The sequence below is a fragment of the Pyrgilauda ruficollis genome, unplaced genomic scaffold (genome assembly GCF_017590135.1).
Source record: "Pyrgilauda ruficollis isolate IOZ18807 unplaced genomic scaffold, ASM1759013v1 scaffold13, whole genome shotgun sequence".
In the NCBI taxonomy this organism is placed as follows: Eukaryota; Metazoa; Chordata; class Aves; order Passeriformes; family Passeridae; genus Pyrgilauda; species Pyrgilauda ruficollis.
The window spans coordinates 2,139,886-2,716,601 of NW_024511432.1; the positions used below are offsets into that span (position 1 = coordinate 2,139,886).

The window sequence follows — 576,716 nt, forward strand, 5'->3', positions numbered from 1 at the left end:
GATATGTTTTATATGTAGCAGTGGTTTCAAACTTAGAAAAATATGAGGCAGAAAAGTTTCCTATTAATTTTATCTGACCAGCTGAGAGAGTTAAGGAAGAAAAAATATGGAGGATTGTTTTGGACACATGGTGAAATCATTCCTCACTGATGTTTAGCAGAGATCCTGTGTGTCCCAAACCTTGTCTGCTCCCCCAGTTATGCCATATTGTCTCATGGAAAGTGTTAACTTTCCCTCCAGACCTCTCCTCCCTGCTGTTCCGCAGGACATTTATACACCTACAGCAGATAATGGCCTCAGGAATTTATATGCTCAACCTGAAACCCTTGTAAGAGAAGTAATTAGATAGGCTTAATTAGAGCTGGCATGACAAAATTTATGTCGGTAAACGTGCCCAATTCTGCCCAGAAAGGCATTTTCAAAGGGCTCTGACTGCTGTGTTAGTCATGCTCATTTTTCAGGCAGTGTGTACAAGTGTGTAATATTTAACCACCATTAAATGTTTTTCCAGTTGGAACAGTTTCATGCAGAACTCATCCATTTAATCAATCCATCTCCTTCATTGTTAGACTGCAACTGGTGTGGCTGCAAAGAGGGGAGAGAAAAGGAGAAAATGAGATGCTCCATTAGAAAACACCATTTGGAAGTGACAGATTAAGCTATTTGAAGTGAAGGAAAACGTGAGTCATTTGGGGGACACTTTATTTTATGTGTAAATTGGATCATTGGCTGAAAAATAATCACTTGGTCCATCAAAGACATAACCCAGAAATGAGGTGGAGAGGGAAGTTAACAGAGGATGAGTAATAGAGGTAAGAGAACAAGCGTGGAGCGAGGCAGGGAAGATAATACAAGTTATTTAACATGGCAAACAATGGCAGCTAATGGTAATTAACAGTGAAGTGAACACATTTTTCCCCTTGAGAATCTGGTGTTGGTGTCAGTGGGGCTTGCCTGACTGCAGATGTCGAGGGGGAACATGGATCTGAAGTGTTAACAAAGCAGGGAAGGATGATGAGAGCATTACTTTTAGAGGGAGAGGGAAAGTCCAAGAAGAATAATAAAAATTAAAAAGAAGGATATCAGGAAAAATGTGCAGTCTTCTGATTCTTTCTAGAAGAAAGCCTGCTGGTGTTTCTAGCTCTTTCCTCTGCCTATCAGAATAAAATTCCTGTATAAACATCACTACCTGTATGCTTAACCTGGAGGTTCCAAGCGGCACATTGCTGTCAGTCTGCACTCCAAAGCACAGCCCCTGGCAGCTCCTCCAAGGTGAAATTGTGTCCTTAAACCATGCCTGGCTCTGTACACAGCCAAGGCCACAGCAGCAGAGGACTCTCTCACAGGCTATCCTAATGTTTGGTAGCCAGAACTGTTCCCTGCTAAAATCTGTTCCCAGCTGTGTTGGCGCAAAAAGTTTATTTAATGCAGTTCCAGCATTTTTTGTGTTGTTAATACAAAGGTATCTTTTCCTGCTGGAATAAGAGAAAACATTCTGAGTAATAGCTCAGGTATTATTTTCAATAACATTTTGGGACATGATAAAGAATAATATTTATTTGTGGCTTAACCTGCCTGCTGGAGGCAAATTACCTGGCTCCATTATCTGGCTTTCCTGCTTGTTTCTGAAAAGCTTCATTTGAAAGAAGGCAGCCATAGATGGAGAATATGCATTTACACGAGGTGTGTGGGTGCACAGCTCTGCACTCCCTGCAAGGGGAAGGTGTTTTCTGACACAGATTTTCCTGTGGAGCATGCAGCAGGCAATAATTCAGCTGTCAAATATTGAGTATTCCTCACTCAGCCACGGTGAGTTTTCTCTGTCCCCTCCCCATCCTCAGGAGTGCTCATTCCTTGGAAGAATTCTTTGTCCCAGTCATGAAGGATGTGAAGAATAGGATTTAAATTTAGGTTCAGCAGTGTGTGACTAGAAAGAGTCACTTTAAGGGCTTCTGGGAAGTTCAGTTTGTCTGGCATGAGCACAAAATCCAAATACCCCATCCTGCCCATGGAGTTCAATATTCAGGGAGAGGAACATGGTTAAAGGACATTCATCATTAACCATGACTCAGAGACATCAGGCTGCAGGAATGATAAAAAGTCTAAATTAACACTGGAAAAGTCAGCTGAGTTTGAAATCACCTCTCCTCACAGCCCTTCTATTGTATGTATGATTAAAAGTTGGGTTATTTTGCTTTTTAGGGCTGCACTCATTGGGTGAATAGAGATGTCTTTTATTTTTATAGCAGGCTGTTGAAAATACAAACTTATTTATAATGTAAGTAATGGTTGAAAGCATGTAATACTTCTAAAATTATTTTAGACATTAAGTTTTAGCTCCCCAGTCTAAAAATGTTGACTATAATTTTTAAATGTTTTTAAGCTATTCCATGGTTACAAGGAATGTTTCTGGAGAACTATTTTCTTTTTTCAACTTAATTTCTTTATTTTGGGAGGCTGGGAGTCCTGGTTCACATTTTGTTGTTGTTGTTGTTTTGTGGTTTTGAGGGTTTTTTGGGTTTTTTTGTTTGTTTTTTTTTGGTTTTTTTTTTCCTTTTTTTTTTATTTTTTAAAAAAAAAAGGTTAGCTTTCCTTTTAGTGCCTGTATTAGCTTGTGGATGGGGCCCTGTTATTGAAATCTTTCTTAGATGTTTATGGTACCTTAGAGGTAATTGTTAAGATTAAACACCTGTCTCCTACAAATTGTTATCTCAATTCACATCCAACTAAACCAGAATTGCAACAAATAAGAGAAGCCTTTCTAGAATTCCCTTAAAACGCTAGGATTGTTGTGTACTCCCGTCCTTCACATTCTCATTTTTGTCTTGGTTCCTCTGGACTGCTTTTAAATTAATGAACAGGCTTTCAAGGCTCACGGTAGGTCCTAGATAAGGCGCAAAAATTATGCTAAAATATGCGGCGATAATTGGGTGTCAATTTAGGAAGATGTTTGGCGCTGAGCAGGTGCCTGTTGTTTGCTGCGAACCCGAGGTTATTGGTAATTCTCTGCTAACAGGTTCCCGGGGGGCTCCACGCAGTTCATTTCACACTTGGACGTTGCAATATTTGCAACAATTCTCAGGGTTCAGAGATGTCCGGGGGACTTTGGCAGGGACAGCCAAGCAAAATGTTAATAAGGAAAACAGGGCAGGAGCCCGAGCCAGGATTCAGCTGCTGCCAGGCTCCATCAGCACTGGGAAAAAAAAAGAATTCTTTCATCTCTTGCAGCCCTACACCAACGGGGAATTTATTTATTTATTAACAGAGAAATAACAGAATGAAATACAGGGGAAGGATTGGAAGAAGCCACCGTGTTAGGCCAGTGACATTCTCCTGAATGAGTACCTGTGAATGGGTTTTGCTCAAAAAAACCCACAGTGTTCCCACGTCAGAACAGAGTGTGCCATCCTGCAGAGTCATCCACAGCTCTGCAAACTGGGAGAAAAATTCCAGCATCAAAGCTGAGCAGATTTTCCTGTCTCGTGCTTTGGGGTGAATGCTCCAGCCGTATAAATGTGCTCAGGTGTAAAGTAAGACTCAGATGGATTCCCAAAACCATAGCCCAGCCAAGCTTCAGGTGCTGAGAAGAAATTTAGCTCTGGTGGGAGCAGCAAATACGAAATTGTGTTATGTAATGAAAGACTGACCTCCACAGGGCAGAAACCAGAGCTGGCTGCTTCGTGGAGCTCCCACCGAACTGCACAACAAGACTCAGACTTCCAGCAGCAAACTTTGGCTTTCAGTCTGAAACCATCCTGGGTTTGGGTGTGGACAGCTGCTCTCAGTAAATCTCTGCTCTTCACCTCTCTGTGGGATGCTCAAAAATGAGGGGCAAATTTTCACTGCCTTGACTCCTGTGACATCCTGCTTCTAAACAGGAGAACTGCTGGACTGAGGGCTTAAAAATAAATTAAAAAAAAAAAAAAAAAAAAAAAAGGTTAGCAGGCTCCTTCAGTGGCATTTCCTGAGAAATATAGCATTCTTCTGTCTTTTCAGTTATGAGAAATGCAGCAAAATCCTTCCCCTGAAAGTCTGGGTTATACCTGATGAATGTCTTCTGACTCACAGGAAACTGGGCAGCTTTTAACAATGGTTCATGGCACAGAAGCCTTTGGGAAGAACAAACGTACAGGGATCTCCTAAAGGGAAAAATGCTCCATGGCTGAGGAGCTGAGCAGGCTGAGAATTCTGTTGTCAAACCTTAGGTCATTCCAAATTGATCTGTTTAAAGGAAAGATGCAGAATGCCAAGAGAGGGTCTGCACAGAAACAAATGGAGAGGTGTTTTATGGGGTAAGTAGATGAATCTGTTATCTTTTATCGTTTATCTTTTATCCAGACTGTGTGAAGACCCACAGAAAAAAAAAAAAAATCCTATTTCACTCCCCTGTATTTCCTTTGGAAGTGAAACCACAAAATAGAACCTTCTCAAAACCCTGAAGTAGAAGGAAATGCATCTGCCAGGCCAATCAAGATGATTGGTACAAGCCCATGCTGCCAACTGTCCCCACTTCCACCTCTTTAAAGGTATCAGAATTGCCCCAATTCCCATATTAATTAGTCTGTACTATAGTTTAATTGCATGTTATTTTTTTTCCCCAATGAACTGAGGTTTTAATGAGCATTCACTGTTTAATAAGCAATTAAAAATAGCCTATTATTTTTGTGTGTGCAATAATGAAGCTCATCACCTTAACAGCTTATATTTATATGTATACATATTTTATTACTTTGATTTGAACAATAAATCTCGTGCTCTTAATTATTTAGCTCTGTTTTGAATGAGCTATACCTTCACTAAATGATGGAACTTAACTGCTCATAATGCCTCCCTCACTTATTTAGGAAGAGCTGCAGTGGCAAGAGGACTTTGCCTGAAATTGAAGAAAGAGCTGAAGAAAACCAGCCTTGGATTGCATCCAGTCCAGCCCAGAAGAGATGTGAGTACAGCACTCATTTACTTTTGCTTCAGCAGCTCGTTTGCTAAAGAACAAAGAACCCAGTGCCAGAAAAAGGGAATTATGAGTGTGAGGAAGGGCTGAGCTCCTCAGGTGTGAGTGGAGACAGACAACTGCAATTAAAAGTAGATGTATTACAGAACTGAGGAAAGAGAGAGCCCTGATGGGTCTTCCACAAGGAGCCAAGCCAGAGCACCGGTGCAGGAGTGATGGCAGGACAGCAATGCACAGAAACCAGAGGAGAGACAGGGGGGAAAGCCTGGCCAAAGGGAAAAACCTTCCCCAAGCTGCTGCTGTTTGATTTCCTGGGTGTCTGATCGCCCTGTGCCAATGCTGAGTGGCAGCCCAGCACAGACTGGGGCTCTGGGAAGGCTCCAGCTCTCTGCCCAGTGCCTGGCAGAGGTTTGGGGTGAGGTGTCCCTGCCCTGTGGCCCTTTGGCTGTCACACCTCTGTGGCTGCCCTTGCAGGAGGGTGAATCTCCACTGCCAGCGTGGTTTGGGCAGGGCTGAGGGTGCAGAGGGTCCCTGTACCCTCTCAGCACAAAGGATTCCTCTCTAGAGCCATTTCTGCTTCGACTGCTCTATGCAGGATCCAGGAGCAAGCCATTGTCACATGGATTAATGCCCTTTCTGGCATTACTAACAGTGGCAGAACTTTCCAGGCAGTGTGGCTGGGCTCTCCAGCACTGGGGTAGATCTAACATGATGCAGTGAGTGGTCACAGCTTGGACACGTGAGTTTAATGGCACAAAAAGTCTAAATCCTTCCTTTAGACACTGTCTTGTAACTACAGTTTTTCTAATTACTGCAATATGTGGTTTCTACTGTGCTTTATCTGTGGACTCTGTCACATTCTCTGTGATCCCCACATGAATTACACATCCCCCATGTTCTCTGTCTTTTCAGCAATCAAGGATATGAAAGGCTGAGAATCTGTTAATTGGGGCCCCTGTTCTCTGGAGGTTTTGCTGGTTTTGCTCAGTATGAAACATGATGCCAATTAAGTTACCTTGGAGATGTAGGAAAAAAAAAATTAGTGCCTGTATTAGCTCATGATGACTTAAAACCAAAGGAAATACTTTATAGTTATATAATTATTTTATCAGTTGGGGGAGGGGTCATTCAGCTCTTAGGCTTTTAGAGTTTTAATAATTCCAGTGGGAACCAGGTGCATAAATCCCACCAAAGGCTATTTGCCTTGGTGCCAGCTGAGCCAATACTGCACACTGCAACCCCAAGGCAGGTTATAATCACTGCTTTTAATTATGTGACAGACTTAATTACAACTGTCCAGCTAAGCTTTGCTTTCTGAGTGTTCAGCATACCTGGCAGGAATCAAGGAGCCAAAATTCTTTTCCTTGTTTTGGACAGCCTGTTTTGGGAAGTGCATCCAGCTAGAGCTGGTGGTGATATCCCACAGCTGGATGTGGAGCAGTGGGTTGGGAAATGAGTCAGAGGAGTGGGCTGTGCTGCCACACGCAGCTGGGCTGTGCTGGGCTGGATCACTCACTGCAGGAACCACGGGAGCAGCCAAAGGTCAGCAGGAGGATGGGGAGAGTCCGGCCAGAGGCGAGGAGGTTGAGCCTCCCAAAAGCTTTGCAGCAGGAGCAGTGACCCTTGCTTTGTTTCTGCAGGTGAGAAGGTTGTACTGAAGGCAGAGGGATTGTTCTGATTTACTGTTGCTGGAGAAAAACCATGAGTGGGCTGAACTGTGCAAAGCTACCAGCTAACAGCAGTGTGCAGTCCAGAACGGGAGGTGTGAGATGAGACACAGGAAGGTCGAAAGGGCAGCACAAAACTTCCCCCAGCTAAAAACCATCCAGCATTTTCTCTCTCTGTTAACACTCCATTGCTTATGGTTTAACTTTGTGCTGTTTCACAGCATTGGTTTAGGACAACGATCTCAGCTGAGACCAAAGGAGGTGACACATGTTTGCTGTGCCTTTCAGGTAATGGATGACCTTTTGCTCAATTACACCACAAGCTTCATGTAGGCTCTTTCATCCTCTACTTATTATGAGCCACATGAAAAAATCCCTTTAGATTTAAAGCCTGAAAAAGCATCAGCAATGGGCAGGAGCTGGAGGTGGGTCTCGGTGACAGAAAGCTGCTGGGGCTTGTACTCAAATGTTTGCTTCAACTGCTGCCCTCCCTCCCCAGCTTCCTCTATTCTCACAGGTATTGAAAGGCTATTTTCAGAGATATTCTACCTTTATGTGGCTCTGTCACTTTAGATAACTTCCTAGAAGATCTAAAATACGACCTGCAGGAATTTCAGCAAGGCAGCAGGCTTTAGCTTTACACTGGAGCAAGAATTCCCCGGTAAGGAGGCATTTGTTCAGTTTTCTGTGTTGTTTGTGCAGTTCCTGTGCCTGGCTGCTCTAAGCTGAGCTGATGGTGGTGGGTGACCAGGTGAGGCAGGAAGGAGATGCACAAAAATCCATGAGAGCTCCTGGCTGCAGTCCAGCCTGGGGACGTCTGGTTTGGGTTTGGCTCAAGGCAACCTCTTTAATGGAAATGGGGCAATAGACAGCAAATTATTGTTGTTACCTGAATATTCACTTCTGCTTTTTGTGTGAGAAAACCTTTTTCTTGTGTGGTCAAACCATCCCTGGAGTGTCCAAGGCCAGGCTGGATGGGGCCCTGCTCTGGTGGAAGGTGTCTCTGATCTTTAGATCATTCAAAATATGATTTTGAAGGTGCCTCCCAACCCAAATAATTCTCTGTGATTCTGCTTACCTCTCTAAGCTCCCAATTCTCATTCTCAAACCACATCATGGTGAGGTGAAGGCTGCAATTTTTCTCCTTCACTAAGAACACCCAGGGGTTTCTGGTGTTTAGCAAGGGTGGTTCCATTCCTTTGCCAGTCTGGAGGTTGTTTTGTGGCCCTCCATTCCTGAGGCAAGGTCTAGGTCCAGACAGAAGGTAAAAGCCCATACATCCTTTATTTGAGCATTTCACAAATAAATTACAAGTTTCTTTGCAACCACGTCATAAATCAAAACGTTTATTTACACCTCAGAAACAGCAAGCGATTCAGCAACTAGGGCCCAAAGGAATGATTAACTGGAAAAGCAGCTGAATTAAGCATCTTGAAAATCAAACAAAATGTTTTCCTCCTTGCTTGGACTATTAAAAATGAAAAAAAAAATAATAAAAAAAAATCTTGATGGTAACTTAAAGAACTTCAAGGGACAGAGGCTGTTAGGGGTTGGTGTGGTTTTACAGGAGGATTCTGGCTGAAATGGCAGTAACAACACAACTCCTTTGTGCTGAGTTCCCCATCACAGTCCCCCAGACATGGATTTATTCCTCAGGCAGGGGGTGTGTGCACATCCAAACACCCAGCCTGGCTCTAGACTACATTCATTTCACCCCTAATAAAAAAATCTTGATGGTAACTTAAAGAACTTCAAGGGACAGAGGCTGTTAGGGGTTGGTGTGGTTTTACAGGAGGATTCTGGCTGAAATGGCAGTAACAACACAACTCCTTTGTGCTGAGTTCCCCATCACAGTCCCCCAGACATGGATTTATTCCTCAGGCAGGGGGTGTGTGCACATCCAAACACCCAGCCTGGCTCTAGACTACATTCATTTCACCCCAAATTACAGAGTGCAGTCACTTGCTGATGCAGAGGAGGAGTGCAATGCTCAAGGCTGGATGAAACTTTCCCAAACAGCTGTCCCACTGAAAGCTCAGGAATGAGGAATTCTGGCTCTAAACCCTTCCCTTTCCACTACTGGTGACCTGCTGATCCACAGACAAGTGAAAATGAGTCAGAAAACAGTGATGCGTGTCTTCAACTGATATACTTGTGGTACGAGGGGACAGCTCAGGGCAGCAGAAATACAACAGGAGAGTTGAGATAAGCCTTTTTGGGCTTTTTGCCCTTTTTATTTGCTTTAAATCAGACTGGTTCAGTACATGCTGTCCCTTATCTCATAAATTCCTCCCTAATTGAAGGAATTAAACTGCTTATTCCAAGTCCCCTGTGTTGTATCAATCTCCTTCCACCTGCATATATATAATATATATATTTATATGTGTATATCTCTATATATCTACATATATACACACATAGCAGTTCTGCAGCTAGAAACTTTCCACTGAGAGTGGGGCAGTGCCTGCATCCCACTGGGACCAACCCAAAGCAGCTCGTGTGTCCTGGTGTGAGGCAGAAGGACAGGGCAGGCAGTGCCTCGTGTGCTTTGTGTAGGAAAGGCTCAGCTCTGTCTGCTCTAAAGAGAATAGCTATAATGATAATTACTAATGAGCACTGGATGTGATTTCTAAAGATTATAGAGCACAGAGTTAACTGAAAGGCAGTAATTGCTATTTTATTTTTCTTTGTGTTAGCATTGGGCTGGATCTCTCAGACAACAGAGTTTCTAGAGATGCAATAAAGGCAAGACAAGAGCAGAGTTTTGCTTTAGACTTGGTGTTCTCAAGCCAATGTGACTTTAATATAATTATTTTTAAAAAAAAAATTAAATAAGACATTTTAAAACTTATTCCAAAAGCAACTTAGCCTTTAGACCAAGTGATGTAAAATTGTTTGTGTACAGAATTCTGCTCCGAGTGGATTAGTAACATTTGAGAAGAAAATTGTCAGCTTTTTCAGTATTTCAGAAAGGAGGCCTTTGCAAAGGAAAGGCAAAAGCTGTCAATACAGTAGATGTCTTTTTGTAGTGATAAGGCATTTAAGATAGAGCCCTACAAACTGCTTGTAAGTCCATAATTTAATAAATGAGGTTTGTATTATAGTAATCAAAAAAATGACTATGCAAGAGACCAGGACAAATTATTTGACCCCATCCATTTCAAATAAAGGTTAAACCAAATTATTCTGGGAGCCTTGGAGACACCTTCAGGTGGTCGGTGAAGGGCACGAGTCACCTGTGGTGGCTGGGTGTGACAAACCCCAGACTTCTGATAACGTGTGAGCACTCAGCAATCCTGCCACAAACATTGCAGCTTTGCTGTTTGTGGCATTCACGTTCTCTGGAAAAATCCCTCCACCCAGGATTTTTCTCCTGGGAAGCTGAGAATCCTCAGAGAAAAAGGAAAACAATTCTTATCTCATTTGCTTCTCCTGTGTTGTGCTCACGTGGAATGTGTTTGGGGATTGTTTACCCACAGGTGATTGTTTCATTGCATTCTGCTGTGAGTTGTTTTCACTCTTTGGCCAGCCAGGGCCAAGCTGTGTCAGACTCTGGAGAGAGCCACGAGTTTTCTTTATCATCTTTTTAGCATTCTCTAAGTGTCCTTTCTGTATTCTTTAATAGCTTAGTATTCTTTGATATAATATAGTGTCATACAGTAATAAATTAGCCTTCTGAGAGCACGGAGTCAGCTGCATCATTCCTGCCTTCGTCGGGGCATTCCCTGCAAATACAATAACTGTTCCCAGCCAACCAGCACAAAGCAATATGTGGGGAGGGAAAATTCCGCCTAAATATGATCAACTGAACCTCAGTTCTGCTGATGGAGCTGCTGTTTGATTTCCAGCAGTGTAAACGTGATGAGAACAGGGCTCAGGGACTGTGTTGCCAGTGTTCCACCCTTACCTCATTTTCCTCCACACCCAGCAGGAAATTCAGCTCGTTTCCTCTTTTTTTACTCTTCATACCTACAGCTACTGAACAAAATGGACATTAATAAATGCACACAGGCATATTGGAAAAGCACACACGAGGAGCACAGACCAGGGTTCAATTAGCAAGCACACCAAAAATGAGACTTTTCTCTTGCTAATAAACTCTCACTGATTGTTATTCCCAATTTTTGTTTCAACAGCACAGAGCCTTTTCAAGTGAAATGACTTTTACAAATAAAAAGTTTTGTGCATGTCACAAAATGATAATCAGCAAGTTCACTGCCTTTCCAGCTCTAGACAGCATTTATGTACCTACAAACACAGACTGAAATAACTGTTGGTGGGGCTAAAACAGATGGGTAGGAATAAGGAGTATATTATAAAAACAGCGAACTTGGCTGAATTAATGTTAAACATAAGCAACTATTAGAAAATAACAAAAGCAATTTTGTAAATCTTCTGCTTTTTCATCATATTGTAGAAAAATGGATAAATCATTGTTGCTTCTTTGTTTCAGGAAATGGACATTGGTTTTTTTGAGCCAGAGGTGACACCCTTTATTCAGGTAGGAAAATTCAGATTCTGCTGTGGTTCCTCGCTCGTGTCACACCATGAATGTGCCAAGTCTGTGTTAAATGGGGAGAAACATGAACGTGGCAGCTTCATCTTCTCCTGGCACGCCTGGGTAGTCCAGGGATGGGCTCCCTGGGGAGCCTGGGACACTTGGGAAAGGCTGGGAGGCTTTAATGTGAGAGCAGAAATAAAGAGAAAATGGGAATGGACGCTTGGATGCACCTCGGGTCAGAGCTTCAGCCAGGCTCTGACCTCTCTGCACATGAAAATTTTGCAGTGGATCCAAGAAGAAAGATCTTTTCCTTGGGCACAGGGTGGTAGGAAGAGTCTTTCCCTTGCTCGTGGAGCTCCAGGCAGAAGTTTTCTCTTTGTTCCTCATTTTGGCTGCCCTTGGGATGATTCACCAATAGCTCTGTGAGCCTTGGTTTAAAGCAGGGAAGGGCAGATTTTTCTGGCATTTGACAGAAATGACACCAAAGTCAAGGGGGGGTCTTTCCAGAGGTGGGTTTGGCTGGGTGGAGAGAGGAAAAAAGCAAGTAGAAAAGAGTATTTGTGGGGGAGGGTAATATAATTTCTTTTATTCGAGATAGAGGTTTTGTAGCTCAAAGCACAGGGTGCAGAATATCTTTGGGTGCATTCATTGAACATACATGTTGGAATTCCAGAGGTGCCATACAGCAGTTAAATCGTTCCTTTTGGAAAATTTTGCTTGAAAATAATATATATGTATAATTTTTTTAATAAAAAAGATGTGATTGTTGATGGCAAAGCAGCAGCGTGGGATCCACAGAAGGCATGGGCAGGGAGGGAGGACCAGGAGTGTGCCCATGTGGGATCAGGCACTTCCCTGCTGGGATGCCTGGAGCTGCCAAAGCCACTCCTGGTGTCCTTGACCAGCTCCCAGTGCCCCTCAGGTGCCACTTTGGTGACACAGAGGCTCCTGCAGGGATCAGGGGCAGATTTCACTTGGTCAGGACTGCAGGAGTTAAGCTGGAAGGGAAAAACTGGTCTGAAGGCAGCTCATATCTTATCAAGAAATCTACAGCGTTAGGAAAGCTCACAACACAAACTCATTTTTCCTCTGTTGCTGTTGTTATTACTCCTTTTGATTAAAAAAAAAAAAGGAAGAAAGAAAAAAAAACCAACCTGTTTCATATTTGGTATAATACGGGAAGTCAGAGAAAAGCTATTGTACAGCAAATTTTAACCACCAACACACATTTAATATCTAGTGTAGCAATATGGGAAACTAAATGTATGTCTGGACTTCTTTTTAATGTTTCCAAAAATCTTTACTATTGAAACATATACGTGGTGTGGAAGGGATGCTCATACTCTCACTGTAGTAAGGATGCCAGAGTATGACCCTTAATTACTGTAAAAATGCTAACTAAAGAGTGCAGCTGCAAAGTTCTATTGCATAAGGAAGCTTTCTTGTTTAAACTTTAAATAAGCAAGTTTATTAAAATATTCTAAGACACCTTACCCTAGTTACTGGCAAGCTCTAATAAAAGCCACAGTCTGTCACTAGTATACTTTTTGTGTTAATTTTATAAAAATTTGGTGTGAGCTTTGATGGATCATTTACAGTTTATTAACAAGATGATCATCTTCATACAGTTAGAAGGATTTTTTTTTGTTGTTTTTTGACCTTACATGCTCACAGAATAAAAAAGGATCCATATTCATAGAGAACAAACACCCTTTTTTCCCCATGTCTGCAAACAGGTGTGGTAAGTTTACACACACAAAGAAATGCTCTCGTTACTCTTAACTGGAAACCGTGTGTACGTGTGTATGTATGTATATATATACCCAAAATGATGGATTTGTGTGGTTGTGAGGGTATTTATAGAACAGGGCACCTGGTGGCACAGAGGCTGAGCAGGGATCAGAGCTGCTGTTGGACTCAGCTTCTCACCTGCACAGTGATCAAAACATTTTGTCACCTGCCCCAGCCGATGTTTCAGCCCTTTGGCCCCTCCAGTCAGGCTGAGCTGCTCACACTTGGCTGCTCCTCCTGCACCCTCTGGGGCCCAGGGAGAGCAGCTCAGAGCAGGAACAAGCCCTGGGGACTTGCATTTCTTGTTTGCTGAACCTGAGGTACGAGAAGGGCCATGGCAGAGCCCGGGGTGGCCACGGGCTCTCTCCTCCTGGCCACGCTCTGGACAGCAAACACAGCAGGTTTAGCCATGCTGGGACAGCTACAATTCATCTGTGGCTGTGCTATTCTGCTCCCTCCCTTCTCACCCTCCAGATGAACATTTTATAAAAGCTAAACCTGTGGTATAACTCTTCTCTCTATATAAATATATATATATACATACACTCATACATATACAAATACTAACCCACAGACAAAATATTTTCTGAACAGTTGAATAGCAACAAGTCAACAGATAGAAAAAAAATGGAGTCAATCTGGTTTTGTGGTTTTTTTTCTTTTTTTTTTTTTTTTCTGCTCCCCCAAGGCGGGGTTTGGATGTCATGGTCTTTTAACATTCAGAGTAAATTTTGAGTAAACCTTGTGTCCTGCAGGAGGAATCCAGGGCCAAAGGGCAGAGGGGTGGAGGCTGTCGAACACCAAGGTACAGATTGAGTGAGATTGCAAACTAAACTGGAGCAACTGAGGCCGAGGAGTGAAGAACAGTCATTGTAAACTGCAATCTTCAGAGCTGATGGGTCTTTTTCCCTTCTTCTCGTTGCCATGGCAACTCGGTAGGACAGCTTCAAATGGCAGGAATCCTTACAGACCTAAAGGAGGAGATGGGGGTGAGTATTGCCATGCAAATCACAGGATCTTGAACTCTTTGGGTTTTTTCCCCCCCCAGTCAAATCGCTGGTTGGGTGCATGAACATTGCCAGTAGTTAAATATTGATTATCTGGGCGCAGAAATCTCCAAGAGGAAAGCCCAAAATGTCATGTGGGGCAGTCAGAGACCTTTGTGATGCAATTGTGGAAGATGTGGTGAGAGGCTAAATCCTGAGCCAGGACCTGATTCCCACCCTGGACACCTCCATCAGTTCCATTTGTGCCCAAGGAAATGCCAGCCCCTCCCTCCCTGCACACCCTGACAAGCAAAGAGCAGACAAACAATATCTTTTGAAAAATAACACTCTAATAGAGCCTTATAGTTTGTGAATATACCAGGGAATAAAAGGCCTGCTGTATCATATTAATGTTGATACAGAAATATAAGACTTTTACGTGGGGTTTCTATTAAATGAAGGGAATGTGGCACTTGAATTCTGTTTTAGATGGACACTCTGCTAATACCAAGGCAGTAAAGAAATTCAGAAAGGAGAGTTCAGGAACAAATCTAACATTAGCTGTAGCTCACACTCAGCCTTTAAAACCAAGGGAAGACACATCAAAACTCAGCCAGCAAATATTTGTCTAATATTTATTGTATCTGTACACTTGAAAGATCATAATATTGCAATATTGATAGTTTTGTCACCACCACAGAAATGTAATGGTCAATGGCAGATGCTGGTTTGTGCCCTTTAAAAATTTTTAATGATCTGTTTGCCTTTTAGGGCAAATCAAATTCAATATAATTATCGATAAGGCTCTTTTGTTTTATCTTTCTTGTTATCCTTTGAACTGATGTCAGTATTGAATTCTGCAGCAATGCAGGCACCTGGACGCCAACACCTCCCTGGCCCCTTCCCTGCAGTGCTTCAGTTCTGGTAAACAAAGGTGAATAAAGCAAATTAAGTGTAAGAAATCCATAGAGGTGCTGATGGATGGGGCTCACTGAAGTGAGAAGTTTAACCGAGATTTCCAAATAGGACAAAATCTGGAATTGCTTGGCACATGGATTATTAGCCTGCTGCTGAAAGAAAAGGTCTGGCCACAAAATCAGGATCCAGACTCACACATAGGAGATTTATGGTCATGACTGCCAAAGTCTGGATATATTTGGATTAGGGATGCCAGCTAGAACTAAATTCTCATAAACAACCTGATCTCCTGGGTGGTGAAAAGAAAGAATTTGAGACTCTGATCTCACAGACAACCTGAAAAATAGCATTTTCAGATCCCAATGAAGCTTAGTGTCATTAAAGGGCATTTGTTTAATCCTGGCTCAAAGGAACTGACACTGGCTCTGGGATTGATGAAGCTGCTCTGAATCCTTGGGAGATCCTTGGGGGTCTTCCTGCTCAGGACAGGCACTTGGACATGATGAATGAGCAGCAGCTGTGGCACTGAGCTTCTGTGCAATGCACAGGCTGAAACGTCACCAGAGAAATCTGTCAGCACAAAATTTATAAATACCCCACCAACTCCAGCAGCCAGTGAGCTGCTTCACCAACAACCTGGAAATAAAGAGCAGGGTTTGGTGATTGATGTGCACACCTGAAGAAAAGCTTGTATATTTTACATTATATTGACAGACATAATGAATGCTACTACCTTTCATACACACTGTGGGATGTATACAAAAACTAGTTAGTTCAGCTTTAATTATGAATCTTTCTCCTTTGCTATTTTTGTATCTGTCGAAGGCCAGTTTGTCTCTCACAAGGAATTTTTGACCCTCCCTGTTACCCCACCTGCCTCTGCAAGCACCACCCCATTCCTGACTCCTTTCACCTCAAAGCTCTACAATCCCTGCCCAGATTTTCTTTCACTGAAATTGCTTCTCAGCTTCATCCTTTTTTGCCTTTGATCCATTTAATCACATGCCTGAAAATGATGCTCTCTTGGCTCCTGGGACTACCTCCTCCTATAATTTTACCATGATTTCTCTAATCACTTTTTCAGCCTGTCCTTTGGTCGTGTTCCTCCAGTTTATTTTTTTAGGAAACCTTTTTTTCCCCCCACTTTGGTTTCTTCCCCTTCTCAGTGCCACCATCCTCTCCTGCTCAGCAATGACATTGGTGCTGACAGTTCAGAGCTCTTACTCTCTTTTCCCACTTTCCCATTTAGTCTAATATGTCAGCCTCTAGCTCTGATAACTTTTGGATGTTTTCCTGACAGCTCTGCACAGCTACAACTCAGCTCTTAAATCTTCCCCCTAAAGCACTTCCTTCTTTGATTGCTCAGGACAACACCATCATCCTGCCTCTTGTTCAAGCCTGAAAGCACAAACAAACCAGAGGAGGTTTTTGTCATGGAATCTCCTTTCTAGGTCTGTATATTTAGGTTATGTCAATCTAGAGGATTCTCTCTCACAGGTTGTCCCAAAGGGCTTTTTGTAGCCATTCAAACACTAAATCCCCTACCCAGGCTCTCACTTAGCAGGTTTGCAGCATCTTTTCTGAACCCTTGACAAATTGAGCTGCTGTGTGCTCATCTCCTGCCAACCTTATGCTCTACAAAGCATTTTCCTGCTCTGCCACTTTGACAAAACCTCTGTAGCTTGGCTTCTTCACTGTCTCTTTCCCTCTGCACATTGTTCCTGGATTTTCCCTGCAGGAAATTCCCTGGTTTTCCTCTCATTTACAGCCTGGGGTGACAGCTTCCCCTAGGTGTGTTCAGAGAAATCTGGACCCCTTCCACAGACAGCTGTGTCCCAACATCTGCTGACACTTCCACCAAACCCTTGGCATTGGCAGCAGGTGCCAAGACTACTCTGAATTCAGCTAAGCCTTGTGCTAAAAGAATTATTCCAAACACAGCCATTAATGGTGACTGACCCTTTTGCACAGGTGGATTATTTAATAGAGTAGTTTTTGCCTCTGGAAATCAGATTCAACACAAAATTACAGTCTGTGAAGTTTCAGTAGACACCCACCTTTGGTAAGTAAGAATATGCAAGATCAAATCTGTCTTGGTTCTTTGTATTGCACAAAAAAATTGATTGGAAATTGTTCTGTCCTAGAGAACATCAGTCTTTTATTTTCTGTGGTTAATAACAGAGCATCAGTTACAAATTTAATTTCTACTAAGAGCCTGAGAAGGTCATGTGAGGTGTTAATTGGCCAAATATTTGGCCAGTAACTCCCTTAACGCAAAATCTACAGGAATCAAGGATAACCAAAGTATTGCCTGGAAAACTCAAGGTTTATCCTCAATCAAGGATAACCAAGGTGTTGCCTGGAAAACTCCACCCTGAATGAGAGGAAATTCACTGAAGCCAACACAACTGCTCTGTTACAAGCTCACTGGGGAGCTCTGAGCCTCTGGTCCATATTTAAAATCTCTCTGTTCTCCCAGCTGGATTTCCAGTGTTCATTATTGTTTCCTGTATAGGAATTGTAGTTTTCTTGTTGGCTTTTCTTTTTATTTATTGTCCCCATAAAGAAGGAGCCAATGAAAGTTCCAGAAATGCTCACACAGAGCCAAATTTGTAGAATCTACTTCTTATCTGAGCCCCAGCTCTAACCAGCTCACCTGGTGACTTTTCCACTCACTTTGATGGGGTTGCATTGTTTTTAAATTATCTTTTACTCATTATTATATATTTTATAGCCCAGATAATTTACAGTTTGCAGCTGGCAATAGCTCATAAAATATATTAGTATTTAAGGAATACTGTGAGCATAAAATGTGCAAATAATGTGTGCAGGGAGAACATTTGCTGATCAATGAGAACTATTTCTTTTAAGAACTTAATTCCCTGGTAAGCCTGTGCCTGGCAGGTTTAGATCTGCACACTAATGATAATTAGGCCGAGTAATTATTTTATTTTCTTTTTATCAGCTCTGTCTCCAGATCTGGCCTCAGCACTCAGGAATTATTACCCACCCTGTGCTGTTTCATATGTGATTTGACAGAAATTACCTACAATGAGTGATTTGCTGCCCAAAGCACTCAAGCCACAAAGTGGGAAAGGAATTTTTTCTCTTATTTTGTCCCTTCCATATTTTCCTTTGGGTATCCAGGGATTCACAGCAGCACTAAGTGAGCACAGCTGTAGGGAATGTATTTCTCCAGAAATCTCTCCCATTTCAGTCTCTAATGTGATCTTCACCAATTTTATCTCACAGTTCTACCTCTTTGATACTTGAGAGACATTCAACCTCATTCCTTCTGAGATAACAGTGAGATAGCACAGAATTCACAGAATGACTAGGTTGGGGGAGTCCTTAAAGATCCATTTAAAGACTTTAAAGAGAAAGGCAGGGTTACTGCCATGTGTTTATGAATTTTTACTTTTCTGGTCAACGGGCTCAGATAAGAAAGCACAGCATGTTCTCACCAGCAGCTGTTGGCTGTTGGCATCAGGGCTTTGGCCCACCAAGAAGAATTTTTCTTCTGCTGGTCAGAAAAACGGACAAACATTGTGAAAGTTTGTCTGGATCTAATGTCCTAATAGCATTATTGAAAATAATTATACTTAGGTCTAAGTGCACAGTTCAGGGTAGGGAGGCTCATGACATAGAAAATTAGATGGAATAAACTCCTCTTTCTACTCAACCAAGGTCTGCTGGCTGTATTTGGAGTTGATGATGGTGGCCAACTCCACAGGAAAGCCCTGAATTAGTTTCAAAAGCTGGTTTGGTTTGAGAAGGTGCAACTCACCTAATTCAGCCCAAGTTCCTAAAGTTGGCTTCTTCAATGACTACAGAGACAGCTCCCTGCCTCTGTCACACTGGGCTAACTCAAGGTTTACTCCTCATGCTCATCCACATAACAGAAGAAAATGCAGGGAAAAAAAAAACCCACAAAATTTAAGACAAAGATTTAATTATCTGCATTCCAGGGAAAAAGCAAGTGGTAGGGTGTAAATCCATTCCCTGTTGTTCTGGCTGCCAAGAGCTCATATTCCAGCAGGACCCTTCCCTTCAGCCAGCCAGCAGGGGTGTGTGCAGAACTTCTGATCTCAGAAAATGCTTTGGTACTCCCCAGCTTTCCCTGTTGCAGCCAGAGCTTTCTCTGAACATATTTACATGTTAGTGACTCAATTCCCTGCTTATTTTAAAGACACAGGTCTAAACTGAGTAATTAAAAGCCTTTGAAAGATGTGCTCTTTATGAGACCAAGCTCACCCTCTATTTCACAGGCTCTGCTTCTACACTGCAGTTAAAACCTCATAAAAATTAAAGGCATTTAAGTTTCTTGCTGACCCTCTGTACAGGAATGAGCTTTACCCAAAATGCATTCATCCTTTACTTCCCATTAAAATGAGAGAGTTAACGCAGCTGGAGTTTGGAGTTCAGCTCATGCATGCTCCATTTCTTTCAATTACCCTTTCATCAGAAATATTACATTAATCTGGCATAATTAAAAGTCTACATTACATCATGGACTTTATTGAAACTTCAGGAATGCTAAAGAGGTAACAAAAACGATGGAAGAGATCAGGACCGTGTTTCTGATTAGGAAGCTAATCAACATCCAGGTACTTCTTTCCTGGATTTACCATCTAGGAAAGGTCATTAATTAGAGGCGTAGTTAATAGTTTAGCCTCGATGTAGAACTTTGAAAAATAGAAATTGTTTTCATGTGCATCACTGGTTGATCTGCCACAGGTAGGTTTCAACTGCAGAAGTTTTACAGTGTTTGCACCATGTGCCTATAAATTATTATAAATTTCCCCAAAATCTCATTGAATTTGAAGGACTATTCCCAAGCAGATACCCTGAGTTTTCATTCCTGCAATTAAGAAATTTGGGGTTAATATCACCCGGAGCAAACTGATGATCTCACTGGCCACAACACCTTGGGGAAAAGTTTATAGAACTCCAAAAATGAATTAGTTTATCCTGAAAATCTGCAGCTTATACCATCACACACAATTTGTTTCTCATTTATGTGAGCAGTTATTTGAAAGCTGTTAAGGATGGGAGAAGCACTGTGTGAAATGAGAGGCTCATAATGGCCCTGAGAGCTTTGGTGGGCTCTCGTAAATCAGTGCCAGTGCTGCACTGCAGGAGCTGAAACTCTGCCACGGGCTCTGCATCAGCCCAGAGTGGCAGGGCAGAGGGGAATGTGCCAACCCCACCTCCCCAGCCTGCACAGGGGGACACATTCCCCCTGCTGAGGTCATTTCACCTGTGGGACACCAGCATGAGCGGCTCTCACACTGCTAATTTATTGTAATTATATTTATTATAGTAATTTTTTGTTACTATTTATTATTAGGAGGCTGCAGTGGCAGATCCAAAGCAGGGCTGGTGGAAGCCAAAGTGCTCTTCTGACCCTGGCAAGGGCACTGCTGAATCCTTGTCTGTGCCTCCCCTCTTCCCTGTCAGGTACTCACACACACTCCCTGTGTAATGAGCTGTTTCTAAGAAGTGCATAAAATAAACATTTTCTGAAAGAAAAGTTGCTCAGATGAAGCAAAATTCCAACTCTCCTTGCTTAGAAATTCAGAGCCGTGTGCTTCCCTAGGTTTATCAAATAAAAAAAACATCTTCTAATCTTCTAATACAATTCCTGTTCTCCAGGGATATGAAGAATCTCACTGGGAGAGGGGGAGATTTAGGGTAGAACAGCCAAGATGTACTCCATTATTATTTTTTTAAAAATTGATGTGAATTTCAGTTGGATACTTTGTCAAAGCAGTGTTGCCTTCATTTAAGCAATAGGGAATAAATGCTTCCTTCATTTTTCAGTTCTGTCAAAACTAAACAGTTGCAGAGGTGGCTGCCTGCAGCCTGCATGGATATTTTCCCATGCTCTAATCTGATAAATGGAATGGAATTGTTGAAAATATTCAACAAGTGAAATGAATAAGTACAGTTTTGAAATAGCAGCACTGAACAAGTCTGCTGATTTTTTCATACTGATGCTGAAAATGAAATGCATCAGCTGTAGCAGGGAGCCAGCCTTTTAAAGGACTGGAAGCTGCTCAGGCAGTCAGATCTCATCTCCCACAGCAGCACAGCACAGGTTACCATCAGCTTTCAATGAGCAGAACATGAACAATCCAGACACATTCAGATCTGTAGGTACAGACTAAACCCAGCTTGAAATCCTAAATTAATCATCTGAAGAAATTCTTGTTGAGTAAGAATAAAAACTAGAGTGAGGGATTATGCTTAGAAGCCACAGAAAAGGAGAAACCAAACTAGAAATTTGGCCAGGTGTTGGTATCAACCTGCTCAGTTCAAATTTTCTGAAGAACTGCTACTAAAAGTGGCACTTACCTAAGCACCAACTAATGACCTATCCCAATTAATTATATTGATAAAGTGAGGCTTTAAGACCTCATCTAAAATACTCTAAACATTAATGGCCCTTTAAAGGGCTTTGTAAATATCCATAGGGTATTACAGAAACAAAGGCAGCATCATCAAACCTTCAGGCACCACAAATCTCCTCATAATCTTTAATACCCTGCCCAAATCTGAATAGAAAGCTGTTTACATTGAGTTATCTGGATGCTATAAAGAGAGAAATAGGAAAGGAATAGGAAAAATTGTTATAGGGAAAATATCCAAGGACAGGCATGGTGAAAAGGAACAAACATCTCACGATGGGTAGTGACCATTAATGGCAGAAAAAAATACTTCAACTGGACATGCATTCAGTGCCAGTTTTTAATCACAGGCCACTCCAGAGCAATCCTGACGATAACTACCTGAAATTCAATATTTATGTGGCTTTAAGAAGTTGTTCAGAGAAGAAATACAAAATATTATGTACCAACAATTACTGTGAAGCACTATTGAGAAAATGAAAACATAAAAGCGTTGAATTCCCACCACTAAATGGGCTCTCAAACCAATCTCTTTGATGTCCATTTCATGCCTCCAGAATGACCATCAGCAATAATATTGCAGCTCTTGGGGAAGGAGCTGCATTTGCTGCTAACGTTGCTCCCTTCTGCATTCCAAACACACATCTTCCAAACTGCCCTGTTTTCTCACCTCTGCACTCCTGGAACGCGTTTGGATGGTTTCAAATGTGTGTAAAGTGCCATTTCCCACCTAATTGACTCAATCAAATGTAAAGTTATTAAGCACATTTCAATATGCTGATGTGTAATTTGGGGGCATTTCTATTTGTCTTGTCTGGTGTACAAACATCCTGTCCCCAATTATGGACATCCATATGGATTTCTGGGCCATTTCAAGCCCCATTAACTTTAGGTGGGCTCACAAACTGCACAATATGTTGCAGGACTGGAAAAAAACTGCAGAGAAATCAGAAGAATGGACACAGCTCCGTGTTAAAATTGAGATTCAAATCAAGGCTGGCTCAAATTGAACCCCCAAACCATCCTTTCCTTGAAAATCAACCCACATCTTTAAGGACACTAATAAAATTGGTGTTTTTCTCGTACAGGCACTTGAGAAAGCATCTATTTCAGTGATATTTAGCTGCAAAAATAACAATATCAATGTGGAACAAAGATCTGTAAAAAAAGCAGTGAGTAATAATGGATATTGCTGCTGTTATTTTGTTTAGGAGGTGAGATTTACATCACTGGAACTCACTAAATATCAGCAATCTCCAATTACTTGGAGAGCAAAATTTACTTGATATTTTAGGTACCTACATGGTTGTGCTCTAGCACAAATTAGAGAAGTGTAAAAAAAAATCCTAACAACCATTTCAATAAAGCAACTTTCACAACAAAACCCTCCAATTTTAATAGTTTTTGCAAGTCTAGCCAAAATAGGGATATTTCACTTCTCAGAAATGGGCAAATGTATCTTGCAGACTTCCTTAGTCTTTTTAATTAAACTGATCTTTTTTTAAACTTATTTAAAAATAAACTGCTCTGAAAAGCAGAAGATTGCTGTAGAAGATTAAAAGGTGCTAAGACAACCTAAAAGGCAAAAAGAAAACAACCAAACCTGACCAACAAAACAAAGAAACAAACAAGAATATTGGTTTTAGCAAATCCACCTATGGGGAACCCTTCTTCTGATGCTCCCTCTGGAACTGGATGGAACTGGGATGAACTTTTTCCTTTTTTTCTTGGGAAAACTCAAAAATTCTACTGGAAAAACCCAATTGTTGAGCCCTAAAGCAACCTGACTGTTTAAAACTGAGCCAAGAAATTCAAAATAAAGGCTGAAAAGTGGGAATGTGCAGCTAACAAATCTGCAGAGGGAATGGAAAGAGCAGTGACCTTAAAGGTCTGTTGCATTTGAAACCTGCTCTGATTTGTCTTGTTCTGGTGCCTTTCAGGAAGGCTTTGTTTCGCTTTTCAGCCATTTGATGTTCCTGCACAAATAACATGGGGTAAACAAGAGATACAGGGGCTGCTGCTGCTGTGAAAAATGAGCTGGGTGAGAGATAACACTGCAGGATTAACTCTGCCTGTCCAGCTCCACGGAAATTCAAACCCACTAGTTTCATATAATTTGATTTTTTTTTTTAATTTTTTTTTTTGTAGTGGTTTAATAATAAGCACATCATTTTCAAAGGATAAAAAAAAGCCACCTGTATTTTCTCTATTGGCCCTGTAGTTGCATTCCTCAAATCAGAAAAAAACAATATAGTGAGGGACAGCCAGCACTAAACGGGAAAAGTTAATGGAAATTACTAGGAAATGAAATTCAGGGGTATCTCTAAGGCTTCTTAGCAATTGCAGCACAGACATCTGTGCCAGTCTCTGTTTTTCAAACACACCTGAGGCCCTTCACCTTGACTTTAGCAAATTAATTGCAATGTAGACACCTCCAGCTTGTTTAATTTTTTTTAAGGAGGCATTTCCCCCCTCATCTGCGCCTCACTTTCTGTTCAGAATAATGGAACTCTTCACTTATTTCAGCTCAAGTCAACTTACAGCTTTGTAGTCCACTGGCCAGGTGAACAAAAAAAAAGCTTCTTATTCATGGTTGGTAGTCAAAAAAGATTAAAATATGGGTTTTTTCAACATGAAATGTTCAAATCCCAGTCTTTTTATAACAAGGAACTTTAAGTAAAATATTAGTGACACAACTATTGTGCCTTTAGTTGTTCTTTTATTCCCTCCATTCCACACATTTGAATCTAACGTGGTCTTTTATGTTGGTAGAATATAAAAGAAGATATGAAATGCAATTACCATTCTATGATTATGCAATTAAGTGAAATAGTTATTATAAAATCAAAAGCCCAGAATTCAAATACTCCTTTAAATACTAATAATAATACAAATAATTTGTAATAGATCTAAAGCTTAGTTCTGCCAGCCAGAGTGGTTCTTTCTCAGTATCCCACAGGGCCTGGGGGAGATTTTCTTGCTGACTTTGTTATGGCAATATGCACAAATTTGTTTTCTGCTTGTTTTGCTTTGCCATCCCTCACCTTGTGGGATGTTGCAGCTGCTCTCTGGCTGAAAACACTGAGGAGCCTTCCAGGGGGAGCCTGTTTGTAATTCTGGTGGTGGTGAGATCCCTTTTGTACCTGAATTCTGAGCAGAGCTGGTTTAGCTGTGTCACTTGGGAACACTGCAGCACGCAGGGACAATCTCAGAGCAGCACCAGACATGATCCTGACACATTTTCTCTCTCCCCACTCATTCTTTTCCTCCACGAACTGATTGCTGTAGCTCCCCTCCCTGACCAGGAACCCAGATTTTTTTTCTTTTTTTTTTTTTCCCCCTCAATCTGAGCTACTAAAATCGCGATTCTGTCTGAACATTTGGTGCTGTCTTGTCTCCAGTAATGGCAAGGAAAAGCTGACAGAAGACAAAATGCCACCACATGAAGTCTCATCTTAAACATGGGGTCTGCTTTAATGACAAGTGACAACATTCCTTTCCAATATTTGTCACCATTACCTATTGTAACTTTGGAAACTCCTCTGCCTGTCCACTCTCCATCATTCCAGCCTGACCTCAGTAAAATTAGGTTAAATACAAAACATATAAAGATGCTCCTTTTTCCAATCACCTTTGTGTTCATCATCTTTCAATCCCACCTCATTGTTTTGTTGTGCAAATCTGCCCATATGTTTTGGCATCTCATATTTTCTATTTCTGGCTGCCAGGAGCTCCTAATTTTTTCTTGTTCCAGCTACATCTACCTTCCCAGAGGCTTCTGGGCAACTGTGCAGTCTGTATCCCATTATCCCTCAATATAGTGAGCACAGTAGGATATCTCCAGAATGGGAGGAACTGCTGGGTTTTGCATCCATTTCAGTTTTAATCAGGCTCTTCACTTGTGTGCTCAGACACTTCAGAAATCTGCCACATCTGACTTCTTTCATGATTTACGGAGGAGGCACATAGTCTAAGTATAGCTAATAATTGCACCATTTAAATGATAATACCAAGATGTTTTCTACAGGAAAGATATTCATGCAGGGCTCTTTCACCACGAGCAGCTCTTTCAGAGGGCTATCTATCCTCACACCAGATGTCAAATACAAAAAGAAATACTTTGGCATGAGTTACAAAGTTCATTTGACTGAAGGATTTACCTCCCAGGAACAAGAGCCTCATAAAATACAAACACTGGGAGCAAAGTCAGCCACGTAAGGGCTTTTGCTAAAATTAAACCCATAACTTGCCACTAGAAATGGGAGGTTTCATCTGTTCAATAAGCACTAAAGTTCTCTTTGTTTTTATGGGATCATAATCTTTGATTACTCTGATAAATATTTGGACTATACAAAACATTGCAATGGAGCTAATCACAGTTATAAAAAATCTGTGTGTGGAAATGAATTGGGAACGGGGTGATAGCAGCACATTTCAGAGGAGTTCAAACACAGAACCACATTATTTTAACTGGCTCCCAGCCTCTTTCCTTTCTGTCTCTGTGCAGTTCACACCTGAGGAAAAAGCTCAGGGGAGTTGTGGTGCTTGCTGGCTTTGCACAGGCATGGCTGGGGAGCAGTTCCAGAGGGAATGACAGTCATGGAATACCCTTGGGATGCCCTAGAGGTGTATTCCACCCACAGCTGAGCTGGACAAGACCTGTAGCCAAGAAGAGCAACTCAAAAAGTGCTTACCAATACTTAAAACTGGCTTTACAATTCAACCTAAGGAAAATGATCAGGCTTCTTGGTGGGGGCTGTAAAGAATCAACATGAAAATGGCAACTTTGCAAAGTAAAAAGCTTTTCTCTACCTCGTTGTATTCTGAGCAGATGAATTAGTGTAAATAAAGTTCAAGTGCAAATCCCATCAGATGAGGAAGTAATTCCAGTGGTGAAAGTCATGCCTAGTGTAGCAGCAGCAACATTTATGAAGTGGCAACAAGGATATATTTGAATCAATGGGCTGCATATTTATATCACTGCTGCAATAGTGTCACACCCTGTCAAATATTTTTAACATATTGCTCCTAACAGCTGAAGTTTGCATTTGGTTCCAGGAGACTGAACCCAGCCCAGCTGAACCACAGCCAAAGCAGATACTTTAGATGTCACTGATTGAGACTGAGAACAGGAATTTGCACTTAGCATTTATACAGTCCTTTTCATCTTCAAAGAGCATCACAAACATGGGCTGGTACCAGCTCACAACGACCTTCATGCCAAGCTTTTGGGATAAAAGGAGAAGAAATCAGGGACAGGATGCGTGCTCAAGCACACACCAAGCCTCAGATGTGGAAAGGATCTCTGCCTTGACCTCTCCCCTGCCTCGTGGCACGTTTCTCTCGTGGAGAATCCAAGGCCTTTCACCATGGCTCAGGTTTTAAGTCACTTTACAATGTATTCTGTTAATAGAAGATGAAGGTAACAGTCCTTAAATAACAGATTTACTGTCATAGTTGTAGGAAACAGCTATTCCTTTGAAACAGATAAGAATTCAAAACTAACACTGCATCAAAAAGTTTGCTGGTAGCTGTCACAGGACTAGCCAGGGACACACCCAATTTAAATTGTGGATTCCATGGCTTTGAATTCCTACTTTTGAATCATTCTGGGATTTTGTTTTTCCACTTCCAATTCAAGTTAGCTTTCCAAATGAGATTTACAAAATTCCTTTCTCAGAAACAGCAGAAATTCCTTTACCTGTCAGTTTTCTCTGCCCTCCAAGCCAGCCCTGGCCATTTGATTATCAGCTCTGGGTGGTTCTAAGCCCAGAATCTCAAATAAGTTCCTCATGTTCCAGTCACTTGCACATTTTATGTGGAGGAACAGATTGAAGCAGGCAGGCCTCGTTTTTCCTGGTGACCCAGAACAGCCATTGTTGCAGGAACACCTTTAATCTCCTTTTTCTGGGTTTGAATTGAATTCAAGTGGGGAGAGATGAAAGCAAGTGTTGCACAAATCTGCTACTACAGCTGGTACTTCTCAGTTTATCATATGTTAGCTCTGGTTCCCTTTGATTCCTCTTAAAATTATTGCTTCTATTTCTTAATTTGACAATCAGGCATCCATTTATATTTTTCTTTGACTATGAAAAAGCTCCCTCCCCCAACTTTCTCACAGCTATTCCCTCATGGAAAAAGAACCCAAAATTCCAGCATTACGATATATCAATGTGTGAATTTAACTCCTCCCTTGGAGGGTTTTCTGATGCAGAGTACCAAGGAGCAGAAAAACAACACTTCATTACACACTACTTACAGCTCAGCAAAAGACTTACAAAATAAACTGAGGAGTGAAAGGAGGATTAGGGTCAGGCTGATGTGGAGAGCATCAGTTGCACTGCAGTCCATTTTGGATTTCTTGCAGGTACACACTTGTAATCTCAGTTCTGTGGTGTTGGTCAGAGGAGGTTTTCCAGAATCTGTCACTGAGATGGGGATGTTGTAATTGGCCTTTTTCAGGTTCTGAAGCAGGATGACCTGGGCGTGGGTATCTGCAAAGGATGAGGGGACAATTAACCAAATGTTGGTTGCCTGGGAGGGTGAAGGAGCCTACAAGCAACATCAGACATGCCAGCTAGTCATGGAAATCAGGAAGAAAATGAGAATACACTAAGAAAAATTACAAAAGAACTGAATTGGAGGGAAGAGACAGTACTGAAATTCTTTCATGGGCTGAAATCTAATCATAAACTTATCCCGAACCCCACCAAAAGAAAGATTTGTAATAGCCCCTTTGTTTAACTACATTATTTGGTCTGTAAATTATTGGCAGAAGTTGACTATGAAAGCTAATATACTAATGAAATTCTAGTGCACGTCACCCCCAAAATGACAAGAATAGATAATAAATTTACTTGCCAAAGGAAAAAATAACCTTTCTTGCTGGGAAGTACAGGCAAAGCTGCTGAACCACTTCCACAGTTTCCCTGAGAGGGCAGAGAAGGGAAGCAAAGCCCCTTCCAAACCCACAGACCTGCTCCACCTGGGGAGCTCTTGGCACCCAGGTGGGTGTGATAATTCCTTCAGGTGCTTTGATGTTTGGAGAACAGCCAAGAAAACAGCTCCTCCCCTTTGTCCTGCAGCCAGGTACAGCCATCACATCCATCTCTAGATTTTTCTAAGGTTATGACATGAGCTAAAAGATTGGAGAGTGGCAGAGAAAAATAGGACATTCCAGAAAAAACCAGGAATAACCTACATTAAGAAGAAATGTTGTATTTTGTGCCCACAATTTGACACACAAACATTCTGCAATCTCATGATCCTCTTACCAATTGTGTAAGGTCCCAGTGCATTGGGAGATTTTATTTGTGAACAGTTTAAATACTTAAAATTAGGAAGTTTTTCAATTACATTGCTAAACCCATGCAAAATTTCCATTCTGTCCCTACAACAAAGCCTTGTGCATCTTGTGCAAAACAATTGTGTGCCATGAGATGCAGTAATCACAAAATTATCAGTTATTAGTAGTCCCTGGTTAATGCAAAACTGGGAGAAGAAAGTTCAGGCAAAACAAGAGAAGGAGTTTCAGGTTCCAGAACTGGTGTCCCACTGGTCCAGCAGCCCCAGCACAGGGCAAAGCAGCAGCTTCAGTAGGGTCCATCCTACAGAACTTTCATGCCAAACCCCTCCTAAATTCCCCCAGTGCCTCAGGGGGAGTACCCTGGGATGGAGAAGTGGGAAGAATAAATAGACAAAAATCCAAGTTACAGCCTTACTGTTAAGCCTGTTGATTCTCCACAACTTTTCTGGGCCGGATTGCTTGCTGAGCTCAAATTTGAATGGATCTGTGTTGGGATGAAGGTCTTTGTCTGATGCTCCTAGAACCACTACCCTGAGATCTTTTGCATCATCACAAACTTTTGCCAGTGTTGGATAAAGGGATGGGACGTTGTCATTGACATCCTCCAAGGTGATGTGCAAAGTTCCTGTACCCGTAGCAGGAGGGTTACCTATAGGAAAAAAACAAACATCTGTTTATTAAATCACATTTCCATAAACTCTTGTCCTATTTGCACCTGCAGGCTTGCAAAGGGAAATAATTTTTTATTGTTCTTACCTCTTTTATATGGAAATTATTGCTTAAAAAACCTGATGAGTCACTCTTGTAAATTCATTGCTGATTTTCAGAATGAAGCCTGTCTGATTCTCTACAGTATGGAAAATTATTCTAAGGAAACCTCTGGGAGAGGAATATTTTGAAGTTAAAATGAGAGTAGGACATGAATAGATATCTGGAACAGAATCTGTTCATCAGCACATACTGAGAGAAACATACTGGGAACCATCCCCCAGATAGATAGCACAGTATTAAAAGAATGAAGAATGAGACAGGTGAGAGGAAAAGGAGGGAGGGACCAGGTGTGAGGTGGGTGCCCAGAAGCACAACAGGACCAGATCATTCCTAACAGCCCTGAGGGCCACGGGCAGTCCTGCCAGCAGCACTGAAACCTGTCAGAGCTCTGGGAAGTGAGCTGGGTTATTTACCCTGTGCTTTCAAACCTTCCAGAGTGATTTGCCAGCCTGCCTCAGCCCCGACCTGAGAGCCAGCTGCAGAGGTGAGGGTGTTGTTTACTCACCACCGCAAGGCTCAGTGAGTGACAAACCAGCCCTGGTGGCACTGGGGGAGCTGGCAAGGCAGAGTTTGCCTGCTGGGTCCAGCACCTCGTTTCTAGGGCTGACCCAAGAAGCAATAAATCCCAGTCTGCAGAGCTGTGCCATGGCTGAGCCAGCCACACACTGCCTGCGGCTCAGCAGCTCCTTGCAGCCCCCTTGGGCACCCCGTGAAAGCCACCTCAAAGTTTTCTGAGTGCACATGTTGTCCTTTTTTGTGCCTGGCACTCAGCGAGGTCTCATCTGAAATGCTGCACTCGTGGGTTGTTTATTCCTCTTTTTATTTTTTTCTGGTTTAGCACAGGGAAGTGTGATCCCTGCACTTCCCTGAGCAGGAACAGGCTTACAAGTTGTGAGTTCTACAGCACTTTACCAACAGGGTAAAAATGGGGTTGTGTCTCTTTCTTTATAAGGTTTTTTAAGGATAAACTGTTTAATTAAGAAATGACACCTGAATTAGTTTTATTTTAATCTAATAACTAACTACTTTTGAATCATAATGTGGACTTTTTTTTTATTTAAACTATTTAAACCTATGAGGAAGAAGGTGAAGAAGAAAGTAAAGAAGGGCTAGTCTCTGCTTTAAAACTTCTATTTTGTTTTATATGTATTACTGTATTCTAAAACTCCAAGTTTTCCACTATGTGATATTACACACTTCTATTCAAACTACACACTCATAATAGTTCTATTATTTTATATATATTAGTATATTCTAAAATTTTAAACTCTATACATATTTTGTTTTATATACATATTACTATATTCTAAAACTTTAAGCTTTCCACTATGTGATATTATATACTTCTATTCAAACTACACACTCATAATAGTTCTATTATTTAATTTTGGAAGCTTTCTTTATGGCTTGAGGTCGAATGCAGTGTTCTCTTGGGGGTCGGTGTCTGTCAGTACAGAAAGTCTAAAATTCTCAGGGTTCCAACACAAACCCTTCCCAGAATGGATCCAGGAGGCTGCAGTTAACCTGTGCAGCACCAGGGCAGGGTTCCACAGCGTTTGCAGCTCAGCCCTGCAAGAGATGCCTTCAGCACAATCCCCCTGCCCACAGCAGCCCAACAACCCAGGCTTTTGAAAGGAAACTTATCCACAGCATGTTTTAATAAACTGAATTATTGCTGTGCTGGGAGAGCATCCCAAGGCAGAAGCAAGTACCCCGTGGTGTGGATCTGATAAACTGCTGCCTGCAGCAGAATGCAATTAGTCCTTTCAATAACAAATGTTACTAATGGTGACACTTCATCTGTTTCCTGCGAGCAGAAATGCATCACAAAGGCAGAATGTTCATCTTTCTCCAGCCCTGCCCTCCCCTCTCATCTCGCACTTTGTCATCAGAAGGGTTAGGCTTGAGTTCTTTTTAATGAAAAAGAAACTATTTTTCACTTTTTATTGGACTAATTGAATTTACAGAAAGACTCCCATACGTTTTTTGTTCTTGATATATTATTAAGTGAAGTCATACGGCAGAATGGATGAAAAGGCATTCTGGTATTTGAAATATGATCATAAAAGCCAGCCTTTCATGCACTTAATTAAACTGCTGTCTTTAATTTTGAATGCATTATTTCCACACTAGACTGATAATGTCTTATGCACTGCCCTTCTTATCTTTCTCTGAAGTCAGTAATATTAAAATCTGCCTTTTGAAATGAAGAAGCCAACAGCTTTATGGATGTCCTGCTATTTTGTCACACACAGATATGGCTGCGTTCTCACTGCTGTGCAAATGTGTCACTCTTTGTATGGTTCAGGGGCTGGGCAAATATTACACACACACAAAAAAAAAGAGTGAAAGGAAATTGCTTCTGTCCAGTTCAATGACTTATTCTCTGCTTGCTTTATTTATAATGATTTAAACAAAAATCTTTCATTGATTTATGAAGACCTCCAAAAGAAAAGCAAGCAAATGTCAGGGTCATAAACTGGAGCTTGTTAACACACGTCATAAAAATGTAACATGAAATGAATCAAGCAAAAATGGTCACAACTCCTCCATTGGGAATATGTGACTTTCATAAATTTGATGGTATTATGCTGTTGAAATAATTCAAAACCCCATGATCTCTAGATGCCTTTGATTTTGAAAGGAAAGTTACCCATAGAATATTTTAATTCTGAAGTAAGACTCTTAATTTGCATTGTGAAACCTTGTGGCTGAGAGCAGAATTAATAAGCAGAGCAAGACCTAAAGGGTCCAACAATCCTGGGGGGAAGTTTTCCAACAAGTTCTGATCCCATTTGCCACTGACCAGAAGTGGCCATCCCCACTGAGGATGAACTCTAAATATTTGGGTGCCCTTAGAGCCCTTGGGGACAGAGAGAATTCCAAACTCCCAGAAGTGGCACATCTGGGAATATACCACGACAGTCATAGGAGCGAAACAGTGTCACTGGTTTGTGTAAAATCTGCTGAAACAGAGGCTGAAGGATGGAGAATTTCACGGTGAAACAAAGTGGAAACTTGGTGAACTGAGTCTCCAATGCAAGGGGCTGTTACCAGGAGTTGTGGATTTTAAATTGGATTTTAGTGCTGCCAGCATGAAAGACCACGTTGCTACCTCCAGTTGAAAAAATTAGTTTGAAAATAAATGTTATAGAAAAAGACACTTTGGATACTCTTAATGCTTGAATCTTCATGAAAAGCTGCAGAGAATTATACCAGAATTACAAAAGTCACACCACTTACACACTGCTCTTCAAACAAGAACAGTGCTTCTCATGCTTTCTAATGATGCTGCTCTGAGAATCTAAACACAAATTTCTGTCTCATCCCTCACTTCGGGGTTTTTTTTTCCCCCTCCATATGCTGTTTTTCTGCTCAGAAAATCTGTGTGTGCCCGGTGCTTTGGCAGCAGTGGGGATCCTGCAGGCAGGGATCCCGTTCCTCTGCGTTCCATGCTCAGGGTGAGCTCCATTCATGGTTCAGCCAAAGCAAATGGAACCAGGAGAGGGGGAGGACACCAAAACCTGGGTGTGCTGCTCCCTGAACTGCTCTCCTCAAAGCTATGTGCTGACATTTTGTCCCTAATTCCCCATGAATTCAAATTTCCTATGCATTTTCCATCTATATGAACATATAAAAAATATAAAATATATAAAATAAATATATAAAATATATAAAGTGAAATATAAATATATAAAATATAAATTGTATATTATACATTTATATGTAATACGTAATATATATGTAGCAAATATATTAAAATATAGTAAACATAATATATAATAATATAAAATAAATATAATGTATAAAAGTATAATAGATAAACAACTATAAGATATAATAATGTAGTAAATATATCATAGATATATAAATAAACATGTATTATATATTTATATATAATATATAAAGTATATATAGTATATGGTATATATATACTATACGGTTTATATATTATATATAGTATATATATACAATATATACTATATATAATATAATTACTATATATAGTAAATATATAATATATAGTAAATGTATAATGTAGTTATATAAAATATATTATATATTTATATATAATCTACAAAAATACATTATATATAGTATATATACATATATCTATATAAAATACATAAAATAATAAAATATCTGCATGTTACAAAATAGCAGGACATCCATAATGCTCTTGGCTTCTTCCAAAGTTACAACCCTTCATTCATCCCCTCAAATAATATATGCAGCTCCTGGTTTTGAGTAATTACATTTCAGAAGAGCACAGCTCTTTCAGCATATCAAATTGCTACTGACATATGCCATCCGTCTTAAATACTGTTTTCAACATTCTCATTTCTTTTTCAAATCATGAGTCCATGATGACAAATTAAACCAATATTTTGTGTGCAATTCATATTTTACTGAAATTTTAAATGGCAAGAAAAGGATGAGTCTTCAATTTATTTTCTCTTCTCAATTAATACAGCAATTAAGATAAGGGGTATAAAACTGGCTTAATTGGGTTGCCATGGTAACTAATTGCCTGATTTCTTAAAAAAAATAGCGTGTTTTAGGTGGAATCAATCTATGGTAATTTAATTATGTACATCATGGAGTGAGGAGACAGGTTAGATACATGCCAGGGAAAGTTCTAATTGCAAACTGCCACACATCTCTTTGTTTCTCCAGCTTTTTCTAGTGCTGTGTGTTACTGTTCATCACACAGAGGACAGAATAATAAGTTTTCTTCCTAATGATTAGCAGTGCCAAGACCTGCACAATAAATGGGATTCCGGATTGCTTGGGTTCAACTGCTCTTTGGAAAGAAGGAAAAAGTGACAACTAGAGCCTGGTTCACCATTTCTTCATTTTGCTCAGGAAAAGTGAGACAGTGCCACAGCTCACAAGTACAGTGGCCACAGCCAGAGAAGCAAGGTCCAAGTTGCTTTTTTCTTAAATTGCCAGTGTAGCTCAAGTCAAACTCTGAACTCACAATTAAAATTACATTTAATGATGTTTATTCTCTTTGTTTCATGCAGCTGAAGCTCTTATAGTCCCAATTCTTGCCTCAGTAGCTCCCTGGTGACAGGAATGGCAGGGAAGGAAGGTGGAATCAGACACTGGATCAGACTCACTGGGAGAATTTTTCTCCCTGGCTTTAGGTGGGACCCCACTGGAGTGGCATCCAGCCACCCCCAAAAAACGTGGAACCCAACTTCACTTTGCATTAATCCAACCAGCAAGATTAGTGGGTCATTATTTGTCAACACAGGTGGGTTTTCCATGAGTCAAGCGACCAAAAATACCCAGAGACGTTGTTTTTAAAGAGATAGAAAAAGGTGACAAAATGGGATATTAATTCCACAAAAAAGAGCGATTCTTTAATAAATAAGGTAAATCTGGGTAAAGGGAAATTGTTATTCATGCCTCTAAAAGGAAATGGAGAAAATAAAATATCTTTTAAAGATTTCACATATTTTCCAGGTATTTTTTAGGTTCACCTCCAGCCATTGTTTCCTCCTCCCTTACTTTTTCTAGATTGTGACTCAAACTCCCAGAATACAGGGGAAAAAAAAAAAAAAAAAAGACCTTTCCAGAAGAGTTTGTAACATGGCTGTATGAGAAAACCATGCAGGTGTTCTGCTTTGTGATCCTCATCCCAAATTCAGTGAGCAATGGGATGTGCAGGATGACACCATAGAGCACATTTGGAAGGTCTATTCCACACAGGTTTATCAAACACAAATGATTTCTCCTCTCATGGATTGAGCAACATTCCTTTTGGCAGAAAAGCTTCCAATAATGCTGTGATGCTGCATTGGGTTCAGTGATTAGAGTGCTACATAAAATGACCACCGTTGTTGGCACTTTTGTTAATTGAATGAAACCTCTGATGTTTCCCAAGTTTGCATAAATCTGAATTTGCCCCATTATCAGCTCATTCTCAGATTAAACACAGTTCATGACACTTTAATGTGCTAACTCTGCTGCATGGTATTTCCTACCAGTGTTTAATTTCTTCTTTAATAGGCCAGAGACTCTGTGGTCACACAGGTCTTTAATAAAAAGTTTTCAAATTCTAAAGACACTACATTGACCTTTTACTGAAATCAAATGTACTGAGAAAATTAGGATATTTCTTCCAAAAAGTCCTTTTTAAAGTGTAATACACCCCCATAAAGGTCAAAATTTATTATCAATAAATTAACAGTTTCCATCATATTTGCTGTTACACATTGTTTCAAGTGTGTTTGGGAAGATACAGGAACTGTTTAGATCAGGAATAACAGAATGCATACTTTACCACCTTAGCTGCAGTTAATTTGATAATGCAGAGAAATAATATCATAAAGGTCAAAAAGAATCTCGTACAGAACTAACTTATGTCCTGCAGCAGAGTGACTCAGTTTTCTATGCCCCTTTCATTGTTCCTGTCCTACTAGTAAAGTGATATCCCAAAAAAAGATAAAGATGTGACAGATTTATACAAAGAAACACCAAGCACAAAGCTCCAGGTTTTACTTGTGACAGAAATATCCAACAATTTACAGATAAAAAAGAAAATGCCCTGGCACTTGCTCCCTGCACTGAAGTGTAATAACCAGGAGTCAGATGGAGCTGGTGACAGATTCTCCACTGACATCAGCAAAAGGGGATGGAAAAAGGAAAAAGGATCACTGTGGGGTTTGTCTGCAGCTCTCTCCACTCCTCCCCCAGGACAGCACTCGAATGTAAGGTCATTTCATAAAGGGGTGAGCGTGGAGCACAATGGGACAAGAGAACCTTTTCTGTAAGCATGTAAATGCTGTGAACTCTAAAGAATATTTGTATTTATCTTTTAGAATATGGCTCATGCACTTCAGCAACGGCTAAGGCACAAAGTTTTATATGATTTTAGAGTTATTATCTATATGATTTTAGAGTTATTATCTATAAATTCTGTTAAAGTTTATCACAGATCTCACAGTGCCTGCTCTGGATGCCAATTCCCACTGCTGGGCAGTGCCCTGGGCATTACCTGAGCTCTCTATTTCCAGGAAAGGGAAGGAAAGCCTGTAGCAGCTAAGAACTTCCTCAGTGCCTGTGCCATCTCAGATTTGATTCAGAGATAAGCTGAGAGGCCAAAGGAAATAAAAACCTCCACTGAATGCTTTTGAAGAAAGAATTTCTGCTAAAGCATTTCTTTTTTAACTCTCTTTCCTTTTCACCACAAGTCAGTTAGTCCAAGCAAATTACTTGTTCTATTGGAAATGCCTCTAAATTTTCACTTTATTACCCTATTTCATTTGGCAGTTCTTAATCCTGTTTTTGGCTGCCCTCTCACTGAGAAGTCCCAGGCATATTCACTGGTATTAGACAGGCTCCACTTATTAACCTGAAGAGAGAGGTCTGCAGTCTATGGACAATGCTGCTCTAAAGAGGTGCAGGTAGTTATGTTCAATCTGATTTTTCCCCCTTTTTAAGTTAACATAATCTTCTTTTAGAGTCCTGAAGTAATTCTGTATTCATTTAATATAATTTTCCCACAATTTGGTTTCTCATCTAACGCAATATTTCAAGTTGGACATTAGCTCTGATGGTTGCAGGGATAAAGTGGGTCTCCCAGCTGTGCTAGATCACAGTGTCAGCCTGGAAACAAATTTGGGAACACTTCCCAGGGATAGTGTCAGTCCCAGCTGTCCCTGCAGGGGCAAGGCAGACCCCAACCTGCTGAGATCAGCCCTAAAACTTCCTTGGCTGCTTTAGCCAGAGCCATTCCTCCAGGCCAGCAGGAAATTTTCCCACTTCCCAGCCCATCTCCAAGTTGAATTTGCTCCCCAAGCTGCCTGGTAATTAATGCAGAGGCGATGCAGGGCACAAGGTTAATATCAGCTAATTAAATTCTGCTGTTTATTCCCACTCCCACGTGTGGCAGGGCTGCTCATGGTAGGAAAAGATCATTATTAACCCCTTAGTGTGGCAGTACACTTGTGGTTTGTAATCATTGCACTCACAGGAGTCAATAATGCTGGAAAAGATGAACTCCTGCACTGACAGAGCTGCACAACCACAAATAAACACAATTACAGGGGCTGGAATCAGGTGCTGGCTCGGAATCCCAATTGAACAGGATTCCTTTGTCTGCTGCTCAGCACAGCTTCCCCTTCTCCTATTTTTTCAGAATAGAAAAAAAAAAAAATCTGAGAAAATTTTCCCACTTCCCAGCCCATCTCCAAGTTGAATTTGCTCCCCAAGCTGCCTGGTAATTAATGCAGAGGCGATGCAGGGCACAAGGTTAATATCAGCTAATTAAATTCTGCTGTTTATTCCCACTCCCACGTGTGGCAGGGCTGCTCATGGTAGGAAAAGATCATTATTAACCCCTTAGTGTGGCAGTACACTTGTGGTTTGTAATCATTGCACTCACAGGAGTCAATAATGCTGGAAAAGATGAACTCCTGCACTGACAGAGCTGCACAACCACAAATAAACACAATTACAGGGGCTGGAATCAGGTGCTGGCTCAGAATCCCAAGTGAACAGGATTCTTTTGCTCTGCTGTTCAGCACAGCTTCCCCTTCTCCTATTTTTTCAGAATAGAAAAAAAAAAAATCTGAGAATTAAAAGCAGTGAAGTTCTGGGTTTAGAATAAATGAGCAAGGCCTAAGTTGCAGCATAAAGGTGTGCCCCAAAATCCACATTACTCAGACTGGTTCCCACAGTAAAACCACTCATCTCTTTTCTCCATCTATTCTCTGTGACATTATCTGACTTCACTTTTAAAACACAACTTTGTCCTTTGGGCAACCCCTCAGTCATATCCCAAATTTTTACTTTCATTGTGAGATGACATTTCCCAGTGCACCTGATTTTGAGATGCATTAAAAATAAAAAAAAAATCCAAGAGCAAGCAAAAGACAGAAATATGTTTAGTGCTACATTTTCCCCCAGAAATTTCTTAAGGAAAATATGTACATTAATATATGAGTAAATCATCTCCTCAGCAGAATTTTTTTCTGTTATACTTAAGGCAATATTTTCTTTCTCCTGTCAGGCCCTGCAAATGTTCCCTGAGTCATGTGCTTGCAAAAATGTAGAATTACTCTCTTAAAAAGAGCATTTTACAATTCATCACCAGGGCTAAACCAGCTGCAGCTGTGAAAAAGTGTTAGCATATTAGCTGTTATATTACAGGCAAATCTTTTATTTATTTTGTGCCTTTAGCTCAGGAGATTTGGAACATTCAGGATTTTCTCTTTCTTCCCCTGCTCTGAAGTCATTCCCTGAATTTTCCCTATATAGCTTAATTTGGATTCTATTTGACAGGAGGAACTTTAGTACCCACAACATGCAAAAATTGTTGCATTTTAACAAGGAGTTTAGTTGTGTTTTTATTGCCACTGTCGTTGTATTGAATAGATTATAATCCAGCATATCAAGGATGAGTTGTTATTGGTATTTAAGTGCCTCAGGCATGCTGACTGCTCAAATATTGTGAAGAAATTAACTCTGATTAGGATGATTTATTACATTTCCAAGAATGTCTCTAGACTAATTGCACCTAGCATTAAGACATAAGTCTGTGAGGCATAAATTTAAATTAAAGCTGTTATAAATTTGAGGTTTATGTCAATTCTTCTTTCTTCTGGTTTCCAGAATGGTCTCTCATACATTTAGGTGGCCACGCAGAGAAGTGCTGCAGCACGTGGTTAATTTTACACAAGTGATGCCTTGAGAAGGCTGAGCTAGAGCAGAGGCTGGGCAGAGCTAAAGAATAAAGCAGGGATTTATTCAAAGGATCTCCTCAATGGATCCACCTTGGGCAGCACAAGAGCCCAGCCAGGGCTGCCCCCAAATTGAACCCAAATGGCCCCAAAATGCACGAGCGCTCCTGGGGTCTCTCCCTGGGATCAGCTCTGCTCCATGTGCACATTGCAGTTCAGTGTCCAATTCCAGCTCAGCCCCTGCACTCCCATCCTGCTTGTTTTTCTCTCTCCAGCCCACGGGGTTTGTGCTCTTGGGCTGAGATTTGGATCATTTGTCCTTGGTGCCCAGCTGGAGCAGGAATTGTTTTGTCTCCCTGCTCTGTGCACAGAGCTCACCATGCCCTGATGTGAAGCTCAGACCCACACACTAAAGCAGCACAGAATGTGAAAATATAAAAGCCAAAACCTGAGGCATCACATGCAGCTTTCAGAAGAGAGCATTTCAAGCAGGAAATATGGGATTTTTTCCCTGTGGTCACTCACCACTGTCGATGGCCAGGAACAGAGCAGTGTAGACGTTGTTGTGCACGAAGGGAGATTCCCTGTCCAGCACTGCCGTGGTGCCAACGGTGCCATTGGTGGGGTTGATTTCCAGCCACCCTGCTGGGTCCTTGTACACTGAATACCTGAACAAAAGTGCAGAAGTTGTTAGCAAATTATAGATCTGAACATCAAACAAATGCATTGCTGCAAAGGAATCTGCCTGGGCACTCAGCGGCTTTCACAGTGGATCTCTTCATATTGCAAAAGCACAATTTAAGCTTGGGCCTTGCCTTAGAGACAGTTCAGTGTTGTTAGAGGTTTGGAGATATATATATATGTCCCAAAGTTTAGCAGAGAAATCAATATTTAGGACATTATATAGGACCTGTTTCCTACTGCTGTGTTATACAGCCAGAACACTTCCAACAGCCTCTGCACCCACACTGACCTCATGAATCCTATGACAGACCTCCTTTTTCCAGACTACAAATTCCACTCAGACCAGAAACTGCGCTTTTAATTTATGTTTTATTGGTTTTATTTTTTTTTTCCTTACCATTAGTTATTTTGGGTGAGCTGGAAATGTTCTAAATTGTGGGGAATGGTAGCAAGAAGAGAGTCAGACAATGAATTCACCAAGTCTGGGGGAGGTGGTTACACCCAGCCCTGTTTGCACACTCTTGGATCTGGAGCTTCCTCCTTCTGCTGATTAAATCCAACCACATCCACGCTGCCTCAATCAGAGTTTGGGAATGCTGTCTCCAAGATGCCCCGATATGAAGTTCCCTGGTGTGCTTTTTTCCCTTTAATCAGCACAAATATTCAGCCCCCCAAACTGGAAATGTTTACAGAGATTGTGGAGTTTACACACCAGGAACTTCCCTGAACTTGACTGAAGCAATAAATTAAAGAATGTTCATGATTAGGGCCTAATTCTCTACTCAGTTAAATATATTAAGTAAAGAACAACCCAGAGCTGAATTAACTGATACCAATCCCCTCTCCAATTAAATGTGTTAATATTTTAAACCAAAACTCCAATCATATAATCAATACCTGGGACAATAACCTGTTTATCTTTTTTGTAGTGAATTGTTATAGGTCATAAACCACCATACAAGCTTTTACAGATATTTTGAATTACCAGTAATTGACACACTGTTATTTTTTAATGAGTCTGTGCCAAGGCAGTGCCTCACAGTGGCATTCACCTGAAAGTGAATTCACCTCAAAGTCCTGTGTGATAATGTTGCAAAAAAAAAAATAAAAAAAAAATTTAAAAGTATCAAGTAAAGTACAAGGGAATAAACAAAAACAACACATTATTGGGGGGATAAAAAAAAAAGTAAAATGAAATAAAATTCCAGCCTCTAACAAAATGCTGACAGACAGCCCTGCCCAGGCTGCTGCTTTTTTTTATCATAACCTTGCTTCAGCCTTGAAAAATGAAATTTCCTGGGGGCTGCTGAGCCTGACTGTGGTGCACAGGAATATTCAGGTGCTCAGGCAGCCAGAGAGAGCATCAAAACTTCAGTATATACAGCCAGGAAAAAATACACATCTTTATGAGCTCTTATGGTGTTAAAATAAGTTAAAGAGCAGATTTGGAAACCAGAAACTTTTGGATTTTATGCAGAAAAAGAGATAAATAGGGAAAATAGTTGGCTTATTTATGCTGGCAAAAAAAGTAACTCAGAGTTTCACCACTGGCTTCCCCAGGAACAGAAATTATCCCCTAGGGAATATGTGGGAAAGAATCAAAGGAAAGCATTAGTGCACAGTGAGATGTTCCATCAACCCAACACCTCCCTCCTCTTAATAGCCATTTAAGCATTAATCAATACCTCAGCTTTATCTCCCACAAAAATGAGTGCCTGGAACAGAAACAATGCAGATCATTTCATTTCACTTCTTTGTTTCTTCTTTTATTGTTGTTTTTATAACTTTGCAACAAAGGTAGGCACAAAAATATGAAACAAGGGCAGCCTAAACAATTCCTAGTCTATTGTAAAACTGCAAATTCTCAATTAACCCCGAAACCATTTCAGAAGATTCAACACTTCTAAAGTAATGAGAATGTAAAATGGATTGTATTATCTTCCCTGATTGCTCTACAAAGCACTGTTGGCTGTGCAAATAAAAACCTGGATTGTATAACCTGTGATTTGGCACAGGATATTGTGAAAGTAGCACTTTGTCTTTCCCACCACATTTTTACTTATTGTAAGAGCATATTGCAGTACAGTTAGGATGATTGTTTTTTGTTCCATTTTTTTTTTGAGAGTTCTGCTAGCAAAGGTTTAGAATGGACCCATCATAAAAACCATGATAAAAATAGAAGTTTTGAATGCAAAGATTCACTTCCCACTTTTGACTTTGGTGGGATCTGATTGCACAGCAGCTTTTAAAATCAGACCATTTTTAGGTGGTTAAACATGTACCTGCTGAATCCTCAGTCCTGAGCACAGTGTTATATCAGATGTGCACAGAACTGTGCTCTCTACTGTGCCAATTACTCTTTAGTTTGGTCTTATTCTGTTTTGCAGCAGTGCAATTTAGTGCTGCTCATGGAGTTTATTTCATTGTGGGTTTTTTTAAAAAAAAAAATTTAACTGTGTCAACAGCTCTCAGCTCCCAAGGGCTTGTGTGACAAGAGGGAAGGGAAAGTGGGTGTAACATATTCTGACTGTGACCTCCTTGCTCTGGGTTCGTGTCCTGGTGTTGTCTGAGCCAGGTATTGCAAAGAGAGCAGCAAAAACAACTCCCTCAGACTGGAAATTGTCTGCTCCAATGTTCGAGTGCACACCTGAAACACAGAGCTCCAAAGAGACACAGAGAGGTTATGGATGCAGAGCAGAGCACAAATCAAAATTTGCACTTGGTGCAGAACTAAAATAGAGTAGCAATATATGGAAATTATTTAAAATTTATAAACGGCTTTATATCAAGGCTGGTTGAAAAATCATGAGGCACTACCCCTGGGAAAAGGTTCACAGGTTTTTGGGAGAGAGTGGAGCAGCAATTACAGCACAAATATCCACACCCAGGGAAGCAGTGGTGCTTCTCAGAGAAAGATAAAAAACCATCTCAAAATATAAGTGCAACATAAAAAATCTGGATTAAAACTCTATTGTGCTCTATATAGGGATGACATAATGCAGAGTTTTAGAGATCAGCCTGCTTCCCATGGAGCTCCCTCTTCTCCACTGTGCTCTCATTACCTTTTGCCTGCACTAATTAGGGCAGCATATGGCACCAGGAAGAGCAGAAAGGGAACCTTATTGCAGCACAGCAATTCTCCAGCTGAACCACACTCCACACTCATTACTGGGGACACACAGCAATTTTTCTGCTTTTTGGCCACGAGATAAGAAAGGTGTTCCTGCTCCCAGGCTGGGCTGGGTTATGAGCTTCGGGGAGGGCAAAAACCATCAAAAAGCACATATATATATATATATATATATATATATACATATATATATATATATATATATACACACACACATATATATATACATAAATACATACACGCACACATATATATATATGTGTGTGTGTATATATATATATATATCTATATCTATATCTGTATATATACACAGGCACTGACCCCCAAGAGAACACTGCATTTGACCTGAGACCGTGGAGAAGGCTTCCAAAATTGAATGATAGGACTGGGATTGTGGGTGTGGAGAAATGTGTGGTACCACAGGGTGAAAAACTCAGAGTTTAAGGGTTTAGAATATAGTAATAGGTATAAAGCAAGATGGAGGTTTTAGGGTGGAGGCTGCTCCTTCCATTCCAAGGCTGGGAATGTACATATATATATATATATATATATACACACACACATATATATACACATAAATACATACACGCACACATATATATATATGTGTGTGTGTATATATATATATATCTATATCTATATCTGTATATATACACAGGCCCTGACCCCCAAGAGAACACTGCATTTGACCTGAGACCGTGGAGAAGGCTTCCAAAATTGAATGATAGGACTGGGATTGTGAGTGTGGAGAAATGTGTGATACCACAGGGTGAAAAACTCAGAGTTTAAGGGTTTAGAATATAGTAATAGGTATAAAGCAAGATGGAGGTTTTAGGGTGGAGGCTGCTCCTTCTTCACCTTCTTCTCCATGGGTTTGGGTGGTTTTGTGTAATTGGATAAAAAAGTCCCCATTGTGGCCACAGGTAGTAAGTTAAAAGTAAAAATAATTTAGGTGTCATTTCTTAATTAGAGAGTTTATCCTTAAAAGGCCTTGTAAAGAGAGAGATACAGCTCCATTTTTACTTTTTTGGAGTGAAGTGCTGTAGAACTCAGGGTCTGTGAGACTGTGACATACATAAGGACTAATAAACATCTGAGTCCCAACAAGAAATACCATCTCACACATGACAAAAAGAAGTTAAGACTCAACCCTAATCCTGTCTGAGCAGGCAGCGCAACTCCAGTGCCAGCCTGGCCCTGACCTCAGAGGTTTTGGCCCTGGAGGTGGTTCCTGGCCTCGAGGGAAGGGTTTGCTCCTGTTTGCAGAAAACCATGCACCCATCTCCCCAACCTGAGCTAAAAGATTCCTCATCTCAGCTTTGTTTTGTTTGTCACATCAGGGATTTCACAGGCTGGCTTTCATCACAATCCTCCATCTCCAATGATACCCTCAAAACAGAATGAAAAATTAGATGAAATTCAATTTGCAGTCCCCCGCCACTGAGAAATGTCAAATGAGAAAATGGTTGACTAATTAGTTATTTGTGTGGAGAAATAATGGTGTAAACCCCTTGGTAAACATGAAGAAAGTAGCAGGAGAGTCATTGCAACTCAAATAATAAAATAAATCCAATCTCAAAACCTACAACAATTAATCAAATCAAAATAATAAAAATGTATTAATGATATGGTTAAATAAACTGTTCTGGAAATGAAAATATTTTTCATTATTATTGTACAGTCTTTCAAACATTTCTCTGTGCTGAAACCTAATTTTCTCTTTTTCTTTCCTTTGGGGCAAAAAACCCTCTAGAAGCTGAGGTGTAAAAAAAAAAATTTAAAAAATCCACAAACTCATTTATGTATGTTTTAATCAGAAGTGATTAGGGCTATGGTTAAATGAAGCCAGAGGCCATAACTATCAGAATTATTCCTAAAGCTAGGGAATAATACACCATATCTGGGACTAACACACTGGTATAATCAGGTTGTTACTGTAAGAATAATTGTCAACACATGCAAATCAGTAAAAGTTTTCTCATTGTAGCAATTGTGCCTCAAAAGCTAATCAGCATCAGATGAGCTTCAGGGTCTTTTACAAACTACCCAGAGAAGGATTTTGGCAGCAAAACTCTGTCAAAGTTTCTGCACATGCCTGTTCTTTGTGCCTGTGCTCCCGCTGCAAATCCATTTGTTGCTCTCCCTGTCCAAGAACTGCCCTGGTAACTCTTGAAAAACTGGGAAATTTTTAAAAGAGCCCAGCAGATTCAGCAGTGAAATGTCAGTATTGAACACAGCTGGGAAACAACACATTTTACAGCCTCTCCAGTTCTTTTTTTCCCTAAGGGATGGGCAGAAAGGAGGCTGGAAGTGGCACAGGCTGGGAAGTTTTGATCTATTTGGATCAATACAACTCCTGCTGGACTGAGGCTGCTCCCAGCCAAGGATTGCCCTGGCAGCTTCCAGGAAGCCCCAGCTGTGCCCTGGCTGACACCAAAGTCCCACAGGAACCCCTGGCCTGGAAACATCTCCCAAAACATCTCCCAAAAGGGCAGGGCAGGGCACAGCAGCACCATTTACATCCTAAACCTGCAGCCAAATGTGGATCCAAACACATCCAAATATGTACCCAAACATATCCCAGCCCTGGCCACCGTTGACTCTGGGACTCATCTCTTCCAGAAGGAAAGGAATCTGTTTCTGCAAATGAATTTCCAAGAGGGAAGGGTAACAAAAGCGCCAAGTAATCATTTCAGCACAGTTTGTGTCTGTGCCAGGGCAAAGCCTGCACAGCCCTGATGCCTCAGAGCAGAGTGAGAGCAGCACACACCCCTGGGCACCTTCAGCTGCCTCTTGCACACTCACTTGCCTCTTTTGGTGCCTTTTCTCATCAGTAGTTTACAAAGAATTGCAGTCTAGTATAAATCTGGAGGACACTGGGTATCCCAGCAATGGGGAATAACATCTTGCCACTGGGAAAATAATTAGTAATAAAGTCTAGAACTCTTACAGGCCTTTCTCTCAGGACCAGGAAATATCAAGGGGAACATTTTGGGAATTAGCTCCTGGAGATTTAGCAGAATTTCTTCCTTTGGTATTGCACATTAACAAAATTTCCTGTTAATGACAGACATTTAGGAAGGAAAAAATATTCACAGATGACACAAACAGAAGAGACACAACCTCAGTCTGAACATACACACATGGGATCCCTAACTACTTCCAAGGCACTCAGAGTTATTAACAGGAAGACTTTTCTCTGTCCTGTCCCTTACTCCATGAAGTAGTTTTTACTTCTACAGTTCTAGAGGAAATCCTAGAATGGTTTGGGTTGAAAGGGATGAGTATTTGCACTTGCATTTTCTTAGCCTAGCAACGAAACCCCCCCCCCCCAAAAAAAAAAAAAAAAAAAAAAAAAAAAAAAAAAAAAAAGGCAGCCTAAGAAAGGACAAAATTTGCCACACAATAAATTGGCTGTGCAAGAAGTGGCAATTCAGAAGGAAAATCCGTGAAGGCGCTGATGGTGCCGGCAAAGCAGTGACAGTATTTTCCTGTGCAGAATTTTCCTGTGCTGCCAGAGCTGGGGCATTCCCCAGCTGGCTGAACTTGACCGGGGCTCATTCCTGACACTCAGCTATTCCCAAGGCAGAGCACAGAGATGATGGGACAGAAACAATGCTCTGCTGACTCCAGAAAGCCTCTGAGTTTCTTGGCAGGTCGCAGCCTGGCAGGAGAAGCAGCCCAGCCCTGCTCCTTCCCTCTGCTCTGAGCGCACAGCTCAGTCCCCAGCTCTGGTTAATCTTGGGTGGGACAGCCAGGATCAAACGTGCTGCTGCTGCTGCTGCTGCAGGGCTCCCTCCTGACACTCATTTTGGTGAGATGTTGGCTGCTAACCTGCTGATTACAAGTGTGTTTTCATGTACCTGACAGGCGTAATCTTGAGTGGCGAAGATCCACGTTGGAATCCAGACTTCGCCAAAGGAAAAGGAAAACTCTGATCCTGGGAGCTGAGCTGAACCTGGTCCAGGCAGAACCTGTCAGTAATATCCTTTTGCATGTTGAAAAGCTTGTTTCCTGCCATGGTACAAACCCTGTGTGCATCTGAGAGCTTGCTCTGATGTGCTGCCTACAACAAATCCACTCTGCACAGCACCATTTCTACATCGTGTTCATCATCATAACAACCAAGCCCCCTTCAGACACATATTAACAACATGACAAATGCGTGTCATTTAAGAGATCTGCTGGCCACTGATGGAAAATGTGAAGAGGTTAGAGGGGAAAGCTCCAAAGCAGTTTTCATTTATGACACAAAAAGAGCTTTCATTAGATGTTGTGGGCTTAAGCACTGAAAAAACAGGAAATGGAAGATTTACAGTTGCTTGTTTAACCTTAATTTACCACACTGAGAGTGCTGATAAACTTTTTTTCCAGGCCTTGCCTTATTGCAGGGTGCTGCCAATGAGGTAAATATTTTACTTTTTAATTTATTTTTATTCATTTTACTTTAAAAAATAGATTTTAAAATAAAAAATTTAAATATTTTGAGGTAAATATAAATATTATATATATAATATATATAATAAATACATTGGTAGACTAGAATAAAATATATAAATAATAGAAACAGAAATATAATGCATATAAATATAAAATTATATATATATTATATATTAAAATTCTATATATATATATAAATAAATATAATTAGAAAATAAATATTTTACCAGTATTCCACTATTTGGCCATATATAGTTTTATTTTCTGCTTGATATCCATTGCATTCAGTGCATACAAATATAGTGCTCTGGGAATGGAATGTATTTAATCTCCTAAGATTCTATGATGCCCTAGCTCCTTCATGCTGGTTGACCCTGGGTTGGATACCCAGGAGTTAAACTTCTCTCACCCTTTTCCCATGTCTTTTGGGATCTGAATGTTTTGCCAGCCACCTTCCATGCAGGTCCAGAGCATCATTGTGAAGTGAATTTCAATGTTTCAATTTGACAGACAAAAACCTGGAAGCCTCAAAACCTGTAAAACTAAAAGAATCTGGGTTTTTTTCCCCCTTTGAAATGACAGAAGCTGTAATGAAAAGCCTCACCTGGCTGCACAAAGAAGGACTTGTTCAAAAGCACAGTTATACAAAGATTAAAGCAATTAGGGGCTTTTCCTTCTTTTTCTTTTTCCTGGCACTTCAAAACCTAAACTCTGCAGCAATTTCCATGAGTCTACTGACTTAACACCCTTGACATGAACATGTGCAAAACTGAGACAGTGTTGGGTTTTTTTCTGGGCTAAAATGTTTTTTAAACACTGGTTAATAACTTAGACATTTTCAGGGCCAGAAGATGCACACCTTGTTCCCCTACTAATAGAAAAATTCCTTATTTTAGTCCTGAAGCATGATCACATGAAGGCTGGGGCTGCATTTGTGTAAAATCCTACCAAGGACCCAGGGCTGAATCTCCAGAGAAGCTGGGCCTTAGGAAATGAGAGTTCTTGTGGAAATTTCCCCTGTGCAAGAGGAAACAGTTCTCTGCCAGAGCCATTAAAACAGGGCATTGTGTAAAAATTCTCCAGGGTTGGGAGTGTGCAGTGAAATCTGGGTGAGAAGGGTTGGTATCTCCAAGGTGGAGCTGAGCACTACCCAGAGGAGCTGCCCAAGAGATTCCATGGATAATAATTATCTGGCTTTATGCAGAGCAGGCATGCATGTCTCTGTAAGCATATTTACCTAGAGTATAATGGTCATAAAATCAGGAAGAAGTCAGTCCCTAGTAATTCACATTTGAACCAAGACTGAATCTGCAGGCTTACTGCTGCTTAACAAAGTGCATAATTTCACTCTTACTCAGAAACTATTTTGCAGAAATTGGCATCCTTATTACAAAGTTAATAGAAAAATTCCAATTGAACTCTACAAGGCGTTTTTCCTATTACAGTAACATTGCAGAGCTCCATTTAGTGAAAATGAGTGCTTAAACCTTCTGACAATTTCTTCACTGAACTTCAATTCCACTCCAAGGATAACCAGCAGCGAGCCTGGAAGGAGATGGGGCCTTTGTACCTTGAAATGCTCAGGCTGGGGCTGCCTTGCCACTGAGCAGTGGCTGTGAACACAGGACAGGAATTCTGTGTGTTTGGGAAAGCTCCTGCTCCCACATGGAAAACTACTCCCAGATTCAGTAGGAACAGAAATTCTGTGTATTTGGGAAAGATTCTGCTGCCACATGGAAAATGACTCTCAGATTCAGTAGGAATTTTGCCACTGAATTAGAAGTGTCCATGATTTATTCTATCCTTAGTCTGGAGATGGTGAATTAATGAAATATGGCCAGAATGTCCCTGACAAGATCTGCTCAGTGCCATCCAAGAGCTTTACCTGCTTTAAAGAGCTGAATTGCTTAATTAGACACTTTCCCTTCCTGGCAGGATTCAGGCCTGGGTGCAGCACCAATCTTTCTGGAAATCTTTGATTTCAGTGCTTGGTTTTAGAGCTTTTGCCATCGTGTAAAACACCACTGGTCCCTGGAGCTCCAATCACACTTATAACCAGCCCAAATAAATTTCTATCAAAGCACCGCTGAAAGCTGTAACTACACACAGATGTTCACACACGATCAAACCCAGCTGAGTGAGACTCCAGAACTCAATAGCTTTAAAATATTAAGAGAAATTCATAGCCCCCTTTTCCCCAACAACACGGCTCCTCACACTGTGTCCTCAAACTTGATAGCTAACTTATTATAATCAAGATACTCTTTACTTCTTCCACAGAAAAAATCCTGCCTTTTCTGAGACTAGAAGAGAACAGTAATGACAAAGTGAGTTATTGTCTGGATCTGCCTTCCACTGCAAGCATAACTTGTGACTGATAGATCCTATTGTTATATTTCTCAAGAAGATCTGCAATATTGTTTAGGCAGTGACATGAAAAATGTGCCCTATAATTTCACAGTTCACAGCCATTCATTCTGAGTGCTGACACGGTTGAAATCATAATGTGGCATAATATTGTTATGCAGGATAAAGACAGAGGGTCTAATTAAACTCCCCTTAAATGCTACATTCATCCTTATTAATCAAGAATTCAGGATTCTAAAGGTAATATCAAGGCAAGTTGAAATTGGTGACTGTGGCTTATTTGACTTCATGGAAACACAGATTTTCAATGCTATCATCCACAGCTTTAATATCAACATATTAGGTATGATTTATGCCAACAGAGTGGAGCAGTGGAAAATTTTAAGAACAGGATCTTTTGACAAGTATTGTCAGGAGTGATGAAGTCTAGCTTCAGGTAGTTGGGTTCTGGGCAAAACTATGAATCATGGACTAAGAATTCCTGGGCCCCCTGCTTCAGGTAGCCTTTAATAATTTAATTCAGATACTTCTACTATTTCAGAGACCAATCAAGGGGAGAGAGATTGATTTTTTTTTTTTTCCCCCTCTCAGGAAAGGGACACTGTTTTTCAGAACAGCCTCACTCAGTCTGGATAAAAATTTCCCCCCTGCTCTCCCTCCTGGAGAGGACAAGGAAATAAAGCTATACCAACCTGGTTATGTACATTAACCTATCCCCAAACCATGGCAACTGCTAGGAAGAGCAAAGAATCCAGAGAAGATAAGATATGAGCATAGACAAGGCAAGCAGGGAAGCTCCCTCACCTCCCAGCAAGGCAAAAACTGCTATAACAAAGCTCAGCCCCAGCTGGTGAGCTGGGATTGGCCTCAAGCGCTGAAAATCAAGATATACAACAGCAGAAGGAAGTAAAGAAGAGGTCAAATATCTGCCCCAACACAGAGAATATCATAAAAAGAAGACAAAAAGAAACATCGGGGGGAGACTTGGAGGTGTCCCTGACTGTGGGAGGCACTGGAAGCAGCTGGGGGATCAGTGATGCCGGGGACCCTGCCCTGCCAGCAGGGAGGTGCTGCCAGGCTGGTGGTAAATTAAAGCAGCCAGGGAATGCCTGTGAGCACACAGGGACTGAATGACAGGGCTTGGGAGGCAGCTATCAACATCTGCTCCCAGCTGGGGGGAAAAGCACATCCTGCACTCTGCAGCTCTGCTGTGGGAGCTGACAGAGATGGAACTGGCTCTCCTGAATGGTCAGCACCAGGTGCTGTCCGCAGCTTTTACAGAGTCCAGCTTTGGCAGATGTTTCAATTCTCTCAGCAGTGGAATTTAATTCCAGTCATTTGTTCTCTTCTGTCCCATCTCTGTAGCTCCCACCTGAGAATTTTTGTTTATTTTCTTTCAAACCACCTTTTGCACAGGGAAACTGGGGCTAATTTGGCTCCATTTTCCCCCTTCCAGAGTTACATCAGTGTGGTTCTGGGTATGAGAGGAGAATAAAGGGGGTACAGCTCCAGAAACAATTTTACTTCTTTGTCTTATTGCTGTAGGCCTAAAGAGTTTGCTGTATGGGGAAAAGAGGGGTCATTTACTTTACTCAGTAAATGAAAAGTGGAAGTCAGTTTGGTCAAACTGCCAAAAAAACCCCCAAAACAAACAAAAAAAAACAAAGACAATGCAAGTTTGTACTGTATTTTCCTTCAGATATTAGTTCTATGAAGTAAAATACAAACATCACAATAATTACCCACTCAGACAGTATTAACACCTTCAAGGAACAGTGTCAGTAAAAAGATTGCTGTGTAAAATACTCTTGAGCCAGTGGCCACTGAGAACCTGCAGTTACAGGCAGTGGACAAGGGAACTGCCCAAGTCCATTCTTTCAGAATTGATTAAATCTCCTCTTTTCTGGCATTGTTTGCTGGACACCCCAACACCCACAGCTCTCCAGAGTTGCTGTTTCTGTGTCTCTGAGTTCACAAAGACAGAAGAGAAAAATCCTTTCTTTGCTTCAAGCAGATTCCGTCTCTCCCTGCTTTTCCATCTAACTTAAAAGAGAGAAAGGAAGAGAAAAGCAGTGTACACTGCTCAATACACAGCAACTTCAGATCCAGAGATGCACTACAAATTCCCAGTGGCTGGGTTCGGGCAGGCCATCAATAAAACTGCAGAGCCAACTCGAGATGCTCCTGGGTATAACTTACAGTGAAAAACTCTGCTGCTGCATGCTGAGAGCATGGCTCAGCCATTCATTTGTAACAATGGAGCTATTCTTCTGTCTGCACAAGGAAAACAAATCTCCTGTTGTTAGGAATCAAAGACAAGTCCTTCAGACTCTAGGAGACATATTTAACCATGACTAAGTGTGTTGCTTCCTAAGCATTCACTCTTTAAGTCTTCCTATCCCTCTCTGATTATGTAGTACTTCTGGAAGTGATTGGAGTGTATCCCAAAAAAGCGAATTTATTGACCTCCACCAGCAACGAAAGTGCTTTAAAAAGGCTTGATGTGCAACAAAGTATGCAAAATTGATCCCTTAAGTGGTTGTGAGCAATGTGATGTGAAGCCTCATCCTTGTTCACAGGGGGTTCAGGATCTCTGGAAAAATCCTGGCAAGAGACATGAAAAAGGCTTTTTGAATTGTCTTTGTGATTCATGGCTTATGCATTCTCTGTGTGGAAGGGTGGGGATTGGCACCCAAGGAAAGGAACAGAAGTAACACTCACTTTTTCCAGAGAGTTCTCCTTAGTTTTCTCAACCAATTGAGATTTGGGAGAAACTTACTGAGCTGTGAATCCATTTCAGTGTGGTTTCAGAACTATTTTATAGCATTTTTGGCAGCATTTTTTTTTTGGACAAAAATCATGGCTGCCATCGATCAGAGGCCACAACATTTCCACTGATTTCCTCCAACTCCATAGGCACCAACCCCAAAGTCAGGATGATCTCATCTAAAACAAAACATGTCCCAGCAGCAACAATTCCTTTTCCCAAAAGCATTGACCAGTCCATCATCCAGAGGTTCTTGGTGAGAACACAAACCATGCACAGAATCATCAAGGCTGCAAGAGACCTTTGAGATCCAGCTACAAAACAAGATCCAGCTCCTAAACTGCATCTCCATGTGCCACATCCTGACAGCTCTTGACACTTCCAGAGCTGTGTCTCCACCACCTCTCCAAGCAGATTATTCTGGTACCAACCACCCTTGAGTGAACTTTTTCCCAGTGCTTAATCTGAACCTCCTCGGGGAAACTGAGGGCTCTCTCTCTCCTCTCATCCTTTCACTGGAGGCTTGGCAGAAGAGACTCATTAGAACCTTCTTCAAGGCAGCAAAACCCACAATCACTCTTAACTCAGGTGGGTTCAGCCTCCTCCTTCCCCTCTCTGATGCTCCAGCAGGAAGCCCCATTAATGCTTAGTTTGCAGCATAGAAAAACGCAATTTATATCAAGAGAAACAGAGTCCATTCCCTTCCAGACAGAGCAGTAGCTGTTATTTGGAAATGCTGACAATAATAAATGACTTTGCTCCTATTTCCAGACTTGGAAACAGTGTCCCTGTGCTTCCAGGAGCCACCTGTACTATGTGGGGCAGCTTGCTATAAATATTACCCATAAATATATACCTTATTTACATACAGAGCTTCAGATATCTCTGCAGCCTTTCATGTTCCCATGAAACTTGGTGCAGTTTGGGTTCTGAGTTCTCCAGCTTCAAATGCTGCATTTTAATTCTACTTAATGAATTAGATATGCTTTAGAGCTGTAATAAACTTTTCTTATGAAGATATTTCTGAAGCATTGAGTCACATTGCTTACTGAGAATAAACAATATGTTTACATAAATAATTTAAAATCCAAGAGCACAGTAGGTAATAAAAATATATTGCCATGATAAGCCACAAAACCAGAAAACAACACTGCTCTAATTAAAAATTACAAATACACTGCAGTAAACAACTTATTTACACGTAGTTAAAAGTTTAACTATTGAATATTCTGCACTTGTTGAATCCCAAAAAGGGAAAAATACTGAAACCAATCTCTTCACACAGTCAAATATTGAGAACCATAACTGTGTTTAATTAAGATCTACTGTTAATAATGGGTTTCAGAGTGCGGTTCTTCTTTTAATTTCCCAAGGTAGAAAATGTTATTAAATTTGGCCTTTAACTTCTCATTGACATGTACACTTAAAACTTCTGATTAAAATTTCAGAGGTTGGGAAGAAGTACCCAAAATTAAACTCTCAAATCTGGCACAAAAATAACAATGGTCCCTGATTAAGAAATCAAATTTCAGAAACTTCATTACTGTTCTATTAATAAATTGTTGGGTTATAATTAAAATGGGGCCTGCTGGATTTCTTTCATTTTTTTAATTCTAGAAAAGATGGAAACTGGAGAGAGATTTAAATGCTTAAAATAAAAAAGAAAGAAAGGAAAAAAGAAAGAATGGATCTGAGAAATGTGACCCAGCTTGAACAGGTTCTTTTTAAGGACAAGGAGAGTGGAACAAGCACTGGTTTCCACCTCTAATTTCCAGGATGATGCTCCCACCTCTGCCTCGAGTTCCTCTGGAATTTTAGTGCCAATGGAAAGGGAAGAGCTGGCACTGTGCAAGTTCTGCCCCTCGTGTGCAGACAAACAGCCACAGCCCCAGGTCTGGGATTTGGAGTCTCATTTTTCTCACTGAAACACATTTTTTTTGCCAGCTTGTTTCAGCTTTGAAATGAAATTCTTCCTCAGCCTGCAAAAACACTTGAAGCTGAAGAATAAGAAGGAAAATTGCTTCAAAAGTACAGCTGTCTTCAGGAAATTTTACAAAGTAAGCCACGTTTTTCAGAGATAAGTAATTCAATTCTGATTCAGATCTGCATTGTTCAAAGAATAAATTCAATCTAGTTGCAGACAATGGCAAAAATGCTTTCTCTACTCTTTTTTGTTGGTCTTGAAATGCATTTATCATGTTATATCTAGTAGAGTAACTAAATTTCCTGATTACAAATAATCAGCAGCTCCTTCTACAAGTTCTATACAGAAAATTAACTAAAAATATCCCTGCAGTTGGATATATTTCAGTTGTAACAGGCTGGAAAAAAGAACCCAAAGCCCACCAACATCATTAATTCTCTGCTGGTCTGCCCATTTTGAAGAGATTTAAACATTGTTGGGAGTGATGTACATGGTTCACACAGCACAAATCTGAATTTCATTGCTTCTTACAGACAAAACATAGTTCACTCATGGTCATTAATATTCAATTAACTCATTTAGGAGCCCGTGCTGACCCTGCTTGGCCTTTATTTAACCATATAGTCACAGCAAGGACTGATAGCACAATTACAGTCTGAGAGCCACAAATATGGAATCAGTGCTCTGTAAAAATCCTGCACATGGTCCCAAACTCTAAACACACACCTGTCTGTGGGAATTGGAGGTAAATATTTCAGCCAGACCCTAACTAGTGAGTGGTTTTGGCTGTTATACATGGAATTTCACCCTGTCTTTAATTCCAGATGCTGTTCTCATACCAGTCTATCTTTTTCACTGCTGGCACTCAGGTGTTTCAACACCTGCCAGCATTAAAATATCTTTTAAAAATGCTGCTTTATGTTTTCCTGTTATTTTACCAATAGGACTGACAGGTATTCAAATTAGCCTTTTCCTGGTGCATTCTACCATTTCCATTACATTTGCATTATTTTCCTCTGGCTTACACAACCACTTCCATTGCCATAGTTCCTTTATATGATCATCCCTCATTCCCAGCCCAGTCTAGCTTAATTCTTCTCTTCTTTTCTGCACATAAAAGGAAAAAAAATTATCTTGCTTTTGACTATAAGCCTTCCATGCTTGGCTATGCAGATATAGTAAAACTTCTGGGAAAATTTATTTTATGAGTTGGTCAAGATTTGGGGGTTCCTTGGCAGACAGTTGCGTGGTGAACTTCAGAACAGGTTTAAATTTCTTAACTGTTTACACTACCCTTAAAGCAAATTGAAGAGTATTCAGTGACTCACTGGGTGCCCTTTAAATTCAGGGTCTATGTAGTTTGGAGAAATTCAGCAAAATCAGTAGGTCAAGGGGAAAAGTTCAGGTAATAGCTCCCTGATTTTTGGCTTTGATAACAAAATCCTTACATTTTCATGGCTTTTTTCTTTTAGCATCACAAAATCAGGTGTCATATTTATGAATGTTAGTTTTCCCATCTCCCATGAAAATACATAAATTATGGACAGCACCAATAAATTAATTTCTTAAACTCAGTGCAAAACCCAAAGGAAATAAATACCTGCACAAGTCAGGTTCTGAGCAAAGCTGCTGAGGGTCACATTACCCTGTCTGACAAGCAACAGAAATTCCATCCATAGGCACAAATTTTTGTGTGTGAAATAAGGGGTTTTTGGAGCAAAAGCTAAACTTAAGAATAAGAAATTATTCTATAAATAAATCCATTTAGAAAACAAGGGAAACAATGTGCTAAGAATCATCCTGCAGATAAACTGGTATTTCAGTGGTAGAAGTAGGAGAAAAGCTGAATTATTAATGTCATTAATAACATTATCTTTGAGGTGATGCAGAGAACTGGAACTTTTAATTACCTGCCTTGCCTTTTTCCTCCTTTCTCAGAGATGAGCACACTCCCCTGCTTAAATTCACCTCCTCATCATTCAAATCCAAGTCCTTTGCAGTGACATTTTCACCAAGACTTGCTGCTGACAGAGAACGTCTCCAAGATCAGCAGCTTTCTTCATTGTAGAACAGTACACGTGTCAAACCTTCTTTAAGGACTGCACAATCACTGCTAAATAACCCTGTGACAGCAGAGAGATCTCTGCCCATGCTCTGGATTGACAGAGCCATTGTTCAGCTGCAGCTTAGAAGTCATTCTCACAAGAAGTTTATCCCCTTTTATATACACTGAGACCTGGGGGAAATGATACTTACAAGGAAAAATGAAAAATTAAACACAGCTGTAGGTTTTAGTGGTAGTGCCTAACGTGTAATTCTCAAATGATGAAAAAGCCAATTTAGTTTTAGAGAACAAAGTGGTTGTTTTTTTTCATTTTTCATAGAATCTGAAGCCAAAAGACCAAACCAGGTGGATCAAAATAGAAGAAGATGATACCACGTAATACCCAGGTTTGCTCCTTGCAACATGGCACAAGTGTGGGATTATATTATTACAGCACAGAAATAATAATTTATTTTAATTTATCTGCACAAGGCCAAGTCTTAGCTTCCTTTAGCTTCAGTCTTTCACTGTGAAATATTTTCTCAGCTCTTGAAAGTAGATGGACAGTCATTATTTTACTGAGGGACACTATAAATGGTCATAAATTGATTTAAACCCTATGTAAAAGAGATGCATCACTTCTATAGATATTTTAAATTTTATATATCTTCCCTGGCTCTCATGAAGGAAGAGGAATAAACAAGCAGGTTAAAAGTAATTTTGAAAGTATGTTAAGCCATGTCTATTCCTTGTGGCTCTTGATTGTTCTACTGTAGGAACCTCATGGTGTGGAAAATGATTGTTGTTTGTCTAATGCACTCCTGTGTTTTCAACAAACAGAATCTCTAATTGCAGGACAAAATATAAATTGTAACTTCTTACTAAGTTAAGCATAATTCTGCACTGGCAGGCAAATTCTTGGGCACAGAAGACATCCCCACTTGGTGGAGGATGAAAATGAGAGGGAACTGTGTGGTTGTGTTTGAGGGTCTCCAGGATAAGGGAAGACATGAGAATCTTGACTCTATATTTCAGAAGGTTGATTTATTATTTCATGTTATTATATTATATTAAAATGTTTTACTAAAACTATACTAAAAAGAATAGAGAGAAAGGATCTATTAGAAAGTTAGAAGGGAATGGAATGGAATGAAAAACAAAAAACCTGTGACTGTTCAGAGAGTCCACACAGCTGGACCATGGTTGGTCATTAAGCAGAAACAATCTACACGGACCAATCAAAGATGCCCCTGTTGGTAAACAACTTCCAGACCACACTCCACAGCCACCAGATAGTTATTGTTTACATTTCTGAAGCTTCTCAGCTAAAATAAGAGAAAAATAAAAACATCATAGTAACAGCACTGCTCTCACCTGATGGTCTGGTGCTGCAGAGTGTCCGGGTCGGTGGCGTTCACCGTGAGCACCACGCTGCCAACGGGGATGTTCTCCTGCTTGGTCACTGCCATGGGGTTTGGGTGGAACACGGGGCCCTCGTTGACGTCCTCCACGGTGATCTGCACGGTGGCCGTGGAGCTGGGGCCGTAGGCGATGTCTGGGATCAGCGGGTCTTCGTTTTCCACTTTGATCAGCAGCGTGTGAAAGGCTGAAATCTCGTAGTCTAAAGGCTGCAAAGCAGAAGATCAGAGAGCAAAGGTCAAAGACAATGCTTAACGCTTTTTCCTTGAGCCCACAGCAAACTTGCAGGCAGCAGAATTAGCCAGAAAGGGAGAACAACATTCCCTGCACGTGGAACTTGACGAGAGTTCAGGATTAGACACACTCAGTTCTTATGGAAGATAATAAACATAATGGACTTAAAAACCCATGGAGACATCCCGCTGTCCAAGAGCTCACATTTTGTTGCCATACCTCATAGACACAATTCAGTGCTCATCTATACATGTTTATTTATATGTAGCATGTATTTAACAAACAAATGAGTCACACTCAGTAGCTACTCATGACAATAACACAAGCTGCTTTCTCCACGCCACGTCCTGAAACCAAAGGCAAATGCATGCATTTGTCTTAAGAATTGACAATGCCTCTTCTGAAGCCAAAAAGAGAGCATTCTGGCACAGGCAGCAAACAGGGCTATTTTCTTATTCTTTTTTGTATCTGTTAAGTTTGAGACGTGGGATTGTCTTCATACCAAGACGGGCAATAAATTTTCCTATGAGACTTTAGAAATGTGGGACCAATCCACTTTTGAAACATGGATTCTCTCTGAATCCATGTCCTTTTCTTCCCTGCTACTTGCATGTGTTCTCTGAGTGAGAACAAAACGGGGCTCTTGAATTCTAATTGCACCTCCAGCAACAAACAAAACTTTGTTGTCAAATGTCATTATTAATTGTGATACTTACTGCAACCCTGGCTGTTATTTAAGCACAACAACTAGAACAGCCAGTCCTTCTGACTAAAAAAATGTTACTGTGACACAAGAAGGGGTTATACACACAGTTTGGACAAGGGCTGGAAGCCAACTTTACATCTTCCAATAACCTATCCCTGCTGTGCCTTGTTTTATGCAGTGAACCCAGGGGATGAACCTGACAGCAAAAATACAGAGCAGGAGGAGACTGTTCTTACCTTGACAACAGAGAGCATTCCCTCATTAGTCTGGGGGTTGGTGTGGATCTCAAAGCTCTGCCCTGGGTTCCCATTGATGATGGAGTAGACAGCTCTCCACGCCCCGGTGGTGGGGTCGTCCCGGTCACCCACGGTTAAATTCACTATTACACCTGTGACCCCCTCCTTCACTGTGGCCTGGAACTGGAAAAAAAACACAGAGGAAATCATTACTATTTCCACTTAATAACCACACACACACACAAGAAATATCCAAGGCAGCATTAATTATTTACCCCAGCAGGAGGAAGATGGAATCCTTGACCGAAACTTTAAATAATGCATTCTCACTTGTGAAATACGAGGTAGCACATTTCAGCTGCTCTCCACTTAATAGATGGCAGATAAGCAGTGATGTGATAGGGATGGAGCTTGGGAAGGTTCTGATCACAAAAAGACAGTTCAGCTCATATTACTGGAAAGTGAAGCACGAAGAGACCCGCAGTTCCCAGAAAGGGAACTGAGGGAAGAGAAATCTGCCTTGTACAGATCCCTGTTGCCTTCAAATCCACTTTTACTTACAAATAAATCCAGTTTTGTATTTCACACTTTTTTTTTTCATGAATTATCACACACACATTTATTTTTCACTGCACTGTTGTCAAGACACAAAGGAGGTCTCACAAAAACCATTCCCAGAGCATTTTTTTGAGGCCTTGCTCTAAGATACTCAAAAATAATTGGACCTCATGCTACCACTTTGTCTGCATAACTAAAAGTCAGTGTTGCTTTCTTTTTGTAGTGGAAGGATTTTTTTATGACCTTGTGAAATGCGTTGCTGGATGATTCAACCCTGCAAGAAAATTCTAGTTTATTCTCCATCATTCTTATTTATGTAGGAAAAAAACATTAAGCAAACCATTGGAAAAGCTTGCAAGGGTCAGACTTAATAACACTCCTCACCTTTCAAGTACTTGAGGTTGACGTGCTAAAAGCACTGTATAGAAGAGTGATAAGATAATACCTGCTTTGGAGGTGGATAAACCAGGCTGATAACAGACCTAATCCTGAGAAGTGCTGAACATCAGCACTGCCATTACAGATCATTAGGAAATCTTAGCATTTCTAGGGATTAAGCCTTCAAAAGTTCAAAATTACAAACTTTAATGGCACAAATAGGTTTTGCTGTACGTGTGCTCCTTAAAAGCTGCATCTTTGGTGACAATGCATCACTCAAGGGCAAGAGTCACCCAAGTGGCTTCAAGACCTGAATAAACTAAATGTCTTTTCCCCTGTCTTACAGAACACCAGAAGTCATAACACTGTAGAACAGTTTGGGAAAATATCGAATCCTGAAAATGGCGTTTTATTAATATATAGATTTCCCAATCTGGACAAATAGTAGGTAAAGTGGATTTCTTCATATAAAAATAAAGAAAAGATGACTATGTCTTCCCCTGTGTTCAGTTATCTTTGTTTTTCTTCTTTTTCCAATAGATTGGATTTATCTTTTCAAACCCTTTTTCATTTTTTCTGTATAATTTGAGTGCATGCATTCAGTTCAAGCTTTCCAGCCTTAAACCAGATTTCATAAAGGGATGACATTAATATGTCATTTCTATGTTCCTTGGTGTATCTAACAAAGAATTTAAAGGTTCTTTTGATTTTGATGGTTAATAAGTAACAGGTTGTGATTGAGCTTTGTTTCAGACAGTTCATTAAGCTCATTTGAAATTTAATTAACTCTAAATGATAATACAACAATATTTTCACTTGCTTTGAAACAAATTAAAAGGAAAACTCTATTAAAAATCTTGGAAATAACAGAAGAATGATTACCAAGATTGTGCTTCTTCCAGCTCAGCCAAATGCTGTCACCATCAAGCAGACTTGGGTACCTCTTACTCTGACTGAAAAGAACCAATTAGCCCAATTGATATTTTATGTTATTTCATATTGTCTCAACTTGAGCATGTATAATATGAGACATCAGAACCATAAAGGTCAGAATTTTCCTCCACCAGTGTTCAGTACCCAACAATTTCCATTCAGCTGCATAAAAAGGTGACCAGACTTCAAGGAGCCTAATACTGAAGAATGTAACCCTTAGATTTGACCAGGCATCTGCTCCTAATTCATATTGATCCTTGGGAAAAATCTTTTCCTTAATCCTCCAGTCTGATTCAATTAAGTGTTCAGTACTCTTTAGCTCACCTTGGGAACTGTAAGAGCTGTTCAGGCAAAATATTAAAAGATATGGCTGTTTTCTTCAGATACAATATTGTGAAGCCTGTGCAAGAAATTTATTATTTTTACCCCACCAGTGCCAGACTGTGATGGAAAAGGTTGCCATGGTGTGCCAGATAGTTAAAAAAATATGGAATTTCAGGCTGAGGATCTCTAAATCAAGGATATCTCAGCTGGGATTGGCTTTCTTCTGCATCCCTATTTTCCCCTTGTTTAGGAAGAGCTCTCAGTAACTTCACAGCTGCAGAGAGAAAGGGCACAAGGACCTGCTGAGGGCACAGCACTGCTGAGCTTCTGCCTCCTGCAGGTCAAGGAAATGCCAACATCCCCAGGGAAAGGCTGTGCCGAGCCAAACAATTCCAGCTACAGTGGTACCCTCGCCCCTAGCGTCCTCCACATTTTGGAAACAGCCATATAAACACAGATATTCGGAGCTGTCTGGAACATTAGACTAAAATCTGTTCAAGATGGATGGAAAAGCAGAATGATCAGACCACAGAAGTTGTCACAGAGGTCTGCTCTAAATTTATAACATGAAAAGTGTAATAAATCACAGATTTGTGATTGCAAAAGACACATATCTACTGTGAAACCGTGTGGCCTAGAAAAATATGGTGTATTTTATCTAGAAGGTGAACTCTTTTGTCTATTCAGTCACCTTTATTTAAGGAATAAATCTCCCAATGTTTAGAAAAATGTGTTTCGCTTGTACCGTGTCCCTTTAAAAAAATAAAAGTAAAAAGGGAATTTAAAAACTAAGAAAGAGCAAAAATAGGAATTAGATTTGGAAACAGAGAAAAAACAACCACAGGTTCCTCATATTTCACAGTGAAAGGTTTATACTCTCAAAGCTTAACTGGGAAAATCTGAACCAGTACTCTAAAATAAAACCCCACAGTGGCTAAGACAAATAATTGGATCACAAGTTAATTGATTTTACTCATTTTAAATATCTGCACATCCCCTAAGCACCACTATAAATTAAGAATAAAGTATATGAGCTCAGTACTTTACTTAAACTGCTATCATTTGGACCCATTTGAGCACTAATAACTTAGGAGGTGAATACCCTGGGCCAGGGTGGGTTTGCTGGAAGGAAATGTGTGAATTTACTGCTTATGAGTATCTGAAATGTGAGGTTAACCTGCTCTGTGATGTGCCACGCTGCTATTTATTGTGCTTATCATGCATACAGCCCAGAGATTTCAGCAATTCTGTCATTTTTAAAGTTTTAGAAATATAGGGGAGAAAAAAGACGCAGTTCTTCTATTTCTGTACCCAAAATCATGTGGCAAAATACACAGAAAAGGGACTGATAGAAATTTAGAAGGAAACTGAGTGAACAGCAGTTAATGGGGAACTGGAAGATTTTTAGGAAATGTAGTGATGGATGTAGATGAAGAGAGTGAGGCTCGTGAGGGTGCATAAATAGACTGGAAAATGTAACAAGTCAGCAATGTTTGCACCATGATGGACTGAGGGGAGCAGATAAGGACACTGGAATTCTTGTGAGGGATCACCAGAGTGGTTCCACAGGGCATGGAGGTCCTGGGGGTGACAAGGAGCAGCTTTTATTTCTGACAGCACAGGAGTCAGTACAGGGATGGCAGGGAGAGCAGAAATGCTCAAACCAGCTGTGCTCAAACACAGCCTGAGCAGAGGAGAGTCCAACAGACTGCTCCTCCCTTCCCCGGATCTTGCAGGCTGAATTTAGTGGTTGCATCCTGCTGGAGCCAGGAGTAACACTGAGCCAAATCCTCCTGCACACTGAGCCCTGTAAGGAACTGATGGCACCGTGCACTGGCAGTTCTTATCCACAGAAAATTCCTCTGGATGGTCCCAAGACAAACCGGTCTTGTCAGATTCCCACCACACAAAAAGATCTCTTTGCAAAATGTTATCACCTGAGAATCCAGGCACTGACATTGTCCCACACATTGCTGGAAGTGGTACCCAGACCATACTAAAATCAGATTCTTGTCTCACAGCCTCTTTTAAAGCTCCTGTAGTGAATGGGATTCTGTTGACTGACTTCTCAGAGCAGATGAAGAGATGAACTTCAGTGCATCAGAATCACCTGGGTGTCTCCTGTCCAGCAGCAGCCTGAGCACAAACAGCACCTTTAAAAAACTGTCTCAAAGGGGGCACTGACACCCAAATTAAAGAGCTGCCACAAGCAGCAAACACAAAGCAAGACAAACGTGCCTGGGGTCGGTGATCACCACCCAATGGCTCATTAAGATTCTGCACGCTGTGATTTCCAATCAGAATAAACAAATTAGAACTCTGTGTCAGTTTGCATTTATCAGGGTGATATTCCAGTGGAAGGTGTTCTGTGCTGCTATCACGTGTTTGCTTCCTCTTCTATCTACCATAAAAGATGGGAAATAATGGGATGTATGAATTCATATGTCTGAGTTAGAAATTCCACAGAGAAATTGTATTATTGCAATTATCTCCCTCCACTGAAGCCCACTGCCTTTGTGATAATATTTTGTCTGTCTAATTTCTTGAGAATGTGATGACAAGTTATAGTCTCTTGCAACCTGCTTGCTCTTTTTGCCTTTTCCTTTGCATGCTGCCATTCAGTACAAATGCACCTGAGCTCCCAGGATTTATTTGCCAAGGAAACAAAGCATTTTCCATAGCTCTGTACCTGGAACATCTCCAAGTACAAATGAATTTTCAGAGTGGTCACAAAGGTCTGCATTCTGGATCAATCAGGAATGAGAGTCTCATAAATGTCAGAAGTGAGCATTTCAGGTGGAATTCAGTGGGACACAAAGCCCAGTTTGCCAGAGAAGGATAACCCAAGTCATTGGTGCTCGAGGCAGGGGCAGTACAAGGAGGAAATTGCATTTGTGCAGTGACCAAAGTGGTGCTGCTGATCCTGCAGCCACTTTCCTCCCATCCCAAGGGCCCAGGGTGCTGCCCTGCTGAGCTGGGCCCCTGAAGGGCTGAAAAACTGCACCTGAGCAAAACCAGTTTATGCCAAACCCTCCACTGCAGCAGCTGAATGGAAAATGGTGTGGCCAAAGCAAATTGCAACTTGGTGTTACATCTCCCTAATCTCTTCTGCAGATTTTAAAGGTATTTTACTTCTAAGGCTGTGCACAGCCTTTGCTCTGTGGGCATGAGCAGCAGCTCTATTTCACTACAAAAATATCTGTATTAAAGTAATGGATTAGGTTGATGTAAGCTGCACACCAAGCAACACATGAAACACTTGGAAAGCCATTTAGATGAAAGACACCACATAAATATAAAGCATCATCATGGCGTGACAAGGATTTGATGGTGTAAACGAGATGCAAAACAGAAATTATAGCTGTGAGTCACCTAAACAGGCTTTATTATTGTCATTGTTTTACTGCCATAATGCTGGCTCGTAGGCATTGCATTATTTCTTGACTGAAAGTGTTTCTTTCAGCTTATTCTATACTTTTTCTGAGTACATAATATTCTTCCACCTCCCTGGTGAAATTACAAAAAGAATTCAATCGTAGCTTAGAAAAAGAAAAACAAAAAAACCCAAAAAAACAAAACAACAAAAAAACCCTTTTCAAATATGTGAAATTGACCATAATAATTTTGAATGCATTTTCAGTTTTTACTTTTGGATGATTTTTCACAGCCCCTGAATTGAAAATGCTTTGTGATCTTTCAAGGCACACACCAGTTGCTTTACAAAGTAAAAGTAGGACTCAGTAATGAAGGACTGAATGAATATTTTTGCCTGCAAAATCTTTGTCTGCAAGTCTGCAACAAGAGCAACCAAACTGAAAGATCAATTAGGTAAATGGAAGGCTAAGGATTCAATTCTGCTCTCTGGAACATGGCTACAACGTCTGCAGGCTCTCAATTTGTGCCTTTTTATAGAAAAACACAAAGATGCTTAAAACCACTGACATTCATCATGAATGAGGAAAAAAAAAAAAGAAAAAAAAGAGAAATTTTCAGCATGGTTTCATTTTGCTTTGCTGCTCACCAGTCTGCTTGGAAAAGTACTCAAAGAAACCAAGAAAAAAGAACTTCTTAATTAGGCTCCAGGTAAAAGTCCCTCTGGGGGCAGTTTTCCATCAGGCAAACTATTTCTGGGACTGAGACCACTTCAGGTATTAAAAGTCATGATTGAGTTGTAGTGGGTTAGAATGAAAAAAAAATGGGGTAAAATGGATAGAGGGAAGGGAAAGAGGGAGGGAGGGAGGGAGGCAGGAAGGAAGGAAGGAAGGAAGGAAGGAAGGAAGGAAGGAAGGAAGGAAGGAAGGAAGGAGCTGCCTGTAAGGTTACCATTGTGAAGGGTCCTCCTGTCCCTCTTGCAGACACCACAAATCTGAAAACTTCAGAAGATCTATGCCTCACAAAAGCCTTAAATTAATTTACAGAACTTTCTCCCTGCTTCTTCCCCACAGCAGTACTGAGCTGGTGCTGGTTTCAATCCTCTATTTATGTGCTTGCACAAGACTAAAAAGCCATTTGGGAACTGTAAATAAGTGATGGTGAAGGTTACTTGAAAACAGCTGCTTTTTGGAATTATTTTGAAGATTTTGTTTACATAAGATTACACTCTTCCTCAGCCTAGCTCAGGGCCACACTGAGCAAAGGCAAAAAGATAATTCTAACACATATTAATCATATGTTGAATGCCTGCTTCAAAGCCTGTTACCTCCAGGTGTACATCAAATATCTGAAGATTCAGATGGAAGACAAAGATGCTCTCTATTCTTTTTTCCCCCTGAATATATAAATAATTTAGAAATGATTCATTCTTTTTCACTTTTCCACCTTTAAATGCAAGGTGCATTCAGTGGTTTCTGGAATAAATCAACCCACCAATAACTGGGCACCTCTAGAATGATGGTTGAATCAGAGAAAAACAAATACTCCTTCTCCTGGTGGACAGAGCACAGTGAAAGGTCACTGTATTTATTACATTTAAGGAACTTTTGAGAAAACTTCAAATAATGATGTTATTTTCTGAGCTACAAAAAATTCCTTCACCACAGGTAGAGCAAACCTTATGTTTAAAACAACAGCATGAGAGAAAATGATGATGTGAGCAGGGCTGGAGGAGCAGACTACACCTATTCACCTGCCCAGGGAGCAGGGAGAGCTCTGCCTTTCACATTCATGAGGCCCCTTGTGTGAATCCAACCAACCCAGCTCCTCTCATTTCTTTCTCAGTGCACTTCCCATCCAGGGCAGAGTTAAACCTGTATTCTTTCTAAGATGCTGGATGTCTTCTTTAGATGGAATGAACTTTAAATAGAATACACCTCTCTGGATTTTTCTTTCTTTTTTCATCCACCGGATTTGAGGAGCATGAAGATTTTACAGGATTTTTCCCCCCACTCATCCTAATGATGGTGACAAGAGAAGGAGCTCTTGTTAAATGGTCCTTTTTCATTTTTAGCAGAGACTTTTTCATACCCAAACCAACTTTTCTGGTGCTGAAGATGAACACTGAACATAAATGGTGGAACTCACTGATCCTGCCCTACTAAAAGGAAAATCTGGAAGTCCCCTGTGACTCGTTTTGCAAGGAATTCCTGCCACTCCCAGTTAGAGCTGGGATTCATTTGCTCCAAGGTCCTTTAAGTAACAAATTCCTCCTCCTGCTTCCCTGAATGTCACATTTTTGGGGCCTGGACACAGGATGTGTTCAGGAAACACATCCTCTTTTACTGTTGCAGTTGTTACCTGTACCACAAAGGACCCTGAACAGCAGGAGAGGTGAATTCACTCCTCTCTGAATACGAAACTGGGAGAAAAAAAGGAGAATTTTATGACAATACGTGATTTTTTTTCTTAAAATTAACATTAATTAGAGAGACCAGTTAATTTGCTAGAATTTTTGGGAGATTGAGGGAAGTGAAGAAGAAATTTCCCTAACTGCTTTAGTCTGCTCCCAGGTATAAATAAATGCAACGGGCAGAGAGCTGGGCAGTGACAAGACCTTCAGCAGATGAAACCTATTGATGATTTTTAAATTTTTATCATATTTACCTCTAGGAAGTAGACAAGGCATGAAAACTGTATTTTAGTGCTATACAAAAGTACTAAACAAATAGAAGTTTAAAAAAACCAAACAACCACAAAAAAAGAAAGGAATGCTTCATTCTAAATAGGTGAAAGAACAAAAATATTCTAAATAAAAATCTAGAGGCATCTTGTTCATTTACTTTGGTACCTTGACATTTCAAAACAGAACCATATTCTCACTGGTTTAAGACTCCTGGTTTTACAGAGAGGCAGAAGTTGCAATGAAAATGAGATTTTCTCTGTGTCAGAGTCTTTGGCCTGGTTGAGAGCAAGCAGCATATGCAGCCAGATGAGAAATCCTGCCTTTTCTGCCCCGGGAGGGCACTGATTCCAAAAGAGGGAGTTTTTCCTTGTGCCAGTTTACAGCTGATCAAGGCCCAAGCTGCCAGCAGCAGATGTTCTGACAGTGGTCCAAGTTCTTCACGGGGTCTTGGGTGGGCAATGCTCACCAGCCCCAGTCCAAGCATTCAAAGCAACTTGTATCTCCAGAATATTTCAGCTACAAATTTCAGCAATTCCCCAAACTTCTGGCATTTTAGGTTGTGCCAGCTGATGGGGATGAGATGCCCTAGATTTACAAGCCCCTCCAGCTGAGAGCTGTCTGAAGTTATCCCAGTTTGAAAACTCTATTTTGGAAGCAGATAAGAACTCTGCAAGGTTTCACACTGTTCCAGTGGAAGCAGGAGGTACAGATGGAAGTTTACAGGCAGCATAATCTGCAGTGATACAGAATCTGTCTGAGTTTTAAAAATGAAATCTCGAGCCAGCATTTTGTTTTCTGTGAAAAGCTGAGTGGAGAAAGGAGAATTTGGGCTGAACGCTCCATATTTCAATCCATCTGAACACAATAAGTCTTCCAAGTCTGCTGACAAAGTGATGAATGAAGTCTACTGCACATAGTTTCTTCTACTGGATATACAAGATTTTTTTTTTTTCTCAAATTATCCAGTCTACATCCAGTTGGCTCAACATTCATTGAGCAAAACATTACTGCTCTATCAAAAAGCTATGATACAAGAATAATCATTTAGAGATCAGAGACATAAGTGAACTTTCATGATTAATGATCCCTTTCCTTTTCTGTTTTCCTCCCATAGCAGAAAAATCTTTATTATACCCTGAACATCCAGGTGAGCACTGAGCTCTCATTACCCAGGATGGGAACAACGAAGACCTGAGGCCTCTAACCCTGTTAGCACAGAACAATTCTGTTTCCAAGGTCAAGAATAAAGAAAAATAGCTACAAAAGCAGAGTATTTGACTAATGACCGTGGGTGATGTGAGCCTGCCCATCCAGCACTGTGAGGGGAGCATTCCAAAGGCAGGGTCAGGGGAGTTCACTGGCAGCTGGGGTGAAGCTTCTTTGGAAACTCTGAGATTTAAGCATATATTGCAGCAGCAGATGTATGGTCTGGCACTGCACAGCTGTGAAAAGGTCAGGAAAAATCTCAGCTATGCTAAATGGATTTATTGCTTTCTGCTTTAAGGCTTCTGCTGGTCTCCCATCTCCCACCACCCAGCTCCTTTTGCCAGAGCTCATTTCATCTTTCTTTGAAAGAAAAATATTTGTGCTAAAGGAAAATGAAACATTCCTCTTGTAAGGGCCCGTTGTGTGCTTATTTCTTATCTGGAATGTCACAGAGAGAACATTCAGGGCCCTTTCATTTTCTCACCGGTAATTTATGTTTTCCTACCCAAACACTCTCTGTACACACATCCTTCTGGAGCACAAACACCACTGCAGCCACAGCTGGATATGCTTTGTGCAAATGGTTAAACATTTGCTCCTTTTTGTTAATAAGGAAGATCAAAATGAGCTAAGGGTGTTTTTATAACCTGATACTGAATTATCTCTGAGCTGTTTGGGAATGACTGGCAGGGCTGCCCAGCTGATGTGTCTGAGCACTGAGAATTAGCAGGGAGGCCAAAACAGCCCAAGGCTCTGCACTTGTGCTCTGGCCAGAGAGAAGGGATCACACCCAGACACAGGGAATCAGACCTGTCCTGTGTGGGCTGCAGGGTCACCTGAACGGGGGGCCTTAGAGCCCCCCAGTACCTAAAGGGGAATTTTTGCATGGGGATGAAGTGGTAGGACAAGAGGGCATGGCTTTGAGGGTTGGATGGGATATTGGGAAGGAATTGTTCCTGTGAGGGTGGGGAGCCCTGGCACAGGGTGCCCAGAGCAGCTGTGGCTGCCCCTGGATGCCTGGCAGTGCCCAAGGCCAGGCTGGACATTGGAGCCTGGGACAGTGGAAGGTGTCCCTGCCATGGCAGGGGTGGAATGGGATGAGCTTTAAGGTCCCTTCCTGTTGCAGTGAGGCAGAAAAATTATAAAGAAAGGCCTCATAAAATCAGGCCTGCTCTGTTAAATCAGTGGCTGGCCTTGTCAAGCTGGCACTGTGCAAGTTCCCATGTGAAAGCAATCCTGGTGTGAGCAGCTGGTTAACAAAACAATCTATTCCTGGGAAAAAAACTACTTGAACCTGTATAAATATTAAATCTATCCCATGAGAACCAGCGAAGAAAATAACAGATTAAGAGTAGAGAGATTTGCTGGACAAGTAAAATACCATTTACTGACCAATAAAGTAATTGGCAAGAAAGCTCCTGACCAATTGGAGTCCCACACGAGGTCTGTGAAACTGGATGAAAAGGAGTTTTGTGAGTAAAGGGGTTTTTTCCACCATGAAGAAAATGGAATCCTGTGTGATTTAGTCCAATACCTTCCCACCCAAACCATCCTGTGATTCTCTGATCAGCAAAGGGGCTGTCCCAGGGGCACATGCTGGTTCTGGCTCCTGTGAGGGCCATCCCTGGAAGGTGTTGCTGGAAGGAGAAGCATCACCCCAAGCACAGACATGACCCATGGTGGGGCTGGGGGGCAGCAGGCAGCACCAGGCACCTCCACAGCCACTGGTCACCAGAGCTGACACTGCTGGGATGCCCAGATTTTGTGCAATTCCCTCATCCTGATCCCAGCTGACACTCTGGGATGCCTGGAAATCCTTCAGCAGCAGCTTTGGAATCCTCTGATTCCAAACACACCGAATGTCTCATGCAAATAAAGGCAATTCCCAGGAAATACAGGTGGCACCAGTAAGATAAACAAGAATTTGGTATCATCTTCAGTTTATATCAAAAAGCTTTTCTGCAGTGTTGAATATTTATTAAATCAGGACGTGTATGAAGAGCATGAGCTCATTAAGAGACTGTGCTATTCCTCTCTTTTAGGAGTGGTTCTCCTTCTCCTGTAGAATCCTCCATGTAATGTGCTCATACATCTGCATCAATATTGCCACACCGAGCTCTTCCCAAGGACAGCCAGTGCAGGAGGGATTAATTGGATCCTGACACACATTTCTAGATACAGATTTTTCACCTGAGCTTGCCAGTTCTAGGGGAAATCATTTTAAGGGACAATAAATACCACTTTATTTCTGTACACAGCAGTGTGATATACTGTAAGCAGCCACCCTTCCTCCCCTTGGAAGGCAGAAAAATGCTGTGCTTGCAGGTACCTCAGAAACATCTCCTATTTCTTGCCTCTGAGTAAGCTCATAATTAGAGTAGAAACACGAGGAGCAATTTCAATGGAGCTGTAAAACTCCAACAGAAGGAAAAAAAAATCTATTGGAGACTAGAACAAAATCTTTTTTTAATCTGGCTAATGCTGCTTTTGTGCTGATGCTAATCATTATATTTATGACTAACTGTGGGACATTCCAAAGCATTGACACCTGACTTCACTTACCAGAAAAGCAATCACTTGCAGATATTCAACTTGGTGATTAATATGTAGATACATAATTTTTAGTGGATTAAACCATGTTGTATCAATTTGGTGGTCTTTAGGATTTATAATCAAACCCTGGTGACATCTGATTAATGCCAGCTCAGGCTCCCTGAACCTTACAATATTCTTGCTCCTTTGGAGCTCAGATCACAGCAGGCTGATTACCCCCTGATTATCCTGAGTAACTGGGGTCAGAGGTTGGCTGGCACCACAGAACACATTTAATTCAATCAATTCAGTGAGTGAAGCAGTTGGGAAAAAAAAAAAAAGATATTCCAATTGCTGTAATATAGCATTAGAAAAATTGCCCAGGACTTCTGTGCTCCAAATGATGAGCATTTTTCCTTAATTTCTAATTTAGTATTCTGCTGGGGTTTGCAGCTTCGATTACTTGTAATATTTTCACTCAAAGTCAGGGGCACTGCGCTTGGAGGGAGGAAGGAAAACCAGAGGGAGAAAAGTTGCCTGCATTAAGGAGGATAATAACCTTTGTGACAGGCACACAGAGGCTGGCACAGCTCAGCTCTGCCTCTCCTGGTTATCCTCTCTGCTGCTAATTCACAAACTCCTCCTGCTTCTCACTACACGTCCCTCCTGCCACTGCCAGACTTTTGGTCTTACTTTCCCTTCTGGTGGATTTGTACTGTTGTTTAGCTGAGCAGCACTTGATTTTCTGGTAAGCAGAGAGACTTTGATCACCTGTGGCAGAGCACAGGGGTGATTTCAGACAGCCCAGCGCCCTCCTGGCTGCTCTCAGCACTGGGGGAGCTCATTAAAGGCTCCACTCTGTACCTCAGCCTCCTGAAGCATCAGGCGCTGTGTCTGGCATGAAACACAAAAAACTCCTCTTGTTCTCCCTGAAAACCTCGAGGTGTTCACACACCAGTGTCCAGCAGCTCAGTTTGGCTCCTGAGAGGGAGGTTTGCATCCTGCACGAGGATCCTGAGCCTGCTGACACACAAATATTCCTTACTGTGCATCCTGAGGCTGCTGCTGGGGTGGGTGATTGTCACAGCTCCAGGCACTGCTGAGGGTGGAGAGCCTGCTCAAAGGGGCAGGGGAGGATCTAACAGGGGTGAGGGACCTCAGAGAAAGGAAATTTGGACCTAATGTGGAGCTTCAGGCCAAGCAACACACAAAAACACTTTCTCAAAGATTTATACATGACCCCAAATGATGCCAAGGGCAAATGGTCAGTGTGAGCATCCCCTGTGTCCTGGCAAAGATCCCAGATGTCAGAGCTCCCCACAACAGTCTGACCACAAACACTGGGATGGAAACAACCTCATGGCCCAGAGGAGCCAGGAAATGGTGAGAGAAACAGCAGGAAAAGGGGTAGGAGCTGAGAAAGGCACGTACAACACTTTTACATCTGTCCTATTGTCACTATTGAAACTTTTTCTAAGTTGAAAAATATTTATTTGTTTCAGTAATTCAATGAGGATTAATAATAATTCTTGGATGACCTTGGATTAGTTTGCAATTTTATGAACATTAAATTCCTGGCTTTATATATAAGGTGGGCTTTCCTTTGCCCATCAACAAGGTTTTGAATGTAAAAATACAACATCAGGGTTAGCCATTACCTGCAATGCTTCCTCAGAAATTAAAGCAACTTCCTTGAGAAGAATTCTTTAATAAAGGAAATTAAGTCTTAGGTTTCTGTTCTCTCTGCAAGCAGGAGGAAGTTGCAATTTAATTTTCTGCTTGCCCATGGAGAAGATCCATTTTCTGTATGTTCCTTTGGGGTTCTTTGGAATGAAAAATGCTATATGGTTATAAAACATTCTCTTAATGAAGCTCACTCAACTATCCCTGGAACTGATGAATTTCCTCCTGAACCCCTGGGCACATTTGCCCACAGGACAAACCCTGGCACAGCTGTCAGCATTCCTTACCTTAAGAGAAGCCCAGAATAGGAGCTGCAGGACAGAAATTTGGTGTTTTGGAGAAGATCACAGTGTCCCTAAATGGGACATAAGGCTGGAACCTATAGGCAGTGCCTGTAGAGCCCTACACAGTGCCTGCAGGCTCTCCTTTGGGTGTGAAATATTCTCAGCCTGTCCTACTACAAAATCCAAAACAAATAAAAAGACAATACCCAAATGACTTAATCAATTCTCCACATCAAACACAAAACCACAAGTAGAGAGGAAAACACGCAGCAGCAAAATCCCATCACATCAAAGCCCTCAAAATCTATACACCCTTCTCCTCCTGTGCTGAGGATGAAAGGAGAAGACACCACAGACAGCAGATGTTGGTTTGGTCACTTATTCTGTGCTGGAAAAAAGAATTGTGGACAATAAAAGGGATTTGATGTTGTGCAAACAGCAAAACTCTGTGGAGAAGTGCAGGAAAGAGGCAGGAATTATTCCAGTGGGTCACAGCCCCTGGCTCCTGCCCACAGCAGGAAGGAAAGGAGCCCTGGGACAGGCAGAGGTGTGAAGCACGTGGCCTGGGATAATTCTGGGGAGCAAATGGCTTGATGTGGATAAAAGGATTGTCTGGGTGCCACCTGCACAGGGACAAGGCCAAGAACTGCTGAGCTTCACTGGAGGCAAGGGAAAGCCTCACCGGAGAGGAGGCAAAACCTGCAGGGAAGCTGAAGGACTGTAGAGGATTGCTGGGAGACCACAGACACTGTAATCTCAAAGCTCTTAAAGGGGAAAAAAAAAAAAAAGGCGAATACTGGAAATTACATATATAGGAGGGAGGAATTTGAAGATACCTTGAGAACCCTTCCCTGAAAATTTCATGAGAAGCCCAAATCCAAGAATCTATGCAGAACAAAACACATATGGCCTGATTTTCTAACATTTTTAAGGTTCATGATGCTCATGAACACCCAGGAAGTTCACTGAATTGCCATGATGGTTTTTTTTTCCCTGTGCCAAAACCAAGTGACAGGAAAGAATTTCCTGACTGAGATTCCAGTCTGAAACTCCCCATCATCCAAGAGTCTTCATTATGCTGGGTTTGGTGCTGACAGCTGGAGACACAGAGTGGAACTGCAAAATAACACTTGCCCTCCTTCCTGCAGATAAAAATTGTGCCTGTGGCTTTCCTAGCTGGTCACGTCCTCTTTTGGCAAGAAAATGTAAGGAAAGGGGAGAGGAAAATAACTCTGATCTCAGCCTGGGGAAGGATCCAAAGGGGACAAGAGTGGCAGCACTAGATATCAAAATTTAGTTGTTTTGAGGCTGCAGCGTAGCCACTGTAGCAAAATTCCTGCTCCACGTAGAACTCCTCCATTTTATTAGTGAATTAAAACTCTTCCCTTGCAGTCCTGCAGGAACAAACTGCTCCTGCCACGCAGATGAGATTTCTGAAGGAAATCATGCTTTTAACAAATCTCAGCCATTACTTCATCATTTTCCTGAATTGTCTGGCAAAAAGGAATTTAAAGGCCTGCATTTAAATTCTGGAGCAGCTATGAAATGAAGAAAACAGATTGATTTGCATTCTGTTCCGTTCCTCTCTTTGCCAAAGTGATTTTTATAAAAAAACCCCTAAAAATTAAAAAGACTTAAAACCTACAATCTGAGCCTGAGAATTCAGTTTTCAACATCAAACCACTGAATATTTTTTTTTTATTTCCTTACAATATAAAGCTTTGGAAATAGGGTTTGCTGAAGAAATGCTGCCAGAACCCCCAGAACGTGTCATCCACTCATTCCTCACATGGAATTAAAGCAAAATGCCAGCCTCACATTGCCCACAAACCCTGCCAACAAATGAAGATTGTGACAGGCTGAGAGCACTGTCTGGGGTTTTTATGCTCATTTTTTTTCCATGGCAACCTCTCTGTTTCACGTGCAGGGTTTCATTCCCTCCAATCTCCGCATTGTCCTGTTTGGTTTATCCCTTCCAGGAGCACCTGCCACGTCTCCACTCTGCTGCAAGGCGCAGAAATCACATTTGGGGCGCCTGGAGCCAGCTGACACTTGTTCCTCAGCCAGAAATTTCACTCCAATCACACCCAACCTTCTCACCTGTCCCACGTCCCAGCCATTATTTGTCCCTTCCTTGGTTTCCTCCAACATCCAGCTGAGAAATTTCATCTCCTCCCCTGGCACTGCAAGTGCCAGCCCAAGAGATCTGACACAGCTGCTCTGTGCACCTTGTCCTGGCAGGGACAATGTCCTCGGAGGCCACCTGCACAGACAACAAGGGACTTTTCCACTCAGATCCTGGGTGCCCCAGTGCCTGGGTTTTGAGAACAGCCTTGAAGAGATGGGATTTAAATTGTATTGAGGGCATTAGCCTAAAGTGAATGAACAGGAGAGTATCCTTCTCCTTCATATCCCCAGAGTGATAAATGTGAAAGTGAAATATATAATTTTTTTTTTTTTTCTGAGGCAAAGAAAATGGGAAACCAACATGGATTTCAGGCACATGAGAAATAGCTTATGAATTTAGATGATAGTTCAGCAGAAATAAATTGTACATCTGTTCATTCATTTTAATAAAGCAGGGAAATGACACGCTGCTGGAGCCTTTGGAGAATGCTGGGATTTTTAAATGATGATCCTATAATAATGGCATTAACATTTGTAATGCTGCCCATACTTAAAGAATTTAAGAAAAATACATTGATGGGATAAGTGAGCTTTAACCTATAGTCTGGACTCCAGGCATTAAAAAGTGAATAAGGTGCTTCCTGAATACTCCCAAATTAGTTCAGGAAAGGATCTACAATGGCCTTCCCATGTAACACAGAAAATCCTTCCAGTGTGTGTTGATAAAGCTTATTATTTCTGAATAAATATTTCAGATGTGCAACATGTAGCTGAATTTCTGCTGACTAGAACCCATCTTCATTTGTAGGCAGCTGAAGTGGAGTGTTTACTTGAAAGTAGTCCATGAAAGAAACCAATGGGATGCTTTTGCTGGCTGTATGGATGCATGGAAACATGTCCCACCTTCTGCTGAATTCAGGCAGGAATGGAACCTTTCCCCTGCATCTCCCATCACACAGAAGTTAGAAATGGAAAAGCTTCACTGCTTCATTTCATATTTACAAAGCCAACAAGCAAATTTAAGAAATAAACCAGTGAGACTGCAGGGGATGGTGCATTTTAAAAGCTATGTTTTGATTTTCCAAACTGATCTCCATGGGAAATAATGACTTAGGAGTTCAATAATAACTGCCGTGTTCCCTTTAAAAGCACAATTATTAAGATCATTAAAATTTCCTTTTAATTGATTGCATTAGAGCAATTGCTGCTGGAGTAAGGAGCATCTAAAACTGATTAGTGCTCACATATTGCTCTTTGATCAACTGGGATAACCCTCACTCAAGGCAGGGGAAACAGGCAAGCCTGAAATCCTTGAGAAGTGGAGAAGTTCACCTAAATTAGATCTCAGAACCCGAGATCTTTTGACAATGTCCCAACCCTGTTCCCCACTGCCACCAGCGGAGCTCAGGCTGGACTGATGGATCTTCCCAAGGCAGAGGTTTCCCAGAGGTGCTGCTGGGAGCCAGCAGAGCTGGCAGAAACTCCTCAGTGCTGACATCCCAGTGCTCCTGTGCTCCCTGCTGCTCCCTGCAGCTCCAGCAGGCAGCCAAAAACAACCTCAACAGGCAGTCCAGGTAAGCAAGGCTCTTTGTGATTTGGTTCTCTCCTGAGTACAGGGGGATTGAAGAAAAGAAATTCCCCTGGGACACAGAGAACCCCTGGGTGAACACTGCCCAGCCACAGAACCCTCATAGATTTATTGATTGGAGCTGCATTTTAATCATTTTCCTGGAGGAAAGGAAACAGCTCCCAGGGACTGTCAGGGAGCCCTGTCACAGGGCAGGATAAACCTGTTTGTGCCAGGAATGTCAGGCAGTGCCTGTGTCACAGGAAAAGGACATTAAAGAGTTCAACATCTGCAGGCAAAGTTGAATTTATTTACTTATGGCTTCAATTATTATTTAAGAAGGAAAAATTGAAAAGGTCAAAACTGCTAAATCAGAAAGGCTGCCCTTCATTTGTCTTCAAACATACACAGGTTTCTTAGCTTGGTTCAGCACTGAATCAATTAATCAGAAACAATGTTTTCTGTTTTCAAATGCCAGTTGTGTTATTTCTAAATATGGAAATAAATTGTGTTATTTCCAAATGGACCTGTTGGTCTTAGAGCTCTTTTCCAACCTGAATGATTCTGTGGGTCTGTGAAACAGACAAGGAAATCCAAGTTTCATTTTTGTTTTAACCCCTGTTAGAAAATTCAGCTTTAGGAAAACGAAATATCAGGTCTACAGTTTAGGTAGGCAGACACCTGTGGGCCTGTGTTTCTATTTATATATATGCACAGAAATCCAGATTTACTTCCCAGTCTAAAACTGCACTCCCATCTCCATTTGGATGGGAGCCACAACTTGGATGCAGGCAGTTAAGAATATCAATACTACAGATAAATCTTCTTCCCTGATATTATTTCAGACAACTGTTGGTTTAGATTTAAGCTTATTTAGCAGGATTGATCTTCCTTATGTTTCTTTCAAAACTTCCTCACATAACTCCTTTGATTTTTCAAACTTTATGTATTTTTTTTTTCAGCTAAGAGATTGCTTTCAACCCTTTAAACTTCTTGAGGACAGCAGTGCTCTCCTCACCATCAGTCTTCTAAATGAAACAAAATCATTGATCTAAGAACATCTGACAGTCCCAGTTAATGTATGGGCACTGCCAGCCTCCGTGGCTGCAGATGGGCAAAACAAATGAGCTGGGGAGGAGGAAATAAAGTCTAAAGGGAACAAATGAGGGGATGTGTGGAAGCCAACAGCCATGGGGCTCGATTTATAGAAGGCAGGAAAAGGATGTGCATAGACTTCTGTGAGCCCTGGGCAAACAGTCAGTTTGAGGCACTGAAAACAAAAAGGTGGCTCCCAAGGGAAGCAGGGGATGAGGGCATGAGGAAGAGTTCACTGGGGGATGGGATCAAGGGATGGGAAAAGGAAGGTCTTCCAGAAATCGGAAAAAAGGGGGAAAATCATGGGGACAGAATGAGAGGAAAAAGGTCAGAAACAGATTTCGGTGATATAGTTTGCCATGCAGGGGAAAAGTGATGAAAATAAGAGCAGAGAGAAAGGGGAGTCACTCAGCAGAAAGCAGCCAGGGATCCATCACTGAGTGTCTGGGAGCTCTGAGGCAGCAGCTGGGAACAGGAGCAGAGGGGCTGAAGGAATGGGAGGTGATCAGGCTCGAGGAGTTTGGAGAGGAAGGAAAATTTAAAGCTAATTATTAAAATTCAAAGAAGGCTCCTAACAGACTCCTGACTAAAGAATAGGCTTGGAAGGGGGAAAACCTAAGAGTTTACTCTTTGGTTAGTTGGAATGAGGAATCTTGTCTTAAAAAAAAAGGAATGATGCAACAGGCAGAAGGAACCTTGAAGGATAAAAGTTTCAACTGGAGAAATTAAATATCAAATTAAATATCAAGGAGAGGACACAAGTGATTAGCACAGATCTCTAGAAAAACTACATCAAGAGGAGAACAGGAGTTAGAATAGAAACTCCAGAGGACTGGCTGTAGAGCAATAGTGTTGGAGGGAAATATTGGTAAAGAAAACAACTGGGGTTCAGGGATTTTTTCTAATCTGGTCAAAGTCTAGAATGGGAAAGGGAAGATAACATCAATACTCTGTGTAGAGCTGGGCTTGCACTTTTTTTTTTTTTTTTTGTGACATATGGACTGAGAACACAGGGGAACACATTTGTAAAAACAAATAAATATTAAGTGACTGTTAGACAGACGGCTGGAGAAAGGGCTACCCTTTAAGCAAATAAGCATCTGGAACTCCAAGGCAAACAAGTCCTGGAAACAAGCCAAAGTAGGAAATACAAGGGTATGAATAAATTCCACTTCTGAACCATTTTCCTCAAAAGAGACTGTCACTACAAGGAGTCCTGTTGAACCCCCTAATCTGCTTTTTCTTACATCTAACAGCACCATTTTCATTCCACTAAGTTCAAGACACAACCAGGCCTATATAATTTTATTTTTCCCAAAAGGAATGTCTTTCACAGGCACTTGCTAAAAATTTTACTTGAATAAACCTTCAGCTCCTTTTAGCATGGTGAGTTTTACCCATTGTCTATTTTAATGCTTCAGAGCAGAAAGAAAAAAGATATTTTGTCTAAATAATCGTGACCCTTTGATTAGTGTGCACAGATGGTTAGCAAATTTTGGAGTAGCCAAATCAGTTTTAGTGTTGCTGAGAAAAATCCTAAAATCTCACTTGTCAGTGAAGGAATTGATAAACTGATCACAAAACTCATTCCACTCTAGTGGAATGACCCAAGCAGCCACATAAACTATTATTTTTGAATGAATTGACTTCAGCTTTACAAATTCCCTCTGCTCATATAAACTGCAGCTATGATACCAGCTCACACATATTCTGTAATTGGTATTAAATAGGGTTTTGTCTGCTGCAAATTGAATATGTTAAGATCTATAGTGTGTTATCATGTTTAATCCTGCTTTAAAACAGAACTCCCACAGATGCTGCAGGCATATTAATAGTGTGGGTTTCTGAACTCGTGGGATTACCATGATACTTTGCAGCATATCTAACAATTCCTCTATTTGTTACTTCTCCAATCAGCTGCACTGTGTCAGACAAAGAGATTAAGAATTCTTAGTATTTCTGTTAAAATTCCACATTCCACAGGTGAGGAACTGAAATAATTTATACATGGAATAAAAAGTCCTTGAAGTCCAAAAAGGAAATACCTGGTTTTCTCTTCCTCACTCCCTGACCCCCACTTTACCTTCTGAATTACTTTCAACTGAAAGAGGGAGGATTAGATTGGATATTAAAGAGAAATTCTTCCCTGTAAGGGTGGGGAGACCCTGGCGCAAGATGAGGGTGCCCCTGGATCCCTGGAAATGTCCAAGGTCAGGTTGGACATTGGGGTTTGGAGCAGCCTGGGACAGTGGAAGGTGGCCCTGCTCATGGCACATGGAATTAGATCCTTTTAAGAATTATTTTTAATCATTCTGGCATTCTATGAACAAGATAATGATGGTTTAGGAGGCACTCTGCAATGAATACCATGTGTAGAAATCACTGTTTCCACACTAAGGTTTTTTTTCAGCTGGATGTCACACAGTCAAACGAGGCCTCCCAACAGAGATCCCCAAAGTTAATTTCAGAAAAGAGATTGATGCATCATTTTGTATCTTGATCTGAAAGCAACTGTGTGAAGCCCCTTGGAAGTCTCTGTGTCACCTGCCAGCCCTCAGTGGTGAAGCTGGAATTCCTTGGACAGTTAATGAAGTTCAATATGCTATGAACACTCTTGGAGAAGAGTGAAATCAAAGGACAGTTCCATGGACTGCTTCACCAGTACATTTAGAGGAAAAAAAAATTATCGGGGAAAATACTCTAATTTTTAAATGTCCAACTGAAATCTGTAGAAAATAGTCCTAATTTGATTTGAAGGCAACTGCAAAATTCCAGCTGGAGGGGTTTTTTTTTGTTTGTTTGTTTGGTTGGTTGGTTTTTTGCTTTGTTTTGTTTAATTGGAAAAATCACATATCCACTCCTGGCAATGATTGCTAATAATTATGTTTATACAGCTTCGCTAAATAAGTGGTCCAAGACTAGGTCTGGAGACATTACATTATCTTTCTTTATCTTGTGCTTCCCTCGAGAGCCTTTGTCTGAGCCTTCCTTCCTTTTTAATTTCTACTCTCCAGCTCCTCACCCAAAGGTGTTTGTGCTAGAGGAACTCCAAACTCTCCCTGCTACTGTTTACTTTGTAATCCTGACCTCAATATCTGTTGTAAAGTTCACACTTCATGGACCACGTTGAGGAAGCACATTAACCTTCACTTCTTGGGGAAGAGAGCAGTAAATTGTGGGTTTATGGCTTTGCTGCTGCTCGCGGGGTTTGGATATTTGCTGCCTGCAGAAGCAGATGGAAGAAGCCTTTGGAGGATAAGTCAGCACAGGAATGGGTTTGTGGTGAGAGTTTGCCAGCTGCAGTGAGAATTGCTGTTATTGCCACGGAGCTGCTCTGACCTTCCAAGCACGACCAAAGGCTTGCAGAAGGCAAGGGCTGGCCCAGGGGTTGGCATCAGGGTGGCTCAGATCAGCTGAGGACAGCAAATCAGGGCAGCTAAACAAAGGGCAGGGAAGGAACAGTGACAAAGAAGGGGGGAAAGGAAAAGGACTGGCAAAAATGCAAGTTTGCTGTGTGAGCCTACTTGGAGAGCAAGAGTGCTGGGAGGAAAATCAGATCTGGAGGAGCAGCACAGTGTCTTTGTGTTCCTCCCCAAATTCCCACTGTTTGAATGATCATTTCCATTCACAGACCCTTCCCGGTATGGTACAAGTGTTTCTCAGCTGCTCCCAGGTTATAAAGCAGGCACTCTGTTGTTTTATGCACCACTGAAATGTGTTTATCTGGAGATTAAATAGACAACTTCATGTATTTCCTGACCTTGGTGGAGAGAAACAAAGCAGTGAACTCACCCCTCAGGAGCAAAGATAAATGTGGGAGTCTGCTGCCTACTGCCAGGCAGCGTATCCAGCCCTAATTATGTGATAAGTGCATGGACTCCGTGTTAAACATATTTTACAAAAGTTCTTGAACAAAGTGCTTACACTGGTTATGCAGATAGCTCGCTGAAAGCCACATGAATACAGATTATTATGCACACAGTGTGAATCTGGATGAGTCCAGGAACCACCGGTCTTCCAAACAATATTATTTCATTTGGTTTTGGTTTCTTGCTGAAGAGTTCTCTGTTTCAGTCAATGCACAGAATAATCACATTTGTTTTCCTTACTCTGAAATTATTCTACTTCTGAAATGTTACAGCAGAGTATTTGTTTTAAGGTCATTGGTAATTCAATCTTGAGTGATGCTGAGCATTTCTCATCACATGAGAATCCTCAAGCCAGCTAATTCTGATAAAAACTGACACACAATATTCAAGAAGAAGTAAAAAAAGAAAATAACAAAAAGCGTAATTTCATTACCCAGATAGCCAGATTGCTTAAATAAGTCTTCCAGATGTCCTTAGTTTGGTAGCACCACAACACATCTCAGAAATATTAATAAACCTTCTTGATCATGGGCATTTTTCCAGGTTATTTGAAAATGTTTAGAAGAGAGACAGATATTTGGAACCTTAATTACACTGAGAGTCAAAGCAGTCTATGCTCCTAAACCCAGATTTTTGAACTCCAGTGGGCACCAGATGTCTTCACAGCTACTTTATTAAGTCCAATAATATTTTTTAAATTATTTTTGACATCTAAAATTATTTAAGGAAAAAAAAAGAAGGGGTGTCTACATGCCTATTATTTAGATTTTTAGATTACTAAACAGCTTATGTGATTTTGAAACCTGTTCTGTAAGTCATGACAGCTCAGAAAACTCTGGATGCCATGGACTGTGCCATGGGTGAGACCAATGACCAATTATTAGCCATGAAGAAATGGTATAGTCGCTGAAAATTAAATTTCATTTTTGCAGTGACAACAGAATGCTCACAGTCTTCATTTAGAAAATAAAATATTTGCTGCTATTTAGATGTTTGTTTCCTTTCATAAATTCTGCCTCTCACACATGAAAAATGTACCAGGTAAGATCTTTCATTTGCTTTCAAGGAGACTTTTGGGCACTTGGAGCTATGTCAAGTGTGTTAGTGAAGTGCTGCAAGAGGATGAAGTGGAAATAAAGCTGGCTGAAAAGGTCAGTGCAAATATTTATCCAATGCAGAGGTTTCTGAAGGTTAAGATATGCTCCAGGAGCCTTTCTAGCTGTATTTCCAACTCTAGAAAAAACAAGGGTGGCCAAAGAGCTCCTCTTTGGTGATCCCCAGCCATCCTGAAGCTGCTCTTTGTGCCAAAGTTTACTGACAGCTGGAGAGGCTTTGCCCTGCTCGGTTGAGTTTCTGCATGAATTCTGATTTCTCTGCATGTAAATTGTCTCACAGCCCAAAAACAGGAGCCAAATGGAAATTCCAATATGCATTCTGTTCATGTGATTTTGCTGCAATGGTTTTATCCATCCCACAAAACTATTTCTGCTGACAAATCGGCGCTGGGGGAGTTTGATCCAATTTGAACAGGCTTCTGGAATTCTAGATTGGTTCCCAACACTTTCAGGCCATAATGAAACCCTGATTCTTAACTATCAGCCTGGCAGGGGCTTGTCATCTGCTCAGATCTGCTGATGCTGCTCAAGCCCCTCAGCCCTGCCAACATGCAGCAGGAGAGAGCAGTTTGTGCTGGGGGAAGAACCCAAACTGGTTTATTCTCCCCAGCTCGCTGAGCCACCCTGGCAGCTCCTGCAGGTTTTGTCTCTGTTCAGCCTGGTTTGCACTGTGATTTCCACCCCAGCAGGGAATGGGAGAGAGCTGCAGCCCTGGCCCTGCTGCCCAGCTGGGCTTTAGCACCTCTTTGGTCCTGTTTTCCACACAGTTGTGGTTCTCACGGAGGAGCTCTCCCAGTCAGATGTAAAGAAAAATAAAGAAAAAAACCCTGTGGGAGGAGGTTGGAAAGGGAATCATCCACCACTAACATGATTGTGTCTAAATGTGTGGTTCAGCTCACTGAAGTCCTGCACAGAAAGGAGCAAAATCAATTAAGAGTCCCAAAGGGCAAAATTCTCCCTGCAAGACAAGGTAAGAAGGACTCAGTCCACAGGAGGAGGAGAGGTGAGATTGGCTGGCTTCAAACATGCAAAGTCAATGGGCAGATCTGCTCTGGGTTGCCATGGTCTGTTTACCACATAAAAGAAAAGTATCACATCCAAGAGAGACATTTTTGTAAAAGAAGTATCGAAAAATGATCCAGGAGGAACTTAAAATTGCTTTAACTCCATATTTGTTCCTCAATAGAGTTTAACCAATAGCAAGAATTAAGGCAGGGACTCTCAGCATCTTCAAGCCTATTTCTCAACAGTCTGAGCTGCAAAATAAATCTCTCCAGATGGTGCTGTGGAAGTCTCACATCCTCTGTGCACCACGAGCAGACGGAGGTGCAGATTGTCCTCCAGGGGCTGCCTTCCCCAGGGGTAACACTGAGCCAGGGGACAGAGCTGCAAGTCACCATCAATCATGGTGACGAGCAACCCAGCCACTCACAGGTCTCCACAGGAGCTGATGATTCATTTATTAAAGCTCCCATTAGTCATTTATTACTCTTTTCTAAACCATTTATCAGCTGGTATTCAAAATGGAAGTAAATAATATTTTTCACTTAAGACTCCCAGGACTGGTGTATCTCAAGTTTCACCGTGGTGGGGTTTTGTCAAATTACACAAATTTTATTCTGTTCACAGGAGGCAAGATCTTTATTTTACTGGAAAATTCTTTTCTAAGAACATATATATTAAAAAAAAATTATACCAGGAAAAATATTTTCCCTAATCTTGCTCTCCCTGATGTGACAGAATTATTTCTGTGCGACATTTCTTTGTCCCAGAAATGGATGGAATTGAAGGCGAGGCTGGAAGTGGCAGAAAGAGGAATTGTGTCAGGAATGGTTGTTCCCTGACCAAATGAAGTCTCTGTTTGTTATGAGCACTGTGACAAATCCCACTTTTCCAGGTTTGGCTAGGGATGAGCTGCAGTCCCAAATCTGTGGAGGAGGAGAAATGTGGGAACAGGGGGCACTGCAGAAAAATCATCCCCTTCAGCCACACCACTGCACTCCCCTGTCAAGGGCCTGACAGGATTTACCCAGGAAAGACAATACATCTGATATTAAGGGAAAATAACACATTAAAGAGCAGCAATGGAAGTTTTAAAAATTCAGGGCAGAAGATAAAGGCAGAGTCAGAGGAATCTCATTTTTGAGCGCACGCTCTGCAGGCAGGAATGGAGTAAATAGGATTTGTTGGACTATTCTTTTGGAGAAGGAAGAAAAGACAGAAAGGGGTCAAGTCCATATCTTTCTTGTGCTAAAACTCATTTTTTCCTCCCCCAGGTCTTAGGCAGTATCTGGGCAGAGCCAGGCCTCCAGGAACACACACAAGAAGAGAATTTGCCAGCTCGTGTCTTTCAGCAGATGCCACATTGTTAATTTTTCATCACATCACAGCCACAGTGGCATTAACTCTGGACCAAAATCCCCTTTTTTTGCAGGGTACAACACTGCAGTGATCTGTCAGCCACTCTTACAGTGACACAAGAAAAGAATTCTCATTTTTGTTAATGTTCTAGGTACAAACACCCAGCACCCTCAGTGCTCACTCAGTCCAGCTCATTCCCACCCACTGGGAATATCCTGCAGGATGCAAGCCAGGTATCAGATTTTCCAGAACTACCTGTGCCTGCTCCTTGCTTTGCTTCATTCCTTATTTTCTCATAAGCAACCCCTTGCTGCTGAACAAAATTTGAGCCTAAGGCCTTTCCCTGCTGGAAAGGAAACGCCAAAATCCTTTGTGACACAAAATAATAATTCACAAAATTAATTTTAAAACCTTTTCCCATAATAGAAATAAGGTAGTAAATTTTACAAAGCAGCCACTAACTTTAAAAGTATCTCTATTTTCTATCTCTGTAATTTAAATCTGGCACAATATCCCAGCCACTGTGACCTTTTAAAGGCAGACCTTGCTACCTCTCCTGGGAGTTTTGGAGGAACTCTTAAAATATTGCTCTATTTGGCATTAAAGATGAAATTATTAAAACCCCTGGAGGAAACAGGTACTGTTTGCACACCTGAATGGGTTTTTACACTGCTCAGAGCCTTTCATTAGCAGGAAGTGTAGATGTGAGACAGAACAAGGCAGAGATTTTGGAAGTGTGTGGAGTGACAGGGCAATAAGCAAACAATGAACCGGGCTGAAGCAATGCCTCGTTTATTGAGCCATCAAAGCACCTGACACACACTCCAAGCCTCGAGGGCTTCAGCCCTTGCTCTGCAGGTAAAGGAATTCTGTGCTGGATCACAGCCAGGATGCTCAGCTGCTCCTGGGGCCACCCTGGCACTCCATGGAGGAATTTTCCTGCCTCACCCTGGCCCAGGAGTGGGATGCAGGGAGGGGAGAAGGGTGGCTGGGAGAGCAGAGCCACTGGGCAAGCACTGCCTCCTCCAGGAGAGGGACTTTGCACAAGATCAGGAAGGGAACGGCCTCTAGCTGAAAAAATGGGGATTTAAATTGGATGTTTGAAAGAAATTCCCCCCTGTGAGGGTAGTAAGCAACAGGTTACCCAGAGAAGCTGTGGTTGCCCCATCCCTGGAAGTGTCCAAGGCCAGAAATAATTTAATTTATTATTCAATAGATTAAATTATTATAATTTATTATTTCTATTTTAATTTATTTATTTAATAAAATAAATAAAAGGAGCTACACTCTGGAATCAAAGCTTCAGATTTACTGAATTTGAGCTTTCTTCTTTAGAAGTTACCTTGAAAAATATTGTCTTTTTCTTTCAGCTCTAATTCCAATCAATAGTATTGCAGCCTGTGGCATGCAACTGGTATTAAAATGCAATAACTAAGCACTTCCAGCAGAAAATCAAATAAAGTGGCATTAAATCAGCTGACAGACACCTCCCTCCTCTTATTTTAACAGAGAATCTGCTCCTGAAGGGGGCTGGCACTACACATGAAAGGCTGATTTTTCCTGCCTTCTTCATGGAATATGAATATCACTTAGCAAGGCAGAGGGAAGATTTCTGAGGTCATTAGCATCACTAAATAGCAAAAGGTTCAAACCCACAGCAAACTATTCAAAAGGAAGAGAGGTGTTGCTATGGGAAAAAAAAAAAAAATAAAAAGCCAACCAAGAAAAATATCTAAGAGCAGACTTTTCAAAGAAAACAAGATAATGCTGTCTCTTCACACCTATTTAATTTCCATGCTAAAACCCACAAACTTTCCAGGGTATAAAGTAACTTTTACTGTCACTGACAGAACTGAATTTATGAGCATTTCTGAATTTCACAGAAATTAACCATACATTTGTGGCTAAGCAGGCAGATGAATTTTTGTGTCCAATTTGCCAAATTAAGTCAAACAAGACCATAATTATAGAAAGACTTCTTCAAAAGAATTCAATCTAGAAATATTTCTTCCAGAGAAGAATTCTCCCACTTTGGAAATTCACATAGGTAGGACTCTGACTGACAAGAATTGCTATCAATATTGATTAATCCAATAAATTCTTATTTCTAAATGCACCAAGCTGTCCTTGTACATCGTTATTTTCCAGAGGGTTAAAAAAGAAAATACAACATTTCAAAGCTATTTTAAGTATTGGTTGTCAGGAAATGCTTTTCAGAGCATTAAAAGCCTGACCTAAAAGGTAATTCTAAGGGAATTAATAGTTTGATCATATTCATTTAATTGTCACCCATGTACTTGAAGGGTTTGGATCAGGCTCTCCATGACAATTTTTAGGTGACTGAAACACTACTGCCAAAGCATTTTACTGATGTAGTTATAGATATTCCCTTGGCACAATTGTCATTGCTTCTACTTTCTTCTTTTTTCTTTTTTTAAAACACCCTTCTCTGTCATGTTTGAATCTGGTATTCATCTACTTTGAGATATTCCCTTGGCACAATTGTCATTGCTTCTACTTTCTTCTTTTTTTAAAAAAAACCCTTCTCTGTCGTGTTTGAATCTGGTATTCATCTACTTTTCATTTATAAAAGAAATAATTCTTCAAGTCAAATAGCAGCAATTTGTTTCAATATAATCCATTGGCAAATTGCTAATATTAGGCCAGGAAACAAATTTTTAAAAGGTAAAAATATACTTCAGGTTAAATAAAAAAACCTCTACAGCAATAGGCTTCCCTTTTCTACTCCACAACGATCTTAAAATCAGGATCCCTCAGGTTTACTTCTCATATTTTGGGAATTTTTCCTTAAAAGTTTGCAGAGCCCCAGGAAACTTTAATAGCAAAATCCAACCTGGCTGCAATTAGGTAATTTTTTAAAAACTCTCTCCAGGTACAAAATAAGTCAGACTCACAGTAAATGTAGGGGATGGAAGAGCAGCGCAGGAGGTCTGGTGGGTTCAGGCAGGGAATTCCCTCGCCTTGGTTTTGGGGTTTATCAGAACTTTCAGCTGAATTCAATTTACAGGGAAAAAACCTTTCCTTGCAAATTCCACCTGGAGGCTAAATTTGAAGCTTTTAGGACTGGAGCTTTAATTCCAGAACCCCAAACTCTGGCTGGCTCACAGGGGAAGTGCTGTAGACAGGAAGAAAATGTTGTTTTCACCCTCGGTCCTGGCCATCCAAAGCCTAAAGCTAGTTTGGCTATTTCCCCCCGAGGAGCAAAAGGAGAAAGTTACCCCCAGCAAATTGATTTTATAGGTTTGCACCCTGCTAGCCAATCTCAAAATGACATCATTTTTATATTTTATGGTTGCACTGTGGTTTGGAGCTGGTGCATACGCTTTCATTAACGTGAAAAAAAGAAAAGAGCAGCTCCAGGAAAGTCTGTCAGACCGAGCTAAAAACATTCTGTACGTGTCTTCTTTCCTTATAGAACATCTTTATCTTTAGAAATGAGCTAATTAGGATTGCTTGCACCATTTTGGAGAGAACAGATGGCCGGTTCTTACCTCCTTCTTGGTGAATTCTGGTGCGTGGTCATTTTTGTCGTCGATAAGAATGGTGGCAGTGGCTGTGCCTGTCAGTCCCACATCCATCCCACCCATGTCCTTGGCTTCTATAACCAGCTCATACTTTGGGCTTTCCATAGTCTGAAAAAAAATAAAAAGAAAAGGAAAGGTTAAGGGGAAAAAAACCCCACAGAGATAACATACTATTTTTAATTAATATTAAAATAATAAATTTTAAAACCCCCAAAATTTTATTTAGCCTAATAAAACATAGCAGAGAAACAGGTCTGTTATCACAGTTGTACTGAAACACAAGCACAGCTTTCTCTGAGCTCAGATGCTACCCTGGAAACCTCATTTGCAATCCAGCATGAAGGTGAATATTGGTAAACAGTACATAATTTATCCTGTTATTTAGGAAGATTAGGAAAGAGGTAAGAAATTAAAATATACTTGCTCTTTAAGAGTAAGCTCTGCCTTCAGTGCACCAATATTTAGCAGCTTGCTTCATCAGTGTTATGATGGGCACATAATTAAATACTAATGTCACAATCTACATATAAATTCACTTTATTAAATCCCATTCATTCTGGGTATTAGCATTTAGACTGGTAATCTAAGTTTGCTCCACTGCAAAAAAACAAAAAAGCAGTTTCCAAAACAGGCAGAGACTTCCAGTTATTGCCCAAAGCCAATGTGTAGAGTGATATTAATGATTTATATTACTGATATTTGATTGCCATGTCATGGTACTTATCTGGCTGCCCACCTCTGTAGAACCAGACAGCACAGGCCCAGAGAGAAATCCAACTTAATTTCCTCTCATAAAGCACAGCCTTATTCTGGGGGGGGAAAAAAAACCTTTTGTGGTGAGTTCTGGAATGGGAATGTGGCAGCCTTTGCAATTCCCATCTCTCCCATCAGGGGTGAAAGCTGGATGAGGGGTCAGCAAGAGCTGTGTCAAAGCTGATGTTCTGATGTTTTGAGCACCAGAACCTGCTCCCCTGGCACTGGTAGGGAATTCTGACATGGATTTCAGCAGGACTTCATTCAAATGAGTTTTCTGTGGCTGCCTCGAGTGGAAGCACCTGCCCAAAGCCCCTGTGGGCAGCACCAGCACAGAGCCACAGATGGGCAAGTGTTGAGCCAGCTCTGAAACCTCACAGTGAGAACCTCACTGTGCCCAGGAATGTTTATCCAAACCCTCCTGGACAATAAACCTGCATCCCATGGGCAAAGCTGCAACAAAGCTGCTGATTTGGAACCTTTTGGAACCGTGTCTGTAAGAGCCCAGGGTTCCCAGCTTTGCCATCCCTCACCCATGTCCTCTATCCAACAGTTTCCCAGAGAATTGTCAGGAATTGGACACAGCCCAGCAAAGCAACCTCAGCCTCTTGGCTCTGCAGACAAGGGATTTGGAAGCTTTTCCCAAATTGTGCATTTTGCATTGTATGTTTTCCTGGGCACATCCCACCATCTCTTTTTTTGGAGAATGAGTGAGAAGGAGATCCCAACTCCTCAGCAGAGAGATTTTGAAGCATTTTTAGGCCAAGAGAGAAGTAGTCACCTCTGTTGCTCATCAGATCAGCTATCATGAAACAATAAATTTGCATGTTAAATCAACAAGTCAAGTCAGAAGAGAAATTTTGTTCTAAAAACATATGGACTGCTAGGAAATCAGATGCCACTGCCACACAGGGGATCCTAAGAAATGTATTTCCTGTAGTCTTACAACATTATTCCATGAAATTCATCTCAGAAGGTGGCAAACCAAGACCAGGAGTTTGATTTATAACATCATAAAAACAAACACAAAGAAGTATTACTGACATGTCTGCAACACAAACTCACGCCATGGAGGGAAACTAAATTTATAGTTTTCATATATTTGTTTTCTAAAGTGCATTAAAACCTGAATGAGGCTTCTCTCCCCTCCCCCAGGTGTGACTTTTTCATTATTTTGATTAGAAAGTAGTTATTATCGTATGGAAAACTTGCAAAGCCATTTGTCACTTCATGTTTATAAGCCTCTTTGCTCAGAAAGCCCATTTTTACTCACAAATTGGCCTTTTTTTCCTTTGAAAACCATCCCATTTTCTATTGAAAGCAAGCCCATTTGTGGCAGAAATTGCATCTACTGCAGCAGAAATGTCTGTGACAGGAGTCCAATGTTTAAGCTCACGCAAAATGTGAAAAACATTGAATTTTGAGTAGTATTTCATACAATTATGAATACTTCACACTTCCCTGCTATGCAGCACTTCCTACAACTCGTTCTGACACCAAATATTTGCCTTGTTAGAGGAAGCAGCTGCTAACAGATGCAAACCCTGAGCAGAGGCTTGTTCCCATCAGAGGCTCTCTTTGCACTCGCTTGTAAAGGACCTTGCAGAATTCTCCTGCTTCCAGCCCAGAGGAGCCAGGCAGCAGCAGGGATTGTTTGGAGCAGTCTGATTTACCAAAAACCTGGATTTCTGCAGGCAGAGCAGGGATCCCTGTGCTCCCAGCAGCCCTGTGCTCCCAGCAGCAGGGATGCTGCTGCAGGGGTGTGCTGGGGGGTCAGGGCTGCTCTGGAAGGTCTCATGGCACCTCCTCAGCACTTCCCTCTTCTCAGGGCTCACACCTTTGACCCCAGTGTGTTCTCCCTCCTTTTCCTCCTATCTTGTGAGGAAAAAGTGCTGCTGGCAGGAGGCAGTGGGGGACAACATCCTTCCTTCCCCATCTCCACTCCTGCCCAGCTGCAGGGATGCAGCTCCCAAAATTTTATCATTTTGGGACCCCACCGAGTCCCTGCCTGCCACTAAAGCCAGGCCTGCTCCTAAGTGGCCTAAGCACAGCCTTGCAAAAGCAATCCAGTCAACAGCACTTGATATCAGGAACAGAAATAAGCCCCAGCTCCCAACAAGTGGGATCTCCAAAGGAAAACAGATTACTGGAATAAATGAACATCAGGTCGCTGCTGGTGTGGTTTGTTATTTATCAACTGTGACTTTGTGGAGTGTGACACTGTGGAGAGGGTTTGCATAATTACAGCAGGAGAACCATTCCCTATCTCCATAAATTTTCCCTGGAGTCACTCAGCCACGGCAGGGGTGGCACTGCCAGCTCGTGTGGTTTGCCAAGGTGAGCTGTCCTGCAAAGGTGCCCTGCCTGCCATCCCCACCAGAGCTAAGATTCCCATCAAATCCCACTGCCCTGCTGCCTGGCACAGCTGGCTCAGCCCCACAGAGCAGGGAGAGGCCAGCAAAGGCACTTTCTCAGAGTTCAGCTTCCTGACAAAGGCAGCAGGAGCTGACCACAGCACAGGGAAATAAACAGTGCAGGGCAGGCACTCTCACAGAAGGGAGAGCTTCTGGGTAATGCTGAATGAAAGCAGATGATGATGGGGTTCTGCTGGGTTTTAATCTTTCAATATTACAGATACAATAAAAAGGGAGTGAAGAGAAGCAAGCCCTGGCTGTGGGTATTTCACAGCAGCAGCAGGAGCAGTCCAAGCCTTGGGCTGGGCTGTAGGGCATCGAAATTCAGCAGGAATTGGCAGCACCACCAGTGCAGTAGGACTCAAAATGTAAGGAGGGAACCAGTGGAACCACTTGGGTGGTTACAGGGAAGATTTAGGGCCCCTGAGGCTGTGATTCCCTGCAGCAGGACCCAGCAGCAGGACTGCAAGCACCTTCTCCAGGAAGCCCCAGTTCAATATTCCTCCCGTGCCTTCCTGCAAGGCATCCTTGGATTACATATTTTGGACAGGGCACGCTCAGTACCCAGCACCAAGCCTTCCTTTAGTGCTTCAGTACTCATCCAAAAAAAAAAAAAAAAAAAAAAAAAATTAGGGAGAATAGAAATCCCCAAATTCCCAGAAAGTTGCTGAAGTCAAAACAAATTCTGTTTGTGAAGCAAAAAATACACAGAACATTCAAAATGCTTAAAAGTGTTTAAGGATCCTTTTAATACTAATTATCAAAATAGCATTTTCTTACTATTCCATGGATATTTGTATTTCTGTAATGATGCAACAGTGCCTCGACTCTTCTGTTTATAACTCTGTTTATAAACTGTGTATTCATGCATAATTCTGTATCAGGAGTGTGCTGCAATATCGTGTTTGGTACTAATGACTTTATAATATAATGCTAACCAGAAAGAAAAAATCTTTGGATTGAAATAATTTCAGTTGGCGCTAAATAAATGCTTGTGTTCATTTAAGATGATAATTGCATATAATACATACTGAATATGTCCTATTAAGACATAATCAATGTTCTTGTTGAGTAACAATATCAACATTGAATCTAACATTATCCCAGAGTATGCCTGTCAGGATTTTGACAAATGTAAAATTAAAAAAAAATGAAGCAAAATGACTATTAGCAGCTCTAACAGACATAATGCTTTGATAATTATAATATCAGCATTTATTTTAAATGCCAGTTGCTGCTGCTTAAAAAGGGCGATATACACAGAGGCTTTGCATTTAGAACTTGAATCACAGTTTGATGAATAGAAAAACCCAAACTCTTTTGTAACATAAATCCTCTTTAGCTCACCAATTTCCAATTTTTTCATATCATAAAGGAAGGTCTACAGTTTAATCACTGTAATAATGTACTTCTGTTATGAACAAAATCAATACCTATTTACTACCCGTGGGAGACGTGGAGTCCATGGGTATTTCTGGAAGCAAAAGGAAGACTAAATTTTCTCCTTCTGCAGTAACCATTAAAAAAGAAAAGAAGTTGCTCCAAAGTGTTGGAACCAAATTGGTTTCCTGGCCTGAGTTATTTGTTATTCATCATGATGAAATCTGTGACTATTTAATATATAGGATCAAGACTTTAATTCCTCATAACTTACACATTTATTTTAAATTACACATTAATTTAAACATTTAATTCTTCATAATGCCGGCCTAAGCACAGGGCTTGTGTACATGGATGAGTTTGTTACATCTTACATGAAAATACAGGAGTTTTATAGGCATACTTTCAACAGTCTGTGTAAAATGATAAGTTTTGACTGATGTACAAATTAGGATTTGGATACTGAATTAATATTTGTAGAAGGCTGTATGCATGTGCATCTTGGCTGTTATATATATTAATATTAATATAAATAGAAATATTGACACTATTTAAGGGAGTTTCCTTGCATGGATGATGATATTCATAAGACTTTCTCCTCAGATAGAGATCACCAACCTCTAGCACAGAACAATGTCTGAAGCTCAGGTTTAGTCCAAGATATTTCCCCTAAAATTATTGTTAGATAGTCTACTCCTAAAAGTAAGCCCAGGGAAGACAGCAAATGTTCAGTATTCTAAAAAATAAGAGACACAACACCACTGAAGCTGGTGCCTCTACACTGGTTTTTGGCAGGCAAAAACCAGTTCCCTTCATAACAGAGGGATGTTGATCTGCAGCAGCTACTCACCAGATGCTCATGGTTTGGGAAACAGGTTATTTTCTATGTCAGCTGTTCTAGAAGTATAAAGTACTATAATAATTTTTAATACCTTTGGAGAATGAGAATCACAATGTTCCAAGGAAAATACTTGCTGTCAAATACACTGAAATATACTTTTCTTTTTAAAACACAAGTTATGTTTCAGCTTTCCTCTTGGACCAATGTGTGTAATTTCTCTTTTCTTTTTCAGGCAAAAAATTCAGTTGTTCTTCATAATTAAACAGTGCTGCAGAAATCTTTCGCTCCAGTGTGAAAGCATCAATTACTATGTAACTCCTTGAGCTGATTTTAGACCACTTAATCACCCTGATTATTCCACATTCAGAGGTGCCAGGAATACAAAGACATCTCTCCTCTCACCCCAACCCTCTGTCAGCAGCAGAAGTGGCTGGAGTGAGGGTCTGCTCCCCAGGAATGGGCTTGGTTAGAGAAAACACAATTCCATGGTGCTCTGTAAACAATTACAGACCTGCTGTGTGCAAACATTCCCTGCCTGGCTGTGCCCTTCCAGGGGCTGTAGAGAGCACACACAGCCATCCTTGCTGGGACAGAACAGAACCCCTCTGGGCTCAGAGGTCAGGCAATTCCAGAGCTCAGAGGTCAGGACAATCTAGAGCTCAGAATTCATGGCAATTCCAGAGTTCACCATTCGTGACAATTGCAGAGCTCAGAATTCAGGCAATTCCAGAGCTCACAATTCAGGACAATCCAGAGCTTGGAATGCATGACAGTTCCAGAGCTCACAATTCAGGACAATTCCAGAACTCAGAGTTCAGGACAATGCAGAGCTCAGAACCCGTGGCAGTTCCAGAGCTCATAATTTGGGACAATTCCAGACCTCAGAGTTCAGGACAATTCAGAGCTCATGATTCCTGGCAATCCCAGAGCTCAAAGATCATGGGAATTTCAGAGACCAGACTTCACATCAGTTCCAGAGCTCACCATCCATGTCAGCTCCAGAGCTCAGAGCTCAAAGATCATGGGAATTTCAGAGACCAGACTTCATATCAGTTCCAGAGCTCACCATCCATGGCAATTCCAGAGATCAGGATTCATGACAACTCACCTTGCTGGATCTCCCCTGCCCTCCCTGCAGCCTAGGATTCTTTTGGGGGAGGAACCATGGAAACCATGGAATCACAGCTTCCCATGTACTGCATCAGAGTCCCCCTTTCACAGAGCCTGCACCCAGGAGCGCCTCCAACCCTCGCTGTGCATGCAGCACTGAGTATTCTGCTTTAAATGGCACCTGGCACTGCTCCTGCTCCTCACAGACTCTAAACCTTCCACTGTTTATACTCCAAGTTTTGGTGCTGGATAGAAAACACTGTATGTCATCCACATTAATGAACTGTACCCCAAAAACCCCAAGGATAGACTTGGTTACATAAATTCCTTGGTGCTTAACGTTCTTCAAAGCTTCTTAGTGAACAATGTAACAATGCTAGAAAGCAAAATAATTCCAAGGGTTTCTCCATTAAAATCAGAATATATGGTTGGAGACATTAAGAGTCTGACTGACAAGAGTAGGAGGCACCATTCTCCCCTGTCCTGATTATTACACTTCTAAAAAAAATTACAATTACTATACAATTTGCAAAGTTATGCCTAATTATATTCAAAAAGGTAACAATTTGGACAGAGCATGTGAAAAGAGCTGTGTCTCAGAATAAATAAATGTTTGCATCAGGACACCTGGCTGCATGAGGGAAGGTAAGAAGCAGTTCAACTTTTTCGACAGGACTTTCAATCTGGTTGTCTCTACCATCAAAATCTTAAGTGAGCTGTCAGGAACTCTCAAGATAAGAATTCCCTTCTGTATTACAAATATTTACTTCAACAAAGCTTTTTTTTTTTTTTTTTTTTTTCCCATATCACTTGTTGCTGTAGCAAATATTCATTTTGAAAAATCAGTGTATTTCCATAAAAACTGGTTTCCTGCAATACCCAATCATCTCTATTTGCAGTGTTAATTATATATTTCATTTTAACAGTTGCAATTTGCAATTCAAATAATCCACAGGCCAAAAGGTATTTGCTGAAAAAAATGGTCAAATAATTTTCAGCTATTAACATATTAGAGTTGAACAATCTGTTTGCAGACAATTTGTGAGGAGAAAGGAGGGCAAAGTTGTTCTAATAAATTATTAGCTGCAAATTATTGAATCATTCCTAGTCCCTGTCATAGGTAGGAATGAGTCTATTTAAGTCCAAAATCATGAAAGGAGAGACAAATTTCTCCTACACAGTAACCTCAAATGGCTTTTAGTAGAGACAGCTTTTCAAATCTCTCTATATATAAATCCCAATGCCAAGAGAATTCCCTGAGTATGTGGAGGGTGTAAAGGTCAGATAAAATGGATCAGGACAGAGATGAGCAACAGAGTTCTGCTGGAACTCAGCGAGGAGAAATCAGGAGCAGCCTCAAAAGCATCCAAGCCTGAAAAGATTCTCAGGCTAGAATAAATCAGCACAGCTCCACCGACTTCAAATGGACTTCCCAGGTTTATTTGCTCTTTTATTAAGCTTTAACTTGCCCAGTTTGTGAATGAAAAACTGGTGGGTTCCCATTCACACCAAACCAGAGCTCAGGGCTAGAGGCTGCTTCCAAAACACCATGGCATGAAAACCATGAGAACCACAGGTCCCAGAACTCACACTCTGGAAAAAAGTCCCCAAATTCCTCATAACAGGAGGATGAAGGTAATTAGGTAATTCTTCCTGCCTTGTTGCAGATATAATCACATAAAAATTTGTATTTTTAATTTTCCTAATAAGGAACTGCTGTTCCTACTCCCATATCTTTGCCTGAATAATTTCAAAATTATGATAATTTGGAGGGAGGTGGTTCACATTTTCCATTTCAGGGGTGGCTCCTGCCTTCCTTAGCAGACAGCTGGCTTTTCAAACCAGGATGAACCATCTGCAAGGACCTCTTGCAGGGGCCCCTCAAGGAGGTTCTCCATCCTTAACCCCAGCCAGCATCTCTACCTGCACAACAGCTCAGCACCATTCCTGTGCCCTGCTCACGCCGCAGGATGTGGACAAGGCTGTTTCTTTGCTAGAACAAACCAGGCTGTGACAGGATCTTTGCACAGCAGCCGAAGATAAAAGTTTTCCACGAGTTTCAATTTATAATCATCTAACCCAGTGTTTTCTGCCTTGCCAATAAAAGATAATAAGTTTTGTGATACCTGCCTAATGCCAAGTTTTTAGATGGTGTGTTATCAAATGAATCAAAATGCGGCCTACTGGGTTAACATCAGAAATCACATCCACACAAATTAGGCCCACTTAGATTATATTTCCCTCCCTAAACATTCCAATTCCCCCAACAGAAAGCAATGTGATAAAGGTCAGGATGGAAATTGTGTTTCTGCTGTGTAATCTGCTTTGCAAATTTGTATCAGTGGTCAAAATGCCCAGAAAACTCAATTACTGACTTGTTACGACAAACACACATCAGCCGGCCCGGCAGGCAGAGGTTATTTCTAAAATTAGTACCCTAATGCAAAAAGCATAGTCTGTGATTCCAGATGTACAGCCTTTGCTTGATGTTTATATTGTTAAATATTAATGGAAGCACTGTCTATTTTTTCAAGCAAATTATCAGGGACATAATAGTCTAGTTAAATAGGTGCATTGTCAGCTGGAGGGGAGAAAAAGCCTCTGTGTCTGTTTGAATACCGCATTTCAACGTGGTGTTCTAATCAAAACAGTCATCAAATGTTACTTTTAATCACTATTATAATTTTTCCTTGAACTTTCGTTTTTTATGCAAATCTTATTTTAGAGTTTAGTGTTCTGTTGCCAGCAATAATTCCAGGTAGCTTTTGAAAGAGAGGACCCTGCTGAGAGTGTAATGAATCAGTAAATGATACCAGCTTTGCTCGTGGACAAAAACAATTCTGGTGGCTGCATTTACACTCTCATTGGGTTGTACCTGCAGAATATAAATTGGCCTAATTCTAAATCATCCAAGGGAAAATGATGAAAATGGATTTCAATTACACTATTTCTGTTTTACCAAAAAGCTTATCACACTATGGGGTGAAAAATCAACCCCTCCATAGGATTTATGTTCTGATGAAAGATATAACAATGGAATTTTACATTTAAAATTTCTCCAGTCAATTTCATTCTTTTCTTTCTTACTCCTACATATCTCCTTATCATTTCCTTTCATGATAAAAAAAATTAAATGCCTTTTTTGCCAGTCTTGCATTTTCTGCTTCACTTAAAAAGTTCTCTTTTTGCTAGAATTTTACAACCCTACTTTTATTTCCTAAGAGCATCTGCCAAGCAAACATCTCCCCACCATCATCCTTAAGTCAGGCTTGGTCTTCTTGCAACCAAACCAACATTTGTAGGTTATTCTCACTTTCAGACTGAGCCTGTCACTGCCTCATGCAGATTTTGCACTGCAGTACAGCTGCTTTTGTGAAATAAAAATAATTCACATGACAGAAAATATAGGACAGGTTGCTCAAATAAGAAGAAATAATGCTGCAGTATAAACTCAGCTTCCCTGCTGCGCTCATGCTACTCAATGTCAGAAATTTCTGGAGGCCTGGTGCTCTATAAAGTAGTTTTATATACAACTTTCCTTTAGGAGAACTCCCAAGGCACACTGGAAAGAAAAACAAATTCTTCGCAATGTGCAGAATTAAGAAAGAATTGAAGATAAGAGTAAATGGCTGAGAGAAATCGACTGGTTTTTTTTTAAAAGACAACCTGCAATTAAGTGAAAAACATGTAGCACCATGAGCCAGAGGGAGGTGAATGCAGGAGGTGGGGTACAGGAGGGCGTGGGGGCGAGCAGAGGTCAGGGAACTACAATGGAGAGAGCTCAGGAAGAGATGTGCAAACTCCAAAATTTCCAGGCAGTTCTTGTAGACTAAAAGCAGCAAAGCCAACAAAGGGGAGAACGGTATGGGAGGCACTGGTAGCAGGAGGAGAAGTGGCAGAAAAGAATACCTGAGCCCTTTGAAGGACTGGGCAGAGACATCCACAACGTTACTGAAAGAGCTTTTCAAAGGCAGGAAGAGCTGTGGATGTGAGCAGCACTTCCACACTCAGCCCAGAGCTCAGCCCTGTCGTGCTCCCCCTGCTCTGAAGGTGAAGGGTTTGGATTTTGCTGCTTGTCCAAGCTGTGCTCCCTGGGGATGTGGAATTTTCTCACACTGCACAGTTGGGGTGCCTGAGCTCTGCCAAACCCACGTCCGGCTGCTCTGGAGAGAGAACTGTGCAGTCCCTGAGAGCCTGGAGGGATCCACAACCCCTGGATTCCCAGTGTGGCATCAGTGTGGCTCATGTGGCACACGCAGAACTGCAGCACAGACAAGTTCTGCCCACACTCAGAGTGTTTTGTAAGCCAGCTTGGCCACAAGCAAGGCAAGAGCTTTGAAACCATGAAAGAACCTGGGTCAAAATCCAGCCCCTCCCAGACACATGTAGAAAAATGTGATTTTGTATTGCTGACAGCTCCTAAAGATCTGCAATTAAACCAAATAAATGGCTGAGGCACCCTTTCCATTGTTTGCAGGTTGGCATTTCCTGTGTCTGGGATGTGCACTGTAAAACCTGAAATTTGTAATTCAGGGTGCCCTCCAACACCCGTTGGTCCAACAGGATATTTGGTATTGACCTCAAGCAGCTCGAGATCTAATTCCTGACATTTCTGCAGGCCACAGAGTGTGTGACATTCTGGAATGCCCTGCAACCTTTACTGAGCCCAAAAACTTTTATTAACATAATTAATTTATATGCAGAAATCTCTTGCTGAAAGCAGCACTGAGCAGCAGGATCAGGTTCATGTGCTGGAACTGCTGCAAAACATTTCTGCAGAATGGGAATCAGAGCAGGCCCAGCAACCGTAGATCTAATGGGATTTAAATATAATTAATATTGAATACTAAAAATTATGGTGTGTAATCATAATGACAATTCAAGCTTAACAAGTGCAGCACAGTAATGAATGAATTAAAAGCAATACACTTTTTCACTCTCAACAGAAGTGTTTGAAACTATGTTTCAATACAAATCCACTGTTTGAACTGAGATTAACAAATATTAGTCTCATTATAAATTTTAATATTATTTGCATAAACTTTATTGAGAGAGAAAGAAAAGGAAGAAAGAAATTTCAATTTCACAAGAAAACTGGAAAATTGAATTTTCTTAAAAGCCTATCTTAAAAGTCACTTTAATTTAAACAGATTTCCAGAGGCAGGAAATGCTGAGTTAACCCTACAACAAATTGGAAGGGAGGCTACAAGTGAAGCAATCAACTTAATAAATAAATGGAGAAGATGCTTCTAAAATTACTGCCTTTGTCAAATGTTCAGCATCTTAAGCCTGGTAAGATGCTTTTTATCGAAGCAGGAATGCAATTGCTGGTGAAAATGTGAAATAAAATTGATATTATTAGCTAGACAATGTTTTAGAGCGGGACTGTGGTACACAACTGAAAGTAAAGCAGAATAAAAATAAATCAGCCCTAGGTTTCTTCTCTGGGATTCAAAGGCTGGCCACAGGTAATTATCTTTCAGTGTTCTCCCTCTCCCCAAGCTTTGCTTTCTCTGGATCTACCCTTTGCCTAAAAATGTGGGTTTTTTCTTGTGAAGGAGGACCTACAAGAGAGTGCCAAAACATGATGAGTTTGGACCCCACTGATTTCCCTGGACCTGAGGTTTTGGCTTGGTTCTAGGCCAGGGTAGGTAAAATGGATTTATAATATCCATGGAATTTATCAGACACATTTTTTTTTCCCCAAGTGATTCCAGTTCCAGGTGGTGAAGAACAGCATCAAACAGCACCCATTTGAGAGGTCATTCAGACCATTCCTCATCTTGAGTATTCCATAAACCCTCCCTGCACAGAGATAACCAACACTTCCTCATTTGGGCCATTATGGAAATTTTCCCTTACAACACACTTAGGAGTGGAGCAGTTTAAAGGAAAATGTCACAGCACCAGGAAAGGAAAATATGCAGCTTTTAAAGTGCCCCCAAACAGTGGCAAATTACAAAGCATTTTTTGATGATTCCTGGCAGATTGAAGGATTATGTTGAATTTAATCAATATTTTTGAGACGTGGTTCCACAGAAGCCAAGCCTTTTAACCCGAATTTTATACAGCAGAGACATTCCTCCATCAATATTGAGACGAGACAATTGATCCCTCTGTTGGACAGAATACAACATCTCCAAAACCAGCCCTACATTAAAAACCATCACATCCTGCCCTTAAAGTTTATTTACAGATGCTCTGTTTACCAAAGGTCAACATGCTTGTCCCTAACAGCACCAGAACCTCTCCCTGCAGGGATCAAAGGAAATATATGGGATCTTTGACTGGCATGGAACTCCTGGAACGTTTTCCAGCAATCCCAAAAACAACTGACAGTACCAGAACCATCTGACAGCATCAGAACCTCTCCCTGCAGGGATCAAAGAAATATTATGAGACCTTTGACTGGCATAGAACATTTTCTAGCAATCCCAAGAACAAATGGCTAATAATAAAGGTGTCTCTGAATATAATTCTGTGTTCAAAAGGACCTGTTGGAATGTGCAGTGGGGACTGGGCCAGGAGGGGTTCATCTCCACTTGGAAGGATAAATGGAGCAGGTGCTCACTTTGTGCTGTTGGTACCCAGTGGCTTGGGAATTCACATGCTGCCCTTTCAGACACTCCTTTCCCCACACAGACAAGTATCAGGAAATGCAATTTGATTATAGAATGAGATCTCTTGGTTACAGGTGGAAAAGGGAGAAAAGGCTCCCAGAAATCCACACTTACAGAGAAGGGTACTGCAACAACTCCCCTGGAAGCTGTTGTATGCGTTCATGTCAATGAACATGTTTAGGAAATAACAGTTTAGGGTAAGTAACTTTAAAAAAACAAAAGTTTTCATCCCCACAAGTGCCTTTTTTAGCAGGACATCTTTCCCCAAGCCTTGCACGACAGTGAGGATTCAGCTATCAAAGGACACACTATTTAAACCTGGCAGTGTCACTCTTGCTGTGCCAGCCATCAGTTTGGTGTGCAGCAAGACACCCAGAAGTAATGAAATGTGTCCTTACATGCAGATCCTGATGTGCTCCACAAACACCCATTAGCTGGATGCAGCAGCACCCCATGGGCAGGTTAATTGATGCAGTGATAAATGGCATGGCTGGAGGTCGTGCTGCAAATCACTACATCTACAGATTGAGAGTGTGCCTGTTCCTAATCTGGACCTCTAAGCACCTCCTCCCTTTTAGTTATGAATGAAATGAACAAGACTCCCTTCCTGTTTTTATTTTATTTCCTGTTTTTATAACAACCTGCACAATTCCCTTGATGGTTGATGCACGTGTGTCCCCCGTGTTCTTCTCTCAGTCCCCACTTTGCCTGGCTGGCTCCAAACCTGTGTTTTTTGTGTTCCCCACAAACCCAGCATCACAGGCACAGAAAACAGCCTGTGTCCTCCTTGTTTCTGCTGGCCTGGCTTCTGTGTCTCAGTGATTTTCTTGTTTGAATATTTTCACCTTCACCAAGTGTTTCAGTGAAATCAAGAGTTTAATTACCTCAGGAGGCAGCAGGGGCGTCAGGGTTTTGGATGAGGTCAGCTGCTGACTGCTTGTCACTGAGGGACTCTAATTGGAGCATTTGCCTAACAATTTTAATAAGATATTCGCATTTCTAGTTTGGTTTAGGTGTATCTTTGCTTATTAGGGCTTCTGAGGAAACAGCATTCACATGCTTATTTTCCTGAGATTGACTTTAAGCCCTCTAAGCCTCCAGAAAATGTGTTTCTACCATTTAATTGCTATTTTGTGTTTGATTCAACAGGGCTCTCTGATGCTCACACAAAGTTTGAGGCATAACTGTTCAGATGCAGTTTTTACAGCTGAGCCTCACTTGGGAAAACAATAAGAAAAATAAGATCAAAGTTTTTAAGCCCCTTGCCCTAAATTTCTCAATGGCCAAGCAACACAGAGCTATTCCCTGAAGAGGCAATAAAAATATTCTAATATTAAAGAGATCACCACACACACTTAGAGAATAATCTCTGTGTGTCAACCTCTGAAGGCCTGAGGGAAGACCTCTGTTATTCATGCTATTGTAAGCTCTGTGTACCTTCCAATTCTTTATGTAGAAAGCTTAATGGCCATGGATTATTTGCCTCATTGGTTATGGTGCTTGGAAATAAAACAATGGGAAATATTCATTATAATGCTCCCTTGTATTGAACTTCCACTTGGCTGAAGTATTAAAACAAGCTGCAAGGAAAATTAAACCTCAGGAAAAAAATGGCAGGTTTATTTATGAACGTGAGAGACAAACTAACAGCTCTATTCCTCTTGGTTTGCAGTGGTTATTCTGTAAGAGCTCTCTGCTCTGGGCTTACTCTGCCTGTCCAACAGGTTTTTGTTCATTTCTGTTACCAGGTGGCAGCCTAAAAACAGGAACTGGGGGCATATGGGAGGTGAAATTACAAAAAAACCCCAACACCCAGCAACAACAAAGCCACCAAATGACTACAAAATATAGAAAAAGAGGAAACTATTGTGGTATTCAGTACTCCAAGAAGAATCATTTTTGTTGTCAAATTTGAAGGTCTTAATAACTAGAAAATCCAAAACAGACTGACTAAAGAGTAATCTCAGGAAAAGATATTAATGGAGCAAAGGTTTTGGCTGAGGCCTACTGAAGTGAATATTTATCTATAATTTCTTCATCAGTTATTATAGATTATGGCAGATAATTTTTGAGAAACATCTGCAATATATTTTGACAAAGCCAATATCAAAATGTCATCTCAAATGGTACAGAAATATTAATTTATGTTATTTTATTGTGACTAAAGATCAAAGATTTATCAGTTGATTATAGTTTGCTGTGTGGAATCAATAACACCAAACAGGCAGAATGATCCCTAAAAGCTTTAAATTATGCTTAGCTGAGAAGTTAAATACAGGCTTTAAATGAATGCCTGTGAAAAGTGTACATTGGATATCTCTGGATATTGACAATTTATTAGCTGAATATTCACTAATTACCTTTTTTGACATCCTAATGACCAGTGCTTTCTGCTGTCAATAAACTGTGGCTGTAATCCCAAAATGCTGCTTTAGGCCAACACTGAACTAAATCCACATCACTCAGTAAAAGTGGCAAATTACTCCCTGAAACTGGAATTCCTCAAGCCCTGCTTAGTGCATTTGATAACTGCCTCATTAATAATGGGGCAAAAAACACTTCAGGGATTTATGGTGGCAAGAAGTGATGATTAAATCCTTTCTTAGATTTCGGGGTGGCATGAAAGTGACATCTGAGATCCAGGAAGAGCGAGAGGGATTTTGTCTTGTTTGCTTCTTCCTGAAGATAAGGTGACTTCTTTCCCAGAACTTTTACATTTCATCTCTAAAGTGAATTAATATTTTTAAAGGCCAGGCTTGTGGTTTCATTTTTCACTTTGACAGGTTCTGAAATGCAGATAGATTTGATATCATATGGAATATTTCTCTTGTTTTAGTCTGGTCATCTTTTGTTCTAATGCCACGGAACAAACCAGTGACTTTTCAAATGACCCTGTAAAAACACAAGATCAGAAAACAAAGTTGTTCCTGTCCAGCTGGGAAATCACCTTCTCATCTTGAGGAAGCTGCTTTTTTGTTCTTATTTCTTTCCCTTTTCCAGCGGTTTCTTTTTAATCTATCCTAGCAAGGGGTTTAACAACAAAGGATCTCTTTGAAAAATCCTGTTGAGTTTTATAATGGTGAAAATTCCTAACACTGAGGTTCAAAGGTGACACGACAACAAACTGCTTGTCTCACTTGTGTCCTTTCATTTTCCTACTTGGAAATTATTTTGGGGGGTTTTGCAATGCTGAAAGGAAGCAGCACACACAGAGATTTAAATAATTACAATCTGTAAATACAGATACCTGTAGATAAATCTATAATGTAAGTGAAGAGAGGGAACCATGGACTGTAGGAATAACCAATGGCCTTGTGTACATCAGGACACAAGAGATAGAAAACACTTTCTAGAGAATACATTTGCTGTTTTGGGGAGAATATTATTTTATTTGCCATGCAAAAAGACACCTTGCTTTCACTTTGGGAAAGAACTGGCAGCTTTAGAAACAGTTTTGCCTGGATCACCCTGGTGTGCCCAGTGGAAGGACTGATGAAATTCAAGCCTGTTGAGGTATTGAACTTGCACTTGTTTTTGTAGAGCTGCAGATAAAGACTCTTTTCCAAAAATTGAAAAATTTGTTTATTAGAAAGTGGTCTATATAATGCATGCAGAAGTGCAAAGGAGGTTTCAGCAGGGTTTATCTAACACATGCATTAAAGCATTAGCATAAGTGTACTGACTATGCAGAAGATATAATTTCTTGGTCTAGAAACTTGCTCTAAATGCTGCAATCTTGATTTTAAATTAGCTATTAAATTATAATATGTGGTTTACTAAACAGTAATTAAAACTTAATTTTTATTAATGCTGTGAATATTAATCCATCCCAGGTTCATTTGTTTTATGTAATTCTTCTAAAGCAATGCATTGCTGCTCTTCTAAAATATTTTTTTTGTGTAGCATTTCCTCCAAGAGGGGCTGGAAAAGGTCCCTGTATGCATCCAACAGTTCTCAGTGTGATTTATTTTTGAGAAACTAACACCATATGGGCTCACACAGCATCCACTCTAATGGTATTGGGCACTGGCTTATTTTTCTGTGCTGTTTTGTAGACTCTGAAGACATGAGGTGAATACAAAACCTGCCTGGAAGGTATCAAAGTGATGGAGTATTAGTCAGGAGAAGGGAAAACTTCTCCAAGTGATGATTGACTAGGGATGTGTTTTCCTGCAGACATTTTACATGGTATAATGAAGCCATAACACAAGCATACATTATTCTGTGTCTTCATTAGAAATTTAAACAAGCTGTAAGAGCACCAAGCATAGACCCCAACGTGCACAGCAGAGCTCAGGGGTGATTTATTATCATCTTAAACAGAAGCAGAATTGGACTTGACGTGGCAAACTTTGATTCACCTGCATCAAGACAACTGCATGTCACTAATTCCAGCACGAAGTAACAGCCAGAATACAAATTAGCATTGGACCAGTATTTTCCAACTGCTTCAATTTGTTCTAAAACAATGGGCAAGTCATGACAAGATGGAAATTAATTTTAAAAATTCAAAAAAATTTCCAGCCAGTGTCTGATATATCAATTGCAAAGTGATTCAGTTGCACTGTACAGCTTAAAGGCTGAAATTTTACATTACTTGATTAAACAGAAAACACAAATCAGATGGTACAAGACACAACACTGAAAAATTTATGTAGCAGCAGGAGAAAAATGAAGCTCAAAGTATTTAAATGTTTCCCCAGGTCACAGAGCAAATTTGTGTCAGCAAATGATTCTAGAATCCTCACTCCCAGGACAAAGCTGTAATTGCAAATCTGTGCATCTTGGAGCAGTGTCTGATTCCTAATACAAAACAGCTTTTTATTTAGCAAAGATATTCAGTCCTTTGCTCTGCCCTGTGCAGGGAACAATCTGATGCATGTACAGATTTCTGTTTGGGAATAGGAGGATGAGAGGAAAAGAGCTTTTTAAAGAAATGCCATGTATTTACTGCATGAGCACAGAGCTCAAACACCAACCTGCAAACCCCTTCAGCCAGGGCCACCTTTGCATCTTGAGAGGAATGGGGGATTTGTCTTTACAAACCAGCTGTGGGTCTGCTGGGAGATAAAACCAGCACTGGGAGATAAAAGAAACAATGGGAAGGATTCCACTGATTGATGAATGGAAAAAGATATTTGCTTTTACAAATAAATTGTAGGTTTGCTGATAAATGAAATTAGACATTGAAAAATTAAAGAAATAATGGGGAAGAAAAACCCCTAAATTCCATAAGAATTAAAAATGAAAAGGGAGGGTTATACATTAGAGGGAAATCTTTGGGATCAGGTGTTTTGGAAATCTGTACTTCTCAAGTACCTCAGCCAATGGGAAAAGAGAGATGGGAAATGTAGGAAATTGGGATAAAAACGGGGCTGTGGCCCCCAAAAATCTGAGATATCCCATGGGAATGGCCCATGGCCTCTCCCGTTATTCAAATAAAGTAAAAGGACTCCTCTGTCTCCTTTTTGGACATAAACCTCTGGTGTTTGTGGATTCATTTTCCTAAGAAGCTGCTGCTGGTCTTTGTGCCTGGGAGCACAGAGCTGCACCAAGGCAGCAGCCAGAGGGGAGCACTGGCTCATGCACAGGTGGCAAAGTCCAAAATCTCTCAGTGTGTGTCTGCAACTTGAGAGCATTGTCCCAGGACAGGCAGCAAACCAAACAGGACTGCCCTGCTCACCCCACACGCCTGGGCAGAGCCAGCCACTGCCAGCGAGGTGCAGCAGACACCTTTTTGGATTTGCTTTTTGTTCCTCTGTCAGAGCCCTTGTGCAATGAGGGGCTGCTTGGCTGGGTTAGTAACAGTGATCTCATGCCTTGGCACTGGCAAGAAATGAGCAGTTCCCAACACATGAACAATTTGTGACTGGAACTGCTGGAAAAGTCTGCCTGGGCTGACTTTTGTGGCAGGCCAGATGCTGTTTGTGCAGAGCCTTGGATTGAATCTGGTTTTAAGGTTCTTGCTCTTTGACTCTGTCAACCACCACTGAATAATGAGTGACAGGTACCCTGATTTCACAGAATGGGTTGGGTTGGAAGGGATCCTAAAGATCATCAATTTCCAGCTCCTCTGAGCAAGGAACCTTCCACTAGACCAGGCTGCTCCGAGAACCTGGCCTTGAACACTTCCACAACTTCTCTGGGCAATAAAAAAGTTTTTTCTCCCTTCCTCTTGGGAGGAAAAAATCCCACATTTGTACAAAAGTCAAGCATTAAGAATTAAATAGGTTCACAAAATATGCTGAAATAAAAGTGGAAATATCAGACTTAGGGGCTTTATGTTTTAAAAATGGTATTTCCTTTCAGATTGGTGTGTCTGAATTTCAAAACCCTGCTACCTCATTTCCATCTCCTGCTCCTATTTTCTTGCCTTCTACCCGAGCTCAGTAATATCTGTCACTGCCTCCTCTGATAACAAATCCCTCTGATTTAGTTTCTCTTAATTTATTCACTTTTTAAAAGGGCACAATAAACAATAATGGCCATTGAAAGACCAAAACTGAGGATAATGAAAAATCCAGTCATCAGCAGTGCAAACTGCAGTCTATTATTAACCTAATGATGTGAGACTGTTTAAATATGATAAAGCTCTTGTTAGGAGTTAAAGCTAAGACTAAATAAATATAAAGCCTGCCTCATTTAGATCATTTGGCCTGTCGTTTCATTTAAGTTAAGTGAGAAATAAATTATATATTTTATGATCTATGCTGTCAGGAATTCCTTAACATTACATATGACCATGCCTTCCTCACTCTGCAAACACAAGTCTGAAGCTGCACTCCTCAGATGAGCCCATATTTATCATTAAGGGCAAAGGGATAAGTTCAATTTCAGTAACATCTGCACACAGGGGAAACATCTTGGTTGACAGCACAGCACAGGCAGCCAGAATGATGAATTTTTTATGCACCACCTACATTACAAACACTTTGCAGAAGAACTGAACATCAAAGTGCCCCTGAACTGCTTTGGCTCGTGCAGCCTCCAGGGCAGAACCTCACCCTGATTATTGATCCTGGGCTGGATATTGCTCCTGTCTCTGCTGTTGCTATTTTGGAAAGAAGTGTTTTGCTGCTCTGAGATCCACTGATGATTCACCAGCACACCCCAAGGCACATCCAGCAGCAGCAAACCCAGCAGTGCCAGTGATCCCAGAGTGCAAAAGGGAGCAGGGGGAGGGGTGTTGGATGTGTCCTGTAAGGACCAGGGCCCTGCTGGACTCATCACCCAACACTCAGCACAGCTAATTAATGCCACCTCACCCACGTGCTGAGGCAGCTGCACTGACTCCAGTCCAGCAGCAGCCTGAATGATGCTGCAGCTCCATCTCCACTGCCCCTCCTCAGCTGGCTTTTTGTCCAGAATGTAGCCATCAACTCACAGAAACTCTACTTTTTTTTTTTTTTAAACTTATTCTCTGCCTTGTCTTTCTAAATATATTTGAGTCATGAGGCTTTACAACAAGTAATTGAACACACTGTTTTTAAACGGACAAAAATGTACTCCAGAAAAATCAAAGCAGCACAGCTAAAGACTTCTCCATCTCCTGTGCAACCACACAACCCCAGGGTAGGAGTTCATCTCCCAGCTCTGCTGGATAATGCTGTCTCAGGCTGTCCTTTACTAAACTTGCCAGCAAAAGTAAACTTCAGGTTACTATTTGCCATCATTTACCCACCACAACTCCCACCCTGCCCCTGCTGACAGCTGTGACTCAGTCAGGAGGTGCCACTTGCCATCCCTGGTGGCTCAGTGGTCTCCACACCAGCTGCTGCTGCTCTGGGCACTCTCTCCCACCAGGGACTGTCAGTCACTCACTAAATTTAATTAAGTTATTAAGTTTAAATAATAAGTTTATATTGTCTTAGAATATATTGGTAAAAGTAATCAGTTGCAATATAAAATGCTTTTTATCCAGAAGGAAAATTAGTGGAAAAATGAAGATATTTTTTTTTATGAGTTGATATTTGCCCACTCTACCAGCAGATACTCATCTACTGTGGTCAGATTAGCTTCTGTTCTGCGTTATTATTTATTATCCCTTTGCTTTTAAATGGTTGTGTGTGTAAATCCCTTGAATATAAAGTATGATTGGAGGCATTCATTGCTACAAGATGAGACTAATAGAATGCCCAGGGCATCCAGAACTTGTGAGAAATTATAACTCCAGGAAAGAAGAATGGTTGAAGCAAAAGGTGCCTTTTCTCTCTTCCTATTAGTAAGAAGTTAATAAAACCGAATTCTTTATTTTCTATGAGTTCTCTTTAAAGAATAGAGGTTACAACTAAGTGCAAGGAGGGGGTCTCAAAAATGTGGCAAAAGAAGATAAAAGACAAAAAAATTAGAAGATAAAGCAGATATTGCAGAGGAGTTTGAGCAACTGTGCAAATACACCAGAGAGTTCTCCCAGTCACCAAAAGCACAAGCCAAGCCCTGGCTCCCCTCTGCAGTTCAACTGTTTTATTTCTGTGCTTCCAAGCAGCTGTTCTGCACATCATCCCCAGCTCCTCTCTGAGGACACACCATAAAGCATCCAGAACTTGTGAGAAATTATAACTCCAGGAAAGAAGCATGGTTGAAGCAAAAGGTGTCTTTTCTCTCTTCCCCTGGTGCTACGAGGAGCTGACTTCCTGACTCAGACAATTCTGTGAGACTGAAAGCAATCACAAATCAATTATTTTAGTGGAAAACAATCCAAATCTGGAGGCTGCCATGCAGAAAAGAGTGTGTGGGGGAGATCACAGGGGGGACAAGACTTCAAGCTAGTGCATTAACTTCCTGAACTTCCTATCACTTACTCCTATGTCCCTCTCTATTTAAATGATTTCCTATTGAATTGCTCAGCAGTGCCTCCCCATTACACTCTGAATATGTATAAACACAGCAGGTGGTTTAAAAATAGCTGCAAATGTCTTGGAAAAAAAAAAATCCTTGGAACGTATTAGGTTGGTTAGGGAGAATTTTAATGACACCTACAGCAATTTACAGTTGACAAATTTTTATGTTTCCGCCGTGCAGGAAAACCCAAAATGAATTATCTTGTTTATCGCTGGGAAAAGGACAGTAATGAAACATGCTAATTTGGGAAGCAAAATTAAATTTCAGCCAAGGCAGTGTTCAAACAGGTGCCATCCCAATCACATTTGTTCCACCTTGGACTAATACTCTGCAATATTAAAGGCAGAGAGGTGTCCCATGTTCACCCAAAGAGATGTAAGCAAGCTCTGCACTGTTCTGCTGCTGCTGCAGAAAGCTTCAGTCTGCCTGCATTACATCTCAGGAGGCTTTGCAAATTACACGGTGAAGGAATTTTTTCCATGGGATGTTAAGGAATAGCTGCATCACCAAATAAAAAGCTGCACATTCCCCAAAATACAGGCTTAAATTGGATCCCTTCAAATATATGTGTGGTAATGACAGTGACCTCTTCCTAAAATGGATTTTATGGCAGAAACTGGAAAACAAAACAAAGAAAATTGAAACAAACAAACAGAAAACCTAAGCATTCTCTAAAGAGAATTTCTATTCTCACAGCAGTATTGATGCTCTTTTGGAAGATGCACTTTTGATGCCAACACTTGCTATCAGCCATGACTCAAATATATTTTCACGCACTCTACAATTTTACTTCTAAAGCCTTTGATTAGGATCTCCCAGGTTTAATTCCAAGGAATTGTAGTATTAAAGTATCTGCTGAGGAGGTGATGTGTCACTCTGTGGAGACACAGTTATTGCTTTGGATCTGCAGTCCCTCCTGTGGCCACCCACCATCACTTCTAATTATCGCTTCAAATCATACAAAGCACATCCCCTGCTATGCACAGAAGGCAGGTGGGTGAGAGGAAATCTATTATAAAAACAGCCCTCCAGGGAAGGAGAATTACACTGGGCTATTTTTCTTGGTTTTCAGAAAGTAGTCTTGTTAGTTACAGCCACTCTCCTGGAACAACTTAAAAAGCTTTAGGGCCATCCTCAGGATAGGAAGAACCTCCCAGCAAGAGGTGGTGGCTACAGCACAGGAAGAAGGTGGTGTGTGTTTTAAAGTAGTAAAAAAAGAAGAAAACTAGCAATAACTCCAGGATGACATACATGACAAAATGCCTCCAGGACAAATCAGTTGTATTTCTATGAAGAAATCCTGAAAATATGCTGAGAGTATAAGAGCTCACAAAGCACTTTCTGAGTCTGAAATGAGGATCTTGGTATCCAAAGGATAGAGCAGAGCTCAGTTTGGCACAAGGGTGAGCATATTTGTTAAAGTTGAGCTGGGAAATTAGGGAATACAAGGACACTCTGGTTAAGAAACAAGCAGAGAGTTCTGTCAGTATATACTCCTGCCCATTCTAATCCAATTTTTAAACTCTCATTCAGCATAAACAGCAAACTCTTCCTACTCTGCAGCCCCAGCCACACGAGGTAAAACTCATGGAAGGTGTTTCAGCATTCTCTTTCCAAATCCTTTTCAGTTTCCCCTACAGCCTGGTCTTCCAGAGTGCTGCAACTACTGTTCATCCTGCTGGAAAAGCCCATGGTTTCACCTCTACCTGTATTTCCCTATGACTTTGTTTTTCCTATGCTTAAAACAAGTTCTTAATAGGAGGATGAAGAAGTTTTAATCTCATGTTCATACAGGCCAGTGATATATTGGTGTCCTGGTCCAAGACTGAAGCTGTCACTTGTAATAAAAATGTCCCCAATGGGGAAGAATCACCTGGGACAGGGTCCAGGTAAGACATGGCAACAACAGCTGTAATAAAAGCACCTCGAGATTTGCCTCTGTGACGTGATGGAGATTTAAACTGGACAAGATGATTTTTGGTAGTCATGTCAGGAGGCACTGCCTTCTGAAGGGGTCTCCCATGGCTCAGCTGGGTTCACTAGCTGGGTCAAAGAAGTTCTACTGCTGGTTTTGAGCTGTTCAGAACACACATTTGAATCCTGGGATTCAAATCCATCTGACTGGGACGGAGCAGCCAAGCCCCCTGCAGCAGGGGGTCTGCAAAGCTTTCTCAATTTAACAATAATGAACATGACACACAGAACTGAGATGGTTTAAATCTCACATTGCTCTTATTTAATTTATATTTTTTATATAAAAGCCTCATCACAGAAGTGCTGGACTGCTTTTTTGCTTTTTTTTTTTTTGTGTGGTGGTTTTTTTTTTTTTTTTAATTTTTTTTTTGTTGCCTGAAATGCTATAGTAGCACAATAAAAAGAAACTGCTTGGATCTTTTATGTAATCAAAGCTGTTCCCCCACATCACCCAAAAGGGTAAGACACCCATTTCTCAGTAAAGACATAGGAGGACATACAAAGAACTCTCTCAGTTATAGACATGATAACAGTGAGGTCAGGAGAATGCTATATTTTCACCAGACTGTTACAAAACCAGGCTTTTAATGTACAAGTTTTATACAAAAGAGAAAAGGGAGGCAGATGGTGAGCAGGAAAGAATGAACAAATACAGCATTCTACTCTTTATGGGTCAGGGATGGGAAGAGCCTAAGAAAATAAGGCTATTTCAATGTTTCTTTGAAAATCCTAGTGCCAGTTCCTCCACTCTCTTTTAAGGATTGGATTAAAATGCCAAGACTCCACGGGTGGGAAACAAAAAAGAAAAACAAACAAACAAAACCAAAACAAAACAACAACAAAAAAGATATATGTGTCATTTCTGAGAATTTCTACTGGACCCTAAAGGGGAAAACCACCAAACAAAATCCAGGAGACTACTCTGGAAAAAATCCTGAACCCATCAGAGGGAATTTAGATGGGGATGGCCATGGCTCAGAGGAGCAGGTGCTTTGCAACCAGCAATGCTCAGGGCTGTGAGGGGCTCCCAAGCCTGCCAGGCTTTGAGGCAGAGATAAATCCCCAATCTCTGAACTGTATCCCGTCAGAATACAAACTGTAGTGGTTGGACCAAGGCTTGGAGGGTGTGCTGGGTGGTTACTTCAAGATTTTCCGTTTTCTTAAGGTAAAAATCCAGCTTTAGAGAGTGAAATGGATTTATAAAAAGCTTCAGTGAAAAAACCCCAACATTCACTCCCTGAGCGCTGTGCACTCTCAGTAGGGATCAATTTTGCTCTCCCTCCAGCAACTTTCACTGCCTTCTCCATCTGTAACAAACTGGTACAGACCTCCCAGGAGTTCCTTTTTCCTCCATAATCACTCAGGCTTGGCTGGAGATCTGCTCCCTGCTCTTTCTGTGTGTCCTGTAGCTTCCTGCATGTGAGGCTCAGCTTGCTGCCCTCCTCCTGTGCCTGCACTCCTGAGAGCTCTGTTCCCAGATTTACACACCTTGCTGCCCTCCCCACAGCAACAAAAACCCTCCTGTCGCTGCTCTCTTCCTTGTGCAGGAAACAAAACAAGACAATCACTATCCCTTTAGCTGCCAGCCTACTGTGGTGACAAACCCTGCTGTGCCCACCCAAAAATGAGCAAATACTGCAAAAACACCTCCTGTCCCAACAGGTTGCTATGAAGAACCTTAAAGTACTGGAACAAAGAACTAAGAATGAGAGAAAAGAGAAAATAATCATCAATGGGACAAAAAGAAAGGTATGTGACAGCTGATCAGCGGCTGAGAAGCCACCAGTGACCTCTCTGAATCCTGCTCAAGTACAATCCAGTGTGCTGACCATGTTTATTCACTTCGTTAAATATTTTTTCCACTTTTACTGTAGGAGCTCCAGCATCAGACATGATCTTAGTTCTCCTTATAACCAGTTAGAAATGGCCTCAAGTTGTACCAAGGGAGGTTTAGTTTGGATATTAGGAAGGTTTTCACCGAAAGGGTGGTCAAGCATTGCAACAGGCTGCCCAGGGAAATGTCCTGGAAGAATTCACCAGCCCTGAAAATATTCAAAAAACGTGTGGATGTGGCACTTGAGGACATGGGTTAGTGGTGGTCTGGGCACTGCTGGGTTATTGATTGGACTCCACGACCTTGGAGGTCTTTTCCTACTTAATGTCCCTATGAACATTAAAAAACTTTTAATCAGGAACTTTGAGGACCATCATTTTTAATTGGAAAGAACCAGTTTCAATAAAATATGCATCATTAAAAATTTTCAGCACCAATGTGGTCTGTTAAAACAGACTGAGGTTCATGTTCTTATAAAGAAAACTAAATCTTTCCAGGTGGATATTTTTACCATGCCACTGTTACCTTTCATTTTTTAACAGTCTGCATTTCATCCTTGTGCTGATCCACATCATCACTGAAAACCAAGCAGGAGATGAAACCTGTGCTCTGTCCCAGGCTACTGAAAGTTTTCCTAAAACTCCTAAATTAAAAATTCCTTTTTTTTTTTTCCCCTAATTAAACTTCTGTCTTTAAAGCTTCCAAGTAAGGTTCAAAAAATTTAAAAGCTGTCGCAGGAACCCCCGCATTCTGATGAGGTTCTTTAACCCTCCCACCCGCTAACACACAAGAGTCCAACACAAATCACACATCAAGTCACTCTGCTGCCAGATGGAACCCATTTGCTGAGTGCATGGAAGACAAGGACCCTCATCTCGTTTGAGCATTGCTTCTTATTAGTAACAGGTCATTCAGTCACAAGATGTTTCTCACACCCAACACAAACTGGTTATGACAGCACATTCTGAGTGAGGAGGGAGCGCTGCCCTCTCCGAGCGGCAGGAGCTGCTCAGGGGCTCTCGTTAATTTGCAATCATGATCTGATTTGTGCAGAGCAGAGCAGCCCCTGCTCCAGCAGGCTGCACCATCTCCTGAGCTGCTCTCATTCCTGAAAGGCACAGAAGTGTGCCAGGCTCCAGAAAGGGAGAGCACAGATTCCGTTTGATGTGCTGTCTTACGTCTCTTTTTACCGCATTTAAAAATTCCCTTTCATTATGCTCATAAAAGCTGCATCCATCACGCTGCCGAGCCCAACAGCTGTGCTGCATATAGATATTGATACCCACAGGCAGAACCCTTTTATGGGACATCTCATGGGATCAGAGACAGAGGCTCCAAATGTTTCAACTAAGCCGTAGCTGGGATGACAAATAAATATTTGAGACACACAGACATGTACTCAGGCTTTCCACTTTTGATTCCTAAATAAAGCCTATAAAATATGTAGCTATGCCTGGAACCAAGTGCCTTGTGCCACACACACACTGAAACTTATTATCTGGGTTTTACAGCAATGCTATCAGCCATTTAAGCAGACAACTTATCCTAAGATTGTATCAGTGATAAAGAAAATTAGGTTTAATATTTATTACCCCTCCTGACCCACATCTTAAGCAACCACAGCTGTTGATTTCTGCTGCACAAGGGATTATCTGTGTGGGATTTCTAGCCAAGTTAAAGCAGAAGATGTCTAAAATTGCCCAAAAAGCTTTCTCTTGGGGGTTTTCAAGTCAAATTTTCCACTTAGGAAAACTGACTTTCAAAATGGTGGCCTCACTTGTGAAAGTGCAACTTTTACAGTCAGAAAAATGGAAAATATATATATCCCCCAAAGAACTGAGCTCCTAATTGCAGCTGACTTATTGCATTGCCCAAGTACAAAGCTGAACTGTAAAAGTATAAAATAATGCAAAAAGTCACTAATTCCTTTCTGTATGAATCACAACATTAATATGGGCAGGGTAATAATCTGTAAGGGTTTTAAGAAAAGAAAATGAACATTCACAGGGTCTAATTTAGAAAAATTTGTAAGTATATTCATGTTCAGCTTTACTTGCATATTTTACTCATATTTTAATAGTGATTCAAGTAAATTTTGTCAATTCATATTTCCTAGCTGATTTTGGCCTAGACATTCAATATTTCCATGCTTCATCCTTCACCTGCCCCATGCATGAAGCTGGTGCAGTAAGAATTCATTTTGAGACATTGGAAGGGATCCTCAAACCTGGGAAATGCTGAATGAAGGGAGGGCCACAAACAGCAGAATAATGTGGCAGCCACCAGCATTGCTGAGATTCAGCTCTGCTTTCAACCTGGCTGCTCTTTTTGTCCTTTGCTGTTAGTTTTAGTGGTTATTTCTTTCCTAATGGATTGCTGCAGCAAAGGACTAGAAATGAGTAATAAGAGTAATTTGCTGTTTCCATTGCAAGACAACACAAGTTATATTTTCGGCGTCCAACAGAGAATATTGCAGGGAGAGCAGAGCCATGAGCGAATCCCAGGGAAGGTTAAAGGGAAATGCCAAGGCTGCAAGGGGCTCACTCAGTCAAGCAGAGACAGGCAGCAAAGTTCAGAGCCTGCTGAGGGTGAGGGCAGGGAATCGTGACTCCAGGCTGTGCCATCCCAGGGCTGGGGCACCAGGGAGGTCACAGCTGGAGCAGAGGGACAATGTCTGCACAGCCAAGGCTTGCGAAACTGGGTAAATTCCCAACAGCAGAGGCTGTTGAGAATAGATCCTGAGTTCAATGCATTTCCAGAGCACTGGGGGTTGGTGAGAGTGGCACTGTCCTGCTCACAAATGTCAGATTTTCCTTCTCAGACAGATCCCACGGTTTCCAAGCAGCATTTTCAACCTGGGCAGGGTCAGCTCTCGTGTCAGCTCGGCCACCACTGGAGACAAAGTGCCTGCTGGCACCCCCGGGTGGCCCAGGGACACTGGGAATGCACAAACCCACCGGGACAGCTCGGGACTGGCACTGCTTGGGGCTCTGCTGGGTACAGCTGGCACCAGTGGGGGCACCACGAGGCTTTTGGGGGAAAAATCAGCTGGATTGGGAATGGAACTGAGATCTCCTTCCAGAAACTGTATCCTTTTAGCATTACCATCCTCAGCAACCCAGGATTTATACTGCTGTGTAGTCCCTGTTTAGAGTTTTTTGTTTTCCTCTCCTCTTTCTACCCCTCCATTCCTCCATATTTCAGCTCAAGAACAGCAGCCCAGAGTAATTACCCACTCTACTTTCCTCATGGTTAACCTCTGTTCTTGGGGTTTAAAAACCTTTAAAATCAGTAGCAAAGAGAAGCTGTGCTTTTTGTTGAGCTCACACTTAGGAGTGAGCTACTTCACAAACCAAATTTTATAATGTAGTTGTAATTAATTACATCACAGTTATTTTAATTCTGCATAAAATTTTGCTTGTTGCAACTAAATACCTTTAAAATATAAAGCGAAGACACAAATATTACTAATGAAAGGAATATGTACAACATGAGCTCAATTGAAATAACTTTACAATGTTAATAAATTAAAATCAGTATCAATGAATAAGAAATAACATTCCTAGGTAAAAGTTAAATGTTCAGATTCAGACAAAGGGATCAGTTTAAAGCAAATTAACATTGTCTAATATGAGGAAATGTGAGCTTCTTACTAATGACTGACTGCCTTTCACTTGAAATAATTTCACTCCAGGCCAGCACAGGGAAAAAAGGAATTTTTAAAAATAAATATATAATCATGCTGGGCCAGCACAGGGAATGGTCATGCAAGGAGGACAAGCAGCACCTTATGAGCAGCATTTGTGCTTTTAGGTCATGCAAGTTGTTCCAAATACATTAATCATGTTTCTAGACTGCTCTACTAGACAGTAAAAAACCGGGATCATTTTATGTTCAGCATAAAATCTGTCTTGATTTTCATCCACTGTGACACTTTTCAGATTTCATTCTTGTATTAAAAATTGTGCAAAACTGGGTTAATTGAACAACAGTAGAAGACAATCTGTTAGAGATGGTATGTGAAGCCCCTACATGGGACAGACATAAAATTTGTAAATCTTTTTCTGAGCAGTTTAAATTAAGGTTTTGTTGAAGTAACATTGAAAGTCAGACCCTCAGATCAGCTGGTTTTATACATTTCCTAAATGCCAGGAGGTAAAACAAGCACCAGGAAACAAAACAAGTGCTATGATCATGCTGTTGAAGGAGTAAAGTAGATTTTTGCCGTTCACAGGCTCGATTTTGATTTCATTACACTACTGTAAATCCAATTTAAATGGTGTTAAAAGACTCCAAAGGCTTGAAAGTGCATGTGAAAACAAGAATTGTGTAAAGCATCCCCTAGATGGAGCAGGTTGGCAAGGACCCTGCATGTGCACAGGCGTCTGCTGTGCTGCCACACTCAGCTTTACAAAGAATTCACAACCAAACTTTGATGGAGGACACTCATTTTACACTAATTTTACACTCATTTTGCACCCCTTCAGCACATGACTGATCAATGTTCATTGCTGGTCACTCAGAAAAACCATCAGGACATTCCTGTGCTGAAAATGACACACACATCCTTCCTGGTCAACACATCTGCAATCCTTCGCTAAAATAATCTCCATACCAATCAGCAATAATTAATATTTTTTAAATATGTTTTCTTAGCCCTGTAGAACCAAGTGCAGCTACAAGGGAGTGTGATGTGATCTCCCAAAGGCTCTTTTACTACATCAAAGTTCCAAAATGAAGGAAGGTTCAGAGGCCCAGGTATCTCTTTCAGTTATAACTTTTCAAAGTTCTAAGGATTGAATATAAATTTTACATGTCTATAGCACTTTGATCTACAGGGAAAAAAAAATAATCATGGCTGTAAGGCAAGCAATTATATTTATTTGTCAATTATGAAATTAGATTTAGAAGTCACTAGAGAATATCAATTCTGAATGCCCCATAAAGCTCTGCTAATAACTACAGATACCCATGATTTTGACCTTTCTATTATTTAGACTTATATTTCCTTCCATTTATATGGCTTGATAAAATTTAATGATGCTTCACCATTTAACTGAATTTCCCATGCTCACAATGACTTCTGAAAATGATTTTGTCTGGGTTTTGTTTGTTGTGCAGAGCAAAGCTGACAAGAAATCATAGAGCCCATTTCAAGTCAGGCCATGCAGGAGTTTTTGGAAGGTAAAGAAGTATCTGGGACAGACAAAGAATTCCCTCTTTTCCCACAGTTAAATGAAATCCCTTCAATAAACACACCCATCTAACACATCTAACCAACATTTTCTAAGAAGGAAGAGGTTTATATGAAAAGCCTCGTGAGAATTTACAAGCTTGTAAAGTATTCCTCCTCAACTTGCCTCTTTTTTTAATCTTTAAAAATAAAATACTCTAAACACAGCACACAGTCTCAGATGGCGAAAGGAAGGGATTAAAAATAGTAGCAGAGTATTTTAATGAAATGGGAACTGTTTGCCCCACTGGAGTGCAGGGAATGAGCATTTCTGACACCCTAATTAACAGAATGCAACCAGAAAAACAGCAGTTTCCACATGGAGGAATATTGACTTCTGTCTCATTTTAATTATTTTCTACAAATGGGGCAAAATTTTACTCATAACAAGGATTTTGTGGTTTTTACCTAGGTCAGGGGTGTAAGAGCAAGTTTATCCACCACTTTTAGAAACACTCTAATCTTGAACTTTTGCAAAATTTTCAGTATAATTGGCTTCAGGGTGAGTTGCCTTGAAATGTGTTTTACCTTAAGCCACGCTGAGGTGTTTTACATATTAATGAATCCTAAAGATTTGGTAAATTTAAAGGAAATTCCCTGAAGCTCTTATGCAGCTGCTGTATGAACACACCTGATTTCCAGTATTTTCAACGCTCAAAACCACCTTTGCAGCAATCAAAAAGATTCCTTTTGTAAATAATATTACTTTTTGAACCTGAGCAGCAAGGACAATGAGCAGAATATATGTATAGCATAAATAAACATAATGCAGCTGTACAATTACATAAAACAGGATCTCAGATAATAGGGATCACTACTATTGTGCATACAGTGTTTTAATTTAAGGTCACTCAACCACAGTGACTTAATTCTGGGAAAAAATATTAACCCTGAGTCCAGGGGAAAAAAAATATAAAAATAACCCCTTTTGACAGCCAAATTGCATCTCAAGCTAAGATTCAGAGCCTGAGACTGCAGCCCAAAATAAGAATTTCCCTGTGCAGAGCAGGGAAATTTTTGTGTTTGTGTGTGTTCCAAAGCAAATGGCATTACTGCCTCCCATCTGAGAGCATCCTCATGCACTCAAGCAGCTCTTCACAATGGCTGAGGACACAGAATTGCTTATTAATGTGTGAGGGGCTCCCAGCACTGGAGAGGGAGGGTCCAAACTGAGAGTGTTCTTATCTGGCTTTTTAAGTCTGAAACACAATGTGGTCTTGGCCTTTCTATGTGTTGTTTACAAAGAAATTGTAAATAAAGAAATAGCAACAGGAAAATTCTGTTCTCCCAGGACCTTGATCCATTTGGTTTAATATTATTTTCTCCTTAACAAATTTCCACTTTCTTGACAAAGTAAAGATTCAAATGCCTTTAGCTGGTGGCAAAATAAACACATTTTGTTCATTAAATCTGTCTCTAAAGCTGTGATCTGTATCCTGTATTTTTTTCCAGGTAAACATTATCCAGAAGTTTTCTATTTCCTTGCCTGCTAAGGCAGGGGAAAAGAAGAAGATGAGTGAATCTCAGGCTGGGGTGTGGGGCAGCTCCAGATGAAACACCTGGGAGAACCTCTCATTCTGCATATCAATAGCTGATGAGCTGGAAATGGATTTCCCTGTGATTAAAGGGGATGTAATAAAGGGTATTGCTGATTTCCTCCTCCTATTAGCTCATTTAAAGTCTTTCATATCCTTTGTATTTGTAATACAGGTATTTGAGAAACATTTTCATATAAATTATATTTTAAAAGTATTGCTTCCCCTCCACTGGTACGTGGAATATGGATGTGATCATTCCATTGCCATTTCCTTTCCAGCAGGCAGCTGAGATTAAGCCAACACAACTGGATCTGACATTCTGGCTGTGTGAAATGAGATTCCTTCCACCAACCCTGTGGAAAATTGTCTCATTTCAGAGGTGTTGAGCAGCCCCCACCTCTCAGCAAAGTCAGGGCTTTTGGATCCCTGACCCTGATTATTTTAGGGATTAAAAATGGACAAAATCATCCCATTTTACCCATCTGGACTGGAAATTTTGCCTCCAGTCTCTAATGCTCTGCATTCTATTGTCCCATGGTGTCAGGTAAATATTCACTATATCCATCAACTTTTACTTGGATTGGGCATATTTCACCTTTGCTGGAAAAACAACAACTACCAAGGGCTTTTCATGGGCCTGAGATTTGAAGAGCTGCTAGAAAAGTTTGCTTTTGGTTTCCTGGCAGGCTTGGACAAACCTCCAGGGGTGATGAAGGTACCAGCCTATGCTTACAATAAAAACCAAAGGAATATTCAATGCAAATAAATAAATTCAGTACATTTAACACCAAAAAAAAAAAAAAAAAAAAAAAAAAAAAACCAAAAAAAAACCCCAAAACAAGACACTTTTTTTTTTTTCTAATAACAACATCAGGAATTTTCCACCAGAGTAATCTTCTCCAAAACCTTAAACTGTGAAAAGCAAAGGAAATCTTTGCAGGGTGCCTTGGATCCAGAACCTCTTTGAGGAGAAGGAAACAACCCTCAACAGGCAGCAATATTCTCCCAGCACTGGATGGGGGCATCATGCAGCAAAGCACATGCCAGGAGGTTTCTGCCTCCACTGAATTCTCATGGTGCACCACAGGCTTTTAGAAGCTTGAAATATTATTTATCTGCTTGTTTTCCTTATGTGAGTCAAGCAAATCCTGATTTCATGCACTGGTTTTAACAGATTTTTGTTTTTCAGTGATATCACCATCAATTTTTTTTGTTGGTTTGATGGTCTCAAAAGGAGGTGCAGAAAGGAATCCTTAATGCAAGCCTCATAAATATTTACATTAAAATTTATGCATAAATTAAAATAAATGCTAATTTATAAAAATATAATTAAAGTAAATAATATTTAATGCCTATATACAATTATTATTATATAATTGTTATATAATATTATAAGGATTATATTATTATTGTATAATTTAATAATCGATGCCTATATTAAATAATTTAAAAAGAAATAATTTAAAATTTAAATAGTTATAATACATATTTAATAATAATTTATGCCTAAAATTTATTTAAAATTTATACTTCAGAAAAACTTGCACCTTGCTTGAGTTCAAAGGCTGGAACTGAACCCAAAGTATTTTTTAAGTGTCCATTTCAAGCTAGCAGATGTGAGCACGAGTTGTGAGTCTATGAACAAATGTGGAAACACGATTTTTGAGCTAACTGCCTGGAGCAATTTCTGAAGCAATTTTCCACAGCAGAGAAGAAGCTCAGATGACTCATAAACTCTAAAACAATGTGGCTAAAACCACATTTCAAACCCTTTCTTGCTTCTATTCTTCTGCCGTGCTATATCTGTTGATTTGCATTTTTTTCTGAAGAGCTCAATTTATATTTTTTAAAAAACTTCCAGAGTCTGATGCTATCTAGAGAGACAGAGGGAAGTTTGTGCTAACTTTAAATAGCACCTCATTATATGAGCATCTGGATGCTCAGAAATGAACTGCTCCTCACAAAAATCATCAAGGCCCTTCAGAAATACCAGGGATGTTTTTCACCTGTTTCCTTTTCCATTGCACCCCTCCTCAGAGCTCTCAGGAGGATGCTCTCTCTCATCCATTTTTACTGCAAGGACTCACTTTAACGAGTGATTTAAAAATCACAAAAGGTCTGGGTTGGAAGGGATCACCTCATTCCATGCCATGCCAGGCAGGGACACCTTCCACTGCTCCAAACCCTGCCCAACCTGGCCTTGAAAATCTTCCAAATGTAGGAAACAAATTATTTTGAACCCCAAAAATTTTTTTTTTCTTACTGGGACACTGTTGATAAATGGCTTTTTTGGGGGATTTTTCTGTGATTTTTTTTTTTCTTGTTCAAGCACATACATTGAAGATGTTGGCCTTTTTTTCTGTTCTCCTCCAAGATATACCCATGAACATTCTTTCAGACAGGAATTCCATAGTTTAACCTTTGCTAGAAAAGGTTCCTGGATATTTCCCTTCACCCAGTTCCATTCTGTTATCCATCAATACAATTCACACAAGTGAATTACCCAAAATTCCAACTTCACTGATTATATATTTGTGCCTCATTGTCTTTTGAAATTTTCCCTATCTTTTTTCTTCCTTTACTCCTTTTCCCAGTTTTGCTCCTATGTATTCCAGAGTGAAAAGTTGAGCTATATTTGATTATTTCAGCAATACATTTGTAGCTCCTCAGGTTAAAGAAAGAAGAAAAATAAATAAACTCTTTCTCATGTTGAAAACTTTTTGAAAATACATAATTTACTTAAATAAATGTTGTTTCTTTATAAAGAAGAAATTTGTCAAGAAGGTGGGAGCCACTGAAAAGGTATTATTTATCAGACAAAGACTTCACAAGAAAAAGAAATGCAGAACCAGATGAGAAACCAGCTTTAAGACAAATAGTTCCAAACCAATCTTTTTTTTCCTGTCATCATCCATCCAGTTATTACCTCAAGACATAAATTCCTGCCATTCTGGCTACCCAGTGTTCTGTTGTCAAACACACCAGGATTAGCAGAGGAGTAAATCAGTGTTCCAGCAGCACAGCAGCCTCTGCTCCTCCCTAGGAGACAATTACCCACAGCAAAGGTTGCTTCCAGAGATGGATTACCCAGGAAAAGGTGGATGTGTGGAGAGGCCATTTGAGGTTTCCCCTACTGCAGGAAGGGGCTGAACAAAGAGAGAAATCTTAGTGGTTCTTTACTTGGGCAGCCTCCACCAAAATCGGGATCTTGGGAAAGCAGGAATGGATGGTTCTGCATCAGCCTGGCACCCTGAGAAGAGTGTTCAACAATAAAGCGTGGAGCAGGAGCAGCAGCTGGATGTGCTCTCCTTAATGCACATTTTATTTAAAACCCAATGGATGCTGACAGCAGCAGGAGAAGCATCCATGATTGTTTTACAAGGAGACAAAACCACAGCCATGGGTTCTGGTACTGGATGAGTCTCTTTGCAGATGAAGCCTTGTCTTTAACCTGATAAGGATGTTGTTATTCTTTTCTGCTCTGACAGAGATTAGTATTAGATAACAAAATCAGAACCACAGAAATAAATTATTGACCTTTTCTGATGTACACCGAGCTCAAAGCCAAAACACAGAAATTTCTAGAATTAAAAAGGAATTCAAGTGACTGAGATTTTGAATCCACATAATTGTACCTCTCCAGATGTTTGCACAAGAGCTAAAATCCACACAGCACTATTGCAGAGAGAGGAAATGACCATGCAGAACCAAATTTGTCCTGGGCTCTTTTTAGTTCCAACCCTTCCTGTGCTGCTTTTTTTTTTTTTTTTTTTTTTTTTGCAGTGGTTGATGAATGCAGTCACCCCCTCGTGCCTGCAAGGAGAGGGAAACTTCTCACACTATTCCTACCACGGAAGGTTTTTGAGCACAGTCTGGGCTGTCAGAGCTCAGTGGCATTTGTGGTGGACTGTGGAACCCAGTAGCCAAACTCTCCTCTCCTCATGGAGTGTACAAGCGCACATCTTGCTCAAAAACCTAAATTAAGTACTCTGAATCCCTTCACCAGTTCTTGACCGTTTCTTATTTGCTACTCATTTTCTTCTCTACTCATTGCTCTCTCCCAGAATTCTAACAAGAAATTAATCTCTTAGCATTAACTTTTCACTTGCAGCAGATTCCTTTTTGCCTACAAGCCTTAAATCAGCTGCTGCATCTCTGAGTGGTTACTGGCAGGCCCATGTACCAATAGGAAATATATTTATATGCAAAATGCTATAACACTTTCCCAGTGTTCTCCAATATTCATAACCAAGTGGAAAATATGTTTTAAATTATATCAAATATTCCAGAATGTTTTCTGCAGTGCATTGTATGGTTTAACTTAAAGATACTGTCTAGTATTTTCTGAGATGGGCTGCACAGAAAATAGAAAAGTGTTCAGGAAGTTACCTTTCCCATTCCTGTTTATTGAAACTAAGAATGTTCTGTTTGATCCATTACACTTATCAGTAATAGTCTGAATTACAGTAGATAATTTATCTTCCCTGGATAGGATTGAGAAAGACAGGTTTTACTCAAACCAAAGTGCACAGCATCTTCTGCTTATCCATTTCCTCAAAATGTCATCTAAATTCTTAATTTATATTCCAAAATCTCTGTCAGTTTTCAGTCCTCCATCTTCATAAACCAAAAATTACATACTGCTCTCTATCATTCCTGGGATGAAAAAAGAAAACTTTATCTTGCTTTATCTATTGGAAATGAACATCCTCAGTTTAATTTAAACCCATCTCTTCAAGTAGGAGTAACTTACCAAGTCACTGAGATCAAATCAGACTCCCTTTCGCCTCCCCAAAATAACATTGGCATGTCAGATCATGCAATCAAATCCTGTTTGCCTCATGTGGAAGCTGATAAACTAAATATGATATATAAACTTCAGGGGACCAGTAACAAGCTGATACACCAATGCTCCTGGAAAGGAAGGCAGGAGCTTCTATTAAAACTTTTGGAACTCAGGTATTCCATGTTCTGCTCCTGCCACCCAAAAGGAGACAAGACCTGCTTTAGAACTGAAAAGAAATGCTCATTTACACAATATAAATAATGATTTTTTTTTTCATACAGCTTCCTTCCTCAAACCAAGCTGTGAGACTCCACTGGCAGCTGCTTTAGTAAAAGTTTGTTTTAACTCCATTTACACCTTTCAGTGTGATGGGATGGACTTCTTATGCTGAGATATGACATTCCCAGCAAAACCAGATGAAATTCCATGTCCCATTTTCCAATTAAATGCAAGCCAATTATAAAATACCTTTCAAAGGACTTTCAAGCCAAAAAAAATCCCCAAAAACCCCAAAGAACCAATCACATACACAGATTTACATATATAAAAATCTATATGTTCACAATACTTCAAAGCTCCTTTTAGACAATAAATTTCAAATCCTCCCTACACTCTGTGCACCCAAAGAACTGAAGTTTTGAAGAATTCCCCTTACCTGAAGACACTTCTGAAAAACTCAGACAGCCCTTAACAACTTAGACAAGATGACAAATCCCCTGAAGGCATGAGGAAATCACTAATGGAATTTCCCCCTATGTAAGAAATAAAAACCTTCCCATATTGGTTGGGGAAGAAGGGCCAGAAAACACTGGAAAATCCCTGTGTTTTGGAGTTTTTATTGGGTTTTTGGGGGGTAGGGGGTGCATTGGAAATTTTGGTGCAGCATTGTTTAATGCAAATATTATATTAGGCTAATAAATAAGCTGCCAGGCATTATACATGCTTGAAAAAAAGAAAAACTTAAATTGATCAAACTCTGTACAGAAGTGACAGGAAGTTGGGGGCTGGAAGGGGATTACCCTGAGCAGATGGGGAAGGGAAGGACTGACAAGAAAAGGCTTCACATGCCCTGCTCAGCCCCATGGCTCCATCCCAGTGCAGGCACAGAGTCAAACTCATAACAGCTTCTAAAACTTTCTGATCAAACTTAGACCTTTTTACGTCTCACAGGAAAAAAAAAAAAAAAACTTTTTTTTTTATTATTCTGGAGATCTTTTCCCTCTCTTATGTGCAACTTTCCCTGAATTGCTGCCTGGATAGGCATTGAAAGCTGCATTCCTGAGCTGTGTGGAGCTCCACCGTCTGCTGTGGGCTGAATCAGGTGCCAAAAAGGATTTTGGCAAGCCAGAAATTATTCAGGAGGGAGGGATTAGGCCAAACCCCAGCATTTGACCTCTCACTGTTTCAGCACAAGAGGCCACCACCTGTGGTGGCCATGGAATGGCTACTCTGTGTTGTCCTCTGTGATATTTAGATGAAGATATTAATAGGAGAAGCTCCCATTAGAAGAGGTCTGAAAACTGAAAATTGAAGTATATTGGAAGAAAATTTAATTAGGATCTTTTAGTTCATCAGAGGGCTGTGGAATGACTGTGAATGATCTTACAGGGCTACAGAGACTTGTAGCTCCCAGAGGAATATGACTCTACAACTTTCCTTCAACATTTATAATGAAAATTCAGCTGCAAAAAAAAAAAAAAAAAAAGTGTGATAAACCTAAATTGAACTGAAGCAGCATAACTAATTTTTACAGTCTAGTTACTGCTACTATCAAATATTCATTTCTCTCAACAAGCAGGTAACTATGGCAACAAACACACCATATCTGTATGAAAAGGTGCCAAGAAACAAAAAAAAAGTGAGAGTCTTTACATTTAACTCAGGTTTTTTAACCTTCTTTAGAATTACCATTACAGCTATCAACTATTTAAAATATGTGCAAAAATTAATTTAGTAAAATATTATGAAGACACAATGGGAAGGCTCCCATTCCTCTCTGAAAACTGCAATCAAAAGTGATTTCCAATTAAAATACTTTCTGACAAGAAGAAGAAAATTAATTTAAATTTTAGCTCTAGGACGAAAGGAGAACGAGCAACGTCATGTTTCATTTTCTTCAGCCTGTCACTTCAATTCTCTTTTGAGGAGGACTTATTTTCAGATGATATAATTACAATCCTGAAATGGCAGTTTTAAATATACAAGACAGATGTTTATTAAGTTGAAATATATTTGGAATAAAATTTACTATTTCTCTTTGCTGTGGAATCAAAGGCCAGATTCTGGGCCTTTTTTTTGTTGCAGTTTCTTAAAGCTGGAATATTTCCATGATTTTTGGAATTGGAATGAAATTATTTCCCATTTATTAATTATTGCTAATTCCCATTTATTATTTTCCCTGTATTTCCCATCGGAATTCTGTGATATTTGGAATTGGAATGGAATTATTGCCCATTTCATAGACTAGAAGTCTCCCTGCCATGGCACTACCCCACATCTCACCTCAGTGTGAGTGTTGCCTGGCCTAAATCTACTTTTAATGTTTATGCAGGGCAACATCCCAATATAAATACTATAAAGAAAAATTAAATGGCAAAATTATTCAACTCTTATGCTGAAACCATCTCATCTAGGGCAGGTGGTGGTCCAGGATTCTTAAAAACATTAAATGAGCAGCGTCAGGAAAAATATTCTGAAGATGTCAGATGTTGTTTGCCAAAGAAAAGTCTCCATTCATAAATGCTGCTCCCTGCACCATCAGCCTGCAAGGGAGAATTCATATTTCAGTATTTCAGAAGCAGGCATCTGTTTGGGGATGGTGGGATAATATGGCACAAACTTAAAATGTTTACAAATTACTTTTCTGAGTGAGCAATATCTTCCCTTAAAAGTGATTTATCTCTGGTCTCCAAGGAGTCAGCTCTTACTTGTTCTGCAGGGAGAATGATGCTTTATGGATTTCCTCTCAAGGAAATAAAGTTTGCTTCGAGGTGAAAAAAAAAGAGAAAAAAAAAAAAGAAAAAAAGAAAATAAAAGCCGTCGTACAAGACAGATCGGGTTAAAGATGTCACAAGCAAATTATGCCCGACCATTTGTGTTCATCTTGGGTTCATTTTGGGACCATTTGGGTTCATCTTGGGTGCAGCCCTGGCTGGGCTCTTGTGCTGCCCAAGGTGGATCCATGGAGGAGATCCTTTTAATGAATCCCTGCTTTATTCTTTAGATCTGCCCAGCCTCTGTTCTAGGGCAGCCTTCTCAGGGCATCACAAACTGTAAAACGTCATCAAATACAGAGTTTGGGCACAAGGAGCAGCACTGGGATCACTGACAGGGGGTGCAGGGATCCTCCAGCCAGGGGAAATCCATCACCTGAGGAACTCCCAGCTGCATCAAACAGCACAGAAAGGACAGAAAGAACCAGGCTGGGCTAAGGGGAACTTTTTGTCTGCACTAATGCACCACATTGGATTAATGAGTACATTGAATGTCTTCATTTATGCCTTAGGTTTGGAGCTTCTGAAGGGTTTCAATGTACACAGTATGGGTGTAATGGACAACATTTACAATTAAAAACAGACTCACAGGCAGCCACTGTCTCACTAGGATGTTCCAGCTGTATTTTAATTAAGACTTCAATTTTTGAGATTTGTTTAATATACAAAAATTAAAAACAATCAGGTAAAAAGTTCTGTGAATGTTTTACAAGTGGAACACCAGTGGATCCTCCAGGCCAGAAGAGAAGCAGAGGAGAATTTAATTAACATGACTCATTATGTTTATTCACATTCTCCTCAAATTACCTTTTAATTGATACAGTGAAATAGAAACAGAAAACTAAAATTAATGTTATCCATGTAGACTAAGAGGGGTTTATTTTAACCTTGAATAGAGTTTTGTAAAACTCTACAGTACAGACTGAAAACTTAAAGTTGAACACACACACACATTTAATTAATGTTATTGTAATTAGATACTTCAGCACAAAAGAGAGCTAAATTTGGGTAGAATTTGGAGAGAAAGAAATTTCCCAATTGATGGAATTAAGATACCATCTCCTACAAGAAGGCATATTTTAAATTATTTTTGTTACATGCACTCTAAAAATAGAAAGTCATAAGAAAGATAAAAGAAAGTGAAAATAAAATGATAAAGATATGTCTGTTGTCTGATGACATTTGGGGAATCAAAAATAAATCCCCATTGGTGCTAGAGGAATTATCCCAAAATAACACACTGGGAAATTGGAATTATTCTAGCAGAACTAAAAATAACCACCTACATATTTGAAAATGCTCTTTTCATGTTAAAAAAAAATCAAAAAATCAGGTCTAGCACCTCTGGGGTAACTCTTGTTGAATTCCAAGTACTCGAAGCTGCAACTCCACCAAACTAAGCAATTATTCCTATGGTAACTTTGAGGTAATTCCATTTATTTTCAGTGCTAAATCTACTTGATTAGTGCTGGTTGTAAACTGACCACTTCCAGATGTTTTTCTTTCTGCTCTCTTAAGCACTGAGCATTCTGAAAGTATTGATACTTGTATTCAGAAGCCAGACTTTGAAGATAAAATATCCTAAAGTTTTGTTTCCAAGCATTAACTGTGCTGTACACTGCTTCTATAGCAGGAAGCTCATCTTGTCCAGCCAGCAAAAACTGTTTGGAAATGGGAAACTTCCAAGAAAAAAAATGGGATTAATCCACAGTGATGCACTTCTACCTTTTAGAGTCATATTCCTTGGCCCCAAGCAAGGGATGAAAAAACACTGCCAGTGAGAATCTTTCAGATTTTTTCTCACCTTTTGGCACCTCTTAAGTCTACATGGATAATATTAATTTTTGGTTTTCTGTTTATGTACTCACCCACCTCTCCCTGAACTGAAACCACTGCCCCAAACATCTGCAAAATGTGTAGTGTGTCCTCAACCTGGAGTTTCTAAAAGTTTTACCATCTTCAGTCATAGATGAACATTGAAGACCATTGTGCTCTTAGTTCTGGGAGAACATGTGCCAGCATTTAGCAATTAACCATTTAGCAATTAACCATTTAGCAATTAACCAGCTCCTCTGCAAAACCTGAAGCTGGAGGCTTTTTTTATTCTAAGTCCACCAATTCTTTTCCCCTCTCAGACAGCCACTTGTCACAGTGGGATTTTCACCTCTCAACATCCATAAAGTTAATATTCCTCTCTTTTTTTTATTTTAATAAAGAAACACAAAAAAAAAAATAAAAAAAGGACATTTCCATTATCAGCCTCTATTCAAAACATGTGGGCAGCTGATATCATGTTCTGTGTCACTCTTTGTAAGTGCCTTGAGGATGATATTTTTAAAATCTCTCTGCAATGCATCAGTGTCAGAGAAACTCAGGATGTTTGGATGAGTGACACTTCTAGAGGATGAGCAAACTATCTGCCACAGGAGGTAGTGATACCCAAACTCCTAACCCAAAACATCAGAGGGAGAAGATAAATATTGCTTAGTGCAGCCACAGAGAGCTGCAGGTTTGAAAAATCATATTCACATCATCTTGTGGGAAATGTGGAGATTTTCCAGGAAGAAAACTGTGAGAGCTGGAGCCCCCAACAGCTCAGAATCCTGAGTGCATAACACACTTGGGGAATGAAGGGCCAGTAGCCCAGCTAAGAAATAAATCCAACATTCTAATGAAGAACCAGGAACGCTCCTTCTTCCCTCCTTGTCAGAGGGAGACACAGACAAAGCAATTAAAAGATTCCTTTGTGAGATATCTTGGGATTCTTGGGGAGGAAGGGAATGTCCTTGCAGGACCTCTGCCTTTAAGTGGCAATTTATCCCACCTGCAAGCTCCAGGTTAAAAGTTTGACAAGGACATGCAGCAATTCTCCAGATTGTATGGGGTGAAACCATAAAGAAGCCCCTGCAGGTGGATGCTGGCCAGCTGAGCTGCAGGAGGATGCCCTGGGGGCTGTGCTGACCAAAGGATTCTACCTGCAAAATTGTTTCCAACAAACCAGAGCTCAGGACTGCCACAGAGGGGCCAAGGTGGGGATTTGGGAGCATCTCCAAAGGGTTTGGCTGTTCCAGAGGAAAAGGTAAATGCAAAACACAGAACACAAGCATCAGCTTCTGCAGGGAGATGTTCATTCACAAAGACAGCAGAAGTGTTTGCTCAGCTTTGTTCCAGAAGTGCATTCTCACACCTCATGCTCTGTGTGGGGAAGAAAAGCCATCCAGTGATGTATCTGCCTCAGGGTCTGGGTGCTGCACTCCCTGCCCAGGATGAGACAGGAACATTGTGTGGGAATGATGAGATGGGCTCATCCCTCATGGATTTTTACAGAAGAGAAACTCCGGTCCTATTATTGTCAGATAATTTTCTCACTTTATATTTTTTTTTTAATCAGACTATCAAGCTATGTGTTAAATGAAATTAGAAATTATCTAACAATGTCATGAAAGATTTGTAGGAATTCTGCCACTGCATCTTCAAACAGGTCAGATTTGTGTTTTAATGAACATACATATCCTCTCATGTTCTCTCAATAGGAGATTTTCCTGTTTCTAACCTGAATCACACTACTCATATTTTGACATATAATTTTGACTTTTATTTCTCCTTTGCACAGCTTCTTTCTAGATTCAAGAACAGGTTAATGAGCTTTCCCATCAAAAACATAATAGGAATCAAACTAAGAATTACTGGTAAACTAATTTTTTTTTTCCCTCACTACAGGCATTTAAGCCCAAATACTGAAAAATCCATCATAAAATTAACTTCTTCTTTCTAGATTCAAGAACAGGTTAATGAGCTTTCCCATCAAAAACATAATAGGAATCAAACTAAGAATTACTGGTAAACTAATTTTTTTCCCCTCACTACAGACATTTAAGCCCAAATACTGAAAAATTCATCATAAAATTAACTATAAATGTGGTTTTACATCTCACTAAGAAGCACTTTCAATCTCAGTCCATTTTTCCATAAGTAACATTATAACTGGCAGACTTTTTTCTCCCCATTTCTAATATTTCAGATATAATGGACTATGGAGTATCCTCTGAAAAAGGACCAAAGACCCATGAGTTTTATTCTGACTCAAGACCCTCTGTTGCTTATGTTCACAAGCATCAGAAACCAAAATGTAAGAAATGCATTAACCAAGGGAAAATGGTGAATACCTTGTTTATCTTGTATATTAAGCAGAAAGAAATATGAGATATTGCTGTATCTATTACTAAAACCCCTTAAACCATAGAAACTGAGGTTCAGCTCTGGAATTTACCATACTGCAAAACAAGTTAAAGGTGTGCAAGTGGGAATTCTGTCAGAGAAGACAAGACAAAATGATACAATTATTCCAACTCAGAGCTGATATGCTCCAAGGTATATGTTTTCCCACAATTGCTGTAAATATGAATATGTTAGAGGTTAATACGAAGATCAAATGTGGAATGCATTTGCTGAAAAGATTAATATCTTTTCATTAAAAATGAGAGTGCACTGTTGGTTCAGCATTTGCATTTAGATCGAGTAGGTAATAAGTATATTGACTGCTAAGACACCTATCTCCAAAAGGGAAAATATGAATAAAAAGGGTGGTGTCCATATGCAGAAGTGGACAAGATTTTTCTCTTTTCCACTGCTACCCCTTCAGAGACCTGAGCACCTTGATTTGCTCACGCCAGCAGGGCTGCTCCGTGCTGTAAAGAACATTTCTGCCCTGCTCCACAGCAGCAGTGTGCTGCTGGATGAGGATCAGGGGCTGCTGCAGACTTGAAAACGTGCACAGCCATGCCTCCCTCCCAGCCAGGAGAGGCACTGCCTGGCTGCTGTACTCTGCTTTTTGCTGCAGGTGTGGTTTCACAGCCTTTGGTTAAGGGGGAGGCTCAGTCAAATGTTGCAGAGTCATAAAATAGGGTTGGGACCTCTGGACATTGTCCAGTCCAAGCCCCTCCAAGGCAGGAATGTTGTTCCATTCCACAAGAAAAGTGTCCAGGTGGGGTTGGGATGTCTCCAGAGCAGACTCCATGCCCTCCCTGGGAAGCTGTTCCAGTGCTCTGCCCCCTCCAGGGAAAATTATTCCTCATGTTGAGGTGGAACTATTTCTGTTTAATTTTGTGGCAATTACTCCTTATCCTGCAGCTGAACACCACCAAAAAAAAAAGAGTCTGGGACCATTCTCTTGCCATCCACCTTGGAAATATTTGTAAAGATTGACGGGATCCCCTCGCAGCCTTCCCTTCTCCAGAGTGACCAGTCCCAGCTCCTGCAGCCTCCCCTCACCAGGGAGATGCTCCAGACCCCAAACCATCCTTGTTTTTGTGGGCAGCTCACACAAACACGAGCACCGGGGGCTCCAGCTTTCCTACAGTTCATGGCAAAAGGATTTCAGCTCCATTTTCCCAAGTCGTAAAGAGAGGAAAAAGTATTTATGATTCAAACCATGGCAGACTGATGCACCAAGATTGGTGCGAATGGTCACAGAACACAGCAGCTGCTTCCCGAGCTTGTGTCAGCCCACAGCAGAACACACATTTCACTCAGCCCAGTCTAGCCCAGGGTCTCTCACAACCACAGAACACTTGAAGTGGTTTCCTTGAGGTGTTTAAAGCCACGTGTGCCAGCACACAGATCAGCACGCAGCAGACAGCTCAAACCGTTTGTTAACTTGAACTCAAATTAAGCACAGCAGTTCCTATCAAAAGCAAAAGCAGGTTACTTCTCAAACTGCGAGAAGTAAATATTTCACTTAAGCAACTGTGGTGACAGCTTTCTTTTAGTGCTTTAGTCATGAAGTTTATACAAATCACAGTTGCTTTCCTATAGAGCTGAGGGGTCTGTAACACTGAGAAAACAGCATTGTGGGCAAGCAGAAAACCCAATTCCTGACCCGTGAAGGAAATTTCAGAGTTGATTCTATGAGACCACAAGTGTTTTCTTCACTTATGCACATGAGGAGCATTGTTTTTCTCTCACTGCAGGGAAGTGTCACTTTGAACTGGAGTCTCCATCCCTGAAATTTAGGACATTTCCTCAAGGTTTCCTTCCAACTTCTTCCCCTCCCCCTGTTTTTCTTGCTTTTTGACTCTCTTTCCCTGTTGTGCTCTATTTCGTGTCATTTAGACCATATATTTTGATGGAGGGCATCCTTCTCCTCTGAATTTATGAATCAAAATGCATTCTCCAACGGATACCTGCAGGTATAATTTGCCCCCTAACACTCTTCAATCTTTATTACTGACACATTCAAGGATGCCTAACTCCCACAAGAAGAAAAAAAAAAACAACCCACATTAATCTTCAAAAATGTGTCCTTAGCTGCCTTCTGAAAATGAAAATGGATGCTCTTTGAGAAATTACCTGAGTTTTGCTTTAAACCCCCAGGATCATGCACTTCTGGAAACAATTTTGAATCTAAAAAATTTATAAATAAAAAATCTGCTGGTGTAGAAATACAAATCCTCATTGTGCCTCTTCCTTGGAGTCAGGAAGCATTCCCTCAGTTACAACACCTCAGCATCCTGTTGGATGGAGTCTGGGGGGCTCCTGCACACCCTTTTTGTGCAGACAGGACAGAAGGACTTTTTTGTAGGTGACACTTCAATATGGAAACAGCTCCAAAGCAACTCCATCACCCATCAAACACCCAGACTATTCCTAAAAGGGAGCATCCCCATCTCCAAACTCCCCATTTAGCAACAGACTTAAGAAATGGGAGCCACAGAAAAGGAAAATTTGAAGACTTATAGAAATTTTAAAAAATTTTCTTCAAATTTAGCTGGCCCTTCATAGTTAAGATGCCCAGTTGGACTTGATCAGAAAGAAGTTAATTCTTTCTTCTTTTACATTTTATTTATTTTAAAAGTATAGTATCCTTAGAAGTAACTTTTTTTCCCCCTGATAACACATTAGAAATAAAAGTATTCTTTCATTTTTTGCTCTTAATGTTGTTAACATAGATCTTTACTAATGCAAACTAAAGATCTCTCCTCTGCATCTTTGGATTTAAAGACTGAGCTCTCCAGATGTCCCAACTTTTTTTAATTTTAGTGTAAATGCCCATATTTTGATACTTTGCTCTGGAACAAGACTTTCTAGGCTATGCCATAGCTCCATTTCTGAAAATGCTGAAGCATGGAGAAACAATTTGGACTATACAGTATGGGCAAAGATTGCCAGATGTTTTCCATGTCCACATCTCAGTCTCCCCCACTGGGCAAAACCTCCAGTCTCCTGTTCCCTCTGATGCATAAACATGAAATAAATCATACTTTAAATAAAAAAAAAAAAAAAACAAAAAACAAAACAACAACAAAAAAGACCAAATCCACCCCTCAAACAAATTATATTCAACCAATTTGTCTTAAATGCAGTGAAGAGTTTCCCAAAAGCATCAAGGACCCAGCAGTGGTAAATGTTACAGAGATGGAAAATGAGAGTAATTTTAGTCAGTGTTCTAACATGCTTTGAAAGAGTTCACATAAACCTCTGGTGCATAATCACATTAATGATGAAAAATAGTTTTCTCCATGTCCATCCTAGGGAATTTTTTACTTTAATTCAGCCTCTTAATTGTTGTCTAGGGCTGCTACAATTTTAAAGAGCACACCTACAATCAGAGCAGCTGTTGACCCAGAGAAAGTTTCAGTAAAGCCTAGGAGAAGCTGCAGGTTTGAACTGGAAATCATGAATAATCAGATTCACCAGGACCAGATTTTGGAGTGTCTGGGCTGTGGAATTCCCCAGCACAATCTCACTTTCCCCTCAACCCCTACACAAAGGCTGTGTGTACTTCCATGAGCTACACTGGAAACGCTGCTGACTCAAATTCCAGTCATCAAACAGGACCAGCTGAGCTGCTCTCAGCATCCTTCCTCTTTTCCAAGAGTGGAAAAGCTGGTGGAAGGGTTTGCTGCTTTCTCTGTGTGTCTACTACAGCACATTGTCCTCTGAGGTGCCAAGAAAAGCAAGATAAGGATTGCTGAGATAAAACCATTCCTGACTCACAAATTCTCCCTCACAAGAATTTTGTCCTCAACCTCCAGCTTGTGTTTCACACTTTCCAGCAAGGCTTTCAGGAGAAAAAACACTTCTCCTTCCCGTGTTTCTACAACACATTTCATGGGAGAGCGTGACAAGGGGCCAAAATATTTAGGATTTGCTCAGGCTCCCAACAAAAAGGCATTAATAAAGAAGTTATTCTGCAAAGGAGTGGCACATGGTCCTCCATGTTTTCCTCCTCTCTGTCCCCACCTCAGGCAGACAATTTTTTATAACAATTCAATTTCACGAGCCACACAGAAATACGTAAGAGTTATTTATATAACATCAATATTAAATTGGTACCTAGATGTTTTTTCAGAATAAAAACTTGAGGCTGCTTGTCTCTAAAAGCTGCAATTATGGTTAAAAATAGAAGTTGTTCATCTTCGACCACAAATGGCAACTCCACAGGTCTGAAAAAGGAGGCCTGACCACCAGTTTCCACTCAAGACATATGGGCAGGAAGGGGAAGAGGCTGAACCCACAAAGATGACTGTGAAAAAATAAACATCCTTTTTCACAAAGCCTTGCCTCTGACAAGACAAAGTGAGACTGGATTGTAACTGCAGATAATACTTAATTTTAGGGTTAAAATTGGACACAACTGCACATTTTGGCTTGTAAACCAGTCAGATGTGGAACAACAAAAATTACTCTGTAATTTCAACAGATCCCAACTTGTCATGTCACCTTCAAAGTAAAGGTATGGAATTGGTGATTATTAAAAATCATGAGGAATTCAGATCCTGCTCTCAGGATGTACTATCCAGCCATAACACCCATCCAACTGAGGCCAGGTTTCTTGCAAGGAGACAGCATCATTATTTCATAAATCATCAGTGACCTTTGGAAGGCACTGGGAAAAGCAGCCACGTTCATTCCCTTCCATTGATTTTCTAATTTTGAGTAAATTGGTTTAATCTGGGGAATGGTTATCTATGAGGAATAAAAATACTTAGAACTGTCTTTAGAAAAGAGTAAAAAGCTTTTGAACTGAAACAATGACTTTGGAAGGGAAACTTGAGGGGAGAAAAAGTAGTGGTTTCATAAACTTTAACTTGGGCACCATTCTGTGTCCAGGCACCCAAATATGAATAAAATTAGAATCTCTTAAACTTAAAAACACAGATATTCAGGTCCAGACATTAGTTTCACTCCACTGTGTTCCTGGTGTATGCGTCTGATTTACCCATGAAATATTTGTTGTTGGAAAAGCCTGTAGAAAAAACTACCCACCTAGAAAGGGAAGTGTTTAATCTGGTAAAATGAAAAATAATGTGCTGAATATTGAGAACGTTGGACAATCCTGAGTCTAATCAACTTAAAACACAAGCTCAGTGACTCAGCACGCACCTGAAACATCCTGCAAGAACAGAATTTGGGCGTCTCCAGGAATTTAAGAGCACTCAGGACTACTTTATCAAAGGAAATTGTGATTTATAGAGTAACTTTTTCTGGTGCCAAGATTTTATACATTCTGGTATCTAAACCTTTGGATTAACTGATTGCCTCTACTTTATTATCTTCTGAACATGAAATGATCATGCCTAAGCTTTCTTTGCCATCAATTTATGCTCTCATAATGTTAATGATCTGTTATAAGCATAGATTTTGGCACTGTGGCAATTCACCTTAAAGCCACCTGAGGATTACCTGTTCCTTCCCTACCCCTTGTTGTATTTTCTTTTTTTGACTACGGGATAGCAAGTTAATTAGTTCAATAATTCCACTCATAAAAATATTTTAGGAAAGATATAGAGCACTAAACTAATACTCTCAGAGTGATCTATACACACAATTAGCTCTGGGTGTCAATTACTAACTCTAAGTTGAAGGCCACTTAACCCTGAGATCTTCTTTCTCACTACACAACACTAAATGTCTTGCACAGATATTATGAACTACTAGATTTATAAACATTGATCAGAGCTTAGAACTAGTTAGGTCTAAGTAAGAAATAAAAATAATTCTTAAAAGAAATGAGCATCCTCAAAAGTGAGCATCTGAATTCCCACACAACAATACCCAGAGGCTCTACTCACAGCCCAGAAGAAGATTAGAGGCACAACCATCAAAATGTGAGACTGGAGACAGGAAAGTTCTCACTCACCTCCCGGTCCAGCAGCGCAGGGGACACCACTGTGACAATGTCTCCCTTCTCAGGGTCGATGTAGAACATGTTTGGGGAGGGTTTGGTGGGGGTCTGCCTGAGGATGTTGTAGCGCAGCAGGGCGTTGTCCGTGCTGGCGTCGTCGGCGTCGAACGCTGCCATGCGCATCACCGTGGTTCCTGGGGAAAGGGCACACACAGCAGGCACTGAGCAAAAACCCTCTCACACTGAGTGCTTCCACATGATATCTAGGTTGCACTTGTGTTCCTATTATCTTTACTTTTTGTTTTTGTTCTTTTTTTAAGTAGGCTGGAAGAGACCTTCAAGATTGAGTCCAGCCCAGCCCCAACACCTCACCTAAACCCTGGCCCCCAGTGCCACATCCAGGCTTTGTTAAACACACCCAGGGATGGTGACTCCACCACCTCCCCAGGCAGCCATTCCAGAACTTTATCATCCTTTCTGTGAAAAACTTTTTCCTAATATCCAGCCTATATTTCCCCTGACACAGCTGGAGACTGTGACCTCTGGTTGTGTCAGTGCTGCCTGGAGAAAGAGCCCAGCCCCAGCTGAGCACAGCCACCCTTCAGGGAGGTGTAGAGAGTGAGTACTTGTTATTCAGCCCACAGAAGACTCATGTGCTCTAACACAAATTCCCTGTATCTCTGTGCTTTGAAGCCATCCATGGTAATTGCATTTCACTAAATGAATTACAGGTGTATCTCTTCCACTTTTAATTCTGCAGGCAGAAAAGCCACAGGTGGCTACAATGAAAACAACAATACTGAAATAACAGGTATGTATTTGCATGGTGAACTGTTGCAGTTCAAAATGTATTGGATGTCATCTCTGTCAATAAGAAATGTTGCAATTATTAAAGCCTACATTGTTCCAATTTCAATTTGCACAAATTTATGAGCTTGTTTCATGAACATCCATAAGCCCCCCATCTCTATTGTCCCACTGTCCTTCCAGTGCTGAAGGTTTCTCTGACAGGAAATTCCCTGAGCACACAGTTCTGCTGCAGAGTGCAATAAGGGAAATGCAATTCCCTTCACAGATTCCTAAATGCTGTGCAGAGGAAAAACCTCACTCTGTTTCTTTATCACAGTTAATGGAGAGAGGACAGAGCTGCTGCCAGTCCCATGCTTAGGAGGGGAGCACATCCTGCATCCCTGGATCAAGGATTGTCCTCTCCCCAAGACAGGCAGCCCAGAGCAAAATTCTGTCAGCATTTTATCAGCTTTGAACAGTACACTGAGAAACAAAGAGAGAGCATGAGACACCTGGCCTGAACCGTGATCCCTAGACCAAAATGATTTCTTCATCAGTTCATCTGTAACTCTAAGTGTAAGCATTAGTTTGAAAAGCAATCTAACTAAATAATATATGGTCACAGCAAGATTAAATATTTCTGGTAATATTGAGCTGAAGACAGAATGAGATTCTACCAAATAACAAAAAAGCCATGATCAAATCAATAAATTCATTTCAATGTTAAGTAACAGATTAGTGTGAGATATTAGCAAACTATAAAGTAAGAAATCTAGGAAGGGATCCAGTCTTTGGCCTAAAAATCCCAACTGAAACAATTTATCAGATTCCATGATCTACACCACTTCCATTTGCACTGACATCATTATCTCCTGTGTGAATCAGTGTCAGTGTGAGCCATAATTCTTTGCTACAGGTCAATTCTTCTGTGGGAACTCACCCTTTCTTTTCCCCACAGACTGGGCAAGTATTATTTTAAATTATCATGGTCACCACATTTAAAATACAGCATTTAAATATGCACATTAACTATATAAATTTAATATATAAAATATTAAATATAAATATATATATTATATATATTAAATATATAAATTTAAATACAGCATTTCATTTCTTCATAGATCTGCAAGACCATAGGGTCATTCTTCAGTATTCACAGAGACTTCTGTGGCAAAATGACTACAAGAGGTAAAACCTGATACAGACAGGGCCTAAGACATTAGATTGCAAGTGCCTCAATAACAGAAATATGCATCATTCGTGTACAGTGAGTTTGTTTTGGTGAAGGTCTTGGATTTAAAAAATCCAATGAAAATGAAATATTGTGGTAAAAATAAAAACAATCCCAGTCTCAGTTATAGACTGATATAACAACTGCCTGTTCACTGTTAAACAAACTCAACTGGCTTGTTTAGATACATTTCTTCTTTTCTTTTTTCCCCTTTTGTTGTAGTTCTCAGAGTACAGAGTGCTGCCTCTTCTTGTAGTGATCTTGAATATAAGCTCTCCAAGGTGTTATTTTATTTCTACTTTGGGCAGAGTTACCCCCTTGAGAAAAATAGCAGAGACCTGACAGCATGTTGGTTTTATTCAGCAGTGATTAAAGGTCAGACAGCTCAAAAAGAAGCTTACCACTGGATACCATGCCATGTTTTCCAGTGTTACAAGATGATCCCAGCCCTGATATTTTCACCTACTTTGTGTGAGACTGATTGAGAAGAAAAGAGAGAAAAGAACTGCTTTCTTTTTTGAAGAATTAAGATTCACCCTCTTTTCACAAGCGCAACACAATGTGCTGGTTTTTAGCAATTTATCACATTTTGGAGATTTTTTATATCGATGTTAGATAACATGTTTCACAAGGGTCTCTAAATCACAAGGTTTCAGTGAAATAAATAAGGACTAAGGCAAACCTCAAAGGACCTTTAAGAGTGCCCAAGTCCATGTGAAATTAAGTGGATTTCAGTACACAGTGGTTTCCTGAAGAATGCACTTTAATATGATGCCATACTCAAGTACAGTAGAAAACATTTTGAATGAATACAAGGTTGCTATTATTATAAATCTATTAGATGAGCTGATGCTCAGCAGAGATTTAGAAACTTATTACAATATATTTTCAAGTAGAAATCCCATTTATACCGTTGTCCTACTGAAATATTTCTGATGATAAAACAGTGGAAGGCACGTGCAAATTTTAAGATCTGATGTAAATCAAACTCTCATTACTCTGGCATAGGACTGGCTTAACACAATGGCTGAGTCTGACTCTGATTTGCCAGCTGCAGTTCTTCAACCTTTCAACTCACTAGACATTATCTTGTTCCCTGCAATCAATTCTTTGGTGCATACTGATAAGAATTCCAGCAACTCAGATGAGCAGAATTTTGCATCCATTTTGCATAGAGATGCCAGCTCCAGGAGGAAAGCTGGAGAGAATTAGATACATCTTTTTTCTATGCTTCTCTCAAAAGTTTTGTGGCACTGGTTTCTGGTTACCATCAAAATGGCATTTAAATCTAATTTTAAAGTTATTCTATTCTCACAAGTTGTCATTATGTGTAAAAAATGCACATAAAATTTTGGGCTGTCTTTAGATGTTGTTTTGTATTAGTACAGGTTGTCTTGGTCTTTTTTTTGGGAATCAATACAGAAAACTGCACCCCCATGTGCTTCATATTTGTGGCTGATGCCTCAAAAATCACAAGAGCTTTAATCCAGCAGTTAAAACACACACCTGGAACCCCTTTGGAGAAGCCTAATAGTTACATTTCCAGGGAAGAAATTCCCTATCCTAACTGAGGTGTCCACAGAGAGAACACAAACCACAAATTGGGATTGGACCACCAGAAAGGATAATGTTTATGCAGAGATCTTAAAAGCTTAGTGGCCCAAATGTATGTTTTGAAAAGCTCTGCAGCAGGCATCCAGTCCAAAAGAGCTTCATTCAAGATGCACACTTCTTCAGTATTCCTCCTTCATCATAAACTTTTATTCTTCATAAAAGATTCATTTCCCCAGGCCCATAAACTGACTACATTTAATTCAGTGTCATTTTACAAATACTTCCATTCCTGGCATCAATCAAATGCAGCTGCCTTTCAAACCGCAAAACAACAGCTTGCTACATTATCATGTTAAACAATGTATATAAACTGATCAGGCTGGGGAAGGAATGTCTGCAAAATCAGCAGCTTCTTCCTTGTGCCAATGACGCACAGAGATCCATGGAGGAAACTCTCCCAGGATAGCTGCACTTGTGTCTTGGTGTGTCTCGATATTCAGGGTTTGTTTGCCAGCCTTTCTGGCTGAGAATTGCTCAGAATTCCCAGAATCACTCAGAATCTCCAGAATCACTGAGAACCTCCCAGAGTTCCTCCTTGGTCACACACAGATCCCACTCCCAGGCCATTGCTCCAGAGGCTGCAGCTATCAATGTGTTGGTTATTTGAAAATATTGGCAAAATCTCCCCTTAGGTACCAAGAAGTAAAATTTAACACATGCATGGCTTTGGAGTGGTTGGAACAGAAGGTTTCTTGGGAAAATCTCTTTGGTGTTTAGTTAATAACCTCCTATAACCTGTCTCACTCTTTTTTTCTTTCCTTCTCTTTCTTTTTTCTGCTAAGATGTCAAGAGAACATTACTACTGAACTTTTATTTATTTACTATATGCAGCTGCTGGGTTTAAAAGAAGGACTGGAGAGGAGTGGAAGTGAGGCTTATCTCTAGCCTGGTGAAATGTGAATAAATGTCTCAAGCCTACAGCCTTAAGAGAAGAATGAATCTGAAGACCAACAATAAAATATTAACCAGTTTAAGGACTGAAAATATTTAACTTTATGAGCACTACAGAGCTCAAAGACTTCACCATGGAGTTTTCCCAGCTGATTTTCACTCTTTCTGTGGTTCTCCACTATATATTCAGTACATTAAATGTTTTCTACATGTGTTACAGAAAAGGAAGGGCTTATTCTTGTAATTAACATAACTGCCCTGAAGAGTTGTGTTTCCACCTTCTCCACAAGTTCAGCTGTGTTTCTGTACATGATAACAATCAGTTGCACAATGTCACATTTTGCAGAAGTGCAGCTATTTTAACCCAAGAAGGAGGACAAAGAGTGAAAAATGGGATGAAGAAAGAAGAAATCAAGAGGGTTACCTATATCACTAGAGCCCAACTTTCAGAAACTGGAACAAAGCAGGGAGCCCTCCTGACAATGTTCTCATCATAACTAATTACATGTTTGATTATCATTTTGTACTTTCAGACAAAAAGCCCCAGGGGAGCAAAACAAATGTAAGAAAAAAGGTCTATTATGGTTCCAATCAAGGGCATTTGAATTGCAATTATGTGTATCACTAAAAACTTCAAGGCCTTGCTCAATAAAGAAGATATTTAGTGAGAATCATTGAGTTCAGGCTTTGAGCACATCTTATATTTGTACAGGGCAATAATTTTCTACCCTGTAGGGCTTCCTCACATTCTCTATTTAGATGTCTGGCAGGTTCTTTCAAACTCTAGATTAGATGGCATCACTGAGCAGTACTCTGGGAATGCCACTGTACTGCAGCCAGCAGGACTGGAAGGGTGAACTGGTGAACTGTCAGCTCTGGAATGAATAATAAACAAACTTCTCCCAGTACACAAAAGAAACTTCAGTAATATTAAGTAGAGATGAAGAACTGTCAAGAATTGTTACTATCTATAGAGAGCTAATGCAGTCAGAAGCATATAAATTGAGTAAGAAATAATGGGACATTCCCAGCTGAACGTTATGACAGAACAGAGAAGATGTATGGGCAGGTCAACCTTTAGCAATACTGGTATTTAACCTTTCTTCCCCAGGAACAGCACAGTTGTTTTGGCAGAATGAATTATTCACTCCTGGGATGTTTGGAACATGACTTATACACAGTCCTGTCCCCAGCCACACTGCAGACTCTGTCACATTGTGAGAGCAACGTGAAGAGCTCTCAGGTATTCTCTGCTCCAGGCCAGACATTGATCTATGACATGTCAGTAAGGGAATTTGCATTAGCTGGAGTTATGTGACATAGATCTTACTTTGGTGTGTTGTATTTTGTCTACAGTGCTGTGGATGTTTCCTTCTTTAGGGTAAAACTGTGTGGTGAAAGCATGGAAAATTGTTAGCCCCACCAAGGATTCCCAAATTGTGGTTTTTGTCTGTACACGCCAGGTTATGACATTTTGTTGTAGCATATTCATACTGAAATTTACCTCTATCTGTGCAGATACAAGAAATTGTGAAGAATGTAATTTATTCTTTCAGAACACCAAGATCCCCTTCACAGATTTTGTGTTGTACAAAACTCATTATCCCCAAACAAGATAACCTACACTTTAGACTCTGTGCATCTTCCCACACACAAAGAAAAAAAAAAAAAGATTAAAAAATGCATGAAGACTTTTGTCTTAGAGACTGCAGATAGCATGAAACAGGTATTTGCATGAGGAATAAAATCAGTGAAGTCTCATTTCCTACCTAGTACTGTCCAAAAGTTCATCCTCTGAATGGATAAGATGTCTTTTAGAGGGATCACAAAAATAACAGACCTAAAATAGCTCAGCTCCCCCAGTTCCACTCACCACTTCTCCCCCTTCAGCAAACAATCCTTCCTTGCCCAGGCAAGGGGAATCCTTCACACTTGTTCATTTACAGTCTCTCCACATGGACTGGGAATTGCAAGCTTAGTAAAAGAGGACTTAAAACAGTGGAGATGCAGCTGAAAAATCCAATATTCTTCCCCCAGACATAAACAGGCTGCAGGTTTAAGCAAATCACCAAAGATTTTTTTCTTAACCAGGATTCTCTCTAAGCAAAAATGTCACACTCCCATGTCTGTTTCCCTTCTGACCAGCCAAGTTTATTAAGAAAAGTCATGAATTACTTCTTGGATCATGACCATAAGCTATAAAACGTCCCACTGTTCTAATATTCTAAGCACCAATTCATAACATAATCTTATATGTCAGATCACATAATTCATAAAGCAATATAACACATTCTCTTGAAGTAAATGGTTTAATGTAAATGATGATATGCTCTGAACATTTCACAGCAGGCGAACATGACAGAGCAGTGATTTATGAGTGAAAGAATATCTATTCAACATACAAAGAGCAAGATTCAGCCCCAGGCATGACAAACACAAAGGGCCCACGTTCTCTCTGGAGTTTGACTAGCACTAGAAATCAGTCAGGAAAACCACAGCAAATAGTAACGAGATGAGACATTTAAACATCATGAAAATCAACCCCGTCAAAACAAGGCAGGAGCATACTCAAAAAAGATACACAAGCCTCTTTGCTGAGAGGTCAGATGGAGAAATTTCCAGAATGCCTGCGTAATTCATCACCACAGGTGCATTTGGCCAACTCTGCAGGAAGGCAGCCCAAATCCCAAGAGGAGTTTGGTCAATGCCAGCTGAGCTCCAGGCCACCGCTGCCCCAGGGGAGTGCTGAGCTCTTCCCTCTGCTTTTATCAAACCAGCAAAGGTAAAAAGCCCAAAACTCAGCACCCCCTGCCCAAGGTACCCTGCTCAGTCACTGGGCCCTTTGGTCTGAGCTGCCTGATGATGCCTCAGGTTTTAGCTTTTATATTTTTCACATTCTGTGCTGCTTTAGTGTGTGGGTCTGAGCTTCCCATCAGGGCATGGTGAGCTCTGTGCACAGAGCAGGGACACAAAACAATTCCTGCTCCAGCTGGGCACCAAGGACAAATGATCCAAATCTCAGCCCAAGAGCACAAACCCCGTGGGCTGGAGAGAGAAAAACAAGCAGGATGGGACTGGATGGGCTAAAGCTGGAATTGGACACTGAACTGCAATGTGCACATGGAGCAGAGCTGATCCCAGGGAGAGACCCCGTGAGCGCTCGTGCATTTTGGGACCGTTTTGGGTTGTGCTGCCCAGGGTGGATCCATTGAGGACTTTTAATAAATCCCTGCTTTATTCTTTGGCTCCATCTAGTCTCTGTTCTAGGTCAGCCTTCTCAAGGCATCACTGACAGCTGAAGGTTTTTGGCAGAGATGCTCACAGCTCACACGATGCACTGTGCTGTTTTCCCAGGTCCCATGTAAAATTGGAATTGCCTGCAATCATTCAAATTTGATTTCAGGCATATGCAAGCTGTTTAAATGCAGATGCAAACTTTATAGTCAAGGGTAAGCAGAAAGCTTACTAAAAATACATATTCTGCACTTATTTCTGTTTTATAATCCAAATGTTTTCTTTCAGCTTTTCTTTACCTTTTCCTTAATACTTTCCCATTTTTTACCCTTCCCTCTTTTCTGGGGGGTAGAGTTCTGGCCAGTCAAGGCAAATTGTTAATAGACAGCAACTTTTAAAGTCTTACAAATAAATAAAACCTGATTTAATTTTCATATCCAGAAATACCCATGAGAAATTACCTCTTGAATGTGGTAGAAAGCTTCTCCTAAACTTCATGACAAGAAATAAACCAGGAAAAAATTAGATTAATCATTTAACTTTCTCCCTCAAAACAGAAGCTAATATCCAGTTTCTCCCAACCTCTAAGCAGGGTAGCATTCTTAATCAAGATAAATGTAGAAAAGAAAATAGAGGTTTCAGAGACTTCACTTAGGTTAGTAAAAAAAGATTGACAATTATTTTCATTCTGAACTTCTGGGAGGGAACTGACCATCTTTCACTGCAAAGCCACTTCCACCTTGTCTCCATCCAGGCCAGTCAAGCAGAATTAGAATTCTGACAACAGAATGGCAACAGAACCAAGAACAGATCCTTCCCTCAGCTCTCATTAAACAGAACACTGCTGATCACTGGGAACCCAGCTCACATCCATCAAGCCAGGAAAGACTCTGAATTTGGAGGCCAAGCTGCACTTCCCAGTTCTCAGACAGCCCAGGTATATCTTATCCCACAACCCTTTCACAGCAGCAGTGTCCTTTGGAAAGGAAACTTGGGGCACTGGGAGGGAGGGAGCAGCAGTGTTTTTTAAGTAAGGAGTATATTCAAATCTAATAATGCTTGATAATGAAAATGAGAAAAAATATTTTTTCTTTCATTCCAACAATAAATTATTCGAAATTGGGGAAAAAAACCCCTCAAAATGAAACAGTCTGATGTATGGACACTAAGTGCCTATTTTTTAAAAACACTAAAAAATTGCAGTCAGTGGGAATGGGGTAATAAGAAGCCCAAGCTGCACTCTGTGTGTATATTCTGCATTAGTACTTGCGCCAGAACAACAACAGAATGGAGAGATTTTCCTAAGAAGGGAGCATTTCCACAGATTTCAATAATCTTTTGATCAGGGCCACACTCACAGATGGAAGATCTCATTCCATAAATTACCTACTTTTGTAAAGGACTTGACTGACTTCTTACAAATATAAGAAAGGCAGCAATTAAACTCGCCCGTCTCAGTGGGCTTTAATCAAAACCACGTCATTACTTCACAGAAATCACTTTGCACTATTCTTCTATGTCCAAGTAGGGTACCTTGGCATCCTTCCTGATTAAAAAGTAATAATATTATATTTTAAAAGGTCTACTAGTGCAAGGTCAGTCTTCCCCAGTTGGAAACATTTTAAGACACTGGGCCAGAATTTCTGTTGATCTAATTCAGCCCAGCATTACTAAAGCAAAGATTTATCTTAGGTGAGGCTGTGGAATACAGGATTGACCTTGAAGGACTGTATTGGGTATACATAGGATTACACTGCCTTTATTCCCTTTTTATCTCCCTAATTTCTCAAAAGGATGATCTGTGATTTTTTTTTTTTGGTGCCTCTTCTACTTTGGTCCCTTTCCCTTCTTGCTACCAGCAATTTACACAAGTATCCAATTTTTCACATGGATGTAGGATTATGAATACACAGCACCATGGACTTCAGCAATTACTGCACCTGGGAAATTCTCATCGTTACTCTTTGCCTGTTAACAAATATGAACTGGTTGTGCTTTAATCTCAAATTACAAAGTGGAAATAGAAGTGAACCCAGCCCTGTTAGCCCTGTGTCTGCCACTGGGGCTCTCAGCACCTACATCAATCCAAAATTAACCCAGATGAGCCAAGGGTGCTTCAATATTACAAAAGCAGTGCTAATGAAGGGAGAATCAGATGTCCTAATGAGGAGGCAAATCATCTCATAAGGCTTCTCTCTTCCTCTGCAGGAACAGAGCACACACTTAATTCTGATGTATTATTTCATCTTTGTATTGATTTCATAGCCAAGTCCCAGCCATTTGATCTATTAAACATCTGAGAGTTTTTATCTGAGGGATAAGTGTTTCCATCATAATACAGGATCTTTTTAGGTGAGTTTTGTTTTTCTTCACCTCCTTCTACAGCTGAACTCCTGGATAAATTATTTGGTTGGGCTCGTAGCATCTGCCCTGTTGAATTTATTTAAATTCACCCTCCCTGAGCAATGTTTCATAATGGACTTCACTGCTGGATCCAATAAATAAACTGGGCAACTGCTCCCTGTTCTTAATTCAGAGAATTGCATTAAGTCCATTGCACTTTTCTGGATAAATCATATCACAGATGCAATAATTCCTATTAAAACTACAAACAGAAGTGGAAGATTTGATTTTAAGGTCTCAAAGTAAGTATGGAAGAAACCCTTAGTGAGGATCATAAGGAATATATCCTTAAAAAAGACTCATTCTTCCTCCATGCATTCTCCTGAACCCAGTTCAACAGCTTCCCACAGTAAAAGAGTTCACAGGAGGAAGGATGAACACCCTCAGTTATTCTGGAAACCTGCACTTCAAATTGGCCAGCCCTTAAATCAAGTCCCCACAGCTCATTCCCTAAGAGCAATAACAGAAAATGGAATTGTTTTCTGCCTTTTTCCCCATCTTGAGATTAAAGTATCTGCACGTAGAAATCTTTGCAGTTCTTCTTCAAATGATCTTTTTGATTAAATTATATTTTAAAGCTGCTGATAGCGGAATTTAATAAATGATTCAGATGCTGCAAGAGTGTGCCCTGTGATTTTAAAACAGCCTTTGAAACTCTCTTGTATAAATCACAGGTTTCAAAACCATCCATATTTGTAACAAGAATACAATTTGGGGTGTGTGATATATATTTTCAGTAGGGATCCTGATATTCTTTCCTGAATTAAGTCATTGATTAAATCACTTAGTTCAGCAAGTGTGATTACTTTCACTCAGTTACAACCACTTTAGGCTCAGATATCCAGTCTTTTTTATAGTCACTAAAGAGGGACTGGCAATTTTGGATGCAGTTCATCCCATTCTAACATAAAAATTTAGGAAAGGTGAGATAAAGCACCTTTGGAAGTGATTCATTCCGGGTGAAATCTGACTCTGAGAGGGCACTTAAAATATGTGATACACTCCCATTGATTCTGCCATAACTACAGGTGTGGAAAGCAGGGTTAGAATAAAGTGGTTCTCCTGTAATTTTGTTCTGGCACCACAGACTCCAGAACCCTTTCTCTCCCCATCTCAGGACTGCTTAGGGCTGAAGGGATCTTTGTTCTGCACAACTTTACAGCCTCAACCCCTGCAAAGCAGAGCCCTGCAAGGATTAAAAGCAGCCCAAGATATCCCTGGTTTTATTCCCTTAGAATTGATGCATCTTGTTGGGAAGGGACCTTAAGCAACAAATCAAGTTATTTTAACTCTGTGTGTAATTGATTTAGTACTGAAAGGGCTACATTATGTCCCTGCAAAGAAAATATGAGCATGGAAAAGCTTCTGCATGTCATAAACCATCTAAATATTGACTATGAGACTCCTTAATGTAAAATTAATAATTAAGCACAGAACAGGTCACAATATATCACTGGGTACTTAGAGATCATAAAGATTTGTGGAGCTGTGTGCAAATTTGGGGTCATTAAGTCACGGGCTTGCTCAAGTACATTTATACTTTATAAATGCGCATATTGCTTCTTGGGCAAAAAGAAAACAAGCATCAGTCAGTGGGAAATCATCCTAAAAAAGGAGACCCAAAGAGAGATTTCCAATTTTCAAATTTCCAGCTCTCCACTGGATACTTTTCCACAACCCTCATCCTGAACACACTGAAAATTCAAGTTTTCAGCTCAGGGCTCCAGTGAAATCTTGTCTCCTGGGGAGAAGGTGGGTCTGGCCCCTGTGAGGGATGCCCTGGATGGGCCATCACAGGGGAGGGTCATTCCAGCCATCCCCTTTCCCTGTTTGAAGGAAATTGGAAGGCAAACGGGACTTGGGAGCAGACAGAGGTGCTCCTGCCTTGGGTTCCCTGTTGACATTTGCCCTCACAATTTCCAGTGTTGGAAATGTCAATACCAATATACCACAAAGTTCAAAGGCAATCTGTAAACACCATTGGTCAAACACAGTCACAGAGTTTCCCTTCAACCTCAGTTCTTTTGTAATTTAGAGTGGAGCCCTGATTCAATGTATGGAAGAATGAAAATTCCAAATGATATCAACCTTCCGAGTACAAATCCCTGAGAGCTTGAGTGGATTTCTTCCATGCAAAACTTCAGTTAAATAATCAAGTAAGAAATATTTGACTTCAAACCCCTGTGATTTATTTGTTTGTTTTCCCAGTAACTTACATGAAATCCTACTTTCTAGGGATGTGAACTGTAAATCTCCCCAGCAATCAGCAAGGTCAGGAATTGAGTCAGAGTTTTGGTCTCCGAGGTGTCTGCTCATGTCCATCCCTGCCCCTGCCACGCACTTCTTAATTAGATCATCAATAAATTATGGTATTTATGCAAACAAAGGGTTGATGATCACAGAATTCCCACCACATAAATTCCCTGACTTTTGGCAAGAGCAGTGACTTCCAAACCCCACCCCAAACTTAATACCTACTGAAGAAAAAAAAAAGAAAAATTCAAGCAAACAAAAATTCCCCAAACTGAGCAAATTTGATACCTTTACTTTATAATTTTGATAAAGATATACATATCTATCTTATATAATTATTATATGTATTTTATACAATTATAATAAATATAGAAACTATATTTATATATTGTAGAAATATTTATTATATATATTATTTATCTTATAATTCTTTTATGTCTGTTTACCTACAGTGAAACCCTTATGGCAGCTATAAATGAGCCACGATGATCTGTGTCTATGGATTATGTGTCAAACTGGGAAAATTGTACCTTAAATCACAGATCCATGACAGATCTGGAAAGCCTAAGAGGAAAGAGGCATTCCAGTGGCAGGTACCAATGTCAAGTGAAGTTATTCTGTATTTTTAGAGCATTACCAGGAAAATGCATTACATAACTGCAAACACTTTTTTTCTGAGAGCTCGCTTTGCTTTTTATCCCAACGTGCTGCTTTAAAGAGAGAAGAGTTTGTGATTTCAGTCACTTCCACTCCACCTAAGGAGTGACCCAGGGACAGAAATCCCAGCAGATTTCTCCCAAGATTCTCTCACATTTTACTTTCTGTGCCTAAACAATCAGATCTGACGATGAGCTCTTTGCACTGAATATCTCTGTTGGCACAGAACAACTACAAATTAAACCAAATGGGTAATTTGCTAAAGCAAATAAAACATGCACATTTTTACAAGTTTCCCACTCACACAGAATACCAGTAAAGTTTAAAAATGTAAAGAAAAAAATCCAGCTGTGTATATCCATTGCCTTCTAGAACTACAGAACTGGTGGCAAGTTGGTTATATTGTTAAAAGCACAGAAATACAGGTGCCAATAGAACTGTGGAAAAATTGAGGTAGGAACAGGATGTTCTTAAAGAAATTAATCTCTAAAGATGTCAGACGTGATTTTTTCTGTATATATTTTCTGATTTTTTCAGATTTCCCTGGTTAGTAACTTTTTATATGTATTAAAATATACATATTAACCCCAAAGAGAATATATTTAATAATGCATGTTAAGACTTACACAGAAGCATTTATCTCTCTCTCTATCTAATACCAGGGATGTCTTTTGTCCTTGAAGTGATCATGGATTAAGACTAAGTTTTACTTGAAACTTTTAGACACACTCAGATCTAAAAGTCTATGAAAAAAATCTAATGTTCCATACAATTTTTATTATATTAAAATAAAAGAATTTTATTTTATTATCTAATTTTAAAATTACTAAAATAATTTAGGGTTTTCTAACAAAGAAACCACTTGTGCCTTCTGAGCCTGCCATTCTCTCAGTTCCCTGTACCATGAAACACTGTGGTCTTGTAACAAGTATTTTATTTATTTGTCACAGGTGATAAATATGTGACAAATATATATATATATTAATATATTTTATATAACAAACTGGTTATTCTGATGTTTTGCACGCAATATAATACAAAACTGTTGTTAGCTGAATAACTCAGCTGCTTGTATCCTACAGGAATAGCTTCACTCTGGTGCCTGGAATGCAGCCTGGGCCAAAATTCCCTCCCTTGGTTGGGAATCTGCTGGATGCTGGGGCAGGAAATGAGAGTTTTGCAAGAAGCACTCTTCCCACCTGGGTTCTGTACTAAAGAAAATGGGAAGTGCTGCCATTCTCTGCTTAGGTTTTGTCCATAAATCATTCTTTTGCAGAATTAGGAGGTAGCAGAAGCTGCAGCAAAGCACCATTGATGTTTCTATTCCAATTTAGCAATTTCAGCAGCAGTTCAGGGCATCATTCAGCAGCATCCCACTTGCAGAAGGACTTGGTTATGCTAATTTCAGAGGGGTTTTAGCACATTTACATGCAGGAAATAAATTGATGAATGTTCTGTGGTGTGTCAGTTGTGGAATCTCCTGTGTGCGCTACTGGAGCTCCACACACAGCTGGCTTCCAAGAATCTTCTTTTTAAACTAATGCCTTGCTCACTGATCTGCCAAGGTCTGGGCAGTGGATAAAAATGTCTGTGTGAGACATCATGAGGGTGTTCCTCCACCAGGATTTGTGTGGAAATGTTGCAAAGTGGCCCCAGTGTCCAGGAATTAGAAAGAAATTTACACAAAAAGAAGTTAAGAACATTTATCATTCTCTGTTTTTGTGCCTGTTCCTAAAGCAGTGAGATCTATGTACAAATCCACAAATTGCATTATAAATTACCCATGCTACAGTTGTTTATAAGCCATAATTAAAATCAACCCAGTGCCCCTCAATTAAACATTTATGGCAGATTTATTCAAAACCTAGTTAACCATTTATAAGGCACTTACATGGAAACAGAGTATAAATGATGAGTTTCAGTTTTCTGGGCAAGCTTTATAAAGCATTTTCATTTCATCTTCTGTCCTGGTTACTGCATATGGAGACTGTGCAATACTGGAAATAATTTCTGACAAGTTTGGAGTTCATGATGCTGGGATGACTCTGAATAATAGCACAGGAGCATTATAGGCTCATAAAAGCAAATGAATGCTTTAAGAGCTGGCAGTACATTCTTAAACCTGAAATCTATTGAAGTGTACTGCTCTGAAGCAAAGAGAAATATTTTAATATATGTATAATTATGAGTGCCTGTGTATTTTTCTTTGATCTAATTTTATTTTATATTCATGCAATGGAGTTAATTTCTGCATTATATACACATATACTTGGTATAACAGACAAAAATGTATAGATATATAAAATATCAATAAATACATAGATCTAAATGAAGTTATTTTTAATTTTATCAGTGCAAATGTGTTTCAAATTTGGTGTCTTTGCATTGACACATTCACCTACTGAATATTCCACATTGATTTGGCTTGACTCAAAAAATTCTGGAAGAGCCCCTTATGGAATAAGAAGCTCAGCATCATCTCTTAGCTGCTGGAGCCAATGTCCTTCCCAGAAATCTGATCTCTTACCTGATCAGTAATTAAATATATACATGCTTTTAAAAAGTAATTAATGGAGACATAACATTCATATTGTTCATGTTTTGCTGCACACATCAAAAGTAATTAATGTTAATAAAAAGTTACAAGTGTTGGCAACTACACCACAACTACTACAGAGGAGGGAAAAACATCATTTCTGCTCCTGCTCTGAAAATAGTTTCTTAAAAATCCCTGGGAACTGAAATGTGACACTACAATAAATACATCTGTTACCCAAAGAGGTTGTACTTTGCAGCTCTAATGTACAAAACTGCTTGCATCGATTCCTTCTCAAGCTTATTCAGTTAGAACATTTGAAAAATATACAAATTGTGAGGCAAACAGCTGTAAATATTTACAGAACGTAAGCTATTGATTTTTATGTTCAGGAAGTATCGTAAGCAAAATTTTCATTTAATGTTTCAGTTCTCAAATACAGTAACAGAGAAGTAATTACAGAAAACTAACCAGCACTGGAATTTAGAGACAAAAAATCTGATTTCCCCAATTTGTTTCATGTGGGCAAACATACAAAATCTAAACAATAGAAAATGTAAAAATTCCTCTCCCTCTGTAAGAAAACAGCTTCATTTGCATAATCTCCTACAAGGCTAATTTTCCTTTATGATATTTTGGAATGTTTTCCTGATCAGTGAATTCCCTACGGCTGTATAAGAAGTTCTCCACTCAGTAATGAAACACTTTTTTAAGCCACAAAAATGAGGATTTGCAGTACAAATATCCCCGGCATCCTGCCGCAAGACAAAACTATTTAATTCCTTCCTTTAAACAGACTCCATATAATCAGGAACAGATTTATGCCTCTGGAATACAGCAAAGGAGAGCTTCCCTGAGAGTGGGATACTCATGTTTATGACAAACAACCTTAAAATGTTGTTTAGAGCAGCTGAAGCTCTGGCTCCTTGGAGTGACAGGCAGGAAGAATTTGGATGGGAACCAAAAAAACCCCAAACAAGGTGTGGGCAGCCAATTAGTTCCAACCTGAGCAGCAGTGAGGTGTGAAGCACATTCCTAGAAATTCCTGCCCTAATTGTCCTGCTACCTAAATCCAAGAAACTAATTCCTGCCCTAATTCACAGAATGACCAGGCTGGAAAGGACCTTCAAGATCATCGAGTCCAGCCCAGCCCCAACAGCTCAACTAAACCCTGGCACCCAGTGCCACATCCAGGCTTTGTTAAACACACCCAGGGATGGTGACTCCACCAGCTCCTCAGGCAGCCATTCCAGAGCTTTATCATCCTTTCTGTGAAAAACTTTTTCCTAATATCCAACATAATATTTTCCTTGATGCAACTTGAGACTGTGTCCTCTTGTTCTGTCAGCTGCTGCTTGGAGAAAGAAACAATTGTCCTGCTTCCCAAATCCCAGAAACTCCTGCCCTAATTGTCCCGCTTCCCAAATCCCAGAAACTCCTGCTCTAAATGCCCTGCTTCCCAAATCCCAGAAACTCCTGCCCTAATTGTCCCGCTTCCCAAAACTCTTTCCCACCTGGCTCCTGCCTGGTGCTGTGAGGTCCAGGTTTGGGTCATTCCCAAAGGCACAGCATCCCTCCTGCTGCAGGAGACCACTCCAGACATCTCCTTCAACCTTCCCTCACCCCCACTCCGCATCACTGCCAGGCTGGCAGTGGAGGGGAAAGGGGAACCTGGGGTTGGGGTGAAGCGAGTGACCCCTGACCCATCAAGAATCCTTGGGATGGCAGCACACAGGAAAAGATGAAGGCAAAAAATCCCCTGAGGTTCAGTGCTCCAGCAGCTGCAGCATCACCCGAAAAAGAGCAGGGCAGAAGGGGCAGCCCCAGGCAGCCAGGAGAGATCTCCTGCTCGTGGCCAAACCCCCAAACCCTCCTCTGGTACTGGCAGGGGGTACCACAGAAATGTGACCCAGATGGGTGAAATTAAATGGAAATATGAGCAGGGAAACTTAGACAGTTTAAGAAAATTATCGCTGGTGATTCTGAAAGGCAAGATGATTTATTTTTGCATAATTTTCAGAGGCTGTTTCTTCACACAGAAAAGGAGCAAATGCAAAGCCTCATGGTGGTCAGACCAAGGGCCATGCAGGGTCACAGCTTTATGAGCCACCACACTCTGGTGTTCTGCACAGCTGGTTAGTGGCACCTTATTGTACTGCTGGAGAGGTGCCTAAAATGAAAAATTATTATTTTGCTGTTTACAGCTCATGCAGAGAGGGTAGGCAGAGGTTTCAGAAGGAAATACAGACATCAAAATAAATCAGCACAAGACCAACATAAAATGAAACTGTCATCATCTTCCCTGCCCTTGAATACACTGAAGGGATAATTGCTTCAGCAGGTTTCAACCTTCTTCAAATATTAAGTAACCATGGAAATGCAAGGTCCTAAATTTAAATCCACATTAGTGAGCAAACTGGTTCCCAGGTACTGCCCACACAAATATTTCCAGGGTAGTGACTCTTCTCCTGAGTGTACAAGTCTTTCTCTGAATGGAGGATGACTTAACAGACATTCTGACATGGGATCAAGTTCTTCGAAAGATGGGCTAGATCTTATTACACATTTTATTATACAGACATTCCTATTAATGCAGAAGAATTGTTAAATAAATGTTACTACTACTGACAGCAGTAATGCTAACATGATGGGCAGATCATTATTTATTTAGTTTCCACATTTTCAATTTGTTCCATTTATTTCATAACTACACAAGCTTGAAAGACTTAAAATGAATCACAGAAATGAGAGCATCAGAAAACCAATTAGATCAAGACTTCATCATCATTCCTTTACTTTCTTGTTCTCTACAAGTTACACAATATGTAGGAACATTAATGTTCCCTTTTAAAAGCAATTCCAGCAACCTTTTTTTCTTACATTGAGTCAAGATTTTCCTTCCACCTCTCTGCTGAATGCAGAAGTGACCATTAATATATTTACAAATGCATTTATAAATAGCCTGAAACTAGCTAGAAATGTGGCAGTCTCACAGCACACAAATTGTGATTTATTCTCAGCTTCCACTTGAAATCGGGAGCAATGTTTCTTTTTCTCTGTACTGTGTTTTTTTCAGATCAATGATTTTCAGCTGCATTTTAATTACAAAACTGTAACACAATCTATTCTTCTTATGTATACATAACATAACATGCTCCAAGAAGCGTGTATAAGAAATGAGGCTTGTTCTGAACATACCAACAGAAAAGGCTGATTCAGCTTTCCTTTCAAAACCAGGAGAAATGGACTTGATTCTCAGCTCTATCAAAGTAGCAGTAAAGGTCTTTCAGGAATGAGCAGGGAGATGTAGATGCAATGTGTCTTTGCCTTTCCCCAGTCTAAGGGATGAGCAAAGCCTGTCAAAAGCAAAATCCCCACATCCAGCTTTCCCCCCATTGCTTTTGTGGTGCTCCACACCTTCTCTTGCCTGCAGATGCCACTAAAACATCCCTTGCTCTGACAGTGACAGTGGTGGCAATTCCAGAGAGGTTTGGGCTGTTCAGTTCACTAAACAGCTCTAAACACAAGACCAGGTAACCTCTGAACCTTAAGAGGCCTCTGTAGTACTTGCAGGAACTGAAGTTCCCATTGAATTCCAAAGCAAACAAACCAATATTCTCTGCAGAAAACCAGCCCTGATTTCAACTGACTGAAAAAATAAAACTTTGAGAAAAGAGAAGAGCTTTTGGGCACAGCATCTCTTACTTCAAGGGCACCCTTCGAAAGGGTGCTCCAAAGCGAATCTCTTCCAATTCTGTTGTACAAGTAAACAACTCCATTTTCTAGAAGTTATTCACAATCTTAGGCCATCACAATCACAGCTACTGGTCTGCAAGTGGAGTTTACACCAAAACCTTTATCCAGACGTGTCCTGCCCTTCAGCTGTAACCAGGCACAAAACACCCTCTGTTCTCCACCATTGCTGTGGTGGGATCTCAGTGGGAAAGTCATTCCTGAATGCTTCTGCTTCACGTTGGATAATTGCATGTTTGTGCCACAGGGAAGATGTCAAACCAATCCCAGTTTTGTCTGCCAAACCCAGACAGAGGAGAGAGTTTGATCACGAGGCTCTCCCTGCCCAGCTCGTGATCCAGGCAATTCTCTCTCCACAAAGTCCTCCAGCCACGCCATGCTGGGAGGCAGCAGCTCCTGCTCTGCCAGCAGCAGCTTCTGCCAAATTTTGGGCTTCCTCTCCCCCTCACAGTGAAGGTTTGGGGATGAACAAGAGATCACCCTGCATAGACCTCTCTGGCTTTTCTCTGGACATCACCACTGGTGGTAAAGTTTGATTTCAATGTATAACACGTGCTGAGAGAAATATTTGTCTGGATGCTTCTCTTGGTATTCTGCCAGCTTAGATGTTTTAGGAAAATTTAACTGCATCTGCATGAAAATTGTACAGAATATGGGGCAGAAATAATTATTTTACAAATTTCAGCCTTTTTTTGTTTAAAAAGTTAAAAAATTAAAAATAATTAAAAATTTAATTTTTTTAACTTAAAAAAATTAAAATAGGACCAGTGTTGGGTGTTTGAGGGAGCAAACCTACATAATGCCCAATGTGAGAGATTTTTGAAGATGAAAATTGACTCCTGTTTCTGTTATGTTTCCTTCTTCGTCCTTGGCAAACCTGCCTGTATAATAAAACACAAAGAGTTTGTCTGAGGCTGATTAACTAGCTTGTTTCCAGTAAAATTACTTTCCCTTGAGAGGAACATTAAGATTCTTTTAATGCAATCTTCAGCCATTACCATTGATTATGGCTTCATTAAATATGAAAATGAGGATTTACTCTTTGCAGCAGATATCGTTTTCTGCGAACGTGAGTAAAGACTTTCCTCTGTGCTCCGCTCAGAGAGAAGCGTGAACAAATATTTTATTTATGTACAGTTTTGAAGGAAGACATTGCCTGTGGCAAGAACACAGCTCATGGAAAAGACTTTACCAACAGGATGAAAGTCTGGGGCACAAATCACTCCAGCCTGGGCAGCCTCTGAGGCACCAGGAAGTTAAATGCAATAAACATTCATTAGTGAGATAAGCTGATGAATCACAGCAATCTTATTTGTGAATGAATCCATACATTTATTAAAAGGCCGGTTGAAGACAGAAAGATATTTTAAGTGTAAAGCCAACTTGATAATAGGAATGGATCTCTGGCAGGTACAATGGCTTCATCTAAAATATACATAAAATAGCTATCATTTAAGGAAGAACAGCAGAGAAATTCTATATTCATGTGCCAATAGTACTTGAACAGCACTAAAGATATTTTTTTTTAAATTATCTTTCTTGTTAAGTACTTTTTTTGTAAATGTCTAACTTAATCCTGTCTTTGGAAGAAAAAGAGCAAAAAAAGCAACCTTAAAGAATCTCCTAGTACTGAGAGAACATCAGAGATTTCTCTAATTATACACTGCACTATAATCAATATTCAGTCCAGGAAGCTTTGAAAAGTTAAATTCTGGGTAAAAAACCAACTTTGCCTTGCTCTCAGGTTACCCAGCACCAGAAGTGCAGGTCTTGTACTCCCCCGGTGCAATGGGATGTTTTGAAAATCACATTCAGATTCTACCTCTACACATTTTGCACAGGCTGTGAGGCGACAAATTCACCAAATGCTTGCTGTAAAGGATATCCCCAGTTTCCCCATTCATCAAGGAGATTTGTTCAAGGGCTGATCCATAACCTCAGGGATCAATTTAGACAAAAGTGCATCAGATCAATACAGTAAGGAAGAAAAAGCAAAGTGAGCAAGGAGCTAGAGAGGAATAGGAAGGTTTTACTTTTAAGAGGCTCTGTGTACACACCCTTACAAACAAGAGCTGTTCTCATGACTGATAATCCCACACTTGGCTTGCCTCTAAACCTGTAAAAAGTGCATTTTTAGTTCTAATCTTTGCATCAGAGTGCCAGACATTGGTTCTCTCTTAGGGCCAAATACATTTCTATTGGTAGGAATTCAGCTGCTCTCAGCAGCTCTGGGTGAGGAAATACAATAAAATGGGTTAGGAAATGTGCCTCCCTCTCAGAAAAATAACCCTTTGCATGATACAACACTGACATAATTAATATTCACCAGTTCCTGGTGAGGGAGGGGTATTCACCCAGAAAAATTGTAAATTAAAGTTATGCCTCACTTTAAATGTCACACATTTTGTCCTGGGTTTTCTCTAGAATTTATTACCACAGCCAGAGAGAATTTCACTTTACCTCTCATGTAAAAAGTTAATATTTCAGCTCCAGTACCTTATGGGATAAAAACTGTACAAACTTGAAAGTTTGCAGCAAGAAGTCAGTTTCTAAAAAAACATAAGAGCTATAATTTCAATGCCATGTAATAAAATGTACCTGAAAAGTGAAATCATTCTGTCAAAGAGAATGCAGCTTGTCAATCAACAGCATCTTTTTGAAAACAGACTAAAATAAACATAGCAAAAGGAGAGTCCCATCGAGAGGACTCTCTGCAATTAAAATGTTACCATGGCATCTTTTAAATTCCACTAAAGTCAGAGAAAAAGTGACCCTGGAGATCACTAAATAGCAATATCAGCAGGGAAAATATAGTAACACATTCTCTAAGCCTTGGACCAGTCCAGCCCCACGGTTTTCAAAGAAATTGCAATAATGGTGAAGACTAAGAATCAAGCTCCAGTGCACTGTGTGAAAGGACTAAAACAGTGGACAAATATAAGTAGTTTTCCTCCACCTCAAAACGTGCATGAGAAGCCATTTGACACTGAAAGCATATGGAAAGCATATTTTTTCCTTAAATATTCCATTAGAAAGATAAATAACAGGCCAAAAAATATAAAAAGTGGATTTTTCTTATGGCAAGATGATAATATCTCAGATTATCATTAGATATCTGAGATTATCTCAGGTAATCTCTCAAATAACCAGGTGATACAGCCAAAGGTATTGATGTCAGAGCAGGGTATTTTCTTCTGCATTTACTCCATTAGAGCAGAACGCTAATAAAAGACCTTAAAGGTATTTTAAAAGTACCTTTAAAAGGGGCGGGCTAAACCCCAAATTAAAACAAAATTCAGTGTAAAAGGAAAATCCAAATAAATTATCTGTGTCCTGAACTCTCCCAAATTCTGCTTTTGATCTGTCACAGAAATCAGGCAGGTCCAGAATGAGGGATGGGCTCACTGGGTCCATCCATGCAAGATTATCTTTCAATATAACTTATTTCCTGTGAATGCAGTGTGAACTTGGCAAAACACACAAGCACATTCCTAATTTATAACAGCTTTAATGGGGCACTGAAAAGCAGCTGCTTAAGTATTTATTTGTTTATGATGCTTTTTAATACTTTTTGTTTATTATATCCTTTTACAACGTGCTCGTCTCTGCCATGAATCAACAATGATTAGCATTAAAAGCCATACAATATTTATCACAGCAATGTGTTCCTGCCTAAGGGGAGAAGCTAAAGAAAATAAGGATTTCAATTTTAAGAACAGACAGCACAACATTTAAAGATACTTGGGCAAATATTTTTTTCTCCATAAAGGTACAATCCCGTAAACTTCCCTTCATAGAGAGTATGATCAGAGCAGCTGTTATCTGAAAAATGAAGACAGAACAGAAGCAAAAAGACAGTTTTGAACTAAATATAGCTTTGAATTGAGAACAGAGGGATCTTTGCAACTCTGCTAAACACCCATTGTGACCTAAAAAAAAAGCCCTAAACCACTTCATAATATTTTTCATTTTTGTATGGTCCCCCATTTATAAAATATGCTCAGCCCATAGGAAGACAATAGAGGTTGTGGGCTGTAAATCAGCATGTAGATAATGAAATTATTTATTTAAAATACTTTAAACAGTCAACTGAAAAGGTCAATAAGCACACTGAATGCATAAATAAATTATGTAAATTATGTATAAGTATTAGAAAACTCCAGCATCTACTTTACCAAAAGAATCCAAGACCAAAATAAAATAAATGCACACACATTTTAAAGATCACAGAGTATTTCTTATCTCCACTTCTTCAGCTAAAGCAGAAGAAATACCAGCTCTGAACAAGTAGACGTGAAGGGTATCATCACTTGCCATTAAGCTGAAAGGAAACATGAAGGTTTCAAAAAGATTTACTGATCAGCTGGAGACTTGAGAGATCAAGGTAATGATGAATTTTAAGTGAAAACAACATAGTCGGATTTGAACTTCATTTTCTCATTTGCACTTCAATAAAATGACATTTTCTATAAGAATACTTTTTCTTAACAAAAAAAATCCCAAAACACTAGACATTTGATTCTTGGTAAAATATTGAGATGTTCAGGACAACACCTTAGACATCTCCAACTGGTGTTTTGAAACAGCACTAAAAATTAGTACATAAAAATCACAGAATCAGGGAATGGTTTGTGCTCGAAAGGACCTTAAAAATCATCCAATTCCACCCCCTACCATGGGCAGGGACAGGAAAAAAGAGCATTTAACATACAATCACCCTTAGAGTGCTCACTGCACATTATTTTTTTCTAAATTACAAGCCTCCAAATGTAGGAAAACCCCTCTTTTGGGAGATTTAGTTTGACTGAAAGGGCAGTCAGGTAATGCAGTGGAAGACGAGGGTGGTGATCACCAAAGCTTCCAACATCAAAGCTAAAATTCAAGTGTTTCAGGGATTCCAGCCACTCTTTAAGTGATTTTGGCAAGTCTCCTATAGAACACCTGTCTCTGATCAGCCAAGTCATGAACAGTTACCAGATCAATCAAGGGCGGTAAAACACAATAGGAAAATTTCAGGATCTCTCCTCAAAACAGTTTGTTTCTGTTCACCTCTCCTGCCTCGTGTCTCACCCGAGCAGAGAACAGCCAAGTGAACCCAACACTGATGGAAAGTCCATATTTTTCTCAGCTTTAATCAGGGGCAGCTACTGCAGAACTGTCACTCAGGGTGATGTGTTACCATTAAACCTCCACAGTGAGTGCTTTGCTTCTGGTCTTCTCCTCCCTCAAGATTATCCCCCCAAAAAAAAGAATGCAGAGAAAGGAAAATCATTTTGTATTACAGCAGCTTGAGAAGCCAATGGGAAAAATGAGAAAGAGTTATTGCAATGACTAATAGCACATTAAAAATATATTAAAAAGGTGTAGTGTAAAATGAGATAATAAAAAACAGGTTAGGAGAAATTCATCCCCAGTGAGTCATAATTTTAAAATATTTGCAGAAACAAATGGAATTACAATATAAAACCCCAATTATTTAGAATTGACTCGAGTATCTTTCTGCCTTACATATTTAGCAAAGAACTATAGAGATGCTGAAAAAGCTTTTTAAAATATAAAGTAATGAGAAAAATAATTTTCTCACAATAAAATCTTTGGCAAACATAACTATACAACCAAAAACTCACTTATTATAACTTCCTAACTGCTCAAACTTCCTGCAAATGCACTGCAAGCTAAACCTGTGAGAGGTGCAGAAAATCTCCTTGCTGCTGGGAGATTCCAGCTGGAAATTTGTACAGCAAGGTTGGTAAAGGGAATGTGTTGAATTCATGTTTTGTTTTTAACAGTTCAGACCCTGTCCCACATTGACATTTTAACACAGAGCTTCGTGTTTCTTTTATTTCTATAGGAGCAAACATTTGGTGGCAGCTTTTGCAGTATTCCATACAACAGCAAGTTTGTTTGGGGTACTGCTGAATTTGGATTTGACAGCAGATCTCACACTGCCAGACACAACCTACAGCTGGGAATGAAACTTGCTTGGCTCTTTTGCTATATTGGTTATTGCAGAAGGTCACAACATAAGGATGGGCTCCTTCATTTGTTCTAGAAATAGGAAAAAAGCCTTTTTTCCTCCCAGTGGGTACTATCTGTGTTTTTATCTCAAAGGCTGCAAGTTTTTCCTGTGAAACCCATCCCAGAGTTAAAGGCTGGTTAACAAATGAATGGTTGAGAAGCTCAAATCACAGAATCAACACTCAGAAAATCCTTTATGACCATGAAGTCCAACCATCCCCCAGCCCCACCCCCATGTTCACCACTAAACCCCATCCTCAGGTGCCACCTCCAAGCACTGCCAGGGATGGTGACTCCATCCCTGGCTCAGCTGGGCCAGCTGTCCAAATCCTAGCAGCCCTCAGTGCCTTTTTGCAGCCTTTCCCTCTGCTGTAACAGGCTCTCCTGTGTCCTCTTCAAAACACTCATCCATTGGGCAACACAGTCAGAATTCCCCCTTTGCCATCATCATCATCACCCATGGCCTCCTGCCACCAGCAATTAGCACATTAGTGTCAAAATGACATTTCCCTATCACTCTTTATATACCCCATGTGATTGTCAGCTGGCTAAATGTGAGGAAGAATTTATTCTTGAATGCTTTGCATGTATGTAGTCATTTATGATATTGGCATATCAACTGGGTATATGTCATTAAAAAAGAAATTTACTAAATGGCAGGTGTGAATGGCTGTAATTTATTCATTCTTTCTGCAATTCAGCTGTCAAAATTGCAGCCTAAAATTATATTGTTAAAAATAATAATAAAAAATAGATCCAATAACAGAGAATTACTTTTTTTTTCCCCCCACCTAAGAACTAGAGGCAGCAATCACATTCTGCCCTAAATAATTTATCCAATCTCAAAATTGTTGTTGAAATGACACTAAGAGAGCTCTAGGAAAACAGGAAGGGAAGCATCATTGTTGAGATAAAGATTTTTCTCAGTGAACTCAGTATATGAGTGCTGATTCTGTACTGCACTGGATAACAGCTGCTGAGTCAGAGAGAGATCTCAATACCCAGGGGGGACCCCCAGATGCACATCCCCAAAATCCTGCCATGGGAGTGCCATAGAAGCAAAGCTCTCAACATATTTTACTCTTTTTTGTATACATTTTACTCTTTTTTGTATACATTTTACTCTTTTTTGTAAATATTTTACTCTTTTTTTGTGAGACCTGTCTCTAGTTTTCCCCCAGAGGGTGTTTGGGCACTGAGCAGGCTCCCCAAGGAATGGCCATGGCTCTAAGCCCCTCTGAGGTCAAGAAACATCTGGACAACACTCTCAGGCACAGGGTAGGATTTTTGGGGTGTCCTGTGCAGGGCTAGGAGCTGGTATGGATGACCCTGATGGGTGACTCCCAGCTCTGGATATTCCATGATTCTGTGATAGTTCTGCACAGCGACTCAATCCCAGTTTAGTAAGGACTGAATTAATCTATTGGAATTCTAGCCATGGCAAAATTAAACAATCTGCTAGCACAGCCCACACTGCTGTCAGAGGAGAACCGGAGTCCCTTTGCTAGTGTGGTTCATCCACTGCCCTAAAAAACTGTGAGGATGAGATGAATGACCCTCAAGAGTAGATAACAACTAATCTTTGTTTTGACTGGAGTTTAGGCACATTATTTTTGTCATCATTCTGACCTGGGTCACCACCCCAATGCCAGGCCAGCCTGACCTTCACACCACCCACCCTCACTTGATTTGGTGCCCACGTCTGCACCAACCACCCTGATTCCCTCCAATCCCTTGCTGGATCACCTCTATCTCTGTCTCACTCAACAATGAAGTCAATCTTGGGAGTTGCAAGGCAACCTCAGAGAAAAGCTGGGCTCTTTTCCTACCACAGAATGAAATGGAGGCACTTCAGCCCCTTGAAGGAGCTGAGACTTCTGGGGAAAATGAGAAAATTGCAGGAAAATAAATTGTTGGGATTTGAGGTTATAAAACCTCATTTCAACAGCAATGAAAAGGTGTCACTCAACAGCAGGACCCAGCTGATAATTTATATATCAGTGAACTTTGTCTGTTTACAAATCCCAAGAGAAACAGGCACTAAATTCCATTAGCAATCCAGCAGCCTGAGGCTTCATTTTGAGGAAAAAACAACCAAACAAACAAACAAAAAAAAAAGGGATGCATTCTTCAAACTTAAGGTCAAAACCTCTGGAGTCATGAGCAAGATTTAAACCCAGAAATCAGACTACTCACAGAGCACCCCATGAGTGATTTGTTAATGAAACCATGCCTTAATGAAGCTGTGGTGCATAGACACCTAAATGAAATAAAAAAGCTCTCTTCCTGCCCCTGAAGTATCCTTCAGCTCTGTATTTTTATTTTATTTTTTTAATCTATCACAATTACTTGCAAAGGCAACAGAGGTTGTGCCAAAACCAGAAAAACATCTGTACAGGCAGTCAGGAAAATCATGTGCCAAAAGTCCCACAAACCTCCAGTACATGTAGAAAGAAGCACAACATGAGGGAGATTGCCAAAAGTCTACAAAAACCAGCCAGCTCTGGGTTCTGCAGGAATATTGAGGTAAAGAAATGAAACTACACTTGGTCTCTATTCAAATAATGAAAGTGAGATTGAGTGTTTGGCTTGTGTTATTCTGGGTGAAAAAGTACCAGAAACAAAGATGAATACAAGGGAGACAAAAAAGCAATTACTGTTTTAAATATAAACAGTCATTCTGCACTTATATTTTATCTTTATATATTCTATAAAGTTATATATGCATCTTCAAATCCAAAAGCTGATATTTTCACAATTATTTGTTGTTATTGCTGAAAGTTTTAAACTCCCATTCTCCATAACTAGAGAAGGGCACTAGAAGAAGTAGTCTGCTACTACTTCTTGTAACGTGATTTAAATACAGATTTGTTGTGCAAAGTTCTTCTACAGCAGGGGAACTGCAGCTCAACTGGAGGACACTGCATGGAGGGTTGCACTAAACCCACAGAGTGAAATAAGTCCTTTTGTGCATTTGGGGTTCAAATCCAATCAACTCCCCAAAGAACACACAAGAGTTGTTTAGAGAAGGTCCCTGCTTCCATTAATAGTCCATTAATATTAATCCATTAATATTGTCCAAAAGCTGAGTCACAGATATCTGCTGGTGACACCTGGACAGAACATGGCTTAGACCACCCAAAAGGGCACTGAAATCCACAGGGAGAAGATTTAACCAGACTTCAAACGAGGACTGAAACATCAATGTTGTAGGAGATGTGTTTTTTCTCTTGCTAAACCAAAAAAAAAAAAAAATCCATTAATTCTTTTTTATTATTATTTGGCTGCACTAATTTAAGGTATGTTAAATGCATGACTTGGATAGAATGCTGTTACAGTAAAACTGAAATAATTTGGCAGTAATTTCAGCATCTCAACTCACGCATCCCAAGCAGACCGTGGAAAATGATCATTGCACTATTAAAAATAAAACATGCTCCAAAATGGTTTGAGTACTATGGATGAAATACAGCTTTCAAAATAAACATACATCCAGAAAGAATATCCTTAAATCTTAAAAGCTGTTAAAAGCTCTGACATTACTTGTTATTAAAGGTGTTTCTCGTGACTCTAGACGATTTTGTGATTTATCTTTATTTTCCTACTGTAGTTCCAAGTTCAACCTACAATTTCATGCCAAAATGCTAAGCAATTAAGAAATTATTACACCCTACTGCTTCTGAATTTCTCTGTCTTTCAGATAACTGCTAATTTAGCACCAAAATGGCACATTAGAGTGCTGGGCCCAGGGCTGTGGCTGTGTCTTGATTTACAGAGCCCTGGAAGGGAGTGCACTGTGATGCTGCGACAGAGCTGCACAAATAATTCACTGTTTCCACTTACAAAGAACATTTCTCTGGGACCATGAGGACAAAATATTTTCGGAATTATTTTTCCTCTTTCCAGAAAACATCTGTGCTCTGTCCTTGGCAAGGAGGTCCCACAGCTGTGGCTGGCAGGACAAATGCCCGGTGCAGGAGGGAGGGCTCTGTGGTTGGGCTGCTGGTGGCATTTGGGGAAGGAGGGTTGAATGGGAGAACATTCCAGATGGGAAATGGACCATTTCTCCATCTCTTATCTATAAAAAATTGAAAAGCAATAGATCTGGTCTGACATTGGAGACCACGTGAAAAGGAATGGATCTGGTGTGACCTTGCAGACCATGTGAAAAGGAATGGATCTGGTGTGACTTTGGAGACCATGTGGCCTCAAAGCACGGACTTGGAGCACTCCTCTGGCTCTTCTGGAGGGAATGTGATCCTGTGATTTCCAGGGCCCCGTGGCACTGTAGCTGTAGAGGGAATGATATTGCTTTGGGAAAAAAAACCAACCCAACCTGCTGTGATTATAATTTTTTTCTGTATATTCTCCACTGCAGCTTTTGGCAATTGCCTGCTTGTTTGAATTACTTCCCAATTAATGAGTTTGCAGGGAAGTACCAACCAATATTTCATTTAATAGCTTCTCCTCTTAGTCCTTTTCCATTTTTTTCCCCTACTCTCCAAAAACTCGTTGTCTTTGTTAGATGTTCAACCTGGTATGCATCGTTTTAGCTTTTATTTAATTGCTTTTGACTTTCAGTTGCCACAGTGCCCTTTTTCATGTAATAACAGGCAGCAAGGACTGCCAGCAAAGCTGTGAATATTCAAGGGTTACTGCAATTTTTTTCTCCTGTAAATCTATTCCTTATGATAAAAGGAGCAGTATACATCTGTTCTGCAATAGAGAACTCATTATCTTTTGGGGCTTCTATTAGCTACAAGCTGTGCAACATATTTTTTTTACAAAGGATGGTCATTTGCAAGTGAAGTAGGGGATCTGTTGGATACATTTAGCAAGAGATTTCCTTTGTAATTTCTACCTTTTGAGCGCGATGTTAAAAAGTTAAGAAGTTAATGAAAAAAAAAAAAAACACAAAAAATACTACAGCTAAAAACTTATAGAAGGTCCAGGTTGTTTGCAGTTCACCGCTGCCATGAAAAAAAAAGGTTAAATGAGAGAGAAATAAAGAAAAAGCTATGCTTGTATAAGGCAAACCCATAACCATAAGTGTGTAAATGTATAACTTTTTTCTTATTCTTTTAATTTCTCACTTAAGTGATTCATTAGGAAACATACAAAGTTTCAGCACTGTGGTTTTTCAGTAAATTTAATACAGTGGAATGATGTCACTTTCAGTAGTTCTTGAATATCATTAGTAGGTGACTCCCAGCCTCTTGAGAAGTCTATTTCAGAGATGCTTTAATTATTCCTAAACTATTCTTCTAGAGAAATTAGCACATCAAAGCAATGAGAAACGAATGAGAAAAAATTCCCTTTGTAGAAGTGCTCAAGTTCATGTATTGAGTCTGTGTGATTATAAAAGGTAACAATTCTGGAAAAGTGTTGTAAAAAGAGGACATATAGAGAGAGTGATGAAATTATTATATCTTTTTTCACTCCTAAAAATTCAGTTAAGTGAAATTCCTTCAAAACTCTCAATGTTTTACAGACAGGCTGCTGGAATCTAGTTTTCCAGAATATGTACACACATACATACATATATTTGTGTGCATAAATAAAATTCTTATTTAGGAAGGTGTACAAGGCAGCTTTAGCTTAGTTTTCTCTGTACATGATCCTCTTATTGATTTGGATCTTAAAGAGCCAAAATCAATCCCTGCTGCTATTTAATAGCATCAGCTTTGAATTCAGCTCTTTGACAAGAGCTTTGTCCACACCACAGTGGAAGAACCTGGACACCTGACACTTTGATTTCGAAAATAATTCCAGGATGGATTATATTAATACCAAGAAATAAGAACATTCAGTTGTAATCAGTCATTTGATAACTCCACTCCATAAAGGAGAGGTCCCAATAATTCCTGTCCTCCAGTGCCACAGCTGAAAGTCTTGTTAACAGAGGTGTCAAGGCAAAGGAGTTCCAGATCATTGGGCATTTTATGTCACTTTAATGTTTAGGGAGGCAGCTGAGGAAATATATTGGCTTACACTCCTGTTCCAGCATTCATCATAGACAGAATTTATAGGCCAAATGAAGGACCAGGTTTCCTTTTTTATTAAATGCCTGCAATGCTATTTCCATGGTATAAAGTATAATTAAATTCAAATATTCATCCTATTAAACATTTCAACTTTAGTTTGAATCAAGCACAGAGATACATTTGCTGGCTTGCTCTGCCAAGATGCCTGTCTGCAGAGAAGATTAACAAGGAAGACAGGCTGGGAAGCAGATTCATTCCAGCACTTTTTTAAGTGGATTTTAAGATTAGATTGGCCATTTCTTTTTATGCAAAATGTAAACATATCTGCAATTACCTCTAAGAGAAAGCTGAGTACTTGTAAGTTATGATTGATGTGGCAGCTACTGTGCAGAGACACAGGGCAGTGCTCTTCCTTTTACTCGATATTCAAATTAGTCCATGGTAACTTTGTCACAAATCAGATTTACCAGCAGGGCTGGCAAAAAACTGCTTTCCTCACTCACATTCTCTTGAAACAAGCCCACAATCCATAAACCAGATTTTGTCCCTTTCCTGAGAAGGAGCACGTGTTTGACAGCCACTGTCAGCTCTGCAGTCAGCACTGCTGTAAATCCAGGGTTAAATAAATAAATGCTAATGAGAGAGGGGTGTACTTGGATGTGCTTTGGCTCCTCATTGGGACTGATGGATGAAAAACTACAGCAGTACTGACAAAACAATGATATCATCATGCAGGAAGATTTCTTGTTATCTGCTCTTAAATTCACTGACTGAAAGCTGAGCAATTCCATCAAAGACAACTCCAAAAAGATCCACATTTTCAACTGCACTGTCACAGCTCCCTGTCACAAGGCTGGGGAGATGACCCAGCCTCTTCATGGTAGGAGAGAACAGAAGTCACGACAACACAAAGCACAACAAGGACAATTCCTACACTCTCAAGTGGTGAGGGATAAAAACACAAACCAGAACCTATGCTGCTCAGACTGTGCAGTTTTCACCTACAACCTTCTGCTGGCAGAGTAATAAATGCTCTGAGAACAACAATCAGGATTAGACTCTCAAATCCTACAAGCATTGCAAAACCATGCTTAAAATTGCATTTTGAGATTGAAATTGTGACCTCAAGCAGAAAAGCTCATAGTGAGGGCTCTTCAAGGAAGGAATGTTCCCTGAGTTCCTTTTCGGTCCTTTCCCCATTGCTCAGTAGCATTAAAGACTATCAAGACTTCCTCCAAAATTGGTAAATATGGAAACTTTTAATAAAGAAAATCTGAATTTTTTAAATCACCTTGGACCTGGCAGTGTTTCTCTCTGGAGAATCCAGATGAAACATCCTTCTGGAGAACACTTGCATCTTCCCCTCCTGAAAAAGGAAATTCCCTGGCCCAGTGTCACCAGAGGAGTCTGCAGAGGCAGAAAAGGCTTTGCCATGGCAATTTCATGTCTCCTCTCCACAAGATTTTCTCCATCCTCTGTGACTATTCTGGAGGTTTGGGGGTTTTTTGTTCTACTTTTTTGAAAATAGAATATCTTATCCAACCACAGCTACCCCTCCTCTATTCCAGACCCAGACTTTGCAGAATCTGAAGAGCAGTCTTTTGGAAAGCAGATTTAAGAGGATATGCAGAGCTGATTAAGTGACAACTGTTAAGTTAGAGAACTTTAAGAATCTCAGCTTGAATTTTATATGAGTGTAAAGGACAGCATTAGCAACATAAATTTTAAAGAAGAAAATACCCAGAAGTAGTGCCAATCTGCCTGCAGATTACCAATTAAAATTTTTCACTCTGGCAGTGATAGTGCAAAGTTATCAAAGAACTTTTGAATTGAAGCTAGATAACCACCAACCCTAAACAAAATTATCTTCATTCTAAGATAGCAGAGCAGCATGCAGCACATGCAAATCCATGCCACTTGATATCTGTCTGCTTTCCAATTCCTAATGAACCTTCCCCAAACACCCAGTATCCAGCAAATCCATAGTCTGGCTCCTTCTTCAGCCCTCTCTCACCTTTAGATCTTTGCTTATCTCTTTGGTATTAGAAAAAAATGGAAATTGTTTGGGGAATCATGGACCTACAAATGACACTGGGAGCTCAGAAGCTGTTGCACTGCACTGCTTTCAATACTCTGGGTTACAGTTCTGGGTGAAAATGAACTGTTTAAAAGGTATCACATTAAAGGCTATTTGAGCTTTCTTGTTGGAAGAAATGGGGACAGATTATTTTACAGTTAATTTTATAGACTAGTTTACCTTGTTGTCCACAGAACTCCCAAATTACCAAGTTTACAAGGAGAAGCCTGTTACCCAATATAAATTAATTGTACCATCAACTTGGTCCTTATCTAGTGTTTTTATTGAGACCACTAAAGGATGGGTTTTATATAAAGATACTGCAGATAGAAAAGAGAGCTTGAGTCAGTGCCAGACACGTTTCCAGTCTGTCATTAACTCATCTGTGGTAAATAACATAGGAAAAGATGTGTAAAAAGCAAAACCATGTGCTGAACCAAAAGCAAATAAATAACTTGTGCCAGTGGTGTTATTGGGACAAGAGCTGTAAGTGGTACGCAGTAAACTTAATTAAGGTCTGTCAGTAAAATAAAAATGGGTTTGTTGGCCTTTTGTTTTTAATTCTACTCTCAGTCCCTGGTTTGTTCTCTTCCCATCCCCTGCCCTCTGCAATAAATGAGGTGTTTTCTACAGGACACAACAAAACAGCAAAGAAATGGAGTCACACACACACACGGAATGGGCAGTGCCAGCACTGACCAGTGAACCCTCACTGGGGCATTCCTGACTTTTCTTTTGAGCTGGGATCATAAAAACCATTCAGGAAGGCTTGGTGAGATAATTAACAGAAGCCAAAAAACCCTGAACAGGCTCCAACCTTTCTAATTTCATGGTGTATAAAACAGAAGTAACACAGACAATTATCTCATAGGGAGAAACTCAAGACCTACAGAAGGTTTAGTAATTCTGAAATATTTATAGAGACAGACACAGTGAATGCTATGTCACTGAGATCAGGAAAAGAGCAGCTTTTTGTGCTCACATGGAAACTGAATCTCTACACTGAGTTATATATTCTGCTTTCCTCCCTGTTTACCATTTCTCTTAATTTTATTTCATCTTTCTTCACCCTACATAACAGGTGGGTATAATGTCAAAAACTTATAAAAAATAAATGGAGTAAATTTGGCAATTTGTACTGCACTTGACATGTTGGGATATTATATAAAGGTATTTTTATAGAAGAAAAAATTCATCTTGACTTTTATCTTTTCACCTCAGAATTGGGTGATTTTTATGGTATAAACAATCATGTTTTTTACCTAGATTTGTGTTTAAAGTAAAAGTATGTTTGCTAAAAATAAGCAAATTAAAAGCGCACACAAGTGAAAAGAAGATCAAGTGAAAACCAAATCTAATCTTCTTAAAGTAAGACTTAGCTTGTTCAGTGGATACAACTACAGAATATTTTTTCCGGTGAAACTAAAAAAAAGTATTCAAAACCATAAGATCTATTATCTTAATGAAATATAAGAATTAAAAGAGATATATAGGTGCAAAGAAATGTTCTCTTTAAAATTTAAAAAATATTTTATAACTTCACAAAGCTGTCATCCAAAACAGAATGGAAGATATTTGGCTCCCCTTTTTCCCTCTTTTAAGTAAAAAACCTTCCTCAAATTTGACAAAAGCTTTGAAAAGTTTCAGGGTGCCAAAACTGCAGATTTGAGATCCTGGCTGTTGTGCACACAGGTCATGACTGAGCAGAACTTCCAAGACAGTAAAACAATAAATAAATGAGCAAACCAAACATGAATCAAGGGCAAACAGAGAGAATTTGAACTTTGAATTCTCATTCCTTCATTTCACTCCTCTGTAGCCCAGCATGATAATTACAAGAAGTAGATACCCATGATGCCTGATTCCATCCATGAGTAATTCCTAATTCTATCCATGATTCAGTAGGACGTGATTTAAAAGTCTGAGCAACCAACCAAATGTTTACTTTCCTAAATAAATATACACCAGATATCAAACCCAATTTCATGACAAACGTGGATTTGGCTTTGGAAGTTGCCTTTCAGCTGATGACATCCAGCTGAGACCCTCAGTTATCCTGGTGGCATTCGTTTAGTGGCGAGTGAGCATTCCAGAGCTCCCACAGCTCCCACGGAGGAGGATTCACCACCTTTGGAGTCACCGATTTCTTCCACTGACTCTAGAGGGAAGTAGAGCACCGAGCTGTGATCCACATCTCGTGCATCACGTAAATCCTCTCCTCTACAGCTCTGCCTCCTTGGGCAGGTGGTTGCAGAGATTTGTTGATGCACAACTCAGTATCTACCACATTTTAAATTCTTGCCTTCTTTTTGTCTTCTTTTCTTTTCTTCTCTTCTTTTTCTTTTTTTTTTTTTTTGTTAATTTTTTAATTATTTGGTGTATATTGATTATACTTGGCAAACAGACACTGTTCTTTAAACATTTTTAAGGCTGAACTTTAGCCTTGAGCTTGATGGCAAAGTTTCCAAAGTATTTCCCAGAAGATGCATTTCACCTTGGAGTGAACAACATTTTTAAAGAATAAAATCACCCCCAAACTTCTCTAAGCAGACTATATATTTCAATATTTCCTCTATTATAATGATAATGTGTGCCAATATGATCATTTGGATTTCGAGGGATTTAAAAAAAAACATTAGTAACTCATAAATATCACATTTAAAGTATTACCTCTTCCTCCAGCAATTAGAGAGAATTATTAATTCCCTGTATATTTTTGCAAAATTCCACATTTTCTATTATAATAAATGCCATAAAGATAACGCTGGGTTCAACATTATTCAGCATTTAACAATTAATTTACATAATGTAAATATTAATGTAGCCTTGAGCACTGTGGGACTGAGGAATTCCGAACACTGTGCATTTCATTACCTCTAATATTGCAGCCTGTTGCTTCCTGCAGGACACTTGGGACATCCTTGGAGGGGTTCACATTGTGTGTTAAAGTAACAAAATATAACGTTGACTTTTTAAAACTCAGAACGTTCTCCTAGAACTACCTAAGAATCTCTTAATGGTCTCTTTTCCAGAGATTTTTATTTTCATTGCTAAAGGATTTGGGACTACTCTTCATTGGAGCTCTCCCAAATGTGTTTTGGTTTATAAATCCTAAGGGTTTATGATTTTCTTCACAGTAACATGACTGACAGCAAGAAACAATGATTTTATTTTCCTTTTCCCCTCTATGCTAGGCATTGATTTTCAGATGCAAATAGGAAAGGTAATAATATACACTCTACATACAAATCTACATACATACATATATAATCTACATACAAAGGAGTCAATATTTTCTCACTAACAAATATCCTCCAAGCCCTAGTGAGGCCAGATTTCTCTCTCTGCTTTCTATCAAACCTACACACACCCAACGCACTTTTGTCAACCAACTCTGTTAACATCCCACATGATAAATGAATTTGTTTCATCTACAAGAGGTAATATCCATGTTTTTAATAATTTCAAAACTTGATACTGATAACGTGGTGTTATTTGTCTGACTCTGGAAGGAACATTCAGAATTGGGAATACAAACCATTTTACCTGACTATAATAAACAATAAACATAAAATCTCAACCACAGGGTGGAAATTTATGAATTAAGATGTGAATATACATCTCCACACTCCAGGTATGTGATGAGCACATCCAAACATCATCATTCACCCTTTCAAGCCAACAAAAAATATCTCCATAGCAACTTGCAGTTGCCAACTGTGGCAGCCGTTCTCAACCATGCAAAAAAAAAATTAATTGGCAAGCAAAGATTAATGTTCTTGACAATTAACTCGAAAAGTCAAAAGTAGGAGTAACAACTGCTGTGTCCTGTGTCACTGTTCTCCAAAACTGGTCTGAAAAACTCAAGTGATTTTTTTAAAAGCAAACATCTGAAGATATAATTGCTCAGCAAACTTAAGGAAAATTTAGGAACCCATACCTCAGAGCAGCTTTCATGGGACCCATCCCCAACAGTGATTTGCAACAAAAGACACTGAATATGTATTTACATGACCAAGAATGTATTTCAAAAAGTGCCATCTACCAACACATAGAAATATACATTTCTTGGCTGCTTTTGGGCAACAAAGTTCTTACTATGTCTCAGACCACAAGGTCACAACTCACATCAAAGCTGAGACTGTCAAAGCCACCTCAGAGATTCAAGATGCTTGCCTGAAAATACTTCTTACACACTTAAAGAAAAAAAAAACCCAAATCAGTACCCTTTAAGAAATAAATTAAAACAAAAATAAAGTTGCAAAATACATCTTCTGGAGTTTGCAATTTAACACATGAGAAAACACGCAGCATATGTGATGCAGAAGAGGTCAACAGTGCTGGAAGGCAAAATTATTTCAATTCCTGCTTTATCCCTACTAAGCTGGTGCCCTCGCAGCTCCGAGGCACTCCGAGACAATTCCTCAACACGAGGCATGGCAGAAGCAGGGCAGGGTCAGAGAGGTGAGGAAATGTGCTGCTCTGGAAGGTGTGAGGCACCCCAGATTTGCTACAGCCACAGGGAAAGAAAAGATTCTACACAGAGATCAGAAAGGAGCCACGGGACAAAGCATGGGTGGAATGGAACAAACACAGCGAGCACCAGGGCCCCCAGCACCTTCTCATGGCCAGCAGCCCCTAAAAACATTTCAGTGTTTGTCTCTCCTGGTGAGTGGACAACACAATGGAGTGTTGATTTTTTTAGTTTTTTGCTTTTTATTGCCCTAGGGGAAACAAACAAACAAACAAACAAACCAACAAAAACACCCAAAAACCACCAAAGCAAAAAAAAAACCCCAGGAAAAATGACACATTTTTTCCCAGTATACTTTCAGTGGGAAAAAAAAAAAAAAAAAAAAAAAAAAAAAAAGCAGTTGCAATTTCTGACCAGGACTTTAATTTCTTGAAAGTATCTCCCCCTTTGCACTACAAAGCAGATGAAAGGTGTTAATTTTTTAGCTACTGGATAAATGCAAATGCTGCATAATGGGGGAAGTTGTACCAAGGTTGCAGGAGATCTGTAAATACATCTATAGATGAAACCTAAATGCATCCACAGAGTAAATCCCTCAGTTTACAGGAAGTCATTTAGAAATAAACTGGCTGGTTCTGGTTTTCTCAGAAATTTTACTTAAATTAGAATTTTGGGAGTGAAGAAGTGTTATTCTCAGTTAGTACATTCCCCTCAGCTTCCAGCTGACCTGGGCCCTGATTCATAAGGAATGAAAGACAAAAGCTGGCAATTCATTTGCAAACGTTTAAAACCAAAAAAGTGAGGAGAAAGGAGGATTCCCCACCCCAAAAAAGCTTTGTGTCCCTTCTCTCCATGCAATGCCAGGAATGAGGAGACAGCCTCAGCTGCACACTGACACATCCCACTAGGAAAACTGTCAAGGATGCCAGGATTTAAGGACATCCCATGGCAATCACAACAGCCACTTTGCTGCCAAGACTCTGTGCAGCAGCCACATCCCACCGTCTCTTGATCTCTGAAGTCCCCTCAGATCAGTCTGGGGAAAGGGCAGGCTTGAGACAACAGAATAAACTGAACAAGTATCTGTGAGAAAAACTACAAAAAGTTTTACTGGAGCGCAAACCCTCAGTGCTTAGCATCAGACCATTAAAATTCTTGGCAGCAGCTCCCAGTCCTGGCTTGCCAATGGCCCACTTTTCATGCAGCCTATTTTTGTTTAGGAAAAACCTTCAGAACATCCTGAATATTAAACCTTTCTTCAAGCTATAATGATCAGGGAGATTAGCTCTGATCAGCAGTTTTAGGCCATATGTAAATTCGGTGTCCCTAGGCAGAGTAGCAAACCATGAAATACCCTTCTTTTCTCCCTCTGGCTGCCAGGAGCAAGGAGGCTGCTCCACAGATCCTCATTAGCATTGGTCCACACCGGCTATTTAGCATTCAACAGGTTGTAATTCCTGGGCCTATGAGGGACTAGCCTGCAGCTAAGGTATACCAGATTGGCAAGAGAAAACCCACAGTAACAAAGAAACCTTTACTTCTTTTGGTTTCTCTTAATTAACACTTTTTTTTTTTTTTTTCTAATGTTTTCACTCCTTTGGCTGCTGCAGCCCAAGCAAATTTAGAAGTATTCAAGCAGCATCACCACAACACATCCTCACAGTTTATGCAAAGGCTAAAATCCATAAACTAAGATTTTTTTTTTCCTCTACTCCAGCATACAGTGTTTAAACCCCTCAGGGCACACCAGAGTAACAGAAGGATGTATCAGCACTGAGTAAATATCACAACACTTTTTATGGAACAATATATTTAATATGGAGCCATGGTGGGCATGAACAAACTCCCTGCTACAGCCTGGGCGGGAGAGCCTCTCTCCCTGGATGAGGTCTGAGAAAACAATCTCTGCCTTTATGGGGAGATTTGATTTTGTTTCATTTAGGAGAGAGACATCTCCATTCAGCAGCAAAAACACTCTGAACAAAGGTTCTTTTGAGAAATGGTTTCCAAATTGTGTTGCCTGGCAGGAGGTGGCACAATCAGCAGCTGGGGATGTGTCTGTGCTGGGGCTGCTCCGAGCACTGCACGGGCTCCTCTGCTCACTCTGCTTTGAAGAGAATGTTAATAATGCTGTAACTGCTGCTTTAATCTATACAGTGAGCCAGGAAAACATCCAGAATTTTGATGTCCTTCCCCTACACTTTCCAGTTGGAGAGCTACTCGTAAAGGAACGGACAGACAAATTGTAATGTGGAAGGCAGCAAGAGGGGAAAAACAGAAGGCTTGCCTGCCTGCTTGCTTCCAAAAGGATTCTTCAGTTTGAAGAAAAAAAAATAAAAATAGAAAAGAAAAATGAGTTAAAACTTTATTCAATAGCAATGAAGCCTGAAGCTGATAATTTCAGCTTTCTGGGATACAGCTGTAGCAATGAGAAAATAAGAGCCCAGAGGATGGATAAACTATATTATCTTAACTAGCAAAGGCAAGCCTTCAAAAAATGAAAATTGGAAAAGAAAAGCTATACTATTAACTTCTTTTTTCCCTGGCTAAGAAAATACGATCAAATTTCCAATTCTTTAGTTCTCTCCTAGTAAGCCTGCAGCACACACCAAGCCTTGCTGAAAGTGTAACCTCCCCAGATGAAAGTGCCAAATAAGCAAGATTACAACAAGCCCAAGAGGCACGTCTATCTTCTGGTCTTATAATTATTTTGAGTACTGTAGGTTTTTTTCTAACAGAAGCTATGATAGAGTTCAGCTTAAATTCAAGAAGGCAAAACTGTTTAAATTAAAAAAACCAAGAAGTTTGCAAAACAATGCTCGCCAGTGCGCCCAAACAGTAATGTCTGCAATTTCATGATCCATTACCCTGTCTGTTAAAACATGCTGATGTTTCTCCTCTGCTTCTGTTTTCCAGGGCCCCTCTCTGCCACAGCTGGGAACCCATCTCCTGTGTCAAATTTTGGCCAATCAGGTTTGGGGACTGCTCATCCCATCTGCACAAAACGTTGGCATAACAAGATCAGCAGTGCCCATGCTACGCTGATTATATTTATTGCTAACTTTGTTTGCTAAACCTGCATCTGTTTTGATAACCTTGTACAGCAGTGATGGCAGGCAGTGCAAAATCCATTTGCTCACAGCCACACCAGAGAAATTTCAGTATTTCAGGTCCCTCCATTAACAGAATTGCATTATTTTAGTGTTATTTCTATTTCTTCTGTTGATATGAATATTTTTTTCAGTGTCTGGCCACTATTTACCAGAAATTCTCAGAGCAGTTTTAGTATGAGCTTTCTCTCCAACACGATTTATCTGAGCACACCTTCAATTTGTTCATAGTTTTGTAGAATTTGTCAGACCAAAACCTTAAAGCACTTTTAGTTAGCTGCTGCTGGCACTGGAATTACTGTGTCTCAGTGGAATGCAGATCCCAGATCCCAAGCACCCAGATCCCATTTTTCTGCCTTAAGACAATGAACTGCTGCTGTCAGCGGAAGAACCCAAAGCAAGTTCAGTTGAAGTATTGACTCATTTTACTTTCATCCTGCCTTCATCCTTATAAACAGCAGGGGTAGGGTTTTTTATGGGGCAGAGTTTTAAACTGAAAAAGGGCAGGTTTCGTGGGATAGTGGGAAGAAATTCTTCCCTGTGAGGGTGCTGAGACCCTGGCACAGATTGGAGAAGCTGTGGCTGCCCCTGGATCTCTGGAAGCATCCAAGGCCGGGCTGGACAGGGCTTGGATAGTGGAAGATGTCCCTATCCATGGCAGGGAATGGAATTTCATGATGTTTGATTAAAAATCTTTCCCAGAGATAGAATGGGATCAGCTTTAAGGTCTCTTCACACCAAACCATTCCATGATTCTGTGATTCCAGGGCTTGCCTCAACCCCAGCCCAACCCTGCAAAGTTTAAAATTCCTCTGACTGTGGCACTTCTACAGCCTGTGGGAGGAAGAGCCTATTCTTGCATACAAAAGGAAACTCTATATTGTTTAATAGTTTGATTTGCTATTATGTGCTACTGCATAAGTTTTATTTTAATATCATGTAACTGCTGTGATTGCATTTTTATAATTGGTGCTCTGCCCCAGAGGAGAACTTTTTGAAGAGTAAAAAATGCTACCTAGGTGCTGACTCAGAGAATTCACAGAGTGCTTTGGGTAGCAGTACTTAAGCAAGAAGATTTCCAGCAAAGGTGCTGCAGGTGCTGAAGAATTCAAACTGCCATATCAATGACGCTAATTAATGGTTCATGCAACAAAATAGAAAAGAAAATTAAGGTAGTGAATTAAATCCTGAAAGCAAAGTCCCATACAGAGTCAAGCTGAGATGCTGACAACCTTCTTAAATTTTGTATATTCTAAGAAGTCCAGGCCTACATTATGGCCACATTCTGAACCAAAGAGCTGGTGATGTAGCAGGGATGCTTTTTGCTGTCCTAAATAGGCACGGTTGCCAATTCCATTGCCAAAGACTCAGATTTGTAGTACATGAGCTTTTAGCAATAGTGAGCCTGTATGAATTTCACTGACATTCCTACTGATTTCACAAAATGCCAATCCCAGCTGACACGAGGAATTGTCATTTAAGAGAGAAGTTTCACAGACTCTCCCTTTAACTTCAGTGTTTCAGATGCCTTCCAAACTTCTCAGATACACCACAGGGTTGATGGCAAGAAATGACAGATAAAAAACTTCCAAATAACACCTCTTTAAAAATTTAAAGCTCCTTTAAAGAAAGATACTGTATTTATAACTGCTAATGGTAAAAGTGAATGACTGTTCAAGAGACTCCTTTTTAATCAAACATCATGAAATTCAGATTGTAAAAACATACTGAGACTGGCAATATTTTCAAAGCCCAAAGGTTGTCACTATAGATGAGAGACTTCTGCTTGGAGCAACAAATAACACATCTTCATCTGAGAGACGTGAAAAGGGTTTGATGAAATGAATGTGCAGAGTTGGGGGGTTTTGGTTGCTAGTTTGTTTTTTTTACTTTGGTTTTGGGCGTTTTTGCCCCCACTCAACTAGGGAAATAAATCTTTCCTACCTCTCTTTGTGAGATCACCTAAACTCTGCCCTTTTAGAGCCTAAAGCAGCAAGGCCAAGAAATACAATTTCCATGTGTGATTTATAAAATTACACCCTCGAGTAGACTGGAAGAAAATTCATAATATATTAATTGAGTGAGTAATCATATGACCCCATGGACAAGACCTGCAGTGTACTGCTAATTATTTCATTAATTAAAGTACCTTTGTCTTGAGGTGTGTCTCTCAATTTCAAAACCATGTTAAAAATAAATTTCCCTGCCAAGTTTTCTGAAAATGCTTTTGATGATTAAAAGGAAATTATATTAAAAATAGACTGTGCTCTTTACCTTTATAATGGAAATCATATTTTGTTTTTCTCTCAGAGATTCCACAGAGGAAATGGAAACATTTTCATCCAGCAATGAAGATCTTTTTTTGGAGGTGTTATATGTACTGCCATAAGTTTTGCATGGCAAATATTGCTATTTTATACAAAATCACATTTTTTATAATATTCCTGTCTCTTAAAACATTTATTAAATCCTTCTAGTACTCTTAAAATCATGTTTAACCCCCACACTAATTTTAGAATAGAACATTCTGTATAAACACACTGCTAGAATACAGATTTGATGCTGGGACAGAGTTGTCCAAGAAAACATTCACTATTGTCACCAACATAATTCTTAGCACATAGTCATTTCCATTTTCAAACTACAAGTGGGTTTTAAGTATAATAAGTAAGGATTGAGGAAAAATCAGTTAAAATTCTTTATCCAAGTTATTTTTCCCTTTTACTTTGGAATCAAAATATTTTTGCCTTCATAACTTTGACTTGTACGATTGAAACATGGACCTGAAGTCATGCATTTTCCATCAAAAAATATTCAATGTATTTTACTGCTCTGTGCTTAAATCATAGCAATGATGAGCTATATTTGTGTTCCCAGAAATCACTGTCTTGAATACGTACCTGTTAATATTTTCTTCAAACCACATTTAAAACACATTTCTGCTGGAGTTTCCAACGTGTGCCAGCAGAAGATGGATTGAAAGGAAGAACTGTGAGATCTCACCTTCAACCTGTCTATCACATTCCCCAGGTGTGAATCTAGCTCAGCATCAGCTGACAGCACCTTTCCCCCTTTCCCTCCACAAGAAAGCCAATAACAAACTTTTCAAGGTTTCCAGAAAGTTCTTCAGGTATAAATGTGTCATTTTATAAAAGCCTCTCCTGCTTACTTTCGAGCATGTTAGTAGTACTCTCCAGGAGAGCTTGACTTCTGAAAATAAATGTAATTTCCCACCTATTTTTGGTGGACAGCCATGGAAATGTGTTATAGAGAAACAGTGCAACAGTGTGTGGAAATGAACAGTGGTGTGCAAAGGCGACATTTTCTGTGTTTAACAGATGTGATCTGAATGAAGAAGTCAAAGAGTGCATTCTTCTAGAAGTTGTGCTCAGTATCTGAAAGCCAAGTGAGCTATTTTGAATATTTCTACAAAATACTACCAACTTCTCATACTTCAAAAACAGATTACTGTGGGGTCATTCTCACTAAGGTTTCCTTTCCTATTGCAATTGCTTTCACTCTTCCAAGGGTAGCGTGCAACACTATTTGACTTCATGGGATTACAGACTGCAATTTAAACCCCAGTATTAAATGGTGGGGAAAGAAGAAGAACTGTGAGGGCATGAGATAAAGGGAGAAATGAGGGGAAAAAATGAAGAAAAATGTGAACCTACAGTTTAAAAATAATTTTTTCCTTTTTTTTAATTTTTTTTTTTTTATTTTAGGCACTAACTGTCTGATAATAGCTTTCAATTAAAATTGTAATTAATCAGGTTAACCTGCAAGGGAGTAAATAACCCTGCCATTGTGCAGTGCTGAGTTTTCCATTCATCTCTTCCACAATAAAAGCAGGATGGATCTGTCTATTGGCAAAGCACACTGAGGCAAAGCCTGCCTGCACTGACAATTTATTGGCTTTTTTCTGCTTTGGCCCTCGGGGCAGTGGCCAGAGCACAGCCCTGCAATCAGAGGGGACACTGTCCCTGCCACCACCCCTGGTGACACCAGCCTGGGATTTACACCCAGCTCGGGGTGAGGACAGGGTGGGTGGGATGGGGCTTCAACTGCAGCATCCCTGCCACCAGCCTGGAACCATATCATCAATTTATGGCACGTGATTGCAGGTTCTGGGGATTTATCACCCTTTTCACACACTTTTAAAGGATCTGGATGAAATATGGTGGAGTGGATGCTGCCAGGCCCCTGACTCCTGCAGGGCTGCTGGCCTGCAGAGGGGATGGCAAGGCAATATCCACCAAGGGTGATTTAGAAGTGTATAAACACAAACTGAGGGTTTATACCACTAATAAAGCCTGCCCAGAGGGCTGCAGCACGCTCCCTCCCTGCAGGCTGCCACACAGCCGTGAGTTTTTCCAGATAATTCTTTCCTGGGACTGCAGGATCTTTCAATTTATTGATTACATGGACGAGTTTATCTCATGTGTCCAAAGTGCTTGGAGCTTTCAAGCTCATCCCTGTCTCTTCTGAGAGAACAGAAGGAGATGCACAAAACAGGTGTAAAAGCCCAGGTGCAAAAGCCACTGGTAAGTAAATTAGTGCATAAATTTCCTTTTACAAACAATTACATCCCAAATTGCACAAATTCATTTGAGCCCTTGTGTTCCAGTACCCAGCAAGTACTTCAGCATTTTTTTTTAAATTCATTTGTTCTTTGATTAAGAAACATACTCATTTTTATTTCATGAGCCTGGGCTATAATGCAAAAGGAGCCAAAACTCCGACAACCACTGCTCTGTGCAGGGAGCTGTGATCACTCCACTCCATGAAAGATCCAAGGCACAGAGACCATGAAGCTTTTACAGCCTTTAACATCAGGCATTAATGCTGATCTGGCCATAAGGCTGAATTTTGGTATAACTTGTGTGCAACTATGAAAAAAAAAAAAAAAAAGCAAGCTAATTTTAGCAGGAGGGGCAGTGAGAACACAAACAACTTGTGCAGAAAGGCAAAGAGGATTTTCTGCCTGGCACTGAAGAAGGTGACCCATTTCCAGTCCTCCCAAGAAGGCCAGTAATTCTACCTGTGCACCTGAGCTGGGTTTAACCTCTTTCTGCTGAAATCAGGACTAATTGAACCCTGGAGCCTCCTGCTCCCAGACATTCCCATCCCAGACCCAGGCTGAGGGAACTGCTAATTGCTACACATGAGATTATTTTCATTTCCTCCAAATGCACTGGTTTAACCACACTTGCATACCTGGGAACCTGTTAATTACTTGGTAGTGCTTTAATGAGTTATTCCTTTCAATTTCTATCAGGCAGATTACAGTGGATGTACGGCTTTGTCTGCCACAATGCAACAAATTATTAGTAAATATCTTTTCTTTCTATGGTGTACATACACAGTAACTAAAACATACCAGAATCCCTCATAAAAGATCAGATATTTGTGTATATATATGCTCATCTCTCTGCAATATATTCACATCATACATATTAAAAAATAGATGTATCTATACATACACACAATAACCATATTCATATACAGCTGTATTTTATTCCACACAGATCTGTGAAAAATTTCCTACTGGGATATACAAAGCAGCTGTGCATAATTAGCCTGGCTGCTGCTTGGCTTCTGCTTGGAAATTTAAATATTGACATTACAGATGTTTCTACCTAGTTCATATCCATTGCATTTACAGGCCAGATTACAAAGGGTTTTGAGGCAGCAAGTGGAGTTTTGCTGAAATGCAGATGATTAATCCCAAGAAAGGATGGCTGAAAGTTTGCCATCAGCAAGTTTTCAAGTTTGCCCAGAACTGAACATATCTGGAAGGAAAGGAACTTAGAAACTGTTCTGCTGAGTTATACCCAAAGCTGGGCATTCCATCTCCAGTAGGAACGACTGGGGAAAACCTGTGAAACAGGCTGGTTTATCAAATACAGGAGTTTTTTGTATTCTTTAGCTTCTTTTGAGTCAGAGGCTTCCTCATCCACAGTTTCATTCCAATTATTTTGTTTTCCACAAAAGATCATAGCAGTAAGTTTCATAATTAAATATGTAATATTTGACATTTCAAATCTCCTCTAAGTCTGAGTATTGCTGAGAGTGGCAGTGCCCTGAATCAAAAAAGTTCAGGTTCAAAAATTCAATTTTGAGATAGTTTTTAGGTGAACTGTCTGACATATTTCTGCTTTGCAGGTCAGATCTGGAGATACTTCTAAGTTTATACTGCAAAAATCCAGCTCAATAAAATATCAACCAATAAACACTTATGCACAACGCTGTAACTTCTGTGACAGAAAGACTCAAGTGTCAGCCTAGCCCTGGTGCAGGCAGAATCAGAAGACTGAAAAACTCCAGATTCTACTTTTACCTTAATTAAAAGGTATTATTTCCTTTCCTATCCTTTTCTAACGGCTCTTTGTGACTTTAGAAAAAAATTTAATCTTTCAGCAAAAAAGAAAACTTGTAAAAACACCCTTTGGCTTCCCTCTGTCCCCTGGGATTTATAGGTCAAAAGAAAGAAGACTTTGAGACTTCACCCAATTCAATGCAATTTGATTCATTTTACAGCTTTGGCAACCTTCTTCTGCCAGCAAGGATTGCAGGGCACAAATAAAGAGAGTCTGGAAAACAGTACCAGAATATTTGAAATGTATCAGAGCTGGCAACAGGTGTGTAAAACTCAATGATGCCAAATTTATTTTTGCCACTTTGCTAGGCCAGCTGGCCTTTTGTTTCCCTTTCATGGACTCTTTTGACTCCATCTATTATATACAATTCCATTTCTATTAATCTGTGTATTGAACTTACTGTTAGGTTAAGTATAAAAAAAAAAAACCTAACAAACCAACCAAGCTGTCAGGTTGTTCTAAATAAAAAGGCACAATTTCAGCACCAGTTTTCATTTACCTGAACCACTGCACTATTTTCTAGTGCAGAGCTGCCAATGATACTCAGCCCCTTCCTCGTGCTTTATCCAGCTCTACAAATTACTATTTTATGATACTGCAGAACCCTCTAGGCTATTCTTCTTAATTCCTTCTGTTTCCTCTCTAAATGTCTCCAAGTGTCCCTTTATTTCCAGCAATTATTTATAGACATCTGTCAGTCCAGGCTCCTTGGCTGGAATGCAATGGATCCAGGCTATTGTGCAGCACAGAAAACAAGTTACTTTCTTTAAATGCAATTCTCAAGCAATTTTGCTAAACCACTGCAGTTAAGATTTTACCCCACTGGGTTTGCAGCATATTGTTGTAAGTCACGTAATGTCAGATGTGTTTATAATAATTTCTGTCAAGCGCCTCCAGCAAGAGAAATGAGGTGGCTGCCAAGTTCATTTAACCCTCCTCCGCTTTGCAACCTCTAAAAGTGAGATATCCAAACGTTTCTGCCTGCCTATGGAATCCATGGGATCGGAGCCACCCTCACTAATGTGCTCAGGTGAGGCTGCTGCAAGACACAGCTCCTCAACCCTTGAGCTGGCAGCTGGGAAAATCAGAGATCTACAGGAAATAAACTGGGTCATAACTCAGAAAACAAAAACATGAGAAATCAGCAGTGCAGCGAACACAAAACCCATTACAGCCAGTCCAAAAATTGCCATCAGTGTCACTGAGTCAGGCTCAGCCATTATTTTCCTGGTACATATATGCTGACTGCAACCCCATCCAGAAATGGGAGCTGGTATAAATAAAAAACAACAAATCAAGCTGGTTCTCCTGTCTTCAAACAGTTTCAACTGGTCTTTCAATTTATTTATTTATTATAAATAGCCTCCAAGTCTGCAGTCCCCCCAGGAAAAGACCTAACAGAAATCTCAGCACATCTGTGGTCACTTCAAGCACACATTTGAGTGTACTTTGTGAGGATTTGACTCTGGGCTATTTTCAGAACTATGACAATTTTCCCTGAAAAGAGCTAATTTACTGTAACTAACTATATTATTAAATTTCCTCAGGAATGATATATCAAGAAATAAATCTGTAGCAATATCACCTAGCAGTCACATATTTTTATCATTAATTATAAGGTCTGGCAAGCCCTAGCTTGAAATTCAGATGAATACTCATTGTAATGCAGTTTATATTCTCACTAATTATAGGCAGGTACTTGCCTCTCCAGAAATGTGATGGCACATAAATTGTAGGTGTCCAAATAACCAGTGGTGTTTACTGTGAGTTTAAAAATCACACACACAAAAATGTGAATGGCCTTAGTGACATAAAAAAATCTATTTAAACACCATCCAAACCATCCTCACTGGGACTGTGCTCAAAAGGTTTTTTAATTATTCATAGACAGATTAAATAAATACAAAAATCACATGCTGTTTCCATGTTTTCTTCAATTTTGGTGGATTTATATCTCAGATAGAAGAGAATAAAGCGTCTTGAAAGGGGCTTGGCACAACTTTTCACTGTAATTTCTGTGTTGTTCCCTTATTAAAGAATTAGCTTTCAAATCATTAAGGAAAAAAAATCACTTTGTAAAACAATAAAAAACTGGAAAATATGTCCTACAGCAACACCAGGGAAGTCTAATATGAATATTCACTTGATTTTTTAAATTTTTAAGGTTTTAAGGTTTACATATTTAAGGTTTTGACACTAACTCTCTCCAAGATTTATTTATCAATAATTCTCTGCTATTCCTGATGAGGAGACAACACCTAAGTTCAATTGTGCAGTCAATAAATGAGTGGAAAGTCTCTAGATAATTCCATTGGTTTTGTGACTGATAAAATTGTGGCCTAACAGGAAAACACACAGGAATCCTGTAATAATATTTTAAGATAATAATATCATCTGAATGCTTTAAAAAGGCCCAAATACTGCAGATGAGTTTCACACTATATTTGTATCTTTCGCCACATAATTTTGCATCTCTCACGGAGTTATTGGTATCCATGGACATTTACACTTTGGTCCAGGGAGCATCAAGGCAAATCCAAGATACCTACTTGAGCACTTTTTATTTTTAGCAGAATTTCAGTGTGTGGGTTTGATTCAGAGCTTGAATGAAGCTGAAGGTGGTTTGATAAGGAATAAGGTTATGCATCCAATGCAAAGCTGGAATATGAAATGCAGGGAATTCTCAGAACTTTGGGTCTGTAAGCCAAAGCTTAGGATTAAACAGAAGATTTGATGTGAGACCTTGGAAGAGGCTTCCAAACTTGGTAATAGAAGTGAGAAGGTAGCTTTAAAGCAGAAACACATTAAGCTAAAAAAAAGGAAATTTAGAGTTTTAGAGTTTAAAATATAGAAAAAAATTAAAGTAGTTACTAAGGTAAACAAGAAGTTTAAAATGCAATACTGTAAATTTGTGTGTCATAACGTAATTAACTAAGAAAGCTTACAATATGACGTGAGTCCATAAAATGAAATATTTAAGGATTGGATCAAAAACAAATATCCATATTTACAGTATTTTATTAGTCAATAAATCCTTAAAAGGCCTTATAACTAAGGGTCTTGTGACCTTCTGAACTATGCTGTGAAGATGTGAGCTAAACTCACCCTTCCTACCTATATAGAGAACAAGAAAAATAAACTGCATCATCTAAAAACTCAGAGATCCCATCTCTAATTCATTCGAAATTCCTTCAAAAATCCCCACACAAAGCCTTCCTTTTGCAGCTTCAGAAATGAAATACAGCACAATTGCAATCCAAAGGGAAGAACTCAGGAATGCCACTTGCCAGCACATCAGGATTCGTACCAAGCTGTGCAGTGTAACCTTTGATTTGGAACAGCACGGCAGCTGGTGGGGCCCTTCCAGCTCGGAACATTCTCTGATAACCTCTGTGATAAAATAGCAGAGCCTCATGAATAATTTGAAGATATGTGCCATAAGTTGGGAAGAACTATGGAAAAGAGGACCAGGAAATCTTGGCTGAGTGGGTGCCATCTGTATAGAGAGCTGTGACTGATTCCAGCCAACCCTGATTCCGCAGGTTCCTTTGTGCACAAAATAATTTTGCAAGCACTGGTGCTCTTGACACCAGGCAAATGAGGTTATGAAGTTTAATGTGATGAATACCAGGAGGGAAGGGAGGGAGTGTAAGGGAAGGAAAGTTGAGAAAAATTATTCAAACTTTGGCCAACAGGAAAGACAATCAAAATGCTAACTGATACCTGAGTCAATACAAAGCAGCAATAGGAGAAAATGGATGAAACTATTACAGAAGAATTCACCGGAAGGTGGGCTGAGAAACTTCTCCACTGAATCAGAAGTGTAAACTTCAATATAAGGAGTGGGAAAAAAGGAAAGCAAGGAGAGTTTATGGATAATAAAAATAGAGAATTGCCAGTTAAAAAACATACTAGAGACCTACAAAAGAAAAGAGTGTTCCGCTGGCAGCCATATTCTCAAATATGAAACATTTCTTGTTTGGCTGAAAAGATCATCAATATCTTCATTACATGCTTGTCACAAGTGAGGTAAATAAACATTTACCTCAAAAATTTAATCTGTTGAAAGAGCAGCTTGTAATGCCTTTCATATCCACAGGTTTTCAGATAGGAAGGACTCTTTGTGAAAGTGCAAAATTCACCAGAAAGCTCACATAATACAATGGAAGAGTTTAACTTGGATGGTTATACCCGCATTAAAACTTGGAACAAGATCTTACTCTTGTAGAATTTCCTCATCAGACAAAATCAACAGGAAATTTAATCAGAACATTTTCCTTACTAACTTTAATTATCAGTGTGTTTTTGTTTTGTTACAATGGTTGTATCTGCATTTACAACATCTGTTTATCAGCATTGTTCAGTATTTCAATCTCCCTGACAACATTAGTTTATTCATAATGTGCTTTCCATTTATTTGTGTTATTTACCAGACTCATACTACATAAACAAATAAAAATAACCCTTCCAGTAACTAAACTTACAGGAAAAAAGTGTGAAATCTGCACAGAAATTTCTTGTGGTATTTGGTTTGAATCTTAATCGTATCCTAGGGGTTGTCTTCATTGATTCCAGAGATGAATAAAAAACATGAGCCTAAATCAAAGCTCCTATTTCCAACTAATTTCTGGGTATTTTCCTTTTACTTCTTTTTTTTTTTTTTTTTTTTTTTTTTTTTTTTTTTTTTTTTTTTTTTTTTACTGCAGAGACTTGTTTTCCAGAAATCATTACCCGTTGTCCTAAAGTTGTGCTTCTCCTGCTTCTTTTTGTGAAGGGAGAATTCAGTGAGGCACAAAATCAGCAAGAAAGCTTGTACAATATGATAATGCATTTATCAACAGAGGATTTGTTCAGGCTCTATTTACTGATCTGGGACTGGCTTGGACTTGTCGCAATAGGACAAAAAAAAAAAGACACGGACATGGGAACTCTAAGGTGAGAAGAAGAAGAAGGGAAGTTTATTCTCTGACTCTAATATTTATAGACTTTCAAAAGTGACAGTGGGTTGGAGGATGAAAGTGTCACCTCTCCAACGACACTGGACAAACTAACAGCCCATCAAATTTCTCCTCCTCCAGAAAAGAACGTAAAACAATAATTATTTACATAAAAGTGCATGAGAAACTTCATTACAAGAATGTAAACATCAGAAAGCTTAGAAGAACTTGGGAAAACCAAGCAACACGGACTCACCAGTGGCAGATCCCTCCATGACGTGCCCAACGTAGGGGCCCTCTTTGAACATGGGCCTGTTGTCGTTCTGGTCGATGACCGAGATGTCCAGGCGCACCGGGCCATCCATGGTCTTCCCGTTCATATCCACCACCTCCACTTCCAGCTGTGGGAACAGGAAAAGGAAGGAAGTCATGAGTTCACTGTCACAGTGAGAAGAGAGTAAGAAAAAAAGAGTTCTGATGAGCGTTGGTGTGGCCAGACCCTGCCAAACACAGCACTTGCAGCCCTTTCTTTTGGACCAGGCTCAGAGCAGATTTCTCCTCAAAGCAAAAGAGACAGATGTACATTCAAACTCAGATAGCCCCTGGCAGCTTGAAGATGCCATGTTGCCTAAAGAATTAACAGACCAGAGCTTAAAAAACCAAAAAACCTGACCCCTTGTAAATTTGTCCCTACTCATGTGAAGATTTGGTTAGAATTTGTTTCTTTGCTTTTATCAAGCACATCTCCAGTGGACACATATAGAATTATCATGGTAGGATTGATATTAATGCTCACCCAAAAACCTTTTTGAAAACAAACAGAAAACAAAACCATGAAAACTGAAAAAAAACCCAAAAAAGCAGGAATGCATGTACAGATTTAGACATTTTTTCAATGGTGATGGCATGAAGTGTTTGTTAGGCCATTTTCAGATTCCTCTGGGTCTTCTAATGAGGTGTGGAAGAATGATAGAACATCTTCAGTCTCAAGCAAGTGGGTATTCTCTTGATTCACAAGCTGAAGATTTGTCTTTCTTTACTTCCAAAAACTGGAAAGAAAGATCCTATTGCACATCAACCCTCCATACCACATGCAGTGCAAGGTTCCAATGAGTCACCAGGGCAAACCACACCAAAACTTCTTAAACAGAGAAATCAATTTAGATTGCAACTGTGTGCTATACCTGCAGTTCTGTCCCCTCACAAGAAATCAATAAAATACAGCAATAAACATGTCTGAGACACCACTATCATTCTCACCTGCCCTTCCCATCCCCAGACTCTAATGGAGTTAAGCCAGCCAGAAAATGAACCTGGGCTCAGATGTTAATATCACTCTCTCCCAGTCTTTCCCTGAGAAAATGGTGCCAGCAGGGGCTGGAAGTCTCTGAGCATTTTGTTTGTACTGTTAATTTATTCTTCATTGCCCTGTCTTATACCTGTGAGTTATTTATAACTTAGTGATAAATCCTGCTGGGAAAGAAATAGGTCAGAATCCTAAATCCTTATTAAAATGGATGGCTTATTATCACCTTTCTCTGGTTTTTGTTATGCTTATAAATACCTTCCACTTTTTTAATTCAATGTGTTGGGTGTGAGTAGGAGTATTTGTTATGAGTGAGACACCTACTTAGAGGCACTGTTTGTAAATAGTGTCACAGTCCATTTTAACATCTACTCACTGCTTAGCCTCACTTGTCTAGGAATTTTTCTTGCAAGCCCTTCCCAAGCCTTATTTTTTATTATATGTCTTAACAGCTTAAAGGCAGACAAATATTCTGGTTGGAATGATTCCAGTAGCTTTGGCACAGCTGAAGATTGCTGGGAGCACCTCCCCTTCAACTTCTGGGTTTGTTCAACTCTGAGCTCCACACTCAATGCAGGAATCTTTGCCATAGGATGTGATGTGGATTGGGAAAGAAAAAGTGATTCCACTCCTGAACTACATTAAAGCCAGATACAGTTTTAGCTACAGCTGGAAACTGCTGACAAAATGAATCAGAAAACAATTTGGCTTGGAAGGGACCTTTAAAGTTCATCTATTTCCACCCCCTGCCATGTGCAGGGAAACTTTTCACTGAAGCAGATTGCTCCAAGTCCCATCCAACCTGGCCTTGAAGGTTTTCCAGGGATGGAACATCCACCACATCTCTGGGCAACCCATGACAGTGTTTCACCACCCTTATTGTAATTTCCCTCTCCTTGTAACTAGTTCAAATCTCTTCTCTTTTTGCTCAAAACCACTTCTCTTTATCCTATCAAACAGGCCCCACTAAATATTTATCCCCAACCTTCCTGTAATCCCCTGAAAGGGGCTCTAAGGTCATCCTGGGGCCTTTTCTTCTCTTTACATGCAAACCACAAAGGATAATCAAGACTTAAAGAGAAATTTTACACCTCACAGCACAGAACTCCATGATCAGATTTGGGGCTGAGCACCCCAACTCTCTGAGCTTGTCCTTACAGGAGAAGTGTTCCAGCCCTCTGCTCTTTTTTGTGGCCTCCTCTGGACTCACATATCCACATCATCCCTGTGCTGAAGACTCCAGAGCTGGACACTTTATCAAAGTAAAACTGACTCATCAAAACCATGTTAATTGCTTTGGGAAGTGAAAGAATAGCAATATTTCCCTGTGAAATTCCAGGAAATTAATTTTCAAATTCAAGATAATTTGTTCCTAATCTATCTCTCAGTATCAAGTGACTGTGCTCTTCATTGGAAAGAACAAAGAATTTGCTAAATTTAAAAAACTGCTTCAGCTGCTTTATCAGAATTGTAAGTCATTTAAAACAAAGGCTGATCTAACAGTAATTTTTTGGGTTTTTTTCTCAGACTTGCACAGACTAAGGAAAAGAATAGGAGATTCATATTAATGAGTGAAATAGATTTACTTTATCTTTGCCAAGTCAACTGCATCTGAGAGCAACTGTCCAAAAAATTTGGCATGACAGGTCTGTAGGAACAGCTACATGATATCTTCTTCATTTTATTAAGATTGTCAAGGACTTTATTTTATTAATCTTTGTACAATAATTTTCAAGCCTGTCCTAAGCATTGAGTTAATTCACCAGCAGCACTGAAGTTATGGTCATCATTCTTTATATGACCAGTTTGTGAAAGAAGCTGTCTGATATTTTATGTAGTTTCTCCATGAAAAAAAATAACAAAAACACCCCAAATTAAAACAAAAACAAAAAAAATTCATAAAATCTGTTCATGAAATAACAGCAGAAGTGTATTGTTATTTCCAAAAACCCAACACATGCAAGTGAGAAAAACATTGAAGTAAAAGACAATATTAGCACTTTGAACAGGTTGTAAATAAAACTAGGTGGAAAATGAGATTGTCCCAACTAACAGAACTGTGAGATTTCAGTCTTTCAATGCAGAAGGCAAGAAAGCCCTATCTGGTTTTAGTGTAAACTTGACTGATGTAGGAAAGATACTGAATTAATGATTTTGATAACAATAAACTGTAATGGCACATTCAGAAAAGGTTTAAGTTCCTACCTGACTATAACAATGCAGCTCCAAGGACAAGCTCTAAGCATAAAGACAGATTTGAACAAATTGAAAAAAACACCAACCTGCAGAGTCCTGCAGCTGCTTATTTTGTGAGAAACTGATGCTTTCCTACTTAAAAGTTATGGAATTATGTTCATGGGGGTGGAAACTAGACGGTCCTTTCCAACCCACACCATGACTCGATGATAGTGATGAAGTCATGCTCATCATAACCTAACCTGTGATTTTCAGGAATTCTTCTAAATCCCAGTTTCATTTTTGACACAAATATACATGCAAACCACAAAGCATAATCAAGGCTTTAGGATACATTTTACACCTCACAGCACAAAACTCCATGGTCAGATGCAAAGCAGACTTTGGCTGGTGCCCCAGCATAGCTCAGGAACACTGATCAAATTAGGCACAGCAATGGAACAGGGAAAAGCAATACAAACCCCCAAACTGCAGGCAGGAATAGATTTTATCCTATCTGGCAAACTCCTACTGAACCCTCTGCCTTCTGAAAATGGATTATTTCTAGGCTTCCCATCCAATTTCCCTCAGCATATGCAAAGCAAGGATCTTTCATCGCCCCAAATATAATGATCTCATCAGAAGTTAAGCTTATTCAAAGTTGCTCATTTTAGGCTTTCTGCTTTATTTTCAACAATCTTGATTCCTTTCTACTCTGCAGTCAGCAATAACATTTACATGAAAAGATAACCAGTCTCGTTCTTACCATTACTTCAAGTAATTTCAAAGGTTTTTCTTCACAGAAGGGTTGTTTTCATTCATTTATTGCTTTTTGGTGAAACGATTCTGGAGAGCCACATTCCTTCTCTGCATATAAATGTCTATTTTCACTTTGCAGGCAGCCAGCCAATGGCCCACATAAAATTACATCATAAATTTGGAGATTTTAATAAGTAAATCTGGAATATCTTTTAGTGCTTAATTATCTTCAAAGCCTAAGACAGGTTATTTAGTCATTACCTGCCATCTAATTTTAATTTCCAATTTGTTGCCCACAGGAATGTTTCTCATGTAAGTTTTCCATTTGTTTCAACAGATGGTTTTTCTACTTGCTCCTCATCCCCAGTTTTGGATGGTGCAGCAGGAGCACTGCACCATCCAAAATACTGCGACACCACCACCTGCCCCTCCTCAGCTGGATTTATTTATTGATCAGATTAATTATTGACAATACTTGTTAGGTTCATTTATCATCAGTTTTTAAGTGTGGATTGACAGTAAGGAAAGGCAATGGACTTATGGATCTTTCATTCAGGCAATTTCCTGGTAAGAAAAGAAAATTTGGCCACATCTAGGTCATAAAATGTAGTATAGAAATTCTCTATATAATGCAAGGTTGTAGTAAAAATTTTATACAATTACCTAACATAACCCAGACAAGATAATTCAGACAAAGAGAAACTAATTACAAGTAAATTTTCCTGATTTAAGAGTATGAATAAAACATTAGCTAATAGTTATATTGCTCCATAAGAGATGGAGGAAGAGGATGCAAACCAAAAATAATCAGTTTTTCAGAGGAAAATATAATTCTTTCAACCACCACAGCATAACTGTACAGATGATGGCAGAAATCAGCACCATTACCTGCAATTAGTGAATTTCACCTGGCACTCAGAGTTAGAGCCAAGGTGGAAGGGGGTTAATTAGCCATGTAAGTACTCCAGGAGTATCTTCCACAGGCTTTACCTTGCTACTGCATCCATCTCAAAAATTAATTATTACACAGTTCCTGCAGTTCTTAGCACAACTATCTCTTAACTGTGTGCATTAATTAAACAAAATTTTTAAAAAGCTCAAGACTGCTATCACTCCAAAGTAACAAAGAATGAATTCTTCAGTGGGAGTCACTTCATTTTCTTTGATCACTTCAGATGCAAATGTTGTAGATGCATTAATAGAAATTTTAAAGAAAGAAAGAAAGAGGAATTTAATATTATAAACAGTCAAATATGTGCTTTTGTCTCTTGCTTTTAAGGCAGTGGGCTTAATACTTTAATAATTATTCACATCAGTGGACTGAAAGGTCAGGGTCTGCACCATATTTTAATTTGTGAAGCATAACATAGCAAGTTCTGCCAAGTCTATGCACTTTTGACTAAAAAGAGCCTTTTGCCTTTCCAAAGCTCAAGTTGCATCTGAACCAGTCACCAGGGGGGTTCATCTGTATGTGACTGTCAAATCAACATTCCCAAGTTAATTCAACTGTTTTGTCTTTAAACAAAACCAGCCCAAGTCAAAAAACTCTTACAGCCTTAATTAAATTTAATTCAATAACAGCTTCCTGCACATTTTCCACATGATTTTTTTGTGCAGTAAATCTCTCCATTGTTCAGCCTTCCTTTGTAGGGCAAAGCACAATAACATTTTCTTGGCCATTTTTCAATCAGGACGGGCCAGTTCCAAAAGCTCCTTGTACCTGCAGCTCCTGCTGCCTTGAGATAAGATCAGAAACTCTTTTTCCACTGGAAAACCTGGCACTGGCAATCCAGGAAAGTCACAATATTCCTAGAAAATGCCATCACTGGAATGTGCTCCTTGCTGAAAAATGAAGCTACAATGCCATACATTTAATTTTTTTTTTTTTTGTTTTAATGTATTAAATTGCTCCATAGCTGGAAACCAAGCAATTATGAATTCATTATCTAATTGAATGTACACACTGTGCCACCATTAGTGTCACAGGAAATGCATTTTCTTCCCCAGCTGTGTCTCTGAATCACAATATTGTTTAAAAAAGTGTTGTTTTCTGTACAGCTTAAAGCATGGAAATTTTTCTCTGTTCTAAGTTTAAATAGCCCCTTTTCCATGATAAAAATCACAGAGGAGGAATATAAAAACCCCAAAATTGTAGAGAATGATGGCGTAAACTGCAGAAAAAATACATTAATTACATACTCATAAAAATCTTATAACAAAATTAACTCTGCCTTTTCTTCACACTAAACCCAATTCCAAAAATTATTTTGATAATACTTTATCTTTTTTCTCATTAAAATATAAAATAAACAGTTTGGGATTTTATAGCAGATTTTTGTATGTCAACTGAAAAAATAAATCCACAAAATGGATTTTAATCTCATAGTTTTTACCACCTATTGCTGAGGTTGGTTTTAAGTTATAAGAACAAAGGGGTCAGCAAGCAGTAATTGGTATTTTCAGGGAGTTTTTAAGTCAGTTTGGAGCAGACAAGATTTACTTGTGAGTTCTTGTGACTATTAATTTAAGATTTCTTGTTTTTAATGTTTAAATATTTGTAATAAACAATTCTTTGCAAAGATTCCTTTTGCTATTCACAGAACATTTAAGGTTTATATAACATCAGGCACTAGTGAGCAGCAGCTTTCCAAAGCTTCTGTCCATCTTTTGCCCCAGATGTATCCCTGTGAACTCCAGTCCCTCTGAGAAATGTCACTTTCTAGGACACAGCCAGGTTGCATGAGAGAAAACTGGGTTTAATGTCACGCAAAAAGTCACAGGGAACAAAGGAACTGGGAGCAGAGAAGGGAAGATTCTGATATTATCCCAAAATTCTCTCTTCTGTGGGCAGCAGATGGGCTGGCAGGAGCTGCTGCAGGGTCCCTCACAGAGCAAATGGGTGCATTTACAAACTTCCAAACCCCACAAAAAACCCATTTTAGGATGGGCATAAAGCAGGTGTGAGGTGCACAAACTGAACCATTCTGATTAATTATCACGGAACTGATGGGACCAACAGCCCCAGAGTGTTTCAAAAGAGAATCAGTCACATAAATAAGATAGGCAAAGGGTGGGAGACAGAGATGAAATGACTTCACCAAAGCCACAAACCAGACAAAATTTAAATCAAGCTTGAATCTGGGTTTTTGATCTCTGCACACAAGACTGATATAGATATTCCATCTCTTGCTGAGCAAGTAATGTAAAATTAGATTTACAAAGATTATTAAGCTACCAACATGTGCACAGTATGATTTTTCAAAGTGCCTTATGATACTGGATATTATATCCTATTAAAATCAAAACACCTTTGAAAGATCTTTGAAAGCCCAGTTGTCCTCTCAGTATATAATCCCCCCCCATCACACACTCTTCTACATCTGTGAAGGCACAAAAGCACGAGTGAAAATAATTTTATGCATCCTTACAACAGAAAACCTCAAAGAATCTCTCATATGGCTACAAAAATCAAATTAAAATAACTTCTGAAGCACCCATCCTGTTAAGTATTATCTAGGAGTTGAAATGAGAATGCCCACTCCAAAAATAACCTCGGTGAACGCGCGAGAAGAACATTCCCCAAATCTGTGGAGCAGCACAGCTCTTCAAGCAGCCACGTGTACTTCACACAGACCAAAAGCATTAAGGATGATCATGTAAAATACTAATTAAAATCTTCCCATATCACAAGAGAGCACATGTTGATCCCCTCAAAAAGGGAGCGGGGGTGGGGGAGGCAGAGGAGGTATCAGGATTCACCAAAGTAATCAATTCTAATCACCACGAAAATATTCCAGAAATCAAAAAGAGACAAAGTAGGGCTGAAATAAAGGATTAAGACATAAGCTGAGCCACAATTTTTAGACTCTATGCTGCACCACAAAAGTAATAAAGACACTTACAAAAGAAAAACTGAAAAAAAAATGCTTTGCACTTTTAAATAGCTCCTGGCATTATTTGACACTGCTAACCATTCTGGCTGCTCAAAAATAACTCCAAAAGTGGAGGAAGTGGCAAGAGTTTAACAGATTGCAACTCGTGGAAGGATGCAAGAAGCAACAGGGTCAGAGAGACCCTGTAGTTAATCAGACCAAGAACTAAAATGCAAGATCTCAAATGCATCAGTGACAAGGAAATGACTTCTTTAGGCATAAGAAATAAAGGTCAGTGCAAATGCCAGGGATATATCACACATACATAGATTTGGCTTTGTTATTATTGCTTAAAATATCTGCTCCTGCAAACGAGTAGGAAAAGGTCTTTGAAGTGAAGCATCACTCAGGCTGATCCCAGGCTAGAACAGAGGTAACAGGTCGGGTGTCCCTGTGTTTAAGTAACAAAACAACCAGTTACAAAAGCACTTGTACAGAAGATTTTACAGGCTGCACTGGAGGGCCTGCAGGTCACTGCTGCCTTGCAGCCTGTTTCCAGCCCTGTCAGCATTCCTGGGGTGACAGCTCCTCCTCTGCACCCTGTGTCAGTGCTCCTCTGCATCCTCTGTCAGTGCTCCAGGGGACAGCCGCAGCCAGGACTCCTTCAAAGCCCACCCAAGAGCAAAACAAGAGTGCTTGGGCTCTAAGTGTCAGTGGAGAAAACACTTCAGAGACAAGTGTTTTCCTGGTGGACTTCCTGAAAATTTTGCTTTTCCTGTAAATAAAATTGCTCTGCTATTCAAAATTTGAAATGATTTCACCATATTTTATACAGTGCATTTGTCACAGCCTTGTAAGATGCAATTCCATAGCATTCCCAAACTTCACCTTTTGGAAGGCTGGTCTCCAGAAGGCAGGAAAAGAGAACCAGATGAGATTTATTTGTCTCTGCTCACAGGGTAGAGGTGACCATGCTGCAAATCCTAAGGGCCATGTCTTACAAAACCCATTAAAATTTCAGAGCTGCAAAGCTCCCATCAGAGAAGGATGCTGTGCAGGACTGGATTGTGGCACAAGGCGTCTGCCATGCCCCTTTTCCAGCACAGAGTGATAAACTGTTAAGATTTCTGTTTATGTATCTACACAGTCCCTTTCTCAGTTATGTATTTAATTTTATTTATTTATTTTTATTCTGCTGCTAAATCTACTTCTAAAACTCCTTTCCCAAGCCCTGGCAGCCTCTCCTTTACTCAGAGCACCCACTTTACCAGCTGGAATCTGCCTGTTTAACCACATTCCTGCCATGGACCAGCCCTCTCCTTCCTCCTCACATCCCTGTCTAGTAAATATTTGGCACTTTGCTGCCTGTTTGTGAGCCAAAGCTGACACATTTCAATGCTGATGATAAAAGGTGTGGGAAGCTTCATCACAACTCCCTCCCTGCTGTGCTTGGTTACACTCGTCAGTAAAAGTGAGTTTATCGATCTCCCTCAATAGCATCAGAGCTTGGAAGCTGTTTTATTAAGAATTTTGGCATTCTGGGGTTAAATATACCAAATATAGCCCAGAAGTATTCAGAGTTAGAGCCTGCCTTTCCCTGCCCTGCTGCACTCCAGGCCCTCGCAGCGCTGATGATGTGCAAGCACTGGAGGTAACAAAACTCTCTTTATCCTGCCCTGCCATCCCAAACTAAAGGAGATTTTGCTGATTTTGTCTACAGTCAGCTTTATTGAATTTCACATTATGCCCAGTAGTTTGGGTTTTTTTCCAAAAGGGTGTTTGTGGCTGATATTTTTATAATTGAGACAGCTGGTAAGAGCAGCTAGACAGATCAGCACACCCCAGATCACACACAATGAGCAGTTTCTCTGTTTCAGCCCAGCAGTGTAGTGGGTTTTTTTTCCTATTAAATCTATATTTCATTCACAGAAAAGAAGAAATTATCTGAACAGTTTCCACATTATTATAGCAGAAAAGTAGTTTGCAGGCATGGATGTAGTGGAAAGATATTCACAGGGTGGCCTGATCCAAAATAAAATGTCATTTCAAATTAACTCTTCTCTCTCTCTTAACTGAATCCTTGTCACTGTTAACATGTTGGACCATCTCTCTACATTAATCATGAATAAAGGAAGATTTAGTCAATGAGTCTCAAATTAGGTGAATTAACACAATAAAAGTCTTTTCTGAGAAGTCTAATGTAATTCCTAAAGGATCAGCAAGCATCTGCTGTGTGGTGACACACTGAGAGACAGAATTTATTTCATGTTCTCTTATTTTCCTTGCTTACATTTCATCCAGGAACTTTCTGAAATGCTTCACTGGCCTTCAGCTCTCATGACAAAATTACTTGTTAAAACTATTAATCTTAAGCTGTAATTTGCAGTTCTAGCATGCCTCACTGGATTTATTTATTTATTTTAAATATCTCTGTCAACCTAATTTATTTCATTTAACATGTTAGGAAGGCACTTCCTCAGTAAATTTTACGCTCCACCACCACTTTCCCTTAATTCTGAGATCTTACAACATGTTTTACAGCACACAACAACAATTCCTGTGCTGCACTTCCACCAAATCACATCTCAAACTAAATCCACAGACTTGTGCCTTACTGATTTGTCACTAACTTTCAGGACTTTATCCGTGCCACATTTCCATACCCTTTTTGTTTCTGAGATAAAGATTTCTCTTTTTCTGTCCTTCATGCTTTTCCTAAACTCCAGATTATGACAATCTTATCTGACCAATTTTCAGAATTCCAAGACACACAATGTCATCTTTTGTCTTTTTTTACCCTTTTCAAGCCCTTTTTACTATCCACAAATACTAACAGACATGATTTTCAGTCCAAAAATGCAATCAAAGCTTTTTTTTTTTTACAATGATTACGTTGTAGATGTCTAATTTTTTCACTGATTGCATCAAGCTGTATCAGTTGTATCAATTGAAAAAAAAAATTCCTATGTGGAATATTGTATTCGGCAAAGAGAGAACTGGAAAGTCAGTCATTCCAGCAAAATGTAAAGCCTGGATATAGTCAGTCAAAAAATTAATTAAATGCTCTAAGCACCAAAAATTGAAAGCGAAAAAAGCCTTTTTGAATTACAGCAATCAGCAAGACCCTTTTTCATGCACCCACAAATCAAATTATGATAAAAGGAGTAAATTTTAAATTTCAGAACTCATCCCAGAGAGTGTTGCAGGAACATTTCCTTCTCCTATTGCAAAACTGTAACTCAAAAACCAAGAAAGGGATCTTTGGAACCCACAAAGATAATCACCAACAGAGTACCAGGGGTCAATTAAAGGCAAAACAGAAATAAAATTATGTCCTAGTACAAAGTAAAGGGAATTAATTAAAGGCAACTAATTTCAAACACAGAGGATTGCTGTGGTAAGACTGGAGAATTAAGCAGACAGTAGGAACAATTATGCAAAGGAGGAGAAATCTTACAGTGTTTTGAGCTGTTAAAATCTACAGGGGTGCAGCAATTTTTAAAAAATTGAAATGTCCTAGAAGAGGAAGTCCTTGAAGAGACTTTTGAAGCTGATGCTCCAAAGCAACACAGGGACTTCCTGCACAGACCAGACTATTCAACTTTCATCTATTTATTCCCAAAGTGGCATTGAAGTCATCCTGTGGTATTTTACTCCATCACACTCCCCTTGAGCAGTGCACTCCCCTATGGCAACTAAGGGACTTTACATCCCAGCACAGATCTTTTCTACAAATAATAGGTGTGTTTTAAAACCTGTACTTTTTTATAGCCATAGGGAGCTATTTTAGCAGTACAGCATGGTTTGCTTGAAATGTATTAATAATTAAGTTTGAAGTGTCATTATTTCTGCCAGTGTAATTGCAACAGTCCCTTTGAGTACAGACAGTATCTTATTTAGACAATTTAGTGTCTAAAAGAAGGAAAACAAGATTTATTCACCAAATTCTGCTCTGTGACTAGATGTAGTCCTGCCTCTATTCCATTGTTCCTGTCACCTTCTTGTTTTTAATTTGACAGACACAGCAAACATTAAGATTGGATTTTACTATTCAATAAAACAACAATTAATGGCAAATTGCATGAGAGCTCCTCACTCAGTTCTGCTACATCACCAAAACAGGTTCTCCTTTGGCCTGGCAAGGTGACTTCTCATCAATATGTTGCTGGTTCAAATATAAGATAATTTCTTTGATTTGGAGTAACCTATTTATAAATGTGTCATTCTTAAGTAACTTGCTGGGTCAATGCAGAACACACAGAGAAACTCAGTTCAATCAATCCCAAGGGTTTGATTTTGGAGTTGAAATCAGCAGCAATCCATCAGCCCCATGGAGCCTATCAAAAAGAGCCTATTCTGGTTTTAATTGAGGTGTTTTGTAAAACTGAAGGTTTGCTATTATTGCACAAAGTAAATGTCCTGGCATGAAATCACAAAAGGCTCCCAAACCCATGTTTGGAAGGGATGTGGAAGATTCCATGATTTTTTAAGGAAAGCAAAACCAACTGCGAAAAGAAACCAACTTAAAATTATTAAGTCTGCTTAGGAAGACAAAAAAGATCTCAAAAGCTTTTCTCAAACCTAAAGAAGGCCAAGAAGAATTATTTTAGACCTTTGGTGTTTGCTTCATTTTAGGCCAAAGAAGGAAAAGGGCACAAAAGGAAACACAGTAAAACCTCGAGTGGGCTGATGACTTTTCTGGAGGATAAATGCTTTATTTCTGGAGGATAAATGCTTTATTCACGTGGTTGTGTGTCCCCTCCTGGGCAAGCCAGGGCTGCAGGCTCACAGGAGTGTTCAATAGATGGCACTCTGTGCTCTGCAAGCAGCTCTCACCATCCCATGGAGCAGCCCACAGACAGAGACTGCTCTGGGCTTACTCAGCTGCCCTGATTTTACTACAGGCACCACTTAGAAAGAATTGTTTTTTGTCAGGAGATAAATGAGCTTTGTGCTGGACAATTCAGAGAAATTGGAAGTTTTAACCACAGAAAAATACGCTTGTAAGAAAAGTATTTGAAGTGATCAGACCTTCATCTCTCACTAAGAGGTCAAAAATAAGCATGAATACGGGTTGTCTCTTCAGCAAGCAACTAAAATTGTATAACAGGAACATTTTCCTGCAGAAAAAGAAAAGATATTCAGAGAAGGATTCAGTGAGTGTTCAGTAAAATGTTGGAAAAAAAACCTTTTAAAAATGCATGATACTAAACATAACATTCGTAGCTCATCAAATGCTGACATGTTCTGGAATATGATAGCACCAAACTATACAGTTTATTGTCACTTAACTGGGTTTGACAGCAGGTAAATTATATCATGTAAGAGTTTAAATGGAGTTGTTCACTAAAAAAAAATCTTGGTCTATACAGGATTTTCAATGTTATAAAAATGTTCTATCACTAATGAAACAACAGACAAGAGAAGTGACATTAAGTTTATTTTTCTGCTTCATGTTCTGCTTTACCCAGCAGAAGATCATAGAGAGCAGAACTGAATAAATATATGGAAACATTTTTTTTTAAAACCTTTTTCTCTGAACAGGTTCCTTTTCAGAACCACATTTATCTTTTAGAATTACCCATCAAAGGCTGCAATTGAGCACATTTCAGCCTTTAGGTTTTGAGCTCCGCGTTGAGTGGCTGTGCTGGCTGATCCCTTCAGTCACATGGCATTGCTGGCACTCTCTGACCTGCCTTATAAACATTTCCAGGGCTGGAATATGGAATTTCCAGCTCAAAGCTTCATGACAACACATGCTGATGTGCTTCCCCTATCCAACACCATGACTGCTATTTTAACTCCATAAATGTCCAAATTTCTTAAATTCATACCTTTAGATGCACAAACAGCCACTTCTGCCATCACAGCAAACCTGGGGTTTGCTGCAAAAATAAATGTTTGACTTGATGCTTTTTCAAGGTTCATATCATACAGCCAATTTATATTTTTCATGGTATTTAATAATTGTATAAAATATTTACTCATTAATAGATGTAGCTGGATGATTTAACAGACAGAACCCAGTAACCCAGAGACAGGCTCACGCTGAAACCTACAGTGCAAAATCATATTTGCAGCTGCCAATAGGTGTAAACACCCAAATTTTACCCAAAAGTGGTTGATTTTATTGATGGAACTGTCTTAAATCTTCAGGATTTCCTGGAAAATGCAAACTGGTTCTCTGTGATCTTGTTTTTATACCTGTTGCAGTTTTATAACCTGATCACAGGAAACAAGATTAGGGACTAACATGAGGCTTGGTCAGCTGCAGATTTGGAGCTGGGTATTTTTTAGAGTCCTTCCCATAGAGAGAAAATTTGAATCAAATTTCTTTTTTTTTTTATTTTTTTTTTTTTTTTTTTTTTTTACCATCACACAACAAATATGGTTGGTTTAATTCTTGTCATAATAAAACCTTAATTTGTGTAAGTTAACCTCTACAGATCCAGAAAATTACATCAAAAAATGAAAAAAACAGGTAAATTCTGTAATTCCCAAGGTAATAAACTATATAATAGCCTAAGAAATATTCCTCTGATGATCATTCAACCTTCATATCCCCTATTCTTTGCCTGCCAAGAAACTTCACTTTTTTGTTACCAAGGGAGGTTTCTGTGCATTCACGTTCCCTCAAGTAAATTTTACTTCAAATTTGTATATTATTAATGGCAACATTTCTCAGACTTATTTCTTGTTCCTTCCACCAACAACCACCAAAGCTCATTTACCTTATGCAGAATGCAATTAGTAGGTATCGTATTTATTTGACACATTTCTCATTTTCTCAATTCTGCGTGATTTGACAGGGACTATTACAGATCTGTAACTAGTCTTTCAGAATGACTTTCACAAGGTTAGTTCACTTATTAATTGACCCTTGGTAATGGTAATTTAAGAAGCATATTAATCTCATCTGTCAGTTCCAACACACACTAGATGTATAAAATAATTTGTCTTTTGCAAGGAGCCTTGCAACAGGAATGAAGTGTCTAAATTTTTAATTAATATACATTTTCTTTCAACGAATGAGATTGGACTGGAAGGAGACTCCTTCTCAGTGGTTTTCTTTATTCTCCTTTAGAACTCCTGTTTTTTCTCATTGTGAAGACAAACAAAATTTCGCCAGTCAATAGAGCCTATGATCTAAATAATCTTCTACAAAGGACATTCTGGTATTTTTAACAGATTCCTGAAACTTAAAAATGTGCAAACAAAGCATTTGGCACTTCAACAGCAATGTCTTATTACATACACAGATTAAAGGTTTCTGGAATTAAGGAGATTTAATACACGAAGAACATTAAACAAAAGATTACTACTCAGAAATTGAAAAACTTCAACCAGTAGCAGATGCTTGAAGTTGCTGTAATCTCATCAAATCTGGTTTTCTGATGCACCATAGCTTGAGGAGAGCCTGCAGTTTATGTCTAAGAAAGAAGCTCTCAACATCCTTAATCCTAAGTAAGGGCTTTATGTAACTTCTCCCTCTTCATTCCTTTCATTAATTAAATTGTGGGGACAGCTAACATCAAGGGAACTGTGCAAAGAACCCCTTCTGCCCTGAGTGTGTGACCTGCCCTTCATGGAGCGCAGGGGAAATGCAGCCCCTTCCCTAAAAACTCCAGAGGGCACGAGGCTCCCCTATCAACCTGCAGGTGCTCAGGTCTGAGCTGGGACAGAAACCCTGTGGAATCCACAGCAATCCTGTGTGTGGAATACAGGCTAAAAGCTGAGCTGGTCCTCCACCCCTGCTCTGCCTTTTTTGTGCCCGCAGGATGAGGAGCCCTCCTGGAAGGTGCCGGCGCAGAGAGCAGATCCCGACTGGGGGCTGTGCTGGGAAAGCTGCTCAGGCCAACACTCCTGCATTACCCCACAACCTCCGGCAGCCCCAGGTGTCTTTGCCTCATGCTGGCAGGGGATTTCTGCTGGAAATATTCTGCAGCAGCACAAAATCCTACCAGTCCTAGAGGATGGAAAGCCCTTGCCAGCAGCAGGGATCTTCCAGCCTTGCAGGATTAACCATGCAGAACAGAGGAACATCTACAGTTCGCAGTCCTTGGGTCCACACCAGGCTCACAGGGAAAAGGAAAGGGAATTTGGAGATGGCAGAGGCTGGGCACCTGCCCTGGGTGAGTGCCTACAGCCCCCAGGAGCCAAGTGGGGGAACAAATACCATGGGAATCCACCCCACAGTGCTGGTGCTTTGTGCCAGGGATGGCTCCTGTGGATCAGGAATGGGAAGTCAGGACTACACTATTCCCTCATGTTACATATTACCACATGGGAGTGTTTCCCAGTAAAGACCACTCTATGTTATTTGGAGTAATCTGGTTCCAAAGAGGAGTAGCATATCCAAGACCAAAATGTTGCCAACCATATTGGCCAAACTCCCTTGCTTCAACTCCCACAAGTCCCAAATGCACTCAGGTCCTGACAATAGTTCATTAAGAAGTCACTTTTCATGAAATGAAGCAAATATTATAGAAGATAGAAGCAATAATACCCTGATCTCATGTTCACTGAAGCTTATCCCACTGCATTATTTAAGGTAATAGCAGCTCTGATCATTAAAAGCTAGAGGCAGCTAGACCAAAACCACAGCTTTGACTCTACAAAATTTCACAGGCACATGAATATCCATTTCCTCACAGCCAGCATGGCAGTTTTTTTGGCAAGTATTTTAGATACTTTAAAAAACCCACAACCATCCTATTTATTGGCTGTATCATCATAATGCCATCACCACTGTTAGTCTACAGCGTAAACAGGTATTCAAGCAATTCTTTAAAAAAACAAATTACTCACTCCACAGAATATAGTGTCTCTTTCAGAATCATTAGTGTCAATCATGTGAGTACAAGTTTTAAGCGCTGATAAAATTCAAGCTACTTAAACAATTGATCATGATATGGAACCACTTCACCACTTCCTACAGCCCATGAGTAAAACCAGTGCTAAAAACTCAGCTCTAAAACTCCATCTTTAATTTTAACAATACAGTAAAAATGAACAGCAAAAAACAATGCCTATTTCTTCACTCAGTTTCCTAATTTTTACCCTTCTAAGCTTGGAAAACTATGATTTCTTATGAAGATCATAGATGGTAGTGCACATACCTTAAGAAAGGATATGGACTCTTGTATGTAGCTGTTAGAAGGCAGCAAAATCACACCAGACTGCCAAACTGGTAACAAAATTAGCTTTTGATTCCTAGAATTCAGTGGCATCATGCATTGATTTCTGCCAGCTGAACATTTGCATTTCATTGGAGGGTCTGAATTTAAAATTATTCTGGAGACTTGCAAGTGTCAAAGAACTTTGTAGAGACAGAAGGAGCGTTTTGCTGTGTCCCAGTGCAGGCTCCTCCCAGTGTGGAACACGGCAGGAAAAGCCAGAGGTGATCTGGGAGATGCTTTATGCCTCATTGGCAAACCACAGTGTAATCAGAAGCAATCCTACTGCTGAAAGAGCTATTGACAGCTGGAGAATCCCAACTGTTACACGCTGTTTTCAACAGCAAGTGCAGAAGCTCATCATATTGTCAAATAAAATAAATCCTGAAAGCTTTCTTTTATAACCTCTCAGTCCATAACTTCCATCCAGTACCTTCATCTGAGTTTCTGTAGATCAATGTAGCAAAAAAATGAAAAATGGGGAAGTGGAAAGAAAGGAGGACTTGGACATTCGCTGAAATAATTTTCATGCATTGCAAGGTTTCTGACTAACAAAACTCCATGTTTTACTGCCTGTTCATTTTTATACTCTGTTTTGCCTTATTTTCTGATGATCACTTGTCTTGTATATTTGACAGGAAACCTATATGCCCAAACAACTTTCTTGACTTCCTATTAGGGAGAGCAACACAAATATTCACACACACACATAAAAAGAACATAAACAGCAATACATTAAGTGTTTACTTTCTGCTTTGGATAAAGTATAACCCTTTTAATACCAGAAGAAAAATCTCTTTCTTGAAAATAGGCTGCTTTTGAAACTCAGAGGAGATGAATGCCCTGTTTAATACTTTTGAAAAGGCTGAATTACTGCACAGATGGTCATCACCTTAGCAGCTCTTGCATAATTGTCAAAAAACTCCATGCAATTTTGCAGACGTAAGGGAATTTTAATGCATTTTATGGAACCCTTCAATAATATGAAAGGAATCCATGCTTGCTAGCCAGTATGCATCTTTAATAAGAGAACATACAATTCCTCCCAGTGGTGTGATGTGTGGATTCGAGCAGCAGGAGCACAGAGAGGTGCATGGGCCAGCAGGAGATCCCCAGAGCCAAGGCAGTGAGCTGACACCTGCCCTCTGCCCTTGCTCCTCTCTGGTGATGAGCTCGAGGAGGAGAGGGGAACTCCTGAGCATGGCTGGCAGTTTGCTTTCATTGGAATCAGATCAGATCATCAGATCATCACCTCCCATCCTATTTCACCATCTGAACCGAAACACCCCCAGAGGAGGCAATGGGAAAATTCTATTATTTCTAAATCTCCCTCCCAATCTAAACTAAGAGCTAAAGAAGAGACAGCTCAGGTGGATTTCAATCCACTGTCCCACCTGCTCTGCAGCCCCTGCCCCTCGGAGTTTCATGCAACTCCTCACCAGCTGCACCTCCAAAATCTGCTCAGCCTGGGCAGTGCCTCTTGCTGCCCTTGCTTCCTCTGAGATGGGCTGCGCCTGTGGTGTGAAACGCTTGCATCCTGTCTGAGCAGCAGCTTTGCAGGAAACCTCACACATAAAGCTGCTTGTCCTTCATGAAGATGAAACCCGAATTGAAAATAGGCCGTTATATAGAGAGAGCTTAATTTATGCTTCCCTGTGCATGCTGGAATGAAAGCAGCCCACAGAAGAGTCTAAACACTGAGCTTTATCTCTGGGCAAGTCGGAATTCAAGCTTTTAGTGTTCATTTTGCCTTCCTGTTTTTCCAACTCTCCAGCAGAAGAGGATAATAATGGAACAATCTTTCATATAAAATGTGCATTATGAATAGCCATTAGCTGACAAAAAAAGAAAAAAAAAAGTGAGAGGAAAAGCAGGTAACACACTATGTAAATCTTTGATGAGAATGGAAGCTTCAGGAAGATGTAAAAGTCAGCTCCTAATATACTGAGATTAAATGGAATTCTCAATTATGCTGTTGGAAAATGAAGTGGGTATAAATTTGATTTGTCTGCAGCTGCAATCCTGTAGGTTGCTTGGTAATGGACACTGAGAAATGAGTCTAAAATCAGTGAAATCTCTTCCACAGGTTGCAGGATAAGACTGTGTCAAGATATCGATGTAATGAGGAGTTTAAGAGCAGTTTTCTCTACTATTGGCATAGGAATGCCATGCATATGTACAAAGATTAAAAATGAATAGGGCAGAGGGAGGAATAGGCAGGGAGAAGGGACAAATTTGTAAAACCCAGCCACAAGTTTCCAATGAGCCAAACCAATTTTGTAAACTAAGCTTTGAAATGTAAATTGCCCTCATTCCTTCAGTAAACTGTCAGCATGGAATTTAAAAATGTGAAAGATATCATTTTTAAAGACTGCTGACTGAAACCTCTGCTCCCTATTTTCACATTATTTCACATTATTGCTCTTATAATTTCTATTATGGTAATAGTGGGAATAAATCAGGATCCTTACTGAGATGAGGAGCATGTAAAATAAACTGTGTGGTTAGAGACAGGCCCTGCTCCAATATGTTTAAAAATGAATTTAAAAATACTCTTGTGACTACAAAAAAGGCATGACAGTGTCTTTATTTCAAATTAAGATACAATCTCTGGGCCTAACTTTGGAGTAACCTCTCAGGATCCACCTATGCTGCACTGCCTGCACACTGTGCCATGAACTAAGCTGGAAAGAGTGAATGATAAAGTTTTGATTCTTTCAATTAAGACCTGTGAAAAGCTCATGGATAGGTATTTCAGATCTTGATAGATCCTCACTTAGGTGTTTCTTCATCCCTTCAGGAAGCTCTGAAGGCAATAAGAGAAAAAAATCTTAGCAATCTCTGTTGCTGAGAGAGAACTTGAAGGTCACATCACTCTTACACGGCTTCAGAGAGTCAAAGTCAGCATCACATTCAAAATCTCATGATCACCTAGAAAAATCCTGTGGGATTTTCAACAAGTGACGTTGTTCTCCAATTCATTAATAAAAATGGCATGGTTTCATTCATGTTCCATTTGAAGAAACAAGCCAATATTTTTTCACCATATTCTGGCCACTGTGTCCAGTGAGTTTCTGAGTCTTTGCTCTTGTCACTTCTGCTCTGTTTTTTCCTCTGAGAATCTTGATTAATTTTTGACCTATTGATGGGATTTTGCAAATTCAGAAAATTTGTTAAAGGTGATAATTGTAGCTAAAATGCAAATCTTTTATGTCTTTTCAAAACTAAGAGAAATTAACAGCTGAGACAACAAGCTGCCAATTGCACTCACTGAAAGCAGTGAGGAATCTGGCTTGGACTGCAGGACAGCCTGGATTTTACCTTGTGGGTGCCATCTGAAAATGCTCTGTTTGCCATATTTTGCTTGTACCATATGGAATGTAAATATAAAAACTTCCCTCCTACTCCAGAGCACTCAGCCTTGACTGCAGCCACACGTCACATCTTCTCACAAACAGATGGCAAGGCTCTTTAATATTTCATGGCACTGCCCCTCGCAGCTACAGGCTTTGCACAAACAAACAAAACACACGTTAGACAGCACTTTGCATCTTGCAGGGAAATACATCAGGGGAACGTTTAGCACAAGTTTAGTACATGGAACAGAAGAACAGAAAATAAGGATTTTCTTTTTTTTAATATACAACAGACATTCCCTGTCTCCATTAATTCTGTGAGTTTTCAGTAAAGAATGCCTTTGGTGAATACAATTTTAGCATTATAAATGTATCACTGAATGGTAATTACTGCTGTAAGAACTATAATGTGTAATGCACTATTTGTTAGCATCCAGTAGTTGACCTTTTGATTGTTTAGTGCTCTCTCTTCACTGGGGTTATTTAATTACAAATGGATCCTGTTACCTTGTATTAACCACCATATCAAGTATTATTGTCCAATTAATGAAGAGCTATTATTTACAAAATATTAATAGATAGTATTTAAAATGAATTAGTTGAATTCAAAGTGTATATTTATGCTCAGCAAACTCAGCTCAAGCAGAGGTGAAGGTCTATCCAAACAGTCACAAATAATTGGATAGTAAAAGAGTAAATCATTGTCTGATTCTGGTAACTTCTCCCTTTTGGTTGACTTGAAAGATATTAAATAATTTTCTAGTCAAAAATATTTTTTCTGTATTTTAAAGATTTTCGACATGAATTGTGGAAATTAAACTCAAAATTAATAGCCACATTGATATCTCTTAATATTAACCACCCAGGGGTTCATCTCTCAGCTAAGAGTCACATGTTTAGACAATAATTCAAAGATCAGAAAAGCCAAGAAAAGTCTCCCTTATTCCTTTTGTATTAATTTTCTAAACTATTTGCTAACCTACACTCCATGAAGACATGGGGATATGCCTAGGGATGTGTTTTACTTGTATACTTTTGCCACAGGAACAAGCAGTAACAGGAACCAGGCAGGGTTCTCAAGGTACAAATTTGAGATTGTTGCTACCTGTCCCATGGCAGTTTGGGCACACAAAAGTCAATTGATCTAAACAGACATTTCACATAATTTCATGTATCCTTCTGTTCTTTTGAAAAAAACACCCATGGAAGGACACCTTGTATCACTTATATTTAATTTCCTAAAGCCCTTTACATAGGCTTGGTATATATTGATATGACATGAACACCACTGATGATTCAAATAGTATGGAACCCCTCAAAAAAAAAAGGGTGAAATCTGGATCCAGGATGGAAATTTCTCCACAAGACTGGGATAGTTTATCTTTTTCAGTGCTTTTCCACCCACCAACACTGCTTTTCCCTTATTAGCCACAGAGCAAAAGCAGGAGTCTATGAAAAACCCCTTGTCAGAAAGTGCTCAACATTGTTCAAATTTCTTTAGTATCAGCAGCACTCAAAGCTATTGTTCCAACATGACACATAAGCACATTTTCCTTTCAGAGTGAAAGAAAGTAGGTCTCTCTAAAACAAGCTGTGAGTAATTACTTCTCAAGGTTCTATTCATAAAACACATCTGTTTTATAGTCAGGTCACATTTATCCCACATGATTTTGTGTGCACTTCAAGTTGATTTAGTCTATTCAACGAGAGGGAAAAGTTTTGTTGGTTTGTTGGGGGTTGTTTTTTTCTTTTTTTGACAGTATTTTTCAGGGGTGGGACAAGTGAAATTAGCCATCAGAAGGCCTTTGTTTCCCCTGTGAGCTCCCTGCTAATGGCAGCTCTGTGGTTCTGGAGCCCACACGTGTTGTGGCTCATCTCAGGATCACCAGCTCCTGAGCTCTTGTTGCTAAGAAACAGCACTCAGTTTTATTTGAAATATATATTATGAAAAGGTGCTGCTTTTCTTTGTGAAATAAATATGTTGCTAGATTGACAGCCAGGGAAACAGGCTGAGGGATCTATTGTTTCTTTCAGTGTTCCACAATACCAGCCATGTGCCCTGGTAAAACCATTTTAAGCTGTGAAACACCCATTTAGCTCAAAAGTGCATTGTACAAATTAAATTCAGCCTTTATTGTAAAAGATATTTATTCCCACTGAGCTAGAACCTGAAACTTGGAGTGCTCATTATTTAACTAAACATGGAGTTGGTCCATATCCATGATATAAACGTGTGTGCCTCTCATTTCTGGGTCTGTGTGTGACCAGACACATCCTCACGGTATTTTCCTCACTGGAGGAAATTATTTCAACAGGACCATGGTGTCGCTCCTAAAGACAAAGAATTTAAAGTTTCACACCTTCCTCTCCCCTCCAGCTTTTATCCTTTTTCAGTAAAGAAAATGTGCAAAATAACCCCAGACGACCATCACAGGAAAAGAACTTAAAGCAAAGTTTGTTAAAAGGCAATTTTTTCTCCTAAGTATATATTATTAAATAATTTAATACAAAAATCCATAAAGGTTATTCTGTATTTCCTGCTTTGATAAGATTATTCTTTGCTAGCACATTAACTGTAGTCATAAACAACAAAAATTGGGAAGATACATAATCTTAAAAAGACACATAAGATGAATGTCTTTTTAACAATGCACTAAATTACCAAGAACAATTGAGAATTAAGACTGCCACCTCTTCAGTTCCATTGAATCCCTCTAAAAATTTTGCAAGGGCATTCATCCTCTTACAAATTATTAAATCTCTTGTCCCTTTTATATCAAAATTTAGGAGTTCAGCAACCACAATTTACCATATCATGGTTGTTCCTGAGGCAACAGCATTTATAAAAGCCTTTTCCAATGGAAAGTTATTCAGCTCATTACCTCTAATTAATTAGGGCTGAATTGCTGCCCTCATGAGCCAGTGATGATTTGGTAATTCAGAGGACATAACTGGAGATCCCAATAAGGACTGCAGAAGAGCTGAAAAACCTTTAGTTGTTTAAATCAGAAACACCCCCTGGCCCTGTAGGATACAACATCTTCTGTGATCCTCTGACTTCAAATAATGGGAGTTTGAACAAATTAATGGGATGAAGAATGATAATAGTAGCAGAAAACTGAGCAAGAATGGGCTGCCATGAGCAAATTTTAAGAGAAATACACAAAATTTCAATGCATAGTCATTCCTGAGTCTTTTCCCATGAAACTTTGGTTCTCATTCTGTCTTACATAGGTGACCTTCTAAAGCAGATTTGAGATAAGAAGCGAAATAGAAGCAGTCATTAACATAATTAAGACTTAGTTAGGAATTTAGGAATCCTTAACACTAACCCTGTCACATGCAGGGGTTTAATTTTAAGTTATGGTGTATATCAAAATCCTTGCTATCCTTGCTTCTGTGATACATGACCACAAAAAAAAAAAAATTTGCAATTTCTTATTTAATTTCCATTTTAAAATATGTATGTGTTTATACAACTATATACATATGTATGTATATTTTTTTAATGCAAGGATGTGGCAGCGATCAGCAACAAAATAATAAAAGGAACTGTTCAAAAGAAAATCAAGCAAAAATCACTCAAAGTGCCAAACTTCAAATGCTTTCAAATTAGTTGATAAGATTAGAAAAAAATAAAAAAGCAGAACTCACAGGAAATTCCGACATTGTTTTCTGCTTAAAAATACAAAGACAAAATTAGGACATAAAGTGAGTCCTAACAAAAGAATTGAGTCTAGATCCTGCAAATACAGCTTTTATCATTTTTCATTAGACAAAATTTGAAAACATTGCTCTAAGAATAAATTGCTTGTCTCAACTTCTTATCTCTATCCATTTTATAAGACTACACTGATTTTTTTAATGTCGGTGACTTCTCCCACACCTTAAACTTGGATTCACTTCTCCTAAGGTACAACCACCCTTCCAAAAACGTGTGGAAGTTTCTTCAGTCACTGTTTACTTACATTTTAACCAAATTCCCTCCCAGGGAAATATCTCCAGTGTGAAACTTCTACAAAGGCTCAGCATGTTAATGAGGTTACTTAATGAGCTTAGAACCCCCAGCTTTGGTCCAAAGGATGAGTCTGGCTGAGACAGGTCTTGCCACATGCACAAAATAACTGATTTCATATCACAGTATGGTTTATTTGCAAGATGCAAAAAGAAAAATTATAGATTAAGACAGAAAGAGAGCTCACCAGGACTTCCAAATAAGAGCTCAACAACAACAACAACAAAAATCCCCAAGCTGAAAGAATAAGCTGATTACTGTCAAAGTCTATGGTCTTACAAGCTGCAGAGTTATAACCTGGGATTTCAGCAGTGGTTGAAACGTTGGGATGTCAAGTCTCCAACTGCCTCAAAGGCTGCAGGCAAAACAAAAATGTGATGCCTTAGTTTGAGACTTGCCAGTGCAGAATTCCACTCCAAAGGTGAAACATACGTGTGCTCTTGTAGGTGATAAAAAAAAACAAAACAGTGCAGAGAGAGAGGCTCTCTTCCATAGAAGATTTGGGAATTTTGAGACTTTTTTTTGACAATTAAAGCCAAAACAGAATTTCAATTCTATGAAAGATAACTAAGACAAATTATTAACAAAATTACTTAGACTGTTTTAGGACAATTTCCCAAGCCAAAAATAAGAGCAAAAGGACAATTTCCCAAGGCACAGGATGCTTGCTGGTTGGTTGGTGCAGCAGGAGACACTCTGTGTCACTGAGATAATTCCTTTCTCACAATCTAGGATATAAATGATCCATGGGAGAGCTCATTGCCTCTCCACCCAATTAAAAAACAAGTTATTAAAACAGAGAAATACGGCATTCACATTCTCTGGAAAAATGCCTTTGCCCAGCATTTTTCTCCTGGGAAGCTGAGAAGCCTCAGAGAAAAAGGAAAACAATTCTTATATCATTTGCTTCTCCTGTGTTGTGCTCATGTGGAATGTGTTTGGGGATTGTTTACCCACAGGTGATTGTTCCATTGGATTCTGCTGGGAGTTGTTTTCACTCTTTGGCCAACCAGGGCCAAGCTGTGTTGAGGCTCTGGAGAGAGTCACGAGCTTTCATTATTATTTTTTTATCATTCTGTCTGTATCCTTTCTGTATTCTTTAGTATAGTATACTTTAGTATTCTTTAATATAATATAGTATCATAAAATAATAAATTAGCCTTCTGAGAGCATGGAATCAGATTCATCATTCCTCCCTGCCACGGGGGTCCCTGCAAATACAATAGAGAAACAAAACCAAACCAAATTCCAAAGTTAAACATGGCAATTTTTTGGTCTTACATTCTCTGAAAAAAGGAAGGCAGAGCCAGTGGAGCTGAAAAGCCTCAGGACTCCATAGAGTCCCAAAATGTGGCAAAAAGGAAATTTTAGTGCTTGGCGGAAGCAGATGGCAAAACATGGGAACTTCTCAGCAACCTCCTCTTCTTGGTTCCACAGGATGTGAGCCAAGAAATTGCCTCTTTCTCTTGAAGTTCACTGGAGATCTTCCCATACGGGATTTATTGGCAGCTTGGATATTACTGCAAGCGTGTTGTAAACCACCTGGTTTAATCTTAACATCAAAGAGCTGGGGATTTAATTTATGAAAGTTTTTTAAGTTTTTCCAAGCCCCTAGCAGCTAAGTATATTTCACATCCCATCTGCTTTCATTCTTGTTTCCTCCTCACAAGAAACTATTCTGGTAACAATCACACTTGGGCAGAAGTTAAAGCCAGAAAAATGCAATAAATGAATATTCTGAAAAATCCTGAAATGAGGAGTATGTTCATATCTATTTCACTGCAAAAGAGAATTATACTCATAAATTTTTTTCTGAGAAAAACTATAGATTTTTTTCCATAACTATGAAAAATACAAGTTTCAAGTAGTTTTGAGGGTGAGAGAAGAAGAAAAGAGGAAAAAATAAGTACCTGTTAATACAGTAGAATTCCACTGCAAGGATTATCAAGTATTTCCACCTCTTCATCAATAAAAGCACAATTGCTTAGTTCACAGTGTTATATTTTTTGGTGGTCCATTACTCCATCTTTTTGACAGCTACTTCCATTCACAATGTACAGAGTCATGTTAATATTCTCCAATGTTGTAATGAACATTAAACATCAAGTATTTTCCTTTCTCTAACAAGAGATATTCTATTTCCAACACCACTCAAAATCTCTGAATGCCTTTCTTCCTATTCAGACTCCTTGATATTTTCTTGAAAATGGCTTGTTAAAGGCATATTTTTTGTAACAATTTAGTATTTAAGTCAAAGTTGAATTAAATTTTGGAGAAATTAGGGAAAGAAAGTCTAGGGTATACACCATGTTAGCACAAAACTGGATCAGCCCTTTGTGCCTTTAACATCTTAGGTATTTACCCCCTATCAGGTTTATAAACAAAAACATTAATAATTCTTTTTTCCCTGAAAAATTGGATGAGGTTGTGCAGTATAATCCACCTCAGTATCAGTTCAAACCTGCAGATTTAAAAGCTCCACCAGATTCCAGAAATCATCACTGTCATTTTCCTTGGGTCTCTCATAAGCTTCATTTCAGCACTTTGTGGTGTTCTCCATGCTCCTGATGCAAGATATTTGCAGCATTAATTTTACTGCCACTGACAGAATTTTTCCTTTTATTAGATGCACCCATGACCTAGTAAAACATCTTGCTTTAAATAAAGAAACCCAGACCTGCTGGTTGTGGTAAATTAAACAAAAAATTTGAATACAAATCTATTCCCTATCCACAATGTTCTCACCTTAGTCTTTACTCACTTCTTTGGGTCAGTTTTTAATGTTAAGCAGCAAAAGAACTTTTTATCTTTAGGGAAACTGGCAAATATATTTGGTTTAGGGTTTTTTTTCCTGTTTCTTATTTTGGATCCTTATTGCCCTCCTGAGTGATCATGTCCAATGGAACAGAAGTGTATCTCAGTGGTGTTTTCTGAAAATGACAATTCCTGATAAAGTGCTAATTGTTTTCCACAGGGATAGAAGTCTACATTAGCAAAAAGATTAATGAAGAATATTTCTTTTAGGCAGTTCCAGAGCCAAATTTCCTCTTTTTGGAATAAAGTGACTCTGCTGTTACTGAAACTTTCTGCCTTTTCCAGCCTATTGAGCTTTACAGAGCAAAGGGCTGAGGGAACTGCTGGCCCACAGGAGAAAGTCAGTAATTTTACTGCATCACTTGCCCTACATAAGGAGCCATTTCAAGCACAGCATTTTTTGTTCATAAATACATTTAGAACACCTTTTACCCATCTTGTATGAACCAGGGTTGTACATGGAGCCACAGTTCTTGGAAAGAAACATTTCACATCATTGCATTGTTTTATATTTGGGCAGTTCCAAACAAGCACATGAAGAAAAATACAAGAGAAAACAAGAAAATCAACTTGCTGTTGGGCTGATGAACACAAGGATGGTTGGGCTGCTTAAATTGACAGAAAACTGGGAAAATGCAATGACTACTTCTGAACTGGCAGCATGACATCCAGGAGGCCAAGTCAAGCAGAAAAATTTTGATACAAAACTTCATCAAGAGAGGTTGGGATAGAGATGGAGCTGCCAGTGAATAAATAATTGGAATATAAAGAATGTGATGTATAACATGAGCAAACAAAGGGTGCAGAGAAAGAAGAAAGCAAAAAGAACCCAGGGAAAATCCCACAGACAGGAGATTCATCAGAGATGCTCACAGAACAGCCAGAGACTGGACACAATTAGAAAAAGGTGGATTCACAAAATATGAGGAAATTGAGGTTTCTTTACCCAAATTATGATGGACAACAACAAAAATACCATCATTCTCTTAAGATGAAATAGAATTTACTTCTGTTTTCCCAGCACTTTCCACCCTTTCCTTAGCAAGGTGGGTAGAAACATCACATGTGAGATTTATATTGTGATATAAAAACCAACCTAAACTTGGTCAAGCCTTTTAAAACAAACAGATTTCTTCGGGCCTCCTCAGAAAGATAACTTTCAGTGATGTCAAAACAATTACAGCCCTTTTCCAAAGTGCCAATACAAGGCACAGTAATTGAAAGCACCATTTTAACAACAATAAGGATATGAAACATGTACCCATAGTTTATAATAACACGATGTGCTCTATACCATTAACTTTTAATTAACTCCAATTTTGCCACAATTAAACTCAATTAGAGCAGAATGTCTGACATTGCAATTAGCTGTATATAAACACCCCAGTTGGTGTCACATTGAATTAATGTCTCTTGGTGGTGGCCTCTCTTTCCAAGGATAATGGATTTACCACCATCAGACTGTTAATTGGACCTGGCACTTCGTGTGTTGTGTGTATGTCAGACATAACACCAGATCTTTGCTTCCTGAACAACTGTGCTTGTCACAGCCACACAGATTCCAAATGCAACCAGCCAAATTCTTTACTGCGCTGTGCATTCTGTAATCATTCCCATATAGAAAAGCTCCTAAAAAATTGTGCATCCCATTTTTTTTTAAATACCAAAGGTTAGATTGAGTTTTCTCTTCAATTGCTTGTCAACAATGAAAATTATTAGTTAAAAATGCCATCACACACATAGAACAAGAAATCACATGTATTAGGCAGCACCATACTTAATGGAATAAACTGTTGCTTTTTAGCAGAGTTCAGTTTGAGTCATCTATTTTTTCTGTCCTTTTACATGTTAGAAATTCCACTGTGGCTCATGAACAATCCTGAAATTATTAGGGTTTGCCCTAATCCATCAGAGTCTCAGTGGGAAGCAGCTAGACAACAGCTAGTCTTGGTTTAATTTTAGGTGCTGATGTAGTTATGCAGCTCCAAAGACAGATATTAAAACACCACCCATGAGTTCAATGCCACCTCACCACTGCTGAGCCACGTGTGTGACACCACTTCTCATTACTCACAGAGTAAATCAACATTTACTACTCCTAAGTGCAATGATGCACTGTCTTCAGCAACAAATCTGTGGGATTGAGGGTGACAGCAAAAGGAAAGAAGGAAACCTGATCCTAACACCTTCAGGAAAATGGTCATTTAAATCCTCTGGATTCCCTAACTGTTAGAAAAAAGTTACAACTAAATCCGGCTCAACAGATAGGTAAAATTCAAACACTGGAAAGGAAAAATGAGCATTTATAAAGTTCCCTGCATATTTAACCCTAAAAAAAATTGCACAAAGTCCTATGAAAATACAGAAATTTGGGTGACAATCTACCACATCTTTCAAAGGTCTAAATCTTGTTCCAAGTGATCCTAAGTATCTAACACTGAAACCAATGGGCAGCAGAGTTACATAAATGCTGATTGGTTGTTTATGGGTGTTTTTGAAAATTATACATTTAATCTCCAAATTCTATCAAAACTCTGCCTCCTTTCCATTTCATTTCCACCTCCATTTTATCCCTCTTCAGAATAAAAAAAAGGAGCTTGTGCAGAAGCTGGTAAATTCTCTGTGCTACTCACACATGGCAAGTTTTGAGCTCTGAAAAGGAAAACATTCTCATTAATAAGCAGCTTTAATAAATCTAGTCTAAAATGATGCTTTATAAACTTCGCACACAGGTCCTGGTGTTCTCTGTGAACAGATAAAAGAGAATTGACCCGGTGGAAATGACTTTCCATAATTACATGCTTCTCCAAATTTTGGGGATTTAGAGCAGAATGCATAATTGGTTCAAATCACACCTTTTACAGTGGCCATAAAATACTGTAATTTATGGTGCTGAATAGCAAAAATTAAGCCCAAGTAGCTCCTAGCAGCACATTGGCTTCTCACTTAACCAAGATGATAATATCAGCAGGAGCAAAGGATCCTTCAGCAGAGCTGCAGTTCAAGTCAGTGCTGCTGCTGTGTGAGGAGCAGCAGATATTAAATCACTCCAACTCCTTCTGTAAGGTTGGAATGTGCTCTGCATGGCCACAGGGTGAGGTGAGCAAAATCCAAGCATTTTGCAGGGCCTGCTGGGGTCTAAAAGTCGTGTTCTGTGGCCATTTCCAATAACATGGGGCAAGCTCACAGCCAGATTGAGAAAGCTGGATGATGGAGATGGAATAAATAATGAAAATATGTTCAGAAAGAACTTTTCCACCAAGAGGAAGGAAAGGGAAAGGGAAAGGGAAAGGGAAAGGGAAAGGGAAAGGGAAAGGGGAGGAATTTTCATTGTCATCAGAGAAGCTTCTGGCCCAAATGCAAAGGTTCATGCCTAACATATGTTGAGAGTCAGTTATAGCAAAATATATATCAATAACCTGTGAATAGTAACTGCAATTTAATATACAATGACCATATTGTCATTTGAAATACTTTGAGCTGAACCTATTGGGAAAAAAAAAAAATCGTTATATGTTACTGATGGCATTTGTAGGTAATTATGTTCCCTGAATCACATCACGAGTATTTTCAAAAATCAATGGAATTCCCTCTTTAAGCTGAAGAACTGAAAAAAAAATTACATCTTTTCTGTTTAGTAATTGCTAATAATCTAAGAGATTGATTTACAAACAGAAAAAAAAGGTTATTGAAAACAGTTTTTATTCATAATACAAACCTGGTCAAATCCTGTAATCTGACTGCTACACTTTGAGCAAATTATATGAAGCCTAAGAGATACAATTTTGCCTTTAATTGTGATTTTAATTCAGAATTCAACTAATCAATTCACTAATCCCAGTGACAGGAATTTAGGAGACAACTTGCCTTCCATATATCAGCCTGGCCAGATGAGCCAGGAATTGACATGGGAAATTATTTATACGCTTGCATCTACAAGTTCAAAGCATGTGGCAGAGGTAGTGAGCACAGCACTGATCAAAGCTCCCGGGGAAGAAATGAAATTAAATGCATATCCTCAAACACCTGCATTCCTTTAAATCTCTAATAAGTACATTGGACATATCAATTGCAAACAGGCTGAACGGGAGCTGGAGATCGTTATCACTGGATGACTCAGTACCTGGAAATTAATAGGGACTGTTAATTTTGCAATTTGGAACCTGGCAGAATGGAAGGTGTCTTTAAAATTGAGGCTCTGTTGAGATGTTAAAGGACACAAATGAATTAGAGTCTCCCAGTTGTGCAGTGCCACGTCTGCGTCTCACCAAGCTGGGGGACAAGTGATGCCTTGAGAAGGCTGCCCTAGAACAGAGGCTGGACAGAGCTAAAGAATAAAGCAGGGATTTATTAGGATCAGCTCTGCTCCATGTGCACATTGCAGTTCATTCTCCAATTCCAGCTCAGCCCCTGCACTCCCATCCTGCTTGTTTTTCTCTCTCCAGCCCACGGGGTTTGTGCTCTTGGGCTGAGATTTGGATCATTTGTCCTTGGTGCCCAGCTGGAGCAGGAATTGTTTTGTGTCCCTGCTCTGTGCACAGAGCTCACCATGCCCTGATGTGAAGCTCAGACCCACACACTAAAGCAGCACAGAATGTGAAAAATAGAAAAGCCAAAACCTGAGGCATCACAAGGAAGTGACTTGTCTGGAGAACCAGGTCCCCTGAGGCCAAAACCATCACAGGCTGTGCTTTGGCTGGGTTTGTGGAAAGCAGTTCCACGACTCCTTCAGGTCATTGCCACTCACACTCAGCACAGCCGTGAGCATCCCAAAATTCCAACTTAGGATCACTTGAGGCCCAAAAGTACCAAAATCACTGTTTTTTCTCCAAGTTCCTGTTGGAAGCTCTACATTTTTGACTGGACAAAGATTGCAACTTTTTCTGAGGAAACTTTTTCTGAGAAGTTTCTGGGAATAAGGGCTTCACACCTGAAATCCCTGAGGAAAATCAGGCCCTCCCTGAGGGAGTAAACATCACACTAATCACAGGAAAACTAGAATTTCATGAGAACTGGGAAGGAGAGAAAGGTGTTTTGCCACAGCAAATGTCCTCTTTAGAGGGGAAAATAGAAAATACAACAAAGTTTCATAGCATTTGGGCAGTATATGTTATTTTTAGAACAATTTCTTCACCTTTTTTGTCCTCTCCACTATGTTTCCTTAGCAGCAAGGAAAAAAAATTGAAGTTTTTTACAGGTTGTTTTAGACAACAAGAAAAATTGATAGTTTTAAACTGTCATGATTTTCCTCCCACTTAGTAATTTTTAAATAGTAAATCTAATCCTGTTATTTTACATTATTATTACTCTATTAAATCTTCTGAATCTAACAGAAATGCGACTGTAGTACATTGCTTTATTTGTTCCCATCCACAAATAAAATCTGTACTTTGTATATGAACACAGATCACCTGTGTTTTATGGATACATAATACATTTAAGAAATATATATAATAACAGAGCCTTAAATAGATAATAGGTATTTTCAATTCCTTACATTCAAATATCTGAATTGCCAGTGTGTAAAATAAATATTAAGAATAATGTCAAGAGCAGAGGTTGTGAAGAATTCTGCAAAGATGAACTGTCTCTGCTTTGCAAATTTAAACTGCAGATACAGCTGGATAGCAGGGTACAGCACATCACACTTGTAATAACAAAACTAGAAGAAATAATTTGTATTTCTCCAGGTTTCCCATGCACAGAACCGTTTCAGATGGAGGTTTTTTGGTTCCACACCACCTTCCCCAGTATTTCCCCCCCTTTCCCACTCTGAAGCCCTCAGTCCCAACTGGACTCTTTGATGTTCTTTCATGTTTTAGTGTTGGACTTGAGAACAGTTTGAAGCAAAGCATTTCCCAGCCCTGGCAGACAAAAAAAAAAAAAAAAAAGTTTGGACAAAATGTTTTGAAGGTTGTAAAAATCAAAGGAAAACAATGCCCTTATGGGGTAACCTCAAAGGGTCAGGATTCCTGTGGCTGTCCTTGAAACCGTCCAGTCTCACACCTGCACAAGAGGTTTTGCCAGCAGCTACTGGGAACCTGCTCTATTCTCTACTGGAAAAGTGCAAAACCCCTCAAAACAAGAAGATCCACCACATGAGTCTAAACATATGGTGCTCTACATGAACTCATATCAGCAAATTATCTCTTGAAAGTTCCTAAACTAAAGTCATGTCTCCTGTTAATGAGCTACTAAAAGAGGGAAAATAAACCAAGACACTTACATAAATGCAGCTTAATTTTAAGGAATTTGTCTAATTAAGAAATAATTAGTTATGACCTGAGTAAACCAGGATAGATACAGCAAGACTTTTATCGTTTACATGCAAATAAAATCATGGCAAAGTAAAATTTCCATAATATTAGAAGTCTCTTCATGCAGTGTTTCTAAATATTTATGACTTTAGTTCCCTCAACCTCTCTCACTCATTTGCTGTTATGCAGTGAAATAGATCTAAAGAAAGAAAAATGTGAACACAGAAGAATCAGCTGTTTCTATGAATGTTTCCATCAAAAACAGCTAATAAAGGGGGAAAAATGAATTCTCACTGCTCTGCTTTCAGTGTGCAGTGTTGCAAACTTACATTTTCATGAGTTTCCTCACAGTTAGTGTTTTTTCTGAACTTCCACCTATCAAGTCCTGTCCTATTTCCATTTTAAAGAATTAAACATCTAACTGCCACAAGAGTTCCAGAGTTCAGATGCTGTGGATCAAAAAATGCCCCCCAGAAACCAGGTTAGAAGGATGCACTTAGGGTTTATGAAATCATACATTTGTGTTTGTGCAGTGACATATATTTTGGGCATATTTGGAGGTATTTAGTCAAAGAATAGCAAAAAGGCAGCTGGAACATACATACATGCGGCAGAGTGATGTGCAGCTATATTTTCTTTAAATGGACAAGTATATAAGTTAATCTCTTATTGCTTGCTTGGCGAATCTATCAGTCAGAACTATATTAAAAAATCATTTTATTTCTTGCAAACACCTGTTCACCTGTGACACCACGGGAAAATGGGGTTTATTTCTGCTCCTGCAGCATCTGTGAGCTGAGCTGCAGCTGCAGGGCCTAGTGGTGCCCCCAAGGCACAGAGCTGCATGAATTCCAGGAGTGTGCTAACAGCTGATAGATTCTGGCTGTGGGAGAGACAACCCACAAAGGGCTCTGATTTCATTTCCACAGATCAAACTATGAAATGTCACTGTCACCCAATGTCACTGTCACCCACCTGCAGGTGGCCAGCTCACCCGTGGGCTGGGATGCAGATGACTCCCTGCAGTGAACTTAAAATACAGCAGTACAAAACTTTGGAGGGCACCTGGCCAGTTGGATCCTAGTGTCCAATCTTCTGTTATTTTTTCATTTCTTTTTCCAGCACACAGTGATTTTTGCATCATTTCAATAATGAAGTCCCCATGGTCCACAGTGTCATTTTTCCTCAAAATATCTTAGGGGCACGTTAAAAATACTTAACAATGAACAAGCCATGTTTGGGGTCTTATGAAAGTGTTGAATTATATAAGGACTCCTAAAGCTTGGTGTATAAAAGAACAGATACCAAAAGATTGGATTTTGGAGATAACTGCACATTCAAATGGGCAAAGATATTTAAATTTTCTCACTTGTAGCCTAATTCCCTCTAATGATGTTACAGTAATTCACTGAGTCCACAAATGATTGAAGCATCCCTATTTCTTAATTTTATACAAATTATTTTCACCAATGTTTCAAGAAAATAGTATTAAATTAAAATTTACCTCTGCATTAAAATTAAAAACCTGGTTAGTGCTTTTGCCCCAAACACATGCAGATACAGCTTTCAAATTATGACCCATTATCCTACAATAATTCTACAGAAATCAAGCATTAAACTCACAGTTCTGAAGCCACAGAACTAATTATTATATCAGGTGTTCTATGCTCACTTTTGAGCAGACCACAGCTCCAGGGCTGACAGAACTAAGTATTAGAATTACTTGAATAAACTGAATGCTAGAAATTTCCAGATAATCACACACTTCTTCAATTAATACCCATGAGCTGATGGAGGAGATGTACAGACTGAAATTATTAACATGGGAACAAAGCTCAATTTTCCACTGAAATTTTCTTAGCATCAGATATTTACAACCTGGACTATTTCATCAAAATTGCAAAAATTTTTAAGTCCTGTAGCAAGCAATGTGAAGTCAAAGCTTTCTGGAACACAGGTTTCTAAAGGGATTTATTTATGGGCACAGCAGATCAGAATGGATAAAGCAGCACAGCTTTTGCAAAGACAGTGGAAAGGTTCTACACAGAAACCAAACAAATTTATGCTCAGATGATGGTTGTGTGTTCCCCTTGCAACAAGATTTATAAAGAGCAGAAAACAGGTCAGGGTGTGAACAAGGAAATGCAGAGTGTAGGAAAAGTGGAAGTGAATGACATAAAATATCAAGAAAGATGGGGAGGAAAATGTTGTGGAATTAAGTTAAAAATGCAAGGGAAAAAGAGCAAGAAGGTGGAAAATGAAAAGAAGAGGGCAGGAAAGGATAAGACAGGTAATGTGGTTTTCTTCAGGTCCATAAAGAACCAGAGGCCAGAAAGGAGGCAGCAGCTCCTTTTGCTGCACACAGGGAATTACTGACAAAAATATAATTAATTCACTGTCTCAGTTCTTAAAAAAATAAAAAAGGAAAGGAAAAATGAACTTATTACAGACCACACCTGTCTCGTTTAGAAACAGAAGCTATAGATAGTCATGGTCCCACATTTCCAGCTTCAGGACATAGCCATAGAAAACAATGTCTTTGCAGCAATTAGACATTAAGATTCTGAATTTTGAATAAATATCTGAATAAGACAGAATTCTTTCTATTTTGTGAAGAAGAAGAGGTGGAGGTTTGAGCAGCCAAACTTCCAAAATGTCTGTATTACATTCTGAAGGTCACTGATGGATGACAAAAAACTTATTTTTAAATTAGCAAGCAAGGCCAGACCTTCAAGACTTTGTCTTGAGCCACAGGACAGGTGCTCTGTGCCAAAATTCACACTGCAACATTTCTGCACTCTCTAGCAAAGGATCAGGAAACCCAGAACTTGTGCAGTTTTCCAGAAAAGCAAACCAACCAAAATTTACACCTAACAAGAGATGAAAATGATCCTTCTTGCCATTCATAAAGACAAGAATAATAATTTCTATTTAACCCATGGTTGGTTGTGTGCCAGGCTGGTGCAAGAAAGGTTTATAAGCAGAGAAAGACTTCCTACCCAAATAGTTTGACTCACACCAACCAGAAAAAAGAGATGTTTCCATCTTTCCCCTGAACTCCTAAGATTCCTTCCTTTCCTGAAGGAAAACACAAGTTCTGAGGAAAGAGTAAAGTGGATATTGTTGTTGCACCCAGAACAGTGGGGCCTCAGCAAGGTATCTTGAGGGTTTTTTTAATACTTACAGGGAAATAAAACAAATAACCCAATCATGCTAAACAGAAAAGAAGCATCATGATGACTTTTAAATGCCTTAAAATGCAATTAATATATAATAACAAAAATAGCAAAGTATCATGACGACTTTTAAATGCCTTAAAATGCAATTAATATATAATAACGAAAGTGGTTTCATAGACAATTAATATAATATGACAAAAAATGTTATTAGTCTCCTTGTGTTTTACTGAACACATCATTATTCTTTCTGGGAGTGTTCTATTAGAAAATATTTTTTTAAAATGCCCAAATCAACAAAACAACAGACAAAAACCTACAAAATTTAACCACCATGCAAATAAGAAAGATGGGGAGGAAAATGTTGTGGAATTAAGTTAAAAATGCAAGGGAAAAAGAGCAAGAAGGTGGAAAATGAAAAGAAGAGGGCAGGAAAGGATAAGACAGGTGATGTGGTTTTCTTCAGGTCCATAAAGAACCAGAGGCCAGAAAGGAGGCAGCAGCTCCTTTTGCTGCACACAGGGAATTACTGACAAAAATATAATTAATTCACTGTCTCAGTTCTTAAAAAAATAAAAAAGGAAAGGAAAAATGAACTTATTACAGACCACACCTGTCTTGTTTAGAAACAGAAGCTATAGATAGTCATGGTCCCACATTTCCAGCTTCAGGACATAGCCACAGAAATCAATGTCTTTGCAGCAATTAGACATTAAGATTCTGAATTTTGAATAAATATCTGAATAAGACAGAATTCTTTCTATTTTGTGAAGAAGAAGAGGTGGAGGTTTGAGCAGCCAAACTTCCAAAATGTCTGTACTACATTCTGAAGGTCACTGATGGATGACAAAAAACTTATTTTTAAATTAGCAAGCAAGGCCAGACCTTCAAGACTTTGACTTTGTCTTGAGCCACAGGACAGGTGCTCTGTGCCAAAATTCACACTGCAACATTTCTGCACTCTCTAGCAAAGGATCAGGAAACCCAGAACTTGTGCAGTTTTCCAGAAAAGCAAACCAACCAAAATTTACACCTAACAAGAGATGAAAATGATCTTCCTTGCCATTCATAAAGACAAGAATAATAATTTCTATTTAACCCATGGTTGGTTGTGTGCCAGGCTGGTGCAAGAAAGGTTTATAAGCAGAGAAAGACTTCCTACCCAAATAGTTTGACTCACACCAACCAGAAAAAAGAGATGTTTCCATCTTTCCCCTGAACTCCTAAGATTCCTTCCTTTCCTGAAGGAAAACACAAGTTCTGAGGAAAGAGTAAAGTGGATATTGTTGTTGCACCCAGAACAGTGGGGCCTCAGCAAGGTATCTTGAGGGTTTTTTTAATACTTACAGGGAAATAAAACAAATAACCCAATCATGCTAAACAGAAAAGAAGCATCATGATGACTTTTAAATGCCTTAAAATGCAATTAATATATAATAACAAAAATAGCAAAGTATCATGACGACTTTTAAATGCCTTAAAATGCAATTAATATATAATAACGAAAGTGGTTTCATAGACAATTAATATAATATGACAAAAAATGTTATTAGTCTCCTTGTGTTTTACTGAACACATCATTATTCTTTCTGGGAGTGTTCTATTAGAAAATATTTTTTTTAAATGCCCAAATCAACAAAACAACAGACAAAAGCCTACAAAATTTAACCACCATGCAAATACATTTAATGTAATTTGTTACTGTCTCAATAAACTCACATTTTTCCTTAGTTCCTGGTGCTCTGCATTTCCACTCTCCCACCCCTCAATAGGAAAATACTCATTTTTCCTGGTGTTTGGACAGTGTGTTATTTCTAGGATGGTAATCCAAGCCCACTGCTTGACAGTTATAGGTTATAAACAAAGCTTTGCTGATTTCTCCTTTTCACAGAATTCCTCTCTATTCCTCCTACAAATGACACACCAGGGCTGTTGAACAGCAGGGATGGCAAAGCCAGGCAAGCAGTCAGAGCTCAGAATAAAGCAAATGCCCTCCAACAAAACCAACTGTTGACTTTTGCAGGCTTTCCTCAGAAATAAAATGAGGATGTTACCGCCTTCTGAAAGGAATCACAGCTCCCTGCTGATATCTCATAACATTAGGAGGTATTGATTTACATACAGTATTTATTGAACAGAATATTGCCAGTAAAAATGAACAAGATATGGTAAATTACAGAGTTCATATAGAATATTTTGTTCCCCCGAGACAAAATACGTAACAATGATATGAATTTTAGCTTCACTTCTTGTCAGATTTTCTCTTTATGCCATAAGCCAACTTTGAGAGAGAAATATTTTCAGTAGCTGGAAATCCCATTTCCATCCTAGCTGCACAAGCAATTATTTAAATCATCGTTTTAAGAAATGAGGCTCCACTTAAAATTTATATGCTCAAATATTTGATTTATGCCCACAGTTCTGGTGATCACCTTGGCTTTGACCGTGGTAAACAATCAATGCCAGAAAGTTTCCCATGAATTCAGAAGTCTGCCCATATGGAACTCATTGAAGGATCCAGGCTTCTGCTGGGTTTCTTTCTGCCTCCAGATTTTTTTGTTTTGAAGGGTCCTCTCTGAAATTACCTGGAGCCCCAACATGAGAGCACACTGATGAATATCAAATAAAATCTCAGCAATATGAAGGAAAAACCATTTATCTCCTGCACTCCCTAGATATAACATGCAACACAGGCTACAGAGATCTTTTCCCTGTCAGAATTTTCAGCTGTATTTCAGTTGATCTGACTGCAGCTCATGTATATAAATAATTCTATATCTGATTAATAATTATATTTTATATTTCCACAAGAACTCCTTTTTTCTTTTTGCAGTAAAATTTTCTTTCATTTCCCCTTGCTAAATAGTCAGGATTCCTCCCTGAAACTTTGAACTCTGCCATTAATCCATGATTTGTTATGTAACAGATGCAATTTGAAATCACCAGTATTTTAACAGGCTTGGTCTGTCTATTAATGATTCTTTAATTAAATCAAGCACATTTTACTCCAATTCACGTCTCTATAAGACCAAACTTCTTGCCATGAAAGACTGAATACCTTCCTGTTTTTGGGATATTAGTAGGAGATGATTGGGGTCTGACATTCCCCATCAGCTGGTTTCAGAACAGAGAAGATCAGTTCCCCTCCAGACAAATCTGCCTGTGCAGATAACCAGGATTAAAATGCATTTTTACATTTTTCTTGAAGTTAGATACAAACACACGATTTTCCTTTTGAAGGAGCAACATGTTTCTGTGTGCTGTCCATAGATCTCCAGCCAGCATCAGCAGAGATTCAGCATCAGGGGATGATAAATCATCCCAAAAAGGATGTGGCTGCACTAAAATGGACTTACACAGACGAGAAATTCCTTCTCCTGCACAGGATAAATTACAGCCATTCACTTCCAGGGTTCTGCTATAGTAACACTTCCTTATCTGCAAAAATGCATTAAAGCACTCACAAATCTTTCCCACAAAATGCTCCTCAGCACCTGACCAAGCTAGTTTTCCTCGTCATTGTGAAGCATTTCCATTGCTTGTTCCTTATTAAACAGGGAAATTGAACCCATTAGGGCACCAGCCTCACCCTCAAAGTGTGACTCAGTCCCTAAATTGAGGCAGTTCACAGCACAGAGCTGTTGATGGGTCTGAAATCGTTACCCTCCTCTCAGCCTACATGTCAGCCAACATATAGAAACAACTCTTCATAGAACTACACACTCCCACTTTGCTTTCCAGCCCTGTTAACATAAGTTTTCTAAATATCTCAGTCTGTCACTACCAGTTGCAAAGCATCCTTTCACAGAAGTGTCATCTGCCATTATGAAAAAAGCTGAGGGCTGATTTCACACCTCTGATTGTTAAGGATTTTTTTTAAAGCAAATAAAGCTCTTTACTTAAAAAATAATTAAAACTAACCCTTCATTATCGGTTCAAATTGCCTAGGTAAATTTGGTCACAGCTCTAATTTGCACACAGTTTTATCAAGCCACTTCATTTCATGCTTGCAGAGGATCACCTTCTGATTATTTCATCTCCACAGACATTTGTTGCCTTTCAACGATGGCAACACCCTTAAAAAGCTTCAGTCCCAGCCGGAACACCCCAATGGCACTTTGCCACTGATGCTTTAGAGGCTGCAGGACTAGATTTCACTGCTGCAGGGATTCTGAGCAGTGGGAAGTGATGGGAACCGAGCTGCTGCAACTGGAGGCTCTGTCCTGGACCCAAGGAATGCCCAACCCCAAATCTCATGCATGAGCAGTACAAAAATAAGGGAATCTTTTTGCCAGTTCTTCTGGACCCACCTAACTTGGAATAAAGAACAAAGTTCTTGAAACTTCAAAACTTTTTGTCATCTTGGCAGTGGCAATCAACCTCGACAACTCTTCCTGCTTTTCCTTGCATTCTGCCTACAAATACATTACCCAGGTAAATGTGAGGTTTTGAAAATGAACCCAGGGGTTTTAAATAACAGATTACCCCATAATCACTGGTTTTCAGACTTCTATTTTCACTGGCCCTCTGTTTGACCCTTTGTTTCCCAATTCATTGGGGTTTTATCAACACTGAGCACAAGTAGCCTTCCAGCTTCACTGCAATCCTTTTGCTCTGTTATCACATCTCTTTAGAGAAGCACTTGGTTGTTTTTTGTTTTTTGTTTTTTTTTTCCTCAAGGAAAGAACTGAAAAGCCACTAATATTTCTGCCCTGCTGGAATCAGAAAAGACTATGGGTCTGAAGTGGACTCTGAATTTCTATAAATTATGGGCAGGTTTTGGATGGTGTGCACCTCACTGATTTGGGTTAGAAAATCCATCCTTAATCTCCCCACCAATCTCCTTCATCTGTTTTTCCACATCTGCACTTTCCAATAGCAAATAAATAAACTCTTTGCCATTGTCTGAAATTTCTGTCTTAGTCTGATTTATTCAAATCTCGAGAGAAAACCAAATATACTTGAGAGCATATTTATACAATGCAACACCTTTTGCTCCCACTAAATAGGGGCTCTAGGCTCCCTCTTATCTCACCAGCCCAGAAGCAATTCCACAACGTGGCCAGAGCCTGCTTAAGCCCCTCTTCAGAACATCATTTAGCAGTTTTGTCAACAAGCTCCAGCAAGCCCCAAAGTAAAACCATTCCATGTAAATCCATGGGTGTACTCTGACCTGCAGAATTCCTTTCAGGATGCTCTTTAACAAATCTCTCCAGGAGGAAAAAGGAGTTGCTACACAGTTTTCTAACACAGTCTGTCTTTGCTGGGCATAACATCATCCCTGACTCCTCCTGCTCCTCTTCACAAGCAGCTTTCACTTCAAACTGAAGCTGGCTGACATTCCTTGGGCTTTAAGAACACAAACCACCACGTTTCACAGGAAATAAACTCACAAGCCAAGCGAATTAATAAGTTTATTTCAGAGGGTGAGGGTGGTGTCATTAATACAAGCTGCCTTGAATTCCTCTTGCCAGCTTGAGTGCCTTTGCTAAAAACCAAAGATTTTAAACTCATCTGAGTTTAAATTATTTTAAACTCATCTGAAAACACAATGTCCACACAAATGAGCTCCACTGAGAAGACGGGCAGGCCCTGACCCTCAGACAGATGTTTTCACTCTATTTTGAAATACTTTCTAATTTTTACTAGAAATAAAATACTTAAACAGGAAAAGAAGGGATTAACACAAACAATGACCAAAGTTGTCTGTGTAGAGTTTAATATTCTCTAATTTAATCATGTCCTCTAGTGATGAATCCAGAGAACCCCTACAAGTTTTTCAGCATTCCTCCAGGAGAAAGAGGGCAGTAAACCCAAATTTTCAAATGTTCAGTGAAAAAAAAAATTAAAATTAACAGGTTAAATATTCTTAGCTAATTTAAAACATTCTGAGGTAGTAAAATCTGCAAAGTTCTATGAAATACTATGATCATCAAAGCTCTGGTTTGTGCCCTATTAACATTTTTCAATTCTTACCACCAGAGCACATATGCACTAAGTGCAGGAAATAAATCTGTGCTCAGGCAGAGCATCCCTGGGTGTAGCTGAAGGACTCAGATTTTATCTTTTCATCCTTCCCCCACCTCTGATTACACACTTGATATTCTGATGGGTTTTGTATTTATTCACAATGATCTCTTCTTTACTCGTATGTGTTTTGCTTTGAATTTTTCCTCTCAGAACCACAGTGCTGGGCAGGGGGAAGCTCAAACAAAGCCAGAAAACACTTTTTTGAGAGAAATTCAAGGATATTTCAGGTTATTCACCTTTCAGCGTAGCAAGGAAATCAGGGAGAAAATCCTGTTGTCTTCCTGACACCATGGCATTGGAAAATAATGGGCTGAATTTGAGACAACTAATCAAGTTGAGGATTCTCCTTCAGAACATTCCAACCCCATTTTTTGCTGCAGGATGGGGGTGAGCTGCTGAGCAGAGTGCTGGGTAACAGCTCAGGAGGCACCACAGCCTCTCATTCACATTGCTCACCTGCTGTACGACATTTTTTGTGCATAACTTCAAAGAGCCTCCTCCAGGGAAATGGGTTTGTCTTAATTTAACTGTGTCTTTCGCCAGATCAGATATGAGGGCCATTTGTGGTTTGCTGCATTAAGTTGAAAAGTCTACTATCATTTTCCAGGAGAAAAAGATATTCATGGTTTATACTCAACGCATGAAGGTGGAAATCCACTGATAAAATAAGAAACAGCTGGCAAATGAAGACAAGGAACAGCGTTAAAAAGAGAAACTGCAATGTTTTTCTTGCAAGGAGGACGTCAGCAACTCCCATAAATCCTGTGCAAGTGCTAAACACACATTTCACTGCAGACCCAGATACGAAGGAGATGTTTACGTGTTGAAAACCAGCATATGGTAAATTTTAGCAGTGCTGGTTGAGCAGTAGGACCCATCACCAAACTGGGAAACTCTCCCAGAGGAGGAAGGAAACAGCACTGGAGGTAGAAGTGGTGATTATTACACTGCAGGAGATGAAAACGAGGGGTCAGGCATGGCAGCCAGGACTGTCCCCAAGCCTGTGTCCCACAGCAGGGAGGGAACCTTGTTCTCCCTCTGCCAGAGGTGGAGACAATCCCTGTGGGAGGACACAAAAGGCAGCATGCACCAGCCACTGAGCACTTGGAATTCTGCTGCTCCTCTGGATCAGCATGGCCAGGGACAAATTCTGTGAGTGCACATTCCCAGAGCTGGATGGAAAACATGATTTGACAGGTCCTCTGTTTATTTTATGCATTTTGGGACAAGGTAGGGCAGCTGTTTTGCAGGTTTGGAGATCATTTGTTGGGTATTCAATGAAGAGAAACGTCTTTATTGACAAGGAAAAGAATCTGTGGTAAGAACTTTGTAATTGATGCACATTTCATATGTAACATTTTCATATCATCAGAATCTTCTTTATCTCTATTAAAGACACCCATTACTAAAAATGGAGTTCAATGGTGGTTTCCACTGACCATTTGACAATAAAAATGTATAATTCTGTAGTACCATAGTAACAACTTCCCCAAAAGATCTTCCTTTGTCCAAACAAAATTTTCTATTCAGAAATCAAATGCATACACAACATTCAGACAGCATTTCCACTGAAGATAAATGACAAGAAGTCCATGCAGAAAGCAGACAAATTTCAGTTGAGTGAAAAACAAACACATTTACCATTTCCTACGGTTCTTGAAATTTCATAGCACAGTGACTGCAATTGAGTCTTCAATTTAACTGCACATCTTTCAGGAGCAAATGCACATTCAGAAAATGCATGCTATCAACACAGAGGCAGAGATGTTATCTCTGGGTACTCACCTCGTAATTGGCAATTGCTTCTCGATCAAGGGTTCGGGTCACCGAGACGTCCCCGTTCATCTCATTGATTCTAAAAATTCCTTTTGGGTCTTGATCTACTCCCTTCCCAGAGAGCCGGAACTTTACTCCCTCTGTCCCTTCGCTTCTGATGACCTGCATGGCAGGAAACAAGGGATGGGCCACGTTAAAATCTTTTAAACTCATCCTAAAACCACATAAGTCATCTCAGCCTTTCAACTAATGCTAGCTGTGTTCCCTGCCAATAAAATGTAACGATAAAATATGATTTCAATCATTCACAAGACACTGTGCAATTTTTGTGTTAAACCCTGGAAAAGCTACTCATGTTCTTGGCCAGTTCCTGTCTTATCTTTAGTGTCTTCAATTTCACTACTTAAAGTTTCTGTTGTTCCATCACTGAATTCACTCTACGCCTAGAATTTGACATTTCATTTAATGTTATTTCTTCTTTTTAGTTAAATTGATAGAACAGCTACAAACTTGCAAAAAAAAAAAAATATTGTATTGATTGCCAAGAAGCACTCTTGTTTCACAACAATCCTTACCATACCAGACAGCCATCACACAATATTTTATTAGTCATTGTGAAGTCATTACACACTACTTTCAGGTTGGGCTTTTTATCCCTCCCAGTTCTCTTTCAAACCCTTCCTCTCCCAGGATTTTAAATCAAGGGGAAAGTCTCTGCATGAAAATATCAGAATATCCTGCCCAGAATACTCCTGAGTCACACAGTTGGAATTAGTCCACTTCTCAAATTCCTATTTATATATATACACATGTCCATGAGTGTATGGTGACTCCTTGTTACTATCACCTTATTTCGCCATGAGAACAAAATCTCTTAAAATCTGATTTCATTACCAACAGTAACATTTACCAACCCGCAGAGCCACACAATGTCAATTATAAACTACACACTTTGCAAACTTGTATTTGTACACCAGAATCTGAGGGATTATAAATTAATCTTGCCCTTTAAGGCTGACAATCTTGCCAAGCCATTTCTTCCCTCTGCTGTTCGGCCTTCTTTTGTTTCTAGCAGCTTCATATTGCTGATTTCCGCAGAAACATTAAGTCAAAAATTTACATTCTGGTCTGAATTACAGCTCAGGAAGAGGAAGGGAGAAAGTGGCCTTAGAAATCTGGACCTTCTCCAATTCTGAGAAAATAAATATGCAGGGTGTTTAATAATGTCCCTGAGGAAATAAATGTTTGCTGCCCTATTGCTGTGGGTTGAGCAATGCTGGTTTGCAGATTACTGGGCAGTGAGATTTTGACTTAACTCCATAATCATTATTCCTTTATTTTAATTGAGAAAAAATTGCCAAGAGTTATGAAATAGGAAATCAGCATTTTCACAGATAAAGTTTTATTTTCCAAACCCTTTGGGGAAGGGAGACATTTCAGAGTAAAAACCTGTTTCACTTCTTTTTTTCTCCCTCCTTCCAACACTCAGAAACACTAATGGTTGAAGTTTTCTTCCTGTGTATTTTTAAGTCATGCCAAAACACAGAGGCAGACAACACTGCAGGTGACAAAGGGGCAAAGTCACTTTGAGACTTCTGGTTTAGTGATGAAACTCAATCTTAATGGCTCCTACTGAAAAGTTACCTGCTGTTCAGGTCATTTTTGGACCACTTTCTGGTATTTTTACATCAAGCCTAAAAATACAAGCTTTTCTTAACATAAAGCTATGCTTGAGATTTTGCAATGTCATGACCATTTCTCACTTTTGTAGGGAAAAGATGAATTGATTCTTTTCTGCCCTGATGTCTGAGACTTATTAGGAGGCAAGTGCAAAAGTCTAACTCCGAGGTGTTTATACTGCAGCCTCTTTCACCAGAGCCACCAAACATTACCTGTTTATGACAAATTTAATATGTAGTATAAACACAATGCCCCAGTTGTAACAATCCACAATAAGAAAGAAAAACAAATATTGGGATTTGAAAGGGAATTTATAAAAAAACCCCAGATATTCATATGGAAATTTTTCTCCACACTAGATAGAAAAGAATGTAATAATGATGATGATAATGATAATAATAATAATAATAATAATAATAATAGTAATAGTAGTAATAGGGGTCCCTGAAAACCCAACCAGTGGGAAAATTTCTTCTCAACATCAAATCTGGCAAAGATCTTCACCTTGAATTTGATGGTGAGACAACCCAACTGTCTGAAAGGTCTGTGCCTGAAAGGTCTGTGCTCCTTGGAGCTGGCACACCCCATATCTCATCCCAACTCCAGCTGCAAACCCTTCTTCACCATCTAAAGCACGGGAGGAACAGAGTGACCAGAGAGCAGAGGTTTTCTAAATGACTGGATGAGCTCACTCATGTTTTTGAAGACCTCAGCGAGCTGTCTGTCACATTCACAGTGAGCAGAGCTTTTCCTTTCATCCATTTACCTGTCATTGCCTGCAGGTACTGCACAGCACCTTCAGCCTGGTTTTGTGACACAGAGCCCAGCCCAGCTCGGCAGCGTTTGACCAGGAGCTGTGGGCGGCTCACAAAAAGTCATTTTCAGAAGGTTCCTTCGAAAAGCTTAATTAGCCACAAGAGGGAGCCGCGAACTCCCAGGAATGTCAGCGAGAACATTACCATCTCCTAATTAAGATGCTTATATAATGGCTGCATAGTTCAAAGAAAGTGCATTTCCCAGTTCACACGGAGCTCAGTACAATGAAAAGTTTAATAAAAATCAGGCTTAATTTGCCATATGGTTTGGTGCTTCAGCAAGAGCGAGGAAGAAAACAGGAGGATTGTCTGACATCTCTGGCAAGGCTGATTTGGAGCACTGGCACAAACACAGCCCGGTTCACAGGAACATTTTCTAGCTCACAATGCATTTGCAGAACAATGCTTTCCCAATATCCTGGTGGAGATAACCCAGACTATTTCTGCTGCGATGTTTACTTTGGGATTTCATTTTTACTTTTCAAAAATACATAAATGAAATCCCACAGTCACTGCTACCTGAAGCCCAGACAGAAACAGATATTTCCATAATTTTTTCACAGCTTCAGGAACTTCAGTGCAGGTTCAAATACTGAAAACGTCTGCACCATATGGCAGTGGCTACGTGTTGCAGATAAAGGCTCTGCATTCTTAGGAAATGGTTTTTAAGGCAGCACAGAGCCCCACCAGCCACCCACTGGGAATATGGATAAGGCAGGAATACTTTATCCAGCATCCCAATTTCTCCCTATTTCATTCTCCCTTGCTCTGAGCTGACAGGTCAGAGGGGACTTTCTGTGGGCAGATGGCTCAGAATAGACACCAGCTGAGCATCCCACAACAACAGGGACTGTTGGAGGCTGTTCCCTCACCCAGGCCACAGGGACAGCACTGGATGGACACTCAGCCATTGCTCACTTTCCCATCTCAAGGGCACTTCAGAGAATAACTGGGAATTGAAGTGATCCATCCCACAGGCACAGTACCCACGACAGCCCAGCAAAAGGCTCTGTGATCCTGCTCAGCTGAAAGACACTTCCAAGCAAGCAGAGCATCACGGAGCTGACAGGAGCTGCTTTCTGCTGAACCGTGGCCAAAACGTGTTTCCCCAGTGCTGTTTTTAGGCTGACATTATGTATCCCTCTCAGCCATACTCATTTCAGCAATGTGATCCCCCTGTTGTTACGGGTTTATCACAAAAGTAAATCAGAGTGCTCTCAAGAGAAGAAGAGAAATAGAAGCACAAAAACCCCACACTGCCCCAAGAGAGAGAATTCACAGTTCTGCAGCACCAGCAAATCTGTCCTAAGCAGCACCATCCTCAGTCACCAGTTTTGTTCTTTAAGAAGTGTTTGCCTCAATCACTCCCATAATTTTTCTAGTTATTGATGCCAGGTGAATTATAACAGTTTCACTTTTTAATTAGAAGACTAATCCCACCCCCAGACAGGAATTCTTGGTTCATGTCCCTGTTCTTCTCATTTCAGAGCATGACAGTGTCCCACTCGTGGGGATTTTTAGGTTTTTTTTTTTTTTTTTGGGGGGGGGTGGGGAGGGTTTGTAGGGTTTTTTGGTTCTGGGATTTCCCGCTTCCCCTAGCCTCTTAGGAAGCAAATTTATTCATGGAATATTTAAAGGTGAACTATTTTTTTCCTCAAATCACTGTGCTGCACAAGAGCAAAACAATGGTTTAGGCCTATTGTTCAGAAATTGTTTAAAATAAACACACACTTCCTGTCCTGCCATACTGAAAATTACTCTTTACAGTCAGAGGCTCCATCTGCTCCACGCTGACTCAAATACTCTTTCAACCAAAACAAATGCAAAATATTCCCATCGTTATTCAAAATCATTAACCAACAGAAACTGCTTCATTACTGTAAGCTAAACATACAAAACCTGTGGCTAGAAAGAAATTTATATCGTTTGCTGAGTTTAATAATTTATTATGTAAAAATTAGTACCTCTAGCTTGTTTAAAGAAATGTCAGATAAAGTGGCTGAGCATGGGAGCCAAATTGTGCTCGTTGATGAAGGCAGATACTGGCCAAACCTAACCCTGGATTTCTCTCTGATTAGAACTTCCTCCAGATCCACTCCGTGTGCAGGTGACAGGCAAGGAGATCCAGTGGATTCATTCCCATAAAATTAACAGGAATTCTAAAGCTTCTCTAAGTGATTGTGTCCTTTACTGGTGATAATAGGGATAAACCCAGTACAGGATATTTTTCAGGCACCACTTTTCTTGTTTGCATAACGGACCATTAACTTCACTCTATTTTCAATCAAAGCACATCTGGGCAGGTGCCTTTTCAGGATGCAATCCAAGACATCCAAAACAAGTTGATGGAGACAAGAATGAACAATATTTGTGAAATTCAAGTAAAGAGCACAACAAAACTTCAACAATTTGAGGTGTTTATGGAAAGCAACAACTCAGGAGATATCACAGTCCTAAATTTTAAACCATTTCCAGACCAGATTTCAATGTCCAGTCTGTGGAAGAGGCAAAGTTTTCAAAGCTGTGTCCATCTCCAAGAGCTTTCCTGAGAGGCTGAATCCAGCCAGTCACTCTCCCACTCAAATCCTGATATCTGTGCTTGCAGCTGGAGGAGCCCTCCAGAATCCACAGGCACAGGATGGAAAGGGAATGCACAACACAGACCCAGCTCTGAGACAGCCAAGGCAGGGGAACACAAGGTTGAGGTGAAGAGTTTGAGTTCTGGGGGAAGCAGAGCTGGGAAAAACCACATTTGGTATCACAGACATTCTTTCTGTGCCATCAGCTCATTTTTCTTGGTGCTGCTGACAGTCCAAATAACAATGCACATCTACAGATCTTCCAGAGAAAAGAGATGTACATAGACAACTGGATTTAACCCAGTAAAGAAAGCCATAATTCAGTTACTTTAAACTTTAAAGACCTATTTTCTACTTCAGATCCTGGGTGAAGCACATTAATACAAAATATCTGAATTTTGCACTTTAAGATACAGATTTGGCTGAATTATTGCATGATGCTTCTCAGTAAAAGATATTACTTGGAACTTTAAATACAAGGTAACTAATCTTTTAACAAAGTTTGGATTCTGTGTTTACTTCTGTGGATTATTTGTTATTTATTCTTACCTATTCATACACATTTAAACCTCAGTGGCACTGGGCAAAACTCTTATTACAAGAGTAGCAATTACTTCTTAGTCACATTGTTTTTCACTTCTTCTCTTAAGAATTACAGAAAAAAAGGAACGTGTATTATTGCAATAGTGCATCTGTAAACTGAAGTGTTTTCACTACTTCTTAGTCACATTGTTTTTCACTTCTTCTCTTAAGAATTACAGAAAAAAAAGGAACAGGTGTATTATTACAATAGCGCATCTGTAAACTGAAATGTTTTCATATCTGTATAAAATTTCTGCAATACTCAGCACAGGGTATACTAATACCCTGAACATGAAAACTTTTATACCAACTTTCAGAGAAGGAACATGGGAATAAAAAAGTCAGGCATTGAAATTAAATTAATTATGAAAATAAAACCAAAAAACCACACTGATATTCTCAAGAGGGTCTTTTTTAGCATTTTAACTCTGAGCTTTGTCATGAAAAACATTTCAGGAAGTGTCAGATTTAGGAACGAGCCTGAGAGGATTAAAGTGGTTTTAGCATATTTTTGATGCATTTTTGTAAGATTGATTAGGGGCTGCAAATGGTACCAATGTTCCTCGCCTGAAGGCATTCAGACAAAACTGTGAGTGCTCTGATCCAGCACCACACTGAAGACTTTATGTACATGAAGGAAATAGAACTTACACTGCTTAAAAAGTGGGTGAAACATTGAAGGATTTTTTTTTGGACTGGGGCTCTGCTTCCTACAAAATGTACTATACCAACTATTCTTTTGTTACATCAGTGCAAACACAATGTTTTACTAAGTAGAAACCACTGCAAATCTGAAATTTGAAAAGGTTCATAAATTCAATAGGCAAATGTTTCAACAGGGTATCTCAGTGTATGAAAATGACACAATATACTAAAAACCAGTGAAGTTGTTTCACCACCAGGGCTCCATTTTCCAGATCTTTTTAGAATAATCAAAACAAATAGGATATTTGATATTCAACCAAAAAATATCTTCTCAACATAATGGCTTTTTATCATAATTACGCATAAATGTTTATAAAATTCAGATCAATTTGTAGTGGGATGCACAGGTGTTCGAGGGAAGCAAAATGAATTTATACATGTGGGAGCCCTGGGCACTGGTGGATCCCTTCAGCCCCAGGTTCATTATTGTAGTTGTACACAGATGCAAGAATTCTCCCTGAAGAGCCCTTTCCAGCAGTTGCAGGGATTTAAATTTGAGGATTTAACCAATATAAATAGCTAACAATGAGCATTTGCTCAGAGATCGAAGCAAAGTAATTCAATAAACACATCAAGATGTGCATTAGCTTTTGTAGCAGGTAATTCCTCAGCTTCCTTTTTCTCCTAATTTATAAAGAGCTCTTAGATTCATTACAAATAATTTCCCCTTTCCCTGTTCCTAGCAGTCTGTTTCACAACTATATCTGCAGACTGAGGATTCTGTACACAGCATCACCTCCCTACAGCACAGAGGTCACAAACACAGGTTTTTGTGGCCTCAAAGGGAAAGGACTCAGAAATGTTCCTTGTCACAGGAGGCCTGGCTGTTTCACTGGCTGGCCTGGCCTTTCAGGAGCCATTTAAGCACCATACTTGATTTGCTATTTAAGTGACTTGCAAACCCTGTCACTTGCAGGAATTGGAGCACCACTCTCTGCTGAGTGACAGCCAGACGGAGCAGCTCCAAAGCTGTTTGGAGAAACCTGACTGTGATTGACAATATTAAATGAAGAACTCAAAAGATCCCCTTAAAAACAAACAAACAAACCAAGGGATTATTTGGATTTAAAGAGGGGCTTTACTGAAAGCTCTTCACAGATCTAAAAAGGCAGAAATTAAGAGGCAATATTGGCACATTTGATGATTTGGAATTGCAGCAATTCATGACTTAGGACAAAATACACAATGTGTAACCACCACAGGTGTAGCTAAATCTGGAAGAAATGGGAGAAAAGAGGAGAACAGACTAAATTTACACCACCTCTTCCCAGGTATTTCACAGTGCTATTTATTCTGAATAAGATCAAAGTCTTAATTCATTACTGAGAGCCTCTTGTGCAGCACCCAGAGAAGCACAAGGCGCTGATGTGGCCCTGGGCTGGGGGCACCAGGGCAGCATTCGAGCTGGAATAATCTGCTGAGGAGGGCTGGAGAGCTCTGCCCTGCCTTGTCTGGGGAATACAAAACCCTGGCTGCTTGCTCTCCCTGCAGCCACATTTTTCTGGCCCTGGGACTCAGCTACAAATGTTATCTTTAGATCCATGCACGCAGCAAAGAAAGGAATCAAGACCTGGATTAAGTGGGACCCTCCAGCTGGGCAGGGTAATTGGAATTGCAGAATAAGACACCGAAGTTGCAGAGCTCACCTGAGGAGCTGAATAGGAGTAGTAAAGTGAGAAAATGGAGCTGATGAGAATGTTTCACCTAAAATGCTCTTGAAAGTTAAGACTCAGCTGAAGCTGAAGAAATTTATTGGAAGATTTTGACTAATTTTATTTTTGCTTTAGCTAGCAACCTGATGAGTCTTGAATGTAAAAATATTTTGCAATTAAAATGAACTTAGAGGAATAAGTACTCTATCAAAAGTACTTAATTTTTATAATTGAAGATATTAAAAAAGAAATATCATGATGAAAGGTATTTTTTTCTAAATTTGGTTCAATTACATGAAGTCTGTCTAATACTTGTGGATACTTTAAGAACCTGCTCAGCACCCAATTCCCACTTGTAGCAAGCAACCCACAGATCTAATTATAGATTTTCCTCAGTCACTAGTTCCCTAGGAAACAAATCCATGGCTCATGTCTTGTTCATGGAAGGTCATGGGAGAAAGATAAATATTTTTCTGTGTATAGAAACTTATCTGGAGGTCACAGGTCTGCATCTCAGCAGATGCTAGTGCTTCTGCCAAGGGCAGATGGCAGCTGTGTTTGACAGTTATCTGGGATATTTAAAATTTTCAAACATTTCAGTATGATGAAGCACTAAATACTTCTATTAGTAACTTTATGATTTTTTAAAAATTTTAATTAAGATTTTAATTTTGGTTCTCTATGCTCATTTTAATTTTTATCAGTGAATCCACCTCACTTTTCATGCAAAACCATCAGAGGTCAATTCAAAATAGCTGTGAGTAGTCACAACTCCTTAAAAATTATAGGCAGAAATGTAACTTAAAGTTATGAGTGGTAAATACAATTTGTGTTTTCTTCATATTGGCTCTTAAATTATCAATGTCATCACAATCCTGATCAAAAACTTTACCTACATGCTTGAAAAGCCTTTTGTTAGCACTTCCACATGTGACAGTGTTTGAAGAGCTAACATGGACTACATGGCAGAAACTTCTGATAATGTTACTCAAAAGAAAGTTTTAACTACACATTGATAAATTTTACTTCTTCTAATTTTAAACAAAAGCAGTCTACAGTGACTAAATGTTAGCACTGATGTCTTTTTTTAATCTAAAACCAGACAATCTTATTCCTATTATATTAATCTACTGTACTAGTGAAAAACCTAATCATACTACACTGAAGAGAGATTCAAAAGACAACAAATGAAGTATCTACCAGAGTGACTTCTGCTTGGTTTTAGTAAAGCCAAGCACTCAGTTCATAAAGTGGAATCATTACTTGAGTAGTCAGAAGAAAATTCAGGGTGGATCTCTGATCCTTATATTTTTTCTGCAGATTTTGCCATTTATTCAATGGCAGTTTTATTTCAAAATGATAATTTGAATAAGAGCAGCCAGTACCCCAAAATTCAACATGCCAAACATGCAGGAATTCAAGGGGTTTCGAGAGACCCAAAACCCAGAATATCTGCTCCTTCCCAGGCACTCCATGAAAATGCAGGAGGTCTTTGGAGTGAACTTCTAAAACTACTGATACATTTCTAAAAGCACAGAAATGGATCAAGTGTAATCACAAAGTGCTGGTAGGCACCATGAGATCAGGATGGTTCCTGTCACTGCTGCACACCAAGGATTTATTTTATGTATCCACTGCAAACAGCTCTGCCCCTGCTTGTGCCTTTGTAAGGGCTCTCTCCAATAAAACTGTAGACCATAACAAAATAATTCCTCTTTACTCACATCAAGACAACTCTGTATACCTAATTCTGGACTTGCAAAACTATTTAATTCAATTTTTCAACAACACCAATTATCCAACCTGAATTTATGCAGAAAAGAGCTGCTCTAGGTTGGTGTGATAATTCATGCAAATTTTATAATTTCCTTCCTCAAAAAACTGGAAGCTGAGCCATAAAATTTAAATGCAGAGAGCATCTACATTTCGTGACTCAGCAAGCCAAAAGTTGTTGCTGTTCCAAATGAGGGTGTCTTTGTTTTAGTCTCATCTCCTACTGACACAGATATTTGTATCAATATTTCTGCATAAACATTTGCATTTGTGTGTAAAGGTTGGCATCTATACCTGGAGAAACTGTGGAAAAAGGCCAAATTTGGAACAGGAAAAACTTAAACTGCTCTTTCTACATAATGAAAGCTCTCACAGTCCTTAGCAAGTGTTATCTTAAGTGAACCAGTTGCCACTGATTTTCTCTGCTGGCAAACAAATGTCAACCTGATTTAATCTAACTACTCATTTAGAGTAAAAAACTCCACATAAAGCCAAAAATCTCCTACAGAAATAATCTGAAACGTTGAAGGGATTACAAGGGTATTGGAAAGAGTGGCACAGCTGCTCGCTTTGAGCTCCAACAGATTATTTCAAGAGTATAAGTAAGATTTACTGGTATCTCTGAGAATAAATAACAAATAATCCACAGAAAGCTGAGTGATCAGTTATGCTGTATTTAAAGTTTGAAGTCATCTCTTTAAAAAAGCCTTATTTCAGAATTTAGCCAAACTAGTGTCTTGTTGGCCATCATAAGAAAAAATGCCTTAGAGACAGGTGACACAAAAATATTCTTCAAAATATTTTCCTGGTTTTCAAAGTGCATTGATAGATACAGATCTTTTCCTCAAATTTCACTAGGCAACAAATAAAACTACAATGTAATAATGTGGAGCAATGATTGTCCACATCATTCTTATGGAGCATTGCCCACTCTTGTGGAAGATTCCAACAAAAAAATTAAAGCTAGAAATCCAATCTTAGTTAAAGCTTCAGTAAAAAGGCTCTTTAAAGACTACACATGACAACCTTTGGATGTTTTAAACAATAATTATCAAATATGGGCTTAAAATATAAATGCTCTTTTAAAATATGAAACACTTCCAAAGTCTAAGATGACCTTTATGGGAAACTCTAGACTGAAACTGTTAACATAACAATCTGTACTGCATTCTTTTTAGAAAATAACTTTCTAAGGTGCCTAAAATGTGGTACTGTTATCTTACACATCACCAGCTACATAAATAAATAAGTAAATAAATAAAAATTTTAAATTCAGCTTCAAAAAAAGTCATTTTTGTCACTTATGTCTGTTTTTATCCCATATGCAGCTATGTTTTTCAATGTTCTCAGAAAACCAGTCCATCAATGTCTAACTTAAGTATTTTCCTAACAAATATACCTTAAAAAACAATATTTCATGACATCTAAGACTACAGGAAAAAATATTCCATATTGCAATTCAGAATGTAATAGTTGGTGGCTTCTATCAGCAACTATGAAGAATTAAAATATTGATGTTGAAGAACCCATATAACACACAGAGAACATAAATTCTGTTCTTGAATTAATGGAATAAAATTTACTTTTTAAAGGAAGGAACCGGAGGGTAAATATACACAGGGCTCTAGAATGAAAGGTTTGATTTTGCCCAATGGTGGCCTGAGGCCAAGAAAAATTTGTAGGCAATAGAAATAATGGATTCTTCTTTTTTTAACACTCCATTTCATAAACTTGCAAGTCAGTATCAGCCTCTGAATTTATCATTTATCATTACTGAAATCTTAATTACAGTTTTTATACAATTAAAACCAAAAAATTGCTGAGATTTTTAATCCACTTGTGGCTGAATACAAGATATTTTTCCACTGCCTCTAGCAGCTTTATCTTTTCTAACTCTGACAAAATTAGATGCTTTCCAGTCACATACAATTGCTTTGCCATAACACTGTTCAAAGTCAAAAAATACTATTTAAAGCTAATAGTAAGATTTTTGTGAAAGTTTGAGCTGTTAAATTACTAAAGTGTTACATACATAGGATTGGTGGATAATGGCTATGGCATTCTTTATCTTGCAGAATGTAAATGTAGCTAATAGTGTGGAAAAAAATCATTTTAATACTTAGCTGAGATTGAAGAAAATAAAGGCTAGAGAAAGACATTCAAGAAGTAAAATTCACAGTGAATAAACCAGAGTAAAAATGAAAAAGGGGGATTTTTTTATAAAGTATTCCAAATGTTAGAATGAAATTCCCTCTTTTGTAACAACAAGATTTTTATTTAAATGAGCTCAGGAGTCATGGAGGTGCTGTTCTAACTACCAGAACAAGCTTAAGCAATTTTAACCTGACTTAAAAAGAACAGTTGAATGCTATTTAATGGGAATGAATCTAACATCATCTAGTCCTGCTATTGTAAGGGACATAATGGCTTCCAAGAGAAAAAACCCCATTGATCTGTGCTCTGGAACAGGGTCTGGGAGGTGGATCCACTCCAGGAGTGATCCTGATGCCAGAGCATCCTTGCAGTGGTGTCTCCTTGGTGTTTTCCTTAATTCAGTGTTCTTTGTCCTATGCTGTTAATAAACATATCATCTATCCTATAATGATAGAGTAAAAACAGGAGTGAAACAAAAACACAGCTCCATTTTAAACTGGCAAAATAAAAATATCCAACCAGTCCCTGCTCCCCTGCAGTGTGCAGAGAGGATCCAGCTGGATTGTGCACTAATCTTGGAGCCACAGCCACTCTGGGCCTTGGCTTTAGCTCTGGAACAGCACCCAGCCAACCCTGGGGCCTTGGATTTCCAGCCCCACCAAGGCACTGACACACTGCTCACAAAGGAAAAGAGAAGGCACACCCAAAAAAACACCAGAGGATTTCATTCCATGGTGTTTACACTTCATGCTAACCACTCATTACTGATAGTGGCATTATTAAGTGATAATCTATAATCACCCATGGCCATATTTGACTTCAATTACATCAGTGTGAATCCAAAATTCACCTGGTTTTTAGACATGGCCTCAGCTCAGTGTTCACAAACAGCCCAGTCCATTCTCACCAGCTCACACAGGCTCAGATCATTGTTACAGTTCCATTATTCAGGGCAAATGAAAGCATTAACAGCCATTTCTGATGTAATTAATTGCTGTCTCCCTATATTTAACTGCAGTTATAAGACCGAAACATCCAAAGATAACAAATATTATATTACATACACTACTGAACCTGTTTTACTACAAATTTACTACATATTTTTAAATAAAAAGGACTAGACTTCTCTAAAATATTAGCATCTCTCATATGAAAATAGAAAGTAATGGAGAATAATAATATGCTGATAGCTATAAAAAAGGTACAAGAGCGCACCCATCCTCACAAAGAATTCAGCAATAAACTTAAAATAATGCCTTTGTCTCTTCTAATTTAAGGGCAATGCAGGTAAAACTGCAGCAATAATTAATGAAGCAAAAAGAGCCTTTAGATTAATGAAGCAAGTTAGTTTCCCCAGGATCAGGTACTGTTGTTTAATTTTTACCAGAAGTTAAGGCTGCAGGTATATGATCACAATTCTCAAATAGAGATAAAAAATAGTTAATGGAATTAGTAACATTTTTAAAATGTAAATTAGTCAATAACCCATTGTGGAGGTACAAAAATAATTTAGCAACGTCTAGCAAGTTTGTTAATAATTAAAATCACCTTAATATGTATGTTTCTATGGTTACACTTAATGTGTTTAGAATACAGAAAAATCTTTACAGAGTCCCAGGATTTCCCAGCTAATATGAAGAGCAGAGATGGCTTTGAAATTGATCTTTAGCAAGAATAGTCAAGTCATTTCAACTGCAAAGCATTCATTTCAATTTCAGCCAGAGAAATCAATGGGCAAGAAAACAGATCTCTCATCAATTAGGACTGCTTCTCTACATCTATCACTTTGACCTGTCTTGGGGATTTTCAATTGACAGCGCAGTATATCAGCATTAAACTGAACCTACAGAAAAATAAATATTGGAGAAATTTCTATTAGAAAATTTAGTTGCTAAATTTAGCCCTTCTGCAGTATCTTGGAGAGGAAGTCTGAAACCACCCAATTAAAAACCCCAACCTCCAGGACAATTCCTGCATGCTGAACAGCTCAGGACAAACAAGGGATGTGCCAGCCAAGCATCCCAGGAGGGACAGCAGCAAGGAACCAAACTAAAACCCGGTGATAGACATTATAACATCTCCTTTACAGGAGAACTGGAAATGTACAAATTACCAGAAATGCCAGAAGAAGTAGCTTTAATTCCATTTCAACTACAGATTACACACACCATCGTGATGAAGGAAATGAGACACCTAAATTCACTGCAAGTGTGGGCCTTGGTAACTTAAATCTCGCTGCTTTTAGAAATAGCTTTTTGTTTCTACCATTGCCTACATGCTTTTGAAATGCAGAATGACTCTTTAAATAATAAAGTAATATTTGAAGATAAATACTGAGTCAAACACTCCTCACCCCTTCTCTCTGCTTTCCAGACACATTTAAATGATAGAAATTGTATTTAGAAGAACAAGAGCTTAACCTAGACATGGTTTGTGGAATTACACAACTGCAAAGTAACTATTTGTGCAGCCACCCTGAAATGTTCCTGCAGTGTGTTTTCCTTACAAAGAGCAGTATAAATAATTCAAAGATGAACCAAAAATTACAGAGGAATGGTTGGGAGTCATTCCTGGGTACATCTGCCCTGAATTCTCCCTGCAGTGGTGGTTGATGTCATCCTGTGCCAGCACCAGGAAGCCTCAGACACAGCAGCAAGGACAGCCTTTCCTTTTGGCCTCTACATCTTGTGACAACACACAGAGCATCACAATGCCTGACAAAAATTATCAACCACTTCTAACCTTCAGTACTGTTAAATCACTCTGCAACACTCTAATCTTTCCATTACTTGTCAGTCTCATGACTCATTTTGGATGATCTGCAAACTCTGTCACTGCAATGTCTCCTTCTCCAGATAATTTCTGTTGTGTTAAACACAAATCACTGTATAAATCCTTGAAAATATCTATTGGCAAAACCTTCCCAATGGAAATCTGTTTCCACACTGAGGTTTCAATCATTTTTAGCAGAAGGAAGCATTTCCTCTCAGTAGAGAAACCCAAGTATGGTTTATTGATCAGATTTATCTACACCTTCAGCTTCTCCACAGATCTTAATACATTTAGGAAATACGATTTGCCTTAGAAAGATCCATGTTGACTGTTCACTTCATGAACAGTCCCAAGTTTATCAATTCCCAAGTTTATCTATTCCAGTGCCTGCTGGAAAGCATCTTGGCTTTCTCTGACTGCAGGAATGGGATTCAGTGGGCTGCAGTTCCTAATGTTTCCCAACGATTCTTAGGGAGCTTTTTAAAAAGAATGGAAAGGATGTAACCCCCACATTCCAGAGTAAGTGAAGCCAAGGTGCAGCAGTAGCTACGTGCCACAGTCAGGAGTTAATTCCCAGTTTGAACTCTCTACAAAGTTGCTCTTTCCTATTTTATTTTTTTTTTCTCTTTTGTTCTGAATCCATTTCTTTTGACATGTGAGATACTCCATCATACTCCTATCCCCTCCCTCCACTGACATCTGCAATGTGGCACAGCCTCCCTTCTCTCTAAAATACTTGAAATATTCACTGGTAGTTTATAGTTTTCCCTTCCACCTTGATAGGACTTTCACTTTTTTAAGAGAGATTGGGGATTTTGAAGAATCCTCTTACAATCTTTTTGAACCTCCAATAGAAGTAAAACTGTTTGCATGAACTGTTTGCCAAATATTTGATTGTCACCCACATCTATGAAACTCAAAATCTCCTGACTGTAAATTCATGACTGAAACAAATGGCAGGCCCTGTTCCTAAATTATGTGCAATTAGATAATTTCTCTCTCTCTTCAACATAATAATTTCTTTGAAAGCTACTGCATGAGGGTCCCCATGGTTCATTACACAAGCAACAGGGAGTCCCTCCTTGAGAGTATCAAGGACAAAAAATGACAACTAGGCTGCATTTTGCCTCTAGTCTTTGATTTTAAAAGCTGATGGGAAAATTTCTGTCTAATTCTAAAAATCTAATTAGCTCTGATGTCCAATAAGAATTTTAGAAAGTAGTCCTTTTGAAAAGCCTGTGAAGAAAAATTTATTTTTTGTTCTTGGCTCTGCTGCACTGGACTGGATTGTACCTGTCTCCATCTCCATAAATTATGAGCACCTATGCATACACATAAGTTATCATCAGGGAACATGTGCTTCATTTGTTCCCAGAATTAAAAGGCTGTTCAGGATGAGAGTTTTCAAGATGAAAAATGTGGTCAAAGCTTGTTTTCTGGTACATGAGAAAAAGAGCTGCTGGGTACAAACAGCAGCAGCACGTCCTGGGCTCTCAGCAGGTGACCCTGAACCACAACTGTATCTCCTCAGATGAAGAGTTTGGAACTACCAATCTTTGAGGAATCTTGGGGGAATAAACACCATCAAATTTCTGTTATTTACAAAAGTAACTTTCTAGTACTTACAAAGAGCATCCATCATCAGTCATGCCCAAAAGGAAACAATATGAAGTTTATAAGATTTCTCATTAACAGATAATTACACTTTTTTTTCAAAACATTATTGTATCATTATTGCATTGGGGTTTTTTTTAAGAAAAAAGAATATGATTTATTAACAATTAGGATTCTCATAAGAAAAAGTAATGACAGTATAGGAGTTTGAAAAAATAATCCATGCATAATAAATTATATTAATTCAAGTTAATGTTCGTGTCCCAGTGACCCTTAGGAAATTCAGGTTTGCCCAACAGCACAGTAATACTGGAGGAAGTTGATTCCTTATGTTTTCCTATTTACACACTTTCAATATGCTCTGCATTGTCCATTTTGCTGTATGAAATTCATACAGACCCTTACAGTTTTTCTTTTATATAATTAGCAAGTTGCCCACTTCAGATTTTGCTCTTTCCATGTGTCTGATCTAACCATTATTCCAACCCTACAAGAGCTTCTTCAGGAATATTTAATAGTTTCTTTGTCAAGTAGAAAAGGATCTGTTGAGAAAAGGCTGTTTTGCTAAACATCTGATTCCTTAGTCTAATCTCCTGAAAAAGATAATATTTAACTGATCCAACTTAACCATTTTGGCTAGTTTTGACCAAATTTGATTAAAAACATCCAGCATGCAAAGTTCCTAGAAGTTCCACAAAAATTGGAGCAATGCAGAGTGAAAAGACTTTTTGGCACCTGCAGAGACAGAAAGGAAGAATTTCCATTTTTCACATGTATATTCATTGCCTGATCAGTTCAGCTGCAGCTCCAGGATTTGCTCCCTCTTATCCCAGTTTGAAATATCAGGAGGCAGAAAATAACCCCAGTGGTTCTGAGGGGATTATTTAGGGTCATTGTGCTCAAAGTGCTATCATTGATAAGAGCATCTGGGTTTGTTGCAGGGAACTTTTATTTATAGGAAACCAGCTTTCATCACTTCTATTATCATCAAATACTTGTAATGTATTGTAAATCAGGCTTGAACATGAATTCTATTAAATTAATTTAGTCCCTGAATTCAAGTTGCAGCCAAGCTCAGCTACATCTACACTGCTTTTTTTTCAGTTCTAATAAGTAAAAAATATATTAAGACACATGTTATTGGATTATAGGGATCACTACTACTTTCAATTTCTGGACTTCATTGTTGAACATATTCCTATTATCAAGTCCATTCTCAAGCTCAATTGGAAATGTAAGCTTAATAGTTTCGTCCACGCTTTGTAGAAATGAAAAACTTCTGAAGTTGTTTGAACCTTGATGAAAATCCTCTTTTCCAAGTGCACTTTAAAAAATTTCCCTAAAAACATATTGAATAAAGTATAGCTTGGTAAGTACACGATCAGCTTAACTCACACTCCCTCCAAGGGTCCTTTTTTCCCTCTGCAATCTCCCAGGAGGGTTGGCCTTATCAAAATTCCTTTCCCACTTTGATGGGAGAATTTCTGTCAGCGTCAATGTGCTTAGGGTCAGGCAGGGATACAGGCAAGTGAAATGATTTAGTGTGTGCTTACAAGGCTCCATGGCAGTGCTGAGGGATGAGCTCAAGCTTACAAGGACTCGGCTTAAACTGCAGCTCAAGCTAAAGAATGTTACTGAAATAACACCCTGGCAAAATTGTGCCAATATTTTAACAGTCACTTTAATCCTTAAACAGAATTTGTATAAATATTTATGCCATGTTTTCCACCTGTTCTTCAGGAATGTGTGGCAGATGGAAACATGGCAAGGAAATAAAGTGTGGAAGAGCAGCAATGCAAGGGACATTTTTGGATAGGAAAGCAGACTTTCCAATGACGGGGAGAAGAACCCACAGCAATTTATAGATTAAAATGGGAGAAAAACACCTACAAAGTCAACAGCACTGACAAAAAGAGAGTTGATGAGAGTCTGGAGATGTTGTACAAGCCTGTAGTCATTTGTTGCTGCTCATCTCTGAAATGTGTGCATATACAAATGTATATTATGTATATATAAATACAGCATGAAAGGTCCTGTGTTTAAACCCCAAGTATGTAAATTCCAATAATTATCATGTATGTACAAATATGTACATTCCAATAAACACTATGACTTCATAAACAGCCTGAGAAAATTTAAGGAACATCATGGCCAAACTAAAAATCCGCTCTCTTGCTAAGTTAAACACTGAATGTTTATCCCAAAAAGTACAGTTCTCTGAATTCTTCATTTGCCTTTGTTTAAGCAAAGTTTCAGTGGAAGAAAGTAATTTTTCTCTTTGTGAGTCATTCCAGAGAGAGTGGTCAAACTGAATTCTTCTTTTCCAAACACAAGCAAAAGGAAATTGCTTAATATGTGGGATTCTTGTAATTGAAAGTTTCAGGTCAACAGTGGAACACTGATTAAAATGAAATAATTTACATTTTTATGTATTTGACCAGAAAGAAAAATAGGTCAATAGAAAAGAATGACATTAACTTCAAAATTAGGCATTGCAGAAACCTTTTCCAGCCTCAACATTCCATGATTTTGCCCTATAGACCGTACTTCACTTATTCCATTTCTGAATTCAGCCAACAGGGTTGCACAGCAAGTGATAAAGATGATAAACCAGAAAGGTTAAAAAAATGTGCTTTTAGAGGGCAGCTGGAAAAGAGCACCAGATGTTTTGAAAATGAGAAGGGAAAATGTTTCCTGAATTAAAACACAGCTGTCATTATGGATAATAGCATCATATTCCTTTATTCACCCTATAGATCTGTTGCTGTACATCACCCTAAAATGCAAGGGAAAAAAAAAAAACAACAGGAATCATCCATGTATGATAAAAGCAAGGGCAAAACACAAAAAGGTTAAAATTCTCTTCAATTAATCACTGAGGAGAATCAGCAGTTAAGGGGAAGGAAGAAAATCACTGTTGTTCCCTGAGTGACAGCTATTTACTCCACCTTACAGATGAGCCATATATAATACATATAATTTTTCCTTCTGGAAATGCTCTGCCAGCCATCTTTACTTAATACCATTTTAACAAGCCACAGCTGGTAATATCAAATTTGTCACCAGACCAGGCTGCAAAATGCCTTTATTAAAGTCTTTCATTAATGAAAGCACCAAGGTTGACAGTATGACAGTATCTAGTTTGTAAATTGGCAGGGATAAGTTAATTTTGTTGCTAAGATGTCATTCATTTGGATATTGCTTTATATTGTATTATAAACTTGCTAACAATTGACTGTATAACAAGAAACTGGAGGAATTGTTTGGAATGGAACAGGAAAACAATCATGTTTGAAGCAGTATGAATCAGTTCACAGCTACCAAATAAATATCTTAATTGATTTAAAGGAAGCTCTGTGGTTGTGCTCTCTCCCCTGACTTTGATATTATGCAGTTTTTACGTTTTTACTGGTAACATATTAACACATTACTCTCCCCTGACTTTGATATTATGCAGTTTTTACGTTTTTACTGGTAACATATTAGTACATTACTAAATAAAGCTGGGTTAAGTCTGTTGCATCTCTCATCCCACTTAAGAAAAAGTGTTACTCTAAGTAGATTTGTAGGAAGAAACTTTACAAATTAAAGGGACTAAGCAAACAGAAATCCTGGATCCAAATAACCTGTTTTACCAATCCAAGATTACAGAATTAGGCTCTACATCTGGTTAAGTTTAAAATGTGGCCCTACTAAGAATGCAGAGACCCAGTTTTTGCTCAAAACTGTACATTCAATAAGGAAATAGATTCTAGAAACTGGACAGGCTGAGTGGGTATTCCTAACAATCAAATTCAAACAAGACAAAGTAAAGATGGAAAACAACAACTTCCCATCAGTCAGCTCAGGATATAGGATAATTTTGGAAGACTGTAAAGATGAAAGTTAAGAAAAAATCAGTCTGGTTCCATGAAAACCACAGAGAATGGGGTTAGGGAATGATAATTCTTATTCTCCATCCCTATTCATTAGATGAAATAGCTGTTATGTCTGAAAATAATCCAAACATTTTTAAACTTGAGCCTACAATTAAGTTACTGTGCCAATGACAAATTACCTGCCAGGGTTTTATTTCATCTTAGTTACTTTCCATTGGCAATTTACTGGCAGGGACAGACTTTTTTCTCTCCTCTACCTTAATTTGCAACACAGTTTAAAATTATCAGCTTCAGAAATCAAAGTTAGCACAAGCAGTGTGGCAGTTAAACTGCAGCATACTTTGCTGAACAGTTTTAGAGCAGAAAATTTCTTCTGTTTGCTGCCTTCCTTCAGGTCATTAACATGATTTATTATGAAGCAGGAAATTAGGTACTGGATATATCAATATTGTTCAGAAAATTCGATTCCATCATTGCCATATAACTGCTTTATCTCCAACAATCTTGTAACCATAGTAACTAGATTAGAAAGTATTCCCCAAATGTTTTAAAATCCTTTTATTCCTATTAGCAACACCAAATACTGAAAAATAATAGTAAATTATTGTTTTCCAGTTTTCCAAGGCATTTGCAACTTGTGTGTTTCTTCTGAAAGTCTTAAGTAAACAGGTCTATTTTAACAATTTTTTCCCAATAAAATTCTATTAGCCGAAAGAAAACAGATGTGTTCTGTTGGAATTGTTTATGTGGATGTCAGTATTCTTTAAAAAGGGAGGACTGAAGAGACACCTCTCAGACAAAGAAACAAATCTGAAGTGCTGTTTTCACTTAATAGTTTGTTAGGACATCAAATACCTATCCTTTAATGAGAATTAATATGCTGTAGCTTAATAATTCATGGGCCAGCAATGAAAGACCTTTCATTTAATGGAGTGCTGCTCCTTTCGTTGCTGAGGTAGGTTGGTGTTTTTCCCTGAAGGTCAGGAGTGTGCCATTCCTCCATGCAAGCCATGACTTTAATCAGATGTTAAACCCTGGCACCTGCAGCCACCCATTCAGGCCCAGCTCAGAAGGGTTTTACACATTTTCAGGAACACCAGAGTAGCAGGAAAACTGGAGGTGTCTGTTCTGTCAGGATCAGAAGCAGCTATATTATGCAACGGCGATCACATATTTATCAAATATTGTGTTCCCTCCTCAGTACTGATGGTGGAAATTAATTCCTCTTCTCTGGGTACCAGAAACTTTTCTTTTAATCTTGTGCCAAAATTTATATGCATTAGTTATTACATCAGTGTATTCCTTTCACTTAAATCATCTGGATTTACAGAAAATGCTTGTGCTAGGCAGAGCAAATTGAGCTCATATATATTTCTGCCCAATCTTACCATACCTGGACTATAACTTGATTTTTTCTCTAAACCCAATCTTTGTTTCTTGATGGATTTCAAAGAAATTTATTTATTGCCTAAGTGCTATTCGTAAATAGCACCCTTTTCCACCTCTTCACTTTTCTGCCTTGTTTGCTTCTTGTTTCTTTATCCTCATCTGTAGATATGCCTTTCCCACATGGAATTGTAGACACACTTTAGCAGAATGCTCTCCTTATATGCCATCAGACTTATTCAAGGAATCAGAATTCCTTGTGTCTCTGTAATTCCAACTTCTCCCTGAAAACGTTCCTCATTTACTCCTTCAGCTGTCACCAAAATATTCTTGTCTTCTGGACAAGTCAAAATTATTGGTGATGACCTTTTCCTGTTTTCTGACCATGCTCTGGCACAGCACAACCATTGCATTCGATGTGGTGATGATTTGAAAACAAACAATGGGGTATTAAAAAATTAATCTTTAAAAATCCAGTCAATGTTTCCTGTAGACCCCATGTCTAGTTCCATTATGAGAAATACATTCTTTTGCCTCCACATCATCTTTAGTAACTGAAACAAAGATTCAGGCCAATAACTGGGATTCAGGCCTTTCCCAGCTAAGCAGCTGATAAGCAGTGACACAGATCCCTCTCATGGTGTTGGAAAGGTTTTGAGGTTTCTGCACATCATTCTCTTCTCTGTGGGCACACACCATTATCCTCCAGGCTTGGACATCCATCCTGGCTAGGTCCTTTCCTTCTCCACTTCTCTTTAGACTCCCTCTCATTTTCTGCTTAATTTTCCAGTAGTACCAAAAAACTTCTTAATTCAGCTTTTTTTTCCACTGTTGCTCCTCTCTTGTGTTTCTCATGTCTCCCTCTAACCTACAAACCTCCTCTCTAGGTTCTCTTCCCAGGCTGAGAGATTGTGGTCATCTCTTTTGACACTTCAATTTTTTGCCTGAAGTTTGACTTTTTTTTACAGCTGCTTCTTTAGTCCATTAAAATTCTCTTCCATGAAGCATGCAATTTACTGTATAAAAATAGTATAGCCACTCAAAAATATCAGCTTGCAGCAGCTTTTTACATCCAGTTTTCTTCAGCTTCCACCCTTCTTCAAGTGTTTTTCTACTGCTGCTTTAACAGACAAGATGCATTTGCTCTTTGCCTTAAATTCACATCTCAGAGGAGGAAAAAAAAAAACCCACTTCCTCATAGATCTTAAAGATTTTTATCCTCTTTCCAAGCTTGGACCTCTTCTAGTCTTGAGCTTTTGTTGGGGTCAGTCCTGCCATGTAACTGCAGCTAACAGCCAGATCAGGGGAGGAAGTATAGAAAGTTTCTGATCCAAAATACCTGATCCAACCCCACACCCCCTCCCAAAAGACAAAACAGACAAAAAACAACAACAAAAAAAATCTTATGGGAAAAAAAAAAATTATTTTGATTTATTCAATAATTTCCTGCAAAGACTTCTGTGTTCTGCCCTTCACTGAGCATAAAAATATCCAGCCAATTTTTACGAGGCCACTCATGGCTTCCAGATTTTACCTGCCAACAATTGCAATGCTCATTCTTATGCAGGACAACTTTAAACTGAAGAATATAATGCTTGATTCACCATTCCTCCATCAATAGCATGAAGAGCAAATCCTCTGAGCCTGGATAAACACAGTCTCACTTTGCAGGTGTCCTTCTCTTCTGATGTGTGGAAAAAGAGCTGGGACTTGTTGAGCATCTCCACAATTCCCTTTGTGCACCTTGGAGTCTGCATTAGTGTGAGGATTAAGCTTCAAAAAGCACCATCATCAGTTAAAGTGTGTCAAAATATTGTTTTGTAGATGCACAGAACCACCACTCTAAGTTAGTCTTGGAAAATATTTCCATAGTGTAGTGGAGAATAACCTGCCAGTGGAAGTACAAAATAATCCTGCACCCCACTGTTCTGTGTTTCATTTGCCTTCATGTGGACAAATAAACCGGAAAAGCAGCATATGGAGACAGACTAAAAACTGAATATCATATCCCAGTGCTCTATCAGCAAGAGCTAAACAAAACACATCAATAACAGTCAAGAGTTGTAGCCTGGGCCATCTGGTCACAAAGGCCCACATTGCCAAAGTTGTATTAAAATGTTTGAATCTCAGGGTTCTCCCTCAGGCACGAAGCACGATATGCAAAATCTTAAATCCTGCTAAAAGGTGAGACTTCTCCACCTACAAACACAGCATGCCTAGGATACTTATTTAATTAAGGGCTACCCTAGTGAAGGGTGTGGAAACAGCAAGGCAACAATCCAATTCCTGAGTGGGAATGCTGGAAAGCCAGTAACAGCATAGAGAACAGGCTTGACACATGTACTTCCTTGTTAAGCTAAATACTAATTGAAATTTTTGTAATTAATTTGAACAAAACACTGTTTTCACCTGTCCAGTGCAGTATCTCCTTCCTGATATACATATAAAAACATCATGAAGGAAGTCCTCTAAAATTCCTATTTTTTCCCCTTATGGTGTGTTTCCTAACTGTGAAATAAAACTCAATTAATTGTTCTCCCCCTGCTCTCCTCTTTCCACACATCTGCCCTGCTCCCCACTAAGTGCTAATCAACATTTCACCTGTTGGCTGCTGCAATCACTTCCAAACAACCTTGTGCAATTCCAGCCAGCACAGCGTGGGGTGGAGAGCAAGAGGAAATCAGAACAAATTAATAAACCACACTGATAATTTGCTAAAGCAGGGGAAAGTAAGGGAAAGTAAGAAAGAAAGGGAAAATAACACACTGGAAACCTGACTTCCATGTCAACACCCAGACACATGGTGGTACCACACAGAACAAGTCAAAAATCTGAAATTATCCTTATCATCCACTCCATGCAGTCAGGAAAGCTCCACGTTCCTTCTCATTTTAGAAATTCTGTTATAACATGGAAATCACTCATTCTCTGGATGCTTTGCCTCTTCCCCAAAACACCACAGAAACCACATTAATCTGCAATGTCCTTGTGCAGGGATTACAGCAGGGCAGAAATGGCAAAGGTTTTTTATTCCTGAGGTTCAAAAAACCAATGTCCAGCAGGAGCTGTGATCCATCAGTGAGAGGTCTCTGAAGGTGAGCCCCAACATATTTTGGAAGAGGAAATAAACACTTTCCTCACACCTTACAGAAGTGAGCAACTAAGTGAATTTTTAAAAATTCATGAAGCTATGGACAGTTTATGATAAATATCTAAATTTAAGGGAGGGAGATGAGCTAGTGCAGGATCTGAAACAGGTACAGGAACCAGCACTGTGAGTTATTACAGATATTCATTATAGTTAGCAAGGCCTCACAGATCTTGTGAAGATCTGTGACAAGTCAAAAAGACCTGAAATAACTGCTTTTTTTTTCAGCATTGATTTTGACTGAATTTCTTCCCTACAATCAGTAGATCTGAGTCTCCAAACTTTTTTTATTTATGCTTTATTCAGCATTCAGTTGCAAATTACCACGGTTGACCTAGAATATGTCATTCCACTATCTTAAATACCTCTAAAACTTTTGTCTCCCCTGACATATGCATAATCTCTCTTTCTGCTTGCAATATACTCCAGCCAAATTAATAATCTGGATACCTAAATTGCAGCTATGATGAAAAAAAAAGCCATAAAAGATTGTAAAAATTAAGACATCTCCAAGTATTTAAAGGTGCTGATCATTTGCTACTCCTATAATTTGAACATTACCTGAGGACAGGTTTCTCAGGGCCTTTGAAAAACAACCTGCTGGATGCTCTCACATTTCTGTCTTTGTACATCCTCTAAGGCACTGGTGATGCTCAAGAAGCACTTCAGGAACAGGAACAAATCAGGATGACAAGATGCCAGGAAAACATTGCAGCACAAACAGGGCCTGGTTTGTCTCCTTGTGCCTGAGGAGCCCAGAACTCCCATCTTAAACTCCCCATAAAAAAAATCTTAATGAAGGCAATTCTACAGAGATACTCAGGCTGCCTGAGATCCAAGAATTCAGTGTTCACAAGGAGCAGAGGGTAGGAAGAAATCTGGAATATTACTACCAATGTGATAGGCAGTGCAAAACTATAGGAGTAATAGATCAATTACCTAATATCAACATTTTATCCAGTTTTGTTGACTTACCTTGCCAACTAATCTGGGGAATGGAGGTCTTTGATTTTCAGGAATTAATATTGGAGTCGCCAAAATAGCCCTTTTTTGTCTTGGAATTCCAAGGTTGCCTTCTAGTTTTAAGATTTCCTGAAAAAGAAAAAGATCAATTAGTAAAACTTCCAGATATTCAGTTGCTATCCCCTTTCCCTGCACCTCTAGGCAAAATTCCCATGAACCACCAGATTTTAAGTTTAGTGTTATATATTTTCCAGCAATTAGTGATAATATATAAAAGCATGCATTTCATCTTTCAGGTTACTGCACTTTTTTCAGTGGCAGTAGACAGCCCATATTGATTTTGTACTCATGTAAACAAGTTATAAACCTAAATAGCTGTGTCTACAATCCTAAACCGATAGCTGATTAAATCATAAGCCTTCAGCAAGGTCTGATTTACCTCAAATACTTGCACAAGACCAGTCAAAAGCCACATTTGGAATGTTTTTAGAGAATTTTCTCTAAAGATATATACGGTGATATCTCTGAAGACACAGATGAGGATAGACATCATCTACACTCAGTCACTTCTCAGCCCAGGCTTTCAATCATACAGAACAAAGTGAATTTGCAAGCAGAGTCCACAGGTAATGAACTCTCAATAAACACCAAAAGCTTATAACTTCAATTAGACACCAAAGCCCAGGTGTAACTTAAAATATGAGCTAGTAGGTTGTTGGTGTGGATGTTTTGTGTTGGGGTTTCCTTTCTCTTAGAGAAAGCTTCATGCTATACTCTCAGAAAGAACAAAAATAAAAGTAGTTTCTACACAGGAAACTTTTTTTCTTTTTCTGCTGCATTTTCTGTAGCCCTTCTTTCTATCTGAGCTTCAGGCAGTTCAGCATGTCATGAGCTGCAGTGAACTCTCCACAGTGGCCCCTGGCCCCTGGAAAACTCTGCCCACCACACCTTGGCTTCCTCTTCCCTTCTGCTCTCTGATCTGCTCAATGCTCTCCCTGCAGGAGCTGCAGCTTCCCAGAGACCACTCTCCTTCCTTTGCTTCCTCCCACAGCCTCTGCAACTCTCTTCTCCAAGCACAGTTACTACCAAGGTCAAAAAAATCCTCTTCCCATCTCCCAAAGCTCTCCCTTGAGCCTTTTTTGGAAGAGAAAAAAAACAAAAAACCCCACAAAACAAACAAACACCCACAAACAAATGAAACAAAACAAACCAAACCAACCAAAAACCTAACAACAACAAAATAGTCCAGATTTGTAGTGTATTGGGAACTGCGGAACTGAAAAATATTTCAATCACTACTTTTTGTTCAGGTTGTCATGACAGTTTTATAAAAGAATCACTGTTTGAATTAAATGTCTCATTCCAGTAAGGCAATTATATCCTACAGATAACACTTTTCTCTCTTAATGAACAAACTCCAAATCCCAAAGTTTTCAGACAGCTCTGGAATCCATGTTGTTGTTTTAACAACTGATTCTTCATTACACAATGAAAGTTCCATCCCTAGGCTGTGTTTTTATAAAATGTCAAAGCTGAATGAGGTTTTTTTGGTGGCACGATCTGGATCCATCAGCCAAGTTCTCCACAGGCTGCTCCTGCCTCCATCTGTGACAACACCTCCCATCTGAGTCTCTCACCACAAAACTCTGCCCTACCTCTGCTGGCTTTAGCATTATTTCTCAAATTTGACAACAAACAGGAGCAAGGAAAACTCAAGTTTTCACCATCCTTAGTCATGATAAAAGTCAAAGAGCAGTGGGAACCAGACAAATAATCCCTTCTCACAATGTTGTCAATTTTCATAACATTTTGAGGCTCCCCCAGTAGAGTTCCCAGCTCTCCCAAAGGCTTTGCTGTTTCTCTCTAATCTTTCAGTCTGAAGGCCACTCAGGTCCCTGTTTTTGTCTTTCAACTCCTCTCCCAAGGGTTTTCCTTAATAAAAATTCATGAGAAAGTTCAAGATAAAAACAGTTGAAGTGTCAAATGAAAAGGGCTGAATCCTGTCCAAAGGCAAATGCACAGAACAGCAAAGCTTTCAAAATCAACTGTAAACACAGAGGGGCTGGCACGTGCCTGGGATGATCCTGAGGAGCAAGAGGAGGGCCACAAGGAAACCTCAGCTCTTTAGCTCAGCAGCAGCAACATTTATCTGCTCACAGCTTTTAGTCCTGCTCCTACTCTCATGGTTTCCTTCAGCTCAGGGAGATGTAGGGACTTGAACGAGACAAATCTGGATGTCTTGCTCATTTGTAAAGACCTGGGAGTCTTTGCAAATGAACAAGACATTCAGATTTGCTTATCTTTGTGTCATGGAAAGGTTTGGGTTGAAAGGGACCTTTGAAAGCCATCTGGTCCCACCTGCAATAAGCAGGGATAGCTTCCACCAGATCACTTTTCTCATTGTCCCATCCAACCTGAATGTGTCACATTTCTTTCTGTGATTGTTTGAATAGGAAAAGCAATTTCCAGATTGTTCAACATCTAGGGCTCACAGTTTTGGTAGCCATAGACCCATAAGCAGTTAGCTCATCACTTGCCCACAATCAGGCTATCCTTACACTTCCCAAAGGTTCTAAATGGAAGAAAAACACAAATTATATTCAGTGAGTCATTAATACAAAGTTCTAAAGGAAAGTAGTAGGATGGTGAGACTTAAGGCCTTTAAGTCCAGATTTCTAAGCAGAACTTCAGAACAAAAAAAGAAAAAGAATTATTGTCTTTTGTTTCTAACACAACTATTCTGTTTCATGGAGAAGGAAGTTCTGAAGATTGAGCACAGAAATGTAAATACTTCTCTGAGTGCATTTCATAGTTTTCAAATCTCATTGTGTTTTTCTAAATAGTGATTTCTTTGTGATGATTTCTTTCTTATCATCCCCTGGTGTCTAACAGCAATGACTGATTAAATGAGTGGCCAAAAGCCCCACTAGGGAATGCAGGTAAGCAGAGGAGAAGAAAAGGTCAAGAGTACTTCACCAACACGTTGAATAATTGACTGGTGTTTGTGGTTATCATGACTTCCACATTTGTAAAGAACTAAGAAAAAGGAAAAACATTTTGCTCAGTGCCAAGGAGCTGCCACTGCAGGTTTGATCCTCAGTCAGTGTCAAACAAGGAATCTGACATTACATGTGCACTTAACACCTGGCTCAACAGCTGATATCTCTCATTCGTGGACGGATATATTGTACATATAACTATTCTTACTGGATTCACCTAGTTAATTTCTTGAAGAAACATTGATAACTCTCATTTACATATGGATACATTGTGTATATAATAATTTTTACTGCATTCACCAAATTAAATTATTGGAGAAAAATTCACAAGGGATGTAAAATTACTCCAGGTAAAGTTGGTTATTTTGCTTGAAAAGTTCTTAGAATATCTGACTGGCATTGTCACAGGAGTGGTCTTTTGGATCTTGCCATGAGTGAGCCCACACAGGAGTTCTCCATCACCTTTGCTGGACCCAGCTGATCAAAACCACAATGACTACAACAACTCCAAATGAGGATTTTTGGCCTGTCCCACCAGCACCCAGAGAGATGATGGCTGTGGTCATATCTGCTTCTCCCACTGGTGCTGCCTTCTATGAAACACAGGAACATGAAAGTGTCTGTGCACAGACACCCATCCACAGGCACAATTTAAATTAGATATAATATCATGAATACATGACTACTCAAAACAAAATGCACCAAAACCAACAATTCAGTATTTTTGTTTGTTTTTAGTGGGTTTTCTAAACAAAAATGGTAGGAGAGAAATCCTATCAGGTTTGCTCTTTTTACTGCTTAACTACAATTTCATAATTGTATTTCACATGGTCAGTGAAATAAACTTCTCATGGTCAGTGGATTATGATCAGAATCCAACTATTACTTCACTGCCATCACTTCATAACCAACTTTTACACCCTCATTTTGACTTCCCTAATTTCCCCTTCTAGGCGTGGAATCAGCTCAGCCACAGTTTAGCTGATTCACTGGCAATAAAGTTTGATTTCCTGTTCCCAATAAAAAAGCACCAAACACAGGCTCCTCATTTTTCCAGCATTTTGGCTAAACTTGAATTTGAGAGATGCCAGCCTGCCCAAACTACAACACCACAAAAGCTGGAATTTCCCTGCATCCTTCAAGAATGCTCCTCCTTGTTTTGTTTTTCCTTCTCTTTACCAGGCTTTCTTGCAGTCCTTGAATATTTGAATGAATGGCCTGGTCACTCTCCAGCGGCACAAACCATTACTCTTGGCAAAGAAAATTTCATTAGAACTTGTCATGGGAATAGGGTGGCTGAATTCTGGTATCGATTTGTCACAATAAGGGTTGGAAACACTGCTGGAGTGGCAATCTGTAATCCACTGTGGTGACCAGAAAAGTGCTTGAGTTTCTTGTCATTTAGTTGGTCTTATGTACTAAGGTTGATGGTATAAAATGGGGTCAGCCCTAAATACAAAAAATATAATTAATTGGATGCTTTTTGCAAACAAAGTTCATCTGAAATAGGGAATGGGGTGTGGTAATTTGAGATATATTGGTTTTCCTACAAAATAACATCACAAAAATGCTGAAAAACTAGAACTATTTGCAGGTGAACTTAAGAAATAATTTTTATATAATTCTCATTTGGAAATTTAAATCATGCTGTAATACTTAATTCCTTTATGTGTGTTATTTCTATCATCAGAATATTGTTATCATCAGCACTAATGAAGTTAATTATTTATGTAATATATGCCTAAACCAGAAAAATATTTTCATATGTTGGTAGTAATATAAAAAAATCTCAGAAATGTGCTGGAAATTTAAGTTAATGAACAACTGTTTAAGCAAATAATGAACTCAGTGAATAAATTTAAGAAGTTTAAAAGTCAGTGGCATTCACACAAACATCTGCTCAAGAGCAGTCTGTCCTCAATGTCCATAAATGTCACCCTAAAAATCACTTTGTGTGCTTGGGAAGAACAAACCCAGCTAAAATGCAGCTGGCTAAGGGGAATAGTGTATTTCAGAGAAAAACATCTCCCAAGCTGGTGATGCATGGCCAGGTACAATATCTAATGAAAATTGCTGGTGAAACTTGATTTAATTACTCTGGGTGCTCCTTCTCCTATAATTGTTCCACAAGTAGAAAGGCAGAGCCTGACACTGCCCATTTCTGATATATCCATTAACTGCAGAGCCACTTGGGGATCTCAGCCCTCAGCTTTGCTCCTGAGCCCTCCTTCTGCCTGGGCCAGGGGTATTTTTATAGGCTGGAGGCTCCTGTTATCTTTAGAGGAGTCAAAAACATAGGAGAAAAAAGTTATTCTGGTTCAAACTGCTTGAATGTGTAAATCAGAACCATTTTTAATAACAATGTATTCTAGAGTGTTTTTGATACATGGGTGACAAAACTGTGGTGGAGACACATCTGAATGTGAAATAATTCGTGACATTATTGCCCTGGACTTCTGCAGTATCTTTTTTGATGTAAAAGTCCTATATCTATTGAAATATAAGTTTCATTTATCTACACACCTGCCTTATTCTGTGACAGGGAAAAGTTTTTCTAAGATGAAAACAAAGTACCACTAACTTTGCCTTAGCCATGGAATTTACCTGCATTGAGAATAATACACTCTTCTTTTAAATTAACATTTCAGGCTTTTTTGTCATCATTTAGAGAATGTTGTTCTCATTTTGAAGCATATGTGAATCACCCCCTTTTACAGGAAAGCTCATATTGGTTCAACATTGCTCATTAAATATAATGAGGTGTCCCTTATACACAAACAACCAAATATGCTCTGACTGCCTCATCTGTCAAACACAGCTGAAATACAGGCTTGAGGAGAAAGACAATGGCTGACCTTATGCCTCTGTCTTCACCAGGATACATTAGCAGCACATCACTTATCATGGGTAAAAACACCCTTTTCTCCATCCCTGCTGTGCTTACACTTGTAGGAAAGCAAAAAAAAACAGGCTGCTTTTACACCAGGAGAAATGAAAAATTCCTAAAGATGTCCCAGAACCTTCAGCACCTCAGATAAATGTAACTGAAATAAGGAAAGCTTTTTTGTACCATTGCCTAGGTACAAGAGCCTTAAGAAAAGTGTGCTGTAATAAAAATTTACATTAAAAGTAGGGCATTTTGGTTTGGTTTTTCTTTCATTTGATGAAATCATCTGCTTTTGGGTGAGATATCAAATTTCTACTGAAAATAGAAATACAGTGGAGATCTGAAGCAATTAAAATCTTTCAAAAATCTCATTCTTTTGAGACTTAACCAAAGCCACATGTAAAATACATTGAACAGCATAGACACAAGGTCTTAACCCTTAATATTCCTGCTCTCAATATTTCACTGAGGGGACTCTGCTCACATTGGAGGAACGCAAAATTCAAGAGTCCTTTTAACACTCAAAAAGGAGAAAGAACACATAGAACACAAATCTCAGTTCTAGGGCTGATAAATGAGTTAAAGATGAATTTTTGGTGGGGCAATAACCTACATGAAGCCACAAAATCTGTAGATGAGTGGCACACGAATGACAACTCCAAATGTGGAATAGCACAAGCAGCCATGAACAAACAGCTCCACTTTTCCCTCCTGGGATATAAGGACAAATTCTAATAAATAAAGTTTATTTCTTATGTGAAATAAATATTATTCATAGCAGAAGTTTTTTCACCTTGGAAAACCAGCTCTCTTTGTCTTGCTGCAGGGCAGCCAGCTGTGAGAGTGTGCAGAAAATTAACACATTTTATACCCTTATTCTGGGCTCAAGTGCTATGGAATTCGCTGTATTATAACTGTGCTGCACAAAAGAAATTCCATGATACCCTAAAGAAAAAGAGTGTATGTTAAAGCCATGTGTGCTGTTAAATGATGCAGCAGCTGCAGTCCCAGACCCCTGCCTGAATGGACACACAAGCCACATTTCTTTTCCTGTATTTTGGTCACTTGACCTGTGCAGGTGCATCAGCTGGGCACCTCCAGGTGAATCCTGCTCTTTGTACAGCACTAATCACATGAGGACACCCAGCTAGGGATCAATTCCCATTTACCTTATGCTGACAAACCCAAAAAAAGACACATTTGTTAGGAGTGTGAGAAGTCTGTTTCTTGTTGAAGCAATCTAGTTGAGTTTATCTGGGAGGGACTTTCAACAACTCCCATTAGAACTGGCACTCCCTTGCATGTATAACATTGCACGCATGTGCCTGCACAACTGCCTCCCTCCTTTCCTGCTCTACTAACTCCTAGCAAAAATAACTTTGCCCAAGACTGCAGAGCAGGGCTGTGTTGTGTTTAGACCACAATAAAAAGCCTGGGTGTGTTCTCTAAGGCCTGACTATGCATGCAGGGTGCTCTCCAGAGCTGCATTCCTGAGCTCTCCCGCACAGGAGCTGCCAGGTTGACAAATGAAGCTGTGGTCTGTGATGAAGACAAAATGCCCACTTAGATCCAAGCTCCAGCAAAGCTCCTCAGTCACCAGGCTGGATTTCAAGTCTGGTTGAAAGAAGAAATGTTAGTGCATTAATCCACTTCACTGCTTGGTCCAGCTACTCGGAACAAATTAATTAACGGGCATTAACTGAGTCCAAAAAGCTGAAATCATAGTGTATTAATCCACTTCACAATTTGGGCTCTAGTTTTACTCTTCAACACAAATTAACAGGCAGTAACTGCCCGACAGCAGCAGCTTAACTCTGTTGTGTGGCACAATAAAGAGACAGTGCTGTAGTGTCTTGTGGACAGCTTTTCATTATCACCTGAGTGCTGCTGGGCTTCCTGCTGCACTCTGGCTGCATTTTTCAAAGGTGAGAATACAAGACCTAAACATGCCCTGTGTTATTTGTTCCCACCACAGTGACCCAATTAAATGCACAGGACAATGCCTCTTAGTTCTAAACCTTTCATTAGTCTGGACAGTCTCGAAGACACACACAGCATTACCAAAGAAGAGAGCACCCAGTTGAAGTTCTGACTTAGATGAAAGGTATCTAAAATTCACATGCACTGAATCAAGATTTAAAAAGTATTAATTCAAAGACACATTTAAAAAAAAAAAAAAAAAACAACAACAACAACAACAAAAAAAAAAAAAAAAAAACCAAACCAAAAAAAAAAAAAAAAACCAAAAACCCAGTCATTTACTCAAATTTGACTTCTAGATTTGACTTCTGCAGAATTATTCCGCAGAATTTGGGGTGGTGGGAAATCAAAGCACAGCTTTTTTTGCAGAGGTTCCCAAAAGAAAAGTGAAACATGCAAGCTGGAGACCCAGACACAGGCTTGGACATCTTTGTGGATTCTCACATTTCTCCTTAATCACATGCTGGCAATTAAGTCTGCTTCAGGAAATTCAAAGAGTGTACCTGTCAGGAATCAGAGGCAAATTAATTGCTGTACTGGAACAGATCAATGATTCATGAGCTGTAACATCAAGCTGCTAACAATATTAATTGCCACATACTTCAGGGAGAAGAGCCTAAAGTGGCAGGAGTCATAGCTTACAATGGTTTGAAGATGTTTTTTCTGGGTTATAACTGCAGAAACTACAGCCAAGTACACTTTACAGTACATGAAATGCGACATGAGAGTTCCCAACTGTAAATCATTCCAGTTCATATGTTTGAATCTGAGCATCTTGCCCCAACAACCTGCAGCCAGAGGAGCACAGAAATATTTATATTCCTTAGTTCACACCTGCTGACCTTTAACTGAGCATCTCTGTGGTATGAGAACAGTCCCCACCTACACAAACACCAAGTAAACAGGTTTTATTAAAGTTTCCTGGCCAAGAGAAGACAGATCCAGACTTACTCCCTGCATGTCATTTGCCTGGCAGCTCCAGAGCTACTTGTTTTTGTAGCATTGGCCATGGGCTTTCAACTCTGTGTTTCTGAGCAGTGGGAAGCAGAATCCAAGATTATTTAAAGGAAATGATGCTCTCAAAGCTGTCAGAGCAGGGCTGGAGCACTCCAGTGCTCCTTGTTAACTCTAGTGCAGTGACTGAGCAGGGACAGCCAGCCCAGCAGCCACAGGGGACAGAGCAGACACAGGTTCTCTATTGTTCTAATAATTGCTCCCACAGACCTTCCAGTGAATGCTGTTATTTTAGCACTCCACAGAGCTGAAAACCCTGCTCAGGTCTCGATTTCTAATCCACTGTGTTTCTGAGAAAGAAATTATATATTCAAATGCATTCAAAAACCTGGGCTCTGACCAAAGGAGATTATCCACCCCTTTATTTCTACTTTACCTTTTTGCTCATATTTCATATTTGTTCAGTTCTGTCAGAAAAGTTCTATTTTTATCTACATGCATTTTCTTGCTCCCAAAGTAACTGAAGCCATTAAAGCCAGAGCTGTGATGTCTGCTAACTCTACTGACATACTGGAATTTAAACAGGACAATTCCAGAACTGAAACCCTGGGTTCTCACAGCTTGAGCTAAATCAGCAATATTTCTCTACCCCTCATAATTATCCATCACACCAGCCCCAGAAGAACCTCGAGTGGACTGTATTTAAATGTGTTTATGAATCTGTAAGAATGATTCTCCAGTTCTCATTGCACATGCCAAGTACAAAGGTTCTGCCTCCAAACGTGACCAAAGACCCTGCGTGTGTCAGAGCAGGCACAGCATGCTGCTACTGCAAAGTGCAGAATTTCCAAGGAACGTGAGCAAATTCATTCAACTCTGCAATATTCAACTTTGTTCACACCATTCCCTTTGGTATCCCAGCTCCAAAACCAAACCTTCAGCACTGTGCTTGAGGGTCTGGCTGCTCTTGCCTGATCATTGCACAGAGCAGTGAAGTGCAGTATGACTTTCCTAGACTAAAATAGCTTTATTTTGTTGGAGCTATCTAATAGAGACAAGTTAATAAATTGCAGCATTCCTAATTTGATACATTTTTGGTCCTGTTTCAGTTTACAAACTGTCCATTAGCAGACCCTGAAATCTGTGAACAAATACATTATCTACCATTATACGCAAGTTTTTCAGATGAGTAATTTTTGATCTTCAGATTGCTCAGGCAGTTGCTTGGAAACATTTGTCTGTATTAGTTACACAAGTCATGTGGCATTATTTGTCTTTTCAGATTGGATGGCTTCTGTGAATAAGCAACAGAGCATGAAATGCAAATTTCATGATATAAAATTCAGAACTTGCTTTTGGCAAGGATTTGATTTATTACATTTAGAGCACAAGATGAAAACAAAAAGGTTATCTCTGTGATCTGAATGACTTGATGGGAAGTGATGTCTGTGCCACTTGGAGGAGTAATGGCATAAATTACAAAATCAAAAAAAAATTGAATGAGGTTTGGAATAGCCGTGCTGTGGAGAATGAACCCATGCAATGGAAATACTTCTGCTGATTAGTACTTTTGTGGGAATAGTACTTTTCTAGATTAAAACATAGCTGGGTAGGTCAGAAAATTCATGTGAGCTCAAGTAAACTATTATTTTTCTTCTTTTAGAATTTTGAGCAAGCAAAGAAATAGAAGCAAGTAGTTTTGTTCACATTGATGGAAACAGCCTGGTATCATTCAATAAGATTGAAAAAAGTATTCATTGGTATTTCACTGTACATTATATAAAATACAACAGAATCACTTTTCTACTGATTCTATCAGTATGAGGGAATTGGAAACTCACACATTTTCGCTTTTAACTTTGTGAAAGAACCACTTGTATTTGCCTAAGTGTTTCTGCACTGATAGTAATGATTTTTCCTCTCTATTGGATGCAACAATTTATAAAAGTGAAATCATTGGTTCAAAACTAAATATGGAATTTTACCAGCAGAGACTGGTCCTTTCAGTTGAAGAGAACCAAATATGGTCAAACAATGTTACTGAGCTGTGATCCAGGCTACTTCTACCAACTGTAAATCCCACATTCAAAACACAGCCAGAGTCCAGAAGACTGATCCTAACAAACCCTGAACGAGGAAATAGTGCTAAAACAGTGAAGAAAAAGTTAGAAAATAACAGGGCCTTTTTTTTTTTTCCCAATAAAAATTTAAACCCAGAGCGCAGGGCAGTAAAAGTCATTTGCAAAGAAAATACCTCTGTGGTCTTGTTTGAATTCTAGTGCCACAAGAAAATATAAAAGTGTTGGGTCTGATTTTTAGTGACACTTGTGATAGTTGACAGAAACATATCCCACTGCTAATTAGGTAAAATCTCTGACAAACTTTCCTAGTACTCCCAGGCTTTCCCTGGTACTTTCCAGGCTGGCATCTTTGTTAGGAACAAATGCCAGTGGGTCCCAAACAACAGCCAGAGCCTGGCAGTTGCAGCCTGACTTCACAGCAAAATATTTGTGCCACCCATGATTTAAAACAGGCTTAGTTTTGAGAGGCCTGTGAGTAACCCATGATTAAGGTCAAATCGTTCTGCTGGCAGAGACAGCCCTGAGTGTGTGTGAAATATGGGCGTGCAGTCCTTGGTTACTGTTTAATGCTCTGTCCCATAAATCCCAGCAAAGGAGCTCCACGGAACCAGCCAGGAGTGGTGTCACACTCTGGGCTCCTCTCAGAGTGCAGTCAGATGCCAAGGGTTATTAATGAACTGTTCAAAAACTAAATATGAACTTGTTTGAAAACAAAGGTATCACTTTGTATTTTAACAAAATCAAATGCTTCAATAATCCCGAATTTCTCTACTGCTTTCCATGTTTGTATAAAAAGTCACACATTTCTTAAATGCCAAAGAATCACCTTTTTGTATCCATCCTTTCTCCAATGCACATCTCAATCAGATCATGCCCATCCAGTTTCAATAGCATGTTGTTCCCTTCATGACTGCATACAGAAACTTCCTTTAAGGAATATGAGCTTACAAATCCCCACCCTTTGCCTGTGCTTTAAATCAGGCATAAAAAAAAATAAAAGAACCAGCATCCAGGGCTAAGATTAAAAGTTGGATTCATATTAAAGAATGGTGCATTTTTACCATTGAAACTGAAGCTGTAGATTATTCTGCACTGATTAAGTATTACAGTGGGCAAAGGACTTTCTCATAATGAACACTGCTGTAAAACAATTTATCTACAAGAAAGGAAACAAGTTTGCATAATCCATTTATGGCTGATTCAGCTTTAGAGGAATTTGTTATATAAATATATCTCACCCTGGGGAATTGTTTTGCCAAAATAACTAATGAAAGTGTTTGAACAACTTAACATGGATAATTAATAGGATTTTTCAATATCACAATGGAAAATGACACCTTCCCTTGCATGTTAGCCATCACCTCAGTGAGAGAGAAAAGCTTGGTAAATTCCAAGAGCCAAACACATCAGAAAGTAGAAAATGAATTAATGAATTGCCTTAGCAGATGCAAAATTACTAAGCTGGTGACATGTTTTAACTGAGCTTCAAAAGGTGTTTAACAGTACTTCCTTAAAAAACATTCCATAGCTCAGTAATCAAAATTTAAAAAAATCTTAATTAATAGTTCAATTGTTCAAGTGACATCACTAATATTCTGCTATCATGCTGAAATGTTTGAGTAAACACTATCAAGTCCCATTATGTTGTTATCCACTTTGCTGGCAATCTCAAGCAATGGTTTAAGTTTAGGTGTCAATATTTAATCACCGAGAAGGATCACAAGCTCATCAATAATGCCTTGCCAGCTGCAAATTCCCTAGAGACTTAAAACTTACAGTGAACTTCACCTGCTTTTGTGGTCACATAATTATTTTTATTATGCTTTGTGGCAATGTTGGCTGCCAAAAAAGGTTGTCCTAAAATCCCAGTGTGACAAAAATCAATTTTCAGATGCAAATGAGGGTGCCATAGGTGACATTTTTCATACCCAATAAATTGCCTGTCTGTGGCTTTGAACTAATGGACACATAAACAAGAGAGATTGGTGCCAAGGTATTGCATTATAATCTTAGTGAAGTTTTATGAGACTCGTGCGACAGGCTGCAAAGGGAAAATAAAACAGAGGGAGGGGGCATGAACAATTTGAGGAAACCTGTAAGAATAGTTTTATTTTCTTTATTTTTTTCCTGAGCTCTCATTTTCCATCCAGCTACTTCTGCCCTGCTCTCCTCCCTCCTTCTTTTATTTTTAATTTTAGAGCTCTTCATGACCCCCTCTGTCTGTCACAGCTTTCATCTCATTACGATCCTACACTTCTGCTCTGTCCCTTACCCATCTTCTCAATTTCTCTCCTAGAAAATTTATGCAAACAAAATTTCTTCCTGTCATTCATTTTTAACTCTGACAGCTCTGTGTCCATTTACCTCCACTTCCTTGTGGTGATATTTAAACTTTCTTAAGAAATACAAGAAATACACTGAAACTCTCATCTCCTTTAGAAACAACAAAGATTTTAAGTGAACTCTCTGCTCGTGTCAGGTATGGCTGCACTTCAATGAGGAGATCTGCATTTGCACCAAACAAATAGCTGGGATCTCATAGGCTTGTCTGAAGCTTATCCTGAATAATCACAAAATTCTTGAGCCTGCAAATTTAGGTTGGAAGTCCTGTGAGATATTTACCCTTTCAATACAAATAGAAACAAGATAAACCCAATATTTTTATGCTGTGTTGATAGTATTGTTTCCAACTGTAGTTGAAATGAAAGATATGGTTGCATAACAGCTTCCCAGCCTCTTCAAAAGATGTAAGTAAAGTTCAAATCTTAAGCTTTTGAAACTTTAATCTTGGAATAAAGAACAATCTTTTTGTTATTTCACATTTCTCTCCTGTTAGGAAAACATGAATGATACTGAAATGGCAAAGAAATGAATCCTTCATCAGACTTATCCCCATGCAAGGGCTGAATAATAATTTTTGGGAAAGATCTGAAAAATACCCATTTCAGCCTCTCATCCTCTCATCTTTAATAAACAACATTATTGCTGCTGATTCTCCTTAGCTGTTTTGAGTTTTGTTTGGGGTAGAAGAGAGGAAAAGGAATGTTTTCTGCTGTGCATCTATTTCCCTCCTTCTGCAAAATCAGAGGTCTCTGAAGCCAAGAAATGACTGCTCCTTGTCTTTGACCATCAGCATCATGTTCAGAAGTGCTGGGACAATGCTCCCAGGCACAGTGGGGGGGTTGTTGGGGTGTCCTGTGCAGAGCCAGGAGCTGGACTTTGATGATGCCAGTGGGTCCTTTCCAATTTAGGATATTCTGCCACCATCAGCACGACAGCAAGGCAGAACTGGTGTCTCAAACTGTGCAGGCACAGCTCTTTAAATACAGCTTTAAAGTTGTGTTTATTCCACTGCTCTGGCTGGCCAAATACCATCAGTGTATTCCCCAGAGACAAGAGTTTGTTCCCATTGCCAGAGCAACCCCGGGCAAGGCTGGAATCCAGGGCAGAACGCCACGGCCTTCCCCACCCTGCTCTTCTGAGAAGAGAACCCACGGTGGAAGAGGGGAACGTCCTGTTCCCTGCCTTTTACGGGCACCACAGACATCTGCTGCCCAAGCCAGTGAATATCCACAGCTCCTCTCTCTTCCCCACTCCATTTCTGCATGCCTTGTTAGTCGTGCAAACATTCAGAGAGTCTTTAATTCCAAAAGTCCACAAGTGACTTCGGTGGCCAAATTCCCTGGTCAGATTAATTATCTCTGTCACTGCTGGCAGTGCAGGAAGTGTCTGATAGAAAATTCCCAGGTAGTGGAGAACTGCCTTCTAGTAAATTTACACCACAGAACAGTACCACAGTCTGCTCCTCCTCCAAAACACCAAAGGTACTTCAGAGTTGTTCACACTACAGGTTGGTTTCAATGTAAAACTCAGTTTTACAGTACTTCTGGAAGCAGCTTCAAGATGTATGGATGAAAGAAATCTACCCTCTGCTACAAAATAGGATTTTATTTCTGAATGAGATTTGCCCAACCCATATCTCCCAGCAGCAGGGCATACCACCCAAAATACCAATTCAATCATATTCACCAATTTGGCTATGTGAAACAACACCAACACTGAACTTGGAATAACTTCTTAGATACCAGGTATATAAACTGGAAGTACATCAGGGGCCAAAGTTGTACCAAGTTCAGGGAAATAAATGTTCTGAGAGCTGGTTCTACAGTCCTGATCTCTACTGCCACTGTCCAAAGTCATTAATTTATACAAAAAGTTAATTTAAAAATAGATTATATAAAGTAGCATAGTTTTATGAGTCTTTATTCAACATAGAGCTCTAGGACTCAGTGTACTTTTATTTTAATTATACTCCACCTGTAAATAGTAAAAACTTAAAAATGCTGGGATAAATTGATGTGGACTTGCTTAAAGGTTCTATAAATAGCCCTATACTATGTCACTTTTCCAGGTGTCTGCTTTGTTGACAGTCCCTTTATTCCAGTTTCCCTGTAGTGAACATGAAACAGCCAACTAAAGAAAACCTTTCGTAATTAGAACAAGGTAGGTACTAAACCTATCCCATGGCTTATCTCTGTATTTGTAGCTGGAGTTCATTAACTTGTCAGCACTGATTCCTTTTGAATAGGAAAGTGAAATGAAAAAATGACGTGCAAATCAATATCAACTGTTAAGCCGTGTTCTCATTTAGCGCAGTGTCAGATATGAAATATTGAGAATCAAAATGAAAATTTCTGATGGAAAAACATGCTTAGTGTGCCATTTTTATAAGACAATTATTACAGTGAATTAAGGTACTTGTCATCCCATGGTAAAAGTTAGAGCATGGGGAAAGTTAAAAGAAAATCTAAACTTTTTTTTGATTGTTTTCAGATTGTCTTAAACAACATTAAGCTTGATAAATGGAAGAAGCATTTAAGAATGTATAATTCATGCTTATTAGCTGAGATAAAATCCATGTAGCACATTCACATATATCTAGAGAGAGAGAGAGACATCTGCTTAAATGAGTCTCGCAGAACTCAGCATTCCATCACAGTTCCACTGATATTTTTGAAAAATACACTTCACACATATAAATCTGTTATCAGAAGATTACAAATTAATCTCCTTGGACTAGAGAATAATGATGTTAATGGAGTGCCAAAGTGTGGATTTTTTTGTTGGTTTTTTTTTTTTTTTTTTTTGCTAAGGTTGAGATTAAACATGTGAGATGGTATTTTTCTTTGGATTTCTTCCTTGACAGACACCTGTCTTTTCAAACCAAGAAAAAAGCCCACCTGTAATGTGCTTATTGAATAACTCCATTTTCTGCAGGGATCAGACACCGAGAGGTATCAAAGTGAAGATTCTCAGTAGTAACACTTCTTCCTTTGGCCCAGCTTGGGTTTTCTTCTGGAAGCTCTCTGCTCTATTTCCTGCATGTATCTCCTAAAGCCACAATCTTTCTCAGTGCTTCAATACTGCAGTGAAATGAAGCAGAAATGCCAATGAAGGAGGTTCTTGCCCTCCCTTCATTCTCCTAAGCACTCACCCTCATTGGAAACCAGAGTCTTATCTTCCCACTGTCTAGACTCGAGGTTAATTCACGTTATTTTCTCATTTTATAGTTTTAAAGAATGAGTTTTAATCAAGCCACTTATCTAATTCACAATTGTTCAGAAACATATTTTCCATTAATAAAATGCTCGTAAGTGCAGCCTAATGCATTGAGTGCCAACAAAAAGAAAAGACACAATAATTACCAGCACTGACAAGGAATTCGGAAAGCCATTAAACAAAACCAATAATTTCTCTCCCCCGGTCCTCCAACTGTAACTCTCCCATATTTTTATACACTAGAAGCTACAGTAATTATGTTCCTCAAGTAAACCCTCTACTTTTCTGTTTAGTAGACAAAAATTAAAGGAGCCCTTCCCCTTTTGTACTTCTAATGTATTCCCCATGTTTTTTTCCTCTAATTGAATTAAATATGACATGTTAAAGAAGGAAACATTTCCATTTGGGATACATGTGATTGAACTTTTCTGGCAGATGTTAAATTTAATAAACATCATAGGACTGAGCAGAATCTCCTTTATGTTATTTACAAATTTGAGATAAAATTTTAAAGTAATTACAGTCAATACACAAAATCTGGGATTAAAAACCACTGAATAAATGTGAAACTTCTGAGAACCTCTGAAGAGCTGCTTGATCAAAAAACCATTAATTTTGCAGGGATTCAGCTGAAGGCAAAAGCAACATTAAAAATAACTGAAGAGGGTTTTTTTTCTCCTGTTTCACAGACACAAAATATAACTGGCAGACTGTGACTACCCACTAACATTATGCACAATTAATATTACATATATCAACCTGATGCTAAGAGTATCCAATAGAAAGGACCATACCATATGATAGTCCCACTAATGCATTCAGCTTTCCTGGCAATTAAACAACATGGAAGCACTAACAATTAACATCAAGGTCACCCCCAGATAAATTTTGATTTGGACACTCCTCACAGCAGATTTATGAGTGGATTCAAAGCTCATTAAAGTTGGTGGAATGACTCCTGTTGACTTAATAGGGATTGCATTTGGTGCACTACTTGCTGTGTTTTCCTATGACAGATTAATTACACGGTTTTGTGAATAATCAGGCCTAAAATCAGCCCTGTAACTTAAAGCTCCAAGCCTTGCTCACACACTCATGTAGCTTTGTCAGTGATGAGTTTGAGTGTTATAGATGTGAGCCAAATTCAGAGCCAGATCTTCCCCAGCTTTGACTTTAAATTTTAAAACTAGTTTTTATGTCCCCTCTCCTTACCTCTGCCTGAATTCCTGAACTGAGGGTCAGTTTTGAGGGTCAGCTCTGGCTTTAATGACCGACCCAGCTTCAAAAGCGTGGCTGATGGGAATGGAGGGAAAGAGAGAAAACCATGGTAGGACAACACAATACAGCAGCACAGAGAAAATGAAGCCTTCTGCAAATAAAGTCAGAAAGGTCCTCAGGCTGCCCTGCACATCCACACAAGGGATGAGGCCGAGAGCTGCCAGTTTTGCCCTTGACCTGTTGCTGAAACAATTCACCTCCACTGAAAACTAAAAGGGGGACAAACAAATAAAAATTTTTAGTAGCAAATTGCAGTTGTTATTGAAGCAGACTGGATAGAACAGCCAGCTGTATCAATTTTAAGTCATGCAGGAACATGACTTTGTTGAAAAATTGTCAAGTATTGTTTCTCTTTTTTGTCCCAACCTATACTGATATATGTTCCTATATCTCTAATATGTTTCTCAACACAAAACTCTAATGTTAGCAGTGAACAGGACATGTGTTAAAGTCTCTCCTGCAAGATATTTTGATACAGCCTTTTAAGCTACTTTAGTAGTGCAAACAAACTGCTTTCTTGCTAGTATTGTTTTTGGGTTGGCCAAAAATTCAGGTAATACCAATGCACCCTAATATCAGTGCAGGTATAAAGCCTCCATCATCTCCCAGTTCTTCACGGGATCACACCCTTGAAATCCCTGGAAAAAAAAATTCTGTGCCAATATCTGAGAATGAAAATTTGGTTTGGTCTTCCAGATTTAAAATAAAAACTTGCACTATTACCTTTTCCCTGGTGATTAGAGCATAATTTTTTCTACAGTGCAACAGTGTTCAATACTGTACTAAAAGACCAGCAAACATTTAGTAATTCAACACACAGCATCAGATGGGTTCTAGAAGAATTAAAGAAAGATAAGTTGGATTTTTATGGTTTTTAATAACTCACAGATTATCATCAATAAGTCTGCAAGCTGTAAATCTTCATCTGATGGATATATTTTACACACTTGTTCTAGTAGTTCAGAAAAGATTTTGTCCATCAGGAGAGTATGAAAATGCTAAAGTCTGTTATGTTCCTTATTAGCAGAGTCCTTAAAGCTCCCTAAAACCTGATCATTTATCTATTTATATTCATAGGAGAGATGTCTAATCTGAAATCCACACAAACAAATAAGACCCCAAACTCCCATTTATAAATACACAGGTCATATCACACGGGTGACCCTTTTTGAGACAAACCAAACCAAACTAAACCAGTCCATCCACACTGCCTTGACATTACCTGGCCACATCAAATATTCAGCACTTCTGCAGCACCACTGGTACCATTAGAGAGATTTTAGATTTGCACTTTCTTCCTGTGCAATCACAACCCCAGGTGCCCTCTCAACGAGAAACTGTATAAAGCAAGTAGCAAAACTATTTTTTTTCTCAGACAGATTAACTGCTTAATGCAAAGGTTATTCAGTTTGATTTGGTGGTGAAATAAGTGAGGGGAAGGATGATTAATAACTCCAAGATGACTGTAAGCATTAGCAGAGTTGTTTATTATGAGGACACCAAATTGCTCTAAGCTTTAACTCTGACATTCTTCAAGTTGCCAAGTTATTCTAGGTACTTAAAAAAACCCCAAAACTATCTGCAAAGTAAGATGCAAAGAAATAACCATAAAAGCATCAAACTTGTAATGATCAACAAACAAATAAGGAATTTTAGGTCCAAAAGAAGCCATCTGTTCTTGCAATGGCATTATCAATTTTTGAGGGAGGACAAATGTAGATTTTTATCCTGTGATGCTCCATTAAATGTTTAAGACGTGTGCTGATATGGGTGTTACTGTAAAAACCATAATAAATGTTCTTTCAGGATTGTGAAAATCAGCATGGAAACATTGGGACAATCATTACAGATTCTTATTGATGTGTCCAATGGAGAGAAATTACTAAACTCTTACTCAGGGAATAATCTTTTCATGTTCATGTCAATAATTTCTCTTACCATGGCTCTCTCAAGTCCATGCTGCTTTTGGAAGCTGAGGGAGAAGCAAATAGTGGGAAAACACCAGCAATATTTTGTGTTTCGTGCCCAGTTTGAGTTCCTCTTGGAACTGTCTCTGCTCCTGAATAAATCAGAGAGCTCCCAGGTGGCTCTGGGGTAGTTGTGGAGCACTGACTGCATCATTCCTGGTCCTGGATGAAAGAACAACCATGGAATAAACGGACAATTTTTCTTCTCTACCCTCAGCTGCACACATTCTCCTGGTGTCTGTAACATCTTTTTCATGATGGATTTGAGGACATTAAGACTGTCATGGCAATTCTGATATAATTTCAAAATTGCCAGCTCCTTTTCCCTAATCCCTCATTTAAGAAGACTCTGTTCCTACCCTGATGTGAAAAACTATTATGAAATAAGTACCAAAAATAAAGATATCGATGCAAATGCCTCCTTTTAGAGCTGTTTGTATTAAGACAGGCACACACACATTCTGTCCCCATGTACTTCATAGTTGCACTTTGAGGATCTTACAGGATGAAAGCCACTTTGTAAATGAAAGATATTACATATCCTAAGAGAAATCTACTTATCCTTTATGATCTCACCTAATGTTCTACTAAATCATGCTTAGCCTCTTGCTTTCTTACTTATATCCTCATTTACTACAAGAATTTTAAATTTAAACCTTTCACAAAGGGTTTCTTTAAATGTTCCCCACACCTCTGGCACGAGTTTCCACAGAACTCTGTCAATCCCTGAAGATTAAGGCATCGGATTGGCACAGTTTTGTCTGTTCCAGAATACTTCCAGGCCAAACTCAGAATGAAAAATACTGGAAAAAATAATTATATGCTAATGCATGATGGTTTATCACTCATCCACAAAATTTAGTGGATTCTTTCATTTTATGGATAATGGACAGTTAATGTAGAAGATCATAAAGAGAAGCTAATTAAATTCAAAACATCTTCAGATAATTAATCCACCATTCAAACTCTCATAAAATGTTTTAGTCACAAGAAGTAAATAGGTATTTTCTTGGCACTATGTGCCAGAATGAATTGTAGTTCAAATACAAGACTTTAGCAATCCTTGAGCAAGTGCTCTCATTGAGGTTTGTGGAAGCTTTGCCATGAGGTCTTAAGGATGGAGGATAAGACCTCAGTGTGTTTTAAAAGCAAACAGAGTAAAATTGGTGCATTCTAGAACTGCATCTGCTTCTGAATTTCCACAAAAAACTGAAATTTCCACCAGAAGCACATCAAGCCATAGTGAATTGGTACCTGTTGCAGCAGGGAGAACCAACTGAGCAGCCTAAATGCAGCTCAGGGCTAAAAGCAAATCTGTTTGTAACTGGTTTTTAATAAAACGTGTTCATTGCAAAGAATTTTGCCTGTCATTTCACATCAGTCTCTAAATAATTTTAAATCGTTAACAAGGCCTGTGTTTGTCTCAAAAATAATCTAATTTCACCTTTGAATCACTGCTAAACACATTCAGTTCTTAGCCCTCCTTGCTACTCAGGAGCACAAAGTCTCTTTTCCTGGGTAACTCCATCCCTGGCTCACATGGAATCTGAATGTAGATTACTCACAGAGAGAGGCACTGAACACTCACGGAAGTTAACACCTTCTTGTTTCACAGGCAATTATTCATGTTTCCAGTCTATAAGACCGTTTTTTCTCTCCTTAAATAACCAAGTACTTCTCATTTACATGCTGAAGTTGCACACTGAGGGAAAGAGGAGGAAAGCGAGCCCACTCATTTGATCTAGGCACTTACACACACAGTGAATAAACTTATGAGTCACACTTTGTCCAAAAAAGGAACATTAAATTAATGAAAACCACCAGTGGCTCCTGTTCTTTACAGCATTTACTCTGGTATTCAACACAATATGTAATTGTTGCTATGGCAACTGCCACATCTCTTGGCACCATAATAATTCTCAGATAAATGGATCTTTGTCAGAGCAAACTCCAAAGCCAGTGTATATGAAACCTGCATTTCTTTGGTGCTGGGGAAGGGTAAATTCAGTGCAGGCCTGAGGAAGCACAAGCCTGGCATTGGAGGTGAGGGGAGGCTGCAGAAGTGTGGGTGTCCATCAAATCAGATCTGCTCTGGGACTGCAGGGACACCCAAAAACCGCCCAGCAAAGGGGCTGGGGAGCCACAGCCACACAGCACTGCAGGCACAGCTCCTGCTCCCAGGGCTTGAGCTGAAACCCACTGGAACCGGATCATTTCGGCAGGTTCTGGATCAGGCTGAGGGATAAAAAGAGAAAATAGGTGACTGGAATCTCTATTGGAAAAGTGAGGTTGAGGAGATTTCTGATATAAAAGAAGCTCTTTGTTGTTTTGGCGACAGCAAGTGGTCTGCACAGAGGATTTTTATAAAAATATAATTTAAAAGGCAGCTAAATGACACTAGAGAATGACCCACTGATGAGAACAAGCTCTTGCTTTCACTGACATTAATTGAGATGTATTTTGTGAAGTCCTAAAAGTAGCACTGCAGACTTTAAAAGAAAAAAAAAAAATCTATTCAGTGGTGATTATAGCACAAAAAAGTCATTTACGAAAATGCCACCAATACACAGGTATTAAATTCTAAGATCACTTTTGCCTCAGTTTTTTATGTATTAATTCCAAGTCAATATGTGTTTGCAGTGTGATAACAAAAGCAACAGGAGTGATAACAACTTAATAACTTAATGGCTAGGAGAATGTTAATATGTTAAACTTTCTGCCAAACTGAACACAACAGTGAGAAAATGACATTTTGTTTGCTCTTTAAGAAAATTCTTCTTTATATGCCTGGAGGACACTTTCATATCTGAAGGCAAGGGATCTCCCCAGCTTTTCTGGAAATGGTATTTTATACAGTTTTGATCAATATAACAACTCAAATGTATCATAGGTATTGATGCACCCCCTGTGACTTATTCTATTTTGTGCCTTAAAATTAAATGCAAAACATGGTATTTTATTTATGCAGTGCATCCCTTTCTGCTGCAACTGCTATATGCAAAGTCTAATAACATGGAACTCTTCGAGCCTGTTTGTCAATATCTCATATGAGAGTCCATCTCCATACCTCTGCACAGCCATTTTCAGCCTATTTGGAATTCTATTCTAAACAGAAAAATGCTAATATACGTTAATGGGAACGATTGCCTCCTATATCAGAGAGGCTGATTCTTGATCTTATTTTCCAAATAACTTATTGAATTGCCAGATGACTAAACTCAACTATTCACACTTCCTTGCCTGAATATTTTCTGCAGTGAGAGAATCCTGATTCATAATAAGATTATTGATCCGTTATCTTCTTTCTAAGGCAGAAAGCCACACATGTAGGATTTAAGGCTCTAGGCACTTTTTATCTCATATCCATAATATTTGCAATCTCTATCCTGTGGGGATAAGCAGAGAGCAAGACACAAACAAGAAATGCTAAGGTTTAAATCCAAGGAGCTTAGTTTCATTATTTCTGTTTGATACTTTAGGAAACATGCACAGGCAGAAAGCAACTTGCACAAAAGGCAGAGAGGCTTGGTAGGAATGAGAATTTGGGTCTGCAGGGAAGTTTCCAGCTGGGCTGCTGAGGCTCTGTCACTGCTGTAACAAACACAGCTGAGTGCTGGTGTTGGGAAAAGCAGTGATTTGATAAAGAGAAAAAAAAGCAGCAGCTTCTGCCCAGCCCCTGGCTGGTACAAAGTGCACTGGACAAAATAGCAGCACTGGGGCAACTTCATTTCCTTCAGTCTGAGCTGCTGCTGGAGATGGCTTTAAACTTTGTCTACGACATGCTGTCTCTGGGTGTGCTCCTCACCCTTATCTCTCCTTTTTTTTTCTCCTGTTCCTTTTCTATCTAGTGCCTGAAATGTGTCCTGAGGGTTTGACAGTTTCTATTTAATCATTTCATCCTTCTGTATGGAAGACTGCTGAGCACCATGCAGTGAAGTTAGTACCAGCCTGGAATTTCTGAATATCTGCCTGCCCTCTTATCTGCTCTGGTGCCAGACTCTTGATATCTCACTCCCCTCCACCCCTCACCCTGTGTCTGTAATGGTGTAACAAATAAAAGTTCTAAATAACTCCCACAATTAAAAGGCAAATATCATGTATATGTGTTAAGAGAAGTTTTATATATTTACAGTTATGTTTTACCCCCCTTGTGCTGTTATCAGGGGGTGACCTGAGTTTGGGACATTTGGGAGGGTCAGCTCGTTACTATAGCAGCACCTGAACTCCAGAAAAGATTTAAGGAAGTAAAACTCCACCACTGGACAGAGAGGAGGGAGTCAAGGGACAGAACTTTGGGAGAGGCTAAAGGGTTAAGAGGTGAAAACCTCCATTGTGTGGGTGAGCACATGGTGGGAAAAATCCTTTGCTCCCCCTGTCACCATTTTTTCTCTATTCAGTCTTCTGTTGTGTTTTTGATAAGGTTTTAATAAACCTTCCTAAATTTTTGGAAGTGTGTAGCATTTCTCACAGGAATGTTCCGTTGCTCACCAGCACTGCTCCATGGGGAATGTTCCATTGCTCACCAGCACTGCTCCATGAGGAATGCATGTGGAATTCCTCTTTTTCACTGAGCACTGATTGCATCAGGCTCCAAGGGTGTACAGGCACATGACTATTGAAGGTTAACTATTCCACTTGCCACAGGTTCTTCTGTGCACTCACCTTCAAAAGCCTCTCAGAAATGACAGAAGATTTTTGGGAATATTCCTCTCTGTCAAGACAGACAGAGACCAGCACATCGATCCAAAATCACAAGAGGGAGGAGGCACATCCAGCAGACTGCAGAAAGCAGTTCCAGCTGGAGTCTGATCTGGAATCCAGTGTGGAATCTGATGGACAGATTTCTGCATGTATGAATATCTGTAGCAGAGGTTGATGGGGTTTAGGGCATGTTAGACATGCAGACATCAGGGAAAGCAGCAATGCAGAATCTGCTCCTGCAGGAGATTGTGTGACCATGGCCAAGCTGGCCCGCGACTGAGGAACCACCTCTGCCCATATTATAGCCATGGCCACCCCTGGATGGAAAGCTGCAGGCTCTGCAGGTCTATTATGCTTCTGGCCAAAGAGGAGGAAAACAGGCCCTTCAGATGCAAATAACAGTTAAATACTAAGTGATATTCCAACAGCCACTGATTATACTCTGGCCATGAAGTTAATTTAGTTAATCACATAGGACGAATCAGATCGGGGAGGCCAGCTGGAATCATCCCCATCTTTAGCAGGAAAGAACTGCACCCCTTCACCAGCAGAATAACAAAAGCTTTTCTGCACACTCCAGATTGCACCTCTAAATAATTTCCATATTCATCCAAAGTATGGTTGGGAGCAATCAGAAAGTTTTAGGAGCTACTCGCTGTTCCTGGGCTCCGACTGCCAGTCAGCACATCAGAAATCATTGTTGAGAGCCATTCCCAAACACGTTGGGAATCTGCAATTAGCAACATTAACAATGGGATTTCACAGATGTAGGTTACATAGTTTCAGAAAAGAAATGGCAGTTGCTGGCAGTGGGGAAATACTTAAGAACTACTTATCCCCTAATTAGACAAGGTACTGTTCTCTAAGTACTAAATGCTAAGCACTGCTCCAGTATGTGCTCATCTTAACCCCACAGAATTATGCTGAATTACTGAGGTTCCATCTGAGCATTTCTTAGCCAAGGCTCCTTGCATAAACAGATGGAGCAGTTCTGCTGTTTCCGTGCTGACACATTTAGACTGCAAAAGTACAGAATTAAGTTCAAATTTATCATAAAATCACTTTACATAGGAAGCTGCAGACTTTATGTCCTTCTCAAGTATGACAAACAGAAAGACAACACTGTCTGTGTGGTGTTTAAAATAGGCAAATAGATGAAAAGGTTGGGAAGAAATACTGGTTTAACAGCTACAGAGGAATGGGTGAGGCCAGAGCAGGACAGCCAGCCCCAGACATTTTTATATTCCCTTGAAGGGGGAGTGATTCTCGCTAGATGGATTTCCCAGGACACATTAAGGCATCATGTAACTCACAATGGCATTGCAGGCACTAAATCCCACAATAAATGGGTAATCAGCTGGTTAAGGGCTGAATGTCAAAATCCAGAAAGACATGGTGAATGCAGGTTGAGATGATGTGATATTGTCACCTGTGAGGAAAGGCTGGCAAGTGGCAGAATATGCCTGATTTAGACTGGTTTTCTCTCTCTGAAACAACACAAAGTGGTTGGAACAGAATCCAGGAGTGGGGCCAAAGCAGCCCTGGCTTTCAAATGTAGTCTGAAGAGAGATTTCAACACTAGGCATCAAGTAATGTTGCTGGGACATTCTGAGGGGAGACTCCCCAGAACCCAAACAGGACGTAAAGACAAAAGATTGCTGGCAGAGCTTGTCATAATCTGTGCAAATACACATCCTGTATTTGCAGGATGTAACTCCTGCTCATGAGACAAGATTTCCTCTAGATTGTAACTTCCATAGAATATTTGACAAGATTTCCCCTAGATTGTAACTTCCATGGAATATCTGACAAGCTTTCCCTTACACTGTAGCATCCATAGAATATCTCTCCTCACAGATATGGAAGGGCTGCTTCTCTAAGAAACCAGAATAAATCTTCAGAATGTGATTCTCAGAGAGTCAGATCTTCACACATAAACCAATCCCTTGAAGTTTAGCTCCAAACCTCCTGTCAGAGACGTCTCAAACTCCTCAGTGGTTTTAGTAACTTCTAACCAGAGAATGATGATCTCCATTTTGAAACTGCTCCTAAGGTTTCAAAAAAAAACCCATTTGAACATTCTTGTGAATGCACCAGAAGGAGCAAGGCTTGCTAGTCTGAGGCACAGGACAGCCAAGTGCCCAGCTTGCTCCTCAAGTGTAGCTTTCCTACTCTGCATTTGGCAGTCTGTGGTCCTAAACTCACAGCTCCTCCACATAAGAGACTCCCTCAAGTAGGACTGTGTTGAAATTTAATTTTGTGAAGAAACGGCGTATTTAAATAAAATTAAATTCCATTTCAGTGTTCTGATCACTTTCTGCAGTTACACATTCTGGTTCTTTCTCTCCTGCTTGCAGTCCATATTCACATGGTGTGCTGCTTGGAGTGCAGAGCAAAACCTTTCCTCAGCCACGGACTTTCAGAAGGTTGTTCAACCTTTCTCCTCAAGTTAATTTGTTTTTATAATGGAAGACTTAAGTTATACTAATATATTGTTGGGAATATAATGAGAATGCTGGCAATTGAATGTCTAAATACCAAATCGAGACAGGAGATCAATCATTTTAATCAAAGTTTCTTTATACTTCTGTGAAATTATAGGTCTGGAAAGGTACCAGGCTTAATTGCCTAGTGAGCCACTGCCCTGCCTGCCTCTCTCCTAAATGCCAGGACACAGAAGTGAAGCTATCTCACATCTCCTTTTGTTACTTGCAAGGGTGTGAAGTAAATAATTCAATTTATAATAATTCAATTTATAAAAATTCAATTCAATTTCTGAAGCATTTTATCCCCCTAAGGATGAGGTTCGTTTTACACTGAAATTCAGGAGAGGGAAAGAAAGGACAAAATATTCAATGGACAGAGCAGAACAAAAATCACCAGGTATAGAGACAGAGTGTAAATGTGTGTCACTGTTTGTGTGCAGATGTTTAAGCAGTATACCACCTAACAATGTCAGATAAGCAGACCAATATTAAATTACACAGAATTCATTCCCGTGTACTTAGACTTGGAGTGAAATGTAAAGGTTCTGTAAATTCTAAATTACACATGTAAACCATGATTTTCCATTTTTAGTTGTGGCCAAACTGTGATTACCTGGCATAACATACATTGGAAGAAGCAGTCAATTTTCATACTTGGGCTCTTTCATTTGAATAAAGTCTTTATGAATGTTTAGCATCCACACCTGAAGATGTAATACATCTTCCACAACCCGGAAAATCTGCATCACAAATTAAACTAAGAGCTAAAATGTTACAGCAATATCTGCATTGAAGACTGATTTTGATCTCTGCTAACAGATTAAAATTGCCTACAATCCTAGGTGACACATGTAAATATTTAGCAGCACATCTCCTTGGCCCTTTTTTTTTTTTTTAATCTTTGGTATTTATCTTACCTTTAATGCACCACGTTTTTCATTTGCTTCAAGAATAAAGATTTCTGCCATGTCCTCAGCGTGCTCCGACCGTGCATGAACAAACAAGGCTTTGCCAGCTTCTGATACATTCTTGAGTGCAACCAAATTCCCATCGAGTTCCACTGTAAAGTTCGGGTTAGAAACTTCAAAGTTCAATTTGTTGTTCCCCTTGCAGTCATCAAATTTCACTGGGGGTAAAAAGAAAAAAGGGAAAAAAGGAAAAAACACATTGTAAGTATCCACTTTAGAACACAAGCTTCCGGTGTCTTTATTAAGCTTATGTTATTAGCTTGTCTACAGATTTGGGAAGAAACGTTCTCAAAGGAAAAAAAACTTTGAAAGAAATTCTATTTTTTTTTAATTCTTCTTCATAAAGAAATGTATGAATATGTACTTTCAGAAAGATGCAGAGGCTTTGAGCACTCTAACTGGGTAGCAGACAAATAAAACACTCTGGACATGAGCCTTTTGTGATCACTCCAACCAAACGCACACCCAGTTCCACAAACAGAGCAGGGGCAACAGAGACCTCGTTGTGCTCCTCATCACAGCCCAGGATCTCCAAAGGCTCTTCTGTGGCAAAGTGCTTTCAGGTATTCAGTAAATCTGTAGGCTCGGCACTGGTTGTTTACAGAATACTCAGCCCCAGGCAACTGCAAAAGTTTTATAAAACTGAAAAACTGAACTCTAACATTTCTTACTGCCAGGATTGTCACAGAGTCCATGAGCTGCTCTGTATCTAAGGATTGTGAGAACTTTTAATTGAACAGTAGCTGTCAACAATCCTGTTTCACTTTACATGGAAAGTTTAAAATATTTAGGAAAGCTGGCATAACGAGGAAAATGTCCCTAAAGCACAAAGAATTGAGCCTTTCCTCAGATTTCTTCTCTGATTCATTTTGCACACAATACTGGATAAAATATTAGTGATTTAACTACCAGCTATATCAGTAAGAGATCTTCACCACAAACTTGCAATTGCTAAATGAACTTTCAGGTTTTGACATCTCTGAACAATATATTTGCATGTGAAAGGTTTTTCTGCAGACAACATGTTTTGTATTCCCTGCCTTCTCCTGGAGTTACTGCTGCTGCAGACTTGTCACTTACCTGCATGCTCTCACTATTTTTATTTTACATTTCACTTCTGCTGGATCTTTAAAAACTGCATTACAATTTTAGAAAAAAAACTACAGTGATACCAGCTACATAAAATCAACAACAATGGAGTTTTGCTACAAAATAAAACACTTGGCATAATTGTTTAAATTCACTGTATACACTTCTTGTATTGGGGCATTGTTTTTAAAAGGAAGAGAAACAATCCCAGAGTCTCTCATGGCCAATCCCTAAACTCCTCCTGACTGTGGAATCTCTATAACTGCTTCTAAAGCACAAGAATAGTCTCATGGTGGGTGGCCACTCAACTCTCCTAGCAAGTTACACAGAAATCCTCTTCATCAAATTCTGTATTTCTCTCCAGGCAGAGCAACATGAAGACAGGGCTGCCAGAGGACCTCAAGGAGATCCTTCCTTTCTGGCATTCACTGGGATTCAATCCCAAAGCAGAACACCACAGGCAAAAAGAGCCATTGCTGGTTCCAGAATTTACAACTTCATTTTATGATGAATATTGATGAGATGGGTTAGATTAACAATTAAACAATGCCAAAATCTCAAGCACTCAAACAGAATAAGGCACAAAAGGAGATGTGGGGCGCTATTTACCAAAGCAAGAGTAGAGAGCTGGCCTTGGGCTCCCACCCAGCCTCCCACCCAGCCACCCTCTCACTCCCCCACCTCAGCAGAACTGGGGAGAAAGATGGAAAAGATGAATACAGGGAGGTCACTCACTAATTACCATCACTGGCCAAACAGAAACGACTTGGGGAAAATGAATTTAATTGCCAATTAGGACAGACGTGGATGCTGAGAACAAGACAAAATTAAAACCACCCCATGAAGCCGTGACCCTGTGAATTCACACCAGACAATTCCCTTCCCGAGGAGAGCCCAAACTCTCTGATAGACACCATGGGCTCTGGCAGAAAACCTCCCCCAGCAGCTGAAGGATCTGCTGCTGCACAAGGCTTCAGATCAATTACATGTTTTTAACTAAAAACTGCTCCCATTTCCTCCACTTTACTGTAGGGCAAGAGAACTATCCTTGGATTCACAGCAGGACAGAAAACCAGGATTTCATCAGCTCATTTGGTGTTTCATTGAATTTTGCTGAAAGCAAGAGGGATTATAAATAAAAAAGAAACAAAACCTCTTTCCCCTCAGATACTGCAGTCTCTCCAGACAAACCTATCTCAGGCTGGCAGATCCTGCTTGCAGAGTCTTGTACTGAAGGAGAACCAGGAGGGAAAGCCACTGAATTTGGGAGCAGCAGCAGCTTAAAGCAATTTCAGAGTGCTCAGAGTGTGCTGGTGCCCACACTCCCAGGCTGGGAACTGCTTCCAGGAAGGGTCTTGTGCCCACAGCAGGGTTTTGATGGGAGGCTCCCTGAGCAAGGCCTTCCTGGAGAAAAACCACCCTTTGCAGTTGAAGTTGGGTTTATGACAGGTGTTTTAATAGACACACTTCAATTTCCTAAAGCTCCAACCAAAAAAATGCAATATTTTCCTGTCACTACAAACGTAGGAAGTCGAAATTCTCTGTACAATCCGCTGTATAGATACTGCTTAGATTGCAGCTTTTGTGAATTACAAGTCTCTTATTTTTTAACCCTAAAAAACCACAAAACCCAACTAAATAATTTTTTAAAACCCAACCAAACAAGGTTTAGGAACTTGTTGTATTGGTGGCATCTCTTCCCACTGCAGAGGCTTTGGGCCTGCATGACCCTTAGGGTCACTTCCAACCCAAGCTAATCTGTGACTCTCTGAATAAATATGTGCTTTTCATAATCAAAAACTGCTACTGATTAATAGCTTACAACTGGAAAAAAATAGCATTGGCCTCTGAGAAATTATATCAGGAATAAAAAGTTAAAAAAAAAATTTAAAAGCCAAAGACAATTATAATAAAATAATCCCTTAAAATCCAATGTTATGATTAAGAGCTGTAGCATCACCCAGCCAAACACTCCAGGTGCCTTTCAAGAAAAGGACAAACTGGGCTGTGTTTCTAAAGCAGGGAGGAGCTGCCTGGGGGTGCACTGCTCCCCCCTCTCGGCTCAGTGCTCACAAACCCTGGGATTCCTGCATCGCTGCCATCTGTATGCTCTGGGGAAATTCAAAGGCCACATGCAGGTTTGGCACATGGAATCAGGAGAAGCACTTGAATCTATTCTGTATTCCCTTGCAGGTACGAATCTGACACTTTTAAGCCTTTTATACTTTGCTGTCTATTCATCTTGCTTTATCAAATCCTGCAACTTTTTCCAAAAAGGGCTGAGGCAGAGTTGCTTGAAAGTGGGAAACTGGGGTGTTTTTTTACCATATCTCATCCAAAAGCTCTGATGCTTTCAATTCACAGTTCTACCACAGAATTGAGAGTATTTGGTGAGGTTAACAGCGAGAAGAAGGAAAGAAATTCAAAAGGCTCTGAGAAGTACTGATATGTAGGAGAAAAAATAGAAGTGGGAGCAGATGAAGTGATCATAGGGATAGAGAACACTGGAGATTATCTGGCTTCAGGGCCAACAGGGGTGAAACTGAAACCAATTGTTGAAAGAGTTGAGGGGAACTGGAACCTTAGATAAAATCCCTAGTCAAATGTGGACCTTATCAGGATGGTGTTGTGTCCTGGACTGGGCTGGCCAGGGAACATCAGCTGAGATTGAATTGCATCCCCACGATGCTCCTCACTAGGAATGTTTGATTCCTTAAACTCATGTGGCTTCTGGGGAAGAGCCAGTGCAAATACCCCAAATTTGCAGTACTTGAGCTGCCCGTGGCAAGCTCCAGGAGCAGCTACACAGCCCATGGGGCTGGGCCTGGCACTGGCCACACTGACCTTCCCTGCCAGGCACTCAGGAGAGCTCTGAGGAGCTTCAGCTTCATCAGCTCCCGCAGATTTCCCATCCATGGCATTACATCTATCTCCTAACCAAACCTGTACATTATAAATGCCCATTAAATACAAGAGAAATAGAATTTTTAGTTCTTATTCTCTGGTGAAAAAATCTTGCTCTGTACATAAAGCCAGTGTAGAAATCCCTGTGTAACAACTCTAAAGTGTGATTAATTAATTACTCCTTTTGTCCCCCAAGTACCAACCAGTGTAACAAGAAATGAGGCAGAAGTTGTGGATATCAGCTGTGCAAAGTGTCAGCCTGAGCTGCAAAGGTGCTCTCTGAATATCCAACACTTTGCTGCTTGGCAGCCCTGCTAACATATGGTCTGTGTGATGATGTTTGTGATGTTCGTGCATTTGTCATAGAAATGAGGTGTGAGGAAAGCCCTGAGATGGATAATTGACATTTTCCCCACTACCCACATGCATTATAACAGGTTGGGTGAGTGGCAGCCTGATGAGAGGGGCCACACACTCCAAAAGTTCCCATGTTCTCCTGCACTCACTCTGTGTTAGAGCTTAAGGAGTTTAACTGGATTTTAAAACCCTCAGAGCAAAGGCCACCTGTTCACCCTGTGTCTGTACAGCATTTGCAACAAAATGATTCGTGTTTGGTGCTCAGGGTGCTACAAAAGTGCAAAAAATGAATAATAGCGACAGTTCAGCTCTAGCCCCAAAATAAAATGTTGGTAATGCTGCACCAAGCATGACGAGTGAATGTCTCACTGACAAGAATTCAATGGGCAATTAAAACAGTGATCTAATATTTATATGAAGGTGGAGTTCTTCATTTATTGACGCATCTATGACTCTTTTGATGTTCCTAGTCATGCTCCAGCTGCCAAATGAACATCTTTATTGTGCCTAATATGCCACATGCTATGAGACAGGCTCCAAAACTCCATGCAAGCAAAATGAAAACACTGCCAAGCTGCTCCCAGTGAAAAACATGAGTGTCATTCATCGCCCTCTGTTCATTTCTCAGCCTCCTGTGTTAGACTTTTACTCATTTTTGTAAAATTCACATGTGAATTGTACAGAATATTTCTTTCCACCGAGAAATATTCATTATTAGCAATACCTACAGGGATCCCAAGGATTTAATCACTGACTTTGAGCTTATTATCACTAAAAGACCTAGTGGAAAAACTTGTGCAGGATCCCAAGTCCATTAGTGCAATGATGGGAAAAGTTGTAACTGGAATATTAACCTTTATAGATCTCAGCAAGGAAACTCATATTCCTGGGATTCTTCCTTTCAGTGCATTCCATTTTCCCTGTTATGATATATCATAAATGTGAGGTTTCTACACCACTGTGATATTTATGATAATGACCCACAGATGTTTTAAAGGATACCATTTTAAAACATTGAAAGGTTAGCTGTTGCAATTCTTGTAAACTAAAGTGAAAGAAAACAAGCTGAAATAGGTTTGTATTCAAAAGCATATGTTGGTCTGATATATTCCACTTCCAAAGTAATTTTTTTTCTGAGTTTAATTCACAGAAGTTTAATTTGTTTTGAACAGAAATACTGAATCCATAATTTTCTCTCTGGTGAAATCTCCACAGAGGTATTCGGAATAAATAAATACACATATTTATCTATAAGCACACTAAAACTAACTCTGTACATCTCTATGTACAGGTATCCATATTTTTCTGTTAGCTGATCATAGCAAGAAACAAAATGACTCCTGAATGAGGAAATTTCACATTGAAAATACAGACTTAATTGCTCTATCAATAAATATTAGGATGCTTTTTGTAAATATAACCTAGCCTTGCTTGAATCCGTGGGAATTACAGCATCAAAGCAATTTTATCCTGTGCATTTTTTTCCTTCTCCTTTCTAGCAAATAACTTGGGATCATATTGAAGCCACAAGTCAGAAGGTGTACCTGTGAGAGGTCTGGAGGTGCAAGAAAAGCACATTACAGCTGCACAAAGGCAACTTAACTTGCCAGCCCAGCAGGGATCCCCCAGCTCTGCTCAACGACAAACAGGGAAGTCAGAGAGGCTGAGCTTCATTAACCACGGAGAAAAGTGATGACTGAGGCAAATGGAAATGCTGCTGAGTGCTGTGGCTGTGTATAAAAATTCATAAAGCACCGTGACCTGGCGAGGCTCTTGTTAGCAATGAGCAGTGAGTGAGAAAAGGGACAGGGGCTGAGGAGGGGAAGGGGCTCACAGCTCTGGGACAGGCTCTCAGCACCTCCAGCTGCACAAACACCAAGTGCAACAAGGCTCCAAGGGCTGGGTTATCCTGCCAGTGTGGAGAGGATAAAGTCCAGGATAAAATCCACCTGGAACCAGCACATCTGGGCTACCTGAATCCATCCCAGAACAAGAGAGGAAGCTGCCACAACAGCTACCAGCACAGGAGCTGGGAAACAAAACAAATCCTGCCTTTCAAGCCAACGAAAGGTCCACTAGGAGAAACAGCTTCTTTCCCTGCCTTTGAGGTGCCTTCAAAACCACCTCTTGAGCAGGAGTTCTGGCAGTGAGCCCATAGCCTGGCTGTTTCTGCTGGTTTTCTGCAAAAATACCTGAGCAGCAGAAGGAAAAATTGTTGCCACATGAAAATTTTAGGGCAGAATAATTTCCAGACAAGACACTGTCAACAGTTAATTCAGACAGGTTGCTCCTGAAGTTATGATATTATCATTATTTTATATCTAAAAGTGCTGCAGAAATAATGATTTCACAGATTAGAGACTTACTAGTGTGCCTGAAGTATTTACACAAAAAAAACTTATTGAACATTTAATAAAATGAGCAAAATGAGTTTTATGAAAACCCTTTTTCAAGGTTTTTATACAGCTTAATGCTACCCTAACTCTGCAGTAGAATTGCTACAGAACAATTTTTTTAACAAATCCAACAAGCAACAGTGGGTTATTATCTTGCACTGCATGTTTATGATTTTCTTGCATTTATATAATTTCTTTATGTGCCCCTGAAGTAAATTACAGTGATGACTTATTTAGTATCCAGAGAGTCAGAAATTGAGGGAACATGAACAACAGTGAAATGTTCATCACAACATAACAAGAATTGCTTGAGACAAACACACATTTATATTTGACTTATTTGGAAGAACAAGTACTAAGCAACAGACTGCATCCCTGAGCACACTTTTAAAGTCTGAAAAAACAAACTGATTAGCTAAACTGGCAAACATCCCTGTGTGGTTTATGGGTGATGATTAGATTTGTGCAGAGCCCTGTTATGATACAAAAATTAGGCCAGCAGTTCATCCGCCGGGCACAGGGTGTTCATTCCTGCCCTTTGGAGAACACCCTTTCCACTGGAGAAATGGTGCCTATTAATAGCCACAGCTTTCTCTGTGCTGTCAGAATTCATTGCACTTATCACAGATAGGAGATAAGCTCCTTTAGATGGTGGAAGACAAGGGATTTCACCCAGAAGCCAGCTGCAGCCAAGGAAAGGTGTGATGTTCTCACAAAAGGGCCGTACTGCTCTCTCTCCTGTGGCATTCACATTCCCTGGAAAAATCCCTTTGCCCAGGATTTTTCTCCTGGGAAGATGAGAAGCCTCAGAGAAAAAGGAAAACAATTCTTATCTGATTTGCTTCTCCTGTGTTTTGCTGCTTTGGAATGTGTTTACCCTCAGGTAATTGTTCCATTGGATTCTGATGTGAGTTGTTTTGACTCTTTGGCCAATCAGGGCCAAGTTGTGTCGGAACTCTGGAGAGAATCAAGAGTTTTCATTATTATCTTTTTAGCATTTTCTGAAAGTATCCTTTCTGTATTCTTTAGTATAGTTAGTATAGTATTCTTTAATATAATATAGTATCATAAAATAATAAATTAACCTTCTGAGAACATGGAGTCAGATTCATCATTCCTCCCTGCCACAAGGGTCCCTGCAAATAAAGCACTCTCCTGAATATTCTCTACCACCAACAGTCGTAGCAGAGCTGGAAAACTGCTAAAAACCTGAAATTCTGCAGCACAGATCACCTGAGTGATAAGTGATACCTGACTGAAGGCTTCCTCTTGGGTGATAGTTTTGATGTGTGCTTCCAGAGCCAGTGGCTCCATCCACACTGAAAACCCCAGCTCAGCCATGCCCTGCTGTGCTCCTCTCCTCACCTTCTGCCCTACCCAATGCTGGACTCTGGCATCTTTCACATCTCACTGAGCTCTGCCTCTCTGCTCCTGGCACATCACAACACCACTTGGCTTGATCTGAGTATCACATCTGGTGCCCTGAGCTAGAAGTGATCAACCCTGCTCTGAAAAGAGAGGCCTCACAAACTGTATCATCTCAGGTCTGGAGCAAAATGTCCTTTCCCTGCAGCACTGGGTTTGCTGTTTGGGATTCCAGCAGGTGCTTGCACAGAGCACAGGTGAGCTAGACAGCTCCATCAGCACCAAGCTCAAGGATTCCTGACTTTTTCCATGCCACAGCTACTTCTTGACTTTTCCCACCAGACTCCCTCTTTCCTTTCTGCTAGAAAGGAAGTTTCCTCAGCAGCATCTCGTGCTCTTCAACAAATTTATTCTGCCAACAGGGCTCCATCAACTGTCTGTGACTGCTTGAAATTATAGGAAAACACAACCACTACAATCAAAACTGAAGGCATTCCCTCCTCCTTCCCCATCAGACTTTATCAGCTCACATTACATGATCTCGTCACACATCATTTTGCTGCCCATTGTCTTATTTAGGTCAAAAATTTAATCAGGTGGAAGGAGCTGTAATGAGTTGTTCTCAGTTGGAAGTTATCTTGACTTATTCATTACAACACAGAGGTGTTATTGACCAATCTCCTGGGTCAGTGGCTGCATTATAAGGCACGAAAATACTGTAGCTGCTGCTCTAAACCCTAGAGAAAAATTACTGTTTCAAAAAAAATATTATGTCAGGTAGTGTGTCTGAAGGAAAAAAAAAAAAAACCAAAACCTTCAGAAGTTATATCACAGTCATTGATCTTCTGAGCACAACACAGAGTTCAGTTTAACTGGAGCTGTTTTCTCTTTGTAAATGCAGGGGACACAAACTGACACCACATTTGTGGAGCCCCAGTCTCAAAGGAGCTGTCACATCTGGGGAGGAAAGTGACATTTCCCTGTTAATGCTGCATCGATTCTGAGCAGCCCAAATAACCCCAGAGCCAGCAGTGATATGTAGAAAACATGCTTTTTAACTTTGCTGGTTTCTGTGAAAGAGTTTCCCATTGCAATGCAAATGATCAATAATTTTCCATTTTAGCAGATTTACACAACATTCTGCTAAGATCCCCAGGAGAATATAAGATGAAATTAGCTTTAGATTCCTACAATGTCTTCACTGGCTGGGTCTGAGATACAAGCAGACAGAATCAAAGACATTCAGATGCATCCAATATGTTTGTGGCCCTGCAGATTGCTGTGAGGAGTTTGTCAATAGGAAATTAATCGTGTCTATAGAGGAAGGAGAAGGGACAGAAGTCTGAGTTTGCACAAGAATTCCCAGTGGGATATAATGGATTATTTCCTTTGAATGCTGCCTGAATAAAGCTTGGAGAGGCAGTGTGCTACTGACCATGAATTTCCTAGTCTTCTGCACAGGTGCACATCTGATTTTGCGCAGTCACCCTGAGCGCTAAAGAACCCAAATTTCTTGATATATGTAATTTATTGAAATCTAATCAGTTGAGATTGAATTTAGGAAGAAAAAAAAAATAAAAAACAGTGTCCCAGGCATTTTTACTGTATAAAAAAAGGTGCCAGCAGTTGTCAAAAAGTAACAACAAGCAATCACTCACAGGAAACCCCTATAGTGAAACCAGCCCAGAAAGTACCTTATTTACACCAGTATATGTTTCAAATGTTTCCAAAGCCACAAATTTATTTAGTAGAGGTTTTTCATTAAGTAGACAATTAGTCAAAGGTCATGGGGATATTTTCCCTCAAGTTTACAATTAAAACTGTTTATCTTCAAGGTCAGTTTGTTATAATTACAGTGATCTGTCATTTCTTAATGTAATCTGTCAAAACTTCTTCAATTTTTTTTTATTTTTTAAAGGCACGAAGTTCTGTCAGCACTCAGTTATTTTACTATGAGTGTTAAGCTAATCTAAGAAAAATTATGATATTCTCTTGGATGATGGAAGATTCACTGAGTTACACACACATTTCCATTTGCCTGAGGTTGGGCCATTAGTAAGAAAGGTGAATAAATGATAGAAGTGAAATATGGAGCCTCACTGGAGGAATGGAAACTTTGTCTGCTCCTACAGTGGCAAGTTCAAACAATTCAGTGATTTGAGACTGGAAGAAGAAATTACTATTGTAAAAAATATCTTTTGTTCTATACCAAATCCATGGCAGCTACTCATAGCCTTATACACTTGCTTTTATCAGAGATGGAAGAAAAAATATTGCTTGAGATATCTCTTCTGCTGTGGCAGTAACTTGGAGACAAGAAGTCAAAGGGCAGGAGCTTTTCATTAAATAAGGCATCACTGCAAAGTGCTTTTTTGCGCGTTACCCACAGTTGCTGTGCGAGGCAATATTGCCTCCACCTCCTCAGTCTTGGGTCTTGGTTTCACCTTCTGTGCAGAATGACAACTAATCTGTAACTCAGCTCACTGCTTCCTCACCTCAACACTCCAACAGAACACAAACTTTTGGTTGGTACATGCTAGGAAACGTTAAAAACCCCAAATACATGGACATCTACATAGAGCTGCCCTTCTTCTGGAGTGATAATAATTATGGAATTATAATAATGTTTCCTTAAAAGATGTCCCCAGGAATAAAGCCTTAAACTTGTGCCCTGTGAAATAATTTCCAAACAGCACTCAGTGGTAGGAGTTTGTTTCAGAAATAGAGGATGACGCATCATTTACAATACATAAAAGGAAATGAGAGTGAGAAATAAATCCACTGTGCAATATTTTCCTTTCAAAATGGATACTGTAGGTTGCTAGCCTATTTTCCCAGCTGCTGAATGAGTAATGCCATGCCTGAAAATCTGGTCAAACCATTTATTCTGTAGATTGTTCAGCTTTCCCAGTGAAAAAGCAAAACAAAGGCCCTCCCAGTTCCAGGGGAAATCTTCTAGTTTCTCATATTTCCCTCAATGAACCTGACAGAGGAATAACAATTTCTCTTAGTGGTTTTACCAAGTTCTCTCAAGAGAGTTCCCTCAGACTTTTTTTAAGAGTCACGTGAAGAAAGTTGATTTCTCCAGACTGATCTGATAAATGTGCAGATAACTGACCTACACTCCTTTTGAGCCCTCAGTCTAAAAGTCAGGTTGAGAAAACTAAGCTCTAACAGTTTCCTAATAGCTTTTCAGAGGATCTTCAGAATCTAAACTGCATTTAGTTTTTCAAACTGAGTTGGTAGTTAAGCTTTTGTTTTACTGAAGTAACCATCCAATTCCAACAGACATAATTCCATAAGCCACACAAAAATCAACCTGCTAAAATACAACATTTCTGAGAATGACAAGGAAAGCCACTTCTCACAACTGTGCTGGATTTTAAACTTGTTAAACTTATTGTCATCTTTTTCAAACAATATCAGTGCTTGGCTAACAGTTACAGAACCAAATAACCTTGGTTTGAATTTTGACTCTCACACTAAGATTAGACAAGTTGCACTGCTGAGAACAATGTAATTAAAATTGCACCATGTAATCTTGCTCTGCACAGTCATTCCCAGAACAGTTTCTATTCACATCAAACACAGGCTTTTATACTTTAAAGAAAGACAGGCTTTGGTATCTTCCACAAAAGAACTGACCTGAGGGAAAGTATATTCTGTCAGTCAGGATCATTTATAAATAACCTTAAATTTGTTTACATAGATAAACCAAGGGAAGAACATCAGGCTACTGAAGTTTGTGCCTCTTTTAATAACTAAGGAACAATGGGGAAAAGAAAAAAAGGAAGAGAAAACACAAACAGCTCAATAGTGATTATTTGATGATCTGAGTGATGTTGTTATTCACTTCTGCAGCTGAAATGGGTGGAATTGCTCCACGTTTAAACAAGTACTGCAAATGACAATGAAAAGTTGTGTTAATTGTTTTACACAATCTATATTTCATATCTAAGCCCTGCTTCTTTGGGCCATTTGCTACTGGCTGGTTGGATGTCCCACGTTCATCTGGCACCATGCTGGTAATGCTGCCAACCTCGAGTTTGCACCACTGGAGCCATCAGCTCAGACTGGGATCAGGGCAGTGCTTCATTCCAAGCCTTTTTGGAACATGGACCAGGCCCATAACTGACAGTTTCCACAGCAAGTTGTGACCAGTGAATAAAACTGAATTAATAAAATTGTGTCTTGTATTAAACTCCACAGTCAACAAAAGAGTGCAGTGAAAAGCCATCTGAGAATTTTATTACCAGATACTCTCTTAGATTTAATAAATTACAGTTATCCCTAAAGTTACATGAATTCCAGCTGCCATCATAGTTGTCAACTTGTGTCAAAGTCAAATAAAGGGGAAAAAAAACTTGATTTATCATTTTCCCTCATTTCTCCTTAGGCTTTCTATAGGTTCCACTAATGACAAATGCTCTGATGGCTGCACTGAGAATTACTCATACAGATTTCCTACAGTCTCACCTCACTTTGCAGCATTAGAATGCAGAAACCTCAGCACATCTGTTTGAATAAGTGCCTCTTTTCCTTCACATTAGAATAACTACAATGATTATAATGCTTATGAAGTTTAAAGAGGTGAGATAATAATCAGTCAATCTTTACTTTGCTTCTGGTTATAAAGCCATTAAAAAAAGAAAAGAATGCAAAAAACCCCAAACCACTAAATCTGTGCGTTTTTCCAGCTCACATCCCCTCCCAGAGCATTAGTCTCTTGTGACAAATAAAACTCTGTCCTTGTGTACACTGATATCCCTCATTTGTGTTCCACTTTGTTAATGGCTACAGTCGTGACAAACAGAGAATTCATCTGGTAAATGTGAGTTGCCAAAAGTTTTCAAGTGACACGACGTTATATATTTATACACATGGCTGCTTAGCAACTTTGTAGTAGTTCCACCCAGGAACTGAGGCATAAATAAGTAATTATGCTATAGCAGAGAGTGCATGAGACATTTATAAATGTAGGAACAGAAAGGTTATCAGAATTCATCACCTAGCAACAAATATAATATCATCAGCTCTCCTGTCTAGCAGGCATCTAACAAGAAATGCATTATAAACTCTGCTGCCTAGCAAGTTAACTTGGGAGTTTGAAGTTGAAATGAACTCTACAGCTAATTAAACTTAGCTCAGTGCTTCTGTAGGCTGCTTGTTTGTGTTTCAGCACATGCTTTATACTGGAATAAACAGTTGCCATTCACTCATCCACAGATGGGTCACCCTCAAACACTGACAGAAGCCAAGAAAATGAGAATACAGAGATGCCCTGCACTTTCTCATGGCTCCCAAGCAATTAAGACTGGCTGGTTAATGCCTGTAAATACAATGTACAGGAGAAATTCTGGGAACGTGCTGAGATCCCTCAGACTCAGAACATGATCAAACTGTAGTGTCAACATGGTTCCCACAAGGCAATTTTGGGGATGATTCCAATAAAAAAGACTGGTTTTACAACTCCACACTTGTCTTAAACATTTCAAAGTGATGGATGTAATTATTCACCAGATTCACTTAATAATAGACTAGGTCTTGCATCAATGAATATTAACTAAAAATAAAATTAGTTCTGAAGTACCAAATGCTTTGTGTATTCAGTCTGATAGACAACCTTCATTCCCTCCCTCCATCCTCTTTCCCCTCAGTGTTTTACATAAATACTCTGTTATTACAAAGCGTGCTGTCTGGAAACTGATGAAACTCACTATTGCACAGGCAATGGCTGCTATTGTACTGCAATGTAGAGTGATAGAGGTGCAGTGGTGCCACCATACTTCATTTTACTTTGTTCATCTCATATTATTTTTGGAAAGCAATTCCTGATCATCACCTCCAAGCCCTTTTATTTTGCAAAACTCTTCATTAAAATTTCCTTCCAAAGCTGAACAAAACCAGATTTCATTACAACCCTGAAAGATGTGCATTAATGCTTTGAGTTCTGCCAGAGACAAGTCTGGATTGGGAATATTCTACTTCAGGGAAGCTTTCACAGAAGAGTAAATTATCACAGACAGAGAAATAGATCCTGAACTGGCAAAGACAACACAGTCCTCCTATCCGTTTCCTAGACATGGAACAGTTACCTCAGATGAATCCTAACTCCAAGAGATGAGAACATTTCCTCACAGAAGGAGTTGGAGCCCAGCAGCCCTGGCTTAGTGCAAGTAGATTACCTGGCCAACTGTGACAAGTGATCAAGAAATAAAATATAGACTCTTTACATCCCCCCACATCTGCTCCTGCCTTGCAGACCAATCCTCCCTAACTTGTACACTCAGTCTGTGGGTTCCTCCTCCTGACTCACATCTCAGGAGCATCTCACATCCCAAACAAGCACAAGGAGGAACGTGCTCATCTCTTGGGGAAGAGTTTCTCTTACTGTGATTCCCGTGCCTGCCTTCCACCCCCTCTCCTGCTGACACAACCTTTCCCTACAATATTCCCATACAGGAACTGGCAATGAGTTGTGCTGCTCAACTTAGCTGCCTTTCCAGAATTGTTTCCCAATTATTCATTCCTCCCCCAGGTTTCCAAACTACCAAAGGAGTACACATTATTTTACTACTGCATTCACTTGCTGTTCCAGGAGGAGACTTCTCTCCCTTCTCCTTTTGAAATGTCTAGAACACCCTCCTTTGGAGCCATGGAAAATAAAGCAACTTTTGTCTTTGTTAACATGTTGGGAGCTCCAGAAAAATTGCTCATTTGAGGTCACACAGCAGGCACTTCCACAGAACTATGGAATAATTAAGATTGGAAATGACCGTGGAGATCAAGTCCAACTTCCAGCCCAGTACCACCACCATGTTCATCAATAAACCATGTCCTCAGTGACACATCCACAGGTTTTTTCCAGGAATGGTGACTGCACCACTTCCCTGAGCAGTCTGTTCCAATGTTTTAAACCATTTCTGTGAAGGAATCGCTCCAGAGCTCAGGATGGCTCTCTCCAGTGCAGGGAGCTCCACTGCCCATAGCTCTGCAGGGCACTGCTGTCCCATAAAAAAAGTTGGAATCACCACATGGGACTCCAGAGCTCAGGATGGCTCTCTCCAGTGCAGGGAGCTCCACTGCCCATAGATCTGCAGCACACTGCTGTCCCATAAAAAAGTTGGAATCACCGCATGGGGTGGAGGTGCTTATATTCCAGAAAAACAGCATTTGGACCCAAGCATCCAGACTTGCCTAGGAAGAAACCTGGAAGTGCCAGAATAGTCAACCAACACACACAAAATAAATAGAAAGTTAACTACCACCTGAAAGCACCAATTGACAATAGACAGTGTCACCAAATCTTCCCCTCTCAGGAACAGAAAATCTTCTCTTAGGCCAAGCATGTTAAATTAATTTCATTGTCTCCATCTAGAGAAGCCATCAGGCTTTTATTTCCACTGAAATGGGGTTTGGCTATAAGTATTGAAAAAATTCATTTGTTCAAAATGCATCCTGTGACCTACAGAGACCAGGGACAGCCACGGAAACTCCCTGAGGAAGTTCATCTCAAGAGCTAGCACATGTATAAAATGTTGAAAATGTTAGACAGGGATGATCAAATTGATATTTAAGATTAAATAAGGATGTTTAAAGTTCAGTAGTACCAACATGAGTATGCACATGCTGAATGTGGACAAAAACATTTTAAAACATGAATTAGTGCATTTAATTGCTATTAGGAATGAAAAAGAATCCACCAAAGAAGATTAAAATACCAGATCTATATTCCCATTTTCAGATAGGCAGTGTTGATAAACCTGGACCAGCCTCTTAACAGACAGACACCAATTCTTCCCAGGTAACACAAGTGACACAACATGGAATAATATCAGCAGGAAAAATCAAGAACTAAAAATTAGATTCCACAAAAAGCTACAAGATTATGGATAAGAGACAAATGGAAAGGAAGTGCAGATATTCCAAAGGGAAGTGTTACTGGTCATTTGAGCAAGTTCTGTAATTCTTAGGCCATAGGACAGCAGGAGAGTTCATTAGTGGTGAGAGTGTTTGATTCTATGTGATGGAAAAACTGCACCCAAAATGAGTGTCCCACATTTCTGAGCTGGTGGAGAAAGAGCGCCAGCACCAGACTTTGGTAAAAGGATCATGTGGGATTTATTAAATTCTGTCTTCACCAATTATTCCAAGCATGACTTTTTATTCTAGGTCAAACAAAAATAAGTGTTAATATGATGAGATTTTAAAAAAATATTTTTAATTTAAGTAAGGGAGGGAAAAATACCAAAAAATCCCACATATTTCCAAATTTAAAATGTCTGGGCAAAAAAGCAATTGATCTCACACTTGCACAAGGTGAATTATGAGGCATTATTCCAATAAACCGATGTGTAACACTGCTCAAGATTTACGTCAGAAACAGAATTTCATTATGGAAAAAAAAATTAATAGATCTACAAAATAATCATAGCTTATTAAAAAAAATCACCTTCCAACCAGTAAAAATATTTAGCGTTCTTTATCTTGTTTCAAGCAAAGTCAAAGCAAACCAGATAAACAATTTTTCTATTTTAACTACCTATTGTAACTTTTCTTTTACACAGATTCAATATCCATTCTACATGGAAACAAATGCTGGTTCTGTGTAAAGTAATTTCTTGTTTATTAAAATAATATCACATTCCCACAGGCACAGAAGGGAATTAAGAATTTCTCTTTTCAGATTTTACCTCCTCTATAAATCTTAAAACTTTATACATAGTTAATTAAAAACAGTCGCAGTGTATAACTCATCATTACATATATCAGCTAACATTTCTCATTAAGGCTACAGATTTTTCAATTGCAGCTGCTGCATGGTAAGTAAGTCCTTTTTATACATATTCTTCATAAAACAACCTCTGTTGCACATTCCTATTGTTTTGCTTGTGGTTTGTTATTTTTTCCCCTGGTAGATATGTACTTTTCTGCTATTGCTTTAAAACTGCATTTACCTGAGAAGCAGGAGTTTAAATCCAGCACTTTACAAAAGCTCAAAAAAAAGACGCTTCTTAGCAAACATCAGAGCAGAGCAAATAATTCACAACAATCATTTATTTATTGGATTTGCCATTTATTTTTTCTATTCACCACAGATTGCTAAATTCTTATATGTAAATTATTCATGAATTTCTGCCAATGCTTCTGCCATTTAAATTACTGTGAAAATGAAGTTGCAATTATTCTGATTTCAACATTGGCTCTGTCAGGTTTTTGGAGCACTGGTTCTGCTCCATGATTGGTTGCAACTTGCCAATTTGGAATATGTTTCAAGAATTACACTTGAGTACACTGTTCAAAATTTACTTTGTCAGTTCTATACTTGCAATTTGTGCTCTGAATATAATGTTTTCTGACATTTCCATACTGACAAAAGCTCTAGTGTAGACACAGCTATATCTTGCTTCAATGGACATTTCAGTGGCATTATTTCAGTCATTTTCGGTGCCAAAGCCATTACCAAAATACATAAGACTGACAGAGGAGGTTTTTGACATTAACTGCCTCTGTGTTTTCTGCTGTTTATAAAGGTGCCTGAGTCAGGAGGGCTCTTGCTGACAATCCCAGCTGGTTGCTGCTCAAGCCATCCATAAAATGTGCAGCCAGCACTCAAGGGAGGAGCACAAGAGATCTCAGCCCAAGAGCCCAAAAGAAAGGGAAAGGAATGGCAAGGAGCAATCCTTCCATGTGGGAGAGGCACACCTTGGCTCATTGGTTGATTCCTCCACCCAGGAGGGAGAACTCTGCCCAGGAGTTATTAATCACTTGGCTAAAACATCCTGGCATCCAAACAGGCCAGGAGTCCCTACCTTCTCCAGCAACTGGAGCTCATGGATGTGCACAGAGGGAGGGTCTCACGCTGCCCCTACAAACCTCTGCCAAAAAATGAGAGGTGAGAACAGGGACTCGGAGACAGTTCAGTAACAAAACACAACCAGAGCTCCCCAAGGGTCAGATGAAGCTGAGGGGTTCTCATTCTTCAGTTTCAAAGCCAATGTGAAAAGTGATTCACCTCAATATTAGCATTACTGCAGAACATCCCATTTTCATCTCAAAATCTCTAAGGCTACCTGTGATAGGGATCTGCATTTGCACCTTTGCTGCTAAAATCTGGCTTTGTACCCAGTGCCTCTCCTGACAACAGACAAATGGCCTGAGGTTACACACAGACCAGAAGGGACAGGCAGAACAAACAGAGCAAGAGAAAATACTCCAAGTTTCAAAGTGGTAACTCATCATCCTCTCAAACTTTCAACTGTTTATTTCTTCCCATCACTTTTCAGAAGATAAACCTTGGAAGGGGACTGTTATAATTGAATCTCCCAGTGTTAGCAGCAATGCATTTTACATGAGAGAGCCTGATCTTGCTTCACAGGGTTGAAGAGTTTGCAAGCCAGTAAAGCCCCATCAGTTACTGTAATACATCCTTCTCTCCTCAAAACACTAAGCTCCAGCAGTGATGGAGGAGGCACTGAGTCGAAAAGATCCGAATTTGAAAGTCTCATCATGTGAAATGAGGATAGATTATGTACAACACTCAGCCTGCTCATTTCAGCAGTGAAGTTTACCTAAGAAATGCACCTTTATATCACTACAGACAAAATGCAGTCAAAGAAATAATAACATAATCTAAAATTAAATCAAATGTAATCTAAAAAGTCAACCTACATTACATTAATAATTGTAGCTGGGATTTGGAAACAAAGCAATTTTTAAGAGGATGTATTTTGTATAAGTTTTTCTTTGAAGTCCCTGGGCAGCACATCAAAGAGGGAATGTAGCATGCTTATTCTCTAGGGATGGTTCTTAAAAAAATCACAAAAACTCTATTGGGGACACACTTTGTCACTGCTCTCAGCAGAACAAACACAGAGAAGAAGCTTCTGCGTGTTGCCTCCAAAGGAGATTTGAGCTGATTATCCCATTTTGGTACAAAGAGCAGCGAGTTTGGGAATTGGTCACCTCTGCACAAAGTCAGGAATTACCCAGTCAGCCCCTCACTGGGACCACCACCAAAGTGTGGAATCTCAAGTTTTGCTCCCAGTTTTTGGTGGAAAGCACTCTTGAGCCAAGACCTCTTAAGGCAAAGCCTCTGAATGAAGAAATGTGCATCTCATGTGATTTCTTTCAAATCAAGATTTTACTTTTTATTTCCCAACAAGGGTTTCAATACCATTTCAACAGTACTTGGAGGAGTAACCTGAATGCTTTTGCAGCCCGGATATTTGTTAGAGGAAGAGAAGTAAATCAGTTAAATTTAAAAAAAAATCTAGATGGGGCACTAGAAAATTTTGTGCCAGCCACTTAAGCCGCAGAAAATTGATTTTCCCACAGGTTCTGCAGCTATGCATTCCCTTTTGAAGTAGAGAAACTAGATATATTTTTCTACATATATTTCTCTGAGCTAGAGCCCAGAACGGTTTTATATTTTGCTGAACATTTTCCAGCTGATTAATGTTATGTTTACCAAACTATAAATATAGGATGATGCCTCCTTGAAGAAGTGATTTAACTTTTCTCCTCTATTTTTGTAAATTGTTTTTGCTGTGTGTTTTGAAACAAATGGTGTAAACATAAAACTGAAACTGGATCCCTACTTCACATTTTATGGAGAGATTTTCTTTTTTAATAATGAGCAATATCAAAATACCAATACCCATCCTGTGTACATACACAACTCAGATCTTTAACATACAGCATGTGCTAAAGTTTAATATAACCTCAGTAAGTTATTCGATAAAACAGAAAATTATTTTCATTTTTAATGAATTGATATTGAAGAGGGTTTTTTAAGTAGAGTTTGACATTTTGTGGCTTCTTCATGTCCTTTCTAGGAAACCTCTCTTCTGCCATAAACACAGCCTGGCTTTTTTTATTACTCTTTTTGGCTTCAGAGAGATTTGGGACATAGAGTTCTTTGTCTGGCTTCATCTGTTCACTGGAATATTTCTGCTTTTACTTCCTCAGATGAAGGGGACTCATTTCTGCCTGCTGCACGTTTGTACCCACTGACAAAGGGGCTTTGCACTGATCTCAGAAGGTTCTGATTAAGCTGCAACTGGAAATATTATTGTTGAGCTGCAACTGTACAGACATTCTTCACTCACAGGGTGGGGAGCCCTGACACAGGGTGCCCAGAGAAGCTGTGGCTGCCTCTGGATCCCTGGAAGTGCCCAAGGCCAGGCTGGACAGGGCTTGGAGCACCATGGGACAGGGGAAGGTATCTCTGCCCATGGCAGTGGTGGAACAAGAGTGGAACAAGACCTTTCAGGTTCCTTCCAGCCCAAGCCAGTCTGTGATTCTATGATTCTATGACAGACCAATCTTCACAAAAATGTTTTTTCTCACCTTCCTTCATTTTCACAATAATATATTAGCAATATCTAGAAGTGCTGGAGCAAGTAGAGATATTTCAGTGCCACCTACAGCAGATGATACACTGGGATATGGATTCATCAGCACTGGGAATGCCATTCCTCTAATTTGCCCCAGTATCCTTGTGTTAGGAAATGTCTTTGGTAATGATTTCACCAATCCAAACCAGGGGTTCTTTCCAAAACTCCTTAGGTAACAACTCATTTCCTATCTCTCATTTTGACATTTCTTACAGAGCTCAGTACTTTCCCCCGTGCTGAGCATTCTGGATTTTGTGTAGTGTACAGATTATAAACAATGCTAAAATTAATTTGTGTCTCATGCATTCAGCTTCACCCTGACTTAATCATTCTGCTGTGTGTTTACTTAGATAAATGCCTGACAATGTTATTGACACTTCAAAGAAAATAAGCCATTTTCTTTATGCACGTACATCAGCACTGCTCAGATTCACCAAAAAAAAAAAAAAAAAAAAAGAAGCAGAGAGGGATAAGATCAAAAATAATGCTGGCTTAATCCAAATTCCATTTCCCCAAATTTGCAAGCATTGTAGTGCAAATATTTCACTAAATTATGCTGTTCTGTCCTCTAAACAGCAAGAAGCCATGAACAACAATCTGATTAGTCAGGGCCCCTTCTGAATGGCATTAAAATTATTTGTTTTTCTCCCACCTCTCAATTCTCTCATTTGAGAGCTCTGTTCATTTCAGCCCTTGAATAAACTCTGTTCCAAATACACTGACAGCTCCTGACACTTATTGGGGAAAACAAATTGTTTCTATCAGAAATAAGGAATCTAGCTAGTAGTAAATAATACTTTTTTCACTAAATGAATTGATTTTTCTGCATCAATACTTTTCGGTCTCAGGTTTAACAGGGTAAAGGAAATCTTCATGTTTCTCTAACACTGTTAAAGCAATGCTTCCTTACCTTCCTTATCTAAGGCCCTGTAGTACAACTGGGGAAAAAAAAAACCCAGACTAAAAAATCCTATTTTCTTTTATTTTCACAATACAAACACTTCACAGAAGCATATTATGTTTAATTTGAAAATTCAGAATAAAAGAATGCTTTGTTTTCCTCTTTTTTTATCGCTCGCATTCATTTCACTCTCCTCTTTTCTCCAATTCATGTCAAAAAGCTCTTAGGAGTCCTAAACTGAGCTTTCATAAACTTATTATTTTATAAACTTATTTCATAGACTTACTGTTCAGAGTCTGGTAAATTTGTAAACCAAATGTTTTGTCATTAGAATGCTTTGCTGTCTTTACACTAATGTTTCTACTTCAACATTTTTCCCGTCTTGTTTCACAGCTTTGAATTCTTGTCCAGATCTAAAATAAAGTAATTTGCTTTTGAGGTTTTTTTTTTGTTTTGTCTGTTTCATTTGTTTTAAAATAAAATTTGAACATTTCTATTGGACACAGATTTTTTTTCAAGAGCAGGTTCAGTTTGTGCAATGGCCCCTCAGAGCACTGTGAGGCTACAACAGGGTAAAATAGGAAGAATAAGTACTGATGAGTGCAGTAAAAGCAACAAAACTGAATGTTACAGACAAAGCAGCTTCTTAGCCTTTAAATCTGACATCCATGATAGAAACAAGAGCATTGTAAAAACCAGCTCTGTAATACAACTTAGGTTGACAGGTCAAGAAAACAAACAGTCATTTTGCTAATGCTGATGTATAGGTACATTCTTCTGGTTGTTAACAAATTTAGTCACTGCTGTAGTGACTAAATACAGCTACTGGATTCCCTAAAAATCTAAAATTTACTAAAATGTACTAAAATTTAGTACAACTACTGGATTCCCTAAAAAACGAGGGGCGCTGCAGCTGTGTTCATTTCAGTGCTTGATGTGACACTGAAATCTTTAGCAATAAACTGGGGGAAGTCAAAATCAGGGTTTGTCATATTTGCCTTTGCAGTTTCACCTTTGGCTCAATGGGGCCTGGTGGGTTGTTCCTAAATTGTGCCCCTCTCTGCAGTGCCACAGGGAGAGTCATTTGAACTAGAAAACCCAAGGGAACACCCCAAAGATGGTAGCCAGGTCCACAGGAACATCTGCAAAGGGGTAGATCCAGGTTTAATGCCCCACCTTTGGTGCAGAGCCCACAGGGAAGTCTCAATCAGATTTCAGTGTCACTCACTAGCTTTGGGGACTCAGACTGGAACATCAGAGCTGCATTTCTCTTGGATGAACCCAGGGAATTGGTGAAACTGGGATTTCTCTCTCATTACCAAGGTTGGTTCATTCAAAACAAATGGATATTGCTGAAACACTTCCAGTCCTATCTCCAATTTTTCCATCACCATATGCTTACAATTCTACATGTTAACCACCTTCACATGAACGAACTTAATTTGGTGTTTGCTTAAAAATATTTTGTAATTTAAAAAATGAGAACACAGGGTTGTGAGCAGCCATCCCAACCTGACAATACATCACACCTACATTGGGCATTGATTGCAGCAAGGCATTGCACAGCATCAGCCTCTGGAGACAAAGAGCACTGAAGCCCATATTAATGACATATTAATATGGGCTGTTCAGATCATAAGCTGTTCTCTTTATTTGGCAGAGTAGTCTTTTTGAAAAAGACCTTCTCAATATTAAAAAAGTATGATTTTAAACTATGCTATTTAAAACTTTGTTGGAAATTGTAGGTGGAACTCCCAGTAGTGGAGCACACGTCTATAAAAGATATGTAAACTACTTAATTCTGTATATCAATATTCACAGTAAGTTTCTGAAATTATTTTCCATCCTTCTGTGCTTGGATTGCTTTGAAATCTCTTTTGCCAAGACTTTCAGAAGTACAATTTTCAGTTTACACAGGTTATTCTATGTCCTGCCATTAGTTATGTGATCTCATATAAATTTGCAGAAAAAAATTTATTCAGTAGAGATACTACAAAATGTGAAGCGTGTCTGCAACTATCTCCTTTATAATAAATATTAACAATGTAAGATCCACCTGAAACTTTTCTCCAGTGCTTAACAAATATTGAATGAATTTTGAGTGAGGAGTTTGTGATGTTCCCACAAATCTGTGGCCAGAAAGACTGGCAGTCACACCTCACCTGCCTGGCTGTTCCATGACTGTGACCCAGCCACCACTGAGAGCACCAAGGCGTCCTGTTCATGCTCTGACTGCCAACTGCAAAGTGTGACAGCCACCAGCCCCAGCCTGAGCATCTTCACAAATCACAGCTCCTCTGGCTCTCTCTGGAAACACTTGAGGCACCTGATAAGGTCCTGATACCTGTCAGTGGCACTGGGGCAGTTGTGCAGGGACAGGTGTGTATTTGCACACCTAATGGATCATCCGTGTATTTACCCACCGTAATTACTTTGTACCTTTGAGAGCTGCACACGCCTCAGAGCACATGAAGCTCTGAAAAACCTGTGTCTGTTTGTTTTTAACAAAGAGAAGCTTTTCTCTGTCCTAGTTGAATGGCAGAACAAGACCTCAGATAAGGCTGGAAGATATTTATCTCCCAACAATGCTGCTGTGGGTGTTAATTTGGGGAGTAAAAAACACACAAGCTCACTGCATTTATGTAACTCTTTCAACAGGTGATAAAGTGTCATTACAACCTAAGACACAAACCCAATTCAGATATTAAAGATTCATACAAATCTGCCTAATTAATAATAATTAAAGAACAAAACACCCTGTGTTAATTTCTAAGAGAAATTCTATCACATATTCTGAGAAACTGCATCAAAACAAAAAATCCCAGCCTCTGAGCTGTCAATTAGTTATTCTGCTCTTCCCCTGTGAGCTTTTCCATACGTTATGCATTAAGGAAGTGTAAATGATGTCTGCCTGACTGTATTTTCTATACACCTGACAGCTGCTTTCAACACAGCGTTGTTAACTTGAACTTGCATTCAACAAAGGCTCTTTCTGCATTTTTGTGAGCAGCACATTGCAGTCCCTTTTTAGGCAGCACCTTTCTTTCCTTGCTGACTGCTCTTCACTGATAGCTCAGGCTTTACCAGCAGAGCTTGCTTTGTCAGGTGTTCCTGATACTGTAGGCTGACCATGGAATCGTGGTGGCTGAAGAAGATCCTCCCCTAGAGAAACACGATTTTGGTCTCAGCAGTGGGGATGATTCCAGCAGAATTTCAAACCAGCTCACCACACATGGTGTAGGAATAAATACTGTGCTGGAGAGTGTAAAAGCCTTATTTGTCATGGAGCTCTCAGCACAACTCCTACTGCTCCATGTAGTCATCACTCAGCATCCACTGCATCCCTCTCCCAAGAAGGGGCAATCCTTGCAGAGGAGGAGGGGGAAGGAAATTTCTTATCAAATATCTCCAGTGGGACTGGAACAGCAGCACTTCAATGCTCAGGAATAGATCACCCTGCTCTGTGGGCTTTTCCACTGGCCATCCTGCAAGGAAGGACTCTTCCCCACTCCTGCCCTCTGGGACATGGAAGGAGGTCACTGCCTTGGGAGCTGCTCCTGCCACGCTTGGTTTTATTGTGAATGTTTTAAAATTTTGTGTGAAGGGAAGGGGAGGGATGGCTTGGCAATGACAAGGAATGGAAAACAAAGGAGATCTTTGAGGTATCATCAATTTCCAGTGAGGCACAGGGAACACACAGCTTTATCCAGCACCACATAATATAACCTGAGTTCAACACAAACTGTGGAAAAAGTACAAGCTCAGAAACAGGATATTTTATGTGTTAATAACACATTTTGCATGTCATAGCATCATCTCACTCATTCTGCTGCAATCAAGGTCACACATACATGAAATTCTTGAGTAACAGCAAGGCCACTTTTCTCTTGAAGTATTATCACAACTGAACAAAAAATTATTTAATGAGGTTTTCAAAAATGTCTAAAAAGACACTGCAGCTTTCCTTCTGCTCAGAATAACTGTTTAAAGACACATGAGAACAGAACTTCAGGAGCCAGTTTAGGCAAAACAGAAAGAAACTTCAGGATTATGGGAAGAGAAAATAAGTCAAAGGAAGCTCATAAAGAGCTCATAAGGAATCATATTATCAGGCTGGAGCACTCACAAATCCCCCTCAGTACCAAGAGCCAGTTTTGGGCCTTACACAGTTTTTGTCATGGTCTGTCAAATTTTGATTTCCTAAAGCAAGGAAATACCCCTGGGGTCAGATCCTCCTGCCCTTTGCAAGGTAAATCATTCTCTTGACACCAAGAATATGAAGGTTGGGTATTCCCAGCTTTTCTCTTCCTATTGCTGAAAAAAAGATACATCTAGTACAAATAAATCAGTCCATCTGACTTTTTTAATCTTGGAAGAAGAACAATTCTGTTTTGAGGAACTGTGTGTTATAACGTAGAGCAAGAAAACAAAGTCAAATATTTGAATAATGAATTTCATTCTGTCCCAAGCAATAATTACATAAAACATATTGGTACAGAGCAGCATAAATGTCAACATTCAGCAAAAAGTAGCACAAATGTCTATAAATAAGCAAGTAACTACTAACAGCTCCCTTTATTAACATTATTATTCTTCTATAGATATTTAAGTTGAAAGTGACCAGGAGATGCTGCCAAATGAAGGGACAGGTAGTGGGTAAGATCATAAATGTACTGGGTTTGTGTTTTGTAGTAGAGAAAAGCTGCTGATCAGTTTTACCTCAGTGATGCTGAGCGGTGTTGATGCTGTTGGGGGACAGAGGAGCAATGGCAAGAGAACACCTGGAGGGGCTGCACTGCCCCCACTTTCCTACCCACCATTTCCCATTGATGTAAGATCTTTACACTCATGAGGTTAAAGGGGAAAAAAGAACCACAGAGGGAAAACCCAGCAAAAATCCCCTGTGTTTTCCGTCAATGCTTCTCCCCATGAATGCTTCATAAAGAAAAACTGTCTTTATCCAGCCAGACTTTCCTTTCTCATTAAGCTTTGAAATTATGTTACATCCCAATATATATATTTTAAAAAGGTCCTTTTTTCACTGCAAGGATTTTGCAATGATTAAAAGGCTGGTCTGACAAGAATAACAGTAACATACAATGCCATTCCCTAGCTTAGTCTAAAAAACAGATACAGATCTGTTTATGAAGGGATGTCTTTTCTGCTTTTACTCCTTAAAGAAACCTATAAGTTACTACAAATAATTCAATTTCATTTCACTGTAAATTTCTTTTCAAATACTTTGGGGTTTTTTCTATTTGTTTGTTTTCCCATTTCTAGAACAACTTGAAATATAAAAAACAGAAAGCAGATTTACAAATACATGAGAATCCAGAAGGGAAAAAAAAATCATTTACAGTATATCTTGGTGTTAAGGAACAGAAAAATTAGTTTTCTAAGGAGCTGAGTCTGGAGTTGTGATGGTCTTCTACTCTTGGGTACTAAATAGTGCCAAGGACAAAGTTTTGAGATTCTTCTGAGACTTCCATTACAGATTCCAAAACAGCTATTCCAAACAAACTCATTAAACCCCCTTAGATTCTGGCAGAAAGCACACAGCACTCAGGTCTATAAAACCTCCAGAGTAGAACCAAACTAAAAGAAAATTAAACAAGTCATTTAAAGGGAAAAGTCTGATTAAACTCTCCATCTTTTAAAGAATTCCAACACCTTCAGCTGAAGTTAGGCAGAACTGTAGTATCTGTGGACTTCAGAAGAAAGACCTCCAATAGCCAGGATTTAAAAATAAGAATACATTTCATAACAATAGAGATACACCATGGCCACATTGAGCTATTGCACCAGATCTGCAGCCTAGACCCCAAACAGGGAGAAAATCTGCAAAACCTAACACAGGAATGACTTGAAATGCCTAAGAACCACTAATGAATCCCATCCTGCTCAAAAAAAAGCCCAAACAAACAAACAAACAAACAGAAAAGGAGCTGGCATTGCTGTGGTAGTGCTTGAATGCAGCCATTATTCCATTCAGTATTTGCTAAGTAGATTCCCAGGGCTGCAATCCTGAAACAGACAGTGCTCAGCAGAAAGAGAATTGAAGGTATTTTATTAAAATGAGATTGCTCCAGTGGCCAGTCTTTAAAGCCTCCTACATTTGTATTAGACAAAATAGAGGTAGAGCTCAGTGGTTTAGAGCTATTTAAATTCAAACCAAGACACACCTGAATGGCAGCGCTTGCTGAGGCAAAGTATTTCTTCTGAAAGGCAGAGTATGGGGCATTTAATCTTGGAAATCCTGGGAACTGTTTACACATTTGCCACATACTTTAGGACTTTTAAAAACAGAAGTCAAAATATAGGTACAAGAAAAATTGTACACTCCCATCCTCCAAGATGATGATGAAAAATTCACAAAGGTCCCCTGAGCACTGGGCATCCTGCAAGGTCCTAAATCATGGACATAGTACAAACCTGGATTAAGTGCTTTTTCAGTGAAGAAATTATTTGATATCCACAGGAATCAAAAGGCAAAATCTATATTATACATCAGGAAACATTCTTTACCCTTTTTTGTCAAGCCTAACACCTGATGTGCACAGAGATTCAAGTGTGGCAGTTGACAGAGCATTCCCTAAAAAGCCAGCTAAAGAACAGATCCAATGATGCCTGACACGATCCTTCTGAAATTTTCCATAGCAGCTGTATCACTTAAACACACAGATTTGAGACAGCAAAAGTAACACAAAAGCTTTAAAGTCTTCCCTTGTTTTGTGGTCATTTGCTCAAAACCCTTTGATGTTACCACGGCCTTTACCTGGACCTTCCTGCCAAATGAGCTGCACACCAGGTACAGCTCCCAAGCCAGCCCTGGAATGTCCTTGCTGAGCTCTCACCAGGGAGCAGCTCTGAATTTGCTCTCACTGCTATTCCCTGGGGATTTGTGTTATCCAAAGGCAGAAAGTTCCTTGGCAAAGGTAGGAGGGTACAGGAAACTCTGCTGGGAGCAGAGTCCTGTGGGGCTGCTCCTTGGAGCTCTGTGGATAATGGGAGCTGGACAAGAGCTGCTGGAGGGATGGGTGGAATGGCCACTGCTTCCTCCAGGGAACCCCTTCTGACAGCCTGCAGGGAACAGGGCCTGGCTTCTCCACTCTGCCCAGTCACCCAGTTACAGATCTCTTTAAGAACTTCCTTAATGCTTTGTGCAACTAGACAGGGCATTCCCCAATCTAGATAAACGCAGAAAAAAAACCCAACAAAAAACAAAAACCAACACAATATTTTTTTGCTTTCCCCTGGCTAGCTGATGTTGAGAGTGGGGGGGGCGGCAGTTTTCCCCCTGGAGCTCCTTGAATCCCAGTTGTCAGTTGTTTCGGCGCAGAATAAAACACAGGCAGCGCACAGGGGACCCAGGGAAACTTTATTTGATGGTGTTTCTTCCCCTCTTTCTTCCTGGGCCCCGACTAGGGGGCCAACAAAGACATATCTCAGGGGAAAGTCAGGGGCAGACCCAACTTCCAACAAATCAGGAGAGTTGGGAGTAAAAACCCAGGCGGAGAATAACAGGAGCGAACCAATAAACTTCCAAGGAAGAAAAACAGTCTTAGGAAATGGGTAAAATTTGGAGAAATAGAAACTAGAAACTAGCCGACGACATTTCTGGGAAAAGGGTGGAGACAAAAGAGAGACCAGCACCAAGGAAAACTACTAAATCACAAATCAAACCATAGACCCACTGATAAAACAAAAAGCACGATACAACACAACACAATATTTTTTTTTACTCTTGGTAATGGTTACAACATCAGAAGATACATAAGAGGAGCCCACCACTGCAAGCAAATAGAGAACAAATTAGGAAAATTGTTTCCTGTGGTAATGGTGAATCTCCAGCATCCACAGCCTGTGTCTACCACAGCCTCTCCATGGCTGAGGAACCCCCAGGGCCTCCAGCCCCTGCTGCATCCCTGAAGGAAGAGCAGCAGCAGTGAGGAGCAGCAGTGAATGCAGCTGTTCAGCAGTTGGCCTTTTTATCACCAGCCAGGGAACACTAAAAACACTGCAGCAGAGATCAGAGCATGGAGATCTTTACTATAACACAAACAAGCTGCCCTGGCAGCATTAATCAGGCTATACAAGGATAGAGAGCTCATTAGACTAGCAATTCCTCTCTGAGGCTCCATGATTAAAGCAGAATGAAAATAACATACAGCCCAAGACACACCAGAGAATACTGAATACAATGTAGGTGTCAGCACTGCTAAAATATATTTTCTAGCAGCCATAACAGCAGCTATTGAGCCACCTTGTAACTCTGGGCAGTTGTCTGAACGCAAATATAAGGCTTAGAAGCCCCCAAAATCTTTCCTATGAGGTTTGAAGGAAACTGTAAACCTCACAATGCGTTATCAGTAAGGCCATATTCAAACTGATTTCCTGCCATGGCACCCAAACCCAGCCTTGCTCTCGCACTCTAGCAAACACTGTTTCCTGGAAGTAAAGTGATCTTTTCTGGTGTTCACCCCTGGTAAATGGAGCTCCAGGCAGCATTTGTTCCTTTTTCATCCAGCTGTCCTAACCACATTTCCCAAAAGAGCTCCTTTGTCTAGAAAATCTTAGTTTGTGATTTTGAGAATTAAATAGCAAAGCAAATATCACCTTGCAAGGTGCTCTCAGTCACCATCTTCTGTTTGGTAGGTATTAAAATGCACCTTAATTACTGAAAACACCACAAAACTTTTGAATTGTTTATCTACAATTCTTTTGCTAGATTTTTTGCTAAATCTCCCATAACTATTAATAGAAGAATGATAGAACATTCTGTTCAGAGGGAGACTGTTAGCTTGGCATTATCTAGCACAATGTATTGTTCTGGTTTACTTTGCAATGAGGGAGAAAAGAAAAAAATGAAAAAAAAATGTAAGTCTGTTCCTGGTCTATCTTTTTTTTTTTGTGTTTGATCCCATTTTCCTAATTGATTCTTATGCTCTGGCAAAGCCTGTCCAGGTGATCGAGCAGCCAGAGGGAGGTGAAAACCACAGTGGCCTTCAAGCTCCACAAGTACCTTCAGACATAACGCAGGGATGTTCTTCAAATCTCACCAAACTCAGGATTCATGCAGATTTTCCCTGTGCCTCTCCATACCATACTGGATGTCTCACCCCATGGACACAGCTTCTGTTCTTTTCTAGCTTTCTCCTGGTACATCTCTCTGACCTCTTCCAGAAATGTTTGTTCCAAAGCTTTGTTTCCCCACAGTTGGAGCTACTCTCATCCTTCACCACTTTTCCCCTCTCCTGCATTAGGTGCTTTTACCCCGTCCACAAACCTTTGCTAAAAATTTCTTTCTCTCAATTCCTTTTAAAGTTTTCTCTCCTGCTGTTACTAGCCAAATGACAGACTTTCAAATTTCATTCACCACCGAATATCTTTAAATTGCAATAACCTGCAATTTCTATTGTGCTGCCTTTCCCTTGTCCCATTTAATTCCAGAATGTGTTCTGGCATACAGACAATACATTAGGGAAGTGGAAATGGAAGTGGGGACAGCAAATGGCAAATAGAAAGGCTGGAATTTTGTGTTTGCATTGAAATGTGTGTATGTGAGACACAGTTAATGGCTACTGCAATATTGCCTTCTTCAGCTTTTTCAATACCAGTGAAAAAATAAGTATATGAACATGATTTTTTAAACATACATAAACCAGTGAAACACTATGACAATAAAAGCAATTGTCAGTATTTTTAGAAAGTGGAAGAAGTTTAAAATATTTGACATCTTTTCCTGACTTTCTTCTGACACTGGAAGTACACCATTTGACAGGGAGAGAAAATTAAATTAGCCTTGAATTCATGTACAAGTTATGCCTTTTTTAAGTATTTTTCTCTCACTGGCTTTGGTCGTATAATCCTAACAAAAATAAATGTGCATTTGGTTTTGGGTTTGGTTTTTTTAATACAAGTTTTGTGCTTTAAATTATTTTCAGGCTCATTTTGAAATGGTGAAAAAAACAGGTTCCTAGACAGAATTGTCTGTTTAAAAGTCTCATAATAGGCCTGCAATTTTTGAAATGCCCTGGCTCTTTTCTGCTCTTACATATAATTTCTCCTCTGTTCAAAAGAGATGGATTATCAGAATGCAAGAGATTCAATGTTATTAACATGTCACATACTGCATTTCATGTAAGTGTAACCTGCCTGGAAATGAGAATGAGGGTGGCAGGTTCTGGGTGTGACTGCTCTGCAGCCCTGGGCCAGGGAAGTTCTTGTTTGTCAAAACGTGCACAGCAGGAGAAGCTCAAAGAATCACAGCCAAATCCTAAGATTTGCAGTAGAAGGAGCAAACAGAGGATGTGGCTCTCTAGAGAAACAGAATTTCAGGAAAATTTTAATTGTTCATGTTTTGTTTTTCCCATATATCTGAGTATTTCCTCAGAGGTCTCCAGGATTTTGATGGAAAGCTAAAGTACACTCAAGTGGGAACTCTGACTAGGAAGTAACTCAATCTTACTGGACCTCATCAACTAAACATCCAGCACATCAAGGTCTTCTTTCTATATAATTCTTGAAATTTGTGTGCTTCTTCAGGGTGTGAAATACAAGAAATTCCCATTGAGAAACCTGGAAGAAGATCTGGGATATATCCAGCTGAAATAAATCAGTGTGAATTTAACTCAATTCACCTTACTGGCATATGAGGAGGATTACATAGGATTTCAGAAGAAATCCTATCTCTTTTTTCCCTATAAAAGGACATATAACATTAGTTAATCCTCTTTAGATTAATCTGACCAAACCAATGAACATGAAAAGAAAACCATCACTAACTGCTTTAATTCATCTTGGTCATAAATTCTGTACCTGGAATGGGTTCTCAGCTGAAATTGAATGGACTTGAAACAGTTCTACCTGCAAAGAATGTGTGGACATGGCCAATGAGATCAATTGAAATGTCCCTGACCATACCAATGGAAATCTAAGGTGTTTTTCTGAAGAGGGACACAGTGCATGTAGATATATAATTATTCCAGACTTTGGTAAGTACAGCTGAGAAGAGCCTGGCCTAAACTTGTATTTGAATATGTGCAGTACAATACAGCACACCTGAAAAACATTTAATGATTCTTTCAGAACTGTGTTTTTACTGTGTCCTTCTACTAAGCAATCAAAAAACAACAAAAACCTGCTACAAATCCTCCACTTTAACTCTTACACGTGAAACTGAAGATGGACTCCAACATATTTATGGAAATACAACCTCCCTAATGCTATGAGTAAATGGGAAAAAATGCAAAGGAAATCTATTTTGGTATATAGATCTGGAACTAAAAATCATTTGTGTTTTAAAATAATGTCAGTGAGGTATGCTGTGATATTGATTTTTTTAAGGAGAATCTCTGTTTAATTCAACAGGGAAGTTCTGCTGGAAACAAAAGGCTTCTGCATGCCTGCTGTATTTAGGGCCAGCTGATGTATCTCAGAACAACACTGATTATTATAGACACATCCTGATTCATTTCAGCTGAAAATTTGGCTTTTAGAAGCTGATGGAAAGCATTTGTCTGCTCCCCAGAAAGATGAGAACAGAAGCAATAGTATTATTTGGATGTCAGCAGGCAAGACATCACTGTAGAAGAACATTTGCTTCTAAACCAAATTAGCAGCAAGTAAAAGCTGCTTTTTCCAAAAGCTTTGCATGAAGCTGCCACTGGGGCTGCTGGGGCTGCTTGCTTACATGTTGATTTTATCTGATGTGGGTTTAGGAGTCTGCCTGTGGTTAGAACAGCCCAGGAACCTGTGTTCTGCTCCCTGGTCTTCAATTTTATCTGCTGCCAATAAAGCAAGGAAAAAATTATGGCTCAAGTACCTTTAACAGAACTTAACTGAAGTGGAATAAAGTAGGAGGCTTAATTGGTATCTCCTTGGCTAAGAAAACATTTATTATCAGGATATGTGCATGTTAAAGTGTTTTGTTTGGTCTCAGTGCAGAAGAATGTGTGCACTGAAGGAATGATGGGGCTGCTGTGTGTGCCCCACCCTGGAGTAAAATCCCACCTGGATATTCTCCTGGCCCTGGCACATGGCAGAGCAGGAATTGCTTTAGCTCAGGGGCTTTGCAGGTTAATCTGACAACACACTGCAATCAAGGAGAACAGGAAGCATGAGGCACACCCCACTTTGCTTCAGAAGACAAAATAAAGTACTATTTGCAACCGGAGAAACTGAATTTCTTCTCAGTTCTCCAATACTAGTCAATTATTTATTTTATTTTATTCTGGTTTTTCCCCATAGAACTGCTCAGAGTCAGAAGAACCAGTTCAGGGAAACCACCTAACCCATAAGTATGGGGGGTAGAGTGATGGTAGGGTGGTCACAGGGGTTCTCTGTGGATATGTAAGTTTTGAGTTCTCTCCAGAGTATGTTAATTACTGAAACCAGAAATATTTGTTGGCATCACAATATAATGGAAGACATTAATCAGGGTAAAAAAACCCCATGATGGTATTTTCAAAATGATACCAACATTCTTAGTCAAGGCTTGTATCATAATTCACTTTTAAACAGAAATTCTGTATATTTAAGCTAAGGTACAAAGAAAATACAAATATAAAATTAGTTATGTTAGGAAATATTAGGATTAATTTTCTTCTTCTCCAGTAATATTTCTCAACTGTCCCAGTAGTTGAAGTCACTTTTTAAATGCATTTTGTGATATTACAAGTCACAGTTTAAAGAGATAGCAAAGTTTTCTGTAGAATAAATGGTTTTACAGTTGATACAATGATTAGAACTGATTGACACTTAATTAAGGGGTGTTACTGATTGATTATTGATTCAGTATTGGAAGGTTTCACATCTCTGGTTCTTATTTTAATGTGAAATTACACCCTTGAACAAGGTTATCTGCACTACCTCAGATACAAAACTCTATTTTAATTAAACACAACTAGTCAATACAATGTTATATTAGAATCATTCAACAGCAGCACAGCCCTGCTTCTTTTATATTCTGATTCAAAGAGATGATGCAGATCTCTAGTGAGATAACAGATTTTCTGTGCTTCTGAAACAGAGAGAGATAAAAATGAAAAGGAAAACCACCATGAACAAGAGTCGTGGTTTTGCTATTCCATTTGACTTTGTCAGTCTCTTGCCATGACTTTGCTGAATCCAGCACCTCCACTGCTTTCAGGGGCATTTACCCACATGCACCATTTAAAACAGGATGATGGAAAGTCTCAGCCATTGATGAGTGGGGGCTTGGACTTTGAATTAATCTGGGAAGGGATCAAAGCTGCTTCTCCTCTCTCCTGGAGCATGAAGGAAGTGTGGTCTGTGCTCTGGTATCTCTCCCTTACTGTACCCCTCAGGTATTGATCTCTGAGCCTCACAAACACAAATGCTCACACAGTGAGGTGAAAATGATCCTGCTCTTCTTGAACCCCTCCACTAAACCCAGGATTCCTCGCCATTCATCCAGCTAAATAAAGGATAACAAAATTAAGATAATTATCCCCTGTGCATTCATGGTGTATTTGTTGCACGACATGCCTCCTTAGTCACTCTGAAATTACTTTATTTATTGAGAACAACAATTATAGCGCCAAAACAAATTATAGCCGAGAAATGTTCTTTCCACCTGGGTGAGGGAAAAATGATGCTGGGAGCCAGAAGGGCTCTGTTATTTATTCTGTGCTGTGCCTAACAAAATTTTCAGAGTCAAGCAAAAGGACCAAAAACCACCTGGTTTGGAGGTGGTGTTAGAGAGGAGAGAATAAGAAACTTATTCAGAGCTTTCTTACACTCTGAGATTCCTGCAAGTATAAGTGAACTTATACTTATTTCCCCTTATTTCTGTACATGCAACGAATGTAATTGTAAAATATTCATTTAAATAAATTACAAAATAAAAAACCTCGTCCTTTTCACTAGAAAATTACTCACAAATGGAGCCAGAAGTAAAAAGATCACAGATTGTTTTCAGCAAATAATTCCTCAGCATAAATTGAAATAGATAGATTGATGGAATTGAAAATTTGATGGAATATGAACTGGTCCCAAAAGCGCCAAGGAAGGTGTTTTACACTCACTGCAGTATCATGTGCTGCTTTAGCAAGTGAAGTGCCAGATTTGGACCTGATCCTCTACAAGGCAACCAAGGATCATTTGCCCAATTTAATAGAACACTCAAACCCTTGTATTTTCACAACTCACTAATAATCCTTCTGAAGTCAGAGGATCTGTCCATGCAGTGAATATTTAACAGTGAGTGAGGCACTCGAGCACATATTTAACATTAAATACAATCCAAAAAGGCCTGCTCATTAGCCTGGGTGTTCTGGTGAGTTAAATGATGGATTGAGCACTCATTCCAAGCCAAGGATCCAGCCTTCCAATTTTATTGTCTCATTCTCTTACAGACACTCATTTCTGCAAACAGAGGTGAGTCTCTGCTCAGTTTAGTTTGTTTGGCATCCTGAAATCCTTTCTTGGTTTTCCAATTTGTAGCATGGTTTCCCTTAACTAAAAAGCAGTGTTTCTACCATGGGGAAGTTCCACAATGAAGCTATTTCTTCATTTTATTTTATTTATTTCATCACAAACTCTACACACTTTGTAATTTTCTGCTGGATTTCATCAGCTATTCACGACAATAAACAACATTAACTAGGTCAGCTTTATATACTGCTTTATATAAGATCCTGCTTTCTTTAGCATAAGGTTGGCCACCAAATTATTTCAAGAAACACTTTGGTAAAGAATGTTGGATCCTGTATCAGATGAACACCTGACAGAAACCAAAATAATACCACTTTATGTCAGGAGGTCACCAATAAACTTTCCTTAATTATATATTCTAAAATCACAGTGAGAAATTATTTTTCTCTTTCCTATCTTTCAAAACAAAACCTACATTTTGATTAAAAAATATCACCTTCACTCTTCCTCAACTTTCCTTGTCTTTGATCTTTGAAGAGCCCTGAAATAATGACTTGTCTGGAAATACTTCTTCCCCAAGGATGAAGTGTAAATTCCTTTTTCTGACTGCGTTATATTCAATAACAAAAACAGAAGGCAAGAATAAATGTAACTTCTGTACATGTTGTTTTTGACATTTGAACACGTTAGACCCAAAATATGCATCTTAATCCAAGATGAAAGAGGAATTGCTACCCAGAGAAAGACAACGATTTACAGAACAATTACTTGACAAGGTATCTGAAATGTTTCAGTGGGGGCCTGACTGAAAAGTCTCTGAAGTCAAAGGGAATTCCTTCCATTATTCCAAGCAGAATTTGGGCAAGGTCTTTGTTTACTGATGAATGTTTATTCATCAGGTAGTGATGAATAAATGCAAATAAAATGCTCTCAGAACAAGCTTCTTGGTGGTTACAGGAAAGTGTCCGGAACTGAACCAGCACAGGGGGAAAACACACCCCAGCCTGGCACAGGGACAGGGCAGGGGTGCTTGGGACACCTGCAGTGGCATCACTCTTTGGCACAGGGAGCAGCAGTGATGCCTTTTATAGCCCTGATGGCATCTGGAATATTGCACTGCCTTGCAGAAAAGCATTGATGAGGCACCAGAGCGAAGTACAAATAATCAGAGGGTGAGAAATATTGATCTGAGGTAATGACAGAGAGAGCCAGACTTATCCAGCTGGGCTGAGGGAAAACAAAAGGTGGGACCTGAGAGCTCTGTACAAACACACGAAAAGGGCAGCTTTCAGGAGAGAAAGGAATTATTTAGGGTCTTTCACAGAAGAATCAGCAGCAGTAATGGGAAAAAAGGGGAGGGGGCACTCTCATCTCAGATCTAGTCCTCTTTGAATAACAGAAGTTGGTGCACTGAGAATTCAGGGGAAAGCTTGGTAGTAACTCACAAATAAGTGACCCAGAACAGATTGGGCACCCACAGAGCTGTCCTGTGGCTTATTCAGTGTTTGCAAAATCCACTTGACTCTGTAATTAGGCTGAAAACCCTTCCAGGCAGGGCACAGAGCAGTGGAGTCTTTATCTTAACTGATGTTCTGGTTATAAATAATACACTAAGCTGGTTAACTCAGACTAAACTTGTTGGAAAGCTTTAGGCTGGGAGCCTGTAAGTGTGGTGCAGTTTGGGCTGTAAATAACTGCAAACTCCAACCCAGCAGAGCTGAAACATCAGGATGTTGTAAGGAGAAAGTCTAATTTGGGGAGGTTTTGAAATCTATATGAACATCTGTTTTATTACTGTCCTGGCAATCTGTAAACCCTCCAATTCAGAAAATTCCCTTGCAGCAAGAACATTAGTGAAAGAAAATCAACAAAAAGAACTTCCCGAATTGCCTTCTTCAAGAAAACCAACATCTTTCTTCATATTTTTGAACTATGAGTGGAAGTTAGGTTATGAAATCAAGGCAATATAATACAGTAGGAACTAAATTTTCCAGCGCTCGTTCATAGCACTTTGATACAATATCTAAGGTATATATTTTAAAGCGCAGCAAAAGCAAAAGGTCATATGAACTGAATATAAAAAACATTAATACAATAAATAATGCCAGAATCACAATGCAGGAAATGGCTCTTTTCCCACTGCACTCCAAAACTCCATTATGAAGATGTGAATATTCTTATTTCTGCCTCGTTTTTAGCTCTGTGTGGTGACAGATGGGCTTTCGACCTGAGTTCTGGGACTTACATTAGGCAAAGGACTTGTCAGATGGAATATTTATGCTTCTTCTAGTTTCTGAAATATTGCAGAACTTGTTTCTTTTCAAACAAGAAGAAACAAAGTGTAGGCTCTCATAGCTCTGGGATGTGGGGTTTTAAAGACATACTTACAAAATTTCAAATTCCTTGAATTTGAAATTCAGTGCTCTGGATGTCATAGGACAAAGTCACAAGCCTCCTTCAAGAAACCACAGAACTATTAAAATTGCAAATTCTACATCAACAAGAAAACAGCATCCATGTAAATCACCCAGTGTCTAAAGAGAATGATATTCAAATAAATCCAAAATGGAACTGTGAGTTTTCAGTTTGAGTTGAGTGAGAACAAGTAAAACCAAGCTTTCCAGCTCTGGGTGAGAGATGAACCATTCCTGTCTGAGGTTCATCCTCTCCTTTAATCTGATGATGCAAAAAAAAAAAAAAATCAGACCAAACCTGAAGCTTCAGTCAATATACAGATTTTTCCTTTTAGGTGACTAATCCCAATTTAAAAGAAAACAAATAACAATCCCATATCCCCTTCATACAATGCCCAAATCCTTGCTGGCCTCCTGGGGCACATGACTGTACTCACGAGCCCTACAGGCACACACCATGGCTGTTTGTGTCCTCAATAAAGTAAAGAAAAATAGAAAACACAAAGACCTACAAGTCCTCTCTATCCCCTTCAACAACATCCTTTATATTTCCACAAGGCCCAAGTAAATAGCTTCAGTTCCCTGGCATAATTCACCTCACTAACACTTATTTACATCATAAAACCCAGCTCATGTTTTTAGTGGGATAATTAAATACAGAAAGAGGAAAACAAAATATCCTTCCCAGACAGTCAAGGTGTTTTCTGCAACCTGAGCATGGTCCTTGGCCAGGGCACAAAATTAAGAGCCCAAATGAGCAGAGATTATGTCCAGCCTCATCTCAGCTGTGTGCTGTGCTCAGAGCTGGTGTGCTCCACAGAACCAGCTGGGCTTTTACCTGTAATACATAAACCCTGCACACTTCATCTTGAAAGCTTATTTTCTTGAAGCATGAGGTTTAGTCCTAAAAAAAGGACTGTGTTTAATTGCACTACAATGGACGGATTTGGAGCAAAGCTCTGAATAATGGAACTTTATCCTCCTGCAGACAAGAGAGCTGACACAATGTATTCAATATTATAAATCCTGCTGTGTTGCCAGACTTATAATAAGGCATTCTTAGAGGAAAGTCTAATGATGGGGGGAAAAAAATGCACTTTTTTTTCCTTACATGAGATCATAAATTTTCTCAGAATCACATCTGAACAGTAAGGTACTACCTGCAGGAAAACAAATTACCACAAAGCTGCTATGTTCGTTTAGGGTGGGGCTTTTTTTTGTACCCTGGTAGAGATTAGGTTGTTTTTTTGAGTTTTTTTTGGTTTTGTTTTGGTTTTTTTTCTTGAATATTGCATTAAAGGTAGGTATTAGAGCAGAGCTTTTAACACAAGCAGTTTGAAATGTGTGAAAAACAGCTTTGGTGAAAGATTCCTCTCAGTCTCCTGCCTATTGGATTTGTTTAAATGCTTCAAATAAATTCATATCTGGTTAACTCTGAAGTCTAGAAATACATAATGATACTTTGTTGTACAAATTTGAAGGTTAAGCTGGCAGAAATAAACCCAGTGCATTAAGAGATCATGTTGAAAAAATTCAAAGTTTCCTATTTCCCTTTCTAAGTACGAGAGTGTGTTTTGGTTTCTTGGTGGGGAAAAGAAATCTTTTGTTTCCTTTTTCTAAGTATAAAGCCTTTGGACACTGATCCAATTCTTGGTAGTGGAACAACTAGCAAGAAGAAAGTGCTCCAAGGCAACAGAAAAGGAGCTTTTTCCTCATTATTTTTACCTTGTGGAACCCAGAGCGTCCCTTTTTCTCACCATCCAGGAGGAGATAAACAGAATGAATTGCAGCTTGTTCACAAATATTCCTAGGGATAACTAAATCCCTCACCTTCAGTTTGCCATTTAATTACACACAAAAAGTGTTTATTGACTAATGTACTTCTCTGTTATGAGCAATTAATTGATGTGACTATTCCAGCTAGGGCTCAGCACGCACGAAAATATCCCCCTGCACTGAGGCACAGCGAAAATTAATGTCTCAGGTAGATCCACGTGGAGGTTAAACTGATTTTGGTGTATCTTATGCTACTGTTGTTAGTCCATAGAATTGCACAACCAGTGTTGTTTGCAGATAAAACAGAATTCATGAGAGCATGAGGCTTTCAAAACTTGTGCTGTACAGCAATCCTCCATTCATCACTAAAAGCTACCCAGCAGATTTCTCATGCCACAGCAGGAGTCAGATACTGCACACCAAGATAGAGAATATTGGGCAGGCTCACCACTAGTCCTGTTCTGGGAAACAAGGTGAGCACTGTCAGTGCTTCTCTGAGCTCCAATAAGCAAATTACCCTCTGCTCTAATGACACTAATGAATTAATTCACGCTTTGGTAATGAATTGCTCCCATCTAAGTCTGAGGGATAAATCACACTTCACACAACCCTCCCAGTGCCACAGACAGTCCCATGCAGGGCTCAGCAGCCTGAAGGTGCAGAGCTGAACATGACTGGGGCTCTTTTTCATGCTGTGGAATTTGTGTTTTTCACGGGGCTGCTCCAATTCCGAGGCACACGGGATGGGGCCCATGGGAGTCACAGGGCAGAGCTTTTGCCAGAGCCTGACGCTGACAGAAAATCTTGTTTCTTGACAGAAAATCTTGTTTCACTTTGTGACCTTCCAAACAAGATGTGGGACAGATCAAATTTGAAGTAATAGCTGTGAAAACAAGAACTTGCATTGTTTGAGTCTTTTGTCAGAGATCACTGTGCAAGACATCAGGTTAAGAGGAATTCAGCCAATTCCTATTACCCTGTCCTGAGGAGTCACCTTATTCTTGACTTGAAAAGAATTTAACCAGATTTCTGCCATATTTTGCAAGAGAACAGGATTAGAGTCCTAAAAACATGAGTGCAGATGGAAGCCTGTGTAGGAATTACCCAAGAGCTCTAAAATGAGAGAAATTAAGTCAGTGCAATGCAACCACTCCCTGACAAGTCAGGGACATTCCTTACAAAGAACATGTCTCTGTAGGGCTTTGTGGGGAAGGATGTGTGTGAAATGAGTTCACCACAATAGAAAGGAAACAATAATTTAAGAATTACTGATTCTGTCCTGAGCCTTTCGATAGGCAGAAACAAAAATACAGAAAAAAACCCATAAAATATTTTAAGAAAACTTTCTTATTCTGATTATTTTGAGAGAGCAAGCCCCAAACCGGTATTTTAACCACAAAACAAAAGATTCTTCATAACTATTAGAAAAAGGCACATGATTCTGAATAAAGCATTAGATCAAATTGGAGCAGTTATAAACAGTTTTTATTTCAGGGTCATATGTTTCACTTATACTGTCTTAATAAGATAAGGAAGGGGGTTGAGCTTTTTTTTTTTTTTTTTCTACCAAAAGAAAGGACAGCTTCTCTATGAAAAAGAAAGAATTGAATAAGGTACTAAATATCACAAATTTGTGGGTTTTTTGCAATAATCACACTAATAATGATGTGTTAGTTCCACAACACATTGGACTATTAACTGAATTCTATAACTATATTGTTTAAAACACTTGGATAAACAAAAGCTATAATCATGACACAACTCTATGCCATGGTATTATTCCAAACCAGCAAGTCAAACATTTAACTCCTAAATGCAAAAACTTTGTTATCAATCAGGTTGGGTATTAAAGGAAGCAGCAGTATCAAAGGATTTATTGCAATCATAACCAGATTGATAAACTGTTTGTTCTGCTTCCACAAAGCATTCATGTCTGATACATTTAACTCTGACATTTTAGATAAACACAGAGATAAGGAACAGAGACCTCATTTTGTATAAAAATACCTTTTACCTTAATCTCACTTCAGGAGCTGGTGCAGGAGACAAAAGAGCACCGGTCTATCGTGTATTCCTTTAGAGCAGGTTTTAATTTGGAGATGTGGAATTGAATGCCTGTGGACAGACACTTGGGAAGCCTTTCCACAGGAAGATAAGGAAATAGGCTGCACTTCACAAAGGGGTTTGTGAGCAGCTGTCTGGAACTTTTGAAGCACTGATGTGATAAAGGTGAAGGCCCCTGTGGAGCAGATCTCAGCCACCTTCCATGTGCTAATCTTGTTATAAAGGATTGCTCTAATAAAAAAAGACTAAATAAAAAGCCAGACTGACGAAACCCAGCTTTCTAAAGTTCAAAACAGGCTTCTTTGTTATTAAAGTCCAATGAGAAATACTGAATCCTTCTGTAATATAATCAAGAAGAAAGCCTTCAATAATGAAATGATGCTGTGAGGAATGGTTGTAAGCACGTCTGTCTCAAAGAGATCAATCCCACAAAAATCTACTCCTTTATGGACCTGGAGTAGAAGAGTCCTCTCACACCTGAAACTTCTTCCAGTAGCCTTCCAGCTTTGCCTTGGCTTTTTCATTTCTGGTGGACAAGTTGGGCGGCTGTAGGAAGCAGCATCAGAACAACATACTGAAGCATTTAAAAAGATGATGCTTCAAAACTAAAATCAAGATTCACCAAATCTGGCTTCTTTCACATTAGCCACTTTCAAAAGAACATCTGGTTACATTTTAAAATTCTGCTGCTCCATCGCAGCAGTTTTGAAACGTTTAGAAACTCAGCCCGTGTGTGCTCTAATCCCAGCGGCGGGTGTAACAACGGCCTGAGGATCCGAGGCTGTCAGGAACAACAAATTACCAACAAGAAACACATCCTGTAAAACACTGCCTGGGTAGTTCATTTAAATTTGAATCTGTATCTCTGTTGTTGGCACATAGCATTAGTCATGACTTAAACCATTAGTAACAGAATGCTCTCCCCTACCTAGCATCCTGTGCAACAACAAATGCCACTGCCGTATCAGCAGAAAGCAGGCTTTTTATCAGTTTATTTTAAAACGCTAGGTATTTGTAAAAATAAAACGATATCACAAAAACCAAGTGGAGTGTGCAACAATCCTCGAGTGGTTGTCTAGCTCGCAGAGCAAGGACAGAAATCAGAGCAGTGAAGGTGCTGCTGTGCCTGTTGCAGTGATTTTCAAGCTGGCACACCTGGCATGGTGCAGGAGCATCAGCACATGATAAACTACAAAGTTTTCTGTAATGGGGTGGTTTGCATTAAAAAGGGAAAACCACGGAGGCTTGCTGGGTGTAGGCCACAGCAGGCAGGTTTTACTGTCTTGGAGCAGCATGATTTATGGTGCTCCCGCACACACCAGTTTATATCTGCTCCAGCAGCTGTGTTTAACAACCTTAATTTCCCTTCTGCCAAGAAGAAAGCACCCACCAGCCAGAGATGCAGCCAGCAGGGGACTGCTGTGCTCATACCTAGACAAAACTGATGCAAACCAGCCTAAAACACTGGGAGAACCTACTTTCCTAGGGAGTCTTAAAAAACCAATTAAAATGGGCAGAAATGCAGGGTTTTCTACTTAATTCTGGCTCATAAAACACTTCAGCAGGGACTCAGTCAGCTCAAGGTCCCTCCAGAGTTGATGGCTGTGGTCTCAGGAAGGCTAAAATCACTCTCTGACAGAACCCACATTTTCTCCATTGATATCACAATCACTTCGAGTGTTCTGGTGTATCTCAATTTGGTATCCCAAATAAATTCTAGAGAAATCTGTACACTTCTTTTATTGATTCTTTATTTTGCCAGTACCAATGGCTAAAGCCTCACACTGTAAGGTGCAGAGAGAGAATTAGGTGCACATGGGAAGCTTGTGTCTCGATGTGGAGACATCCAACACCTTTCCAAAAAATATACACTCTCCTAATTTATCACAATTTTAGTGCCTGTGACACAATAACTTACAAAAGAAAGCAATATAAGCTCTGGCAAGGCAGCCTACCCCAAACAGTGATCCTAAAAGGTCTTGAATACAAAGCTATGGCAAAGCTACAAGATGGATGAGTTGGATTTAAATGACAAAACCACAATGACACATTTTTAATGGCAAACCCACAACTTGCAGTTTTATCAGGGGCTGAACTCACTCTGCATTTTCAACACCTTTCACCCTTTTAAGCAAGCACTCCAGTTTGGTCCTTGGGCAGTAACAAGCCCAGCTGATCTGAGGTTCATAACAATTCTCCACTCAGAAGGTGATGGCAGCCTACATTTGTTGATGTCACAGAGATATAAACTCTTCAAAGCAAACTTTTCATTCTTCCACCCAAAGGAAAAGATGAATTTTATGGAAGTTTGAGTTATGGTTTTCCTCCTGTCACTTTTTCTTTTCCTGCTCTTGGAACACATTTCAGCCAACCCAATTACTCCATCTCTGCCTTAAAAGAGCTGCTTTGACAGGGTAACCTTGCAGCTTGTCAGGGCTTTGCCACCCCTGAAGGAAATTCAGAGGTGGCAGATAAACTCTGAGATGTGTTCAGATAAACTCCCTGTGCCTCCCTCCTGCTCAGGTCCTGGTTTAGTTCCAGTTTTTCTTTTGAACCTGGCCTTGCCCTTGCAAACACAAAGTCCTCACAGCCTGAGTGCAACCACAAATGTGGCTCTTTGACAATAAACAGTTTCTCTGCTCTTTGCTCAAGGTCTCCAGTAGTCACACTTTTGTCTTTTCAGCTTTCAATACACACCTTTGATTTAGCATAATGAAGTTAGAAAAGGTAATAATATGCCAGGAAACCAGGAGGCATAATGCATAAACAAATCATTCATGAGGACAGGAATTTTGCCAGTTGTTTGGAGGTGTTTGGTTATTTAATGGAGATCCATGAAGTTTTACCCATGCTCAAATATTTGCAAGCAAAACAAGTTAAAATAGAGAGGGAATTAATATAGCAAAACTTTGATTATTAGGGCTTTAGAGACAGCAGAGATTGGAAGCTGAAAAGATTTTATAAATAAAATTAAGAGTTGATTAAGAATAAAAACTATCTCCTAAAGTCTGTTGAATGATAACAAGTGAAAGAGTGTTGATAAACAAATAACAAATTTGATCACAACAGACCTGTTAATTTGGAATGGACTCAAAATCACAGCCAAATGCATACATACTCTCAGGCTGAATTTTCTTTTAAGTGTCCTGAGATTTTCATTAATTGCTCTGCAAGCAGTGTATGTTTCCCCTAAGGTTTTTCATGTACTTCTTACTCTGTTTATTAGAGAATAATTACCAGCTGCCTCTTACTAGCTTACATTTGTAGCTTTGAAGAAACACACTTTCATATAGTATCAAAATGAAAACTGCAACTGTGTCCTCCAAAAGCAGTTGTTATAATTGCTTCAGAAACCTTGATCAATTTAAAATATGTAGCTCTGCTTTGAACTAATAAGAGTCAGTCTAAGCAGAAATATTAAAAGTGTGGTTCAGATCTGCAGCAAAGGTGGTAGACAGAGAAAACAGAAAAAGCTGCAAGAAAGAAAATCTTCTACTCCATGAAAAATGGGATTAAAGAATGAATCTTAAAATAAACACAAAGAAATAAGATATTAAGCTCTAATCCAACACAACTGAGCTGAAAAACACCCTGTACTACATTCACAATCATCTGTTTTGTTAAAAATTCTCTGTGGTTACTGTTTAATATGCACAGTATATATTCAAACTCTTTTTGCAAATAAAAAAGTAAATCTGTGAATATAATTGCATTCAGTATTGGAAACAGCAATTAAGGAGAAAAAACAAGGTAGGAATGGGTGTTAAAACACAAATACAACAATCTGAAACTTAGGACCTTGGTTCCCAGTTCTACAATTTCTCCAGATTAGTTCTGTGGCCCCCCATTAAATATTTTATAGAGACCCATCTGCAGAGAGCTGCATGCAGCACACACTGCTCAGTGAGCCCTGATACCCTTTGTGTCTCAGTGCAGGCTGATCTCCTTGTTCCAGAGAGCTGACTCCTGCCCTGTGTTACTCTGAAATGCAGGACACTTCCCTTCTCTGTCTCACAAGTTTCCCAGCTTTGCTTACACTTGAGAATCTCTCGAGCCTTTTAATAACTTTATCCACGCACTGGCCTTGGAACAATTTTGCCATGCATTCTCAAGAGTTATTTCCCAAGCATAAGAAATTCTGCACTCCAGAGCTGCTGGGCTGTCCCTGCTGTCCCAGCAGCAGATCAGGATTTGATCAAGTGGCCTGGTTGAATGTTGGCATTTGTTTGTGATACACAGCCATTGGAATGCTTGGGATGTGACAGAACATTTATCATCATCATCATCCTCCTCCAGCAGAATCCTTGTTCAATTACTGCACATTGCAGCAGCTTTTCTTCCTTCTATGGCAAAATTGGATTCTGACCCCTGACAAGTTCACCCAGAGTTGTCCATTCCCATTTCTCCTGTGCCATGAAGGCCAGATTCCCACGTCTCTGCCACATTCATTCTTTAGCTTGGACTCACTCTATAACCCTTAACCATCACTGTCTTTATCTATTTTTCAAATTGCTGAGACAGTATCCCAGAACATGTTAGCTGTTCTAATGTGCAAGATATTCCAGGCAACACTGTTCCCCTAACTCCTCTTTTCCCTTCAGAAAATAAAGATCATGCTGTTGGCATCCGCTTCCTTTCCAGGTCAGATGAGTGCATGGTCTAGCAGCAGCTGCACTGCTTTAGGAATTTATGTTGTCTTCTAGTCCAAAAGCCTCAAAGTTTACCCGCATTTTCAACCCTTCCCTTCTCTTCAGTGAGTTGTGCTGGGCTGATTTCGACCCCTGTGATACACAGGCAGAACGCTCTGTGTTCCTAACACAGAATCCTTTATCGCCAAAATTCCTCCAGGAGGCACCACATTCCAGCCTGGTTTCTCAGTGCTTCCAGATCATCACACTCTCTGCTCTCCTGCTCAGTCTCAGGCAGGTCTCTCCTCTCGTGTGAGTCCACTTTCCTCCTCAGCAATCCAGGTGAAAGTCCAAAGCACTCATCGCAACCAAACTCAACACGTGCTGGAGAAACTACAAATAGGAAAATCATGTGCCACAAAAACCCAATGTGTGGGAGCAGTGAAAGTCTTGCTGGTCCAGTCAGAAACATCTTTTCCAAAAGCAATTTCATGATATACGAAGCCTCTAGATTAGCACACATTGCAGTGTTTCCTTTTATTCCCTTCCACTCCACAGCCCAGGTGAGTAAGGATGAGGAGGATTGGTCTCCCTGGACAAACTACCCCTCAAAGAATGCCTTGGAATGAACAGCCAAAATTCTGCTATTCACCCCCAACTACTTGGTTGCAAAAGATGCCTTTCAGTTGACTGTGCAATGTCAGATTGCCTCACTTAAATTGCAAATACTATACATGACCTTTATCCTTCTGCTCAGTGTTCTCTGTCCTGGAGCTTTTTAATACAATTTAGCACAATTATTTAGAATGATTTCACAGCAACACAGAGGCAACATTTTTTCCTGCAACCTTCTAAAAGGCTTCTAAGATATAAATTAATTTCATGGACCCTAATTCTGCTGAGTTCTCAATAGAAAACATAACTAAGAAAGTTCAACTGACAAATAGAATGGAGCTGGGCAATTATAGAGCATTCTTACAGGGGAAAAAAGCTGAGTTTTCATGTAAACTTAACTTTGGCGTTTTGCATTTTCATTGGAAGAATTTACTCTTCCCTCAATAGAGAATTTTCTGTTTTAGAATCCTACATTATTGAAGGAGGAGAACTCAAGACACAATTTTGGGACAGATATCATGTCACATATAAAGAAAATAAAGTTGTTTTGCCTGAGCCTTCATCTTATAAAAATTCTGAAGCCTCAAGAAAGCTCTGCTCATACTGCCCAATAAAGCAAACACACAGAATATAATATTTTATTTATTTAAACAGAGTCCTCTACCCCTACCAAATCAAAATCAATTTTCACCCAAATAAAAACATTTCCTAACAATGAGTAATTCTGCGTTACTGAATTTCAGCTGTCCTCCTACACGCCTTGAACTGTAAGCTGCACAGAATTTGTTTTTACAGCAAGAAAATGGGCATTCTTCTTCCTGCTGCATATAAAAATACCTGTTTTCCTTTCTGAGCTGAAAACTGTCTTGCTTGTTTTGGTTGAGATTTTTTCTCTAAGATAAAATAAAATTGAAACACAATAAAATTACAGACAACAACTGGTTGATGCTGTTTCCAACAACAGGAAAAATGTCTCAGATATGAGAGATTAAGAAAACTAAAAAGTTCAATGCAAATGCTTGGGCAACCTTCACTGTACATGCCTTTTTTGTTTTTCTACCTATATTAACTCCATTAAGGTACATTAACTCCAATAATAGTAGACTCTAATCATAAATCATTTAGGAATATTTTACAGAATTGTTTTTCCAGCAAAACTTTAAATGATGATGTTTGGTTTGCATTTTTTTTTTAAGGTTAACACTATTCAAAAGCTCCAGAGGGGCAGGGACATTTATCGTAATCTGAAATTTAGAAATGTAGAATTTAGCATTCTCATAAGTGTCATAAACATCCCAGTACATCAGGAAGACAGAGGAAAGTAATTTACTCTTCTAGAGAGGAAAGTAATTCTTGAAAGGTTTGCAGAATCCATAAAATAAAATTTTGTGATATACAGTAATAATTTCTGGAACTCGATAACTTTTAATGAGGATAAATGATGAAATAATTAAGTTGGTGCACAAGAAATTGTACTGATAGGAAAAACCTCTCTGGATTAGAAACACATCTTTGAGCTCCTACAAGTCTAATTTTTCTCCCTCCAAATATCCAACACTCTCAACATCATCCTTTAGAACAGAACACATTTTTAGCCTGACAGATAATTACTATGATTCTTCAAAATAAAAGAAAAATGGATAAAAACATTCTTGGTGGCTTTGAAATTTCGTTACATGTTCCATGTCAGCAGTTCTTCCCTGTGTACTTTGAAATAAAGTGCCAATTTAGACAGAAAAACCTTACAAAATCTTCGCCTTCAGTTCTGCTGACCTTGAGTTTGTATCTCCCTGCTCCGAGGTGCCCAGGGTTACCACAGATGGCAAACACCTCACAGAAGTCAGAAAACAAATGGATGCTTTGAAACTTGATCTAGTTTTCCTAAGCTTCGAAAGGAAATGAAAACAAGAAGTACTGAACATTCCACTCATTCAGTTTGCAAACGTGCACCAAATGGGGGTTTTGATTAAAAAAGTCAAAACAGCAAGAGCAGTTTATCTTGTATACAATTTCTAAGAGCACATTATCAGAAGCTGTACACCCTGAATCGAAAAAGAACCCTCAGATACCAACAGTGCAGTCAGACACAGAAGGCAACTTTCACTCACCGAGATTCCAAATAAAACACTGGCTCAGATACTGCCAAATTTACAGAGAGTAATGATAGAGAATCCTCCAGGAAAAAGATTGACATCTGAGAATTGCAGAACAGACTCATGAATGGGCAAAGGGCACTTAAACTTTGTCCACTTGTAATGGCTGATCAAGAGGTTTGGTCAGCAAATTCAGCTATTGACAGAGAAAGAATTGCACAGTGTTTCACAGCACTGCTTCTATACTGCAGCTAGTTCAGACTGAGTAGCCTTAACCTTACAAACACAGAACAGCTTTTCAAAATTGCTACAAGCTTTTAAACTTATTAATACATGGGTCAGGGCCTGCTGGGCACACACTGCAGCCCAGGAAAGTCCAGTTAGCCAAGGCTACTCACATGGCTAAATATCCTTGCCAGGCAGGGACAATGGTCTTGCTCATCTCCAGCAGCTCTGACTGCTCAGAGCATCAATATTGCTGATCCTCACAGGAGAAACCTGCCAGAAACATGCCTGGCACATGCTGGCATTGCCATATGTGCTCAAACCCACTGCCAGGCACACAAACAATAGCTCTGACCTGAAGTGTTGCTAATCAAAGTGGTCAGTTTGGTCTCACTAGCAGCTACCACGTGATCCATAGAATCACCTTGAGGTGATTAAACAATGCTGAGAGGCTTCATTGGGATGTTAAAAGTAAGAGTTTGCTCAGGAGTCTTGGGAGGTTTGAGGGCTGTAAATATGAAAAGGGCTCTGGAGAACAAATATCAAAGGAGTTCTTCTCCAGACACACCAAGCTGGAAGAGAGGCTGGGAGCCTTTGGAAGGGAGCAGCCCAAGGAAGGTGCTCATTTTCAAAGGAAGGGATCCAACATCTCCTGCTGACTACAGTGGCAAAGCACTGCTTTTAATTGGCATTGGCTGGAGGGAGGAACACAGAATATTCTAAACATGACTTTGGTCTAAGTCTTCAAACACTGAATGATTTATATCCAGCAATGTATTTCTCACAACGCTGTCCATTACTCGTAAATTAATGTTTTCTGCTGCAGAGCCTGGTGGGTTTTTGTTAATAGACACCAACAAGAATGGTAATTAAAGGAAGCGCTGATGGGTACTCATTACAAACAAAATGCTCCCTTTGATCCTCCAGGTTCAGGGCCTTCTGAAAAACCTTTATCTCGAGAGGAGATAAACACAATGTTTGAGAACCTTTTGACTTCTCTGCTATTAGCCTTGAAACTTTTTAAAGTTGTTTTTTAATGTTTCCCTATGCAATTAGTAGCACCAATGTAGAAGGTGATTGACAAGCTACCAGCAGCTGTTTATACAGCGGAAAAACCAGAAAATTATAACAGTGTGAGACGTTTATTTAACTCCCTGTGCAAACACAACACATCTCCCATTCCCTGTGCTGCCTCAGAACCCCTTGCAAGTGGTGTAGCAGTGAGAGACCTGCTGAGCTCAGGAAGCAAATTCTCCTCCATGCTGGCTCTGCAGAGAGCATTCCAGCACACACACCGAGGAATGGGAAATTCCTCCACCAGGGCCAAGGCCTGGGCACCTGCTCCTTGCTGTAACCACAGAGTCCAACCCAGCTCTGAGTTTCACTGGGATCAAAACTCAAAATTGGTGTTTGGAGAACAGCTGCATCCAACTTGTAAAATCTTATATTCCTCCCATCAAAGTAAAGCAGCTCACAGTTATGTCATCTCCAGGCTAAAAAGCAAAGCCTTCTTCTCTTAAATAGAGCTTCTTAAAGCTCAAAAATATTTTAGTTCTGTTTGTCTATGCCCATTCTATTAGGAAAGAGCCAACTAGAAGCAAGTTTCCTCTTTTTCTGCAGACAAAAGAAAAATTTAAAAACCAAAATTTCCAAGTGGATAAACTGGTAGAAAAGGTTTTGGGAAAACAGCCTTAGGAATGAAATCCTGTTTCTCCAGCAAGTATCTGGAACACAACTGGAATTGACTCAGCACCTACAGGTACTTAATAACTTGCAAATGTGAGTTTAATCAACGCCAGAACACACTTGTAAAGAAAGAAGAGTTCTGATTCCACATCTCTGCAATGGACAGGTGAATATCTGGGCACAGATCACCAAAAGTACTTTAACACCTTTTAGGAATCTCTGCTAAAATAGCTACTCAGATATCTCACTACTCACAGTAACTACTCAATCTGAGCTTCTGAGGAGTAAATGGAAATAAACTTAGCTCTGAGCAAATGCCTGGTCTCTAGACTCTCATTTTTTAATGCTCTGACCATGATGAGGGTAGACAAGGACCCTGCTTATCTTCCTCTGCAGTTCTGCTCATTTTTGCTATTGAACAACAGCTTTTGGTCATTGTGATTTTGATCCAACTCATCTAAATGCAGCAGGATATAATGTTCCAAAATGTTATCGTGCATTTGATCCATCTCTGTGTTTTATGGTTTCAAGAAGAGCATGACTGAATACAGGAGGAAAAAAAAAAAATAGAAGAATGTGCCTATCAGAACAGCAACAGCAGACAAAGGCAAAATACATTATTTTCACTCCATTTCTCCCACTGTTTAATAGCTTGACTTTTGCATACCAGCATTCCACAGGTTTAATACAAAGACAGCTACAGAGCAATGTGTTTTCCTTTAAAAGGTCATCATTATATTAGCAGCATTTGGTGCATTGTGACCAGAGCACACATTTTTAGAGATAACGGTCTAATATTTTCCTTTAATTTATTGGCATCAAGAAATTCTATTTAATTTCTGCTTTCAGGAGAACATCTGCAAGTGATTGGCATAACTCAAGGGACCTTTGCAGCTGCAACTTTCTCCAAGAGCAGAGCAAAAAGCCATGTTTGTCAATATGCCTGAGTAGGATTAAAAAAGAACAAAAAGGAATAAAAAATAAAAAGCCCCAAACTACAAAACAGCTAATTATTGGAAGTAAATGTTTCATGATCTGTGTATGACACCCAGAGCTGAATAGATCATTAGCTAAACTTCCAGTCAGCATTTCACACAAGCACATGTTTTCCTCCTAAGTTTGCCAGCAGCCTCAGTGACTTAACTAGAAGTAGTTATGTACATTGTGCAATAAGCAGGGCCAAGGAAAAGCAGTGCTTTTTTAGGATCTTTATCATGTGCATTTCCAACAGTCCTAAGCACTTTTTTCCAGCTCCTAAATTTTCCCTCCCTATTGAATGCTCAAGGTAAAGCTGTTCCATCTGGTAACTGCTGCCAAGAGCTGCACCTGAACCATCAATGCCATTTAGTGCAGCTCCTTCTCTTTTCCATTTGTGCTTCCTTGTGGCAGCCTAATTGCACTCCCAGCCCTGCTTCCAGGGGTCCAGGATGATGCACAGGGAGCAGTTTGCATGCAGCCACTCTGGTTTAAAGATTGAGAGAATAGAAATTTGGCTATGGGCAGCTCAGATGCCATCCAACGGTCCCAAGCACTCTCCCTTTACTACCACAACAAATGTGGCTTCAGAGCATTGATGAGCACCACGGGCAGGACTTGGTGAATTCCTGTTTCCTCTCCTCACTGTGTACACACTGTGCTGGGTGAATGCTGCCTGTAAATTAGCTGGCAGCTCAAGATCAATACACAGTGCAACCAGCTAAACAAAAGCAATTCCAGATAGAAAACACTGCAAAGATCCTGGGGGAGCCCATAAAGGAATCAGTCAGCAGGTGCTGACAGTGACTCCAGCCAATTCAGATCTGACCCACAACTATTTTGGTGTGAGGGGCTCAAAGTGACCATCTGGGTGTAAAGATCCCTTCAGCATTAGGTTCCCTGCTTGGCAGCAACAGCCTGTGCACAGCAAAGTGCTCCCAAACAACCCTGAGAAATGTCATTACCCAAAACTCCAAACCCTCCCCTGCTCTATTCGTGTTTATCTTCCAAAAACATATTGAATTGTTTTAATATTTTCAACATTTTATGATGTACTGTATAAAGCCAGGAAAACTTACTAATCTCAATTTATTTCCAGCAGTGGTCTGCTAAGATTCCCACTAACTGAAAATACATGTAGGAAGATATTCCCTGCCTCAGAGGTCATATTACTTCTGGCAGTTGGAACATTTACCAGCTACAAGATGCTGCTGTATGTGGTGCAAATAGGATGAAATTTCAATAATGGACCTCCCCTCTCTATTACCCCTCAAACAGGCTGTTTTGAGACAGGTTCTGCATCTCATTTAATTTTAGAACAAGCAGGACATGCTGATTGCTGAAACCTTCTGGTCAGAGCTGTTTGTTTGCTTATTTCTGGTCTGTAGGTGGGCTGGTGCTGGAGAGTTTGAGCTCAAGGAAGCAGGTGGGTGGCAGGGACCTCACTTTCCCACTGCACCAATTTCCAGACAGAAATAGACATAAAAGAAATAAGCGCAGCTCACAAAAGGTGTTGAAGCACATCAAATGAGTTCAAAAGCCTCCTGGAGGTAGAGTCTTCCTGAACAGAGAAGCTGAAGTAGTAAAGGTGCAATATTAATTAAACATATGTAATAGTATCTGCTGGAAGACACTTAAACAGACCCTGGCTTGTCCTGGAATTCTCCAAATGCAGCCATGGATGAAGACTGAGTAAGAAGTGACAAACTTTTGAATTTCTGTCTTATAAAATAATTTAGACAATTAAAAAAATTGTTTTAGTGGTATAGCACATAAGACATATGGTAAGAGAGAAGAACTTTCCCCAGAGCTTTATTACGCTGTGAATTGCACGCCTCCAAAGAAATATGATTCCTCTAAATAAAATCAGGAGAGATGACACAAAGTGCTGAATTTCATCCTAAAAGCCCAGTGTCTTCCTCACTGACCCCGGACTCATAAACATCACTACAGCATTAATTATTTCAATTATTGGTACTGACCAGACTCTGTATGGATTTTGATCTAAACTCACATTCCACTGCTATCCAGCCTTCCTGGGGCTGCTGGCTGCTCACAGGTACAGCTGGGCAGGGACTTGAAAGGCACCAGGATGATTCCAAACCACAGAGCAGAGCCAAGGGAACTAAATACATTATATGTGAAATGAGTAAATAAAATCACAAGAAATGGAATTAAGATGAGCATTAATCAGGAGAGGGTTGAGCATGACCCATATGTGGCCCAGTTCATAGGAATCTTGCTAATTGCCTTTCAGAGACCACTTTATCCTATTAAGATTATCCTCAGGAGATCCCCAAGACTTTGGGGGCAGTGGGGAAGACCAAAAAAACCTGGTCAAATTTATCATGTTTAGAAACAAACAGGAATTGGGTTTTATTTATCTTATGCAGCAAAGCCTCCATTATCTTCCTCTCCTGGCATTTAATCCCATTTTTTTTCCTAGCAATATAAATAATGAGAAAGACCAATTAAGCTCAGGGCAGCCTTCTGGGTAAGGAGAGATAAATAATAAATACCTTGAGACCAACTGCAGTGAGCAGCACGTGCCATTTCTCTGGTGCACAAGTGTTGATGCAGATTACGTGACAGTTTCAGATTTGTTGCTGTGGCCGAGTCAGGTATAAATTATGACAGGCCCACATGGATTACAGATGATTTGAAGGAAATCAAAGGCATTAACTTTAATATGGTGCTTTGTCTCTCTTAAATGCCACTCGTACTTTCTGTAACAGCAACCACTAAAAATCAATGGCCAGAGACCCCTGCATGCTCCAGAGCTGTTAACCCTTGGAATTTCAGCCAAAGGACCACAGCCACAGACCCACAGCCTCAGCTTCCACACTCCTCTGTCAAACACAGCATCTGCAGGAGCACCATCAAAAAAATTGGCAATTAAAAAAAGTGTAACTATTTTTTACTTTCAAAGTCTGCTCTAAAAGTGTCTTGTTGAAAGCTCCAGCCAGGGTTCCCAGTGCCCTGCATACTGTGAGAGCTACAAGACAGACATTGAGGTGCTGGGGTGTGGCCAAAGGGCAGCAGAGTTGGGAAGGGCCTGGAGCCCAAATGTGAGAAGGAGCAGCTGAGGATGTTTTTGTTTTGACCCAAGGGACACCTTTTTGCTCTCTACAGAGAGGAGGTTGTAGCCAGGTAGGGTCAATCTCAAAACCAACAAGTCATGGGAAAAGAGTAAATGGCCTCAAATTTTACCAGGAAAGGTTTAGATTGGCTATTAGGAAAAATTTCTTTACTGAAAGGGTTATTAAGCATTGAAACAGGATTCCCAGGGCAGTGGCTGGGTCCCCATCCTTGGAGGTGACACTTGGATTTAGTGCTGGGTGATGGCTGGACTCCATGACCTTAGGGGGCTTTTCCCACCCAACAATTCAACATCCTGTGTAGCAGGACCACATGCACAGCACAGCTAACATGTAAGACTTGAAAGAGATGGAAAATTGAATCAAAATGCTGATTATACTTTCAATAACACAGCAATAGCTCAAGCCAAGCCTCAGCCAGCTCTCAGGGAAGTCAATGAGAGTTGTTTCATTGAAATCAAATGATGTGTGATTAGGTCCTCACAGAATTATGTGTAATGCCATATTCAAAATTGTGAAGAGTTGCAGGTTGACATCTAAAAGCCCATTTTCCATCTGGAATTCTGTAATGAAGCTACTGCGAAAGAAGAATCAATACATAATTCAGTATAGTGGAAAGATTGTTATAAAGGGTTATTGAATATAGCTCCACAATTGTGGATAAAAAGAATGAAATCCCTCATTGTTTCAGTCATGCTGTACTGACTTTTACCAAACAGACTGTGTCACATACAAAAAAATAGCTGTTCCAGATTTCAAAGTGGAAATAAAACAGTAAAAGCAACAACAGCAGGGTTTTTTACAAAAAGAGGGTAGAGCAGGGAAAAAAAGTTCCTAAATCTCAAGATAAATTTTAGTTTTGTACACTAATAACAACTTATAATTTAGTTTTTTGTGAAGTGTGCCAGGGATAAGGCAGGAAAGTGTTTCTTAACTTAGTTTGCCAATTTTCCTTTCAGGCTAGCACTGTTATTGATAATATCCATCACAATTCTTTGTCTTCCCAACAGGCTGGCAGAAATATCTGAGTAAGTGCTGACTCACACACCTCAACACCTCCCTGTCAAAGTTAATCTGAAATTGATTTTACTTTCCAGAGGTAAAACAGAACTGCGTGAAGTCAGCTAGAAATGGCATTTGCAGATCAGTGTTCAGCACTTTCTATAATTCCTGTAAGATTTCATGACTACACCTCAACAATTTTCAACAAACTCTTGCAACCTTCAGATCAAAATTGTTAATTTTATTTCTATATTTTTGGGAGGAAAATTAATGTATATTTCGCCCATTTTGTTTCAGTTCCTGTAATCCTTCTAATTAGGTATTTTTTTTAGCACAGAATTGGAAGGGAAGTACACAGAACATTATTTGAGTTCATTACATCAGACTTTGCAGAGTTCAGGTTTGCCAGTAGAACAGGCAAAAACCATCACATTTTACAGCATGGCAATAAAAAAAAAAAAAAGGAAAGGAAATTTGTTACAGAAAAAGGAAAGTTGTTACAGAAACAGAGATTCAAAATCAGGACAATTTATTAGAAGGAGATGCTGCTAATCAAAAGTTCTTTAAAGATAATTTCCATTGTATTTTATCATTAATAGTGATCACTTTAGGGATCCCAGAGAGGAAAGGCAGTCTTGTGTTCTGGGGAAATCAATTTACTGACACCACATAGGGCTGTGCAAATAATTTTTTTTTAGTTCAGCTGCCAAGCAGAAGGTTGAGGAGTTCCACCAGAATCAAATGCAAAAGAAAAAAAAAATTTTGCATACCAGAATATAAACTAAGTAAAAAACTGTTCATTGCAAGAGAAAGCAATCTTCTAGGCAAACAAACATTGAATTTCTGACAAATAGAGGAAAGAAAAATAAGGTTCTAGTATAACAAATCAATACACTGGTGGGGGAAGACCTCATGTTCTTCATGTAACCAGGAGCTCCAGGATCTGGAAGGCTCCAGTTCACCTGCACTTCTTGCCCTAAGCTGCTGGAGTATGCACACAGAAAACTCTCCTACAGCAGCAAGCTGTGCCAGCCCCTTTTGCTGGAGCCATTTCAGCTGTATCCAACTGATTATTGTAGGAAAAAAAGAAAAAAAAAAACCAGACCATAAGAATGGTACTTCTAGCACATGACTTTAGAATCCAGAAAATAAAGCACTTTTTTCTCTGCTGAAAGCTAGGTTAAAATGTTCCACATACTTTGTAGTCACGTACATCCAAATATTCTTGTGCGCACATCACAAGCAAGTTCCAGCTCCAGCTTTCTGAATAGTTATTCAAATACCTAGAAAAATACCTATTTTGAAATCACTGATGCTTCTCATGGTTTTATCTATTCATGATTGATTTAAAGCATTAAAAATATAAACACTTAGGTGAGTAGTATTGAAACAGCCACTTTAACTCACTGTAATGGGGAAACTACTAGGCTGTGGAGTCACTCATTTAATCCACATGTAATTAATCCATCTAAAGTAAAACCTTTTCAACAGAAAGAAGCAACAAGAAGGATAAAGCACAAGCTTATGTGCACAGCTAAGATTTCAGTCTCCTGGGATTATGGCAGGTGTAGGTTCAAGTAAAAACTCTGCTCCCCAGGAAAGCCTCAACAAGAAAACACCGTGTAAAAACTCAAAGATTGGCACAAAGTCTCACAGACTGTCACAGGGAGGGGAGAGGACAGGAGGAGAAGCAGAGGTTGCTGTATTTGCCTGAAAGTTGCTTTGAGGGCTCTGTTCTGTGTTTATGTTTGTTTTGGTAGGGTTTGGTTGATTTTGGCAGTGTTTTTAAACCCGTAAATGCAGGAGGTCCCATTCCCCACTGTCAGCACTACCCAGCCACACAGTTTAGTCCTGCCTGGTGCTGGCTCAGCGTGTGCCACCCCTGACACATCCCACACCTTCCCAACTCCAGAGACCTGCTGTGCCCAGACCCATGACCTATGCAATGCCTGGGAACCTCACAGTGTCCTCCTGGTCCAAAAAGGCTCTTTAAGGGACCCTTGCAGGCACCATTCTGGAAAGAAGCACTCAGGATGGAGTATGGAACACTGCATCTTGAGTGAAGCCTGGGCTCTCCCACCACTCCTAAGCTGGCAAAGCTCTGTTAAACTCATCAGATGCTTTCCCAGAGGACAAAAAAAGCTGAGGCTGCCTCTGGGTTCTCCAAACCCCAAGCTTTAGCAGGAAGACTTGTTATACCCCTGGTTTTAGAGCCCTGTACAAATAGTAAATCTCAACAGAGAACAATCTTACCACCTTTACCCGTAACCTATCATTTTCACTCTGGCCACATTAAATCTAGTCTTTAATCTAATTTAACAAATATTATTTTTTTTAATGATGCACTTGAGTGGTTCCTCCATAAATACAAACCAGGCTGAATAAAAATTCCAGCTACAAGAGCCTTGATTAAAAACACCAAAAAATCCCCAAAAACCAAAGCAATAGTAACTGGACAGCCAAATACCAAATCATAGGCAGCTGAGCTCATGGCTTTTCACTCAGCTGAAATGAACCCCTGGAAAAGTCTTTACTACAATATTGAATAACTGCCTTCCTACCCCCATAATTTTTGTGTGCATCCAGCATCACCTTTGAACACAGATATAACATGGTGTGATACATCCCATCAAAAGTTAAGGAAGCAGATTTTAGCAACTGATGCTTCACCTGTCAGCAAACAGCAAAAGAAAAATGTTTCAGGTCAAACGAAGGCAACCTGTAACCTTGGCATTCAGACATCTTCAAATTTTCCTTTTATCATGGGACATTTAAAGCATTCTTGTGTTTACAGCTTCAAGTCCATTTCATAAAAAAGCAAATGTTACATTTATTAACTGTGCTTATTATATATTACATTAACAACAAAAGACCTGGAGCACATTATTCATCATCTTTGAGTGATGACAGAACTAGAAAATACTGTGAGCTGCCACACCACAGCCCAGGGACTATTTCAGCCAGAATTAAGCAAAAATGCATTTGGATTTGTGACCATTCCTGGTGTTTCTACACCTTGGAGCCAGTCCTGCTGCCCCTTTCAGCACTGCTGAAAACAATTTTCCTGTAAAGTTTTTGCTTTTATATATATGGGCTGGCATAGAAATTACAAAATAGTAGCTTTAAAGGTGAATTTCATTTCAGAATATCAATAAAGAATGTTACTGGTCCATAAAAACGTAGGATGTAATACTGGTGCTAAAAATCACATTTATTTAGGCCTAACTGAATACAGCTAGACCTAAATATATGCTGAAATTAAGAACATGCAAATTGGTTTGAAAAAGTGATAAATTAAGAGTTGCATTGACATTCCCCTCCAACATGGGCATGGGATCTCCAGCTCCACTCCTGCTGTTCCCCACCTCATTCTGCTCTGACCTTCAACAGGAGAAAGGAGCCCTTGGCCCAGGTGCCACTCACCACAGGGACTGCCACAAACACTTCAGCAAAGAAGAGATGCAGAGGGGATGGGTGGGCCCCTGGAGTTTCCTGAACTGGCTTTTCTGGGGAAAGAAATCTGGATTTTATGCATCAGCATGGGGTTTGGGTAACATCCTTTACCCCAAGCCTCACAGCAGCACTGATTTCCCCAAGAGAAACCATGAGAAGGTTCCTCTGCCAACAATGCAGCATTTCTCTCCTAGGACCACAAGATGGTTCAGGGAATCAAGCACACCAATATCACACATATTTGCTGTCCACACCAGCACAGTGCTGTGCTTTTTCCAAAAGCTAAAGTATCATAAATACACTGTTTTCATAATTTCTTGAGTTCTGCCTCCCACTGTATTCTTTTAAGCTGAAGTTTTGTTTTTGTATAGGTTGGTGTTAATGTTTTATAAAGGTCAAATTATAGTTGTCTCCCTACTGTTTTATTGTAAGTGTTGAGAGCTGGCACTGTAATTAAAATTCCAGCTAAATAAAGTCTGCAGGGTTCCTACTTGTAACCAGGCAATTTGGGTTTTTAGCAGACCAGAGCACATTTTGTGTTTCCTCTGTTTCACTGCCACACAAAGGAAGGTAAACAAAACCCACGTGCCTTAATACATTTACATAAACAAAGTTTCCTATCAGTGAGGTTAGTAGAGAATAATATATTTAATTATAGAATACCATAATAACAAAATAAAAAATGCACCCTTTTCCTACAACCTTGCTTTACACTATTTTAGGAAAAGTCCAAGGCAAGGCAATCCAGTTTATACATAAAGCCAGATTCAGCCAGAGCACTCACAACACTGTTGATAAGGGAGAAAAGATTCACAATCTGCTCTTCAGTAAAACAAACCTGACTCCCTGGCAGCAGAATGGTCCTGTGCATCAAGGAGATTATCACTTACTTCAGTCTAACCTGCTTTTAGGTTCTGGTACTTGCCAGCAAGTGTTTCAAAGTGTCAGAGATTTACCAGTGCTGGCTCCAACTTCAGGGAGGAATTTCTCTTCTGCTATTGACTACCTGTAAAGCTGCTCCAGCAGTGCCTCCGTTTTGCTGCCTTATTAAAGGCCCCTCAGTTCTGCTTCAGTTCTCTCCACAGCTGAGAGACGAAGGCTGCACTGGGTTTTTTTATTGCTTTTCTTTTTTTAAAGAAAGTAAACAAATCAAAGTGAGTATTGCAAGTGGAATTCTTGTCTAAAAAGCAACATCCCAGATCGCTACAGGAATCTTTTAGGTCTTCCCAAGGGTCCTAGTTTTATTTTAATTTGTTTTAAAGGAATTCCTTGGTAAAGGAATTTCAAATTTTGTTGAAGATAATCCCTTACAGGCAGGGATTCTTATTTGAGCAAATCCTACCCTTTGCCCGGGCTGATATTTTTTCAGGGATTTGAAAAACAGAAGACAAACATTTTAGTTAATATTCACATCACAGAGTATGACATGCACTTACTCCCCTATCTACAGGTTCACTTGTCTGCCCCAGAAGCAGCAGGTACAAGGCATACAAATATGCACAAAGTCATTCCAGACAGACCAGAGTTTTCAGAATCAATCCATTAAAAGTTACTTTTTCTCTCCCTTCTCTAGAGGAAAAAGGTTCAGGTGGATAGGCTGAACAGAGGCATAAAACAAAATCAGAGCATTAGCCTCCAGCTAGAAAAATCCCCCAATCTAAGACATTTCTGAAAGATTTCCTGAGTTTACAGCCAGTGGTACTTATTCTCAAGGCAAGACTGAGAAATGACAAGGCCCAGGAAAGTTGTATGAAAAGGAGATGTGTCCATTAAAGCAGGCAGACTGCTCTGTCTGAAAAGGACTGATTTAAATAAGCAAAGGGAAAGAAAAACTGCAAGTTGAGGCATGATCATAATTACATTAGAAAAGTTATAATTTGATTTGGATTAACAGACAGAAATCCTAAAAGCTCAGAATTAATTGTGAACTACATCTACAATTATTTTCAAGAATACTTGCATGCTTTAAGATATCATTAACTTAAATGAGATTCTATGTTTAAAGGAAGATTTAACCTCACATACTCCCATTAATTCTCACTAAATGTCCACACTGCACTTTGAAATGTAATGGAAAAGGTTAGCTAGCCATGTTTCTTTTGAATGGTGCTTTTCTAAGATCCTCAAATTAAAAGTCCTGTCAGAAAGGCAGTCTGTGAAAATACCAAGAAATGTTCTACAGAAAAGCATTAATGCCTCAGTGTGGGGTGATTTGCATCTCTTTGTCACACATGGACAAAGTTTGCTCCTGACAAAGCTGGTCTGGTGCTGGATCCTCTCCAGAGTGACCCCAGCTCTAACCTCCAACCAGAAATTTCACCTCCCTGCCTCTCATTTCCTCAGCAAGATGACCTTGTTAAAACATTGCCAGCCATAAGCAATCAGTGTCAGATTATTTGCTGATGGAGTTGGCCTAAACTGAGCCACCTACATTTTCCTAAAAGAGATTTTGGCCTTCCAACACATTTCTACACCTGCAGAGAAGGAGCTGCCTCGTGGCCTGTGTGGGTAATCAGTTCAGGAGTAATAGCTTGGTTAATTTGATTTTTGTTTTTTTGTTCTGAAATTGCCAACTGGAAATGAGCAGAGAAGTCTTCCACTGAAGCACCTGGGGACATTATTAATACAAGGTTTGCACTGCACTGAGCAAGAGACCCAACCTGCTAATACCGAGCAGTTGGCCATTGATTTAGATTATTAGGAGAACAGCTGGCATGTTTCAGCCAACCAAAGCCCACACGTATTTCAAAAAAGTATTAGCTGTGAAACATTATGGTTTTTGGAAAGTCTCCAGAAACAAATTAAATCTCAAACCAAGTAATCTGCTACTTTTATCTTCCTAAATCCAGACCAAGCTGCAAACAGAGCATTCACTGTCACTGCAAAGATCCTCACCCACTTTTCATGTGGGTTTACTTGTTTTGGTTTGTTTTTTTAAACAGGATTGTGTGGTTTTTCTCAACAAAACAGAAAAGAAATTTTGGGTTTAGATCCTCATTTCCTCCAGTTTGGAATTAAAATGCAAGGAGGAGGCTCCACCAACACATATGCCTTTTCCTCTCTTATTCCACAAGAGCTGACTGTGCCCCTGAGGGGTTTTGATTCAGCCCTGAAGATGTTTTTCAGAGACTAAATAATTCTTTCATTCTGCTCAGTTTAATGTCCTACCTTTGCAAACACTAGTTTAATTTAATGTATATGCATAAAAATCAAACAGTCTATTTTTGACTCCTTCCCCCCTGGGTCCTGGAGGTTTTTGGGAGGGAATTGTCTGACCACCTGGCACTCAACAGCTATTCTCTCCTATTTTGTTCTGCTTAAATCATGTGTGAAAGCAGTTCAACAGATGATATGATATTGTTGTGCTGCAACACCAATCTGCATGTATCTATTCGGAGGCACAGCTGAGATATTTTCTATTATTTAGTTATAATATATATTCCCAGAAAACGTTCTCCCTCCATGTAGGAGCTCAGCATCAAACTTCAATTCAAAGGCAATGCATCAGGTATTTAGGTGCAAAAGGATCTTCCTTACCCTGCCTCCACAAGCATGTAGTGAAGTTCCCAACCACTTTAAAACTTCCACAACACTGCAACCATTTTGCACAGAGCCCCAGGTATTTCCTGGAACTTTACTTATATGAGTTTGGCTTCCTATGACCATTTAAATAGGAATAGTGTGTTTAAGGCGTGTTGCTTTAAATCCTGATCAATATTTCTGTCCACATGGATAAGAGTTCCAGGTGCCTTATCTTAACCATGTACCCAACTGTCAGATTGAGTCTCTAGTATTCAAATTCTATCCATGCATATGAGCCCATTAAGACATATATTTTAGGATATAACAAGCACTCCCCTATCTGGGTAGGAAAGTTGAGATGCCTTTCCATTGAACCTGCTCCCTTCATGCCAAGGTATGGGAACCAAGTCATTTTTTAACATCTTCTGAAGCACTTTCTTAACACAGAGAGCGATTTATGTGAATTGAAAGAAAATTTAAGAGGTTTGTAAAACTCAAAACGCATTAAAAACTTCTTCATTTTGAGAAGCCGCAATACTGTTTCAGCAAGGACACACTGAATAGGTAGAAAATCCACATTTATCTCACTATTACCCAGAAGCCCAGACAGTTTTCCCTGCAAGAAATTGCTAAGCGTAAAGTCTTACCTTGCTTGAACAGGTTCTTTTGCAAGCTACAGCTACCATGTGCAATCCCAATTACCCAAACCCTGCACTATTCAGCATGAAGAGTTAACAGTCACATCCAAAACCCCGTGTCAGAACCCTGAAGAGGTTTTGGCAGACAACAGGGCTGCCACACTGGCTCTGTGCAGGTTGTGGGGAGAGGGAAGAAGGGGAGATGAGCAAAGTGGGTGTGATAACTCCAGGATCAGAAGGAGTAGGAGAAGAACAGCTCCGCTTTTGGTAGCATGGAACAGGCACAGGAAGAGGCCATCTGTGCAGGCAACTGGCATGGAATCAGTGGGAAGGGTTGATGTGATAAATCACATCTCTCATATGGCATCAGCTCAGAATCAACAGGAAATATTTGGATGTGAGCACAACCAGGGCCATAATCCATGTGCACACAAGGCTGTAGGAGGAGGAATGGTCTTCTCTGATCATTCCACAGGCTTTGTTTGGTTTGAACAAAGTATATCTTGTTGGAGGTCACAGCTTTGCCAGACAATTGAAAACCTGCTTTTAAGTATTAATAAGTACACTAAGATATTTCACATCATATGAGTAAGCAATGATTTTGATATGGTTGAATAGAAAAGCTCTTTGTTAAAATGCACAGAACAAAAAGTACCCAAATGCAGACAGACAAAACCTTGATCTTGAAGCAGCCCTGGCTCTGAACAGGCAATCTATCACGTAAGAGACACAAGAGGTCAGCCATTAATTAACATCCAAATTAGAGCTTTTCAAGTAAGGGTCAAAACTTCCTTTGTTTTGACATTTAAAGCACTGGAAATGCCTTCCCCAGTTTAGCATGCACAATGCACCACCTCGTGCTTTATGTTAATTGCCTCCATTATTCAAGTGCACTATTTGATTCATTGTCAATTAAAAATACCCCCAAAAGCCAAGCCCGATGTGTGTTAAGTATAAACGTGATTAATGTAACACAATTACATTCCCACGTTTGTTGAGTCTGATTAGGAACTTTCCCTCAGCCCAGCGTGACAGAGCCCTGTCACTGCCAGTGACCTGGCAGCCTTGGCAGGGACAGGCATTTCGTGGCCACAAGTGCTTCTGACAGGTGTAAAACCTGTAATTAAATGCTGTCAATTAGCACTTCATCAAGAATGTGGAAATCTTGATGACCTTCACTATTGGATTGCAAAGATGGTCCTAGATGTAAAGTAAAAAAAAAAAAAAAAAAAGGTATAAGGAAGGAAAAAACAGTGACACAATTGTTTGTTAGAATAAGTATGTGGATATAATTACTATTTCCAGAAAGTGACTCCAAGGGTCTTTTCCTACAGCCTCAAGGGAACATCTGGTTCTGCACACAGAGGAAAAAATTAGGCAGACCAAAAGTAAAAGAGCAATGCCTTATTTTTTTTGTGGTTATAGAAAACACAAGTTATAAGGAGATCTGAAGGGGTCTGAGGGGAAAAAAATTAATGACCAAACAGGGACAAAGAAATGGCCAAAGTCTGGAGGTTACTACTAAATGAGATGCAAGAGCAAATAAATAAATAAGAATTAAAAAGCCAGTTCAGCCTGAGCACAATGACAGAAAAATTAATAGTAACTGAATACCAGTGAAACTAATAGGAAGGAGAATATGCACACACAGCTGGACTTGTTATGGCCAGCTTACTAGTAGGCTTTAATAAAAATTGCTACAAACCACAACAAGAAATTAGATAAAATTCTGTACCCTCAGTATGGTCTGCTCTTCATTCTTCCCATCAGTAAAAGTAAAGTATAATTAACACTGCCACAGGTAGAAGTAATAAATACAGAAGAACCAGCTACAACCTGTATTTAATTACAAGGGAGATGCTAGCAATGAAACGTACACTAGGTTCTTGTTTAAATTGAAAAAGAAAAAAAAGAAAAAGACTGCATTATTGCACTTCAGAAAAGAATTAAGGAGCTCCTTGGCTTATTGAGGACTACAAAAACAATCCCTACTATAGGCCTGGTTTACATATTTGCTCTATTAATTTACACAGCCCTGGTAAGCCTCACATTGCAATGCAACTGCTAAATTGCACTGCTCTTGGTAATGGGCATAAAAAGATGCAAGAGCATGCAAAGTGTATTCAAACAGACAATTATAATTATCAATTCTGTTGACAGCTAAAATGAAGGAACTGTGCTGAGGTTTAATGGTGCTGCATGAAGGACGCCCTGTTTGTGGGTGATTGAATTAACCAAGATCACGCGTCGACAGTTTGCCTCTGTCCAACACTGCACATTAGGCCAAATTACTGTCTGCTTATTAAAATAATTTAATTCCAGAGATTGTTCCCAGGCATTTCTGAGTTTCTTCCTGCCCTTCCCTCCTCCTCTCACTAATGATGGCATCTTAATTATTCTGCTCATTTTACACCACTGCAAATGGCTGGGTCACCACAGAGCAGTCCAGTCAGTTTGGTTGAACCAACCCACCCTCGGGGTGATCCTCTCCAAATCAGCAGAAGATCTGGCCAGACCCATTACAGCCTCAAAGTTCTGAAGCAGAAAAAACATTCAACAAAGGTTGTTTGTATTTAATTTAGCACTAGTTTTTCCATATTGCTTCTTTAAATAGGTCTTCAAATCAGCTTGCTTATTAAATCTAATTCTTATTCTAAGAATTTCAGCTTCTAGTCATGTAGGAATAATGTGTTTGACAACTCCAAAATAAGAATTCCAGAGAAAATGAAATTCCCCAAAGAAATAAGAAGTTTGAAACCTCTCTTCTAAGCTGAACAACAATCTCACATCTCTGACTGGTATTACTACTCGTGATCTAAAGTTCCTGTGAAAAAGCAGCTCAGACTAAGCAACATATCAAAATTCTGAGACTAAAAATGTTATCCTAGAGGTTTATTTTAGTGCCTCCAAAGGCTGAATGACTTAAGTTTAAGAGAGTTATTTCAATAGACTTTGGCAACTAATTCTGACATTTCGTTTTGAGAAGTTAATGCTATTTTAAAGTGAACACGCACAGATTACACCTTCATCAGAAGTGAAAATGCATCAGTGTGTAGCAGTGATATGTGGATGGAACTGAGTTGGGAAATGTGTGCATTTGGTGAGTAATATTGGTTTGCATTTCTTGGTTCCACCAAGCTATGGGATTTATCCCATTGTAGGATCCAGATATTGCACACAGGAGCCAAGCACTACTGCCCAGTGCTGGACACCCAGAAGAATTCCTCGTTCAGCACCAGCAGCCAAGCACAACAAAGAAATCATCAATAATAAATATCACAAGTAAAAATGCAGGTGTGTTTGGAAGTTATGAAAATGGCAGCACTTAAATCCTTTTTTAAGTCTTTAAAGACATCAGCCACTGGATAAGGCACCACTTTGTGTGACAGGGCTGAAATCCCAAAGTCCCAGAATGGAATGAGTGATTTGTGACCCTGAAGTATTGGAATGAACTAACATCAGAACTGACAAACTGTTAAATCTCCTTCAGTTTAATGCTTTGTGTGTACAGTGCCAGATTGGGTTTTATAATGTGACAGCTGCCCAACGGAAATAGACTGAATATTCCAGTTGTGTGACACTTTGCTCTCACTGATGATCCCAAACTTCTTCCAGCCTCTGAATTTCATGTAAAGACTTGGACTGGTATCAGCTATGAATGCTTTCAAAATACTAACTTCTAAATCTGAGTTGCAGAGATAACTTAATAGAGATGTTGGTGAGCAAGTTCTGATTTCCAAACTCATAGGTAAGATTATAAAAAAAATTCAGAGTAAATTTAGTTTTTAAGAAGTGGCTGATTCTACGTTTTCACAATATTCACATTCAGATTATGTATTGTATTTTGCCATTTCTAATACATGAAACAAAGTCTGTAGAGACATAGGGTTAATACAGGCGAACTCAGACTGAATCATGGCAATATCCAAAATCTTAGGTACAAAACAAAAAAAGTTTTCTGATAAATGGCAGGAATGAAATGAATACATAAACAATTCTGATTTTTGCACAATAGTAATATATGAAAACAACATACGGTTCAGAACCAGCTGGTCCTCTGTGAATTGAAATGGCTTTTCTATATAAAAAACCTTCTGCTGGAATCCAGGGACACATTCTAAATCTTCTGCACATGCAAGCAGCAGAACCTGAGGGGAAAAAAAAAGCCAGAAATAGACTTTTAACATCCATTCCTTCCATCCATCATGTTGACTTCTGGGAACCATAGCGGGTTTAGGCTCAGTGCTCATAAAACAAAACATTGGGGTCCATACTCATAAAACAAAATATCCATCACATCACACTTCCCCTTCAAATCTTACTAAACAATTTTTATGTAAGGTTTTTGCTTTTATATATATGGGCTGGCATTGAAATTACAAAATAGTAGCTTTCAAGGTGAATTTCAGTTCAAAATATCAATAAAGATTGTTACTGGTCCATAAAAACATAGGATGCAATATTGCTCCTAAAAATCAAATTTATTTAGACCTAGCTGAATACAGCTGGACCTAAAAATATGCTGAAATTAAGCACATGCAAATAAATTTGAAAAAGTGATAAATTAAGAGCTGCAAATCTGTCTCAAGTTGATCACCAAGTTGCAGAAGAAATTCTGTATTCAAGGATAAAGTCTCACATACAGAAGTTTCATGTCTAAAATGAATTCTTTGCTAACAAGTATAAACTGTTTCTTTTTGTTCCCTCTAAGCCGCAGTTTGTCCACTCTCCCTACAATCAAAAGCTTGTTTACACCAAAGGAGGACTGAAAAAGAAACCTGTGCATCATAGAGGAGGTGGATCTGAAGGTTCCAGTTGAATACAGTTTGTGTCACTGTCAGTACGTAGTAACCCAAGCTCCATGTCACCACAAGAACATCAAAGGAGGACGCTTATAACAAAATAAAATTGCCTGGGAATAGGTACAATTCTAATCTCAGACTCTGAAGCATTTTATCCCTGAATATAGAAAACCACCTGAAGGGCTATTTTTCTTAGCAGCTGTTAAATGAGAGCATGGAGGTAAGAATGGTCAAGAAAGAAGCAGAAAGCAAAAAGAAATTACTAAAAAGTTTAAAAGGCTAAAGAGAGAGGCAAAAGGAGGCAAGGTTAAGAGCAGGAAAAGCCAAATTGTATTTTCTAAGCCATATATGTGTAAGTGCATTTTCAGAAGTATTTTCTGCTTTAGAACATCTAAAGGTGTTTTACAAAACCTGACTTTCAGGTGGTGCACTGACCACTCTGATCTCAAAATTGTTATGGGCAATCTGCTGCTTGTCAGGCAGCCCCAGCACAATCAGCTGGAGAGGGCACGTGTGGCAACCAAGAACAAAACAAACACAGGGGCTCTGAAAGGCATTTGCTCCTAAATTCAAGTGGCTCTGTACAATGGGTCTATTTACTTAAGACATCCTCAACACAAAATTACAGTTTTGGTAATAAAGTTCTTCAGGGATAAAGTGAAGACAATTTCCCCGCAGTACCACACCAGTGAATGCTGAAGGCTCTTTTCTCCTTCACCAGCTCAGGTGACAACAGCACTCTCACTTCTCCCAACGCACCAGCAGCATCTCTCAGTCCCACCTCCACTCCTTTAGCATCCAAGTCTGCTGATCCTGATCCTAAAGAGATGTCCTGCAATATTTTAACAGCTTCATGTTTCCCTACTCCCCACCACTCACAATCCATTTGCTAAATCACCATGATTCGTAATCTCCTCTCTCCCTTCTTGCATTTCCCACTCCTTTAAAGTCCAGAGTGATCCCATTTACAAAATCCAAAGGCAGCAATGCCCCACCTGGTCTGCATTAGTTGTTCTTATGGGAACCAACTGCTGGATCATTTGTTTCATGTCAGACCATTGCTATAAAAGCTTGGCCAGAAGTGCCAGCAGACTGCAAGGAACAGCCAGAATATTTCAAGTTAATTAATCTGGTAGAAGGCAAACACAACAGATGGACACCTTTGCCTTCCATCCTGTCCTGTTCCACGTTGGTCCCTTGGAAGGATTAACCAAGAAAGAAGAGAAATATTTAAAGTAATATACCAAGAAAAGTGCCATACACTTGGCTGCTATTAATTTCAGTATCATCACACTACTTCTGCCTTTCTTAAAAAGGTTTAAAACCACAGCCCCCAATCCCTTATTCTCTTAATGACATTAATATATGGATTTTATTGGAGATTTTGGGGTTGAGAAGTGGATGTGTCCCCTTCAGTCTTCCAGCAGGAGATATCTGGAGGAGCTGAGGTATTCAGAGCCTGCCCTGAAAATTGTGCATAAAGCTTGATTACTGATTGTTAAAAAAACCTGCCTTATGTACATTTCAATGGGCATATGCACAGGAAGAAAGGCACACATGCATCTTCTGCACACATTTTCTGTGTGCCCAGGTGCAGGTTTAAAGTACCTGTCTTTCAGACTCAGTGTTCCTGGATGAATATGCATAAAAATGCAATCACAGCAGGAGAAAACCACTTGCCATCTCAAGATGCAAATAAAGTTATATAATGAGTCCCTACCAGAAAACCAGTCCAAGCCATATATCCTGAAATTTATCTACAAACAGTTCTTCTCCTAAAGGATTAGCACAGCAAGAGGCAAATCATGTTCTGATCTCCCAGCTACTCAAGCCTTAAAGCTGGAACTCTTGTTTTACAGGGCTATAAATAAAAAGCCTCTTTAGACATCATCTATAGCAGTACTTAGAGATGGGAATATGTCAACTTTATCAGATTTGTGACAGACTAAGTTGACTTTGAAATCTGGGCAATCTAAATGGGTCATGAGTTAACTTCTGTAAGCCTGGTACAGAAGGCTCACATAATAGAGATGCAGCAAATAGAAAATGACCTTTACTCCCTTTGAAATAATTACAAGACTCAAGCTTGGCCTTGCTGTGAAATGGAACATTTTATTCCCCTTGTGCAATTCCAGACACTTTCTTCTTCTCTAATGTCAGACAAAATGTTAAATGTGTCATCACATGGACAGTTTTTAATTAATTGTATTTTAAAAGGAAAATTATTATTTTATTTTATTTTTCTCATGAAGAAACTTCTGTTGAACTAAATGCCTACCTCATTAAAATAATTTCTGTGAAGGTCCTTCACATTGGGGACAGCAGTCTTTAAAATTATCTTGAAAAATTAAGTCAGGCAGATATATGTTTAAGGCAAAGGGACTTGTTCAAAGCAGAATACATTCTTAATTTAAACAGCATGTAGATTTCATATTTTTGGATATAATAAAAGGTTTTACGGACTGATAGGTGCCTAAATTATTACTTCAGCTAAATACACTGTAAATAATATTTAAATGTCATATGTAGAACTCTGAATATACAAATATTGCTCACACAACTAGTCAAGTGCTGGGCAATTATTACAAAAGGATCCTTCGCCTGCTACCAAGAAAAAAGCCAAATTCTTGAACAAAAATTATATGCAGCAAACAATTTTCTCATGAAAATCTAAATGGGTAGAAGTCTGAAAAGCAAAGCAGAGTCATGGCTACTGAGACCTACAGATCCTCTGTTCATCAACATGTAAAATCAAAGCTTTCATAACCTCCAGCTTTTCAGAAATGCACAGATCAAAGACCCAGCTTTAATATTATGACAATTTTTCTTTCAGAATTTACTGCCAGTTGGTGTAAGGAAATGTTATAGTTCAGATAACTCCTGTGCTAGTTTGGCCACTGCACTAGAACTGTACTCCTGGTGAGATATCAAGCCTAAGAAACACCTTTTTTTTTAGTTAATAAACCAGCATACACATGCTGGTGACCTTTACTGACCTCAGCATTTGCACTGAAAGCTGCTCACATAGAATATGGTTGGAAAGCAAAAAAGGAGAGCAATTTAATACTGTACTGCAGAGGAAATGAATAAATTCCCTGATGATAAAGCACCTTTGGGTATCACAACACCTCAAAATAACAGGGTCCTTCTACCTCCTCTGCTGGTGACTGAAAGTCATCTCAGAAAGGTCCTTTGGAAGAATTTCAGATTCTTTATGTTCTTTTCAACTTGCACAGTTTCAGTTTGGCCACATGCTTGCTCTGCAAATGAATTTTCTCACCTTTTGCTGTGTACACCCTCATATCTTCATTAGCCCTACCTCGAGGAGATCACCTAGCACAGAAACACAAGCTGCAGAATATTAATTGCATTTCACACAAATTCTTATGGTGTGAAATTCATCCTTGTGTAAGGCTTTACTTAATTAGAAATCTAAATGGTGCAGACACCTGTGAAAGCCATCTGCCCAGACAGGAATTCTGCACAGAGTAAAGGTAAACAAATCTCTTTTCAGGGGAAAATATTCTGTAGGACCACATTTTACCTTTGACTTCAGGAGAGTAATCTGAAATAAAAACAAATCAACACAGAGCACAAAAAGGAGGAGTTAAAATTGAAATCGAGCTCATTTGTACTAAGAGCAATAATTTCAAGAGTTCAAAAATTGTAAGTCACTTCTTGAGAAAGGAGTTTTTAGTTCTGGTTGTTTTGTTTGGCATTACTGGTAGGGGTTTTGTTGGTTTTTGGGTTTTTTTTTTTTCTTTTTCTTTTAAAGTATGGTTTGGGGGCTTCTTTTTTATTTGACTCATTTACTTGGAAGTGGGTATTGAAAATTTATGCTTCTGAGCTTTCCTATGGAAACGTGAGAAACAGAAATTTGTTTTTTGCATATGAAAACTTCAGATTTTCATAAGAAATACAGTGATCCTTAGAGCTGAGAACGAAGAGAAAAAAGTAATCAGAATAATGAGAACTGCCAACACTGAATTAAATTGCTCATGACAAAATATTTTTATCATGCAGATTGAGATTTTTGAATCTAAAAACCTTTTCCATGTTCAGGTGCTGCAACACCAGACCCACAAAAATGGATAATGAGGAGGCCATCAGAGAAGGAAACAAGTGATAAACAGCACACAGTCATAGGGAGATGATGAAATTTGAAGTCTTCTCTCAGATTTAAATGAGGGAGTTATTCAAATGAAATTAACAGAGGGATACTTAAAATAAAGAGAGTGCAGCTCTAAGTAAAGTTCTGATTCTGCATTACACAGACTCCAATTAGAGTGTCAGCAGGTCCTAAGGCAATTATTTCATCAAATCACACACACAGACTGGACATGAAGTTCTCTATGTCTTCTGTGTTTTTTAATATCAACTAGAACAAAAAAAACCCTCAAAAGCATGAATAAATTATCCTCTGATTGGCATAATTAAAAAAGGCATTTTAACTTTACATAAAGGTATGTTGAATTATTTATCTCTGAATGTGACTAAATTAATTAAATGCAGATCTTTCAAATTAATTTGATTTCTAGAATGCTATTATTTGGGGCATTTTTAATGCAATATTTTAATATTTGGGGGAAGTTTTTACTGTTTCAGGCTTTAACTGCTCTTCTATCAGGAAAGAAGTTAAAAAAAAAAAGACTGTTCCCTATCTCTACAGCTCTACCTCTCCATCTGATAGAGAATTCCAGCCATTTTTGTAAGAAATGCTATTAAGATTTGGCACTAAGATTCTTCAAGGATGATAAATATCCTTTTAAAGGGCTTACCTATCCATTTACTGCACAGCTCTGTCCTAAAAGGGAAAGTCACACTCAGAGTACTGAAGAGCAGGCTATGAAAATGCAAATTAGAATGACTTTATTGGCTTAAATGAATTCAGTTCTCCTGTCACTGAAGCTGTGTGACTGTGGTAGGCATCCATTAAGTGGAAACAAAATGTGACAAACTCTTTTGTGAGACTATCTACCACAGGAGCTTCCCTTTTATGGGCACTTTCCTTACGTACCTATGTTTATTATAAGAATTTTATTGCATATTCAGTAAAAGGTGTGCATCTTTCTTGGCACTGGGAATCTCATTAAGTTGTTCAAGGAGCGATTTGCCAGCGGTGGTGTCAGAACAGGGAGTTTCAAACAGCCACTCGCCTTCTGAACTTGAGGAGCTCTGGAAGAGGCACCATCATTTTCTTCAGAAATGATTTATTCATTTATTATTGCTCCCAGGGGCTGTTCAGAGATCAAAGTGACCAGACTGTTCAGGGTGAAGAAGAATAATATGGGCAGTGCCTGCAAAGTACTCTGACTCTGAGCACTCTGACAGCATCCTCATTTCAAGGCAGAGTTGGGACAGCCCTCTGTCCCCAGTCACTTTTCCTGCTGTCCCATTCCCATCTGCTCCCTGAGCCCAGTCACCTCAAAATTCTGTGAAACTTGTGTCCACAGGATGATGTAGCTGGAAAAACAAGGCCTGGTGTGAGACCCCCACAGTCTGCACCCCAACCTGGGGCAGCTGCCATGAAACTGCACCCTAAAATAAGCTTTTCATTAATTCTTACTAACATATTTTCCACGCTTCAGAACATGAGCTAGCTTAGATTTCCCTTGACTTGGGAGCACAGGAAAAACTTGGGAAGTCCAGGGAAGCCCTAGAGTTATTCCAAACCCATCTGGACACATTCCTGTGTCACCTGAACCAGGTAACCCATCTTCACAGGAGTGATCTGGATGATCTCCAGAAGTCCCTTCCAACTCCAACAATCCTGTGATTCTGTGAAACCCTCACACAGGAGCCACCTCTGGTGTCACAAGCAGGCACAGTGATCTGCTGGCCAGATGACTTGATCCTGATCAGAATTAACTCCTACATTTCACAATTCCTGACCTTTATTCTGATGGTCATTTCATATCTTCCAGAATAAATTTGTTCACAGTAAATTTATAGTCATTTATTCCTGCACAAGTCTTGTCTCATAACTAAATTAACCTTTGTCCCCTCTAAATCTTTTATTTATTGAGCTAGACAAACCAAACTCTTTCCATCTCCTCCTATTTGGGTACATTCCTGCGACCCTCTCAGTAATATTTCTTTGTGCCTACTTAAGCTCCACCTGTTCAAAATACATAAAGAATTCCAGACAGATGTTCTCCACAGTCTGGATATTTCCTTAAGCCCAAAATATGCTGTCTAATGCTTCCTAAAATTCCTTTTGAAGTCTTGTCATGCTGGTGCCTCACAATCATTCTAAAATCATCCAGCACACAAAGAGCTGAGAAATTTGACATCAGAGGAGGCACGACCATTTACCTACAACAACGTTAAGCAGCTTCTGCAAACAGAGCCAGGATTAATCTTTATGAAATATAAACACAGATGCAAACCCTCATGCATTGTTAAATCCATGCCCTTTCTGACCAGATGGGGACCAGCTCTGCCCACGGCCAGCAGAGATCTTCCATCCCCTTCCCTCTCCATCCAGCTGAGGTTCAGGATCTGCCCACGGATCCAACAGAGCTCCCAGCTCAGAATGATTTGTGCCCACAAGGCTCAGAGTGCAGGATCAACTTCCACTTTCAGGTATGCAGATATATCTGAACATTGTTCAGATTTTGTAATCCAGGGAATGGCTCTCATCCCGCTTCATTAGGTATTTTGATGATTAATAACAGAGACCAAGAGCTGTTACTTGTGCACAAAGTAAGTAATATTTTAAATTACTCAAGTATTTAACAAGTAAATAACTACCCATCATGATTAATAGCACCATTTAACACACCAGACTCGAGCAAAAGGACAGGTTGGGCTCCAAGGTTATTTTTTGTTTATTTTTAGGCATTATGAAGGAAGTAATCATGTTTTGTTGAAACCCATACACCACTGGAATGAGATTACAACTGGTTAGCCTATTTAGAGAAGCTGCATAATAAATTCATTTTACAGGGTACAGAGTAATGCAAATGAGCCATTCCTGTACCAGTGAAAGAGACATAAAGAAGAAACATTGAAAGTCAGAGTTCTGGACTGGTTGTGCTGCAAGGTGTGGAATTGCTGAAACCTAAACTGCCTTACAACAATAACCTTTTTGAAGATCTGCTCATACCAAACATTTTTGTTATTTATTTCCTAATGAAATAAACAGGTTGATCCTCTTTTCCAGCAGTAATGACTTCATGAAGCATTTAGATGAATGAAAATATGGATCTCTGGTTTTCTAAAAAGGAAATAAATTAAAAATTGTTTAAACTTTTTTAAAACCCTTCACATGGAGTTGCGTGGGGCAAAGTCATTATTCCACATAGGAAAACACTGATGTGGCAAAAGCTGTTAGAGAAAAAATTAAAATCATATTTCTTAGAGCAGATAGTGGGTTTTGGATAGGATAGCTGGAAATTCTAAGGAACATGATACATGTTTAATTTCCCAGCAGCATGATAGTTATCAAAAAGAAAAACCAACCTTCCACCTATTATTTTCCCCATATTCCACAAAGTTAGAGTCTAAAGCAATTATTACTGTAGCACAAAGTGAACTCGGTGTAACACTGAACATCTGTCTTTTGCACTGCTAAGCTAAAACTGAAAATGAGCTTGCTGAAAACAATCTTTGAAAGTATAACATGGATTTAAGGATTAAACACAAATGCACTTCTATCACCTTCAAACATTACAAAAACAGAAACCAACCCCCAGAACTCATAAAAGTATAAGGACAAGTGAAAACATCTGGTTTTCAACTTCAAAAAAAGATTTGTTGAATGTTTTCTGACCTTCTTCTAAACACTCACAAATGGAAGATTTTTTAAAAATTAATGCTTTCAAGTAAAATTCCTTGATTCCAGCAAGGTTATTGGAGAAAAAACAAGTCTAACATCCAAAGACTTATAAAAAAATGAGAAATTTCTACAAGGAGCCCAACACAAACGTCTCTACCAGTTTTGACAAAATTTTATTTGACATCAACAGGAAGAGGACCATCTATTCTACAAAACAAGGTATAGAAAACTTTTTCACCAAGGTATCTGCATATCACATGGTTACTTTTTCTTCACAGCAAATAAGACAGAGCAATAATAGTATGATAGTATTAAAAATAGTATTAAAATAGTATTGTATTAAAGTAAGTATTAAAATGATAGTATTAAAATAAATAGTTGTGAAGATTGGCTTCCTATGGGTTTCTATTTAAAAACCAAGCTCAGAGGTGAACTTTTAGTAAGAACAGGGCTGTAAATCACCTTAATCTTTTTTAGTGGGTCAAGACATTCTCTATCTTCTCATCTGTTTCTCATTTGCACAAAAATCATGTAAGCTGAGCTAAGAAGTCTTCTTCAGTGTTGGTTTTTAAGTGATTTTACTTTCTTTTCCTAAAGAGCAGTAACTGTACAGTAGTAATTCAGTAGTAACCATACATGGATTTAACTCATTCTGACCAAAGTTTTTGCATCACTGCTCATTTTATAAGTCCAGACCTTATGTAGTTATCTACAACAAGTAGTGATTCTCAAGCTCATGGAGTCATCATAAAATAAATATTAAAGGATTTTAAAAAAAACCCAAAACACTTATTTTTGGCTATGTCAGCTGCTCACTGAGAAGTGCTTTTAATGAATTGCAAGAACGCAGTCAAAAAATTAAAAAGAGCTTGTACTAACTCTTCTGAGTGAAAGCAACCCCCAGGGGAAAGACACCAAGTAGTTCAGTATTTTTGAGCTCATCACAATCAAGCAAAATGTCTAAAACTTACAGGCCCCCTTGTGTTAACAGCGACATTACATCAAGAATAACCTTTCCAAAGAAATAAAACCCATTAATGCTAGGAACAGATAACTATTAAAGATCAACACTTAGTAGCCAAAGCTGGGGGGGAAAAAAATTCACTCTTTTCACTGGGGTAAGTTAATTAGAACATAAATAATGTGAAACCAAGACCCTGGTCTATAACCCTCTCTCTTATAATTGCTTGCAATTTAAAAGCTGAATGAAATCTTTTATGCAAAAGATACAACTATTGACCTCACATGTATTAGGTAGTCAAAGAAAACCCTGACACGCTGAGAATGAGATCTCAGGAGTATTGGAGAAAGCCTCAGTAACACCCTGTTAAATACTTGTTTCTTTACAGAAGAACTTTCTTTCAGCTATCAAGGAATGGTGTTTCTGGGAAATGTTGGATGTTAATTGCTAAAAATGTCAAGGGGTGCTTTTTTGGTTTTTTTTTTTGTTTATTGTAGAAACAATAATTGTAGAAAATTATCTGTACCCATGAGAACGTTTTCCCTAGGTGGAGGAACAGCTGCCAGTCCTGAGGCACAAGAACATATGCTGTATCCCACAAATTCCACCATGGAACCTCCACAATAAACTATAATTTGCTTTTGGAATCCATCATTTAAATCCAGTCCAGCTCCCGGAGTGGTCAGGAAGCCACTGTAGCCTCCCCACTAAACCTTGTGGATGGCTCTTTCAGTACTTTTAATTGTTCTATAATTATCTGTATTTACCAGACACATCAGTTGTTCCACGGGACATTCAACAGGCAGCAGACTCAAACAATAAACATAAAACACCTGAGAAGTTGTGAAAAATGTAAATCTCTGCCCTGGATCCTGCTTTAATAACAATAGTACTGAGAATTCCTACAGCAGGACATGTGACATTCAATTGTGCAATGTCCCACCACCACTACATGGAACAGAGCTTAATGTAAAATTTTGCATGTTTACAGAATCAGATTGTTTGGCTCATCGTGACAAAGTTAAACTCTTTGGGTTGTACATAAAAATAAGAAAATTTAAAGAAAAAAAATTGAGTATCCAATAATTTCAAGGCCCTTTTCCTTGTATATAGCAATTTAAATTTACTGGAGCACTTCAATCTTTTTTCTTATATGTGCTTCATCCTGAAATTCACCCCTGATTGGGGTTCTGTGCTTGCACAGTATAAAGCAATTTAAAATTATTCTTCTGCTTCAATTTTCATAGGTACTTTTATTTGAAAATGATTGGGGTGCTGATCATGCTCAGCATCGAACAATTTTAAATTATTTAAATGCCTTTTTTAAATCAATGCCTAATATTTGGGCCTGAATTCTAGGAGGCTATAACACATTATCAGGCCATTTAAATTATACAAGAGTATTATATTTTGCACAATCTTTCATCTCCTAAATAAGAATCAGTTTGCAAGGGTGAAAGCATAAAGCATTACACTTCAAAATAAATCAGCATTATGCAAAACCAGAAGCCTATTTTTTTCTTTTTTGAATATTGTAAGAGACCCTTTTTCCATAATCAAATTCCCATGCCTTCCTACATCCTATGAAGCAGGAACATTTCAGAAGCTACATATATTCCTACTTCCTTAAACTGACATAAACAATCTCAAAGGAGGAGAACAAAGTTTTAATAAAGTCTGAGTCCTTGAAAAAATGAGAAGGATTTATTCCCACAACATTTGTCTTATCAGACATTTTATCAACCAAGCATTCAAGTCCTCTATTGTGAATATACAGAAGTTCAAGCACTTCTAGTGCAAGTTTATGGTAAATACTAGGTATGCCAAAATTCAGGTTGGACTTCAAGGACATCATTTCTGATTTAACAGGGGTGATGCACAAAAATCTGGATTTTAGGTTTTAATTGATAACTTATCATTCTCAATAGTAAAGAACGCACTTTATTTTTAAGCATTTTTCTGTAAAAGGAGAGGAAATGGAGGTGTGAGGTTTGCAAATGGTGCTGGAGATGTACAAATGGAGAACTGAGAACTGCAGCTGCCAAGTCACATTTTTAGTGAATCCTCCACTTTCTTCATGCCTGCTATCCCTCATCAATGCTATGCCAAGGTGTTCACATTTACTACAAAAATCCAGTCCAAGCATTTTGTGTTTCCCACCAAGATATTCAACAAATATGAATGTGGACTACACCTCCAGTTTAAAATGGGATATCCTGGAAAGAAAAACTTATTGACCAACTTCCTTCAAGGTTTTATCTCCATATTTCACCTTTCCTTTTCAACACAAATGACACAGAAGAAACAGGACAATTTCTCACCAAGAAAAACAATCCCGTGTTCCTCTGCACTTTTGAAAAGACAGGAGCTAGCCCTCAAAGGTATTGGCATGCCTTACTAATCACAAGCTTTTAATTCAGCCTCTCCAATTTCAATTAGTGAGTAAACACTGACATCTTCAATTGCACTACACAGAGCTCCCCTTTATCCAGTTAATCACGTTCACTGCAGCTATTCCCCAGGCTGAGGTTTCAGAGTTCCCAGATTCTCTAAATCCTCAGTATTACATCTTTTGATTCAGGAGCAAAAATACTGACACATCTTATCATTGAGAAACACGTGTCCTGGCTCAGGAAGGAGTGTGTTTTCCTCTCTCCCAGTAGTCAGATGCCATGCTCCCATGTACAGAATTAAGTTGCAAAGCCTCACTAAACTCATCTGGAATATTTTGCTTAAGCTAAACCTCATATTATAGTAATTAAAGTAGCTGTGAGAAACCGTAATTAGACTAAGTGTCCAACAAATATTAATCAGTAAAGTAATATTCTATTATTAAGAAGAAGCTATTCACAGTAGGAGTTTCTCTTGTGAGAAACTAGATTAGGAACCGAGCCAAAATCAAACCAGAAGGCAGAGCAAATTGGGTCATTTGGAGCCTCATTTTAATGTACAAATGTTTTCACCTATATTTCACTCATTTGTAGTGTCATTTTAGTGCAGAAGGCACAAGCAGGCTCCAGATTTCACTCCTAGACCTGTTGGTTATTCCCAATGCTCTCAGTCACTGTGACCAGGATTTCCCTTCCTCAATTCTAATCCATGTCAAGAGACAAACTTAGGCCACACTGCAGAAAACCATTTAACCTCCCCATGTTCCCCCATCTGTAAATGAAAATCATGCAATTAACACACAAAGCAGGGAGGCTCTGTGATTTGCTTCAGTAAATTTATCAAACTTAAAAAAAGAGACACTTTCTCTAGAGGACAGAAGAAAGAAATAGCTACAAAATGTAAGAATTAAAAAGTTGAAACTCCAAATTATTTTCTTTTTTAATTAGGCTAAATAGGTGTATTTATGAGTATATATTTAGGGCAAATATACAGGTATTGTGTCCTTTTCATCACCATGGAAAATTATAACAAGCTTTCAGTTCTGTGATTTCCAGCACTGATAGAAAGTTCTTTTTACTGAAGAAGCAACAAGAGAACAAAGCACACCACCCGTGGCTTCCAGAAGGCTCACATTTTCTAAATGGTGAACTGCAACCCATCAATTAAAACCCATTCTCTAAGTTCACACATGAATGTTGTCTTTTCCCTTTTACACTCATTAGTGCCTTGACAACAGCAAAGGTTTAATTATCAACTAACAAAAAATGAGGTTTAATACACAAGACTGAAGAATAAAGCCCTTGAAAGATGTTTATGCTGGGACAGAGGCTTTCAAATTCACACAAGAGATAATTTTACAATTCTAATTCAAAGTAGAGATCTGCATTGTAAGAGACAAAGGAAATTTTGAAAAGCAAAGCCAAAGTGCAAATGAGAGGATCATCTTAACCTCTGCCAACAATTAAATTACAATCCCTTATTGCATCCATTGGCCACAGAAATAAATACCAAGTAGCAAGAGGAGCAAATATTATATGGAGCAGATGGAGAATGGGAAATTGTTTGATCAGATGTCTGGGAAACCACTCATTTTTTACTTTCTATTTAAAAAAAAAACCAGTGAAATCCAGAAAAGTAGACACAAAGGATGGGGTAATAGGTACCCACTGGCAGAAAAGTTCCTGAAAAGTAAGAGTGCTGCTATAATTTATTCTCATCCAGTGAGATAAAAAGGCATTTGCAGGTTGGCTCTGGTTTTTTCTAATCAACTGATAAAAAATTAGAGGAAAAACTCAGTGAAAATCAATTAGCCCAAGGGGAAAGAACCACAACAGAGATGACCTGAAGGAGAAATGAGGGGGAGGACATGGGAAAATTGTCCTGTTTGCTCTGAAAGCTCACAGGAGTTCTTACAGAAAGTTCTGTGGTTGTGCATTCAGCCCCACCAGCTCACACGCTTCTCCAACTGTGCTTTTCTATCCTATGTAAGGGCTCCAGTGCTTCTTGGCATCCAATTTGTTTCACTAACACAGTAGATATTGTTTCCATGCTTACCAAGAACTGTTAAAAGCAGGCATGTAAGAAGAAATAATTGCTCTTTTTTCATAGCTTGCTTTAGCCAGCTTAGAGAATGGAGAATTCCATCAACCAACAAGGGCAAAATCCATCCTAACCCCTAAGGAAAGTCTCATGTGTGACAGAGCCAGAATCCCATCCTATTTATTTTATTTAATCTCCATGTCTTTTCACTTAGCAATTTTCTTTTTGTCATTAGCTACCCCTCTGTCCTAGATTTGGGTTCTCTCTTTTTGTGCCTTTCATTTCTTCTTCCTTATCCTCCATCCCAGAGGCTGCCAGGATTATGGGACAGCTGGAAGGGGCGGGCTTGTGTCCCTGAATTCCCTCCACAGCCATGACAGACAGGAGCATCCACCTCACTCCAAGGAGCATCCATGTGCCAGCTCTAAAGATGCAGGTGGTCTGTGTGCTCCCAGGTAGTATTTTCAGAGAATTTTTCATCCCCTTGCACACACAATCATATTTAATTCCAGTTACCCCTGGAAATTGCACTGTAGCTGCCAGACCAAACCAACACACTTTATAACCTTCAACTCCACAACAACATTAACTCCTGCTGAAGCACACTAAATACATTAAGAGTTAGAAATTATTATCTTGGTTAACTCATTAATAGCCACTGACTTCTAAGCTGAAAGGATGCAAGAAATCAGTGTGTCAGTAGGGCTGTGCTCAGTTAAGATATCAAGGGAAAGTTTTGTCAGGGAGAAGATTTCTGAATAATTGATATGCACCTTTCTGCCTGTGAAGAGCTCAGGGAACAAACAAAGTCAATATCTTTGAGGTAGGTCACTATTAAAGGACTGCAGTGGTTAGACCAGAAGACCATCTGAGACTAGCAAATAGTAAATGGGGAACAGAAATCACATTAAACTGTTTTTTCCCCCAGGATCCAAGCATAAAGAAGAATAGGACTTCACAAAGAATAAATTAAACAAAACTTTTCCATTCTGTTAATATTAATCATATTTGTTGTCATGTGTTGAGCCTAACTTAATATTCTAAGAAAGAACTGAAATGCGTTTTTTCTCCCTCCCCTGGGCAATATCACTGCTTCTTAGAAGTAACTGTGGAATCATAAAAACCAAAAAAAAACCATTTTTTAAATTTAGAAGTGTGTGGGAAAAAAAAAACATCCTGGAAGTTTGAATCACTTTGTTTTACCATTTTTGAAGAAAATGAGCAGTTAAGACTCCCAAATCAGCGTGCTTCATTTTTTGTTTAAGAGCTAAATTACATGCATTCATTCATGTTAGCTGAACATTTTACTTCAGCTGCTGTGGAACATCCTGGAAGCCAGGAATTTTGTGTGTGACAGGATCTCCACCTGAGTGGCCCCTCTGGACGTGTTCCTGCCCTGCAGCCAAAGAGGATCCTCTGGATGAGGCACCTTGAGGCCACCAAGCCTCACCCCAAATCATTTTAAAACTGCCACCAAAGAGAGACTTCTTGTTTAATCTTTCAAAACTGAAGAGTCTCAACTAGAGATGACACAATCTAAAATACACTCCCACTTCGGATTTCTAAATGGAGGAGAAAAGGCAAAACTCTCTAGAAGAAATGAAAGGACACTTTTGTTGCCTGTATGGCTCCATGTCACTGGCTCATTAAAGCATGAGTTTCTAGTTAATTTTGTCAATGTTTGTCATCATTGTAGTGGCAAATAACCCCTGAGTTAGCTCAGCACAGTGCTCTGTAGATGCACCAAGGTGGCACAAGCAACAAGACACAGCATTAGTGTGTCCAAGGGCAGGCTGGACAACCCTATGAGGAAGGAAGATGAAACTTTAGCCCACAAAGAAAGTCGCACAAATGCAACAGATTTGTTTCTAGTGCCAAACTCCTGAGTGAGGCACACAAAGCCACTGCTCAGCTGTGGAAATGCTTTTCCAACCCCCAAACGAGGTGTGAAACCAGTATTGGTTTTTCTTACAGTTATCTAAAACAAACAGGGGAATAAATACTGGGGGAGAAACAGTAATCTTAAAGAGCAAAGACAAGCATTTCTAAGTCAGGACCACATTTTGAAGTACATAAATGATCAACAGCTGCCTACATAACTTCCTAAAGTGTTACAAGCCAGACCTGTGGTCTTTGTCCAGTTTTAATGTCCTGAATGACTCCAGAGTTTTGGGATGGACACTACTGAAATCTACTCTTTTAAAAACTTTATTAGAACTATTTGATCTATAGTTTAACGATGAATAAAGCTGTAACAGCATCTCAAATTTACCTGACCCAGTTTCTACAAAGCTACACAGTAAGCTACACTTTCATTATGCTGAGTGAATGCTTACCAAAGTGGGTTCTGGCAAACAGGAATAACTCATGAACTATAAAGGCATTGAAAGATGCTTTCCCTCTCCATTATCTTCCTTAGTTTGTATTCCCATTATATTTGGGTCCCCTGTTGTGCCATAAAGAATGGTGAATCTCTCTTGAGCATAAATTAATGTGAAGCTTCTGCAGCAGTTTCTTGCTTCCCCCATTCTTGCCACAACACACCTGCTTTAAGCCTGCAGTAATTGTTTTGCTGTTACCTGCTCCTAGAAGAAAGGAAGCTTGATAGCAATGAATTGAACTTGGCCTTTGTCCCCTTTCATTGTATCTGCCTACAGCAGACAGCAGCAAAATGCAGCTCAATTAAACACAGCCCTCTTGTCATCACAGAAACAGAAGCTCTTCTCATAGCAGAAGCAGGAAAGTTTTGCCATGACACCCCTTGTTGCATTTGACAAGTTTATTCAAAAGCAAATATTTCAGTGGGGAGGTCTGTCATTCTAATCCTGTCCTTTATGCCAGAGCAGCTAATGCAATTTCAGCTACCTGAATAGGAGGTCTCTCGCTTCCAGATGTTCTATTGTGCCTTGCAGACAACAGCTGACACCAAAAGACAGGTATTATGAGTACTTTTTCCATCGTTAGCTTGCTCCCAGCACAGGGTTTACAGCTGCTTTGTTGATTCCTGTAATTCTGATAGGCACAGTAGGAGCCAGTGTAATGCTATCCCTCTATGGCTCTGCCATAATAGCAGCAGGGAGAGGGCAAATGTACTGAGCAAGGTGACAAACTTAAACAGCCTTTCAATATCTCTGGAACAACTTAAAAGATGAAAAACAGGCTGATTCAGTGAATGAAGGCTCAAAGAAATTGTAGAAATTGTCCTGTTTGTGCTTCCAGGACGCGAAGCTCAAACAGCAGTGTCACAGGAGAGCTGCACCTCCTCTGCCTGGAGCCAGGTAATCCTGCAGGGACAGCCCTGCAGGGAACACCAGGGCACCGGGCAGGGCAAGGAGCAGACAGCCAAGGCAGCCTGGACATTGCAGCTGGCTGAGGAAAGCACCTGGAGAGAGGCACCACCAGCTTCAGCCTCAGAAGCCATTCCAGCATATCTCCTGCCCACTGCCATGCAACAAAGCTAAGAGTAAAAGAAAATATACACAAAGATGCAATTAAAAAAAAACAGGCCTCTGCTTTTCCTGTTGCACCACTGGCTAACAAATAAACTGGTTTGATTTCATTAATTATGTACCAGTGTTTATAATCAGGAGAACAGGCTTTTTCAAGTATTAAAGAAATAAGCCTCACCATGGAACTGCTGAACTTTTTAATCCCATTGGGAAATAGCAACTAAATGCAAATAAAAAGGCAGGCATGGAAAAAAGAATAGTTTTAGCAGGCTGATATTTGCACTTGTCTTTGGTTCTTAATATCAATCTACATTATTTGAACATGCTGTTTATTGTCCAACAGCAACATGGTTTCTCTCCCCACCTGTGATTTGTGGTGTATAAGCTACATCTGTTTGCCATGAGCTTCTGCTAGGAAATAAAGTGCTTTCCTTATAGAATTTCATTCTACATACACAGGCATGAGCAATCACTACGTTATCACTTCACAAATGTTTTCTAGTTGCCAAAACCTTATGGAAAACAATCTGTTCTACTCATTTTCCTCTTCAGCATAGAGGATGTGTTATAAAGATCAAAATCTGATCCAACTGGATCAGGAGTCAGTGATATTTAAGAAGTGACATCACCACAGCCTATCCAATCTATTTCCTAAGTGCAGAGATGCATTCAGACACCACTCATGGCTCACACTCAGCAAGACTGAAAGAGATGACAGTGTCTCGGCTTACACAGAGAATGATTATTATTCTCCAGGGGGGGAAAAAATCTTATTTTGAAGTACTGTAAGTGATCATCTTTTCTCTGAAAGAAAAAAGTAATTGCTCCTGATTTGCTTGTTATCAAAGCATGATGATACATCCTCTTCTTCTGTACCAATTCGTGTAATAGACACACATAGTTGTTCAGATATGGCTTTTCTCATCCATATGCTATTTTCTTTGCCCAGTGTTTTGGTGGGGGAAAAGCTCCAGCACAAAGGAAAGCAGGCAAAAATTCAAATCTGTGCAGCAATGTTCAATAGCAATAGAGATGTTCTTCCAGAGACTTTAATGCAGACTGCACCCTCCCTTGTTAAACATACTAACTAATGGGAGCAAATTAGCCACCTGGTCTGTATTCAAATTCCTTTTCCAACAGCAATTCCTTTGTAATTCTTCTCCCTGTTAATCTAGTGTTGAAATAAGAGGAAAATCTGTACAGCCTTAGAATACAAATTGCTATTAGATAGTAATGTGGTTCTCCATCTATATGAATTATATTGTTTTTCTAACTGCAGAAGGAGAGAAGTGGATTGTAATGAAGACACTGTCCTCTAGCTCAGAAAAGCCAGTCAAACCTCCAGCATTTGCTTTCAAATGTCTTTCAGAGTGGCTGGCAGACTTCTGAGTGGCATCCGTGAGGTTTGGCTCGGGTCCTTCACAACTTTCAGGAAATGTGTGTAACACAGCTGCCTTCTCTGCCTGTCTGATCCCCAGCTCCTTCATTTACCCCATAATTTGGAGGGACAGATTTATCAGTCACGGCTCCCGGCACCACATTGCCTCGTGCTTCCCAATCCCAGTCAAGCAAGACCTGAGAAATCCTCAAGGCCATGTCTGGATTTCCTCCCTCTCTCTAGCACAGAGCACACAGCCCCTGCTATAATAAATCATCCCCTGAAATGGGAAGTGACAGAGTAAAAACACTTTGAATAGTAGCATATTTACACCAGATGCGAACATAGGTCACCAGAAAGATGCTCAGGGTAAAACAGATGGAGAATCAATGAGGCAGAGAGCTATAGGAAAGCACTTCTGGATGGCAGGAGCAGCAAAGGAGGCTGTGACTTGACTCTAGGAAAGGGAGAGACTCTGAGGAAATGCAGGGAGAAAGCTGCCAAGATCCCTATCATCATCTTTTTTTCTACACTGCCACAAGCTGCTTTTGAACTGAAAGATCTTAAGAAACATTCCAAAACTTATGGAAATGAACTAAAGTCTATCCAGAAATCATAATGGGGTTGGGATCAGATAAAATATTTCCTTAAAATAAAAAGATCACATTTCTCAGATCATGATGTGAGAGTAATAAGTATCCAAACATCTGCCAATGTTTATCAGGGGACAGCAGCACATACATAACAGGGGCTGTTCAATTTTACATCAATGCACAGTGAAAGGGAGGATTTATGGTATCTCCAGCATAGAAACAAAAAAGAATAAATTGATAAAAAAGATAAAATATTGCAGGACCTAACAAAAAAAAGCAGACAAAAAGGCTTAAGATAGTATACTCTTATATGAGTCATAAATGATATGATAAAAAATAGTATATCACATATATATTTTATAATACTCATATGAATATTCCTTTCCTGTCGAAAACTTGTTTCTATGTTTCTTATTTCTTGTTATCTTAGGTTTCACCTCAACAAGTCAGAGCCCAGAGCAAAAAAACCTGTATTATCATGTTCTTTCTCTGAGACTTTGAAAACTTCATTGACTGACATTGGTTTGTGTCCTTTCTTTTCCTCTTTGCAGTTCTATTTTAGTTACCTACTCCCTAAATCAACACTAAATGCTTCAAAACACCTTTTTCATCATGGAACAGGTTTTCATATTTTTGGTGCAATTTTCTAAGGGCGACGGAGGATGTAAAGCATGAGAACTAGATCATCCAATTGATCTTTTTACATTTAGAATGTATTTGCACAGTGGAGAGACACACCACCGATCCAGGCCATGTTAGTCCTTGAAATTATCTTCTTTTTCATGTTTCTTCTTTCAAAGCCACACAAACCATATCTGATTTGACCCAATGTCTACTGGAAAATTCTCCTTGGATCATGTCACAGATAAGAACCCTAAGAATTCTTCCCCTTGCCAGCATATTTACAACGAGCAATTTCTTTTTTAAAAGTTCCCTAACCTCTCTGCTGTCCCAGTCCCCTCAGTTCGTAGTCATAGCCTTAAAAATGGGATTTGAGAGAAAGCCTCTACCTATTTCTGTGATAGAAATCAACTCAAAACAAATCCAGAGCAATTAAGGAATAAAGCAAAGGTGTCACATATATGTTTGCTACTATATTCAGTGTTGAAAAAAAACCCCAAGACACTGAGTTTTTGACTTTTAAATGACTTGGCTCAGTGGGGTCCCACAGTGTGAGGACAGGCTGACAGAAATGGAGAATAACCATTTGCAAGAACAGTCTTTAAAACAAGGTACTGTACTCTGTTGAATAATGAACCACCAGCAGCTCCACAGGCAGTATTTTTCACTTCTATAAAGAACAAATTTACAGGATTTTTCATTTAGAAGTCTTAATTAAAAAAAAAAAAAAAAAAAAAAAAAAGGAGGGGAAAATAAAAAAGAGCCAGCTTCAGCTCTAAGCATTTTCTTCTCAACCAATACAGCTTTGTATGAAGTCCTTTTGAGAATGTTTTATAAAAATGCTGTATATCAGTATAATTTGATGATATCTTTCCTATTCCTTTCCTCACTGCCTTAAAAACTTCTCCTGGATGGGCACAGGAGATGTTTAGGAAGATAGGAAGGATTAGGGAGGTATCCTGCTGCCCAAAGGTTTCTTTTCCACTCAGAGCACACATTCCCACTCCCAGAGGTGCCAGCCTGCTGGGCTGATGTGGAGTGAGCAAACAGCAACCAGCAAGCAGGACCATCCTTTTTACACTCCTGTGCTTCTTCTCAGGACACTTGAGCCAGGCTTGTCCACCAATCCACAATTTCTCCTGTTGGCCACTTGGACAGAGCAGGGGATTTCCCTTTTCCACTTTGCTTTCAGAGCCCATTTCAATACAAAGTCTACCTGTGTGGCAAACAAAAGCAAACACAGGGAGGAGTTGCCTCTGCCAGCTGAGACCCCACAGCAGTGATCCCATTGGAGTGCCTGAGTCTTTTGTGAAAGAAGCCAGGAAATGTGGATGAAAAAGTGGATCAGACTGGTAACTTTACTCCTGAGGCAGCTTTCCCAGCGTTTCAGAAGAGAATCCCATCCAACAGTGCTTCTGTACTTTGGATTCATGATCACAAGAAGAAGTCATAATAGCAAGCAGGGAATTGGGTTCTCCTAAAGAGGAACTCCTTGAAGAGCTGTGATAAATGAGAAAGATACAGCAAGAGAAGGTAGACTTAGAAGACCTGCTGCTTTTGCAAACTCTGTGGTAAATCACTGGAGTGTTTCAGACTGCATTTTTAATTTCCCTTCCCTGAAATCTCTACATAGGGGGCTCTTCAATAGACTGAAGTCCTACATGACATATGAAGCCTGTGGCTTCCAGACTGCTTTGGCTCCTTCATAGCATTTTATTGATACTATCCCTGGGACTATTTCCAAGGAAACAGTTATAAATCTTCTTAGAACTCTACCACTCTTAACGTGACGTAGATTTGTAAAGTCAAAAAGAAACATAGTGATCACCCAGGTCCAAACTACTATGTAGGAAATGACAAATATTTTCTCTCAGTAATTCTTCCTTTGAGTTCAATGACTTTAGTTCTGTGCACCAAGGACAAGAGGATGCTCTATCTCATTGAAATGACCTGCTTAAGGACTTTACTTCAGCAAGGGATGTAAAAGTATTAGGTCAGAATTCTCACATGATGGAAACCCTAAATCTGGAGCAGAGCCCGTGTCACAGGGTACTGAAACTTCCAAAAACTGCTAAAATATTAACACCTTTCCACTCCCTGGAAATGAGATTTACCTACCTCAGCCCACAGAGGTTTTCCTTGGGTTGGGGCATCAGAAGGTGGCCCACAATAGCTCAAAAGGGGTCCCTGTAATGACTGAATCACATTGTGTATTTTAATAAGAATAATTTTAATTTTAATCTATACCACATTAAGTCATCTCAACAGAGGAAATAATAAACAGAGCCTTTAACAAATATTTATTATTATTTCTTTTTTTATGCAGCATGCAGGAAGACATGCATGCCAAAAACTTTTACCCTCTCTGCAGATGAGAAAATAGAAATTGAGTTCTGGTAGCAGAAACAGTTTGGGAGAGAGCCATAGATACACAAATAGGAAAATTTCTGCTGAAACACAGAGCTGACCAGTTAGTTTTAAACACAGGAATTTTTTATTAGAAAAGGCAGTCTTACCAAGAACAAAACAGTTCAAGGGCATCTATTTCTGTTTAAACCTAATTTCAGTAATGCCAAAAGAATTAATGTTCTGATCTGCATAATATTGAGTTACATAATGCCAAAGAATTTAATATTTAATTTCAAAACACAATGGTTCAGTAATGAGAAAATACGGTATTTAGACAATTCCAGTGGGTTGTTTGTTTGTTTTGGCATTTGAGATCTACAGTAATTTTTACTGGGGAAATATTCAAATGTTTCCTTGAAGTGTTTTCCTTTCAATCCACAATCCTATCAATCCACTATTTCCTATCAATTCCACTTCCCAGCCAATGCTAATCCACTGCACTTAATGGAAATTTTGTTTCTCTCCATCTCAGAAGTCCCAACCCAGATGCTCTAGACTTGTCTTTTTCCTGAGGGTGTCATCTATAATTATAACCCTGGGTTAAGGAACATGCATTACACCTCCGTTAATTCAGCAAGCAGGGGGAAGATTCCTCAGCTTGCAGCATCCTGGCCAGCAGAGCAGACCTTGGTTAAAAGCCACAGGGAGACTTTCTACATGTGCACACTTGTGTTTGTTACATGCTTCTTGGGCATAGTTATTTCTGATTTTCAATAGCAGACACACCATTTCTCTAAAGACATTGGGATTTTTTTTATAATCAGCTGTAAATGAGTTATGCTAATAAACCTTCAGAAAATCACAGAATTGTATGGGCTACAAGGACCTTAAAGCACTTTCAGTCCCACACCTTCCACTACCCCAGGGTGCTCCAAGCCCTGTCCAACCTGGCCCTGGACTCTTCCAAGGATTCAGAGGCAGTCACAGCTTCTCTGGGCAACCTGTGCCAGGGTTTTCTCACCCTCTCAGGGAAGAATTTCCTCCTGAAATCTAATCTACATCTACCCTCCTTCAGCTTCAGGCTGTTCCCCCTTGTCCTATCATTACCTGCCCTTGTGTTAACACATTTCTACAGCTAGAGCTTATTCCCCAAAAGTATTAAGGTTTTCACCACTGCCTACATTGGATTTGATTTAATGTGATTCCATGGGTTAAAAAAAGATGCAGAAAAGCCTCTTTTTAATGGGCAATACTTGCATGCATGCAGTGCATTCCTACTGGGTCTGACCCAGGAGAGAGCTTTTCTGCTGATACAGCTGGGCTGGCACATATTTATCGTAAGAAAAAGCATTAAATGAAAGCAGAATTAGGCCGAGAATGACCACTTGTGGAAAAGCCCACTTGCCAGTGCTAAGGTGGGAGCCCAGACAGTGGCACTGGGGAAGGGAATGCGAGGTCACAATGGGAAATGTCGGCACACAGAACTGCCTGCTCTGCAATCAAGTGAGAAGCAGCACAGTGCAGGCACACACAGCTCTCAGAGGCACCAGAGCTGCTCCAGCCCTCTGCCACTGCACTCTGGAACCTGCAGGCTCACCTCCTCCCCCAGCAGAGCTCACCTGGGCTCTAACACAAACACCCAGGACATCAGAAGTGATGCACGGGAGCATCTTCTGCAACAGCGCTGCAGTAATCTGATACAAACAATGGCACCTGGGTGCCACAGATGAAAATCAGCATGATTTCCTCAACCCTTAATTGCCATGCAGCATCTAATGCACCTCACTCTGATATTCCTGGCAGGAGACAACAATATTAGCTATGAAATCTGTAAGCTTCTGCCAAATTCACAAATACTGGCAGCAAAACCTAAGGAAGGGGCAGATAGGGTTGGGAAAATGAGGAGTAATTTAATGCAAATGTTCTGTACAGCTCCCCAGGCTCCATGATTAGGGATGTCAAAAAATTTAAGTGCTCCTTTTTTTAATATTATGGAGAACTGATTATTACTCACTGTATACAAGGTTTTCTAAAATGATTGTATTTTTCATAAGTAAGTCTCCTATTATTTTCTTCACTAAAATGTATTTTGCTTTGTGCTCAATAATTTCCCCCCCAAAGTGAAAGCTAATTCTTGAGTTGTGATTTTAACCATGATTTCCTTTTACTTAACTTATTTTACTCCCTGGTGTAGTAGATAATGGTATATGTTGAAAAAAATAGAAAGAGGGTAAAAAAAGAGGAGAAAAGAGAAATAGTTTTGCTAAGGCAGGTAGGCATAACTAACTTACATTGAGGGCTAGATTGTTTCAAACCCATACCATCTAATTTTCTGACAAAAAGAATGTTTAAAAATCCAATTCAGAGATTGCTTTTGAAGGTGAAAGTCCTCCTGTGTACAAGGTGAGTGGAAGTTATATTTTTTGCCCACAGTTTCAGATGACTGAGATCACGTTTGTACAGGTCACTTTGATTCAGGGAGCTGGATGCATCTTACAGTCACTTTTACATAACAGAAATAGTCCTGATTAATTACTGAAAATTTCTGGATTAACAGCTGTGCTCTCATACATGGCTGAATTGTTCATTAGAGAATTTAACCTCACTGCAACATGTCTAAAGAAGAATAGAATATATTGAGAAAGAACTGTACCAAGATAAGAATAGTTTGCAGTCACCTGTGAAAAACAAAGCAGACTTTTACTTACACTATTTAATTTTTTTCCTTCAAATGGGGCTGAAGGTTTGTTTCTTGAATCAACATAGAAAATACTGCCAGTAAAAATTTCATCATGTCTGATTTATAAGCATCCTATTCCCAATGGGCAAAGACTTAAGTGGAAGCATCCAAGAGCTAATTCTCCACAGAAATAATAATCTGCTATCTTCAAAAATTAATGTTTTCATGGGAATACAGCCTGAACTTCATCAAGGTCTTTGGTTTGACATAACTTTAATATTCAAGCAGTGTTCCTGAACCAGAGATCAGTCTTGCTCAGTGGTTAAAGGATTCCACTGTACAAATAAACTCTCATGGTGAAACCCGGCAGAGAGGCAGAGTGAAACCCTGTGGATCTTTCCTGCAAAGCATCACTTTGGAACCTCAGTGTTGAACCAACACAAGCATCTATTTGACATTCCATGATCCAGCAGTTGTCCACAAGTTAACATCCCAAAATGTGATTTCCCCATTGTTAGTCTTGTGATCCATGGAAAGTGACATGTTTCTTTAATTTGACTATTCAGACCTATTTTAAGATGGTATATAAAGAAAAGATCAAATATATAAGCAAAAAGTGCTTGATCTTCTTCACAGACTTTTAAAATAGCCAGGAAAATAAGGTCAGATAGAGCCATAGGCAGGCAAAGCCTGAACTAAGATGGGATGTATGCCATGAGCTAAGATGGGATGTATGCCATGAGCTAAGATGGGATGTATGCAATGAAGCACCCAAGGAAGGGGCATTTAGGAGAATCTGGATCTCTCTCTACATATATGAATACACTTGGTCTGATTTAACTACTCCTTTAATTGATAAAAAACCACCGTCTTTTATTCAAGAAAATCCAGTTCCTTAGTTATTACTACAGCCACAAACATTTTCAACTACTTTTAAAAAGGATATATTTTTATCCTTCTTTATTTACTGAAAACAGTCATAATGCAACCAAGGTATTTGCTAAAATGTTTTATTTCCAACAACAACATTGTCAAGGTAGAGCCACGGCTGGAAAGCTGATGGAAAGGGTTCATTAATAACTAAAGTATAAGTCCATGAGAGATGCAACTTTTTTTTGGTTGAGAAAGAGATAATTTAAAGTTGCCCACATTCCTCAGAATTAATCTGAATTCTTTAAGAAATGCATAGCAAATTAGTCTATAATCAAATGTTCTCTAATAAGATTAAAACTTTTTAAACTCAATCCACAGGAAATGGGAGGTTTATTACCCAGTCTAAAACTGAATGTGAAATTAAGGAGATGGTATTCACCACACTAAGACAGTGACTCTTATTGGAATTCAAAGTGCAATTAATTAAACTCTTTCTCAGAGTGATTTATCCTACCCCCTGTCTCCACTGGTGTTCCAAATGCCTGCTGTGAACATCAAATGCATTACTCTGCTTTACAGATTAGTCTGATTTGAGAACTGTGTACTAAACGCTGAATTCAAAATTTACTAGAATTCTCCAAAATTTCATAATTACTAATATAGCCAGCCAAAGACATTAGTATCTACAGATATGCCCAAACTCAATACTATTACAATACACCCCCAAAATACACAGAACCCAAGGATAAACACAATCACCCAGCTACAGAAAGAAGCTCCTGAGGTCACATGAAATCACACGAATTTGAATGCCCAGAGAGTAACACAAGTGCCAGCCCGACACACATAAGTGCAGTTTCCCAGCTGGAAAGGCTCTGCAGAAGTTGCTGATGTTATGGCTTCAAACCATCCCTTAAATCCGTCTTTATATCTCTCTTTCATGCCCACAGTAAACTGCAGTTTCTTACATTTGGATGCTCATCGGGTCAATAAAAGGAGAAAAATAAGAAAGGGCAAGATGATATTTTGACAAACATCTGGCAGCTAAAGGTACTAAGCTGCAATGCAGAAGGTAACATTGAAAAGATTAAAGCAGATAAAAATAAGTGAAAACAACATAAAAAAATAAGAGCCAACCTTTTTTTATGACACCTGCTTTGGAGCAGGGAAGCACCAAAAGGATAAAAAAATGATCAAAAATATGTTCTCAATAGACCCAGAATACCTCACTTCATTCTGCTGTCTTTATAAACATTCACTGTTCTGACTCATGAACCAGAAGAACACAAAACTTTCCTGCTTAGTGGTAAAGATGTTTAGAAAGTTGTTTTACACTTCGTTTTTGCTTCATCAACTTCCCACCCCTCAGGGGATTCAGTCTGAATTGCATGAGTATGGAAAATGGGTTAGCCAGACTGCAAAGTCAAGGCTGCATATAAATACATGCTCTTCCAGCCATTTTTGACTGGTGTCTGGATTATCTCATTCAAGAGAAGGATATTCAGGTAACAGAGCACAAACTTTGCTAAGATTAACATCCTCCTGCAAAACTGTCGGTATGTCTAAACAGACCTACTCTCCCATAGACAAAAATCTCAGGTTTGGTCAATTTTTATGTCAGGACCATATAAAGTAATGATGTTGTTTTGCATCTTTTTTTCCCAGGCATTTGGAAAGGAGAACCAGATCTTTACAGGAACTGATCAAAAGGGAACATCAATTTCTGAACCAACCCAAGCAGTCAAAACACATGGTCTCTGCTCACTGCCAAAAACATAACATCAGGATTTGTATCCATTTGGAACCCATCATAATGCAATCGTTAATCAGCCTGATTTAGGATAATGTTTGCAACAACTGATTCCCGCTGCACACAACCATTTATCCTGTAAATCTGAAAACCTTTCCCCTGCCATCTGAAACAATGCAAACTAATTCTCCCAGTGTGCCTGGGCTGGGCTGAAATGCCAGTGACTCATGTCAAAAGGATGGAGCCTTGCTTAAAATAAATAGCACATACTTCCAGTAAACCCAAAGGCTAAAAGGCACTGTTCTTCTGGAGACACTCATGGTAGACATCTGTACCCAGTGACATGTGACCTGTGACTTTAAACATCACTGCTCCCAGCTCACGTGCTGGCAGGATGCAGTTTTACTGCTCTCATTACCAGATCAAGTTTCTGTCTGTCAAAGTTGGATATAAGAGAAACAATTTCATGCTACACAATAGCAGGAACTCTGGAAATAGCTGTCACACGTATTACAGTGTTAGAATTGCTCTTGCTGAGTGTCACTGGAAATAGGAGCTGATCAGACTTTATAATAGGCTGGTTCCAGACAGATTTTTGTTGATCGTTCACAATGTATACAAATGAACTGTTGTTGCTCAAGTTCAGACATCACTGGGAGATTTCAATCTGGAGACAGCCCATTTAACATGGGAACAGGTGTCCCTGGTGAACCCAAAGGGAACACTGGAACTGAGAGGAGAAGGGAAGCAAGCAGCTTGATGGGGAGCATAAGCATTTTTTTGCTGGTGAAGGTGCCTGTGCCAAATAAAAGTAGATTCCAGGCACAGGGAGCTTGCAGCATAGCTCTGACTTTTGGGGAAGAGTTTTAGTTTGGTGGGGGGGAAAAGTTGTGGTTTTTTTTTTTTTTTTTTGGTTGTTAGAGGATCATGCAGTGTTTCCTTCCAGAGGAATTCTCAGAGAGCTTTTTAATGTGTGGGTGGATCCTAATGCCAAAATACTTGTACCCCTAAAACAGCAACAAAAACAGTGGAGATTTTTTTCTTTTGGGTCCACAAAGCACCCCAGGAGAAAACTCCCAATACAGCTGGCTACGAGCAATTGCCTTGGAAAACTCCCTGAGAAGGGGTTCTCATTGCTCAGCATCACATTTAGCATGATGGGGGCTCAGGGAAATATTAAGACAAAACCAGATTGCAATTAAATAATTATTTTAAAGGCTAAAGGTCCTTCATTCCTCTTCCTCGGGAAAGGAACACCTTCTACTAAAAAAAAAACCCAGCCAAAAAGGGAAGAGAAAGAGAGAGAAAAGCACAGAGCTAACAAGAAAACAGATGAAAATGGTGAAAGAAAAAAATTTTATCTCCCAGTTCAGAGACACATTTGGAGGCTGGTATCCTTATGTGCTAGGTAAAGTAATAATAAAGCCTTTTTAGACTCTGAATTAACACTAATTTACTGGTAAGGAAATTTATTCATTTTTTATAGGGAAAAAATAAACTGCTAATCAACAGAGCAAGGTGCGTAAGCATGTGTTGTCTTGACAAAAAAAATCACACATTAGAAGCTGTACTGCAGAAGTAATGAAAGAAATCAAAGTGATATAGCCATAAAAAAACACAAGATGATCCTGATATTTAGTACAGAACATACACATTTTGCATTTCAATAATTAATTTTCATAGTAAAAGATGAGAATCAGCTATATACCAGTCTGATTACATTCTTAATCAAATTAGGAGATATTAAAAAAATGTTGCTGGAATACCTCTGAAGCAATATCAGGAATAAGAAATAGCATAAGCACTTTGGTATTAGTCTGGCTAATTAAAGACCAGAAAAAATACTTGTAGTTAGTTAAGACAGAGCCCTTACTCAGGCCATTCTAACACCAAGCAGAATTACAGCTTGGACTTCTCTTTATACAGATTATAAAAAGTTCAGTTCTGCTCCCAGACTCTTCCCAAGCAATCAAAGTGTGGTTGCAAAGGGGGCAAAGGCAGGATAATGACAGAATCACAGCCAAGGCTGTTTCCTCTCAACAGCCACTGCAAGTCTCTGAAAGCTCAGAAGGTTTAAGTGGTTTTGCATTAAGAAAACAATAAATTAAACAAAAAGCCATAATTTAAATAAGCTCCAAATAAAACCAGGTTGAGGCCATATCACCTGCACCTTCTCCATGGATTCACACTGGTCATTAACTCCACCAGCATTCCAACACCTGTGGCAGCAGATTTTGCCTAAGCTATTTTCAGAGCTGGTGCAGTCAAAAGAACATTTCAAATCATTCTTTCATATCACATTTCCTTGCTCAGTGACACAGGTAAAAAGAAACCATCTGTCTGTGTGGTTTTTGTGTAAACTCATTTGCATGCTATTAATAAAATTAATATTATTTAGACATTTATACCAAAGTATTTCTATTCTTCTAGCTCAAAATACTCCAATTTGTAGACTGGAAGGCAATTTCAAACCTAAGTGAACTTGAGGTCTCTTCAGAAGCCAACTAAATTGGGGAGGGGGAGAAAAAGAAAACCAAACAAATGTGTTCTTTATGAACTGGCAGGTGACTTGGCTCATGACAAGACTGTATCAAAAGCCAGTTGCATTTTTGTCTGAATACAAGAATCATTCAAGGCAACATAATAACACTAATGAAAAAAGATATTTTACAAGAACCTCTTTCATTCTAATCATGTTTCTAATTTTGGTAACACCACGCATTAAGAGGCAATTAAAGCAGCTCTAGTGTTGTGGGGACTTTTGTTTTGTCTTTGCAATGACACAATTTGCTTCAGAAGCAAATCCAATAAGCCATCTGAAATCATCTTTGAAATTGTGTTTGTGACAGTTACTTAAAGCTACAGAAACATCATTGCTGCACTAACAAAATTCTTTTCTGAAATGTGAAGGGAACCTTGATTTTCTGCAGGGGCACAGGGAGGCTGATGTTACCCTCTGATTAATTCAGAGTGTAGGACTCACCTGGGCTTGTTGGATGTGCTGCTTCAGACACTAAAAAGCAACTCCCCACAACCCTACAGTATCCCTTTTTTCATTATAGCTATGCTACAAATAGGGGGGTCAACACACATTTAGCAACAATTATAATTTTCATTATAATTTAGCCACAAATGCAAAGCCAACTCATGGCCTGGGCCACATATACCTACACCACACAGCAAACATTTTCTTGTCATGAAACCTCTCAGGGATTTGCACACAGACAAGTCACAAAATATCAGCCTGTGCTGGGATCTGCACAGCAGAGCAAGGACAAGTTCCCAGCTCTGCAGGAGCCATAACATTTCACATGGAATGGTGACAAATGACATGCATGAAGCAGTGTCAGTGTAATTAGTCTGTGGTGTCTTGCCAGAGAGGTGATAATTTGGCATACCATTGTGCTATAAATGTTTTTTTTTTTTTTTAAATGTCTGTTCTACTGAGAAAATTGATCATGTTAGAGACATGGCCAAAAATGTTCCAGCTTAGGAAATAAAGTCATGGTGCTTTTTAGACCATGTTTAAATTGCTGCCAAGTGAAGAACCTACTAAAGAAAGATCAGTTTGCTGGTAGTAGAGGAGCCTGCTGTAAGCTGAAACAGCAGCTGTGCTACAGTGATAAACAGAGAACATCTCTGTGGCTGCTTAATCTGACAAATTAACGGAGAAAATCTGTAGTGGCCATACCAGTGTGAGTCAGCCTGGCTGCTTTATCAGCAGCTCTGGGTCTCCTCTTCTATCAGCTATTTCCAGGGCAGAGCTCAGGGAACTGATTGACCAGGATCCAGACCACTGCCTGCCCTACCACCATTGCAAGAGCCTGGAAGAGATTAACTAGGTGTGATGCCTTTAGTTTAGGTTTCATATTTTTCAGATTCTGTGCTGCCTAGGTGGAGTTCTGAGCCACACATTAAGCATTGGTAAGCTCTCTTCACAGAGTAGGTAGACAAAAAAAATTAATTTTCCAGCTTGAGACCAAGGACAACCATTACAAGTCTCAGGCCCAAGAGCACAAACAACGTGGACTGAAGAGAGAAAAACAAGCAGGATGGGACTGCAGGGACTGCAGCTGGAATTGAACAATTACCTCTGTTCTAGGGCCTCTCCAGGCATCAGGTGGATGAAATGAGCACAGGCAGGTTCTGCACCCATCAGACACAGCAGACTCCTGAAGGGGCTCCCAAATCAGGGCATGGCCCCACTGCAGGAGAGTCAGGAGTGAGAGCTGCCCAGTCCCAGCCCCAAACTGCTGAGCTGCAGTCAGGCTCAGTAAAAGCATCATTTAGAGTCTATTAAAGAACCTTTTATAATCACATTTACCACCAATATACTTCTTTAGCCTTCACAGATAGTCCAAATACTTAAAAATTTCATGCATTAAGGAATCATATTTTAGGCGAAACAAGGTTAAAAACTGGTGCCAAAAAGAACAAGAAGGAACTATTTCCCTTTTATGGAGAGTAGATAACACTTAGAGGCAATCAATCTAATGCTCCTGAGCTACTCCTGCTCAAGGAACTGTGGCTGGGACAGAGCTTGTCCTTGTGCACATCAGGCTGGTGGGCTCCAATCAGCCTCATGATAAATATACCAAGCTCTTCTGATATATTTTTTTTTCTCATTTATGTTCATTCCACTTTTTTTTTTCCACTGCCTAGAATTAGATGTATTTTAAGTATTTTCTGACTATCTCATGAGGACATTTTCCAAAAAAGCTATTTGTTGTCCTGTCTTCTTTTTTCCACACTAAAGATGTTGGATTTGTCCAAATTCCTTTAAAATGTCTGAAAAATAAATAAAGGAGTCTTTGGGAAACTGAGATTTGAATGTTTTTAGAAGGTTGTGTAAGCAGCTGGGCTGCAAAAAGAAAAAAGAAATTTGAGAGAGGGAAGAGTTGATAGACAACATTTCTACAGATATTTACATACCATAAGCCAAGATCTCATCTTCCCATCCCTTGGTCTCCCACATTTATTTAAACATAGATCTACTATTCATGTCAGACAGGACTAGTTAGATTATAAATGTTTTGAAGTAGAAGCTGTGTTAGACTGTGTCCAGGCACAGAAGAAGGAAAACTGACATCTGAGGTAGAGCTGAAGGAGAATCTCTCTAAACACAAATCAATTATAACAACTTTATAAAGAAATGGGTCTTGGGTGTGCTTGATTTCCTTTTCCTGAATGACGGAATGACCTACATATATATATATATATACATACATATATACATATATAAAATATATAAATAAATGTGCCCAGTAAAGGCAGATCTGCATCCTTGAGGGACATTGTGCCTCTGTCCCAGATCCTGGAGATGACATTCAGCACTCTGGAGCAGCTCAGGAGAACAGGCCCTGCTGGCTCCCAGCTGCAGAGCATTCTGTCTTCATTAGCATGTGATCCCCTACACTTAGTCAGAGGGGACCCTGTTAGTGCACATAGCAATGATCATTCCAGCTAATTAATTTTAGCTAAGATGCTCAAGCTGATAATTTCTAAACTTGTGCATCTGTGACTTGGGATGTGCTACCCCCAGGAGAGATTTATTTATTCTGAGAAGGCTTGTACCAAAGAGAAAATTCCATTAGTTTGTTTCTTCCTCTTCCACTAGCACTGATAAAAGTCTTAGGGTGTTCAGGCATTGTTGTGTCACCCATCCCTACACCCACAGCTGAATTATCACCTCCTGGTTGGTGCCCTGCAATGCAGCTGCTCCCTTCTCCTTCCCACTCCTGTCAACAGCCTGCAGCCATCCTGCACACACAGGGGTTTGGTTTTCAGCTCAAGATCAGCCTGCTTAGACAGGAGAATTTTAGAATTCATTCATTATTTTGTGTTTCACTCATCCACGTGAAATGTTTCAATCAGGAAATTAAGTTCTGATGGAAGATAAAGAAATGGTTCTTATTCACTCAGTTTTATGTACTACTGTTCAGTGTAATTTTCCATTGTTCCTACAAGGGAACCAGGGGCAGAAATGAGTCATTTGTAACATTAAAGTTTAATATAAATTTCATATCTACATAACTGAATATTGATGAATTGTGGCCAGTTCATTACCAACAAGAAGCACATTTTCCAATACTGCAAAGCTCACTTCAATTATTTTTTGCTGTAAAGCAAGGAAGGAACTGCTTCCACACAAAATACATTCTGACAGTGTTCTTGAGCTCTTGAAGCACTTCTTGCTGCAAGCTCTGGCTCTACAAGGCTCCCTCTGGCCACACCTTCCCACCTTGGAGAATCTCCAGCTTTTCCTGGACTTCTTTGCATATGGAGCATCTCACCTCCCAAAGGGCATTTCCCGCTCCCTCTGGCCACACCTTCCCACCTTGGAGAATCTCCAGCTTTTCCAGGACTTCTTTGCATGTTCCTATGGAGCATCTCACCTCCCAAAGGGCTTTTCCCATCCTTCTTATATTTTATTGTGGACTTGGAACATTTGGGGATGCACTTGCTTTTTACTTCCATGGAAAAAATATTATGCTATGTTGACTTAGAAAACCATTTTTTTAAGTATTGTGGTTCTTGTTAAAGCCCCGTTGCAGAGCCTTTTTCAGCTTCTCCTCATCTCAGGCTCAGGCACTTGGAGGCAGAAATCAAGGCACACAAGATGCTCCCATTTAGAGTGTGGCCTTTCCTAGACTAAGAACTAAATAGAATGACATGGAAAACTGCTCAGAATCAGTGAAATTCAGTAGAAACTCACTTTTTTAGTAAATATCTCACTTTATCAATTTTATCAAAATATTTCTGGAGTAATATATGTGAAAATAAGACATAAGAAGGAATGCACTGGCCTGGAAAAGGAAAGTTTTGATCTATAACTGTATCTTGGACTTTTTTGTTCAAAAACACACAAGGAGCCAGGAGTTTTCAGCTTTAATAAACACCCTCACTACCAAGTAACTTCCTGACCACAACAAAAAAAATCCACCACTTCAAATTTATCACAGCTTTATCCAGAAATCATCCTGTGATAGAAAATAGTCAATTTTTACACTGCTGAGGAGCATTTATAGGCTTTATCTGTGATTGCATTTGTAATTTGGGTAATTGTGCATGCACAACTGGCCAGCTGCATGCAGAATCACCCAATTTGCACGTTGCCATAATTGCCACTTGAATTATGACATTTTACAGTTGTGTGCATGCAAATATGAGCAGAACAAGACTCATTTGATAAACAAAGCACTTCGCACTGGTTTTCAGTCCTTCCTAATCAGTCAGAGTACTTGAGGCCGTTTCTGCTGACACTTGAAAGAGTAGCTGTATCCTGAATTTAGTACTGAAGAAGCTTCTCTGACCTTATGTAAGCAAGGAAAACAGAGCAATGCAACATGATATGCAAGGCATATCACTTGGCACAAAAAGGAGCAGCAAATCTCCGCCATGTATCCCTCAGTGACATCCTGGGTGCCAAATCTTTATTGACAGTTAAAATAAGTACCTTTGTTGCTTTGTGGTTCCATGAAATTTCACCCACTGTCTCCAAGGAGAACAAATACTGAAGGTCAAGTAACAAAGCAGCACCCAGAAATTCCACAGAAGTGAAGTTATTCTGCCTTGCTCAACTTTGAAGGATCTCAGTTATGCTGGGACTAAACCAGCAGAGCTGGATCTCCCACTTCAGCAAAGTTTGTTACTCCAGAGAAAGAGATGAAGACTCAGGATCAGCAGCTGTAGTCTGCCAGTGATGTGCAGATTGGATGAGTTACAGCACCCCTAAGATCACCTTTAAAAAGGCCAGGAAAATTAGCTCTATGATATACTGTACCTGGTCCAGGAAATACTGGAATTCAAAAAGGTTAAATTAATTTTTAAAAAAATAAAAAATAAATTAAAAGCTGCCCAAATTTTCCTTCTTCACAGCTCATCTTGCATTCATCTGTGCTGTTTGATAAGGCTGACGAGGTATATTTCCTCAAATATAAAAGTATGACTGGACAGAGGCATACTGGAGATTACACCATCCTATTTTTAATAAAGTCCCAGTTTCATTTCCATTAAATAAACCTTCCTGCTTAGAGAAAAGTGAGCCTTCCTGTTTACACTGAGAGACAAACACAGAGAAAAGCTATCAGCATAAAAAGATGTTCAGCCTTGGGAGTACAGAGTGAAGATTTAGAAAAATGCATTTTCAAGTATCACTACAGGTTGGGCAAGAAATGTTCTGAACTTAATTCCAACCTGAGCATTTGTCTCTGGAATGTGTTGTTTAATAAAGTCTGAAATGACTAACATATATTCACATCTCTCTTTTTGCCACACAGACTAAATCCCTGCAGAATCTGGAAGTCTTCTCGAATTATGAATTTATTCTCACTGAAGCTGGGAGGAAAGTTTGACACTTTGTTTAAAAGAGAGTGAAGAAAGGAAAACAGGGACACTGGTCCCCAAGGCTGCTGAGACTGACAGAGGAAGTCTGGAGCAGCTGTGACACATTTCACTGCTGCCACGAGTAACAGCCCAATAAAGTCAGGTTGACAACTCAATAGCCTCAAAAGGGGCCATTCCCTAAAAAAGCTCTTCAGGTTGTGACAGGGGACACCAGGACTGCCTCTAATCTCAGCTCTCACTTGGTTACAGCCCTCCTAAATCACTCCCATCGCATTAAAGCCACTTAGCACCGCAATTACCACAGCAAACCCTCTGTCCCCACTGCACCCAGCAGAACACAGAGCTGGATAATGGATGCTCGTTGTTGAGCCTGGGAGGTCAGGTGTGTGAAAGCTGGAATTGTTGTTTCACATCTACTAATGCCAATTGTCAACACATTAAGGAAAGGATGAAACTTCGGGTTCCTCACTGCCCATGAACACAATCAGCACCTTACACTTCTTTTTTCTGCCCTCTGCAAGCAATTAATATACAGAGAGAGTTAAGCATGTATAAAGGTATCACACAGGGCATGAATTCTAAAATCATTTTTGAGCTACATAGCCTGCTTCTCATGTGAGACATAATTCTATTTTTATTCTTTATGTATTACACACAGGTAGTTGAAGAACAAAGTTTCAGGCTGGGGCAGTCATCTGCCAAAAAATATGGGATAGTGAGCCAGTATTCAATTCTACTTAAAAATTGTTTCTCCTTCAAAACTTCCACAGGAAAACTAATTAAACAAGGATTCCACACCCTTACAATCATCTCATCCAAACTGGAGTTTCTTCCTGTCTCTTGAATTTCTCAGGTTTTGTTTAGCTTTGTTCCAAATACAAGGTTTTTCCTACTGAGTCATGGCAGACTGAAACATTTCATTGGCGTTACTAACAACCACCTCAACAAATAACCTTTGCAGTTTGGTAAAGCTAAGGGCCAGTAAGGATACAGGAAATTTCAGCCCACAATAGGGTTGGGTGAGTGTCTCTGAAGGTTGTAGCTGTAGTCTCCACTTTTTTATTAAAGTGAGCTGGAGATCAAGAAACTTGTTAAATTCCTTCTGGCAAAGGTAAAACCAAAAGACAAAACACTCTTCCATCACCTTCTACCTCTCAAGAACAAAGCCTGCTTTTACAGAAGTCAGGCCCCTGGAGTTTTATTTTTGAGCCACACATTTGGGGGGACAGTAGATTTCAGTTTCTCTCTTTGCAGGGATTGGAGATTAAAGAAATATTTCATACCCCATTGAAATATTACAGCCTGCATTCTGTCTGCCAAAGCATTGCTGACACTTTAAAGGTCAAATACTTTCTCCTTATATTCTTTCTCAGGACCAAAGCAAAGTTTCCAGTGTTTCACACAGGCTTTAGAAATGTTCTTTGTTAATAAGAGTGCAAGAGCAGGAATCACACTTTATTTTTTCACACCCCCTCCATCTTCCACATGCTAGCAGTTTTCAGAACCATTTCCCCTCTTTCTTCCAAGTGTTTGAATGGACTCAAACTGGCTGCATCAAAAGCATGTTTCTTAAGCAGCATTAAGGAGGCCTTATTAAAAATACCTCAAGCAGTGTAACAAAATAGAAAACAGTTTCCAGAAAAACAGCAGAACTCAAAGTCACTCAAGTTAAGGGCAAAATGTTGATGGAAGCCAACTGAGAGATTGACTCAAGACTGTTTCCTTTTAAACACACAAATTTTGGTTCAAAATTACAGGCTACATTCTAGATATTATTGCAGACAAGGAGCAGGGAGCAAGGTCTCTTGACATAAAAGTGAGACCTTGTTGAAAACCTACTTGCCATATTCCAGCAGATCATGGAGGGTGTGAGGCACCTGATATCCAGAATTTCCCCCTTTTTTATATTCAAACATATCTAGAGAGGAAGGGAGAACAAACCCTGTAAATTCCTGGATGCCATTCTTCCCCCTCCTATAATGTGCAGAGGTCTCTTCATGTTTTCAAGTATTCCAAATTGTAGGAAACTAACAAATAAACACCAAACCCCACCATTTTGGTTGAGAAACAACATTTAGATGTCAACAGACCTTTTATTCCCTTGGTTTTTAAGGTCCCCACAGCAAGACATTCCCCCAGTGCACACTGCAGATTTCTTAAACCTCCACCAGTGATGGGCATCAGCCCAAGCTGAAGTCAGCAGGATGCCAGGATCCCTTCCTCTGTGAAAGCTCACCATTTTGGATTAAAAGGGGAACTACAAAAAAAGTGTTTTTCTACTCTTCAGGAAGTCTTCATTGAAAGCCATAAAATGTACACATGCACTCTTGAATTATCTATGAGCTTAAAAGGATTTAATATGCATATTTCCTATTTTTAGAGAAACACTACAAAGCCTAGAGACACGAGTTTTCTTCTGCCAGTTTCTATGCTTTGGCTTTCACTGTTAAAACTTGCTGTGCTGCTATAAGTCTAACACCCACTAAATTAAATACCAGGCATTTTTACCTATATGATTTAAAAATGCACTAATCATTTTCTAAAATGAAGTCTTTATCCACTATAGAATAGGAATCACTTCTGATTATTCTGTACAATTGCTGCCCACCGAGTTTGTGATTATTGCTTTACACACCATGAGGAGGGAACATATATGTATCTGTCACTTACAATTTATAACAATGTCCCAAAAGCAAGTCCATCAATTTATTTTTAATGGACTCCTAAAAGAATTTTTAAGTACATCCCTTAGACTTATTGTAGTTCACCAACACTTTCTCTCAATACATGATGGATAGTTTCCATTTAAAAATATGACATTTGTTGTAATGCAGTTTAAATTACTTTTCTTCATGGAGCATGTGTTATTCAGAGTTACCATTATGCACTAAGAAATTGTACATTATGTTGCTGCTTTATCTCCTTTTATGGCACATGTTACAGTTGCATCTATTCAGGTACAATTACACTGAGGGAAAATGATTTAACATTTGTATTAAGAACAGTTCTGTTCAGCAAATTTATTTCAGCTTTTGGTTAATTACTAAAGAGTACTGAGGATAGTCCAAAACAGCAACAGCATGCAGATTTTAAATTAAGTAAATAAAACATATTCACCCCAAGATATGAACTTGCAGCAGAGCTGATTTATGACACTGTTCTAAAGTTGTAGTAACTTCTGCTTATTCCATAAATTCCTCGTAACAGGGGCTGAAGAAATTTTTCTTAACTAGATTAACTTTTAATCTAGTCATTAAAATTTTAATCTAATAATTTAGAAAATGTTTAGATCATTTTCTGTCTGAGCTCTCTCAAGTTTCAGTGAGGGGAGTTTCACAAGAAACTTCATTGACAAAAAAACTCATCATGGTATATACTTGTAGTAATGTATGAATTAAGAGTGCAAATTTCTCAGATTCTGAGCATTATTTTATAATATAAAACTCAAAATAAAATAATTAATACCTGTTCAAAATTATACTTTTTCTCTCTTCTGCTTCCAATAAAAATGCAAAACATTTTTAATATCAGTTTTTACATCCATGGATACAAACAACAAAATTTATGCTGTAAATTAGAATCTGTTTTGTTCACATTGCCAGTGAGATGGTGAAACGATATTTTTATATATACAGAGTGTAACCTGTTGGACAAGTACAAAGACATTTTAATCACGCTATAATAGGTATTCTTTTTCTGTTCATTAAGATAAAGAAATGTTTGGCAGGCAAATGTTTCATTAGGTTGTAATTTGCTTTGATATGCAAATTAAGATGTAATTAGTTTTGCATTTCTGAAGAGGTAGAGTCTATGTGCTACACATTTTTATGTATTGAATAATGGCAGACCAAGTAGATCCCTTCCTTCACCCCCAAAAACAACCTCCAAACCCCCCTCCATCCTCTTTGTAAATATCCTTAAAACCAAGAGCCACCCACCCTCTCTCTCAGATGAGTTCTTAAAAATTTACTTCAAAAAAGAAATTACCTCAGAGGTTGCCTGCTCAAGTTACTTTATTTTTTGTTTGGTTTCAACTCTATTCTGCAATATTGGAAATTGTGAGGCAGAACAAGGAGCTGCTGTAAATAAAATCAGCTACAGCATCCTAGGACAGCTGTAGCAACTTAGACCAGCTGTAAACCCAACACTGAGAGCAGAGCCTGAGGTTAAGCAGGATTTCATGTCTGAAATGAGAGAATTAAGCCCAAGACACAAAGGTATCTGGGGTTATTAACAAGCAGTGAAGGAGAGCATGATTAATTCTAATTCCTCTTTTTAACAAGGCAAATAGGAAGCATAAAGATAGATTTGAAATTTAAAATAATCTATTTGGCTCAGCCCACTACAATAGATCAGTAGGAATTAGTGGAGTAAAGTATTAAACAAGCCATGACATCACAGGTTTTGGGACACATGAAAATTTATGAGCCACCTATCTATGGTTAGGACCTGTCAGTGTTGTATCTTTTGAAAGTCATTTTGTTAAAAGAAAATAACTTTTTCTCTTCATTTTGCCAGAAACTTGAAATAGTAGCTATTGAAAAGCTGAACTATTTCAGTTAAAGGTCTCAGGTTTCTTCTATTGTGAGCCAAACAGCAACTGATGTCTACCAGTTTTATCACTGCTGTTAAGGACTTCCTGATTTTAAGGAAACACATATTTCAGTGCTTTAACAAAGTCTCAATAGGAAAGATTACACAAAAATTGTGAAAGAATTCTGTCCAAAGCTATTTGGATAGGAATCCCCCTTCGCACTTTTTTTTCCATTTCTGCGTCTGTTCATGAGTGTCTCATCACTTCGGTGTCTCCCTGCATCCATTTTCAACAATGAATGAAAAGACAGAACTACAAGTTGGCTTTAATGGCAGTAGGAACATCTCACAAACCCTCAAAATTTCATATACCTATTTTAAGGTGCACATTATTAGATGGATTTATTTTCATTCCAAGCCAGGCTGAAAGCTGTCTAAAAATAATACACACAACAGAGAAACCAAGACTTTTAACCAGTTCCACCCTGAAAGTGAGAGACTGGCTGCTTTTCTCCTCAGAAAATCTTAACACAACTGGATACCACTGAGGAATTATTGTATAATTCTGTATTCTCATTCCAACACTCCAAGCCAGTGTGAAGTTTGCTGGTGTTGTCCTACTGAACGTCTAAGTGCCACTCCAGCAAAGCAAATATTTTGCTTCAGCATGAGTTGCCTCTGCAGGACTTTTGGGCTTGTGCAGGGAATAACACACTTGCTGTTTCTGAATTTGATTAAATCCACACGTTAAAGACAGCAGGAGCACTAAAAATTGAACATGTACATCAGATGAACTCTATCATACTCCCAGGTGACAGACTCGCATTTGTGATTTTTTCACTCAGTTTTAACCTTGCCCTTCTTCATACAGGCTGACTGGACAGTACCATGCATGCAATGCAATTATTGAGGACTAAAATTACAGTATAGTTTTCAATATGACTACCACCGGGGCATTAGCATGTATTTAAATCAATTTTGTCCACAGTTTTCATTTTGTCATCTGATAAAACAGGGAAATTTGGAGATCACCAAAAGAGCCAAAGCTGAACAGGAAACATCCAGAAATCCAGAGACAGTGAGGAGCCCTCCCAGAGGCCAGGCTTCTGCTCAGTTTGGCTCACCTGTTCATCTTTCAAGATGAAGGAGGGAGTAGGAAATTATTTAGTAATGAAACAGCAGGTCTGAATTTGAAAGGGGTGAAGAGGGACAATAAAAAGTGATATTTGCCCATAAAACTGAGGAACTCTTGTTATTTCTAGGTGATAATTTCAGCTTAACACCTTCAGAGCAAGCACAAACGTGAGCGAGCAAAACCGTGAGCTGGAGATGAGGACGAGCTCAGCCCATGGTGACAGCAGTCACTGCTCTGAAATTGAACTGACATTTCCCAATTTCTTGCATTCACTTCCTCCCTAAAAAGCAGCACCTGCCAGAAATCTGCCCAGTGTACTCACACACTTCCACATGACAGCTTCCAAACAGGTAACAGATGTCACTGGAGAGTAACAAGAACTCTCTTTATATAGAGTCAGTGCAATAGTGGCTTTCAAATGCATTAGTGGCACTTACAGATCATCTACAGATTTTGGGGTTTAAGATAAATCATTCTTCAGAACACATGCATCATTTATCCCACAAGCCTGAATTGCTGAGATCTATCACACTGAGAACTTACTATGCTTATAAACAGAAGCACAATGTTCAAAAAACAAGAGTTTACAAGGATCTTTTATCCTGACACTCCATATTGAATGTAGCAAAACATTCAGTTCCCCTCTGGTTTTATTTTCACTGCCTGAAATAGGAAGATGACATGGATTTAATGAAATTGCATATGTTCTATCAAGACACAACCCAAGAGAAGAGGGCTGAAAATGAAAAGCTTCAAGTTTTGACAATGGAAATAATGAGGAGACATTCACAAGAGATAAGGAATGAATGATACTGATCTACAAAGATTTACAAGTGTGATTTGTCGTGTTCTGAGCAGGTCTGATTTTATGCCTGTCAAACTCAATAGAAATACTCCCCTGAACTCTATTGTGTTTAGGTGCAAGCCCTTAATCTGTAATCTTAACAAGATCTGCAGGCTAGAAATTCTGGATTTGAAATGGGATCACAGTTTAAGTGAGTTGCTCTCCAACTTTCCCAGATACAGATTGGCCAGACCATCAGTGCAGTCTTTAGAAAGACATTGAATATTGATTTAAAGATAAGTTGCATTTCAGTCACAAGACTGAGACAGAAATTCCCATTTCAGATCTACAGAGACACCACTGAGGTCACCAGCCAAAGAACGGAACCAGGTTTCATTCTCAACTGGAAACTCCTTGAGGCTGTGACTGAAATAAAAATGTTGATTGAACTTCTTCATTTGTTTGCAACAAAAAAAAAAAAAGAAAAAAAAAGGAATCAAATCAGCATTGCCATGAGATGTTTGATGCTGTCACTGCTGCTCCAAGGGAGCCCAGCTGGATCTCATTTGCAAGGGAAGAGCTGTGTGAGAGCAGTGGGCCGGCACTCGCCATGATGACAACTGAAGTGTTGTGCTCAAAACAAGCAGCACCGAAGCCCCAGCACAGCCAAAGCTCACAGGCTCTGCCAGCAGTCTGGAATAAAAATAAAATTGTTTCTTCTGTCACCCTTTCCCTTTGATAAGCTTTCAAGCGCATTGCGAACATGAATTAATCAGTTCTTGGATCACTCACGGCACAGAAAGTTGGCTTCACAGAGGCAGGGGAAACAAGATAAAAGAGTCCTGACTGCTGTGCTGGAGGAGGCATCAGCTGCCAATGTACCTGTACCTTACCCCAGTTTGCCATGGAAGAGCTTGGGACAGTCCACAAGAAATTAAAGTACAACATATTAAAGGATGCTATTTAACAGCCCATCCCACATCAGCCTACACTGTGTGTTTATCATCAGCCCAACTCTGCTGCAGCAGAAACATTTAGGACCTTTATTGCAGGCTCACACAGCTGCACAGGAAGACCAGTGACATATCCTTTGTGCAATATCACCCTCAGGCTTTGCTCAAATTTATTACAAAGCACTGTATAGAAATTCTCATTCTTCGGTCACTAGCTTTTGTATTATTGCTTCAAAACACCCACACAACAGAATGGCTTCAAACTAACTCCAGTAAAGCAAGAGATCACCTTAGCTTTGTGGTGAATTCTTAGTTTCATAGCTCTAACACAAGTAGCAATAATGTGACTTTTTGCTGTTTAACCTTAGCAAACGTATTTTAGCTTTAATGCACCTGTCAAGCCCATGATTTTTTTCAAACACAATCGTTATAATACAAATTTGCAAAAGACTCTGTCAGACATTTAACTGATAATGATTTCACTTCCCTTTTACGAGTTTTTGTAACAGAAGCAGTGCTGCAGACAGATGTAGACGAGGTCTTGAAGTGCAATTCAAACAGCTACGATTAGTGATGAGAAACTGCACAATTTCAGTTACAGATGTGACCCACTTCACCAGCACAGCAATCTTAACTGCTGTCAGGAGACTAGAAAAAAATACCTTTGTAATAGTGGATTTCAGCAGCCCCACAGAAAATATTCTTTTTGATGTATTATTACTAAATTACTTTTGAATATCTGCACTAAAGCATGAAGTTATATTTTTTATAGTTATGTATTTTCAATTGAAATGAGAATCTTAATTGGTTTTGTTGTTGGTAATGGATAGCAGGACAAGTAAAGCTTTACTTCATACATTAAGCAGAAAAAGCATATCTCAAAAAGAGTATGCAAATTTACACCATGTCCTAGTCTACTTCAAACTTGTAGCACAATATAGTTCTAAAGGAAAATAGATCCCAATGAGCTTCCAAGTTTTTGATCAGCTGGTGCAAGTATGAGCAGATGGGATTTTCTCATCCCTTCAGTCCTTCAACATCTCCATAAATGAAAAAATCGAAACAAAAGAACAGCTTGATATCATGATAAAAACATGGAATTCCCAAGCTAATTTAATTTTGTCTCAATGCAATTGCTCTCAGAAACTCCTTTATTTACACATCTCTTACACCTCACAATCAGTGTCCCACCGGTCTACTTTAGAAAGAGTTTCAGCTGCTGGCTTGGACAATAGAAAGTCACTACAAGTCCCTCCATTCTTTTCTGGATGCTAGGAAAATAGGTTTATACATCTCATCAACTCAAAAGTTTTAAGTCTGTGCACCTGACAAAATGAAATTTTAACTGCACTCATCTTGACAAAGTGGAAAAATACGAATATGCAGCAGTCACATGATCCTAGTAGTTGCTATGCTTGCTGCTCACACTGTATTAATATATAATAAAAAGAATGTTCTGCCTTATTGATCTTCAGACCACAGCTAAGAGCTCTAATGCTTGAAGCATACCAAAGATGTTTTGTTCTTTTCCTCATTCTCTCCCTTTTCCTTGGTTACATTATGCTAACCTCTGCAAAGTAGCTTTTATTACTTGATATGTTGTTGGTCTTTTCACCTTGAAATTGTTGACAGGAGAATAGCATGCTCTGTGTTGTATTTTTAATCTCTATTCAAACATACATCTTGCTGGTTTTCACCCTGTCAAGTTAATCCCTTGGAAGCATCATAAAACAGCAGTGAGGTATAAAACTGTGGAAGTGCTCAGTGTGGGACAGAGCTCAAACGTGCCAGGCATCAGCACAGGAGCCTTGTCTCTCCCTCGGAATGGGCAAAGAATTCCTTTGGGCTTTTTGTTTGTCATCTTAAACTGAAAGCTGTCTTGGTGATAAGGTGACGAAATAGAAAGCCTTGCATACAGAGCAGCCTCCCTTTGTGCTTTCTAGGATCAAGTGGAGTTTTTTTGTTTGCTTGCTTTTATTGTACTTTTCTTTACTCACTTCAGAACTACTGCTCTCTAGGATTTTAATTATAAACTGCATAGAGCCTAATATTCCTTTTTCTGTGCTTTTACTGCCTCTCACTCGTGTTCTGAAATGTTCATAACCACCTTATTACAAGAGAGATGACAAAAAAGCCTTTGAAAGAGCTGGCACACAGAGCAGATTCTATCACAGGGCAGTGATCAGCTGCTCTGTTCCCACCAGCACACGCTCAGGAGATCAAAGGCAGCGCTCAGATTGTGATTCCTCCATGGATCCATAGGCAGGAGCAGATGAAGGTCACTCTTTCATGAGGCGTGCAGAGGATACCACCACACTCTCATCCATTCAAATCACACACAGAATTTGCTGTGAGGATTTCCTCACTGCAGAGCAAGGAGATTCTTCTCAGATCTGTGAGGGGCATTGTGCTTTTTGATGTACCAGGTTTGAAGGGCAACTGGAGCAACTCCTGTCAAAGAAAATGAATTGCTTTGGTTTCCACAACCACCCTCATCCTTCTGTAAAATACAGGGAACTTGCTTAGATGTTACAAAGCCACATTAATCAAAGTTTCATAAAGTATAAATCGGGAAACAAAGAAAGATACTTTAGTTTCTTCTTCAATACTGTTCATCACTGGTGCCACATTATTTATCTTTGTTCATATTATTTTAAGTTAGATGCAATCTATGCCAAAAATACATGTAACTTCAAAATAGTAAGCATGGAAAGGGAGTCTTGAATTTTTAATGAGTTTTCCCCCTTGCTCTCCTGGACATGCTGTTTAAGTTGGGTTCACAGGAAAAAGGGAGCTATTCACAAATTTCTGTCCCACATAATGGGCTATGCAGTGAACGAGACTGAGCAGCCTTGTTACAAAAGTAACAAAGCCAAAAAAAAACAAAAAAAAAAAAAAACCAAAAAAAAAAAAAAACAAAAAAAAAACCCACCAACCAAATCCTAATCTAGAAATTTCAGAATTCTTGTTGTGCAGTCTCAGCTCTGACCAGAGGCTTCATGACAGTGAGAGTCCTCCATCACCTGGACTCAAATTCCACTTCAGCAGTTTCCTATTCTCTGATATGAAAGCTTCAGCAACACCAGTTTTAACAGAATAATAGTTTCTATGTCCTTTGAATCAGGATCAAGATTTTGTAATGGTTGAAGCAATCCTGCAGCTATTGTCTCCATTTGAAGCTAATGTCTAAAAAAAAGACAAAAGTTGGACTCTTCAAACAGATTCTCTCCTTGATTTTCACTACAGGCTGTCACTCTGTTCCTCTCTTCAAGGAAGAGCAGTAGGATAAAATTGAAGTTGAATTAATAGCAGGTATTATGTGCTAATGCAATCACACTGATATTAACTGGACACTGAGCTTTGGAATATATTTTATATTAGGCTTTAATCCATTGCTGTGATACATTTTAATTCTTCATTCTCTCATTTACTGGCATATTATTTTCATGAATTCACATTCAGTAAAACACTAAAATCTAGAGAGAGCCAGCATCCTAAGGGTTAAGGTGCCTACTGGAGTACAAGCATTTAAATCCTTCTACAGGAGATAATTAGCTGGGCTTCTGGAATAAAAGCATGCTAGGGTTCCTACTGACACAGGGATTGGCTCACAATGAGAAAAATGATGGACCAAGTTTGGCTCAAATTCGCTGCAATTCCTCAGCCAACCAAGCACTATTAGCATTTTTCTATGATATCTAAATTAAAGGAAGAAATGTTTTGGACTGCATGTTTTGAATGAACCCACAGGGAAGGTCATGGGGATGCTCCATCTGTGCTATCTTCATCTAAGTAACCGCTCACATCTATCATATACCATGCAATTACAATTGCTATTAGGTTTTCATTTCCTTTTGAATGATCTACAGCTGTTAAAATGCAGCCCTTTTGAGGGAATATGCTGATTTGATTAAGGTTTTGTCAGAAAAATGTTCCTTAACTCTACATCTTAGGGAGATACAAACAGGAATTTCCAGGCAGCCAACAGATCAAAACAGGGCAGTTCATCTCAAGCTCTCCAAATTTTCTTTGCCTCCTGGCTATTCAAGAGTGTCTATATTGATTGCTGAAGAAAAAAAAAATTAAAAAATCTTTAGGACTTGAGATCATAACAGAATGCCAAGGCAAAACCAATAAATTCTCAAACACTTCCCTGAGAAAATTATTTCCTATGAAACCTCATGTTAAAAGTACTTTGACCTGGGCTTTAAAATTTACAATCAAATGCTCTTTGCTGAGTCTTGTGAGAAGTTACACTTCCCAGTGCTAGCAATTATGAGAAAAACTTAAAATATGCTTGTTTCATTTAAACCCTAAACTCTGTGTCAGGAGTACAGAAATTGAAGATCAGGACTCCCTTTAAGCCTGACATCACTTCTGTTGAGTAAATAAAATTTTCATTGCTGTCTTAGTTATAACTGTGTTTCCATTCCCAGACAGATAAAAATATTTATGGTTTTACAAAATGTGTTGTACTGCCAGCTCTGTTTATTGCTATATCAAGCATGGATGATGCATTAAGATTATATAGTATGAACACCTACAGAAATTTAAAAATACAAATTCAGGCAATACAGCAAATTGCAGACAGAATGCAATTTTGAATAATCAATCCTTTCCACCAGATGATATTTTAGTTACCAAAACTGGAATCTTACTTTGAAATTCTAGTGGTCAGTCGACAATCCTTTTCTTGTGAGCATGACACTGTGAGCATGGCACCAGGGCAAACTGGGAATGAAATGTTCACCATTTTTCCCTCTGTTTCACACAGACTTTCTTGACACCTTCAGAGCAGTGTAAACTGATCTGGATTTTGACATCCCAGGGGTGGAAGAACAAACCTGAAGAAGAGATCTGCAGGGCTGCAGTTGCAAACGTTGCTCCACACAGGCAAAAAAAGAGGGGCAGAACAAGGAAGAAGAAATCATGCCTATGAAATGAGATGCCACAGCATATGTCCCTGCCTTGCCTCTCAGAGGGAGAGCTGTGAGAGCCACCAGCAGCCCTGCAGAGACCAGATCAAGCTCTTGAGAGCCCAGGGGGTCTATTTTTTCTCATCTGCCTCAGCTCAGAGGCCACAGCCACGCTTTTGTGGAGTCTCCTTGCCTTTAGCAGCCCTCTGACATTGTAGAAAGTCACCTCCTAATCCTCCAGGGTGATTCCAGTGTGGCACTAAGGTGGGGTCACATTTTACGTGGGAACAACTTCAAAGAAACTCAAAATATGGACACAGTGCTTGCGCAAAAGTTGTCTTTGTTCATCCTTTCTGTTACAGGTGTTTCTCACTCTGAATTATTCTGTACACAGTGATGCATCTCTTAGCATAGAGTAGCAATGGTCTTCAATTTTTGTGGCTCTATAAAACAAGATTTGTCTGTCCCCCGGATTAATTTGTACAATAGTGCAGGAAGAAAGATCTCTGCAACGTACATGGTTACCTGTATTGTAAAAGGCAGCTCAAAAAATAAGCCATGAGTTGGCATTCAGATGTACAGGAGAAAGCATTGCCAAAATGAAAATAGACAAAACTGCATCTATGCTAATACATGACACTAAAAATATTGCACATTCTTTTAAAATAAAATGCGTACAGTTTGACCATTTCTTACTGAAAAGAAAGACATTTCTCTACAATTACAGGGAAGGACAACAAAGGCAGGTATTTACAGCTTTTAGTCAGTTGCAAGTCTAGGGAAATTTACTGTAATATAAAATTAGCCAACTGTATTCCAGTCCTTCACCCTAAAGCTTAGAGCATCTTTTGTCACATTCCATGTCTGTTTAAGGCACACACTGCCAGCTTCAAATGATCAAATAAATTTAACCAAAAAATAACTCCATTGTCAGAATGTGCTCTTCCAGTTAGAGTAGACCTGAAATTTTTGCTTAACTGATGAAAGAGTAGAATGAATAGAGAAACCAACAACACACTATGGAAGGGAAATTAGGAAGCCCAGCTAAAGAGGAACCACAATGCATAGAGGAGGTCTAGAAAGTCCACTGATACATGAGAAATTCATAGCACTAAATAGCATAGCACTCATGGAATGTACATATTCCAATTCCCTTGACACCAGTACAAGTCATCCCTAACTCTGGAAGGCAAGGAGGCCTCAAGAAGTGAAGAACAGAAAGAAAACTTGAGACAGATGACAGCAAGAAAACTCAAAGCTTGTCTCAGCTCCAAATGCATCAGCTGAACAAAGGCAGGTAATGACAACAAAAAGGGGTGCAAGCAGAAGTTTCATGTCAGCACATATCACCTCAACTCCTTCTTCCAAATCAAGCGTTTGACAAGCTTTGAAATAAGCTGGGTAACTACAAACATGAGTATCAATGAAAATGTAACCAAAGAGAAAAAAGATCCCCACATTACAGTTTTCAAGAGGCATCTGAACACTTCCAACCTATTCATACTCTGAAAAGAAAGGATTGTCAGTGCATGTTTTGATTTTCCAGAAGAATCACAGTGATATGTTCACACACTGCATTGCATTTTAAATTACTGAGCAACATAAGCATGTAGAATCCTGATTGCCCTAAACTGAGTACAGGCACAGGCAAGTCAGAGAGATATTTCTCTGAAGTTCACCTTTACTATTTTTACTATGGCTAAGCCTGGAGAGATGCTCTTCCTCTTATTCTCTCCAGGAAATATTAACACCTTGAATTACAGTCACCAGAACAAATAAAACCCAACTAAATTAAAATAAATAAGCCAGCAAAAGTGACTCTGCGTGTCTGTAAAACTCCAGTATCTGTCATCACAGATGACTCAGCAGAAGATCAATGCTCTCTCTGCAGAGCCCTGGGATTTCACAGCTTAGCTCACACTGAGACTTTACAGGAACAGTTTTACATCTTCAATTACAAACAGGTACAAGGAGAAGGTGAGAGACAGGACACAACAGCAAAGTTGCTGGTAGGAGTTGTTTATGAGGCTATAAACTACATGGGGAAACAGTGCCCTTCCACAGCAGCAGAAGGTAATTTTCAAGCAAGACAATGGAGATGATATCATAAGTCACAGGGTGCTAGTCACATATCCATTAATCATGTCCCACAACATGCCCTGGTGTCCCGTTTTCCCTGTTGGAGTGGCAGGGATAACCTTCCAAGGATGACTACACCTGTAAGAGACTCAGTACATCACCTAAGCAGCAAACCTTTCACTCTGTGTGCAATTGGTCAAGGTGTGATAATTGCTGAACACACACCTCAATAATGTGCCCAAACCACAGCACAGATGGTGACAAGGGCCAGATCAAGAATAGTTCCTAACCTGTTGAAAATATGAATTGCATTCATACTAATTGCATTTGGGAACAGCAATCAGGACACACTGTCACATCCCAGAAGTGGATCCCATTTAGAATTTGATTACAAGACTGGTGCAGTTGCTGCTGCACTCTGGCATTTCAGTTCAAGTGAAATGAGGAGAAACCAGCTCAAGATTCATTTCCCAAGTCTAGAAAGAAAAATTTCTGGCTATTCTCTAACCAGCACAGGAATGGCTCTTCACTCCCTTTTGGTACATTCCCTCTGGCTTTGCATGCCAGCTCTCTGCTTGATGGCAGAAGGATTTCCAGAAGGCTCCTGAAGCACAAGCGTCCTGCATCCATAGAGCAATTGCTGTGGGCACAAAACTGCCTGGGCCCAAAAACCAACTGTCTTGGGGGAGTCAACAGCACATGGGAAGATATCGGGCTATAAAACCTGTTCCTCTTCTCACAGGCTGTTTCCTCCTTGATCACAGGGAAACAAAAGGCTTATTTGAGAGCTAAATGTATCTTTTTCATTTCTCAAATCTGTTCCATTTGCAACACCTTCAGTTTATATTTAACCAAACATTCACTCCTGTTAGACTGTAGACATCTGTTCTGAGGTGTTCAGGGTGTACCAAGGGCACAGGCACCACCAACCTTTCCAAAAGCAAGTTCTTAATTGCACACTTAATGACTGGTAAAAGTACAAAATTGATGCATAAACAAGCAGCTGCTTCATCTATCTGGAACCTATTAAATTATAGCAATCAGAGAAGTCATCTGTTCTGCCAATCCCTATGCTGAAAGCACAAAACTACAAGAGCAAGCCAGTAGTACCACCAGTGTTCACATGCAAGGAACACCAGAGCAGGTTATGAATGGAAGGATTTTGGCCATATTTCAGTAAGGGCTGCTCAAACAGAACCATTCTGTCTCATAAGCCTAATCCAAGGGGCTTTTCCTTCAGGTCTATAGTAAGGAATAGTGCAAATTCTGCTTTTAATTGCAGATTGGCAGAGGGAAGCCTCTAGGGGAGGGAATTATGTGCAATCAGTTAGCTAAGTTAACATAATAATAATTCATATTGAAGAGAAAAGAATTAATAGTCACCAACTTTCAGGTGAATGTCCCACTATGAAGGCAAAATGACTCTACCTCTTAGCCTTACCACAGCAGTCAAATCCTCTGCAGAGTTGCACAGGTCACATCTCCTGTCTCTTAAAGAAGGCCCAGATTAGGTCAGCATCAGTCTGTGGTCCAGGTGTGATGAAGTGTGTGCACAGAGGGAATGAAGCTCCATGTCTGAGAGCAAATGCTTATCTCTATTTTTAAAAGTCATTTGCTAAGCAATAGTGAATGCCACAGCTAGGTGTTGATAATTCAGACATAATCTACCTCAGGCAACAGCAAGGCTGAGAAATTACCTTCTCCATGCCAGTCAGCCCCAATTATGCTTGGTACAAAATTTCTTTCTCACCTGTATATCGGAAATACAGGTACGTTCCTTTTTTGCAGTGTTGATTATAAAACCAGAGAGGAAGCTCAAATCAAGTCCTGATGCCAAGGCACATTTTGAAACAGAGCCTCAAAGTCAGAAAAGTGAAAAGATGCAAATATAAGTCGTTTGATTAAATGTTCAATGAGTAACTTTAGAAGGACAAGAGAGGGAAAAAGCTCATTTGTTTCCATATTAGATGAAGAGGGAAAATTCCTAATCCATGGGCAGCAGACTACATATCACCCAGAAAAAAGAACTGTACTTGCACAGGCTAAAGGACACCAGTCTTTCCATAGGAAAGACCCATTTGTCATATCTAATCCAATTTTTTCTTCTGAAAAAGACAGTCAAGAGGGCACTGTCAAGGTGTTTTAGAACAATGATTGATATCTCCTGACAGCAGCTGCTCAGCCTGGAAGATGTGGCCTCCTAGAGCACAAGGATTCAGCTTTCCCACCAGCTGCCACATGCTTCCTTCTCATATGCAAGAGCTTTGAATTAGCATAAATAAGCCAATCTGTTGTTAAACTGACAGAGTCAAGTGTCTCTTTTTACTCAATTTTCAGAGGAAAAACTGGCAGGTTGGAAGCAATAAGGAAATCCTGGGGCTCCTGTTGGGGAACAGTCACGGCTGGAGGGTGTGTGACATGGTGACATGGTGAATAAAGAGCATGGCTGGGATCAAACTCTAAGTTATACAACTTTCTTCATGCATAAAGTGGCTGTTCATCATGTAAGCATCAATCCTTAGCAATAAATATTAAAGATTTGTGTACATGAATACTGCCCAAATCCCAAAAGCCTCATTCCAGCAAAATCTCATTGACATTTTGGTCAGCTCTTAACAGAACACTAAAAGCAAAACCCTTATGTGCTTTCTGAGATGAATGTGCAGCCTGGAATGAAGCATGTATGAACATTTCATTAACAAATTTTCACTCGATTCATAAATATGCATAAATATTTGGGGCTCATTCTTTGTCATTTAAAGCCTGACCTAAAGTCCTCTGAAGTCAGTACTGAGATTTCCATTAACTTCTCTGGAAGCTGAACACGTCACCTAAGCTAGGAAGATAATGAAAATGAAAATAAATTATATGCACTGAATATTTTTAAGGTATGATAAAGTTAACAGGGAAGAAACGTTATTCTGTCAGCTCTAATCTTTATCCTCATCTGGGTACATTTTTTTCCTTGGGAAATCTGTAATGCTAGTAATAATCTGTATTTATTTATTTTTTCATTCAAATCCACTGGTTCCATTACACGTTACAAGGTCACAAAGGAAAGGAGCTGCTTGCTGCAAGGTCCTGCACGTTTGGTTGATGTGCTCCTCTTGCTGTGTCAATCAAGAAGTTACACTGAATAAATTCAGCTCTCTTGGAAAAACAGCTTAAGAGCACTTAAAGGCTAAGGGTAGTAAAGTAAACAGTCTGCTAATCCTCCAAATGCAAATAAAGGCTCAACATCCAAACAGCCTTTTTCTCCAGGCAATGATATGGCAAATGCACGCACAGGCCTTTGAAGTGCCAGCTCTTATGACATTTTATTTGCATAACAAATCTCTCAAACTTCTCTTTGCACACACTACAGTAAAGCACAATGTATGGCTGCGTGATTTGTGCTCTAGCACCCCAACCATGCTGTAGATTTACCCATCTTGTAGTCCACTCAGCACTTATTTATTCCAGCTCCACCTGATTTTCATGGAGCTTCAGAGTAGCATCCACAGGACTTGCCCACTGCTGGAACACCTCTGCTCCAAACTGGTGAGCTCTGAAATCTGTCACACTTTACAAGCACTTAGACAAAACATTCCAATTGCAACCATCTAAAACAGCAGCAGAGAAACCAGTCAATTGTTTCAGTTGTAAGGAGTTATTAAAATTACTGCTCCTGATTGGTTTTGGGCATATACATACAAGTTTATTGCCCAGCCTATTAGAAGATACAAGTCATGCCACTTCCAAAGTTGTCAGTGGTATTACCAAGGAGTTATACTCAGCTAAACCAAGCTTACTTTAATAAGTTCTTCCAGGAGGAAGGTGAGCTTTAATTAAATGAGCAGAAAAGCCTTTCCAAAGAGTCTCTGGTACTTTCAATTATCTCAGAGTTAACATAGATGACAAGTTTTCCTATTGAAACTTTTCTTTGAATAACAAAACCAGAAGTTAGCTTACAATGGTTGATGATTCATGAGATTGCAGCTAAATAAAAATGTCACAGCTGGTTTGGTTCAATGTAACCTCAACTGTTTCATAACCACCATGAACAGAATAGCATGCACGCCACACTGAAGACAACAGAGAGACTATCAGCAATTTTAGTAGCCTTTTTATCAACTGTTTACCAAATTAACTCACACTGTGTGTATGCTGAGTGATCTCACTGCTCAGCATCAGAAACAGTCACAGAGCAAGATTTGATGTGGTCTGTCAGTCCCTGCTGTGAAAGATGCTGGATGTTTCCCTGAGGAAACCACATTTCATAATATTTCTGTGCTCTTTAACGATGTTAAAAGATCTTAATTTTAAATTTCTACATGGTTATCTCATCATACCTCAAATCTGCACAGTGGATACTTTTTGGGGAGGAATGAGGAAATTTCCTTTTGTTACTTGCATTCAAGAGCCTGAGTAAATTGTAGCTAAAGAAGCTCCCTATAATTTCATAGTAAGTAGTGCTTTTTCACTTCAGTTATGTTAATATTATATTCAGATGTAGGAACAATACTTGCATTTTACAGTAGATGTTGAAATTTCACTTTTGTGCTAAAGGAGAATTCTTTTTTCCCTATACAACCAGGTTACCTGCACAGAGCAGAGCAGGCTGAAAATAACAGCATCAAGACAAATCAAGGAAAGAAAAAAGGGCAAAACCAGCTTTATCCTCTCTGAAAACATAAGATTAAAAGAGAAAAAGAGAAAGCAGCAGAGACAGCTTTCAACTTCTGATTGTCTTCCTAGAAAAATATAAACTTCCATAAACTGCTGGGACCAGCACCACAGCTCTACAAGCACCAAGAAAGACAACAGGTTACCTCTTTGATCCCAGCATAAGTGTGCCCATGACAGGGAAGGGACAATCTGCCCAGCATTTCACTCTGAGGATATGGGAAACCAGCAAAGAGGAAAGCCTTGACCTTCCCAGAGCAGGCAGCAAGATGAGAAGGGAACGCAGATCCTCCCACACGCTGCTCCCTGATCTCACCACTGGGAGCTGGCTCCTAGAGCTCACTGCAGAGGCAGAGGAGTTCAACATCTCCTGCTGCTCCCTCGCCCTACAGACTTAAATTTTACTTTTCCAGATTTAACATGGCACACTTGTATTTATGGATTCCCAGAGGAAGGTTTACAATTTAAAACTGCACAGGATTCCTGCAAGAAGGAATCTAAAAATGTCTTCAAGTGAATGGCACAGATTTAAGCCTGAAAGTTAACAAAACCTGACAGACATTAAGTTGTTGAAAAGTTTTGCAATTGGTATATGAAGTCTTAAGATGAAATGAATTATGATTTCTATAAAGAATTAAGTCATTAAAAGAGTGTTCTTAGATAATGGAATCAACTACAAACTGTTTGAACATGGTAGTCTGACTGCTCCTGCTTCAGCACTGAAAAAGAAAACTTCTCAGACAACCAGATCAAAGGCTGTGTCTGTCAGTGCTTTCAACAGTCATGTCAGTCAGAGAATGGCCACTGATCTTCCTCTGTCCTTAAGTCTCCCTTTCTCTCATTAAAAGAATTCTCAACTATATTAAAACATTTTTCAGAGGACAAAACTACAGAGAACATGCAGCAAGTGATCAGTGTCATGCACAGAGACAGTGAAGAAAACAGAACAGAAACTAAGCTTGTTACAATGACAAGTTTTACAAAATTTAATTTAAAAAGCAAGGGCTAATCTTACACTTTGCTGATTCCAGCTGGTCACATCTGTTGGAACCTATATCAAAATTCATGTAAAAACCAGGAATTGTAGCAGATATTTAAGACAATTCTCCTGTGGATGTTCCCATCCTCAAAGTGGAGCATTTGGAATCATGTGAAGGGCTGGAATAATTTCTACTTGTCTCATATCCAAGTCACAAACATAATGAAGGTGTAGTTTTCCCATTTCGAATTGCCATAGTTGGGTATTTTGAGGACCCTCCATTTGTAGAAACCTTTTAGTATAAAACACTGTACAAAGTTAACTAATTTGAGAGGCACTGCCACCCAACCTAGTAACAGCAGCAGCCCAGATGTTTTGTTTTTACGGTTAAGGTTATAGAACAGAGACAGCAAGTTCTTGTATAAAGCTACAACAGTGCCTTGCTAGAGCTTAACATGATTTAAAAGAAATCTCTCTTTTATCATTTTCCACATCCTGATATGTGGGAATACGAAGTAACAAAGCACCGCAGGCTGTCACTCCTAACTCCTAGGACAAATGTTATACATTAACAGCAATTTAATGAAACTGCTGATTAAAAATCTTAAAACTCTGACAATAGGGAACAAAACTCTGACAATAGAGAACGCTGTATGGATTTTAAAATATTTTTTTTAATTCAGGTGGTGCTTATATCAGCAACATCTTGCTCCATCTCAGCCAGGCAAGCAGAACAGAAAACAACAACCCATCCTCCCCAGCTGCTGTGCCCTCCTACTTTTCCATCCATGACAAGCAGAATTACACCAGATTGACTGCCATGGACTCACTGTAGCATGCACTGACATTCACACCTGGTAGCCAGAATTCAATTAGTCATTCATAGATGCTGAATTTGTGGCAGCAAGGTCAAAAGCCAACTTTTAGCAGGTATTAGTCGATTTGGCATGAGAGCTGAGCATAGATGCCAAGAAACCATTGAGATAAATTGTCAAATGAGCAGTTAGAGAGGGGGAAAAGCCCATTAAAGTTCTTGCTGATGAGGGCGCAGCAGAGCCCAGTATTCCTGGTGTGACCATCAGAAGCAGGCCTGTAGAAGGATTTGCAAAGTGTGTGGTCTGTCAGTGTTTGTTAATAGATGCCTCACTGTCACAGGAGAGCCAGGCAAGCCCCAGGCTCTGCTCTGAGGGTGTGCCCTGCACTCAGCACAAGAATTCCCAGTTCCTCAGGCACCCCGAGCCTGTCCTGGGCAATAGCAGTCACCACTTCTACCAGGGTAAGTGGGTGATATAAAAGCAGAGAGAGCATGGCATTCATCTCTGGATTGTAAGGAAGAATTGGAATGAACCCTTGACCCAGAGCTGCCTCTGGATCTTTATTCTTTCAAGCATTGGACCCTTTTTGTTGTACAAATGGTATTTTTACTGAATACGTGCCCTCCTCCCTCCACTCATCTTTGCTGTGTTCTAACCTCTTTCACACCAGTTCCTGAACATCCAGACAACTTTTGTCCAAGTGTACCTCTGGCTTGGCACTAGGAATTATAAGAGGAAGAGGATGCACTCTAGAGTGGGACAAGTTTTGAAAAGCATCTTTCCTCAAGAACCTCTTCTAACAAAATAATCAAGAGGAGATAGACCAAAGATTGCAACAGCCTGAGTACTTGAACAGGCAGGTATCTAAACCTGTGGGTAACAGGGCTGTGACAGAGAGCTCTGCCAGCACTGCAGAACACTCCAAAGGCTCAATAAATCAGCGTACAGGCTGTATAAGCACTGGTGTTTTTCATCCAGCAGCTGGTTGTGCAGTAGAAGAGACACTACCATCATCACTGTTGAAGTCTGAAGTCCAGTTTAATTTGTTTCTGTAGCACAGAGCACATGGCCTAATAAGGTGTTTTCAGAAGCATGAAGTGACTGGAAAAGCATGGATAACCAGAACCACCCCTTTTCTTGGCAGCTTTAGTGTTGGCTTAGCTACAAGTGCTGTGTGTGGCTGTGTCTCACCATTATTGTGCATATGAATACTCTGTTATCATCATCATCATCCTCTCCAAGAACAAACTGCATTGCAGCCTGTGATGTTTGCTTAACCCCTGCACTAAAAGGGCAAAAGGGGCTGCACCAAAACAGTCACAGAGGCAACATTTCTATTTTTGGGGGAAAAAAATCTCAGTTAATAGAGAGAAAACAAGGACATCACCAAATCCTTCAGGTCTATTGAATCAATTTAAGACCTTCCTAATGCTGTCCCAAGAGCACTTACCACAACCAACTGAGAATTGTCATACATTACCCTGTTCCTTCAATGCTTTCTTTTTCCCCCGTTTGCATGCATCCTCTGATATGACTTTGCATCCCATGCCAAAGCTCAGCACCTGCAACACTCATCCCAAGGGCCCCGTGGATTTAACTCAGCCCATTATTGTCCAGGTGCCAAGATTTCTCCCTTTCTGCTGCTAGAACAGAAAACTCCCTAGAGGAACACATTCCCACAGAGAATGAAGATAGAAGAAGCTTTTTGGACTAATAGTAAAATCATGCATTTTGCATGATGAGAAACAAACATTGAATATCAACATTTAATTAATCCAAACTAATACTGAGAAAATGAGACCCTTTCATAAGGCAAGTGCTAAAGCAGTATTTGCCCCTTTCTTCACTGAGGGAAGGATATTGGGTGCATAACTGCACTATGGATGGAGGTGATTTTTTTTAAATCCTTTCTGCATAGATCCAGTAACTCAGCACCAGAAGCTGCTGCTGATGGCACTGATAAAAAACACTGAAGCTGATGGCCCAAGCTGAATTACAAACAACATGTTGCTAAAAATTCAAATCTCTACAAGCTCACCCATAACTTGTATATCACTTGTGCATTTCAGCAGCTCTTTCCCAGGAAAAACCATCTGAGCACTCAAAGATTTCATGGGCATTTCTGTAGAATTATCCTTAAAAAGACACAGACTTCTGATTTGTAAGCAAAACACTCCAGCAAAGACCAGTTGTCTCTACTTTCCTTGCTCTCAAAGCATATTTCTGCTTCTGAATAAGATATTTGGATCTAACTGTTAATAAATAATTGGCAGCTTGTAGAAGACAAGCTGTGGGATTTGACATTATTTTGCCACTTGAGTTATTCATCCCATGTCTCACTTGGCCAGTATTCATTGAAGTAGTAAGTTAATGCAGGCTGACAGCATTAAAGCAGCCTGGCCTCCAGTATATCAGCCAGAGATTCATCCTGTGTCATAAAACAGAATAAAGTGTCGTGCCTTTAAGTGCCATGGCATAACATGCAAATACAAAAAAAAAAAAAAAAAGCCCTTACAGGTCCCATTTTTGCATCAGATTTAAAATGTTATTAAAAATATCTTTTCTTTTTTGTCTGTGCCATAAGAGGTGGCACACGGTCAAAAAATCCCCACATTACAAAGGTTTACCAAGTGAAATCATTAAAATGCACATGGTATTTGTGTAATGATTGCAAGGAGAAGAAAGTTAAATTATGTTCACTTGGTCTCTCCTCATACAGTTCAGAGGCCTGCAAACCAATTAGCAAAACTCGTACTTCTTTCCTATTCATTAACTGAACCCTTCCAGTGAGCTATTTGCCCAGTTCTCACAAAAAGGGAAGCAAAACAAAGAGTGTAGAGAGTTCTGTTAACATTCTCATCCAGCATAACCAGCCTCTTGGGTCTTTCACTACACACTAATCCCTCCTCTTTTACGACTTGCATGCAGATGGGGACACTCTAAAGTCCCCAGTGAAGGAGTTTAGAGGTCTGTTACAGCCCAGTCTTCCCATTTGATGCTCACAGGGGCTTGAAAAATAAATGAGAAAGCAGCTTTGATTATTCACATTACAGAACTTGTCAAAATCAGGCACACAGCTTCACGGTACTGGCAGAAGAAAGAAGCAGATTCCTAATTTAGATGCTTTCATTTGCCTACTAAAGACTGAATTACCATTGGAAAGCCTAGGTATCTAACTTGGGCTCTTAAATCTGGCTAGGATGAATATATTTCCTTCTCCAATCTCACTCTCAAAGCTGCCTTTTATTCATTAATTGGTGAGTGTCAGAAGGGAGCAAAACAGGAAACACCATTAGGAAATCTGCCTGTGAATTCATACCAGTGTCACAAGCACATTCAAGAGATTCAGGTGCAGAGTCAATACCTTGAATGTTTCATGCTAAGCTTGCTCAGATTGATCTAATGCCTTGACAAGTTCTCTGGGGTTTACATCAGTGTTTGTTATTTACACACACCGTGGAAGGATTCCCCAGGTCAGGGCCAGTACACACACAAATTCAGAAGCAAAAATCTAATGCTCCAGGCATCCAGCCTAGGACACAACAAATAATTCAGAGAGGAGTGGAAGATAGTCCCAATTACTGTTGCTTCCAGTAACTCCAGAGTGAAGTCACAGAATCCTTACAACAAAGAATTTTAAAGGACAGTTAAATGAGGATAATAAAGTGGTCTTGCAAATGGCTGCAAGTAGCTCCTCCCAGGTCAGAGTGGTAGCATAGGAGAAAGCATTTGAATCACTGTTCTCATCACAGGTAGAGGAGAGAGCTGACATTTCAATAAGTAGGAGCAGATATCATAAAGGAACAAATAAGACCCCAATATCCAATGAAAATCTTTCATCTTCCTCCAAATAAGAAATACAAGAACTGCTCTAAAAAGATAAACAATATACTGGATCACTGATACAGAACATCCAGATTCTGCTGTAATGCAAGAAAACAAGCAAATGCTGAAACTATAACTATCTCCACACCTGACTTAGAGACATTAAAACTCTCTTTTAACAAAGCCATTAAGTCTCTTGGGAATGCAGGCACAATTCAAGCCCAACTTATTCACTACAGCCAAATTCATGAAGTTTAGAATTGCTTTAATGGTGAGATGAAAAGGCCTCCTTCTCTCTTACACTTGTACACTGAAATAACTTTTTTTCCAGAAAAGAAATATCATGGCAAGAATCATGCAGAATGCCCTCCCCAGTCGCAGCCCTCTTACTGGGGCACAGGTGGAGCAAAATAGAAAGCCTGTATTAGCTTGCTGATACAGAAATCCACATTCAAAACCCATCAACTGTAAGTTGCATGATGACACAAGCTACAAATAGCACTTGGGAAATTATTGAAGTTGCACTCAATATGTTTTGCCATCAAAAAGCCAGAATGAATTACAGGGAATGAAAGATATAAGGAGAAATACTCACAGTTTAAGAAAAATTTCCACCTATTTATAAGATATCAAACCCTTACTTTCATTTGTGGTTCCACCGGGGAGTTATTTCCCTTGCAAGGTACAGATTTATTCTGCTCATTTTTAAAGGGTACAGTAAGACCACAAACCAATTCAGTTTGTAACATAAATACGTCCATAAGGAACAAGGAGAGCATTTGACAAGAAGGACATTACAAATAACAAGATCACCACAGACTCACAGGATAACTGAGGTTGGAAGAGGGCTCTGGAGGTCAATTAGTCCAACCTCCTCCTCAAAACTTCAAAGTCAGACCACATCCTTCAGGGCCTCCTCCAGTTGAGTTCTGAAGTCTCAAAATATCTTTCTCTCTCTTATAGAGAGGCACTGAAATATCTTCACCAGAGATCTCCCAAAGGAAGTGAATTAAAATCTTACAAGGGGCAGTTTTGCTCATTTTAGTTAAAACAGATTAGAAAATCAGCCATAAAAAAGTTCTGGATGTGATTACCCTGGCATACGTGCTCTACACCAAATAAATCTTGGCCATCTCAACCAGTTTGAGATAAAATAACCTAAGGTAAAGCGCTTGCTGCCTTATTGGGTACAAGGGACTGAAAAGGTCCCATTAACTTTCAGGTTCATAGCTCCAGGACCATAGAACCACAGAGATGCCCATGGTCTCCATTTCCTACACAGGGACCATTGGACACAAACATAAGGAGCATAAATAAACAGTCCTCATGGTGCGTAAATGCATAGAGGGAACTGGTTCTATGCCAGATCTATTCTAACCCAAAGATCTTGGGTTAGCTCCCAGTATATGTACCCTGGAAGATTTGGGAATTAACACAGGGCAGAGACCATTTTTAACAGGCATCCTGCATGCTGGGGAAGACAATTTAATAAAACAGACAAAAAGAACATGATAGCTGGCCAGTGCTAGAGCAGTGCCAAGCACATCTAACAGCTTATGTCACCTCAGGAAGACATAGGACAAAGTTCCTTCTATTTGAGATACTGAACACTTAATTTTGACCTACTCCTCCTCATCCAGACAATTCATCTTTCCAAGTGACAGAGGATGATAAGGTAATGGGTTTGTATCCTCCTGTTTTCTTGTCTAATGTCAAGAGCATTCACTCACACTCTGCTTTGTTCTCTGTCCAAAGATGACACAAATCCACACTTTGCTCTTTCTCAGGAGAAGAACTTCACTTGCCACAGTGAGCAGGCCCCGTGCCAGCACAAGCCGCAGTGGAACCTTTCAGGAGAGTGCACAGGAGAGTCCCAAACCAGAGGAAACCCCACAGAAGTTGAGAAAGCTTTCAGGAGCCCACAGACCACAGGGCCAGGAGCACCAGTGGCCAAAACCCCCCATCCACATAAGGACCAGGAGCACCAACCAGTCCAACAGGCCATAGCAAAGCAGCTGATGCAAAAATGGGGTGCACTTAAGGACAGGGTCTAGGGCTGGACTTGGCTGTGCTGGGTAAAGGTTTGGGCTTGACCTTAAAGGTCTTTCCAACATAAAGGTTTCTCAGATTCCAATTTGTTGATGCAGAATGAAAACTCCCCTGCTCCAGCTGTAACCTGGTGACAATTTGTTGCATTTGCTGCTTGAAAGAGCATCATGTTCCAGACAGCACCAGCTCAGGTCTGGTTCCAAGGGAATATCCTGTGTACACAGCCAAGCCAAGATCCTGTAAGCAGTTAGAAATTACTACAGCTACCTTATGTATGCACAAAAAAACACTCTATTTCATAGACAAGTTAAAAACTGCAGGATCTAGGTCATAGTTTTTGGTGCACTTCCAAGCTTTTCAAATAAGATTACATTTTAAATTATTATGCAATTAATGGAGATTAATTGGATTTAGTAAGAAGCGAAATGTCATCATTTTATTTTTTAGGTAGCACTTATGGTGAAATCGTGACATTACTGAGGCCAAGGGAGTTTTACAAACAGCCCCCTGGGAGCCCAAATGTCACCCTTAATGAGTTATAATACAAAATTACTGATATTTAGCATCCTCAAGCACGAGGCTATGATTATAAATTATTTACTCTTGAGCATCCGTACTGCATAATGGGTTTAAAATCAACTTATAGGTAAAGGACCTGAATCATCCAGTAAAATTGTCATTTCACTGTAACAGAAAATTGGAATTTTTCTAGTTACACATACACAGACTGAATCAAAAATCATGCCTACACAGTCAGAGATCTACTTCTTCTGCCACACATATGTACAGACTCGTGGTAGGCAGAGATCAAGGTGCTGGATGGGTGACTTTTAATCACTGCTGGAAATAGGCAAACATCAAAAGAAACTCAATGCCCAAGACAGAAATAAACTTCATTGAGCTCACATTCTTAAAGAGTCCTCTTGTGTCCTTACTAAGAAGTGAAAAGGAAAAACAGACATCCAGTATCAGAGTTAACCATTTGCACTTCTCAGGGACCATCATACAAAATGCAAAAATTTATTCAAGTTTCAAATATCGACATTATTCCACCCTTAAAGTGATATTATTCTGTACAGGTAGTTTACATATGACTGGATAAAAGGATTGCTAGAATATTGGTACTCTAAATAGAATTCACATCCCAGAGGAACCTGGAAAGAACCATCAAAAGAGAAGGAAAATATGTTAGGGCCACATGTATGGCTTTTGATGTTCTGCAATATTCTGAGATCTTATTCTACTTCTATATAAATCCCACAAATGACTCCAGAATGACCAGAACCTGCTACAAGCAACACTAAAGTCAGATTACTTGGCAAACCTCTCTGCTTCTTACAGTGGCAAGATTTAAAGGGAACAGTTTATAGAGACATAGCACAGGAAATACTGCTGGATTGTGCACATTCAGTCCTCCCATAAACCACATTCCCATCACCGGGTGTGCCTGAAATGGGCATTGCTCATCCATGGTGTGTTAGAAAACCAAGCAGAGCTCCCTGGGTCAAGGGGAGCCTCAGCAGGGGCAGCACCATCTTCTCAAAGAGCAATCACATCGGATGGATGCCTGGGGACAGAGGGAGAAACTCTGAAATGTGACACAGCAGAGGTGGAGTGAAATGTGACCGGGGAGGTGTCACAGGTGCAGCTCAAACTGCAGCAGCCCAAAGGCACCTCTGCTCTGTCTGCTCCATGTCACAACGCAGCCCCCACACTTCCTGAGAGTGCCAAGACAGAACCAGACAGGAAAAGCAGCAAGTGAACTGCTGTCACCTCATTTTCACTTTGCTTTGTTTGAGGGGTTATTTTATTTTCCTTTTGGTGTTCAAGCACCAGGAATAGAGTTCTGTGTATATCACCACAGTCAAAGCACTAGGTAGCTTTCCTCAGAGGAAGAGGGGTAGGAAAAAAGAAACAATATGAGCACAATTATAACAGATCATAAATTTTAATGGGATGCTTCACTACGAAGACAATGTAGTTAAGGGCTATCAGTCATTTTAGGATTTCTTCTAAAGTTTTTTCCTTCATTTCAATGGAAAACAATCTTTTTAGAAACACAGGTGTTTTCCCAGTCAACATTTTATGCAGACCTGTTCTATTTGCTCAGGTTTTGAACAATATCTTAATTTCACTCACTCTTTCTCCTGAACAGATCTATCGCATAGTGCATCTACTCCAAAACTTCCAGGAAAATTAACTATAACAGCTATGGATAAAACCATGTTTTGTTTATATTTCAGGTACTAAACAGCTGCTACTAGATATTGGTACCAGATGTTTTAGAATTACATGCAACATTATGCTCAATCTTAACTTTTACAAAATTGCAAGCTAATAAAAAATGACACTTCTGTAGTCAAATGATTTATTAAAGGAAAAATCATTAAGCTTCTCTTAAGCTTCACACCCCACTACCCCAAATAACTCGTCATTATATACATCAGTGAACAGATGCAAATGCCTGTTGCATTTTGAGGTTTCAGTACTATCCCATACACCAATTCTGTATCCAGATGCCTTTAACAGCCCTGTGCACATCTGTCCACCTGAACCTGAATGTGTGATGACTGTTCATTTCATGCTTGGGCTACCTGCAGGATGACACAAATCTGGGTTTCACACAGGTCACACAAAGAGCAGCTTTTTACTCCACACAAAGCTTTTACACAGCCTAGGTGAGAATTTACATGGAATATAAATTTGGAATATGGAATTTACTTGGAATATAAACCCTGGGATTGCTGAGCAACAGAACAGGCAAAGATTTGGTGTGTTACATTCAGTTTAACTTACACCTCATATTTGCTGTGTGACTTTAAAAAGTAGAGGGTGTGACTGTTTTAACCTTATAACCTGATGGCAGTCAAAGTCCAGCTGTTATTTTGTACAAGCTCCCCAGCTGAAGGCACAGAGCAGCAACAGCCCAGGTAGCCATCAACCTTTCCTATCCCCACTCACAATAAACATCAGCAGCACCAAAGAGGAGCCACAGTAATTATAGACCTGAACACTGTCATGGGTTCCTCTGTGCTAACAGAGCCAGGCACAAATATAGTAAACCTAAATAGCTCCTTTCAATCTTCTAACAGGAAAATACACACATTAACTGCTCTACAGAGTACTTTAAAAGTTAGTGTAAACCTTTGTCTAGGCAAGCAAATAAAACATTCCACCTAATTTTCCCCTCACGTGTCGCAGCAGCAGGTCCTCACCAAGCAGAGCAAATTGCCACAACCTGGAGCCTGTAACAGATCCCATTAGAGTGGAAGACACGGGGACAAGGTGCTTGAACTGTGCTCTAAATCAGGAGCAGGTTCACTTCAGTCAGGGAAATCCCCCTGGGACAACAGAGGGGAAGAGAAATACAAGTGTAGAATGGCTTTAGTTAAAGTTTTAGTGGTTAAACAGCCTATCCTGGAGCAGGAACCTGTGCATGTGTTACTTCATAGGCTTATTCTACCATGGAGAGAAAAAACAAGCTAAATATGAGAAAGGAAAAGAAAAAGAGAAATAGTGGGGGAGATGAGCCAGAAATGATTGTTTATAACTTTAGATAGCAAATCCCCAGTTAATGTACACTAGTCTAGCTCCACTGAGGCCACAGTAGCCACACAATTTACACAGCTGAGCATCTGGCTCTAAATATTTAACTGTTCAGAATTCTAGTGTGCAACCTTGCGTAGCAGAGCTTCTCTGACTAATCACACCAGAGGTAACCACATCTTAAGTGTGTAGTTCTAAATTGAGTAATATTACTATTAATAACAGTGCCTAATTAAGACATCTATAATGTTTTTAATGAGAAAAATTGAAAGTCCTTCTGGAATTTTTCCAGTCAAATTAATTCTGAGGACTTTAGACGTTATTACAAGCAATGTTACAGGAATGAAAATTAGGTCTAAATTAGGACGTGTCACTGTACTTAAAAGCAGGAGAAAAAAAAGGGAACACATTACATTTTCTGCTTTACACACCATTCTCTGCTATAACATCACACCACAGGGGAAAATAAAAACACCATTTTGTGGTTTGCTCTAAGTTGCCCTGCATATAGTTATACCTGATGCATCTCTAAGGTCTGCTCATATTTTGACACTTGCTTTAAGGCTCTTTTTAAATATCACATCAGTATTCTCTTGTGAGCAAGTATTTCCAGAATCTTAAAAGTGATAATTCCTATTGGGTTGATAGAGGCCCAAATCCTGGTGGATATAATTCACATGAATTATGCTTGTCCAAAGAAATCCTTCTGTGAAGCTGCATGTTTAGGCAGGGAAGCACTTGTGGTTAAAAACTATCAGATCCAGCCTGCCAAAACCACACAGGAAGGAAGGATCCACATGGTCCTGAATGAAGCTCTTGAGGATAACAACCAGATATTTTAAAATCCATCAAACCTGGCAAATTTTTATTTGTAATTCTTCCATAGATCAATCCTTCAAACTACTCCATGCACATTTCTGGTCTGCAGCTGCTGTTGCTTTATCAGTGCTCCCATTGTAAGAATTTAGCAAGCATAAACCCATGAGTGTAGTGCACAGCTGGACCAGAAGCTGTAAAGATACTCAGTCCTTGCTCTTCAAAATAGCTGATTTGAGCTCTCATACCACTGTTGTGAGTTTGAGTGTGCTCAAAAATACACACAGGTTCAAAACCTGAGAGCAAGAGTCAGACTGGACTCTGACTGGATTTTATATGAATATCCCAGACTCAATCAGAGCAACTTGAGGTGAATCCCTAAAGTTCAGAAGTTTCAATCTTACGGCATGAACACAAGTTAAAACAACAATGAGTTACAAACCAAGTATTACCTTTAGGAATTTTAAAAAAACCAACATTGTAGCTCAACACCACACAGGTTTTTGCCTGCCTTACATTGTGTGTAGGATCCTACATCTATTCATACATATTTTCACGTATATATGGACACACACAACATGGAAATACTTAACATTCTCCTCACTGTGGTGTTTCATGCCTTCACATTTTTCCACTCCCTGCCATGAAATGCTTCCCTCAGATCATTCTGATTCAAAAAAACAACTTTGAGTTCTGCAATTCATTATGTCTTAATAAAGACAAACACAACAGTGTGTGTTTCAGGCTGGTCTGTTAATTAGGTGGCTTGTCCTTGAGACAGAGATTGCACAAAAGGCTCTTTTTTAATGCATTGTACTAACACTGAGGATGTTGTCAGGCTTAGATAATACTTTGAATGTGCTTGCAGCTTACAATGATTAAAGTTATGATAATAGCAAGGACATTCAGGCATATACAAGTTCCCTAATAGCTCAGGGAGGTTTATCCTCTTTCAAATCATAGTGTTGTTTGCCTCATCCCAGCTAAATTGAATTTAAGGGCTCATCAGAGAAAGAAAATCTGATTTCTATCTTCTGTTAATACCACAATACATTAAATGCAGAAAACAAACAAAATGTTTATCTGTTACTAATACGTGACAGATAAACCTCTCAGACTTTAGAAATGACATCATAATTCCTGCTCTAAAGTATAATGTCAAAATGATGAAAAACTTGAAAAAGTAAGCATTTCTTTTCAAGATCTTGTTGCTCAAACATTGTACTATACCTAAAAAAGGTCTAAGAAAGAAGTTCTAGGATAGAACTTACATACATGTGAATGTCATAATGCAATTTTGTATTTAAATCATTGCACTCATACTGGCTATCATTGTTTTCTTTCCAAGTGTTTCACTTAGAGGAATCTGATAAATTATTATTCAAACAACTAACTCCTAGCTATTAACCTCTAATTTGAATTGTGTTATAAAGAAAAAAATCCATTTGCAACAGTCAGCTGTCAGTTGTCTTATGTAGGACCTCCAGCCAGCACTTCACTGGGGACATGAAGGATTGTCACATCCTGCTTTTGTGCTGCACAGATGTTACACACAGAAAGGAAATCACCAACTTGGTCACGTGGTGAAGTTTGGGCAGGTCTCACTGCTTCCCTCCTCTGAGTAGCTCAGAGTAAACCAAAAACACGGGGAAAGAGTGACAAATGTGGCACTTGCAGCCACCTGAGGAGCAGCCAGGGCCTGCACCAATATTTCACAGAGTTGCTGACTGCTCTGAAGTAGGTGGATGAACACATTATTCTGTGAAGGGGAAAACTGTAGTAATTTGTTCTTTCATGCAGAAGGAGAGAAGCACTGCTTGTAGAGCACCTCCACTCCTTTCTTTGATCACAGCAAACTGCAGACAGCACGAGGAGAGAATGGGAACCTAATTCTTTCAGCAAGTTTAAACAGAAACACAGATCCAGCAATTGTCACATATTCCAGACATTGCTTCTCTAAGAATACCAATAATTTCATGTCTTAATTCCCCAGTGCCTTTGCCTATCAGGATGACAAAGAAGGATGAAGCTGAAATGAAGCTTGATGACTTCTGTGAGACAGTGCAAGATGGGGTTTATCCAGCAATGGCAAAGAGCAGCTGAGAGTAACCCATTATCCATCTGCCAGGATTTACATGGATCCTCATATAAAATATGTTTTCCAGTGCCTGATTGTCATGATTCAGAGGGTAGAGGGGACAAAGTACAATAAATGCAAGAGGAATAAAAACTTATTGCGAGACAAATATTTTCTGCTTTTATTCTCAGATTTGTAAGCACACAATTTGCTTTAAATGCTCACAAGCAAGTTAATTTAAGTTGCCAAGCAAATAAAATTACACAGTACTTCTGGAAAAGAAAAGAAACCTTGGGGAAAGAGGATAATATTCTTAAAATCCCATTGATTCTAACCTTATTTTTCTTTACTTAAAGCATTGATGTTGATGATGTATTTCAGATTATTGAACAAGAACAAAATGACAACAGCCAAGCCTCCCCTTCAGGTGAAGTCTTTCTGTGAACCACAATTCCCCAAGTGCTCTGAAAATATATCTTCATTGGCACAAGAAGCCTGTAACATATCTAAGATGAGGACTAAATTCTGGCAGTACTGCACAAATAGAGAGATGGATTGCTCATTAAGATACAAATTAATTACTATAATTAAAGTGATTAGTTCAAATAAACAGATTGAGTACAAGACTCTTCTAAGATCTCCCACAAGCCATGTTCCTCTTGAGTTATCACTACCAGGGTCAACATGTACTGATGGGTGATTTGGGAATCCTGAGCTGTGACTGCAAACAAAGCCTAATTGATGAAGTCTTATGGAAGACTTTTCACAAGCTCCTTCTTTGATTTGCTCTTTATTTTCCCACGCTTTTAAAGGATATCATCAAATTTCTGTGAGAAATCAGGAAAATAAAATCAGAAATACAGAAGCATGCAGGAAGTGAGGTCCCTTCATTATGTCCTGTTTATCCTGGCCCCCAGTGATGCAACTCTGCCTTGAAAGACACATCCAGGTGTTTGCAACTGTAATAAACAGCTTTAAAATGCAACTGAGTCACTTGGAACACAGGCCATCTGTCTGTCCCCACATTTGCATTCCCCTCCATGGAATGTGCAATGGCTCTGTGCAATTCCCATGAAGCTCTGTACTTGCAAGGGGCAGGTATCCAGTTAATCCAAATCCCAGGAGACAGCAAGAGTCCAACACCTCTTAAAACTCAGCTCACCTGCTCAGAGCTATGATTTCAGTTATAATCTAACAAAAGCTCACTGCTTAACTTCTCACCCTTCTAAATGCTGGCACCTTTTGACTAAGAATTTAGTCTTCATATTTTTGTTATGTATCAGTTTCTGCCACTCTGCAGCCAACATGTCAAAATCCCTGCCTGGTCTCCAGCAGTCCATAAAAATCTTACAGTAAATCCTGCAGTTGGAGACGTACTGCTGGTTCCTTGCTGGGTGCACTAGACAGCAAAAAGAAATAAATGGCTAGCATAAGAAAGAGCATTAACTTAGTTCTACAGAACATTTAGAGATTTTTTTTATTATTATTTTTTGTTTTCTCTTGTTTTATAAAACAATTGAAAACTTTGGAAGTTCTGTGAAAAGCAGTTATTTTTCCCTGCCAGAAAAACCAGTTCTAGGGCAAAGATATACTCAGAAACTCCAGAAATCCTGGAGACCTGACTGCAGGACAGTCTGTCAAGCAGCAACTGACCCCTTTAAAGAAAAATGAGTTACTGCTTTATGTTAGAAAGCCTTTTTTCTTTAGTACACCTGAGATTTCTCACTGTTATGTTTCCAAGTCCCTTCCAGAGGCATGCTCATTAGATCTTAGGAATCTCTAAACAGGAAAATCTCAGAGAGGATACAGTCCTGGGTCCCCAGACTGAAGCTGCAATTCTGAGATCTTGACACAGGTCAATTCACAGACAGATGGATAAAGGTTCTTCATTTCCAACATACTTTTCTCTGTTACAAGCATAATGCAACGTTGAACATGTCAGGGACTCCTCTTGGTGGCAAAGAAAACCCAACAACTTATGCTTTCCAAAGTGCAGTTACCCACAAGACCACTGTGACATTTCAGGAGTCAAGAGGAGCTATTATTAGCTGTGTCTAAGAATATTGCAAGTTCCCACCCATGGAATCTGTGTGCAATCCTCCATTCAACTGGCAGCCTTTGGCTGTATCACTGCCACATGATTTGAACCAGGCAAGTTTCAAAAAAACTGCCACAGCACTGTGTAGCCAGCTTGAAAATACCCTCACTGCTCTAGGGAGACGAGTGATCCCTTTGGAATTGGTTTTTGGAACAGCAAACTAATGAATCACTAACAGCTCTAAAGCAGACAATGTATTGCAACACAGCATGTAGTGCCGCAGAGCTGAAGGAAATCTGTTTACAGTGCTTCAACAAACACTTGAAATCAAGATGCTCAACAAGGATGAGGCTGTTAAGAGAGAATTGAGGCTCCAAGTGCTGAAACTCCAAGTGAAGTTATCCCCACCAGGACCAGCAGCCATTCCTTGGTGACAGAGGTGGGCTCTGACCCAAAAACAGCAAAGGCAAGGCAAGCCCAAGGGAGGGCATCCATATGGAAACAGGCAAGGGATGGAGCAAGAAACAACCCTGCTCTCCTGGGCCTGCTGGAGCCTGTCCTTCAGTGCTAACAGACATCAGAAATCACTTCTGTCTCTCAGACACAGTCAGTGCCAACCTGCCCCCAGGCACAGCAGCCTGGAAACCTTGTCACTATGATTTATGTGATATTTGCTAATGGGACAGGGTTGACACCAAACTTTGCATTCAAGCCAAAGGTCAGCCTGATGCATATGGTTGGTGGGATGGGAAAAAGCATTGCTTTACAGTTCAGATCCTTAGTGAAGCAGCTGCCTGAAAAAAGAAGCTAAAACATAGAAATAATATCAAAGTCCACACACAGCTTGCTGGGCTAGGAGAAAAACCAAAGTTCAAAAAAACCCCACTTCAAACTAAGGACACTCAAAGCCACAGCTTTGAGTACACTCACTGCCCTGTTTTTCCCAGCCAAAGCTGGGCTGTTACACAAAGGTGATGCTTTGGCCAAAAGGCCAGAAGTGTAGTCCCAAAAGTATGCAGAAAAGAGAACAATGTTGAAGGGAACAGTTAGAGCTTTTTCTAGAAAAGGAAAATTTCAATTCGCTAGTGCTGCCTATCCAGTGACTAGTTACATATTTTAGAGCAGAGAATTACTAAAGGCAGAATATCAGTTTATCCCTTCCTTTTCTACCCCTCTTTTTAAATTCACAAATTCTACAACCCTCCCAGTCCAGCAGCCTTGTTTCAGCATGAAGCCTTGCCAGAAGCACTGAACAAAACCAGAGAAAGCTTTTGTTACAGGTGCTAAGGAAGCAGATCAGATCATTTATCCATTCATATAAAAATATGGGAAAAAAGGCAATTTAACAGAAAAATTTATTATTACTTAAGCAGATTCCTCAAGATTTGTTGTCAGTGAAATTCATGTAAACACAGCCACAGGAGGTGACTACAAAATGAACCAAGAAATAAGAAAGGGGGATAAGGGAAAAATGTTTCTCTCTGCTGCACAAGACTTGACCAGCATATGACAGGCAGCAGGATAGTAAAAATAAATCAAAGATGGACTATCATTAATAGCTAAGAAGCTTCAGACCAAAAAACCATCCAAATTCCACTGCAGTTACTGGAAAGTAGTTTTAGAAATATCAAAAATAGCTGTAGCAATGCCAGATCAGAGCCCTACCCAGCTGCTGCAGTCTTCTCTCCCTTCCCCAAAGAGGTTCAAGAAGAAAGTTTAACCTGGTCACCTCATTTAAAACCTACCCCTGACCCAGAACCTGGCACACAATTCTGCAAACCCTGTACATCTCTTGTAGGTTGGGACAGATGGCCTGCACTTCCCTCATCTGCTTGTAAAGCAAAGGAATGTGCTCACAAATCAACCACAGTTTTACAAGGAACAGAAGGGATGATCTTCAGTTCCCATCATATTTGGAGCATTACTCAGAGCTGCACATCCTCCCCAGGAGCAGGGATGCCATGGGGAGTGGCACAGGGCTGATGTGCCCCAAGCACAGTTCTGTTTCCATGCCCTGCCCTTCCAGGAGGGATCCAGCGAGACTGAGTTCTGCAGCCCTGACACCACAGAGCACCCATGGACTTATTCCCTTTTCAGAGCAGCTCACAGCAGTAATATGAGGTGGCTGCATCCAAGCTGTGGCTGCAGCTGGCTGAGGATTTTGGCAGGAACTTCCCACAGGTGCCCCAGCCTTAGTTCTGTGTCAGTGTTACTGACTTAAAGTGACACTTCCAGGGAAACTTTACACTTGGAATTCAGTCACCTGCCTACCAGGCAAGTCAGTCAAGACCAGAGTGCCAATATACAAACATAGCATGCCAGACAGTAAAGATTTTTGGCTGCAGCAGACATCAGGCCAATTCCTGACCTGGGGAAATCAAAGTTGACCTGTACCTCTATATGTCAATACCAGGCTAACTCACACAAAATGGAACAGGAGGAACAATGGAGCTGAAGCCTGGAGGCCTCTGTGCTGCCCAGGCTCCCATGGCAGAAATCAGAATGCTGGTCTGCTTGCAGTCATTACACATGTACAAGGAAAAACTGCAAAGTAACTATTTTTCCTATTTTTGTTTTCTATTCAGTGTTTTGAAAGGTCAAATGTATTTGCACTCTGCTGTGTTCCCTTTATCAGTGCTTAAACTCAAGCACTGCCAGATGAATCACGAGTTGTACAAACGCCCCAGAAATACAATGTCAGAAGCAGATCCATTGTACATGAATTGTATGCTCAGTTGTCAGGGGAGGATTGTTTCTGTTTGAAGCATGGAAGGACCTGCAGAAAACTAACAGCTAGTTTGCACATGTGCCTGAAGCCAGGTTCTCTTCCTTTTAATCTCTTGCTCTTTAGCTAGCCTCCAAGAGCTGTCAGAAAAAATAAGAGAAAAGGGATAAATCTGTGAAATTATATATTAGCAAAAGTAGTGGGAGAAGGGAAGTCACATAATATCTGACAAAACTTTGGAGCATTTCTCTTTCCTAGGAGTTGACCTTTTTCAGCAAGGCATCACCTAGCTGTTCCTGGTAGCTGCCTTGCTTTGTATTTATTGCTAGAAAGCCATAACAGAGTTGTACTTCCTCTCTGAGGTTCTCTGACCCTTTCCTACCTTTCCATTTTCTTTGGGACATACTCACATCCACCAGTAAACAGTTAAAATCCTGCTGGTGTCACACAGGGAACAAGTGGCAAGTCACCCTGATACACATAAACCAGCTTCAGACAATTAAAGAAATGACGTGCAAACAGCTCCAAAAGAAATTGCAAAGTGCTGTCCTGCAATGAAGGCTGCTTTGGCCTCACAGTTTATACCCAGTTGTCTTGTGTTCTCTCCACTCCCACTCCTTCCTCATCCAATTCGTCAATTAGAGGAAGAGATCTCCTACATTTATTTCATCTGTGTGATAACAAGCTTGCCAAAGAATCAGTAGAATGGATTTAATGAATACAACAATGTCAAAGCAGTAGGGATAAATGTTGTCCATCAAGACATAGAACAAATTATAACAAAGCCACACCAAAATATACAATGCAAAAGAGAGGAGAGTTCTGTGGCAGCTAATGAATGCTGGAAATGGATAAAGAGTTGTACAAAGGATTAAATTTCCTGCCTCTCATAAACCAGCATGCTGATATACACAAACATGCATAAAACAGTATCACCATTTCCTGGTGCCAACAACTTCAGATGTAGATATGAGCAAGAGCTCTGGATATGGGTGTCAGCCTAAGCTCTGAGGCAAGACTGTGCAAATGAAGATGTGGAAATCAGGCAAAATCAGACTGAGCTCCATTCCTGTATACATCCGTTGACTGTATCACAAATACAAAAGGCTGCTTTCCAAATCCTAACAGCTGCAAAGTGACAGAACATTGAATACCATTTTGTTTTTCTTTTCCCTTAGTTTTGCTTTCCGTTCCATTTTTATGCTTTAAGGTTTGCTCTTCTTTCTTGTAGCTCTCAGTCAACCAGGGAAAAGGAGAAGAAATTCAGCAGCTATGTCAGCATGTTTATTAACAAATTACTACCCCAGCACTTCTGACTCCAGGAGATCACAAACCTAACACCATTATTGGGGACAATAAATGAAATTCTCTTTTTCATACGAGCAAAAAGAACTAAGGGAGAAAGCAATAGGGTGATATGAACATAGCAGGAAAAGCACAAGCACTGACATTACAACATTTAGAGTTCCCCACCACATGAGCCAAAGGTTGGAACTTAACACTGCACTAACTCTGGGGAATCTTCAGATTACCCAGTGAAAATATGACCCATGTGAAATGTTAAAGGAAAGCAACTCCTTAAGTGTGTCTGGTTCTCTTCATAGTGCAAGAAAGCCTCCATCCTCTTTTATCACCAGAAGAAAAACATCTATAAGCACCTAAAACTGGGATGGACTTCCCAGCAGAGCCTGCAGAACACCATCTAAGTCAAACCACAATAGTAAAAATTATTCACCCTTTCCTCCAACACTAGGGGTTCTGGAGAAAAGTTTGAGTACAAAAACTAAAAGCACTCAAACTATCTGAATAATTTTAACCAGATGGAGGAGAAAAGAGAAAAAAGCAATTTGAACAAGGAAATTACAGAAATGCTGATGCTTCCAGTCAGCCTGGAGGTAAAGGCAGAGAGAACCATTCATGCTGTGCACGATGGCTTTTTATTCCTGTGTATCCCAGCTAGACTCCACAAACACACAGCATGCAGAAATCAGAAGTCAAGAACAAGTTGGAGAAACAATTCTGTTCAGGTTCAACATGAGCTATTGCAGCCAAGAAAGTCAGTTTGTTTTACACAACTCCTTCACCCACCCCATAATCAATGTTTAGCTCCCATGCACAGCAAGAAACAGGTTCTGTGCTTGTGTGCCTTTAACTCCTGAAGGAGGAAAAGCTTTGAAAACTCTATTACCGGGAAGCAAGTGCAAGACTAAATCCTCATTTCAGAGAGACAAACACACACAAAGTAGCTGTTCCAAAAAATAAGACTCACTTTGCCTTTTAACAGTCCATACAAATCCAGAGTCTCGTGTTTTGGGCATGTAAAAATGGTGCACCCATGTGTCCTAGTGCTCCCAGGAATTCAAACATTTGGGTGCATCTCCCTGACAGTGACACTTCAGGCTGGCAACATCCCACTTCCAGCAGATAAACCTGAGGGGGGAACAGCCACAACCAGCAGCTCACCTCCTGCCAGAGCAGCCCGAAATTTTGTCAGCTCTGCCTCCTCCAAACCAAGCAAAGGAAGGAAGACGGGAACCTCTTTCAGTGAGCAGATGGTGGGAGAAATATTCTGAGACTGTGTCTCCTGTTGCAGTGGCAAGATGCAGAACCTCTGCCCTACCCAAGTAGAGTTGGTTGTGCATTATCTGATCCCATTTTCAACCCCAAACTGCTGTGGTCTGAAATGCCTTGAGTGTAAATAGAACTGCCAGCCTCATCCTCCTCCTCTGCTCCACCTGATCATTGTGCCAGCAGCCATCACAAGCACCAGCAATGACCAAGCATTCTCCATTTCCTTATGCCTAAAGAGCTCTGTGCAGCTATGATTATATTTTATCTTATTAGTTTCCTCTCTATGCGAGTAACTACAGTATAGAAGTAGGCAGTTTCTTGGCAAATCATAACTAATTACATTCTTGAAAGTTGAGCTGCATTACTAAAATACTACTGGAAACATCACCTTCTGATTGGCCTAAAGACTGAATTTATTCTGGGCTCCCTCCAATCAGAATTAATCTTTCTGGAGTAGAATGAAGTGTCACCACTGAATCAACACCAGCACGCCAAGTGACAGCAGGTGACATCATTGCTCACCTAAGATAACAGACCTTGAGTCATTGAAACAGGCAGATGTTGGAGGCTGTCTCCCATTTCAGAATAATGTTCCTGTCGTAACTGAGCAGTTATTTTAGGGAAGCAAGGATAAATTCATTACCATTTGTAGGGGGCTCAGCTATCCCAGCAATAGAAGCAGTATAAGTATCCCAGTGCGTGCACAGTGCGAATGCACATGGCACTGACACCACCCATCTTTCACCCAGATAACAAAATGAGGGGCAGCGCAATCAATCCACATCCTCTGGAGATTTGCTCCTGTGTGGTGTAAGTAGCAGTGCTTTGCTATTGCAAGCACACAAAACTGAAGTTGAGAGATGTGCAAGACCAGAATTTCCACAAGAGACAAAATTTCATGATTTATCCCCAGCATTGTCGTCTTACTACCTGGTAACACTTGGTATGTGAACGTATCAGCTGCTCTTTTTCCAGATTACAATAATTAATACCCTCACCAGACAAAGTGCCACATTTCTGCATTGATAACCAAACTGCAGAGATTAACAATTAGGGAAAACCATTGGTGACATTTAACACTGGAGATTGCATTCTAGTTTATTATTTTTAATGAGACGTTGTACTTTAAAACATTAGAAGAAAACAGTTATTTCAAAACTAGATATCAGAGGCTTATCCATTCCCAAAAAGCAGGGAATGTGAGCTCCCATTACTCCAGGCTTTCCTGACTATCCCTACAGCTTTGTTCCACCAAATAATGACTCTTGCAATGATATTACAAAATTTCACACAGAATCAAGTCCAGAAGCCCAAGTACAAGAGAGCAAATGGTTTGAGAGTGTTCAAGGCCAGGCTGGACAGGGCTTGGAGCAGTCTGGTCTAGTGGAAGTTGTCCCTGCTCATGGCAGAATTGTTGGAATGAGATGCTCTTTAAGGTCCCTTCCAACTCAAACCATTTTATGATACATTATTAAGGAAAGATTATCAAATATGCACCTGACTCGTGTAGTGTTCAGGTTAGAGCTGTGTATTAGTAAATTGACAGGAATATCAATATCCATAAATCAAGATTTATAGTGTTCAGAGTCCAGTTAGTTCAATCTAATCATGAATTATGAAAACAAACATCTCAGAAAACAATAAATTCACTTGGCCTGGCACAAAATACAACCTTCTGGTAGTGAGCTAACAAATATGCCCAGAAACCAAGACAGAATTTTATGCATTGTTCTATTTTAATATCATTCTCATTCATCTTTACCCACGGGAATTTCATTTTGAATTTCACCTGGATAATAACTAGGACTTCCTGGCACTTGCAAGACCAGTTATCTTGGCAGAAGGTCAAGCTGAACACCTTTTATGTTGGCTGGTTATTTAACTGCACAGATCAACTCAAACCTGCAGCTGAGATACCCATTCTTGCACAGTTGGAGCTGCTCAGCTTCCTCTGACAGAGCTCTGAAACAATGGGTTTGATGGGGAAGGAAATGCCCATCCAATTCTAATGCCTAATTCCATCGCCTTTCACTCAGGAACCAAAGTACCAGATGCTCTGAATTTCCTGCTTTGTCAACTCCAGAGCAGTGCTATGTTCAGTTCTCACATTCTGTTATAGCTGTTTGTTGTCTGATAAAATGCAGTTCCTCAGGGACAGCACAGGGCTGTCTCAAGAGAAGTGTATAAATACACCTTATTTGGCAGCAGAGGAACTCAAAGCAAGAAGGTTTGTCTATGGGAAATTGCAAGATTCTGGAGACACTATTGCTGGGGTTTTCTCTGCTCCCAAGCAGTTACCCACAGCTGAAAATGCAATTATACACAAGAACACTGTAACAGGCTAAGGAAGGGGAAATTTTACATCATACTCCCCTGCCTCTATCCTTTTATACAAGCTGTGGATCATACTCCAATTCCAGGCAGCTGTCCCTTTATACAGTGACCCCATGGACAACTGCCAGATTTTGTTTTGCCCTTACAGGTTCAAAATCCCCTGCATTTGACTCCAGGACTCTACCGACAACTTGCACAGAAGCCCAATTCCAAGTTATGCCAAGAAGATGAAAAGAAAGAGATTGAGTGTCTATAAAGTAGATGAGCCAATTATCAGCATGATAAGTGCTTTGTAACACATTTGGGATTTTTTGCTCCATAGCAGTTTGAACAAAACTCAATGTGTCAACGCTTTTATGGATTGATTTGTAGCAATATAAGCAGTTATCCATGGTCTTTCTACGTGTGCCACAGCTGTGTTCCTGCCCATGTGGCAGCCAGCCATTAATGCAGAGAATCAGGATTCCCTCAGCTGAGTGTCTAGCCAAGTTTGTCAGCCTTGCCTTGGAGCAGGAAAGGAGCCCTCACACCCAGCCCAGGGAAGGGAGAGGGGTAACAAACACACAAACAGTCACAGCTGAGGTAACCTGAGCTTACAGGTACAGATATTTGCAAGTGAGCATCTCCTGTCCTGAATTCCAGTTTTAGGTGTAAATATTTCTTTGCATACAACCACATGAACAGTGTTGTGACATCCTAAAGGCCTAGAACCTGAGGTTTTCAGCATTTTGAGTCCTTGTTACACACAAATTCCACAAGGTCCATCTGCCATGATTGCCCAAAATCCTAAAAAGTCTGCAAACTTTTAGAAACCCACTTGCTATCTGCACAGTTAACACAGCCTTCATACACACAAGAATTATTTGCTCTTCATTACATACCAAGCTGCAAAGTCCCTGGGAATTAAATATTAACTTTTAGAAATATATACATTGTCATTACTAATAAGGAATTAAGCATTAGTTGTTCACAGCAAGAGAATGAAATAATTTAGACTGAAATAAATAGTTATTATTAGTGGTTTGCTAGGGTTTTTTATTTATTTAAATGAACATTTTGGGAGCAAAACCTTTATCAAGTGGAGTCTAAGGAATCCTAGGTAATAAAATCTTATTAATTTCAGGGATCTGTGTATGTGTGTCCAATTTTGAGACATTTCAAAAACTTGAAGGCAAATGTTCAGTTTCCTAAGAACAAGGCCCATAAAGATACCAAATTAGACATCCATACATGGACATTCAGAGATATCAGAAGCTATTTAAACACCTTAATCAGCTTTTCCAAGTGGTTAGAGATACTGAAAACCACTGTGTGTTGAAAAGATTCACCCCACTCTTAATAACTCATATTTATTTTAGTCTGTTCATAGAACTGTTCTAACCATCTCCATCAAACCAAATCTTAAAATCCTTCTTTTTTTCCTCTAGCCAAGAAAATTAATGGTGCAAAACAGGAGAATATTGGATAAGACAGGAGCAGAATGAGTTCCCTTCATATGAAACAGTAAGGCTTTCAAAGAATTAGATTCTTCCTTTTGACAATACAGTCCCATCGAGTCCAACTCCTGGCCCTGCACAGGACCATCCTCCAGAGTCACTCCACGTGCCCAAGAGCATTGGCCAAACTCACCGGTGCAACCACTGCCCTGGGGAGACTATTTCATCCTCTGGGTGGAAAACTCTTCCTAATATGAAACCCAAACATCCCATTACACAAACTTCAGGCCATTCTCTGGGGTTCTGCACTGGTCACACAGGGCAGAGATCAGTGCCTGCTCCTCCTCATGAGGAAGTTGTGACTGCAATGAGATCACCCTTCAGTCTCCTCTTCTCCAGGCTGAACAAGCCAGGTGCTCTCAGACACTCCTCACACCACTTCCCCTCAAGGCCCTTCACCATCTTCATTGCCCTGATTTGGACTCTCTAATAGTTTAATACCTTTGTTATATTGTGGTGACCAAAACTGCCCTCAGCACTCGAGCTGAGGCCACCCCAGTGGAGAGCAGAGCAGGACAATGCCCTCCCAGCTGGCAAAGCTGAGCCTGATGCCCCCAGGACACAGTTGTCCCTTCTGGCTGGAATACCAGTAATACACATCAAAACAGTGAATTTTGCCACTGTAACTGTCCATGAAACAATAAATAAAAAACCAAAAACTGCTAACCTTTGTATTCCAAGTCCTGAATGAAGCCCCCATCCTCCAGAAAGGTTTGTTTTGTCACAGGCCCCCAGCCAGGCAATAATTAGCATTGATTCCATGATTCCAGAATGCTGATCAATCACTTTATTACACAATACTTATTAAGAAACCCATTGCCCTTACAGACAGTCACAACACAGGTGGAACTAATTGGTCCTTCAATACAAACACCATCACCATTGGCCAATTAAGAAACCAGCCTTTGGTAAGCAAATCTCCATAACACATTCCACATGTTCACAACAACAGGTGCAGCCAGTGAAGATAAGAATTGTTTCTCATTCTTTTCTCTGATCTTTTCACAGCCTTCCCCAGGACAATGCCTGGGAAAGTTGTGCCTGTTGCTCTCTGTGGCCAGAGAGCTGCAGCCACAGGTTTGTGCTGTCACAGGAACTCTGAAACCTGAGGCCAAAGTCCTGGCATGCAGCACACTGGTGCAACCCAGCAGCTGAAGATTAGAGCTGCAGCTCCAGCAGTGATGCAGCAAGAGTGGAACACTGAGAGCTCTGTTATCTGCCTTGCTTTTACATGTTAATAGAATGGGAAGAGCTTGCTTATCTTGCAGCAAAAAAGAAGAAAAGGAAAGCAAAACTTCAGAACTCCTTGAAGGGGCACCACTCTTGCCATCTATGTGGTTCTAATAGAACCTGCTGCACTGAGACAGCTTTTAGGAATACCCATTTCTTAGCTGCCAAGTCACTAAAAGCCAAGTCAATAACTCCCAGTGGATTACAGCACAGATATTAGTTGTGCTAAGAAAACCTTTTTGAAGTTTTGATTCTCAGAAACAGAAAGCAGGACACAACATATCACCTAAACTATGCCTTAGATTGAAGGATTGAGTCTCAGCGGGTACACAAAGTGGGGTTTAATTGCCATAAATGCAGAAGCATTTTCATGTTTTCACTTGTCTGCCATAACAAACCCCCCTTGCTTAGCAGTCAGGGCTGTGGTCAGGTCCTGTGTAAGGATATTTTTAGAGGTTAGAGCTGTAGCCAAAAGCCATCGTAATTCACCAGTGCCAACCTTCCCTCCAAGATAATATTTGGGAAATAGGACAGCACAACTGCTGGAATGGCTCTGTGTTTTGGGAGACACCATCTTGTGAATGAGATATGCAACTGGAAGTTGGTTTTTGACTGCATAGCCAAAACCGATGGCCTAAAACTGTGGGGAGCAAGCATCAGCCTGCTCACAAAGTGCCCATCAGTAGAAATAATTATACAGAGCAATTGACTTTCTGTAACATTTTTTAAGCATTCCTACAACTATGATATAGCACAAGAACCACAGGACTTCTCTAGAACTCTCAAATAATAAGACCAACAGCAACAAGATAGAACAGGGAGGTATTTGGTCAAAATTTGAGCATAATCTGCAATGTTATATTAACACACTCCTGTGAGCAAGACTTGTCTTTATTCCTGAAGCTGTTAAATTTCTTTTGCTTTCAATACCTGGTGCTGCCTTTCAAGCTGTGCACAGAGCCCTCTTCTGGAGAAATTTGAACAAATAAAAGCTTAAGAATGCAGCAGTGTGGGCTCTGCATTAGGGGAAAGAGTTTGAGGACTAATTTTCTCTATTCACTCTAATGACAAGCTTGTAAAATCTACACATTTTTCCAATTTACTTGGTTGCAACCCAGTGAAACGTGACAGTTATTGTCAAAATTATCAAAAATATGGGGGGTTTTCCTCACCCTGTAAGCCTTACAAATTTTGAGTCATCTCTCTGCATGAAAGGCATGACATAAAAAGGAAGCCTGTGAACAACTTTTGGCGTAAAACAAATATTTTATATGTAGATTTTAGAAAATACCCTTTGGGGAAAATGTAAAACACAGATTTTTAATTCTATCAGATCAGAGTATGCATTTACTGCTTACTGTACCCTGTATAGTGAACTGCATAAGCTACCAGAGTACATTTAGTTTTTAATGTCAGCTTCAGATCAATAAAGCTGTATATTATAGTTATGCTTTGGAGTTTTAAAGGTGAGTCTGAATTAAAGGATTACGTGAAACATCTCTCTCATTTATCCCAGCTAATGCTCAGTTTTCCTCTTTGTGAAAACAGAACAGTTGGTAGTAGTGTAGACTAAATCTTTGCAAAAAGAAAAATTCATTTAATGCTCACTGTTTACCTCAGTTTTTGCATACATACTTAATGAGCTGCTTTGATATGAAAAAGTGCTTTTCCATCTTCATCCTTTTAATGCCTCAAAAGGCAAAGTTTTTCTTCTTTAAAAACACAGTTGAATTGGAGGCAGACCAAGAAAACACAAAACCCAAGTTACTAATTTTAGAAATGGGTTTTTCATTAAGAATAAACGTTTTACAATCCAGGTTCCTATTGACATAAAAGAATTTCCTCAAACTTTTTTCCTCTACACTGCAAACTTTGCTATCATTACTTTGAAACTAAGTTATCACTATCTTCTGCTTCCACAGCAAGATTACTAGATTGCTTCTGCTTAGAAAGAATTCTATCAAACTTGGTCCTTTCTGGTTCCACTGGCATTGCATTATATGAGACATTCTTGCTACTCCTAAGGGAGAAAAAAAGAAAACATGCAGAAAAAGATCCCCAAATGTGTTACAACCACTACACAAGCAGATGGCTGCATTTGTTTAATATATTGTTTCTCACATTCTTCTGTTTACTCTTCCTGTCACATGAAAGTTGTGCATGTGGGGTGTCAAAGAGAAAAGCCAAACAGTGTTTCAGTAAATCCCATTTCTTTCCCTAGCATGGCACCCACTCCAATTCATACTTTAACCTGCCAATACTCAACAACCTAGACCTGCAGTCAGAATTACATACACTTCCATATTACAGTCTGATTCATTCCCCAATTCATTAACTCTTAGACATGAACTGGAAAGTAAACTTGGACATGCACTAGCTCACATGGTGGAGAGAGACATGACCAGAGAGAGCTGTACAAGCTGAGAAAGAAGGTGGAGTGCAATTTGAGCACTTCACCTGGAAGCAAGGGTAAATCACCAAGCTCAGCCCTGCAGTACAGCAGAATTCATCTCAGCCCAGCCTGGGGAGAAACTCTGGAGCATCACTGAAAGTCATCAACAAAAACAAGAGGGTGTTTTCAGAATTGGGTGTCTGCACCTTGTCAGATTTTAAGTAGTCATTAATGTTAAAAAAAATGCCGGCTATGTTTCATAGGCCCTAGAAGTCCATCCTCTTGTATCACATACATTCTGCTTTCCTGCAAGCAACCACTAAAGAAAATCCCAACTCAAGATTATTAATTCAGCGTTGTGTTAGAGAAGCTGTACCAAAAAAAGACTGAAAACAGAGAGAAAGCCAAGCAAAGCAGATGGGAGGTCTCAAAGCCAAGATGAGAGCACCAGTTCAGTACATCCACAGGTTACCCTTCCACTGCCTGTGCCCTCTCTCTCCCCCAGCCCCTCTGCTCCCTGAGCATTGCCTCCCCTGCCAGCGCAAGCTGGATCTCAGCCCACTTGTGACAACTTCTCGTCCCCAGGAGCCCTCTGGGTTCCCCCAGCCCAGGGGACAGTGCTCAGCCCTCCCTGGGCAGCAGCTTGGCCACTGTCCTGGGCCAGTCCCAACAGAGCCAGAGGCTGCCCTCAGACACTGCCAGGGAGCCCAGCCCTGGCTGGCAGAGTGGCCCTGCCAGGAACTCTCCGTGTGGCACCAGCACATGCTGCTCGGCACCAAACCCATGGCCCAAGGCAGCTGCTTTCATTTGTTCCACTCCCGGGAGCAGGGCTGGTATCCCGAACCCACCCAAATGCCTTTGTGCTTGCTCACTCCCAGTCCCAGCCACCGAGCCTCCGCTGTCCCACAGCTCCAGCCACCCACGTCCCTGCCCTGATTCCTGACCAGGCTAAACCAGGACCTGAGTGCCCAAACCTTGATCCACAGCATGTGGATCACCCAATTGCCTCCTCCTCACACTCTGTGCAGCTGCTTCAGCAGTAAAGCTCTGCCAGTTGTGATCCCTCACCGTTTTCCTCCTTACTGCCCTGTTTGGGATTAGCAGACCTGGTGGAGACTGCAGTTACACAAACACAGGGGGGTCAAGCTCAAAGTCCCAAGCACTTGTTTGACATTAAACCCCACCAACCCTCCAAGGGTTAACAAACCCACTCGATCCAAAAAGGAATTAACTTTCATCCCTGCTCGGTGCCGAGGATCTCAGCCCACTGTCACTAAACGCAAGTTTAGGAGCCCCCGAGACAGAAGGAGGGAGAATGCACTTAAGCTGGACAACAACAAAGGATTTCCAGCCCTGCTCTGAGCTGCCCAAAAGTGAGCCCTGTGACAGCAGCGAGAGGAAAAGAGAGTGACCAGCTGAGAAGTGAAAGCCCAGCGAGTCCCCGTGCTTTGACAGGCAGCAGCAGCGGGGCTCCGGCAGCTCCGTGTTTTTAAGGCTGGGTGTTTTTTCCTCTGCTTTCTGGCAGAGGGGGATCTATTACATTTAATAAGAGAAAGGCTACACAGCAAGTCACTAACGGAGTGTTACACATCTATCAGGAGAGTACGGCGAAGGGAGCCTTTTGCAAGGTCTGATTTTATTTTTCCTCCATATTCCCCCCCTTCCAATTCTTTTATTTAAAAAAAAAAAAGGCAATAAATAGCATGAGCTGCCTGTAACAGTCTATAAACCTACTACCCAGCACAAGGCACAGAGAAAAGAGGCAAATCAAAGTTGCAGCATTTGATATGACAGAAAATATTGCTGCTGCAGCTGCAACCGAGACACTTGAAAGATTCCCCCCACCACCTTTCCTGAAGGGAAACAAAAAAATGCTATATATCACACGGCAAATTGGTTGTAATTGTAAATCAGGGAGCTATGAGATCCTGCATTCCTAGCAACTGGCTTAGAGCAGAGATCCTGCATCTTTAAACAGTAATTCAAGCAATGTATAATTACTCAGAAATCAGAGCTGAATTACAAATACTTTCAAATCCAAATGCACAAAAGCAGAAAGATGAAAGAAAGCAAGGAAAAAACACACATTTCTTACCTGGGACAGCAGAAAAGACAGAGTAAGTTGAGTTTTGTGCTGCATTTTGCCAGACTAGAAGGTACCAGAGGCTTTTTCATTCATGCACTCGGCTGCACTGAGCATATTTTCACTGTGAAACAGCCTTTGAGAAGAGACTCTGCCTTGAGAGCCAGCCAACTTCCCAAATAGATCAGCAGCATCATCACTAAAGCATTGGATAGAGTCTGATGACCAGAACCAATGGCTTTACAAGGATGATTTCTTCACAAAGCATCCCCATTTTGCATCACACATATTGAGCAAGCACCTCTACAAACACAGCACCTTTAGAAAGCATTTTTGCTTTGGTGTATTTCTGTGTTTAGTTTTAATCTAACATCATGCTTTACATATCTCAATAGTATTTTCCCTTTTAGAGAATGGAATTGAACAGAGAGAAATAAGAGCAACTCTGAGCACCACTGCAAAGAGATTCTATTTATTAAAATGTTAATAAGGTAAACTTATTTTTAATAATTTAAAAAAAAAAATGACCTCTGCAGTTTTGGTTACTTCCAAGCCTTAGAAAGAGAACACAATGAAATTTTTCAGTGCAGTAGAAATACAGGTTATATTTTGTGTTTTCCCCTCAATCTCACAAACCACAACCAAGACAGATCCATTCTAGCCTGCAGAAAAAATGCATCATAAGGCAATAGATTTTATTAACTGCTCAGGTAATGGCAGAATTGGCTTTTAATTCAACAAACTAGAATCTAGGACAGAGTTTCAAAGGCGCATGTCCTTCAATTAGAAAAAGTTTCCTGTTTGAAAGAGGGGACCTGCTTTCTCTGGGTTGGTTATGTTGCAGCCCACCAAGCAACACAGGCAGATGGACCAAAGATTAGGAATGAATTCCCCTGAGTGCATTTCCAACTCCTCCCTTGCCACTCCCCAGTATCACAACACTCCAGTCCTTTTCTGAGTTGTCTCCTGGCAGTCACCAAGGTTACTTAACAGTACCCTTCCCCCGTTTCTAGAAGGATCAAAAGTCTCCTCAGCTCTCATCAGTGATGTTTTTCCCTCACTTGCTCATCCAGCAGAATGAGCTGCCATCACTTTCTGCTCTGCCCCGCCACGGGTGGCTGCTGTGCTGGTGGAGATGAGAGGAAACGTGGGGAGGGAAAGGCAGGTAGGCAGATAGAAGGGATAAAGGAGCTGCCAACCACTTTGAGCTCCCCAGCATCAGCAGGAGCTCCCAGCTGTGAATAATGTTGTTTGATGCAACCACTGCTAGTCTACTGCTCAGAGCTTACATCTTCCTTTACATACCCACTGGACCAAAACTGAGGGAAAACACTGTCCCTCCAAGTCCAAACCCTCACAGGCAGCAATAACTCTCTTCCAGTACCTCCAATATGCAGGAGTTTAAATTAATACTCAAGTTGGAATAGAATCCAAACAAAACCTAGCAGGAACTACCAGCAGCAATAATAATGCTCTACATAGCCACAAAACGTTCACTACTTAGATATCAAAAGGAAAAAAAAAGCAGGTAGGTTGCTTTCTTTTTCGGCATAGGCAGAAAGGCAGTTTAGCAGGGTTTAAAAAAAAAAAGAAAAACAAAAACCTTAGAGCTCTTTATAACTAGAAATACATTACTGGCCACCTCACATTTCTCTTTGAGGGAGTCACTTTGCCACCAAATATAATTCCCAGCCTCAAGAGGAACACCTAAGAATTTATAAGCCAGGCTGGATGGCGTTTCTAGGGCAAATCCCACAGAAAACAGCACCAGCCATTCCACAGTGTGCACAGTATTTGTATGGGGGCACTGGGATTTGGACAATCTTAACCCCACCAACGGGGCCAAACAGCTGAGTGAGTTACCAGACCAACCAGAAGTAGGTGGTGGCTGAAAGAAACAAAGGCATATCTGCATCCTGTTTTACAGGAAAGACACTCATTAAAAAAAAAAAATAGCAGTCAAGTCATGGGGTAGATGATTCACTGCAAGATAATGTGACATGAGATTTGAGCCAACATGAGCAGTTATTTTCTGTACAAGGCACAACATGGCTATGGGGCCATCCCAGCACAAGGGCAGAGAGGGGAACGAGGAGGTTGAGGTGTTCCCAAAGATCCTGCAAGAGCACGGCCATCCCTACAGCCATGGCACCCCTCCACATCCTGAGGGGCCGGGCACCACAGCCTGGCACAGGGCAGGACCTGCCTCCCCAAAGGGCTCTCCCAGCCAAAAGAAGCCATATACCACAGCCCTTTACCTCCAGAAACAGCCAAGACCCTCTAGCAACAATTAAAGAGAAAATAATTTAATAAAAACCAAATTCATCAACATTTTACCTCCAGTTCCACAGAGCTTCTTCCTCCTGTTGCAGCCCGTCTCTCCTGCTTTGGCCTCTACTCACAGCTGCTCTTACTTATCCCCTAAAAGGGCAACTATTGATTCCTGGAGGCGTGATAACCATTCCTACAGGGTTAATTAACCATTCTTGGAGGAATAATTAACCATTCCTGGAGGGGCTAACCCTTCATAAGCCACTGCCAAGCCCTGGCACAACATGGCGCCCAAGCGTGAGGGCGGCTGTGCCCATCGGCAGCGCTTACCCACAGGGTCCAGCCACGCTGGGAAATGGCCTTTTGGCACTACTCACCTGAGGAGAATTCCAGCACAGACAGCACTCACCCACAGGTCCAGCCACATTGAGAAATGGCATTTTGGCACTGCTCACCTGAGGAGAATTCCAGCACAGACAGCGCTCACCCACAGGTCCAGCTACGCTGGGAAATGGCCTTTTGGCACTACTCTCCTGAGGAGAATTCCAGCCCACACAGCGCTCACCCACAGGTCCAGCCACATTGAAAAATGGCCTTTTGGCACTACTCACCTGAGGAGAATTCCAGCTCATACAGCGCTCACCCACGGGGTCCAGCCACGCTGGGAAATGGCCTTTTGGCACTGCTCACCTGAGGAGAATTCCAGCACATACAGCGCTCACCCACGGGGTCCAGCCACGCTGGGAAATGGCCTTTTGGCACTGCTCACCTGAGGAGAATTCCAGCACAGACAGCACTCACCCACAGGTCCAGCCACATTGAGAAATGGCATTTTGGCACTGCTCACCTGAGGAGAATTCCAGCACAGACAGTGCTCACCCACAGGGTCCAGCCACGCTGGGAAATGGCCTTTTGGCACTGCTCACCTGAGGAGAATCCCAGCACACACAGCCCTGGTGCTGGGGACCCCAGCAGAGAGAGGGGGGCAGCTGCTGCAATCAGGTGTTTGACCCCTTGCAGGTGGGCCCCCAGCCTAGCTGTGTCTTCTGGGGTTAAGCATAGAGTCTTCTCTGTAATTAGCTTATTAATGAAGGGTTGGTAGGCTATTAATTAGAAATTAATAGTTGGTGCCTCTGTCTCAGCTTTAGGTAATAGGAGGAGGTACAAACTTTACAGAACTTTACTAAGGAGGTGGAGAGGAGGCAAGACTGCAGGTGGTGGAGGGTGGTCTCTCTCTAAACCCCAGCTTGGGGCAACATTGCTTCACAAATGAAATAAAGCTGAGGTGCCATGGAGCCACAGGAACAGAAATAACAGCCCCAGGTTTAAAGCTAATTAATGAGAGGGTCTAGACCTCCCCTTTTACAGTGAGCTGTGCTTTTCTTAACTGCAAATACAAAATATGTAGTAAGCTTAGGCAGTGGCTGAGAGGGTCCTGGTTCATGACAAAGAAAGCTTCTGCCAAGACCTTTTCTGATCCAAAACCATGCTAACTGATGGGTGTAATATGGTCTGTAGTCTTTAGACACAAAATGCCATCTTCTTCACTTATAAAATGTGGAGCAACTTGACACATCAGCTCAGTCCCTCTCCATGACATTCTCTGGCCACAGGGGCAATGCTGAGCTGAGGCTAATGTGAACAGCAGTAATTGCCTGCAACACACAAGGATTTTTTTCTGAGACAGACCCATTAGCAGATGAGGGAGTGACTGCATGCTGCCAGAAATGCCTTTTGACCTTCAGAAGATTTGCCCTATTTTGTAAAAGCTGAGGATCAGCTGCTATGAATCTATCAGTACAAGGGGAGTTTAATTTCCCATTAAAGTGGGTCACATGAGAACATGGATGTGAGAGAGAGGGACTAATTTCTCCTGCCGTGGTACTGGTAATCTACAAGCTACACTCCTGGCTGCTTCACCAGGTTGCATTTTCTTTAAACCTGGGAAAAGGTTTTAGCCCTGGGCAACAGCTGAGGGTGTAACAGTAGCACAAGAACTCGTAGTAAATGTACCTGGATTGAGCTGGAATCCATAGAGGAGTGAAATCCCATCTTCCTGCCTGAGGTTCTCCGGCAGGAATAAGTGAAGCCACTGGCTGCAATAATGTTTTATTCTGGGGGATAGATACTCAGAAGTCTGCAACAGAGCTGATTTAGTGGGAGCTGGGGAACGCTTTCCAGGTACTCTGGTTTTCTGCTTGCCAGCTCTGTCAAAATAGGTTTGGGTATGGATTTCCAGTCCTAGTGCAGCTGAAGTTTCTTTGGGAGAAATTCACCAAAGCACCAGAAAAAGGGGGTTGCAGTTTGAATTTGAGCCCACAGCTTTTCATTTTGTACCCAGCCCAAGGGCTCTATAATACCCCAAAGTCCTACAACACTCTCTTACATGAAGGATTTACTGGCAACAGAAAGTTTGTCATTAGTTCAGCTCTCTCTAAAACCTGTGGGACTTCTGAATGCTTTGTGTACTGTTTCCCTACATCCCAGCCCAAGCTCTGGGGTAGTAGAAGGGTTTTGTTCTCATACTTACTAACAGGCAAGTCCCAGGCAACACAACAAACTGATACTTCAGTGGAAAGAAATAGGGTGTGTTCCATTGTCAGAACAGGACTAAAAATGGTTAGTCAAACAGGAATTTTACATTTTAGAAAAATCCTTAAGGGACCATCCACCCTTTTCTGTACAAGTAGTAATAATAATAATCAAAGAAATCCCTGTTCTTGTCAACACAGGATCCAGTTTTTCAGTTCTTGTAGGAGTAAAACCTATTGTTGTTTGGGTTTTGCATGTTTTTGGATCCCTAAGCCATTTAAGCATAAATAAATTTTATCTTGAACTTCTAAAACTGAGCTTTTGTAAACCATTCTAGAGTAACAATTTGCACTAATGAACATCTAAATTTCTAATCCTTACTTGAAACTATTCCTTAATTCAACCTTCGTCTGAACCAAGATTGGGAAGGAGTGAGATGAGCCTTAGTGTGTGGTGGGTTGGGTTGTCCACAGCATCTACTTTGTGGAAAAAATTTGGTTTCATTTCCTTTCTCCCTCTGGGCCCCTTTGTGGAAGAAGCTCTTGCTCCTCAGCTGACTCCCAGCATCTAAGACTTTCCTGGAATAGTGCAGATATTACCCCATGTCTGTTAAGAACTTGTGCCTTTCAGCTGAAACTTGTGCCCCAACTGCAAAACTTCCAGATTTAGTGGCAGTCTGGAGTAATTCAACCACTTGTAATCCTACACCCCTATCCATGGGCAGGCTGTTGAATTCTGCCTCTTTATTTACCCTCTTTTCAGTAATCCAAAGGCACTGGAATGGGCTGAAGTCACTGTCCCTGGAGGTGCTCTAAAACAGAGTGGATGTGGCACTGGTGCCATTGTTTAGTTGATAAGGTGGTTTTAGGTCATAGGTTGGACCTGATGATCTCAAAGATCTTTTCCAGCCTGGTTAATTCTGTGATTCTGTGATCTCACAAGCCATCAGCAAAGATGTCCTCCCCACACCATATGGGTATAGAAAATATTCTTGCAGTGCTCCAGAAGGAAAGGTGAGGCACACAACACAAAGGGACCCCATTAAGATCATAAAGGTGGACAAACCCAGAGCTGTAAATTGCTAAATGCCTCAGGCACTGGTTCTTTTGTGCACTGAAAGAACCTGTGGCCTTCCTGAGGGACCCTCTGTTATTGTGCAAACCCCAAACTGAACCACAGCTTAATTCAGCATCTCCTCCTTGGCAGGGCTATCTGTTCCCATTCCTCTCATGTGCCTCTCCCTCCTTGTTTTAACACCGCTGCTCCTTTGCCCTCCCTCCCACTCATGATTGTATCTGGCCTGAATACAGGTGTTCTGGAAGCAATTACAGCTTCGTACAAGGAGAATATGATGCATGGCAGCTCATTAGTTGTTTGCCATTATTATGGGAATGACTCCTTGTTTCCCTTCTGACCTCACCTATTGTCTAGGAAATGAATGGATATAGGAGTGAGAAAATTTGTTTTGGCAATGGGATCTGTATTTTCCAAGACTCGGTAATATTGAATTCTGCCCAGAAATACAAATCAGAATAATTAACCAAACAAATGCACAAAAGACCTTATCATTGCCTATTTTGGTAGCAACTATACTAACTCAAAGTCATTATTTAAAATTCACTGTGCAAGTTTATTAGAAAAGTTACTTTTATACATTAAAAAAAATAACATTTCCACAGGAAATGGGAGAAAAAGCAAGTTATCACTGTCAAAAGTTCTTCTAAGACATATCCAAACTGAAGATACTCATCATGAGTAATGGGAAAGTTAATACTGCAGGAATAAATTAACCACAGAATTTTAATGGCTTTATTGTGTGACAGTTTCTAAAGCCCAACCAAATATCAGCTAGGAAATTCAAATGTGAGAGATATGCTCTTAAATCTCACAGTTATGGATTTTTTTTTTTAAATCCCTTCTTATGATATAAGGGTCATTTAAAATATTCTACCATGAATATACAGCTTACTTATGGGTAGAACATTTCACCATTCTTACCCAGGCACAAGCCAGCTTAATCTTTCATCTTTTCACAGAGGAACAGCAGATACATAAGTATATTTTAGGGGGAATAAAATAGTTGAGAGAGAGAGGGAGAATGTGTCAGTCTTTGAATATCTCTGTGCACAGGGCTTGAGCTGACACATCAGCCCAGAGCTGTTAAACCTCCTGACTTTGGGCATAGCTGCTTGCGCTGGAGGTGTTAAGAGACTGGGGCACTGCTGTCTTTCATGTCATTTTCAGCTGCTTTTCTTTTTGCCCTGGCCAGTGCAGCTCTGTATTTCACTTGCCATGATCGTAAAAATATATTTGCAAATCCCCTCCATCAGAGTTGTGATTGTATTTGCCCTGGGCAAGGCAACAACTGCGTGGCCTTGGGTTAAAAACTGGGTCAGAGGGCTGCCCCAGCAGGAGGACAAGAGACCTGAGCAAATCCTCCCTCAGAAAATGAAAAGACACATCTGAGCCACCTGGTTTAAGGTGTCCCACCCTAAGGTCCCCAAACTTTTCTGTGACTCCCTGATTTTCCAGCCTGGCTGTGGAGAACAGGCTGGGCAGCCCCAGCTCTGTGGCAGGGCCAGGCTGAGGTGAGCTCAGGGATATCCTTATCCCACTGAACTCAAATTGCCACGGATTGCAGCAGCATCAAGATTTCACCCTCCATCCTTCAACTCCTTCTTCTCCATTTATATTCACAACCTTTTCTCTATGCAACAGTCATGGTTTTTAGGCAGATAAATATCTTACATGCTTCTCAAGGGTGTCATACGCTATTTAGTATTTTCCCCCTGGTATCAGCACCTGTTAAGCATGGAAATAAAGTGATTAGTCTCACATGTTTGGCTTCAAAAATTGATTTTAGGATACATCTCCTTATCATTGGTAGATTTGCCAAATCAAAACAATGATATTCTCTTCAATGATAAATTTTCTCAGTCTTGAAAAGTAGGAATTGCATTGGGAAATTTTCTGGATGTCCCTTTCTCATGGAATTTTCTATACCTATCAAACCATTAATGACAAAGCTCTCTGATATTACATAGCCTTAGAGGAAATTTGTCTCTGCAGATCTAGACATGACTTAAGAAAAAAAAAAAAGTCCTTGTGAAGCAGAGGTGGAAAAATTAACTTTTGAAAATTGAATGTTCTTTTAATAACCAGAAAGCTGTTTTGTTTGGGTGTTTTAGGTCTGGAAATAACCTGGAATTTTAATCAGGATAATCAGATTGGCTAAAACATAGCACTCAACCTGAATCAGGGGATCCTTTCCGCCCTCCTTCATCCAGAAGGTGCATAGGGCTTCACGTTTTGGCTCCTTAAGGAAGAATCTTTCTCAAACAAATCACACTGTATACACCAAAAACATCAGATTCTTACACTGCTTCTTTACATTCCTTTGAAATACTGTATATTATGCATGAATTCTTGGTTCATCATGTATCTTGAGATCTCTTTGTATTTCATTGTTTGTCTTCAATTTTGTATCTTGCTTATGTAAAATTCATTAAGCCTTTGTAAATACGAAGAAAAAACCTGTTCCTTTTGCTGTCTCCCTTGGGATGCTAGAAGGTTACCTTGCCTCATGCTCATCTGTAATCTCTCTCTTGGGTTTAGCTTTTAATGTGTGCAGTACTCCAAGAAAGAGGCAATCTAGGATGTTTTACTAGGCTTAGCCTCAATGTGAAACAAACAGTTCCTTTTGAATTGATGGAACTGGATCTTCTATCACTAGAAAAAAAAATATTCTTTTATTGCCTAGTCTTGGTCAGGTTGTGACCATAAAATTACCTGTTTTTTGCTGACTGGGCCTCTCAAAAAGAAGCAAAGAGCTTGCAGTAGGTCATTCTGGGGCTCTGAGGCATCACTTAACCCTCGTTCTGAGGTCTCTTGTCAGCTGCTGAATAATAGAGTGTGGCTTGGAAACTTGCTTTCTTTTAATCAGGAATGAAGGAGGGATGGAATGCTGTGAGAATGACCCACATCCAGATACTAGATTCCCTATTTTTTTTTTTTCTACTTTAAGTCAAAATAGGGCTTTGGTAGATCTAAGATGTTCTACTGGCCATGCTTGGTAACAAACTAGGGCTGCATAGTCTCATGCCTGCCATGCAGCAGATCTTTGGTCTCCTGGGAGCTGCAATCCACTGACATTTATTAAAGCAGCTTTGGGCACGTTCGACTTTAAGCTGAACCCAGCACTGACAAGCCAGTAGATCAAAGAAGCCACAGTCAGCTCCACAATACCTTTTCTCCCTCAGTTAACAACATCAGATCAGGAAATCCCCTGAGCTGCAAATAGTTGGAAGCTGGAAAAGCACTCAGGGGAAAGATCATGAGAATGGCTTGTTCCTGCTCCTCCTTAGGCATCTGTTTATGGCCACTGTTGCTGTGGGTCTCTCAGGCACCAGGGTAAATGCATTCCTAAAAGATGACAAAACAATTCCTGAGAAGGCAAAGGGGCAGAGCAGAAGGAAGGGAGGTGGGGGCTGCTGGTGTGGTGGTACCTGTACTGGAGCAGTGATGGTGGCATCGCAGGGATCAGCACGAGCAGGCAGCAGTCCCTCTCCATGGAGGAGCAGGAGGTGTGTAGGCTGACCCCTCTCACTTTGCTGGTGGCCATCATTTTACCCTTTTCATTCTTTTCAATCAGGAAAAGCATCCCTGCCATCAGTGCAGCCGATGCAGGCAGCTGATGCACAGGGGGAAACAGAGGGTCTGTGCAGCTGCAGGGCAGGGACTGTGCCATGCCAAGGGGAAGCTGTGTTCCTGTCAGGATGCTGTTAGCTCAGGCAGTGCAGGTGAGATGGATGGAGCCAGTACAGCTGTTCTTGTGTTAGACACTGAACAGAGCTCAGCAAGGAAAGGGAAAATCCAAAAAAAATAAGAATTATTCTGTAGTACTAGAAGTATTCTATGGAAATAGAGATATTTTCTAAGTAGCTATTTTTGTCCTCATTTGGAGAATAAAAGAAGCGCTTTCTTCTGAGTGTTGTTTAAATCTAGGGAAGACAAACCTGTTTTCTGAGATATTCCTCACAGTGATCAACATCTGGTTCCAAAAAATGGACAACATGAGCTCCTAAAGCCCATGTACCACACCCTGTGTAGCAGCACTGCCCAGCTGCAGCCCTGGGGAAATCTGTGCATCACAGTTTGGGGATGCAGCAAAGATAATAAGATGCTGAGAGGTGCCAGTTTTCCACTGTTCAGCAGGTTTCAAAGAGATTCAATAGCACCAAGGTAACAAGAGCTCTTAGAAAGCTCTGGTGAAAGCGTCTCGAGTGCAGATCCTGGGATGACCTGGGTGGATGGCACATGGGAACAGCATTCCTGAGGTCCAGCTGCTCTGGGAGCAATGGAACTGAGCTGTTTGTCACATCTGTGCCACCCTTCCCTGGAGCCCAGCACATCCAGGGTGCTGCAAGGACATCCATAATAAAACATCAGCTCAAGGCATTGGCTCTCTGCCTGGCACCCAGAGACGTGTGAACTTTTTGTGCTGTGGAAAAGGAAAAATTGGGTTCTTTAAGCTTTTTTCATCTTTTTTGTAATTCTTCCCACTAAGTAAAGAGGGATTAAAATAAAACTTCAGACCAGAATGCACAAACTATCATACTGCTTTATTTTAGGAAGGGGGATTTTGGGAATGCTGACTCAGCTACTGGAATCAGCATTTCCCTGATTGCCCTCAGTCTGAGACCAGAATTTAAGTATTTAAGTAAGGTACAACAAAATGAAGGGTGCAGATGAGTGTGTTAACCAGTGGGTAGGGGGTGCATCTGAGAGAAGAAAGCTGGTTCAGTGGAAGCAATAATTAATAATAATTACTAATAATTAACTCTTTCAATCTATTGAACACTGAAAGCCAGAGATATAAAGCAATAGCAATCAAATGTTATTAAACATGCCAAGTGTCTTAAGAGATAATCATATACAATCAAGCTTCAATAGGAAGAAATAAAATTTACTTATGATTAGATCCAAGTCAAAACAGTCAAAACAGATGCAAAAGGAGCGAGTAAACTCAGCAGAAAAAAACCTCCTCAAGATATCTACTTATATGGAAATTTAATGGAGTTTACTAAATAAGTAAGTTGACTGGAAAGTGATAAAAGCTGGTCTCTGAAGGAAGCAGTCAGGTTGTATGTTCTTTGGGAAATGTCATTATTTATCTATCTAACAACATTTCAAAGCTTGTGGTTATAATATTGCCAGGGAGCCATCAGCCTGAAAGTAGAAAACAATTGCTGAAGAACTTCCTGAGAAACAGCTTTTAAGCCTGGAAAGCTGAGAAGAGATGGGTTTAATCACAAATCAAGTTAAGGAAGAAAATAATGAAACAGAATTCCAATGTAGACAGAATGCTGTTTCAACATTTAAAAACAGTTGCAAAGAGCTGCAGACAACATTTCAACTTTATACTTTATTCAAAAGATGCCAACACATAAATTAGGAGCCTTAGTCTACCACGATAGGATATTGGATCACTAGCACAGAAAAAGAAAACACCAGTAATATTTTCTGCTTAATAAAGAGGGTGGATAGAGAGGGATCTGTTGATCAGTAAATTTCAGGCAACTTTAGGTAGGTGCCTTTGTACAGGTATGCAGCCAGCTAACACAGGAGTAGATCCGGGTTTTTTGAAGCTTTCAGCTGAAATGGAAGAGAAAATGGAGCTGAATCCTGGCTTCTCATAACCTCTTTTTCCAATTGGTTAAGAAAATAAAGCATATTTCTCCCTAAAATCTCTGTCTCACTGTGAACTCTTTTGCACAGTGTCATTACTTGGATGATGATGCAAAAACAGAAGAGAGGCAGAGTGTAATATTGTAATCCTTCAGCCAAAGCCTTCAGTTCTGACCTAATATTGCTGGAATATTGGACAAATTTCAAATATTGGGGTTTGGGGAATCAATTTTCCAGTGGAGTGCCAGAGTAACCTGCCAGATCCAGTAACATTAGCATGTGAGCTGATGTGACAATATCCAAAATCACCATCTCCTGCTGCCATCCCTCCCCAGCACCCTCCAATCCTGCAGCACTAACTGGCTTTGCACTGCCTGCTGCTGCTGCTTTATGCAAAACCCTTGCAGACCATAAACCTCATAACAAGAACAGACAAAACAGATTTGTACACTGAGGAAAAAGCCCTGGAGGTCTGGCTGTGCCTGCTGGTGACACTTGCCCTACCTGGAAACTGCGTTTCTATTGATTAATCACAGAGGAGCAAGGAGGCAGAGTGCTAATACATCCTGAGGGCATTGATTAAAGGAATCAATGCTGTCACATATTTGTGCCAGATTTTCTCTCTTGGCACACCTCTTATTTTATGGCTCTGTGGTTACACAAAAGCCTGGCGAGACTCTGCTTCTCCCAACACCCACTGCTGAGCAGGATTTTACCTGAGTTCATGTGGTTGCACAGGTTTTAGCAGCGGCAAGTTCAGTCCAGCTTAGCTCCCTGCTGTCCCAGTTTGCAAGGAATTTATCCCAAACCATTTCTGCCACGCCAAGAATACATTAACCTCAATCAGCAAGGAAGACTCTGTTAGAGACGACAGGATGTCTTGTTCCTTCCTCCTTGCCACGAAATAAGCAGCATGAGAGCACATTCAGGCTGATGCATTTTTCAGGTCTTTTACAATATGTACGCAGCTGGTTCAGTTGACAGAACTATCCAAGTATTATAAAGCATCCAAACATCACATCTTTATCTTCATCCTGGACTAGCAGGCAAAAATATTTTTATTCCCCAGCAGAGAACTGGAGCATTTTTCTCCAGGTATGTTCTCTGCAGGCATTCTCTCTCACTGTGAATTTTCTTTAGGCAATTCATAACTGTGGCATAAATGGCCAGTTCATAGCATTGACCATTACTCACGTGAGGAATGCAGATGCAGATGACCTGGTTTCACAGATTATTTTGGGTTTTTTCCACAGAAACTAAAAGGTCTCCTAGATTTCGTAACTATTGATACAATTCTTCATCAGGGAAGTTCAGGTAAGAGATGAGGTTTGCTGAAAGTTTTGGTAGGAACTGCACCACACCTGATGCTTTGAATTTCTTGAGGAGATTCCCTTGATAACCAGATGAACTGAACCAGACAGACAATGTACAATAGCACCATCTGGTGACTCCCAATAATCTCACTGTTGCCCCAATTGCCAAGGACAGGATCCTCTGAAAAAAAGGATGGAAAATAAGGATATACATATCTGTAAAAAGGAGAAGGATTCAGTAAGAAATAATTTTAGGTTACAGAGCCAGTCATCTCCATATGTGTGCAATTTTCATACTGCATGAAGTGATAACAGCAAAAAGAGATAGTTCATAGAGGATTTGGGGAATCTGGTTTTAGCTAACAACTGTGTGATTTTCCATCCCTAGTCAAGCAAATTCTAGCATTTAACAAAATATTCAAAAGCCAACCCAAGCCCCAGGAAAACCATACTTGGTTAGTATTTAATAACCAAGCATTTTGCACCTGTGCAGCTGAAATGGTATCATCTTTCTGCTTTCACTGTGACCTGTTTGGGCTGAAGATTGAATCCTGAAGATGAATCTGCAGCCTCTGGGTGGAAGGGCTGATCTGGGAATGTTGCTCTGGGGGTTCTCTGGGAGACTGCTGCAATCATAAATCCTGGTGGAATAAATACAGAAACGTTTTCTTTCTGAACATCAGCAAGGAAAATATCCTCAAAGGATTTAATAGAGTTCCCAAATTCTTTAACTTCATTTATTCCTTGCTGGTGTAGCCCAATCTCTGAGCTGAGTCTTGTAAAGACCCAGCCCAGTTCTCTGCTATGAATGTGATGTGATTAGAGACAACAAGATGATGGTTGGCTAAATCTATCCCCTGAAACAGAAAAGACTGAAAGGTTTCTGTAAGAGCAGAGGAGAAGCATGGAAAAGTTCAGGAGCTTCCTTACATGGTTGTGTGGTTGGTTGTCACTTAGGAACGAATTTCAGGAGAAATATTGAAGAAAAAGGTTCAGCTTGCTGTGACTACAGCTATGTTTATTTTTTTCTAAAAAAAGTCCGCAGTAGTTCAGCACAATAAGATTTTCTGCAGAGTTACAGCCAAAGGAGAAGACTTGGGAATTTAAGCAGCAGTCCCAAACCTGATGAGAAGTCACTGGAGAGTGAAGCCAGTAATTACAAGGTCATTGTAAATCTCAGGGGTCTAAGTGATACCCTTAATGCATTTTTGTGCTGCACATGGATCCCAAAAGATTTCCATTACTCCATTCATGTCAGCTAGGATGTGTGCTGGTGCTGTGCCATGAATTCTTCTCTGAGAGCACCACGTGATTTCATATTGGCTTGAATCAGTCAGTTCAGGTGCTCTTTTTTATATGCAGTTTTGCTGAAGGATGCATATGAAGGGACAATCTTGCTGCAGATTTTTCATTTAGGTATGTCTCAAAACTGTGAAGAAACCATTTTGAACTGTCTTCTGTGGCTAAGAATAAATTATTGTCCTTTTGATTTATTATATATGTACCTGGTATTGCAATGACCTGCAGCCAGCAGGAGCTCAGACTTTTACTGTAATACAACATGCATTAGTTTTCTCTATTCATGAAGAGTGAACAGTCTGCTCCTCTGCTATATATTCATATTCATATTTTTTTAGTGAGGATAGAAATTGGAAATATCCAGAGAATGGGATAGGAAACTATTGACTGAATGCCAAACATCTTTCCAAATCAAAATAAAGAACTAATAATCCTCGTTGTGCCTGTCAGCTGTAGCCAGGTTAATGGTATGATGATAAAAACAAACAAGCTGTTCCACAAATTGGCTGTAGCACATTATGGAACTGATAATGCCCCATTTGTGGTTGGCCTTTCCTGCTGATTTTTCCATTTTTTGGGGCAGCAGAGATTTTTCTGTGTTGTTTACCATGTGAAATAGGAATTCCAGAGATTGGCTGTACCTTAGTGCACTCTGTACAGCTGATAGATATAGATATGTGTGTGTGTGTGTGTGTGTGAAAGAAGCTTTGCACATCATTACATCCTCCAAGGGCTTGAGCCGTCCAAATCCTTTGGGCTGTGCCAGTTCCTTCTTTTCCAGGGAAAAGTAGACAGAAAATGCTCATGGCAGATGCAGGAGATTTCTTCAAGGAGACACTGCTTTGTTTTTATTCCACAGTGTCATCCTCTGGTGAGCTCTTGACTTCTTGTCTGGGATCCATGAAACATCATTTTGACTACAGAGAGCCATTTCAGGATGATTTATAGCACCAAAACCATCAGCACCAGCAGAGGAATATATTCTGGTTCCCATTTTCTGTCTGGTCCCATGTGTGCTGCTATCCCTCACATTCCTCTGCTCAACACACAGGGGGATGAGTACGTGGGTGGAAATGTGGATGATTTATTTGTTCAGCTGAGAGTGAGGCCTGACACAGACAATTTGCAGTGTTCCCCACATCTTCCTGTTGGGAATGTGTGCAGAGAGGGAAGGGGCATTATTTAGTTCTGTGTACCAAGCAGCAAGATTTGAGGAGAAAGCACAGCAAGTCCTTGCGGATACAGAGCACCAGCCCCTCACTTCCTGCCTCTCCCAAGACATTCCCAGTTGTGCTGGGATGTTGGAACAGGGATTAACAGCCAGCACATTGCTGCTCCTCACATGCTGGGTACAAACAGGCCTGGCAGTGCTGCAGTGGCTGCTTCTGCTGCCATTTTAATCTTTTTTTTTTTTTTTTTTCTTAGAAGTCTTTTGAAAATCCCCTCCTGACTCAGCTTGAATCTTTAGATACTTAAATATTTAAACAGGCACTGGATACTGCTCCCACGAGAGTTTTGTTCCCTCCACTTGTGGGACTCAATGTATTTCCTGTCATTTTTAAGTGGAATACCGATGCCCTCGGAAATCTTACCCCTGCTTAAGACTGGAAGGGGACAATGCCTTGTTCTGATGATTCATGGAAGGTCTTAACATCTACAATCAAAAATAGGGCCCTCAAGTAATATGTGTTCCAGCTCATTTTAGTTCTTCAAATTTCAAATCATTTTTGCTAGATATTTTTTAAAAAACAGAAATTTAAATTTGGGAGCAGGGGATAAAAGTGAAGAAGCAGAAATCAGTTTATTCTTGGTATAGTTTTCTTGTCATACCCTAAATCCTTAAAAATGAGGATTTCTCTGTGTCCAGAGATAGACTCCTGTCTCATACTGAGTTTCTCAGGCTTATGAGCTATTCACTGAAAGTCAAAAGTTTATTGAAGGGGAGCTGCAATGTAAAGTTGTTTCCTCTGAAGTACTATTAACATTTGACAGACACTGATAGATGTTACTAAAACATCTTGGAAAGGCAGAGGAATAATTCAGCCAACAGTTCCACTGTTTTTGCTTTTTGATATATCCCCTCATAAAAAACCATCTTTTCGATGGATATTTTTTTCCAGAATAGAATACTGTGTCTGAAAAAGGGAAGCAAAATATTTCCTGCAGTATTTTTGCATTGATGAAAAGCTTGCAAGAAGGAAAAAATCACAGCACTAGGATGCAATGAAATAATTACTATGAAATAATTAATATCTAAGACAAAATAGAGAAGAAATAATGGCTGGGTTCTGCCTGAAATACACAGCACTGACTTATGGGTTCCTTTCCTCATATGAACAGGCAAATTTGAAAGTTGATTTTTGAGGAAATCCCCAGCTGGTTTTAAATTGTTCCTTATAAAAGCTATTAAGTAAAAAAATTGATCTCTCTTTTTCCTTTGTGTAGCATCCTTTCCTAGCTCTCAGTTCTGCTTCTGCTGATGACTTTGGGCAGCTAAAGTTTTTATATGAGACTGTTCCAAAACTCCTTTTGCATGAGCATTTCCCTCAGCTTCAATCCCAGCTCTCTTTCTCTTGAATTATTCAGCAGCACAGATAACTTATTGGCATGAATCTGTCACCTTTGTCAGGAGTTTATCTACCTCTTTTCTCAGATAATCCCCTCTGACTAGCTAATCTTTCCTTTTGACTTACATCCCATGAACCTTTGAACCCTTTTTTTTTGTTGTTGCTACAGCCCTAACCACTTCAATCTCTGCTGAGTATCTTATATTTATTTCAAGGACCGAAACTGTTCATAAAATGTTAATGGTGTCTATCTTATTTCCCCATAATGCTAAAATAACTGTGGTGTTCTGTGGGCTTGTCTACCCCAAGAAACCAGTGCAGAGCAAGGCAAGGGATGAATTTACAGCTCCTCACTCCTCTCACAGACATTTTAAGGGCACTCTGAGTAGAGGATGAGTTCTTACACTATTAAACGTGGAGTAAGCCACCGTGAACTTAAATGTTCACGGGGCTTTAGAAAATAGCAACCGGGGTAGAGAAAAATCCATAACAGATCCCTACCTCCTGTAGCAGGGAACTCCTGTGTTCCTAAGCAGATTCTTCCCCGTCTCTAAGAAGGATTTTGCTGTGGCTACAGTAGCGTGGAGGAGAGCTGTGGTCAGGTGCATCTCCTGGTGGGTAGACATCAAAACATTCAATATGAAATGGTTAAAAAATTTCTTTCAAATTTGTGCTTCTTTAAATTGAAAGCTTGGCTTGCAGAGAACTAATGTGCATATTAATTAATTTATTCTTCCACTTCCTTTGAAAAAGCTTTTCTTGTGAGGGCAGAAGAGGAAAAGACACGCAGGAATATTTTCATTGTTTTTTGTTGTTACCCAAAACACTGAGGTTTTTAGCTGCAGCTCAAAATTTCCCATGAGAATTGTGTCAAAATTTAAATATTTCTCATTTGCAGCTCTACTTTTAATTAAAAGGTCACATTTTCCAAACAGCTCAAGCTTTACCATCTCTCTGCCTCAGTTCTCTCTCTGTCATTTGGGATTATAATTTCTTTTTTCTTGTTTTTCTTGTCTGCAGTCTATTTAGATTATAAAATACCTCTTACTGTGTGTTGATCCACTGCCGAGCAGAATGGGATCCTGGGATACAAAGTTGCTACTATAATGCAAATCAATACTAATAAATGAGCATCAACCACCTTTCCTTTTCACCTTTTACATTTCACGTGTTTCAGTCAATATGCTCTTGACATTATTGCTGGACTTTCTCTACTCTTATGTATCTATTTATCATCTAAAATCATCTTTAAGCCCCCACCATGATCGATGTCTCCGAAAAGTACAGCCTTATAATTATTTTCTGTCCCCTGCTGCATCACCTTATACTTTCCTTCTAGAAAGTGTATCACCCATTTACTTGCACATAAGCCTAATTAATTTTGTCAAATTATTTTTAATTTGTTGGCTTTGTTCCATCACATTTGTTGCCCTTCTTCCCCGATGCTAATAAATCCATTATCTTCCCAAAATACACCTGCTGCCAAGTTTACACAAGTAATATGGGAAGCAGTCCCTAAATCATCCTTGATGGGACCAATCCCACCCTTTGGAAACGCAGCCAGTGACTTATTCCTTGTCACTCAGCTGCCTTTTCTGCAGCCAAATGAACAGCTTTCCCCACTTACCAGCTACACTAACTTTGCAGATTAACCTTCTGTGTGGTGTGGCTTTTAAATTTGCATGATTTATATCATCTGCCTCACCTCTGTCTGCTAATTTGCTCTGGTGCTCAGCAGTGTCACTCGCGGGGGCGCGGGGAGAGGGGCTGAGCTCGCTGGGTTCAGCTGCCCCAGGGATGTCCTGTGGGGCAGCCCTCAGTTCCACCTGCAAAGGGGAAGGACAACACTGCACCTAGAGAAAACAAACCAAAAAAAAATCCTGAGCGGGGATGCCAAATATTTAGGGAAAGGTTTGCTTTCCCTGGTTGCCAGAGAGGGAGGGAGTGGGAGGGTTAAAAGTGCTGAGATGAATTAAATGAAAGAAAGCAAGACATGACACAAACCGTGCTCCGAAGCTGTGCAGACTTTCAAATGGAGTATTTTAAAGGTAATTTGAGAGGAATTTCATCGTTGCACATTTGTCAAGATGCCACAGCAGGTTGACCTTCCCATGCTGCTGAAGAGATCTGCACTCGAAGGGCCTGATATCTCATGAGCTCATCCAATATCTCAGGTAGCTCTTGAGATTGACAGGCCTTTTTTGCAGCCATAAAACTAAGCTTGAGCATCTCTATTCTTTAGTGCTATCAGGTCTGGCCTTCTGAGCTTCTTCCAGCAGAAATAGAGAGTTTTCACAGGGGAAAACTGGAACAAAGATAGGTAGTAATCTTTCTAAAAGAGAGAATCAATTAATAAAGTCTCCTGGATTTGCTCCAGGTCCAGCTTTGCAGGAGTGTCTTTGGAAGCACTGCCATCTGTGAGCAGTCAGGACTCCCCAGGCAGCACAAGATCATTCAGTGTGTGAATTATAGACTTCGGCCTTGAGAGTATAAATGATGGTGGGGAACAAGAGGGCAGATACAGAGCTGTAATCATTCCAGCTTCAAAGTTAACTCAGCACTACATTGCTTCACTACAGTGCAGGAAATCAGCAAAGAGATCTGATTTATCCTTGATGGAAGTTCCTTGACAAGCCCTGGTTGTTAAAACAGACTTCCTGTAGCTCCTTCATGCTGATTCAACAACAAACATTTGAACAGCTCCCACAGCACACAGACCTCAGGAAAGCCAAGGGATTTATATCAGAAACTCATGCTTGAGTCCAAGATGACTAAATGTCCCAACACATCAGAAAAAAATGCACCTATCTGATCAGTTCATCAGCCTTTATTAATAAACTGATATGATGCTAATGTAGAAGGCAACTTTTGGTCTGAATTTAGTGACTGATAGTGACTTTTTAATGGCAACCATTAAAATGCAAGTAGCTGGGTGTAGCTGTTCCTGCCTGGAACTAAGTAGAAGCCATTCCAACAGCAGTCAGAAAATTTCTAAAAGTTAATACTCCATAAACACATGCACAGAAATTTACAAAATCAGAGCAAAATGGGCATGTGCAGTAAATACAAATCAGAAACAATATAAATATGTTGATAGATCAGTAGACAATGGGACAGGCTTACCAGTCACTCCTAGAAAAGGACTGATATGTGCATGGATATAGATATACTATATAGATCTACTTAAGAATGTATTAAAAGTACCATTTAGTTCCTACAAATCTGGAAGTGTAGTCAACTATGAGGGGTAATTGTAGTCTGCTGACCTGTAGCCCCTGCAGCTACTCACAGAAGCACAGAGCTGATTATTTCTTAGAAATGCTCTCTGGGGCTGTAAAATGTATTTTGCTTAATACAGCCATGGTGAAGCTTGGGGTCATGGGGAGAGTGAACAGTGGGCTTTGTAATGAGCTTTAGAAAGAGAAGGGCTCTCAGAGCTTCATCCCTGTGTGTCCTGGAACACAGATCAGTATTTTCTCTCAGTGTGTTTCTGCCCTGCTCTCAGACTGGAGCTCGCACACATACACCTGTGCACACACACACAAAGCTGCACACTAAAAATCCCTTTAAACACTGGCTCTCCCTCTTAATAATCCCCCCCACTTCGTGAAGAGTCTCACAGTGGGATAATCTCATTATGGGGTATCTCCTTGACAGGTTAATCTTCTCAGTTACCTCCTGAAGATTTTGTCGTCTTTTAATCTGGAATACAATCGGATAACATCTACAGATCGATATCTCCTTTGTAGTCATGTTCCAAAGGCTATGAGAGCTGTTCCTCCACGCAGCTCAAATGCCTCATTACAGACTTCTCACACTGTAAAACCCTTCCAGAGATATCATGCCTTCATTTGCAATACATTCAGTATAATGTTCCTTAATTCACTCGAGTGTTTTAATGTCTGTCACAGTGACTGTTCCTTCCTTAAAGTCAATATATTTCCTTAAAATAAACTTAACAGCTCCTACACATTTTCAACAAGTAGTATATTAATTTGAACAAGCTTTAAGTGAATCATATCAGAACATTTCTTATGATGCTCTGTCATATTTACTGCACACTTCAAAATGAATATGGTATCTTCTCATTTGTTAACTTTATGTCTCTGGTGGCAGTAAATTAAAATGATCTGTTGAACTCTGATTTTCTCTTTTTGCCTACACTTCCTAGCATAATTACTTTTCACCATTTTATTGACTTTCTTTTCCTCTAGTAGAATGTTTCACGTATATTAAGCTCTTTGAGATTATATTAAGAAAAGATTGTGAGATTACCTGTTGAACATTCTTGGCTTTGTGCATATTTTTAATCAACAAGATTTCTCATACGTTCACAGAATTTTTTTGTTATTTTCTAAACAGCATGATAAGGGAATTATATGGGCCAGGAGGTTCATAACCATTACCATTTCCAACTGCTGGTTTCTCTATTGATGAATTCTACTCGCCGAAAAGCAGTGAATAAATGAACTAGATATTTCCTTCTATGGCAAATATCATAATGACAGAAAGAAAGAATAGACAATGCTAGAAAGACAAACAGAATAAACTTTCCAAAGATACATGAAGAATTGAGACTAGCAGTGAGTGAGTTTTTCACTCAGAAAGGAGAAAAAAACCCAAATAATGATTTGCCATTTCACTCTTTGGTAAGCTTCAGTGATTAAGAGTCTGAAAATATACCTGGTCTCAATTTACACAGCAAGGTGTTTATTAGTTTGTCAGATCTCACATAGGCAGAAACTAATTTGCTCATAGGGTATTCTGTAATTATACCACCGAGTAGTTGTTTTAAGGGATCCAGATTTAATTTCTTCCTCTTTGATATAGTCATTTAATTACAACACAGCACAATTGATTAATTGCAAGTACAATAATTTTTTTTTTCTGAGGATTCACCTACAAAGTGCAGTAGGATATTACAGAGTGCATGGCAAAGGGCTGCAGGATTTTGTTTATGAGGCTAAAAGAGTATATACAGAGTACAGACCTGCTTTTTAGGTAGAAATACAGCACATGCTGCACAGGTGAGGTGATTCTGTGTTAAGTTCCCCACTTCCACCTCTATTTAATACATAATGGGGGTGGGAGTCTTCAGTTCCTCTGGCCATTTGTCAGAGCTCTCCTAATGGCCCTGATCCACAACTCAGTGAATTCCGTGAAAAGATTTCTATTGACTTTGGAAGCCTTTGGACTTGGCTGGTTACGAGCTCATCTTTCTTTCTGATCTGCGAGCTACCTCTAGCCTCTGAGGGCAGTTCAGAGTGGTGATAATTGAATCAGCATGGGCTCCTCACCTCTGCTCCCTGCCTGGGTGAGGCCGCCCTTGCCCAGAGAGCTGGAGGCAATCAGAACCTGTCAGATGATGCCCAGATTGCCTTGTTACCTTTTTCTCAATAATTTTCCTAGTAAACACAGAGGTTAGAGACAGGCTAATAGCCAGTGAGACAGCTGGTGTCAGCAGAAAGCTGGTTCAGTGAGGGTCTTAACAGTCAGCAAAGCACAGGAGAAACAACAGGATACAGGCATTGCAACACAAAGACAAAACCTTTTGGGGTTTTGGGAGCCCTCAGGAATCCACTCAGCCCTGTGCTAGGTCAGAGGCTGCCAGTAACAAGAGCAGGCTGGGCTGTGTGCAGCCTTGCACTGATGCTCAGGATTTCTGGGTGTCTCAGCTGGTGGTGGATCCTGAAATGAACCCCAGACCCTCAGGAGACCATTCCAGCAGCCCAACCACACACGGCTCTTTGGAGGAGGTGGATGGCAGTCAGGGTGGTTGGGTTGCACCCGTGGCACTCCAGGGCACAGTCATGGACATACTCAGGGGGAGACACAGCTCTGTGGCCTCTCCTCCTGGGTACCTAAGGAGGGAGGAGGATGTGGAGTCTTGATCTCAAGCACCTGAATTTTGGGAGCCCCTTTCAGGTCTCAGTATCCCTTTGAGGATCTCGGCCTTCAAGCATTACTTTTTCAAGGCATTTACTGCAATGATCAGTAAAACCACATAGGAATGTTCTTTACCTCACCGTGAAAAGGTTGAGCTTTAAATCTAATGAAATTTAATTACAGCATTAACATTGCACAGATACTGATTTCAATGCAGAACACCAGAGTCATAGGGAGCATCTCAAGAATTAACTCTGTCCTAACTTACCCTGCTTTATGTGGTGGATTTTCTTTGTAGACAAGAGGGAAATATTCTAGACTAAATTCACAGAGAAGATGCTGCTTTGATATATGCCTGAACAGTGCACCCAGCAGGGTTCAAACAGCCTGACATTCAAAATTAATGCTACAAATATGACCCTAAAACTATCTGGACTTCTAGTAGTGGGCCATTAACTTTTACAGTGTCAACCTATTCACTCTTACATCAGTTTAATTAGTGCACAGCATAAGATATAAGAGTAAATATCACATGGACAAGCACAATACTCATTGTTGACTTCAAAGAAAAAAACTTTTTGATAAGCTGCAAAACATTAAAGAAGCCACCTACACATTGCCCACACATACCCATGGCAACAAACATACATCTACACTGAGCAGAAAAAAGCTGAACCTATCCAAGTTTTAATATTCATCATCTGAGGCCAGTGTGATTGCATTTGCATGTCTTTGCTGCTTTTTTTCCCCCCAAGGACAAAATGAGGGGGGGAAAAAAGTGTAGAAATGAAACAGAAAAGTGCTTTGAAGCTTCTGAATGGTTTTGATCATACGTCCAAAACGAATCAAGTTACTTAGTGTAAGTGTGTGCCTGTTACAGGACATTGCTTATGCCCTCTGAAAATAAATCAAGATGGACATTAATCAATATGTGAATGTGCACAGAAAAGCAACTGGTGGCACTGCAGCCCTGCCTGTTACCATCCAGGACAAGTGCTCTGTCACCAAATGGACAAAAAGTGTGACAAATTCAATGCAATTAAGATTCTTTTTCCTCTTGAAAATTCCTCTTGAAAGAGGAAGGTCTTTGCTATTAACATGTATATTATTTTTCAGTGGTAAACCAAAACATCTGGTAAATGGTTACTCTAAATTGCTATGAAACATAGCCTGCATTCCTTTCCATACATGTGTATTGACATTCTTTTCCTGGCATGGTCTCAGATTTACTTCTTGGATGCAGTAAGTTTTATATTTCCTTCTGCTTTTTTCATCCTTTTTGCCTGGCATCTACTCAACACTCTGGACCTTCTCTTCAAATTGTTTTTACAGCAGCAGAAAGGGGCTCGACTTCCAAGAAGCCCAGCCCTCGCTGTGAAACACCAAATGATTTCTGCTCAGTGAGATGAGAACATCCAATATCCTGCAGAACCTGTCAGTGTGAATGGGTCTCAGGGCAACATCCAAAGGGTTATGAGCTTTTGTTGTCGTGTGGTTTTTCTCTTGTAATAGGTTGTGAAATGGGTCCTGACATTGTTTCAGCTGTGACATTGTAGCTTGAATTGGAACCGCTGGCCTATGAGATTCTCCATTAATGTCAGCTCTACAGCATCCCTTTCCTGCTGTCCCCTGCACAATTTTATGAACTCACCCACCCTGTTTGAGAAAAGACACAATGTGCAGATGTGGCAATAAAAGTGATTAGCAGTGTGGAGAGTCTCCTGCTTAAAGGGAGACAGGAGCAGAGCAGACCACGTAATGTGGAGGCGAGAGAAACCCTCTGGAAGGGACAGAGGGAGACAAACAAAGTCAGGGGGACAGGAAAAACTGCATCTGCTGCTGATGTTTGCCCTCTCACTTAATGAAGTCACAATCAATTGATCTGAAAGGTGGCAAATTAAATGCTGATAGAAAATAAAAGCAAGCACAGCGTGATCCATAGCAGCACTAACCAAAATGAAATATCACTGAGAACAAAAGCTAAATTCAACCCAAAACCAGATTAGATATGCAAACAATGTGAAAGTGGATAGTTACACTGCAGAGAAACACAATTGATTTTATTCATATCAAGTAAAAATTACTGTGATATAGGTCATAAGACAACTGCCACTAATAAGGTTTAGAAGAATTTTCCCTAGGATCATTTTCCTCTGGACTAGGAAGGCTAAAGAGCCAATAACTTCTGTGTTCTTCCAGCAATTACAGCCAGGCTTTTCAGTGCAGATATATGGTTATGTCGGAGGGCGGAACAAAGTTTGCATATATACTCTATATCCAAGACAATGTCTGGAAACAAATAGGTCTGTGCACAGTGGAACCAATGAAGCTCTGTGCAACTGACTTAAATCACTGCTGCTGTGTGAATTCCCTTTTAATACCACAGTTTTCATCAAGTACAAAAGGATTTTTAATGTCTGTTTCTCTGAAGAGGTAAACATTGCAGGGAAAATATTCCTGACCACTGGTAACACTCATCTCAATGGGAATATTAATTGTCTGTTTTCCCTGTTTACCTACAGAACATTTACAGGATCTTAAAGCTATCAGATTAGCCAATGGGTATAAAATGGGAATAAGAATATTTAAAAGAGACCAATAGCTCAAAATGCACACAGAACACGCCATAGTTGCATAAGCACTACCATGAGAAATCAGGACAGAAACATTTATATGGGAAGTGCACTCCAGCCCAGCAGCTTACCTCCCCCACACTCCCCCAAAAATCATTCAGGAACCGCAGATTGCAAAGAGCAATCACACCAGCCACAGGTTGGCAATCACATCTTCTCCAAACAGCAATCATGGCTCATACTGATGGACAACAACATGTGAGAAACTGTCATTTTGATATTTAAAATCTGTGGTGTGTAAAACACTGTCAGTCTCAGCTGGTGGGATCCGAGTTACTGGCGAAGAAACTACAGAAATAACAGGACCTGAAATGGACCCTACAAGTCAAAATGTTTATTTTTTCACAACTTTTCAACATTATTTGTCTATGCTGGAGACTGTACAACACATTTATTTACCTGACACTGTATTTCAGTGAATAACATTTGCTGTTAGGACTTGAAAATGGTATTTTTGCTTGCAACCTCTTCTTACCAAGTATTGGGGACAAAAATTTTTAAGCTTGCCCTAGGGTCTAAATGCTGAAAGCAAAGTTGTCTGAGGCCACTTTTGTGGGGAAAAAAGGCTGTTTTAGCAGCATCCCCCCTGTCCTTTACACAACTCTGCTGTAATGCTGGTAGTGTGGCCAGTGGTGCTGGAGAGGGAGTAAGGGCTTGACCCAGTCAAACTTTATGGTTTCCCAGCTGACAGTGAGAAATTACTTCCTGTGTTCCCAGTGCCAAAGAATGACTTAACTGGAAAAATTGGATTTTATTTTCTTTTTCCTTTTTTTTTTTTTTTTTTTTTTTTAAAGACAGACAGAAGGAGAGAGTCCTGATGGTTTTATGAGGAGAACAGAACAGCAAAAATCGTAATGGGCTGTCCAGCACAAAATGTCCATGGGATGAATGAGGCCCTTAAAACATCATGGCTGGGGCTGACATACTGCCAGGCTTTTGAGCAAGACTTTGCTTTCAATTTGAACTTTAAATCAATCACCCCCTTGATTTCAAAATTGAATTTCAGAGCATGGGGGACAATGTACCCTTTTGATTTCAGAGAGGGTTTTTTTAAGTGCATACATAACTTAAGAGACCAAAGGTTCTCCCCTCCAATGACACATGCAGTAGGGTTTCCTTCTGGAAACTGAGGTTCAATGCTGACAATAAGAAACCACAAATTGAATGTGTTCTACTGTACAGTACTCTGGTGATTATACAGAGAATGGGAAAGAAAGTCCCAGAAATTATCATGAAACATAACAAAAATGTTACAGGACTGGTGGGGAGAACATCAAAAGATGCAACACGTTGTTGCAACAGACCAAATTCTGTTCTCTTCATCTTCTGAGAGAAGTGTGTGAGCACTGACCTGCTGTATCTAGTGATGGAGGAGTTACAGTCATTACATGGATTGACAAAAGTCTGATTCAGCAACTTGCAAATTTAGAAGGGGCTAATGGAAATACCATGCACTGAGGAAAAGGTGTGACACCTACTTATTCCAGCTGGAGTTTCTCCATTAATCTCCACAGCCTTTGGAACAGGAACTAAGAGTGTTTCTGCACAATCCTCTCTAAAACAAGATACAGAGCTGTCGCTCTGATTTTGTAAGACTTTGTTAAGTTTTCTGATGTTTATATACTTTCAACAAACTTTTTCACACACAGTTCTGTTACATGGATTGACAAAAGTCTGATTCAGCAACTTGCAAATTTAGAAGGGGCTAATGGAAATACCATGCACTGAAGAAAAGGTGTGACACCTACTTATTCCAGCTGGAGTTTCTCCATTAATCTCCACAGCCTTTGGAACAGGAACTAAGAGTGTTTCTGCACAATCCTCTCTAAAACAAGATACAGAGCCATCTATCAGAGGACGTTGTTTGCCATATTTCATTGTGAAGACTTCAGTTATTTTGAAGCCAAATTGGGGAGTTTATCACATAACCAACACTGAGGAGGTGTCTTGGTTTGAGAAGACAGGTGTCTGAGAAGGAAGGCAAGAGCCGCCCTTGAAACAGAGAATGTAAAACCCCTGCCTCTGAATTGTTATAATTTTGAAACTAAGGGGCTCTCAGGCAAAAAATAGGAGTAGGAACAAGAGTTCTTTAATAGGAAAATTAAAAATACAAATGCAATTGTACAAAAAAACTACTAGAGTTCTTGGTTTGAGAAGACAGGTGTCTGAGAAGGAAGGCAAGAGCCGCCCTTGAAACAGAGAATGTAAAACCCCTGCCTCTGAATTGTTATAATTTTGAAACTAAGGGGCTCTCAGGCAAAAAATAGGAGTAGGAACAAGAGTTCTTTAATAGGAAAATTAAAAATACAAATGCAATTGTACAAAAAAACTACTAGAGTCAGAATAGGAACTGACACCCTGTGGGTGGGTTCAGCCCTCCTGCAGCGCCAGCTGTGGTTCTGCTGGAGCAGGGATCCTGCACAAGGCTGGGGTTTTCCTCTGAAGCTCCAGGGCTGCTATAGATGGGTCTGGTCTTCCTCTGGAAATGCAGGGCAGAAGAAAGCTGCTCCTCTGGGAATGCAGTGGGCAAAGGCTGCTGTGCTGTTCCAGGCTCAGATTGTATCCAGGTAGGAATGCTTGGCTCCTCCCCTGGGCAGAGCATCTCCCAGTGGGATGATGGAATTTTGTCAGCCATGCAGGGACACTCACTGGCCATGGACAGCAGAGATCTCCTGGAGGGAGGATTGGTTGTGGAAGAGATAAAGAAAACTGCCTAATTAACAGAAAATAACTGCCCCACCTCTACCAGATGGCAAATAGAATACATGCCCCTGGCCACATTGTGGACTTCCAGCCTAAGACAGGAGGACTCAGAGAACCTGTGCCTTTTATCTGATTTCGGTGCTGGTTAATGATGATGCAGCCCAGCTGATGGGGATTTCAGTGCAGCAGAACCCCAGGACAGGAGCCTGTTCCCCCTGCTTCTCCCTCGTGCCACACGTCCCCAGCCGTGGGCAGTGCCAAGGAAAACCAGCCTCTGGCTTCTCTGCCAGAACAAGCACATCTGAGAGATGTCATGCTGCAAAGCCACAGCTGAAACTTCTGCAAAAGTGCCAGCTACAGCAGTTGTTGCTTTTGTTTGCATGTTATTGCCACTAAGTCAGTCGGTGTCCTTCAGCTGCCACAAACTTGAGCTGATTTGTCTCTCCTTTAGTGAAATTAGAAAGAATTCAAACTGTGTTTCACACTAAAATAAAAATGTCTGTCTGGGTGGCCTTACAAGCCTTTTTTGGTGCTTTCTGTTTTCTTTCTTGGAGATCTACTGACACAGCCCTGTCCTGAGCAGAACTGGTTTGTTGCAATTCATGAGTTTCAGGCAAACGTTCAGTCTCTCAATGATGAAGAGGTTTGCTGCTATTGGAGGGAAAGCTGATCTGGAGTGCAGACCCATCTGTTCCTTAATAACATTTAGAGGCAATATTCCATTTCTACCTGGAAGGCAAGCCTCGAGACAGAAAATAATCATTTTTTATGAGATATTTAGATAACTATCAGAGACTCCTGCTTCTTACAATCAGCGGTATCTGCTACTGCTATTCCTCATGCTTTAGTGGTTTGGACTTGTGACAGAAAATTCATCTTTGGGAGGATACATCTGTGAGTGCCACAGCATATAAGATTGATCAACTTCTGTTATTGCTGTGCTGTGTTCAGTTCTTTTTCTGGATGTATATCTAGCCAGAGAGATAGGCGGTCAATTTTCTCCTTTTTTTTTTTTTTAGACCATTGATTACTTCCTGCTCTTAAGGCAAAAAAGACGATGATAATTTACCGAGGACATTGGACAAGACCCAGAACTTGTATTGGAGAAAATGGTGGAGTGTCTGCAAGCATCCATTGGAGGTCTCCTAGGAAAAAAGAGGGCTGCCAACTCTGCAGATTTTTTTTTTGCATAGTAAATCCAAATCCTCAGGTTCTAAATAAATATGAAGCTCATTCCACTGAATGACAGGGATGGAAAAGTAATCACTGCTAGAAAGGGAAAAGATAAAATTCTGTCGCTCTATGGTGCCTTTCAGGAGAGGATTTTACTCATGTTAATGAGGCCCTGTAACATAATAGCAATATTGAATTTCTTATGGAGGATGGATTCAGGATTTCCAGAGATGTGTGGCAGAAAGTCAGAGTGCTGAGGGCAAACGTGGAGCTTGGGTAACAGTTTGGCAGCCCAGACTTGTGGTCTTTTAAACCAGCCATTAAATCACCATGATTTAAGGGAAGGAAAAGAGCAGCTCCCTGAGGCTCCACGGCAGCGCTGTGCATTCCAGCCTCCTCTCTGCTCTGAGGACTGGCCAAAGGGAGTGGGGAAGAGACCATGGCTGTTCAACCTCACCCTAATTAATCTTCTGAAGGGCCTGGGAAGTCCTGCCTGTTTTAGGATCTCTGCTCTGCAGCACATCAGGAACAGGCAGCACCATGCAGGAAAGCCACCAGAATTAACCCTAGGAGTTAACACCAGACAGCCACCAGCATTAACACTGGGAACTGCCACCGGTCACCAGAATTAACACTGAGAATGACCACCAGACAGCCACCAGAATTAACTCACAGAGGAAAGAAGTGCTGGGCTGGCTGGGGTGAGGTTTTGTGAGGTCCTTCTGGCACAAACCAGTGCCCAAGGGGATGGAGGCTGCAGATCCCAGCGCTTCCAAAAGCTCCAGTCCTTTGCACTCCTCTGAGCTGGGCTGATTTGTTTCCAGCAATATCTTCATTACAAGATGGTATATTAACAGTTTATTTGATTTTCCCTTTCCCAAAGCACAGTTAGCTGAGGGACACTGCAAAGTGTAATTGCTCGTGCCAATATCTCTTTAGCCTGCAGATTTCACTCACACAGTTCATTCTTCTCTCCCTTCTCCTCCTCCTCCCCAGCTGACAGTGCCAGGATGCTCTTGATGCACTCTCCAAACAGTGTGAGCCTAATTATGGAATTTTTCAGACTGGATCTTAGCAAGTTTAAGTGAAAAACAAAATATTTGGTTTCTACAAATTAATGAAGACAACAGAGCACACATCCGTTGTACGTCAATTAGCAACATATGGTGAAAGGCTCGCAAAATAATCAAGTGATCTAACAATAAAGAAATGAAATAATGTAGCAATTTCTTCCTCTTAGTAGCTAAATATGCTACATGATGCTTCTTTCACAGATTTTCCAAGCAGATTGTGGAACACCTGCAAGCACGTAAGTACTGCTTTATCAGGACAAGCAGCAGAGAGATTTTCTGTATAAACCACTGTAGTTTGATTTCTTTTGGACAGTTAGAACTGTATTTAGGAAAAAAATAGATATGTCAGACAGCTTCAGGGGGTTTGGTAGGGTTTGTTTGGTTGGTTGGTTTTTTTTAATTAGGTTTTCAGGGTTTGGGTTTTTATTAGGTTTTATCAAAAAATTATAGAGGAGACAGTAGAATGTTTCCTTATAAACTTAAAACTTTCCACCTACTTTTTTTTTGTGCACCAGCCGAACACTAGGGGTTTTGTATACACAGGAGCAGCAAAGGAAAATGGGAAGGAGCTGGGATGTACTTCCCTGTTGCAGCTCCTCTGCTCTTGCAAGCAAGCTCTGCTTCCCAGGAAATGTGCACGTATTTCAAATTCTCACTTCTGAACCTGGCTCATGAGCCCAAAAGAGGCAAACTTTTTCACTAACACTTCTGAAAATCTAGCCATTTATTTAAATGGGAAATATAAATTAGGACTTGTATTGAGATCTGGCTTAAAAGCCTTGCACAGCTTTGTTACATGAAACCTTTATGAGGCTCACACTACGAGCTATCTGCAGAAAAAATCTCCCTATTACTACAGATAGCTGTGCTCCTTGGAGATAATATATGTACATCCTCAGATCCTGATTTTCTAAGGTTATAAATCCACCACTCCGAAGCACAGCAGCAAATCCAGTACTTGAAAACACACTGTACTGTTGATGATGATGAAAAATTGTATTCACTGTCCTCAGCAGCAGAACTCCTGCTTGATCCAGTTCGCCCAGATGCCTCAATTGTAAAGTGAGTTTATTTGCCTGCAGAAAAACCTGCAGGATGATGCCAAGGGACTGAGCAGAAGGACAGATGGGGATTACTGGGCCATGGAGATCAGGAGGAAGAGAAGAAAACTGGAGCAGAAAAGAAGGATGGGCGTGCAAATGCCCATCTTTAGCTGTATTTTTGTGACAGCTCATGGCATGGGGATAAATAGGGGGGAGGAGTCACCAGGTAGTGCACAAAACCACAAAGCATGAATATAATAATGGAAGTTTTACATCTAAACTTTTCAAGGTCTTAAAAGCAAAGAAAAAGGTCGTAGGGAGGGGCAGCTTGCCACAAATAAAGCCAAAGGTGTCTGTTCCCCCCAGCCCCAGAACTGCACACCTCACCATGCCTCTCCTCTCAAACAATGCCCACAGCTGTCAGGTCAGGTCCCTCCTCTGTCCTTGAACTGGATCCCACTTGGCAGGGGCACAACAGGTTTAGAGGAACCCAGGGCATTCCTAAAAGGGGGTAAGGAAAGCAGAAGAGGAAGTGTAGTACAAGAAAACAATAGAAAAAACTCAGCATCCTGGAAAAGTATCAGATTATAAAATTAATTAAGTGATAAACCAACTGTTCTTCTTTAGGGTCAGTCATAAGAAGCTGTGGAAGGAGGCTGAGTTAATCTGGAGTGGAAAATACTAACAACTTCAGTTATGACTTCTATAAAATGGACATTATCCATTAAATGGGCATTATCTCCTCTTTTTTCATATTCATGGACAGATTCCAAGGTGAGACAGAGCAAGTGCTGGGAGAATAAAAGATCCAGCCACTGAAGTACAACATAGTTCAGATATTAAATTCCAAAGGAGGAAGGAAATGTGGAACCAGAGGAATGGCCCAGAAAGGAGAGGGGGAGGAGAAGAAGGGGTGATGCCACAAACCTCTGAGCTGGTCTCCAGGTGTGAGCACCACCAGGCAGTTCCACATGGGCAGGGAAATTCAGCATCTGGGAGCAAAAGGGACTTCAGGATCGATGGCAACATGAGCAGGGTCGCTGTGGCACCACTGAGCTGTTTGTGGCGCACAGAAATCCATCACAGAACTGCTCCTGAGTGGAGAGAAAGCCAGCCAGCCATCCCTGCTGCTCAAGGTCAAGTCCACATGGGGAATATAATTCTGTCCTTGACTACACTGCAGAAGGAAAAATTACTTTGGTGCCTTGTCACAGAGTTCAACTGTTTCCAATCAGTAATCATAGTGCAAAATCATGCCTGGTTTGTGTTGTGAGGAGTGAGCCCAAGTGGATTTTTCTGGCCTATGCATTGAAAACTAAGCTGAAAACAGCTCATTGATATAGGCCACTGATTACTTATTTAATTATAACTTTCACTCTCCCCATACAGTGATAAAAGGATCTTTAACTCGTGCCAATAGCATAAAAGCAAATCTTCTGGATTCTTTCAGCTCATACAAGAGATTAAACATTCCTCTTTAAGCATTGTGATTTCTCTCTTCTTTCTTGTAGAGTCAGAAATAAAAATTTCGTTTGCTCTTTGTTGTACCATGAAATCTCCCTTTTCTAATGAGTGTATGAACCAGTCATTTCACTCTTAATAGGCCACTTACTGAATTTGATGGAGGAGATAATTAAATGTGACAGATATTCGTATGCATCTATCTTAAAACTAGCACTCAAAGACTATAAAAGCCATAACATTCTCTTAATGAAATATGGCTGAACATGAGCAAAACACATTTCAATGTGTCTGAAAACAACTGCAAAATTTAGAGATAAACACTGTTAACACTTGATAAGCCTGCACGGTTTTGATGTGTACCACAGATATAACAGCAGCAAACAAATACCCTTTTTGAAGAAGATGAAAGCTGGAGATAAATTTGTTTGACTTCCAAACAAGAGGGAATGAGTATGAAAGTCCGAGAGAATATACACAGTATAACTACTGAAGCAAGAAAGAAGCTTTTTATAACTTGTAAAGAAAATGCCAAGGAAAATTCATTTAAATAAACCTTTTCAAAACTTCAGCACTGAATTTCAGTGGCCATTAGTCAAGCCTTGTGTTGCTGGGTGGTGTTAAAAGCCTGGACTATGGTAAACTATTGGGAAACCAACTGGATCGATAACTCCAAGGATTTTCTCCATTCAATCTCAGCCCTGCTCTATTCACCTAGCTGGGTTCTTGGCACTTAAATTTAGTCCATTTAGCAAAGGGACAAGAAGATGTTATGGAAGGTGGAGAAATAATTGTAACAGCACTCAGACACCAGGAAAATGGGATGATCCTTAGGGCTTGTGGCACGACAGATGCAGCCAGCTGCGCTGCCAGGAAACCACTGGTGTGCAGCTGGGACCCAAAGCCAGCGCAGTGGGAAGGAGCAGCAGGGCAGGGCAGAGCTCCCACTTCTCACTTGGCAGAGCTCCACTTGTGGAATCGCTGCTCTGGGAAGGTTTAAGCAGTTAAACCTTCGTGACAGGTGAAAGATACCGGAAACGAGTAATTTGAAAAAAGAGAAGGGCAGTGACGGGGATGTGAAGAGGAAGGGGGGCAGCAGGCAGGGACACTTGGTCACCTCACTGCCACCCTCAGACATGGAAAACGTGGCCTTCAAGCTATGGAGATCCATACCAGGGTGATGCTGTGAGATCATCCCAATCCAAGGCTGATGATGGGTTTCCACTTTAAATTTTATACTCTTTGAAAGGTACATGCTTGCCCTCCTGTGGGGAAGGAACTGGTTTATGTATTGCTAAGATTGTTGCTCTGTCCAGCTGCACTTCATGTCTGAATTTGGAAACCATGCCAGGACTCAAATTATCTGACAGGGAATAACCTCCTTTTCCTGCATTCTCTCTCAGATACCTGCAGAATCACTACCCACCCCTTAAATTTATTTACAAGGGATCCCTTGTTTACACAGTATTTAGACCTAAAATGATCGGGGAAAACAAAAATGTCACATAATTTCAGGGCTATAAAACCTGTTTCTAACACAGATAAACTCTCCTGTTCCTCCTCTGCCTTCCAGGATATTGCTCCTTTTAGGAACCTTTCTTGGGTTAAATGATTTGATGAGCAGCTTCCAGTGGAGAAATGTACTCATCCCACAGTTCTGCATCGAGAGCCAGACACGAGGCTCCAAGGCAATGCTGGAGCTGTGTCATACAAGTGGTTGGGCCATGGCCTCTCAGATGATTAGTGCCATTAGAACCCAAAACTTGGCTTCCTAAACAGAAAGAGGCTTTTTGGAGCGTGTGCCTGGCGGTTGCAGGCTTTGTTCCAGGAGCAGAGTTCACAGAGTTGAGTGAGATGCCTGAATTCCCTCTGGGGTGAAGGGAGAGGATTAAGTGCCTCAGAATGAGGTTCAAAGTGGGCAGTGAGTAAATCAGACACTTAAGCCTGCCTTAGGAAATACTAAAGAGAGGGGTGTATTTGAAATCCTCCATGGAGCCACGGTTTAGCACTAACCCACATCTGTGAGATAGGAGATGCTGTGAAAATGGGATTCAGAGCCCATGATCCCATTCCAGAAGTAATTTGTCAACTTTGAGTAAAAGACTCCTTCTTGCTGTTAATGCCAAGGTTAGAAGGCAGATGGGGCAGGAAGTGGAGGCTGTAACCACAGTCTACTTTTAGAGCAGCAAAAACCTGTGCCCGAGTTCCTCCATGAATTCGAGAGGCAAAACCACATCGTTTCCTTTCCAGAAGGGCACACATAAATCTCAGGAAGCACCTTCCCTTTCTCATTTTGAAGTAACAGGGCAGCAGGCTGGAGATGGGGAAGAGACACCAGGTGAGGGGTGGCAGACAAAAAGAGCATCTCAATCCCTTCCCCACAGAAGGGACCCGCTAAGCAAGGAGCCTCAGCTGCCTGCGAGGACACAGAGCTCTGTGCTTCACTCACCTCCGTCACGTAAGAGGAATACAGAAGGTGTAGAGGTACGAGGAAACTGTGCTTTGATCATGAACAAAATTTATTTCAGGCCACATGAGAGGAGAGAGGCCATGGGGCAAGAGGGAGAAGGTGGTGGAGAGAAGCCAGCCATGGCAGCTGCAGGCAAATGTGCTCTCGTTACCAAGCTCTCGTCTCGCACTGGGAAAGCCTTTGGATGAAGCACTTAAAAGAGCAGCCTCTAGCTATTAGCTGAAGATTTTATTAATTTCCATGTATGTGCCCTTGCAGAAGGTTGAATTTCTTCCCATCTCCTTCAGCCCCAGTGTCCTCCAGCCCTCTCCCTACGTCCCGTGTTGGCAGCACTTTCCAACGCGTGTCTCTAGGGAATATAATCCACACACTTCTCCTCCTTCTGTCTGTATCATTAATAGGAAAATTCAGCAGGACTCGTGGCAAACATGATTTTTAGCCTTTTGTGTCTGCTTTTATCCAGACAAATCAGCAGCACTTCAAAGCTCCCCACTTTCCCAGCATCCAGGACACCTTATCCCACCTGCTTCAGAGACACTGGGATGTCCTCACATTACTCAATCTATTGCTTTTGGGGATTTGTTTCCAAACAAAATACCAGGATAATTTGGCATGGGCTATTTTTAGCAAAGCTTAGTTGCATTTTCTGTTTCCCACTCAACAAAATGGTTTTTTTCCACCCTGATTAGCTCTGAACCTCACACAGAGACTCTGCCAGTAATGGGGAAGCTTTTGGGTTAGCTGTGACAAAGACTTGTATTTTACAAACATCATAATTATTTCTCCTTGGTAGCAACCCAAATTACCCTGAATACCCAACCTGACTGAACAACCAATGATTTGCTGTCCTGGGTTAAGAAAAGCACCTCCTGTTTCCTCCATGGTTGAAAAGCACCTACCTCCTGTTTCCTCCATGGGTTTTTTTTGGTGGGGTTTTTTTGGTGGGTTTTTTTTTTTTTTTTTTTTTTTGCTTTTCTCCAGTCACACTGGACTTGTCCAGGTTCGAGCAGTAAATTACCAGACCTGCAGTTTGCAGTTTGTTTTGCCATTTCCCTCAGAAGTCTGGGATGGAAATTACCTAGTCCCCCACCCATGGATGCATTAAGCTTTTTTCTTTAAAGGAATCTTAAAAATGGAAACAAACAGTAATGGGCTAAAATAAGGCTTCTTGGTCTTGTTGAATGAAGGGATTTTTTTCCTTTCAACATACTGATATGAGGAGGTTAATGTGTCACTATAAAAGAAATGTGGCACTTTGCTGTTCTCTCGTGGAATACATTACTTAAATTCTCTCTATGAATTTACATCTTTTTCCTGAGATGTAGTTTGGCACTTAGTAGGAAATGAATCTTAAATATTTTGGAAGTGTAATTTAACATCTCAGCAAAACCCTGAATTGTGAGTTGTGCTTTATAGAAATTTTAAATGCTAGCTGAAGCTGACTTTAAAAAGAAGAGGGAATTACATTTTTAGGTGGAGTTTTAGCTGCAGATGATTCTCCTTTAGGTTTTAGATACCTTATTTATCCAATTGTAAACTTGGGATATCCTTTTTATATTTTTTAGGGTGATTTTTGTTTTTAATGACTTTTCATTCTTTGTGTAAATATATATACATGTGAAAAGTTACATGCAACCAAAAATTGCTTTTTAACAAAACAACAGAAAAAAAAATCCAGAAAAAAATTCTGATACTCTAGAAAGAGAGATTAATGTGGTTTATAATGGTCCATCTATGTGTTTTATAATTTCTGGAGACACATCTAAAGCATTCAGATCAACTCCACAAGACTTGGAACAGAGCAAGTGTTTAATTGATTTTCCTGTTCTGCTCCCATCCAGTTTGTTCAGAATAACCTGCCCTTCTGCTTATATCAATTTTACATCAGTTTACATCGATGCTCACACCCATCAATTCTATTTTACCTGGATTTAAACCAGAAATTAGGATTGCTCTGAGTCTGGCAAACCCAAAGCATTCATGGGACAAAACCGCAGTTTGACCCTGCAGAGAGCCATTGGTGGGTGTCCCCAGACCCGTGTCCAAAAAAAAAAGTCCCCTGTGAAACCACTCATCCATCATTTTCCATCTTTTATGTATTTTTACATGGAAACAGAACCAGTTTGTCCTGTGATGGACTTAAAAACAGCACTTTTAAGTGGAAAAGTCCAGCTGTGGTGAGCAGCTCAGGAGGAGGGAGTGCCCTGGGCCACCCTGGCCTGGGCAGATTTTCCTGGGCTCTGCCACACTTGGCACCTGCTTGGTGCTTGGTGTTTGCCATTCAGTGTGATCCCCGAGTTTCCTCCTCAATGCTGATCCAAAATCCTTTATGGAAATCTTTCCTCCAGCCTCAGTCAGGAGTTTCAGTTCTTTGAGATGCACCTGTTTCAAACTCTGGGTTTGATGATGTGTTGAGCACACACTGGAAGGGATTATATTTTATTAACCTTCCCTCCAGACTAATGAATTGTTTTACTTTGCAATTCATTAACATCCTCATGGTCATTCAGGTCTTGTTTGAGCACAAGTGGAGACAAAAAGCCCGAAAAATACAGGAATGCACATTTATTAAGATTGAACTCAATGTGTGTGTGAGTAACTCCTGGTAACAGTGCTGGTCCATCCCAATGTGCAATTCCCCTTAAATGCAGTTGAATTTGTTACATATTACACATTATAAGAGAAAGTATCACCATTTTCAGTATCACCTTCTTGTGGCCAGTGCTAAATAGGATCATCTGACCAGCCCACACTGCAGCATCTTTTATTCGGTAAGATATCTTATTTTTCTGCTCCTGTTAAAGAAACAAAGAAATCTTGAATGCCTCCTTTTACTGAGGCTCTACTTATTTTCATTTTTCTGGTTTGGTTTTCTTTTTTTTTAAATTTTGTTTTGGTTTGGTTTGGTTTTTTTGTTTCTCAGTATTATGTCTATTTTTGCTTTTTCCTTTTCTTGAAACAAGACTGCCCAAATTAAGCACACTCCATTTACAAGGTTACTGAGAGTTTTGTTCTCATCTTTCATAGTCTCACCCCTGGGTTGGTCTGCGTTTGCTGACTCAGGAAATTTTCCTTTCCAGGATGGCTGCACCTCTATTTACTTCTGCTAATCAGGCTGAGTCAAACATATGCTCCCTTCTCCTGGAGCTCTCTCCTCTCTAAAATTGTTTTGGCTGAGGCTTTATTAGGTTGTTAGATCTATGCTGCTTGCCCTCTTGCTCAAATCTGCTTTTGGGCTTTTGTTTTTTATGCTTGTCTCCCATCAGTCCTTTTAAAATGAGTAACTGTCAGAGCTACGAGATTTATTTTTATTCTCGCCATCAGTTTCTGCTAACAGAACGACCTATTCCGGTGCCTGTTCCTGTGCCTGGCTTTCTTTTCTCTCCCTTCATGAAAAACAAGCGCTCAAAAAAAAGTTTGGAGGTTTGGCACTGGGAGCAAGAGCCAAGTAGGGGATCCAAGAGTCCCCAGAACAGAAGAGGAGACACGTCCAAAAGAATTGAATTTCAGCTGCAGGCTGATTTGTGAGGCTATTCTGCAGCTAAAGAAACAAAAGAAAACCTGGGGGTGGAGGGAAATGAAAGCAGTGTAGAGGGCAAGAGAAGTCTTTGTGTTTGGAATGGAGTTTTAAGCTTAATTTAAATCATAATTGGAAGCAGGATGCAGTGGGGAGAGTCAGACAATGAGAATACAGCAAAACAAAAGATTGACCAGGCTGAGTGTGAAGAGATGTGAACAAGTTCTTTTTAAAATCAAAGGCAGAGCTGGTGTAAGCTTGAAAAATCCCCTTCTTTATGTTCTGGTAGTTTAAAAAATTCTGTTCGAAATCAGAATGAAACCAACGAGCGTATGACAATTTCCATCTGAAGAAATAATTTGGAAAAATCAAAAAACTGTGTTATTTTGATGTTTCAGGACAGCAGGGAACAGCCAGGCTATGGGGAGCAATCTGGGCTGGCAGAAGAGGGGTAGACCCCAAAATCTGACAACGCTGGGCTCAGCCAATGCAAATCTGTTTGTACTTATCAATGCAAATCTGTTTGTACTTATGCACATACATATTTTTTAGATAGAAGTTGCATCTCCAAAGTTACATCTTGCAAAAGGTAATATTGTATGGTGAGAGAAGATAGCAGTAGTTATTAAAATAGACGTTTTCTTTTCAACATGCAGTATTCCTCAAAGTTTTCTCTTGGATTTTTGTGTTTTTTAATGGAAATTTGGCCTCAGATATTTTCAGAAAAAAATTAAGCAACCAGTGGCTGGCAGGAAACACATCTGACATATGTCTGTGGAGACATGTGACAACTTGTTGTGTTCCCAGGCACTGGGGTCTTTACACTTACCAACAGATAAACTGTGATGATAAAACAGATAAACAGATAAACCTGATTTTATTTTTTTTTTGAGCCCCTAGCCAATTGTATGTTTTATTTTATTTATCTCCTTTTAGTACCAATAATGAACATAAAATTTATAAAGACCATGCACAACAGCACAAAGAATCTATTCTCTAAAGTGACTCTAAATGTGTGGTACAGAGAAAATCAGCTACAATGATCTAAAGAGCCTAAAGTCTGTCAATCTATTAAACTGTGAACAACAGAAAACTCAACACCCAGCACCTGTTTTTGTGAGCTCTTATATAAAAGTATCTCTGTTAATGGACAGCATTCCCAAATGGGAAACACTTGTTAGCAATGCAGGAAATTCCATTCTGAAACCGGTCACGTTATATTGTACAATATATAACAATAGCAGCAACCAGAAGATCCATTTTATCCCATGTTTTGACAGAGGTTTAATTCACAGCTGATTTATAACATGACCATGAAGACCTGAAAGTCCATGCACTGAGTATCAGCCTGGGGAGAACTTCACTTTTAATACTTTACATTAAATATAGTTTATTGTTGGCCCATTCTAAAGGGATGGAGCAGCAAGGACAAAATAAAACAAAAGTTGGTGTCTTTTGGCAGTTTTGTAGCAGTTCTGAGCATCTTCTGAGCAGGAAGCACAAATTATATCTACTGACAAGCTGAACTATTGTAAAATATAAATGAAGTGAGTAAAGTTTTGGTCCTGGCGTTGCCTTTCTTTGGTTTTCAAGGATCTTTTTTTTAAGGATTTACAGTTTAAACCTTATGAGTAGTGCTTATGCCTCTTTTGAGGCTTGAAATGTGTCAGCTGGAGCCAGGCAATAATTTATAAAGCAATCTCGGTGCTTCTGTACCTCTCCACCCCTTCCTCCCCAAGAATGCAGGTGTTGGCACCAGGCTGAGCAGCACCTTGGCAGCATCCTCAGTGCCTCAGGCACCCCCAGCACCCTGGGGTGGTCAGAAATACTGTGAGGATGCCATGGCAGCACATATTGCATCTGGGAAACCCCCAGAAATTAAACCCTGCTGAGAGGGCCCTCTGCACCGCCTCTGATGTCCCTCTCCTTCCAGCTGGTGGCAGGGAGAGTAGGATAATTGATGGATGTTTTCATCCAGGTGATCTGGAAAAGGGGAGGGAGGCAGTATTGTCTGCCACATGCCCGGCATTGCTGCACTCCCTTCACTCTCATTAGCAGCAAAAACTTGGAGGAGTTAAAGCCCTCTAGAACAATCAGCACCATTTACATCCCTGGCAACCCGTGGGGCTCTCATTTTTATATTTATGGCCAACTGTTTAAAGTCCATCCCTGGTTTGGTTTTAATGCCTGACCATGGCTTGATTGCCCATTACTGAGGCAATCACTGAGTTCTTTGATTCAGTGAGCAGCACAGGTTAGAGGATGAAGAGACTCCTTTTGACAATTACCAGTTGTGAAGTGTCTCCACGTTAAATACTTGCTTCTAAAGTAAATTATAATCCTTATTCTTTAGCCACTGCAAAAGAGACTTCTACAGGTTCTTTCCATTAATTGCTATTTTTCATTTCTAGATGTAAACCTCAGCATTTCGAGCACAGCTTATGAAAGCCCAAGGAATGGATATGCATGGATGACTAATCCCAGGAAACCTGCAATCCACAGGAGTGCTATCAGTAAATGCAAGTTTGGCAGCCCCTTAGTACCTGTGCCAGCAAAACGCTGCTGTTGTACACTCCAGGCTCGGTGGTGAGAAAATTGGAGAGTCACAGCTCCAAAAACTAACACAGAGGAGCTCCAGCAGCACGGAAGAGCTCAGGACTGGGTGGGTTTGGCATTGCCCCGTGTGAGATTCCAGCACAGACCACACCACACCCTATGTGCACAGTGCAATGGGAGCTGCAGGGAAGATCCCAAGCGCTGAATTTCAGCCCTCTGCCTCTTGCCATCCCCTTTGCTTTCCTCTAGCCACTCACCACTGATAAAAGGGTATCAGCTGTGGGAGAGGATTTGGTTTTAAACCCCAACCTTGTGGCCACAAGAGTGTGGCTGGCAAAGAAGAGAAAGCTCCTGTCATTTGCAGAGCCCTGACTCCAAGCTGCAGCTCTGCCTTGGTTTGCTCAGGATTGCTCCATTTTGCTCCCCACAGCCAAGTGTAAAAGGAAGGACCCCTGCTGCCCTTAGAAAAGCCCCTTTCAGTGGGTGAAAGGTAGCACTGCCCCTTTCTGAGCAATATATTGGAGCTGGAGCATCCTGCTGAAAAACAGGGATCCGTCTTCTTCCTGAAGTGGCTTTTGGGATTCAAGATGGCAAAGGGAGGTGATATGTCCCAATTATTTCTGCATTTCATGTGTCATCTGCAGAAACAAGGAGTTACCTCTGAGGCAGGGACAGGTGTCTGGCAGCCTGGAGCAGGGGGAGAGCATCATAGATTTGGCACTTAGCTGCGTGACCAAAAAGTGGCTTCTCACTTCTGCTTGTGTTTCTCTCTCTGAAAGCTGTGTGGAAGAAGTTAAAGCTGCCTGGGTAACCTGTGATATTCTCACTGTAGCTTGAAATTCGTCTAAATGTTGACTCTTTCAGAGGAGCTTTGATGGAGAAAGGCAGTACCTTGGACCAGAGTGTTTGCACTAAATCCCTTGAAGATCAATGAGCCAGAATGATCAGACAGTTCCAGTTACTTTTGGGGACTGCATTTATCTTACAAGCTGGCCTTAAAATTTGGTCTTCATACATTATTCAAAGTCCAGATGTACCTAGCCTTTATGCATTTCTTCTTGCCCATAAAGTCTGTTCATTGCTTTTATTGCCACTGTAATAGTAGAGTGGCCTATTTAATATGCACAGTACAGCCACCAAGGCTGTACTTACTAAGCAAATGTTTTGGATCAAGTCAGTTTGGCATAAAACAGATTCTGATGATTCCAAATGGAAACCTTTCTCCTGCAGAGCTCCCAGGAGTGGGAAATGCTGTATTGCATAAAACACAGCACCTTGTAACCCTGGGAAAATATTTTTGGAGTGTTGCTCCTCTCCATGTCCCAGCAAGGGTTTTTCTCTAACTTAATACACCTAAAATGCACTGTCAGAATGTGTATACACACAGCATAGGGCTATGTGATTTTTTTTTTCCCTCTGCTTGTTTGCTCTGTTGGATCAAAGTCTTAGGGAAAATATATAAGAATTATTAGCCTACATAGGCATATGATGCATTAATGTGTATGTTTGCATACATAAATGCATATATTTATATACACATGCACATATTTTACTTAGTATTCAATGCCACCAATCCACATTTATAATCTGTGAGGTTTTCCCAAATCTGGTCCACTGGGGTAGGCAGGCAAGGAAGACACAACCCATTAAAGAGGCCACTGAATTTCTGTGGTATAATTCCAGCTGTGTTTTATTCATTTGCTGTTATCTTGCAATGGCTCTTCTTTGTGCTTTCTTTGTTTTCCCCCTGCAGCTTCCTTTATTTGCCAACACTGGGGAATTTTGCTTTTATGAGGTGTTTACAATGCTTGCTTTAAGGCACATATTTAAGTACCTGAAACACTTTGGATTTGTGATGTTTGAGTTAAATATAGTATTGCTCTGCCATGTACAACATGTAAATATCTATGGTATAAGCATTTTAAAGCACTCAGAGCTGAAGTCCCATTCCCCCAAACATGTGTTGTTTTCAATACAAGTAGATTAGGATTAAGTATAAAAATGGCTGAATAAATTAACATAGGGAAGTAAAAATCCTGCTCTCCCAAAACAGCAGCTTAAGTCTGCCTAGGGAGCCTTAAATGTCCAGATGGGCTGAGTTCAGGTGCTGTGCCACCTCAGTGTTGGGTGATGTCTGGGTGTGGTGTGAGCAAGAGGCTCAGGAAGGCTCAGGCTGAATTCCTCACTCTTCTTTCATTCTGTGCGCCTCCACCGAGCCGAGAGAACTTCACCGTTCCTGATGAAAGTTGAGATAAATGCACTGGAAACTGTGAAAGTCTGAAATAGGAGGTAGCAGGGCCGTGTCAGCTGAGGTGTATTTTGTTCTGCTAATCGCTGGCTGCCGGAGTCTGCAGAGGGGAGGGAGCCTTCATGCTGAACGAGCGTGACAGGGTCACGCAGGACCTCGTGCACCTCAGGGACAAAGTTTCAGAAAAGAGTTTCAGTCTTTCATCAGCAGTCTCTGCAGCTGAAAATTAAACAAAATTGTTTAAAGATCTCCAGCAGAGCCACATAGATGGTTGTCGTGGGGGAGCAGGATGGTTGTTAGACCATCGCCAGTGTAAGCTTATTGACCACAAAGTTGTGGAGACAATAAGCGTGGAAAATGTAGGAGTGAAAATTAAAAACCTTTGGAAAAAGCCTTTGTGAACATGTAGGTTCTTGGAGGATGCTTCCCACCTCTCTATTGATCTGTTGCTGTAAGTCACAATAACCGTCCTGCTCAGAAGAAAGGGATTGCTTCCCTCAGAATGTGTGGTAGACAAGGATTGTAATCATTGCTCCCTGACAACAGCAAAATCCATCCTCAGCCCCGCTGCATGCCGAGATCTGACAGCCCTGCACGGGAAGTGTGCGTCCCCAGCTAATTGCTGCTGTCTGCTTTATGAAGGTATTATCTACATGTCAAGCTCCACTTCCCTTAAGGACCCTGCTTTGCCTCTGAGCAGGGTTTGATGCAGCACGGAGGGAGCTCGGCACCTGGGAGAGGATGGGATCCTTCCAAGAGACACCCAGCGAGGTGGGAGCTCCACCACCCGCTCTTCCCACCCTGCTCCTCGCCAGCCTGGGGCTGTATTTATAGCAGCAGGGCTCTATTCTGTGTTTGGTGCATTCTGCTGAGAATTACTTAGGCAGAGGAACGAGCTTCTGCCTCTGACTGGCATCAGAGCTCTGTTCTGGCTCCAGGAGGCCGAAAACCCGCCTGAAAAGCCATCCAGACTTCATTATTTATTAAAAAGCTGGAAAAACAACTTGCCCGAGTCATAAATACATGGGTAGCACCGGTTAATCCTGCAAAGGCAGCGCTCTTATCACAACGACTTCAAGCGCAAATAAATTGTTTCTGGGACCAAGAACACATTTACAAATGTGACTGAAGCTACTGGCAGTATTAAGATGAAGATGCAGTGGGGTTTAGATCATGGAATGAGTGATGTTGAGGATAGTCCTGAAATAAGCCCTTTTGCTAATGCTCAGTATGCTTGATAGAAGTAGTGTGCCCCAGATTTAACCAGGAATGAATAAAAACCAAAGCAGAATGTGTGTGCATGGTAGTGGAGTATTACATGAAATGAGTTGAGCACATCCTTTGTGGGGTTGTGCAGCCACTTTGGGGGATTGTTTTCCTAGCTCTGGTTTAGACATTATTCACCCTCTAGAAATTAGAAGGCTGTATTCCTTTCTGTTCTGCATGGAACTATGCTTGCTGCTGTGCAGACATAGCAACAACGTCACTGGGCAAGAGCAGGGATTAAGATGACGCAAAAGCAGGATTGTTCCTCTAAAATTAAGGCAGTGCCCTTCTGTGTGCAGTGGGCAAATGTTCGTGTGTCACCTTGCTGCTGCTTGCACTGATATCACTGTTTGATGGATTACTGCCTGTCTACCATATGCTGCAAAAGAGTGAGAAACACCAGTTTGTGTAAATTCAAGTTGGATTGCTTCTCATGCCAGTGGCCTTGTTTATTTTACTTCTAAGGGATGAGGGTCTGGAAAGGGTCTGAAGGCAGGTTTCAAATCCTTTTGAAAAATACCTAATCTGCATCTATTCTTTTAGACCACACTCTAATCCCTTTGACTGTTTTGATTGCAGCAGACTTCAGAAGGTTTTCTACCAATTATATTCTTATTTCTGGATGTCATTGGTAGAGCTTAGAAGGGTGCTTTCTTGTCTTCCTCTCTTCCCACAATAAAGCAGCTGCACAGAAAACAGATGGCATAGAGTCAATCCAGTTGAAATTAATGGAGTCAGGCTCTCCACACAAATCTCTGCAATGAAAAAGGAGAGATTCTTTTGTTTTTCAGTGCATTGCATACAAGATGTATGTTGTTTGTAAAGGAATTTAGTTCACGTAAGGGATAAAAAGCTGTAACCAGTGAAGGGGAAAGCCTGCTTTTTAAATCAAAACTCAACTACAAGTACACAGGAGCAGTCACACTGTCTCAGTGGATGCCTTCACATTTGGAGTTGAAGGATGGAGGAATATTTGTATTCTGGCAAAGTTATGTTTAAATCATAACTGTACATGCATTGTTACAACATGCAGCCAAATTTTACATGCAGATTAATAACAAAGTTATGACTGGACTCATTTGAACCCACATAAACCCCTAACACTGCAAATTATCCTTAAAACACTGATCAAAAGTCATTGTGTGACTTCATGAATAGCCATTTGTACACTGGTGTTTATAGTCTCTGTCCATAAAAATCGGGTTGCACAGGGGAGCAGATTTACAAAGGTCTTTTCGCACCTACCAGGAATTTCAGAAACACTTAAGCAATTAGGCTCTGAATACCTTTATGGCTGGTACAAATTAGGTGACTAACTTATGCAGGTGCTTTGGTGAATCCCACTAGGCTCATCTGTGCATAAACAGGTTCCTAAACAATGCTGATATGTTTGCTCCGTGGTCCTTAAACCTTTCAGTGACATATTTTGTTCCTTCCTCTGAGTAATAGAATTGTCTCCTTGCTGTGAGTAATCCACTTGTCAGGAGCTAATGCTGCATCTCACAGCTGCTCCGTGCAGGTGGGGTCATGGCTGGTGTCGAGCCAAGCCAGTTAATTCTCCTCCTCCTCTTGCTGCTGCTTGGAAAAAATCCAAAAGTGCATAGCACTTCTGCTGGAGCACACCTGTGCCTGGCACCCAGGAATTGCAGCCCGGATTTCCAAGGATGGATCATTAAATCAATGCAGGACTGGAGTGTGTGCTGGTTCTGTACCAGTTCTGTACCAGGGGGGATGTGTTAGAGACTCCTCTCTGCACGAATGTGTCACAGTCTGGATGTAGTGAATATATCTGTGTTGGGGCTGGAGTCTCACACTGTTGTGATGAGACAAAATGACAAGTGTACTCTAAGCAACAATCTTACATCTCTTCAACAGAAATGTAAAAGCTTCTTTTTTATTCACAATAATCAGGGATTTGGAAGAAGAAATGGCAGACGTAGCACGATGAGGGTAAAAAAGCATTTCAAGAGGAATCTCAGATGCTCCTGATTAGCCACCAAATGCAGCAGGTTATGCACAGAGCTGCCTGAGGATTGCAGCAGAATCCTGCTGACAGAGGTGTGAGCTCTTTACAAACAAAACATCAGTCCCCATTCCTGGGGTGACAGAGAGAGCCTGGGAACCCAGGGCAGCAGTCAGGGAGTCACATTTTGGCATTCCAGGGAGCAGGGCCTTTGTTTGTGTTACTTGAGGGCTCAGGCACTGACATTTCTGCTCCTGAGAAAGCCACTGGTTAAGTGTTGCCATTTCAGGTGTGAGTGCTGTGCTGGCTGGGGAGGAGGGAGGAAAGGAAAACTTTCTAAAAGTGAGTTTGTTGGCGGAAAAGGGAAAACTACTCCAGCTAATATTTCACGTGAAGCTTCACAATTGTCAGCCAAACCATCAGGCAGTTTACCCATATGCTTTGCTGTTTGAAACATTTTCTTCTTTTCCACTTCCAGACTCAAACAGCCTTCAGGGATTTATAACATTTACTTAAAAACAGCAAACATTTTCAATTATTTTCACACTGTTCAGAGGCCATAATTTACTTAATGCTATGAACAATCACATTTCTCGGGGACTGCTGTGAAATGTCACCTCTAAAGGATGGCTCCCTTGTTGGTAGCAGTAAAAGCCTGGGTTGTAGTTTTCATTTTTTATTTTGATTTAATTTTCAGACAATTCAACTTTCACACCATGCATGAGTGACTAAATTCATTTCACTTGTCAGGAGAGAAAAATTTTCATAATTAAAATCTAAACCAAGGGTGGCCTTTTGCTTGCTGACCATATATTTTCTTCTCCTGTGGTTGGCTTTTGTTCTGGACAGTGTGGGGTTGGATTTTGGGGTTTGGTGTCCCTCCCAAGCTGAGGGAGCTGGGATTGTTTAGGCTGGAGAAAAAAGGCTCAGGGGAGACCTTGTCACTCTACAGTGACCTGAAAGGAGGTTGGAGAGATGTGGGGGTTGGTCCTTTCTCCCAGTAACAAGAATGAGAGAAAATGGCCTCAAGTTGTACCAGGGGAGGTTTAGATTGGATATTGGGAAGGATTTCTTCACTGGAAGGGTGGTCAGGCATTGGAACAGTCTGTCCAGGGCAGTGGTGGAATCTCCATCCCTGGAAGTGGTCAAAAACCAAGTGGATGTGGTGCTCAGGAACAGAGGTTAGGGGTGAAATTGGCAGTGCTGGGATAATGGTCAGACATTATGATCTCAGAGGTCTTTTCCAGCCTTAATGATTCTGTGATTTTATTAACAATAGACAACCTTCAGCAATTTGTCTGAACCTTGGAAGAATTTAAATGAAGGAGCCATGTGTGCTATGGATGAAATCCCTCTCTGCCTACAGCAAGATAATTCACCTTTTTTGTTGTTTGTTTTTTTGTTGTTTTTTTTTTACCAGACCAGTGTTTTTTGTTTTTTTTTTTTTTTTTTGTTTGTTTGTTTGTTTGTTTTTACCAGACCAGTACATTAAAAGTTGATATCATATACAATTGAGCTTTTTATATGCACAAATTCCCTCAGGAGCACCCTGGTGTGAAAAACAGTGTGAACTTGCTTGTCTCCCTGTCTAAAACCAGATATGTTCCAGCAAGATCATCCCACACTCCCTCATCCCTCTTTGGCTGATCTCCTGGAGCTGTGAGTGACCATGGCTGGTGCAGGAGTTCTCAGTGTGTTGTGCTGGGAGCTGGCTATTGCATGGGAATAGTGAATTTCTTTCGTGGGAATAATGACTATTTCCCATATTTCATGGGAATAACAAATTTTTTTCTCGTGATGTGGACAATCTCTGGAGGTGATGAATCCTGTCCCACCAACCAGCTACTGAGTAAAGACTAATTTAGCTTAGACTAATTAGCAGTTTGGAGTGGCCAGTGCCAAGCTGTAGAGGAAGCTGACAGTGAAATGGTTGTGGCTCCTGCACCTGGCTCCCATGGAAAGGTGGGTTGGCTGCCCCTGCTTGGACCAACCACCCTGACCAGCTTCTGCTTCTTGGGAAGGGTCCATCACCTCAAAACACCCCTGAAAAAAAAGTACCCTGTGTCCTTCTCCCAAAAGCTGGGCTCATTTCCATTAAGAATCCATACACTATTCCATGAAATGTACTGGGCATTAAAACCTTATGCAAATAATTATTACAGCTAAGCCGTGGGTGTAATTTCCATTTCACTGAGGTCAGTTGCATTACATTTTTTGGTTTAGCTGCTGGTGGTATAAATGGCTTGTGCTCCTCTTTGAGGGTGCTGGATTTAAATTAAATATAAAGCTGGGATGTGTGCATCTGCTTTAGGTTCCCAAGCCACTAAGGTGCTCTCTTTAATCAAAATCCATTACCTTTCATGAGATGCAAAGGATTAACCCTTAAGTGACTCTGGGGACACTGTTCAGTTAAAGTTGCACTGATAAAGTCAGTGCTACACAGTATTTATGCTTTTCTGTTGAGATAAATGGTCCCTGGGAAGCGCTGAACTAAGCAAACCAACAAGAATAGAATTTCAGAGGTTAATTGTATTCATGTTCTTTTCCAAACATGGCTTTCAAAGGATTATTTCTCCATTTATTTTTTTTAAGCCGGTTAAAAGTTCTTTTAATTCTCTGTACATTCTTCATACAACATGGCTCTGTTTTTCCTGCTGCCAGGAACGTGCCTTGTAAAGATATGGAATCACAGATGTGAACTCAGTTGTGTTATCAAAAGTTTATCTTTCGGTTAGCTGAGGTTGGGAGAAAAGTGAAAAAATCACAGGTTTCAGTTGCTACAAAAAGTGAAGGTGAAACAAGTTCTAATTTTAAGCTGTGTAGAGCACATACTGGAAATTAATTGTACTTTTAATTAAGTTTGCCAGCATGTTATGCATGGCTGAAGCTTAAGGAAATACTATGGAGGTGTGAAAATCTAGGAAGGAAGAAGTTGGTATTTTATCTCTTACGGTCTCGAGGAGAAACGTGGAACATGTGAAAAATCAACCACCCTGCAGCATCTCAGAGTCATCTAAAGAATGGTCTGATTAAAAAGAAAGATTTCCCCAGCAGCCTCGCCTCACTCACATCCATTTTCATCTGAACTGGGCAGCGGGGGCTGCTGTAGTTAAACCAAAACTTCACTGATGTGGAAAATGAGTTGTTTATTTAGCACAAATATAACAGCAAATGTGCCAACAACCTCACAAATTCAACCAACAGAATGGATTTACCTCAGCTGGTGGTAATCCAAATATCTGAGCCGTAGAAAAGAAATTGAAAACCCTCTGTTGTATCTTCCTCAGCCTTGGAGAAGTTCCAGTCCAGTGTCCAAAGGAAGCTCCCTGAACAGCAGGCTCTGAGCTGGCCAGGGCAAAGGGCAGCTGCTCCCCTGCTTTCAGCAGCTGCAGGGCTGCTGGTCCTTCCTGACCCTAAAAAGTCACACTTCTACTGAGCTCTAATCCAAGGATCTTTATTTACATGTTCCAGACTTGAGGATGTTGTTTTATCTTTGTGCATGAACAAATGGGAATGTCTGTGGTGATCCTGATAAATCCACTCAAGCATTGATTCTTCTCCATCAGCAGGAATTGAGGCAATTTGTTGTCCTGACAAATATCTTTTCATCACTTTTTTGAAGAGTTTCCCATTTGCTCTTCACCTCTGGGGAGGTTTTTAACAATGATTTTGTTTTCCCCCTCTCCCCCACAGCAATTAGCAAACAGGGCCCTGTGCACCTCCATTCCTCACATCAGCTCACCCAAGAACCCTGAAGCTGGGGTGGGTGGAAGGTGCAATTAATCCTGTTACAATTAATTAGGTACAATTAATTAGGTACAATTAATCCTGTTGGATGGGCAGTTGGGAGGCCTTGTTGCTCTGCCTCCCTGGGAAGGGGTGTCTGTGTCAGAGAGATTTTCTTTAGCAGGGCTGGTTCCTCTGAGAAACACGAGGATGCCCAGCCTGGAATTCTGGTGCTTGTCCTTCAAAGGAGGTTTGCTGGAGTTTTTCCCCAGGAGCAGGATTTCATCTGAGATTTTTACTGTCACTGGGAACTGACAGAATCCTTGAAGTCTCAATTTCCTTGACATGACTCAGCTTGCAAACTCTTATTTATTTGCTGTGCAACATCCTTAATATGCCACAGGAATCATTAACCTACGTAAATTAACTGCATCCTCAAAATGTATAAACAAACTAATTTTAAGCATCCTCTAGATCTGAGTGAAACGTATTTTGTGTGCTAAAACATTGAAAATTAGAAGACACGATTGTGAGAAGAATGGTGTTTAACACTCTGAGTGCTTTTTATCTTCAAAGAGCTTAACGATCTTCAGTTGATTAATAATTTAATAAGTGATGTATATTAAAGTGTAAATAGTGCAAATACAAGCCTCTCATAAAGATCTGGATGCCATGGCTAAGGATTTTTTTTTTGTGTGTTCAGATAAAGCTGGTGTAAAATTAATTGGGCAGTTAAATGAGCTTCTACATTCACTTACCTTTAAAACTTGGAGTTTTAAAAGTTATTGTGGTAATATAAAACCTGAAAGTATTTCAAAATAAGGAATTAAATTTTCTTTTTATTTCCTGGTTTGGATGGCCAATAAATAAGGTGGCTGACAACTAAACAATAAATTAGTCCAGGAAATTGTTAGAAAAGTCCTGTGCTGGACAGCCACACTAGTTGTCATTTGAAAATGCAATTTACCATGACATGTCTTCCATTTGATACTTACAGAACAAATTAGGCAGAAAAGGACCTCATATTCCCAAATACTTTTAACCAGTGACTTTTTCAAGGTTAAATAGACAACACACATGATCTTTGAAGTAGCAAATGGTGCTACTAAAAATCCATTAATACACATATTAACACAAATTTGACAGGCCTTCATAGCAGTTGTTGGAGACAACTAACAAGGGATGCTTCACAGGACCAGTCACATTTCCATGAGATTCATTTTGTTAATTATTTGTTACTCTCAGTGCAGTGATAAAAGCATGCTAATATGCCATAGAAGCTTTTTCTTTCTTCTGGCCTAATTAAGGACAAACTCTTCTTTTGGGCAAAGCATTGCAGTGACATATCTTCAAAAAGGTACTTTTAAATTTCTTTTCACTGTGCTTCTGATTATTCTAGAATTATTATCTAGGAAGGAACAATCCACTGACTGGAGCTGTCAAATATTCAACCCACTGAATAGCAATAGCTGTCAAATTAGTAAATATTATCTGTATTTGCAACAGACAGCAAAAATACAAGAGTGCAGTGAGAATTCTAAGTGAGTATGTGGAAAATAGATCTCCTTGGCTCATGGAAACTTACACCAGCAATGGATTTTGCCATTGCAGGGACTGAGCGAGCAGTGAGTGCACCTCCATCATCATCCTTTGGAAAATCTCGCTTTTTATAGAGAGCTCCTGTGACCAACAGTTTTAACTTCAGGGAACACCTGGGCTGATGTTTTGTGGCTCCTGTGTAAGCAGGTTGGATGATTGCTGAGGCTGAAGTTTTCTATAAGCCCTGCTTCTGTTCACCAAAATCTCTTCAGCACATGTTCAGCTTTAAGCCCATGGATAATGACATTCCTGTCCAGCAAAGCACTTAAGCAAATGCTTAAATTTCAAGGTAACAACAATTTCAAGGTGACAACAGTCTTGCATTAAGTGGTTGTTTCTCTTTAAATAGACAAGCCAATATTCTGCTTTCTCAATATTTTCTTAGCTATTGCAGATCACCCAGCTCCTCCTCCACTTCCTTTACAAGCAGGATTGGTGCCATTTCAACCTTTTGCAAGATCCTCAAAGATGTTTCCCATGAGATTTCCTCAAAAAACAGCCTAGATGTGGCTGCCCATGTGGGTCTAGAGTTGAACAGGAAGATTGTGCAGATGTGAGGCAAAAAAAATTTCTGCTTCCAGGACCAGCAGTTTTACCAGTCCCCAAGCCAGCACGTGATGGTTCCTGCTGGATCAGCACAATCTACCTCTGAGCTGCTTCCTCCTTAATCAGGCTGATGATCAGGACACTTGGGAATATTTTTCTTGTTTCTCCACTTCTCTGTACAGCACTTCCATCAGCCCTCAAGCATCCCCAGATGAGTTTTCAGTATGCAGATGAAAATTGCAGCCGCTGAGATGCTCTCTGGGACTGTTTGGAACGCTCTCAGTTTGCTTTCACGGTGTCGGAATTGTTTGTGCTGCTCTCATCTCCACAAGTGCTGTGGCTGCTGAGAAGCACTGCCCGCTTCTCAGAGGCTTTCTGCCCCTTCACCCTCTTCCCAAGGAGGTGACAAAAGTCCTTCTTTGCGTTTGTTCTGCAGCACAATCCCCTCAGAGATCTCGAATATTGTACTTGACCATCACATTGCTCAGCAAAGTGGGAACAGGCTTGTTCTGTGTCTCTCTCCCACGGCCTGTGAGGGCATCAATTTATCTTCCCCTTCCCACACTATCTCAACCTCCACTCTTCCCTCATTTAACAATGCATCACCATGTCTTCACTTAAGAACATGATAGCTCTTTAAAGCATTTCTGTTCCTCTCTCTCAGAATTACACAGTTAAATCCATTTGGCGTCTTGTCAGTTTACTCTTCCTGAATACTAAATTCTTTTCCTTTAAATAAGTAGTCACTAGGTTGTGTCATTAAGAATTTTGGCCATGCTTAAACCTGAAAAATAAACAAAAATATGAGTAAAGTGATTCCTGGTTGTGCTCCCACACGAGGCCATGATGTCCTACATAATCAGCCTCTTTCCATATGTACGAAAAATTAATTTCCATTCTGTATTCAAAATAGCACCAGATTGACACTAAAATCATTTCAAATGGAAAGATGATATTAAATGTATCAAAACCACCTTCATGGCTATTCAGGTACCAAAGGGAGAAAAATAAAAGGAACTATGGAGTATTGATGAGGAGGTTATTACTAATGGCTTGAAAATTTAGCAGTCCCCAGGCAGAGTGTGTCTTGGAGTAGGAAAGTGGCTTGAAGGTGAGGTGAGCATGGATCAGCTGGGCACACAAAGTGCTGAACTTTCCACCAACCTGCTGTGTGAGTTGAGCAGACCTTTGCCTTGTTTTCCCTGGTGACAAGGAGAGGAGCCACACAACTCTGTGGGGATGATGCTTAATCTCTTTGCAGCTTGGTTACTTTACGTGGTGTGTACTTTAACGTGGTGTGAAGCTTCACAGCTTTAGGTGTGTTTTTTCCTGAAATGAGGAGCTGTTTGCACCCAGCTTGTTGTGCAGTTGGACAGCCAAGGCGCCTGGGGACTGTGGATCACCCAAAAAGTCATTAGCAGAGCAAGGGCTGAGACCTGCATCACCACATGCTAGGCCATCCCACGTCCCCATCACGTGCTGTCCTAGCAAGGGAAAAGTGTTTTGGAAAGAGAGTCTGTGTCTGCTGGAAATGTCAAGCTGGTGGTTTGAGCCATTGCTTGCCCCCACCCACAGAATCAGAACCGGATTTCTTCTCTCTTTGAAGCTGACTAACGTGGTTTTTCACATAAAATCCATTTACTCAGGCTTTATGCGGGAGGAAGAAGGGTGAACTTCCCCCTAATGCTCAAAAAACACTTTGATATCCTAGCCTGGAAGGCACCATCGAAGTGCAATGGATAATTATTAATGAATTAACTAAATGATTAATTTAGTTAAAAGCTAAATTATTTAATTATTCATTAAATTAGCCCCAAATGCGACAGCAGCGCTGAGACAAGCACTCAGTCTGCACGGCAGTAAAACAACTGGCATTAAAAAGTTGTTTTCCCCATTATTTAATGAATTAAAGCTTTGGTCATAAACAAGTCATCCAACAGCCTTTTCAGTCATGGGACAAGTGATGCCTCTCTGGTGTGTCGTTACAGATGATAGCAGTGAGAGACTGGAGACAAGATGAGGTCGTTCCTAATGAAGATGAACTTAACCTTTTTGGTGGTGGGATGTCTAAAGCTAATTAATCGTGTTCTTAGAAACTCTAACAGAGGTGATTAAAGATACGTCATTTAACAGAAACTTCCCTCAGGAGAACAATTGAGGGTTTACCAAAACTGCAGAGGTTTTTCAGAACTTGAGCACATTTTCTATGGAAGACCACGTGTGAGAGAAAGAGAGAGAGGGACAGAGAGAGAAAGTGAAGCCCGATTCATTTCTGGTGTGAGGCTCCACTGAAATCAAACACAATAAAAAATAATTTGGGCTTGCTCATTTTTCAGCCTCACCTCTAAGCCAGGCTTTTAGCATGTCCCTCTTCAAACAAAACTAATTGAAAGCAAAAATGGGGATGGGCTGTCTCTTGCTGTGTGATGGTTTACCTCCTCTGCCATCAGAGAAGCTTTAAAAGAATTACTTATTTTGAGCACATGTGCAGGTGTGGCTGCACAGGAGAGCCAGCAGTGGCTGGAGGTCACTCAGAGCAAGGTGCCACCCCGGACAGGCAGCACAGACACTCAGAGGAATTTCTTTTTAGATCATAATTTGAATGCATCAGGCAGAGCTATGCAGAGGAAAAGTTGCCTCTGAGGAGTTGTTGAACATAAGTTCAAGGGCAGGTGTTCAGGTAATACTCTAAGTGCAGTGGACACGGTGAGAAATAATTTCTCTGGCTCATCAAGTAGTTCATGGATTTTTTTTGTTGGTGGAAGCACTGTAGAATATTCCTCCCCCCCCCCCTCAAAATAACAGCTAAAAGGAAATGACTGTAAAGGAGCATTTCTGTGATGGTGGGCACTCATCCAGGATGTGGGAGATCAGAGTTGAAGCCAGGCTTGGGCTGAGCTTCCATGTGCTCACCCAGCTGCCTCTCCACATGGAGCAGTCCCAGCAGAGAGACTGGAGAAGCTCTTCTCCAGGGCAGTGGCAGGGAAATGCCTCTGGGATGTGGGAGAACAGCTCTCTGCTTCCAAGATCACAGGAGTGTGTATTTCCCACTCTTTAGGAGCATGGCCCAATTAGCTGTTTGCATCTTTCTCTCGAGACGCTTCATTTTGGAGGCTAGAAACCTTCCCTCACAAACATTTTGATGAATTTGCTGTAAAACATGTTTTCTTTTCTGGCATACTAAAGTTTGTGAACAGAAAGAGGCTCCAGCAAAAATCCTCAGCCAGCTTTAGACAGCACATAACACAACAGATCAATCTCCATGCTTCAAAGCACCTCTGGTCCCTAAGCACTGCCCTTTCTCCCTGGAGACTGCAAGGACAGGCCCAGCCAGATGTGCTGGGTTGACCTGGGCAATCAGAAACGTTCCTGGCAGGGAAACATCTCCTCAGCCTCTTTGCAATGCAGTGACTTTCCTCCTCTGCTCAGCCCCGTGCTCCGTTTGCTCCCCAGTTCCCTCCTGTGAACACAGGACATTAACTGGCACTGCCACTATCATCTGACAGGGCAGAAAGGAGCCAAGCTACACTTGGGAAGAGCTGTTGAGCCAGCTCCATGAAGTCTCACCATTTAGACCATCTATCAGGTGCTGGAGTCCAGTCCTTGCTTCAGCAACATCCCGAACAGACAATTAAATCTATCCTCCTAGCTGGTCCTGTTGAAGTCTGCTGGCAGGCACAAGGCTGAAGTTATGTCTGCCCTTGAAAGATTAGACCCCTTATTCTCCTCTAGTGCTTCAAATAAAATAGTTGGAAGCCAATTTCTTGTAAAGTTCACTGGTTTTCCACCTGCAGAGCAGCTGTGGGCAAAGGGCCTTGTGTTTTATGACTATTAATAATTCTAGCCTGTGCTACAAAAATATATGAGAAACTTCAGCAATTTTTTCAGTTCAGTACTTGAATTCTAGAATTAGACTTTGAGACATCTTGTTTCACACATACTGCAGGGGCGGAGAATGGAGACAAGTTGTCATGCATGAATGAAGATGCTGGGAATTAGATGAAAGAGATTTTCCCACCTCCCAATAAAAGTCAAAAGTGACTCATCTGAAATACAGGAGATTAACAGTGGCCAATAATTTCAGTACTGCTTGGATAAAGTTTGATGTTGGATATTCTTATGAAAAATACAACCCAAGAAAATCTGTGTGAAGCACCCGAGAGCCAGAAACTTGATGGTTTCATGTTAGAAACATTTTAGGCCAAAATTTTAAAACAGAACTCTTTCTGCTCTTTTCTCCCTCAAATCCACAGTTCCTTAAATCTGAAACAGCTTTTAGACAGGTTTTTTTGGTCTCTTCCTATAACAGGAATTGACAGGTTTCAGAACATCTATTTTGTAAAGGAAGAAAGAAAAATGGTCTCAGGTTAGTGGCCATTAATATGCCAGCTGCATAAATCAGATATCTTCTACCCTGGACCTTAATATTAAAAATAAAATGTCTGCATGACACAATGAAAAGTAGGAAAATAATCACCAGTAGACTTTTATTTCCCCTAGGTTGCAGGGAGGAACTATGGAAACATTAACTATAGAGGCATCTAAAGAGGCATCACTTAAATTTATCAGGATTTCTGGCTGACAAAGTGTTACTTTAAACTGATTTGTAGTATCCATCAAAAAGTAGGTCTTCAAATGAAAAGATTTAGATTTTTAATGCAGGTCCATAAAATCCCAAGGACTTTTGGGCAGTGAACAATGAGGTCAGCAGAAGCCAGGGTGATCTACAGACTCCAGAGGTTCTGTGTCCCACTGTTGCTGCAGGCAGATATTTCAAGTTCTGTTTCACAACACTGAGATCTTGAAAGCTCACTGGGGTTTGTCCTGGGTTCTTGGCACCACCTGTAATTTCTAGTTCTGTTACCAGGTGGGAGAGGACTTGCACCTGGTGTAGTCCAGGAATTTGGCTTGGAAGTAACAGAAGCTGCCTTGGCACCAGCAGACAGATTCTGGAAAAGTTTTATTAGTGTGTTGTGCAAGAAAATGATCTGTTTCTTCTCTGTTTCAACAGGGAAGAGGCCATAAACTTTGTCCTTTTCAGGCTGCAGTGGGGGAGGTTTCCTGGCTCATTCAGGTGCAACTGTCAGTGAAGGAAGGACAAGTTCAGAAAAAAATACTGTCCAAACCACTGTCCTTCTGTAGATCAAGAGGAGAGCAACAGGTCAGTGGGGTCTCCTCCATCCTTCTGCATGAAGATAAACTATGTGCTAAGACTTCTGTTCTGAAGCCTTTTAAATGGGATCCCTGAAAAAAAAAACAAAAACAACCACATAACCTATCCTCTGTGAAACCTTTTCTCCATTCAGCTCGTATTACAGCTGAGCTGCTTTACAGACAGGGGAAGAAATCCCCAGCTCCATTTCAAGTTGGGGATTTGCAGACCTGAAGGTCTCAGCCTCTTCAGTGGGAGAGTGTTAAGAGAGATGACATAATCATACATTAACAGCACAATAAGTTACTTACTCCTCTTACTCCTCTCCCTGACACTGAAACTTGGCTCTGGGGAGGCAGCCAGACCATTGTCTGTTTGAAGGAGCAAAGGTGAGGCATCACACTGGTGTTTCTATGAATATTTCATAGCTCAGAGCAGTAACCTGTCTGTTCCCTTACAGATGCCTAGCTATGCTTTAAACAAAATGCAGAATGCAGCTATAAGCTGATGTACATTTCCTTAAACTCTCCTTCGTACATCAGTAAGTTGACTGAAATTGCAGAGTGTGAAAACTTTGTACAGAGTGGAGACAAGAGGGAGGAAAAGAGATCTCAAGGGTCTCACAGCAATTTTCTGGTACTCTTTTCAAACGAGAGGGAAGCACATAATCGAAACCCTCACAACAAACCTCATCTGCTGCCTGTGCCCTGCACAGGGATGTGCTCCCTGTGGCAGTGGCACTGGTCCCAGTGCAGGAGGCAGCAGTTCCAGGTGATGCTGGAGGAGAAGAGCTGTGCTGTGCTGCTCGTGATACACAAGCAGGCAGCTGGGACTCCACCACGCCAAAAGCAAGGGTAACCTGTGCCTCTAACAGTGACTGCCCTCTCTGTGACTCTTCCCTTTTCATGGACTCAGCACTTTCAGTCCAGCCTGTTTCTTTGCAAGATATGACTAGAATAAAGTTATGAAAAAAAACCCCAAAGTATTTCTCAATAGTGTTTTATGCCCTGTACTAGTCTTAACCTCTAGCAGAGTTCCCCAGAATTATCATTGATGGTGGCCTATGGATTGATTTTAAATTTTGTTGCCTGGCTTTTTCTGGACTTCTTCACAGTGTTAAGTACAGGTGGCTCTGCAGTAAAAAGTGAAAATTCTGTGTAGTTTTTTGTTATTAAGATAATGAAAGCTTGCAGCACTTTTATTTTTTTTTTATTGCACAAATTTTCACAGCTAACAAGCTCCAAAAGCAGCAATATCCTGGTGCATTTCCTACGTACTTGTACTGCTAGAGGAAAGCAGGTAGCTCAGAGGACTAGCAAATGCCACATGCAGTAATTTGATGCACAACTGCCATTAACAATAATGGGAATTGTATGTCTGATGATCCATCATGCAGAGCAAAGAAGATTCAGCCCTGGGGGTTTGCTGTGCAGCCTTCAAAAGTGCAAGGCAAAGTATGGAGGCAAGAAAAGGCTGAGGATCTTGTTTCTCCTTTCCTGCCCATAAAGTCATGCTAAGAACAGCATTTTCAGTCTCATGGAAAATCTACATCTCTGCTTTTTTTTTTTTTTTTTTTTAATTGTTATTTGAGGAGAGGGGTTTTAACTGATAAGGCAAAAAAAAGTTTCTAAGCCAAACTATCTAAGTCCAGGCTGAACCAGCAGCTGGTAACCAGGTGATTAAGGACCCTTCTGCTCTCAGCCTTGGGGCTTGGTGCTCACAGGGTCAAGAGCTTTGCTCTCTGGCTCTCTTCCCTTTTGAAATAAGCAGGCTAAGCTGTGTAAATGGCAGCAAGGCCCAGAAGAGTCTTGGCCCAGCTCCTCTCCCCAGTGTTATTTGATGAGCTACCTCAGCACTGTAGCTGCTTTAGAAAATAAAATAAACCCACAGTTTCCATCTGAGTTCTCCCAAACAGCTTTAATTATTCATTTCTTAAAATCATAAATATAAAAAACATTTTGGGATAATTTTCATCTTTGTTTAGCTGGTTTTTACATGGACTTTTTTTTTTCCCCTAAAAAGAGTACTCGGTTTCCGAACCAAATTTAGTTAGGACCCACTTTGCAAAATTTGTCCCACATCCATCTGAACAGAGAGGCAAAATGCTCCCCATGGAAGAGGATCTCGCTGAGGAAATAGGACAGTGCCTGGTGAACAAGGACAAAATCTGGGACAACACAATTCATTAGATTTCTAAAAACAAATGGACCACTGCATCATCTCCCCAGACTTCTCATAAGGAAGCCTTTGGAAGTGCAGCCTGTTCTTGATTGCTGACCCTAAAGTCCACTGTATGGTGATTTTTTTTTTTTTTTCCCTTAATGATAATTTTATTTAAGGCACAGTCTTGCTCTGAAAAGTCAAACTCTTGGCAGAAGTTCAGGCTCTCTTTGTGCTCTGGGCTCTGCTCTTCAGTGTCAGCAGGGAAATGTATTTTCCCTCCTTGTTGCTCAATCAGTGATGGAAACCAGGCAGAAGTAGAGGGCAAATGTTGGACCTCAGTTTTAGGTGCATACCCACACTCTCACACACACTCTCAAATGAGTTAAAATGAGCACACTAAAACATGGTAAATTGGTGATTTGAGAACTCAAATTGACTTAAAATTCTTTTGCTATGTGTGACTAAGTGTGGAAAAAGAGAAAATGGGAGAAAAAGAATGTGAGCTTCAGATCCAAAGCAGAGCCTGCAGATCTGTCAGGCAAAGATGCTTTTGAGCTGGAAATGGGACACATCTTTTTTTGAGGTTTCAGAGAATTAATGTTGGTCTCTTGTGTGTCACTTCTACCTTCATGTTTTGCACTAAGTTGGAGTTCACCTTCCCTGAAGGTTTTTCCCTTCAAGGTTTCATTTCTCATCTATTTGCCACTACCTGGGAAAAAAATAAGTTACATAGAAGATAAGCTGAAGGATTGTTCTGAGACATAAGGATTTCTTACAGTTTGATGTAGTTCCTCACCCTGCCCCTTTGAAGGTATCTCTGCAGTGTGACACTTGAAACGGAATAGAAGAGCAGCCATGGGATGCTGCCAGGAGAATTTTGGTTCAAAATCCTTCTGTTGGCAATTTATATGTGTTTTGGTTTTTTTATTGGAGAGCAGAGTTGTTTCCCAAAGTGGGAAAAGCTCCATCATTTGCAATATCTAAGAGCAGTGAATAAGGTATTAAAAATTCATTATCTGGCTCAGTAGTAAAGGGTTTTTAAGGCTTAGATGCAGAGTATGGACAAAGTGGCCTAATAGCCTTTTTTCAGCTGCTGTTTTCATGGCCCTAAAAGGCACTTGACTTAAATAATTCACTGCTCTGTGTTCCCAGTAATCTCCTACCTGTCCCTTTCAGAGCACACACTTGTACTGTATTAATAAATGACTTTACATTTGTGTAGTCATTTTCCTACTACCTGTCTCTTCTACTTTTTCTGTATTTTTTGTGACCTAAGAAGTCCTTTGGAAAAAAAAAAATCTTGCTTAATCTTTGCTACACATGTCCCAGTGTTTTATAGCTGCAGCAAGGGATGGAAAGATGGATATTTTTCAGCAGTATAAATGCAGGATCAGGCACTGGGTGAAATCCTTGATTTGGTCATGCAATGGTGGTGACTGCACACAAATGACCCAATTACAGCTCAGGCACTTCAGCAGTCATTTGTCCACACCCTGGTATGCACAGTGGCACATGGGTGATGTGATACACAGATGTCTATGCCCTGCTTAGGACAAATAGAGTTGAGATGTTTGAGATCTGCATTTATTTAGGTTTTTATTGCCACTTTCTGATTGACAGCTATTCAGAAGAGTGTTTCCCTGAGCAATGTTTGTATTCTCCAGGTAGGAGTGTACCCTGCATCTATTAAGACCTTCTGATGCCTGTCACTTTTATTCTACTGAATAATACACCTGTCGTTTTAGCTAACACCCGACTCCCATTTTTGTGGGAGCTGTCTTTTTCTCTTTCTTCCAACATCAGCTTTTCAAAAATCACGGGTTGCATCTTCAGAACCAGCCCCTAAATCTGCTCCAGCAATCAACCACAGGTGCAATTTCGTGAGTACAACCAATTGCAGGAGGAAATTATGGAACTTAAAGATCAAGCGTCGCCCTGATTTGTAAGCACAAATAGCAGGGATAAACGAAGTCGATGGGAGCTGTAAGTGCTCCATTTCTCAGTGGAATGCTGCTGTTTGCACCCACAAATTAGATGATAGGAAATCAAATCCTGCTATTCACACTGTCAGTTGATTGCAGGATTGAGGCAGGAGACTGAGATGTGAAGTAAGTCCCCCTAAAAATGTGATCCTCCAGGCTTACTTGTGCTTTTCCAATAAAGGCAGCATTTGTCACGCGTTGTTGGCTAATCTGTCTGGTTTGGCTCCTTCAGCAGTGGGTGGTATCCCTTGCTTCGTGTTTTCTGAAAAAATTAAATTAAAAAATGGGGAAACAAAACATAAAGCAGTGGGGATGCAGAGAAGTTGCTTGTGGGAAGCAAAGGGGTAATTTTATAGGATACAGCCCCTTACACACTGATCCTTTACAGTAAATATCAATTATAAGAGTCAGTTCACAAATGCTGGGACAAGAACTGGGCAAGAAACTCGCCCTGCCCCATTCCCCTGCCCTTTCTCAGTGTGTTTGGGTCCTTGGAGCACGTGTTCCTCAGGCCAAGACGGCCTCCCAGGATATCTCTGTGCATTTATAGTCCCCATCTCAGTGCAGTCTGGTGGCAAGAGCAATTGCAGTGGATAAATCACTCCATAATCACTGTGCCTTCTTGTGTGTTCCTTAAAAATGAGGTGTGAAATGTTTTATGTAGTCCCACTGTTGGGTTATAGGTTAAACTCAAATCCAGAAGTATTTTTTGAGCCTCTTACACTTTGGACTAAGAGATAATCATTTACTACCAGCTATCCAGAATTTTATATCTATATATATCTCAGGGGTTTCCTAATATACACTTAGTAGTTTGAACTCGACTATAATTACACTGTTATTATCTTCATAAGCTTTACTTATCTCATTATCAACTCCTTCCCATGCTGGAGGTCAGTGGAGTCTCCCTTCTATTAGCCATTTAATCCTTTTACCCAGTAGCTCTGTTCTCATTGATTCACTTACTGTATTTCTCTGTAGCTAATATTTCTGACATTTCAGACCAACCTCTCCCCTTGCCTTTTACTCTGTCCAAAGTAATCTCTACCCCTATAGATTCTGAGTTCATTACTGCCTGCTTTAGGAGTGCTGCAGCTCCCCAGTAAAACCTTTATGGTTTTGCCTTTGGAGTGGTGCAGGGGCTGCCTGTCCTTGGCACAGGGTGGGGCTGGGGGACACCACTGAAATCTGCATTATTTTCAAAGAGATAGGTGAAGATGGCTGTGCTGGTGGCAATAAATAAGAGGAAGCCTTTCCCATAACTAGGAAAAATTATCATTCTCATAACACTGCTTTCATGGATTTATATCAGGTATCTTAGCTGATGGATATTGTGTTGTTTTAGAAATAGCATTTATTGATTTTACTCTCCCTTTGAGATACAATTAACATTTTTGAGGCTTTGTTTCTCAGTCCCTTTTCATCATATTGCCATTCACATGTGATCTCATTTGATGTGAACCTTGGTTTGTATTTCTGACTGGCACTGTTGCTGCAGAAAGGAGATTCTGTGGAGCAAAGGGAGAGTTTGCTTTTGAAAAGTCTCCTAAGTATATTCCCAAAAAAAAATTATTTCCTGTATACTAGCTTGAAGTATCACTGAATTATAATTATTTTAGTTATTTTTTTATTTTAATGAGGTGACAGTTACTTAGGCATCCAGAGTGTTCTTCAGTTCTTGGCAGTCTTAAGCTGAACACGTGCTAAGTCTAGCAAGAATAATTACACCAGCTGTGACCTTTTTGAACACATATTTGGACCAAAGTAGTTTTCAGTCACTTCTGATTGACTTAGAGCTTACTTGAATTTGCTTTCTATAAACTTCAAATATTACCTCCCTGCTGCTGTGTTACTGTGCATGTGTGTCATGAGCAGTTTTATCATTTGGTATTTGTTCCTCTTTACAATGCCTGGTGGCTTTGGGGAAGCTGCACAGAAGGTTGGGACACAGGTCCAGGTGCTGCTTTGGGCTCAGGTGGCTGCTACAGGCTGTGAAAGGTGTCCCAGAGATGGGCACTGGGTTCCTGCCCCTGGGGGAGTCAACCTGTGGTGCCTGAGCAGCTCAGTGATTCCTCTTTTAATGCCTCAGCTCTTAGGAGAATAAAGGGGAGATGAAAATAAAGAGAGATAAAAGTTCTTTTTTTTTTTTTTTTTTTTTTTTTCATTTTTGAAGGGGACAGCTGAAAATGTTTGTTCGAGAAGTTATTGGTGTTCCTAAGAGTCTCCTTGGATCAAGTGGAGTTTTGGTTCTACTTCATGGTTTTTACAACTACAATGCTACATCTTTGACTCTGGTTTATTATTAAAAGGCAACTGCTTAATTAAGAGAGCTTTCCTCAAGAACAAATGTCCTGCAAGGTATTTAAGAGAAATTTTACTTCTGTTTTTGAGGTACACCCCTGAGTGTGCAAGCTGGATAGCAGAGTCAGTGAATGCAGCATTATTATTAATTTAATCTAATAAACAGACTTAGCATTAAGTGTGTGAGAATAATTTGTTGCTATTTATGCATTCCTCCTTCTCAGCACTCCTATGCTCACAGGACATATATAGTCACGTTTTATTATTTCACCTATTTTGGCTTCTGTGCTCCAGGGCAGGCAGAGCTGGCAGAGTTTATCTGAGCTGGTTTCTTTCCACTAAACAATTTCACTGTTGACCAAACAGTGTGTTTGTTTCTCTGGGAAGGGTGTGCTCCCTGTGAAATCCAAGGAGCTGTCAGAGTGGAGACTCATAACTTCAGGCTGCTGAAAAGATGCTGGGCTCCACAGGGCTTTGTAACCTCCCAGCTGCCACGAGGTTTCCATCACTGCTGCTCTCCTGTTGAGCAGAGCTGGGTTTGTGTCTGGGAGTGTTTTCCAAGGAAGCTAAGCAGGGGTAATCCAGTTGCTGGGCAAACTACACCTAAGAGGATTAAAGAGGTGCCATTTTTATCTCCTCTCTGATCACTCACTTCTGTTTAAGGTTAGAGAGGGGCTGTACTACTCTGAATGCTGCGCTCTTGTGTCTGTGTCTGCCTGGGGCTGCCCGGGTGAGCCCCTTCCCTTGAGAAGTCCATTTTGGGGACATCTGTGACTCCCCAGAAGGATTCTTGCAACAACAGCAAGGCTTGTTTGCACTGGGCAATGGCACAGGTTAGCAGAGTAGAGCAGTTGCTGCTGGGAACAGGACAGATTTTAAGGGATTTTACTCACGGATGGCTCTAATCTGATCGTGTTGTCTGAGTGTTCATTAGTGCTGGGAGCCCAGTGCACACCTCTGGAGCACAGCACATCCCCCAGGGCTGTTTCATCCCAGCATTTGCATCCTTGGGGATGCTCTGCCACATGAACCAAACCAGAGAGGGCACGGCAGAGAGGGTAGCTCAGTGGTGCACTGCTGATGTGCCACCAAGCCCTAACAAAGAGTCACTCCACATTTTGCAGCAGAAACAAAGCTTAGAGAGCACATTTAAACCAACCTGCAGCCTGTACAGATCCATCTCCCCTAAAACCTTCTCTCTGTCTCAGACAAGTCACTTGTGTTCAGATCCAGCTCATCTAGCACCAGGGCCACCACTCCCCTGTTAAGCCTTGATGATATTTTTTTGTCTTTGAATTCCCCGGCTGTGAGCTTGGCCAGAGCTACTCCTGCTGCTCGGCAGAGTCCCTCAGGGTGGAGTCTGCCATCCAGGCTTTGCCCCCACACAGCCCTTGAGTGGCTGCTGAAGGGGTGATTCATCTTAAATCATTCTTCCTGCCGACTTTTTTGCTCTACACCACGCTCTTGTTTGTTTAAACCAATACAGTCACATATAAAACCCTGACAACACATGCTCAGCGTGCAGGTAATAAAGAGGGCATCCTCTCAACAGCTTGTCCTCTTCACAATCCTTATGTTTGTGTATTGCTGTTTCCACTGAAACCCTGCAGGCTGGGATTTTGCTTGTGGGGAGGCATCAGGCTGAATATTCCTGTAAAAACCCACCCTAAACTGTTCATTTGGCATAATCATGTGGTCTTAAAAGCCAATAGATGGGATGTAATACACCATTAGCTAATCATGCATGCTCCACTGAGCTGGATTTGTGGTCCATGCATGTTGTACACAGTGCTGTAGATATTGTGGCCCAATCTTTCCCTGGTTCCAACATTTTAACTCTGCTGGATCCCGTAGGTAGAAGTGGGTGATGAAGATGTGGCAGTGCCCAGGTGTGTGACCCCTGCAGCAGCCACCCTGCTGGAGGCAGCTGGACCCAGCAGTGCCACGCATGAAACTGGAGCCTGCTAAGAGCTCCAAGCAAAACTGCTTTTTGCATTTGTGGGGGGGGGAAAAAAAATGCCAAGCAAATTCCTTCAGAAACATGGATGCAGGTTTACACCCAGGAGACTACAGTAAAAAAATAAAATGCTGCATTGATTTAGAGGACCTAGAAATAAAGGAGATTTGGGGGTTTGGGTTGGTTTTTGGGCCTGTTTTAGGGTCCCTGTCTCTGACACATCTCCAACTGGGAAGATATTGGTAAGAAAAGCCAAAAAGTTCTGGCTTCCACATACAACATTTGTGAGTTCCAGCAGTTTTTTACAGGAAGCTGGATGTTGTCCCTTACACAATCTGACCTGCACAGCTGGTGCTGCAGGGCTCTCACAAGGTGAGCACCAGGAGCAGCCTGAGATTTTCCTACATGTTAGTCTTATGAGCCATAATATCCTGAAAGTCTTTCTCTCAAATATATCTTGGGATATATTCCCAAGAGGTTTTTTTACCTTGGAGAGAATCCAGGCCTTGTTCTTTTAGGCTATAAATTCTTCAGCGCAAGGATTTTTGTTTTCCTTTACGTCCCCAACGCACCTGGTGCCACTGCACCACTCAGCCCAAGCCACGTAATATATTACCATATGAAAACATCATTTGCATTCAGCCAAGGCTCTTTTTATTCTCCCTCAGAAGGCTCAGACCTCTGAGAGGCAGATGGGGTAAATCACACCACACTCACTCTGAAGGCCACCCACTCTAACCTGGCCCAAACCCAGGCTCTGCCCCAGACCTTCCCACCCCTTACACTCCCAGATCCCTCAAAACACAAAGGGAACACAGAGCTGGCCCTTATCTGTGTAAGAGGTGAGCTGGGGAATGTGGCCCCAAGTGAAAAATCAAGGCAACACCACACAGAACATCCAGTGAGGGGGAAAAAAACACTCTGGAAATGTCTAAGTTCTGATGATCTTGTGAATTCCTTTAGCCTGCATAATAACCAGGATCATTAAAATGAAAACACTCTGCCATTACAGACGGGAAAGGAATCTATACCACTTATATGATAATACTATGGAGCTACATAGAGGTTCATGAAATATGGATGTGCTTATATGCACCATAGTCTAACTTACATTTGTAATGCTAAGTAAAGTATCTCCCTGCAAAACACACACCCATGCAAAAACATTCCAGTGGGGAAGGCTTCGTTTGATTTACCTCAGGTTAGCACTCTGTTGCCATATTATTGTGGCATTTTATTGTGCTTGTAATGCAGAAATTCTGGCGTTGAGCCTTCTCATGCTTATATTGATGGATGGGAGGTCACTGAGGTTCAGCTCTGGGTCATTTTCTGCACCTCCCTTTTCCTGACATCTATCTGTACTGCTAGCTTCCTTTCAAATCTTGGATTCTCCACTTTAGAAACTGCAACTAAATTACGTGCTGCATATTCTACATGTGAGCATGCCTGACACACACAGGATTATTATTATTTGATAATTATATATTTGCAGTTTAAAGACATGCTCATAGCCATCATACAGCCATTTATACAGCACAGTGTCCAAATATGAAGGAAATTACCTTCTGTAGCAGTGAATTTAGAAACTAAGGCTACACAAAAGTTTAGTTTTGTACACTTTAGGCATCACCTTCCAGCATGAGAAGGTTTGCATGGGTGGTATAAACATTTATGTGTTCTTAAATGCACTAAATGAAAGAAGGACGTGATCACAATGACAGAATAAAAAAATACATCCTGAACTCAATACACCCTGAATCTTAGGGCAAAGGTTAAGAGACTCTGGATTTATCATTTTCAGTTTATGTGGCTGAATTATGGCTTCAGGTTGCAACTGGTGTTATGCTGTAAGCACACAAATTCGTGGAAATCACCCAGAGGAAAGTGTACTTTTATCAGCAAAGGAATGGTTGGAGATTTAATTAAAATAATGGTGCCTTAGCCACGAAGGACTTCTCTATTGCTCATTGGTACTATATAATTGCTTTCAAGTGTCATGTTTCTGGAAAGGAAAGGAATATTTTTTTGGATGCTAAAGAGAGAACTGGATAGATCCTGCAGTGATGGGGGACTTGGCCCAAGCCATGACAAGCAGTGCCACTGGCATTCCTGGCCCTTGGCTCTCTTCCCTCAGCAGCAGGAGCTGCAGCCCTGGGATGAATTTGCAATCCAGCCTCTGTTTAGTGCAAATGTTTGACACAAAACTGTGCTTGTCCACCTGAACGTCCCAAGTGTGGGGTATTGCACAGACTGGACATTCAGTCTTGTGGGGAATTGGGGTATTTTTGAGGAATTAAACTTCAAGATTAAACAGTTTTCAAGATACTTCTCCCAGCAGGGTCTCTCTGTAGCACAGCTGGCACTCGTTGTGCTGCCCCATGAATTTGGGGATGCTTGAAAAAGCTGCAGTGAAGCTCCTTGTTCTGCCATTTGTCCAGGGGATTGTGTGCACAGGGAGTCTGTAATGGATGGACCCCATGGGATGCTCAGCTTTGCTTTTGCTGATGCTTTCCATTGCCAAGAAGTGACACATTAAGCCTTCAAATACTGTGTCTCCTTCTCAGTGTGGAGATTTTTGGGGGTTTTGTTGCAGGACTAGCCCCCCAAACCTGTGGCTCCCCAGGACCCTGCGGCTGAGCCCTGCCCTAGCAGAGGGGGGCTGTAATTGCACAGACAAGAACCAACAAGGACAAATCAAAGATAACTCCTGCTCCTGCAGTTTGATACATTTATAAACACTTTTTTTATTTTTTTTTCTTGCAGCCTTTAGGACAAGTGTCTAACAGCCTATTTTTCCTTGGGTTTAGATTTTGAAGTCTGTTTCTCCCCAGGAAGTTGAATGGATGAGCAGGAGTTTGATATTATCTGCCCCTTGCTGTGGAAAATGTCAGAGGCATGCCATGACAAATGCCACTGCTCTCCTCTTTCAGAGGCAGGAGCATCAGCTGCCAGTCACACACAAACTGCTGGTGTATATTACCAGGCAAGTAAAGCTGGCTTTTACCCAAATCCACATTTGTGGAAGAAAAAATGCCTCTGCATTCCTTTGTGGCAGAAATGAAAACCAAGATCAATGACTGACTCTTTTTAAGTCTTATGTGCAAGGTAAAACTACTCTTTCACTCTGTGATAATGTCAAGTGCAGAGAAATATACACCCAGCGAGGTCATGGTCAGTTCAGGAGAAATATGTTTAAGAATAAATTGCCTGCCTTTTCTCTGTCTGGGAGTAGGGAGTGGCTTTTTGGTAATGAACAGTGTATTGAGTGGATGATTGACATATCTGGATGAAATATCATGAAAATTAACAATTATGGGAATTTTTCTCTATTTTTTAATCTACGTGATATTTCTATTCTTAGCTTCCTGGCTGTTCCAGGGTTTTGGTGAAGGCAAACTGCTCCTTGCTGGCTAGACATTGATTTAAATGTTGTCAGGTGCATTTGGCAGCACAGCCCCACAGTATTCCTCGAATTTACAGCAGTGTGAGGGCGAGACATGCATGGAACCACTGCAGAGAAGCTGGAAACCAGGAGGGAGGGAGGGAGATTGCCTGGCTCAGACCCCAGCCAGGAGCTGAGTGCAGCTGCCCACAGCTTGTGGTGGTTTTTGTGGTTTCTTGTCAGGAATAGCAAGAAGCCACCCTGAAGGTGCCAAGTGGGTGAGACCCAGATCTTCCAGAGCTTTAACCACAGCAAAGAGCTGATGGAGGAGCAGGAGGGGCAGCTCCCTGCTCCACTGCCAGGATCAGGGGAGGGTCAGCCACTGCCTTTGCCCCCTGTAGCAGAGACAAAAACCATGCCAGTCCTGCTCTGGGCACCATTTTGTTTAACTTTTTCTGTTCCCAGAGAAAATCAGAAGTTAATTTACAAAAAAAAGAAATCAAAACTTGGAACACCCACAGCTGAGGATTTCCTCAGGAAGGGTTTTTCTGCTTGATGGGTGACTTTGCATCCATCCAAAATCTAAATTTGCTATGTAGGTCAGCACTGTAAAAATTTCTATACAATTTTGTGTGATAAACATTCAGAGTTCTTTTTCCTTCATAAACAAACCCTGACCTCACCTTTCTTCTGTGTATCCCTGTATTTAATTTAGACTTTTAAGTAATTTAGCAAAATTACCATTGAGAAAATCTCCCTCCTTTGTCGTGGAACAAAGCACAACATTCCAGTTTGGGGATCCTAGTGCTGCTGTGAAATGTGTAACAGGGGATGGCTGAAATGGACACTTTCCTTTCTGTGTGCAGCTCTGTTCTTCCAGCCTTGGGCACCCAAGGCTGGAATTTGGATCCCTTAGGGAGGAGATTTGCCAAACCACCGTTGGTTTGATTGTTTCTTTATTAAAATTAATTTATGAAACTGGGCATTAGAGGAAAGGCAGCACTTATAATCCATCTACATTTTATAACAGGCCAGCTCCACAGTCCTGCTTGGAGAAGAAGTGTGGAGGAAGTTGGTGGGGCACATGACTGCAGGGAATCTGTACTGGCTGAAGGACAAACTGGGGTATCAGTCTGGAGAGAAATAATAATTAGGGGTACTTTGGGGATTGCTGTTAAGCCTTGTTTTATTTAATGAAATGAAAGATGGAGTAAACACCAGATAAATTCAATGTTTTCTAAATTGTGAAGTGTTGTATCAGTTTGGAAAAAAAAAAAAAAAAAAAGACATAAATGAGGAAAAATAAAAAGGGGAGGAAGAAGAAACTTCCTGGTTTAACATTGTGGTAAAATTCAGGTTGTTGTAGCGTGCAGTCCAAACAACTGGAAAAGAAGAAATCTAGGAGGTAGGAAATCAGCTGGTGTAGGAAAAGGGACTGGAAAAGGTAGAAAATCAGCTGGGGTAGGAAAAGGAAGCAGCAATGACTTCAGGCAACTGCAGAAAGCAAAATGAGAATAATGTGGGTATGCAGAGCAGGAGCACAGGGAAGGCACCCCGGGTTAGTGCTCTCTGTGTGTGTGTCATGGGGAGATGTCTCTTTAATGCCACAGAGCAGGGCACCTCTGAAATATTGAGGACACTTTGTCCTGAAGGCTGGAACTCTCACAAATGCTCTGTACTTGCCAAAACCTGCTTGCAGTGAGGATCCCGGGAGTTTTGCCATTGATTTCAATGGCAGCAGATTTGGGCCATTGCTGAGACCTCTCTAAAATTGACCCTTGAAACACAAAAGAGGCTGACAAGTTAATTTGGCCTCAGAGGTAGGCAGCCAGGGTGATTAGGGAGATTCATTTAAAAGACAATATTAAAATAATTGACTGCACGTTGGCTGCAGGGATGTTTGGCAAGATAATGGCCTTAGCACCGGTTATCTGCAGGCAGCACCCAAAACTGAGGTGCTAAATGTGGATCAGGAATGTCCAAAGGGCCAACATCTGGACTGAAAAACAACTATGAGAAATAAAGGTTGAAATGCAAAGTCCTTTGCCAGGATGAAGGGCAGCCAAGGACTATTCATCAAAAAGAAGTGCTAGGTTTCAAAAGACAGTGAACAGAGCACATGAAATTAGAGTGTAGCACTAAGGGGACTCTTTCTCTCCTGGTTTTAGTTATTCCATAGCAATTAATTGGATAGATATTTCTGGACAGAAGTTAGAATGCATTTTTGTTGACAGCAAACATTTCTCATCCCAGATGCAAAGCAATAATTTTACTTTTGCTTGCATCTTTTGGAGTGATTGCACTTCTCTAAATCCCTCCAGTTATCCTCTTGTGATAGGGCTTTCAGAGGACATTAGAGGCTCAGTTTCTTTTATGAAGTGGTGACATTTGGGGACAGGAACGTGCAAAGACACTCCCAAGCCTGCAAGAGCACTGGGTTTGTACAACCCTGTCCCTGTTCAGGGATGGAGGATATTGGACTGATCTCTCTCTGACAGATTGCCTCTAAAGACATAATACCCTTCATGGGAAATAGCTAGGTATGATCTGTCAGTACAGCAGGAAACATTGTTTAGAAACATCAGAATGCAGGTGTTTAATTTAGCTTTCATCTGGGGGCCACTAATGGACACGTTGTTAAATAGAGCATTTTACATCTCACTGCAAACCACCCTGCGCTGCTGGGAACTTTTCAGGGCTGATTGTCACTAATGCCCACCAGCATGAAAGGGCTCTGGAGAAAATTATGTTTTTCCTGACATGAGATGAGGGGTGTAAAACTGTGTCAGGAAGTGCTTCCATCAAACCCTTAATGCAGAAATGGTTTGAGGACAGCAGAGAGCAAATTCTGGGGTTCACTGAGAACCAAGCCAGGGTGGAATGAACTAGAACATCAAAAACTGTTTAAATCCAAATCAAGGGGAATTTCAGACATCTTGTTCCTCAGATATCTACTTTTGGTTTATTATAGATCCTTATTTGATATTACATATTTCATATCCTCACCCCAACTCAAATATAGTGACATTTGCAATGCAAAGGAGGTCATTGTGTTACTACAAATGAAAAAATCACTACTGCATTTGTTAGCCTTAATCTATGATCTCATCTACAATATTTTATTCATAAATGCATATCTGCAAATCTAAAGTTAGTATCCACATAAAGTATTATAATAAACACCTATACAGAAATATTGGAGGATAAAGAGGTGAAATAAATCTTTCCACTGCTATTCTGAATTTTTTTAAAAAGTTCAATCAGCTCTTATAATTCAATATCTTGGCAGTGAGATGAGCAACAGATTTAAAGGGCTTGATGCATTTCAGTGGAGATGCAGGAAGTTTAGGCAGGAGGAAGGAGACTTCTGACTGTGACTCGGTATTGCCATCCTTGAGTACTCAGAGATTTTGATTTAACACCAAAGAAAATATTTGCAACTTCTTTTAATAAAGAATAAAAAGAAGTAGATAATGTTATTTGACTAATAGGCTTTGTCACTTCGGGGTTACATTTCACTCTACCTCTCACCTTCCTGTGATATTAACCAAATGCCAATATCCTTCCCTCATTCTGAAGGAATTGTTCTCAGTATTGGACAGAGAAGAAGAAAACAGTTGAAAATTTGTCAGATATGTGCTCTTTCCAGACAGCTGATAAAATTGAAGACTGATAGGAAAATGTGAAAACTCCAGCTAGGAAAAGATGCTTGACAAATCCTGAAAGACAGCAAGGAGCATGGATATACTTGTCACAGGGATTGTTTGTGCTGCTGGGAAGGGATTGATGTGCTCCAGGTGGAATCTCTGCTGCTCTGGTCCACAGGGGACTGGGGCTGTGGTGACAATGCAGTGCCTTGCTCTAAAAGGTGAATGACATGAGCATGATGATTTTACAGGCATTTTGTGTCAGCACCATAGCAAGAACTTCTTATTTATCTACAAATTGGTGTCTAAATACCAAAAGACATTTTGGTCCTCTGCAGGATTTGACGAGTGTTTAACACTGACTTGTATGTTTAAAAATTATGCATCCTAAGCATTTGGAAACTAGTTAAAGCTAATGTTTTTAAATTAATATAGCTCTAAACTGTTTTCTCTGACCTACTAAAAATCATGCAACATTGCAGTCATAAAATCCTAAGTGAGCAAAATGAAGTTGTACTCCCATGACTCCAGGACTTCATAGAAAAGTTTCAGCTATGGCAAGGTTCAAACTAAAGCCCCAAAAGCTGAGCAAAGCAGTTGGGCAATACCAGTTATAGGTAGCTATTTTCAAATTTTGGCTAGACCAGCAAGTTCTTTAAAGTGTGATCCCAAGTAAATCTGGGAGCAGTGGCAAGATTGGGATCAGAGCCTCTGTTTGCCATGGGCCAGGACGACCCCAAGTTAGAAGATAACATTAGTCCAGGGTAAACCCAAGTTAATAATACCCATGTGGAGGCCAAATATGGAATTTTTTTCAAGGAATTGCACATACCTTGCATATTCCCTGCATATTCCAACATATTTCCCACGTATGTGCATATTTGTATAGAAAAATATGTGAACGATAATGGAATGCATACAAATAGTGAAACATTTTAAGAGCAATGAAACAGTTTAAATATTGCTCACAAATATTTTTGAGAGATTGCATAGCTGATGAAGGAGGTGGGTTTTCCCTTCCCCCCCACCTCTTTCCCAACAGAAAACTTTAGAATGCAATGCATTTATTCCAAAATCAAATTTGCAGCTCGCTAAACTTTTTGTGTGTTTTCAGAATGCACCTACAGAATGAATTTATCAGAAATAATTAGTGTTTTTATAGCCAGTGCTGATGGCTGCAGCATCACATTCTGGTGCTGGTTTGTATAATTGCAAATCATTTCCTAGAGGTGTCACACAAAAAGCAGAAGATGCCTTTTGGAGTAGTGTAGTGCCCATGGAATATAAGATTAACACTTGTATAGTACAAGAAGACATTTAAAGACTCACTATCTTTTTTTTTTTCCTTTCTAACCTTGTTGATGTCATGAATATCAATTTACATCTTTCTTTTTTTTGAGATAATTTAACACTCCATTTAGTCATCCTTGGTAATGCAAATCAGATCAATTCTCCTGCCAGACTACAAGGTGATCTCCATTGTATCCCTTGGAAATGAGAGATCCATTTTTCTTCGTTTATTTTTATTAAAAGAAAAATCCTCCTTTTTAAGCCTTTTGATAAGAAACAATTGAGAATTCCAGGAATTTTAATCAGGGAGCAAAGTCGTAACCACCCAAAAGTATTACCCTTTCCTCCTCAGTTATTCTGTCTGCCTCCTCTCCCTCCTTCCTGCTCAGCCCATTTGCATAATGTGATTAAGAGAGCAGTAATAATTACAGCAGCACATGAGGGATGTACAGCCTTGCACGCTCCTTCTAGGAGGCACCAATGCTGCCCTGCACATTTCCCAGGCATGTGAAAGAGCCTGCAGGCTCCTGGCTGTGTCCCAGCTCCACCTGCCAGGTCCTCAAGCTCCTCTCCTGGCCCTGTCCCACCCCATGGAGCTCCTGCCCTCCCACATCATCCTCAGACCCCACAGAGGTGCTGATCTCCCCCAAGGCAGAGTGGTCCCCTCACTGTTTTGCCCTCCTGAACCTGTTCATACAAAGGCAGAGGACTCTGAGCACTGCAAGTATTCTTTAGCTCTGTCCAGCCTCTGTTCTAGGGCAGCTTTCACAAGGCATCGCAAGGGAAACAATTTTCCGTATAGAAACCAGTGGGCAAAGGTTTAAAAGCCTTGAAGATCGTTTGTTTTTGTAATTTGCTTGCTTTTGTGGTTTTTGTTATCACAGCTTGAATTGCAGACATTTTGTGTGCTCATGTGTATTCTGTTCATGCCTTAGCTCTGCCCTACCATTAAAGGCTACTGAGGCAAACATCATCTTAGAATGAGGAGATTCAATATGGAATTTCCACACTGTGTTACAAATCGGTTAACCAGGACCAGTTCACTCAATAATCACCACTTCTCAAAGCCTCTCAGGTCCTTTCCAGCCTCACAGCATCTCCAGGAAGGGGGAAGTGTCCAAGCAGGGATTGTTATCAAAGCCCCAGAATAAACCCCTCCTGCAGCAGCAGAGCAGCACCTGCTGATCAGTGCCTTCCCATCCTGCTGGACACACACCTGTTCATATTAAAGAAGAAAATATACATTGTCTCTTTATTTTCATTACACAAATGCAAAAACAAGAGCTGAACATATGCTGTAAAAGAGTAAAGGCCTCAAGGACTTGTACCTTCATGGCATAAATCAGATATAAATATATTCAGTGTTTCAGAGGGGAGAGGAAATCACATCTGTGATAAAGTAGAGAGTTTTTCTATTGTGTGTATCCAGGTGCAAAAAAAGAACCTCAAAACCATTTGACAGTGTCTTCAAGCCAAATAGAGGTAATGTTGGGGTTTCTTTCTTCTAGAAAGGATTATCTGTTTTGGTTGATCTGGGTTGGGTTTGCAGATAAGGACTGACACATGTGCTATCTGATAGCATTGGTATTTCTGCCTGGCACCAAAAGCTTGTTGTTGCATAGTGGAAAGGTGCTGTGAACACTCTTGAAAACAAATACATAACACCCAGAAGGAAAGCAGAGCACGTCAGAGCTGAGTAACATAAAAAACCTTCCTCTGCTTCTGCAGGAAAGCCCAGAGGAGATGGGCTCCCAGGGACCACCCAAAAACTCTCCCATCCTGCAGCTCCCAGGGATGCTGGGGATGGGGATGGGCTGGTCCAGGCTGCACAGACTCCCCGGGCTCTTGAGCAACTCACCAGGGCTGGAGGGAGGAGGAGGAGGAGGAAAGGGAGACCAAATATCCATTGCATAAAACATAACAGTTCTTGGTTTCTTATGGTGAATACTGGGGGTTCTTTTGATGCAAATAAGTCAATGATTTCTTTTAAAATTTATTTTCTGCTAGTTTTTTTTTTTTGTTAATTCTTCAGCAATTCACTGGTTGAGCACTATTTTGCATAAAGACAGGTCAGCTCAGTCTGCTGAATGAAAGGCTTACAATGGAAGCTGGCTTTCCAGGAGAATGAATATGCTTTGATTCCTGTGTGTCTCACTGAGGAGGTCATTGTGAAGAGCTGTACACCCAATTGTTTCCCTTTGAAGAGAGGGAAGGTTTATGGGGACAGACCTGGGAGAACAGATCTGCACAAGGAATGGAATGTGCAGAGAGAGGGGGCAGCTGCCTTCCCCTCCTTCTGCAAGTGCTGGCTGTGTGGAAAGGAAAACCCTTTCCATGGCTTCACATGAAAATAGCATGTGCAAAGGCATCCACGTGATTGATAGTTAATTACAATTAACAAGAAATTTAAAATCTAATTGCGTAATAAATATTATTTAAGATCTCTCTCAGTCCATTTCTTGGGGGTTAATTTGGAGACATCTTTATGACAAATCTTCTGCAGAAACCTTTTGCTTTTAAAATATAATGGCACTGGTGATTTCTGATTTCACTCAGGAGGAAATGCCCAAGAAATTTTCACCCTAGAGGAAAATGCACCAAAAATATTCTTTTAAAGTTCTTGTTTCCATGGTTTAAAAGCTGTAATTATTTTAAATGCTTAATGGTAGCTCAGTGTCTATACTAGTGACTGTTCATTTGTGTTTGCCCTGTAAATTTATCCTATTAGTACATGTGCAAGTGTGTGCATTTATGTATATTTAAAACACATATGGTATGGAAAAAAATATATATTTATCCATTAGAAGGTACTTGTTCTTCCATCTTTTCAAGTGTCTTGCTGCCAGCTGCCTGTATCAAAGGAAGTGAACAGCTGAAACATCACAGCACTCTAATTTTATGTCTGTTGGGCACTGCTGCTTTGCTGTATATTTTCTAAAAGGGTTTATTGTCCACTAGGGCTCTTTTAAAGGAGGCTTGGCTACTGGGGACCTTAAAAGTGATGAAACTTAAATGCAAATCCATTCACCTTTTCTTCCATGCAGTAAATTCTACTACCTGTGCTCTGAAATGCAGAAGATAATTGTTACAGTACCCTATTTTTTAATCTAATGTTGACTCTTTTGGGCTAATTTACTTATATTTACTGTGTCCAAATGTGGTGCAGATCTCAGGATACAGAAATCACTGAAAGACAGTTGTTTGTTCCTGTTAGAGGAGGATTTAACACCCTTGGTCTCTGCTGAGCTGGTAATATTGCTTTCATTTCATCTTTGCTAAAGGGCCTACTCCTGAATAATGGTGATGTCCCTGGATTTGAAAACACAGCTATGGCAGAGGAGGTGCTGGTAGGGAAAAGTGAGGATGGGTGTGAAATACTGAGATGGAGAAAATATTTCTTCTTCAGATCAGCAGAGTAACAGATGTGTTTCTGCTCTGTCTTTTGACTCCTCATGACTCATCTCTACAGTTAGGAATCAACACTGCATCCTCAAGAGGAGATTGAGTCCTTGACACTCAGAAATTCCTGTAACAGCCTGTGCTAAGCTCTGAGCATGTGCTCAGCTCTTAGCTTGCCCTCACTGCTGCAGGGATGGCAGAAATAATCATCTGTGATGCTCAGTTTTGTTGGAAAAAGCTTCCATCCATCCAAGGGATTTACATAATCGATTCCTGGGGCCACATTTTCAGTTCCAACAACATCAGTTAGGAGAAACTTCATTAATAACAGAGCTCATCTGTGTTCATGATGATTGGTGGGACCATCCCCACTGAGGGTGGTCCAGAGGTTCAGGCAAGATGAGCTGGAAGACAGCAACACCTGCTCAGCCCTTTTGGGGTGTGTTTTGAAAATGGTTTTTCCTCTCTTGCATCACCTCAGTGATGCTTTTAATAACCATCCTCATCACGAGCAACCTTTTTGCACGGTCATGGGGATGTGCTGAGGCAAGCAAAACACTGTATATTGACGTGAAGAGCTGTTCTCTTCATAACAGGGAGCTGCAAGTGGAGACTTGATGCTTCATAAAATTCTGACATCCTGGAAAGGGAGTCCTAGATCTGTTTTATACGCTGTAGTAAAGGTGATCTTTGGAAATTGCTTGTTGAATAACTCCGCAGTCTGCTGTACATCATTTTTATTGATGATAAGGAAGATGTCATCACTATGGCTTGCCTTGGAGAGGAGGGTGGCGAGGCATTGCGTTGGTTGAAAATATGATATTCCATGTTAAAGACCTCGGTGCCTATTGTGGAAAGGAAATGTCCCCACAGGTACTCCCAGGTGTATTTTTAAGTTTAGTTTATCAACAAAGTTTATCGACATCTCCCAGTGCTGCACAGCCCAGTGGCACAGAACTCTGCAGCTTCCAGGAGGTCCTGTGCTAGGGATTCCTGGTTTTCAGTGCCTTTTGGTGGTAGCTTGTGTAAATTACTGACTTCCCTTCACATTCCAGCCATGGACTGGTGTGCAGGTCTTTAACCTTCAAGCTCAGAATCACACCCCAGCCTGCTAAATGTGGTCAGGGTGGGTTTTACGGTGGCTGCAATGTGTGTTAGGAAAGAATGATTGGTTTTATGAGTGGAGCAGGATCTCTCTCCCCTGGTCTGTCTGCTGGATCATAAAGGGGTCACCTATCTCATGGGGGATTTACATGGGCAACTGTTCACTGTGCTACTGAGAGCAGAAAACCATTCCAGGGTATTAACAGAAGCAGTTTACAGATTAAATCATAGAGCGTGCACTGCTACAAGAGGACTTTGCAAATGGTCTTTCTCTCCTACATCAGCTTGTGTCCATTGAAATTGCACAAAACAATTAAAAATTAATCATTGTTAAAGCAAATGCTTGCTTTCCCCTTCAGAAGGGCCCTTAAACTTATTTATAGAGCATTTTCTCCTGGAGTTTTCTACCTTCAGAAGTATCCTTTTAGCCCTGGGAATAAGGGATGTGCATACATACAAGATTTGTCATGTTTCTATAGATCTCTGGGGTAGCAACCTCAGCACCAAGAGCTGAACACAGCTGGTTTATGCTTGGGAAAGGAATTGTGAGGCAACATCATCTGCAGATAGGAAAATAAGGACTTAATGACTCCACAGATCCTCATTCTGTCTTATTATTTAGTACTTGGGCTCATGACTGCAGTTTCAGTGTATCCCAGACAGTCTTGTATTTTCTGTAGCTTAATTCCTGTACGTTTTCTCCCTTTAGATAACATGTGATAGAGGCACCCCAGAGACTGGAGCCTTTGAGAATCTCCTGTTAGAGGGCAGCTGCCCCCACCTTCCTTCTGAGACATTCAGCTGGTTTTCATCTCTTCCTTCAGGAACCTCTGGAAAGAGGGCACACTTGAATCCTGAGAACTCACAGCGTTTGCCATACCTGCATTTCATTTCATAGCTAGCACTTTCTCAAGACATTTGCTTTCAGAGGCATTTTCCTCCTCTTTGTAGTTTTGATGGATTTTCAGCTTTTCCCATCCATTACTGAGAACAGGAATTAACCTTGAGTTTGAAGATTCATAGTCTGGTCATTACAACATCCACAGCTGAGAGATCAGTCTTGTGTGAGCAGGGGAATGCAGCTGCTTTAATCCCAAAATATGGCAGCCTCTTCCTGTACCTGCTGCCACTCCCTGCCAAAATTGATTGATTGACAGGTGCCCTATATGCCTGCAGCTTCCAGCAGGAGGAAACTATATATGGTAACAATCATGAGATTTGAGTTTTCTCAGTGCTATCTGCTTTGGGATCTCTTGGTCTGGCCACTGGCGCCCAGCTTTTCAGAAGGCCAGAGGTGAAGGAAATTCAAAATTTCATAGAATCATGGAATGGTTTGGGTTGGAAGGGACCTTAAAGCTCACCTAGTCCAACCTGCTGCCGTGGCTGGGACACCTTCTATTACCCCAAGGTGCTCCAAGCCCCATCCAGCCTGGCCTTGGACACTTCCAGGGATGGGGCAGCCTCAGCTTCTCTGGGCAACCTGTGCCTCATCACCCTCCCACTTGGGAAGAATTTCTTCCCAATATCCGACCTAACCTTGCCCTCCTTCAGCTTAAAGTGATTCCTAAAATCTGCAGAAGTATCAATTACCACTTGGGTGGGGCAACAAGGATTTCTTCAGACCCAGCCTTGAGAACCCCAGCTAGGCAGCAGTCTCCAAAACCAGGAGTCATTCCCTGTGTTGGGAAGAGAGGATGTCCCACGCCAGCACAGCAGGAACCCCCTCTGAGCTGCTGACAGAGCTGGTCCCTCTGCAGGGCTGGGCAGAGCTGCCACAGAGGCTGCACGCTGCTGTCAGCAGCCATTAGAAACATTTAAAAGGTGAAAACTTATGGCAGCACTTAGCAAGTCCCAGGTTATTCAGCGGCGTGCGAGGAGACCTGCGTGTCACGTTTTATACCGGTGCCTGCACCAGGAGCACGTTTAATGTGCTGCACTGAAAGCTTATTAAACACTGCATTTAATAAACGTGTGTGTGTGAGTATGGATGTTCAGCACTTGGCCATGCGAGGAGCAGCCTTTTTTTTTTGCAAATGAGGCCACCTGTTCCTCCTTCCCTGATTTGACAGGTTTTGGTCTCTCTTCTCTGCGAGTGGGCGGACAGTTGGATTTGATTTACTGGATACTCTCCTCTGGTGTGATTGCAGCATAATTATATCGATAATCAGCTCCGTTTGTGGTCAGAATGTTCTCCAACACAGGCACACACTCAGATCCCAGATCTTACAATGCCTGGAAAACCTGTCCTGCTTTCTGTTTCACAAAGGTTTGGTTATGTGATAAATATAGATTGATTTCTGAGGGCTCGTAGCTGTTACTCAATCGACCAAGGGTGTGTGGTAGACAATAAAATTTACAGTTATGCTTTGTAGGTATTTCATCAGGTGAGAATGGTCCTTGTTAGAGAAGTGTAAAGAATTGGAGAATCGATTTTTGTTTTTTTCACTTATTTTGATATGCAGGTTCACCTGGAAAATGGGAAAGAGACTAGAACTGTGGAAGGGGAGGTTCATGCTACACAGGAAAAATATATATGTTTTTCCACCAAAAAGATTGATCAAAATAATTTTGGAGAACATAAGAGTTTTTCACTCGTCTGAAAGCAAAAATTGTTCTATTTGGTTTTGCTATTTTTGAGCTTCAATAAAGTATAAAGGCAGATATAATTAGAAACATCCTTTCATTTTTAATAAGTGTCATTGGAAATACTTTTTAAGGGTCATAGCTTTTTTTAGATAGAGTTATTTTTTCACTTTTATTATTTTTAAATTGTTGCTACATTGGATGCACACTCATGGATTACCAATTGAGCAAGCATTTTACCATGGGAAAAAGTTGTTCCGAGCACTTGGGCTGGCTTTGAAACACACACAGTACTTTGCCATCAATGTCCATGCAATGAGTGTCTTGTAAATTATACTTAGAGACAACCCAAGTGTTTAAATGCTTTGGAAATGAGGGGTCTGGAATGGGTGTGTGTTGGACTGGTTAAACCCTTGATCCAAGCCAAAAGCAGACACAGGAATGTGCTGGTATGGCAGCTGAGCAGCTGGAGAGGTGTGGAGTGGAACCACCCATCTCAGTGGCACCAGGAGCTGGCATTTAGCAGGATTTTCCTGCACTTCTGTCCTCACCCCTTCAGCTGCTCCAACAGAGTAGCCTGTGGGTGAGGGTGAGGATGAGTGGTGGTTTCCAGAGAAGCTTCTGGGCCGGGGTAGCCTGGCCCAGACCCCACCAGAAGTGTCCCTTGTCACCCTGCAGGCACAGCTAGACCTACCACCTGTGAGCAGAGGAGCGTTTCCTACCTTCTCCATGTGCTCAGATTTGGGATACACCTTTGAACCTCCAGCAGTGCTGGTACAAAACTTTTCAGATTAATGTTTTTTTTTCCTAGCCAACAAAGCTGTTCCTGCTGAATTCTCAAATCAAGGCACCCCCACTGCCCACACTGGGGCTGTTCTGGATAAACAGGCAGGGTCAGGACTGCAGGATTGATGCCTTCCAGCATGCATGAAAGCAAACAGACCCTCTCCAACTTGTGCATGCAGCGTAACTTCATCAGCACTGGTGGTTTCTCAGTAGATGATGCTATTTCTCAGTCTATCCCACTGCTCCTAAAGCTCCTTGTCTGGTTTTAAGACAACCAAGTGTGCAGATGCCCAAGGTTATCCCACCCTCAGTGTGATTCACACCAGTCTGCAAGACCATGGTTGATTCCTTTTTGGCACCAAAAATAAAAAGGGAATCACTAAACCTTAATTAATTGTTGTAGCAAAGGCTCTCTCTGCCTTCAGCTCCACAGTTCTCTCCTTGAGGAAATGCCAGGCAGCAGGGGAGGGGATATTTTTCTCACCAAGGAATTCTCCATGAGGTTCCTTGGCTCACACTCACAGCCTGGCAGACCTGGAGCCAAGGCAAGCTACAACTACTTTGGTTTTGGAGGGGCTGAAATGAATGACCAGATGTAAAAATGAGAAGGAAACACTGGACAATGTCACTGGGTTTAGTTGCTGGCCAAAGCCAGGCTAGCAGAAGATGTTCCAGAGAAACTTGTGGCTTTGCCCTGTCCTGGGACAAGGTGTGGTGAATCAGTCCTCGGCAAATTCCCTGTGCAGGGCCTTGGATTTGAAAATATTTAATACAGAAAGGAAATCCTGGCTGGCTGGGGTTTATGCTGTCTTTCTATCCTGGTCCTTCCTTCTTCCCAGGTCCCAGAACCCCTCTGTGGGTGAGGAGATGGCAGCAATGTCTGTGATGCCTCAGGGGCTTGCGACATCCCATCACCACCCAGAACATTTCCAGTAAATAAGGCAGGACTAAGGTGGTTTGCCAAAGTGGAAAATTTAATTTTATTGTTGACTACACTGAAACCTGGATGTTATAGAGCTCGAGTTTTGCCTCTGTGTTCTTCATCTTGAAGGTAATTGTATGATGTGCATCACAGTCTACGTGCAAACACCTCTAACAATAACAAACCTGAGACCTGCAAAATTAAAGTCCTTCCTGGTACCATCCTCTATGGGGTCACACAGTGGGTAGGACAGAGGAATAATTCATCAGAGTGCTGGGAAAAGCTAATTTCTTTATATACATGCTGGAGGGAAAAGGTAGAAAGGAAACTTGGCAGGGGGGAATATCTAATATCTTGCTGCAAGTGATCTTAAAGATCACACATCTTTAGTAATATAAAAAACCCATTTCATATCGATTTTCTGGCAGTCATGTATTCTTAAATAGGCCAAGCAAAATTATAATATTTGTTTTGCTTTGTGAGCAGAAAATTTAAATAATTTCAGCTCAAATTAAAAAAAAATAAATAAAAGGCAACAAACCCAGAAGAATTATTCCCCCAGCCACAAGAATGAAGATTTCTCAAGATCTTAAAAACATGTTTAAATAAAATGTATTTAAAAAGACAGTAGTTCAAATAAGCTCAACCCTTTTTACACATAAAAAGCTATAAAATATTTGCAGAGACAAATTCTTCTCGTTTGATATCACCATTTTAGTGATAAGGGGGCCAAAACTCACCAGAGTCTAGTTATGAGTCAGGTCTTCAATTAGTGTTTTGTTATCCTAAAAATAATGGAAAACTCTAGAAAGGCTGGAGGCTCTTCAGTGTCTGCATACATGTGAATGTGTTTATGTGAATATTTAATAGGGGTAGGTTTTTATCTTTAAAATTCATGTTTGAGTAGAAATTTAACCAGACCTTTGGCTTCTTTATGCTGTGAAAATGGAAGGTGTTAACATTTTTCTGGTGAAATGTGTGCACTCAAAGCAGAACACAGCCTTTAAAATCCCTTGGGAATCTTGTTTGATAATTTTCTCCCTGGTAATGTTTGTGTTGCTCTTGTGTGGCTTTCTTGTTGTTGTTTCCTTACTTTGTGATTTTGTCTATTCACTAAACAAATTGCTTTATCTATTTTAAGAATTTGAGCCAGAGAATTTATTTATTAAGATAATTGGTCCGGAGAAAGAAAGATCAGGAGATTTCCCCTCTAGAAAATTGAACTTTAGTTAAGTGAAAATATAAGGAACAAGCTTCTTTCTGTTTTTCCTTCTGTGTGGAGGAGGGCACCAACTCTTCTCCCTTCCAGCCTTGCTGCTGTGTCACCCTTCCTTTGAAAATCCAACTGCTGCACTGCAGAGTCCTCCTCTGGGATGGAGAGGCTGCAGTGGGTGGGTGGGGATGGTTAAATTACCAGAGTAGGTCAGATCCATGGTCCACCCTGCTCCATTTGACCACAGCAGCAATAAATGAATGGCTCAAGGTGTTTGCTTCACTTTTCATAACTGCAGGTCATCCATCTTCAGCTGCTGAGGTTCATCCATCACTGGTGGCCTCTGAAAATTGGATATGACCAATTGTACCCAAGCTTCATGTGGTGAGGCCTTGGAGAGCTGCAATTTTTTAAAATAAGGGCAGATCCCTTCAGGTTTTTCTAGGCTGTCTACTTGAAATGCTATTTCTGCTATTTCTGCATGTGAGACTGCCTGGCACTGATATCCACTAGACATAGTCCAGCCTGAGATGAGAACTCCAGACAAAACCTACTCGTAGCTCCAACACTTGGCTTCTATCTCTCTAAAGTACAGCTGGAAGCACCTTTCCCTGCTACCTTCCCCTTCTCCTCTCCATAGATACTGCAGCTGTTGTCATCCTCTCTGAGAAGGGTCTGTCTCACACGCACTACCAGGTGAAGTGTACTATCCCAGCCCAGCAGAACCAGTGAATAAAAAAAAAAAAGAGCTGCAGAACTGAAATGTTTTCCTGTCCCTTGTTTCAGGCTGTTCTGGTGTCACTGTTGTGTTATGAGTAAAGAGAACTGAAAGAACAGACCGTGGGAAACTTTTCCTCGGTAGAGTTCCTCCAGCAGAGAACAAAATGCCAAAAGCAACATCCATGCTCTGAGCTTAATATTAAAGAGGAGGCTATTTTTAGAAGTTTTACCCAGAAAGCACAAACTTTTAGCAGCACAGTGAGCTGGCTGTGTGCTTTGGAAAGCCCTTCTCATGGTGAGTGCAGACAAACATGTCCCTGCTGAACCTCCGTGCTCAGCCAAAGCCTCTGCAGCTGCAGTCAGGCAGCTCCTTTCTGCTCACAGACTGTGCATGGTGCTGAAGAAACTGTGGACTTCCTGAAGAAAACATATGGGGATGTTCTCCTGTCTGGTGATCATGCTAATTTTTCCAATTACATTGGTTTTCTTTGACTCAGTGCTTGCCAGCATTCCCCCAGCAGCAGTGCCAGGCGCTGGCACGAGGCTGCTCCAGGGGCTGTGACACAGAGGGTGACAAGATGCTTCTCTCAGCACAGCCCAGATGGAGCAACTTGAGTTTTTCCCAGCACACCAGAGCAGCAGTGCAGGGAAAACCCAGGCCACAGCACCTCCATGTGTGATCAGGACTGGTTGTATTCACAAGTCCAGGTAGAAAAGGTATAAAACACCATTTGGGGTTCTGTAGATGGGATGAAGACAGGACAGGAAAAGTTGAGATTTTGGGGAAAGCAACAGCAAGAAGGAGATAGAAAAGCCAGGAATGTGGATCCTGCAGTGACTAAAAGCAAAATGATGAAAACTAGAGAAAAAAAGGAGAAAAACTAGAAACATCCAGGGTTTTTTTTTAACCACACAGGATCCACTTCACCTCACCTTGGCATTTGGTCAAGTAGGAGCCAATCCCTCTGCTCCTCTGGTGAAAACCAGCCTGGCATTTAGCAGATGTTGGGTCCAAGAACTCTAAGAGCTACTGAACATTACTACTGACTATTTAAAAATTTAAGTTTGTCTTCAGATCCTTATTTATGGAGCCAGCACAGACCTAGCAATCTTCCCTAGCAAGAAATAGATTGTAATTAAAGAAAAAAAATCTTTACTGATAGATTAAACCAGATTTCAAAGTGGCTTTGGCAAAAGATAGATGAAGATTTTTGTACATTGCTGTTAGTTCGTTAGAAGGTGTGATCTTTTTTTTCTTTCTTTTTTTTTTCACATTCCTGTCAGCGCTGGGCTAGCAAAAATTCAAATATAGACCAAGTATAAGAATGCAAGTTGTATTTTACCATTACTCCTCAGGCTGGGAGTATGGCACATATAAGAGCGTTTCACTTCCATGAGTAGCAGATGAAATAAAACATCCATTTCCTTTTCATGCACAGAAATAGTAATAGTGGCTGGAGAAAGGAGATGACAATTTATTTTGAACACCAGTCACTGCAGAGTGGTTATAGCAGAGTTAGGGTTGGTCTATGGCTGTGCTGCAGCCAGCAGGTTTCAGAGTGGTGATTTTGCCTGCCTGCTTGCCTGGGGATTGTCTGCAGGTTTTTTGAAATGCATCTGTATCAAAAAATGGTCTTGGAACAGTTTCTGGGACAGATCCTCAAGCCTGTAATACCTTCCCTCCAACCCAGCAGGGCTCCTGTCTGGAGCAGTTACAGCAAACTGTGCTTTCTCATTTGCTAACTGGGACCAGCTCGGTGTTAAATTGCTCATCCTGACTGTCCATCAGGTTCCTCTTCTTTGTTTTCACAGGTTCTGATTCAGCAATACATTAGCATTTATATGAATTCAGCTGTGTGACTATTTCCACTGAAATATAAGAATAGCAGCTATAACAATGATAATAATTATAATAATGAGTCCATGATGGTGATGGTGATGGTGATGGTGATGATGATGGTGATGGTGATAGTAATAATAACAATCTTTCAGCCTAAAAATGAAGCTTATGCTGCATTGTCCCCTCCAATCCTTGCCTGAATGCTGGTGTCTGAGGCATACAGCAAAAGGCTTTAGTGGAGCCAAAAGCTCAATCTGAATTGTTCACCACTCTAAATGAGCCAGGTGTTGAGTTTCTTGTTTAGCCTTGAGTCAGGCAAAGCTCTCCCTGAGCTCTGCAATAGCATTATCAAATCTTCAGGCTCTTGCTCATAAGGATTTTTCTTTTCTTCCCTTCTCACCATTCACCCCCTGCTGACAATCCCTGCCCACACCACTCTGCTGCCGGGAAGCTCAGTAGCTTTAAGCCACTTCTTCAGACCGAGGGGGAAAAGAGAGAGAAAAAGGAAAGGAGACAAGGCAGAGAGATCTATCACATCAGCTTTGGGAGCCCTGGAACGTTTTGCCTCTGGTTTGTGATGTTTCCTTGTGCTGAAGGCGCTTTGGGCAGGGGCTCTGGTCTCCCCGGTCCATCCCACCAGGCAGCTCACAGCAAGGAGCAGTGCAAATTCCAGATGGCATCCCGCCCCCAGGGGGACTTCCAAGGCTTTTTTGGGTTGTTTCTACACAAACTGTAGCCTTAACCCCTAGCAAAGGGGCTCTTGCAAACAGAGAGAGGATTCGGAGCAATTCAACTTTAAACAGCAGTGCTGGTAAAGCAGCTGCTCCACACACCCAACTCGAGCAATGTCTGCTCTAAAAATGCAACAAATAGGTAAAAAAATACACTTCAGTGACTTCATGCTGTTGTTTGAGGATGGCAAAAGGGAATTAAAAATCACCAAAAATCAAAACCCAAATCAACATAGAAAGATATAAACTGACCAAGAAGGAAAGGAGACAGGAGAGAGGCTGAAAGATTTTGTTCAAATGTACTATCAGGAGCCTGACCAGCAGGCGAGGTCCCCAGGCTGCCACAGAAATGTGGGTGACCTTGGCCAGCCTCTCAGCTTTTGCTGGGTTTATATTTTATCTGAACTGTCTTAGGCATTCAGGCTGCAAACTCTTCCCAGCTGGGACTGTCACTGCAGATTCACACGGTGCCAAGCAGGAAAGGTCCTGAGTGATTCTGCATTTCTGGGCACTGGGTAGAAAATAGCTGAAAAGGTCTGGGGTTAATGCGTGAAGATCAGGCATTACAGTGGATGGGAAAAGAGAATACAGCCTGCACGGAATTTTTCTCTCCAGAAGTCCTATTTATTTCTTTTTTACACCTGCAAGGAGTCCTAACCACAGCTGAAAACCAGTCACTTCTGTGCAGAAATGAAATAGCTATTTTTGAAGCACACAGTAGTTTTGGACAGGATATGAAGAATATTACATCTGATTGAAAGCAGAGCAGCAGCAGAGGTGGGCAGGATATAATTACCCAAATTGTGGTTTGGCCAGGACAGCAATAATATCCAGTATGAAATGCCATGAGGTTGTCGATTCCTTTCAGTGTCCAGCACAAATATCTCACAGGGCCTCCAGAGATGGCACTTCCCCCAACACAGATCATTCTCCATCCAAGGACAAGTGTAATCAACTCAATTGCTCCGCAATACTTTCTGTTTTGCTTAATAGCTTCCTTTTCCCAAGCTGTATAAAACCAAAGCTTTTTTTGCCTGCAAAAGCTGCCCAAAACACTGCAAGGAGGGAGCCAGGACATCCTTAAAACCATGGAACACCTGTGGGGTTGGAATCCACTCTTGTTCCATGGGGTGGAAACAGGCTCCCTGGGTGAATTAGGCAGGAGAGGTGAGTGGTGGTGATGTTCATTAATTAATTTTAAAAAGTGCCTCACAGGCAGTGCCCGGGTTTGCCTCTGTGCTGGGACAGAGGAACTCATCACCTTTTTGGGGCTTAGTCAGGGGATCTTGCTTTAGTCAAAGAACCAGTCCTGAAGCCATGAACTGTAACAGGAGCAGTGATGAGTGAAGGAAATCATCAAAGGTAGGAAGAAAAAATAAAAGGGAAGGTATCAGCTCTCAGGTTTTCACACTCCTTTCATCATACAGAGCCTGCAAGGGTAACCCATGGAAGGGCCAAAGCCCTTCTCATCTCTCCCTGGATCTCAGGGTGCTTACTCCTTTTTTTCTCCCTCAGAGAATAGAAAGGCTCCTGCAATAAGAAATTATTCCTTGAACTTTGTAGGCTGGTTTTCATACGTGAGCCTTTAGACTGCTCATTCTCGCTGATTTCTACTTCTGGCAGTACTATTCATGCAACCAGACTCTCTTTAGTAAGGACTGGCAAGAGTAAGCTGACAAGCCCTTTGGCAGTAGGGAGTGGGGGGAAAAAAAGAGCTTTTTTCCCTCACTAGAAGTAATTTGTGGCTCTATATTTGAAAGCTGCTTTTTACTGAATATAAAATTACTGTAATCCCAAAATGGTCTCCAAAGTGCCACAAAGTCGTATTTAAAATGTATGTTAATCTTTACATCAGAAATGGCCTCCTCATTTCCCACTTTTACAATTCCTTTTGCTTCTAAGAATTGTTTTTATTTACATCTCTATGAAAACAGAATCAATTCCCCCATACACACAGTTGCATATTCTTTGCAGTGAGTATATTGATTGAAAAACCTCCTACCAGTCTTATTAATCTCAAGCAGTATTGACTAAGTACAGTTGTACGTATCAGTTGTACACGTGGAAAGCTCACAAAATAACAATATCAATAATGTTCTGCAACAGAAACAATCATTTTATAAATAATGAATGTGCCATATTGAATTTTACAGGTATTTGGGGCACTTTTTTACTTTTAAAGGCCCCGTGTCCACCTTTGTTGACACCAATATAAATAAAAAATAAATCCGTTGCATTCAATGCAGTTACATTCGAGCAAGAGCCAATATAAGGGAGTCAGAGCAGTCATTTGTCAAACAGGAAAGTAGGACATGGCATAAGTACCATCTGTGGAGAGTGATTCATAAGACAAGAATGCAGCATAATCAGTTAAATAAATACTACCCTTGTGTTTCTGGTCTAAGTGGACCTTACTCCGGCACAAATCACAGCACAAAGCCAAAGCAATCGCAGGACACGTGGAATTTGTTATTCCAATGCCTTGAACCAGGAGGAATTAACTCCACTTTAAACTAGAGGAAAGCCAGAGTCCTGCAATTATTCTTCTCCCCCACAAGCAGGATCTGTTTTTGCCTGGAGGGACATGGCATGAGAGGCTGGAGCAGGTCTTAAGCAATAACTGGCCTGAAGACAGGAGTTTTTGAGATACGACATCACCCAGCCAGTGCTAATCCACATTTTGGCTGTGCTGGGTCCATGTGGGCACGCAACCAGCATGGAGAGGCTGGAGGGGTTGGATCCCTTTGCAGGGTGAGCCAGGCAGGCTCTGGGATGTGGGATGAGCCGTGGTACAAAGGACTCTGTGTAAGCACAGCCTAAAACCAGACTCAGCTCTCAGGGCATGGGCAGGTTTGGAGGATGAATGGATGGGCTGGAAGCTGTAAAAGTGTCTGAGGTCTTGGAGTCAGAGGTGAGGGGAGCTGCAGAATGAAGACACCTCTCAGGCTGGTTTCGCACCAGGATTTGACCGCAGTGTGCCTGTCCAGTCAAGGAGATGAGAGGAGAGCAAATATAAAAGCAGTGCTAAAATGTAATCTGGAAAATAAATAGGGTGACTTGTAGGCAAAAGCATTTCATATACATTCTCCTATTTTTCTCTCAAGACTGGGTTTTGCAGGATATTTACTTTCTGTGTGCTCTGCTTAGGAGGAGGAGCCTGTGTTTTTCAGAATCTTGACTCCATCAGAGTCGTGATATCCTTCAAAGCTAGAACAAAAATTGACATAATAAATACTTTAGCAATGAGTAAAACACTTAACGTTACTTTAAAAGGTACACGATTATTATGATAAAAGACACCACATATATTTTATTTTATTCCCTATACAATTATCATTTCAGTCATCAGAAGTCCTGAAGGTCACTTCTACATTAAGTGTTCACTATTACCAAACTTGAGTGGAACAAAGCCCCTTCTCAAAAGGGGTCTGAAATGACAAGCGATCAGACCAAGAAAAAAATTAGAGGGAAAAACACAACAAGACTTGTCCCAGTAGGCAGCAAACCAAGGAACAGGCCTCAGGTCCTGTGGCTGAGAGCTGTAATTTTTCTTCCAGCCTCCATGGCCTCTTGGTTATCTTTTCTGCTCAGATCTGTTCCTTCACCCTTTAGCTATTGTCACACTCACTGTTCTGGACTGCAGTGGACTTGATCCAGGAGGAAAATGCCCTTTAGTTATCAAGGATCAGATGGGTATCTGGAGATTGGGTGCTTTGATTTAAACCCTCAAGGTTTAAATTCTAATTTCAGCAGTGCTGGGGCTTGGGTGTGCCACTGTGCACCAACTCCCTCATTTTGATCTGGTTAATCACAGCTACAGTGACTCAGGCCCATATGTGCAAGCAAGGCTGGGACCCTGGAGAATGTGTCTCCCTCTGTATTTCTAGAACTTTTTGTTCTTGCTTGTTCCAATAATAAAAAGGGAAAAGCCTTTCTTTGGTGGCATTTTGGCATTTCTGCTGCTGTGACTCATCAGAGGTATGTAACAAGAGGAAACTTTTTCAAACTTACTGGCACTGGAAGGAGGTAAAAGTTTATTTTAACCCAGTTGCTTACATTTTCCCTTTTCTTTTACAATCCCATTTGTAAAAGGGAATGCAAATTACTGACACAATCTCAAACATGCAAAGAAGATGAGCATTTTAAAAACTGCATGGAGTGTACAATTCTAAATGTCTACAAAAGTGCAAAACATTAAACTTAACCAAATTTTAGTATTTGGGCACTGTCTGAAGGACAAAGGATGCTGAAAAAAATTACAAATGCACTAGCTTAATTTTTCAGTTTGTGATGGATTAGCTTTAACATGCATTTTAATTTGTAGTTGGATTTTATCAGCTGTAGACAAAGTTTGATAATCTCTTCTTGTTTAATTAGCACAATCCTCTTAGGAAGGAGAAAAGCACAGACAGCAGTAATTTATGTTCTCTGACAATTCCATACTGACAACCTGAAATATCTTCTGTCTAAAACATACCTACATGTGGTTCTTCCAAACATCTTTATCCTACCTTCTCTTTCTGTAGTGCATGCACTTGTAAGGGGAAAATAACGAGAGGGAGCTTACAGTATGAAATAATTCCTCTGCATAAAGAGCCAAGAGAACGTGTAAATAGAGTGCATAAATAACAGCTGGCTCCTTAGAAACCAAGAGGAGCACTCTGAGAGAGGCTCCTCCGTTACACTGCTTGATAAGTGAATCCACTCATTAACATTGGGGCTTTAATCTGGTTGGGTTTGGGGTTTTCTTTGCATGGGTGGGAGCTGAATTAGACCCTTTGTTTCCATGTTTAACAAGCATTTGCTATTCTGGAGAGTTATCTTGGATGGGGGACTGGTATTTTCTCCTGGTATAAAGCAAAGGAAGTTTCTTGTTTCTGTTCAAATTCCATCCCATAAACCCATCCTTCTCACAGAGATGCTGCTCCACTTTGACCTGCTGTGGGCAGGGGCTGCTCGTGGATGTCCATGGGACTGCCTTTGTCAGGAACAGGGACTTGTAACCTCTCAATCCCTTTTGGAGTTAAGCCTGTGTCACCAGGTTCACGAGGTCAGCACGGACCTCCAGGACCAGGAGCAATGGTAGGAAAAGGGATGCACTGAACCACCCCATCCCAAAGGAGCTGGGGAGCAGCAGAGACACCCTGAGCTCCCTCCTCCATGCCAGTAAAGCCTTGCTGGGGCACAGGGCAGTGACCTCTGGCTGTTCAGCTCATCCACACAGCCAGCACAGCCGTCCCTGCTGACTCCAGTCAGGCTTTGCCCTTCCACTGGGAAGAGCTCTTTGAGTTCCATGGCGTGTAAGACCAGCAGGAGCAAGGCTGAGCTTGCTCTGTATCACACCCGTACATAGGTATAACCATAGAAACCTGACATAAATCTTTTAGTGCATATTTTACACTGCCAGTCTTTTTAGGTCAGACTTTAAAAGGACTGAATATAATTTTTTTTCATTCTTGCCTTCCTTTGACTATGTTTTTAAAAAAAAAAAATCTAAATCTTCCCCTCTGGTTCCAGCAAGCCCTAATGGTAAATTAATGCTGTTGTAATAACTTGGGCTGTGCCTTTGGAAGGAATCAGAGGACTCTTTTATTGCAGCTGCATCCAAAAAGCTCTACCCAGGTCCCAGCCCTCTGTGAGGCTGTTTTCCCATCCTTCCCTACCAGTTTCCAAGCTGGAATAGATGAGCATTGCTCTGTGCCCACGGATGGCTGGAACAGCACTATCAGAGGTATCATTTTCAGACTTGTGGTTTCAGTATGCTCATTCTGACCTTTAGGGGAAGCAACAGTGCCCTGACATTTAGGTTGGTTTATATCCCCTGCAATCCCTTTTCAATTAAAGCTCATATCTTCAGGGCTCCCTCTGAGCACCCCACAAACATTTATGATAAATCCCTGATGAACCAGCTCTGGATGTGCTGAACTGTGCTTTCACCTGGCTTCCAGGCTGCTCTCAACATCAGAAATCCTTCATGTGACCCTCTCTGGATGTATTATTTTGGTCATGAAAATCCCAGAGCTGCCTTAAAAAGCTGTGGTGTTTCAGATGGACGCAGTGTGGGAATATTCCAGCCTTCAGTGATGCAGAGCAAGAGGGCTGCTTTCCATGCTGATGAGGCCAGTGGTGGTCCCCGTGGGGAGCTTGTCTCTTAATGATGTGTAAGAGTGGCTGCTGGATCAGGGAGAGGCTGGGAGCATCCAGCCACGGAGATAACTCCATCCTCTGCCTTGCAGTGGCTGCCGCGTGTCATTGTGAGCTGCTACAGCAGAAATCCTGTGCAAAAATGCACTTAATGAATTAGCTGCTAAGCCCTGCTTCCCCTGTATTATCTGCTCACACTGATGTCTCTACCTTCTCTTCTTGCCTTTGAAGTAGCTCCTTTGAAAACTCATATTCCGTGTGCTCAGGCTCAGTGGACTGGGATCACACTCCCTAAAATCCTCACCATCCCTGATTATGCTTTTCAGAATAAATATATGCAGATATTGTTGCATTTTCTTGCTTAATCTCAGCAGGCAACTTCACTTTAAAGTAACTTCAGGCAATTACCAGCCAGCCCTACCCTCAGCAGCTCTTCTGACACAAGACCCAGCTTTGGCATGACAAGACCCAGATCAAAGAGTGCTCAAGTGTTGTTTTTGCTCGTGCACCAACACTGCATTGGGCCAGCACGTGAAGGAAGATCTCACCCGTGCTTGGAGACCTCAAAGCAGAATATAATTCAGCTTCCAAAGCAGTGATTTATCACTGCACACAGGTGACTCTGCAGCCAAGGGAAGGGTCTCAACAGGAATCTCAGCTGGAGGAACTGAAGCTTTAAGGGAGGGTTGCTGTAAAATATAAATGGCAGCAAGGATACCCATTTTTATCTGGGGTGGAATATACTTATTTATATTTACTTCTTGTATTTACTTATTTACTTCTTGTATATACCAAACAAAGGAGTTTGTCCCCTTTTTTTATTCACCTCTATTCAGCTTCTCTCCCAGTTAGTGCAGGATGTTTGCAATATTGACTTGTTCAGACTCCCTGGGTTGTTTTTAGGATGTTTTCAGGCTGTTTTTTAAACAGGTTGCTGTTGTTGTTTTACGTGTTTTGCTGCTGGCCATAGTCAGCAGTAGGAGTTAAGTGCATTATTCATAGAGGTGGTGTGAACGTGTGAACAAGCCAGATAGAAAACCCAAGATTTCTGCTACAGTAAATCACATCCTGCCTTTGCCTATCAGTAAATATTACTACAATTATTATTAAAATGTTAATACTATCAGCAGTGTTTTGCAGTGCAGGCATTAGGAGGCATGGCTGAGCTTGTCTGACCTGATCAGCTGAGGCAATGCATGCATACTAATGAATTCATTGCCTTATTTGTCTCCTAATATGTTTTAAAAGGTAAATTAATGTTCTTCTACCTGATCTTTAATGAATATCTTACATCCTGCATTAGGAACTCATTTACTTTCCTAACCTATTGCCAGTCACAAAGAACAGTCAGAAATTTGCTGGCACAGGAAGCCATCATCTTCAGAGCTGCAGATTGCTTGATAATGGGATTTTTTTTTCCTTTTCACACCTATGCTTGCAGCTAGGATAGTGTTTATATCCAGCTGATGAACTGTATTTGAAAGATTACTGGAATAATTAAGATTTCAAACAGAAGCAGTTGCACATTCCCCTTTTCTTTTCCTATCAACCCATATATAGGTGGCTGTGTCTTCTACTATTGTAAAAATAAAGAGAATTATTGATGCTCCCTTGACATTTAGGGGCTGTCTTAAATGCAGTGCTATCATTTCCTCAATACAGCAATTTTTTTTCAGCAAGACTTTTTATTTTACACAACAAAAGTGGGGTATTTTGCTTTGCCTTGGGTACCCTGACATCTCCACAGGCTCTGTAACCACCTTCCCTCAGGAGTCACAGCTCTCAGACACTGCTGGGATGCACACTACTCAGTATATGTTGTTCATAGCAAAGAATTTTGGGGATGATAAAATATTAGGAAACATCACCTTATATTTTAAGGTGGGGAGAGTTTGAGGTACATAGAACCTGCTTTGGCAGTGGCTATTAACAGATGAAGCCAGGAGCCCTCCAGATGTGAGCTCCTGTGATGCATCTCCTCCCAGGAGCTGCTTTTTCCTGTCATTCTCAGGTCCTTGCCACAGTTATGATCTTTGTGAGCTGACTCAAACCTCTGGGGTTTGATTTAGGCTGTGGTTCCGAACGTCCTGTGCCACCTGAGCAGAAATTCAGGAGGGAGGGCTGTGAGCAGGGCCCCTCCTCATCAGCTGCTGAAGGCTGGAGCATCTCACATGCACCCAGGCACCCCTGTCACGTCGCAGCCAGCGCCTGGATAAATATGGGATGGATGCATGTTTTTAGCTGAAAAGTCTCACCCTGTCTGTCTCTGCTCTCACATCCCCACTCAGAAAGGGAAGATAAGGATGCTCAGTTCCCTCCCAGTGAAAGGTATTTGTTTATGTGTGTGACACATAGCAGGATTACAAATGTCTGGCTTAATGTTGCTCTGGGGGAAGGGAGTGGACTTGAGGAGGTGGCAGGAGGGAAGTCTGGCTGATGAATGACAAAGTCCAGGGCCCTGTCAGTCACTGCTGATCTGTGACAAGTTTTATCACCCGTTGATTTCACATTCCAGCAATGTGAGCATTGCAAGCACAGAGTGAGAGAAGGCCCGTGGCTGGGAGAGTTTCAGTTTAAATGAGCAAGAGATTAAAAAATCGAGGAGAAAAAGAAGGCCCATGTGGAGCAGGATGCTCACAGCACAGGGTGAGGGGCCAAGCTCACATGTCCAGGACTTTTCCCCATTGTTCTGTGCATTGGACCAGGCTTTTCCCCAGAAACACATTGCGTGAATGAAGCAATGGCCCAAGACAAGAGCCATGGGCTGTCCTTGTCACTGGACAGCTCTGGTGCAGCTGGATTTTGCATCAACAAAGCCCTTGGGTGCCAATGAGACTTTTCCCAGAGATAATAACTGGCACAGTAACCAGCCCTTACTGGATAATTTCTTTGACTAATTTTGTCATTAAACATTTTCAAATTAAATATAAATTTAAAAAAAGAAAGTGAAGAAGGAGTAAAAATATGGTTGGTTGCCTACTACCCATTTTAGAGTGTAATATTTCTGACAGTATGTGTAAGTTTCTCCATGGACAAGAGATCTCATGATTTATTGAGCCATTTATTAATTAGAAGATTACAGCATGACCGCTTCCCAGCAGCACAGGAAAAAAAAATAGACCTAGAGTTAATTATAAATGCTGTAAAAGAGTATAAGATTCATAATCCAGCTCACACGTTCTTGCTTGAAGTTATCCATGAAAACACTTAAAATATGTTCAATATTAAATCTGCTAAATCCTCTTCAGCAAAAACCTTACATTTAGGTAGACACTGTTATGCCCATTCTTAGACAGGTCAGATCCACAAAACATGATTTCAGCATTAAAATCTCTCTGCATCCTGCCCTGGGCTGTGCTCCTCGTGGAGGTTTCTGTGTTCCAGTGTCTGGAGAGGTTCTGCCCATTCCTGGTAATGTTTTCTCCAAGCTTTTCATCCCTTTGCCCTTCAAGGATCAGCACTGTGAGAAACTGCAGCTCCTGACACCTGTCTCTCCAACATCTTCACTTTAGTGAAACAAGAAAATCTGATGCTTGTCTTTTGCTAAGAGTTTTGTTCCTATTTCCCACAGGATTTCTTTTTTTTGTCAGTTTAATAGCCACAAGCTCTCTCTTTGCACTTGATAATCCCTTTGATCTTCTTCACTCATTGCTCAGCACAGTGCCATAAGGATGTTACTACCTTTAATCTTTTTGCCATTGATCAGTAATATTCCTGTCTGCTGCTTCTCTGTGATTTCTTTGCTGAAATTGCCACTACATCCCCTCTATGTTTTCGTGGAGGAAGTGCCATAACATGTGGGGCTCTGCAGGAGAAGATCATAGATGCTGGAATGAGTTAAAGAGTTTGAGGAGAAGGGTTAGGACACTAATATCAAATTTATTGGATGTTTTAAGTATTTGTACTGTAATATTTTTTCCTAGATAGGGGAAAAAATTACATTTAATCACAGTTTCTGGTCTTTGGAGCTGCCTCTGCTTCCTTTCTCTTCAAGGCACGAAGAAGGAATTCTATAAACTCTATGAGCTCCCATTTCTAGTGTCTCTCAATGGTTTGTGGGTGGAACGACATCCTTTTACAAGGCAAATAGGAGATTTCCAACTCAACTCGAGATCTGAGAATACCCAGCTTTCCTGCTGCTTCCTGAAGTAGGTCATTGCCAGGAGCAGATTAGCTGATGATGTTGCTGGTGATAACAGTAGTTGCAAAGCAAAACCCAACCTTCTTTCCACAGCTATATTGCCTAACAGCAATAGTAATAACTAAAAAAAAAACAAAAAATAGTGAGGAAAGTGATGCCAGTGTGACTCAGAGCCTCACAAAAGGTAGGCACTGGTTCAAGAAGAAATCTTTTGCATATGCTCATTATTCTGAGTATAATTACACTTCACTGCAAATGGGCTTCACCTGCCACATTTTGTATATAGGTTTTTAATTGTCTAAGTTGTGAGGCGGGGGAGGAAGGAGGCAGATTTGGTTGTGCCCATTATGTGTATGAAGAGCCTTTGCAAAACTGTAATTCAAATATGAGTCAGAGTTTTGTGTGCACCGAGGAGCAAACCACAATTACTGACTTTTATGAAACTAAGATTGTAATGCATCAGTGGGGGAAATAACTTCATGTTGATCTGCTAATAATCTAAAAAAGGCAGAGTTTGGGGTGTTAGATTCACCTCGTGCTCTGTTACAGAGGTGAGATCTGCCCTGCCACAGGTATGGAGATGGAAAAGGTCTCCATGATCCCATTTTTTTAATAAACTCCCAGATGGAAGGTGGTTGTGTTGGCTGGGGGAGATCAGATAAGCTTTGCTGGGTGTTTATTCCAGTAGTGCCATCTCTGCCTGCTGTGGTACCATCTGACCTGCTTTCTCTTTTTCCCTTAGTTGATTAAAGAACATCCTGTTTGTTTCAGTTCTAAGCAAGCAAGAGATCCTGCTGCTCCACTTGCATGACTGAAGGTCTTTTACTTCCAGAGGGATTCTTTTCCTCACAGCCCTGTGTTCAGATTTGCTTTTCAACCAGGAGTGAAGTCCCTCTACCAGACCACAGGCTGCTGGTGCTGAAGTGTCAGGGTTTATGATGTATGGCAGTGTCACCAGAACAGAGAGGAATGATCCTCCCCACTCCCTCTGTATTTACACCTTGTATCCATGAGTTATCACATATTTTCCTGGCCAAGGTCTTGACTGCCAGGGAAAAGAGTAATGGGCAAAAGGGAAAATTCCTGTCTGGCTTCACCTTGGGATCTGGAGGGTGGTTATTTCCAAACATCCACCCACGCTGTGCACAGAGACCCACACACAGGGCTTCATTCACCTCCTGATCCCATGTGGTGCAATTCTGCACAGCTCTGGAGCCTCCTTACTTTCCCCAAATGTTCCTCAGTTTGGAGACAGTTGTGGGTTTGAAGGGAACTGAGGAATCCACCTGGGACACAAAGACTGCAATCACAAATGTACAGGCTAAAGCCAGGCTGTCAGAGGGACTGGCTGTCACCTACAGCCCCCCTTGGTCACTGTCAGTACCCTGGGGACCCCCACTGCTCCCAGCCCCAAATCCCACCCTGACAAGTGTCCCCTCTGCAGGCCACAGTGCCATCAGCTGGTGGCAGAGCTGGAGGCTTCACTTTCAGCATCATTTGCTGTTTCTTGAATTATTTATTGCAATTACGCTGGTGATCTATACAAGTGGTGCTGCTGTGCATTGTATCCAGATGTCTGCAAACACACTCCCAGGGCCAGATCCTAATTTTAACTGCCTCTGCAAAATATTCTCCTCTGGACTGAGGCCCTATTTGTGTTCCTGTTGAACTCTACAGCCAAGCAGACTGCTGGCTCAGGGAACTAAATTCTGCTCCTCTGAAAGACAGGGATCATGAAGGGCACAGATTTGAGCTGTGCAAGATGATTAAGTCAGGCTTCTTCTCCACATGGAGACCTCAGGCAGAGAGGAGAGGAGACCAAGAGGCAGAGAGAGAAGCCAGGGCACAGCAAGGGTAAGATAATCTACTCTAAAGACATTGCAGATGTGCAGCCCTACCTCATCCTTCCCCTGTGCATGGCAGAGCCCCAAGGCTGCAGATCCTCATCAAGCTTTGGTGTCACGTGGGAGCTGCAGATGAGGTCCTGGAGCTTTAGTGAAGTCAAGGCTGTGATATTCATAACACCTAAACCTGTCACCAGGAGATGCTGTCATCCAGCCCTGCTGTTCCTCATCTGAATGAATTGCTAAGCATGCATAATAAGATGCATCTATTTAGCGACAAATATAAGTTGTTTATCAAGAACTTGGTGACAGGATGGGTTTTGCTTTGTTCAGTGGATGTGGGGCCAGCCTGGGAGAAGGAGCTGTGTCCCATTATCTAAAAACTCCCCAGGGAAAATGGCCACACAACATACGCCAGAGTCAGGGGTTTGTTTATTTGAGCAGCTCTGAACTGTTCCTATCCTGTTTTGTTAAGATTTTTGGCTGAAGTTTGTTTCCCTGTTCTCCTGATCGATTGGCTTGTAGGTCAGTTTGAACAGTGGGTAGGAAAGGAGTAAATATAGGAAAATCCACAAGATGTGTGAGGTGGGAAAGCAGTCCTGCTTCTTCTCACAGTCCTCTTTGCTTACCAAATTAAGCAGCTAATGTGTTATGAAGCAGAGTGTGTTGGAGCACACCAGGCTACCCCAGCATGAGCGAGTTTTTGCACTGGACTCACATCTCTATTTATAGTTGTCATTATTATTGACACTGGTGGTAATTTTGTGTGTGCAACACCTCCAGGCTGAGCACTTGGGGCATGGTGCAACTTATTTTGAGAGTGATGCAGGAGGCTTAACAACACAGGATTCGAATCCGTGCTGCTTGTAAGGGGCATAATTTTTGTATGGTGTGCTATAATTATTGTACAGTGTGTTTATTAATAATAAAAGTCACATTGGGAAGCTTTCTGGCTGAAGTGCTGTGAGAAATGACATGCTTCCACCATCTCCCAGTGGGCCTCCCCATCCCAGACAGCAATATTCTAATTAACTTTTGTCAAGTGGCCCTTTGAAACTAGTAAAATAAAGTGATCTAGAGGTGCCTACAGAGCTGTAGCTGATACCTGAAAAATTGCTTTCTATTCTCCACCAGGAAAGAGGGGGAAAACCCACGTGCTAATGATCAATTTTCTAAACGTGGTGTGTCCTGGGACAGCAGATGCACATGAACTTGGGGGAATGGAGCAAACCCCAAAACTGTCAGGATTCGTAACTGAAAGGACAAAAAGTGAGGAAGAAAAAAGGAAAATCTTCCCCAAACTGCATGGCTCAGTAAAGAACATTTATGCAAAAGGTGGTAACGGAATTTCTCTTAAGATGAAAAATAATGATGAACTACTGATACAGAAATATTTAGTGTCCATTTGAGGAAGAGTTAAAAATCAGCAATACAGCTTTCCCAGAGTCTGCATACATTTGTAAAATAAAAAACTTAAGTCATAAATTCCCATCTCACTCAACTTCCCTCTCTCCCAAATTCATAGATTTTAATACCAGAAGAGAATAATATGAAATTTTTTACTGACTGCTGAAGGGTCCTTATTTCCACACAAGGGTCCTGCTGAGCCTTTCTCATCCCTACAGCTTCCTCCCCACCCTTGGGGTTCACATTTCCCTGGGGTCCCACAGCTCTGGTGGCACCTCTGTACTCCCAGTGTACCCAAAATTACAAAATTGACACCTTTGATTGCAAGCTTGTCAGGACAGCGGCGTTGTCTTCTGTTCCATGAACTGTCTAGCACATTTTTAGCCCAGCAATAATAACACACTTCTGAAATGTGCTCTCTGGGCACAAAACAACTTTGGCGCCTACCAAAGGTCTTGGCTTCTTCTGTCAACACTTCAGATCTTGAAGACCCTACAAGGAGCAAAGGGTGTATTTTTTAACCTGGAAATATGCAATATTTACCCAAACCCAAACCCACATCAGGAGCAAGAAACTTGGCATTTCTCTGATGGGACTCAGCCCAATAAATGGTCTCAGACCCTCCTTCCCTTTTGGATTTGAACACATCCCAGCAGCTGTTGGTTCTTCCCTTCACTGCATTTTTACACATTTTTCTCTAATGCAGCATCTCTCCTGAATGAAGGAGGTAAGGCTTTTGGTCCCGTTTGTTCAAGCCTCAAATCTATTTTCCAGGGACAAGTGTGGTCTTTGTCAATCCTGTTTCCTGCACACAAATATATTTTTTTGTATCGGTAGCCTTCCAGCTGTTTATACATGCCTGTGTTCATCGCTTTAAAAAAACCAGCATTTCATTTTATCTGTGTGTATATGTAATAGGAAATGGAGATTCATTTCAACCTCAATCTTGTTATTACTTCCACAAAATACACCCCTAATAACATACATAAAACTGCACAATTTTACAGTGCTGAATTGTTTTGACTTCATTTTGAGCAAGGAATCTGGGTTACAATGGGGAAGTTCGTGAGATCATAAATTCTCACTTCTAAAACTGTGCCAGACAGTGAAACTACCAACTACAGCTTTCACACACACATAAGTATTATAATTATGGAGTTTGCAAGGTAAATTTGAACACAATTGCTTGCTTTACAAATGTAAAGACACAGAAATGTTAATTATATGGTCTTTAAAGATAACCAATTAATTTCATAAGGGATGGGTTTGGAAAGTCCCCCTTTGAAAGCTGCCTCACAATTTGAGCAGCTGTTGATATAATGTATTTTTTATGCATATTGTATTTTCTGTGATAACGTAATAGGCATGAATTTGATCCACGGTAAATGTAAGAATGAAGATAGAATTTGAAATTTTTGGCTCTTCAGGAGGCTGCACCTGTCATTTTATTGTTGGACAGATTTCATGCAAAGCTTAGAACAAGTCTTTTTAACTTTTAAGTGTAGACACTTCTTTTGAGTCTTTGAATAGTGTTTTAAGAGTGATTGTCAACTTTTCAACTTATTGCCTTGGGGAATAATTATATTAATTCATACAACCTGTAACCTGTGTCATTTCCAAGTTTGAAATTCACCATTCCTCACTGCTTGAATAAATCATTCCAGTTTTTAAATGTAAAAAATACTTTTTCTGTCGGTGCTCCTTTGCAGCTTTTTGTTTAACCCAGTTACTGTGCGAGGTGAATTTTTGCTCCTGGTATAATTACCTCAAATTAAATGTGATTAGCTGCCCCTCAGGTTTGCACAGGAGTGTCTCAGGTGTGGGAAGGTGACTGTCCCTGTGCTTACTTGGCTAAAGACCCCATGGTCTTACCCACAACTGGGGTCAGACCCAGGAAGCTCTTGCCTTTGGAATTGTGCGCTCCCTGCTCTTTTTGTGCATATTTCATGTGTGTGTGGGAGTTGGACAGAGTTTCTTGCTACAAACTAATGATCTCCTGGTTTCTCCAAGCTTTCTTTAGATGACCTCAAAGAAGGTTGGATCTCAGAGATGCAGGAATTCACACAGCACACAGCAAAGTGGGGCTTCCCATTCAAGGTTGGCCAAATCCCACCCATCTGACACCGTGAAGCCTGAGAGAAGGAAGAACAAAGGCTCTGCAGGTGCTTTTTCAGGCCCAGCTCCCTCCCCAAGGACAGGAATGCAGCCCCTCATGTGAATAAGCTGCTGCTCTGCTGGGTGTTGGCTCTGCTAGATCCCATCACATCGCCAGGTGTAGCAGAGAAAAATTAATTAATTAATTAATTAATTAATTCTGCATTATTAAAGCAGACTGCTGGCTTTGCTCTTCCCTGCATAGAAGAGGAACTCTTCGTGGGGAGAAGGTCTCCTGGATGTAACCCTGCTGGAGAGTCACAGGGCCCTGAGCTCCCTGCCAGCCCTGCTGCATTCCTGGAGAAAGGAGGGGTTGATCCACTCAGGTTCCAAAATGCTTTCATCCTTTGCTTTGTGAGATGCTAATATTTTGGAGAGCTGGTGCATTATCCCTGTGCTGCCTCCGTGCCTGCTGTATGGAAATTCATCTTCTCCAGAGCTGTTTCTGCGTGAAGTTGTGGTGCAGGCCTATTATCATTATTTAAAGTCACTTTTGCAGCAGCATAATAGTAAAGCTTTTTATAAAATATATTATCATTCTGAACTTTGTTGTTTGCAAGAGAAAGCAGGAATAACAGCATGCTGGGTTCAGCCATCAATATAGAGGGTGTATCATCAGTCAAATCCATAAAGCTTTTAAGCTGTCTTGTTTCAAATTAAGGTTTACAATGCATTACAATGGCATATTTAAAACTGTGTACACGTTTTATCAGGTCCTCATGACTCTGTAAATACTCTCTGATTAGTAGGTCTAAACAAAGCAGACTTGATCCAAAGCTGACTTTTATAATTAAATCCATTATTTTGAAGGATGTTACCTCTGTTTCATGGGGGGACTGAGGGCTCTGTTTCCATTTCTGAACAAAGGCAAAATTAAATTGGAACCAACTTTGATATTCACCAAAATCTAACAAGACTTGCTAAAACTGTTGAATCAGAAGATTGGCATTACATGGAGACTTGGGCAGGGTGTTACTTTGTGGTAATGAAGGGGAAAAATGCAAAAAGGGCCAATATTTATAAGCCTGGCACCTTAAAATAGTGCTTCATGTCTCAAACAGTGTCAGGGCTGCAGAGTGCTAAATGGCCTTTGGGTACATCAGGGTGACACTAACAGGCTCTAAAGATCTCACATTCACTTAGACAGCCCAGAAAGGATGGAAAGGGGAACAGATGTGAAATGACTTGTCTGCAGTCAGGGACCATCCAGCAGGAGAGCTGCGATTACAACCAAGGCTCTTCATTTGCAGGCTGGTGCTCTGAATTCAACCAGACAAAATCCACATTCAGCTCCTGGTCATAACTGCCCATCCTGGCTGGCAGCTGTAGGAGAAGCCCTGTTTAACTTTTAAGGGTAGATCCAGCACTGTCAGTGGCAGAAGGTCCCACCTCAACCTCCTGCCACGCTGCCAAGCAGCTGCTCTAATCTCGGTGCTTAACACAGGATGGGAGACGTTTCATAAGTAAGGATAGTTTGGTTTCCAGACCAAGGCTGCCCCAGCAAACCTGCCAAAGTGACCTTTCACCAGAAAAATTTGGTGATTCATGCAAAGACAGAGTGGGGAGATGAGCTGGGATACAGAAGCTGTGGATGCAAGAGTAGGCGTTGGGAAAATTTAATTTGGTGCTGGAAAATAGCTTTTTTCTTCCCATTTCCATTTAAAAATTTGTCACCCCATTGGTGACAAGAATCTTTGGGGTTGAGCAGAAGGTCTGCAGGCAAACAGCAGTGGAGGACTAAAGAAGAATACACAGAGATGGTGATGGAAAAAGGTGCTGTGGGAAAACGTCTGAGGTGTACACGGACCTGAGGTGAGCAAAGTCCTGATGGCTGTGGAGGAGATCAGGAGTTTCAGGTTGAATCATAATTGTATTTCCAAATGTGACTGCTCTCTGAAATGTTGGCTGGCACTGTTAGGCTAGAAAGAATAAGCTTCTAAGTTTCACATTCAGCCCACATTAGATTAATGGTATTTGAGTCATGCCTACAACTGATGCAAAGGCAGGAGAAATCAGAGCTAGAAATCAAAAGCTCATATCAAGCCTAAATATTCTCTTAACAGCCTTACTAAAGGCTGTGGTCAAGGCAAGAGTTGGCATTTAACTTTGACTATACAAGACTGACAACCAAATGAAGGAGAAATCAAAAGCCAGTTTAATTGTTGCCTGTTGTCATCGTCAAAATGACCGGCTAATTAAATATTTATTGTTTACTGGTTTCAAGCATACATTTGGCATGTTGGGATGCTGTGTAATCAGTAGATCATACATTTCCCCAGAAGGAAATAGTAGCCTCACAAAAGCCTGTTGTGAGGATTAGCTGGCTAATGGGCTTGACTCACCCCCCTGAGCAGGAGGGTGCAATCTGCAATTGCGGGTCTGAGCTCCCAGCTGGAAGCGCTTCATGCTCCCGTTCCATCCCCAGCAGGGGGATGCAGCTCTTCGCCTCCAGCCTGGGCTCTCTCCAGCCCTTCCAGCAGAAGCTGCTTGCCAGAAGCAGAGATTTAGCACAGCTGGCTCCATCCTCTGCTCCCTTTCCTGCCTTTCCCTCCTGTCTGGCCACGTTCAACTCCTGTGCTTGACGGCTCATTGACTGCCCTGAGGAATGAGGTTGTGTTCCACTTCCCTTCCTAAAGAGAGCTTCCCAGCAAGTGGGGATTTCTGAGACCCCAGAAACCAGGACACTTTCTGCTTGGGCTACGAGCTATTGGATGCTTCCACCAGCAGGAAAAACAGAGATCCTGCAGGATCCCACACTCCTGGCAAGTCTTAGAGGAACTTTGGGGCACAGGAGTGACGTTTGAGAGGTGGGGATAATGCAAAGACCTTTGAAGATGAGCAAAGTGTTAAGATGGGCAATGAAAGGCAAGAAGAGCAGTGAAGCTGGGGAAAGGTCTGGAGAACAAGTCCTTTGAGGAGCTGCTCAGGGAGCTGGGGCTGTTCAGATTGGAGAAAAGGAGGCTCAGGGGAGACCTCTCTACAATGCTCTCTACAGTGACCTGAAAGGAGGCTGTAGCAATAGGGGTCAGCATCTTCAAAGTAATAGGCCGAGAGCAAATGGCCTCAAGTTGCACCAGTGGAGGTTAAATTGGATATTAGCACTGAAAGGGTGATCAAGCACTGGCACAGACTGCACAGGAGAGTGGGGGGATTTAAGACTTGTAGATGTGGTACCTGGGGATGTGGGTTTGGCAGCACTGGGTTAATGGTTGGAATTGATGATCTCAGAGGCCTTTTCCAAACTAAATGACCCTGTGTTCCTTTGTGCTCCCAGCTGCAACTGCAGCTTCTCTGTGGTATTTTAGTGTGGGGAAGCAAGAACATGTGCTGGAATGGCTGGCAGCACTTGGGTGTCAGACCTGAGAGATGCTCCTGTGAGCCCCCAGCGGGTGCAGTGCCAGCTGCTCTGGGAGAGGGGGGAATCACACTCAGTTTGCACTGCACAAAACACTTCATTCCTCCAAGGAGCTTTTTTTTGTGACTTGCATCCCTGAGCAGCACAATGGGGTCTCAGCAGACTGTCAGCCTCCCTCGTTCCTGCCTAGCAAGGGCAGCAGGGCACGGGGGGTGCCAGACCAGCCATTCTCAGCTGCAAACATTGCAGGGGCACAGTGCCAAACTGTGAGTGAGCAAGGCTTGGGAACACTCACGGGCCTGGAGACAGCCTCACTGGGAAGGAGGAGGAGAATCCAGGCAAGCCAAGCCAGAAGGAAGGTGGGAAAGTCTGCAGAAATGAGAGTGGGCTCATTGCAGGCAGCTTCAATCAGACATATCCCCATTCACAATCCAACCAAAAAAAACCAAAAAAATAAAAAATTAAAAAATTAAAAAAAAAAAACCACAAAAGCTGGTATTTCCAATTCCTCAATTAAAATGTAATTTACACCCTGCGCTCTCCCTCAGATAAAAGCATGCTTTGTTCACCCAAGTGTAAAGCAATATTTACAGAAACATTTTGTGGCTTTAATACACGGCTCTGACGGAGGAGCCTCTGTGCACACACGGACCAGCCCAGAGGCAGCTCCCATTCCAGGGCCCCACGGCTGGGGACTGGGGAGCACTGGGGACAGGGCTCTGGGGACCATTAGGAGTGGAATTTCTCCAGAGCCCAGAGCTCAATTTGTGGCCATGGAATAAAACCATCCTGCTATAAAGTGCAGCCCATCAAAGCCTGTGCTAGCTGCGCAGGTTGGGACCTTCCCAAGGTGCCATCCCTTCCTACAGCAGCTCCTGGGCCTCAGCAGAGGGTGTTTACACCTGCCAGAACCTGATTTTGAGAGTGTTTTCAGAGTCCACAGGGAGCTTTGAGCATGAAATGAGGTTTCAATGGGCTGGGAGGAATGGATAGGGTTGGGAGCAGAGATGTTCTTGGAGTTGGAGCTGCCTGTGTTAAGCAGGAGTTGAAGTGCTGAAGGATGCTTTCCCCTCCAGCACCTACTCAAAGATGAGAAAAGATGTGTGGAGAAAGGGTTGTCCTTTGCTGCCTCATTTCTGATCCTTTTGATTGGCTTCTGAAGATGATCACCTTCCAGCTCTGTCAATCCCAGACTGAAAAGCTTCTGGCATAAATAGGATTGGAAAAGCTTTCTGGTGCTTACCTATTTGGCATGAGGACTTGGCACAAGATCTTCCAATGCAAGGATTTAATTTCCAGTACAGAATCCCACACTCCTTTCAGTAGCTTCATTAGAAAATTCTGGTTATTTCAACCACCTTATTATTTTCCCAACTTACCTAAATGCATTCAAGGGCAATGAATATGCAGTTTGTGTTTAGGAGAAAAATCTGCATGAAAGTTAATGGAAATCTGCTAACAAGCACCCCACTTCCATTAATTGATTCCCTAATCCAGTGAAGCATTAGTCATATAATTAATTTCAAGCATTCGATCTCTACAATCAAAATTGCTGGCTCTGATCCGAAGCCAATCAAACCACCAGCAGCCTCGCCACTGATTTCCATGGATGAGATCCAAAGGAACTATGCACATGTTAAAATTAAACACATCCTTAATTGACTTGCTGGGGGCCATATTTAGATCTCCTAAAATTACCTGTGCCAAGCAGAGCCCTACAAATGTTTGAAAGCGAGAACAAAAATGTAGCTACCTCCCAAAAAGTGGTGCCTGTCCCTGAGTGTACAAACTTACCTAGAGTGCTGCTGTGTTTTCCTGGGGTTTGGCTCTTGTCCCTAACCCACTTGCTAAATTAGAAAACTCGAGCCACTGTGACACAGGCTGAGGCTGAGAAATATTTGGGACCAAAGCCTCCCTTAGCACCTGACCTGGTCAGGGGGGTCAGCCACCTCTCCTTAGCTCTGTGACAGCACGGCTGCAAAACCAGCACAAAAGAGTGGCACTGCAGCCCATGGGGGACCTGAGGGGCTTTTTGTAGGGCAGAGCCTCCTGGAGCTGTGCTTCTGTCCTAAATTTACCATCAGAACCCACAGCACAAGCCTGGACTGATCCCATCTCTTCTTATTTTGGATCAGTTCACTTGTGGTTACTGTAAGACCTTTGCTAGGAGCACATGTGTCCATCTTAGTCTGGATCTAGGGGACAGCAGGGCTTCTCCAGGGAATCAGGAATTGCATCAGGGAATTCAGTGACCCAGAATATCTCCCCGTCCTCAAGAGACTAGTGTTGCACCAGCTGCCTAAAAAAATTACTCCAGACTAGAAAAACTCTCCAACTAGGCAATTAAACTGACAAAATACCTCCAGTTGTGAAGAAATCGAATAATTTGTGGGTTGGGGGCTTTCTGTGCTTTTTCCCCCCTACTAATTTTTTAATTATTATTATTATTGCTAGAATGGATTAGCTCTACACACTCCTATCTTATTTGCAAGCCAAAGAATTATAGATAGTAATTGGATAATCTCTCAATTATCCCTAGTGACTTAATTATCATCATTAACTGTATTTATTTCACTAATGTGGTGGATTTCTTTTGGGGGTTTCATTCTCCAGGCCTATTAATTTGACTGATAATGGGGTGTACTGAAACAGCAAGGCAGAATGATACAATTTTGTGCAAAATAATGGGTCATACCTTCCAAAACACACACAAAAAAAAAAAAAAAAAAGCAAAACCTTTTCTATTTCAGGGATATGTCTTAACCCAGAACTTTCAGCTCAGAAGTTGATTATGTAAATTATGGAATTTCATCTACATTGCACAGAGTTTCTGAATATAGGGTGAAATTTGTTGTCTTGTGCTACAAGAAGAAACGGCTACTGTAAATTGAAAGTCAATGCAGACAGCAAACACAATGCCTTAAGGAGAGAGTGCCACGATCTGAAATTTCAGCAGGTAATGCAACTTCTTTGTCTGACTGGGGCACTTGTGTTTGATCATAATTAAAAAGCCCTGGAAGTGAAACTAATTCCTTCAGCTTTCTACCAGGAGATGGATTGCCTGACTAATAAAATCTCATCCCCACAGCCTCCAACACAATGTCCAGTGCTGCTGCTGAATCCCAGAGGGGGCTGAGGCTGGGTATCCAACACTGCTAATCCTAATAATTAGGAACACACACAAAAGCTGGTCCAGCACCAACAAGCAGTAGGTGACAATTCTTATTCCTTTCCATGCCAATTTTCTATGTGGCTTTGTTTGTCTTTTGAAGAGCCTGAAGCAGAAAAATAGAACTGTTGGAAATTGCTTTACATTAGTTGATTATCTCTGACTAAGTTGAGAGTATTTGGCCTTGCTTATTTGGAATAATTTAACGTGAGAACCCCACAGAGGGTGGTAATTTACAGGGTATGGTCTCAATTGTGGGATGCTCAGACGCGAGGCAAAGGGCGGGGAACTGCCAAACACATTTAGATAAATCTTTGAACAGCTGCTTATTATTCCAGGCCTTATCCTGTTTCAGTAGACCAAATGCTGTTAAAATCTCTAACGTGCTCATATTAGAAGAAAAATCATTTGATGTTCTTTGTCTTTCAGGGCCATAAAGCCTGAATTTCCAATGTAACCCATTCAAATGGGCCGTACACACACATATATTTGAATATATTATGTGAGGAGCCCTGCTGTAAATAGAGGATTACATTTTTTTTGTTTGGTTGTCCCCAAATTCTCCAGGTTATTGCCTCATGCCCCTTTGGGCTAAACAACCCCATCAGCCATCACATCCCACCTTTGGCAGTCAGAGCTTTGTCACTGCCTGCGCTGGGGACCAGCCAGCAAGGGCACAGCTCAGTACCAGCACCTGCTGCTGATCCAGCTTTTGATTACCTGAAGGATTATCTTGAATCGTGATTGTTATTTTTTTAATTACAATGGGTGAATTGCAATGCTGTCTCAGTAACCAGATTTCCATTTTATACATAAATATTGGCTTTTCAGCCTGGTGCAGCAGGAGGATACTCACACCTCTGCCAATAGCTTCCTCCGATGTAAGTAATTGGTTTTCTCAAGGTTATTTATTTAGATGATTATTTGATAGCAGACTGCAATTTTGATGTCTTCAATGCACGAAAAGCTAATTTTTCTCTCTATTAATTTGTCCTCTGAACTTTATTCCTTCACTCAAGCTAGAGCCAAAAGACCAAGCCCAGTTATAGATCAAATGCCAGTATTTGCTGTAAATCCATGTAAACCAATGGATTAAACAAGCAGAGAATCTGGGCCCATATATATTAGAGAACGAGAGAAATAAATCTCACCTGCACTGAGAGACTGCATTAGCTCATTGTGCTTGTAAGACTTTGAAAAACCTAATATAGATTCCTGTAGTGGACGAGCACGGGGAGCTCCATCATTTCCTACAACCACTACAACATCGAGCTGCTTTATGCTTTTATTTTTGTGCCTTGTTAGGACGAGGCAGGGGGTTAGCTCAGGTGGGAAAGTTAATCAGTTAAACCGGATTTCATCTCCCAGCAAAAAGGAGCTCAGGTGGAAACAACGTGGAGTGGTGATGTTAAAATTTAATGTGCTTCAGCCAGGGCGCTTCTAAATCACATCTCTGCTTAACCCAGTGCCTTTCACGTGTGTCCCCTCAGTGGCTACAGCACAAATTTAGCCAAGATTTGCTTTATTTTCACAGATGGTTGCAAATGAGGTGAAATTGAGGCTGTGGGCACCCGGCTGGTGCCCACCTCTGCAGGATCACATCCCTCTGGTTCACTCCAGTGTTTCCAGAACAAATTTTTCCCCACAGGCAGAGCTGGAGATCTCTGTGATGATTCTCTTGACGCCTGGCTTCTCTCTCAGACCTGGAGCAATTTGATAAGGTGAGAAGCTCAGCTCACAGCGAAGACACCTTGAGCTTTCCTCATTGCAGAGAAAAGCCTGAAGGCATGAAATGGGGATATCTGGAAGGGCTCAAAAACTGGATAGCAAAATAAACCTCTTGCCTCAAATGTTAACACTTCAAGCCCTTTCTCACGATCCTGAGGAATGAGGGCAGTGTCAAAATTTTGGGGAGACCTGAGCACTTGTGCTTTAGCATGCTGCTCATCCTTAGAGAAGGAGCTGCTAAATCTTTTGAGGTTTAGTAGCCTTAGTGGGAAATGAGAGGTACAAATGAGCAGGAACAAGGGTAGCATATCCTATCCATTTCCTTGCTGTTGCTGTTACACGGGCTTACAGCACAGAAGGGTTGTATTTAAATCCCCAAAAAGGTTTTTAATTTAAAAAAAAATTAATAAAAATATTCAGGTTTTGTAAAGTTCACCTTTCAGTGTAATCTTTCAGTGATTTAGAAATGTAATTATAAAGCAAATTGACAGTGCCCTTTAAAATATGTCATGTAGGGAAATTAATTTTAGTATTTCCTCTCTTTTCTTTCCTGTTTTTTTCCTTCACTGTTATATTTTGCACAGGAGAAAAGCCATTTGAAGGTCCAGTGAATCTTCCTTGCAGGAATGAGGAATAGAGGAGCAGGGACACCCAATCCCATCACAATCCTCTTTCTTGCACCTCACTTTAACAGTTTCCTGCATCACAAGCCAGATGTTCTTCCTCCTCAGGTCTTTCAGCCAGCATCAAACTGTGAGTTCCATGGAGTGGGACTAACCTGCTTAATTCCTCTAGTGCCTTGGGCAGTGTCTAGCTGACTGCACATAAGCACTTTAGGATGAAAATCTGCTCACAGGAGGAGTAGCAGGGCGAAGGGGGCAGCTCAGCCCTCCCACACATCTCCCTGTGTGTGGAAGGAGCCTCTTCAGCCTCCCCTGGCTTCCCAAGCACAGCCTGAATTAAGTTGCTGCAATGCAACTTGCACAACGATAGGCTAATATAATTTGTCACAATTAGGGCTTGATTGGATGTTTTCATTCAGGTTGATCCAGGCCAAGCTGCTACAAATGACCTCTTAGGCTTAGAGCATGAAACAGATTTGCTGAGCTGAGGGTGACACTGCAAAGAGGACACAGGGAGCAGCTGTCCCCCGTGGCCATCACCTCAGCTGTACCAGTGCCATCCAGACTTGGAAGCACTTGAAAGCAGGGAAAATATGCAGGGAACACCATTTAGGAGCATCCCTAAATCAGGAGGAGTATTTTTGTCTCTTTGAGTATTTTAATCTCTGTGAAAGTGCAATGCATGTTCTTAGTGCCTGGCATCCATTTGGATGGAAAGATGGGAAAGGAGGGCAAATGGGATTTTTTCCTGCAGCCCCCCCAGGTCTGCAGTGAGATCGGGGCAGCAGCCCATGTGTGTAGGGCAGAGGGGGGCCCTGCTGAAAGGTGAGGCAGTCACTGTCAGACTGTTGGAGATGCCCAGGTGGAGCTCAGGAAGAAAAAGGCACTCCACGCTGAGCCTCTCCCAGGAAATCATTCCACTTTGCAGGGAACGCTGCTATAAATATGTAAAAAAAGCTCCCCAAGCCATGGATGGGAATTGTCTCATCCACCCTGATGAGTGCCCTGACCCACATTACCCCTTCAAAGCTCCCACAGCAGAAGACAGAGCCCAGCCCTTTGTTTCCAGCCGAGAAGCTGGTGGAAGAGCTGCCAATCCCAAACACACGTGTCCAGCTGCAACCAGGCCTCCACAGAGGACAGCTGGAGGCAGGGTGAGGTGCTTCAGAATATAAAGAGAAGTTTGAGGCTCTCAGCTTGGCTTGTTTTTTCAGTGTCCAGGGCACAAAGCATCCGCTTCACCTTGGCACCGCTTCGCTCCCGAAATAAGCGCTGATAATGACGGGATGACCGCTCCGCTCTCCTCCTCGTGGTGGTAATGATGCTCATTATGCATTCAATAGGCTATTTTACAATATGAATTCATCTAGAAAAGGATAATTAGTCCACAGCTTGCTTTACATTTTATTTAATTTTCTTTACTTCTGTCAGGGAAAAAAAAAATAAGTATGTAGGAATTGTGTTATTTTTTCAGCAAGGAAAATGGAGCTCTTTGATTATCCTCACTCACAAGAGATACCACGAAAATGGTGCTCTGGTTTTTTGCTGAATAATTTCTTGCCATTGAGCATCCAAAAGAGCATTTTAATCTCAATGTACGCTCTGCTATTGTATCAAATTAAGAAGAGCAGGCACGGGAGGCTGCTCAGTGAAGAATCCTCTTTTCCATTAATTTGGATGTGTTAAGTGCACTTTCAGAAGCCAAAAATATTCTTGTAAAAACATGATTGCACAATGGGATTTCTTTCTAGGGCTTCAGTCAACTACCAGCATTCATCATTGCTAAAATTGAAGCGGGAGTGAGAGAGAAACATCTCCAATTAGCAGAGGCACATCGCTGAGCTGTTTGTTTTGGTTGGGTCTGTTAGTGAGATCCTGTGGGGAAGGCTTCCTACAGACCTACCAGAGCAGAGGATTTGGGGCTCTGAATCCTTCCTTGCACTTCCAAATCTCTTCTGCTTTTCTCACAACAGCCCGAAACAAAGCAGTCCCTGCTCAGAAGGCATTCAGACAAACTGATTTTCAGCCTGTGAAATGGCAATAATTATTCTCCAGGATGATATAAATATATTAATTTCTATATCGGCAGCTGCAGTGCAATGAACTGATACCTCTGGGGAAATGGTTCCCAATGGTTTCCAGAATGTGAGGAATAAACTTGGTACTGGTCCCTTCATTGTTTCTAGCAGGGAAAGGTGTTGTGCTGTCACTGGAGATGTCTCTGCTCCCTTCATGGCTGCAGCTCCATTCCCCAGCCAGAGATCCCCTGGATCAGGCCCCTCACCCAGCTGAGTTAAGGCCTGGTTAAGGGGAGCTCCCACACCTCATTTTTGTGTCATGCACTGCACACACAGCAGGAAAATGAGGTCAGAAGGTTTTCTCTTTCAGTCAAAGAGAAATGGTATCCATATGTTTGGGGGGAAATACCTGGAATTGCACTGGTGCATGGCAGCACTTCCTGGTGACTGACCCATTTATTGAGAGCTCAAGTATGATTTTCCTAAATAGCCCCTTGAGTCCCTGGCCAAGCCCTGTTCCAGGAATTTCCTAAAGGTGCTGTCTCCTGCACAGCTAGAGTTAATAAGGCATGAAAGAAATGAGATCTGAAACAGTGTAATGTATGAAATGTGAATTGCACAGCAGCCTCAGATTACAGCAAGTCCAACTGCAATGCCTGGTGCTTCCCTTTACTTTTATTTCTATTAATATTCCTCAAGCAACAGCAAAGATCGATTTGAAGTCAGGAGCACAGAGAGTCATGGGAGTTTCATTAGCATGCAAATCTGAGTGAATTCATTAGCCCTGCAACTGATGCTGATGCTCCTGGAAACTAGTAAAAGAGTGAAGTCTGCAGAAGTAAATCAGGCCGTGCTAATGAGCCTGTTAATAAAGCTTTTGTAAGCCTTTTCCAGAGCCAAAGTGACAAAGCACATTGTCAACGTTAAATCTCTGGTACTGAGCCTTAGATGAGGGACTCATATTTATTTTATTTTATTTTATTTTGTTTGGTGTTAGGGAAGAAAGCAGAGGACTGTAGAGAAGGTAGAGAATGAGACAAAGGCAGTTACAGAATTTTCTCATCAGAGATAAAAGTATTGTGTGGCTGCAGAAAAGAGATGGAGTGACAATTGCAACCGTGCAAATAAGATCCATTTGACTGAAATTATATTTTAAAGAAAAACAGGAGACCAAATTTGTTATAATGGGCCTTTCACCTTCTGGCTGTATGTTCTCATTTTCCCTTTTCTCTATTAGGCATAATTTCAGGACTGTGTTTTGTTTCATCTTCTTCTGAACTTGCAGAAATGCTTAGGGCACTGATGCAGTGCCTGGCTTGCTGGGAGCACCACAGCCCCTGCACCTCCTCATTGTGTGGGGTGCTTCAAGGGGAAAATGGACACCCCTGGAACCTCAACCCCTTTGTTGCAGGGACTGGAAAGTCCTGTACCAGGGCAGCCTCTGCTGCTGGCACCTCATCTGTGGGATATGATTGTCTGTGGCAAATCTGGTGGGCTCTGACAGACGCATCTCCCTCAAACCAGGAGCTCTGTGGGGAAGGGAAGGGCCCTACTGGGAGCAGCCCAGCCCAGCTGGGTCCATGGCTGCTGGGGCAGAAGGGAATGAGAGCTGGAACACACCTGGGGGAGCAGCAAGTGGTTCCTGGAGGTTGCTCTGATTTTTGCTGGTAGAGACAAAGCAGGGGAGGGGAGCACATTGTATTTAACAGATTGAAATCTGCATTTCAGTCCATGCCACCTTAGAGTAGAACCTTCCTCTGCACACATATCAGCATTTTTCAACCCTGTGGTCACAGGCAGAGGGTGGGAACCCAAGGGACAGGGTGATGTTTAATCTGAAGATCAAAGCTTACTTTTAGCACTGTAGCATTTCTCCCTTTACCTTCCATTCTGACACCATGTCAGCTGCTGCAGAGGTAGAGACCTCCTTTCCCTGCTATTGGACTAAGGCTTTAAATTCTCCAGGTGGGAAATAAATTGCAGGACCCAATCCACAATCTCAGCCGTGACCTGCACCACCAAGCTGGGATGAGGCTCATCCCCCTCGACCTTGTGTGTGCTTTGCATGGCAGCAGCAGCCACAGAGAGCAAAAAGGCTGTGGGTTCACCAGGCTTCAAGGCAGAGATAAGGGGGAGGCCAGGTAGAAATCTATTTGGTTTCTTTTTGCAGCAGCCTCTTTGTGTAAAAGAGCTCGATGCAGGGGGAACCTGATTACTGCTTTCTCATCAAGTGGAAAAAGAAGTGCTTTATACACAGGCTGATGGAAAACTACTGGAATGCTTTTCAGCTCCCCTCTCTAACCCTTAGTGCTGTCTGGTGCCTTTAAGGGAACAAAAATCCAGGCTCGAAAAATGGGGGAAATATATCAAAATATATTTGGAGATAATGGCAAGTAATACAATAGGCAATGCAGCTGGGCAATAAAAGAGGCAAGGGGAAGGCATCAAAACTACCATCAGAGAGTGGAAGGAAAGAAAGAAGACAGAGAGAAAAGGTAAAAGCAAGGGAATGAAGGGAAAAAAGCCACTTGTACAATGGGGTGGCAAAGGACAAGGGGAAGATGAGGGAAAGAAGGGAGAGAACAGTGCAAGGAAAATGAAGAGACCCTGGGTGAGTGATGGAGTGGAGTCATGGGCAGGCACAAGCAGGGAGGAGAAATGAAGTGGAAATGAAGCAAAGGGAAGAGTGGAATGGCCATGGTGGTGCTGATCTGTTTCTGCTGCAGCTGCAGAGTGATGGTAAATGAGCATTGATAACATCAATACCTGGTTATGTGAGGGGAGAGGGAGCCATGGCAGCTGCTGGCAGGGGCTCTGCTCATTCAGGGCTGTGGACTGAGAGATGATGGGCCTTTTCCACAACCTCCTTGGGCTAAAAAGGGAGGAAAAGCACCAAGAGGTAGATGATGTCAAGGTCTGGGCCAAGACCCATTGGTCTGACAACTCACTTGTACCCTGAGCCTTTCTCTCCAGTGCTGGTAACCTGCCCACAGCTCTGGAGAGCTGAACTGAATCCAGTAAAATATCAGAAATCTTTCTGCCCTGTTCCCACACACAAGTTCACCCAAGAAGTCCATCCTCCCTGTAATCCCACAAGGCCAGTGCCACAACTCCTGTGCTCAGCTCCATTTCTCATCACCTGCTGCACATGGGCACTCAACAGGCCACACCTGAGGTGCAATTGCACTGGCACCTTCCACATCAACTGCACCATCTGCTTTGATCCCTCTTTCTTTTTTAATAAATCCCGGGGGTTTGGTTTTTTTTTTTTTGGGTTTGTTTTGTTTTTTTTTTTTTTTGGGGGGGGGGAGGGTTTTATTTGTTTTCTGGCTTTTTATGTTTTTATTATTTTTGGGGGTATTTTTTGCTGCAGCTGCAAAAGCTTTGGGAACATTCCTATAATAACTCCCATGCAGCTTGGTTTAGCAGATATTTGGGCTCTTTCATTCTTAGCTGCTGAATTACATTTGGTTATCAACACGCATTATATCTGCTGTCAATTAGCTGTTATCTAACACCATGAAATGACTTAACTCCTTCAGCCTGCTCCAAGATCTGTCCCCTACCAGTGTGGCACAGCTTGTATCAGCTTGCAAAGATTCAGACAATTTTGTCACTTTTTTTTTTCAACTGGTGCTCATTACAGCTAAAGGTCAGTTGTGTTTCCATTGTAAGCCTAGGGATAATGGCATGATCCAGCAAACTCTTTCTTGTGTAAAGTTAACAGGACGATTTGCATAAAAATCCTTACTAGGGGAGTAATTTGCAGGATTGCACCTTTAAAACCTTTGCCTCAGGAGCAAGGCAAAAGCTGGAACCTGGAACAGCAATCTTCCAGAGCCATATTTTATCAGAGGAAACGATCAAAATTTAATGAGGAGGAAAAGGTACTTAATGGCTGTAGATAGTGTAATTTCAGCCATAAAAATGGGATCATCTCGTGAGGCATCTTGCTGCGGCCTTCCCAATCAATGGCTGGCAGAGCCTCGGCCCTCACAGGCCCTTGCAGGATGAAACGCTACAAGGCATCAGGCAAGAAGTCCCAACCCAAAATGCACATGACGGAGGAGTGACTGGGCTTTTCCCCCCTGAAATCTGTGCTTGGCTGCAAAGCTGTGGCCTGGCAGTGTTTGTAATCGGGCGCAGTGGAATCTGAGGCAGAATGGCCTTGCAGTCATGGCTGCTGCTGGCTGCTGGCACCTCAGGAGGGTTTTCCTCTGCTCTCCCAGCAAACATTTCAAGGGTTTCACCAGCTCAGTTGTTTATCTCACTGGAGACTCCCTAAGGCTCAGTGCTAGCCTTGAAAATCTATTTACATTTTTAAATACATGCCAAAGTGTAAGTCCTGGGACCATTCGGAGAAGTTAGGTATGCGAAGCAACCAAAATAGAATCCAAAAAAAGTCCTCTAGCAAGCCTTGAGTGAGTATTTCTGCGTATTTCCTTGAACAGCCCAAATGTCAAATGCTAGCCTACATATCCCAGGTCACAGCTAAGAAAAGCAAGGGATGGATTTGGCCATTGGAGAGCAAATATTAGTCCTGGACAAAGGCACTGCTTTCTTTTCCAAGTGTACCAAAATTAGAGAACCCCCTAGTGCTGAATAATTTTGTTCTGCCTTACTGTGAAAATTCCTGGTGTTCAATAGCCCTCCACAAGTTCTCATTTGATCCCTGTAGTGCAGTGCTCCTGTGGCTATATGTCAGCTGCAGTGGTGGTAAACATGTACACACTACTCATTGAAGGGCTTTTAAAAGGCTTCTCACTGTGCCCAGAAATTACACCTGTGCTTTCCTTCTTCCCCATGCTGTTGTCTTTGTTTCTCAAGCTATATTAAGCCCTTTTTTTTTCTTTCCCCATTGAAAGAGTGATAACATAGAAACACCTTTAATCCTCCTTTCTCTCTGGCAAGCAAATTGTGCAGAGGGACAGAGATGGTTAATCTGAACAGAGAGGAAAAAATATGGGGATGGCAGCAGATGTCTGCCCCTCCTGAAGACACTTGACTTTTCAGGAGCTCTGTGGTGTTCGCTGAAATCCCTGGCAGCTGCCGTGCCTGGTTTCCCGGAGACGGGGACCTGTGATATTCTGAATATTCTGACTGTATGTTCTCTATCCAGAAAGGATGAAGGGAGACAGAGGATGTGGAAGCCTGAGGAGCTCTGTCAGAGGAGGGGGAAAGGTGAATGCAAGGGTGCCATGAGGCACTGGCCTCTAATAAACTTTTGCATTGTGGGAGAATCTTTCAATATTAAAGATGATTTGATAGAAACAAGAGCAAGAGAAGATGAAGTAAGTAACATAAAAAAACATACCTCAAAGGCTGTTTGATTTGTTTGCTAAAAAGGGGAATTCAAGTAGAGGTCCTGCTAATGTCAGCGGTCAGACTCTACATTGATCTCATTTGTACATTTATGGGGGAACTGTCACTCAAGAGAAAGACAGAGAAATCAAAGAAACAAAAAAAGGAATCAACTTCAAGTGCTTGAACATCTCTGATAGCACAACAGTACTTTGGATGGTGTGAAGTCGATCAGTGAACCTTTCTGATGAGGAACTTGACTAAGAAAACTACTCTAAGACTTTTGAAGTGAAGTGCTGGTGTGGGACATGGTTGGTACCTCCTCTCTGGCAGCAACAAGTGCTAACAGTGACCCTGCATGGAATTTTTGTGATCCAGCCCACCCCAATGACTCCTGTAAGAGTTCCTGCATGTTTGTGGCAGTGATGCTGCTGTCCACACCCCAGTCCCAGCAGGCTGAAGTTTTCTACAGCTCTTTATGTGGTTTTTCTTCTATAGGACCAGATTTTTTTTTTTTTTTTTCCCCAGCACATGCCCAATTTGCAACATCAACATTGTGGTTTGCTGTTAAATATCTGCTGATGCAACTCTGCCAAGGACTTAGCCTTCAATTCATTTAAAAATAATAAAGTCCTTGCTCTGCATTTCCCAAAAGTGAGAACCAAGCCTTGGAGGCATTTGCATTAATTATATTTCAACCTTAAGAAATGCCTTGTGAGCTTCCCCCTCGATTCACTGCAGTTCTTGAACCTCTGACTGATCACACTGGGAGTGATCAGCACGTCTGCTCTCCAGCTCTGATTCTGCCTCTCCATTCTGCGAGAGGAATTATCTCTGTCTGCACCCATAAAGCCAAGTGCACTTGTGCCTCCAACTTCCGCCGGGTTCAGGCAGTTCTCTGCTCTAAAGCTCCTATTAACGCCTGCAATTAGCACTGACAAAAGTGCTGCTCCCCCCTCTCCTCCCCCAAACCACGCTGCCTTGATTGGTTTTTAAGAAAATCCCAGGGCACTGTAATACCTCCCTGGTAGTCATGTTTCAGCAGAACAGCAAAGTTAGTGAGGCGTGACAGTGCTCTTTTTTCTAAACCTATACTGAACATCCTTAATCAAGCTTTGCTTTTTTAAAAATAATGGGCCTAATTCTCTTTTGCCTTACAGTATATTCATGCTTGTGTGATTCCATCAGGACATATCCTCAGCTCCTGTAAACCAGCAGAGCTCTTCCGACTTCATTTAAACCCCAGGAAGACTGGTAATAGCCGAAGATTCAGACTGCTGATTTCCAAGCTATTCCTGATTTATGCCAGTTCTAAAAGATTGTGAGTTCAAGCTTTTTTCTTTTTCTTTTTCTTTTATTTTTTTTTTATTTTTGCCATTAGGTACACAGCCTTTACCTAATTTATGTCAAATAATACATTAAGTACATCCAAGTAACTGCTTTTTCCTGACCTTTCGAAACCTCTCCATTCCTGCTGACCCTATTATAAAGCTTGCACACCCAGAAAACATTCTCCAATCTCCCTAAAGACCCTCAGGAGGATCAGGCCAGACCATCAGGGAAAGTTGCCTCATACCACTACACATACATTGCATTTTTTGTGCTCTCTAAATTAGTCGTGTTCTTCCCATATACAGACACACAATGACATTTTGCCAAGGCCAGACTGTGCTGTCTCCAAAGATCTCCCAGGAGGAAAGGTTATGGATGCTTCAGCCACAACCCAGCAGTGACAACAAATCCTCAGCCTTTGCACTGAGCAGGTCCTGCGATCTGATTTAGTTCTTCTCTCCCTTTTCTTCAATCCCATGTCCCACAGCCATCTCTCTGAGCAGCGTCTGCAGCTCTGGGAAGGAAAGTGAAGAGAAGAGACACAGCATGCTTCCTCTCAGTGGTGTCAAATTTATCTTTGGTAAGGTCCTGGCCAATTTAAAATGCAAGGAAGGGGTGAACCAAGACAGAAGTGTGTTGAAGGGCTGCTGGGTTTAAGTCTGTTCCCGTGATCAGAGAGCACAGGTTTACAGGGGCAGTGCTGTGGTTGCCTGGCATTAGACTGACGTTTAAATTAGGTACAGGCTCAGTGATAGCTCTGATTGCACCTGGGACCTCTGAGTGCAGCACAGGGCAAATAAATAATGATGTCAGTAGCAGTAGATAGAGATGCTGTTATTAACTTTGATATAGCAGTGTGAAACACTGGGTGAAACTTCACACAGGCTGACAGATTAGAGATTTCATAGGCTTCAGGTACAAGAATAAAGAAAATAAAACTTGAAATGAACTTTCTGTGATAAAAGTAGCCATGGAAGAGGCTTTAATACCTGTAAAAGCTACCATGTATTTCCCACTACTGTCTGCACCCAATATTCAATGTAGAAATATGAACTGTAGCAATTGAGCTGTAGTTCTGCTATAAAATTTTTATAAACTTGGGGTTTTATGGATCTGGATCACTACAGAATAGTAAGCATGAAAGCTGTTTCAGAGGGAAAGGGCCTAATTATGTGTTTTGCACTGACTCACTGCATTTAAAGACATAACTTGGGATCATATTGTACTACACTGACCACACATACCTGCAAAAACATTCAGACTTGTTGATTCAGTCCTGACCTATCAGTTATTCCATTGTTTCTCATCTCCCTTCCAAAGGAGCAAGAACAGAAGGAGGAGAGCCACGAAAACAAACCACAGGAGTGTTTGCTTAAGCTTCCTTGACACGTTACACTGTGTAAAACACTGAGACACCTGTCAATACATTTCTGGGACTCCCCCACAGGGATCTCTCACAGAGGGAAGCACTTCATTACTCTGGGCACTCTCACAGTAAAGTCAGTTGCCCACAAAAAGCTTCACTGCTCCCAGTCATGCTTTGATGTCTCCGTGGCTCCGAGCTGCCAGGACTGGGACCATTTCATGTCTCCCACGTGAAATCAAAATGCACTCGCCTTTCCAAAATGCTTCATTTCTCTTTTGTGTTTGGAGCTTGGCTGAGCAAGCCAGAAGAATTTGGTGTCATCTGTTTTGGAGGACAGGCCCTGGCACTTCAAATGTTTCCCTTCCTGTAGGATTATTGTCACCATTTATCATCCTGTGTGCATCTGAGGTATGAATCCTTGCTCCTCAGCCCACCAGTGACATCGACAGAGAGAACACCACACTTTCCTGCCATTGTTCCCTCTCAGCTGCTGCTCATCTTTTAATGGGGATCTGGAAGAGCAAATCAGGATGATTTTATGGTGTTCTGCCAGTTGTGACTCACTGGTTTTTCCAGCACTTAAGACACCAGTGTTTGTGTCCTGCAGAGAGAAGACTTTCCACGCATTACTCCAGCCCAGAGAGCTGCTGAGTCCCTGGTGACACCCTGAGCAAGGCTGCCCACACTCCATACCCACCATGGGGGCCCAACAAGAGAGGGAAGGCACTGGGTGAGGGTTCAAACCAACATTTATTAATAGTGCTAATTATTAAAAATTAATGCAGTGTCCTTTCTCCATCATCTCCCCAACTCCTTGTTTCCCCCACAACGTTAGGGAGGATTCAATGTTACTCTGCATTTTATGTGCTTTCTAACCTGTAGAAGAGCAGAGCTAACCATCATGAACACTTTTTTTAGCTTCAGCCTGATTCAGAGACCACATCCTGAGATGTAAATCAGAACTCTGTTACACTGGAATAAAACTGGTTTACGTTAGAGGGAAAAAGCAGGTTCAGTTTGGTCTAAATTATCTTCTTGCACATCAGCACTCCTTCCCAGGAAGGCAGGGGTTCTCCAGGACATTAGCTGTTTTCTGTTGTGGATAAGATGTATTGGCTGAAATATGCTGCATGTTAGGAGGCCTCTTTCACAGTGATGTTTCATGAAATCAAGTGTAGGACAGTGCCCTCCCTCTCCCCACAGTACATTAGGGTTGAACCCATGGAAATAATACAGTTCTTTAAAAACACTTGGTGAATCTACATAATTAAAAATCTTTCCTGCTGGGGGTTAATGATTTGGGGAGATTAACTTGATAATGTAGTGTAAAGTGTGGAAATCAAAGTGTGCATCCAGAAACACTGGTGCAGCTCTGCAATGGGAGACAATTTTAAGTAAACAACCAGAAAAAGTATTTTGCAATTAAATTAAAGATGTTTCCAAACTACTGTACTTTGCTATAAAAGAGCATCATCTTGAAAAGTCAAGTTTCATTTATTTTAATTAGTGCTGTCATGAGTATTCCATTTGGCAAACACTGACTAACAAGCCCCTTTCCAGACACCAATTTGAATCAAATAGTAATAAAAAATAACCACACATCCTTCTCATAGTGTCTTCTGGCCCAGTTCTCTGGTAGTTGAGATCAGCCTCACTCCATCAAAGTCAATGTGACATCCTGTTTTATACTAGGTAAAAACAAAGGCTTTACCCTCCCTGGTACCCTCTTTGGGAGGTCTGATGTGAAGACTACTGACATCAGCTGCTTTCAGGAAGCCTCAGGTTCAAAGCTGTGTGTGCTGGGATGCATCCCTGGTCCCTTTCACTCTGCTCACAGTTATTTAACTGGAGAGGCGTCAGTATCAAATTGATGGAAAGCCAAAGTGATCTTGATCCTCCTTTGAGACTTATTGTTGAATTGCATTATATATAAGCAGAGAAGCTTTTTTATTATTAATGGGATAGAAAATCAGAACCATCAAGGAAAATGATATAATTCCTATTAAGATGGATGAGTTGAAGTTAAGTCTCTGTGTCCCTAACAAGATTGTTCTCTGCAACTCCTGCAGAAGCATATTGCCCTTCCAAGGGAAAACCTCACCCTGGTGGGGAGATGCTGGGGGAAATGCCATGAACTCCTGGGCAGCTCTCCAGCCTGGCAGGCAGCTGTGCAGGCAGTGCCCACACGTGTCCAGGCACGAGGCTGCTTGGGGGCCTGCCCCAGGGTGGAAAATCTGGGGCTGCCACCCCAGGAGCTGACCTTCCTTAGGATCTCTTGTTTTAATCCTTTTCTCCGCCATCCAATTTGTTTTCACATCTGCCAAGTATTGCGGCTCCTTCTGCATGTCCAATGAGGGGATTATTTCGCAGGCTTAAATCTCACTCCTAAAAAAAGAAAGTTACACTGATAAATACTTGTTGTCTACACTGGGAAGCTGGTGAGGAATAAATGGAAGTGAGTGCGAAGGGCACTGTCAATTCTGCAGAAATGCCTCTTATTTCACATGGCTCCCATCACATCCAGAGGGCTCAAAGCAGTCTTTGTGCAGCACAAAGTGCCCTCCCGGGAGCGAGTGAGGAGCAGCTGTTCTGGGCTGCTCCCTTACTTAGGTAAACCCCTGTATATAAAACCTAAATGTCCCCTTTTGATTTCATCCTGTTGCTCATAGCTAAAAGCCCCTGTTCCCTGTTAATTCATCCCTTCTCTCTGCTAACGCCCTTCAAATACTTACAGATCTTTCCTCTTCCTCGCCATTTAGCCGTGCTTTAATCTCACCTCTTTATTCATTCACACAAATCAATCTCTCCTGCCCCTAATCAGGGCAGTGCAGCAGCTCTGCTCCCTCCCATCCCTGTGCCACTAACGAGCAGCACCAAGTGCTGGAGCCTGGCAGGTGGTGCAGCCTCCTGCTCGGAGGGATGCTCAGCACCCAGCCCCAGGGAGTTTTGTTTTCCTTGTGCTGCTCCCACCTTCCCTCCTGACACCTCCTAATGCAAAATCAAAGTCTGTTTTCCTCCTGCTGGCAGCCTGACATATCATATCCCCATTAGTGTCATTTGGGGAAGAATGGCTTTGTACAGATAATAATAATTTTCGTTTCCCCATTCAGAATCTCCTCTTCTACCTGTGGGTAACTGATTGAGTGCTGAGAACACTCCCTCTTTCCTTCTTACCTTATAATAAGCACCAGCACATCTCTGCCAGTGTTGAACTCAGCAAGTGAGCTCGCTGCACCTTCGAGTGGATCCTAATCCAAACATTATATGGCTGAAAGCATTTGAGTGCTTAAAGGATTCACAGCTTTTCTCTCTGGCCCCCAAGGGTATTACACACAAACCAGCTGGCAGCAGGTCCCTCCCCAAACCTCTACAGCAGCAGCAAGACCGTGAATAGCCTCTACCTATGCAGATTCCTGCATCTGATTTCCTCTCCACTGCTAATCTGCCATCTTCATCAAAATTACTACTCTTAGGTTGTCTTTCACTGTGTTTTCCCCAGTCTGTGAAATCTTCATTTGAAGAATATCTTTGTCTTTCTTAGTCTTGCAGTCAGTATAGGTTATGGTGAGCTGGTTCCTGTCTGGTGTGTCTTTGGGCACACAGGAGCAAGCTGAGTGCTAGATTTGGATCCTAGAGTCAGCATCCCCCCAGACTAGGGATTTTGTTCTGGTTTATTTTCTTGCCCACTCCTTATAGAAACAGAGCAATCTCTTTCTGCTGTTGAATGCATCCAGTCAAGGGGTCCTTCCTAGAGTTGTGGGGTTTTGCCCCTCACTGAAATGCACGTGTTAGATGTTGAGGGGGAGCTCACAGCTGCAGGTACAGTGAGGATGTTACACAGGCTCCTCTGGGTCAGACTTTGAGCTCACATCTTCTGCAGTGGTGGCAAGCTGGACTGGATGACTGTTTTGGTCATTCCTCTTCTGGTGTGTCTGCCATTCCTCAGTTTGATTTGCTCATGTTTCACCACCACTGGGTTGATTTGGATATTTTCTGTCCTGTTTCTGGTTCCCATGACACTCCTTTTCTCTACTTTTATTTTTATCTCCATATGGGCAGACCTGGCCTTCCCCTTGAACATCTCCTGTGACCACATCTTTTCTCATCACAGTGCATTTCCAGTCACTAACAAACAGTGCCAACAGTTCTGTTTTCCATCTCCTCTTCACCTCTTGGGGAGTATTGGCACCTTTGCTTAGCACATGCTCTTTTAGCAGTAAATTTGTGTTTCCTGGTGTCTCCCTAGCAAGCTGCTTTCCCACCTTCTCCCAGTTTTCAAGGCAGTGCCACCAAGCCAGCTCCCTCCCCAGTTCACCTCACATTCAGAGTAGTTTTCACCACAGGGTGAAATTCCTCATTTTCTCACATACATCTGGAAAACCTTCTGGATCAGATATTTGTATCCTATACTTAAAATGAACCATTTCTTTATGCTTTAGTAACTGCTGCTCTCAATGCCCAAATAGCATGAAACAACTATTTTTTCCCTCAGCATGATGGACTGAACGACCCATGGCGATGTCAGAGATCAGAGGGAGAAGAAGAAGGCTGAAATAAGCAGAGTTGAGCCAGGGCCATAGGGAGGAAGCTCAGTGATAAAAGAAATTGGTGAGATGACAGCGAGATGAGCTGCAATCTGAGCCCTCCTCATGCCTTTTGTTTTTAAACATACACTCAAATCATTTCAGGGCTTGAGATTGTTTTCTCCCTTCTGGAGAATTATTTTGTCTTTCCTTTAGCTGACAGCCATTGGGGAGAATGAAACACTTTGGTTAGCCTCAAACACCTTGCTGAGCATTCTGTGGGTTGAGGCACGGTGATGTTTTATTGCAGCTGACACCAATCAAGGCAAATGGACAAAAGTGAGATTTTTGATTTTGGATCCATTAAATGAAGGGAATAAGTAAATTGAATTTTAACTCACAGATCAAAGGAAGTGGTAAGGAAGTCCCAGGAAAGGGTTTATCTTATCAACACCTCAAGCTTTGGGAAGAATGGGTTGTTTTACTCGGAACTGTCTGCAAGCTGCTGCGGCAGGATGAGTGCTTGGTACCATCCCCATTCCTGGGATTTCATGGCACAACCAAGGTCATGGGAAACTGGTGTAAGGGGGGAAAAAAAGAAAAAGAAACCATGACCTTGTCCATCATAAAAGATTGAGCACTTCTGAGTCTGGTCCCAAAAGCTCCCCTAGGCTGGCATCAGTGGGAACAGCTCAAGAGCCAACCCCATGGGACCAATGGGGAGTTAGAATGGCCTGAAGCAAACATCTACACTGACTTCCTCATATGAAAAAAGGTGACAAATTTCTGCAATGAAATGTAGAACTGTTTGAAATTCACAGTTTGTCACAGCCCATTGTGAATTCAAGAACAGTTCTTCTTTCAGAGGAAATTTCTCTGATGGCATACTAAGAAAAAGCAGGCTACTTTCTAGTAAAAATGGCCATCAAGCAAGCCTGCTCCTGAGTGAGGCTTTGATAATGCGTTCCAATGGATTTGGCATTAAAAACTGTCCCCAGTTTGTAAAGCAAACAAGTATGTTGTTATATCTGGGAACAAAGGGAAATAGAAGACACCTGAAGAAAGGCATTTCTAGACTCCTTTAGGAGAGCAGTACCTGAACACCCACTGAACTCCTCTCCTATGAGGAAAGGCTGAGAGAATTGGGATTGTTGAGCCTGAGGAGGAGGAGGCTTCAGGCTGACCTAATTGTGGCCTTTCAGTACCGAAGGGGCTCACAGAAGAGCTGAAGAGGGATTTTTACAAGGGCCTGAAGTGACAGAACGAGGGGGAATGGCTTCACACCGAAAGAGAGTATGTTTGGTTTGGATATTAGGAAGAAATTCTTCCCTGTGAGGGTGGTGGGGCCCTGGCACAGGGTGCCCAGAGCAGCTGTGGCTGCCCCTGGATCCCTGGAAGTGTCCAAGGCCAGGGTGAATAGGGCTTGGAGCACCCTGGGATAGTGGAAGGTGTCCCTGCCCATGGCAGGGGGATTGGAACAAGCTGAGCTTTCAGGTCCCTTTCCAACCCAAATCATTCCATGGCTCTGTGTCTCTAAGACTGAACATGTGTTTAGATATGGAAGGAATTTATCCATATATCCATGTACGGGGAGAAAAGTCCAGAGGTCATGGCAGGATTCCTTGCTCTGATTTAATATCAAGCCTGTTTGTTTGTGTCAGTGAATCACACCACTTTTCTTTTTCACTCCTGCAGCATTAGTAGCAGGAAACTCAAGCAGCCTACAAATCCCCACGCCTTGAATATCCAAACAAAGCCACGTCCCAGGCAGCACTCGACTACGCTGCTTTGGGTACGGGGATTTGTTTGAAAATAAGGGCAAAACCAGATCTCATTTTGTTTCCTCGCTGTCCTAAATTTCACCCTGTCTCCGAACAGCTTTGCCTCAGCACTTTGAACCTTGCGGAACTGTTAAAAATAACGGGAAACCACCAGAAGTCGTTTCCCTTCCCGCAGCCCGGGGCGGCCCCGGCTCCGAGCGCCCCAGCCCGGGGCGAGGGGACGGAGCGAGGGGGCATCGCTCGGGTGCCCGGGGTGCTTCTGTGACTTAACAGTGACATCCAGCGGTCACTTGGGTCCCTCTGACACCGGCTTGCCCGGGAAACCTCGAAAAGTCTCCCTTTTCTTATTTAAAAGTGGGGATATTTGCGCATCCAGGCGCTGAGCCAGGAGAGAGCTCTTTCCTCCTGCTCGGGATGTTGTAGCTCGGCTGCTCAGCTGCATTAGGCTGTGTCTTCAGCTTTTGGGTTAAACCTCAGAGTATCAGATAATCTTAAAATCATCCTGGCTTGCTTCACTTTTATAACCCCCATGTGTTTGCAGCATCATGAATATTATTCATAATTGAGCTGCTATGAATGTAAAAATCAAAACCCTATGAAACATCAGACCACAGAAACTTTTCCTTCTACTAGTTATCACACTAAACACAAAAATAAGCAGTTTTCATCTCAAGTTTAACACTACAGGCATATTTTTACATGATAATTTGGTCTTCAAAAAAAGTCTAACTGTGAAGTTTAATGATACCAAATGAAGCAGCTTGTCAGTTCATATTTATATTCATTTCTGAGCTTTTGCAGTTCCCAGTGTGTTTCTTTAGTATTTTGTTGAAGGTATTCTGACAGTCTTTCTCAAAACTGTCTCTAGGAAAAGCAGCATGAAAACCTGCAAAGAAACAAAAATCTTCCTACGCTCCTGGCTTGGGGTTTGGTTGGTTGAGGAGGAGACCTTCATTTCCTACATGGTTATGAGGCTGATGCTCAAATGCTCAAATGTTTGGTAGCTGCTCTTCCTACAAGCCATGACTGGGTGCACCAAAGTCCTGGAAGAGCCACTAGAGGTTAAAAAATACAGAAATATGAACATGGAAATCTGCAGCTACCAGAGCATTGCTGAATGCACACATGAATGTCAGGTAGAAGTTTTGGGGCTCCCCTCTCCCGTTTTTGTCCCCCTGCACCCCCAGGAGATGAGGTGCTTGGTGTTGGTTTCCGAGTGTTGTTCTCAGTGCCAAGATGGATGCAGCCTGCCAAGGCTTTGACCTCCTGGGTTACAGGAGCTGCCTTACCTCAGGTAGCAGCACCTGAGCCATCATTCATCATCTGTTACCACACAGTGACAAATAAGGGTCACTTCCCTGCTGACAGGGGGTGGCAGGGGATGGTCCAACTCCTGCCCTCATCCTAGGTGGGAACACATCGTGGAGCCCAGCCTGGCTGCTTTATTTAAAGCCAGATCTCCTCTGTGGTTCCCACAAAAGCCATATGCACTCTGAATGAACCTCCTGTGGCTCCCCAAATCCCTTCTTCCCCTCAGCAGGATAGAAAGAAAGAATGAGCCCAAAAGCACAGGCACATCCCAACACACAGCTGTGCAAGATGCTCACTGAGGGTGGGGAGGGAAAAACCGAGGGATGAACCCTGCTTCTCCTGAGTACAACCTCCTACTGCTTTGCACTCAGAATTCAATGTAAAACCCTCGTCCTGTTGGAGAGATAAAAACCTCTTCAATCTGCCCCACTCTCAGAGAAGGTGACTTCATGTCACAGGCAGTGCAAGCAACAGCGCAGTGTCAGGAGCCAGAAGATGTATTTCTTCTTAACACAAGATATGGTGGGTCTGAAATGACTGCAACTGCCATCACATTAAAAAATATACCTGCTGCCTTTAGGGTTTTGATGTGAGGTGCTGCTTTCAGTCTCTCCTTAGCTGACAGCTGCATTTCATGGCCTCATGTCCACACCAGGAAAAAAAGCAACCTTTTCCTCTCAACAACCAAGAGTGGGTGACCTCCCTGGAAGCACCTCCTGATTCATGAATGTACTTTTGTCCTGGCTGTCCTCCTCTGTCTCTGTCCCCCTGCAGGAGCCAGGACACAAGGTGCCTGGAGCTTGGGCCCATCCCTCTGGGTGACCTTGGCTGAGTCACTCTGCTCCCTCCCATGCTTTGGGAATTTGGAGTAATTTTGGGATTATTTTGTGGCAATTTTGGGAATTTGGGGGCATTTGGGGACATTTTGTGGGAATTTTGGGGATTTGGGGCCATTTGTAGGAATTTTGGGGAATTGGGGGTCATTCAGGGGTCATTTTGGGGGAATTTTGGAAATTTAGGAACATTTTGGAGCCATTTTGGGGATAACCTGTATGAATTTTGGGAATTTGGGGACATTTTGAGGCCATTTAGGGGAATATTGGGAATTTGGAGTAATTTGAGGGTCATTTGGGGATTATTTTGTGGGAATTTTGGGAATTTGGTGCCATTTTGGTGCCATTTAGGTGCCATTTAGGGGGAATTTTGACTGGCACTGTGCATGGTGCTCTCAGCAGTGCTCCCTGTCCCCTCATGGCCAGCACTGCCATCGCTGGGCTGCAGGAGCAGAACCAGCACCTCCAGCAGTTCCGCCCGCAGGAAGCGCGTGCGAATTCCTGATCGGCTTTTAATGATCCCAAACCCCGCCACTGACTCAGGCGACAGCTAAATTTATCCCAAGGTTAGGGTGACTCTGCGGTACTGAAATCTATTTAAAGTCAAAGCAAGCACTTCAGAATAACAAGTTGTTATACAACTCCAGAGACCAGGCAGCTTCCCGTCTTCCTTTTTTAATGCAAAAGATAACACATTTCCGTATTTTGTACGTGCTAATTGTTGGGAACGCTGTCAGATGGTTCAGCAAATTGCAAATGACAACATCAACCTGTTCAATCCATTAAAATCTCTCCAGGATCGTAAGGGACACTGTCAGCCAAGTGATGCTGGCACCCCTGCAGTAAAGCCATCTTGATTCTTATTAATGACTGGCTTTACAAATGAGCAGATTTCCTCAGCGTGCCCTGCTCCATCACATTATCCAGGAGGGACATGGGCACAACATAAGGAAAGCCAGAGGTAAAAGAGAAGACTCTCACCCCAATGCAGACTAAATAAAGAGAACAGATGAGTAAAATTTAAATAGGTCCCAGGCCACACGGCCAAGATAAAAGGCTGGGAATTGCTTTCTCCTTGTCCAAGGACCACTGCAGGAGTTTGGAGGGAATACAGTGCAGATTCTGGACCAAGCTTTTAGAGGAAAGAAGTGGTAGCTTTTGGAAAAACTCTCGAGTCCCATCTTCAGGAGAAGCTAAGGAAAACAACAACCCCAAATCCCCAAACCAAGCCAGCTGTAATTCAGCTCTGGGTAGTCATTTGGGGCAGTCAGTATTTAATACCCTGACCTGGACCTTAGCTCCTTTGTGCAGAAACACAAGGCAGCTCCAGTCCAAAAACTGTAGAGATAAGTTACTGCCATGTTATGCCCAAGCCAATATATTGTAGTATTTATTTCCACTATATTTATTACCTTGGCTGTGGTATTTCCCCAAAGCAGAAAGCAGCTGTGTCTAACTTCCACACCAGAATTTTCAACTAGCCAGGACTGAAGGCAGAAAAACTTGTATCTGTTTTCATCCATGCTGACAGACACATACAAAATAATTTTGCTTTTGAAAGTGTTGCCATAAAGCTGCTAATTCATTGTAGCTGTGAGATATTCAGCCCATCCAAAAGCTGAGTGTGAAGATCCTGTCTCATCCAGCTCATCATGAGCAGGGCCCACTCCTCCTCAAAGGACAGTAGCACTGCCATAAAAAAAACCCCAATATCAAATTGTCCTAATATTGATGGTTCTCTAATACAAAAGAAATAATAATTTTTTTTTTTCACTTCCCTATTATTTCTGCACTCTCCTTGCGTCTGCAATGTTACAGTGGGTATAAAAGCCTATCGGGATGGACCACAGATAGACACTGCATTAATTTAAAACAGTGATGGAATAATGGCTATGACACAGGGGGAAAACACAGGGCTGTTATTTAAGAGCAAAATTTTATTTAAGAGCAAAGTTCCCATTGTTTTGTGCTTTAGGACTGTGGAACGTGTCCCAGGAATGTCACATTTTCTCCTTTGATATCCCCAGCTGCACCACGTTAGTGTCTCATGAGCCAAGCTGTTGCAGACTGTTAGTATTTCTTTATCTTTCATTTATGCCATCTTGTCTGCTCTCCTGGGCTGCTCCGAGGCAGGCTGACATTGCCAGGGAGATTTACTGCGTGTACTTTGTATACAATTTAATTAGGTCTCTATTCATGCTTCTCACCTGACACTTACATAAGAAATCACTCATAAAGTGCTCGCACAGGACGCAGATCAATACATGTCTTAACTGCACGGTGACTTTCAGGC

General features: G+C 40.4%; 1 protein-coding gene across 2 annotated transcripts; it reads right to left on the reverse strand.

The window, feature by feature from the left end:
- Positions 1 to 11,674: 11,674 nt before the first annotated feature.
- On the reverse strand, positions 11,675 to 443,851 carry CDH13 (cadherin 13). Of its 2 annotated transcripts, XM_041458638.1 has the most exons (14): positions 443,702 to 443,851; positions 357,672 to 357,783; positions 289,589 to 289,797; positions 261,792 to 261,908; positions 236,088 to 236,240; positions 191,623 to 191,767; positions 139,038 to 139,216; positions 88,547 to 88,687; positions 58,945 to 59,127; positions 57,724 to 57,977; positions 39,519 to 39,661; positions 28,946 to 29,179; positions 27,503 to 27,718; positions 11,675 to 13,881 (listed from the first exon to the last, which is right to left on the reverse strand). In XM_041458638.1, the coding sequence occupies exons 1-14, from the start codon at positions 443,744 to 443,746 to the stop codon at positions 13,874 to 13,876; spliced, it is 2,139 nt and encodes a 712-aa protein (XP_041314572.1). In that variant the 5' UTR covers positions 443,747 to 443,851; the 3' UTR covers positions 11,675 to 13,873. The 2 variants fall into 2 exon arrangements, with proteins under 2 accessions (XP_041314572.1, XP_041314571.1); XM_041458637.1 differs by lacking the exon at positions 11,675 to 13,881 and having other exon boundaries at positions 27,480 to 27,718.
- Positions 443,852 to 576,716: the final 132,865 nt, after the last annotated feature.

Coding starts and splice junctions, on each gene's coding strand:
- CDH13 (XM_041458637.1), bottom strand. CDS start 443,746: ATGCAGCACAAAACTCAACTTACTCTGTCTTTTCTGCTGTCCCAG. Junction 236,241..261,791: donor TCCCCAGATTAGTTGGCAAG/GTAAGTCAACAA, acceptor CCTGCCATGCAG/GTCATCAGAAGCGAAGGGAC. Junction 59,128..88,546: donor CAGAATTCACCAAGAAGGAG/GTAAGAACCGGC, acceptor TTTTTTTTCCAG/TTCCAGGCCACAGTGAAGGA.